The 576,716-nt window shown below is 40.9% G+C and overlaps 2 protein-coding genes across 7 annotated transcripts; one reads left to right on the top strand and one right to left on the bottom strand.

Annotated features, from left to right (window-relative positions):
- Window positions 1–98,836: 98,836 nt before the first annotated feature.
- On the bottom strand, window positions 98,837–334,043 carry LOC126185136 (F-box/LRR-repeat protein 6). Of its 3 annotated transcripts, XM_049927971.1 has the most exons (11): window positions 333,867–334,042; window positions 328,807–328,985; window positions 314,587–315,257; window positions 267,357–267,520; window positions 252,115–252,284; window positions 243,348–243,476; window positions 216,838–216,999; window positions 203,261–203,483; window positions 173,252–173,411; window positions 125,684–125,857; window positions 98,837–100,260 (listed from the first exon to the last, which is right to left on the bottom strand). In XM_049927971.1, the coding sequence occupies exons 3-11, from the start codon at window positions 314,823–314,825 to the stop codon at window positions 100,257–100,259; spliced, it is 1,425 nt and encodes a 474-aa protein (XP_049783928.1). In that variant the 5' UTR covers window positions 314,826–315,257; window positions 328,807–328,985; window positions 333,867–334,042; the 3' UTR covers window positions 98,837–100,256. The 3 variants fall into 3 exon arrangements, with proteins under 3 accessions (XP_049783928.1, XP_049783927.1, XP_049783929.1); XM_049927970.1 differs by lacking the exon at window positions 328,807–328,985; XM_049927972.1 differs by lacking the exons at window positions 216,838–216,999; window positions 328,807–328,985 and having other exon boundaries at window positions 333,867–334,043.
- Window positions 334,044–400,094: 66,051 nt separating this feature from the next.
- LOC126185137 (leucine-rich repeat protein 1-like) lies at window positions 400,095–515,549 on the top strand. 4 transcript variants are annotated; one of them, XM_049927974.1, is made up of 7 exons: window positions 400,095–400,152; window positions 400,338–400,490; window positions 444,454–444,726; window positions 445,027–445,260; window positions 454,328–454,440; window positions 499,191–499,376; window positions 515,240–515,549. In XM_049927974.1, the coding sequence occupies exons 2-7, from the start codon at window positions 400,341–400,343 to the stop codon at window positions 515,529–515,531; spliced, it is 1,248 nt and encodes a 415-aa protein (XP_049783931.1). In that variant the 5' UTR covers window positions 400,095–400,152; window positions 400,338–400,340; the 3' UTR covers window positions 515,532–515,549. The 4 variants fall into 4 exon arrangements, with proteins under 4 accessions (XP_049783931.1, XP_049783930.1, XP_049783933.1 ...); XM_049927973.1 differs by having other exon boundaries at window positions 400,099–400,167; XM_049927976.1 differs by lacking the exon at window positions 515,240–515,549 and adding an exon at window positions 496,157–496,224 and having other exon boundaries at window positions 400,099–400,167; window positions 499,191–499,327.
- Window positions 515,550–576,716: the final 61,167 nt, after the last annotated feature.

The following is a 576,716-nucleotide window of genomic DNA, read 5'->3' on the forward strand; positions in this document are numbered from 1 at the left end:
ATGATGCTGTGGACACAGCACTCTCCATCCAACAGGCCACCTGGAAGGCCTAATTCAGCAGGTGCAGCCTTCCACACTGGAGAGCTCTGGCTTCTGCTTGGAGATGTGCAGCCGATCATCCCTCATCACCTGTGAGCGAAAACTCCTTACTGCCCGCTTCTGCTCTGGGCAGACTCTGTTGTGAGCTGTCTCTTCTGCGTGGGGTCACCAGCATGGTCATGCACACCTTGGCCATCCTTGCCCAGGACTGTAGCGGTCTCTTGTTCGAGAGGTTGATGCATTGTTCCCATCCCACTGGTTCAACAGCTTCGCGGTATTGCTGGAGGTGACGCAACTGCTCCCTTACCTGCTGCCTGCTGTGGCCACGTGCTGCGTTTTGACTACAGTGCCTTCTCCAACAACAGACTTACTTTGAAAACTAAATGTATATTTCTCAATGCTGCTTCTCTGATGGCTCACTGGACATCTAACAGTCACCTGCTCGTCAATCCACTGCAACGCACAACTTGGGTCATGGTATTCCAGCATACTCATCGTGATTTACTGAGTTCCACCACCCATCATAGCACATGATCAACGCTATCGTTATAGTAGGAAGTATGGTCTTACGATATCAAAATCAGAGGTCCATGTAATAGCATGACTAATGTTGCAGAGCGTGCTAATATCTGATGTTGCAAATTGGAAAGGAAGTAAATTACAAATAGTGTTATATAGACATATTGTAATAGAATCACATCCATGGTTTTAGTAATTAAATATGGCTCAGGATGTTGTGGAACATTGTACCTGCCACATGAATAAAGTATGGTAATGATATGGGTCTGTCTATCGAGAAATATAAAGGGCCCATTTAAAGTATCACAACTATTAAATAAAAGTATCTGATAAATAAGTAACATACTACTATCAGCCCAGAGAAGAGTAACGTGAACTGTAGGTATTTCTACGTATATGTTCGTCCCATCTGGGCTTCAAAATATGGACGTTAATGACATAACTTGTGTGATCTACTAGCCCACAGTATATTCTGAAAGTAATTGAAAATAGCTTGTGTTTGGATTTGGTTTGTTGATTCAGAGGTTAATCAATTCCTTTCGTGAATTAATTTAAATCAATTTTTTTTAAATGTCCATAGCCCTGTACGATCTTTGTCTACACTAATGCATAATATTTTAAGATTATTTTTAACAGTGGTGACCGAATGTTTTTCAGCTCAGTAACATTCAGCTGAATGGGTTAGAACCTTAGCATTATTACAGAAACTAATAATGATTTTCGCATTATGAAATGTTCGTGCCACTTTCATTGATATAGCGCCAATGTATAAGGGGAAGACAAATGAAAGCGAGGCAGATCGAGCAAACATAAGTCAACTGTTTATGACTGCAAAAGTAAACGCCATAACTGCTAATACAATTATCTCCCTGTGAGACAAGAAAGCCAATGCCTTCATGGTAAAATGTTTGCGGTTGCCTATAAAACCATGATTGTACGAAGACATGCACATCATGGTCCGAAGCAAACCGAAGGCATGGATGTCTTTCTTGAGGGCTCGAAAATGTGGAAATCGCATAGGGAGAGACTGAGATTGTGTGCACGACGTGCAAGGGCATTGGTAACATGCGGATGGGCGTTATCCTGCAACAGAATGATGCCGTCTATGAGCATTTCTGGACGTTTAGACTTGATGGCGCACTTCAATTTTTGTAAAGTGTCCACATACCTCAGTACGTTTATTGTGGGGCCATGTTCCAGAAAGTTAATGAGCAGCGGGCCTTTGCAGTCAAAGAAAAAGGTTATCATGACTTCCACGGAGCTAGTGTGCCTGTTTCACTAGGAAGCCCTTACACATCCTCCATACAGTCCCGATCTTTCCCCATGCCACCCTCTTATTATTTCTGGTGCTCTGTAAAAGACATTCGTGGCCGCCGGTTTGCTTCAGACGAAGAGGTGGTCTCTGAGGTACTGTCATGGTTCCATAGGCAGCTGCAGAAATTTTTCCACGAAGGCATTGACCGTCTTGTCTCATAGTGGGATAACAATTATGGCGACTACTTTCGAAATATTAAACAGTTTACTTACTTTTTCCATCTGTCTCGTTTACATTTGCTTGCCCCGTATACGTGCGCGTGCTGAAAAGTAATGTCTTCTGATTTTTTTACGTGAAAACTCTTAGAGCTTTCTAAATGAAACAAACGTTATTAACACTCTGTATCTTTATTCTTTGTGTCTACATATTTATTCCTTACCATAGTCATCCTGGCGATGAAACATTTCTCCCAACGAGAAACCTGTCGACTGTTTGACTTTGTTGATGGAGTCGCAAATTCGCCTCTGCTTGCACTACCTCATCACCATCAAAACGAAGTCCTCGAAGGTAATCTTTAAAGTTTTGGAAACAGATGAAAATTTTATTGATTGGCGACTCCATGTTATCTTGTGCACTACGACCAGGTAACAGGTATACTTGAAAAAAGAGACAGCATTGGTCGTATATTTTTCTATTTCAAAATCGATTTTCTGTCACTGAGTGACCATCTTCAGTGCTATATTGTATAACAAATTGGGAGTCTATGTGATTGCCCTAAGCCTAGTAACAACAGTGCATCCCAATTTGTTATACAATATAGCACTGAAGATGGTCACTCAGTGACAGAAAATCGATTTTGCAATAGAAAAATATACGACCAATGCTGTCTCTTTTTTCAAGTATAGATGAAAATTTGATGGGGCCATGTTGGGCCTGTATGGAGGACGTTCGATGACTGAGAATCCAAGGCGTCTGATCGTTGCAGCGCTCGTGTGTGGTCTGGCATGATCATGCTCAAGGAGTGGGTGCTCCACGCATAGACAAACTTTTCGAATTCGAAACTCGATTACAGCACGCTGTTTCTCATGCCCCGACATAACTGCGTTACACACTACAGTTTGGAGTCCACTAGCAGCAGAGAGCTGCAAATATGTAGACATGAAGAATAAAGATGTAGAATGTTAATAACGTTTGTTTTATTTGGAAGCCTTTATGAAACATAAAAATTCGGGCGCATTACTTTTCAGCACACTCTCGAAATTCATGCTGGTGTAGCTCTCACGTAGTAAGTTTGACTCGTTCTTTATAATTTTATAGGTTGAAATCCATCACTGAAGGCAATGTCTTTTAATATGTGGTTCTTGTGTTCTTTCTCTTCGGTCTATAGTGGGATTTTAATTAATCTGCTACTCATACTGTAGAAGAATAACATTTTATATTTATCACAGTCTGCTGATTCAAAAGGTATAATTGCATGAGTAGTAGTTGGTTTTTCCTTCTCTATCGGCGCTGATGACCTCGATGTTGAGCGCCCATAAACCCCAACACACACATTTTCCTTCTCTATCAGTCAGTGTCACGTCTAGAACGTTTATTCTACTGTTGTCCCATTTTTCTTGTGTGAATTTATTTTGTGATGTGAATTGTTAAACGTATTGAAAATGTCTTTCAAACTGTCATTAGTTTCATCACATAATAACAATATGTGATCTACATAACCATATATTACAGAATATGTTTAGCAGCCTCCTGATGTCGTGTAAAGAATAGTTCCTAGTAGCAGTAGTAGTGAAGCGGGGACGTGTTGTATCTCCGCTTACAGTCTCTCATGTGCAGTGAACCGGCTTTATCGCCGCGCCCACGCACTATGCTCAAGGGAGAGAGAGGCTTTCTAGCAATAAACGAGTAAAGCGGTTTCTGGACAGGACACATTTATTTTTCCTACCGTTACAAAATGACAAATAATATACCTCGCTAATGTCCGTCTGTACAGACGCGTTGCACTGGCGGCACGGCTCGGTCACCGATCCCGGAGGGTGTACACTCCAGTGACGAACCGTGGCGCGACCGCGTGGACCGAGCGAGACGAAAGGCCGCGTCACAGAATGTTCTGCTCTTGGCGCGACCGGAGGCGCCGTAACGTCCGCGAAGAAGCGAAAGACAATTTAACGGCGACTGCGTTTAAACCGCGCATACGCGTTTACGGCGGAGTCGCGTTGACTCGACGCACGTGGTCTGCGGCGGAAAAACTGGGGAAACGTGTGTCGCGTCGCGTCGACTAGCTCGCACTGCCCCCTGCTTTGTTCCCGTGCGGTCCGGTGTGCGACGCACCGTTGCCGAAATTCTGCGTAACGGTACAGCTGCCCCTACTTGTGTCGGCAGTGCCGTAGTTCAGCCCTTCGTGCGTTGGACGGTGCTGCCGCCACACAGATCCCCCCTTGGAGAGCGGAGCTGCGTAGCTGCGAAAGCGCGGCGATCGTTCGGTGGCGCGCGTGTGTTTAAAGTTCGCGCGCTGCGTGATGGCCGTGCGGCAGCTTTGGTGGGGGTCGGTCGGCGTCGGAAGGGCGGCGGCCCGTGACGTCAGCGCGCCGGACCGGCGAGCGGGCGGTGGGCGTGTCCTCGCGCTGGCGGCTCGTGACAGCGGCAGCAGGCACTGGCAGCGACTGTGCGTAGCGATGCGCGTGAAGGCGCGCGTTGCAGGACATTGATGGAGACGTCTCGAAGGCGCTTGCGCGAGTGCGGTACCGTCGGAACTCGAACGCGGGTCCGGGAGCTGCTACGGACAAGCCGGGCGGTGTGGAGCGCGATGTCCGGAGCTCGACGGAGAAGTGAATGCAGTAAGCTGGCGCGGATGCCGATACGGCCTCAACGCCCGACGCGGCGGAGGCAACGACGCGAACGCGGGTCCAGGAGCTGTGACGAACGCGGAGACGGTGTCCAAGGCTCGACTGGAGTTACCGGCCGAAGGCACTTGCAGCTGGAGGTCGGGTCTCTACAGCGGACGGCGGCTCGTGGGCGCCGAATTCTGACGGCGTTCGGCGGCCCGGGCGCGTGATTGCCGGTTTGGGTGTTGTGGCGCGCTGGCGACGCAGCACGGCCGCTTGAATCGGACGCGCCGGCCGGCGCGCGTGACGTAGTCCGCTGGCAGCTTTGGTGGGGGCGACCGGTGCGCCTGTGGTGGGCGCGATCCGGGCGGCCGTACCAGCTGCCTGGGCGTGGTGGTGGGAGGCGCACGTGGCGGCGCGATGACAGCAGGCGGCCGTACCAGCTGCCTGGGCGTGGTGGTGGGAGGCGCACGTGGCGGCGCGATGACAGCAGGCTGCAGCTGTGCATCACCGGCGGCTCCGGGTGCGGGTTCCGTCTGACCGCTGGCAGAGGGAGTGTCGTCCGTGAGCAGATCTTCTGCCAGGTCGAAAAAATGCGTGGCTGATGGAGCGGGCAAGACGTAGGCTGGTTTGACGCGGTCGACTGACACTGTCGACGGCTTTCCGTTGCACTCGAGGACCAGCGTTTTGTCTCCTTGGGAGATCACGCGGTGCGGTCCACTGTAGGGCGGTCGGAGAGGTGGCCGTACTGCGTCGGTACGCAACATGACGTGCGTGCAGCGCTGCAGGTCGGCGTGGACGAATATCTTCCCGGTGCCGTGCCGTGTCGGTGCGTGCGCTCGGAGGCCGGCCATGTGACTGCGCAGACGTTCTGCCAGAGTGGGTGCCACGGCGTCGCGTGGGAGTCTTATATCTTCGACAAAATCGCCCGGGATTGTCAAAGATTGCCCGTAAACGAGGTCAGCAGGTGACGCGCCGATCTCCTCCTTCGGCGTGACTCGCAGGCCGAGCAGCACCAGTGGAAGCGCCTCTGGCCATGAGGTGTCGTGGCAGGTTAGAGCGGCTTTGAGAGTCCTGTGGAACCGTTCGACCATGCCATTCGACGCCGGATGGTAGCTGGTTGTCCTGTGTAACTGGGTGCCACACAGTCTGGCGACGTGCGTGAACAACGCGCAGTCAAACTGGCGGCCGCGATCAGTTGTCACGTGACTGGGACATCCGAAGCGTGCCACCCAGGTGTCGACGAATGCGGTGGCGACGGTCTCGGCTGTGACGTCCGCGACGGGCGTTGCTTCCGGCCAGCGAGTGCAGCGGTCCACCATAGTTAGGAGGTACCGCTTGCCTTGTGAGAGAGGAAGCGGGCCGACGAGGTCCACGTGAACGTGCGCAAATCGGCGTGTCGCGTCCGGGAAAGTGCCCACGGGTGTTGGGTGTGCCTCCCGACTTTGGCGCACTGACATGCGGTGCAAGTGCGCACCCATTCGCGACAGTCCTTCCGAAGCCCGGGCCAGACGAAACGCGCAGCCACGAGCGTCGCAGTGGTGTTGGTGCCGGGGTGTGACAGTCCGTGGACACGGTCGAAGGCACTGCGCCGGAATTTCTCCGGGAGGAACGGTCGGTGCGTGCCGGTTGAGGTGTCACACCAAATCTTCCGTGCGGAGCCGGGGACAGGCACCAGCTCCAGTTGCAGGCCGCTGGAAGTGTTGTGACGGAAGCGTTCCAGTTCTTCGTCACACTCCTGTACTTGGGCCACGTCCTCAAAGTTCACAGGGGGAGAAATAACGGCACACGCTCGGGACAAACAATCGGCGACGATATTGTCTATCCCCGAAATGTGTCGAATGTCAGTCGTGAATTGCGACACGTATTCTAACTGCTGGAGTTGGCGCGGTGAACACTTAGTGTGGTTGTTCTCGAACGCGTGTGTAATGGGTTTGTGGTCGGTGAAAATGACGAATTGTCGGGCTTCTATGGACGGTCGGAAGTATTTCACCGCCGCGTACACCGCAAGCAACTCTCGGTCATAAGCGCTCCAAGCACGTTGCGAATCGGAGAGCTTTTTAGAGAAAAAACCGAGAGGCTGCCAACTCCCGCCGACGCGCTGTTGTAACGCCGCACCGATGGCGGCCTGGCTGGCGTCCACGACTACTGCTAAGTCTGCATCATGAACCGGGTGCGCAAGCAGCGTCGCTTCCACGAGATTCCTTTTTGAGTCCGTGAAGCTCTGTTCCATTGCGTCTGTCCAATTCACGAGGGTCTTTCCTTTTGCGGTAGGACCTTGTAACGCCTTAGTCAGTGGCTCTTGCATGGCTGCGGCGTTGGGCAGGTGTAGTCGATAAAAGTTCAACATGCCAAGGTAATGTCTTAATTCTTTGTGCGTCTGCGGACGCGGCATGTTCTGTATTGCCTTCACTTTCTCCGGTAGCGGTGTCGATCCGGTGGGCGTAATTAAATGGCCGAGGAACTCAATTTCCGTCACGCCGAACTCGCATTTAGCGGGGTTAATGACGATGTCGGCTTCACTCAGGCGCTGAAAGATGGTCGTTAAGTGGCGGCGGTGGAGTTCGGGCGACTTGGAATACACCAAGATGTCGTCGAGGTACGCGAAGCAAAATGGCAAGCCTCGCAAGACGCCATCCAGGAACCGCTGCCGACTCTGGGCAGCATTCCGAAGACCAAAAGTCATAAACAGGCTTTCGAAAAGCCCAAAGGGCGTTACGATGGCCGTTTTTTCGATGTCTTCGGGCGCCACCAGAATTTGGGTGTACGCCTTTGCGCAGTCAATCTTGCTGAACACCGCGCAGCCCGCCAAGGCGTAGCTGAAGTCTTGAAGGTGTGGGACTGGGTATCGGTCCGGCACCGTTCGCGAATTAAGGGCGCGATAGTCCCCACACGGGCGCCACGAATTGTCTTTTTTGGGCACTAAATGCAACGCCGATGACAATGGGCTGCTCGATGGTCGCACGATGCCTTGCCGCAGCATGGCCTCGAACTCTGCCTTTGCTGCTGCGAGTCTGTCTGGCGCGAGTCGACGTGGGTGACACGATGTGGGGGGTCCGGGTGTGGTTATTATGTGGTGCACCGTCGAATGTTTGATGTCTCTCGGTGCACCGGCTGGGCGGGTGAGGTCGGGGAATTGCTCAAGAATGTCGGCGTACGGTCCGGGGCACTTCACGGGTTTAACGCTGTAGTATGCGGCCTGCCGGCGCTGTCCCGCTATCTTTAAATTAGTTGTGGCGTCGATGAGCTGGCCGTTTGCGATGTCGGCTAGTAGCCCGTAGTTGCCGAGAAAGTCTGCGCCCAGGATCAACTCATTGACGTCGGCCACGGTAAAAGTCCACGAGAACGTGCGCCGTAGGCCTAGGTCTATATTGCGGCTGTGTGTGCCGTAAGTTTTAATAGCGGAATTGTTCGCCGCTGTAAGGCAGAGTGCCTCGGCCCGCCTGCGGTCTCGTAACATAGAACGGGGGAATATCGAGAGGTCCGAACCCATGTCGACGAGGCCTGCCCCCCGTTCCGCAACAAACAGACGCTTCGAAATCATATTGCAGCCGGGTGCGCCTAGGTCCGGTCGCAGCTGGTGTTTGGGTGCGAGCAAGGAGCGCGGCACCTGGTTGCTTCGTTGCCGAAGCGGGCGTGGTACCAGCAGTAGCCGCTTTGTGCGTGCTGCGACGTCGGCGGGGTACCGTTGGAGCGGCTGTTGCTGCGTTGCCGGCTGCGCGAGCCGCGCTGCCTGTCGCCCGGTCTGCTGCCGCTGCGGCGCGTGCTGCCCTCTTGCTGCGAGCGCGCCAACCGGTTGACTTGCGTCGAGAGCGCTGCCACCTGTGCGGTCAAGTGTTGCACTAGCTGGTGCAGGTCGGCATCCTGTGAGGGTGCGGGAGGCGCTGGCCGCCACGGAGGTGTGGGGACGGAGTCGTAAACTGCCGCAGCCGCGGTGCTAGGCGCCGTTGTCAGCGCGTCGTGCACCCTGTCGGCCAAGTTAGCGACGGCGTCCAGCTGCATCTCCGTCTGTGCGGCTATCACTGCCTGCACCTGAGCTGGGAGGCTGCGCACCCAGATAGTGCGTAACAGCGAATCTGGCACCATGTCGGACTGCGCGAGGCTCCGCAAGTGGCGCAGGAACTGCGAGGGCCTCCGATCGCCGCATTCCTCTTGCCGCAGCAGTTGGTGCACTCGCTGTTCCTCTGACGACGAAATCCGCCGGATCAGCTCTTCCTTGAGCCGTTTGTAGCTTGACTGCGTCGGTGGGGCGGTGATTATATCGCGCACTTCGGCCGCATAGTTCTGGTCCAGCTGGCTCACTATGTGCCCAAATTTCGCCAGGTCGCAGGTCACGTGGTTGCTCATAAATACCGCCTCAACCTGGCTGAACCACATTACAGGGTCGCGCGGCCAAAAGGGAGGCAGCCTGATGAATGCCCGTCCATCGCTTGACAGCATTCCGGCGGTCGTAGGAGGCGTCGGTGTGGCGAGGATTTGCGCGCCAACATTGTCCTGAGCTGTCTGTGGATGCGCGGCGTCCGCGCGTGTAGTCCGTGCCTGTAGCTCACTCTCTAGCCTCGTGTTGCGTGCGAGCAGTTCTTCGACGGTCTTTCGCAACTCCTCTAGTGTCGCCATCTTAGTTCAGAGTCGAATCCTCGTACAAGGGGAAAGTACACAGTGAAAATAACACAAGGGAAACACACGGAAAAAAATAACACTAAGCAGTCTGCGATCACAACATACGCGCACAAAAACAATACAAAAGAAAGTTAGTTCAAAAAAAAATTTTACTACGGAGCACTGTTCAGCGCGGGCGAATACGAGCAAGCCTACTCTCGGTTCCACGTCTCTCGTACCGGCGAACGTTCGTCACCACGTGTTTTTTTTTTTTTTTAGCCTCAGATCACGCCGGGGTCACCAGTGAAGCGGGGACGTGTTGTATCTCCGCTTACAGTCTCTCATGTGCAGTGAACCGGCTTTATCGCCGCGCCCACGCACTATGCTCAAGGGAGAGAGAGGCTTTCTAGCAATAAACGAGTAAAGCGGTTTCTGGACAGGACACATTTATTTTTCCTACCGTTACAAAATGACAAATAATATACCTCGCTAATGTCCGTCTGTACAGACGCGTTGCACTGGCGGCACGGCTCGGTCACCGATCCCGGAGGGTGTACACTCCAGTGACGAACCGTGGCGCGACCGCGTGGACCGAGCGAGACGAAAGGCCGCGTCACAGAATGTTCTGCTCTTGGCGCGACCGGAGGCGCCGTAACGTCCGCGAAGAAGCGAAAGACAATTTAACGGCGACTGCGTTTAAACCGCGCATACGCGTTTACGGCGGAGTCGCGTTGACTCGATGCACGTGGTCCGCGGCGGAAAAACTGGGGAAACGTGTGTCGCGTCGCGTCGACTAGCTCGCACTGCCCCCTGCTTTGTTCCCGTGCGGTCCGGTGTGCGACGCACCGTTGCCGAAATTCTGCGTAACGATACAGCTGCCCCTACTTGTGTCAGCAGTGCCGTAGTTCAGCCCTTCGTGCGTTGGACGGTGCTGCTGCCACAGTAGTAGCACTAGTAGTAGCTTTATTCATCTGTAGATCGTTTTCTACAAGGCTATAGAACATGTCAAAGTAATTAAAAGTTTAGACCAATTTAAAATAAGCTAATTCGTATACACATACATTTACAGACTTCTAGTTAGAGGCAATCATTAGATTTACTCCTGGTACATAATACGTTTTTTACAAATAACTTATTAAATAATGTAACGCCACACTGTTCCCTCATATCTCACTATCAGTCACTGCACACACTATACACACATTGTTCCATAACACTACACATACAAACACACACACACACACTGGTGATCTCTGGGCCATTTTCTGTGCCACAACTTCCCATTTGCTATCCTGAAAAACTGAGTCAGCATATCTCTATAATGAGTGGGATGTTGAGATCAGAAAGAGGAAGAGGTGTAAGTATTGTGCAATTCATAGCTTGGGGGTAAGTTTTTCTAGAAAAGGAAAAAAGAAGGAAAAAACATATGGTGAAGGTGTTATGGGGAGTGTTGGATGTTTTATAATCATTATTATTATTTATTTGTATAACTTTTTTTTACCGAACCCATATTCTGTTTTATCTAAGTAATCCTGCCATGTATAAAATGTATTGCACAACACATACTTTTAAGTCGCCTTTTTAAATAAGTGTATTTTTGCAATTTCTTTTACCTCTTTTGGTAATTTATTGTGCAGTTTTATTTCTTGGTACAAAAAGCTGTTTTGAGTTTTATGTTTATTATTTCTTGGCAAATGTAAGTTGAGTCTATCTCTTGTTCCATGGTCATGGACAGAACTGTTTGTGCAGTAATTACCAATGTTATTTTTGATGTGTACAACTGACTGGTAAATGAATTCACATGGAGCAGTTAAAATCCCCAGTGTTTTGAACAGATCTTCACAATGAGCTCTTCACTATTCTGGATTCAATCTCACTTTCGCACAGAAAGGGGTGAATTATGCTGCCAAAAAAGTCTTTCGTCATTTGCCAAATAGTATTAAAAGTCTGACAGATAGCCAAAAACATTTAAAAGCAAATTAAAAGAATTTCTGAATGACAACTCCTTCTACTCAATAGATGACTTCTTAGATATGAATAAGTAACTGTAAAAAAATTATTTTGTGTAAAGAAAACGTATGTCAAAGTGACACATTCTACATAGTTATCAAATGTCATATTCATAATCTATGGAACAAGGATTAATGTATGTATGTAGGTACTACCGTTTTTGGTTATGATTCTTATGGCTCTTTACTGGAATTTGAAAACTGTGTTCATATTTTGTGCATTTGTTCCCCCAAAAAGAATGCCATTGCTAAGAATTGAGTGTACATATGAATAGTAAATAACTAAAAGCCATTGCATGTTACACACTGATGATAGGATTCTAAGGACATAACATGCTGATGACATTCTGTTCACAAGTACCTTTGTGTGTTCACACCACTTCAACTGAGAACCAATATTCATTCCTAGAAATTTAGGATTTGTTACACAGTCTATAGAGGTGCCATCTACATTTAATTTAACATTGTCATTGTTCCTCATCAAACTGAAATTCATGGCATTACTTTTCTTTATGTTCAATGTCACTTTATTGCTTATTGACCAATCATAAACTTCCCTGACAGTTTCATTTGCTTTCTCAGCAGGAAGTTCTCTTGTTTTCTCAGTGACTATAATATTGCTGCTATCAGTGAAGAGAATTTTTTCACCATGAGTAATACTACTGGGAAAGTCATTGCTGTAAATCAGGAACAATATTGGTCCTAATATGCTACCTTGCAGAACCCCTATATTAATGTATTTTGATTCTGATAAGTGTTTTACTAAAGGTTTAGATCTATTTGAAATATGTGTTATGTCTATTCTTTGTACCCTATCTGTTAGGTATGATCTAAACCAGTCATTAGCTACCCCTCATATTCCTTATGCTTATAATTTATTTAATAGAATCTTGTGGTCAACTGTATCAAAGACCTTAGAAAGATCCAAAAATATGCCTGTGACACACTCATCTTTGTCAAGAGCAGTTGGCCGCAGTGGGCGAGCGGTTCTAGGTGCTTAAGTCTGGAACGCAGGTTCGAATCGTGCCTCGGGCATGGATGTGTGTGATGTCCTTAGGGTACTTAGGTTTAAGTAGTTCTAAGTTCTAGGGGACTGATGACCTCAGCTGTTAAGTCCCATAGTGCTCAAAGCCATTTGAACCATTTTATCAAGAGCATCAAGTACAATTTGTGAATTCTACTATGGGTGACTCCAAAGTTTTGTCCCTTTGGAAACGAAGCTGTGATTCGCTTAAAATATTGCATTTATTCAGGTAATTCATTAATCTGTCTTTCATAATTGCTTCTATTATTTTTGAGAATGATGACAGCAGGGAAATGGGCCAGTAATTTTCTATGTCTTCTTCATTACCTTTCTTCAGCAAAGGTACAACTCTTGCCTGTTTTAACTGCTCTGGAAACGTCCCTGATGTGAAGGATTCATTTAAGGGATCTTGTTTAATCTCTATGCATTGTTTCAGTACACACATTGGTACTTAAACTAATCTTACTGACTTTTTCTTTTTTAGTTTTTGAACAGTTTTATTGACTTCTTTCTCTGTGGATGAAAGTAACATCATTGAATTCAGTGCAACATTATTTACAGGTGTATTATTTGTTTTGGAGAATTTCTGCTGTAACGTCTCTGCAATACTTGAAAAATGCTCATTTACGTAGTTTGCTAAGTGTTGTGGATCATTTATTACCTTTTCCTTCTCCCTTAGCATTATGTTATTCTGCCTTTCTTTGCCTCACCATGTTTCCTTTTTTGTAACATCGCAGACTGCTTTGCTTTTATTCTCTACATTATATATTATTTTGTCATTAAATGACTTTTTTGCAGCAATCAGCACCTTCCTATAGATCTTCTTGCATCTATGATAGAAATGTAAGAATTCTGGATCATTGCAAATCTTTTTCATGGAACTGAGGTATTTAAGTGTTTGGGAGAACTTCTTAATACCTGCTGTTATCCATCTGTTTTTGTGGGATGTTGATACAGACATGTATACTTTTGTAAATGCCTTTTCAAAGTTCAATTTAAGAAATGTGGAGAAATTAGAGAATATCATATTCACATTGGTTTCCTTATACACATCATCCTAGCTTTGTTTTTATAGTTCTTTTGAAAAATCTTTTATTTTGATTTCTGATAGATGTCGTTTGAAGGCTTGTAGTTTAGGGAATGATTCGATGCTTTATTTTACTGTTGTTATTTGACGGAGATGGTCTGATAGTCCAAGATATTTTACAGCTACATCACATTTTTCCCTGTCCATATTTGTGGCCAAATGATCAATTATTGACACTATCATTGCAGTAACCCTTGTTGCACTATTGACCAGTAGGGACAATGTCAAAACTTTGAGGGATATTTATGCGGTTGCTGCAGGATTAATTTATGATATTAGTGTTGATGTTAATGTCTGAACACAGAATTATGTTGACCTATGTACTGAGTGGGCAGTAGTTAATCACCGTGTAAAACTATAGCATATGCTGCAGTGCATTATAGGAAACTTGCTGAAGATTCAAATTCAGTTCATACATGTATTAGTACTAATTTAATTATCTCATTCTGTTTTGAGGAATCTTTTCTGATGACTGGTGCCAGCTCCTTGAATTTACATGGACTGAGTAGACATCCTTCCTCTCCAGCACCTTCATACTATGAAGGGTGGAACATTGCATACTTGTCAAACGCTGGACTGTATACATTCTCTTCCCACTATAGCAGTAAAATGTCTTATGGGTAGAATTCTGAATTCAAGTAGACTCTGGCATTAGTTAACATCCAACTGCAAAAGGTGGTAAAATCTATCTGTCTGAAACGCAAGTGTGTTGAATCTAGGTGTCTCCAATTGAACAAAAGCTTTAATAGCCCACATTTGTCTGGTCGCTGTCGGTAGCAGTTCGTATGCTAAAAGCTCCCATGAACAGAGAGTGAATGGGAGATATACAGCAGCATTCAGAACTTTTAAAAGCTTCAAACAGTCTTCATCTGCTACAGTGATGTGGGGCATTTTTCATATTATTTTGTTGATGGTCGTCTTGTTCTCTTCTGGGGTTCCTTGAATGGATGAGTTATTATCCATTACATTCCATACTAGTGTAAGTTCCTGTTTACCATTCATAATAGTTTTTTGCTTGTCCTCAAAGTACCACACAAGCATTTTTAGAGGCATACAGGCAGTAAATCGCTCGTACTCTTCCACTGGTCTACCCACTGGTTTGTGTATGAACCATCCTGCATCTTCTGACCTTTCAAATCAGAGGTCGATGCAGAGACATATGTGTTACAGGTTGATGCTATGTCTACATCATGTGTACAGTCAGTCTCAGTCCTGTTAAGTTCATATTGTATCTCCTGAAACAGGAATGCTAAAGCATTACATTTAAGGTTTGATCCCACTGTAGCAGAACCACCCTTTTTTTTAATGTTCCATCCAAATAAACTCCTGGAAATTGAAATAAGAACACCGTGAATTCATTGTCTCAGGAAGGGGAAACTTTATTGACACATTCCTGGGGTCAGATACATCACATGATCACACTGACAGAACCACAGGCACATAGACACAGGCAACAGAGCATGCACAATGTCGGCACTAGTACAGTGTATATCCACCTTTCGCAGCAATGCAGGCTGCTATTCTCCCATGGAGACGATCGTAGAGATGCTGGATGTAGTCCTGTGGAACGGCTTGCCATGCCATTTCCACCTGGCGCCTCAGTTGGACCAGCGTTCGTGCTGGACGTGCAGACCGCGTGAGACGACGCTTCATCCAGTCCCAAACATGCTCAATGGGGGACAGATCTGGAGATCTTGCTGGCCAGGGTAGTTGACTTACACCTTCTAGAGCACGTTGGGTGGCACGGGATACATGCGGACATGCATTGTCCTGTTGGAACAGCAAGTTCCCTTGCCGGTCTAGGAATGGTAGAACGATGGGTTCGATGACGGTTTGGATGTACCGTGCACTATTCAGTGTCCCCTCGACGATCACCAGTGGTGTATGGCCAGTGTAGGAGATAGCTCCCCACACCATGATGCCGGGTGTTGGCCCTGTGTGCCTCGGTTGTATGCAGTCCTGATTGCGTGTTTGGCGCCATGCAGGTGAGCGCCACATACGACCATCATTGGCACCAAGGCAGAAGCGACTCTCATCGCTGAAGACGACACGTCTCCATTCGTCCCTCCATTCACGCCTGTCGCGACACCACTGGAGGCGGGCTGCACGATGTTGGGGCGTGAGCGGAAGACGGATTAACGGTGTGCGGGACCGTAGCCCAGCTTCATGGAGACGGTTGCGAATGGTCCTCGCCGATACCCCAGGTGCAACAGTGTCCCTAATTTGTTGGAAGTGGCGGTGTGGTCCCCTACGGCACTGCGTAGGATCCTACGGTCTTGGCGTGCATCCGAGCGTCACTGCGGTCCGGTCCCAGGTCGACGGGCACGTGCACCTTCCGCCGACCACTGGCGACAACATCGATGTACTGTGGAGACCTCACGCCCCACGTGTTGAGCAATTCGGCGGTACGTCCACCCGGCCTACCGCATGCCCACTTCGCTCAAAGTCCGTCAACTGCACATACGGTTCACGTCCACGCTGTCACGGCATGCTACCAGTGTTAAAGACTGCGATGGAGCTCCGTATGTCACGGCAAACTGGCTGACACTGACGGCAGCGGTGCACAAATGCTGCGCAGCTAGCGCCATTCGACGGCCAACACCGCGGCTCGTGGTGTGTCCGCTGTGCCGTGCGTGTGATCATTGCTTGTACAGCCCGCTCGCAGTGTCCGGAGCAAGTATGGTGGGTCTGACACACCGGTGTCAATGTGTTCTTTTTCCATTTCCAGGAGTGTATATGAAGCTCTTGCATGGAAGGGTTAAAGCATCTGGGCGCAGAATGACAATCCTTTTTCATTATTCTTATTAAAAGCAGATGAAGCAAATGTTTACGTAAGAAGTTTTCCTGGCATATAATTTTCCCATGATATTCTACCCGAACCGTTATACTGAGCGACATCATTGCAGGGCTTCAGACCTGCTGATTTAGGAAACCAGTAGTTGCATGCGTTATCACCTTGTTGTTCTGCTGTGAAGTGTCGTGCTCTGGCGAGTGAGTGTGTGCTGGTTTTATACCTTACTCCAGTTCTATCTTAGATGTCTCTGTGGTGTCACCGCCAGACACCACACTTGCTAGGTGGTAGCTTTTAAATTGGCCGCGGTCCGCTAGTATACGACGGACCCGCGTGTCGCCACTGTCAGTAATTGCAGACCGAGCGCCACCACACGGTAGGTCTAGAGAGACGTACTAGCACTCGCCCCAGTTGTACAGCCGATGTTGCTAGCCATGGTTCACTGAGAATTACGCTCTCATTTGCCGAGACGATAGTTAGCATAGCCTTCAGCTACATTTGCTATGACCTAGCAAGGCGCCATTACCAGTATAGATATTGAGATTCTATTAATGTATCATCAAGAGCGATGTTCTACAAATGTGGATTAAAGTTAAGTATTCCAGAAGCTACGTACTTTTCTTTATAGCATTCATTACGTATCCTGTTTTAGACCTCACGCCAGCCTGCGTGAGTTTAAGCGCGTGCCTTTCGGCTTCCTCCCATTGTGTCTAGGCTGTCTTGTCTAGACACAACATATTTGGCGACGAGTCTCCAAAAGGGTCTTCTTCTTCTTCTTTCTACTTGCTTACTTTACTTGTGTCATGGCTTCGCCACATTCTCCAGATGTACTGTCCGAATTTTATCGCTTGCAGAATCAGCAGACGCAGGCCTTATTGGATGCCCTTGGACAGCTCATCCAGGGTCAACGTGCACTGCAAAACGATGCGGCCGCCGACGCCGCTTCATCGCTACCGCAGCCACAACACGCAGTTGCACCACCGTTTCGTCCGTTCAAGGCGGAATTGGAAAGCTGGACGGAGTGGTCACGCCAATTTGGATTCCATCTCGCCGCCTACAGAATTCAGGGTAACGAGTGGCAGCCTCACTTATTATCGTGTGTCGGCGTCCAGACGTACAGAGTGATAGTGAAATTGTTTCCCCGGCATGACGTAGCAACTCTGTCCTATGAAGAAATTTTGTCTGCATTGGATGCCTATTTCAAGGAATCAGTTAATGTGGTTGCAAAAAGGTATACGTTCTTTCGTACAAAATGTATGGCCAGTCAGACTAATCGGGAGTGGGTTTCAACATTGTAAGGCCTTACTAAGGATTGTGGTTTTGAGTGTGAATGTGGACTCCCTTATTCAGATACTATGGTGCGTGATGCAATTGCACAGAACGTTTCTGATGTTCGTATCAGGGAACAGATTTTGAAACTGAAACGTCCCCTTAGAACAATTTATACACGACTGTGCTTAAACTGACATACAATATTTTTAGCGCAATGCAATCTGACTTTCAAAAATCCCTACAAAAGAATGGACCTGACTAACATTAACCTATACCCTTCACAAATCACTTACCTCACAAAAATCTTCGTTACTCAAGCTACAGCAAAACAGCGAGCGCCACTACTGCCAGCTAAATAACAGATTCAAACTACGGAAGGCACTAACTACTAGTAGGCATAGTTAGCAAATGAAAGATATTAATAGAGAACAAACAATGTATTTACCTTAATAGTCATAATATACTGTATATATAGCAGTTCATGACAAATTACAAAACTCCGCCATCTCTCTCCCCACATCCACCACTGCTGGCGGCTCACCTCCAACTGTGCAACGCTATGCGCTGTTCACATCCAGCTGCCGCTGTCCAACACTACAATGGCAGACAACAATGCAAACTAGCCACAGGCTGCACACAGCACAGCCAGTGATTTTCATACAGAGCGCTGCATAACGTTGCCAATAAGAAAATATAAACAGCCTACTTACATAGCCCCCATGCTCCCCACAAAAAATTTTACAAATTGTTTTGGCCAGTGGCCAATAATGATTTGATAAAATTTTTCATAATTACACTAGCAAAGATATCAAATGCACACACTTATTTATACAATGTTGGTCAAAAGTTAAAATTTTCTCACAGTCCATACAGACAGTCCAGATTGTTCATCACAGTAATATTTCAGTGTTTTTTTTTCAAAGTCTGAGCAGTAAAAGACAATGCACATGGAAGTAGTGGATTTCCATGCAGTCTTGTACAAGTAGTGTTGTCCTTCCAACGGAGAGACAGTGCTGACTCTTGACATGCTGACAGGTAATGGGCCACAATGGAGCAAACCCACAGCAGAGTCATTCGAAGTTCTGAAGAATATTGGTAGGTAGGTCATCACAGAGCAGACCCACTGTAGTCCTGGTAGAGAGTATGGTATTGGTGGGCCATCAAAGATGCAGACCCACTGTAGTCCTTGTAGAGATAATGGTATTGGTGAGTCAGGAAAGGTGTAGACCCACTGTAGTCCTTGTAGAGATGGGCAGCAGCCATCTGCTGCGACTGTGCAGGTGCACAATCACCATTGAAGAGTCTTGCGGATAATATAGCAAGTTCATAACCACCACTTGTGCACTCACAAAGTTTTTGGAATTGTCCTTAGAACCAGCAATGCTGTTATCCAATCCCTTGCTGAATTATTAACACACGTGCAAACACTAACAGTCCCTACTTCTCACATATTGTCCATATACTATGACCAACAGAAATGTGTGCAGTGAAATGAATGCTTACAAGTTACTTAATTTGATGAACTGGTGTCAATTACAATTTTATAACATAAGAATACAATAACAAAGGTACAAAATACATCATTAAAGAACATAACAATACAGATAACATTTGTAGTACAGGCTTTACAACAGAATAGAATTAAACATATACATCAGTGTTACAGGAATTATGACATGAGTACATACATAAAAGATCAGAATAATTATTGAAACATCAACTTCACACATGAGCATTAAAACAAAACAGAATAAATAATGTCTAAGCATATTTACAAGGTAAATAACATACTATTAATGCCAATTATATTTGAGGATAACAGTATTCCTCATCATAGTGAATATAGCTTAGTATTAGAAGAAGAAAAAATTCTATGAAACTACACAGAGACAGGAAGAAAACAACTACACAAGGGTACACAAACACATAGTGGGATAACACAAAAGGAAAGGACAGGGTTTGTTTTCAGTGTAACATTTGGTACTGCAGGCCAACCCAAAACTTCATTCCATAGATCGTTTGTCTTATTTCAACCTTTGCTTCCACCAAAAAAAATCCTATCCAAGCATGCTTTCTGTATTTTTCTCGTATAACCTCTCAGTGCATTTATTCAAATTCATCGCAGCTCATTCTCTTATAGGCTAACCCCTCTGCAGCTAACTTAAATCTACTGAGCTCAGATGCTAAACTAAGGGACGAGGCAATGCAGCAGCACAAAACAATTAACACAAACATCAATGACAAAAAATTTAAATAGGCAAAGCAATTGCAATATTACAACTAATATAAGGCAATGTGCAGCAAACAATAAAAATAAATCAGTAGTAAAGTTGGCTTAACAGAGTAATACAAAGTGAAATTCAGTAGCACTATGCCTGGCAAACAGCAGCAGCAGAAGTATTAACTTATATCTAAACATGACATAGCTCAAGCAGAAAAAATATTACACTAAATTGCCATGTCTAATACCTATGTCACATCTTAACACTAGAGTGATGCATCAAGAGAACTTACACTAGCAGATAAGTTACCAAATCGTAAAGAAATTATTTATGCAATTCCTGTGAAGGGAAATGTCTATTTATGTGCCCTCGTTTTCTTGGAAGTAGATCATAAATTTCTTATTGACTGGATCTGTAGGCATAAAATAACTATATTAGTACATATATTAAATTTTATTTTAACCAATGCTGCAGTGCAGCTAGAAACTAGATATTAAAGAAAATGAGCAAATATGTACAAAGTAAAGCATAAGAACATCATTCAGTAGTCATGAGGCATTTCATAAGTTAGTAGAAAAATCTCTCAACTAGAGAGACAGTAGTATTAATCAGGTGTATAGACATAAAAATATTTCTCGTCATTTCATTAGGCATTTCTGTAAATATCATAAATTAAGTTCTCCACAGTGTAATCATATGTTTTCAAGTTCGACCATGTCGTTTTTGCGATGCTTTCTACAAAGGAACGTCAATAGCGAGGATAATGGCCTCCCTTTTTTTTCTCCACCTAATGGCTTTCTTTTGTCAGACGAGTACCTCTCAGCTGGGTGCCCACGACGCATTACGTGCAGGTGGTTACTTAACTTTCTTATGGAAATATTTACTATAGCTGTTTCCGCTACAGTGACAGTCTCATATAAAAATATTTCACAGGTCAAGAATTTGCATTACAAATCTGTAGAATCAAAATCCTATGAATATAGCAGTGTCCAAAAAAATTTTCGCCTGTATTGTGATACATTCACGTATTTACACACATTTCATAACTCTTAAAGTGCGATTCTTGGTTTCCAACAACCTTTTTCACAAATCAAGAGTCCCTACCCACTATTCATTACTCCTTACCTTATTACACATATACGTATTCATCGACACACTTCAATATTTCAGCATTATAAATATGAAGCATAATCAAATAACTCATATAGCCTCAGCCTATTAATCATAAACATATCTCAGCAGCATAATACACATCATCGTCGTAATAATAACATCATAACACCTCAGTCAAATCTCAAAAACGTCGTAGCTTTCTGCAATAACTTCAAAACCTAAAGAAAATTCTCTGCTCATTTCAGTAGTGTCATCTACCTCAAACGTATTTTAAAAATCATGATCTCATACCAAATACATCATTCAAAGCTCTCATAGTATCACAATGGGTCCGAAAAAATATGAAGAGTTCACAAAGTACAGACAAAATACAATTTCGTAAGTGTGAAGTAATCCAACTCTGTAATTGCGTAAACATGTGTCACTGACATAGTAAAAAGATGTTTGTTTGTCTGTTAAATGATCAGATAGCTGTGTAATTTATGTGTTAGAGAAATATGGTACCATTGTGTTAAGTTGTATAAGCAAATACCATATTAGCTAGGGCTCCTTGTGCTTGCCAAACACATGGTACACAAAGTAAACGTGTACCCCCCTGAGGATTATTGTAATTATACCCTCAGGTGTTACAAATTACAGCAATGGAATGAAATGTATCATGGAAAACTTTTGTATCATTGTACTTCAAATATCTTTAAAAATAAATGTTTTAAGTACAAAATTAATCACTGAAATGCGTGTCCTGTAGCGCTAAATGTGCGTCTTGCTGTAAGATAATCTCTGTGGAAGTGTCGTAGTTATCTTCCTCTGAAAGCTAAGTTCTGCAGAAGCCAATGTACTTACCTCATGATAAACAAAAGTGAAATGCTTAGCGTAGAGATATCTTAGTTATTATGCTTATTGTTGTGATGATGAAAGTACTGTGCTGTAACGTATTGTTGTGCTACAGAAAAGGCTGTCTCCTTGTAGCTATACCACAAAAGTTACTATTAAACATGTTTTATTTTCCAGAAGAATTCAGAAAAACTGTGCAGATGTGAAACAGAAACACTGAAAAAGCAACATTGTAAATTGTCACTCATTAGTAGCATCGTGATAAAATCGTGTAGCTGTCACATTAACCAACCACTGTGTCATCTGTTCGCAATAACAATGCATTCGTAATTTCTGTTTGAATAAGTTCTCTTGGTTCTTGACTGGATATTTAACTTTAAACATTGTTGCATGGTAACAGTTTCTAAAGCATACTAGTAACGTGAAGTGAAACGTTTTATGGCAAAGACAAAGTTAAAAAGCAGATTATCTTTCAATAAACGGTTTTACATGTGAAATATGGTGTAAACCTTTGCTCTTCTCAGTACACAGAGTTTCAACTTGAATGCAATTATCATGCGGTATTCGTCCGTAAAGAATACTGGAAGTTTGCTCACGGTTAGCGTCAATGTTATTTTTCCCTGAGCCAGCGGGCGCAAGTGGCTGCCTGCGGTGCGAGTCATTGTCTGTTTCTTTGTTGCGCACGTCGTTATTGGGATTAGGAGACCTAACTTCTACAAATTCACTGTGACGAGAGGGCTCTGCTCTGTTTGAATCCCACCAGTTCTGATGGAATTCAGGCCTGTCGTTTTGATTATATCGTCTGTCGTCATGTCGGTAGATTCCATAGTTTCTTTCTTGTCGGTCACGTGGTGGAGAATTTCTCCCTGAGTCGTAACTGCGCGCTGGACCATTGCGTCTAAAGTTATTCTGTCTCCCTTGATAATAATTGTTTTGGTTCCCATATTGTCTGTTTCTCTGATTGTCTCTGTGATAGTCATTACCGCGGAGAGGTGATCTTTCCCTGTAATTATTACTACTCTGCCAACGGTTGTCATACGGGTGGTGTCTGTTTTGGTCACGATTTATGTTGTGAGAATAGCCTTGTCATGTCCAGTTATTATTTCTTTCATTGCGGAATTGCGACGGATTTGACCTGTAATGATTGTTTTCCTGTTTTCGCATCCCGCAACTGTCTGTGTTAATTTCTAATTCTTGTAAGAGTCCCTGAAAAGATTCAATGTCGTCTTTGCAACGCCCTGCCAAAATAATATGTCGTGAATGTTCAGGCAGTTTGATTAAGCAAATGCGGATGAGTTCTGAGGGGCTGTATGGGTTTGACAGGTACTGATTCTTGTGCAACATGTCTTCAAAATATTTCTCAAGACTGGAAAATTCAGATTGTTCGAAATGTTTCATCATTATGATGCCATGTTTTACTCGGTCTTGTGTGGCTTGAGACCAATATGCTGAGAGGAAGGCATGATAAAAATCTCCTTCACTGTGACAATCGTGAATGACCGATCGCATTCTTACAGCTGGTTCATTCTCCAAGTAGCCACACATAAATTCTAACCTGTGCTCCAATGACCAGTTAGGAGGGAAACAATGAGAGAATTGATCGAGCCATGCTTGTGGATGAATGTCGTTGGCAGAATTCTTAAACGTTTTGAATTTACGTGTAGTAATGAACAGCTTATAGTCAAAATCATTGTGTCGGCGAGTAGCACATCGCTCATTGTTACTTCGTTTCGGCGGTTCCATCTCAAAATCCAATGCGCCTTGCCAAGTTCTTTCATAATTTCAGAAGTGCCCTGAGTTATTATTTTGTGGCTGTTCCGTATTTCTATGTCCCTCTTCCCGTATTGGAGCACGAGTGGCCTCTGAAATACGTAATTCTTGTATTACCTGTGTCAGCTGATCTTGTACTTCCCGGATTTCTCTTTTGTACTGTGTATTGATTTGATTTTGATTTTGTTTGAATTTTCTTATTTGTTCATACTCTTCTGTGTCAGTGAAGGCTACGGGTCTTGTGTCATTCAGATCATCATCTACCTTTGTAGATAAGTTAGTGACCTGATCCGAAAGTTCGGCTACTTTCTCCGATAGTGTACTTATTTCCCCTATGTGTCTTTCTGAACCAATTTTCAGGGTATCTACTGTGTCCTTTAAATTTTCCTGAGTTTTTGCAAGTTGCGTAACCGAATCGGTAGATGCAACTGAGTCAATTTTAGCTTGCAAGGTCTCATGATTTTCATGAACAATAGTTTGCAGTTCTTTTATGGCTGCTTCGTGATTCTGTAATGCATTTTCATGACGCGAAAAAATAGGTTGGAAATGCTCACAAATTTGTGTTTTTACATCATTACAGACCTTTTGACATTTCGATTCGATATTATGTAACTCAGTAGTTAAATCTTCATTTGTTTGTTCAAGTGTGGTGTCTAACTTTTTAAGATTTTGTTCCACTGTGTCTAACTTTTTAAGATTTTGTTCCACTGTGTCTAACTTTTTTAATATTTTGTTCCATTGTGTCTAACTGTTGCTGTGTTTGTCTCTGGTATTGTTCCATTGTGTTTAACTTTTGAAGCTTTTGTCCCATTTGTTGCATTAATTGTAATAACAATGCATTAGTGTCTGGAATCTGTTCCTCTACGCTTTTCGGCAGTGCATTTGCACCAGCAACATTCACATTTTGACAAGCAGAAAATGTGTCTTGACTCATTTGAGAAAACGGTGAGGACCCAAAACCTAAGTCTACAGTATTTGCAATATTGTATTCTGTCATTTCGGATTCCTGAGGGGAGCTGTTGCCGACCGATCGATCGATAATGCTTCCCTGTTCACTAATTGTTTCACTGTCTACACCATTGTTTGCAGCCTGCTCCATTCCCCTATGTACAATTACCAAATTACTACTTTCAACATTAGTTAATTCATTACTCGGTGGCGCTAACACACTGCTTTCGTTTTCACTGTCATTTCTCAGTTTACTTTGGAGCCTAGTATTACGTTTTTCACACGCCATTATTGTCACAATATTTCACACGACAACACAAAAAAAACACAATTTGAAGAGCAAAAATAAGAGAACACATTAACATAGAACAGAAAATAATATCTAGTTAATTGCAAGTGCAGCTGCGAAATACTTGGTGCAAATCTACATGCATGCCACAACTGTTTTACTGTGCAACAATGAAAAACCACAACTACCAAGGAAATTCTCTCTATAATTATGCGCTAGCAATAAACAAAAGCTACACTAAATACACAAACTACAAGAAAAAAATCAGAAGATTCCAGGTTCGAATCCTGGCAGGGTCGCCATATGAAACGTCCCCTTAGAACAATTTATACACGACTGTGCTTAAACTGACATACAATATTTTTAGCGCAACGCAATCTGACTTTCAAAAATCCCTACAAAAGAATGGCCCTGACTAACATTAACCTATACCCTTCACAAATCACTTACCTCACAAAAATCTTCGTTACTCAAGCTACAGCAAAACAGCGAGCGCCACTACTGCCGGCTAAATAACAGATTCAAACTACGGAAGGCACTAACTACTAGTAGGCATAGTTAGCAAATGAAAGATATTAATAGAGAACAAACAATGTATTTATCTTAATAGTCATAATATATATATAGCAGTTCATGACAAATTACAAAACTCCGCCATCTCTCTCCCCACATCCACCACTGCTGGCGGCTCACCTCCAACTGCGCAACGCTACGCGCTGTTCACATCCAGCTGCCGCTGTCCAACACTACAATGGCAGACAACAATGCAAACTAGCCACAGGCTGCACACAGCACAGCCAGTGATTTTCATACAGAGCGCTACATAACGTTGCCAATAAGAAAATATAAACAGCCTACTTACAAAACTAGTCAATCCCTCCCTTCACCAAGTGATAGACATATTGGATCGGCAAGACACACTTGACTTTGCTCAGGCATCATTAACCGACCCGCCGGGCGAGCTGCACGGAACGGTAAACAGCCCTCGCGCACGTCCGCGCAGCCACGTGTGCCGCGCAAGCACGTAAATCCAGTGAAATCATGCCCGCGGTGTGCAACTAGACATTCACGTGAGAATTGCCCGTCACGCCAGGCTGTTTGTTTTTTCTGTAATAAGAAAGGTCATGTTCAAAGTGTTTGCCAGAAAAAGCTACGATCGGACACTAACAACCATTCCAGGCCTTTTGCTTCGCGCCGGAATTGAACCAAGGATACTCAGGCTCGTGAACCTTCGCCCATGGAAATTCATGTAGTTAATGACACTCCGCCCAGTGCTACTCTCTCTAACAGTGACTGTGTTCATCCCACAAAAAGTGTGCGTTGACGTCGACGGAAATCACGTCAAGTCGCAAGTGCTTCTGTACCAGTGTCAGTTCACGTTGCACGAGACAGTCGCTCTTGTCGTCAGCACGACAATAAACTTTTTGTAGACTTGGAAATTAATGGCAACGTGATACCATTCCAGCTCGATACCGGAGCTGCAGTTTCTTTGCTCAATAAAGGCACGTACAAACAACTGGGCACACCTCCGTTGCATGTCACAAATGTTAAGTTACATAGTTATTCCGGACAGCATATCCCTGTGTTAGGACAGTGCAGCCTTCTTGCAACATACGGTGGGACAAACAAAACTTGTGTCATTTTACGTCCTGCGTTCTTCTTCTGCAGTGAACTTGTTTGGTTTAGATTTATTTCAATAGTTTAACTTGTCTATAGTCAATCAGGTCCTATCAGTGAACCAGACTGTGCCTTCAGCCAGTGTTTCTCGTCTGTGTGAAGAATTTGCAGACATTTTTGCACCGGGCCTTGGTTGCGCTAAGAACTATAACACACACTTGGAACTGAAAGTCAACGCGCAACCGAAATTTTTCAGGACGCGCAATGTTCCCCACGCATTGCGTGATGAGGTCGCAAGAACATTTAGCCAACCTCCGAACATTATTTCAGGTCTTGCGACAAAATGGTCTTCGCTTGTGGAAGGACAAATGTGTGTTTTTTGCTCGTGATTTGCCATATCTGGGACATGTACTCAATGCCCAAGGCATACATCCCAGTCCCGAGCACCTCCGAGCCGTACAAGACTTGCCTTCGCCGCAGAATTTGAAGCAGCTACAGAGTGTGCTGGGTAAAATAAATTATTACCATCGCTATATCCCCCATGCCTCTTCCATTTCAGCTCCGCTTCATCGCTTACGCCGTAAAGGTGTTCCGTTCGTCTGGTCGACGGAATGCGACCGCGCCGTTCGCCAGTTGAAATCGGCGTTGCTTTCTAATACTTGCCTTACGCCTTTCGATCCCCAGAAACCCCTTTTGTTGATGGTAGATGCATCGGATTTCGGGATCGGTGCTGTGCTTGCGCACAAAGATGGTTCGCACGATCGCCCTATTGCCTTTGCGTCCAAATTGCTGTTGTCTGCGCAAAGAAATTATTCACAGATCGAGAAAGAAGCTTTGGCTCTCGTATTTGGTGTTACAAAGTTTCATGATTTCTTGTATGGTCGTCACTTTACCATCATCACAGACCACAAACCTTTGACATCGCTTTTTCATCCGAACAAGCCTGTACCTCCACGTACAGCACAGAAATTCATTCGCTGGTCTATTTTCCTCTCGCAGTACCGCTACGATATCTTGTATCGGTCCACTGCTAAGCACGGAAACGCCGATGCGTTGTCCTGTTTGCCTGTTGCTGAGGATAGAGCATTCGATTCTTCCGAACTTGCTTGCATGTTCATTGATCCGGAAACAGATGACGTGGTCGAATCGTTTCCGATTGATTTTCGTCGTGTAGCTGCAGCCACAGCTGCTGACCCTGTCCTTGCTACCGTTCTGCGTTTTGTTGCTACGCAATGGCCCTTGTCCAAGTCACGGATCGAGGATCCGTTGGTTCGCCGATTTTTTGCTCACAAGGAGAGACTTTTTGTACGACGTGGTGTTTTGCTGTTGCGTTCTGATAATGATCAGTCCAGGGTCGTGGTCCCACGTTCGTTACAGTCCTCTGTCTTAAACCTTCTCCACCAAGGACATTGGGGTATAGTGCGAACGAAACAACTTGCTCGTCAGCACTGTACTTGGTTCGGAATCGATGCTGCGATTACGAATATGTGCTCTTCTTGCATGGCGTGTGCCGAACAACAATCCGCACCACCGCGGAAATTCTTTGCATGGCTGAAAGCCACTTCCCCTTGGCAACGCTTACACATCGATTTTGCTGGTCCATTCTGGAATGCTCGATGGTTGGTTGTGGTCGATTCCTTCAGTAATTTTCCTTTTGTTGTCAAGATGTCTTCCACGACGTCTTCTGCCACAATCCAAGCGTTGTCCACTATCTTTTGCATTGAAGGTCTACCACAGACCATTGTTTCCGACAATGGCCCACAATTCATGTCCGCAGAATTTCAGTCATTCTGCAAGGCCAATGGTATTCAACATCTGACGTCCGCGCCGTTTTCGCCACAGTCAAACGGTGCCGCTGAACGTTTGGTCCGGACTTTCAAGTCACAGATGTTGAAATTGAAAGAGTCGCACTCTCGGGAGGACGCGTTATTGCTCTTTTTGTCCTCGTCTCAATCTCAGCCCCGCGATGGTCGCTCGCCGGCTGAGTTGCTACATGGTCGTCCTGATCGAACCTTGATGTCTTTGCTGCATCCGCCGCATCAGGTTCCTGTGCAGCGGCAGCCACCTGCTTTTGCTCCTGGCGACGTTGTATACTATCGCAACTATCGAGGTTCACGGCGTTGGCTTGCAGGGCGCCTTCTTCGCTGCCTCGGCCGCGCTATGTATTTGGTTTTGGGGGCCTCTGGTGAGGTGCGTCGGCATCTCAATCAGCTGCGCCTCTGTCGTCGCCCGGGTTCTGCCGCTCCCCGTCTGGTTTCAGCGAAGGTGCCGTCCGGTCAGCGCCCTGGGGACCCATCTACTGGCTCGCCTCATCCCCAGGTGTTACCGACGCTGCCTTCAATTTTGCCCCATGGCGACGCGCCGCCGCCGCCGCCTGTTCTCTCGCCGGCGCCGCCCGCAGTGGACGCGTCGCTGCAACCGCCGGGCGCCTCCCTGGGTCACAGGCCGCCGATCGCTTCCCGTGACCAGATGTCCGCCGCCATGGAACTCTTGCCCGCTCCGGACCAGATGATGTCTTCGCCAGTCGGGTGCTCCGACTCGATGTAGGTCGACCCTTCGGCCCCTCCTGACTATCTACCTGCGCATACACCTCATGTTGGCGTGCACCCTGGACTAGGTTTTCAGGCGTTTCCTAGCTCCCCTCGGACCGAATGGCCGGGTGCGGGTGGCACAGCCTCGCCTGTTGTTAGGCTCCTCACCTCATCAAATACGCCAACATGGGGTCCTCCCCACGGTGGGCGGAAGCCTTATAATACCACCGTTCGCCGATTTGCGGGGGAGGAATGTGGTGTCACCGCCAGACACCACACTTGCTAGGTGGTAGCTTTTAAATCGGCCGCGGTCCGCTAGTATACGACGGGCCCGCGTGTCGCCACTGTCAGTAATTGCAGACCGAGCGCCACCACACGGCAGGTCTAGAGAGACGTACTAGCACTCGCCCCAGTTGTACAGCCGACGTTGCTAGCCATGGTTCACTGAGAATTACGCTCTCATTTGCCGAGACGATAGTTAGCATAGCCTTCAGCTACATTTGCTACGACCTAGCAAGGCGCTATTACCAGTATAGATATTGAGATTCTATTAATGTATCATCAAGAGCGATATTCTACAAATGTGGATTAAAGTTAAGTATTCCAGAAGCTACGTACTTTTCTTTATAGCATTCATTACGTATCCTGTTTCAGACCTCACGCCAACCTGCGTGAGTTTAAGCGCGTGCCTTTCGGCTTCCTCCCATTGTGTCTAGGCTGTCTTGTCTAGACACAAAAGTCGCCACCACAAAAGTCAACGTATTTATTTTTCAGGCCCACGATATGCAGCTTCAGATAGTTCAATGTCTAAACTGTCATTGGAAGATATACAGCGTTGGTGGGAGTCTCAACAATCTTATATCGTGATCCAAATGTGGGGAAGAATCCATGAATTGTATGAATCAATGTATCGTTGAGACTGGAATGCACTGAACTGTTATGCTCGACATGGATTGTGCTGACAGAGAGTACATCTCTGATCAGACTTGTAAAATTTACCAGGATCCTTCTTCAAACCATGTCGCTTTGCGATACCCAGTAGTCTTCTTACTGAACCTTTCTGGTTAAAGTCAATCGTTGCAATCACTGTCCTTATTCCTGATTTAAGTGTATTGGTGTTTGCAAATAGCTCAATCCCTTTTCGAGACCGGTTTAAAACTTCGTTAAAATCATCAGTATCATATGCACCAAGATCATTTCCCACAATTTCTTTTTAATCATTAATTTCCAGAAGAAGTTTATTGTTAGCCTCTGTGATATCTGGGACGCTGTTGTATGCCTCCAGCCCAACCAGCGCAATACTCCAATCTCCAATGCTTAAATCAATTGATGCGAAGTAACAATTAACCATATAGCAGAGATGCTGAGTTGCAGATAGATACAACAAAAAGACTCTCAGAAAAAGCTTTTGGCTAACCGGGCCTTCATCGGAGATAGGACATACCCGTACGCATTCGTGCAAACGCAATTCACACTTGGCCAGTCACAATTTCGAGTGCCCTATGGGGGCAGAATTGTGGACGAGACCAGCCAGCCCCCGCATGTCAACGTAAACCCACACAGAGTATTTGCAACCAATTTTTCATCCTTGATATCATGATCGCGTAATTGGATGCAGTGTTGCCAGTTCGTGTTTTCTGGTGGCCGTATTGTCCTCTAGGTCAGTCGGTCTCCACAAGTCAAGATGAGCACACATGCAAGAAAAAGATTTAGGAAGCATTTTCCAACAGGGTAACACCGCAAAAATATGAAATAAAGAAAAAAACGACCCTGTATCCTTCCACACCAACAGCTTAGCACCGTTTCCCGCCGTTTCTCCAGGTGAAGGGGGGCAGGTGAAGGAATGGGAGTGGAAATAAGGTGAGAGGGAACGGGATGGGTTGGGGGAGAGGATGGGAGGGGAGGTACGGTTACTGCTGAGGTAGGCAAATTGCACGACACTATGCTGGTATCCCCTTCGTCTCAAAACTGACAACTCTAGTGACATCCAGAAACAGTATTAACGGTCCCTTTATTGACTGACCAAGTGCAACAAGCATTGAACTCCATTCTACAAACTGACATCTGGTACCTGTACTACACAATGCATGCACGTTTGCATTCTTGCATTCAATATCCTGGCGGCTACACAGCTTATTAATGTACCAGCATTTCACATTTGCAATGGCTTATCTTGATCTTACATTAACCTGGTGATTTTGCAATGTTAATCACTGAAATATGTTACCTAGACAAATGTATTCCCGAAATTTCACTACTCTACATTAGTTCTAAGATAAGTCGAACAGTCAGTATGACCTCATATGTTCCTACATTTCTCCAGAACCCAACCATATCTTCTCCAAGGTCGGTCCCTGCTAGTTTTTCCATTCGTCCATAAATAATTTGTGCAAGAATATTGCAATTATGACTTACTAAACTGACTCTCCAATAATATTCACAGCTATCATCACCAGCTTGTTTGGGCAATGAATTCTTTCTTTCTTCTTATGTCGGAGGGTATTTGCATATGAGCCGAAATAATTTTCTCACGACTTGCTCTTCAAAGAATCCTAGTAATTCTGAGGAATTGTAGTCTACTCCAGGGAACTTGTTTCGACTAATATTTCTCAGAACTGTGTCACATTCTTCTCGCAGTATGATATCCCATACTTTATTTTCATTTTCTTCATCTTCTCTTTCCATAATATTGTCCTCAAGTTTGATTCCCTTATGTAGAACCTCTCTATATTCCATCCACCTTTCAGCCGTCCCTTCTTTGCTCGGTATACCATCTAAGCACTTAATATGCATGCAGGTGCTTCTCTTTCCTCCAAATGTCTTTTTAATTTTCCTAAACGCTGCATGTATCTGTGCCCTAGACATGTATGCTTTTACATCCTTCCATTTCTAGTATAGCTACTGCTGCTTTGTCATTTTACGTCCTCTGTAAGTTGTGTAAAGGAGAAATCGTGCATACGGTAAAAAGGCCATCCTGGGAGCAGTTAGGAGAACATGTTACAGTCGGATACAGGCCGTCACTCACGGAGCATCGTGGTGTCTGTCTGTGTGTGTGTGTGTGTGTGTGTGTGTGTGTGACAGAGAGAGAGAGAGAGAGAGAGAGAGTCAGAGAAAATTTAGTGGATGATTGTACACCACAGAGGTAGCAGTGCCTCAGATGCCGTGAGGAATATGCAGACACTGTGTGTCCCAGTTCCATTAGCACTGCTTGTGTTAAATTCCAAACTGAAGTGCTATCTCGTTGCGAGTTGCGGCATTACGATCCTTGAAGTTTCAACAAGAGCCTTGTAGAGTCCTGGCCATGAATGCAACAGTACATGTTTGACACTTGTCGGGAAATGGTAGTGGAGCAGGGACTCAACATCAAGTTTTGTATTAACTTAGGCAAATCAGCCAGTGAGAAGTTTTACATGACGAAAAGTGTTTATGGTAGTGATTTATTTAAGTCCTTCAAATGTTTTTCGGTGCTATGCTTTATTTCGTGATGGCAGAGAGGACATTAAGGACGCACCACGAGCATCAAAGCCGTGAAGATGTCACACGGGCGAAAACGTGCAAAAAATCGGCGAAATCATTGCATTAGGTAGGTGCGTTTCTGTATGACTCTTCGAAGAACTGTCAGGAATACCGAGAAATACTGTGCACAAAATTTTAACCGAGGATATGGGAAAAAGGGAGGTCTGTGAGCGGTTTGTCCCACACACACTTTCACGGGATGAAACACATGCCAGAGTCCAACACTGCGAAGATCTATTACAGGTAGCCCAGAGTGGTAATGATTTCATGAAATTGATTTTAACTGGCGACGAGACGTGGTGTTTCCAATACGAGCCTCTTACAAAGTGACAGATTGCAGCGTCATTGAGCCCACAGAAACCACAATCAAAGAAAGTGTGCTGGCAGAAGAATCGTGTGAAGACAATGCTAATGGTTTCCTTCGATTTCAAAGTAGTAATACGCAAGGATTTTCTACCAGAAGGGCAAATTGTTAATTCTGAATATTGTCGCGGCGTCCTCCATTGTCTGTGTGCGAGGAATCGTCGAATTCGATTCGAATAGCGAGAGGCAAGTTCCTGGACTCCCCTCCATGACAACGCCCTAGTTCTCAACGAGAAGACTGTGCGCGAGTTTTTGGCCAGCAAAGGGTTCATAGTCTTGCATCACTCACCGCATTCGCCGGATTTGGCTGTCGGCGACTTCTGGTTGATCCCCAAATTGAAGTTGGCAATGAAGGGACACCATTGCGCGGCAACTGAGGACGTCGAAGAAAATTGTTCTGCAGTACTAAATGCAATTAAAGAAAGGACTATAGTGACTGTAGTGGTAGGAGCACCTATGTGTCACCCCACTCTGCATTGTTGCCAAGTTTATTCAAAAGGTGGATCCAAGATGGCGGTGATAGATATGGCAATGTCACAATGACGTCATGGCGGGAAGTTCAAATTTTGGCAGGAAAATAGGTCAATTGCACTACCTCCACTAACCTAACCTCCTTCCCCTCTCCCCTAACCCCTCCCGTCACCCCTCCCATTCCCTCTGCCCTTACCTCCCACAGAAAATGACGAGGAGTTCAAATTTTGGCAGAAAGAAGGTCAATTGGGATTCCACCGCTAACCTGAGAAAATGGTGGGAAAAATATGTCACTTGGGCTACCTCCACTAACCTAAGTCAGCTGTCACCTTTTCCTAGGAATTTGTGGGGAAAGGACTCAGTCTGTGCTGAACTGCTGGATAGGATGGACATAGGTCTTTATTTTGCATGCAGTGTTTATTTAAACAATTCCAGGCAGCAGTTCCATCCACTGTGTTCACCATGAAGTCTGGAGTCCAACTGACCTAGTACACAGTACTGCCACCAGAGGTCACTGTCATCCCTTCTGTGACATAATCCAAGATGACGGTCTGGGGGGAAAATCACGGGAAAAGGACTCAGCCTGTGCTGAGCTGCTGGAGAGAGAATGGAGTGTTATTTATTTTGGAACAATTTATTTAGGGACGAATTTCGCATAGTACATTTATTACACTGATACAAAACACTCGCTCTGACGTGCTTGGGGTCACAATACACAACCTACAGACCTTTATACTTCTCGTAAATTATCTAAATTATTCTGTACCCTGATGTTCAGACACGCAAACATCTTGTAAATTGTCAAAATAGTGCATGTAAAAAACTTTGCAAACACGCTCACAGAGCTGAAACAGCCGAAAATAATGCACTGCACTAACGCTCAGTACTAAAAAAACGCTATCGAACTCTTGGCAACTGCAATGTATGAGAGGCTCCAACACGCGCACGCGCCGATGCCGCCGACACCGCACAGGTGCTTTGCAGGGACAGAAGGACGCAAGCCAGCACGAGAGCGCGAGCCATCGCTCCCACGCCACTGTGGGCCTACAGCAAGCAGGTGAAAGTCACCCCTGTTATCGGGTATAGAGTTAGAATTCTTTGAGTGTTATACTGACGTCACTTTTTCTCTTGATGTGCACGTGGTCACCTAACCACCGTGGCAGCCGCAAAGACGTATAGCTGCGAGTCCAGCGCCGAGAGAGAGGTCTGCATAGCGGCTCTCCCTCTCAGATGCAGCTAAAAGCTTCTCAATGTTATACTGACGTCACAGATCCCGCTATAGAAATCTGTTCCAATGCTTCCCAGAATAGCTCAGGGTGCATTGTTCCTAGCGATCATAACAGGTCATGCGAGCTCCATCTAGAATTGCATGTGCTTACCTGCATCGCCGCAAAATGACTCACCATCGCAGGTGCATCTAAGAGGTTCTCAATGTTATACTGATGCCACATGGTTATGTAATTAAGAGCCAAGTCTACCTCTCAGAAATTGTAAAGTGTCGCAAGAATAGTTAATGGTCGCTTTTGTAGGAGCTTTTGTGATGTCTCAGCTTGTCTGCAGGCAAATTCTTATCGTTAACAGGAACTGTCTACGAAAATAGCCCAAAATAACGCCGAATGCATTCCTCCTGATGGGCCTAATGTGGTGCCCCATCGATCATGTGTTACCATTCCTGGAAATCGTTAAGTCCTGCTTTCAACAAACATCTCCGAAACACAAACATACTGACAGCTATGTAGATGCTCCTGTGTGCCAGCACAAAGGATGTCTTGCAAATGAATAGAGCATGCTGATCGGCTCTTACTGAATTTAGCCGCCAAATTACTGACACCGCTGATGTGGAAGCACTCTCCTGCCTTTTTTTCTGCAGACAAGACTTTCAGTGACAAAACTATTTTGTATGCACCACCATATCGCACTGGCAGTTAAACCCTGCAAAATTGACCTACATACCGCCAAATATAGAAAGACTCTTGCTCAGTTACACTGCTCTTCAAATGGTTCAAATGGCTCTAAGCACTATGGGACTTAACATCTGAGGTCATCAGTCCCCTAGAACTTAGAACTACCTAAACCTAACTAACCTATGGACATCACACACATCCATGCCCTTGGCAGGATTCGAACCTGCGACCATAGCAGTCGCGCGGTTCCGGACTGAAGCGCCTAGACCCGCTTGGCCAACGCGGCCGGCCACTGCTCTTCCACTGAGGACGGAAGCTTGGATATTTCATCGTGAAACCGATCACAACGTACCATGTCAATGTAGTAAACACACAATTCGTATCCTGCACCTTTCACATCATACATCTGTCGAAAGCCAGACACTCGTACATATACCGCGAAGACAGACAGCATAAGCACATGCACCATTGGTGTAATGCTCACAGCACTAGATATTTCCCGCGAGGTCGTCCTGTCATCCATCGTAGCCAAGTCATCCGCCACTGATGCATGATCAGAGCACCTTCAGTGGACTGAAGTCACTCTCAGAACTGTTCTACATAGTCGGGGTTGGTCCCCCTAGGCACTATTTACGCGATACTTCTCGATATCAAGCATGTAGCAATATCGCTTGCATTCCAGTATGGCTCACACAGTATAATTACGAAGATACAGACTCAAAATTATTCCTCTAGAAACTCGAAACATTAGCGAGGTGGAGCGTGCTGTAAACTACTGAGTAACTAGAATCTTACCGTCTGCGAAGACCTTTACATGAAACCTCGAAAAAATAGAGGAAACCCATATTTCCACTCGCGATACCGATGTCGGTCATTCCAGATCACCCCCACAGTTTACAAAGTCAACTAAGGTCTTTCTCATGTCTAGAGGACCAGCAAACATATTTTCCGCCCGTCTTTCACCTACTAGATGCAGACAGCACAATCCATGTTCCCTCAACTATATGAAGGTGCGAAATGTGTAGACGCAGTCAACCGAACAATTTCCATGGGAGGGATTAATGGTCCAGCGCGAACACATGTCCTTATTGAACTTTCTAAAATTTTCACGCGATCACGAAACCCGTCCAACACATACTAAGTATTAGTTCGCTATTCGGCCATCTAGAGGACGACATCGTTCAGTCAGCTACATTCCTGCATGCCAACAGGCCTCTACATTCAGACAGCTCTTACCGTTAGCCGGATACGAGAATCTTTCCCGCCATAGGTCACTGGCGCTGCACACCAAGCACGCATAAACAGAATAATCCTAGGAAACTGGCCACATATATATTTTATCACTGTACTTACAATTAAATATTATGGTTGTGGTCTCAATTGGATGACCATCACCAATGAGCAAAGTATTGAAAATACACCCTGCTGACGGCTGTGGCTCTGAAATAGAAATATCTGTACCATTCTTATGACTGGACATACTCTTCCCTTTGCTATCACAGTATTCCACGTCAAATCCATCCGTTCCTTACGATAGGACATAGTCATTTCCTCTGCACATGTCGGAAAACACACACATACTTTATAAGCTTGATGCTCAAGGCGAACCTATCACACATACCCTACTACTAAGTATAATACTTGGTCAAAAACTAATTGCTGGCGATACCAAACAATATTAACCGAAAATCAGCGATGGGTGAATATGTCTCATTTTTCTTGTGAGTGGTACTACTGTGTCTTAGAAAGAGAGGCATAATCCTCTTACAAATTGCCATATGTTAAAAAAAATACGATCGCGACGACCATATTACTATCACAATAGGTCTTGGTTCTACAAGTGCACACAAGTACCCACGTTAAAAGCTATATTGGCTTTATAAATCGAGGTATGGCATTACCTCCAATTGAAGTGGTTTTTCCAGAAAAATACCGCGATACTGAATATAGACGGTGATTGCTGGATTGTATATTATCAGACCAACAGTGCGGTTACAGGCAGCCGTCGGTGCAACCTCATAATAAGATTACCGAATTTATAAAGTGATTCGGATAAGGAACGTGGTATGAAAATGGTATTCGCAACTCCCCATGCTGCCGCTACATATTTCTCCAGTATTTGTAACGCATTCTGTCTCGATGCCACGTCAGAGGAATGTTGATATATCCATTGAGTTATGGGCGATGATCGATTGAGAAGGATCACAAACAGTAGATGGTGTGCTTATTGAAGTCATAAAAATGTACACTAGCTTTTCAGATCTCCACTGTTACGCTCTCTGGTAGAAATGCTGTCTGGGATTTGGAATCAAGTCTTTCCTTTGAACCATATACCTGCCTCAGATCCCATGGGGATGTCCTTTAATGATTACACACACTAGTGAATCATATTTCTGGCACTGTCATATCTCGAAACGAGTCACGTTTTTCGAACCTATCAGCTACAGTAAAATGCCTCTTGCAACTGCTGCTATTTCTGTAGACATACAGAAAACAGAGGAAACGCACTGCAACTGTGGAATATGTGGGGTCGAGGCGACTGGATGTAATCGAATTCAGTGCTATACTATGCCACCTGATTAGAAAAAAATAGTGCATTTGCGGTAGTGTTGGCGGCTGTACAACATTTACAAGCTATTTTAGAACACGAGACGAGACGTATGTCACGATCACACAGGTAGAAGTGACATAAAATCGATAAATTTTCGAAAAATGATGGAAAATACGTATAAATTGAGAGAAAATACGCCGAATTGCAGGGAAATTGAGGATGTACTTGCGTGTCTTCTCGTTTGTGCAGAAGTATTCTTGTATTTGGGAACGAGTATGTGACAGTAAGAGGAATACGAGAAAACGTTGACATGGGAGCATCGGGAACCAGGGAAGCCATAATTTGTTTTCGTCGAGGGAGCATTCTACTGTATTCCAATTGACGTAATAGTGTTACACATGCGTTGACTGCTGTCTTTGATGCTTTCCAGGAAAAACAGAGAACTATCTGCCTCTAAACTTACTTGCGTCTGCGTTAAAGGATGACAGAGAGTCGATGGTGTACTCGGTTGAGATGGAGTTGTAACGAGGTACGATTTAGTGGTAGACTGATGATGGATTCTAGAGAGGGGTAGATGTTGCTGTAGGTCATTTGTCAGGATACATCAGTTGTGTGACATAGCATATACAACTGCGTGTTCTGTGTGGGTCTTAGAGTAGTGTCTACTTGCGATCGTTATCAGTAAACTACTCGGTCATCAGAGGACTTCAATCTCATGTGTGATGAGACGTGACACCTTTCTCTAAACGAACGAAGATTTATGCGATGTACACCATTCCACTGTCGCGTCTTGGGTATAAAATCAAGACTTCAATTTCATAACTAGGATGATTCTAAGTTAGCGATAGATGTTTGTGAGGCACTGCAATCCCCGTGTATACATTTGCTTGACAGATGTCCTGTTTGCAGAGTTAGTGGCGGCACAACGTGCAATTTCACATGTCAAATGCCTTTGCTATGCGTTTATCCGTTTCCTTGTAAGAGGTATTCTCCGTTACTAGCTATCATTTTATATAGGACTGATGTGGGCATAATATAATTTCTGAACCGTGATCGGATGTGAACAGTGGACGGTATACATTTCTGGAAAGCTATATTGTGCACGTATCACGCAGAATCAATATTTTATGTAATCAGTTTTTTTCATTTTACTATTTGTTATCATAGTTTGTAGTAGAGAAACCTGCAAGAAGGATGTATGTCCTGCGCCGGAAATATATTTCGTACATTGGAATGTTAACAGTGTTACATTCCATATGACTAATAGGTTGGAAACTGGAGCAATCTAACATTATAGCCTGTTTTAAGTGCGGAACCTTGTAGTCTTAGGAGTGCGTGTGTTTATTTTCTCTCTTAACAGTATCTTCTCGGTACTGACCCCACACACTAGAACAATACTTTAGAGTTGATAGCGTGGTTTATTTGTGTAAAAATGCTTCGAACTCCATCCATCTGGAGCCCCAAAATGCACAAAAACCAGTCGTTTTTTGTTCTTCTTAACCGTCTGCTATTACATCACAACACTTTCAAATCTGTTACTGTACACCAATAAGGGGCGCTAACCTCCTCGACATGGACGCATCTCGAGAAATCTTGTGTACTTAGATGGGCGAGGACTCAGCTAACTCCATTCGCTCACGAGACGTTACGCGTAGCGGTCTACTTCTGGTCGGTTGCAGATTAAATCGGTAACGGTGGTACAGGGCGGGCTGGTCAATGACAGTGTGAGGGGGTCTTTCAGTCTCTAATTTTACCCTAAGACTGCGAGAATGCTCTGTGACCCCCATCAGCATAGAGATAGATCGTAAATTAAGCAATATGTTCGAGGTGTTAGAAATATGTAGAGCGATCTGGTATACTTTGATGACGTATGTGTTCGACAATTAACAATGAATGGACGCACTGCACAGTCATCTATCTACATTTGCAATGATACTCGCAAAGTAGAGAGGGGGCAGTTTAGCTATGATACTGAAATTTGGAAACATGCCGTCGCAGCACTGCTCAGTGTTGAAATTACTGCAAAATTGCTAAAATTGTTTGCACTATCAGCTGTGATGCTTATTATTAGAGTACATTGATGGTGTCTTTCCCACCCCATCCTTCCACTGGTACGCTTTTGGTTACCACATAATCATCGACTGACATCGCTTGTTTGAGTTGGAGAAAGAGTTTTGCTGGAGGGACAACACTTTCTTGGGATGGATAACACCGAAACAGTGATCGAGTACACGATTGCAATATGAGGAATCAGTCGAAACGGAACACGGAGCCATCAGCTATTCCGTCACTGTGACAGATGAGTTTACTTTGATACTTCTCGATATCAAGCATGTAGCAATATCGCTTGCATTCCAGTATGGCTCACACAGTATAATTACGAAGATACAGACTCAAAATTATTCCTCTAGAAACTCGAAACATTAGCGAGGTGGAGCGTGCTGTAAACTACTGAGTAACTAGAATCTTACCGTCTGCGAAGACCTTTACATGAAACCTCGAAAAAATAGAGGAAACCCATATTTCCACTCGCGATACCGATGTCGGTCATTCCAGATCACCCCCACAGTTTACAAAGTCAACTAAGGTCTTTCTCATGTCTAGAGGACCAGCAAACATATTTTCCGCCCGTCTTTCACCTACTAGATGCAGACAGCACAATCCATGTTCCCTCAACTATATGAAGGTGCGAAATGTGTAGACGCAGTCAACCGAACAATTTCCATGGGAGGGATTAATGGTCCAGCGCGAACACATGTCCTTATTGAACTTTCTAAAATTTTCACGCGATCACGAAACCCGTCCAACACATACTAAGTATTAGTTCGCTATTCGGCCATCTAGAGGACGACATCGTTCAGTCAGCTACATTCCTGCATGCCAACAGGCCTCTACATTCAGACAGCTCTTACCGTTAGCCGGATACGAGAATCTTTCCCGCCATAGGTCACTGGCGCTGCACACCAAGCACGCATAAACAGAATAATCCTAGGAAACTGGCCACATATATATTTTATCACTGTACTTACAATTAAATATTATGGTTGTGGTCTCAATTGGATGACCATCACCAATGAGCAAAGTATTGAAAATACACCCTGCTGACGGCTGTGGCTCTGAAATAGAAATATCTGTACCATTCTTATGACTGGACATACTCTTCCCTTTGCTATCACAGTATTCCACGTCAAATCCATCCGTTCCTTACGATAGGACATAGTCATTTCCTCTGCACATGTCGGAAAACACACACATACTTTATAAGCTTGATGCTCAAGGCGAACCTATCACACATACCCTACTACTAAGTATAATACTTGGTCAAAAACTAATTGCTGGCGATACCAAACAATATTAACCGAAAATCAGCGATGGGTGAATATGTCTCATTTTTCTTGTGAGTGGTACTACTGTGTCTTAGAAAGAGAGGCATAATCCTCTTACAAATTGCCATATGTTAAAAAAAATACGATCGCGACGACCATATTACTATCACAATAGGTCTTGGTTCTACAAGTGCACACAAGTACCCACGTTAAAAGCTATATTGGCTTTATAAATCGAGGTATGGCATTACCTCCAATTGAAGTGGTTTTTCCAGAAAAATACCGCGATACTGAATATAGACGGTGATTGCTGGATTGTATATTATCAGACCAACAGTGCGGTTACAGGCAGCCGTCGGTGCAACCTCATAATAAGATTACCGAATTTATAAAGTGATTCGGATAAGGAACGTGGTATGAAAATGGTATTCGCAACTCCCCATGCTGCCGCTACATATTTCTCCAGTATTTGTAACGCATTCTGTCTCGATGCCACGTCAGAGGAATGTTGATATATCCATTGAGTTATGGGCGATGATCGATTGAGAAGGATCACAAACAGTAGATGGTGTGCTTATTGAAGTCATAAAAATGTACACTAGCTTTTCAGATCTCCACTGTTACGCTCTCTGGTAGAAATGCTGTCTGGGATTTGGAATCAAGTCTTTCCTTTGAACCATATACCTGCCTCAGATCCCATGGGGATGTCCTTTAATGATTACACACACTAGTGAATCATATTTCTGGCACTGTCATATCTCGAAACGAGTCACGTTTTTCGAACCTATCAGCTACAGTAAAATGCCTCTTGCAACTGCTGCTATTTCTGTAGACATACAGAAAACAGAGGAAACGCACTGCAACTGTGGAATATGTGGGGTCGAGGCGACTGGATGTAATCGAATTCAGTGCTATACTATGCCACCTGATTAGAAAAAAATAGTGCATTTGCGGTAGTGTTGGCGGCTGTACAACATTTACAAGCTATTTTAGAACACGAGACGAGACGTATGTCACGATCACACAGGTAGAAGTGACATAAAATCGATAAATTTTCGAAAAATGATGGAAAATACGTATAAATTGAGAGAAAATACGCCGAATTGCAGGGAAATTGAGGATGTACTTGCGTGTCTTCTCGTTTGTGCAGAAGTATTCTTGTATTTGGGAACGAGTATGTGACAGTAAGAGGAATACGAGAAAACGTTGACATGGGAGCATCGGGAACCAGGGAAGCCATAATTTGTTTTCGTCGAGGGAGCATTCTACTGTATTCCAATTGACGTAATAGTGTTACACATGCGTTGACTGCTGTCTTTGATGCTTTCCAGGAAAAACAGAGAACTATCTGCCTCTAAACTTACTTGCGTCTGCGTTAAAGGATGACAGAGAGTCGATGGTGTACTCGGTTGAGATGGAGTTGTAACGAGGTACGATTTAGTGGTAGACTGATGATGGATTCTAGAGAGGGGTAGATGTTGCTGTAGGTCATTTGTCAGGATACATCAGTTGTGTGACATAGCATATACAACTGCGTGTTCTGTGTGGGTCTTAGAGTAGTGTCTACTTGCGATCGTTATCAGTAAACTACTCGGTCATCAGAGGACTTCAATCTCATGTGTGATGAGACGTGACACCTTTCTCTAAACGAACGAAGATTTATGCGATGTACACCATTCCACTGTCGCGTCTTGGGTATAAAATCAAGACTTCAATTTCATAACTAGGATGATTCTAAGTTAGCGATAGATGTTTGTGAGGCACTGCAATCCCCGTGTATACATTTGCTTGACAGATGTCCTGTTTGCAGAGTTAGTGGCGGCACAACGTGCAATTTCACATGTCAAATGCCTTTGCTATGCGTTTATCCGTTTCCTTGTAAGAGGTATTCTCCGTTACTAGCTATCATTTTATATAGGACTGATGTGGGCATAATATAATTTCTGAACCGTGATCGGATGTGAACAGTGGACGGTATACATTTCTGGAAAGCTATATTGTGCACGTATCACGCAGAATCAATATTTTATGTAATCAGTTTTTTTCATTTTACTATTTGTTATCATAGTTTGTAGTAGAGAAACCTGCAAGAAGGATGTATGTCCTGCGCCGGAAATATATTTCGTACATTGGAATGTTAACAGTGTTACATTCCATATGACTAATAGGTTGGAAACTGGAGCAATCTAACATTATAGCCTGTTTTAAGTGCGGAACCTTGTAGTCTTAGGAGTGCGTGTGTTTATTTTCTCTCTTAACAGTATCTTCTCGGTACTGACCCCACACACTAGAACAATACTTTAGAGTTGATAGCGTGGTTTATTTGTGTAAAAATGCTTCGAACTCCATCCATCTGGAGCCCCAAAATGCACAAAAACCAGTCGTTTTTTGTTCTTCTTAACCGTCTGCTATTACATCACAACACTTTCAAATCTGTTACTGTACACCAATAAGGGGCGCTAACCTCCTCGACATGGACGCATCTCGAGAAATCTTGTGTACTTAGATGGGCGAGGACTCAGCTAACTCCATTCGCTCACGAGACGTTACGCGTAGCGGTCTACTTCTGGTCGGTTGCAGATTAAATCGGTAACGGTGGTACAGGGCGGGCTGGTCAATGACAGTGTGAGGGGGTCTTTCAGTCTCTAATTTTACCCTAAGACTGCGAGAATGCTCTGTGACCCCCATCAGCATAGAGATAGATCGTAAATTAAGCAATATGTTCGAGGTGTTAGAAATATGTAGAGCGATCTGGTATACTTTGATGACGTATGTGTTCGACAATTAACAATGAATGGACGCACTGCACAGTCATCTATCTACATTTGCAATGATACTCGCAAAGTAGAGAGGGGGCAGTTTAGCTATGATACTGAAATTTGGAAACATGCCGTCGCAGCACTGCTCAGTGTTGAAATTACTGCAAAATTGCTAAAATTGTTTGCACTATCAGCTGTGATGCTTATTATTAGAGTACATTGATGGTGTCTTTCCCACCCCATCCTTCCACTGGTACGCTTTTGGTTACCACATAATCATCGACTGACATCGCTTGTTTGAGTTGGAGAAAGAGTTTTGCTGGAGGGACAACACTTTCTTGGGATGGATAACACCGAAACAGTGATCGAGTACACGATTGCAATATGAGGAATCAGTCGAAACGGAACACGGAGCCATCAGCTATTCCGTCACTGTGACAGATGAGTTTAAATGTAGAGGTCGTTAATCACTTTCGGAGAGCAATTTAGAAACTCTCCACAACGCCACAAAACTCTTCCAGTTTCTTTATGTTGTAACTGTCTTTTATTTAAAATCATCCAGTGCGTGTGGCGTGTTATGGTAGCAGCAGTAACATGACTTATACCGTGCGACATCTAGTTTCCTGTGAGAAGCAATGGATCAGAACGTGTCAATGTCAGTTTAAAACCTCACACAGAGCTCCAAATCGTGGTGGAAAAAATAAAATGTATGGCAGTGTACAAAGAGTGCTACAGCAGGAAAAGCAAAGTTTCAAACAATGACATAGTGTAAAAGGGAGGGTCCCTTGCGACTTACAGTACAATTTGTGGGATACAGTCATCCCCCCACAGTACAGGCGATGCAACTGTACACTTGTCCGGTCAATAGATCAATACCTATATACATCTACATCTACATCCATACACCGCAAGCCACCTGACGGTGTGTGGCGGAGGGTACCTTGAGTACCTCTATCGGTTCTCCCTTCTATTCCAGTCTCGTATTGTTCGTGGAAAGAAGGATTGTCGGTATGCCTCTGTGTGGGCTCTAATCTCTCTGATTTTATCCTCATGGTCTCTTCGCGAGATATACGTAGGAGGGAGCAATATACTGCTTGACTCTTCGGTGAAGGTATGTTCTCGAAACTTTGACAAAAGCCCGTACCGAGCTACTGAGCGTCTCTCCTGCAGAGTCTTCCACTGGAGTTTATCTATCATCTCCGTAACGCTTTCGCGATTACTGAATGATCCTGTAACGAAGCGCGCTGCTCTCCGTTGGATCTTCTCTATATCTTCTATCAACCCTATCTGGTACGGATCCCACACTGCTGAGCAGTATTCAAGCAATGGGCGAACAAGCGTACTGTAACCTACTTCCCTTGTTTTCGGATTGCATTTCCTTAGGATTCTTCCAATGAATCTCAGTCTGGCATCTGCTTTACCGACGCTCAACATTATATGATCATTCCATTTTAAATCACTCCTAATGCGTACTCCCAGATAATTTATGGTATTAACTGCTTCCAGTTGCTGACCTGCTATTTTGTAGCTAAATGATAAAGGATCTATCTTTCTGTGTATTCGCAGCACATTACACTTGTCTACATTGAGATTCAATTGCCATTCCCTGCACCATACGTCAATTCGTTGCAGATCCTCCTGCATTTCAGTACAATTTTCCATTGTTACAACCTCTCGATACACCACAGCATCATCTGCAAAAAGCCTCAGTGAACTTCCGATGTCATCCACCAGGTCATTTATGTATATTGTGAATAGCAACGGTCCTATGACACTCTCCTGCGGCACACCTGAAATCACTCTTACTTCGGAGGACTTCTCTCCATTGAGAATGACATGCTGCGTCCTGTTATCTAGGAGCTCCTCAATCCAATCACACAATTGGTCTGATAGTCCATATGCTCTTACTTTGTTCATTAAACGACTGTGGGGAACTGTATCGAACGCCTTGCGGAAGTCAAGAAACACGGCATCTACCTGTGAACCCGTGTCTATGGCCCTCTGAGTCTCGTGGACGAATAGCGCGAGCTGGGTTTCACATGACCGTCTTTTTCGAAACCCATGCTGATTCCTACAGAGTAGATTTCTAGTCTCCAGAAAAGTCATTATAATCGAACACAATACGTGTTCCAAAATTCTACAACTGATCGACGTTAGAGATATAGGTCTATAGTTCTGTACATCTGTTCGACGTCCGTTCTTGAAAACGGCGATGACCTGTGCCCTTTTCCAATCCTTTATATTGAATAGGATCGTCACATGTGCTTGATGCCGGCATGCAGACGGTATTTGTCTTTGATACAAGGGAGGAGAGAGGTGAGGTAAAAATCTTATCGAGTTCTCTATCGGATGAAGTTAGTGGAGCTTTCATAGTCTGTCATTTTTCTCTGCTGGATGGTAGAGAGTAATGGTGGTAGACGTGAATGGGCCTTGAGGGCCGTGGATCTGCTTCGGACTTTAGTACTTGTATGTAGTCTGGGAACACTCCACAATGCAGTAGCAAAATCCTTGTCCTTTCCCCAGTTCCTGTACTGTCTTTTACACTACCTCATGCTGCAGGAGCAGGCTTCGTTTGCCACTGTATTGTGGCATGAGTGGGACAGTGCACAAATGGTTTAATTCGTACCTAACTGGAAGAGTGCAGAAAGTTGAAATAAGTAGTTCTCGTAACATGCAAAGATCAGCACATTCCTCAAACTGGGGAACTATCAAGAATGGGGTTCCACAAGGGTCAGTCTTGGGTCCTTTATTGTTCTTATTATATATTAATGACTTGCCATTCTATATTCATGAAGAGGCAAAGTTAGTTCTCTTTGCTGATGATACAAGTATAGTAATCACACCTGAGAAACAAGAATTATCTGATGAAATTGTCAATACTGTCTTTCAGAAAATTACTAAGTGGTTCCTTGTAAACGGACTCTCACTAAATTTTGATAAGACACAGTACATACAGTTCCGTACAGTGAATGGTACGACGCCATTAATAAATATAGACCTTAATCAGAAGCATATAGCTAAGGTAGAATATTCCAAATTTTTAGGTATGTCCATTGATGAGAGATTAAACTGGAAGAAACACATTGATGATCTGCTGAAACGTTTGAGTTCAGCTACTTATGCAATAAGGGTCATTGCAAATTTTGGTGATAAACATCTTAGTAAATTAGCTTACTACGCCTATTTTCACTCATTGCTTTCATATGGCATCATATTTTGGGGTAATTCATCACTGAGGAATAAAGTATTTATTGCACAAAAGCGTGTAATCAGAATAATAGCTGGAGTCCACCCAAGATCATCCTGCAGACATTTATTTAAGGATCTAGGGATATTCACAGTAGCTTCTCAGTATATATACTCTCTTATGAAATTTGTGATTAACAACCAAACACAATTCAAAAGTAATAGCAGTGTGCATAACTACAATACTAGGAGAAAGGACGATCTTCACTATTCAAGATTAAATCTAACTTTGGCACAGAAAGGGGTGAATTATACTGGCACTAAAGTCTTCGGTCACTTACCAAATAGTATCAAAAGTCTGACAGATAACCAACAAGTATTTAAGAAGAAATTAAAAGAATTTCTGAATGACAACTCCTTCTACTCCATAGAGGAATTTTTAGATATAAATTAAGAAAAAAAAATATTAAAAAAAATTAAAAAAAAATAAAATAAAAATAAAAAATAAAGAAAAATAAAAAAACACACAAAAGAATAAAGTTGTTATATTAACTTAAGTATGTTGTTAAATTAACCTAATTATGTCATGTATTGGAAAATTCGACTCGTTCCACATCATTACGAAATATCGTATTCATGATCCATGGAACTAGGATTATCTAATCTAATCTAATCTAATCTACTGACGTTACACATCGTACACTGTTGGCGGACCTATGAAAACATGTTCCCGTTTGCATCAAGTGGTCAAAACACAGTCCTGTCATTGTAACTCAGCTTAGCCTGTTTATACGTGGGTTGCAGAAGGTGCTAGACACAGCTCTCTATCACTTCTACTCAGGTCCGACTTAAATTGCAATGATCACATGCGCAAAGCTGCAGAAATAGCAGCAGTTGCAAGAGGCACAGGGATTATCTAAAATTTTACTGTAGCTGATAAGTTCGAAAAAGGTGACTCGTTTCGAGATATGAGAGTTCCAGAAATATGATTCAATAGTCTCTGTAATCATTACAGTACTTCTCCATAGGATCCGACGGAGGTATGTGGTTGAATGGAAAGACTTGATTCCCAATCCCAGACAGCATTTCTACCAGAGAGCGTAACGCTGGAGATCTGAAAAGCTAGTGTACATTTTTATGACTTCAATAAGCACGCCATCTACTGTTTGTGATCCTTCTCAATCGATCATCGCCCATAACTCAATGGATCTATCTGACGTGGCATCGAGACAGAATGCGTTACAAATACTGGAGAAATATGTAGCGGCAGCGTGAGGGAGTTGCGAATACCGGTTTCATACCACTTCCTTATCCGAATCACTTTATAAATTCGGTAATCTTATTATGAGGTTGCACCGACGGCTGCCTGTAACCGCACTGTTGGTCTGATAATATACAATCCAGCAATTACCGTCTATATTCAGTATCGCAGTATTTTTCTGGAAAAACCACTTCAATTGGAGGTAATGCCATACCTCGATTTATAAAGCCAATATAGCTTTTAACGTGGGTACTTGTGTGCACTTGTAGAACCAAGACCTATTGTGATAGTAATACGGTCGTCGCTATCGTATTTTTTAAATATATGGCAGTTTGTAAGAGGATTATGCCTCTCCTTCTAAGACACAGTGGTACCACTCACAAGAAAAATGAGACATATTCACCCATCGCTGATTTTCGGTCGATATTATTTCGTATCGCCAGCAATCAGTTTTTGACCAAGTATTATACATAGTAGTAGGGGATGTGTGATAGGTTCGCCTTGAGCATCAGGCTTATAAAGTATGTGTGTGTGTTCCGACATGTGCAGAGGAAATGACTATGTCCTATCGTAAGGAACGGATGGATTTGACGTGGAATACTGTGATAGCAAAGGGAAGAGTATGTCCAGTCATAAGAATGGTACAGATATTTCTATTTCAGAGCCACAACCGTCAACAGGGTGTATTTTCAATACTTCGATCATTGTTCATGGTCCCAATTGAGACTGCAACCGTAATATTTAATTGTAAGTACAGTGATAAAATTTATGTGTGCCGGTTTCCTAGGATGATTCTGCTTATGCATGCTTGGCGTGCAGCGCCAGTGGCCTGTTGTGGGAATGATTCACGTTTCCAGCTAACAGTAAGAGCTGTCTGGATGGAGAGGCCAGTTGGGATGCAGGAGTCCAGCTGACTTAACCGTGTCGTCCTCTAGACGGCCGAATAGCGAACTAATACTTAGTATGTGTTGGACAGCTATCATGATCGCGTGGAAATTTGAGAAGATTCAATATGGACCATTATTCCCTCCCATGTAAATTGTTCGGCTGTTTGTGTCTGTACATTTCGCACTTTCATTTAGTTGAGGGAACACGGATTGTGGTGTCTGCATCTAGCAGGTGAAAGATGGGTGGAAGATATGTTTACTGGTTCTCTAGACATGAGAACCACCTTAGTTGACTTTGGAAATTATGGGGGTCATCTGGAATCACCGACATCAATATTCGCGAGTGGAAATATGAGGTTTCACGCAAAGGTCTTCACAGTCGGGATAGGTTTATAGTTACTCAACGGTTTACATCAAGCTCCAGTTCGCTAAAGTTTCGAGTTTCTAGAGAAATAATTTCGAGTCTATATCTTTGGAATTATACTGTGCGAGCAATACTGCTATGCAAGCAATACTACTACGTGCTTGATATCGATAAGTATCACGTAAATGGTATAATATTCTGACAAAACATGTGAAAATACATGTGTTCTTTTAATCGCAGTGTCTGGAGATGGGTGTAGAAAGCAAGCAAGCAAGCAAGCAGGTCAGGGCCAGAAACAGTAACGCCTTTGTGCCGAGGGGACCGACCCCAACTTTGTACAACTGTTCTGAGAGTGACTTCGGTCCGCTGAGGGTGCTCTGGTCACGCGTCACTGATGAATGATTCGTGAATGTCGGCTGCAGTGGATGACAGCATGACCTCGTGGGAAATATCTAGTGCTGTGAGCAGTATACCTATGGTGATGTGCTTATGCTGTCTGCCTTCGTGGTATATGTACAATTGTCTGGTGGTCGATAGCTATGTGCGTGATGTGAAAGAGGCGATTTTGTATGGTGTGTGTGCTTAGTACATCGAAACGATAAGCAGTGATCGGTTTCACGTTGAAATATCCGAGCTTCTGTCCTCAGTGGAACAGCAGTGTAATTGAGCAAGAGCCTTTCCATATTTGACGATATGTAGGATACCTTTTGCAGGGTTTAACTGTCAGCACAATATGGCATACTGTACAAAATACTTTCACCACTGAATGTCTCGTCTGCAGGAAAAAAAAAAAAAAAGCAGACAGTGATTCCACACTGGCAGAACCAGTAATTTGGTGTGTAAATTCAGTAAGAGCCCATCATAACGCTCCACTCATTCGCAAGACATCCTTTGTGTTGGGACATAGGAGCATCTACATAGCTGTCAGTATGTTTGTGTTTCGGAGATGTTTGTCGAAAGCAGGACTTAACGATTTCCAGAAGGGTTACACATGATGGACGGGGTGCCACATTAGGGCCATCAGGAGGAATGCATTTGGCGTTATTCTGGGCTACTTTCGTAAACAGTTTCTGTTAAGGATAAGAATTTCCCTGCAGGCAAGCTGAGACATCACAAAAGCTCCTACAAAAGCGACCATTAACTATTCCTGCGACACTTTACAATTTCTGAGAGGTAGACTTGGCTCTTAATTACATAACCACGTGGCATCAGCATAACATTGAGAACCTCTCAGATGCACCTGCGACGGTGAGGCATTTCACGGCGACGTAGGTAAGCACGTGCGAGTCTAGATGCAGCTTGCATCTCCTGTTAGGATCGCTAGGAACAGTGCATCCTGAGCTATTCTGGGAAGCATTGGAACAGATTTCTAGAGCTCGATCTGTGACATCAGTATGACATTGAGAACCTTTTAGCTGCATCTGCGAGGCGTCGGACTCGCAACTGTACGTCATCTCGCCAGCCACGGTGGTCAGCTGACCTCGTGCGTATCGAGAGACATTGACAAGTGACGTCAGTATAACACTCAAAGAATTTAAACTGTATACCTGAAAACAGACGTGACCCTCACCTGCTTTCTGTAGGCGATGGCTCGCACTCTGGCGCTGGCGTGCGTCTGGCTGCCCTTGCAAAGCGGCGGCGTCAGTGCGTACACACGTCGGAGTCTCTGATACGTTGTAGTTGACGATGGGTCGAAAGCGTTTTTTTCGTGCACTGAGTGTTTGTGCAGTCCATTATTTTTAGCTGTTTAAGTGCTGTGAGCGTGTTTGCAGAGACTTTTACATGCATTATTTTGACGATTTACAAGTTGTTTACGTGTCTGTACATGAGTGTACTGCATTATTTACATAGTTTACAAGTAGTTTGCAGGTCTGTTGGCTGTGTATAGTGACCCCAAGCATTTCAGAGCAGGTGTTTAGTATCAGTGTAGTAAATGAACTACGTAAAATCCGTCCCTAAATAAAAAAACGTACACTCCTTCCTCTCTCCAGTCCTTTTCCTGCCTATTCCTCCCCCCCTCCCCCTCCCCCAGGACCGCCATCTCGGTTTATGTCACGGAAGAGACGGCAGTGCCCTCTGGTGGCAGTACTGTGTACTAGGTCAGTTTATACCTCATGGTGAACACACTGAATGGATCTACTGCCTCAAATTGTTTCAATAAGCACATGCAAAATAAAGACTTACATTCATTCTATCCAGCAGTCCAACACAGACTGAGTCCTTTCCCCATCAATTCCTAGAAAGAGGTGACGGTTGGCTGACTTAGGTTAGTGGAAGTAGCCCAAGTGACCCATTTTCCCGCCAAAATATGAACTTCCCACCGTGACATCGTTGTGGTGTTGCCACATCTATCGCCGCCATTTTGAATAAATTTGGCAGCAATAGCGAGTGGGGTGACACATAGGTTGTTGCACTAACGTCTGCAAAACACTTTTTAATGATTTCAGCTATGTATGGATCAGGTGGAGAATTCTGAATGAAAATAGATATTTTTGTGAACATAATCCACGACTTTTATTTTTCGTAGCAACAGTCCTAACGGAACTGTGACACACTGCATATATCAAAGAGGCACAGAGCTTGGTATGACCTGCTCCATTGTTCCGAAGGGATTAGCACATTATAAGTGGAAATATTATTCTTTCACAAGAAATTCGGAGACAGTTAAATCTACTTCTGCACGATATATGTGGCGGAGGTAATGGACTACAATGCCAGTGCCAGCTCAAAATATCCTGTATGCATGCCTATACATTGAATATATGTAAACAGGCAGAATATGGCGCTGTGGTCAGCAACACCTATATGAGACAACAAGTGTCTGGCGCAGTTGTTAGATCGGCTAGTGCTGCTACAATGGCAGGTTATTAAGAATTAGGTGAATGAGAACGTGGGGGTGTTATAGTCGGGTCACGAGCGATGGGACACAGCATCTGCCAGGTAGCGATGAAAAAGGGATTTTCCCGTACGACCAATTCACGAGTGTATGGTGAATATCACGAATCTGGTAAAACATCAAATCTGCCATATCGTTGCAGCCAGAAAAAAATCCTACAAGAATGGGACCAATCGTTCAACGTGACAGAAGTGCAACCCTTCCACAAATTGCTGCAGATTTCAGTGATGGGCCATCAACAAGTGTCAGCATGCGAACCATTCAGCGAAACATCATCGATATGGGCTTTCAGAGCTGAAGGCCCACTCGTGTACACTTGATGAATGCATGACACAAAGCATAATGCCTCGCCTGGGCCCATCAACACTGACATTGGAATGTTGATGGCTGGAAATACGTTGCCCGGTCGGACGGGTCTCGTTTCAAATTGTGTTGAGCAGATGGACATGTACAGGTATGGAGACAACTTCTTGAATCCGTGGACTCTGCATGTCAGCAGGGGACTGTTCAAGCTGGTGGAGGCTCTGTAATAGTGTGGGGCGAGTGCAGTTGGAGTGATATGGGACCCTTGATATGTCTAGACACGACTTTGACAGGTGTCACGTACATAAGCATCCTGTCTGATCACCTGCAACTATTCATATCCATTGTGCATTCCGACTGACTGGGGCAAATCCAACAGACATTGCGATATCCCACAAGTCCAGAATTACTACAGAGTGGCTCCAGGAATACTCTTGTGAGATTAAACACTTCCGTGGGCTACCAAACTCTCCAGACGTGAACATTATTGAGCATATCTGGGATGCCTTGCAACGTGCTGTCCAGAAGAGATCTTCACCCCCTCGTGCTCTTTCGGATTTATGGACAGCCCTACAGGATCCATTGTGTCAATTCCCTCCAGCACTACTTCAGAGATTAGTCGAGTCCATGCCACGTCGTGCTCAGGCACTTCTGCATGCTTGCGGGGCTCTACACAATATTAGGTAGGTGTACCAGTTTCTTTGGCTTTTCAGCATATAAAGGTAACGCTGTCATCAGCCTGAAGTTCGGTTTGAACACCGCAGTGCTTTCCTAGAAGCGATCCTAGTGTTCAATGAATTTAACCAGGAAGGAGCGACTTAAGGGATGTGGGACGAGTTGAGTTAATGCAACAGGGCTGTGAAAAGTTTTCAGATTTGCCGGCGGGTGACCTTGGCCACGATGTTTCCATAAGTGTGATACTCATTAGATTCGATCGAAGTATCAAGATATTGCGGAATTTACTGTATGCAAGTTGATTTAGATGAGTTGGGAAAACAATCCTGTAGAGTAATAGTGCTGCTGTGCTTGACGCAGTCACATTGATTAAATACCTAGGCGTAACATTGCAAAGCAACATAAAATGGAATGAGCACTCGAGGTCAGTCGTAGGGAAGTCGAAAGCCCGAATAACGGAGAATTCTAGGAAAGTGCAGCTCTTCTATACAAGAGACCGTGTACAGAACACTTGCACAAACCATTCTCGAGTACTGCTTGATTAATTGGGATTCCCACCAGCTCAGATTAAAGGAAGATATCAGAGCAATTCATAGGCGAGCCGCTAGGTTTGTTATCGGTAAGTTCGATCAACACATGAGCATTAAGGAAATAGTCCGTGAACTCCATCCATAGTATTTGCAGGATAAGTCTATATTCACGCATACGAAGTCTGTTCAAAAAATTCCGGAACTTCTTCTACAAATTTTTTCTACGCTTACCTTTTACTTATTGTGCATGGTCTCCTTCGAAATACTCTCCTCCTCAATTGATGCAGCGCTCCCAACGCCGTCTCCATTTCCGGCATCAGTCTCGGTACGCCTCTTGCTGGATCGCGCGAAGCGCCGTCTACCAGTTTTCTTTTATCTCGTCTATCGTTGCAAATACTTGTCCTTTCAATGGGGTTTTCAATTTTGGAAATAAAAAAAAGTCCGCAGGGGCCAAGTCTGGAGAGTACAGAGTATGAGGCAGCATAGTGAGTTCCTTTTCTGTGCAACAGAACCGCGGGACGAACTTTGTGGCAATACGATGCATTCCAAGATGGTGTGTCAAAATTTCGTGACGTTGTCCAGATGAAATGTTACGTTATTCTGCAATTTCTCGGAAAGTCAGTCTTCGATTGGCACGCACAATTTCGTTGACGTTCCTGGCATAAGCGTCCTCGGTAGACATCGAAGGGCGTCCTGAACGAGGGTCATCTTTAATTCACGTCCGGCCATTTTTCAAACATGGGAGCTGTTCGTAACACCGAGAACGGCTTAAAACACTCATCACCGTGAGCTTCGTGTGTCATTTGGCATGTCTCTGTAAAGATTTTCTCGAGTTGCTCCTCTGTCATCTCGAAATTCGCAAACTGTAGGACACAACGCTCTACTCAATATAGCACTGAACAATAACTAGTAGACACACAACAATGACACTTCTTGCGGTTCGCATTAAAGACAGGCGTGTGGAGGGGTGCTAACCTCATTTCGCTCCAACACACCATTGACGCAAATTTACGAATAATACGAAATTTTGTGAACAGACCTCGTACAGGGTGATTCAGCAAAGCTGTTCAGTTCAAATATTTCTGGAGTCATTTAAGATATCGCATTTCTTGATGTACCCAGATGACTTGTCAGAAAGTTATCACTAAAAGAGTTATAGACTCTTTTCATAGCTATATTAATTACTGAGATATCGATGTAAACTTCGCTATTTCATTTAAAAATGTAGTAATTTCTGCTGCTAGTATCGTAGTTTTAAAAGAGGCGAACTGAATGGCGTTTCAATCTTCAAAATCCGATTAGTAATTTCGGAGTTATTACAATATTCAAAACTTAGATTGGATGTATTTTTAATATGAAACCGATTGCTGTCTTAAACAGAAGTTTGTCATTTCATACTCAAATAAGGAAATACGTCACATCAGGTGACGACGTAACACAGCGCTACACCGCAGTGATATGAAAGGGCCACAGAGGAAATGTAGTTTTCATTTTGACTGTATCGTTCACGTGTTGGCAGTTTGAAAACAATAAATGTCTTTCATAAACCAAGAGACACTAGATATGCTACGTCTCAATGGAGAATGCAGAAGGAATGCGGGAGAACAGTTGAGCTGCACACGTGAAGGCCTCCTGACAGATGGTGTCCAACAATAATGACAATTCAACGAATGTGCGAAAAATTGGTATTAGGAGAGCACTGATATACTATATAGAGGATAAGGAGCGAACCAGAAAAAGAGGAACGAACGAAACAAATGTTCTGGCAGTTGTTTCTCCTGATCCACATGTTAGCTCCGGAGAAATTACAACTGCCTCTAGAGTAAGTCAGCCCAACACGGTTCGCATTTTGCTTGCGAACGGCTTCCATCCATATCATGTGTCGCTTCACCAGTCGATTAACCAGCAGGATTGCAGGAAATGCATGAAATTCTCACTCGGGTCTGATGCAACATCAGGACAATAGGTTCTTTCTTCAAAGAATTCTCTTTGACGATTTTGCTGCCTGTATAAATCGTGACAAGCTAAATGTAAGAAGCATGCATTATTGGGCCACTCCAAATCGACAGAACATCAGTGCAAGTGGAGTTTGAACGTTTGGTGTGAGATTATTGTAGACTACATGACTGGTCCTTACTTCACTGAAGAAACCTTTTCTTACCAAAGTACTATCGGCTCGCCTATAGGAAATACCGCTCGAAGTACGTAGATGTATGTATTACCGACACGATGGGTGCCTGGCTCGCTACTCGCCTGAGGCTTCGAAGGTGTTCACCCAGCTCTTTCCTGGTCGCTGGATAGGCTGTGAAGGTGTTATCAGCTGGCCAGCCAGCACTTATGTTGATCGAAATATTTTATCGCGAATGAAATTTTCATTCTGCAATGGATTGTGCGCTGATAAGAAACTTCCTGGCAAATTAAAATTGTGTGCCAGACAGAGAGTCGAACTCACGACCTTTGCCCTTTGCGGCCAAGTGCTCTACCGACTGAGCTACCCGAGCACGACTCGCGACCCCTCCTCGCAGCTTCAGTTCTGCCAGTACCTCGTCTCCTGCCTTCCAAACTTTACAGAAGCTGTTCTGCAACCCTTCGCAGAAGAGCTTCTGTGAAGTTTGGAAGGTAAGAGACGAGGTACTGGCAGAACTGAAGCTGCGAGGAGGCAGAATTGAAACTGTGAGGGCAGGTCACGGGGGGTAGCTCGGCGTGTTCGGTCGGAGATCTGGATGCCTATTCTGTATCTTTCCGCCATTGTGCCGATCGTTTCGGTACTCGAGAGCACCAAACGGTCTAGTACTCGAATTAGAGTCCCTGCATTGTTCAGTATGCATTTCGGTAGCGTCACCGTTCGGGTCTAGAGAACAGAAGTGCTGTTGTCGGTTTGTGTCGCGCAAGCCAATCAAAAGCAAGCGGCCGCAGATCCGCGCATGTGCACTGCAGCGCGCACAGCGCCACCAACACAAAGCGGCTAGCAGACGACACAGGCGCGCTGTTCTTCCAAGTACCGAATATTGCGTTTACGTTGCCATAACGCATGACGCTGCATTCCATCGAGCTGATGTGCCCGCCTTCATCGCCCTTGCCTCCTCCTTAATAGTAGCAGGCGCAGTATATCCATTTCTATGATTCTCAGCTGAAATGCATAAAAATTTTTAGTTTCTCTGATCGTATGTTTCCATGCATGCATAATAACGATAGCTTATCTGACTGGATTCTGCAGTTATGTCGTCTTATTCTTATTCATACTGACACCGTGTTTTGGATTTTACGTTTCGGAAAAGGAGTCAGGAATAGTGTGTAGTACCACATTGTACTCATACGTCCATAAAAACACCCGAAAAATTGATTCTGAGCGTTGCAAAGAATAAGAAGATAAACAGAATGTGGTTATAACTCGCTCCTAGAGATCTAAATGATTAAGTAGCCCACTTCCCTATATGATACGTCAACGATTTGGGTCTTAAAAACAAAATTGAAAAAAAAAACGCATTTTCGAGAGCTCCTGCAGTTCGATGAAGATTATAACAAGCATCTCATGAATGAAAATGTTTCGTATAGGGTGCTGCAGTCTAAAAATATTACAGCAGAGATCTTTCCTCTTTGTCTACTGTGGTTGAGGATTTGAGCGCAGATAAATACTTGTGACAAGCAAGATAATGAAGATGACTGCTCAGTAATTTAAGTTGTGCTCTTAGATTCCTGTCTAACCGCATACTCGGAAATCGCTACACATTCGGAAAAAATGGTGAATTATTTCTGACAAGAAAAAATATAAAGGTCACTGTCGGTTATTTCACTCACAGCAATTTCATCTCCAATGATTTCATATTTCATATTTTAAACACACAGAAATCACGAGATCATTACTGAGGAAGTGCGCTCTTACATGTAAGTAATAACGAATATTGCAGAAACATCTTAACTTAGACAAATAACAATGTCTCAGAACGTGTTGCATATATGAAGAGGAAAAAAAAAATTTTTTTATCCACCTATGCGCGAACCCGTATCCTTTCATATCTCATTCCCGGGCGCTAACCGCTTTTATATATATATATATATATATATATATATATTTTTTTTTTTTTTTTTTTTTTTGCCACACCAAACAACAGACTAGCTCTGCTCAATTCTTGCAGTATTGTGTAGACGAACGTAGGCTGACTTTGTTGCAAAACAGTGCTGCGTAGGTCATAAATGAGTGATAGTTTGGAAGGTTTCCAATATCAGGCTTCACATAATTGCTTTCCATTGTTACTTGAAAACGGTAAAAACGCTTTGATAATTACTAATTAACCCATTTGTGGGAAAAAGTACACAAAGCCACTAGTAACGTCAGTAGAAACTCATGTAATATATGTAAGCAGAGCCGATGTCTTGATATTTAATGATCTTTAAACTCTTATTTGCATAAAAATAACAAGTATTTTGAGAGAATATTGACCGAAAACGATTTTTTTGGATGTAATCATTCACAGTAACAACCTAACCTAAACATATTTCTAACAAAGGAAAATAGTCTATTATGAACTCACTTTCCAACCGTATGCATCCTCTGGTGATTCTTTAGTAACAAAACCACTAAATCCAAAGCTAAAACCGCTAAATATGTTTAAAATAACAAATTATAGGTGTACATAAACCACAGGTCACCAATCGGCAGACACAGACCGAAATCCAAAACCACTCAGTACAATTGTCGTAAAATCGGTGGGAGGACCGTTCGGTAACAAGTCTCAGAAGCTTACTGAATAGGATATTTCGATAAGGAACCGAAAATGACGTCACTACCGAAACTAACCTACTACACCGATCGGTATGAATGATACAGAATAGGGTCCCTAGCTGGCCCTGTAATAAAAAAAAAACTGAGTGAACAACTAACTTGATCGATCAATCAGTCAAATCTGCACATGCAACTGAAATGGCAAACAGTCTCGATAACAGATGTAAGATTGGCAGTGTCCTCAAAACATTTAGAAAATTGTTCTCATAATTCTTTCATGGCCATACTGAATTTTTCATATGTCGAGTTTTCTGTAATGAAAGTGAGCTTATGGAAGTGGGCGGTGTTTTTTTGTCAGAATTTGTCCCTTCCACAACGAAGATTTCTTTTTAAACGCATTCCGATCAAATCGAAATAAGTTGTCTTACTGTGGGCAGTCTACCGTCAAGGGGCACTTAAAATGCATGGTCGGCAATCCATTCTGGATATTCTTAATTTCGTTCCTGCTCTCTTTTGTCCTTCATAAATTCAACAGTAGCGAGTTTTAAGTCGAAAAACCCTACTGGGCATGCCCCTTGACTTAACCAACGCATTTTTCTGTAGTATATAAAGGCTCCATACTCTTCATTCAGTTCCCTCAAAAATTGTTGCAACTGACAGTGTTAAAACGCACATGACTTCAGAAAATTTAATATTCGTACCACCAGTTACCTCATGAGCTCCATGCATACAAATTTAGCACGAAGTTCTTCTTGATGTGCGGATCAATTAAGGCGATCCTTCCCTCCTATCCTTCTCATTCATTTTAAAGGCTTGTGATGATCAATCGCTACACTGCCTCTTTTTGAGAAAAGAGCCACTGGACCTGTGAACTTCTTTTATACCACGAACAAAAAGTGAAGGGTAAACGGCACTGACACGACGATTCTTCGGAACTGAAGAGAGCCGTACTGACCGAAAAATGTCGCACTGCAATGCTAAATGAAATATCAGGCTATACCGAGTACTTCCTGTGAAGCCTAGACAGGCAGAGCCTCGTCCTGCCTACCGTTCTCGCACGTAGTTTGGCACGCCATGGCCGACACTGAGTAAAAAATAGCATTGTTGCAGTTTGTGCTGTGGTATCGTAGGAATCAATTCAGTCTGTCCAGAACAGGGGCGGATTAATGAATTTTTGTGGGTAGGGGCAGTTGCCTAGAAGAGAAAGACGACCCAGGCGTCCACTCCTTGAAATTCAAGGAAAAAAGCTCCAAAAACTATTGTTTGAAGCTACTTTGATACTTAAAAAATCAAACAATTTCAAAAATGTATTTAATTTCAGACGAAAAAGTTTTAGATTTCTTGAAATGTGTAGCAGTCACAACCTCTTTCTGACCGACTTCTCTTATATCTAATTGTTAACACACAGCAACAAGCTCATAGGCCTTTTGTTAACACAGAGTTGATAAACAAATTAACAGCAAATAAACTGAAATTAGAATAAAATGCTTTTAAAACTGTAGTTCCTAGTAAGTTGACAGTTATATTTTCGCCAGTTTAGTTCATACACACACACAGACACACACACACACACACACACACACACACACACACACACACACACACACACATATATATATATATATATATATATATATATATATATATATACAGGGTGTTACAAAAAGGTACGGCCAAACTTCCAGGAAACATTCCTCACACACAAAGAAAGAACATATGTTATGTGGACATATGTCCGGAAAAGCTTACTTTCCATGTTGGAGCTCATTTTATTACTTCTCTTCAAATGACATTAATCATGGAATGGAAACATACAGCAACATAATGTACCAGCGTGACTTCAAACACTTCGTTACAGGAAATGTTCAAAATGTCCTCCGTTAGCGAGGATACATGCATCCACCCTCCGTCGCATGGAATCCCTGATGCGCTGATGCAGCCCTGAAGAATGGCGTATTGTATCACAGCCGTCCACAATACGAGCACGAAGAGTCTCTATATTTGGTACCGGGGTTGCGTAGACAAGAGCTTTCAAATGCCCCCATAAATGAAAGTCAAGAGGGTTGAGGTCAGGAGAGCGTGGAGGCCATGGAATTGGTCCTCCTCTACCAATCCATCGGTCACTGAATCTGTTGTTGAGAAGTGTACGAACACTTTGACTGAAATGTGCAGGAGCTCCATCGTGCATGAACCACATGTTGTGTCGTACTTGTAAAGGCACATGTTCTAGCAGTACAGGTAGAGTATCCCGTATGAAATCATGGCGGTGAATCGAGGAAGTACAGTACATGCTGACGAAACTAAAATGAGCTCTAACATGGAAATTAAGCGTTTCCGGACACATGTCCACATAACATCTTTTCTTTATTTGTGTTTGAGGAATGTTTCCTGAAAGTTTGGCCCTGCTAATATTTGGCGCCCACAGTTCGAACAGGAGGGGAAGCACAAGTCACTGGTACGGGTAGTACTTTCTCTCAGGCACACCAAGTGAGATGGCTTGGGGGAAACTTAATTAAATGACTAAATCCCCAAAAAAAGACTCTAGGTTCGCGTTCTTAACTTTAGCACAGATTACAAAAATTACTGTTTGATTCTAATTTAGTTTCAACTCTCGGAGGAGGCGATCGCCCCCTCACCCCCCCCCCCCCGCCCCCCTTTAATCCAACCTTAATCTAGAAGTCCTTGCAAAAGCACCTGTAAATATATAAACTTGCAACAGGTGATGGACGTTCCGAACACTTGATTGCATAAATGGAACTTTAAGAAAGTGTTTATGACTACATTCTTCCGTTAATCCCTTTTTATTGCTGTGTCTGGTGTAATTCTGAAATGTAAGTGTGTATCTTGACATTAAACTCATAATATTGTCTCACAATTGTACCTCAAATTCCTGTTTTACAAATCAATTCAATTTTTGATGTGCCCAGTTCTGTCAGGCTCTGGTAGAAACAACAGCAAAACTACTGCCGTAGTTGACTGGTGAATCATTGTTAGATATCACGTCCCGTGCCTTCCAGCTGGTGTATCAGCACAACTACACGTAGCCAAATGCGATTAGCCCTTTAACTGCTGTGGACGAGTTAACTCGTCATAGACTGCCGCTCCCCACGTGCTGAGGATGTGTTTAAATACGGCCCCTGTGATTTCCTGAAGCGCTATTGACGCGTTTACGATTCCCGATCAGTCAAACTCTCACTGCTACCGGACGAGGTACTTCTACATATCAGTAAATAAAAATGCTTGAAGTATTTATCATACAACATATGTGCCTTTTTACCTTCTTTCGTTTGCAAAAAAACTTGTTTCGATATTTTGAACCGTTTATGAAATATGGCGATTGTTATGATCACATGTTTTGCCATGCACATGATGCGGATAGTGGAGGTTTGCTGAGAGAGATTAATAAAGCTGTGTATTAACTTATTTTGTTACTTAAAATAACGCTTTCTTTACAACGGCTGACTTGCAACGAAAACAATACAAAGAATACTACTACTGCAAAGAAGAGAAAGCTCACATAAATAAACACTATGCACTAGTGGACAGAATGTGAGCATAAACAAGAACAAGAACTACAAACACATGCAAATGTAATTATGCAAAACCTTTCCAACACTCCCGCTGTTTAAGTGATTGCATTTACCAATTAACAACATTGAGCTTTCACAGCAATTACACAGAATTTCTTTGGTTAATGTTTTGGTCAACAAATCAGCGAGTTGTACTTTGGTACACACATTAACAACTTCTATCTCTTTACACAGCACTTTTTCACGAAAGAAATGATAGCGTACATCTATATGTTTGGTGCGTTTGTGATATCCATGATCGTTTTGACAACTTGATTGCACTCTAGTTCTCGGTTTATAATGTAGTTGGTTCTTTACACTTGATTCCCAGACCACCTCGTAATTTTCTCAGCCAAACTGTGTCCTTAGCAGCAGCTACATATTCGGATTCCGTTGTACTTAGAGCAACAACCTTTTGCCTCTGAAAAGTCCAGGTTGCAGGACCACCAGCCAAAAGAAAAACAAATCCTGTTGTTGACTTTCGCGACGTAAGATCACCTGCGTAGTCAGCATCAGAAAAACCAACCAGTTGCACTTTGCTCCCGCTGTTTGAGTTCTCTATAGCGTAATCTGGTGTTTCAATTAAGCACCTGTAAATTGTTTTCACTGTTTGCCAATGTGCATTAGTATGGCTGTTCAAAAATCTGCTCACACTGTTGACTGCAAATGAAATATCTGGTCGAGAGATAACTGACAAAAACATAAGAGACCCAACCGCTTCACGATATGATACTTTTTCATAACTGAACTCTTCATGATCAGGTAACAGACTCACATGAGTATCAGCAGGAACACTTAAACCTTTTGCTTCAGACATCCAAATTTCTCAATTATTCTTCTCGTGTTCACATATTAACATTTCCTTTCCCACACGATCTCCCTCAATTTCCACTCCAACAAATCAATGACCTTCACTGACAGAGATTTGAAAGACATCTTTTAGTGGTGTAACAACTTTATGAATTGCCTCCATTGACTTTGATGCAATAAGACCATCATCTACAAATAATGCTAACAAGATAAAATCACCACTTATTACACCGCTGAATAAACATGGATCAGCGTCAGTTGCTTGAAAACTACAGGGTGAGTCACTAACTATTGCCACCTAGAATAACTCCAAAAGTATGATGGTAGCTGAAAAGTTCGTGGGACAAATGTTGCATGGGACAATGGGGGGCCATAATATGATGTAGATTTCTTGTTGCTAGGTGGGGTCGCGTCAGAGATATGAAGGTTAACTTTGTTTATTTAAATGGGATGCTATAGTTTGGTACTTATTTTCTGATAGCGGCTATCAAGACGAATCTAATGACGTGTAACAGTAAGGTCTTTGAAGGTCAACGAAGGTAAAAAATGTGACATGAACGTCCATTTGCAGAAGGTGTTTGAAGTGATGACCATTGGTATGAATGCAGTGCTGCAATCTTCTTATCATGGATTAAGTGGTAACCTATTCCTTATCACTTCAGCACTTATCGAAGCACACGCTCTGACAATTCTGTCTTGCATATCGTGAAAATAGTAAATATTCACTGAATACGGCGTATCTATCTAACGTGCCATTGACATTTAAACACCATTCGACAATTTCGCAATACGGAACTAATAGGAACGATAAGACTAGTATCGACGAATCAAGCGAATGTGAATGATGTATTCCTTCGAAGAACAAGTTGATATGCTTCTCATTTATGAAGAATGCCAACGAAATTCAGTGAGAGCTAGAAACTTTTACACTGAAAGTTATCCTCAACGTACTCACCCTACACATCTACATTTAAATATGTGTATGATAAATTGAGAACAACTGGATATTTAATGCATCGGAAACATATCCAGCAAAGCAAGGATACTAACGAGAAAACTAAAATTGGTATTCTTGCCACTGTTGTTCGAGTTCCTTGTGTTAGTTTGTGTCAAATTGCAAGGGAATCTGGAATGAGACAGAGTAGTGTTGTTCATGTCTGCATCGCCAAAAATATCAGTTTCCATCAAGAATTAACTGGTATGGATTGTATGTGTAGCACTGAATTCTTCTGATGGGCTCAACTTCAGGTTCAGAGGGATGACACATTTATTAATTTCATTTTATTTACTGAAGAGGCTACATTCACGAACCATGAAAATGTTAATTTGCACAACATGCATTACTGGGCAACTGAAAATCCATGTTGGCTGCGGCAAGGTGCACACCAAAAACTGTGAAAGTATGGTGTAGGATTCCCGAGGACAGAATTATAGATCCCTATTTTATCGAAGGAAATATTACGGTCGGAAGTACACTACATTCCTGCAAGAAACATTATTAGGTCTGTTATTGGAAGAAATATCTTTAGGAACAAGGAACAGAATGTGTTATCAACACGATTGGTGTTCGGCACATTTTTCGCTGATGGCTAGAAATTAGTTGCGGAGACAATTCCCAAATCGTTGAACTGGCCGCGGAGGAGATGTGTCGTAGCCGTCTCGTTCGCCAGACTTGACGCCTCTGGATTTTTTCTTGTGGGGATTCATAAAACACATTGTTTATAAAGAAGTTCCAATTACACCCGAAGATATGCAAGAGAGAATTGTCAGAGCATGTTCTTCGATAAATCCCGATGTGATAAGGAATACCATTCAGTCCATGATAAGAAGATTGCAGCACTGCATTGATACCAATACTTCGAACACCTTCTATAAATGGACATTCGTGCCACCTTTTCGACCTTCAAAGACCTTAATGTTACACATAATTTGATTCGTCTCAATAGACGCTATCAGAAAATAAGTACCAATCTATAGCATCCCATTTAAAAAATCAAAATCAAAAATACATCTGAAGCGACCCTACCTAGCAACAAAAAACCAACGTCATATTATGGCCCCCGTGGTCCCATGCAACTTTTGCCCCACGAACTTTTCAGCTACTATCATACTTTTGGAGTTATTCTTGGTGGCAATAGTTAGTGACTCACCTTGTATAATGTGAAAGTAAGTCTAATTTTCTTGTTCCAAGACCGAGGAGCTTGCTACAGTCCATACAGTGATTTCTCAAGTTTGCAAACTACAGGTTTATCTGTTTTAACAACCACCCCCTCAGGTATATCCATGTAAACTACTATTTCAAGGCTTCTATACAGAAATGCTGTGCAAACTTCGAACTGTACCATTTCTAGATCATTAGTTGTGACAACTGCCAAGGAAACTCTGAGTGAATCATATTGTATCACTGGTGAAAAAGTGTCATTGCAGTTAACACCATGGTTATGTTCGAAGCCTCTTGCGCACAGCCCTGTTTTGTACCAAGTAATCTTACCATCTGTGGCAAATAAAATCTTGAACATCTATTTTGAATCAATAACTCTCTGACTATTAGTTCTAGGAACTATCTTCCAGGTTTTGTTGTCTTCATGAGCTTCCAGATTTTCTTCAATCCCTTTTTTCCTGTGTTCTGAGTCAGGACCAGAAATTGCTTCTTTGAAGCTGTAAGTATTGTAATACTGAGCAAAATCAACTTCGTATCTTGCTGACTTGCGGATGATAGAACAATCTCATAGCCGCATCGACGGCACTTTGGTAGGTTGCTCTTAAGTTTCCAGTTTAGCCTTATTTACATCATTCTGTAAAATTTCCATCTCTTCCTGTGCTTGCGCTGGTTCACCAGTAACTTGCTTGTGCCAGTCCACGATATCTTGTTATTCGTCAGTCTTGAAGTTTAAGTATGTGTCATCAACTTCTTGTTGTGCAGACACTGAGCTGTTGCTAACCTCATTGAATGCGACATCCCTTGATACAAACACGTTGTGACTCGCAGGATCATAAAGTCGATAATTTGTTGATTTTTCTTGATAACCAACGAGTACAACTTTTCTGGAATTGGCGTCAAACTTGCTGCGAAACTGTTTTGGTACATGAGCAAAGGCATCTGACCCAATCACTCGAAGACGTCCAACATATGGTTTTCGTGCGTTCCACAACTCATACAGAGTTTGCTCCAAATTGCGTTTTGTTGTATCTCTATTTAGTATGTATACAGCAGTGTTAACAGTCTCTGCCCATGAAAACTTCGGAAGATTTTTAGCCTCCAACATCGTGTGTGCACTTTCACCAATTGTTGAATGACCGTTCTGTTCCGGCGTATATGGAACAGTTGTTTCTAACTGAATTCCATGGGTCCTCAGAAACTTTATCATACCCCAATTAATGTATTCAGTGCCATTGTCCACACATAATGTTTTGACATTCTGAGCGAACTTGTTCAAAACAAGATTACTGAATTCACGAAACCGATCTATGACATCGGATTTGTGTCTTACAAAATAAACAACTCTGTGTCCAGTTGCATTATCTTTGAATATGACAAAAAATATTACACCCTCAATTGATTCAACTGGCATTGATTGGCCCACAATGAATAAATTCCCATGGTTTTTATGGGCGATTTGTGTCTTTGTTGCTGAACTTCAGCTGATGTGCCTTGCCTAGCTGGCATGATTCACAGAAAAAGTCTTACTGTTTTTTACGTTTAGTCTTTCGACCACCCCTTTTGCTGATATCTGTTGAATTGTTCGTGTACTGACATGTCCTAACCATTCATGCCACTGTTTCAGATCAGTCACTGCAACATTTAACTTCACTCCCTAGTGTGGATAATGTCACGAAACACATCCTATAAATATTGTTCTCTTTCTTCACGCCTTCAGCTACAGCCTCTCCGTCACGTATTAGTACAACTTGATCTTCTTTGGAAACTGCAGTGATTTTCTTCGACCTGCATACTCCGACACTAAACAAGTTCTTTTTGATACCTGGTACATACAAAACATTTGCGAGACGTGCCTCACTCCATTTGCCGCTAACTTCTCTGTTGACAATAATAGTACCAAGCCGGCGACTTGGCATTCTTTATCATTACCCAATAACACATCCTCCTCAGTCACTGGACAGAACTTCGAAAACCATTCCCGTCGAAAAGTCATATGACGCTATGCACCACTGTCCAACAGCCACACATCTTATTGATCACGTTCAAGCCCACTTAGCGTATGTCTCTCTTGACTTTCTGACAACTCGACACATGTTATCTGCTGACACAATAAATGCACACTCGGATTTATTTTCGTTACTTTTACGTTTCTCTGTCTCTCGCTTTTTCTTCCGGCACTCGCGAGTTTTATGACCACGCTTCTTGCAGTAAACTCACTCGGCATCTGATCTTGTTTTTCGTTTTTGTGAACTTTTGGTTTTATCAGGATAACTTGCTTTTTACTTTTGCCTGTTGATGGACATCACTGCAAGTGCACCAATTTCTTCATCACTCTATTCAACTGGGACTGTTCTTTGGTGAGACAACCATCAAAGTTTCCACGTTTTGTTGACTAGCTGGCACACTGTCCTAAGCTGTTTTAAATGCGTTACATTTTTAAGGTAATGACGCATTGACTTTCACCATTACAGCTACATCTGAAACCTTTTCTCCAACATTTCTGAGTTGTAATGTTAGATTTTCAACTTTAGCTACATGTCGAACTACAGAATCATTTGCATTCCTCCGATATTCATAAAAACGTTGAGTTATTGTTAGTTTGCTAGCTTCTGAGCGTTGCACATGTATTGATCTCAACTTGTTCCACATTTCGTGGGCTGTCTCACAAACCAACACATTTTGCATTTGTGTATCGTCTACGATGTGGAAATCAGAAACTTACCTTTTGCATTTTCTTATGTCCATGCTTTCAAGGCGACATCGTCGTCTTCGTTAGGCTGACACTGAGATTTCCGTTAGGCTTTAATATTGCAGTTATCTGGAATTTCCATATCGGATAATTTTTAGCGTCCAGCTTTGAGATGTTTCTCGAAGACACTTCTACAGCCATTGCTGATTTCTTCTCTCTTCTTTTCGTGCGAACACGTCTCAGTCGGGATACTGAAAGTTTATATGAAATAACAAATTTCCTCACGCAAACCGAGCGATGCCTGGGCCCATAACCTGATGCGGACAGTGGAGGTTCGCTTAGAGAGATTACTGAAGCTGGGTATGAACTTATTTTATTAACTGAAATAACTGGCTTTCTTTACAACAACTGACTTTTCACATGCAACAAAAACAATACAAAGAGTACTAATATGGCAAAGAAGACAATGATAAACAGCCAGTGGTCAGAATGTGAACATAAACAAAAACACACGCAAATGCAATTATGCAAAACCTTTGCAACAGCGCAGCGATGGGAATGGGCCGGCCGTTGTGACCGAGCGGCTCTAGGCGCTTCAGTCTGGAACCGAGCTGCTGTTACGGTCGCAGGTTCGATTCCTGCCTCGGGCATGGATGTGTGTGATGTCCTTAGGTTAGTTAGGTTTACGTAGTAACAAGTCTAGGCGACTGGTGATTTCAGATGTTAAGTGCCATAGTGCTTACAGCCATTTGAACCATTTGATGGGAATGGACAGGGGGAGAGGTCGCGCAACTGTCCGTCGGACATAAAAATCGGTATCTCAAGAACGAAATGAGATATCTGCCGTTAATATGAAACAAAATTTCGATATCTTATCTACATTTGACACTCTGCAATGTATAAGCTAAAATTAACCACACACAAAGTTTACACAATGCATTTTTACGTCCGCAAACTCTCTAAAATTTTTCGCAATTTTTTACTTAACTTGATGCAGCGCAGTAACTATGACGAATATCGAAAAGAAATCAGCCTTTTATCGAGCGAAGAGGCCAGCCTGCAATATGAACAAACATCTATTTTTTTCACCCAATAGTTTTTGTAAAATCGGATGATAAGTATTTCATAGTGGCTGGAATGCCGGCTCTCAGCACGGTAGCAGCATTTGGCGTGCAGTACAGCCATAACAAAGCCGTGCTCAACAGGGAATACAGAGAGCATGTCTGTAGCAGTGAAAGGGTTAGTATCAACTTTAAATTAAAGTATCTTTGACTATTCCACTTTTTGTAAGTAGACTAGCTTAATTGCATCAAGCTGCAGGGACCCAGCAGTTTTGTACAACAATATGAATTTCTGCAGGAGACAGAAATCGGTTTCACATGAAAAATACGATATTTATGATTTATAAATATTGTAATTAATCCGGAACTACTAATCAGATTTTGAAGATTGAAACAACGTTGGATTCATCTCTTTTAAAACTACGATACTAGCAGCAGAAATTACCGTAGTTCCAAATAAAATATTGGAATTTATACAGTTATGAAAAGCAATGTCCTTTATTGAGGACTTTCTAGCAGTTACAATATCTTAAACAGTTCAGGAAATAGCTGAGATGAACAGCTTAGCCGAAACATCCTGTACACAGGTTGCTCAAAATGGATTCCATATTTTGAGAGGTCATAGCATGGGACAAAACAAGAAAAAATAATGTAAAAAGGGGCTCTCAAATAAAAGAGCTATGAGCATTTTTTCATATTTACTACTGTGAAACACATTTCTTCCACTTGAAGCTGTTTGCTGTTGCGACTGACCTACAGAATTCAGTAAAAAATGGTTCAAATGGCTCTGAGCACTATGGGAGAACTATGGGAGAACTTATAACTACTTAAACCTAACTAACCTAAGGACATCACACACGCCCATGGTTCAAATGGCTCTGAGCACTATGGGAGAACTATGGGAGAACTTATAACTACTTAAACCTAACTAACCTAAGGACATCACACACGCCCATGCCCGAGGCAGGATTCGAACCTGCGACCTTAGCAGTCCCGCGGTTCTGGACTGCAGCGCCAGAACCGCACGGCCACCGCGGCCGGCAGAATTCAGTAAACAAATGAGCAAACATATGAGGACACATTAACCTGTTACTGTGAACAGAGCCTCTGACGTCTTCTAGCTATTCCATATGATCTGCACTTGTGAGCCGTCACTAACGGGGTGCTCAATATTGTGAATTGACGATAAGACACGCTTCTGTCCGACGTCTTGAAGAATCATGCACTCTGATAAGCTGCAGGTTGGTTACAGATATGGTGGAAGGTATTGATAATGTGTTCCTGTAGTGTTCATTCATCATTAATGTGTCTTGTATGCACTAAATATTTCAACTGTTACTACAACCAAGAATCCAACAGATTAAGATCGGGGAAATGGGCTGGTCAACATATTGGACCTCCCCGACCAAGCCATTGTGCATTAAACATCCATGTGAGGTGTTCTCGGACTTTTCAGAGAAAATGGGAGTATTGGCTCACTCTACATTGTTGCCAGATGTATCCAAGATGGCGGCGATGACGTCATCCAAGATTACGTCGTGTAGACTTGGCAACAATGCATGATATCATCGAAAATGGCGGCCGTGACGTCATTCAAAATGGTTGATTTTGGCGGCAAGTTTGAATTTTGGCGGGAAGGTCAATTGGGCTACCTCCACTAACCTAACCCTCTCCTCCAGAAAAATGCTGGGAAGTTCAAATTCCAACAGGATAATGCACCACACCACGCTTATCTCTACTAAGCAAAGAAAATCGCTGGAAGATAGCTCACTTATTTATAGCTCACTTGGGCTACCTCCACTAACCTAAGGCACCTGACTGCCAGTTCCTCTTATGAAATGGCGCCATGTTTGAATTTTGGCAGTAAACAAAGGTCACTTGGGGTTTCACTGCTAATCTAAGAAAATTGCGCGAAAGAAAGGACACTTATACTAACCTCAGTCACCCAACTGCCACCTCCTCCTAAGGATTCGTGGGAAAGGGACTTGGAGATAAGTCTTCATTTCAACGATTAGAGACGGCACCACCATCCAGTGCATTTGCCAGGAGGTCTGCACTCCAACTGACCTAGTACACACAACCACCAGCAGAGGTGGAAAGCCATGACATCAGCTGATGATGCAAGTACAGTTATCGAAGATAACTTCAAACATTATGTTCACCACAAGGTCTGGACCTAGTACTGAGTACCACCACCAGACAGCTTGGTCATCTGCTTCGTGACATAACCCAAGGTGGTGGGTGTAAATGGCGGGAAAACGACTCTGCCTATGCTGGACATGAGGCTTTATTTTGCAGGCACTGTCTCCACCATGAGATCTAGACTCCAACTGACCTAGTACACATTACTGCCACCAGAGAGTGCTGTCATTCCTTCTGTTACATCATCCGAGATGGTGGTCTGTAGGGGGAAAATGGCACGAAAATGACTCAGCCTGTACTGGGCTGCTGGGGAGAGTAAGGAAGGAGTGCACTCTATTTATTTTGGAACATTTTATTTAGGGATGGAGTATATTTATCACACTAATACAAAACACACGTTCTGCCATCCTTAGGGGTCATCTCACACAGCCCACAGACCCGTAAACTACTTCTAAATAGCGCTCTACAGACATGCAAACAACTCCTAAATTAACTAAATAATTTCAGTACACACCTGCAGACTACTCCAAAATAATGCAGCACAGTGATGTGTACGCTCAGTACTCGTAAACTGTCCAAATAACGCATAGCAGAGCCTATAGACCTGCTTGCAAGATAATGCAATCAACACACGCAAGCACCCTCTGCCATCCCATGTCCATTAGAGCACACAGGAGGTAGTGATGCGAAGTGATGCAGCTGTCAGCTGTCAAACCACGCACAGGCCCCCGCTCGGGTCCCACAAGCATCTACATCTACATCTATACTCCGCAAGCCACCCAACGGTGTGTGGTGGAGGGCACTTTACGTGCCACTGTCATTACCTCCCTTTCCTGTTCCAGTCGCGTATGGTTCGCGGGAAGAACGACTGTCTGAAAGCCTCCGTGCGCGCTCGAATCTCTCTAATTTTACATTCGTGATCTCCTCGGGAGGTATAAGTAGGGGGAAGCAACATATTCGATACCTCATCCAGAAACGCACCCTCTCGAAACCTGGCGAGCAAGCTACACCGCAATGCAGAGCGCCTCTCTTGCAGAGTCTGCCACTTGAGTTTGTTAAACATCTCCGTAACGCTATCACGATTACCAATTAACCCTGTGACGAAACGCGCTGCTCTTCTTTGGATCTTCTCTATCTCCTCTGTCAACCCGATCTGGTACGGATCCCACACTGATGAGCAATACTCAAGTATAGGTCGAACGAGTGTTTTGTAAGCCACCTCCTTTGTTGATGGACTACATTTTCTAAGGACTCTCCCAATGAATCTCAACCTGGTACCCGCCTTACCAACAATTAATTTTATATGATCATTCCACTTCAAATTGTTCCGCACGCATACTCCCAGATATTTTACAGAAGTAACTGCTACCAGTGTTTGTTCCGCTATCAGATAATCCTACAATAAAGCATGAGGCAGCAACATCCCATTCATACTTGGTACCTGAGAAATTCCTGTCTAAATACGTGTTCACCTAGACACCACGGCCAATGTGAACGGGCGGGAGTGCAGACATTACAGAGATGCGCACAGCCGTGAGCCACTGCCGGATGCATGTGAAAGTTGACTCTACTTCCGAGTATACAGTCACGGTTGTACTGACATCACAGAATTCCAAGGAGTGATCACGCCTGTCTCATACGCAGACACCTCGGAGCAGCACTTGTCTTTACCGTTGATGACAGAATAGCACAGGCTGCTTTCACCCTAACAGAACATTCGAGCTGCATCACTGACACCTCGCTGCAAAACATCTGCGTGGCGACTCGCCATCTAACAGGTTCTCAATGTTATTCTTACGCCACCTGACTTTGTAAAAAGTAACAGCCAATTTGACTTCTCAGGAACTTAACAGTGTTCAAGAAATAGTTAAGGCTCACTTTCTTGATGTCTCAGCTTGTCTGCACGAAAATTCTTACCGTAATAGAACCTTGTTACGAAAATAGCGCAGAATTACCCAGTCCATGACATACTACTCTTCCTGCTCTCGACATACGCAAACGTCCCTTCTGCTATGTAGAGGCTCCTATATCCCAGCACAAAGCATGTCAATGAATCAAGCATTATGATTGGCTCTTATCAAATTTACCCATCGAATTACTGATACCGCCGATATCGAAGCAAAATCATACAAACTTCCATACATATCGTCAAATGCAGAAAAACTCTTATGATAGGACACACAGTCATCCTCTCTAGTCAGGCCATAACATAAACCGTAGTAACTTTAAATTGCACTATATGCACGTTTTACACAACGTAAGCCACAGTAACTTTACAATACAGCATATACACATTTTACACAAACAGTGTAGTTATCTTTTGTATCTGTACAGCTCACAAACTAGTATGGTATGCCCACACTCACACCGGCTATATGTCACGATGCTCCCCAGTCCTAGGGAAGCACCGTTTGCACCAACAACTAAACTTCCCAAAGCGCCATACATATTGTCAAATATGGAAAGACTCTTACTCATTTACACTGCTCTCCCACTGAGGGCAGGAGCTTGAATATTAGTCCGTGAAACCTATCTCCAACACAGCAATACATCACCGTGTACCGTATCGATGCAGTAAACATACAATTCATATCCTCCGCCATACAAAATCATCCCTTTCACATCAGAGCACCCTCAGCCCACCCAAGTCGTTCTCAGAACTGCTCTACAAATTCGATCGCTTTTCTACAGACATCTCCAGACTCGAGGATTACAAGAACACACATATTTTCTCCACAATATTATACCATTTTCATGGTACTTCTCGATATCAAGAACTAGGCAGCATCCTACCGATCGCTAACATAACATAATTCCCAAGATATGGACTGGAAATTATTTCTCTACAAGGCCCAAACTTTAGCGAGGTGTAGTGTGCAGTGTGAATATTTCCACTCTCGAATACCTATGTCGATGATGTAACAGATTCAAAATGATACCTATGATTTACAAGCCAACTAAGGTCTTTCCCATGTCTATAGAACAGGCAAATGTGTCTTCCACATGCTAGATGCACACACCACAATCGACCTTCTCTCAAATAAATAAAGGCAGGAAATATGTAGAAGCAGTAAACCGTACAATTTACATGGGAGGGAATAGCAGTCCAGCGCAAACGCACCTCCATACACAATCTTCTCAAATTTCCACTTTATCACGAAAGTCATCCAACACATACTAAGTATTAGTTCGCTATTTGGTCGTCTAGAAGTTAACTCAGATACATTCCTACACTCCAACAGGCCTATGCGTTCGGACGGCTGCTGCCGTTAATGGGAAACGTGAATCATTCCCGCTACAGGTCATGCATACATGGAATTATTCCAGAAAACCAGTCACATATATCTTTTATCATTATATTTACAATTAAATGTTACGATCGTGGTCTCAACTGAAATGGCATTCGACAATGAGCGAAGTATAGGAAATACACCCTCTTGACGGCTGTGACTCTGGAAATGGAAATATCTGTACCATCCTTATGACTGGACATAGTCATTTCCTTTACACAAACATTATAAACCTGATGCTCAAATGCGAACATCACACACTCCCACCACTACTACTAAGTATAATACTTCGTCAATAACTGATTGCCTAAGATACAGAATAATACTGACCGAAAATCAACCATGGATGGGCATGTCTCTTACGTTTTCCTTGTAAGTGTTACCATTGTGTGTTAGAAAGAGAGACGTAATCGGCCAGATGTTAAAGAAAAAACTCGATCCGAACAACAACTGCATGTTACTATCGCAAGCGATCTTGGTTCTAAAGGTGCACACAACTATCCAGGTTAAAAGCTATACCCACATTACAAATCTAGGTACGACAGTACCTCTGAATGAGGTGTTTTTTTTTTTACAGACAAATACCATGACAGTGATCGGAGGAATGTGTATTATCAGCCCACGATGCAACCTCGGGATAAAATTATCACATTTTGAAAGTGATTCAGCTAAGGAACGTAGTATGTAAGCGGTATTTACGACTCCCTCACACCCCGCGCTCAACTAGATAATTCTATAGTATTTGTAGTGCATTCTGTCTCGATGCCATATCAGAGGTTCTCAAATATATCCACTGCGTTATAAGGGATGACTGCTTGTGAAGGAACACAAACACTAGTAGTAGATGATGTGCTGATTGAGGTCATAAGAAGAAAAATGTACACTAACTTCTCAGATCTCTAGTGTTACGCTATCTGCTAGAAATGATGTCCATGATTTGGAATCAGGTCTTTCCATTCAAGCACATACCTGCGTTGGATCACACCCATAAGTGAATCATATTTCTGGCCCTCCCATATCTCGAAACGAGTCACCTTCCTCGAACCTGTCTGCTACAGTAAAATTACAACCTGGTTTCAGCCACTCCCTATGCATTTTGCAGCCGCACCCATTTCTGCAGCTTCGCACATGTGATCGTTCCATTTTAAGTTGGGACTGAGCAGAAATTGGAGGAAGACACATCCACCACCTTCTGCAACCCGTGTAGAAACAGAACGATCTGAGTAACTGCAACAGGAGCATGTTTTGACCATTCGATTGTGGTACATCTCCAACCTAGATACAGATACGCGTCCATTCAAATCTATCACCCCAACATGCTATCATCGTTATTCTCTGCCCACAAACAGAGAAAAATTACGAAATATAAAAGCTCATCCGATATAGAACTCACCTAGGCACCATTGCTCGCATGATGACGCAAAGCTGCGGTGTGGTCCAGCACGGAGTAAGAGATTTCGCAATGCTTCCCCAGAACAGCCCAGCATGCAGCCCTCCAAGTATTCCTAATGGTATTCACCGTCCCTCACTGAATTAACCCTCAAACTGCTGCTGCTACTGCTGCCTGTGTGGGCACGATTGTATTAGATATACAGGTACCGCAGAGGCCACTTTAAAGGTTGATCACCCTCAATGGGAAAAAATTGATGCCTCCCTGATTCCCTTCGTTTCGATGTCGACGTTTTCCCGGATTCCTCTTGTTGCCGCATACTTGTTCCCATACCGCGCGACCGCTACGGTCGCAGGTTCGAATCCTGCCTCGGGCATGGATGTGTGTGATGTCCTTAGGTTAGTTAGGTTTAATTAGTTCTAAGGTCTAGGCGACTGATAACCTTAGAAGTTAAGTCGCATAGTGCTCAGAGCCATTTGAACCATTTGAACTTGTTCCCATGTACAAATTGTTTGGCGCGAACCAGAAGATACGCAAATACTTCCTCAATTTCCCCGCATTTCGGTGTATATTCAGTCAATTTGTACCTATTCCCTCGTCATTTTTCGCAATTCTATCGATTTTATATCAGATCTCTCCATGCAATCGTGACATAACATCTCGTTCTGTGTTGTAAAATTGCTTGTAAATATATCAGTGCTGCCAACACCTAGCCTAAATGCACTGATCAGGATGCGTAATATAGCACTGTACTCGACTGTATCCAGTCACCTCCACATTCGAAGAGCGTTTGCTCTGTTTTCTGTATGTCAGTGCATATGCACACCTCGCAGAAGGCTCCCAGGACCCACAGTAGACCCGAGTTAGTGTTCGAATGTGGATCTGCCACACGTTATATCCGGAGCAGTGTCGAGATGTGGATCCACAATATGCCGCACATAGGATAGGGTTTGAACGTGGATACGCTGTGCGTTATATCTGGAGCAGTGGTGAGCTGCGGATCCACAATATGTCGTGCATGAGATAGCGTCTGAAGGCAGATCCACCACGTGCAATGTACGAAACGGTGTTGGGATGCAGATCCACAATATACCACGTCCGAGTTGGCATTCAATTGTGGATCTGCCACGAACTATATATCCGGACCTATGTTTGGAGGCAGATCCACCACACGTCACATCCGTGATAGGCTTCGAGGGAGGACCAACCACGCGTTACGTACAGACACGTATTCTATGTGCGAAGTTTGGTCCACCAGCGGAGGGGACTGGGTCCTGAGAGCCGTCCGCGAGGCATGCATATACACAGAAATACAGAAAACAGAGCAAATGCTCTCCGAATGTGGAGGTGATTGGATACAGTTGAGTACAGTGCTATATTATGTCTATATTATGCTAGGTGTTGGCAGCTGTGCTACATTTGCAAGCAGTTTTAGAACACAGAACAAGATGTTATGTCATGATCACATGGATAGATCTGACATAAAATCGATAGAATTGCGAAAAATGACGAGGGAATAGGTATAAATTGACCAAATATACACAAAAATGTGGGGAAATTGAGGAAGTACTTGTGTATCTTCTGATTCGCACGGAACAATTTGTACATGGGAACAAGTATGCGGCAACAAGAGGAATCGGGTAAAATGTCGACATCAAAACGAAGGGAATCAGGGAGGCAGTCCATTTTTTCCCGTTGAGGCAGCATTATAGTGTATGTCTATTGAGCTACCAGTGATACACGCGAGATGACTACTGTACTTGTGGTTTTTCGAGAGGACAGAGAACAATTCATCTCTAAACTTACATGCATCTGTGATAAAGGATAACAGAGAGTGGACAGGATGACCGATTGAGATGGAGCTGTAACGAGGTACGATTTAATGGTTGACTGATGCATTCTAGAGAAGGAGAAGTTGCTGCAGGTCAATTGTTTTCCACTGTTCTGTCTGGATGCATAAGTCGCGTGACATAGGCCGCGTTCTACTCGTATACAGCCACGTGTTCTGTATGTGGTTTAAAGCACTGTCTACTTGCGATCGTTAATGGTAAACCTGTCGGTCATCAGAGGACTTCCATCTCATGTGATGAAACTTGACACATTCCTCTAAACGAACTTTTATTTATGCGAAGCCCCTATCGCATCTTGGGTTTAAAATAGAGCCTTCAGAGCCATAACTAAGTTAGCGACAGCAGCTAGTGGGGCACTGCAATCCCCGTGTACACATTTGTCCGACAGATGTGCTGTTTACAGAGTTAGTGACGGAATGACTAGTAATTTTCACACGTCGGACACTGCTGTTATGCGTTTATCTGTTTCCTTGTAGGATGTATGCCCCGCTACTAACGATCGTTTTATATAAGCCTGATTCAGGTATCGTATAATTTCTGAACCGTGATCGGATGTGAACAGTGGACACTATACGTCTCCGGAAAGCTACACTCCTGGAAATGGAAAAAAGAACACATTGACACCGGTGTGTCAGACCCACCATACTTGCTCCGGACACTGCGAGAGGGCTGTACAAGCAATGATCACACGCACGGCACAGCGGACACACCAGGAACCGCGGTATTGGCCGTCGAATGGCGCTAGCTGCGCAGCATTTGTGCACCGCCGCCGTCAGTGTCAGCCAGTTTGCCGTGGCATACGGAGCTCCATCGCAGTCTTTAACACTGGTAGCATGCCGCGACAGCGTGGACGTGAACCGTATGTGCAGTTGTCGGACTTTGAGCGAGGGCGTATAGTGGGCATGCGGGAGGCCGGGTGGACGTACCGCCGAATTGCTCAACACGTGGGGCGTGAGGTCTCCACAGTACATCGATGTTGTCGCCAGTGGTCGGCGGAAGGTGCACGTGCCCGTCGACCTGGGACCGGACCGCAGCGACGCACGGATGCACGCCAAGACCGTAGGATCCTACGCAGTGCCGTAGGGGACCGCACCGCCACTTCCCAGCAAATTAGGGACACTGTTGCTCCTGGGGTATCGGCGAGGACCATTCGCAACCGTCTCCATGAAGCTGGGCTACGGTCCCGCACACCGTTAGGCCGTCTTCCGCTCACGCTCCAACATCGTGCAGCCCGCCTCCAGTGGTGTCGCGACAGGCGTGAATGGAGGGACGAATGGAGACGTGTCGTCTTCAGCGATGAGAGTCGCTTCTGCCTTGGTGCCAATGATGGTCGTATGCGTGTTTGGCGCCGTGCAGGTGAGCGCCACAATCAGGACTGCATACGACCGAGGCACACAGGGCCAACACCCGGCATCATGGTGTGGGGAGCGATCTCCTACACTGGCCGTACACCACTGGTGATCGTCGAGGGGACACTGAATAGTGCACGGTACATCCAAACCGTCATCGAACCCATCGTTCTACCATTCCTAGACCGGCAAGGGAACTTGCTGTTCCAACAGGACAATGCACGTCCGCATGTATCCCGTGCCACCCAACGTGCTCTAGAAGGTGTAAGTCAACTACCCTGGCCAGCAAGATCTCCGGATCTGTCCCCCATTGAGCATGTTTGGGACTGGATGAAGCGTCGTCTCACGCGGTCTGCACGTCCAGCACGAACGCTGGTCCAACTGAGGCGCCAGGTGGAAATGGCATGGCAAGCCGCTCCACAGGACTACATCCAGCATCTCTACGATCGTCTCCATGGGAGAATAGCAGCCTGCATTGCTGCGAAAGGTGGATATACACTGTACTAGTGCCGACATTGTGCATGCTCTGTTGCCTGTGTCTATGTGCCTGTGGTTCTGTCAGTGTGATCATGTGATGTATCTGACCCCAGGAATGTGTCAATAAAGTTTCCCCTCCCTGGGACAATGAATTCACGGTGTTCTTATTTCAATTTCCAGGAGTGTATATTGTGCTCGTATCACGCAGAGCAAGTGTTTTACAGAAGTAGTTTGTTTTTCGTTTTACGGTTCGATAACACAGTTTATCGTAGAGAAACCAGGAAGAAGGATGTCTGTCATGCGCTTGAAATATATTTCTCACAATGGAATATTAAAAACGCTACATACTATATGTCTGATAGGTCGGAAACGCATGCGATCTAACATTATAACCCGGTTAAAGTTCAGAACGTTGTAGCCTTAGGAGCGCATGTGTTTATGTCCTCTCTTATCAATACCTTCCAGATACCTATCCTAGAGTCTAGAACAATACCTTACAGTTTATAGCTTTGTTCATTTATGTAAAAATGCGTCGAACTCCATCCGTCTGGAGCTCCATCGCATATAAAAATAAATCTTTTCTGTTCTTCTTAACTGTCTGCTATTACATCTGTTACTATACATCGACAAGGAGTGTTATGCTCCTCGACATGGTCGCAGCTCGAGAAATCTTGTGCACTTGGACGGGGAGTGTAACGGTCTTCTTCTGATCGGTTGCAGATTAATTTGGTAACGATGCTGCAGGGTGGGTTGGTCAATGACAGTGTGAGGAGGGTCTTTCACTCTCCAATTTTACCTTAAGACAGCGAGAATGCTCTGTCACTCTCATACGCAGAGAGGTAGATCGTAATTTAAGCAGTATGCTTGAGGTGTTAAAAATATGTAGAGTGCTGTCTGGTATACTTTGACGATTTATGTTTTCGAGAATTAACACTGAATGGACGTACTGAGCAGTCATCCATCTACATTCGCAATGATACTCGCAAAGTAGAGAAGGGGTGGTTTAGCCACGATGCTGAAACTGGGGGAGACATGCGGTCACATCATTGGCCGGTGTTGGAGTTACTGCAAAATTGCTAAAATTCTTCGCACTATCAACCGTGTTATTTATTATTACAGTACATCGGCAGTGTCTTTTCCACCCTATCCGTGCACTGGTGCACTGTCGGTTACCACATAATGATTGACTGACAATGCTCGTTTGAGTTGGGGAATGAGTTTTGTTTATGGGTGAAAACTTCTGGGGGTTGCTAGCAGCGAAACAGTGATCGCGTACAAGAGTGCAATATAAGGAATCAGTCGAAAGGGAACGCAGAGCAATCAGCTATTCCATCAGTGTGAGAGAGGAGTCTAAACGTAGAGCTCACGAATCACCTTCGGGCTGTAGTTTGGAGACCTATGCCAATGACGTAAAACTCTTCCAGTTTGCTTATGTCGTAAGTGTCTTTTATTTAAAATCAGCTGATGTGTTGCGTGTTATGCTATCTGCCATAAGAAAATGATTTACACTTTGCAAAGTCTAGTTTCCTGCAAAAGGTTGTGGATCGGAACTTCTTAATGTCGGTTTACAAGCTGAGACTGCTCTCGAAGTCATGGCACAAGAAAGGAATTGCTTGGCATTGTACAAAAGCGTGCTTGAAAACAACTAAACAGGACCAGAGGGAACGTCTTTTGCGACTTAGTATAGTCTGTGGGATACGATCATTCGCTTAGAGTATAGGTGATCGAACTTTAAAGTGGCCTCTGCTGTGCCTGTATATTTCATAGGATCATGCCCACACAGGCAGCAGTAGCAGCAGCCAAAATCCCTTTCTCCACACTGGACCGCACTGCAGCTTTGCGTCATCGCGCCAGCAATGGTGCCTAGGTGAGTTCTATATCGGATGAGCTTTTATATTTCATAATTTTTCTCTGTTTGTGGGCAGAGAATAACGATGATAACATGTTGGGGTGATAGATTTGAATGGACGCGTATCTGTAGTATCTGTATCTAGGCTCGAGATGAACCACAATGGGTGCCTTTCCATCGAATGGTCAAAACATGCTCCTGTTGCAGTTACTCAGATCGTTCTGTTTCTACACGGGTTGCAGAAGGTGGTGGATACGTCTTTCTCCGACTTCTGCTCAGTTACAACTTAAAATGGAATGATCACATGCACGAAGATGCAGAAATAGGCGCGGCTGCAAGATGCGTAGGGAGTGGCTAAAACCGGGTTGTAATTTTACTGTAGCAGACTTCTTCGAGGAAGGTGACTCGTTTCGAGATAAGAGAGTGCCAGAAATATGATTCACTTGTGGATGTGATCCAATGCAGGTATGTGCTCGAATGGAAAGACCTGATTCCAAATCGTGGACATCATTTCTAGCAGGTAGCGTAACACTAGAGATCTCAGAAGCTAGTGTACATTTTTCTTCTTATGACCTCAATCAGCACATCATCTACTACTACTGTCTGTGTTCCTTCTCAATCAGTCATCGCTTATAACTCAGTGGATATATCGCAGAACATCTGATATGGTATCGAGACAGAATGCACTACAAATATAGAATTATCTAGTTGGGCGCGGTGTTTATTGGATTCTGTTGGGTGTAATAAAAGAGCGCTTGCACTGGAAGAGATGTTTTGCAGTAGCAAAGATGAAGAAGTGCTCGTAGCTCTTGAAGTATGTATTTTAGAGTCCATGTTTACTGGACATTTTATTTTTGTTTTAATCCATACAGCCACCTATCAAATATGGAACATATTTTAACACCATGTATAACGGAGGTTTCCTTTACGAATTGTCAGGTGCACTTCACTTCGGGTTGCAGCAGATTCTGTAATTTCGTTTTTGCATTACGAAAATGGAGTCAGCCCAAACAAACACTTATTGTGTTCTCTATGTTACAGGTAGTGTCAACACAAAATGTAGGTTGTATGTTGTTACAAAATAAAATAATGGTTAAAGAGGAATTTTTGGTGTCCACTAGGTAGAACGGTCCGGAGTTAGCCTAGTGTAATATTTGGTTTAATAGGGACGCAAAAAAAACCAAGGAAAACCAACACCGCTGTAGTGACTGGGTGGCACTACATCATGACCACAGCAGAGAGTCAACGCAGCAAAAAAGACCTGGCAAGTCACGAAAGGAAGATTTGTTTATTGAGTAATTTACAGATATGATGATTGCTAGAGCTGACTTTTTATTTATACCAGCTGAGTACCTGGCGATCCCCAGTATGTATTTATTCCAATCATCTATTAATCCATCTCCTTCTTCCCTCCTCCATCTGTCCGTCTCCTCTTTCCCTATCAATGTTACCTAACCCCTCTCTCTGTCGATCTGCTCCTTCCCTCTCTGTTTATCTCCTCCTCCCCCCATCTAATTTCATCTTCTCTTCCCCCCCCCCCTCTCTCAATCTCCTACTTCTCCTCTCTCTCTCAATATCCTCCTCCCTCTTCTCTCTGTCCACCCCTCCTCTTTTCTTTTTGTGTCCATCTCCTCCTATTCCCCTTCTCTGTCCATTTCGTTCTCCCCTCCCCCAGCCCATCTCCTCCTTCCCCCTCTCGCTGCCCATATCTTGCTTCCCGCTGTCTGTCCATCTCCTCCTCCTCTCTTTCTCTGTCCATTTCGTCCCGCCCCATCCCCCCCATCCATCTCCTCCTTCGCCCTCTCGCTGCCCAGCTCAGTTTTCCCCTTTCTCTGTCCATCTCCTCCTCTTTTCGTTGTCTGTCCATCTCCTTCACCTCCTCCTCTCTCCACGTTATCACCCACACCCCAATAGGGGACTGGTGGTTCTCACCACCACAGTATTTATTTCCATATCGTAACTGATATGTATACCAAATTTGGTGGAAATCGTTCCAGTGGTTTACGATGAGCTTTTTACCCGTGGTTTTGCTTGCTTAGGCCTTGTATGCACTAGTATAAAAATCGAGCGATTTTCATATCTAGACAGTGATTATAGACAATCGAGTGATTTTGTATCTTGACAACAGAGAGATGTTTCTGGTCGATAGACATGTTTTTTCAACAAAATCGCAGAATTTCTAACTCCCTTTGGAAATGGGAGACATGAGGCAAATCTTAGGCAATATAGCACAATATTTCGTAGTGTGGATGTGTTGGAAGACATGGCCTCCACTTATTCTCTTTGTGAGGTGGAAAAAGTTCGTTGATTTTTTTATTATTCTGTTTTTCTTACCGTTAAACATCACCTATCAAGATGTGGCCAACAGAGAAAGTATTGCAGCTGACTGAAGATTTTCACCCAGCATCATGTTCGTGGGAATTAATTCTGAATATAAGATTTGCATAAGAAAAAGTTGCATATCGAAGAACTGGCCAAAAAATGTTATCACTGACTGATGTTGAAAAACAACATGCTGTCTTCGACTTTCAAGGACGAAAGTAAAATACAGCCAAAACGAGGCCCCTCCACAAACAGTTCACGTCCCCATCAATGTTTCCTCTTCCGATTTCTTTCACTGTCCACGATTATCATTGCACAAGCCACAAGCCCAACATAGTCGGCCATAATTGGCAAATGTCGCGGACAAGGCATTGAAGTGTGTGTACAACACTACATTTCACATATATTTAACATAATTTCACAAGTATTTGTACACATATCTGGCAGATTTCGCCCTGTAGTTTCATAGACATGATGCTCAATATCTATGATGTTGTAGGTCCTGAATTATGCGACGTGCAGTAATACAATTTTGCAGGTACATCCAGTGGTTACGTGGCTACTGTCTATGAAATGTGTTTGAATAGAGCTAGTAAAGAAGTAATAAATTAAAACGTCATGCATGATGCGGCAGTATTTGACGTCATACTGTGTCGTACAATGATAAATGTTTGCACGTACATTCAGGTAGCGACGAAATAGTGCTGCCCATGTCAGGACGCAACGACGTTGGGCACTGTGGACTATGCAGCTGGGCGGCAGCAAACAGAATGGGTCACAGTATGGTACGGACCCAGCGATACTACTGGCAGGGCTAGGAGGCAAGCCTGTCGAGACGGAGTACCAGACAACTGTAGTTTCACGACGGCGCGGACAACAGGAAAAGGCTGCCGGCACTGGCTGACGAGCTGGGGCAGTAAAATGGACCCTGAGCTGTCCCAGTTCGTGTACAGCGCGAACAGTCTATTCGTGAGATAATTCGCTCTGGAATAAATGATGACTAACTGACAACCTCAGCTGCCGACAGATGTTGTTGATATATCTCGATGTGGACAGCTGAAAATGTGTGCCCCGACCGGGACTCGAACCCGGGATCTCCTGCTTACCGGGTTCGAGTCCCGGTCGGGGCACACATTTTCAGCTGTCCACATCGAGGTATATCAACAACATCTGTCGGCAGCTGAGGTTGTCAGTTAGTCATCATTTATTCCAGGGAAAAGCTGCACGGTCATCAACAGTAACTGTTCTTTAGAGAACAAGTTACTGTCTTCGTATATAATTCGCTCAGGTTGGGGCGGCTGGCAGGCAGGCTGCGAGCTCAGGGCACAGTGGACTTACAGCACATTTTTGGTAGCAGCAATGCTGTCTAACTGCACACACAGCACTGAACATGAACCAATATTTTGCGCTCTTCCTTCAGATCAAATGGTGGGGGATCCAATTTACAGCAGGCAGAGCACGATAGGCGGGTGTCAGGAGGGAGGCAGTGAAATAAAACAGAGGAATAAACGAACCTTGCACTATATTTTGACATTTAAGGTATACGTAAGGGCGCACCTTGGGATGGCAGTAAAGGACAACTGCTAGTCTTGGTGATTGATTAAAAAAAGAGGAGCAGCAAGTGTGAGAAGAAGCGATTCATGTTTAGTTTGGCGGTAGGAGGCCATCCACTCTGTTGGAAGGCTGGATCATAATAAAGAGATGAAACTCTGCCCCACTCAGCACGATGCAGCCAGCAATTACCACACGACTCCATTCTCACACCTCCTAATGTCTACACACAGTGGCACGGGTATGCTATCGTTCATCGAAGGGCTGAAAAGTGTATCTTGTCAGAAAAGGTAGCACGATGCTTGTTCTGTGCTTCCCAGGCATGTAGGTCACAGAGTAAACTCGTGCTGGGAACCTCAGAAGTGAAGTCAACTTTTAGGTTCTAAATAAGATGCAAATGAATAGCTCTCAGTAACCCAGACTAGCTGGTCACCCTATGCATTTAATAAGCGATGTAATACATAATACATCGACACTTGTTCATTCTGTGGGAGTAGGTTAGATAATAATGGTGTGTAGTGTATTGGTGCAAATACAATCTGAGACTACAGAAAACGTTTAAGAGAAGCGTCATTGATCGAGGGAGCTAGCACTGACGAAGCTCGCAATACACTGAGACTGCTAATTATGTTAGCTAGCTAAACGTGGGGTCTAAATCCCGTCACCATCATCTACACAAACCGTGCAGTCCTAACGCATCAACTGCACACCGATTAGTGCAGCACCGCGAAATGTCATCAAGAAGATGCTGACCCGTGCACCGATGGAATGAGCCCGCAGTGCGACACCTCCAGGAAGACAGAGTACAGCGCCCCCTGTCAACGCTAATTTAATGAGCCGTCCATTGCTGGTTGGCACAATTTCGTCACAGACTTCGAGAGCTTCGGTGCCGAGTAATAAGAAGACGACACTTAGCCTGCATGTTGCAAACAGTAATAGTGAACAGTACTTGCCTGTAGGAGGCACAAGCAGAACATCAGGTTAAGTTATAATTATTTTCTTTTTAGAAATAAAGAGTTATATTAATCTTCAAGTGTTTTGTACAAATGTTCTGGATTTCTGCCACTGGCCATTGCAACTTCTGTCCTTCCTCGTTTGTGTTGGTGCCGACTCCCACAGCAAACGACACGACATCTGGCAACAAGCATTCCAGAACCAATGCTGCCTTCATTCTACACCGCTCCGTTACAGCGCTTCACTAATATTTCTCTCTTTTCTTTCAGAGGCACGTTGCTACTATATGTGTTACTCATAATTCTTGCAACACTCCTCTTATTAAAATAGCCTCTAACCCACCTCCCACACCACATACGCCTATGCCTCCAGTTGCTGCTGCCTTTAATATAATGCAGTTTATTCAGTTTCAGAACCACCAAATGTTGCAGTTGATGATGATCATCCGACAGCACATGAATTCGTGTGCCGCTGCTGCATCAACTCTGTCACGACGGCCAGCCACATCTACGGCAGCGCCTCCGTGCATTCCACCGTTTCGAGCTTTCGATGAACAGCAGGAGGAATGGAAGGAGTACTGTGCTCAGTTCGACGCTGATTGTGCTGCACATCGAGTGCAAGGTACTGTGACACTTTCTCATTTCTTGTCAACGGCCGGCACAGGAGTTTACTGCCTCACTCAGAAGTTATTCCCAACTACACACATAAAAAAAAGTTTTGTATCACCTCGGTTCCGGAACCTATACAGAAAATTGGAATAGAGATCAACATAAAAATCATTTCCGCTCTTTTAATTGCTCATGAAAACCACACATTGCATGTTGTACCACCATACAGCGAGACCTTCAGAGGCAGTGGTGCAGATTGCTGTACACACCTGTACCTCTAATACCCAGTAGCACATCCTCTTGCATTGATGCATGCCTATATTCGCCGTGTCATACTATCCACAAGTTCATCAAGGCACTATTGGTCCAGATTTTCCCACTCCTCAACAGAAATTCGGCATAGATCCCTCAAAGTGGTTGGTGGGTCACATAGTCCATAAACAGCCCTTTTCAACCTACCCCAGGCATGTTTGATAGGGTTCATGTCTGGAGAACATGCTGGCCACTCTAGTTGAGTGATGTCGTTATCGGCCGGCCGTGGTGGCCGAGCGGTTCTGGGCGCTCAGTCCGGAACCGCGCGACTGCTACGGTCGCAGGTTCGAATCCTGCCTCGGGCATGGATGTGTGTGATGTCCTTAGGTGGTGGTGGTGGTGGTGGTGGTGGTGGTTAGTGTTTAACGTCCCGTCGACAACGAGGTCATTAGAGACGGAGCGCAAGCTCGGGGTAGGGAAGGATTGGGAAGGAAATCGGCCGTGCCCTTTCAAAGGAACCATCCTGGCATTTGCCTGAAACGATTTAGGGAAATCACGGAAAACCTAAATCTGGATGGCCGGAGACGGGATTGAACCGTCGTCCTCCCGAATGCGAGTCCAGTGTGCTAACCACTGCGCCACCTCGCTCGGTGATGTCCTTAGGTTCGTAAGGTTTAAGTAGTTCTAAGTTCTAGGGGACTGTTGTGCGGTAGCGTTCTCGCTTCCCACGCCCGGGTTCGATTCCCGGTGGGGTCAGGGATTTTCTCTGCCTCGTGATGACTGGGTGTTGTGTGCTGTCCTTAGGTTCGTTAGGTTTAAGTAGTTCTAAGTTCTAGGGGACTGATGATCATAGATGTTAAGTCCCATAGTGCTCAGAGCCATTTTTCTTTCTAGGGGACTGATGACCACAGATGTTAAGTCCCATAGTGCTCAGAGCCATTTGAACCATTTTTGATGTCGTTATCCTGAAGGAAGTTATTCACAAGATGTGTAAGATGGGGGCGCGAATTGTCGTCCATGAAGACGAATGTCTCGCCAATATGTTGCCGATATGGGTGCCCTATCGGTCAGAGTATGGGGTTCATGTATCGTACAGCCGTTACGACGGCTTCCATGGCCACCAGTGGCGTACGTCAGCCCTACATAATGCCACCCCAAAACAGCAGGGAACCTCCACCTTGATGCACTCGTTAGACAGTGTGTCTAAGGCGTTCAGCCTGACCGGGTTGCCTCCAAACACGTCTCCGACGACTGTCTGGTTGAAGGCACATGCGACACTCATCGGTGAAGAGAACATGATGCCAATCCTGAGTGGTCCATTCGGCATGTTGTTGGGCCCATCTGTACTGCGCTGTATGGTGTTGTGGTTACAATGCAGCCTATTGTACACAGTTTGAGTCGTAACACGACGTCCTGTGGCTGCACGAAAAGCATTATTCAACATGATGGGGTTGCTGTCAGGGTTCCTCCAAGCCATAATCCGTAGGTAGTGGTCATCCACAGAAGTAGTAGCCCTTGGACGGCCTGAGCAAGGCATGTCATCGACAGTTCCTGTCTCTCTGTATCTCCTCCATGTCCAAACAACACAGCTTTGGTTCACTCCGAGATGCGTGGATGCTTCCCTTGTTGAGAGTCCTTCCTAGCACAAAGTAACAATGCGGACACGATCAAACTGCGGTATTGACCATCTAAGCATGGTTGGACTACAGACGACACGAGCCATGTACCTCCTTCCTGGTGGAATGACTGGAACTGATTGGCTGTCAGACCCTCTCTGTCTAATAGGCGCTGCTCATGCATGGTTGTTTACATCTTTGGGCGGGTTTAGTGGCATCTCTGAACAGACAAAGGGACTGTATCTGTGATGCAATATCCACAGTCAACGTCTATCTTCAGAAGTTCTGAGAACCGGGGTGATGCAAAACGTTTTTTGAAGTGTGTAGTAGGCCAGAGTTGCTAGTTTTTGAACATTTAGTTTCCAGCCTCACTAGGTATTACAAGGATCAAGTACAGGTTGCTGCAGCTCATTACAAGTTCCTTTGAATGTGGAAAAAGCCAGAACAGACATACCATCAGTGGATCACAGAACTCCAGTGTCGTTCTCAATGTATTTGTGGACAGTACTATAAAGACACATTACGTACAATGTGCCAGACAGTAGGATTCATGAACAAATTCTCAAACATTCGGATCCTACTTTGAAACAGGTGCTACAAATTATTGAACAACATGACTCGTGTGATACTGCCATGGAAAACTTTGACTTAGCTCCCATTTGCAGTGTAACGCTAGGTGACAAACAGCTAAGGCCTTGTGACTGACCACCATGCACCAATAGGCCACCACACCACGTCCAGAGTAAACAAGTGTCAAGATGTGTGTCTGGTGTGAGATCATGTCTCCACTGCTTTTCCATGCATAAAGGACAGCATTGCCCTTCGTGGGGCTTAGCTTGTGGAATGCCAGGTCATGTACAGTCTGTGTGTTTGCAACAGAAAAAGAACTCTACCCATAAGTGCTCTCATAAGTGTTCTTCTAAACCCACTACCAGTACTACTAATGACAAATTCCAGATGTGCCTTCACCCCAGAAAAGCGCTGTTCAATGACAGTCAAACAAACTGTTTGTGAACTTAGTTATTGCTGTACGCTGTGTGCAACTTCAGTTAGACATTGGCACTTCCATTACATTGCTTAATCGTGCCACTTATAAACAGTTGGGCTCGCCACAGTTGACAAAATTTTGCACGCAACTTACTGCATATAACGGTTAGGACATTCACTGCTTGGTACATGCAGTTTGCCTGCCACATTCCAGCCTCACACCACAACAGTGACATTTACAATTTTGCGGTCGCGAGATTGTCAAAATACCTTTGCGTTATATTCGTTTGGTCTTCGTATTCAGGACAATGTACTTTTGGTTTCTGCTTTCAACCCAAAAGACAGTGTTACTCGATTGATTGTTGAGTATCCTGATTTATTTTCTGAAGGACTTGGCAAAGAAAATAAATTTGTGATGCACATTACAACGAAGGGCAATGAGTAATCTAAGTTTTTGCGGGTGCATCCTATCCCTCATGCACTTAAGAGACACAGTTGCAAGTGAACTTGAAGAATGGCAAGAAAATGGTGTTATTGCTCCTTTCCAGGCTAGTCAATGGGCTTCTCCCTTAGTAATCTTAACAATGCCTTCTGGAAGACTTCATCTTTGTGTTGAAGTTAAATTCACTGTGAATCCACAATCAATAATTGATAATTATCTGTTGCCTCGCCCTGAGGAATTAATGGACAGGCTTAGTGCAGGGTGCTATTTTTCAAAAATTGACTTATGCAAAGGGCATTTGCAAACTCCGCTAGATGAGGAGTCTCACAAAATATTTGAGGTCAAAACACGTTTAGGATTGTTCAAATTTTGTGCTTATCCTTTGGCAGCGCTTTCACGCCTGCCATTTTCCTTCGCTATTTAGAACATCTTACTGCAAAAGTTCCATTCTGTTCAAATTACTTGCACGATATTGTAGTATCAAGATGTACACCGGAACAATACATCACCAACCTTCATACGCTTCTACAAATGCTTTCAGCTGCAGGTTCAAACCTTTCTTCAAACTGAAATTTAGTACTTAGGCCGTGTTAATCCCCATCAATCACATTTGCTGGCCGTCCGGGACTTCTCTGTCCCACGGAACATGACAGAATTGCAGTCAGTTCTTGGAAAGTTGACATATTATATCCGGTTTACACCCAACGCAGCCCAGATCATTGCTCCGTTGTATCGTTTGCGCTGTAAGAATGTGTCTTTTGTTTGGAACAAAGAGTGTCAGGATGCATTTCAGAAAACTTCAAAATGCCTTGTTGAGTGACAGATGCCTTGTTCCTTTCGATCCCTCTTACCCTGTGGTTTTGGCAGTGGATGCTTCTTTGTACCGAATCGGAGCTGTGCTCTTGCACAGATTTGGTTTGCAGGACAGGCCGATTGCTTTCACTTTCAAGTTATTGAGCTAGACTCGATGATAAATATTCCCAAATCGAGAAGGAAGCGCTCGCTATTATCTACAGAATGACAAAGTTTCACCAATATCAGTTTGGTCGGAAATTTTATCTAGTGACGGGCCATAAGCCATTTCAGTCTTTGTTTCATCCTTCTAAACCTGTTCCGCCATGTTCTACTCAAAAGCTGCAACACTGGGCTTTGTTATTGTTACAGTACCAGTATGAAATATTGCACTGGTCCACGTTGAAGCATGCAAATGCTGAAGCCTTTTCTCGCCTTCCTGTTGGTCCCAATTCTGAATTCAATGCTACTGCTGCATCTCGTTGTCAAATAGATGCGCAGGACACTGAACTTTTATAGACTTTTCCACTGGACTATAGGCAAATTGCACATGCCACAGAAGCAGACCCCGATCTGAAAATTTTGTTGCACTAATTCCATACTGCTTGGCCTCGTTCAGTATAAAGCATTCAGAATTCTTTTGTGCACTGATTTTTTGCTTGTCAGCGTAGCCTATCTGTACAGTAGTGTGATTTTATTGCAAAATGACTGTTAAATCACGTGTGCTTAATCCGAAAGTGTCATATAAAAGATGTGTTACGATTGCTTCGACAAGGACATAGGGGAATTGTATGCACAAAACAGTCAGTGCGTCAGCACTGTACTTGACCGGGCACGAACGCCCACATTGAACAGATGATCTACATCTACATCTACATCCATACTCCGCAAGCCACCTGACGGTGTGTGGCGGAGGGTACCTTCAGTACCTCTATCGGTTCTCCCTTCTATTCCAGTCTCGTATTGTTCGTGGAAAGAAGGATTGTCGGTATGCCTCTGTGTGGGCTCTAATCTCTCTGATTTTATCCTCATGGTCTCTTCGCGAGATATACGTAGGAGGGAGCAATATACTGCTTGACTCTTCGGTGAAGGTATGTTCTCGAAACTTTGACAAAAGCCCGTACCGAGCTACTGAGCGTCTCTCCTGCAGAGTCTTCCACTGGAGTTTATCTATCATCTCCGTAACGCTTTCGCGATTACTAAATGATCCTGTAACGAAGCGCGCTGCTCTCCGTTGGATCTTCTCTATGTCTTGTATCAACCCTATCTGGTACGGATCCCACACTGCTGAGCAGTATTCAAGCAGTGGGCGAACAAGCGTACTGTAACCTACTTCCTTTGTTTTCGGATTGCATTTCCTTAGGATTCTTCCAATGAATCTCAGTCTGGCATCTGCTTTACCGACGATCAACATTATATGATCATTCCATTTTAAATCACTCCTAATGCGTACTCCAAGATAATTTATGGTATTAACTGCTTCCAGTTGCTGACCTATTTTGTAGCTAAATGATAAAGGATCTATCTTTCTGTGTATTCGCAGCTCATTACACTTGTCTACATTGAGATTCAATTGCCATTCCCTGCATCATGCGTCAATTCGCTGCAGATCCTCCTGCATTTCAGTACAACTTTCCATTGTTACAACCTCTCGATACACCACAGCACCATCTGCAAAAAGCCTCAGTGAACTTCCGATGTCATCCACCAGGTCATTTATGTATATTGTGAATAGCAACGGTCCTATGACACTCCCCTGCGGCACACCTGAAATCACTCTTACTTCGGAAGACTTCTCTCCATTGAGAATAACATGCTGCGTCCTGTTATCTAGGAACTCCTCAATCCAATCACACAATTGGTCTGATAGTCCATATGCTCTTACTTTGTTCATTAAACGACTGTGGGGAACTGTATCGAACGCCTTGCGGAAGTCAAGAAACACGGCATCTACCTGTGAACCCGTGTCTATGGCCCTCTGAGTCTCGTGGACGAATAGCGCGAGCTGGGTTTCACATGACCGTCTTTTTCGAAACCCATGCTGATTCCTACAGAGTAGATTTCTAGTCTCCAGAAAAGTCATTATACTCGAACACAATACGTGTTCCAAAATTCTACAACTGATCGACGTTAGAGATATAGGGCTATAGTTCTGCACATCTGTTCGACGTCCCTTCTTGAAAACGGGGGTGACCTGTGCCATTTTCCAATCCTTTGGAACGCTACGCTCTTCTAGAGACCTACGGTACACCGCTGCAAGAAGGGGGGCAAGTTCCATCGCGTACTCTGTGTAAAATTGAACTGGTATCCCATCAGGTCCAGAGGCCTTTCCTCTTTTGAGCGATTTTAATTGTTTCTCTATCCCTCTGTCGTCTATTTCTATATTTACCATTTTGTCATCTGTGCGACAATCTAGAGAAGGAACTACAGTGCAATCTTCCTCTGTGAAACAACTTTGGAAAAAGACATTTAGTATTTCGGCCTTTAGTCTGTCATCCTCTGTTTCAGTACCATTTTGGTCACAGAGTGTCTGGACATTTTGTTTTGATCCACCCACCGCTTTGACATAAGACCAAAATTTCTTAGGATTTTCTGCCAAGTCAGTACATAGAACTTTACTTTCGAATTCATTGAAAGCCTCTCGCATAGCCCTCCTCACACTACATTTCGCTTCGCGTAATTTTTGTTTGTCTGCAAGGCTTTGGCTATGTTTATGTTTGCTGTGAAGTTCCCTTTGCTTCCGCAGCAGTTTTCTAACTTGGTTGTTGTACCACGGTGGCTCTTTTCCATCTCTTACGATCTTGCTTGGCACATACTCATCTAACGCATAATGTACGACGGTTTTGAACTTTGTCCACTGATCCTCAACACTTTCTGTACTTGAGACAAAACGTTTGTGTTGAGCCAACAGGTACTCTGAAATCTGCTTTTTGCCACTTTTTCTAAACAGAAAAATCTTCCTACCCTTTTTAATATTCCTATTTACGGCTGAAATCATCGATGCCGTAACCGCTTTATGATCGCTGATTCCCTGTTCTGCGTTAACTTTTTCAAATAGTTCGGGTCTGTTTGTAACCAGAAGGTCTAATATGTTATCGCCACGAGTCAGTTCTCTGTTTAACTGCTCAAGGTAGTTTTCAGATAAAGCACTTAAAAAAATTTCACTGGATTCTTTGTCCCTGCCACCCGTTATGAACGTTTGAGTCTCCCAGTCTATATCCGGCAAATTAAAATCTCCACCCAGAACTATAATATGGTGGGGAAATCTACTCGAAATATTTTCCAAATTATCCTTCAGGTGCTCAGCCACAACAGCTGCTGAGCCAGGGGGCCTATAGAGACATCCAATTACCATGTCTGAGCCTGCTTTAACCGTGACCTTCACCCAAATCATTTCACATTTCGGATCTCCGTCAATTTCCTTCGATACCATTGCACTTCTTATCGCTATAAACACGCCTCCCTCTTCACTGTTCAGCCTGTCTCTGCGGTATACATTCCAATCTGAGTCACAGTGTCGGGAACACTCGTTCGCTTATTGTGGTGGACTCTTATAGGAAATATCCATTTGCAGTGCCCACGAACTCGACTACATCGCGTGGTTCCATTTAGGCTCTGTCATCTATTTTTTGCTTGGGAGGTTTGCCTGAAGTGTCGGTTACAGACAACAGACCACAATTTACGGCTCAGGACTTTGAACAGTTTTTGTAAATGAGAGCAAGCACTGCTGCTCTTACACGCAATGTACTGCTCCCCGGCCCACAACAGTCCGTCACTGTCGGAGCTTCTACACGGCCAGTGCCATCGCACGCTGCTCCAGTTGCTGCACCCACTGCAGCGCACGGCGCCTCCCGTGCTCCACAAGTATTGCTTCACACCTATCGATTCTATTCTTTTCAGAGTTTCGGTAGCACTAGGAGCCGAGAGAGAGGAGTGATTCTTCGAAATTTAGGCACTCGCACATATTTAATTAAATGCCCTGCCGGGTACCCACGCCACCCCCGGAACCAGATTCGTGGATGTCGATTGTGAGATTCTTCTGCAGATTTTCCGTTCCTAGATTCGCATTCTACTGGAATCTTGCAGCCGGTGTGGCCACTGCCAGCTACCTCTTCGGCACTGCCCGCGGAACGAGTGGAGCCGACGCACTGCCTCCGCCGCCACGGCGGCTCGACTTGCTAGAGATCGTCCTGGCACCCACTGTGGACCCGTCGCTGTTGCCACTGTCGTCACTGCCCTCTCCATTTTTCGGCCGAACGGGGTCCCTACACGACACCGGTACGGCATTTCGGGGAGGGAGGAAAGTGCGGTCCTAAAGCGACGACTACACACCGACCGTCTCAGTGCCACGAAATGGCCTCGAGGAGGCGTCGACAGGTGCACCGGTGGAAAGAGCGTTAGCACCACACCTCCGGGAAGACAGAGTTCGGCACTACCTGTAGGTTCTAATTTAATCGGCCACCCCGTGCTGGTCAGCCCAGTTCGGTCGCAGTCTCCGAGAGCACCGGCACTGAGTAATAGCGAGACAACACTTGGCACGTGTTCTGCAAACAGTTATACTGAACAGTAATTGCTTGTAGGAGGCACAAGCAGCACAAGTTAAGTTGCCATTTTCTTTTTAGAAATAAAGAGTAATATTAATCTTCAAGTATTTTCTACAGACGATTCGGATCCATGACACCGGCCATCACAACTTCGCTCCATCCTCGTTCGTGTCGATGCCGACTCCCACGGTAGCCGAAACGACACACACTAGATACTAGTCTGCACTGTCTTCGACTGTGCAAATAGAGCTCTTTACTCCTCCTGAAATTTACCTCTCCCTCTAAATGATTGAATGGTTTCAATTCCCTCTCACTGCCTGTACCCAACAATTTGAAAGACATTGCTTATTATGTATCCTGACTTCACTGATCTGCTCCTGCTCTGTTTGTGAGATCATGCTTTTACAGACATAAAATACCCAACAATCGTGATTAAATATTTCAGTTTTATAAGTCAGTGCTCTGCAACTGTAGCTGTCGATGTTAGTCACGATATTACTAATGGCTGAAGAAGGCTACAATAAGGTTAGGTCCGATTCGGGGATTATTGCATAAAGTAGGTGTCTTCATTGCGAGATCACGTGATATGCTAATGTACAAATGAGTAGTACATAATGTAGGTCACTTTTACAGAGTAAGCTGACAGGCAGGAACTGTAGTTCACAGCAGTCTGCTACCTGGTGAGGAACAGTCGCAGTTTCTCTTAAAAAATGGAGAGAGCACGAATCCTTTTTCATTCGGAAATGCTATGCTGCTGCAGTTGCTGTTAGCAAACAGCTGCAATGGTAGGGACCAGTTGTGTTCAAAAAATCAATAGAAATTTGAAGAGGTAAGGTATCAAGTCTAGTGATGATGTCATTGTTTAGTAAATTCAATAACTTTCAAACTCTGAAATAAACTATCCCTATATTTGTAATTTTTGCATGGGTGCAAGAATCAGAAGGAGGAGCTGTATAACTGCTTTCTTGTGTAAACAGTTATGGATTGTAAAATTCAAGATATTGGCCTTGGTGTAATAATCTTACATTTGAGTACTTGTATGGAAAATGACTGTCTGGACAGAATATTTAGAGACACTTGCTGATATTACATTGTGCAAAAAGTTCCAGGGAGTTGTTCAAATTTGGTAAACAAAATTTTTCTTCCAAATGCACTGATAGCTTCTTTCATAGCATTCTTTATGCAGAACCTTTTATGATACAAGCTTATCTAGTTCAGACAATTTCCTGATCAGACTTACATGAGCTACTAACTGGGAGATTCACATAATCTGCTAGAGGCAAGTAAATATTTGAGTGCCATTATATTGTAAATAACATGTTTAAATGAGTGTTGGATTGCCATCACTGCATGTAACACAGACTTTTACTTCATCACCTGGGTAGCCTTACCTTCCTTTAAGGCAGTGATATATTCAGTGAAAATTTGCAAGTACATTTATACATCCATTTAACAGTTAGCAAAGAAGAGGTCACAGTGTTATGGAAAGAGTAATTTTTCTACAGATGCAGATATTTAATTTTTTACAAGCAGCTTAAATCATGAAACTTCCTGGAAGATTAAAACTATGTGCTGGACCGAGACTCAAACTAATGACCCTCGCTTTTCACAAGCAATTGCTCTATTGAATGTGCCATCCGAGAATGACTCATGACCCCATTGGCAGAAGTAAAGCTGTGAGGACGGCTCGTGAGTCATGCTTGGGTGGCTCAGTTGGTACAGCACTTGGCCACCAAAGGCAATGATCCCGAGTTTGAGCGTAGGCGACTGCTGTTCCGGATTACAATGACGGTGGCACTGTTTTCCACATCCCTCGACCTCCATTAATACGACTGCACTGTGTATATTGCAATACTGTGTAATTTCAAATTACGTGTGTAAAAGACAGACGTACTGCAACAATAATTTGCACATCGGTACCACAAGTGGATGTCCACAGAGTGGTGACAGGTGACATTTTCAGACGAATCATCGGACAGCTGGCCACTGGCGTGTGCAGCATGAAACGTCGTAAAGAATACGAGAAGTCTGGGGAATGTTTTTATGTTACTGTGGCATTCCCCGGGTGATCTCGTCATCCTGGAAGGCACAGTGGATCGATACAATTACGAATCTACCCTCGGGGACCGTGTCCGCACGTACTTGCAGTTTGTTTTTCCTCGGCACAGAGGCATCTACCGGCAGAACAGAGCAATGTGTGTCACACAGCTTGCAGTGTACGTGCACGGTTCGAAAAGCCACACGATAAGTTTATCGTACTACACTCGCCACCAAATGTACCGGATTTAAGCCTGATCGAGAATTTTTGGGACTGCCGAGTGCAGCTGGCCACGGTACGGGAGTCGGCACGGCTTCACATCCCTGTCAGTACCTTCCGGAACCTCATTTACTCTCTTCGTGGCAGTCCGCACTGCAAAAGATGATTATTCGTACGAATACATTTTGGGACCCTGAGAGACAGTTTTCAGTTTAAAAGTGTTATAAACTAGATATTTCATTAAAAGACTGTGCTACAACACAGCCAATTTAATACACGTGAGATAATTTTGTCACGTCCTCCAGTTGGCTTAAGTACTTCCCCCAGTAATTCCACAGACACAACTAGTAGGGACACGGCCTACGCCATCTACGAGATGTACATTTTATTCCACAGTATATCAATGTGTCGAGTGGTTTTAATTCGGTCACCGATTCGCTTTACAGATAGCTGCACAGTTAAAACAGGTTAAAAGGTAACTGTGTAAAACAGTTTTCTTTGTAGAAGAGTGCTTTCTGTAGCAATGACTGGGTGAACTGCACTGAAGAAAATTGGTAGAGAGGAGTATAAATTGATATTAATACACACAGTTGCCAACAGAATGCTGCAGTTAAATAATTCACTTGTGATAGGATATTGTATTAAAAAAATAGATTAAATGGCAAATGAATCGTCTAGACACATTACTAAATTAAAGGCCACGACTTTTTTTCTGTCTTTACTTGAGGTTAATCTCAGGAACTACTTTAGGGATTTTGATACGGTTTTCACTAACAGACAGAGTGATTCACAAAGAAGGTTTATGTAATAATTTATTAGTGCTATGCCAAACAAACTGTCTGGCCACAGATATCAAAGCCGGGAAAGGCAGCTAATGGAGTATTAATTTTACAGTTATTGAAACCACGATAAAGTAACAAAAAGCTGGAACTTGGGAAGATATTTGTGCTACCTGTGTGAAGCTGGTGCAGGCAGCTAGTGAAGTACTAATTTTAAGTTATTAAGATCAAAATAAAATAACAAAAAGATGGAACTGAAAAAGATATTTAAGTAAATATGCAACACTTGAATTAAGGCAATTACCAAACACTGCAGAGCTTTGTTTCCTTTAGGTTACATGGGTCACCCAGTAATGATACTACATGAGGCACCTATTATATATTCAGTAAGGTCATAAGCTGACACTGATTTTTTTACACGGCTTTTTACCCTAAAAGTCTTTTTTACAGTGAGAGAATAAAACTGCACATCAGCAAATGTCTTGCATCAAGATGGAAATACAAAAATTGTTACTATGACAGGACATATCATTGGTTAATGTAAGAATAAGAATAACAAAAATACAGGTTATCACAAATGTAATTACAAATATTGTAATCATCAAGAAAACTGTTTTAATCACTTATCAGTTGCGATTGATTTTTTTTAAATTTTTTTCTTTTTATTTGTTTTTGTGGTACGGACACACAATGTACAACAATTTACGATGTATCCTCACAATTAATAACCAGAATAATAAAGTAATAACATGTTAACTGAATCTTCTGTCAGTTCTTGGTAGGACAATTGTATAATAAATGAAAAGCACTATGTTGCTTGTGTTCTATATGATTAATTTATTGCGTTAACCGGTTTTTGGCTTGCAAAGCCATTATTAGACTTTAACTGACTACTTCCACCAAAGAAATTACAATGTCTGTAAACAGCACACAAACACACAGTAAATGGCATCTTTGACAGTGTACTGGTAATGCAACTTAAAAGAAAAATAGCTGAACAATAGGTAGATATAAAGCGAGCAAACAGAAAAAACCTTACCGCTACACTCGAAAATCATGTCTGTATAACATTAAATAAACAAACCGAATAAAATAATGGTCAGTTAAAGTCTGATGATGATCTTATAAGCCAAAAATCAGTTGACACAATAAATTAATCCTTTAGAACATAAGCAATATAGTGCTACTCATTAATTATAAAGAACCATTTTATAGGACTTGCCACACAGTGTTTGGATGAGTGACACAACCAGAAAAATAACAGTAATGTCTCTTCCTGTTCATTAAAAATTATGGCTGTTTTGTTACAGAAATGCTCATGAAACTGGATCATTACAATGGTGCTTGTGATTGTGATCCTATATATAGTATATAGCTTGCACAACACGTGAAGGAAACTTCATTCATATGGTATCACTGCTTCACAGTGTTAATTTTCCACTTTCAGCAAGTGTATTAACATGCTAGAGCAGGCTATCTGAGGTGAATTCTAGTCATTTAAAGATTATTGTATTTACATATCTTTAAAACATAATGAACAATCCAATTATTGCTTCTCAGATAATAAATTGGAAACTCAACAGCCAATGGCCCTACTGAAATAATAACATTTAAACAAAATCTAGCACACAACAGGCCTTATACAAATACAGGATAGAAACATAAATATGAAGCAGCTGGAAAAATACAAGCACACTGTGATGTTACAGAAATAAAAACAGTCTTTCAAAAAAATATCTTACAATACACCTCACATAAATGTAGTGTTAAAATATAATAATGAAGCTGTTCTACAGATAACAGCTTCATAGTCTTGTGGAATTAGATTTTCTAAATTTACTTAATGCAAATAGTACAATTGTCAGTGCACAAACAATATTTCTCTTGTTTCAGTACACCATGCCATGTATGATACCCAAACACTAATCACCTTGTATACCTGTGATCATTTTACTGGTGTGTCAGCACTTTAATGAGATTCAGTCTCTTTTTAACACAAACTACCTTTTCCAGATATGGCTAGAAAGATCAGCTTTGTCTTTTCAAGTCCACAAACCTAGCTGAAATAGAAGTGAACAACATTTATATAAAATGCAAACACAGCTAAATCAAAATCTACACACAGGTACTTCACAGTAACATATAATTGTCATTAGCTTCATCATTGTCATTATAGATTTATCACATTGCTTTCTTACTTTCAGAAGACTGAGCTCAAAATACGATAATTTAGAGAATCTTTGAGACAGACAAGTAAGCATTTTTCCACTTTTCTAACAGACCAATATTTAAATACATAGTTTTGTCTTTTGTTCTGAGCAATAACCTACTATGGCCTTGCACATCATTACGGAACATTTTTTTCCAGCTGGAGCACCTTGTGTCAATTTCCAAAAAATTAAAGTGATGTAATTTTTCAGACTGTGTAATTAGTAAATCACATAATGGATTTGAGGTTTTAGTGTGATGAGAGATGAATGACTTATACATAACTTCCATGAAACATTTGTTACAGACTGTAACTAGAGGACAGTGTAGCAACTTCACGAAGGAAAATTATCTGTAGCTTGTTTATTTTTCTTATCTCCATTCCATTATGTCCTGTGATGAGTATTTTCATTTATAAGGAATATTCTGAACCCAGAAACAGGTAATCCGAATTATCTGCATTCACAGTTCATGGACATCATGTGGGCTGTTGTTCATGCATCTCAGAACTCTAACACTGCCATCCCTCTACATATACTCTCTAATGGCATTTGTGGTTTATAATGTGGATTCATCCAATGAACAGCAGTACTCATTTAGTTAAAAGGAAACAGAAAAACAATTTGCATTTGGATAACAGCTCTTTAACCATGGTTCCTACAGTCTATTTATTTATTTTTCTGTATTTGGCTTCTATTTTCATTGTGATTTTTTGAAAGTTTTACTTGATCCAAGCATAACAATGTGCTTTAGGCAAGTATGTGCTGTGCAAAGTTGGGATGGAAAAGGCCTGCCACAGTTCGACAACCATGTTAGAAAGCTGCTATAAAATCAGAGAGAGCTTCACTGCAGATTTAAACATAGCCAAAGCCTCAAAGACAAACAAAAACTAAATGAAGCAAAACTTAGCACAAGGAGGACTGTGCATAAAGCATTCAACAAATTCAAAAGTAAAATTCTATCTACAGATTTGACAGAAAATTCTAACAAATTTTGGCCATATATTAAATCAGTAAACAGATTGAAGCCATCTGTCCAAACACTCTGTGATCATAATGGCATTGAAACAGAAGATGACACATAAGAGCCCAAAACACTAAATATCATGCATCTTCCTGGAGGATTAAAACTCTGTGCCAAACCGAGACTTGAACTCGGGACCTTTGCCTTTCGTGGGCAAGTGCTCTACCATCTGAGCTACCCAAGCACAACTCACACCCCGTCCTCACAGCTTTACTTCTGCCAGTACCTCATCTACTACCTTCCAATCTCTACAGAAGCTCTCCTGCAAATCTTGTAGAACTAGCACTCCTGAAAGAAAGGATATTGCAGAGACATGGCTTAGCCACTGCCTGGGGGATGGTTCCAGAATGAGATTTTCACTCTGCACTCTGCTGCAGAGTGAAAATCTCATTCTGGACTAAACGTCATTTTTTTCAAAATTGTTTTACTGAGGTAGATTGCACTATAGTTCCTTCTTTAAAGCATTACATGAATGAAAAAATGACAGATATTGAAATATGTGACCATGGGATAGGAAAGCAACTGAAATTCCTCAATAGAAGAAAGGCCACTGAACCTGATGTGATACCAATTTGATTCTACATAGAGTATGCAATATAATTCGCCTCTCTTCTAGCAGCAGAGTACCGTAGGTCTCTGGAGGAGCGAAGTGTTCCTAATATTTGGAAAAAAAGCACAAGTCATTCCTATTTTCAAGAAGGACCATTGAACAGATGCACAAAACTATAGGCCTATATCTCTGTTGTTGGTCTGTTGTGGAATTTTGGAACATGTTTTATGCTCACATATTATGGCATTTCTGGAGATCAAAAATCTCCTGTACGTGTCAACATCGGTTTCAAAAACAATGATCATGTGAAACCCAGCACACCCTAGAATGAAATTTTTTACTCTGCAGCGGAGTGAAAAATTTCATTCTGGAAACATCCCCCAGGCTGTGGCTAAGCCATGCCTCTGCAATATCTTTTCTTCCAGGAGTGCTAGTTCTGCAAGGTTCGCAGAAGAGCTTCTGTGAAGTTTGGAAGGTAGGAGACGAGATACTGGCAGAACTGAAGCTGTGGGGACAGGTCATGTGACATGCTTGGGTAGCTAAGTCGGTAGAGCACTCGCCCGTGAAAGGCAAAGGTCCCGAGTTCAAGTCTTGGTCCGGCACACGGTTTTAATCTGCCAGGAAGTTCCAGCACACTCTGTTCATCCATGAGACCTAGGAAACAGTGTATACAAATGCCCATGTAGTGTTCCTCGAATACCCGAAAGCATCTGATACAGTTTCAAGCTGCCACCTAATGAACAAAATAAAGCATATGGAATATCAGACCAACTATGTGACCAGATTGAACAGGTTCTAGCAAACAGAAGATAGCATGTCATTCTCAATGGAGAGAAGTGTTTGACATAAAAGTAACTTCTGGCATGCCAAAGGAGTGTTATAGGACCATTACTTTTCACAATATGTATAAATGACCAAGTGGATAATGTTGAAAGCACCATGAGGCTTTTTGCAGATGGTGCTGTTGTATACAGAGAAGTTTCAACACTAGAAAATTGTAGCAAAATGCAGGAAGACCTGCAGAGGACAGACACAGGCAGCAAGATCCTTTATTGTACGATTACACAATAGGCTATTTTCCTGTGTTAAAAATATGGATCAGATTGTTGTTATTCTGATTGATTATAACATTTAAATAGCATTTGCAGTCAATATTCTCAAAAGATATCTGTTATTTTTAAATATCACAACCTGGTCACATGATTGAAAATGCTCTGTTATTGGCTGATGCTCTGGTGATGTCACAGGTTAGGAGTAATATGAAGCTATACGTGTGTAACAGGAGTGCTAGCCACAAGATACACAGTTTTTACATAGTTTTCCTGCAAACAGTTTAGCCATTTAATGATGGAAAATGCAATTACAACTTTTAAGTAACAATAGAAAGGAATTTTGTGAATGCTGATAGTGGAAGCCCTGCGAAAGATGATGTGTTTATGCTCCACCCATTTAGAGCAGCAGTATGTGCAATGATGGCCATTCTTTTCCCTGCTCCCTGCAACATCATTAAACTCACTCAAAACTAAGGAATTGTAGAACTTTTGCAAATGGGTCCATTTATTATAACTAGATTGTCAAGTCATGAGCTATGACCCAAAGCACAATGAAATTATTCTTGGCAAAACTTAGTGCTGATTTCTTCTGCAGAAGATGCTCAGCGGAGATACTGCTACCAGCAGGCGTACCATTGTGCAATGGATAGCTCATCCGAGTACCATTGAGGTGGTTGCCTGTTCGGATCCTGGAAGGGTCATATATTTTTAAAAGTTTTACACAAAATATGAAAATAGCACTAGTAAGAACTGACTGTAGCAGTTGTTTCGATTGTGGGATGTATCATACGAGGGCTATCCACAAAGTACATTATGTTTTGGAATTAAAAATAAATAAAGTATTGGAAATGTTTTTTATTATATACAGATGAAAGCCACACTTAAATAATACTTTTCTACATAGTTGCCATTTAAATTAAGGCACTTATCGTAGCGATGGACGAGCTTGGAAATTCCTTCATCGTAAAATTCGGCCGCCTGCGCCTTCAACCACGTGGTTACCTCTTCTCGAAGCTGTGCGTCATCATCAAAACGCTGCATAGCCAACCACTTCTTCATTGCTGGGAATAAGTGGAAGTCGCTCGGTGCCAGGTCGGGACTGTACGGCGGATGAGGAAACAACTCCCACTTAAAAGATTCGAGAACTTCAAGAGTGGCATTTGCCGTGTGGGCCCGGGTGTTGTCGTGAATCAGCAAGATCTTTGAGCCCAACTTTCCCCTGCGCTTGTTTTGTATTGCTCTTCTGAGGTTGTGCAGAGTTTGGCAATACCTTTGAGAGTTTATTGTAGTGCCTCTTTCCAGGAAATCCACAAAAATCACACCTTTTCTGTCCCAAAAGACAGTCGCCATCACCTTCCTTGCCGACATTGTCTGCATGCATTTCTTGGGTTTTTGGGGGGAATTTGTGTGCCCCCACTGCATTGACTGCAATTTTGACTAGCAGTTCACATGCTTAACCCATGTTTCGTCACCAGTAACGATGCAATCGAGTAATGAGTCGCCATCTTTCTCGTAAGCGTCTAAAAACGTTAACGCTGCAGCCATTCGCTGATTTTTGTGAATCTCTGTCAAGATTTTTGGTATCCATCTTGCACAAAACATGTGGTAACCAAGCTTTTCGGTAATGATTTCGTGCAACAAACTTCGTGAAATTTGTGGAAAACTCATAGAGAGTTCTGTTATTGTGAAATTACGGTTTTCACAGACGGCGGCATCGACTTTTTCGACAAGTTCGGTGGTCACTACGCTGGGTCTTCCACTTCGCTCTTCATCGTGAACACTAGTTCGGCCATTTTTAAATTTTATGACCCATTGATGCACTCCACCTTCAGTGATTATGTTGTCCCGATACACTTCACAAAACTCCCGATAGATTTCTATCGGTGTACAGTTTTTTGCAGTCAGAAACCTTATTACAGAAGGCACTTCACACTTCGCGGCATTTTCAATTAATGCTGACATTTTAAACTGTCACAGTAACTCAACGGAGTACAGCACGAACCTCTCACTAGCATGGCAGGATGCCGACTGAGCGGCGGAATGCCATGACACCAAGATGGCTGCGCTAGCCCTGCCCCTAACGGGCACAGATGAAAACGTAATGTACTTTGTGGATAGCCCTCGTATATAGTATCACATTAGTCTTAGTCTGAAAAATAGACAACATAGGATAAATGCATTTACTCTGCGAACAAGCAATTCCTTTTTGAAAAGCATGGCTAGTAGTGAAGATATCACCATACATCCACATTAAAATAAGGCGCAGGACGATGAGGTTACACAGAGAGGTATAAAGCGTGTACAACATGCTGGAGACACAAACATAAGGGTTATGATGTTTGTGAGTGTAAACTAACATTAGCGTTTGAAGCAGACTTACTTCATCTTTATGTTGGATGATGAAACTGCAAAAGCGTAAACAATACAAACCCTACCTGGACAGAACAACAATAAAATCATTGTTTCTAATAAAGTAAAAAGTGTGTGGTCACGTTAACTAGAAAATATCTTTTTGAACGTGACGTGCGAACAGCAATTGCGAATGTAAGCATGTGTAAGCAGCAAGGAAAATAGAATAATATTCTGTTTCTGATCAGTGTGGTGAAGTTTTTTAATTGTGATTTGGTTTTCATATGAGAGGGCTGTAGAATCATTTTACAAATAAGTTAAAATGTTCTTTCGGATTAGATTCGAAACGGTGATCTACGGATGTCATCTTTTATAATTTGACTGTCTACTGCTCTAACAACTGAGCTACTGAATAATTGAGGCAAAGTTCGGTAAAATGACAATTTTCACAAGGAGTTTAATTTCGTAGAAAGGTGCTGTCCTTTGTTGTAACAGTGGGAGAGCATATCTCAGAGGTAAGTTATTGTTAACTTCACAGTGCAACACATTTTTAATTAAGTTAGTGAACTTGTGCATCTCGGTAGCAATTTGTGGCACAGTGCAACCACATTTTACACATCATTTTATTCTTTGGAACATTCAAAAACAACTTTTCAGTGTTTTTAAAGATGCAATTGTGCAGTATGGTACTGCACACCACCTGTAACCCATTTTCTGAAATGTAAATTCTAAAACAAGGCACCACTGTTAATTAGCACTATGAGAATACGAGCAACAAGATAGCCAATGATGCCACAGGCATCACGACTCGAATGGAGCGTTACAGTTGGCCTTCAAATTACTTGCATTTAATTTCCGTATTTATACAAGAATACTGAAATTCAAGAGGAAATAAGCATGTAGGGGGCATAAAATGACATAATTAATCATTTACAGAACTTTCCAAAAAACAGTGAAATACCCTATTGCAGAACAATCATTGGAAGCAATCACTTCCATAAAATATGTAAGAGTACTTATACAGAGTGATTTGAAGTGGAAGGACCACATAACATTAATCGTGACCAAGACAGATGCCAGATTGCGATTCACAGGAAGAATTCTCAGGAGACACAGACTGTCGACAAACGCAGTAGCTTACGAGGCACTCATTTGACCGATTCTTAAATATTGCTTGTCAGTCTGTGATCTGTACCACATTGGATTGATAGATGAAATAGAGAAGCACCAAGGAAAAGCAGCACATTTCATTACAGGTTCATTTAGTAAGTGCAAAAGTATCATGGAGATGCTCAGCTAACTCCAGTGGGAGATGCTGCAAGAGAGGCATTCTGCATCACTGTATGGTCTACAGTTAAAAGTTCCACGAGCAGGCATTCCTAGAGATTCAACCAATATATTTCTTCCTCCTACATATATTTTGTGAAAAGCTTATGAAGACAAAATTAAATAGCTGACATACAAGTTTTCTGAGTAGACGCAGAAGAAGGCCACTACAACCGTGGCTAAAACATTGAATTCCCCAATACAGTTTTCTACATTATGATGCGGTCCTATACTCAGAAAAATTTTACGTCAACTAATTCTGGCTGTGGCAGCTGACACATTTATACAATTATAGAGCAGATTCCAGCCCACAGCAATCGTTCTTCCCACAAACCGTTCACGATCGGAACACGAAAACGGAGAAGTGGCAATGGTACACAAAGTACCCTCTGTCACATGCAGTAGTGTGGCTTGTGGAGTATAGACGTGTATATACAGGTAAAATGTGATATATCTGTAAGCTTGTTGTACCTGTCATTAAAGTTAATTTTTAAAAACAGACGACAACAAAAGTGCATGCAGTCAGAGGTGCAGGACACTACTAGTACTGTATCCAAACATTACAGGTTTTTTCCTTATTTTATTTTATTTTTTTACAGTTACTACATCATATCTAAGAATTCATCTATCGAGCAGAAGGAGTTGTCATTCATAAATTCTTTTCATTTGCTTTTAAATGTTGGTTGGCTATCTGTCAGACTTTTAATACTATTTGACAAATGACCAAAGATTTTTGTGGCAGCATTATTCACCCCTTTCTGTGTCAAAGTGAGATTTAATCCAGAATAGTGAAGATCATCCTTTCTTCTAGTGTTGTAGCTCTGCACTTCGCTGTTATTTTTGAATTTTGATGGGTTATTAATGACAAATTTCGTAAGTGAATATACATATTGTGAAGGTATTTGAATATCCCGAGTTCCTTAGATTAGATTAGATTAGATTTACTTTCATTCCAATTGATCTGGAGTGAGGAGATCCTCCAGGATGTAGAAAATGCCAGAAAAACAATACATGACAAATATTTACAACTCAAACAAATAAGCTAATGTACCATTCCACAGGTCCCAAGTGGCATGGTCATCATTTTTTAATGAATGCTATACGAAAGAATCATTTTACACATACTAAAGCATTGAATTTAAAATAAAAATGTTTTTTATTTATTTATAAGGTAATAAATGTGTAATACAACTACTCAATACTTATTTACAATGAACACATTACTGCACTGAAACTATGCAGAAGTTATATACAGGGCTATTACAAATGATTGAAGCGATTTCATAAATTCACTGTAGCTCCATTCATTGACATATGGTCACGACACACTACAGATACATAGAAAAACTCATAAAGTTTTGTTCGGCTGAAGCCGCACTTCAGGTTTCTGCCGTCAGAGCGCTCAAGAGCGCAGTGAGACAAAATGGCGACAGGAGCCGAGAAAGCGTATGTCGTGCTTGAAATGCACTCACATCAGTCAGTCATAACAGTGCAACGACACTTCAGGACGAAGTTCAACAAAGATCCACCAACTGCCAACTCCATTTGGCGATGGTATGCGCAGTTTAAAGCTTCTGGATGCCTCTGTAAGGGGAAATCAACGGGTCGGCCTGCAGTGAGCGAAGAAACGGTTGAACGCGTGCGGGCAAGTTTCGCGCGTAGCCCGCGGAAAATTGGCTCATGCCACAACTGGAGACCGACAGCGCCGACTTCATCTTTCAACAGGATGGTGCTCCACCGCACTTCCATCATGATGTTCGGCATTTCTTAAACAGGAGATTGGAAAACCGATGGATCGGTTGTGGTGGAGATCATGATCAGCAATTCATGTCATGGCCTCCATGCTCTCCCGACTTAACCCCATGCAATTTCTTTCTGTGGGATTATGTGGAAGATTCAGTGTTTAAACCTCCTCTACCAAGAAACGTGCCAGAACTGCGATCTCGCATCAACGATGCTTTCGAACTCATTGACATTATCGGCTTGATGTCTGCTGAATCACTAAAGGGGCACATATCGAACATTTGTGAATGCCTAAAAAAACTTTTTGAGTTTCTGTATGTGTGTGCAAAGCATTTTGAAAATATCTCAAATAATAAAGTTATTGTAGAGCTGTGAAATCGCTTCAATCATTTGTAATAACCCTGTATATATATACACACACACAAATCAGTCGGTTCTACAGAGAAATTCATCAATGGAGTAGAAGGAGTTGGCTACCAATAAATCCTTTAGGCTTCTCTTAAAATGAATTTCATTGGTTGTTAAGCTTTTTATGGCTGCTGGCAAGTTATTGAAAATGTGTGTTCCTGAATAATGCACACCTTTCTGTACAAGACAAAAGTGACTTTAAATCCTTGTGAAGATTATTCTTATTTATAGTATTGATTCCATGAATTGAGCTGTTGGTTTGAAGAAGTGATATATTTTTAGTAACAAATTTCATTAAGGAATAAATATATTGGGAAGCAGTAGTTGATGATGTTTGGTTTGTGGGGCGCTCAACTGCGTGGTTATCAGCGCCCGTACAATTACCCAATCTTTGCTCAGTCCAATTTCGCCACTTTCCTGGATGATGATGAAATGATGAGGACAACACAAACACCCAGTCATCTCGAGGCAGGTGAAAATCCCTGACCCCGCCAGGAATCGAACCCGGGACCCCGTGCTCGGGAAGCGAGAACGCTACTGCGATACCACGAGCGGCGGACATATTGGGAAGCAGTAGTTAGTATCCCTAATTCCCTAAACAGGGTTCTGCAAGATGTTCTTGAGTTCACACCACATATAACTCTTACGGCACGTTTTTGTGCCTGGTAAACTTTAGCTTGGCTTCATGAATTGCCCCAAAAAATAATCCCATATGACATTATGGAATGAAAGTAAGCACAGTATGCCAGCTTTTTCATTTTTATATCCCCTATATCTGACACAATTTGCATTGCAAATAGAGATTTGTTAAGATGCTTCAGTGGTTCTGTGGTGTGTTCCTCCCAGTTGAATTTATTATCAAGCTGTAATCCCAAGAATTTAACACTGTCCACTTCTTCTATCTGCTTGTCATCGTATGATAGGCATATACTCGTGGGACACCCCTTACAAGTTCTGAACTGCATGTAATGTGTTTTTTCAAAGTTTAGTGATAAAGAATTGGCTAGGAACCAGTGATTAATGTCCACAAATATTTTATTAGCTGGCATTTCTAAGACTACACTTCATTTGCTATTTATTGCAATGTTTGTATCATTAGAAAACAAAACGAACTTGGTTTCTGGTAATGTTACTGATGAAAGGTCATTGATATACACAAGAAAAAGTAAGGGCCCTAAAATGGAAACTTGTGAGACCCCACATGTAATTAGTTTGTAACGCCGGAAATGCATATCCTCCTATTTCCATCTATTGTACTATAAATTTGTTTTCCTTATTTTTGTTACCTGAACATATGACATTTCTGTGTCTTTACATATTGTAATTGTTTTACTATTTGTATATATATATTTATGCATTTATGTCGATGTATAATTGGTTTGTTTCGTAAATATTATTTGTATTTTTATGCTGGGTCTTGCCTAGGGAAAACTGCTATCGAACGATTACATCGATAGGTCGTGTGAAGAATCAAAGAGTGTAGGATCTTTGGTAGTGTTAATTCTGCCTCGTGGAGCGCGGGCAGAGCGGAGAGAGTCTGGCTGGAGTAGCGAGTGGAGCAGGTGTGTTGTGTGATGCTCCCGCGAGTTGCCGCGCTTTCGGGGTTTGGCTTGCTATGATAGTTTCTGACACGGTGACGCCGACAGGAGGCATTAGCTGGCGCGCATCAAGAGCCTGTTTCATCTGGTGACCGTGTCGAGATGAAGGCGCACCAACATCCAGCTTCTGCAACAGCGACGGCCGACAATGAGTGACTGTCGCCACCTCCTCGATCGACGGCTTCAAACCTTCAATCAACCAACTAGGAAGACTGGAAGCACGTAAAGTTTTAGAACTGTATGGCAGACCTCAGCTTTTCAAACTTTTAAAATTGTTGCATCACAAAATTACAGCAACTTAGCATGAACGTTTGTTGCTCATTGTCCCAATTGCATTACCACACAGGGTCCCTTCCTTTTCCGAAATGAACCCGAGTGTCGTTGAAATTCAGACGCCAGCATTAAAGTACAATCATTCGATGTCACTGCTTTAATTTCAAAGTTCAGTTAAGGTATCCATAGCTGGCCACAATATTTAGATTACACAAGCACAAATTAAGAGTGCGAGTTTTGTTACCGTATTTTAGCTTACCTGTGACTGCAGCTCAGCTTGGTACGTACTAAATTTTACTATTGTTAATCGTTCAGAATCATTTAATTCAAGTTCAAAGTTAAATCCCTTATTTCTAAATTGCGTAGATTCAAGTAGCTTTTGAAATGATTGTTGAGGTAGTCCAAGACTAACCGTATTTTACTGAATTTCGATGTGCTTCAGAAAGAAAGCTCACTATTAATTTCAGTCACTAAATTAACTTTCAATTTTCCTGTTTTATTAATTCTTTTGCTAAATTAAGTCACAGTGTAGCGAAATTTATTACTTCTGACAAACTTTCAGTTTTCACACTGCACGTGTCAACCTTCAGTTGCCACGCTTCTAGTGCTAATTATATGTGTAATAACCTTTCTTTTTCAGTTACTATAGTAATTGTCCTTAGGACTGGCGACCGTAATTTTCCCCAAATCTCAAATATCTAATTACCGCTAGTTAATTGTTAACGTAACGGCCGCACATTTACTTTCTTTATTAACTTAACACCTTTTCAAAATTAATTTGCACCAGTTTCATTTGCATTTTTCCTTTCATTTAGATGTAACCCTTTCCTCCCTCTTTACCGACAGATTAACTTCGGTGACGATTGCTTTTCCCAAATTTCCATTAGGTACACGCGGTTTAATTTTTCACTGTCATTAAGGTCGATAAGTGAGGGGGAGGTTACAAGTTCCCAGTTGGATGATGCCTGATAGCTTGATACAAGTCTCTTTCCTAATAACACTCTTTGTTTCCTGCCAGAGATATAAGATTTGAACCATTTTGCAGCATTTCCTCTTACACTATATTGTGATTTACGCAGTCAAATGCCTTTGGCAGATCACAAAATATACCAGTTGCCTGCAATTTTTTGTCTAATGAATTATTGAAAGGAAAGTGCAAGTATTAGTTGAGGACAAACTGGATGAAAATCAGTGTGAGTGTAGGCCTCTTAGAGGTTGTCAGGACCAGATCTTTAGCTTACGGCAAATAATGGAGAAGTGTTACGAGTGGAATAGGGAATTGTATCTATGTTTTATAGATCTAGAAAAAGCATATGACCGGGTTCCTAGGAGGAAGTTATTGTCTGTTCTACGTGATTATGGAATAGGAGGCAAACTTTTGCAAGCAATTAAAGGTCTTTACATAGATAGTCAGGCAGCAGTTAGAGTTGACGGTAAATTGAGCCCATGGTTCAGAGTAGTTTCAGGGGTAAGACAAGGCTGCAACTTGTCTCCACTGTTGTTCATATTATTTATGGATCATATGTTGAAAACAATAGACTGGCTGGGTGGGATTAAGATAGGTGAACACCCAATAAGCAGTCTCGCATATGCGGATGACTTAGTTGTGATGGCAGATTCTATTGAAAGTTTGTAAAGTAATATTTCAGAGCTAGATCAGAAATGTAAGGACTATGGTATGAAGATTAGCATCTCCAAAACAAAAGTAATGTCAGTGGGAAAGAGATATAAATGGATTGAGTGCCAAATAGGAGGAACAAAGTTAGAACAGGTGGACGGTTTCAAGTACTTAGGATGCATATTCTCACAGGATGGCAACATAGTGAAAAAACTGGAAGCGAGCTGTAGCAAAGCTAATGCAGTGAGCACTCAGCTACGATCTACTCTCTTCTGCAAGAAGGAAGTCAGTACCAAGACTAAGTTATCTGTGCACCGTTCAATCTTTCGACCAACTTTGTTGTACGGCAGTGAAAGCTGTGTGGATTCAGGTTACCTTATCAATAAGGTTGAGGTTACGGATATGAAAGTAGCTAGGATGATTGCAGGTACTAGGACATGGGAACAATGGCAGGAGGGTGTGCACAATGAGGAAATCAAAGAAAAACTGGGAATGAACTATAGATGTAGCAGTCAGGGCGAACAGGCTTAGATGGTGGGGTCATGTTACACGCATGGGAGAAGCAAGGTTACCCAAGAGACTCATGGGTTCAGCAGTAGAGGGTAGGAGGAGTCGGGGTAGACCAAGGAGAAGGTACCTGGACTTGGTTAAGAATGATTTTGAAGTAATAGGCTGAACATCAGAAGAGGCACCAATGTTAGCACTGAATAGGGGATCATGGAGGAATTTTATAAGGGGGACTATGCTCCAGACTGAACGCTGAAATGCATAATCAGTCTAAAGTGGTGATGATGACGATGAATTAAGCACATTTTCACTGTACGTGTAGATGGCCTTCTCAATATCAGAACCCATTAGAAATCAGAACTTTGACAGTATGTTATTTGAGATAAGATGGTTATAAAGCCGATTGATTGTACATTACTTTTTCCAAAATTTTTGAGAATGCTGGCAAAAGTGAAATTAGACGGAAATTTGATGCTATTTCTTTATCTCCCTTCTTAAACAGTGGCTTAACTTCAGCATATTTCAACCATTCAGGAAATATTCCACTGATAAATGACTGGTTACACAGATAGCTTAATATGTTACTTAACTCAGAATCACATTCTTTAATTAACTTTGTTGATATTTCATCACACCCACTAGATGTTTTTGATTTTAATAATTTTATGAAGGATATTATTTCTCCTGGGGTAGTGAGGGTCAGATTCATATTACGGAAGTTACTTGAAATGTTTGGTCTGAGGTATTCCATAGCAGCATCTACAGAACCTGACAACCCCATCTTGTCAGTAAAAGTTATAAAATGTTTGTTAAATAGTTCTGCAACACTATACACATCTGTCACCAATGTATCATTTACTCTTAATGCTATTTGTCCCTCTTCATGTCTGGTTCTAGCAGTCTCCTCCTTCACTATATCCCATATAGTCTTTTATTTTGTTGTCTGATATGACTATCTTTTCCTTGTAATATATTTGCTTTGATGTCCGTATTACAGTCTTTAATATTTTGCAGTATTTCTTGTAATGTGCTATAGCATCAACATCGGAACTGTTTCAGATTGACAGATACAGTTTTCTTTTTGTTTTACAAGATACCCCTATTCCTTGAGTAATACATGGCTTCTTTGTAGACTTTGCTCTAACCTTGGTAAGTTTTGGGGGAAAACAGTGTTCGAATAAGGTAAGCACTTCGAATAAGGTAAGTCCAGTGAATGTCTCTGAGGAGTGTCCTAAAATGATCAATTTTTGGCTTATTGATTACCCTCTGGAGCTCAGATTTAACAGATTTTATATCCTGATCAGTATTAAAATTTAACAGAAGGAACTGCATGTCATGGTCTGAGAGGCCATTGACTATTGGTTTTGTAATATAATTTTGTTCACTGGACTTTTTTTTATAAAGATATTATCAATGGCTGTTTGTGAGCAATTGGCTACCCTAGTGGGGAACTTTACAGTGGGAATTAAGTTGAATGATAGTGTTACTAACTCAAATAAGATCTTATTGGGAGAGTCTTTAAGGAAATCTACACTGAAATCACCAGCAACCACTATTTCTTTGTTTTTGGTTGTTAAATGGGCCATTACAGCTTCAAGGTGGTTTACGAACAGATTAAAGTTACCTGCAGGTGCTCGATATACACTTAATATTATGAAGGATTTTTTGTGAAATTGTACTTCTGTTGCACATGCTTCCATATGCTGTTCTATGCAAAATTTATGAACGTCTATGTTCTTAGATTTATGACAGTTCCTGATGAATGTGGAAACTCCTTCTTTCTCCATTCCTGATCTACAAAAGTGAGATGCTAACCTAAACCCTGTAACACTTAAAAGTTCTATACCAGTGGTCACATGGTGTTCAGATAGGCACATTATGTCAGCTGGGTTTGAAGACTCTAATTCATCTACGCAGATAGTTAATTCATTAATTTTATTTCTCAGTCCTTGAATATTTTGATGCAATAAAGATAGCTGACATTTCACAGTGACTGAGTTAAAATTGGGTAGAGTTAAAATATCTGCTGACTGTTGTAAATTCTTAACCAATAGCTGTTTATGCTGATGTAATAAGCTAGAATTATGTTTTTTGGTTTCTTTCTCAAACTGAAGGTTTGTCTCAGTCTTAACCTGTCTTAAAATTTGGTTTCTTTCTGTCCTCACTACCCTAAAAAAAGGGTCTTTTCTGAACCCTATAACCACTGGTATTTTATCACTCATGACAGTGCCTCTCCCCTTTAACTTTCCTGCTATTTTCCCAGCCAGTGTACCCTTCCCGTTCCTGTTGAGGTGAAGCCCATGCCTAGTATAATCCCACCTATTGAGAGTATCAACAGGAACCACACCAATGTGTGACCCTGTACCTGACATAAACAGCCATTCCAACTCCAAATTAACTCTCCTGACAGAAGAGTTCAAATGAGGTCGGTTATGGCGCCCAAGAACAGATTAAACTCAACACTAGTATGCTTCGATGCTGACGCAATCTTTGCCAGGTCACACACCTTACTGTACCCAGGATCTCTGTCAATACTATTACCTGCCCCACCCACTATAATCACGGTATCTTACTTAGTGAAATCTTTGCAAAGTGATCCTAAATCCTCCGTCACCTGCTTCAGACCAGCACTAGGTTTAAAAAAAATGGTGACCTGGTATTCTGACCCTAGTTCATCCTGCAAAAGTTGGCCAACACCTCTTCCATGGAAACTACCTAACAACAACACTTTATTTCTCTTTACTGATTTCCCTACATTCTTACTTTTCAATTTGCTGCTGAAAGTTTGTTGTGCCCTGTCTACACCTGCAACTGCTTGAGGCTCACCAGCTTCTAACTGAAGCAACAGGTCAAGTCTATTTTCCACATTCACCACGAAGCTGTCACACAAAGTTCTAGGCCTTTTCCTCCTGTTGCCTGTTGCCACTCCCCACCTCTCTTTACCCTTCTCCCTCCTTAACCTGTCAAGATCTCCCTTGGCCTTGTCTAACTCAGCCTGAAGGGCGGCAATTTTCCCTTCCTGTTCTAGTATCTTCCTATCTCTACTACAAATCCTACAAAACCACTGATGAGTCTCATTTACTTCCCCTATTCCCGTGCCACTACAGTTGCCCACATGGAAAAAAACTACAGCACCCATCACACCAAAGCCCCGACCTAACAATTCTACGGCAAGTCAAGCACTTTTCACTCATGATAAATGTAATAGAGTATTAAGAATAAGTCAGTTAAATTACAGATAAACACGAAAATATGGTTCCACACATTTGGCCTATATGCAACTGTGTGTAAACAAAAACAACAGTGCAAAGTTTCTGAAATAACAACTTAAACTTTACACTACTTTCCGGAAATGCTAGTTAAATAATGAAGAGGTATGCTAAAGTTAAATTGCTGGAGAGAGCAAAGAACAGCTAAACAAAATTCTATATATTTGCTGCGGCAAAACGTAAACAGAAAATACGACTGTATGATCTTTTCGCGTTTTCTGCTATATTACGTAAAGAAAAATGAAACCTTTAATGGTACACTTAAAAGGCACACTAATACACCTATTCACCAAGTAATCAATAGTAAACTATATGTTTTATAATCTAAAATGACTTAACTTTACGAGAATACCAAAACTTGCGCTAGTCGCCTGGCTGCAGGGCTGCCAAGCCAACATCCTCAATGTCTGCCAGGTGATCTTGGGTGGGCTCCAGCTAGTATTCTGATTACACGCTTTTGTGCAAAGAATATTTTCTCTCTTAATGAGCAATTGCCCCAAAATATGATGCCATATGAAAGCAGTGAATGAAAATAGGTATGGTAGGCTAATTTACTGAAATGTTTATCACCAAAATTTGCAATAACCCTAATAGCATAAGTAGCTGAACCTAATCGTTTCAGCAGATCATCGATATATTTCTTCCAATTCACTTTCTCATCAATGCACACACCCAGAAATTTTGAGTATTCCGCCTTAGCAACAGACTTCTGTTCATAGTTCATATTTATCAATGGTGTTATGCCATTTACTGTACAGAATTGTATAAACTGTGTTTTCTCAAAATTTAGTGAGAGTCCATATGCTGGGAACCACTTAATAATTTTCTGAAAGACATTATTTGCAATTTCCTCAGCTGATTCTTGCTTGTTGGGTGTGATTACTATACTTGTATCATCAGCAAAAAGAACTAGCTTTGCATCTTCATGAATACAGAGTGGCAAATCGTTAATATATGTTAAGAACAATAAGGGACCCAAGACTGAACCCTGTGTGACACCATTCTTGATACCTTCCCAGTTAGAGGACTCTTGATGTTTGCAGACTATCTGTATTGTTAATTTCAACCTTCTGCATTCTTCCAGTTAAGTATGAATTAAACCTTTGTGCACTGTCCCACTCATACCACAATACTTAAGCTTATCTAATAGAATTTCATGACTGACACAATCAAAAGCCTCTGAGAGATCACAAAATATCCCAATGGGTGATTTTCGGTTATTCAATGCATTTAATATTTGATTAGTGAAAGCATATATAGCATTTTCTGTTGAAAAGCCTCTCTGAAAAACAAACAGAGATTTTGTTAGTGTTTCATTTTTACAAATATGTGATGGTGCTTTTGAATACATTACTTTTTCAAGAATTTTGGATAAAGCTGTCAGAAGTGAGATTGGGCAGTAGTTGTTAGTATCAGATCTATCCCCTTTTTTGTGCAATGGTTTAACAATAGCCTATTTCAGTTCATCTGGAAAAATGCCCTGTTTCAGTGAGCTACTAAATATGTGGCTGAGATTCCTACGTATTTTGTGGGAACGAGCTTTTAGTACTCTGTTGGAAATGCCCTCAATTCCATGTGAGCTTACTTTTGAGTGAATTTATTATTTTCCTAATTTCAGTAGGAGAGGTGGGTTGAATTTCAATTTTAACAAATTGCATAGCTACTGCCTCTGCCTTGTATTTTCTAATGAATAGCTGGAGCCTATTTTCTCAACACTTATAAATGATTAGTAAAAATGTTTTTTACTTCTGACTTCTTGTTAACAAACTTTTCATTGTGTCTGATGGAAATACATCATCCTGTGCTCTCAGTTGCCCTGTTTCCCTTTTAACAATATTCTAAATTGTTTTAATTTTATTATCATGTGCTAATCTCAGACGTAATGCATATACTTCTGGACTTTTTAATAACTTTTCTTAATACAGTGCAGTAGTTTTTATAATGTTTCACTGTTTTGAGATCATTACTCCTCCAAGCCTTAGATACATTTCCTTTTTCTGTTTACAAGATATTTTTATCCCTTTAGTACGCCAAGGCTTTTTACATGGTTTCTTACAATATATTTCACTGTTTTCTTGGGGAAACTGTTTTCAAATATACTCACAAAGGTATCATGAAATAGGTTAAATTTTAAATTAGCATCATGTTACCTGTACACCTCATCCCAGTCTAATTGTTGCAAGTTTTACCTAAAATTTTGAATTGTTAAATCGTTAGTTGAACGCACTAGTTTGGAGGACTGTTTTTCATTACTGTGTGGAGCTATATCAAATACTGTAACTAGCTGTGCATCATGATCAGACAGACCATTCTTAACAGGAAATGTTTTTATTTGAATAAATATATTAGTGTGCTGATTTGCTGTACCAACAGAGTAGGAAAATCAATAACTGTTGTCAAATTGAAAGAATCAGGTCAAGCTTTCTATCGGACTCTTTCAGAAAATCTATATTGAAATCCCAACAAACAATAATTTGCTTTCCTCTGTCTGACAGATAGCACAACAAAGAATCCAAGTTTTTAAAAAATAGTTGAACATTTCCCAATGGGGACCTATACATGGCTACAATTATAAGTGCCATTATTTAGTTTAAGCTCACCTGCACATGCTTCTATATGTTGCTCTATGCAAAAATTTTTAGTTTGCAAATTCTTCACACTATTTTAACATACATGGCAACTCCTCCTTTCCCCATAGTGTCTCTACTTACACGTGCTGAAAGCTTATATCCACCTACATTTACCATTTCCATACCTGTGACTATATGATGTTGAGACAGGCATAGAACGTCTATTCCACCATCAGTTTCTAAATCTTCTAAGTGAACAAGAAGCTCATCTACTTTGTTTCTTAATCCACTGATATTCTGATGCAATATATTAACATTATTTTTCAATGTCCTTTTTGTGAATCTTGTGACATACTAACATTATTTTCCACTGTACATCTCTAGTATCTGCCTCTCTGAACTTCTCATTAAGCCTAATTTCAATCAATGTAGGATGATTGGACACTGATCTTAGCCTAAGAAAGTACTCCCATGAGTTTCAGTGCCCACTATTAAAGATTTTGCTATAATCCCAGCCAGTTTACCCTTTCCTTTCCTATTGAGATACAGGCCATGTCTTGTGAAGTCCCACCTACCAATACCATCAACTGGAACCAAACCTATGCCTGACAAAGTAGCTGCCCGAAGCAGCAGATCTAGCTCCATATTGACCCTCCTGAAAGAGCTTTCAATTGGGGCTGATCGTACCACATGAAAGCAGGAACCCAGCCAACATTTGCTATTTTTACCAGGTCACACTCAATATTGTAGCCCTGATCCCTATCAATACTGTTTCCCGCTCCACCCACTACCACAGCAGGACCCTGCTTTGTACAACCCTTGCACAATGATCCTACATCCTCTATCACTTGGCTAAGACATGCATTAGGTTTGAAAATACTTGTGACCTGGTACCTGTCACCTAATTTTTCCTGCAAGATCTGGCCCACACCTCTTCCATGGCTACTACCTAACAACAGAACATTCCTCCTACTTTCTAATTTTTTTGCAACAGTTAGTTTCCCAGTGAAAGTCTGTTGAGCGCTGACTACACTTACATCAATGCTGACTACACACTCCTACTCATCTGCATTAACTTACATTTTTCCACGTTTATAGCAAGATGCCATTCATCACACCAACTAGAAATTTTTTCCGAGTCGTCTTGTATCTTCCTACAGTCACTAAACTTTCACACCTTTCTGTACACCTCAGCATCATCAGCAAACAGCTGCAGATTGCTGCCCACCCTGCCCGCTAAATCATTCATGTATGCAGAGAACAATAGTGGTCCTACCATACTTCCCTGGGGCAGACCTGATGATACCGTTGTCTCTGATGAACACTTGCAGTGGAAGACAACATACTGGATTCTATCACTTAACAAGTCTTCAAGCCACTCATGTATCTGCAAACGTATTCCATATGTTTATACCTTCGTTAACAGCCTGCAATTGGGCACCCATATCAAATGCTTTCCAGAAATCTAGGTATATGGAATCTGCTTGTTGCCATACATCCATAGTTCACAGAATATCAAGTGAAACCGGACAAGCTGCTCATTCTGGCAACAGACACTTCCCAACATGCTCAGAAAAATGCTAACAGGTCTGAACAGTCAATCATGTATACCTCCAAAATCCTGACAGCCATCTAGTACAATAATTCTCAATTAGAAAAGATGGCTTTAGCAACAGTGAATGCCATCTACATGTTCCATGTTTTCCTCTGTGGCACCAAATTCCATTGCATCACCAACCATAAGTCACTTGTGGCACTATTTGACACCCATTTGTGACTCTCTGACAGGAATGCGCAACATCTTCAGTGCTGGGCTTTGTTTTTGAGTGCATATCAATATAAGAGTCATTAGAGATCCACAGTACACGATAATGCGGATGCATTGTCACACCTGCCTACGGGACGTGACCTGGCCTTCAACAGAATCAAAGTTGTCTGTTTTCAGAGTGATGCTCACTTACAGATGTGGCCGACAGACTTCTGGTGATGACCCATTGCATAGCTCAGGCCATCTGGCAAGATCCTGTGGTCGATTCTGTGTGCAATGGTTGGACCAAGTGCCAGCCTGCCAAGGAGTCTGGTCCACTCCGCACCTAGTTCCTTCTCCATCATCAGCTGGCAGTAGTCGCTGGTGTTCTCCTTCTAAGTGCCAACTTGGAGGAACCGACCGTCCTCATCCCTATTGCCCTGCGGGCTCGTGTCCTTGCTCTCTTACACTGTGATCATTGGGATGTGACTTGCACGAAGGTCCTTGCATAGTGTTTTGCCTGTTGTCCTCAGGTCGATTCAGCCCACAAGAGGCTTATCCACGAGTGCTGCGACTATGCCGAACAGCAGGTGGCATCGCCATGAAATTTTGGTCCTTATCCCGTGCCGAGTCCGCCTCGAGACTGCATTCATGTCAGTTTTGCAGGCTCCTTCTGTCAGTCTATGGGCAAGGTAGTAACTGATGTACTGTCCAGTAACCCGTATGTCCTACACACGCACTCCACCACCTCACAAGCAACTGCGTGGGGTCTCACCCAGGTTTTCGTAACTGAAGGGTTGCCCAGAATAATCATCTCCGACAATGGCGTGCACTTCACATCAGTACCGGTTAACGATTTCTGTACTTGCAATGGTACTGCACACCTCACGTTTGCACCATTTCACCCACTATCGAATGTGAAGGCAGAGCATATGGCACGCACCTTTAAGATGCAGCTACAAAAGTGCTTGATAGACTTGTCAGAAGACTCAGCATTGCCTCTGTTTCTCAACACCTATATGACCACACCACTCTATCACTGAAGCCCAGCAGAGATCTTCCATGGCTGATCTTTGTAATATGCCCTAGACAGTCCTGTCTGGGCACATACCTTCAGTTGGCAGCCCGGATGGGTGCCAGTGACAGTGTAAATGATGTGCGGTCAGCAAAGGTTCACCACGGACATCGGGTGTATCTCTCCGGCCATCAAAACTGTCTGCACACTCGGTTGGGCTACTACGTGCCACATCTGCAATCGAGCAGATGCTGGTGGGGAGTCTGCCTGCAAGCACCACTCCAATCCAGGGGCCAGGTGCCACAAGGCTGACACCACCTCTGCTAATGTGAAGTGTCATGACAGCAACACATCACAGGATGCTGACAATCCAATGAAGGTGAACAGCATCGACACACAGCTGCTGTTGCATCTCAGTTGCCACAGAGTCTTCTGGGGGGATGCCGTGGCCTCCTCAGCCACCACCATCCGTCTCCAGTGGCAGTTCTGCCATTGTGGCCCGTGTCTTCTTCCGCCAGTGCCTGTTGTACTGGCTCCCTGAAGGGGGGAGAAGTATGGCACACATCTGTATACGCTGCCACCGACACAACTACAGCATTCATATTTGGCACTGTTGGTGAGACACCAAAACAAGAGTGCCTGCTTCACTTGCTGCTAGCACCACTGCCAGCTGAGTGAGGATGGCTGTGCATCTGCAGCACGCCCCTTTCTCTCGTGCATCATTCGCACTTCCTGAAGTTTCAATTTGCTGTTTAGGACTGTTTAACGATTTTATGATGAACTGTGCTTGTTACTGGGTTGGCCTGGAGTGTTCACCTACTGTTTTCTGTCCACACTTGTGCAGAGCTCTGGTGTTCTGTGACAATTGTTGCAATTAATGTGCACTGAGTTATTTGTAAGAAAACTGTAGATACTACAACTTGGATCTGAAATGAGCCTGTACATGGAATACAAATATCGATATGTAGCTTATAAACAGTAATGAGTGCAACATCAATAACAAAACAGTGACAGTAATGAACTTTACAAAAAGTGGAGTGTTGAAAATTATTTTTCCTTTATCAGCCTAAATTAAAATACAAATTGTCAGAGAAGATTATAAGTACCGATGGTGCAGTGATGGATTAGAGATTATATAAAATAAGGAAGCAATTAACAGGAATTTCCAACTGTGTGCGCAACATAGGAGCCTCACACAAAAGGTATTATTTATTACTATAAAACAATTATTCCTTGGAGTACAACAAAGTGTCAAACATGTACTTCTTTAACTCATTTTTAAACAAAGATGAATTACTTCTTCTGGCTTTGGTATTATTTGGCAGCGAAATGTGTAGTTTAGCATCAGCATACTTTGTTCCCTTTTGTGCAAATACCAAATACTTCAGCTCACAAAGGAGATAGTCCTCTCTTCTGGTGTTATGGGCATATCTGCACTCTGTTCCCTATTAAGCAGTGTTATTTATGACAAAACACATCAGGGAGATGTTATAATAATTGTATCAAGATGTACGAACAGATTATGACATGAGGTCTGCATGTATTTGGGTGGAGGGGGTGGGTGAAGATGGGGTGGAGTTGGCGGGGGTGGGGAGGGGAGGCTACCCCACGCATGACTCAAACTGCTGTGCTGCAAAGATTTGATTTTTTTTTTTTTTAAATGCTGGAATGTTGCATCAGAATATTATGCCAGTACATATTATCAAACGAATAGCTAAAATATGTTTAATTTGAGATACTGGAGTCACTGAAATGGAAGATCACTCTCAGAACAAATGTTGATGATAATAATTATTTTAGTATCATGAAAAAATTATGTTTCCATTTAAGACTGCTATCAACGAATTGTGAGTACACAGCTTTGGTAATTGGTTATTACGCACAACTGCACAATAGCTACTTCTTTTGCATTCTATAGGTTTGTGTGGAAGTGAACAATAGTAGTCAATTGATCAAAAGGGAGTTGTCCATGAGCCAGGCCACATTTTCCTCAAGTATATCACTGATATCAGCCTCTAATTTAATAACTGATGTTTTATCCAGTAAAATGTGTTTGTTATATGGTAACATAGTGAAATAACAGTTTTTACTGATGTATGAAAGCTCATCATGCCCATAACCTGCTCAAAAAAAGTTTTATCCAATCCTCATGACTTAAAAAAAAAAAAAAAAAGAAAGAAAAAGAAAAACAGAAACCACTTTTGCAAATCCCTGTTGAGCACAAGAAATCACATGCAGACACCTGTGTAATGGAAATAAAAGTAAACCTTCATTCTCACTGTAGCTGAGTAGAGTGGGTTGTCCCCCAAATTGCAAATGGGACAATGTGGCTTGTATATGCAGTCCAGTCTCTCAAAATACCTCACAAGGTCATTTCAAGCTTAGACTGTGTGTGCATTGTTACTTCCAGGCAGGATGGGTTGTCAGCATGGGAAGTTTCCCACCAAACTGGCACACACAGGAACATCATTTGAACATATAACCACTATTGTAGGACACAAAACATTGAAGATCTGCCTCCTAGTGGTCACCTATGGTCAGCAACAGCTCTCAACCACTACCTACAATTTATGGATTGTATGTAAATAACTGCACACTGCCTTTTTGGAGGCAACTAAGAAGCATGTGTCAATCCAGACATTATGCAATAGTCTCCAATTGATCAATATGGCCTCTAGGTATTCATTATGAACAACAGTACAAACTCTCCAAGATGCACAAAGAAGGTGCAGTACTGGGACAGGATTCTCCAATCTATTGGCCAGCCCTGTAGTCAACATTTCAGCAATGGGGCTATCCTTAAATTAAATAATTCAATAGGTCAACCCCCATCCCATGAACAACTTCCTACATGGGGCAGAATTCAGCAAAATGCATTGGCCTTTGGAATCTGCTGATGTGAACCTGTCTGAGCATGCAGTTTCACGGTGGTAACATTCAACAAAATTTTCTCGGCCTTCTAGCCACTTGAAGAGGTTAAATCGGCACAAGCTTCTGACCGAGCACTCCTTGGGCATTGTCAAGTGGACTGGCTGCTGGTATACCCTTATATGTGCTAGCTGCCAGCTGTAATGTCACTGATGCTCACAGCATCACCATGTGTGGACATAAGTTGACTCAACATTCAATGCACCCACTTCAACCTTGTGATTGCTGGGTCTAATGCCACACTGAGCTCAAGACTGCCGTCTCTGTTAAGGGTGTTGTCAATCATTTTTATTTCCACGGCTCCTTTAATTACATAGCCACAGAAGCTGTTAGTGCAAACAGTTACAGAGGTTTTGTCAAATTTGATACGGTGACCATTTTCTTGAGCACGCTCAGCATATTTTTCACGGTAGCATAGGTGATAAAACCTCTCGTGCTCCTTCCTGTGTCGTTCTGTACTGTGCAATGTTTGTCCAGCACAAGTTTCGCCATGCTCGCAAGGTATCTTTCGGATCTCAGATGTTCAGGAACCTGCCATATCTTTAACTGGTCTCAGTAACTGCCACATTTTTAACAGAGGCCTGAAAATCGATTTGATTTTGTGTCTTTTCAGCAGGTGACTTACACTGTCCAACACAGAGCCACAGAATGGCAAAAAAAGTTTCTTTTCCTGCTCCTTGACATTGGTCTTACTGCAGTCTTGCTTGGGATAACTCCCTTTATCTGGTAATCATTGTAGCCTATGTTCCTGAAGACCTCGTGTAGGTGGCTCAGCTCGTGGGGTAGCTTATCAACATCCGGTATCATTCTCGCACGATGTACCGACGTTTGTAACACAGTGCATTTCTGTGCCGGGTGACAACAGCTGACGATGTGCAACTACGTATCAATGTGTGTAGATTTTCTGTGAATGCTATGGCGAAGGCAACCATTTCGTTTGTGGTGCACAAGGACATTGAGCATCCGTTTCGTTTGTGGTTCGTGAGGACATTGAGCAAGGGCAATGCATTTTCTTTTTCAACTTCCGTAGTGAACGGGATGTTACTGTTAATACTGCTGAGACATTCCAACAACTCATCGAATTTTTTTACACCCGTGGGGCCAACTGATGAATATGTCGCCAACTTATTGGAAGAAACGTCTATGCTTTAATGGGGCAGTGGCATATAAAATCTTTTAGAACTGATGTACAAAAGGGGCATTAGGACTCGATTGGTCACACTTAACAGTTTACGGCCTTAGAATGTGCTTAAGGTAGGAGTTCAAATATTGAGGCTCTCAGTCATCATTTCAACTCACCTGTTTTTTAACTTGCTGCACAGTTCAGAAATCTCACCGCCCGTATAGCGTCTCTTCATACCACGAGACAAGGCACGGCAAGATGATAGGTTCAGAGAATTTAGTAAAGGACATTTCAAGACGACAGCTTTCACAGCATGAAGACTTGCTGATGATCCACACAGGTTGAGAATCCTTAAGAAATGAAAAAAAAGTATGAGTACATAAAATACTTCAGCACAAATAAAGATTAAAAAATATCAATATCTATGAAAACCATACTTTTTGGTGTAGTCTTACATACAAATTTATGCAACTCACAATAACAGTGCAGTTATTACATACATATGGTTACTACTAATTACTGTCACATTACTTTTGACTAGATTTTTACTGGAATTTCAGTAGCTTCCTTTCCCAACATGGGCGCTTGTGAGAACTAAAACATCATGGTATAAATATAAAATTAAACTTTACTGAGCACATGACTGGAATGAATCAATAACGACTTTAAGAACTGAAATTCATTTCACGATGAAGAACGAAGAGCTAATAAAATATCTTAAGAACCGACAAAAATGGTGGAAAGGTCTCAATAACAGCCCAAGTTAGAAATGCTTTGAGAAAAAAAACCATAGAAAACCTATATTAATTTTTGAAAACATCAGAGATATGGAATCTATTCTTCAAGAAAAGAATGTGGTAAAATCTACTCTCTCGGCAATGTGGAGGTTGTAAAGAACTTACGACATGTACAACTTTAGAGAGTTCTTCATACTTTCAGCAGTATTACTGAACAGGTTAGAAGTCTAGTGTACTATGCCCACTGGGGGATGAGTGAGTGGTGGTGACAAGCCAGTGGGCCCTCGTGAAACATTGCTGACAATTACAAATGACTTTTATTGACTTCAGAATATGACATAGTGAACCAGGCACACCTCTTCCTGTTGCCCCTCACGCTGATGAACAGGCGACAGTTGCCACTGGTAGCTGCTGAGCCAGCACACTGTACGGGTGAGGCCAGTGGCCTTTCTAGGCCACAGCTGTTGATGTCAGCAGCAGCACACGTTGCACTGTGATCGTGTTCCACTCGGGGAACAGCTCCTCGGCTCTACGTGCGGCCACGGAGGCAGTGTGTGGAATCTGCTGTGTGTAGGATTCGACTCACTGCCCTCGAGCACGATTTGATGGTGGCTGGCGCTGTGGCACGAGTCCCACTAAGAACTCAGCGCTGGTGGCGGCAGGCACAAATGGAAGGGCGGCAGGGTTGTGACACCGAGTCCTGTGAAGGAGTTAGTGCTGATGGCAGGCAGAGTGTGGTCTAGAACCCATGGCTGCTGCTCGAGGAGCCCATCAACTCATTTTCCAGTGCATCTCTGGTACTGTGGTTGGGCTACCGGTTTCTGGCAATGAGAAGTTATCTCTGCCTTAAAATCCAGTCTTATTTATAGGCCTCTAGTCACCATTTCTTTCACTTAAACCCAGTACCTAGACACAATTTACACAACGAGAGACTCGTCCTGGTACGGTGACATCGCACCGCTTGCTACACATTCCCTGTCATGTGGTGCTGTTTACAGTTGTGTTTGGCTATCCTCGTTTCGCATACCCCTGGCACGTCTGTTATATGTCACCACACGGGTGGCTATTGACCTGTGGCTGTTAACACAGTACCCTTAGATGGCTTCCGTACTACTTCTCTTTACTTTTGCTAAAGAATTATAATTTTCTGTCCAAAGACTGGGTAGGCAGCAATGCACTGACCTCCCCTACAGAGAAGACCCGGCCCCTTGGGTCTTACTTTGACCAATCTTCCACTAACGTAACACTACCCCTTACTCTACACAGATGGATACACTTACTACTAGAGTAGTTATTGTCATAGTTTCCTCTAGTATTGTACGTATGGACATAATTGTTCTTCTCAAAATGTAATGGACTATTTTTGATGAATTTAATAAGCGTATGAGCAAATGTATGTATTGTTACAGTGCAATTAAAATGCCTAACTCCTTGAAGAGGTACATACATGACGGTCATGGGCGAGCACCAAATATTAATCTTCCTGCTCAATTTTGTGCAATCAATACTTTCTTTCTAAGTGATGATGTGTTACATTTGTCATTAGTGTATTATCTCTAGACGTGCAGAACTTAATGTGCTAAATCTTTTTGAAAACTGAGAGTAAGGTCATTGCAGAGAAACTCTCAACAATACTTTAAAGAATATAATTTACCATTTCTTCTGTTTCTGTATGTATATTTGGTTTGATTACAATACTAGTATCATCTGGAGAAACAAGGTCATTTTTATACACTGAAAGAAAAAAAGTCACAACACCAAGAAGGAGTTGTGTGACATAAATGAAAGTTGGTAGGTATATTACTACAGCTGAGATTATGTCTATTCAAATTTCGTGCAAGTCACATAAAAGTTCCACTAGAGTGCCACTATGAGGATGCAAATCAAGTTTGCTTTAAATACACACTGTAATGCTCATGAGTGTTATTTACTTTTGAGATTGGACATAGTGAGTTGGTGTTAGTGAAGAATGCCTTCCAGGTGAGAAAGATGCCATTATCAACACCTCACCGAGTTTGAAAGAGATTGTGTACTAGGGCTTCCCTCTGTGATACTGCAGAAAGACTCGGCAGGAATGTACCCACTGTACATATCTGCTGACAGCAGCAGTCCCGAGAATGTACGGTCACAAGAAGAATGGACTCCTGACGGCCACGTGCCACTTCCGAGAAGGGAGAACACCACGTTTGGTGTGTGACTCTGATGCATTGTAATTGCATCTGCAGCATAAATATGAGCAGCAGGTGGCACTACTGTGACGCAATGAACTGTTACCAATCAATCAGTTACTTCAATGACAGCTCCGAGCCAGACGTCTCGTACAGTTCATTCCACTGACCCCAAACCATCGCCATTTGCGACTTCAGTGGTGTCAAGGAAGAGCTCACTGGAGGACAGGGTGGAAGCTTGTTGTGTTTTCTGATGAAAGGTAGTTCTGCCTCAGTGCCAGTGTTGATTAGAAGGTGGCCAGTTGAGGGCCTGCAACCAACCTGTCTGTGTGCTAGACACACTTGATCTACACCTGGAGTATGGTGCAGGGTGGCATTTTGTATGACAGTAGGAGCACTCTTCAGTTATCACATGCACCTCGACTGCAAAACTGGATGGCAATCAGGTGATCCGACCTGTTGTGCTGCCGTTTGTGGATAGCATTCCGGGGGATGTTTTCCGACAGGATAATACACACCCACATCCGAACATGCTCTAAAGAGTATTGACATGTTGTCTTGGCCTACTCAATCACCAGATCTGGCTCCAATCAAGCACATATGGGACATCATCAGATGACAACGCCAGCATCAGTCATAAACAGCATTAATCCTGCTTGTAATGACTGACCAAGTGTAACAGGTTGGCACTCCATCCCACAAACTGACATCCAGCACCTGTAAAACACAACTCACGATTGTTTGCATGCTTGCATTCAACATTCTGGTTGTTAATGTAAGAGCATTTCACAATTTGCAATGGTTTATTGTGCGCTTATATTAACCTGTGATCTTGAAATGTTAATCACTTAAATATGTTACCTAGACAATTGTGTTGCCAAAATTTCTTTACTCTATATTAATTATTTTTTGATGCTGCAATTTTTTTTCTGTCGGTGTGTATGAGTAACAATAGTGGACCTAATATTGAGTCTTTTGGAGCCTCATATTTGATTTCTGTACAATCAGAGAATTTTCCCTGCTTATATTGGTTGAACTATTAACTGCAGCTTTATGTATTCTTCTGGTTAGATATGACATTATCCTTTGGTTGGCTACACCAACAATTCTGTAAATACCAAAGTTTGTCTAGGATACTGGGATTGAAACAATCAAATAGCTTCAATGGGTCACAGGAAACACCAAACTGGTGCCATTTTGATATTTAATGCTTGTAACATCCAAGTGGTATTCTCAGTTGGGCAGTTCAGTCATCAGATGCACAACCAGGAAATTTATTTCATTTTACCTAATTCAACAGAGCAATCTGTTGTCTTCAGAAGCTTACTGGTTAAGCAGATGTCAATATCTTCATCACACAAGCATAATGTTATGACACATTGAAAAACATACATATTGTTTGCAATAGTTTTACTCACAGATTGATAATTTACAGTGAATGAGTCGCTGTGTACATAAATATGATTCATTCACTGCAAATTATCAATCTGTGTTTATAACTATCACATACAATATGTACATTTTTCAACATATCATGGCATTATACTTCCGTGATGAAGATATTAACATCTGCTAAACCAATATTAAGCTTCTGAAAATAATAGATTAATCTGCAGAAACCAGTAAAATGGCATAAATTTCTGAGGTGTGCAACTGACAACTGTGCTTTATTCTGAAATATAAACTATAGTTGCTGAGAAAATAACAGCTATGAATACAATCAGAAATTTAGTGGTCAAAATTACATATACACATTGCTATTGCAATTGACTGCTTCATTGTTAATTAACTTGTCCTATTGTGTGCATAAAGTTCAAATTGCAGAGCACAGCAGAATGTATTGGCAACATGGCTAACTGCACTTATTGCCCTATAGACAGACTCAGTGTGTTGAAGAAAGGAAACAGGCAAGATATAAATACTAGAATCATCAGTTTGCCCAAAAGCCACAATATCAGCAACTTTATCACTAAGCGATGACTTTAACCTGGAAGATTAAAATATGAAGTTGTTAAATTCCTTTATAACTAAGGTGAGAGTATTGACATCAACAGTTACTGACCTGAATGAAATTTTCACTCTGCAGCGGAGTGTGCGCTGATATGAAACTTCCTGGTAGATTAAAACTGTGTGCCCGACCGAGACTCGAACTCGGGACCTTTGCCTTTCGCGGGCAAGTGCTCTACCATCTGAGCTACCGAAGCACGACTCACGCCCGGTCCTCACAGCTCTGAGAGCTCGCGAAAGGCAAAGGTCCCGAGTTCGAGTCTCGGTCGGGCACACAGTTTTAATCTGCCAGGAAGTTTCAGTTACTGACCTGTTTCACTGCTTACCTAATTTTCTAAAATTTTTACAATGAGACATAACTCTGGAATAGTGACGCATCTTGGTAACAATAATACACTTATCAAATCACAATTTACATAATGCTATATATACATTTATTCACCAGATTCTACAAGAATTAAGTACCACTACAGTACCTATCCAAAAAAGTTAATGAACTTCTTATCAGTTTACATGATCTAGAATGTCAAAAGAAAGCTGATGTATTACGTCTATCTAAGCACTATGTAAATACAAGAAACCATATGCTAAACACAGACGACTACAAATCAGTGGCCCATTTATGCAGGGAAAATATGGAGAAAGAAGACATTGCCATGTATGTAGAAAATAAAATCAAGTTCAGATATATTGATACTAGTAGTTACTGCCTAGATTAGCAATTCGAAGCCTTTGCTTGTGAACTGCTGCTACTAGAAAGGTCATTTATCACAATTACCATGCATGGATCCACTAGGAATCTTTCACATACAGTATCTGATCAAACGTATCTGAACAGCCCTATATAATGCAGAATGGACCACTAGATGTCATGACAGATGGGCCCCACCCGTGTAAAAGCAGGTGGGGAGTACTGTACGTACAGAAGCAGTAATAGAAGAATGGGTTGCTCATGAGAGCTCAGTGACTTTAAATGTGGACTAGTCATCGGATGTAACGTGTGTAACAAATCCAACTGGGATGTTTCAATCATTTTAAAGCTGCCCAAAGTGACTGTTGGTGATATGACTGTGAATTAGAAATGTGAAAAACAACCTCAGCAAAACCGAGACCAGGCCAACCTCACGTTCTGACAGAATTGGAGCATTGAGCATTGTGGGCAGGGGGTTAGTTTTAAAAAATCATATGAGAGCAGCAGAAGTAATCATTTGTGAGTTACAAAATGCTACCAGCACTCACACTAGCTCAGTGACTGCATGTAGGGAGTACAATGGTCAAGCAGCTCCTCATAAGCCACACAGTTCTGCTGTCAATGCCTTAGCTGGTTATTATTGCTTACAACTCATGAGGCAGTGTAAGAAACTGGACAAAGGGTGACTTTAAATGAGTGATTTGGAGTGATGATTCGTACTGTACCCTGTGGCAGTCTGATGGAGGGGTTTGGGTTTGGCAAATGTCAGAGAGTGTTACTTGTTACCATGTGTAGTGCCAACAGTGATGTAGGGAGGAGGTGAGTAAGGACGTAGCCCCCTTACTGCACTTAAGAAAATGCTAAATGTGGAAAGATGTGCACACATTTCACAGCACTGTGTACTGCATCAGTTGAGGAACTGTTTGAAGGCAATGACTGTTTGTATCAGCAAAATAATGCACCCTATCATAAAGCAGTATCTTTGAGGAAATGGTTTGTGGACAATAACATTCATGACATGGACTGGCTTGCCCAGAGTATTGACCTGAACCCAATGGAATGTCTTTGGGATGAGACAGAAAATTGACTTTGCTCCAGACCCCTGCATCCAACATCACTACTTTCTCTGGTTTCAGCTCTTGAGGAAGGATGAGCTGCCATTCCTCCACCGACAGTCAAACACCCCTCTGAAGGTGTTCAGGCTGTCACAAAGACAAAGGGTGGACACGCCCCATATTAATGTCCACCAATAAGTGCCAAGATACTTTCGATTAGATAACGTATTCTTACAAAACTCTGGGTCATCATTATGCAACCTAACAGACAACAGAAAGCAACTGACGGCCTACAGAGATTTTAGAATCAGTTTTTCTGAAAGTTTCAGATAAAAGGAATGATTTGGGAATGTTACTTGTTCTGTTATCAATTTTCCTATGAAGGTTATACAGGTTCTTCTTCTTCTTCTTCTTCTTCTTCTTCTTCTTCTTTTTTTTTTTTTTGTTTTTTTTTTTTTTTTTTTTTTTTGGGGGGGGGGGGGGGGGGGAAGGGTTCTTAGAGCTCGGTTCCTATTTGAGATATGGACATGGTTTAGAAACTTTTTTGTTTAGGCCAGACCAATGGTGATTCGTATAGCCATTCAAACATCTGTTTTACTGTACCTATTTACAGCATATTAAGAAAGGTTAGAACAATGAACTGTAGCTGGCACCCAGGCAAATTGTACAAAATGATTAATTCCTTCTGCAAAAGATGTTAAGTGGGCTGTAATTAATGCTCAGCTAATGTCACTATTTGTATGTGCACCATTCAGATTTTACATGCAAATACACACAAAAAAATGTTTTACTGGGAGGTTTTTGAAGTGCCCCACTTCTATACTTTAAACTTGTACAAATTGTGGTCCATACTTTTCACTAAGGTAGATAAATCGCTAAAGTCAAAATGATTTTTTTTTATCCAATAGTCTTTATACAATGACTTAAAAGTTGAGCTAAATGTAGCAACTGAAAATCATTCTTACTTGAACTGAATGCTTGGATTCAAATAAATAAAAAATGCATATTATGATAAAATGAACCATGGGTTGGTGGGGAGGCTTCTGTGCCTCAGCGATACACATAGCCGTACCGTAGGTGCAACCACAATGGAGGGGCATCTGCTGAGAGGCCACACAGAAGTGTGGTTCCTGAAGAGCCTTTTCAGTAGTTGCAGGGGCAACAGTCTGAATGATTGACTGATCTGGCCTTGTATCATCAACGAAAATGGCCTTGCTGTGCTGGTACTGCAAATGGCTGAAAGCAAGGGGAAACTACAGCCATAATTTTCCCAAGGACATGCAGCTCTACTGTATGGTTAAATGATGATAGCTCTTGGGTAAAGTATTCCAGAGGTAAAATAGTCCCCAATTCAGATGTATGAGACAGGTTAAATATCCCCAGACTTCAAGAAGAATATAATAATTCCAATTCCAAAGAAAGTAGGTGTTGACAGGTGTGAAAATTACCGAAGAATCAGTTTAATAAGTCACAGCTGGAGAATACTAACACAAATCCTCTACAGCAGAATGGCAAAACTGGTAGAAGTGGACATCGGGGAAGATCAGTCTGGATTCCAGAGACATGTGGTAACACACAAGGCAATACTGACCCTATGACTTTTCATGGAAGATAGCTTAAGGAAAGGCAAACCTATACTTATAGCATTCATAGCCCTAGAGAAAGCTATTGACAATGCTGGCTAGAATACTCTCTCTCAAACTCTAAAGGTGGCAGGGGTAAAATATACAGAGCAAAATGCTGTTTACAATCTGTACAGAAGCCAGATGGCAGTTGTACGAGTCAAGGGGCACGAAAGGGATGGAGTGTTGAGAATTGAGTGAGACGGGATTGTAGCTAATCCCTGATGTTATTCAGTCTGTACACTGAGCAAGCAGTAAAAGAAACAAAAGAAAAATTTGGAGTACGAATTAAAGTCCAGGGAGAAGAAATAAAAATTTTGAGGTTTGCCGATTACATTATAAGTCTGTCACAGATAGCAAAGGACTTGGAAGAGCAGTTGAACGGAATGGACAGCATCTTGAAAGGAGGATATAAGATGAACATCAAAAAAAGCAAAACGAATATAATGGAATGTATAGATTAGATTAGATTAATTATTCATTCCACAGACCCATAAAAGAGGGAATCCTCCTGGGTGTGGAACATGTCAGATAAACACATTACAAAAATGTAATTAGAAAAACTTGAGTTTCATTCATTTTAATGATCCTCAGTCAATAAACAGTAAAATTATGTACATGAATTAAATTTAAACTTCTAATATTTACAGGTTTAATACTTACATCTGCTTTCATTAAATCCATCATTCAGACATTTGCTAGTTTCTTGGCTTTTTACAACCAAGTATTGTCAAAAATTAAAGTAAATTATTCATTTCAGTGATCCTCGGTTAAGAACGGTCAGATTATGTACAAGATTTAAAATTAAACTTCCACTATTTACAGACTTAAGACTTACATCTGCTTTCCATACATCCATCATTCACTTGGCTGTTACAACGAAGTATTGTCAAAAATTAAAGTATAATAAATTTTCATTAAAATGGTCTACTGCACTTGTTGAGAAACTCATGGATGGAATAGAAGGAGCTGCCCACCAAAAATTCTTTTAAATTATGTTTAAATTGTGCCTTGTCTGAAACTAAACTCTTAATGGTTGCTGGTAACTTATTGAAAATATGTGATGCTGAATACTGGACTCCTTTCTGGGCAAGAGTAAGTGATTTTAAATCTTTATGTATATTGTTCTTATTCCTAGTATTGATACTGTGTACTAAGCAGTTAGTTGGAAAAAGAGATGTATTATTTACAACAAACTTCAGTAAGGAATACATATACTGAGAAGCTGTGGTTAATATGCCCAATTTTTTGAATAGGTTTCGACATGATGTTCTTGGATTTACACTACTCATTACTCTTATTATACACTTCTGTACTCTAAAAGTTTTTTCTCTGTTTGTGGAGTTACCCCAAAATATGATACCATATGACATAATGGAGTGAAAATAAGCAAAATATGCCATTTTTTAAAAATATTTATATCTCCTATGTCTGACATCATTCACATTGCAAAAACAGACTTGTTTAGGCACTTTAGCAGTTCGTTAGTATGTTGCTCCCAACTGAATTTATTATCAAGTTGTAATCCCACAAATTTTACACTCTCAACTTCTCCTATTTCCATGTCATCATATTTTATACACACACCTGAAGGAAATCTCTTGGAAGTTCTGAACTGCATATAGTGGGTTGTTTCAAAGTTTAATGACAGTGAATTGGCTATGAACCACTTATTAATGTCAGTAAAAATTTGATTAGCTGCCCTTTCTAAATTAATATTTGATTTACTATTTATTGCAATGTTTGTATCATCTGCAAATAAGACAAACTTGGCATCTGGTAATGTAACAGATGACAGGTCATTAATATACACAAGAAACAGTAGTGGACCTAGTACAGAACCTCGGAGAACACCACACACCGAGCGAGGTGGCGCAGTGGTTAGCCCACTGGACTCGCATTCGGGAGGACGACGGTTCAATCCCATCTCCAGCCATCCTGATTTATGTTTTCCGTGATTTCCCTAAATCGTTTCAGGCAAATGCCGGGATGGTTCCTTTGAAAGGGCACGGCCGATTTCCTTCCCAATCCTTCCCTAACCCGAGCTTGCGCTCCGTCTCTAATGACCTCGTTGTCGACGGGACGTTAAACACTAACCACCACCACCTTGGAGAACACCACATGTAATTTCTTCCCAGTCAGATGATGTCTGATTGCCTACTGCTGAAGTGTTACGTAATGACACCCTTTGTTTTCTATTTGTAAGATATGACTGAAACCACTTTGCAGCACTACCAGTGCCGCCATAATATTTTAATTTACTTGAAAGAATGCTGTGATTCACACAGTCAAATGCCTTTGACAGGTCACAGAATATGCCAGTTGCCTCTAATTTGTTGTCCAATGAATTAAGGACTTTTCGCTGTAAGTGTAAATAGCTTTCTCAATATAAGAACCCTGAAGAAACCCAAACTGTGACTTTGACAGTATGTTAATAATAATAATAGCTTTATTCAACATCAAATGGTACACTGCACATGTACAAAGAAACAGTAATGATTAAAGTTATTTGTACAATACACAAGACACATTCTTCTGAATACGTCGTTAATTTACAACAAAATTACAATAAGATGTTTACTGATTTCTATTCACATAATTTCACAAAGCATTTGTTGTTCTTCATATAAGTATGGTACTCTTCTAATGTGTAGAAAGGGTGTTTTACTAAAAATTTCTTAAGCTGATGTTTCAGTTTAATTTTAGGAAGAGCCATGACTGCACTAAGCAGTGCATTAGCTAATTTTATACCTGTGTACCGAGGCCCCTTTTCGTGAAGTGCTGTTCTGTGGCTGCCAATGTAAAATCTTTCTTTATTTCTAGTATTGTACTGGTTTAAATCTGAATAAGTGTTTGGGTGTAGTCTTTTCACAAGCAATATGGCTTTTAGAATGTGTGTGTTTATAACAGTTAACACCTCTGTTTTTGGAAACAAATTGCGACAAGATTCCCTATATTTTGCTCCACAGATTATTCTCACACCCCTTTTTTGAAGAATGAGTAGCTTATCTAGATTAGCTTTGGTTGTTGCCCCCCAAATTTCAATACCGTAGTTCAAGTGAGAGGAGAAAAGAGCATGGTATGCAGTCTATAGGACTACAGTGTCTCTACAGAACTTGCTAATAGTACTGATTGCAAATATATTTTTTGACAATTTAGTTGCTAGGGAGTCAATATGTGTGCCCCATTTCAGGTTGCTTTGGATTGTTACGCCAAGGAATTTTACACTAGACTCTTTCCTTACCAATTAGTTGCCCATGTATAATTTAATTTCATTATTCAAACTGCTTCTGTTAAACTCCATCAAACATATTTTACTGGTGCTTACATTTAAGTGGCTTTAATTAAAAAACTGAACAATTTCTTTTGTCACATTATTACACTCGGCCTCTAGTTCATTACATGATTCCTTTTTACACACAATGGACATGTCATCGGCATACAGAACAATTTTGGAATTTATAGTACAGTATTTAATATCATTTACATAGATCAAGAACAGAAGGGGGCCCAACACCGAGGCCTGGGGCACGCCATTTTTTATGCACGTGATCTCTGATTTGTAGACACCACTTTCCATTTTAAGTAGAACAAAGTGTTTTCTATTGCTCATATAACACTTTATTAGGTCATAAGCAGCGCCTCTAATGCCCATGTACCATAGCTTGTCTAATAGGATGTCAACATTCACACAATCAAAGGCTTTTCCCAGGTCTAGGTATACACCTGACATATGTTCCTTGCTTTCAACACCCCCTAACACCTCTTCAATTAGTTGAGCAGCTGCAGTGCTAGTTGATTTACCTTTTAGGAATCCATTTTGATTTTCGAATATCAGGTTGTGTTTGTTAAGAAAGTTTATAATCCTGTTGTATATAACTTTCTCAACTATTTTGGAAAAGACAGGAAGGATTGGGACTGGTCTGTAGTTTTCTATTTTGTTGTTGTCGCCTTTCTTAAGAATGGGTATTACCTGTGCTATTTCTAGTCTGTCTGGAAAGGTGCCTGATTCTATTATATTGTTGACTGCTACAGACAAAGGTACAGGGACATTTTGGCTACAGGCTTTTAAAACATTAATATTTAGGGCATCATGCCCAGCTGAATTAGAGGGTTTTAGAGAGCTAATGAAGCCCATTATTTCTGCACAGTTTGTGGGGGCTAGATATATACTATGGTCACATGTATTACCTTTAAAACTGTAGTGCATGTTTTTATGTTTGTCATTTATGGCTTCCCCCAAGGAAGAAAAATATTCATTAAAATATTTACAATTTCCAGTTGGTCTTTTATGAGCATGCCATTGTGGTTGATAGTATAGTCCATACATGATTTGTCATTGCAGGTTCTAAAACTGTTTATGACTGCCCAGATGCCAGCAGTTACGCTGTGTGAGTTTTGAAGCTGATTTGCAACATAGTTGCTCCTGGTCTGTGTGAGTAAGTCCTTATAGTGTGCTTGATATATTTTGAAGGCTTCCTTTAGCTCAGGAATCTCTCTATTATTCAGCATTGCACTGTGGAGTAGTTTTAATTTTTTCCTCACTTCAGTGACATTACTATTTACCCAAATATTTTCGTTTATATTTTTTGTTTGTTTTATTTTTGTGATTTCAACTGGGCATGTGGTATCAAAGCAGTAATAGAAGTCAGCAGCAAAGCTATCATATGAAAAGCTATTATTTTCAAACCATTTTATTTGTGCTAGCATGCAGTTTAGTCTATTTATGTTGTCATTATACATTATTCTTTTAGTTACAAACTGTTGTTTTGTGGTGACAGTGGGGGCCTCATGGAGCTCCAATTTAAGCTGTACTGCATGGTGATCTGAGATGGCTAGTTTTAAAACCAATGCACTGTGGGATAGGTGGGTCATGTTTGTTATTATGTTGTCAAGACATGTTTTACTACCGCCAATTTCTCTAGTGGGTTCCCGAATGAGTGGGTTCAGGTTAAATTCATCACACAGATGATGTTAACTTTTTGGTGCTGACATCATTTGTTAATAAATCTATATTTATATCCCCTGTTACTATAATATTTACATGACCATTTGGCCCAGAAAATGTTGTGTCTATATATACAAGCAAGTCAGAAAGATTTACAAAAAAGGTATCTGTATTTGCTGCAGGTGGCCTGTAAACACTGATAACTGTTATGTTATCTCTACCCCATTTTAGGTTTATTGCAGCAAATTCTGAGACTCCTTCCAAGCAGAAGGCACTCACATCAATAACATTAAAATTACTTTCATTTACAGTGAAAATTGCTACACCTCCCCCAGTCTTGTCTTTTCTACTGAAGGCTGTGCAGAATTTCATACACAGTGGTTGACTAATTCTAATCAGAGCTTCATTGTACCAATGTTCAGTTACAACTAATATATCGGGTTTGTCAATCCGTGAAATTACATGTAGATCATTATGCTTATTTCGAAGACTACCAAGATTCTGGTGTATGATTTTAAGGCTGAGTTTTACATGCTGGACCTTAGAGGATAATTTTGGACTAGCAATGAGACCAGCAGGCTTTACAAGTTTCCCTGGCTTGCCAGCGGTGGCTGGTGTTGTAGCAGGTTTTGTTGAGGTGGGTTGTACCACCCCATGGCAATGGACTTCTTTTCATCACTTTGTGAACAATGTCGCCTGACTTCCTCAATAATTTTGCTACTAACAATCTTTTTGGCTCTTTTGTTCATGTGCAGACCATGAGATGTGTGCAGCTCCCTTTCTAGATAGCTGACATCTACTAGAGACACATTCTGAAATTTGCTACATAGAGCTTTAATCCTACCATTTGCTTTATGAACTTCCCGGTTCACACTAGACTGTTTCATAAGATCATGCCTCTGTGGAATGTTGACAACAATTGTTTTAGTGTCATTTAACTTACCCAGTAACATTTTCATATGTCTAATTGCATCATTTGCTCGATTTCTTGCTAGGTCATATGAATCTCCCATAATAACGACACAGTCATTGGATGAGGAGGAGTCACAATCCTGCATGCACGGCTTCACCACGGCAGAAAGAGGGGCTCCAGGCTGGATGTGGCCTACAGCTGCAAAATTGTCTTGCATATTTGCGATGTTTTGAGCTATTTCACACCCTTGGCTGTGTCCATATAATAGAATCTGGCCCTGCTTGTGTTTCTGATTGTCGTCGTTTCTTCCGTTTTTCTCTAGGGACGATTTCTTGCATGTACTTTCACAGATTCCATTTCCTTGGACGGTATGTTTACATTCAGTTTCATGTTTTGCACACGAATTTGGGACTTGGTGTTTTCTGAACTTATCACTGACAGTTTTTTTGCTGCTTGAAGGATTACTTCTAGTTTGCAAGGACTGAACTTGTTCTTGTTCCACTATTTCGTTGAGAATTTGAAACCTGTTTTGAGTAATGACGGCAGGAAAGCTTTCCTCGGTTTTTAGTTTAGGCCTACAGTCGTTCATCATGCGCTGTTGTTCAAATTCACACACCTTCTTATTTAAGAGAGTAACTTTGGCCTTTAGGCTCTGGATTTCACTTACCATATTGCCGACTAGTACAGAGAATTCACACCTACAGTCACAAATTTTTGCTTTATGATAGTTATCTGAGTTCTTAACGCAGCACTGACTACAGTTCCAGCATGTTATAAATTCATTATTTTCTTTCACAGATGAGTCCACTTTTGCACATCGAAAATGATACGAGTTATTACATTCCTTGCACGTGATTCCGGTTTTCAGTACTTTTCCGCATTTTTTACACTTTTCCCCATCAAAACAGGAGTTTTTACGTAAGCTAAGAACTTTACCATTACTATTTGCCGCCATCTTATTTTCACTAAGGTGCTTAAGTAGATGCTTGAACATAACCTTTTCAAAGATTTTTGAAAAAGCTGGCAAAAGTGAGATCTGTCGGTAATTTGACGGCATTTCTCTGTCCCCTTTCTTGTGGAGAGGTATAACTTCAGCATATTTAAGCCAGTCCGGGAATGTTCCTGTGACAAGTGATTGATTACACAAATAACTTAAGATATGACTAAGCTCACATGAACACTCTTTTATTAACTTTGTTGATATGTTAGATTAACCAATAGAATGCTTTGATTTCAATGACTTTATGATGGATTCTATTTATTTGGGTGAAGTAAGTGTCAATTCCATTTTACTTAGATTGCTTGTGGGCACTGGTCCCAGATATTCCATTGCATTATTTACTGAACCTGACAACCCCATGCTATCAGTAACAGAGACAAAATACTTGTTTAAATTAACTATATCCCATATTGTTTCTATTTTATTGCTGGATGTATTTATCTTCTTCTCATAATGCAGGTGTTTAGATTTTTGGATAACCTTCTTCAATATTTTGCAGTAATTTTTGTAATGAGCTATAATGCTAGTATCAAAGGTGTCCCTATGCATCAGATAGAGTTTCCTTTTTGTCTCACATGATACCTTTAGGGGAAAGCAATTTTCAAATAAGGTGCTAACTTTATTAATGAATGTTTTGTATTTTCCATTTGTGTCTTGGATGCTGTAAACATCCATCCAATTAATTTCTTTGAGCAATCTCCTAAATTTCTCAGTTTTTGACTGTTTTATTGGCCTTCTGTACTCAGTTCTGATAGATGTTTTACCCTGACAATATTCAAACTTGGTCAGATAGTCAATTTATCACTGGTTTTGTAATGTGACTTAGTTGCCTAGAACTGTCTATAAATATATTATCAAAGGCAGTATTAGAACATTTGTACACCCCAGTTGGGAAATTTACAGTAGAAATTAAATTGAATGACTGATTTCAGTAACTGTTCACTGACAGTGTCTTTCGGGACATCTATATTAAAATCACCAGCAACCACTAGTTCTTTGTTTTTTAATTTTAGATGAGATAATAAATCTTCAAGACCGTTTACAAACAGGTTGAAATTTCCTGAAGGTGCTCTGTATATGGCTACTATTATAGGCTACTATTATAAAGAACCTATTATGAAATTCTATCTCTGTTGCCCCATGCTTCTAAGAGCTGCTCTAAGCAAAATTTATTAATGTCAATATTCTTAAATTTAAAATTGTTTTTAACAAATGGGGCAACTCCTCCTTTCTCCATCTTTTGTCTACAGAAGTAGGAGGCTAACTTAAATTTTGTAAGGTTTAACATATGTATACCAGTGGTCACACGATGTTCAGAGAGGCAGGTTATATCAACTAGGTTCGACGACTTTAATTCATCAATGCACATAAGTAGTTCATTAATTTTACTTCTAAGCCCTCAAATATTTTGATGCACTAAAGATAGCTGGCATTTCACATTTACCGAGATGAAATCGGGTGAAAATAAAATTTCTGCTGATTGCTGTAAATTTTTAACCAACAGCTGAGTTTGCTGATACAATATGCCAGGATTATGCTGTTTGATTTCTTTATTAAACTGAAGGTTTGTTTCAATCTTTACTTCTCTCAGGACTTGACTTTGTTCTGTCCTACCTATACTAAAAAAGGTGCTGCTCCAACACCTATGACCACTGGTGTATTACCACTCATGGCAGTGCCTCCCTCCCTTCCATTTCCTGTATTAGCCCAGCCAGTTTACCCTTCCCTTTCCTGTTGAGGTGTAGGCCGTGTCTAGTATAATCCCACCTACTGAGAGAATTAACAGGAACCAAACCAATATGTGACCTCGCATCCGACCCAAGCAGCCATTCCAACTCCAAATTAACTCTCCCGACAGAAGAGTTTAAATGAGGTCAATCATGGCATCTCAGAACAGACACAAACTCAACACAGGTATGTCTCGTTGCTGATGCAATCTTTTCCAGGTCACACTCTATATTATAACCAAGATCTCTGTCAATACTATTGCCCGGCCCACCCAGAATAACCACGGTGTCTTCCTTGGTAAAATCTTTACAGAGTCAACCTAAATCCTCTGTCACCTGACCCAGACCAGCACTTGGTCTGAATTAAATCATGTGATGCTGAGGGAATTAGATCAGAAAATAAGACATTTAAAGTAGTAAATGAGTTTTGTTATTTGGGAACTGATGATGGTCAAAGTAGGGAGGACATAAAATGTAGACTGGCAATGGCAAGAAAAGTGTTTCTGAACAATGACATTTGTTAACATTGAGTACAGATTTAAACGTCAGAAAATCCTTTCTGAAAGTATTTGTATGGAGTATAGCCCTGTATGGAAGTGAAACATGGATGATAAACAGTTCAGACAAGAAGAGAATAGAAGCTTTTGAAATGTGGTGCTACAGAAGAATGCTGAAGATTAAATTAGTAGATCATGTAGCTAATGAGGAGGTACTGGACAGAATTTGGGGAGAAGAGAACTTTGTGGTACAATCTGACCAAAATAAGAGATCGGTTGGTAGGACCACTCTGAGGCATCAAGGGATCACCAATTTAATACCGGAGGCAAGTTTGGGGGGTAAAAATCATAGAGGGAGACCAAGAGATGGATACAGTAAGCACATCCAGAGGGATACTTTGCTGTTTCTTATCTATATAAATGATTTGGAGACAATCTGACCAGCCATCTTAGGTTGTTTGCAGATGATGCTGTCATTTATTGATAAATAAAGTCATCAGAAGATCAAAACAAATTGCAAAACGATTCAGAAAAGATATCTGGATAGTGTGAAAACTGGCAGTTGACCCTAAATAATGAAAAGTGTGAGGTCATCCACAGGAGCGCTAAAAGGAATTTGTTAAACTTTGGTTACGCGATAAATTAGTCTAATCTAAAAGCCGTAAATTCAAGCAATTACAAGCAACTTAAATTGGAAGGAACACATAGAAAATGTTGTGGGGAAGGCTAACCAAAGACTGTGTTTTATTGGCAGGACACTTAGAAAATGTAACAGATCTACTAAGGAGACTGCCTACACTATGCTTGCCCGTCCTCTTTTAGAATACTGCTGTGCGGTGTGGGATCGTTACCAGATAGGACTGACGGAGTACATCAAAAAAGTTCAAAGAAGGGCAGTATGTTTTGTAATATCACGAAATATGGGCGAGAGTGCCACAGAAACGATACAGGATTTGGGCTGGACATCATTAAAAGAAAGGCGTTTTGCGTTACGAGGGAATCTTCTCATGAAATTTCAATCACCAACGTTCTCCTCCGAATGCAAAAATATTTTTTTGACACCGACCTACATAGGGAGAAACGATCACAACAATCGCGCGCTATACGAGATTGGAATAATAAATAAGTGTGAAGGTGGTTCAATGAACCCTGTGCCAGGCACTTAAATGTGATTTGCAGAGTATCCATGTAGATGTAGATGTAGATGTAGGTTGCAGTAGTTACTCGGAGATGAAGAGGCTTGCACAGGATAGAGCAGTATGGTGAGCTGCATCAAACCAATCTTTCGACTGAGGACCACAGCAGTATGATAACATTGAAAACATGCTTTAAAAATGTGATTTCATTTAGATTTCATGTGCAGAAAACATGTTTTTTGTCACTTTTTTACATGTGCCACTTATACGTTTCAAACATTTCTAATTTTGTAAGAAGGTAGACAGATACATATAATTAATGGTCAACCTGTTGTTTTGTGAAAGCTTTATCCATTGCCATGATATAAGTGACATGGTTAAAAATAAAATTAAAAAAAAAAATCTATATTGGATCAGCCATCACCCAAGGCAACAATACTCTACTTCAGTTGCCATGCTATGGAGATCTAATGTCAAAATTATGGTAGAGTAAAAGTTGGGAACCAGAATAAAAAATGCTCTTGTCATAGCACAAAAATGCAAATATGTCCTGGGCAGAGTTAGGGATGTACAAGACGGGAACTAGCTTTTTGTCTTACCTGGCAGCTTCCAAGACATTTAAATCAAAAAATCTTTGCCAGCCACAGTAAACAATATATAATATCATATGGATGAAGAGCATACGTGTAATAGCTAAAAAAAGTTTTTCTGGGAGGATAAAATTTCTGGGGGTGGATTTGTTCTTAGGGGGATGACATAATGTATCATAGGTTTATAATTTATAAAAAACAGCTACCAGCCACATGTATGGTTTAAAAAGGTTTATTATCTTCAGACCATGACCGGTTTCGGATTTTTCTTTACAAATCCATCTTCAGATGGCAGTTACAAGCATTCTAAGATGGACCTAGTTTTGTTTTTGTTATTCGTTTGATGCAGAGCTATGTAGTTCTGCCTGACGAAATATTCGTGTGTTTATGTTTTCAAGCGCAAGCTTGATACACTTTTCAATATGCACTATGTGAGTGCTATTCCAGTCAATGGACATCACTTTCAACCTCGTCATCTTAATTAATCTTAATTACACGCGCACAGCACACACGAATAACGTTTACAAAATGTGGCCCAGCTTCATATAACAAACGAGAACAACGAGTACAACAGCCACGTTTCTCAACATGTCGACTTTCGACAAAATAGCGATAATGTATCTTGTTACTTTACCTGACACAATGTATTATATTACATGAGATAGGTACAAATACTAACAAGTAAAAAAGTGAGAACATGTCAAGATATTTTAATTTAAATGTCTTTGAAGTCGCCAGATAGGGAGAAAAGCTAGTTCCCTTCTTTTACATCCCTTACTCTGCCCAGAACATATACCCTTTTTGTGCTATAATAGGAGCATTTTTCATTCTGGTTCAGTGATACAAATGTTTATGCACTGGTAGATGGCCCCTCTGGCCATGATGCACAACTAGCCATACTAAACAACTAATCTCTTTACAATGAAGTGTTATCATGAATAACAGTTACAGTAATCTATGAACACACAAGATAATGTTTCAAGGCAGCACTTTAGGGAGCTGACTGAAAGGATGTGTACAATATGACAGATGTCTTTTCTAAAATTAATGTATTTACTGCTGGGCTTATACCAATCTTCAACAGCTGCTTTCCCAAGGAAAAAATAAAGTCTGGTACTACTATACCAAAAGAAGCCCTGGACCACAAAAGGGAATTAAATAACATCTGCACAGAAAAGGAAATTGTTTGAAATGCTTGGGACAAGTAGAGGAATAAGACTGATTTTATATTACCAGAAATACTGTACTGTACTAAGTGAAGTGATTAAAGAATCAAAGTCTGAATGCAACAATTCAGATAATGAAATTAAATCTATATTGGCAATAGTTAAATGAGGGACCAGGAAATCAGTTAGAAATGGGAGTACTTTGTTATTAAAGAAAACAGCCAAATAATAAATGATAGCAGCCGAGAAGACTATGAATTTAACAACCACTTCCTTGAAGTACCTCAGAAGATTGGTAGGGACAGTTCAAGGGATAAAGCAAACGAATATAAAAGCAAACCAATATAAACAAAAACCATTACCTCATAGATACAGGCAAATTACAATTACTCCATGCTCTTCCAAAGAAACTGAGACCATAATTAACTCCCTCACACAAAAAATTTGCATGGAGTTAATAACATCTTGAGGAAAGTACTAAAATTATGCTCTTCACAGATATGCCATGTTTCCAGTCACATATGGAACACATCACTATCACAGGGGATATTTCCAGACAGATTGAAAATATGCTATTTTCAAACAATTTTACAAGAATGGTAGTAAGACAGATATTAATAATCACCAATTAATCTCATACTTAACTCCTAAATGAAAATACAGGAAAAAATTATGTGTGCACGAACAATAACACACCACTCTGAAAATAAGTTACTTAGTCAGTCTCAGTTTGTATTTCAAAAGGATTTCTCTACAGTATATGCTATTTTTAAATTTACAAATGAGATAATACAAAATTTGAATGACAAAATATTGCCAACTGGTATCTTATGTTACTTGTCAAATGCATTTGATTGTGCAGTTCATATCATTCCCTGAGAGAAGCTCAGATATGGTAGTACAGAGCTTGCTGGCAACTGTTTTTCATCCTATCTAACTAAAAGGACGCAATGTGTTGCATTAACAAATACAGGAAGTGTACACATTGAAACAGCATCTTCAGAATGGAGAATAATCACTACAGGTGTAAAACAGAGATCGATACTGGGTCCATTCTTGTTCTTGTTACATTCACTGATGTGCAAAACTTAAGGATGTGCATGATGTGCACCAGCCAAGAAATGTAGCCTGATGAAACTTGGACCATACATAGAAAGAACTGTTACATTATAGTACAGAAAGTACACTACCGGCCATTAAAATTGCTACACCACAAAGATGACATGCTACAGACGCGAAATATAACTGACAGGAAGATGATGCTGTGATATGCAAATGATTAGCTTTTCAGAGCATTTATACAAGGTTGGCGCCAGTGGCGACACCTACAACGTGCTGACATGAGGAAAGTTTCCAACCGATTTCTCATACACGAACAGCAGTTGACCGGTGTTGCCTGGTGAAATGTTGTTGTGATGCCTTGTGTAAGGAGAAGAAATGCGTACCGTCATGTTTCTGACTTTGATAAAGGTCGGATTGTAGCCTATCGTATCGCGACATTGCTGCTCGCGTTGGTCGAGATCCAATGACTTTAGCAGATTATGGAATCAGTGGGTTCAGGAGGGTAATATGGAACGCCGTGCTGGATCGTAACGGCCTCGTATCACTAGCAGTCAAGATGACAGGTATCTTATCCGCATGGCTGTAATGGATCGTGCAGCCACATCTCGATCCCTGAGTCAACAGATGGGTATGTTTGCAAGACAACAACCATCTGCACGAACAGTTCGACGATGTTTGCAGTAGCGTGGACTATCACCTCGGAGATCATGGCTGCGGTTACCTTGACGCTCCATCACAGACAGGAGCGCCTGCGATGGTGTACTCAATGACGAACCTGGGTGCACGAATGGCAAAAAATCATTTTTTCGGATGAATCCAGGTTCTGTTTACAGCATCATGATGGTCGCATCCATGTTTGGCGACATCGCAGTGAACGCACTTTGGAAGCATGTATTCGTCATCGTCATACTGGCATATCATCCGGTGTGATGGTATGGGGCGCCATTGGTTACACATCTGGGTCACTTCCTGTTCGCATTGACGGCACTTTGAACAGTGGACGTTACATTTCAGATGTGTTACGACCCATGGTTCTGCCCTTCATTCGATCCCTGTGAAACCCTACATTTCAGCAGGATAATGCACTACCACATGTTGCAGGTCCTGTACGGACCTTTCTGGATACAGAAAATGTTCGACTACTGCCCTGGCCAGCACATTCTCCAGATCTCTCACCAACTGAAAAAGTCTGGTCAATGGTGGCCGAGCAAGTGGCTCATCACAATAAGCCCGTCACGACTCTTGATGAACTGTGGTATCGTGTTGAAGCTGCATGGGCAGCTGTACCTGTACACACCATCCAAGCTCTGTTTCATTCAATGCCCAGGCGCATCAAGGCTGTTATTATGGCCAGAGGTGGTTGTTCTGGGTACTGATTTCTCAGGTTCTATGAACCCAAATTGCGTGAAAATGTAATCACGTGTCAGTTCTAGTATAATATATTTGTCCAATGAATACCCGTTTATCACCTGCATTTCTTCTTGGTGTAGCAATTTCAATGACCAGTAGTGTAATTGAAAGAAATTCACTCCTGGAAATGGAAAAAAGAACACATTGACACCGGTGTGTCAGACCCACCATACTTGCTCCGGACACTGCGAGAGGGCTGTACAAGCAATGATCACACACACGGCACAGCGGACACACCAGGAACTGCAGTGTTGGCCGTCGAATGGCGCTAGCTGCGCAGCATTTGTGCCCCGCCGCCGTCAGTGTCAGCCAGTTTGCCGTGGCATACGGAGCTCCATCGCAGTCCTTAACACTGGTAGCATGCCGCGACAGCGTGGACGTGAACCGTATGTGCAGTTGACGGACTTTGAGCGAGGGCGTATAGTGGGCATGCGGGAGGCCGGGTGGACGTACCGCCGAATTGCTCAACACGTGGGGCGTGAGTTCTCCACAGTACATCGATGTTGTCGCCAGTGGACAGCGGAAGGTGCACGTGCCCGTCGACCTGGGACCGGACCGCAGCGACGCACGGATGCACGCCAAGACCGTAGGATCCTACGCAGTGCCGTAGGGGACCGCACCGCCACTTCCCAGCAAATTAGGGACACTGTTGCTCCTGGGGTATCGGCGAGGACCATTCGCAACCGTCTCCATGAAGCTGGGCTACAGTCCCGCACACCGTTAGGCCGTCTTCTGCTCATGCCCCAACATCGTGCAGCCCGCCTCCAGTGGTGTCGCGACAGGCGTGAATGGAGGGACGAATGGAGACGTGTCGTCTTCAGCGATGAGAGTCGCTTCTGCCTTGGTGCCAATGATGGTCGTATGCGTGTTTGGTACCGTGCAGGTGAGCGCCACAATCAGGACTGTATACAACCGAGGCACACAGGGCCAACACCCGGCATCATGGTGTGGGGAGCGATCTCCTACACTGGCCGTACACCACTGGTGATCGTCGAGGGGACACTGAATAGTGCACGGTACATCCAAACCGTCATCGAACCCATCGTTCTACCATTCCTAGACCGGCAAGGGAACTTGCTGTTCCAACAGGACAATGCACGTCCGCATGTATCCCGTGCCACCCAACGTGCTCTAGAAGGTGTAAGTCAACTACCCTGGCCAGCAAGATCTCCGGATCTGTCCCCCATTGAGCATGTTTGGGACTGGATGAAGCGTCGTCTCACGCGGTCTGCACGTCCAGCACGAACGCTGGTCCAAGTGAGGCGCCAGGTGGAAATGGCATGGCAAGCCGTTCCACAGGACTACATCCAGCATCTCTACGATCGTCTCCATGGGAGAATAGCAGCCTGCATTGCTGCGAAAGGTGGATATACACTGTACTAGTGCCGACATTGTGCATGCTCTGTTGCCTGTGTCTATGTGCCTGTGGTTCTGTCAGTGTGATCATGTGATGTATCTGACCCCAGGAATGTGTCAATAAAGTTTCCCCTTCCTGGGACAATGAATTCACGGTGTTCTTATTTCAATTTCCAGGAGTGTACATAAAGAGATAAACAGAAATTACACGTTTATTTACGGACAATAGTTACATTGACATCATTGCGATTCATAATGATCCCCTGGACCATTACAAAAGATGGGATATAATTTTTAAAAGGGTGCCTGGTCACCATGGATGGCAATGCTTGCACTCCAACTTGCTCCCATGCTAGGCATAAGGTTGTTAAGGAGTTCCTGTGGTAGGACATTCCATTCATCCACCAGCACGGTTGACAACTGGTAGAAGAGTGTTGGCACATGTGGACGTATTGGAATATGTCTCCCCCATGCAACCCCCATGTGCTGATGGAAATTGTGGAAGGTTGTTGCTGCACGTGGATGTACTGCAGTATGTCTGCCCAACACAACCCCCATGTGTTCCATGGGATTTAAGTCAGAACAGGCAGGCCAGTGCATTTGCTTAACACCCTCTCATTTCATCTGCTTAGTTTGATGCAGCTGCACATTGTCATCCATAAAAACAAAATCAGGGCTGAATGTACCCGTGAAAATATGCACACTGGGAAGAAGTACAGCATCACAAAAATGTTGACCAGCGAGTGTATAGTGTGACGTTATGTCCCCTCACACCGTAACACTTGAGAGACCAAAATGGTCAAGTTCAACAACCTGTAATGTCCAGGGAACCATTGCAAATTATGGTCACTTCAGCATAATTACTGTCTTTGGAAAAAATTTCTGGTCATCTCTTTCAGTTATCTTCCTCTAGCAGTTCTTTCTATGTGTGGTCCAAATTTTGTAATGATATGTTACTTGTCAATGACACATCAAATGACAGTAATTTTCATTCTCAAATTCTAATCATTCAGTAATGTCATATGGAATTGTGTTTTGCAGCAATTCATCTTTAGAAAAGAATGTTATCACCGAACAAAAATGTAGGTACCATTAGAATAATACGTTGTGCTCACACTCAATCATCTGATTGACAAATGTTTAATAAGATAGGTATTTTAACTGTATCATTGTAGTACATATTTTCTCTCATGAAATTTGTTGTAAATAGTACAGTTGAGTTCTGAAGAAAAAATGACATCCTTAATTACAAAATATATAAACAGATTACCTTACTTACTCTTCATTAAAACTGATTTTAACTCAGAAAAGGGGGAATAATGCTGTCACTAAAATCTTTGATCACTTATGTAATGATACCAAATGCCTGACAGTGAACTGTAAAAGTTGCGGCTGGGTGACAACCTTTAGTCTACGTGTAGACATGTTCAGAGTGCCAGGTAGGAGGAATGGTGGTGTGCATAAACACGTTCAGGGAACACAGGAACAGGCACAAATGCATGCGCGTTACCACGTCCAGAGCAGTTAGAGGGTTAATAAAGAAAATAATGAAATTCTGGAAGTAATGTCAGATGGGATGTAGGAAGCTATTCGAAGTATGAAGAAAGGAAGGCACTAGGGAATGGCTAAAGCTGGAGGGAAACTAGTACATAAGGAACTTGCAAAATTGTTTGCAAAGGCGGGTAATTCTCAGAGCAGGAACAATGTCGTAAATGTTCTACTACAAAAGAAAGTGGATAGATGTAAGACATAAAGAATTTATAGTCTCATTGGCCTCCTTTTTGTAATGTACAAGAGATGCGGTAAAATTGTCACCACCTGCTTCTGGTAAAGCTACAAGCTGACTTTAGAAATGGATATAGAACAATGAACCATTTACAAGTGTTGTACAATATTACAGAATGTAACAGTGAGTATGAATCACCATTTGTCTGTGATTTATAGATTACACGAAAGTTTTTGACTTGGATTCAATTGAATATGAGCCCTTAAAAAGCAGGTCACTACTTCAGCATGTGTTAGTACACGGAAGGCCGTAAACCAATGCGAGAGCTTTCATTGGATTTATCAGGACAGCAAAAATTTTTAAATTAAAAGAGAAGTCAAATATGGATATTGGAAAGGCAAAGAATATGTCTTCGTGGAACATATCTGAAAAACCTTTGTTTTGCAAATAATACTGTACTGTGTGTGTCAAGTGCAGATAAATATGCCCTGCTTAAACTGAATGCCCTTTTGAGCTCTTTTAATTTTGTTTCCAAACTTGACATAGGTTGCACCATATTTGAGTAACGTCTTTATTATCTCTCAAAATGAATGATTGCTTAATTAATGATTAAATACAACTTAAATATAAACATATGACACATTGTGATGTGAATAACTACTTACATATAAACATATGACACATTGTGATGTGGATAACTGATGGATGTAGTTCAAATCAACTGTAAAATCAAAAGTATTTAACATCCAGATACAAGGTGATCATTGGTAATAAATTATCCATTCAACTATCATTTGAAACTTCATTCGCAACCATGGCTATAAAGATCAGTGAGCTGTTAATTTTTATGATTAGTGTAACTACTGCTTTAGGCAAACTGCTGCAACTTCTTTAATTTTTATTGTACAATCATTTCAGCATACTTGCAATTTTTCTAGAAGTGTTTAAAGGTGTGGAACTTTATTTCAGATCTATCAAGAAACAGTTCTTGTTTTAGGTGAACAAGAGGCTCACCGCTACAGCTTTGCATTTGTACCAGAAACTGGGTCAGTCCCAAGTAATTTTGTGGTGGCCAGTAAAATACACACTCATTTGACTCACTGTCATTCAGCTTCCTATTCTGGCTACCTCACTAGTTGAGACAGATAATCAAGCATTGACATGGGTGGTAGCAAGGCTGTGAAAAACAAGATGTATACCTAGATAGGCTGTCCAGATCTTGGCATTTTGTTTTAGTGTGCACCATATTAGGGGCACAGATAATTGGGTCACTGATGCTTTGAGGCACATATCTCAATGTGAGAATGAGGAGAACAGTGGTAAGGAGCAGCACCAAGAACAGGGTTATATAGCTATTGTGTTAGGGGAGATGCTGGAACAGTTTAGGGGCCTGTGAGAAAGGCAAGATGATAATGGTAATTTGGGCACTATAAAGGAATGCATTAACAAGGATGAGGCAGTGCCTGGATACTCTATCCATAAGGGATTATTATGTTTTAGAACCCACAATGATGAAAGATATAAAATTTGCTTAATCCAGGAATTAGTCCCTCACATGTTCAAATATTCCCATCACTCGCTATGTGGAGGAAACCTGGGGATGTACAAAACAATAACATGGCCCTCCTTGAATAGTGATGTCTGGAAACTGGTCAGGCACTGCGAGGAGTGTATTTGCACTAAACCAAACCCTGACACCCAAGTGGGTGAGCTCAGTTCTGATCAGGCTGAACACCCAATGGATAACATTTTTATTGATTACCTGGTGCTCTTTCCTCACACCAAACACTGCCATACGTATGTGTTAGATTAGATTAGATTTACTTTCATTCCAATTGATCCGTAGTGAGGACGTCCTCCAGGATGTGGAACATGTCAGAAAAACAACAATACATGACAAATACTTACAACTAAAACAAATAAGCTAATGTACCATTCCACAGGTCCCAAGTGGAATCATCATCATTTTTTAATGAACACTAAGAGTCATTTTACAAATACTACTGAACTGAATTTAAAATAAAAAAGTTTTTTATTTATTTATAAAATAAACATGTAATACAACTACTGTAATACTTATTTACAATGAACACATTACTGCACTGAAATGGTGCAGAAGTTACCGTATTTACTCGAATCTAAGCCGCACCTGAAAAATGAGACTCGAAATAAAGGAAAAAAAAATTCCCAAATCTAAGCCGCACCTGAAATTTGAGACTCGAAATTCAAGGGGAGAGAAAAGTTTTAGGCCGCACCTCCAAATCGAAACAAAGTTGGTCCATTGTAATATGAGACACAATTTAGGTCGAATGAATGACGAGACAGCTACAGTAATTTGGTTCGAGTCGAAAGCTTAGCAGTTAAGCTTTACCAGGTAGCCATTGCTATGCGTCAGGCGCTCCGTCCGTCCGTATTTATACGGATACCCTTCCTTTTTCACGTGCTTCGTCTGGTTTGAATCGATTGCTTATTTTGCTTTGATCTCATAAGTGCCGTTTTCTATGTTATAGGTGTTTACGTCAGTCACTCGAAGCTGAAAATGCATTACTATACTGTGTCATGCCTCGTTTGTCGCATTCTGATAGTGCGTGTTTACGGCTTGTCGCTGCTCGCGGCATGGCTTGCTTTTGTGCGCGCTACCGCCGCCTACAATTTAAAAAGGAGAGGAATCGTCTCATTAGCGAAACAATGGCAAGAGACTGCTATTTGTTGTTACTTAGACTGCTGCTTTCTTTGATAATGATCAACAAGAACCAAATAATAGACTGCGTATGATAGAACATGTTCTGAACGAGAGTTTGGCGAAAAATTTTCTCCGTTTGAAAATCATTGCGGCCGCTTCTTTAGTACATCAAATTCTGCACAGAAATTAGTCATCTTAGATTTAAAAATCTAGTCAGTTGCCGTGCTTCATTTCTGACTGTATCCCTATTAGGCCTAAGAGTAATACGAATATAAACATGACACGATACGTATATTCTTCCGCGTTTGCTGTTGTCTCACTCTAGTTTCGTAGTTTATTTGGCAGACAGGATATAAATGAGATAGAAGCAAACACGAAAGAATACATGACAAAATGTTTATATTCGTATTATTCTTATGGTGAAGAGAATACTGCACGTGATTCACATTTCATCAGGTTCCTATTAGCAACCATCTCTTCTCACAGGTAGGAAAAAATTCAGAACGTAGAGTTGGCCATATTGACAAAAATCCCAGTATTACCAGTCGGATTTTCGTAGTACATTGAAATTCGAAGATGAACAATACGGAATTTGTATTTACTTCGTTGGATTATGTATGAAAAAGCAGTCGTCGAAACTCGGGCGGAGAAAAAAAGCTCGTCTTCCAATTTTTTTTTTTTAATTTTATTTACTGACGCAGAGGTTTTGGCGCCAGTATTTATCTTTGTGCCTACAAACACAAAGGATGCCTGTGTAGCGCTACACATATTCGACGGCAGAAGTTAGTTGTGGCGGCACCTATCAACATTTTTCAGAACTTCCGCTTGCTTTGCACTCGATTCTAAGCCGCAGGCGGTTTTTTGGATTACAAAAAACGGAAAAGAAGTGCGGCTTAGATTCGAGTAAATACGGTAGATTATACTTACACACACACACACACACACACACACACACACACGCACACACAGACAGACAGACAGACAGACACACAAATTTTCAATGAACACATTACTGCACTGAAATTGTGCAGAAGTTATGTTGTACTTATATACAAATCAGTTGGTTTTACTAAGAAATTCATCAATGGAGTAGAAGGAGTTGGCCACCAATAAATCCTTTAGGCTTCTCTTAAACTGAATTTCATTGGTTGTTAAGCTTTTTATGGATGCTGGCAAGTTATTAAAAATGTGTGTTCCTGAATAATGCACACCTTTTTGTACAAGACTAAGTGACTTTAAATCCTTGTGAAGATTATTCTTATTTATAGTATTGATTCCATGAATTGAGCTGTTGGTTTGAAAAAGTGATATATTTTTAATGACAAATTTCATTAAGGCATAAATATATTGGGAAGCAGTAGTTAGTATCCCTAGTTCCCTAAACAGGCTTCTGCAGGATGTTCTTGAGTTCACACCACATATAACTATTACTGCACGTTTTTGTGCCCGGAAAACTTTAGCTTGGCTTGATGAATTACCCCAAAAAATAATCCCATATGACATTATGGAATGAAAATAAGCATAGTATGCCAGCTTTTTCATTTTTACATCCCCTATGTCTGACAAAACTCACATTGCAAACAGAGATTTGTTAAGACGCTTCAGCAGTTCTGTGGTGTGCTCCTCCCAGTTGAATTTATTATCAAGCTGTAATCCCAAGAATTTAACACTGTCCACTTCTTCTATCTTCTTGTCATTGTATGTTAGACATATACTCTTGGGACACCCCTTACAAGTTCTGAACTGCATGTAGTGTGTTTTTTCAAAGTTTAGTGACAAAGAATTGGCTAGGAACCAGTGATTAATGTCCACAAATATTTTATTGGGTGATCTTTCTAAGACTACACTTGATTTGCTATTTATTGCAATGCTTGTATCATTGGCAAACAAAACAAACTTGGCATCTGGTAATGTTACTGATGAAAGATCATTGATATACACAAGAAAAAGTAAGGGCCCCAAAATGGAACCTTGTGGGACCCCACATGTAATTAGTTCCCAGTTGGATGATGCCTGATAGCTTGAAACATGTCTCTTTCCTAATAACACCCTTTGTTTCCTGCCAGAGATATAAGATTTGAACCATTTTGCAGCATTTCCTGCTACACTATAATATTCTAGTTTACTTAAAAGGATATTGTGATTTACACAGTCAAATGCCTTTGACAGATCACAAAATATGCCAGTTGCCTGCAATTTTTTGTCTAATGAATTAAGCACATTTTCATTGTAAGTGTAGATAGCCTTCTCAATATCAGAACCTTTTAGAAATCCAAACTGTGACTTTGACAGTAAGTTATTTGAGATAAGACGGTTATAAAGACGACTGTACATTACTTTTTCGAAAATTTTTGAGAATGCTGGCAACAGTGAAATTGGACGGAAATTTGATGCTATTTCTTTATTTCCCTTCTTAAACAGTGGCTTAACTTCAGCATATTTCAGCCATTCAGGAAATATTCCACTGATAAACGACTGGTTACACAGATAGCTTAATATGTTACTTAGCTCAGAATCACATTCTTTAATTAACTTTGTTGATATTTCATCATACCCACTAGATGTTTTTGATTTTAAAGATTTTATGATGGACATTATTTCTGTTGGGGTAGTGAGGGTCAAATTCATATTATGGAAATTACTTGAAATGTCTGGTCGAAGGTAATCCATAGCAGCATTTACCGAACCTGACAACCCCATCTTTTCAGTAACAGTTATAAAATGTTTGTTAAAAAGTTCTGCAACACTATACACATCTGTCACCAATGTATCATTTACTCTTAATGCTATTTGTTCCTCTTCACGTCTGGTTCTACTGGTCTCCTCCTTCACTATATCCCATATTGTCTTTATTTTGTTATCTGATATGACTATCTTTTCCTTGTAATATATTTGCTTTGACATCCGTATTACAGTCTTTAATATTTTGCAGTATTTCTTATAATGTGCTATAGCATCAACATTGGAAATGTTTCGGATTGACAGATACAGTTTTCTTTTTGTTTTACAAGATGTTTTTTAGTTGTTATGGATGTGTTTACCCATTTCGTATCGCACCCGCAAACCCAAGCTAGTATTAGTAGTGCTATTGTGAGACACCTGAGCCAAATCCTCTCAATATCTGGTGCACCAAAGGTCGTGGTTAGTGATGATGTGCCAGCATTTATGTCCTAAGAATTTCAAAAATTCTGCTTTGCAAGTGCCATAGCATAGGTGACCACCACTCCTAATCATCTGCAGCCCTTGTTCATCAAATGAGTTAATCATAATCTTAAGGTGACCTTGACAAGTTATCATCATAAATCTCAGACCAGGTGGCATGAATTCCTTGGATGGTTAAGCTCCACTGAATCACATTCTCCAAGCTAATGTTTTCCTTCTTAGGTAACTTTCCACTGTCAAATTTACTGTCCATTAATGATCTTCTCCCAGCAGACAATGATCCTAAAACTATCTGGAGGAACCGGAAAGCTGTCCAGAACAACATCCAGCTGGAGCATCATAGGGTTGTTGTTGTTGTTGATTTGGTCTTCAGTCCTGAGACTGGTTTGATGCAGCTCTTCATGCTACTCTATCCTGTGCAAGCTTCTTCATCTCCCAGTACGTACTGCAGCCTACAGCCTTCTGAATCTGCTTAGTGTATTCATCTCTCGGTCTCCCTCTACGATTTTTACACTCCACGCTGCCCTCCAGTACCAAATTGGTGATCCCTTGATGCCTCAGAACATGTCCTACCAACCGATCCATTCTTCTAGTCAAGTTGTGCCACAAACTCCTCTTCTTTCCAATTCTATTCAATACCTCCTCATTAGTTATGTGATCTACCCATCTAATCTTCATCATTCTTCTGTAGCACCACATTTCGAAAGCTTCTATTTTCTTCTCGTCTTAACTACTTATCGTCCATGTTTCACTTCCATACGACACTTAAATCAATACTCGATGTTAACAAATTTCTCTTCTTCAGAAACTCTTTCCTTGCCATTGCCAGTCTACATTTTATACCCTCTCTACTTTGACCATCATCAGTTATTTTGCTCCTCAAATAGCAAAACTACTCTAAGTGTCTCATATCCTAATGTAATTCCCTCAGCATCACCCGATTTCATTTGACTACATTCCATTATCCTCGTTTTGCTTTTGTTGATGTTCATCTTATATCCTCCTTTCAACACACTGTCCATTCCGTTCAACTGCTCTTCCAAGTCCTTTGCTGTCTCTGACAGAATTACAATGTCATCGGCGAACCTCAAAGTTTTTATTTCTTCTCCATGGATTTTAATACCTACTCCGAATTTTTCTTTTGTTTCCTTTACTGCTTGCTCAATATACAGATTTAATAGCATCGGGGAGAGGCTACAACCCTGTCTCACTCCCTTCCCAACCACTGCTTCCCTTTCATGTCTCTCGATTCTTATAACTGACATCTGGTTTCTGTACAAATTGTAAATAGCCTTTCGCTCCCTGTATTTTACCCCTGCCACCTTCAGAATTTGAAAGAGAGTACTACAGTCAACATTGTCGAAAGCTTTCTCTAAGTCTACAAATGCTAGAAACGTAGGTTTGCCTTTCCTTAATCTTTCTTCTAAGATAAATGGTAGGGTCAGTATTGCCTCACATGTTCCAACATTTCTACAGAATCCAAACTGATCTTCCCCAAGGTCAGCTTCTACCAGTTTTCCCATTCGTCTGTGAAGAATTCGCATTAGTATTTTGCAGCTGTGACTTGTTAAACTGATAGTTCGATAATTTTCACATCTGTCAACACCTGCTTTCTTTGGGATTGGAATTATTATATTCTTCTTGAAGTCTGAGGGTATTTCGCTTGTCTCATACATCTTGCTCACCAGATGGTAGAGTTTTGTCAGGACTGGCTCTCCCAAGGCTGTCAGTAGTTCTAATGGAATGTTGTCTACTCCCAGGGCCTTGTTTCAACTCAGGTCTTTCAGTGCTCTGTCAAACTCTTCACGCAGTATCATATCTCCCATTTCATCTTCATCTGCATCCTCTTCCATTTTCATAATATTGTCCTCAAGAACATCGCCCCTGTATAGACCCTCTATATACTCCTTTCACCTTTCTGCTTTCCCTTCTTTGCTTAGAACTGGGTTTCCATCTGAGCTCTTGATATTCATACAAGTGGCTCTCTTTTCTCCAAAGGTCTCTTTAATTTTCCTGTAGGCACTATCTATCTTACCCCTCGTGAGATAAGCCTCTACATCCTTACATTTCTCCTCTAGCCATCCCTGCTTAGCCATTTTGCACTTCCTGTCGATCTCATTTTTGAGATGTTCGAATACCTTTTTGCCTGCTTCACTTACTGCATTTTTGTATTTTCTCCTTTCATCAATTAAATTCAGTATCTCTTCTGTTACCCAAGGATTTCCATTAGGCCTAGTCTTTTTACCTACTTGATCCTCTGCTGCCTTCACTATTTGATTCCTCAAAGCTACCCATTCTTCTTCTACTGTATTTCTTTCCCCCATTCCTGTCAATTGTTCCCTTATGCTCTCCCTGAAACTCTGTACAACCTCTGGTTCTTTCAGTTTATCCAGGTCCCATCTCCTTAAATTCCCACCTTTTTGCAGTTTCTTCAGTTTTAATCTACAGTTCATAACCAATAGATTGCCGTCAAGAGTCCACATCTGCCCCTGGAAATGTCTTACAATTTAAAATCTGGTTCCCAAATCTCTGTCTTACCATTATATAATCTATCTGAAACCTTTTAGTATCTCCAGGGTTCTTTCATGTATACAACCTTCTTTCATGATTCTTGAACCAAGTGTTAGCTATGATTAAGTTATGCTCTGTGCAAAATTATACCAGGCGGCTCCCTCTTTCATTTCTTAGCCCCAATCCATATTCACCTACTACGTTTCCTTCTCTTCCTTTTCCTACTGTCGAATTCCAGTCACCCATGACTATTAAATTTTCATCTCCCTTCATTACCTGAATAATTTCTTTTATCTCATCACACGTTTCATCAATTTCTTCATCATCTGCAGAGCTAGTTGGCATATAAACTTGTACTACTGTAGTAGGCATGGGCTTTGTGTCTATCTTGGCCACAATAATGCGTTCATTATGCTGTTTGTAGTAGCTTACCCGCACTCCTATTTTTTTATTCATTATTAAACCTACTCCTGCATTACCCCTATTTGATTTTGTATTTATAACCCTGTATTCACCTGACCAAAAGTCTTGTTCCTCCTGCCACCGAACTTCACTAATTCCCACTATATCTAACTTTATCCTATCCATTTCCCTTTTTAAATTCTCTAACCTACCTGCCCGATTAAGGGATCTGACATTCCACGCTCCGATCCGTAGAACACCAGTGTTCTTTCTCTCGATAACGACGTCCTCTTGAGTAGTCCCCGCCCGGAGATCCGAATGGGGGACTCTTTTACCTCCGGAATATTTTACCCACAAGTATGCCATCATCATTTAACCGTACAGTAAAGCTGTATGCCCTCGAGAAAAATTACGGCTGTAGTTTCGCCTTGCTTTCAGCCGTTCGCAGTACCACAACAGCAAGGCCGTTTTGATTAGTGTTACAGGGCCAGATCAGACAATCATCCAGACTGTTGCCCCTGCAACTACTGAAAAGGCTGCTGCCCCTCTTCAGGAACCACACGTTTGTCTGGCCTCTCAACAAATACCCCTTCGTTGTGGTTGCACCTATGGTACAGCTATCTGTATCGTTGAGGCACGCAAGCCTCCCCACCAATGGCAAGGTCCAGGTTCATGGGGGGGAGGGGGGTGGCAAAGGTGGCACATTATTATAAGGGCAAGCATCCTATCTCCCTGCAGCCTTGGAGCTTGGTGTATCTAAGAAATGGTTTGGCACAGAGTAAAGGGGTGTCCAGGGCAAGGTGACAGCAGAAGGCAGGCTAGATCATGAGGAATGGCTATACAGAGGTGCAAGCAGCTTGCCAGAGGGAGGTGTTTACTCTGCTAGTGTGAGTGACTGAAGGTATGTTGTGTGGGGCCTGGTGCCAGGCTCCCTCGAGAAGCCGAACAGAGTCTCAAGACGGCAGCTGCTTGAAGAAGACGTCGTTGGACACCATACCCACAATGCGGAAGAGCTGTGTGAAGTCACTGTAACTGTGGAAAGATTCAGCCATCTGTTGGAAGGCAATAAACTTCCTTTTTATTTGATGAGAGCATCTCCAATTCATAGCCACAAACTTATGATAATAAGCTACGACATTTCCAGTTCACCTTGTGATTTATATTTTCCTGCTCTCTCAGGCATAAGCATGACATTTTTGTCTGCTCATGAGGTTTGATCAGCTGATACAGTGAGCTCATGTCTGTTTGTAATCATTTTGCTCTCTTGAGCATTGAGATCTTATGGTGTAAAAGTTTTGTATCTCATTAACTTGTTCTGTTCTGTGTATGTTGCAGCAGTAACTTGTATACATACATAATGAGAGAATTATTGTTCTATACTTTACGGTTTTTCTATTACCGCTGAATTGGTGTGACAGTTGTGCACCATCGGTATTTTGAAAATGAAAGGCTTGTGCACAGGCAAGAATGCTTGCACTGTAATAAGATACTTGTGTCTGATTAGGTAAAAATTGATAACTTTCTGTGGATGAGTGAGCACAAGTTTGCTTCTCCACTTTTGTAGTGTAAAGATTAGAGTTTTTGCATTTTGATTTTCTTTATAATTAATTGGTGGAGTAATTTCTCATTATGTATGTTACAGTAGTAATCAGTGTATTACATGACTGACAAGAGTCTTGAGGTTCCTTCTGGCCTCGATGCAAACTGGCAATGATAGCGGCACACTGGGTGCATATGTAAATATTGAATGGACGAGAATGCACACGGAGCAATAAGGTACACATCTTTACTGAATTAAGAATGATCAGCCATCTGATATAGATGCCATAAGTATTACAGTTAATCTTTTGTTTTGTCGATTCAGTTGTAATTTTTAGTGCTGTTTAATCTCTTATGTAAGTGTGCATTGCTGTGAGAGGCATGCACAGATGTGTCTTATTTAATGTTTCTCTTGAAAGGTCACACTAAATGGTAGCTATTACTTTTGTTGGTCCAGTTACATTTAAAGAATTGGTTACAACCATGAAAATTTATACTGGCTCAGCTGTAAGTTTTCTAGTAAGGCCTCCTCACTGCAGAATTCTGATTTTGGTATGCACAAGTAACTGCCCTACTGATTTTGGTTGGCCTCCTTTTGACTTGAGGTACCTGTTGGGATTGGCCTCTTGGTTGCATAAATTAATAATTTCTGCAAAGGTATGAGATTGGTTAACTGGGGAAGCTGTGAGTGATTGCTTCAAGTTGGGCTAGTGTGTCAATGAGTGTTTAAATTCTTGTCGCTCCAATGCTTAACTGTGTTACTGCGTAGGCAAAAAACAAGGTGTGGTATTATTTAAAGAATACTATCAGTAACTGATTGCCTGCAGCAGTGCCACAAGATTAAACTCACTCTGTACTGTGTGTTGGCAGCACCGCGACTCCCATGTTCTGTATAATAATTCAGCTAATTTGATATAACTGAACAGTACTTGCACTTTAGATTGTATGTACTTGTACATTTTTTTTAATGGTCCCAAGACTATTTGTGCACCAAGAGTACTTATTCCACATACCTGTGGGTATTAAGGGTTGCAAGTGCATAATATCGATTTCAAGATGTTAACTCAGTAATACTATGCAGCCTTGTCACTGTCTGTTGTTTTATAAAGGAGAGTAAATTTTAGATTTGTGTCTCCACTAGGACTGTTCATATTGTTAAATATATTGGGAACCTGATATATTCATATTTTAAAAAAATATCATTATTGGTCCTCAACATATCATCAAAAGTATCAGTATATCGAAGGAAAAAATATCGACATATTGGTCTATAAAAATATTGGCTACACATTGTAAATATACTGGTGATTTTAGAGTTGTATATTTAAGTATTGATTTAATATATCTAAAAAGAAAGATGATGAGACTTACCAAACAAAAGCGCTGGCAGGTCGATAGACACACAAACAAACACAAAAAATTCTAGCTTTCGCAACCAACGGTTGCCTCGTCAGGAAAGAGGGAAGGAGAGGGAAAGACAAAAGGATTTGGGTTTTAAGGGAGAGGGTAAGGAGTCATTCCAATCCCGGGAGCGGAAAGACTTACCTTAGGGGGGAAAAAAGAACAGGTATACACTCGCACACACACACATATCCATCCGCATAAACACAGACACAAGCAGACATTTTCAAATGTGTGTGTGTGCGCGAGTGTATACCTGTTCTTTTTTCCCCCCTAAGGTAAGTCTTTCCGCTCCCGGGATTGGAATGACTCCTTACCCTCTCCCCTAAAACCCAAATCCTTTCGTCTTTCCCTCTCCTTCCCTCTTTCCTGACGAGGCAACCGTTGGTTGCGAAAGCTAGAATTTTTTGTGTTTGTTTGTGTGTCTATCGACCTGCCAGCGCTTTTGTTTGGTAAGTCTCATCATCTTTCTTTTTAGATATATTTTTTCCACGTGGAATGTTTCCCTCTATTATATTTATAAGTATTGATTTATTATTAGATATTCTATACCTCAACAAACTAGCATCCTGCCTTACCCCCTCAGAGCAAGAATTGAAAGAAAAACAATTTGAAAATTTGTATGTTAGTAATGGGCCTCTGTGCAGATGAAAAGCTTGTATTACAATACTTTTTTGGTTGACTGTTGTGTTGGTAATTAACAACTGTGTACATGGTGCAGTGTCATGAAATATTTCATTCCAGTTAAACTCTCATACCTTATTTTCTTAATTAGTGATTGGCTGCATGACCAAATAAACCCTTTTTCATGCTGATGTAGGAAAATTGCCTGTAGAAGATAATGCTGCAGTTTCTGTTGGTAGCACCGAATGCCAGTTACGTCAGCATTTCCCCTCACACATCTCCACCCACCGCGAAGACCAATCTTGTCATTTAGATTTTTGTTCATCATTTTTAGCAACTGTTTTTGAAAAATGCCGATGTGAAGAAATAGCACACTAAAAAACAATTCCCTTCACACCGCCATAACCCTCCCCCCTTCTCAGTACAATTGGACTTCTTCTTTTGTGACATCTATACTTGCTTCCCACATTCACATAGTCAAGGAGAAAGACTGGATGTGATGAAAGCTCATACAGTAGTAAGACTCCTTCACACTATAAAACTAAAATTATGTTCTATTACAATTTCAAGAGAATTATTTCAAATATTTACCAAATATCACAAAAAATATAATATAAAATAAAAATAGCGGAACTCAATATTGCCATTTTAATAATGACATATCGATTTTCATATCAAGATATTGATATATCAGGGAAGAAAATATCACCAATATACACTCCTGGAAATGGAAAAAAGAACACATTGACACCGGTGTGTCAGACCCACCATACTTGCTCCGGACACTGCGAGAGGGCCGTACAAGCAATGATCACACGCACGGCACAGCGGACACACCACGAACCGCGGTGTTGGCCGTCGAATGGCGCTAGCTGCGCAGCACTTGTGCACTGCCGCCGTCAGTGTCAGCCAGTTTGCCGTGGCATACGGAGCTCCATCGCAGTCCTTAACACTGGTAGCATGCCGCGACAGCGTGGACGTGAACCGTATGTGCAGTTGACGGACTTTGAGCGAGGGCATATAGTGGGCATGCGGGAGGCCGGGTGGACGTACCGCTGAATTGCTCAACACGTGGGGCGTGAGGTCTCCACAGTACATCGATGTTGTCGCCAGTGGTCGGCGGAAGGTGCATGTGCCCGTCGACCTGGGACCGGACCGCAGCGATGCACGGATGCACGCCAAGACCGTAGGATCCTACGCAGTGCCGTAGGGGACCGCACCGCCACTTCCCAGCAAATTAGGGACACTGTTGCTCCTGGGGTATCGGCGAGGACCATTCGCAACCGTCTCCATGAAGCTGGGCTACGGTCCCGCACACCGTTAGGCCGTCTTCCGCTCACGCCCCAACATCGTGCAGCCCGCCTCCAGTGGTGTCGCGACAGGCGTGAATGGAGGGACGAATGGAGACGTGTCATCTTCAGCGATGAGAGTCGCTTCTGCCTTGGTGCCAATGATGGTCGTATGCGTGTTTGGCGCCGTGCAGGTGAGCGCCACAATCAGGACTGCATACGACCGAGGCACACAGGGCCAACACCCGGCATCATGGTGTGGGGAGCGATCTCCTACACTGGCCGTACACCACTGGTGATCGTCGAGGGGACACTCAATAGTGCACGGTACATCCAAACCGTCATCGAACCCATCGTTCTACCATTCCTAGACCGGCAAGGGAACTTGCTGTTCCAACAGGACAATGCACGTCCGCATGTATCCCGTGCCACCCAACGTGCTCTAGAAGGTGTAAGTCAACTACCCTGGCCAGCAAGATCTCCGGATCTGTCCACCATTGAGCATGTTTGGGACTGGCTGAAGCGTCGTCTCACGTGGTCTGCACGTCCAGCACGAACGCTGGTCCAACTGAGGCGCCAGGTGGAAATGGCATGGCAAGCCGTTCCACAGGACTACATCCAGCATCTCTACGATCGTCTCCATGGGAGAATAGTAGCCTGCATTGCTGCGAAAGGTGGATATACACTGTATTAGTGCCGACATTGTGCATGCTCTGTTGCCTGTGTCTATGTGCCTGTGGTTCTGTCAGTGTGATCATGTGATGTATCTGACCCCAGGAATGTGTCAATAAAGTTTCCCCTTCCTGGGACAATGAATTCACGGTGTTCTTATTTCAATTTCCAGGAGTGTATATCGATATTTTCTCAGGGAAATATCAAGATATCGATATTTTATCAACAGCAACAGCCCTCATCTCCACATTACTAACTGTATTACTGTAAATTTAAGTAAGGAAATTATTTGGTGGAATTATCACATTATTATAAAGATGCCCAAGGTCGAAACATTTTTTGGAACTATCAACATTAACTCTCTCTTGACACCAGGAAAACTCTATAAATTAGGAGACACACTAAAAGAACAAAATATCAAAATTTTAGCCCTGCAAGAAACAAGGTTGCCTGATGAGAATACCATGGATTTTGGAAACTACCGATTGTTTAAAAGTAAAACAGACAAAAGAATTCTTAAAAACACTCCGCATCTGGGTGTTGCATTCGCAATTTCGCAAGACATTCTTGGCTCCGTAATCGAAGTAAATCCAGTAAACAACAGACTAATGACAATTTCCATGAAATGTGCAAATAAAATGTACTGTTTAATTAATGCACACATGCCTATCAACCAGGAGAATAAAACAAATCCAGAAAAAGTAAATAAGTCATGGGAAGTGTTAGAGAATACAGTCTCCAAAATTCCTCAAAATTATGTAAAGATTTTAATGGGTGATTTTAATGCACAGTTAGGGAAAGAGAGAAAATTTAGAAAAACGGTCGGTGAATTCCCTGCACATAAATGGACCAATCAAAATGGAAAGAGGCTGGTAGAATTTTGCAGAAATTTCAATCTCAAAATTATGTCAAGTCATTTTAAGAAAAAACCTTCAAAACAAAAGACATGGCGATCACCTAACAAGGACATAGGTGAATTCCAAATTGACCATATTGCAATCTCGTACCCATGTCACAAAGAAATTTTAAATGTTCAAGTTCGTAAAGGCGCCAATATTGACTCAGACCATTACTTAACCCGTGTGAAACTAAAGCTAAAACCCCAAAATTTCAACAAAAGGACACCATTAATCCCCAAATTTGACACCAGTAAAATCCAACCATCATTATTAGCAGACGAATTTGACAAAACAAGTGCACAAAATTGGGAACAACTCAAACACAAGATTATCAAAACAGCTCAAGATCAAATTCCTTTACGAAAACACAAGAAACATGCTTGGTGGAATGAAAACTGTGATCATGCAATCAAAGCCAGACAAGAGACATTTAAAGCATGGAATAGCAACAAGACAGAAGACACATATGATACATTCCTGACAACTAGAAAAGACACTTCAAAACTAATTAGACAAACAAAAAGACAATATGAGAATAGTCAACTCTTAGAAATTGAAGAAGATTTTCAGAAATACAATACCAGAAATTTTTATAAAACTTTTAAAACCAAAATAAAGGGGTACCAACCCCAGAATCTTTGCTTCAAGAAGGAAAATGGACAGTTGGCTCTTAACAACCAAGAAAATTGCAAAGAACTTTCTAAATATTTTAAGAATCTTCTAAATTGTCCCGAGCCCACAGAAAGATTTCCACCAAAAATTCCCCAACAATGCAATCCAGTTTCACTTGCACCAAATGAAGAGGAAATCATTAAAGAAATTCATAGGTTGAAAAACAACAAAGCATCTGGTGAAGATGGAATTGTTGCAGAACTTTTAAAGGCAGCTGGTCCAAAAACCGTTAAAGAAATTACTTCAATCATGCAAAACATTTGGCAAACTGAAAAAATTCCTGATGAATGGAAAACCGCCTTGATTCACCCACTTCATAAGAAGGGAGACAAAACTGATGTTAATAATTACAGAGGAATTTCTCTTCTTCCAGTCACATACAAAATCCTCTCTCAATGTCTTCTGAAATGGCTCTGAGCACTATGGGACTCAACTGCTGAGGTCATTAGTCCCCTAGAACTTAGAACTAGTTAAACCTAACTAACCTAAGGACATCACAAACATCCATGCCCGAGGCAGGATTCGAACCTGCGACCGTAGCGGTCTTGCAGTTCCAGACTGCAGCGCCTTTAACCGCACGGCCACTGCGGCCGGCAATGTCTTCTGAACCGAGCACAACAACAACTTGAATGGAAAACTGGCGAATATCAAGCAGGTTTCAGGCCAAATAGATCTTGCCCAGAACAGATTTCAGTCCTCAAACTAATTCTCAGACATCAAAAAATTTACAATAAAAAAAAAAAAAAAAAAAAAAAAAAAAAAAACTAGTTTGTACCTTTGTAGATTTTAGAAAGGCTTATGACTCAGTGGATCGTGAATCTCTTTTCCAAATTGTGAAAGAACAAGGCCTGGATCCTAAAACCACGGCAATTATCAGAGACACGCTAACTGGTACAAAATCAAAAGTAAAGTTCAGAGGAGAAATTTCAGAACCCTTTGAAATAAAAACAGGCGTGAGGCAAGGTGATGGACTCTCTCCGTTGCTATTTAACTGCGTTCTAGAAAAAGTAATACAAGAGTGGCGCAAACGAAAATTGGAGTTCAAAATTGACCAACCAGTGAAATTAGGACGAACAAATATTCGAATAGACTGTTTGGCCTTTGCAGACGACTTGGTTATTCTAACGCAGGACATCCAAATTGCTCAGAAACAAATAGAAATTCTTAAAGAAACAGCAGAAAGAGTAGGTCTCCAAATCTCATTTGAAAAAACACAGTATATGACTAGCAGCAAACTGGCACCCAAACTTTTGGAAACTAAGTATGGAAAAATCAAAAGAGTTTCGCAATTCAAATATTTAGGTGAAACAATCTCAGAGACTGGTCTAGAAAAAATTGGAAATGAAATTCGTTGTCAAAAGATGGAGACAGCTTTTAGACTTACAAAAGACATCTACAACAAAAAATGTCTCTCGAGGTACTCTAAATTGAGACATTACAACACGGTCATAAAACCAGAGTGCCTTTATGGGGCTGAAACGCTAATTTTAAACAGAAAAAAGGACATTCAAGAAATCCAAAAAAGAGAAAGAAAAGTAATCAGAAAAATTCTAGGTCCAAAATATACTGAAGAAGGAACATACAGGCTAAGAGCAAATAGTGAAATTCAACAATACACCAGCATATATTCGGATATGAAAAAACGCAGATTAAAATTTTATGGGCATATTAAAAGAATGGATGCTACCAGACTAACTAAACAAGTGGTGGAATTCTACGAAAATCGAAGTAAAGCTAAATCTGAGACAATAAAATGGATTGCTGCTATAAAAGAGGACATGAAAGAGGCAGATATAAAACAAGATGAAATTCAAGACAGAAAATTATTTAGGCAAAAAATTCATGACTGGGTAGTTGGTCAAGCTGAAAAACCAAAGAAAACTGGAACCACATGGTCTGATGAAAGGAAAAGAGCTCATTCCGAGAGAATGAAAACAATTTGGGCAGAGAGAAAGTCTAAAAGAAAATAACTGAATGCCCCGTGATTGTACTTCGCGTGGTCCAGTAGGGCCCAAACGTGAATAATAATAAAGATTAGTTCGTGCCTGTTAACAGATTTCCACACAATTTTGCTGTCTGTAATTTTTTTAATTGTGTAAATAAACTCACTTTTAACTTTGGACTTCATTTAGTTGGGAACCAGTACCTTATGCGTTCCAAACCTAGTTCCCTACCGAATCAATGGTAACAGAGCATGGTTGAGTGGAGGGGCAGGGTTCTAATCCTGCTGCAGAGGCATTTAGGAAATGCTCGAATTATCAGCCATCATTTTCCTACAGCTTAGCAATCCTGATCACCTGACCTTAACCCATGTGACTTCTGGCTTTGTGGTTATCTGAAAGATGTTGTTTAAGTGCTCCAATTACAAACGTAGCTGAACTGAAGGCATTCATTGCACAACACATTCTGAACATGACCCCTGAGACACTCCAATTTGTTGTGGAACATGCTGTTTCTTGATTTCAGCTCATGGCAGAAAATGTTGGCAGAAAATGGTGGCCAGCATAGTGAACTGTCTTGTGAAACTGATGTAATTTTGCTTTTTATGCAGTTTTCAACCCCAGGACAATAAAAAACCAATGTCAGTTTGATTTTCTGCAGTTTTTGGCCCCAGCATAATTAAAAACTGATGCCATTTTGTTTTATATGCAGTTTTTGGCCACAGGACAATTAAAAACAGATTTTTTTCCATGCAATGTGGTACGATCTTGTCATGGTGGATGGGCTTATCTAACTACCAGTGCTAGAACTGTTGACTGTTGAAGTTGTGCATTCACACACATTGAACAGTATGGATGGTGTAACGTGTAACTCAAACCACAGCCATTGTACTGTGATTTGTCAGTCATTTGTAGCCCAGCCCAGATTCTTTGGTCGGTTTGCGGTAGGGGACCAAAAACAGTGAAGTCATCAGACCCATCGCGTTAGGAAAGGATGGGGAAGGAAGTCGGCTGTGCCATCTGAAAGGAACCATCCTGGCATTTGCCTGAAGTGGTTTAGGGAAATCACAGAAAACCTAAATTAGAATGGTCAGACACGGGTTTGAACTGTTGTCCTCCCACATGTGAGTCCTGTGTGCTGACCACTGCGCCACCTCACTTGGTGGGCCAACCTCATTTATGTTAAGATGTTCACTGCGTCATCTATTGGTAAAATTTTTATTATTATTATTATTATTATTATTATTCTTTTGACATTTCCCCCTGCCTCTATAATATGTTGTTGAAATGTGATGTCATTCTGAGTAGTGGTTTTCTTTCTACGGCATTTTAAAACTGGAAATTTAATTATGGACATCCTGTATCATTGGGTGTGGCCCTCACTTGTGAGGAATGCTTTTCTTTTTCCCAGTTCTGTCACCTCAACTCAGTTCATCCAACATACAGTTTACCGTGCAAATGGAACACGATGGTGCCCTCCCATTTCTTGACTTCCTAGTGAAACAGAACCTAGATGACAAACTGGCACACAGTGAGTACAGAAAGTTTGCACATGCCTCCGGTGGTCACCATATCTCCCAATATGAAGGCATCTTACTCACACTTGTTCAGAGGGCATGACCCATCTGCGATCAAGACAGTCTTCTCACTGAGGTGATGCACCTGGAGACAACAATCCATGGAAATGGGCACAGCAGCAAACATATATGGGGTGCATTTGGACAGGTTGTACATAGACAACAGCAGGAAGAAAAAGAAGAGCACAAATCATTAGCACACATCTTGTTTTTCTGCAATACTTCCAGAAAAGTAAGCAGAGTCTTGGAAGTGACACAATGTCAAATGAGTATTTCATCATCCGCTAAGACCTTGACACTACTAGTGTCAGTTAAGGATGGTCTAAGCCTTCACTAATGAGGGATCTACCAAATCCCCTGCCAATGTGGCAAAGTATACACTGGAGAAATTGAATGCATTATAGAAGAGAGATGCCATGAACACAGATCAAATGGTTCAAATGGCTCTGAGCACTATGGGACGTAACATCTGAGGTCATCAGTCCCCTAGAACTTAGAACTACTTCAACCTAGCTAACCTAAGGACATCACACACATCCGTGCCCGAGGCAGGATTCTAACCTGTGACCGTAGCGATCGCGCGGTTCCAGACTGAAGTGCCTAGAACCGCTCGTCTGGCCATGAACACAGATGCCATACTGAATAATACCAAATAACTGAATCAGTGATTGTCAACTATAGCACAAAAACTGGCTATACTATAGATTACAACAGAACCGAGATACTTAGGCAATCTTCCTCCTTCTGTGGTTGTGTGATTAAAGAGTTCATTGAAAGTAAGGTCCAAGACAGTCTAACTAACAAGACAGTGGCCTACAACTGAGCCGAGAAAAAGAAAACTTTTCCCATACAGTGAGGTCTGCATTGGATGACAACAGCATGGACACTGGTGACCACAGCTCACAGCCACCCTCACCACCACCACCACCACCACCGCCTATCACAGTGAGTGCTCTGATAGTGATAGGAGCAGAGTGACAGAGGGGTAATGGCCAATATATACAGGAAAGCAACATGAGCACAACAGCAGTCATCAGAAACCACCTGTAAACGGCAACGAGTCTCTTTGCCAAATTATAACAGACAGGTGACGTGACCGAACAGATTCATTCTTTCATTCCCTCTGTTCATGCATGTGCTATTACTATTACTTTACTCCTCCTCAATTTTCTTTTTCTTCTCAGCACGCAGAGTCTTTCACTACAGGCTCAAAATTTTTGTTATGCTTGTTTATTATAATTTCTTGTTATAAATGCAGTACCAGATTGGACAGTTCCACACATTTTCTTCATCATACAGTAAAAAAAATACAAATGCATATTTATCAGCCCCTCTCCTTGGTGTCTCATTTATAACAATGGTACAGCAACATCATTTTCTGCCCCCTCCCTCCCCCCCCTTTCTTTGCCACCCATTCCACTTCTTGCCAGAGCCTTTATAATATCACATTCACACATCATGGTCATGCACCTTCACACATCATGGTCATGACCTACGGATTACCTTAGTCATTAGTAGTAGCTCATGATGTGAAACATTTACAAAGTTTGGCTCCAACTGAAAAATTTCTTTTTGACAGACCAGAATTATTTCTTGAAGGTGTATTCTCATATGATGGATCTAATATTCTGGCAGAGCCCTCCCTGCACAATAGTAGAATGTGCACGTTATTTGGTCTCCAAGGAACCTTTTGCTGCCATTTACTGAATGATTAAGTTTCTTATACCAAAATCTATTGCCTTTGTCAAGTGCATGTATTTCTGACACTGCATTGCCTCTATAGAAAGCTTTTCATCACTTGGTATAACTTTTGCCAGTACTCAGTCACTCAGCTGACTATGATTATTTTCTTAGTATCTGTACAAAGAATTCTTCCTCTCTATTCCTGAGACTAAATAAAAGGCTGTATGTGCACATTTCACTTTATTTTTCGGTAAAGTATGTAGCAATTTTGTGTAGTTTTCTTTTTCTCCATAGGAAGTATCACAGATAATCACCACTGATAAAACTTTTAAAAATAAAAGGAGCAAAATATGTATGTTAGAAAGGGTCATTTATTTAGTTATATAGACTGGCTTCAACATGCCTGGATTGCTGTGTGTGTTAAGTGCTGCTTCTGGGACAAGGAGGTGTGCAGACCAGCAATGAGGTTCCATGTGCCGATCAGCCTGGATGTGGTTTTTAGGCAGTTTTCAACATCCTATGTGAATACCAGGCTGGTACCCAAGTCCCACCTCAGTTACATGATTTGCAAACATTTAGAAAACAGCTGTTCACTTTCACATGAACAGCATTACACACAGAGAGTTGGGATACAAATATGCTGACCCGGAGGGTAATGGGGTGGTGACAGGAAGGGTGTCTGGTTACCCCTTAAATTAACCATACCAAATCTGTTCAAACTTGCATTGATGCAGGACAACAGCACATGAAAAAGAAGGTGATTTAGACTGGCTTCAAATACTAAGACCATAGTCACAAAAAAGAAAGTTTTGTTGATGAGCATAGATCACTTAATTTAACCTCTTTACAAATTATATAGAAAAATTGGTTCCTGCTTACTGTAGTTGTGATTTTTCTCCACATTCAGCAAGAGCAATCAGGCCAGAGTCAAGAGATTCATTAATATGCACCCAACTTAAGTCCACCTCCACTAAACTATGATTCCATTTCTGCATAATCAGCTCCAAACCAGAAACATTTTTCCGTGAGATACAGCAACCTGAAAAATATGTTAGAAAGAATACAAGACCTGGAGAACAACTACTGCCATTCAGAAATAGAGTTATTGGAATAGAGGTAACAAATTTAACAATAATTTTTTAAATTCTCCATTCAGGATGTTTGTAACAAATAAAAAGAACCTTGTATTTCCCATATGGCTCTTTCAGTTACATCAGAGGACATTTCCTTACCTGTATGATTCTCTTCTCATTTACAAACTTCCTTGTCTTTAAAACTTACATCTTGTCACTCCCTTTTGGAAAATAAAAGCCAATAATTTTAATTTTTCTTCATTCCACATATGAAAACTCTTTAGGAGTTTCTTTCACATCTCCACACCATCTCTCCAATATTTCAGCTACAGTAATTAAAACAAACCCTTGTGTGACAGTATTATTATCTGCCACACAGTGTACAGTGACTTGCAGAATTTGTATGTACATAGATGTCTATTTCCTAACAATGATATCCACTGAAAATGTACCCCTGAGGAAGAAGAAAATTCAGTTTGGACTGCATTACCATTATCTAACATTAATTCATTTAGTGTCCCCAGACTTATGATTTCAGTTCCCCATTGGGGTATGCTACTGTGGTGATCTTCAGTCCAAAGATTGATGCTACTACATTCCAACATTTATGGTGTCTGTTTTGATATACAGTGGAACCTCGCGTTGTGAGCATAATTAATTCCAGAATCTTACTTGTAGTCAGAAACACTCGTTAACCAAAACAATTTATCCCATGTAAATTAATGTAAAATACAATAATGTGTTCCATGCAGAAAAAGTACTAAATGTTTTTCTTATTCACGCCATTTATTCAAAGAAAATTTTACATACAGTACTATGTAATTTATTATTCACAATGCATGACTACTTATTTTTTACTAGGAAGCTATCTATAGCCATTTGTTTCTGCCGACACTTCAACACTTGGCAAAAATGCGACACTGCATTATTGTCACAAAATTTGTAGCATCCATAACAACTGCTTTATTGGGGTGAAGATTTTCAATGTACGATGCAACTGATTACCGTGCTTTCAGCATTTCTCTTACTGCGCCAGACGATTGCTGCTTTGCTGTTACTGCCTCCGCCTCCTCCTCCTCCCCCCCTCCCGCCCACTGCACAACTTTCTGTTGTAAAACACACTGCACCTGCATAAGGTCTTTAGTGATCATTTCTTGGCTGTGATCTTCCACAAGCTCATCGATATCATTGTTATTCACTTCTAGTCCCATGCTCTTCACCAAAGACACAATCTCACTGACTACAGGCTCCACAGGTACTGACTCAAATGCCTTAGCATCACATTCAACAAGGCACTCCAGCCAAAGCTTCTTTCAGGCAGATGTGAGAGTTCCCTTGGTAACCCCTTCCCATGCCCTTTCAATTATCTTGATGCAGGCAACGATGTTGAAGTGATATTTGCAGAACTCTCTGAGAGTGAGATTGGTAGCTTCAGTCAACTCAAAGCAATGCTTGAAGAGTGCTTTAGTGCAGAGCTTCTTAAAGTTAGAAATAATCCACTGGTCCACAGGCTGGAGTAACAGAGTAGTGTTGGGAGGTACAAATTGGATCTTGACGAAATGAAATTCTTCAAGGTGGTGGTCTTGTAGACCTGGAAGATGGGCAGGAGTGTTGTCCATAACAAGCAAGACATGGAGTGGCAGATTCATCTCAAGCAAATATTTTTTCACCAAAGGACCAAACACTTCACTGATCCAATCACAAAAAAGATCACATGTCACCGAAGCCTTGTTATCGAAGCTCCACGTCACATTTAACCTGCTCTTGACTTTACACTTTTTGAAGGCTCGTGGAATTTCTGAATGGTAAACAAGCAGTGGTTTAATTTTCAAATCGCCACTTACATTGCCACAAAATAGCAGTGTGAGATGGTCTTTCATTGGCTTGTCACCAGGCAATGCATTCTCCTCTGCTGTTATAAAGATACGCTTTGGCATCTTTTTCTAGAATAGATCCGCCTCCGTCTCATTGCAATTAAAAACCTGTTACAGCAGATAACACTCAGAATCTACGAGCATCTTGAAGTTGCTGATGAAGTTCTATGCTGCCTTCGTGCTGGAGCTGGCTGCTTTACTGTGACTCACAGCGCTGTGGATGTTGGTTCTTCTCTTAAACTTCTCAAACCATCCACAGCTTCCCTTAAACACTTCTTTGGCTGCTATGATCCTCGTGTCTTCTTAATGAGGTTGGTGAAAATCATTCTTGCCTTCTCACAAATGATGTTCCTGTTAATAGTGTTGCCTGTCAACTGCTTTTTATTTATCCATATAAGGAGCAACATTTTGATATCGTCCCTTTGAAGCATCTATCTTTTTAATCTTGTCCTTGTTCTTGAGGATAGTGCAAATAGTTGATGTAGACTGATTGTATGTGTGTGCTAAATCAGCAATGGTTACACCATGTTTGCATTTTTCTATGATTTTACATTTCATTTCTAAGATCATTTTCTTTCTCCTATGTTCATCTTCTTGTGGCTTTATCTTCAGGGACATTTCTATGAAGGTTATTAAAATTTGCACACAAAAAAACTGTGTGCACACAAGTTTAAAAAAATGTGTGATCACAAGCTGCACTGAGATGGTAGCAGAAAGAGCACTAAATCCAGACTGCAGTACACACTAAAGACATTGTTCATATGCCTTTGCTGACAATGAAACATTTCCCCTGTCACACCAAGCCCAAATGGCTGGTAATGTCACACAAAATCATTGTCACTCATTATGTGAAACATTGCTTGTCAAGCGAGTCTTTTTTTTACAATTTGTTTTGCTCTTTATGCAAATTGTGTGTTATAGGAGGTGCTCGTTACGTGAGGTTCCACTGTATAATAGTAACAGAAATATCATAAAATACTACAAGCTTTTTTCATTTACTAGAGAACAGGCAGAAAGAAAACAACCTATGAATGCATAGACTTTACATCCAGCATGCAATGTTTTGTTAGTATGATTCAGCACATCACCAAAGCTCACTGTACTATCAGCAAATAATAAATCACTCACTTAGTGTAGAAATCTAAATTTCTCAAACAATTTAAAAATAACTTCATATCGAATTAGATAATCTACTACTTTACACCTGTGGCAGACAACTCTATGGAGACTACGAACTTTATATCCGTCTTTGTTCTGTTGCTGAATCGTACATGAGCATTGATTTAATGACTGCCTGCATGGTCCAGTAGTTAGTGTTACTAAGAACTGACAGGGAGCCCTGACTTATTTTCAGTGACCACCTTAGACTGTCGAATGGGAGGCCAAATTGGAAGTTATTTGAATTAATAAGGTCTGTTATTGATACACAGACTATCAATGCAGCATCAGATTCAAAGGTTTACAAAAATCTGTGAGCCATGTGACATTCATTCATTCACTGAATTTAAATAGTTTGGATGAATTAGACTTAACTACTGTGGAAGTCCGAGTTTCGCAAATTGCTTGCACAGTAAGAACTTGCAAAACAAACATAATATCTAAGGAAAAAATATTAATAAAATTATTTGTTATCATGCAGTTCTGTAAAATTTTATGCAAGGACTAACAAATACAAGATCTCATGTTTAGCTTGCACAAAAACTACAGTCACACAAAAAAAATGAAGCACCCATACAACAAGGTCTGATTTCAATGTAACTTCATACACATACATATCATTGGCAGGTATGTAAATGAATAGGGTTGCAATTCTCTGTGACATATATAACACCAACATGAGTGCATTAATGTTGTTTGTATTTGGTGTTGTTACCAGGCCTGGTAGAGTATATAAGGGTTGTGAAAACCATCAGATGTTGAGTGGTCACCATGAAGGACACTGAGATGCAGTGCACTCATGAGAGACAGCATTATCAGCACTTGATAGAATTTGAAGGGGTCCCACTGTGAGTTTCCACTTGGCCAGCTGGTTGAATTGTGCAATATCCAGATTTGTGGGGCATTCAGATGTGATCGTGGCCCAGCTTTGAACTGTATGGAATCATAAGTGCAGGCTTACTCGTCAATATTCTGGTCGACCACATCTGACCACCACAAGCGAGGATTGTCGTACTGTGCACCGTGCACATTGTAATCCCTTCACATCCACACCTGGCATATGATGATGCATAATGGACTTTCTGGATCATTCTGTGTCATCCTGTACCATTGGTCAGAGACTAACAGGAGCCACACTAGGGAGTTACCATCCCACGTATAAGCTGCCATTAAATCCACAGTGCAAACAGCTGCATTTGGAGTGATGCTGTCACCAAGACGCACGGACTGCTAATGAATGGCATCTCATTGTGTTCAGTATGGAATTGCAGTTCTGCACTACCCTGGATGACCATCATTGGCACGTATGGTGCCAATCTGGGAAGAGGTCTCTTTCTTCCAGTGTTTTGGAAAGGCAGAACAGAGTAACTTCTGGTGTCACAGTGTGGGGGAACCATCGGGTATGACTTCACGTCATGGCCAGCAGTTATTGAGGTAACTCTGATGGCTCAATGGTATGTCACATCTTGCATCCCCATGTGCTAGTATTCCTGAAATACTACTGTGGTGCCAATTCTCAACAAGAAAATGCTTGTTGCACATGACACATCTCTATGAACTGTTTGTGTGAGGTTGAGATAATCCTGTGGTCAACAAGATTCCCAGTCTGTCCCTGCAGACCATGTGTGGGACCAGTTTGGACATCATCTCCTTCCCAGTGTCCGTATATCAAGTACCAGTGACAACATTTGTGGGCCAGCTTCCCTCAGGAGAGGATACAACTGCTTTATGACCCTCCTCACAACCGTATCAATGTAGGCATCCATGCCAGATGGAGTGCAATGTCAGACTCATAAGTGGGCTCATACTTTGTAAATCTGACACGATATAATCAGTGAAATAACTTCACATACTCTCTCAACCCATGAAGTTTCAATTCATCTCGTCCTCCCCTTCTGGGTGCTTCACTTTTTTTGTCAAGCAGTGTATTTAGAAGGGTGCTGAAGACAAACCTAAAATAAAATTAACTCTTTCCCATTTTTGACAAATATACTAAATTAATGTAGTTTCCATAAAATTAAGTGTATGTTTTGCCTGAGGAACTACAAAGTCACAAACACGAATTGCAATATAGAGGAGGCATTGAGTAGCAGACAGGCACATTTAAAAGTGGACTAACCTACTGGACAAAATCCTCCTTCAGATTTAGAAAAACACAATACTCATTCATACATGTAGAGCAGGGCTTAACAACTGGCCGTTTTTGAGCGTGAGTACTCGTGTCTGCTCAGGCACGTGCTCGTGAGCAGGTGCAAGGTTGCGGAGTAGGGAGGGAGGGGAGGGAGGGGAAATGCGCACGCACGTTTGAATGTGATCTCACGTTCTTAGCAGATTTAACTAGCCATCTGAATGCTTTGAACATTTCACTACAAGGTAAAGATCTGCTAATTACTCATTTCATAGATCGAATACGAGCTTTTAAAACGAAATTGACACTTTGGGTGAGTCATCTGGAAACAGGAAACCTAGCTCATTTTCCTAAATTATCATCCGTGCAAGATGTTCACAAAGACTGTGAACGTTATTCACATAGTTTAGTTGATCAGCACTTTCAAGATCTGACAGGACTAGACAGTGATTTTGATCTGTTCTCTCCATATTCAGCAAATATTTAAGAGATTTGTCCTGAGCTGCAGCAAGAAATTATTGACCTGCAGTGTGACAGAGAATAGAGAGACAAATTTCAGAACAAGAAAAACATTTTGGAATTCTACAGACACTTCCCTTAGGATAGATTTCCTCGTTTGCACAAACTGGCGGCTACAATAATATCAATGTTCGGTTCCACGTATGTTTGTGAACAACTGTTCTCTGCAATGAAATGTAACAAGACGCGCCTGAGAAACGCATTGTCTGATCGAAATTTAAACTGCACGCTGCGCCTAAAATGCACAAGAACAATTACTCCGAACATAGACACAATTGTAAAGGGCAAAAAGTACAAGATAACACTTCAGTGACACCTTTTATTGTGTAACAGTTCACAAATTAATGCGAATGTAGAGGCATACACTAAGCTAATAAAATTATGTGGCACGTGTACATTCTCCTTTATTTGTTTCATTTGTCGCAGTAATAATTCGTGAGTGATATCCCTGCAGGTGGCCGCGGATTTACATTGACTGGCGGCAGCTGTTGTGTGCCCCACGTGACTTTCCCCACTCTCCGCTCTGGCCCGGTAGTGGGGGTAGCGTGCTCGCGCTGCTCCGTGCTCGCGCCTTGCTGCTCACAGCTTGCTCCGCGAGCACGTATGTTGTGAAGCCCTGACGTAGAGGGATGTGGCACGGGTCTGCTAGGTACAACATTGACAGGCTATGCTGGGAGAGGGGAGAAGGACAGGATGGGGGAGAGGAGAGAAGCAGAGAAGGGGAACAGACCATGCAGGCATGCTGGGGGTTAGAAGGCAAGAGTGCTGGGAGGGGGGGAGGGGGGGGGGGACCCAGGGCATGTGTGAGCTTGCAGCAGGAGCAGGGAAAGGAGCAGGGGCAGGTGGAAGATATGGACTAGCGAATGTTGAGATCAGGGTGGTTATAGGAGTAAACAATATGCCACAGGAGATTTCATACCTGCGCTATTCTGAAAAGCTGTTGTTGGTGGGAAGAATACAGATGGCACAGGCTATGAAGCAGTCGCTGAAGTCAAGTGCGCCATGTTGCACAGTATGTTGGGCAACCGTGTGATACAGCTGTCTCTTGGTCACAGTTTGGTGGTGGCCACTCATGTGGACAGGCAGCTTGTTTGTGGTTATGCCTGCATAGAATGCAGCACAGTGGTTGCAGCTAAGTTGGTACGCAACATGGCTGCTTTCACAGTGTAGCCCTGCTTTCGATGGGGAAGGAAACGCTTGTGACACGACTAGAAAATCTGGTAATTGTCTTTTACAGAAAAATGAGGAATTGGGTAAGCCTCTGGGAGCAGGGGTGAACATACAAGTATACTGCACTGGTTGGGTAGGTGGCAGAATACCACTGTGTGGTATTGTAGCCTATTGATGCCACACAGGGAGCAATTGTTCTGGGTGCAGAGATTGGCACTAGAGGGTCCATTGCTGTCTGACAGTAGCAGCGACAGCAATCGGCAATACCCAACTGCCAGCCACACGAGTGCCATGACACCTTAGCTGAGGTGCCACCAGCAGCATGGACCACGTGTTTAAGACACTGCCCAACCACATCTCTGCCTAGTTGAGTAGCTCCAGTCTAGCAGAGCTTGAGTATTGTTACAGTTGCAGTCACAACTTTCCCAACGAGTGTAGTGCAACAGAACTGGCCTCGAGACATGACTTATGTTTAATTCTGAGGCTTGCTAGCCAGAGTTGAATTGTGAACTGTTAAGATGTTTAACTTGTCCCAGCATTGTCCCAGGACTTGTATAATGATTTTGATGAGGATTAATTGTGCTAAGTTGCATATATTACAATATTTCTCACACTGCTTGTGTTTTCTCATTCTTTTTATTTTTGCCTCAGAAGCCCATGCAAGGTCCAAAAGGGCACGTCACAATTTTGGTGACGGGTCTTTACTCGGTCACTTCATTGACGATGTGGATTGTGGAAGGTCACGTTCATTGACAAGCGAGGATTGTGGCAATTTCATTTTTGACAATGACTACCAGGCTGTTTTTGTGAGAGGACTTTTGTAGATTTACCACAAGCACAGCATAATTCTGCTTTATTTCAGAGCCAGTGCCATGCCCATCAGATGTTTTAGTGTACCAAAGTGTGTACTTTACTCAGTGTTCCTATAGACCTAATTGCATTGTGGTTTGTTTCAGCACTGCACTTCTCGTTTTCTGCTTTTTGTTTGTTGCTTTCCTCTACTGCATTTGCTAGTGTATTTGCAACTGAAATCACTTTGTTATGTTTTGCTTTGTGAACCGTGGGCACATAACACATGTATCTGACAAATGTTGTTCACTTTCAGGCATAGCAGATACTGTAATTAAAGGAAGGAATGACCAAGTTACTGGATGTTCAAACTAAGACATCAGCATTGCTTGCTGCTGCCCCAGCACCACCACAGCAAACAATACCTGCACATGCCCTGCAGTTCAGACAATTTAACACACAGCAGGAAAAATGGGCAGAGCATATAGTGTAGTCATACACACACACTGTGGCGCACCACATTCAAGGTATAGATTGACATACACATCTTTTGGCAATGGTAGGAGTGGAAGTGTATATCTCTGTTGCAAACTGTTTCCAATGACCCATCCTGAAAGTGTTTCATATGAAGAAATAGTTGCTGCCCCAATAGATACTTTGACAAACAGATTCATGTGGTATCTTTTAGACTCAAGTTTCTCAGACTTTACAGACAGCCCACTCAAACAGGGAATGGGTAGCAGAGATCTGACTATACAGTGTAAATTTAAGTGTGAATGTGAAAAATTCTATAGTGATGAGATGTTACGTGATGCCATAACACAGAATGTCTCAGACAGTTGTAGCTTCCCGTCGAGTAGACCGTTCGCCTGGTGCAAGTCTTTTGATTGGACGCCACTTCGGCAAGTTGCGCGTCGATGGGGATGAAATGATCATGATTAGGAGAACACAACATCCAGTCCCTGAGCGGAGAAAATCTCCGGCCCAGCCGGGAATCAAACCCGGGCCCTTAGGATTGACATTCTGTCGCGCTGACCACTCAGCTACTGGGAGCGGACTGTATAGTAGTGACAGTAAACAAGTGGTGCACATAGACCACACACCATGACCCAGCGTGGCACATGGTCATGTAGTGCAATGGAAGTAAACAACCATCCCAGACCAAACAGTCAGTTCCTAGGACAAAAATCTTGTCTGCATTGTTTTAAGTGTAACAAGTGGCAGGGCATGCCCTTGCATGCATACACGCGTGCACAATGTTACACTTGGGAAAAGTGTGGTCACATTCAAACTGTTTGTTTGGAAAATATCATTTACAAAAAGTAAGGAGTTCATTCCTCTAAAACTCAAGCAATGAGTATTAATGTACTCACATCCAAACTAGCTAAGTAGAAGAACAGTGTAACATCAAAATCAAAGTCAGTGTCAAATTCCCAGAACTTGTCTTCTGTTCAAAGGTAGGTAACAAGTTGTTTGTGTCATTGAACATTTCCAAGCAGGACATTTGTTTGCAACTTGACCCTGAAGTATCTGTCACACTTTTGAAACATGTTATGAGAGGCTAGGTCAGCCTAAATTTTGTCAGTCGCAGTTTTACCGGGTGGTAATAATTAAAGTGCAGCTACTCACAAAGGGCTGTAATTGTCATGTGACAGTGAAACTGGGTAGTTATGCTAATGCGGAACTGATTTATGCTGCAAAAAAATTAGTTCTAATTTTGGCCACTAGGTGCAAATCTGGCACTGTGAACGCATGAACAACATATAGAAATACTTCCATATGTGATGGATTAGAAATGGGATGAGGCAGAAAAGTTCAAACAAGTGAGAAAGATACAATGGTGATTTTATTATTAACAGTCATTTACACAATTTGTCCAGTGTGAACACCAGAGACATCAACAAGATGCTGCGTCCATAAAATGATGTGATCAACAGTTGTTCGCAGCAGTTCTGATGAAATCTGAGCAATGTGTTCCTGCATACTGGCCTTCAGATGAAGTAGAGACCAAATGTGTACCTAGTAATCATGTTCTTTTAAATATCCCCAGAGCCAAAAGTCACATGGATTCAGATCAGCTGATCTTCCAGGCCATGCATCTGGAAAACCTCTGGAGATAATATGTTTGTGGAAGGTTGCATTAACCCTCCTAATACCGTGGGGTCTATAATGACCCCAGGCCGTAATTTTCTTTAAAATATAGCTTATTTCCTATTCCTAAAAATTATGAAAAATAAGAACTTTTCCTGAATTAAGTAATGGGTTCATAATATATTAATATAACTTTTTGAAAATATTTAGTTTTGCAGAAAATCAAGAGAGAACCACTGAATACCATTGGGGTTAAATGCGACCCCATTTATCTCTTGCGGTATTATTGGGTAATAATGCTGCATTGAATTCGTATTTCCTTTGTTTTATTCTTGTAAATATTGTTGTAACGTGTGATTGTTGCCAATACTTTATAAGCCGACACTTATTTGTTCCACACAAGTGGAGACTACCATTGTGTGTGTTGCATTTAGTGGAAAATGTCTCATCACCTTTCCGAAGACGAAGTGCTGGAAATATTACTGCAGGATAATTCTCTATCTGGAGAATCAAATAGTGATATCAGCGATATAATTCCTGATGTCTCATGCAGCGATGGAGAAACTGACGTCTTAGAAGAGAATATTCCTCAATCTGACGGAAGTTCAGAAGAAGATTTGGACAGCGCAGATGTCCAGCCTGAACAGGAAGTAACACATATTTCTGACTGTTATATGTAAGCACCCATTGTATTTTCGTAAATGTGCGTTAGGGTCTAGTGCCAAGGTATACCCTTCGTATTCTTTTATTTTATTTATTTTTTTTTTTTTTTTTTTTTTGTGTAGGTCTAAAAACAAAGAAGAATTGTGGCACAAACACGAGTTGAGAAGGGCTTGTGGAAGAGAAGAGAGATGGAAATAATGCAAGTAAAGCCAGGTCCAGAAAATTTGCAGTGAAAAATGTAGACTCCGTAGAATCAGCTTTTCAGTTGTTTCTTAGGAGAAACATTGTTCATGTAATTCTAAAGTGGACTAACAAAGAGGGTAGTCTTGTTTACGGCAGTAAATAAAAACAAGTAGATGCCATTGAACTGAAGTGCTTTATCGGTGTCTTGATCTAGCAGGTGCTTACAAGGCCCATAATGAAGCAGTTACATATCTGTAGAACAAAGAGAATGGTAGACCTATTTTTATTGAAGCAATGGCTAGAAATCGCTTTATGCAAATTTCAAGGTGCATCCAATTTGATAACACAGATGTGAGACGTCACAACCGTGCTCCTGACATGGTGGCTCCCATTAGACAAATATTTGAAATGTGGGTACACACATTTCAAGAAGCATATGTTCCTCACAGCAACGTAACAATTGATGAACAACTTGTGGCATTTCGTGGTAAATGTCCATTTCGGCAACATATTCCTTCAAAACCAGGAAAATATGGGTTGAAATTAATGGCTGTATGTGATAGTGCAACTTCTTACGTTCACAATCTCCAAGTTTACACTGGTCGACAAGAAAATGAATCTCGTTATGTTGGTCAAGGCAAGAGAGTTCCTTTAGATATGGTGAAAGCCTTAGAAAACAGTGGCAGAAATGTAACAACTGACAATTTTTTCACTAGCCTTAGTTTGGCTAGAGAACTTCTGAAAATCAATGTCACACTCTTAGGAACAATTAGTAAAAATAAAGGAGTACCACAAGCTTTCACTCACACCAAAGGTCAAGTCAAATATTCATCTATTTTTGGATCCCAAGAGCACGGTTCAGTTGTTTCATATTGCCCGAAAAAGGGAAAAGTTGTAACTTTGCTCAGTATAGTGCATTCAAGGAAGGAAGTGGAAGATCTTGAAGAATACAAGCCAGTAATGATTCTGGATTATAATAAAACAAAATCAGGAGTAGATACCATGGACAAGCTGGTTAGAACATACACTACAAAGAGGATGAGCAGAAGGTGGCCAGAGGTATTATTTTACAACATGATTGATATCAGTGCATTGAACGCATTTATCATCTGGCTACATCTTACACCAGATTGGGCAGAAAGGACCAACTACAAGAGACGGGCATTTCTCATAGAATAAGGAAAGCAGCTTGTCGGAAGAAAGCCAGACAAAATTATTTCCCCAGAACTTCCATCAACAGTACAGGGGGAGAGGGGGGGGGGGGGGGGGGGGAGGAAGGCGTCCGTTTTGTTAAAGGTCTGAGGATAGAAAATTCACAGATAAATGTTCAAAATGTGGATGTTCTGTGTGTAAAAACCACTCTGCAGTTTGTTGCTGTAAGTGTAATGCGTCATAAATGTCAATTTGGAATTTAATCAAAAATGTTTGTAGTTTAATGAGAATCATTTGTAAATTTTACAGAAATAAATAATTTAAAAAAATATCCAATTTAATTTAATCTAATGTCATTGACATGTTTTAGATTGTGGAAAAAATAAGGAATGTGATTTTATTCTAACATTATTAAAACTAGACTTCATAAAAAATAAATTCCGTTGGGGTCACTAAAGACCCCAATGGTACTCAGTGTAACAAAAAATACTTGGTATTAGAAGGGTTAAGCAAGCAACATGAAGGTTTGTACCATCTAGCACGAAAACAGTAATTTCCACACAGTTATGCCCTTCCGAAGCAGGAATCTCATGCTGTACAATGAGGTTTTGAAATATGCAGCCACTGTTATACACCTGACAGGACCTCTGGTTGTATTCTCTTCAAAGAAGAACAGAATAAGAATAAAGGTGTTTGTGAATTCACACCATACAGTCACGTATAACAAGTGCAATGGCTCTTTGTGCACAACATGTGGTTTACAGTGCACCAAATTCAGCAGTTCTGTGTATTCACTGCACACTGTAGTGTAAAATGTGCCTCGTCACTCCATAGAATATTGTCTTGCCACATGTCATCAACTTTGGTTTTTGCCCGAAAATGAAGAGCAAATCCAGAATGTTGCTGCAGATCATGAGGCTTCAGTTGCCACTCCATCTGGATCTTGTACAAGTACCAGTGTAAAATAGACCACAAAACTTTCCATACTGTTGACCATGGAATAGACAAAACTCGTGACACTGCATGAGCACCAGCACTACTTAGGGCATGGTCAGTTACAGCAACACAAACACCATCAGTAATTTCCAGTGGGGTAGGACGCTTTCCTCTTCCAGCTACCCCACACAGCTCACTTGTGTTTTCCAATTTCATTATCATCTTTTTCATACCATTTACTGACATTGGGCCTCTACCTCGACCTTTCAGTCAGCAATATTATCTCAATGCAGTACTGTAATTGCTGCTGTTCACATAAAATAGTTTCACTAACGGCACATGATCTCTCTTCTTGACAGCCATACTGTCCACTCACATTATGGCTTGTCACATGAGAGCTCGGATGTCATGCTATCGTACAAACAATGTACAGTGCCAGATTTACACCTGGTGGCCAAAATTGGAACTAATTTTGTTCCAACATAAACTGATTCCACATTAACACATTAGCATATCTAGCAAACATCCCTGCCATACAATAACTGCAGGCCACATTGGAGCTCTGTGAGTAGCTGCACTTTAATTACAGCCACCTGGTTCAATGGTGATGCTATCCTTATCTTAGGTGTTGGTAGTCTCTCTGCCACATTCAAAGAAGTTACAAAACCAGTTTTGTTTGTGGTTCTCGGTGCAAAAAAAGACAGTCTGGACATTTTTGGCATGGATGCCTTTGACCTGTTTGGGTTGCAGATACAAGACAATGTGTTGTCAGTGAATGCTTTCGTGGCTAATGACAGTCTCTCACAGTTACGTAATGAGCTTCACAACCTCTTTCAAGACATATCAGGCAAAGCTTACACTTCTGAGGCACACATAACATGAAAATAAATAACTGGCAATAGAAATACATGAGCTGTCCTATGGTAAAACCTGTGTGATTTTGGTATAGGCAAAGTAAAAGCTGCAGCTGATTCCATTGTCCCAGCCAAAGAACTGAACTGGTACTTCACATTACCTTCAGTGACAACTGAACCACAACTTCATGAGGCTAGATGACTGCTGCCACAAAAATTTCTACCTAAGGCATGTTACTTGCAACACCATCAAAAAAGGCATCATGTGTCTCAGATCAGCATCTACTGGATATGACGGCGTCACAGTCCATATGATGAAGCTTATTATTGACCCACAACTGCCCAATAAACACATATCTTCAATCACTCCTTAACCACAAGTGTTTACCTGAGGCCTGGAAACACGGGCTAGTTAAGCCATTATCTTAAAAGGACACTGCCACAGTACCCTCTGATTACCAACCTATTTGCATTCTTCTTGCATTGTCCAAGGCCTCAGAACATATAGTCCATGATCAGCTAACAAATTACCTAACTACAAACAACCTACTAGATGAATACCAATCAGGTTTCTGTAAACATTACAGCACAACATCTGACTTAATAAAGACAACAGATGACCTGAAGCTTGCCATGGATGCACAAGAGGCAACTATCATGTGCTTCTTAGACTTCAGTAAAGCATTTGACATTTTACTTCTCATACTTAGCAGCCTAAATCTCTTGTTAAGTGCAATACAATGGTTTTGCTCATATTTGACATCTCACCAGCAATGCGTCATGTCAGGCATCATAAAGTCACAATGGTGGCAGATAGTAACAGGCAACCCTCAGCGTTTGGTATCAGATCCTATACTCTTTTCATTGCATGTAAATGATGTGTCCTCAGCCCTGTCTTATTGAAAATACCTTGTACCAAGTGCAAAACCTATAAACCTGAAGACAGCTACCGAGAATCTCAATACCAACATGTGTGCACTATCAAAATAGGCACAGGATATACTAAAACCCAAGCAATACTGGTTGATCATTCTAGGCTCATTAGCCCAAAATATTAGGAATCCCTATCATCTTTAACCATAAATGGGATCCCTATCATCTTTAACCATAAATGGGACAAACACCATCTTCTCTCCTTCAGAAAAGAATCTAAGAGCAATAACTCTGGGGAACAATTTGTAACTTAATTTCTGTTGGCTTCGATTCTTAGGCTGTTTTAGAGGTAAATGGACATGCTGATTCCAAAACTGTAATTAGTTTTTTTCCTATCGCGTCAAGTTTTGTTCATACAGTTGTTGCGATTACGCTTCTGACAGGTAATTTGTTTGTTGCAGAAAGCAGTGCTGCACTCTGTCGGCGAACCTTAAACCGGTGACAACTGGAGGGGATAGTGACACCGCACAACAGGTTTGAATTCATATTGTCTAGACTAATGTGGTGAGTTATGCATGAGACGCTGTAGTAAACAGGTGTACTTGTCGCTATGATATAGTGAAGCCAGTTTCCAACACATAGTGCAAGAATTTGTATTTACACAAGATTAACAGTATTTACTTCTTATTTATATATAAACGAGAAAGTTTCTTTATGTCTGCCACTGGTAGTTCGCATCTTAAGTGCTTAAACAGTCCCGATTCATTTTGTTACATATGTGGCTGTTTTACGATTCCCAGTCAATGGACAAAAATCAGTAATTTTGTCAGGGAAGCCTATTTTGCTTATTATAAAGTAAAAATTGGCAACTAAGATAAATCATGGGCCCCTCACAAAGTCTGCAAGCAGTGTGTGGAGGGTTTGAGAATGCGGACAAAAGGAACACGTGATAAACTTCCGTTTGGTATACCAATGATTTGGCGAGAACCCAAAGACCACTCCAGTGATTGTTACTTTTGAATAGTAAAAATGTCAGGAAAAAATTACCCTGCTTTAAAGTCAGCTATACACCCTGTGCCACATTCAGCTGAAATTCCAGAGCCAGTGTTTCAAGAATTACCCTCTTTGGAAAATACAAGAAGATGTGTCGGGCAAAGATCGAAGTGACCCCAGTGACAAAGATTTTAAAGGTGACGATGATTCTGTTTGCAAAGGATTTAATCAGCATGAGCTAAATGACTTGGTATGGGATTTGGGACTATCCAAAAAGCATCAGAACTTCTAGCATCAAGACTACACAAAAAAACTTGTTAGAAAAAGAAGCTAAATCACCTACTTCTGATCGAGAGAAAGTGCATTTCTGTAGTTCTTCCGGAGCGCTGATGGATTTGTATACTGCCACAACATACCTGGTTTAATGATGGAATTGAGAATTTCAGACTATAATGCAACCGAATGGCGACTGTTTATAGACAGCGCAAAATGTAGCTTGAAGTGTGTTCTCCTCCACAATGAAAATTTATACGGTTCAGTCCCAATAGGCCATTCAGTTTTCTTGCATGAAAAATACGAAGACATAAAGTAGGTCATTGATGTGTTGCAATATAACTTGCACCAATGGATCATCTGTGTTGACCTTAAAATGGTTTCTTTCCTTCTTGGCCAGCAACGTGGATATACCAAGTATCCATGTTTTCTGTGTATGTGGGACAGCAGAGCTCGTGAGAAGCATTGGGTGCAGTCAAAGTGGCCGCCAAGATCTGACCTCAAACCTGGTGATCCAAACATTGTAAATCATCCACTTGTTGACAGAAAAAAACATTATATTTCCAAGTTTGCATATAAAACTAAGTCTCAAGAAGCAATCTGTTAGAGCTCTGTCAATTGAAGGGGACTGTTTTAAGTATATCATTTCAACATTTCCTAGCTTGTCTTTGATGGGCCACAGATTCAGCAACTTATTAAAGATGAACATTTCATAGAAACAATGAGTGAACTTGAAAAGAATGCTTTGTTGGCATTCAACAGTATTGTCAAGGACTTTCTAGGAAATACACGAGCCCAGAATTACACCAAAATTGTTCAACTCTTAGGGAGCTTTAAAAAGCTTGGCTGTAACATGAGTATCAAATTGCATTTATTACATAGCCATCTTGCTAACTTTCCAGAAAATCTTGGTGCTGTTAGAGATGAACAGGGTGAGAGATTCCACCAAGATTTGAAGGTCATGGAAGCAAGGTATCAACATAGATAGGACGTCGGTATGATGGCTGACTACTGTTGGAGCATCAAGCTAGAATGTCCCCAGATGGAACATTGTAGGAAAAGTTATAAGCAAAAATTTGTACCCTAATATCTTTGTTTTTATTATCTGTATAAACACAATGTAACTTTGAATATTATAATAACCTTTCAATGAATAAAATATTCTAATATTCTACTACATTTGGTTAGTACCCACTTTATTTTCTTTTGTATGTCCAGTTTTAATGACTGTTAGGGTAAAGAGAGAGTATCCTGTAGTTTAAAAACTTGACGTGATAGAGAAAAACTGCTAACAGTTTTGAATTCAGGGACCAAAAATTAGTTAAGAACAAGTCACAGATCTAGGACAACAAAATGGCTGTTCCTCAGTGTAATAGATGAAAATCTAAACTGGACTGAGCACTTAACTATAATATGCAAGAAGGCATCAGTATCTCTCCGAGCCCTACAAAATTATAAGAAGCTCTTCGCTCTTGACCTGAAGAAGGAACTCGTACAAACACCTATACTGCCAATTATTGATTATAGTGGCCTTTCTCAGGAAGTCTCATGGCACTGGGAACTGGTTAAGAATGCCTGCATTCATTATGTCTGTGATGTTCAACTCTTTGATCACATTTCACCACCATATGTACAGCTATTCTGGCTGTGTGCAGACAAGCACAGAGATTTCCATACCCTCCCCATCTTCTCTACTGTCTTATCAATGAACACTGTCTCTCATATGTCTCCTCAACTCATTGTTCTTGTCTGAACAGCAAGACAGAGATGCCTGTTCCCACTGGAGCAAGATCCTTTCTGTCTCACTGCATCACACAGCTACCTTCTCCCAGTCCTTGTCAGTATTGGGAACCCAATTCTGCAACAACCGCATTATATTAGAGAACTAAATAACACCCCCAGCTTCAGAAGACAGTTAATGATGTATCTACTAAAGCAACAATAAGATTACCATTGGCCCTGTTTGCATTCGTTACCCTTGTATGTCTCTCTTTCCAACCTGATTTTCCGCATTCCCCAGTATTCTTAGCTGATGTAGTCTCCTTAAATTTCCTTCTCAGAATTTGGTATATCAGAAAACATCTACTTTGTAGACCTACAAATTGTTCTTTTATCTGCCATTATCATTATTATTATTAATGTCACAATTATTGTCATTACTGCTATTATTATTATTATTATTATTACTATTAAAATATTAATGGCTGCAACTGCAGTAGTTCAAGTAATGCCAGTATTAACTTTGTTAGTTCATAGTTGGTGTAATTTACTCACGCCACCACTGCAGACACTCAAATCATGTTAATACTAGTTGTCATATTAAAATTGTTACTTTCCTCGGCAACTATGATGTAACTTACATTGTATGGGTGAAACTCTGGTCTGACGTGAGAGGGAGCTTGATGGCCCTAATTAGATCAGGTTAAATAAATGAATAAATAAAATAAAATAAATAAACGCGAACACACACCAAAATTCTTTTGGGCATTGTTGGGCCTGCAAGCTACTTGGAACAAAGTAGCTAAAGAATTAGAACAACGGCAGGAACAAGGTGTTCTTGAACCAGTTGCTGCAAGCCAATGGGCTTCTCCTCTAGTGATCTCACCAAAACTAAATGGCAAGTTAGTCTTATGTGATGACTTCTGGTCCACTGTCAACACTCAAACAGCTGTACATTTGTATCCCGTGCCACAGCTGGAAGAACTAATGGACAGATTAGGTGATGGTCAATACTTCTCCAAAATTGACTTGCAACACGTTTATCTTCAGATACCCTTGGACGAACAATCACAGCAGTTTTTTGTGATCAATATGCACATGATCTTGTTCTAGTTTCTATGGTTACCTTTCAGCAGTGCATCAGCGCCTGCCATACTCCAATGATAAATGGAACAGTTAACAGCAAATGTACCCTCCTGCTCCAATTATCTGTACGAAATTGCGGCTTCTGATCATACACCAGAAAAACATTTCCCAAATCTGCAAAATCTTTTTTGACATGCTTTCCTCTTTGAAACAAGGACCAGTGTTTGTTTTCCAGATAGAGATCATCCCTCTAGGATATGTGAGAAATGCACAAGGTATTCATCCATCAGAGGTGCATCCCTCAGTCATTTTTTATGTATCAGAGCCCCACAAGATCATTGAAGTACAGGCACTTTTAGGCAAACTTACATGCTATATTCAGTTTGTCCCGAATTCTGCTCAAATTGCAGCTCCATTGCATTGACTTCGTAGGAAGAATACTCACTTTGTGTGGTCCCAGAAGAGCATTTCAGCTTTCAAGAAATTAAAAGACACTTTGTCGAGTGACAGTTACCCGACACATTTTGACCCATCCAAACCAGTAATTTCGGTGGTTGACACTTCATCGTATGGGATCAGGGCAGAATCTAGGGGGTGAATGCATCAACTGCATTTGCATCTAAGTTGCTGAATAAAGCAGAGTGCTCTTACTCCCAATTACAGAAAGAAGCTCTTGCAATAATTTATGATATCAACAAGTTTCATCGTCAGTACCTGTATGGGCAATAATTCTGTCTTGTGATGGACCACACCCTGCTGACTTCACTGCTCAGCCCATTCCACCCTGTCCCACTGTGCACAGCTCAGAAACTGCAGCACTGGTCTCTTGTTCTGTCTAATTAGCAGTGTGAGATTGTCTACCCACCTATGGCAAAGCACTAAAATGCTGACAGCCTGTCACAGTTACCTATTGGGACTGACTCTGTCTTTGACACAACACTTCAATATTTCCCAATCACACATAGGGTGGTTGGTCAGGAAGTGGTGGCAGATCCTGGTTTCCAAGTGTTGTCGGTTCAGTACATCTGCACCGGTTGGCCACGGACAGTCAAAGCAATTCAGACCTCGTTGGTTTGTCAGTATTTTGCACACCGACATGTTCTATCAATTCGGCAGAGTGTGATTCTCCTCCATGTAGAATCAGATCATTCACAAGCACTTATACAATGGTCTTTACAACAAAAAGTGCTTCATTTGCTGCACAGAGGTCATGGGGGCATGGTCAGTACAAAACAATTTGCCTAACACAATTCAACACAATTGCATTTGCACCAGGATGGGACTCCAGATCAAAAAGTTGACTGCCAGCTGCCAGGCCTGTGTGGAGCACCAAGCCGCTCCAACCCAGAAATTCTCTGAGTGGCCTAAACCCACTGCCCCACAGCAAAGACTGCATATTGATTATGCTGGCCCATTTTGGAACATTTGATGATTACTTGTGGTTGATGCATTTAGCAGATTTACATTTGTTGCACCATGCAGTCCATGACGGCTTCACAAACCATCAAAACACTGACGTCAGTTTTTTTCATAGAGAGACTTCCACAAGTAACTGTTTTGGAGAGTGGACCACAGTACGTGTCAAGAGAATTTCACAAGTCTGTGACACCAACAGCTTACAACACATGACTAGTGAACCACCCCATCACCTGTCAAATGGAGAGGCACAACATTTTGCATGCACTTTAAGCCCAAATGAACATACTTCATACTTCATACTTCCCACATATAGGAAAAGGCACTGCAAACATTCTCGGCATCCTACTGTTCACAGTCAAGAGAAGGCAAATCACCTGCAGAAATGTGGCATGGCTGCCAAAGTAGAACTTAACTTCACCTACTGCAATCACTTCACCAGTCAGCTAAGTACCCTTTCAATACTCAGTTCAAAATTAATGATGATGTCTTTTTCAGATTGTTTGGAGCCCGCCGAAGATAGGAATGTGCACAATTATTAACAACTGGCTAATACTATTTTTGTCATTCAAGGCCCTTCCAGTGTGCACAGACTGCACTACACCCTAATTCGTGCATGTCAGATGCATGATACTGCCTCAGATCTCTCAGTTTCAGGTTTGCTGCCAAACGGATTCTCTCTACCACTGCCATGTGTGCCTCCCCCGGGGTTGGCTTCATCAGTGCTAGACGTGGAGCTGAGGGAGATCAACGCAGCACTGCTGATGCAATCACGGTGCCTACTGCTTCTGACACTGGGGTCGGGTCAGGATTGCCCAACTGCCCTTCTTCACAACAGCAAGGACCCACAAGATGCTGAGATGTCATCCACTTCAATAGAGCCTCAGCCACCAGACACAAGTGTGTAACCTATGCCCGGTTTTTCAGCTGGTGTTCCCAGGCATTTGCAAGGCAGATGCTGGATTGTTGGTGGTGATGCTGCCTTAGCCATCTACATATACATCTACATCTACATCTACACATACATACCTACTTCACAAATCACTGTAAGCCGTGTGGCGGAGGGTACTCTGCACCACAAGTAATAATTTTCTTTTCTGTTTCACTCACAGATAGAGCAAGGGAAAAAAACAAGATCAATGTGCCTTCTTATGAGCCCTAATTTATCATATCTTATCTCATCCCAGCTCATGTCTCCTCAGCAACACCTGTGGACAAGCCTACCTGCCCGCACTACTCCCCAGCCCCCAACCCCCCTCGTGCCGCCATTGCTTTGCTCACTACATGACAATGGTGAGGAAGTTTCAGATGGAGGGATGTGGTATTTTAGCCTGTTGATACAACACAGGAAAATTTTTGTGGGTGCAGAGGTTGGCATTAGATGCTCTGCTGCTGTCTGACAGTGAAACAACAGCAACTGGTTCCGCCCAACCACTGGCCACATGAATGCTACAGCCACTGAGCTGAGACACAACTGGCACCACGGATCGCACATTTAAGAGGCCATCCGACTGCAGCTCTGTAGAGCTGATTAGCTCCGGTCTAGCAGAAGTTGAGTACCATCGTGTTTGCAATCACTACTTTTCCTCCAAGTGTAGTGCAACATCATTGGCATCATGACTTGACTAATGTTTAATTCTGTGGATTGCAAGCTACATATGAACTGTGAACTATTAAAGGGGCTTAACTTCTCCTGGCAATGCCCAAGGACTTATATATGGATTTTGATGAGGATTCATTGTCCTAAGTTGAGTTTATTACAATATTTCCCACAGTGATTGTGCTCACTCATTCTTTCGATTTATGACTCAGAAATCCACACACCATCCCCACAGAAGGAAGGGCGATTAGGATTTAATGTCTCACTGACTTCGAAGTTGTTAGAGACAGAGTACGAGCTCGGACTATTTCCAGGATGGGGAAGGAAGTTGGCAGTGCCCTTTAGAGGAATCGCCCCTGTATTTGCCGCAAGTGATTTAGGGAAATCAAGGAAAACCTAAATTTGGATGACTGTAGGCAGATTTGTCTCATCATACTCCCAAATGTAAGTTCCTGTACCTGGTCTCTTCACAAAACATGATTCAGTTGCTCCAGTCCATGGAAAGGGGGGGGGGGGGGGGAGGAAGGGGGAAGAGGAGGGGTGTGCTCTTTTGTGGCTGGTCAGTGGGTATGTGAGGTACAGAACGTGACTGCAGAAACAAGCATGAGATATCTGTTTCTAGACAAAATGAGGGCAATTTCAGACTGAGAGACCCTCAGCATATTTGGAGAGGGATTGCTCCCTACTGAAAATGCAACAACCACAGGTAGTTAGGCTTTACTGAAGGGACTTCTTGGTAAGGAATGGATGGGACCTGTAGAAATGGAGGAATTGTTTGTGGTTGGTATGTTTGATGTGGATGGAGTTACTGATGGAGCCATCTGTGAGGTGAAGGTAGACATCAAGAAAGGTGGCTTATTGGGCTGAGGAGGACTAGGTGAAGGATGATGATGATGATGATGATGATGATGATGATGTTTGGTTTTGTGGGGAACTCAACTGCGTGGTTATCAGCACCCGTACGATTTCCCAACCTTTGCTCAGTCCAATTTCGCCACTTTCCTGGATGATGATGAAATGATAAGGACAACACAAACACCCAGTCATCTCGAGGCAGGTGAAAATCCCTGACCCCGCCGGGACTAGATGAAGGAAACGAGGTGTTGAGGTTCTGGAGAAATGGGGATAGGGTGTTTTCACACTTGATCCAAATTGTCTTCTGTAACCTCACTACAACCCTGCTGAGATTGTTTCTCACTGCAATCGAGTCTCAGTGGCTGCAGACAACAGAGTGTATGAGAGGGTGAGTTGTATGTATCCATGTGTGTTTTCTAAATCTGAATAAGGATTTGATCTGATAACTTTGTCCGCTTTTAAATGTGCCTGTGTGCCGCTCAACTATGTGCTGAGTAGCCATCTATCCTTATTCATAGTGTTGTTCCTTCCTGGATTTCTCATTATTTTATTTTATCTAGAGCCTTCCATCCTACAGCCCAGTGTTGTTTCCATTTGTTAGTGTTCTCTGTCACATTCCGTTACATAAGCACCCTGTAACTCACTGACTCATAAGCCACCTCAAATCAAAAAAAGTCTTGCATCACCCCAGTTCCCCAAACTCCTGAGGATAGATGTTGACTGTGGACATTGTATCACAGATACAGTCTCTTTGACTTTTCAGAGATGTCACTAAACCCATCCAAAGATGTAAACAATCATGCATGAGCAGCACCTATAAGATGGAGGGGTTCTAACAGCTGATCAGTTCCAGTCATTCCACCAGGAAGGACGTACAGGGCTCATGCTGTCTGTAGTTCAACCATGCCTAGACAGTCAATACTGCGGATCGATTGCGTCCGCATTGTTATTTCGTGCCAGGAAGGACTCTCAACAAGAGAAGTGTCCAGGCATCTTGGAGTGAACCAAAGTGATGTTTTTCGGACAGGGAGGAGATACAGAGAGACAGGAACTGTCAATGACATGCCTCGCTCAGGCTGTCCAAGGGCTATTACTGCAGTGGATGACCACTACCTATGGATTATGGCTCAGAGGAACCTTGACAGCAATGCCAACATGTTGAATAATGCTTTTTGTGCAGCCACAGGACGTCGTGTGATGACTCAAACTGTGCTGCATGATGCACAACTTCACTCCCAACATCCATGGCGAGGTCAATCTTTGCAATCATGACACCATGCAGTGTGGTACAGATGGGCCCAACAACATGCCAAATGGTCTGCTCAGGATTGGTATCTCGTTCTCTTCACCGATGAGCGTCACATATGCCTTCAACCAGACAATTGTCAGAGACGTGTTTGGAGGCAACCCGGTCAGGCTGAACGCCTTAGACACACTGTCCAGCAAGTGTGTGTGACTAGGGCCTGCCATAAGGTAGAACGTTCGCCAGGTGCAAGTATTTCAATTTGATGCCACTTCAGCGACTTGCGTGTCAGTGGGGATGAAATGATGATGATTAGGACAACACAACACCCAGTCTCTGAGTGGAGAAAATCTCCGACCCAGCCTGGAATCGAACCCGGGCCCTTAGGATTGACAGTCTGTTGCGCTGACCACTCAGCTACTGAGGGCAGACGTCCAGCAAGTGCAGCAAGGTGGAGGTTCCCTGTTGTTTTGAGATGGCATTAAGTGGGGACGATGTACACCACTGGTTGTCATGGAAGGCGCTGTATTGGCTGTATGATACGTGAATGCTGTCCTCCAAAAGATAGTGCAACCATATTGGCAGCATATTGGCGAGGAATTCGTCTTCATGGATGACAATTTGCACCCCCATCATGCACATCTTGTGAATGACTTCCTTCAGGATAACAACTTCACTCAACTAGCGTAGCCAGCATGTTCTTCAGACATGAACCCTACTGAACATGCCTGGGATGGATTGAAAAAGGCTGTTTATGGATTATGTGACCCACCAACCACTCTGAGGGATCTACGCCGAATCGCCACAGAGGAGTGGGAGAATCTGGACCAACAGTGCATTGATGAACTTGTAGATAGTATGCCACAATGAATACAGGCATGCATCAATGCAAGAGGATGTGCTACTGGGTATTAGAGGTATTGGTGTGTACAGCAATCTGGACCACCACCTCTGAAGGTCTCACTGTATGGTGGTACAACATGCAATGTGTGGTCTTTCATGAGCAATAAAAAGAGCTGAAATGATGTTTATGTTGCTCTCTACTCCAATTTTCTGTACAGGTTCTGGAATTCTCAGAACTGAGGTGATGCTAAACTTTTTTTTGATGTGTGTATTACTTAAGAAGTCTTCAAGCCCCTTACATGTCTGGGAAACTACTCCATATGCTCATACCTTCATTAAGTGTCTGCAATGGGGCACCATGTTAAATGCTTTTCAGAAAGCTGCCTGTTTCCCTTCATCCCTGGTTCACAGGATATCATGTGAGAAAAGAGCAAGCTGAGTTTCACGTGAGTGATGCTTTCTAAATCTGTGTTGATTTGTGGACAGAAGCCTTTCTGTCTCAAGGAAATTTAGTATGTTCAAGAAATCTGCTGCAAACTGATGTTAAAGATATTGGTCTGTAACTTTGCCGGTCCATTCTTTTACCCTTCTTATATATAACAGTGACCCACGGTTTTTTCCTGTCACTTGGGACTTTGCACTGGATGAAAGATTCATGATAAATGCCAGCTAAGTAAGGAGCCAATGCCACAGAGTACCCTTTGTAAAAGCAAATAGGTATTCCATCCATCCTCCTGTGAGCACACAAGTCCTAACCATCCTAGCATGACTAACTTAATAATTATACTATAAAAGCAGAGAGAGAAACCTAAATATGCAACCTGCTACCCTCCTGACATGTCACCAATAGAGGCTGACTTTTACTGAGCAGAGTAGCTGGCCGTTCAAATAAATTAAAACTGTGTTACAGACTGCACAAATCTAATAATACTGGGCAAGTCCCACAAATTTCATTGAAACAACTGTTCAACATTTTCAGGTGGTGGTGGTTGCTGTCACCGCTGTAAAATGTGACGGGTGGTAATCACTCAGCAGTGGCGAAATTATTCTGGCCAGGAGCATGAAATATGTATGCATGGGGTGTGCTCAGAGTTGGGTGAAAGTGGCACTGATACTGTCCCATATGGAACCAAAGAGAGGCCTTCCGTGCATGTGCAGTGGGCAATGACTGTGTCCCCGGACGCTCGCGTAGTTAAAAGATGAATTAAACATCTACAGCATACTGTGTCCAGTCATGAGTTGGAGATTCTTGTTTCTCCTCTATAAATTTAATGGCAGCCAATACTGCATTGCAGGCAGTGCTTAACTGAAAAACTGCATCACTGTTGATAAGTTTGTTCACCATATAGATAAGTATGGCCTCCTTAAAAACACAGTCCTAGAATGATGATGCTGAGGGTAAAACTTCAATATTTTCACAAAACATGTGATGCCTCACATTCTGGCAATTATCTGCTACCACTAATTTATCAAGTTGGCTCAGGCATGTATGAAAATAGCATTCAACATAACGTTCTTGCACGTTTCGACATGTTCATCAAATATAAGATTTCCCACAATGACATGGGATCTTATATCCTCTACTTTTCTAAGGCCCAAGATTGTCTTTGACTGAACACAAAAAAATCCTCCGTTTTGCTGATGGATGAAAAACACGGTTGATGTCATGTCTCTTCAGGATTTTTTTCATTCTTGAAGACATGCCACCAAAATATCTCAAGAAGGCAATTGCAATGTGTGCCTCTGCATCTCCATCTACATCCCTACACTGAACTTGCTTTGTTCACAACACATTGCATATCTGCCTATCAGAATAACAGTGCCGTTCTTAGTGTTGTAGCTCATTGTCGGTACCTGAGACCATATGGGCTCTATGCACCAGAGCATAAGACACTACTTCATTAAGCAGGGTGGTGACTGCTTTTGGCCTGCAAATATGACTCTATGTGAGTGAGTTTGCAGTAGACACTTTGTGCCATTTTTTCTTCTATGACATTCAGGAGTGGTAAGATGCCACCTTTTTCCACTTCCACAGGGAACTGAATATTTAGATGGAGCAAATTCAAATGCTGGAGAGGCATAGTTAATGTCTCTGGACTATTGGGCCACAACACAAATCTTCAAGGTTAGCTACTAAGAGTCTTTCCATTCTTTTGTAAATAATTTGTATAAATTTTTTCAGTCATGGCTTCCGGTATTATTCAGACCTGACATCACCTGCTTTCTTTTGAATACAAAGTATTTCTTTCTTCTTGAAGTCTGAGGGTATTTTGCCCATCTCTATATCTTACACAGCAGGTGGAATTCTTTTGCCGTGGCTGGATCTCTCAAAGTGTAGATGCAGACATGAATAGTACACTGATTCATCCACAGGAGCGAGCTGGCAGTAGTGACTTCTTAATAGTAATAGCCTATCTAAAGGTATGGTTCTCTGCAAAATAGGAGAAGTACCATACAAGTACCAAACTGTCACTGGCTGTATATATGACACCACAATGGATGGATGGCTCTGCCAAGGATCTCTGTAACTCTAAGGAAGTGTCATCTACTCCAGAGGCCTTATTTTGACTTCTGTCCTTCAATGCTCTGTCAAATTCTTCTCACAATAGCATATTTCCCAAGTCATATTCATCTACTTCCTCACCCCCTTCTATAACATCACCTTCAAGCTCATTTCCCTTGTACAGTCCTCATATATATTCCTTCCACCTTTTAGCTTTTTCTTCCTCACTTAGTACTAGCTTGCCATCTGAGCTCGATATTCAACTGCTACTACTCCTTTATTGAAAGGTCTCTCTAATTTTCCTATAGGATTTACCTTCTTTCACCTTATCATGCTTGTTTTTACAGCCTTGTATTTCTGTCTAGATGTTCCTGCTTTGTTATTTGGCACTTCCTGCCAATCTTATGTTTTAGATGTCCATATTTCCTTTTGCCTGCTTCAGTTGCTGCATTTTCATATTTTCTCCTTTCACCAATCACATTCAGTATCTCCTATATTATCCAAGGATTTCTACTGGGCTCTGTTATTTTGCCTATTTGATCTACTAACTATATTTTAGCCCACAACTACTTTCCCTTTGAAGGTAAGGTTTATGAACAAATCCACGGCACAACCATGGGCACTCACATGGCACCCTCCTATGCAAACCTGTTTTTGGGTCATTTAGAAGCAACCTTCCTAGCCTCCCAATGCTCCCAACCTCTGGTCTGTTTCTGGTTCACTGATGATATTTTCAGGACTCAGGGCCAAGACACCCTACCCACATTTCTTCAACCTCAACACCTCTTCTCCCATCTGCTTCACCTGGTCATCCTCTAACCAATGTGTCATCTTCCTGGATGTTGACTTCCACATCTCTGATGGCTTCATCCACACCTCTGTCCACATTAAACGCACTAACCCCCAACAGTACCTGTATTCCAATAGCTGCCATCCCTTCCAAACCAAAAAATCCCCCCATACGGCCCAGACATCCATGAACGACCTATCCACTGTGACGAGAAAGCCCTTGCACAGTATGCTGAAGGCCTTAAAAAGGCTTTCACAGACAGACAGGAAATTCCACCCCCCCCCCCACCCCCCACCCAAAAAAATAAATAATAAAAAAAAAATCTACTACCACACCCAAGAATCAGCTACAAAGGAGTAGCCTCTCATTATTCAATATCACCCCAGACTCGAACAACTGAACTATATCCTTCACCAGGGATCTGATTATCTCCCACCCTGCCCTGAAATGAGAGATATCCAACCCTCCTAAAGAAGTGTTCTATCGTGCACCCAACATATGCAATATCCCTATGCCATTCCCAGTCCAACTCCCTAGCCAAAGGGATCATATCCCAAAGTACATTGCCTGCTCAATCCACCAACCAGCACCTCCTACTCCAGTCCTGTCAAAGGCTTATTCTACCCCACCAGAGGCTGGGCCACCTGTGAAAGCAGCCATATCATAAACCAACACTGCTACAAACACTGTTCAGATTTTTATGTTGGTATGACTACAAACTAGCTGTTCACCAGGATGAACAGCAACCTCAAGAACAAAGTTGACCACCTGGTGGTACAACATGCAGCTGAGCACAATATGCTCAATTTCAAAAGCTGCTTCACAACCCAAGCCATCTGGATCCTTTCCTCCACCAGCAGTTTCTCTAAACTACGCAGATGCGAGTCATCCTTACAACACATCCTCTGCTCCTGTAATCATCCTAGCCTCAAATTCTGGTAACCCAGTGTCCCTGCACCCTCCACCCAACAGTCTCTCCCTGCCTCCCATTTCTATTTCCCTCCACCCATCCCACATTAACACTACTCCCACCACAACCAGTCTGCCTGCTGAAAAAATAGCATTGGCACTTTTAGCCCAGTCAGCTCCATGTACAGGCACAGGCATATGTGCATATGTGTGTGTTTGTGTGTGAATTGTACTCTAGCTCATCAGAGGATAACTCTGAAAGATAGTAAGTTTTCTTTCTTTGGTGTGTGGCTATCACATTATTGGTGTTGCATTTCACTCCAGTAGAGTGGTGTCTTACCCTACATGTACTTAGCCAGAGAATGGTGATTGGGATCATTAAACCATATATTAGTTTAGTGGTTACAAAACAGGAATCTGTTTGGAGGTTTTTGTTATCTGTGTTGAATGTGACATGTGTACACATGGATCCCACACGGTATCAAGGTACAATGATGATCACGGTATTACCACGAGTTGCGGTACCTGTATGGGCTTTGTGTATTCCCCTTGAGTCAGCATCACATGTTGGAGGAGCATGGTGCACCAATGAGTAGAAGGATACATTGTAATGATGTGCTGTCATGTCAGGGAAGACAGAAGAACTTGAGTGAAACATTAATTAATGTCATTCTTATGTATGAACTCATTATGAGTGGACAAGCTAGGTTGCCTATTCCGTAATGTTCAAAACGTTGTACACTGGGAAATAATATATGAGACTGGTTCCAGAAGAAATGCTTCATATTCATTTATATGAAGTTGAATACTTGTTGAAACTTTTCGATGCCAGCATAAGCAGGACCGCATTGGTGATGAAGTCCATCATATTTGGACCAGCATAGTCCAAACAGAATTTGATTTTAGGTGCAGACATTCAGAGCTACAAAAAGTAACAAGCTACAATGTGAACATGCTTATATTCATATAAGGGGAATACTGGAAGAGCTAAAAGTTATCATAAGGATCGAGTTCCAGAGGTGTTTCGGGGATTGGGGAAAGCACTAGCATAAGTGTATAGTATCTAATGGGGACAATTTTGAAGGGAATGACATTGATGTAGATGAACAAATTAAATTCTTTCCAAAAAACAATAATTCCCACTACTTTTTATCACACATACTAACTAAGATTGTAAATTTCAATTGATACTTACCTGCAAGAAATAATCGTTCAACATTCCATGCAGGTATTCTTACTAAACCTGCATCTGACACACTATTCTGGCCACGAACATCTAATAGCTTAAGTTTAGTTGAGGTTTTTAAAATCCTTTCTATGGAGTTGTCATCAACTATGGGTTTTGAGCATGATTCATCAAAAAGCGTAAATGCTGCAATATTTAATTCCTCAAGGTCAGGGAAGCCAGGAGATAAAACCTGAAACAATTTCAGTTGTGTTTTGTACTTTCTATCACAGAAATAAAGACTTAACATGTATCCTGAAGTAGTTGAATAAAATTTACTTTACAATGACATGGAAAGTGCTGGATGGACATAATCATACACACATGAACAGTTTTTTTACCCTACTCAGCATAGGTAGAACACAGTCTATACACTCATTCTCACAAGCAGTGATGCAAAGACTGGTGGAACAGATATGCAGTTCCTTTGGTTGATGATGGCAGAGTTCGCAAAGTGGACAGCTATCCAGAAGCAATGTCCAGAACATAGTGAAAGCCATTGTAAACATACATAAACAGCTCAGCGAGTGCTCCAAATTGAAAAACATAAAAGTGCTGTGTGGTGGACTGATGATGAGTCTTGAAGTTATAGATGCTACGAAACAATGTCCACTATTGCAGCCCATGTGCCGTTTTATCAGGAAGTTTCGAGTGTGGGACAAACAGAGGAATGAGAAGTTTGTGACTGGACATCAGGTGAACTTTAGTACCATAGAGATATATGTGAAACTTTTTCATGCTATATATGACTGTCGAAACTTCTTTCTCCATTTGTGAGTAGTTTCCCTGTGCTGCATTTAATGTTTTAGACATAAATTCAAGGGGCTGTTCTATGCCATTGGCATATTTGTGTGACAGCACTCCACCAATACCACACACTGATTCACCAGTGGCAAGTGTTAAGCATTTCCCCAAGTTGAAAGTTTATAAACAAGGGACTGGTCTAAAGTAAGAAAGCTTTCTGGCATGCCTCTGACCATGCAAATTTAACTCTTTGTTAAGCAATTTATTAAGCACATAGGAAAGGTGGGCCGCTTTAGGAATGAATTTTGCATAATAATTAACTTTGTCCAGGAACGACTGTAGTTCTATGGCGTTCTTAGGAGCTGGTAAGTTATTGATTGCAATCCTGTCCAGGTGTGAGCCCTTTTTTACTTAATATACGTCCTAGGCACTTTATACTTGGCTCACAGAAACTATATTTGCTAAGGCGTCACTGCAGCTGAGGGACTTGAAGCCGCTCAAAGAACATATGTATATTTTGCAGGTGATTCTCTCATGTGTACCCAGCAATTAGCAAGTCATCTAAATAATTGACAAATTGTCAGTGAAGTCTATCTTAGAAAAATAATGGCTCCCCCCCACCAACACACATTGCTCAACAAACCAAGCAAATGTCTGAGGGGGAGGCAATGATGCTGCAGCTGCAGACTGTTGTTGGTTTTGCAGTATCTGTAACAACAACATGTGCTGTTTGCTGTTGCAATTCTCACTACTTTCGTGCTGTTGTTATAACTGCTGCTACAACTTTATAAACTCATGATCCATGCTTCACACTGAACAATTACACAGTGAGAAAGTCTTCATCGTCACTTTCCTATACAACTCAGCACAGGTACAATACAGTTTACGATCACTCCTACCTGTGGTGAAACAAACACCAATGAATCTTCCAGGCGGTTCCTGTGGTTGACAATGGCAGAGTTCCGAGTACACAAAATGAATGGCTAGACAGAAGAAAAGTCCAGAGTGTAGTGAAAGTTGTCATAAGCACGCACAAACAGCCAAGGGAGCAAGCCAAATAAAAAAATGTAAAAACAGGCAAGGTCAGTCATTCTACTATCAATGGGACATACCGAAGGCTTCACAAAATAGCGAGAAATGCCAGACGAGTGTGGAGCCATGGTGTTTACAGGCACTCTTGCATCAATGGATGGGCTCACATGACATGCGCACAGCTGTGGTGGCACAATGAAAGAGAAAGCTGCGGCTATGATTTGAAACTCTAGTATCTCTGACCTTCCCTTCATACTGGTACTTGGGCTGAGCAGAGAATCCAAATCACTGTCAGATACTAAACACATGAAAATGTAGCTGTGTGTGTGTGTGTGTGTGTGTGTGTGTGTGTGTGTGTGTGTTTTCTGAGGGTTTTTTTTGTTAGCTTTGGAAAAGGAAATTGTCCAAAAGCTGAGCAACATTTTCAGTCTTATGTTACTGTTGACTACTCAATGTCTCAGCTATATGGTGAGTGGATTACCTTTTTTGCTTCCATTATTCCTCTTACAATTTACAGTTAATAATAAAATGCTGAAAGAAGTGTATCAATACAGTTTGCGACATGCCAGAAATCATATTGTAAGTCACAATAGAAGAAACAGTACTTACATACCAGGAAAATAAAATAAAATATCTCAAAAATCATATTGTAAGTCACAATAGAAGAAACAGTACTTACATACCAGGAAAAGAAAATACAATATCTCAAAAATAAAATCTCTACTTATTGTCAAATTCATAGATGAACACTTATCAAATGTGTTAATAATAATTGAACATGCACGAAAATCTGGTGGAATAATATATTACAGATTAGAAGACTACTTCTAATAAATAGTAATTGCAGGCAACGTGGTAGTATGGCAATATATGTTAATAAACGTATAGCAGTTTAAAAAAATTCACTTCTGGAACACCACAACAAAGATTAAGCACTAAGTGATTGGGGTATGTTGCACACTAAATGAAGATTTCATGTGCTTAATAGCCAGACTTACTAGTAAATAGGCAAATTCAAATAATATAACACACACGAAATTTACTCATTTATTAATTTCATGTAATATTTTAAATACAGTAAGTTCAGACACTAGAGTACTCGACACATGCTCCATCAGAATAGAGTATGCTGTAATCAACAAAAATGTTATAGATAACACAAATTACAGTAGCTTAGATTTTTCATTATTTTGACCACTCTCCTGCAGAAACAAATTCTAATAGATGAAACATTAACACCTTTAAATACAAAGTAACAGAATAATAATGGGGTTCTATGTAACAAATGAAAGGGTCTAGTGACAAATGGAATGAGTTCTACTCAACCCTCTTGACATACAGCATTGCTGCCTTGTTAAAAAAATCCAGAAGGTAATGAAAAATTACCAAAATGGAAGTAATTCTAGATTGAAACTTCCACTAAGTGTGGTTATAGACTCACAAAGAGTATACATAACAAAAGCCTGCTTTTCAAAACTACTACACCACTGATTTTTAACAAAAATACAGTGAGTCTCAAAAGAAAGTTTATACTTGACGACCTCTCTGCACAGGTGCAATAAAATTCAAGGAGGTGGGGGGGGGGGGGGGGGGGGGTGTTGAATGCTTGCTAGGCCTTTTGGAATTCAGTCAACATGGAGCACTTCTTGGGAGTGGACCGCGCGTTCTGGGTGCAAAAATTTTACAAAAATGGTGATTCAGTGACCCTAGGATGGAGAAAATTTTACAGTGTGGACAGCATAATGTAAATGATGCTCGAAGTGTTCCCCTTATCCGGAAATGGACCAAAAGGTTTGTGGAGGCTGGTTCAACAATGGTCAAATAGAAGTCCATGTGACCAAGGTTATCAAGAATGAGTGAATCCATGGAGAGTGTAAATTGGTGTGTTCGTGATTATCCTAACCTCTCTATTCATAAGTGTGCAAGTTCTTTGAATGTGCACAGATCATCACTGCACCATTACAAAGTCCAGTTGGTGCAAGAATTAAAGCCTCAGGATGCCAGACATAGTCTGCAATTCATTAATGATGTGTGCCCTCCATTAACAGCATCTTGTTTTCTGACAAGGCTCATTTTCACTTGAACAATCACATCAATAACCAAAATTTCTGCTACTGGAATGCAACAAATGCTAAATAGAAGCATGAGAACCCCTTCATTTGCCAAAAGTTACAGTATGGGCTGTGATTTCGGATCGAGAAATAACTGATCCGTACTTGTCAAGGTCAAGAGCAGTCATGCACTTACAGTGAATTCGGAATGTAATGTGACAATGTTAAATGATGTTTTGGTACCTGAATCGCAAAACTTTCCTGGTAATAATCAAAGAACATGGTTTCAGCAAGACTGAGCCACAGTATACATGTCCAATGCATCTTTACTGCGAGTTCATAAAATTTTTGCTGGCACAATGATCTCCAGGAGGGGTGACATAAATGGGCCATCGTGTAGTCCAGATTTGAGCACCATGAATACAGTGTATGTCAATAATCCAACTTCTCTGGAGCAACTGAAAGAAAATATCTGTAGCAAAGTGGCAGCCATCCCTGTGTTTACATGCAGAGAGGTCATGGAAAATTTTGTTCATAGTTTAAATGAGTGCCATAGGAATGATGGATTGCATTCAAATGACTTTATTTTTAAGAAGTACATTTCTAAACTGTATTTTTTTCTACTAAATACATATTCTGTCAATAGACTTCAAATTCTATTTTATTCTGACATATCAAACATAAACTTTCTTTTGAGACACGATTTACAATCCATAATCTCTAACCTCAGGAAGCAGACTAACAAAAAAGCAATAGGGCAGTCTGGTAACACAACTTAGGCATCCTGAGAGCTAATTGACAAATATTGTAAAGGTCCCAAGAAGATGAATGTGGAACCATTCAGTGTTAGACATGAAGGTAACATTGTGAAAATCCTAAACACTACATGTAGTATTTTTAATAACTGTTTGACTTCTACTATTAACCAACGAATCCATATGCAGATGCACAGGTAGAGAGACCCCATGTCCTCTTACTCAGTGTACCAAGTTTGAATTTGAGGAGGTGAATGAGCAGAAGTATGCAAAGTAATACACATACTAAAGAAAAAATATGCATCAGGATGGAATGGCACATTAAGTGCAATTACTAGAGGAATTTCTAAACCTCTTGCCTATCGGATTAATTGCAGAATTACAGGAAACATGTAAACAATTGTTCTAAACAAGAGTGTTGTGAAACCATAGTATAAAAGGAGAAGTAAGGAGGAGGTCTCCAGTCGCAGATACAATAACAAGAAGAAGAAGAAGAAGAAGAAGAAGAAGAAGAAGATTAAAATCTATTGTCTCTACTATGGCAAACACAGGAACAATTGGCATTCACGCAGAACACTGAGAATGCAGGTTCCACAGTTGTACATTCTGATCCCAGTGGTTGGGTTTTCTGATCATGTAACTGAAGATTTTAGGTCTTATGCCACAGGCCTCCATCCTCACTTCTCACCACGGAAGGCAATGGCTGAATGAATTCAGAAATATCTTTCACTATTCTGGTTTCAGACAGAGCTCTCTGCCACCATTGGATAAGCAGCAGCCAGCAGCAAGTCGTACTCTTAGCTCACTTATTTGCTTCATAGTTTAATTCTTAATTTCTTTGAGTGTTTTTGGGTACTTGCATAGTTTAATTCACAAATTTCGGGCATATTATAGTATTTGAGAGTTGTAGCATCGCATTTTAGTACCCGAATAGTATAAATTTGTGTAGTTGTCAGTCATCTGTTTTTGTTTTGAACGACCAGTGTCGGTTGGTCACACCCAGTGAGCTCCCTGCCGCCATTGGATAAGCAGCAGCCAGCAGCAAGTTGTACTCTTAGCTCACTTATTTGTTTCATAGTTTAATTCTTAATTTCTTTGAGTGTTTTTGGGTACTTGCATAGTTTAATTCACAAATTTCGGGCGTATTATAGTATTTGAGAGTTGTAGCATCGCATTTTAGTACCCGAATAGTATAAATTTGTGTAGTTGTCAGTCATCTGTTTTTGTTTTGAACGACCAGTGTCGGTTGGTCACAGCCAGTGAGCTCCCTGCCGCCATTGGATAAGCAGCAGCCAGCAGCAAGTTGTACTCTTAGCTCACTTATTTGTTTCATAGTTTAATTCTTAATTTCTTTGCATGTTTTTGGGAACTTGTATAGTTTAATTCACAAATTTTGGGTGTATTATAGTATTTGAGAGTTGTAGTATCGCATTTTAGTACCTGTATACTGTAAAGTGGCATAGTCATCAGTCATCTGTTTGTTTTGAACGGCTTGTGAGATAAAAGAGAGGGAAAAAAAATTGTTAGGGATGGATAGGGACTGCGCCTGTTGTGTATGGATTCAGGGGGAATTGGCCACTGTCTGTAAACAGCTGGAAGCTGTGTTGGCCGTGATCGACAGGCTCCAGGCTGTTGCCCTGGGCCGCGGTGACATTGGGACACCTGAAGCGAGCATTTTGGCGCCTCTGGAACCTGTAGCATCGCCTGGGATCACTGATGCCACTGTGCCCTCGGATTCGGACATCCCTGTCGGTCGACACTTGCCTGACAATGATTGGCGAACTGTGGTGGGGTCACGAATCCCTGGGCGGAAGGCGAAAGTTGGTGCTGGTCACAAGGCTGTACCCTTATGTCTCTGTAACAGGTTTGAGGTGCTGCCCACTGTTGAAAGTACTTCTGAGCCAGCAAGGGAGACCTCGCCCGTTGCGGCAGTGGCCGGTCTCCATGAGCGGTCTGGACAAGCACAGAGGGTGGGATTGCTTGTCATTGGGAGCTCCGATGTTAGGCGGGTGATGAAGCCCCTTAGGGATATGACAGCTCAGGACAGGAAGAAAGCCAATGTGCACTCCGTGTGGATACCGGGAGGAGTCATCCAAGATCTGGAAAGGGTCATGGATAGGAAGAGATTCTCTCTGGCTTCTGGCGGCTATCTGAGTTGGTGAAGACTGCCAGTCTTGCTAGCGAGATGAAGGCAGAGCTCACCATCTGCAGCATCATCGACAGGACTGATAGCGGACCTTTGGTACAGAGCCAAGTGGAGGGTCTGAATCAGAGGCTCAGATGGTTCTGAAACTGTGTAGGCTGCAGATTCCTCGACTTGTGCCATAGGGTGGTGGGGTTTCGGGTCCTGCTAAATAGGTCAGATGTCCACTACACACAGGAGGCGGCTACACGGGTATCGGGGGCTGTCTGGCGTGGACTGGGTGGTTTTTTAGGTTAGACAGTCTTGGGAAAGATCAAAAAGGGCTCCAGTCTCAAAGGGTGCAGGGCAAAGATACGTCAAGAATCAACCAAGACACGGTCAGTATTGTAGCTGTAAATTTGTTGTACCTGTGTTGGAAAAGTACCAGAGCTTCAAGTGCTGATAGAAAGCACTGAAGCTGAAATCGTTATAGGGACAGAAAGCTGGCTAAATCCGGAGATAAATTCTGCTGAAATTTTTACAGAGGCGCAAACTGTGTTCAGAAAGGATAGATTCAATAAAGTAGGTGGTGGTGTGTTTGTGTCTGTTGGTAGTAGTTTATCTTGTAGTGAAGTTAAAATAGATAGTTCCTGCAAATTGCTATGGGTAGAGGTTATACTCAACAGCCATACCAAAATAATAATTGGCTCCTTCTACCATATCAGATGATATAATACAAGGTGCATTCAAGTTCTAAGGCCTCCGATTTTTTTTCTCCAGACTAGAAAGAGATAGAAACATGTGCATTGTTTTAAAATGAGGTCGCGTTCATTGTCAATACGTCCCAGAGATGGCAGCACCGTACGGCAGATGGAATTTTACCGCCAGCGGCGAGAAAGAGAACTGTTTAAATACTTAAAATGGTGACGTTTTCCTTACTTGAACAGCGTACAATCATTCGTTTTCTGAATTTGCGTGATGTGAAACCAATTTAAATTCATCGACAGTTGAAGGAGACATGTGGTGATGGAGTTATGGATGTGTCGAAAGTGCGTTCGTGGGTGCGACAGTTTAATGAAGGCAGAACATCGTGTGACAACAAACCGAAACAACCTCGGGCTCGCACAAGCCGGTCTGACGACATGATCGAGAAAGTGGAGAGAATTGTTTTGGGGGATCGCCGAATGACTGTTGAACAGATCACCTCCAGAGTTGGCATTTCTGTGGGTTCTGTGCACACAATCCTACATGACGACCTGAAAATACGAGAAGTGTCATCCAGGTGGGTGCCACGAATGTTGATTGCTGATGACCTCGATGTTGAGCGCCCATAGGCCCCCCACCCCCCACCCCCCCACGAATGCTGCCGGACGACCACATGGCTGCCCGTGTGGCATGTTGCCATGCAATGTTGACGCGCAACGACAGCATGAATGGGACTTTCTTTTCATCGGTTGTGACAATGGATGAGACGTGGATGCCATTTTTCAATCCAGAAACAAAGCGCCAGTCAGCTCAATGGAAGTACACAGATTCACCGCCACCAAAAAAATTTCGGGTAACCGCCAGTGCTGAAAAAATGATGGTGTCCATGTTCTGGGACAGCGAGGGCGTAATCCTTACCCATTGCGTTCCAAAGGGCACTGCGGTAACAGGTGCATCCTACGAAAATGTTTTGAGGAACAAATTCCTTCCTGCACTGCAACAAAAACGTCCGGGAAGGGCTGCGCATGTGCTGTTTCACCAAGACAACGCACCCGCACATCGAGCTAACGTTACGCAACAGTTTCTTTGTAATAACAACTTTGAAGTGATTCTTCATGCTCCCTACTCACCTGACCTGGCTCCTAGTGACTTTTGGCTTTTTCCAACAATGAAAGACACTCTCCGTGGCCACACATTCACCAGCCGTGCTGCTATTGCTTCAGCGATTTTCCAGTGGTCAAAACAGACTCCTAAAGAAGCCTTGACTGCTGCCATGGAATCATGGCGTCAGTGTTGTGAAAAATGTGTACATCTGTGGGGCGATTACGTCGAGAAGTAACGCCAGTTTCATCGATTCCAGGTGAGTAGTTAATTAGAAAAAAAATCGGAGGCCTTAGAACTTGAATGCACCTCGTAGCTGAATGTTTCAAAGAAAACTTGAATCTCATTACAAATAAGTACACCACTCATACAGTTATAATTGGTGGAGACTTCAATCTACCCTCGATTTGTTGACAAAAATACATGTTCAAAGCTGGCGGTAGACAGAAAACATCTTCCGAAATTGTACTAAATGCTTTCTCTGAGAATTACTTTGAACAATTAGTTCATGAGTCCACATGAATTGTAAATGGTTGCAAAAGCACACTTGACCTCTTAGCCACAAATAATCCTGATATAATAGAGAGCGTCATGACGGATACAGGGATTAGTGAACACAAGGTCATTGTAGCGAGGCTCAAAACCATATCAACCAAAACCACTAAAAATAAATGCAAAATATATCTATTTAAAACAGCTGATAAAAATTCGCTTGATGCCTTCCTAAGAGAGAGTTTCCATTCCTTCCAAGCTAATTATGTAAGTGTAGACCCGATATGGCTCAAATTCAAAGATACTGTATCGACAGCAATAGATAGATTCATACCGCGTAAGTTAATAAGAGACGGGACTGATCCACCATGGTACACAAAACATGTGAGAACACTGTTGCAGAAGGAACGAAAAAAGCATGCCAAGTTCTGAAGAACGCAAAATTCCCAAGACTGGCTAGTTTTACGGAAGCTCGAAATTTAGTGCAGACGTCAATGCGAGATGCTTTTAATAGTTTCCACAATGAAATATTGTCTCAAAACATGGTAGAAAACCCAAAGAGAGTCTGGTCATACGTAAAGTACACCAGTGGCAAAAAACAGTCAATACCATCACTGCGCGATAGCGATGGAAATGTTACCAATGATGGTGCCACTAAAGCGGAGTCACTAAATACACTTTTCCGTAATTCTTTCATGAAAGAAGAGAAGTAAATATTCCATAATTCAAAACCAGAACAGCTGTTAGCATGAGTGACATAAAAGTAGATATCTTAGGTATTGTGACCCCACTCAAATCACTTAAGAAAGGCATGTCTTCTGGTCCAGATGGTATACCAGTCAGGTTCCTTTCAGAGTATGCAGACACAATAGCAGCTTTCTTAGCAATCCTACACAACCGCTCACCTGACGTAGGGTCTGTTCCTAAAGATTGGGAAGTAGCACAGGTCACACCAATATTCAAGAAAGGAAATAGGAGTAACCCATTGAATTACAGACCCATATCACTAACCTCAATTAGCAGTAGGATTTTGGAGCATATACTGTACTCAAACGTTATGAATCACCTTGAAGAAAATAACTTACTGATTCATAACCAACATGGATTCTGAAAATACCACTCATGTGCAACACAGATAGCTCTTTATTCCCATGAAGAAATGAGTGCTGTTGACAAGGGATCTCAGATCGATTCCCTATTCCTAGATTTCCAGAAGGCTTTTGATACCGTTCCTCACAAGCGACTATTAATCAAATTGTGTGCATATGGAGTATCATCTCAGTTGTGTGACTGGATTCATGATTTCCTCTCAGAGAGGTCACTGTTCATAGTGATAAACAGCAAACCATCAAGTAGAACAGAAGTGATATCTGTTGTTCTGCAAGGTAGTGTCATAGGCCCTCTGCTGTTCCCGATTTACATAAATGATCTAGCCCCCTTAGATTGTTTGCAGATGACGCTGTAATTTACCGTCTAGTAAAATCGTCAGACAATGAATTCCAATTACAAAATGATCTAGAGAGAATTTCTGTATGGTGCGAAAAGTAGCAATTAGCACTAAACAAAGAAAAGTGTGAGGTCATCCACACGGGTACTAAAAGAAATCTGATAAATTTTGGGTAAATGATAAATCACACAAATTTAAGGGCTGTCAATTCGACTAAATACCTAGGAATTACAATTATGAGCAACTTAAATTGGAAAGACCACATAGATAATATTGTGGGGAAGGCGAAACAAAGACTGTGCTTTGTTGGCAGAACACTTAGAAGATGCGACAAACCCACTAAGAGACAGCCTACATTACACTTGTCCGTCCTCTTCTGGAATATTGCTGCGCGGTGTGGGATCCTTACCAGGTAGGATTGACGGAGGACATCGAAAAAGTGCAAAGAAGGGCAGCTCGTTTCGTGTTAATGCACTGTATGCATAGTGCCAGAACTGATTCACTTGGCTCACTGTCCTGTACAGCCTTATATTTTTCAGCAATAAGTCATTTGTTAGATTGTGGGTTTATAGAGGACAGTATTGACAAAGTATTCTGTGATACTGGCATTAACTGATAACATTTATTGTATCCGCCGGGGATCTACCTACACACAATACACGTGTGTACTGCAGGCTGCTGCTTTTCCGGCACTAGTGACACCATTATGGGAGATGCAAGAAAACAGTAAGATGACAACACAAGCATACCGCACTGTCGTCACAACCACCATGGTAACATGTGGCACCAGCTTCGCTGCCATCGCGGGCACATTCTTTTTCCACAGGTCATACGCCCATCGATCACCGTGTCAATATTCTTCTGCCGTGTGGCTACAAAGGATGCTGCCTAACCAGTCAGCGCCAGTTTTGCACTTAGAGTTGCTCCAGACCAAGTTTCAACCACATCTTGCTAGTCCCTCAACTGGAGTTCCCTTCGACCCATTGCAGTCATTCGCTCCAAACCGTGTTTGAATCTTCACTCTGTAACTTATCTGAGTTCTCCATACCAATCACGTGTGCCTTCGCTCCGAGCTACATCAGAATCCGCACTCCACATCTTGTCTGAATTTTTCCACACTGAACCTGACACCTATCACACCCACAACCCCAGCCATGCTACCTCCAACCGAGTATGCACTTCCATCTCCACAGGACCTCTCTCCTCACGCCCTACTGCTCTCCATCAATATGGCCACACTGATGTCACCCTATTAAGAACTTTCCCAGTGCAATGTCAGTGACTATTGGGGGATTAGAACCAAATATTGCAGCTTCAAGTCTGAATGACTGTTTTGTTCTATTCAGTTTATGAGTGTAAATAAAGTTCATTTATTCTATCTACTTAATTGGTGCTGGTGGGACCTTCTTGCCCACAACACAAAAACATTTATGGCCAGAGAGAGAGAGAGAGAGAGAGAGAGAGAGAGAGAGAGAGAGAGAGAGAGAGAGAGAGAGAGAGGGAGGGAGGGAGGGAGGGAGGGGGGGAGGGAGGGGGAGAACGGCATATTAACAATCATTGAATCTCTAAGAAAATTTGGATTGTTTTAAATTTTGCATGTACATCTGAACCCAAATAATACTGCAGATTGTCATTCAAAAGACAAGAAACAAACATCACTGTAATTTTCAAGAACGGTGTTCATATATGGTGGTGGGTGGGAAAAAGACATACAGAAGCTACAAGTATTGTACCATGTGACATTTACACCATTCACAGAGCACGTACCAAATTTCTGTAATGGTAAAGTATCACCAGTTGAGGTATTTTGTAGCTTGCTGAAGGAACTTCACTAGACCAATCAAACCATTTTCTTACAGAAGTTATATTTTTATGGATTTCATGGTTCAGCATACACTTAGTTTGGTTCCTGTTTAAGATACAGAATGCATAAAGTTTCATTAGGCTGTTTAAGTAATGTGGAGGGACTGCTCACCATTTGTACCGGGAGAAATTATGACAGATGTACTGTTGCTTTAGTTCCATATTAATGTCCTACCAGTTTATTTTAATCGCAAGGTAGAATTAATCAATTTGCAGCTATGAAAAGTCTATCTTTCAGACCAGAATTCACTTTGCAGTGATGTACAAATTTGATAGAAACAAGATGTGGTTCAGATTCCACATTGAACTGTATGTCCCCTTTCGCCAGTTGGACAACTAGCGTAGGCTAGAAACACACACATCACCAAAATGGTGTCCAATAGAAGACTTGCACCAGGTCATTGAGCCATAGGAAATTATTATTATTATTATTATCATTTACTATTATTACTGAAAACAATTGAGAAGTATGGCATAAAGGGAAAGTATGTAATGTATTGTAGAAATCTGTGCAATATAATGAAGAATAGCTGATGAGTAAAACATGAAGAGACATTAATGCACAAATGAATATGTGAAATAAGAAGAAACTGTTGTAATGGAAAAAAAAAACCTCAGTAAGTAATAATTATACCATACATAACTAAATTGACAAAAACAGGATTGGAAAATATGAATAGTTCTCCTATAACGGAACAATTATTTACATCTACAGCAACACTTCAGGAATGATCTTACAATGTGTGACAGAGACTACTTGAGGACCACTACTGTTTTCTCCGTTTCCTGCTGTACTTGGGAGTAGTGTGCAGGGAGAATGATTTTCAGTAATAGTGAACATGAACTATGAAATAAGAAAAAACAGAGAGATACTGATACAAAAGGAAATATCACAACAGTAATTGTAAAAAAAATTAAATAAATAAATAAAATAAGTAAATAAAAATGAGTAGATGAAAATGGCAGCAAATGACAACAGCAATAAGGAAAACTTGGAAAGTAAATAAAAACAAAACCTGCAGAATGAAGCAAAAACATTGGGACAATAGACTTCAGAGCAATGGTGACATACAGGAATAGTGTTTTTATAGAAAGTTATATGAGTCGCAAATATGTTACCAAATGGAACTGAGTAGTTCAGCAGTGTTAACAGTATTACTACAAAGGTAACTGCTAATGGGGATGAAACCAATTTTAATATACTTTAAGAGGTATTGTAGTGATATAAACCTTACTTGTATGTTAAGTGGCACTGGGCTTAAAGCTATATTGCTGTTTGTAACTCTCAAAACTTTCAGTTTCTGGCATCCGCTCTGAAATTTTTCCAGGTTTATCAGTGCAGTAGAATGCATCTGAAGAAAGGAAATATCCAGCAGTTCTAGATTAGGGCATGATGTCTGAAATAAAAGATTAAAGAAAAATATTAGTTAAATCACGATCACATGGAAATATTATCTCTGAGCCTATATTCCCAGATGCTATTTGTATCTGCATTGTCTAAGATGAGTGAAAATCATTTCAGTATCTGACACTGACCCATTATTAATTTTTTGCTAAAACTGTCTATGGAAATTAGACATAAACTGAATGACAATAGTTTATAATAGTTAATTAGTTTTCGTTTTGATTACAAAATAAACAATTTCAAATATATTCTTTTATGTTGTTCTGTTATTTTATTCCCTCACAGTAAGACTGTCACATGTTATCATGGAAAATTATTCATAATAAAAAGCTTAAGTTGGAAAACTACCAGTACAACCCATTCGAAATAATTTGGGAAACTCATGTAACACTCAAATCACAATCGGGGCACCAAGTAGCAATGCCAAGTACTCATCACAAATACAAGAGATCGTCAGTTCCATTCATTTCTGTACCAATTACAGTTACATAAACTTTAAGCATATTCCTGGCAGATTAAAACTGTGTGCTGTACCAGGACTCGAGCCCATAACTTCGCCTTTTATGGACACAACTCACCCAGGTGTGACTCACAGTCTACCCTCATAGTTATAATTCTGGCAGTACCTCTCTCCTATGGTCCAAACTTTGTAGAAGTCTCCTGCATACCCTACAGCACAGCAGTCATGGAAGAAAGGATACTACAGTGAAATGGCTTAGCTATAACCTAAAGGTTGTTTCCAGATGGAATCTTTCATTCAGCAACAGAGTGTGCACTGTTGTGAAAGTCTGCAGCTCGTGGTCTAGTGGCTAGCATTGCTGCCTCTGGATCACAGGTCCCAGGTTCGATTCCCGGCCGGTTGGGGATCTTCTCTGCCTGGCAACTGGGTGTTTGTCTTGTCCTCATCGTTTCATCATCATCGTCATTCGTAATAGTGGCTACATTGGACTGTGTAAAAAAAGTGGGACCTTGTATGGGCGCTGATGACTGCGCAATTGAGGACCCTACAAACCAAACATCATCATCACTGTTGTGAAACTTGTGACAGATTAAAACTACGAGCTGAACAGTAGCTCGAAACTGGAACTTTCATTTTTCAAAGGCAGTGTTACATCTAATTTAGATATCTACGCACAGCTCCTGGCCTGCCTTCACAGATTCAACTTTGTAGTTACCTCTATCCTACTTATAACTGCTCACTGTTGTTCTATAATATACTTCTACAATATACACAGCTAAAGGCACTTCCATCCTGTTTCAACGCTTTTCATTGTGCAAGCAAAACCACCTATTGGTGAACATCAACACCTAACCACAGCTGGTATCTTTCCTTTGCTTGAGTTCAGATGTGTGGATGGTTTACTCTGTGAAGTATTACGAATTTGCTGTTTCTCTTTGAAATACAATCATATTTGTTGTCAGCAGGAAGTTACATTCAGAAATCTTCCATCTTTCTTTTAACATCACTGCAAACAATTGTTTTGACAGTACTTTGAAGACTATAGTCTCATTGATAAAGAATTATCTCCTCCTGCGCCCTCTACCTGCTGATACTACACATCTTTACTTAGGTTATTTCTTGAAATTTTAATTTCAATAACTTCTTTTATTATGATATCCCAGTAACAGTTCTCATCATAATGAGAGACGCGTCACTGAATGTAAGTCAGTATCTATTTTCTAAACCCTGTTCTTCACTGGCTGATTTCCTGGGATAACATATGTATAAAAAGTCTGATGTTCTGTCCAATGTTTCTTTACAATGCATATTAAATTTGCTCAGTGTAATAGTAGTCATACTCACAAGGTACCACACATACATCACGTGCTGTGAGACTTTTATCATCGTTCGCAGGTGTCATTAACTGCCATTTCTTTCCTCGAAGCTTGAAGACTGGAATCATATTCTCTCTCTTCAGGGGCTGGCTAATTTTCCCTGTCGCTGAGCCAGAATATGGCAAAAATGCAATTTCTATGGAGGCATTTTGCTTGTTTGTCTCACCTGATATAGGTTGCAAAACCTGGCAGTGATTGTACCCATTTTCACACAATATATTTTACAGGTAAATCAATTCTTGATGAAGATTTATGGTGTCTGAGCCAGCTTTTGCACAATACACTAGGGTCTTCAGAACATTGTGCTTCTGTGCCAGGTGATGGTGGCTGAGAGTAGCACTTGTAACTTACTGGGATGTCCTTGATTACTTTGTCTCTTAGACACACTACAGGCAACTTGAGAAGTTACAGCATACAGGGAGTTTTACAGTCAGAGTACATCTCATTGATCTGGTGTCCTGAAGATTATTTGTAATTCTGCACCAAATAAGTACTATAAATTCATTTGGCATATGGATATTGAAGAAACAACCAGGAAAACCACAGGGCAGCTAAGAGAATCCTCATACTTAGATGCTTCTGTGAAGGCTCCTACACAGTTGTTCTCTTATGCCTTAATAAATCTAAAATTATTCCCAGGCTCCTCAGTAACAAGGGCAGGTGCCAGTTTCAGTTGGTATTTGATCCCCACCTATTGCCACAAGGCTATACTTTATGAAGAACCCAAGAGGCCTTGTTTTTGCAGACAATATGTGAAAATTAGTTCCAGACAAGGGCAACAGTTTGATATGCCAATAACCAAAATATTCTTCCTTCATGAGCAAGAAAATTGTCCAGTACATCACACTGCATTAAAAAATTCTAAGAGGGTTTTCTTTGATTTGGTTTTCAGGTGTCACAGTGTCCTATTTTGAATTTCGTAGTGACTCAGTACAGTGCCATCAGCCTTATATAAGTACCAAACCCTGCTCTTACACAGAGAAGGGGCAATTTCAGGACTAAGAATTATTGGGTCAGAAGTCTAATGTAACCCTCTCCATTGTTGCAGGGCAGTGGTGGAATGCTCGATCCTGGCTGGCAGTGGCAATAGCCATGACAAAATGGTCTACCGTTGTGTGGGTGATGTCTCCAGGTGTTGTTTGAAGACACTGGTACCTCTGCACAGCTGTTACAGGTGACTGATTTGGTGAACCAAAAATCATCCTGGTAGATTTTCATATTTCCGTGGAACAAATAGAATATTTGACAGAGCACATGAACACTTCCCGCAGTGTTTCTTTACCTCCTCTGATTGCTTATTTAGCTTTGGCACTCACAGCCTGAAGGGCTGTGGCATTTTCTTTGGCTGGTTGATATTTGTACTATAGCAGAGCTGCACATCTGACAGATTCCAGAGTGACACTTTTCATTTGACCTAGGAACAGGGTGAAAGGAAGATTATGGTATCATCCTGTCACTGGTGAGACCAGTATAGGTGGAGCAAAAGCTTGGTTTTGGAAATGGTCACATCCTTTTCCAAGCAACCAGCATTTGCCTTACGCAATTTAAGGTAACCACGGTACAAACAGGATGCCCAGGCTCTCTGCCACTGACATGTGAAAGCTTCTTTACTTCACATACTTTCACTCCATTATATCCTATGGTATCACATTTTTGGGACAACTCTGTGCATTCACAAACAACATTCTTATCCCAGAAAGGAACAGTAGATGGAATGATTGTAGTATCCGTTTGCAAACCTGGTGCTCGTCAATACTCAAGCATCTGAAAATTCTACCTCTGCTACCTCTTTTTGAAGACTACAGCATGGGAGTTTTTGTTAATAATACAGATTAATTCAAAAGAAATTGCAACATTCATTCAGGGAAAACTAAACAGAAAAATGTTTTGAAACTGTATGACCAGTACCAGTGCGGATATATGTGAGGTTGCTAATGTGAGGGTATATGGTTCCTGGGACTTCATAGGGCTCTCTACTTGACCCATGGGGTAGGTAGAGGATGAGCTCCTTACCAGGTGAATGAGAGTCTCATAGTCTAATACTACTTGCAGTGGTAAGTATAGTGAGCATTTTGTTATCCTCACATATATTTCAACAACAATTTCTTAGAGATCGACAGCCAGGAAGAAATAAAGAAACTGTGTATGTTGTTTACAAATACAACCAAATTTTCTTTGGCCCTACAACAAGGTTATCCTTGACGTGGGAGGGTATAGCCCCTTAGCACATGTGCATCAGTGAGTTCAAAGCGGCTCTCTAGCAAAGATAAGTTCAAAGGTCTTCCCTATGCCAGTTTCTCCACATGTATCCTGTAAGACTGTATGAGAAGTTTGGTGGTACCCTCAGACTTCCCAGTCCATGGTGTTTCTATAAATATCATCAGATCTTTCAGTTTAAAGTAATGGTGATTGGTCTGATGGTTCTAGATTCAATTGTGCAAATTACTTGACTTTCATCATTTGTCTCAGTCTGTGTCAAGATGCTAACTTTCTGTACTAGTGTTTTCAATGTTGCAGCAGTTGTTCTTGTGAAGTTGGGCAACTGTTGTGTTATGTGTAATTTTTGCTTCACTAACTTAGTCCCTTGAGTTTTCTGTATCTTTGCTCCAAGTAAATGGAACAATCATTACTCCACAGAGTATGGCTCTCACCACAATTAGCATACAATGGTGGCAATTTACATAGGGTATTAGGTTCATTGGCAACTTTGTCTTCATTTCTGCATGCTCCTATGCTCTTACACACACCAGTGCATTGTGTTTGAAACGTTTGCATTTAGAACACCTCAGAGGGTTCGATATGTGGCGCCAGACTTCCAAGGGGCTTAGCACTCTCTGATATATTTGGAAAGAACAGGCATGTTAAAAGTCAACACAAATGCTGCTGTACTTTGGGGTTCACTATTGAACTTTTTGACAATATTTTGTACATTATCGGTCTCCCATTCTTCCTTGTGGTTTACAGTTTAAATTCTGAAAAATTATGTTACTAGAAGAGACAATGAATATATTCCTTCCTTCTACACAGGAGGTGTGATCAAAAAGTAATGGGAATTTTTTAATTTCGCAGGCTTTGTACATCTGATTTTCGAAATTTTTTATCTTGTTGATACACATGTTCCTGACATCTGCCCACATTTTCAGCTGTTTTGAATATTTAGTTTACTGTTGACGGTTGAAAAGCTTATATACATTTTCGAGTGCTTGGTAAATTTCTACTTTTGAAAAAAAGGCATCAAAGAATTTGCATTAAATTTTGGCTGAAGATGGAATAAAGTGCAGCAACACATTTGAAATGTTGACTGCGGCTTTTGGAAAATCTACTATGAGTATGACAAAAGTTTACAAGTGGTTTAAACATTTCAATGAGCGCCAAGAATGTTGAAGACGATGACTGCCCTGGATGCCCTAGCATATCAATTACTGATGACAATATGGAAGAGGTAAGGAAAATAGTTCTGGAATCACAATCAAAGAGGTTGCACATGATGCCGGCATATCCACTGACCCACGCCAAGCAACTTTTTTGGTTGTTTCGGGCATGAATGTGTAGCAGCAACGTTTGTTCCAAAACTGTTGAGTTTTGACTAAAAACAATGTCGTGTAGACATTGTTCATTAATTGTTGAATGAAGTCGACAATGGTCGAGAATTTTTAAAGAAGGTTACAGCAGGTGATGAAACGTGGGTACGTGGGTATGACACTGAAATCAAGGCCCAATTGTCCCAATGGAAACTGCCAAAAAAAAAAAAAAAAAAAAAAAAAAAAAAAAAAAAAAAAAAAAAAAAAATCAACAAGTTTGATCACATGTGAAGATCCTTCTCACTGGTTTGTTTGGTTACAATAGGATAGTACATCATGAGTTCCTGCATTATGGTCATATGGTTAATAAGGAACACTACCTGGAAGTTATGCACTATTTGCACGAAGCAATCTGTCAAAAACGACCAGAATTGTGGCAAAACGACTTGTGGAAATTGCACCATGATAATGCTCCCACTCACATTTCAATGCTTGTTCATGATTTGTTGGCGAAAAACACAAAACCATTGCATTTCCTCAGACACTGTATTCACCAGAAATGGACATCTGTGACCTCTTTCTACTCCCAAGGTTGAAGAGAACCATGAAAGGGTGTTGTTGTTCTGACACCATTCATGGGATACAAATAGAATCACTGAAGGATCTGAACATCATACTGGAAAGTGAGTTGCAGAAGTGAGTCCAAGATCGGAAAAAGTGCTGGCACAAGTGTATTATATCTGAGAGTGATCACTTAAAAAGGGACAAAGTTGATGTTGATTAATAAATAAATAAAGATTCTTTAACAAAAACAAAAATTCCCATTACCTTTTGATCACACCTCATATATCTCACAAGAAATACCATGAAGATTAAATCAGAGAGAAATTTGCGCATAACAGGAGAGGGTGGAGGTGACAGTGATACCGCAAGTATCTTCAGCTACACGTCAGGAGGCGATTTGCAAAATATACATGTAAATTCTCTAGTGTCTAAGTCTTTATGATCCTGCAAATCATGACCACTTTGTTAAAATCGAGAGTTTAGTGCAGCTCTGTCACTGCTACTCACCAAGTTGTTTTGCATTCTGTAGTACTGTAGTTCTATATGAAGCAGCAGTTTCTGCTTGCAATGTTACATTTCAAAAATGTTTCACTGTCTCCATGGTTCCTCCTAACCCCTAGCAAGTTTACAAATTTGGACAAGTGACACTTCTCTCTTTATTATTAAAAACATATTCTGGAAGTTGATATGTGTACTGTTAATATTATCTTGTTTTATTTTAGTTGGTTCATGTTCACAACTTCTCTTGTTGCTTCAAGTGTTAATATCACTCAGTGGCCCAACCAAAAAATTTATATGCTATTGTAGGATCCATGAAAATCCCATAAAGAGCTAGAAAATAAAGATATCACCCCAGGCCCAGAGCCCAGGAATGCTAACAAAGCATTTTACAGTTAAGATTAGCAGGTACCTCAGACATTGCCTGCGAAGGAATGATTTGCTCAACAGCCATCCACTTCATCAATACATAGTATACCTTGAGATTGAGGATATTTGCATAGAGATTCCTATCATTTTTGCAATCGGAGAAGTTAAGCTCATATGCTCATTTACTGCGTCAAATGATGTCCCCATGCTACACTGGACAGTGTTTGCTGAAGTACTTCCACAGAGGACTACTGGCAATCACCAGCCCCAGCCCAAGAACTCTGAGTTCATCAAACCTGTACCCAACCCTGGCATTGAGGCGCTTGGCATTTAGCTTGATCTAGGAGGAATTTATGGTTTACCCAATGGCACAGATAGTGTATAAGAAGACTTTTTCTTCCAGCTCAATTATTTTTGTCACGCCTCAAAATACTGAACTTTTTTCAAAAACACCCCATACATGTATTCCTTGTTGTCAGTAACCAAGGAACAAAATTATGTTCATGTTTATTCATTTATTTTCTCAAGTTCTATGGCATAAGCCACTATAAATATACTTTACAGAATTGAGATTAGGAATCAAAAACATAAAACAAAACAAAATATTTATGATTTTTATGTACACTTATCACTAAATTACATCAAAAATCTGTCAGGTCATTTGCCACACCAGTATGGGAATGGAACACTTGGAATTATCAGAATGGGACATCATTCTGTATAAGTTAGATGGCTGACTTGATGTGCACATGCTTAGACTGGCTGGGTAATCAGCACTGTCAAACAATGGATGTATAATTAGATACATGCAATTTGATGCCACACTAGGTTTATCAAATGGTGCAGAAGAATTATTATAGTGATCAGCAGTAGTAGACAAGGCTGTCATATTCAGAGATGTACCACATTCTACTGGATATTCAATAAATTAACAGATCTTAACAAGATGTATTCATTGTAATTTGAACGAATCTGGAATACCAGTACAGTGATTTTTGAACTATTCACTTCCTGGTGTTATTTGACATACACCAAATTTCACAACTGGATTAAAGGATGGTGATGCACTGTTTTCTTTGATGATTCATATTTCACCCACAAAGCAGGTGATAATCGTATCAAGATTCATTAATGCAGTGAACTAAAAAAAATCACTTAAATATTCATAACAACCACACATTTATCATTTAATGTATCAGTGTTACACTACTTCTGCTTCTCATCATATTTTTGTTTCTGCTTCAGGGGGTGGGATGGGTTGAAGAAAGCATAAGAACATGTTAATGATTTCTTCCAGTTCTATTTGCTGACATTTACCTTGAAGTGTACCTTGTTTCCTGACCCTAAAAAATAATGCTCATATGACTCAGTTTTTACTGGCTCTTACCTGCGGGGTCATTTATTTTGTCACATGCTGAGAATATCTTAGAGGAAATGTGATATATTTTACACCATCAGTCCCCTGCATGGACATTTGATTTACATGTGCAGTTTCAGAATCAGTTGTAGAATCTACTACAAAACATTATATGTACCATTTACAATAGACTGCTTCATTGTAGATTCCATCTTTCTAGATTTCTGGAAAGCGTTTAACATAGTGCCCCACCAGTAGGCTCAATCAACTCGCGAGTTTTACAGAGATGCTTCATGAACTCATGTGGGAATCCCTGTAGGGAACACAATGTTCTTTTTGCAGAACACTATAGAGGAAATTCAGGAAACGGCACTTGAATCTGACTGCAGAATGATTCTATTGTCACCATTTCACATAAGGATCATGAAGATAAATTGGGGCTCATACAGAGGCATGTAGACAGTCATTTTTCCATCACTTTATTTGCAAGTGTAACAGGTAAGGAAATAACTAGTAATGGTGCAAGGAACCCTCCACCATGCACCATATAGTGGCTTGTGTAGTAGGTATGTAAATGTAGATCTCGAACAGCTCGTGCTCCACCATTGCTTCCCATACTGAGTTGGTGCTCGGTTATTGTGAAACATAATTTACGTTATACTAGCTGTGATAGTTTAATTGTGCTTCACATATTGGAGGATAACAGAAATTACCATAGGGCACATTACACGGTGAAATGTCTCCTCGTTTGGATACAGGCTCGAATCTATTGTGGCATACCAGCAACGAGTCAACAAAGCAGTCCCGGTCCAAATTGTCCCCACTGTTCAATAACGATTCTGCGGAAGTCGTGCAGAGTACGTGGTCATTGCAAATGTCCAAAAACAGCTTATTTAACTGAATTCACATCCAGGGAACCGGCAGGTCACGCCATTCTGTCGGTCCTCGCATGCCGAAGGAATGTGTTCGTGAGAACAGCACAATGAACATGTGAGTTATCACCCGTGAAGATGAAATTATAACCAAAATGTTGGTGATATAATCTCACCAATGGTTAGAGAAATTTGCCCATCTCATAGAGCAGTGAGATTGCCTTCAACAACCATGCGAGTTGTGTGGATGCTCCAGGTTATGGCACCCCAGAACATCACTCCACCACCGCCTTGTTACACATGTGGGGCACAGTGTAGGTAGTGTTCGATTTTACCAGGTTGTCTCCATACCCATTGGCTATGATTATCAGTGTGCAAACAGATCCCAGTTTCATCTGTAAACAACACCTGATGCCAATCCTGGGGTGTCCATTTTGCACAATTTCTTGCTTCTCTGTGGTAGGATCCGTGGTGTTCTGGTGTAAGATGTGGTATTTGCCACAGTTGTCGGGAATGGAGATTCACATTGTGCAACCATCTCCTAGCAGTTTGGTACAATATGTAACCTCCTCCAGCCCCTTCGAATGCTGAATTCAGTTCTGGAGCACTCAGCCCACAGTTCCTTTGACTCGACAGTTGTCACATGACATTACTTTGAATCTGTTGCACACAGTGAGAAACTTCTCTGGCTGACGAGCCTTTCGCACATAGTGTGATTGTCCTTCGTGGCACAATTGATGTTCACTCTGCTGTTCCACAGGTGTCTTTAATGGGTCCCTACCAGTGCTTTACTTTCAACTGAAGTGCTGCAGTTCATTTGAGTGCAGCATTCTAACTGTAAGTAGTGCTCATGGTGACTGTATGAATGTTTACAAACAATATCAGGGGTGACCCTCCAATCAGTACAGGAACATATCGTGGTGATCCAATATTTTTGTTGATGTGCATATTAAGTCATGGTTACAGAAAATCTAACTTAAAGTCAAGGTGGACATTAATATTGGGTGTGTCCACCCTTCACTTTTATGGCAGCTTGAACTCTTCTGGGGACACTTTCAATGAAGTGACTGAATGTCTACGGAGGAATAGTAGCCCAGTCTTCCTCAAGAGCCAAAACCAGGGACAGCCAATATTCTAACTCACACAAAAGATGTTGGATACATTGCCTAGCACACTGATTAAACTTGAGCCTAGCTGCTACAATGTGAATTTGGTGACTGTGGTAATCAGCAAACCATAAACATCGAAATAAGTCCAACTACTAGGAATGATCAACTGATGACTTCCCGTCAATGTCATCATCCAATTTGCTGAGTATGTGTTTGTCTGATAGTTTGGTGGCACAGGATTCAGTAGTTAAAGCAGTAGTTAGTGACCACCTGCCCTCACTGTCAGTAGATGCCCACAAACAGAAGCATTTCAATCGGCATCAGCATGTTGCAAAGTGAGCAATGTTTTATTTCCCATCATTGTCAACAACCCCAAAAAAGTTTGTGCCATCAAATTGTTTCCAGACTGTTGCTGACAGCATCCATGGTGTCACTTCCCTTCCCATGATATCATCTGTTTTGCATGCTGCAAAATGGGGCACATTGTGAGTGTCTGCCTTCGCTAGTGTGTGTCAACAACATCGGCTGTCAGCACACAATGTGCTGTCTTGCTGGTGCCCATAGCAGCTGCAGGGTGGCTGCAGTGCCTCATGTTGCACCTGGAAATTAATGGGGCAATGGCAGGTTTCCAGATTGTGCAGCCTTGTCTATGATTAATGAGGACAAACAATACTGGTGCACTGGCTTCCCACAGCTGGAGTCTCCTCAGCATAAATGGCCAGTCAATCCCATGGTGGTGTCCAAGCTAAGTATAAAAATGCAGCTCAGCAACTAACCTTTGCTGTAGTCAACTCTTGGATGGCAAGTAACATTTTTGGTTTGGACGCTTTTACATTTTTTATTTTCAAATTCAGCACCAAGTTAATCTAGTTTCAACTGCATCACATTCATAGAACTTTTATGATGTGTGTGCAAACCAAGCAGCTGTCCATACTTACATTAGGTTGTCCATCGGAGTTACAGACCCACATATCCATAAAGAAATCGGTAATGCATAAGTTTTGTAGAACTTGTTCAGTGCCTTTCACCATGAACGTACAAGTTAAAGCAGAACTAGATAGGTTACAAAGTGAGGGTTTTATATCCCCAGTAGCATCTATCCAGTGGGCTATGTCCACGGTCATAGTTAAGAAACATAAAGGCACCATTTGTATTTGTGGTGCTTTTAAGTCTACTGTTAATGCTCAAGCAAATGTCAATTTATATTCCCTTCTCTGGCAGGAGGAATTTTTGATTAAATTACCTGGGGCTATTATTTTTCAAAGCTAGATCTCACTGATGCCTACTTTCAATTGCCTGTAAATGATCAGATGAAACTGTTTCTAGTGCTTAATATGCCATTCAAAAAGTATAATTATAACAAGTTGCCATTTTGAGTTGTAAGAGCACCAGCGATGTTTCAGAGATATCTTGGGCAACTCATCCAAGGATCCCCAACTGTGCTAATTATTTAGAAGCCTTATTAGTTATAGGGCCACATGGGAGAAGCATCTGCCCAGTCTACAGATGTCCATGTCCACGGCCTGTGTTGTCACCTCAACTATGTAGTTTCTTTGAGCCACGTATCAAGTACTTGAGACACAAATTAAGTAGAGATTGGCTCACACCCACACAGGATCATGTGGATGCTATCACTAACTTACTGGCTCCTAAAACCTCAAAGAACAACAGTTGTTCCTTCGCAAAGTACTGATGCACTGTAATGTGGCGTCGGTGCCATGCTATCCCACAAATATGCTGATGGCATAGAATGGCCCATTGCATTAGCATCTAGAACACTGAATGTAGTGCAGAGAAATTATTCACAAATTGAGAAGGAGGCATTGGCTATTATATATGGCATGCAGGAGTTTCATGTGTACCTCTACAATGCTAAGTTTCACCTGATCACTGATCACAAGTCCCTTACTTCACTTTTCGGCCCCCATCTGAAACTTCTTGATAAAATGGCACAGAGGCTGAAAGCATGGGTGTTGTACGAGGCGTGTTTTTTAAGTAATGTCCATTTGAACATAAGTACACAATGAAAGGTTATTTCAAAAAAGTAAATTTATTTTCAGAAAGTACATACTTCACTCTATTTTTTGACATAGTTGCCAAGTTTGTTGAAACATGTATCATACCTCTCAATCAATTTTAAAATACCCTCTTCATAAAAACTTGCCACCTGCTCCCATAACCAAGAGTTCACTGCTGTTTTCACGACGTCGTCATCATTGTAACGTTTGCCACTCAAGTGTTGTCTGAGGTGAAGGAACAGATAGTAATCGCTCGGCGCAAGATCAGGACTGTAAGGTGGGTGGTCTAAAGCTTCCCAGCCAAAACTGTCCAATAAATCGCGGGTCTAACCTGCAGTGTGAGGTCTTGCATTGTCACGGAGAAGTACGATTCCCTTTGTCAGCATGCCGCATCTTCTGTTTTGAATCGCTCTGCGTAGCTTTCTCAGGGTTTGGCAGTATGCTTCTGCATTGATAGAGATTCCTTGTTGCATGAAGTCGACCTACAAAATACCGTGCCTATCCCAAAACACCGACGCCACGATTTCGCACTGGGACAGAGTCTGTTTGGCCTTCACCTTTACAGGCACATGTGTGTATCTCCATTCAACACTTGGTTTTTGTGGTCCTCTGTTAGGAGTTTCGGGACTCGACGGGAACACAGTTTCCTAAACTTTAGGTGTTCAGACACAATGCTGTAAAGCACTGATCTCAACACATCAGGAAATATCGTTTGAGAGACCTGTTATTGTGAAGCGCATGTTACCGTGAAACCTCGCTTCAACTGAAGCCACCAAATCGTCTGTAATCAAAGAAGGGCGACCGGAGCGGTCCTCGTCACGGATGTTGTCACGGCCATCTTTGAATTCTTGTACCCACTTATGCACTTTGCTTTCACTCATAACAGTACCACTGTACACTTCGGCAGGCAAGTTGATAGTCTTAAACATTTCGAAAACACAGAACGGAACTGTACAGGTTAGCAACAGAGTTGAAATGGAGCACAGTTGTTCCCGAGGCATGCCGGTACACGATGCACACGTTCACTGCGGTAGATGTGCGGACTACTAGTGTCTACAACAAAACAGACCTTACTTAAAAAAAAACACATCTCGTACATAACTAACTATACCTATGAGATCCATTATCACCATCATGCAGCACTCCAGCACTAATACTCTTTCCCAGCTGCTGTGCGGCCTAGATGCTGAATTTGATAGGCATGAGGCACTGTGTTTTGCCACGGATGCAAATCAGTGACACACTTTTGACAAATTTCTGATTATGGCGTGCAAAGTATCAGCTGAAACAGCCCGTGATCTGCTCCTCAGCAGGGTGTTGTCTGCTGTACAGAGGGGTTGGCCAGAGCACTTGCCTAACAACACTGATCCAGAATGGTGTACCTATTTTTCCTTATGGCACAGGCTTAATGTTGCTGAGTGGGTCATCTTGTTGCCTATGGATGACGTTGAATGCCAGGTGATAGTTCCTTTCATGCTTTACCCCTGCATACTCTAGCTCCTCCACACTGCACATTGAGGAATGTGCAGAATGAAAGCAACAGCACGCATCTTGAGTACTGGCATGTGGTTGACACTGCCACTGAATGCACCATTCAGAATTGCCACATCTGCACCCACAACCAGTCAGCCCCAGCACAGCATTTGAACCATCTGCACCCTGTCCATCATATTTGCTACAGGGAGGGGAGGAACGTCCTTCCATCCTTGTTTCTGACAACAGCCCTCAGTTAATGGAATCTGCATTTCAGATTTCTGCTATGGACTCAGTTACACAAGATGTCCAGAGGGCCTGAGGCAGCATCAGCAGGTGCTCGGTATCCACACAGCTGCTGACAACGAAGGTGCTGCGAAGACAACTGTGGCAGCATCGAGATCCCAGAGATCGACACCCAATGCCAGGAAGACTAAATGATTGTAAATAATAAACAACAAGGAGCATTTCTAACCATGGGTTGCCTTCTTCTGCTGCATCCACATCTGTTACTGGCAGAGAATCATTCATCCACTCCAATACATCCTGACACCCCATCACAGTACATAAAATGTTTTCAAGCCAAACATTTCTGTAGATGTAAGAACAGGCAGAAGTCACAGGGTGCGAAATCTAGAGAACAGGGTTTATCTTCCAACAATGTGCACTTCAAATACTTCCATTTTCTCATTGCCAAAGCAACTTTTTGAGCAAATGAAACGGCTTAATGAAAGATGATTCTTTTTGTTCTTTTGAAGAAGAAGAAAAAAAAAAGGGGGGGAAAGGAAGATCAGGGTTTACCCTCCTACCAGCAATGAGACCATTACAGATGAAGCACAAGCTTGTATTGATTCGAAGATGGGGAAGAAAATCAGCCGGGCGTTTTCAAATGAACCATCACAGCATATTTTACGGACATCACAGAAAACCTAAATCAGGATGGTCAGATGTAGATTTGAACTGCCATCCTTTCAAACACGAGTCTAGTGTGCTAACCACTATGCCCACTCCCTTGGGTTTCTTTTATGGTTCAGACCTCTCCTAACACAATATTTCACGGAGATGGATCAAAAGACTTGCATAGTACTTTCCACTATTGTTTTACTTTATGCAGGGAAGGAATAAGAATAATTTCCTTTGCATCCCAGAAAACACAGACTAGCAGGTGCACCCAGCCTCACCAAATTTAGTGCAGGGTTTCAATTTTCTGGTTTGATTGCAGTTTCATTTATGGGATCATACAGTGGCCCTGTGTCTCATCCAGTTTTAACAAATCAGCACGCAAAATCAATAGGATTCTTTTCAAACCAATTTGAACATTACTGAGAAAATTTTTCACATTCGCATTTGATCACTATTCAACAAATGTGGCACCCATCTTGAACAGAATTTCCTGATAGCCAATCATTCATGTAAAATATACCAGATATCTACATCTACATCTACTTAGATAATTCGTAAGCGACTGTACGATGCATAGTGGAGGGTACCCTGTAGTACTACTTGTCATTTCCTTTCCTATCAAACCAATTTTCTCACATTACAGATTAAAGGTATATGAGTGCGTGCAACCCAATTCAAGGATGTGCTGAAAAGTAATGTCTCCAAATTTTTAATGTGAAAATATGTGCAGCTTTTTAAATAAAACAAACTTTATTAACATTCTACAACTTTATTCTTCATGTTTACATATTTATTTCTTAACATAGTCACCCTAGCGATGAACACATTTCTCTCAACGAGAGACCAGTTTGTTGATACATTCACTGTAGAATATTTGACTGTGTTGATGGATCACAGCCTCACCTCTGCTTGCACTGATCTATCACTATCAAAGTGGAGTCCTTGAAGGTGTTATTTAAGTTTTGGAAACAGCTGAAAATTGGATGGGACCAAGTCGTAGCTGTATGGAGGACGATCAATGATAGTGGACCTGAGGTATCGGATTGTTACAGGTGTAGCACTCGTGTGTGGTCTGGTGGTGTCATGCTGAAGGAGAGGTTGCTCCAGGTGTGGAAAAACTTCAAATTTGAAGCCTGGTTACAGCACACTGTTTCTCACACTTCGACATAGTTACGTGACACACTGTCATGTTACACGTTACAATTTGGAGCCTTTTAGCAGCAGAGAGCTGTAAATACAAATACACAAAGTATAAAGATGTAGAATGTTAATAATCTTCAAATAATTTATGGGAATGCAGCTGGGTGATGTCATCGACACCAACCAATATTCCGACAGGAGCACAGCCTGGCATTTTCAAGGTGTGTGTACGCTCTCTCTCTCTCTCTCTCTCTCTCTCTCTCACACACACACACACACACACACACACACACACACACACTAGAATGAAGTGTGAAGCATGACTCATGACACGGTGAGACAAGGTACTGGCAGAATTAAAGCTGTTTGGGTGGGTCATGAGCCGTACTTGTGCAGTTGTCGGTGGAGCACTTGCCCGAGGAAGACAAAGGTCCCAAGTTTGAGTCTCGGTCCAGCACACAGTTTTAATCTGCAAGGTAGTTTCATATCAGTGCACGCTCCATTGCAGACTGAAAATCTCATTCTGGAAATATCCTCCAGGCTCTGGCTAAGCCATGTCTCCGCATTATCCTTTCTTCCGTGAGTGCAAGTTCTGCAAGGTCTGCAGGAAAGCCACTGTGAAGTTTGGTAAGTAGGAGACAAGGTACTGGCAGAATAAAAGTTTTACAACCAATCCTGTTCAAAATGCTCCCTGTGTATGGCAGAAAGGCCCTAGAATTTGGTGTCACCTTGGTATTATCATCAATCACCCAGTGCACAGTTGGTCAATAACGCAATGCACATCTAATCTGTCTTTCACTATAACTATTCTGACGAAAGGTGACTCTAAGATGGGCTAACTCATTTGACAAACTCTCAGGGTCCAAGATGGGATTCCTCTTCATCTGACTGTGAGTAACATTAGTGCTCTTATGTACTCTGTAGCAAAACAACTTGCTACTCTGTTGTCCCTATAGTAGGCTGGTGTGAGAACCACATTAAGAACTTAGCAGATTTCTTATGTTGATATTCTAGTAAGTTTTGATGTTATCTCCCTCTCTACACACACGTTCCTCTGTGCGGTTTGTTACAGTTGATTATGGTCAGGATTGGTGCTGAATTAACAAACCTATTTCAACATGTTGATTTCCACTTACTTTTTATTCAATGATCACTTCTATGAGCAAACAGATGGAGTTGTGATGGGCAACCTGTTGTCACCTACTGTTGCCAATTTGTTTATGGAAGATTTCAGGGAATGTGCCTTGGAGATCATGGCTTTGAAACCAGCATGTTTTTAGAGATATGAAGATGAAACTTTTGTTGTTTGACCTCATGGCAATGAGAATTTGAATGACTTTTTAGGACACCTGAATTCAATCCACCTGAATATTTGTTTCATGGTGGAAATGGAAAAGGATGGCTGTCTGCCATTCTCTGATGTTTTGGTCAGAAGGAATGTGGATGGTACATTGGGACATGCCATTTGGAAGAAGTCTACTCAAATTCACCTGTATCTGTAGGTTGATAGTTGTAACCATCTGGCTCAACATGAAGGGGTACTTCCTACCTTAGCTCACAGAACCCATGCCATCTTGGACCCTGATAGTTTGTCAGCTGATTAAGCTCATTCTGAAGTCAGCTTTCATCAGAATGGTTATAGTGAAAGGCACCTCAGATGTGCAGTGTGCTATCGATCAACTGTGCACTGGACGAGGTATGATAATACCGAGTCTACAGTCTTTCTGCCTAATGCATAATTATGATGTGAAGTGTGTTTTTCAACCACCATCTAAGATCAGGGTACTATTAGGTTCTGTAAAGGTCGCTCTTGGTTTGTGTAAGGCAGGTTGTGACAAAGCAAGCTGGGATATTTTTATTCCCCCTCTTGTTTTGCCATCTGCCTCCTTAAAATTCATTTTTTCATTTTTGAATTAATTACCATTAACTTACGTGAATATAATCTGAATTTTTATAACAGAGAAAGATTGGCCCTCAGTTTCAAAGAATATAACACCAGATCTAATTTTGTGCTTAGTTTTATGTATGTAATTGACTTTCTTATTTTTTCCAACTATTCCTAGTTAGTATCTTTTGTTATAGGGTGAAATCGGTAATTGTTTCGTAACTTTAATTCTATTGTTGACATATAAACAAATATAAATTTTGTATTAATTATAAACATTTCAGAGATGAAACACTAGTATTCTTAAAGGGTCTATTTGGCTCTATCCGAAAAAATGTTAGCAAAACCAGCCCTTCATTAATTCCAAAGTAATTGACATGTTTGTCAAAAGTACTGTTTACATAACTATACATGTTAACTTCATCATTTAAACAAATAATTGGGCCTAAATCTTGTAGTATAAGAAACTGTTAAAAAGATGGAATTTTTCGATGTATTCAGTTAATTTAATCTATCGTATTCCTTGCAGTTGTGGCATGTCATATACTGTTCAGACTATCAAAGATTGTTGAGGACCGGTGTACTGAACACAAGTGGCACACACACTTACAACAGCCGAGCAAATCCGCCACTTCAGAATATTGGCATTTCCTTGGCACCGGTCATGCTATGGAATATAACAACACAGAGATTCTGGCATGCACCTCCAGCTATTGGGATAGTGTTATTAAGGAAGCTGTTGGAATTAAATTAGCAAGTATCATTATAAATAGAGACAATGGCTTTTGTTTAAAATGCTGCATGGAATCCTGCTCTCTCCCTTGTAAAAAAAAAAATAAAAAATAAAAAATTATATATATATGGTTATAATAGAAGGAAACATTCCATGAAGGAAAAATATACCTAAAAACAAAGATGATGTGACTTACCAAATGAAAGTGCTGGCAGGTCGACAGACACACAAACGAACACAAACATATACACAAAATTCAAGCTTTCGCAACAAACTGTTGCCTCATCAGGAAAGAGGGAAGGAGAGGGAAAGACGAAAGGATGTGGGTTTTAAGGGAGAGGGTAAGGAGTCATTCCAGTCCCGGGAGCGGAAAGACTTACCTTATGGGGAAAAAAGGACGGGTATACACTCGCACACACACACATATCCATCCACACATATACAGACACAGAGGTCTTTAAATATGTCTGCTTGTGTCTGTATATGTGTGGATGGATATGTGTGTGTGTGCGCGAGTGTATACCCGTCCTTTTTTCCCCCTAAGGTAAGTCTTTCCGCTCCCGGGACTGGAATGACTCCTTACCCTCTCCCTTAAAATCCACATCCTTTCGTCTTTCCCTCTCCTTCCCTCTTTCCTGATGATAAACAAATAAAAAAAACAGAAGGACAGAGTTTATGCCACTCACATATCGATGATTAATTTCACTATCAATAACTTCTGATGTCGGTTATCTTTGGTGTGTGATGGTGCTAAGTTTATTCTGTGTGTGTGTGTTTTATCTTTTTGGAGATTTTCTGAAAATTAAGGTTTTAAATTCTCTTGCACAGCACTTACTTGGTGCAGTTTTGACTTGAAAATGGCAGGGTGTGCTCGTGTCAAAATATCAGCGATTGTCGGTGATATTACCTGGCTGCATTTCTGCAAGATATTTGAACATTGTACATGTGGGGAGAAACTCAAGTCTCACAATGTTAATAACATTTGTTTTATTTAAAAAGCGTTGAGAGTTTTCGCATAAAAAGTTACAATTCATTATTTTTCCACACACCCTCATAGTTTACAAGACAGGGAAGTTCATCAGGCACAGATCAAATCCACTTAGCAGATTAATAACCATACATCTGGCATACTGGTCAGTCTGAGAGTAGCAGTCTCCTTCTCTTCTTAGTTAATGCTTGGCTGGTCTGCAATCTTCACCTCAATAGACATGACAGACACAGAACAAAGTTTACTTGATTCACAAACACATGCCACGCACAACCAACTACAGGAGGACCTTCAGTTTAATGTGGGTTCCAAAGCATGATGCAGCTAATCATTTTACACATACACACAAACCATTGCCAGTGCCCTAGGTGAAAGATGACAGAACAAATTCTGGCACTGAATGAGAACTAACTATGGACCTGGGATTTGTACTGTACCACCTACCTATTTAATCATCAAGTCACACCCGACACGGTGCTTCGTGAGTTTTCACATAAAAAGCTCCGATGCACTATTTATCCACCGCCCTCATTCCAAACATCTTTAAGTACCATTTCTTCAAGACCAAAGCAAACATTTCCTAAATTTCTTAATGAGTGATTGTAGTTTCGTGCCATCCACTTAACGGATCATCTTACAAATAAATATGGCATGGCATGCTTGAAATCAGACACCGAAGGAAAGGCATAGTGATTGGGAAATGCTGGGATCATTTCTTGGGAAAGGAAATGGCCAATTTTCATCCCCATATTTCTCCAATCCAAGTTCACACTCCATCTCTAACATCTTCATCATCAACAGGATGATAAAACTTTAATCTTACTTATTTATTTGAAATAAAGATGCAGATGGGTCAATCTATATGAAGTGGTCCAGTGATGGTTGCTTGACCATTTTTACATATTTTAATTTTTTTATATGTGATTGCCCTATATTTGAGAGTTAAAATAGGTTTTTAAAATAATTTATCTTGCACCTTTACTGGATGGCAGCCACTTTTATTTGTAGGCGCACGATTTTTCAGTCTGGAGATATTAGCGAAAATTTGAATATCTCTGCACTGGGTTAAGTTACAACATTGAAATTGACATGATTATTTTTAGAAAAGTGTCCTCTACAACATTGTCTATTACACAAAATATCCTAAATTCAAAAATAACGAGTCAAAATGATTTCCAAAGTTTGGTATCCAAATATTCAAAAATCCAATTTTAGGCCCAAAAATAACAAACAAGGAGTGATTTATGAGAGTCTATTTCTTCCTATAGTTAGATATCATACACTACTAGCCTTATATAGAGCAAGAACACATACAAATGTTTCTGTAATATTTTATGAATTTTTGAAATTTGAAAATTTTCATTTTTTGTAATGTTTGGGGTTAGTTATCTCAAATGGGACTGAATATAAAAATATGATTCTTGCACTGTTTGTACACCTATATGATTTTTACTGTAAATTTCAACATTGATATCTGACTGTGAACAAAGATAAGAATTTTTGAAAATGAGGAAATAATTCACATTACTCAACAAACTGATCTTATGGCTGTTGCCAACTTAAATTGTTTATTGTTTCATTGTAATAAAATTTAATTGTGGCATACATTTAGTTAACACTATCACCCCATATTCATTTAGTTTATTTATTTTTAATAATGCAATATTAAACAACAGGAGCTTTCGCTTTCGTTCTCTGGTAATAAAAATGCCCATTTATGTTTAGGTTTATCGTCAACAAAGAAGTACATTATTGCTGGGTGTGGCATTGTTGTAGTCAGTCTGTTGTAAAACCTCTGTTAGAGTGGATGTACATACTTCATCGAGAGTGTAGAATGTGCTATGTGCTTTGTCCGGTGTGTAATTTGTAATTAATTTAGCAAGATTAACTGGAATTCAATAACATGGATGAATAGTGCTCTGTTGCACAGATAGCAAGTGAAGTGTGTCACAAAACAGTTTATAGTTCAGTTTCAAAAACTTAAAAATTGTGAATGACTTTGATGAAGTTGGACAAAATTTGTTTACATTTAAAGTAAGTTCCTCTGTAACATCAGTGTGTGAGTATCATGAGAAGAAATATATTCTGAAGTACAACCATATTTTTGGAAGAAAGAGCTGTGATCCACTTAAAGCTCATAAAAAGCCTATTACTAAAGGTTTGAGGGAAATAAAACTTGAACATTTGTCCTTGTTATGTGAGAATGAAACAGCTTCCCAAGTGAAACGTAATGTGATTCCTGGAAATTCCCTCTGCCCAAACTGTTACTCAAAATTATTTGTTGTGAATCCAGAAGCAGAATCACGTAAACTTCTTAATGACATTTATATTCCTAATGAGGAAGCTGTTAGCATATTGGATTTTGCTTGTTCTAAGTCAGACATATCTCCGCTTCAAAAATAATAAAATTAAGTAGCACAAAAAGAAAAGGTACAACAAATTTCAGACAAAATTAGAAAAGACTTGGAATAATGCTTTAATAATACAGATACCAAGATTATTTATAAAGAAGAAGAAAACCTACCAATAGCATCATTTGACACTGAATATTTTGGCTTAATAGAGAAATTAAAAATTAAATGTTCAGTGACATCTACAGAGGGAAAAGTTAAAATTTTAAGTATGCTCCCTGACTCATGGCCAAGAGAAAAAATAGTTCATGAATTCAACGTTTCTCATCGTTTGGTTAAACTAACCCAAAAATTAGTGAAAGAGCAAGGCATTCTTCCAGTTTTAAGAAAGAAGAAAGGAGTAGGTATAAGTGAAGAAACAATTAAAAAGATCCAGCAGTTTTTTGAAGATGATGAAAACAGCAGAATGTGCCCAGGTTGCAAAGATAGCAAAAAGAGTTGTTATAAATGGAGTTAAAGTAACAAAGCAGAAATGACTAGTGCTGTCAAATTTAAATGAACTTAATGTAGCTGTCAAAAATTCTTATCCTGAATGCAAAATTGGAAGGTCAAAATTTTGTGACTTCTTCCATAAGTGATGTATTTTGGCTGGATCCTCAGGGACACACTCCGAATCTGTTTGTTTATATCATCAAAATGTCAAAATGATGATGGCGGGTGCAAAACTCAGTGACCTTAACTACAAAGAGTTACTAGATTTAACAGTTATGACTGCATGATGAGTTTGTGTAATAAATGCCCTGGTAAGGAAAGCGTTATTAAATTGTTTCACAAATATGATGAGGAAATGCCAGACAGAATTACCTTCAAACAGAGGGTCACAACTGACAGGACAGAAATGATAACAGTGGTTAAATCTCAGGAAGAGTATTTGGAATCTTTAATTGATAACTTACAAAAACTCAAAAGTCACCACTATGTTTCTAAAACACAAAGTAAGTTTTTAAAGGACAAAAAAGCACAACTTCATCAAACTGAATGCATAGTGCTAGCTGATTTTGCAGAAAATTTTACATTTGTGATTCAGGATGAAATACAAGGGTACCACTGGGTCAATGACCAGGCAACAGTGCATCCATTTATTCGCTACTTTAAAAATGAGAAAGATGAAGTTTGCAGTTCTTCAATTTGCATTCTAAGTGACTACTTGGAGCACAACACTTTGGCTGTACATGTGTTTCAAAAGTACATAATAAATTACATAAAAGAAAATTTTCCCAAGGTTGAGAAGCTAATATACTTTTCAGATGAAGGAGTAGTCAGTATAAGAACAAAAAGAATTTTTCAAATCTGTGCAACCACAAAGTAGACTTTTGGTTGGAGGCTGAATGGCACTTTTTTGCATCTTGCCACGGTAAAAATGCATGTGATGGAGTAGGAGGTACAACAAAACATGAAGAAGAAGTGGTTCTGCATATGAAAACCACACTTCAAAGCAGATTTGAAAAGTGTATTGCAATAAAAGCAACAAAGCATTTCCACATTCCTTGGCACTGCAAAAAACCTAGTTCGATGCTATGTAACATCAGAAACCGAAATTTATGAGGATCATTGTGTCAGTAAAATTACATTTCTGTCTCTAACATTGAATGACATAGTGGCATGTGTGTATGATGGACAGTGGTAGCCTGCAGAGGTTGAAAGAATAAATTTGGAAAACAATGATGTTTTTGTGCATTTTTACCATCCTGCTGGCCCAATAAATCTACTAGTGACAAAGTTTGAATACCAATGAAAAATGTTTTAAGGAAACTTTCAGTGCTTGAACTTACCACAGAAACTGGGAGGTCTTATTCTATATTACAGAAGCTGTTTGAAGAAACAAGTGTTCTTAACATTCACCACCAGGTTTAGGAACAGTCGCATCATGAAGGATGTTCATTGAAAATAGTTATTTTATGTCAAAATAATATAAATGTTAATTTCAGTGATGTTTCCACTTTTTGTATATAATTCAGTACCTTACTTCAATAATAATTGATTATATTCCGCCAATATCACACATGAATAGGCAAAAGCCATAAGATTAGTTGTAGAGTAATGTGAATTATCTCCTCATTTTCAAAAATTCATATCTTTGTTCACAGTCAGATATCAATGTTGAAGTTTTTACAGTACATTGCTATCATATAGGTGTACAAACTGTGCAAAAATCATATTTTTATATTCAGTCCCACCTGAGATAACTAACCCCAAACTTTACAAAACATGAAAAATTTCAAATTTCAAAAATTTATAAAAAATTAAGGAAACATTTGTAAGTGTTTTTGCTCTAGATGAGGCTAGTAGTGTATGATCTCTAACTATAGGAAAAAAATAGACTCTCATAAATCACTCCTTGTCTGTTATTTTTGGGCCTAAAAAGTGGATATTTGAAAATTTGGATACCAAACTTTGGAGATCATTTTGACTGGTTATTTTTGAATTTAGGGTATTTTGTGTAATAGACAATGTTGTAGAGGACACTTTTCTAAAAACAATCATGTCAACTGTAATGTTGTAACTTAACCCAGTGCAGGGATATTCATATTTTGGCTAATGTTTCTAAACTGAAACATCGTCACATGCTTACAAATGAAAATAGCCGCCATTCAGTAAAGGTGATAGGTCACATTTTTTAAAAAACTGTTTTGAACTTCTCAATTATAGGGTAATCACATATAAAAAAATTAAAATATTTAAAAATGGCCAAGCAACCAACTTAATTTTTATTGGACCACTTCATTTGGATTGACCCCTACTCATAAAAGTTCACCAAGTCTGTAAGAATTTCCATTACCAATAAACTGCCAAAAATGAAAAGAACTTGATGACTGCTTAGTATCCATTTAAATGAAAAGTACATAACACCACTGGCCACTGGATTACTCTATAAAACGTGTATCAACATACCAGAAACTCAATTTCATTTATATTAGTGTCTTGTCAGTGCCAGACTTTTTCCTTTGTGCTCATATAATATCTTGAAAATAGTGAGCGTCAGTTAACAAATTCAAATTGATTAACAAAAATTCAGAATCACTTTAATATTTTTCTATAGACCTAGCCCACATAAGTAAGTAAAACAGATATTCTATCCGAACATTATGTAACTATTATATTTTTCTAGGGAGCTTAAGAGTGCTTTACAGCTAAAGGACTGACACTCAACTGCAGTAAAATGTGATGGGTTTGTCCTTCTGATGCCCACTATGGAAACATGGTTAGTGAAGCAGAACACACCATATTTCTGGTACTGAGAGTATATGGAAAGTTTTTGAAGGTACATAGCCACAACTTCCTGTATATGCTGACTGCTGCTACCTTTATGATTTGGATGTTATACATAGTCAACATGGGCAACACAGTCAACATTGGCAATAGTCAATCCTTGGGTTAATGTTTGCAGAAAATCAGTTTCTATCCCAAAAGCCAGCACAGCCATTGGTGGGGTTATTTCACCAACTTCCCATAGGCCTCTGCTAAACATACCGAAGACTCTTACAGTGTTACTGTGTGCACTGCTGTGCAGCATACATTTTCAAAAGGTAAAGTGCAGGTGTTCAAACACAAATTGCTGGACTTTCTCCAGGCAAACTTCTCCATTTCTTGCAGGAGCAGTTTCCGCAAATTAATTGTGTTATGGCAATGGCAAGTCACTGAAATTACTTGGAAGTAGAGAAAAAAGCGATATAATTGCCTAGGCTTCTGTGGCCTGAGTTTTCTGGGTACGGTGCCACGCCATATTGTAAAATAACAATCACTGGATAAAACTGATGTTTTGGTCATTGTTACAGTGACCTTCTTATGTGTCTATTGGTCAAGAAAAAGACCCAGAAGAAGGCCACTGTAACCTTGGTCAGAATTTCATTTTTATTCACCAATAATCATTTTATGGCATGATGCAGTACTATATGGAGAAAATTTTTATGTAGACAAGGAAAAAAATGTTCACGTAAACACGAATTCAGTCATATTTAACTGGTCTAGCTACAGTGGTTTGAGATTTCTCAGATTTTTTTCCAAATCAGTCAAGGAAAATGCTGGGTTAATACTTAAAATAAGAGAAAGGCAACCACTCACACAGCAGACTGATGACTGGAACACAGAGACACAGGCAATCACTCACATACAGCAGACTGATGACTGTAACACAGAGACACGTAACAGGAAACAGCATTCACACTAGCTTTCAAGCTCTCACTCTTTTTGTCACAAAATTACACATGTTCACAAACATAACTACACAGACACCTTCTACGGCCCTCGTTAGAGTTACCTGTTACGTGTCTAATTGCTCCACGCTTCAGTCTCTAAAGGTGAGTGGTTGCCTTTTCCTTATTTTACGTATTGCTCCATCCAGGAATTTGTATTAGTGTTGTAAAATGCTGAGTCGTTTGCTACTGACTGAATACTACCAACGCATTTCCCATTCCTCGAGCATTATTCAGCTTTTTCAGAACATAGTACAATCTTATGCTGACTAATCACTACCATTATTGTCACTTTTATTTTCATTGTCGCATTTTATACTTCACTGTGTACACAGTTGAAATTCTGTGTATGTGATGATATATTCCATGATCATGTACCAGACAGAGAGATTCTATGGAATAATAATTAAGTACTTTATATTACCAGTTTCTATTATGCAACAGATAAAAGAATTCATTTCCTTACTTACAGACAAAGCAATAATGATCTGTGAAAGGCCACACATTGTGTTGTTTGATAACACCAAATGTGTCAGTCGATGAGTCATAATTTGAAGAACAGATGTATATGACTGTGCTGGGACAACTTTACCATCACTCTGAAAATAAAATAATAATCATAGTAATAGTAATAATAATAATAATAATAATAATACACAGTTACACCAATGACATTTGTTATGTAATTAACAACACATATAATTAATAGGGAATTCATAGAAAAACAAAAAAATCAAATGATGAATGAGAGAAAGAGTAACTACTCAGTACATGCAAATTAAAGAAGTATTCACTGAAATATTAAAATTGTGTTTGGAATTATTCTAACTAGATCTATGAACTCTGGAAAAATAAATTCAAAATGCATGACTCTTTATGTTCATAACTGATAGTATTTGTCTCAATAGCATAACAATGTTGTTCCACAGGAGGCAACAGTACTGAATAAATCCTAAAACATAGTACTGTTGGTAATGTGTGCTTATGTCATGTGGTGTAGACAACTGTGCAGGGCAGACCAAATGGAAGACCAACTGACTCCCAAATGCCACCGTATTTAAACATAAAAACATTTGTTACTGATGGATGAATATCAAGAGCTCAGATGGAAACCCAGTTTTAAGCAAAGAAGGGAAAGCAGAAAGGTGGAAGGAGTATATAGAGGGTCTATACAAGGGTGATGTATTTGAGGACAATATTATGGAAATGGAAGAGGATGTAGATGAAGATGAAATGGGAGATATGATACTGCATGAAGAGTTTGACAGAGCACTGAAAGACCTGAGTCAAAACAAGGCCCCGGGAGTAGATAACATTCCATTAGAACTACTGACAGCCTTGGGAGAGCCAGTCCTGACAAAACTCTACCATCTGGTGAGCAAGATGTATGAGACAGGCGAAATACCCTCAGACTTCAAGAAGAATATAATAATTACAATCCCAAACAAAGTAGGTGTTGACAGTTTAATAAGTCACGGCTGAAAAATACTAATGCGAATTCTTTACAGACGAATGGAAAAACTAGTAGAATCCAACCTCGGGGAAGATCAGTTTGGATTCCGTAGAAATATTGGAACACGTGAGGCAATACTGACCCTACGACTTATCTCGGAAGAAAGATTAAGGAAAGGCTAACCTACATTTCTAGCATTTGTAGACTTAGAGAAAGCTTTTGACAATGTTGGCTGGAATACTCTCTTTCAAATTCTAAAGGTGGCAGGGGTGAAATACAGAGAGTAAAAGGCTATTTACAATTTGTACAGAAACCAGATGGCACTTATAAGAGTCGAGGGGCATGAAAGGGAAGCAGTGGTTGCGAAGGGAGTGAGACAGAGATGTAGCCTCTCCCCGATGTTATTCAATCTGTATATTGAGCAAGCAGTGAAGGAAACAAAAGAAAAATTCGGAGTAGGTATTAAAATCCATGGAGAAGAAATAAAAACTTTGAGGTTCGCCGATAACATTGTAATTCTGTCAGAGACAGCAAAGGACTTGGAAGAGCAGTTGAACGGAATGGACAGTGTCTTGAAAGGAGGATATAAGATGAACACCAACAAAAGCAAAATGAGGATAATGGAATGTAGTCGAATAGAGTCGGGTGATGCTGAGGGAATTAGATTAGGAAATGAGATGCTTAAAGTAGTAAATGAGTTTTGCTATTTGGGGAGCAAAATAACTGATGATGGTCGAAGTAGAGAGGATATAAAATGTAGACTGGCAATGGCAAGAAAAGCATTTCTGAAGAAGAGAAATTTGTTAACAACGAGTATAGATTTAAGTGTCAGGAAGTCGTTTCTGAAAGTATTTGTATGGAGTGTAGCCATGTATGGAAGTGAAACATGGACGATAAATAGTTTAGGCAAAAAGAGAATAGAAGCTTTCAAAATGTGGTGCTACAGAAGAATGCTGAAGATTAGATGGGTAGATCACATAACTAATGAGGAGGTATTGAATGGAATTGGGGAGAAGAGGAGTTTGTGGCACAACTTGACAAGAAGAAGGGACCGGTTGGTAGGGCATGTTCTGAGGCATCAAGGGATCACAAATTTAGCATTGGAGGGCAGTGTGGAGGGTAAAAATCGTAGAGGGAGACCAAGAGATGAATAAACTAAGCAGATTCAGAAGGATCTAGGTTGCAGTATGTACTGGGAGACGAAGAAGCTTGCACAGGATAGAGTAGCATGGAGAGCTGCATAAAACCAGTCTCAGGACTGAAGACCACAACAACAACATAATGATGGAAATGAAAAGTAGCTCCAAAATGTTCTCATGGAGCTGACTGACACACATACAATTCATAGTTAACTTAAGAATATTCTGAGAATTGCAAAAACACTATTCATCTCTGTCCATATATCATATGATACGCTTCTCTGACAAACCAGCCTCACAAGCTGAAATGAAGATCCATAATGATTACTGGAACAATATGAAATGGACCAATACCTTGCCTCATGTCAGTGGTGACAAATCTCTGAAACTTGTAGTGAATGTAGTTGAGCTTCATGACAAGATTCCTTAATTCCTGTTATTAGCTGAATAATATGATTATTGTCTACCCTTTTCTAGAAGCAAGAGAGAACATAGTGCTCATCAATGTCTCTCTTTCATGTTCATGGAATAAAAATAGTGTAAATTGTGCAACACCACAGACGGTAACATTACAAATGGTAGCACCGTTGGATTGGGGTTGGGTTGTTTGGGGGAAGAGACCAAACATCGAGGTCATCGGTCTCGGTAGCACCGTATACCAACTGTTAAATATCAGTGCAAACTGACCAGAAATCAGCTAAAAACACCTGCTATACTCAGTTGCAAATAGTAGGAAATCATCATGTGCCACTAATATATTATTTAATATTGTACCTAAATTCTGACACAAATCTGAGCAGAAACATTTTTTGCTCAGTTGTCAGTACAGATCTTGGGGATTTGCACTCCAGTTTCCTTAGATGGACACAAGTACACCTGAAACTTACATTAGACAGCTTTTATGGTATATCAGATAAAGAAGCCTGTGCAAAGAATAATTCTGTAATGTGAGAAACTCTCCAGGAAAATAAAATCCATTTCATTTTGGCAGGTACAGCTGAAGAAATGTTCAAGTGGCTGTTGTAGAAGAATCTGGCAGTAACTGGTTGTTAATTCTTCATTATGTATATGTTTTGGAGTGTATCACATGAGATGGATAAAAATAAATAGCAACAGTTCTCTACAACATTCTGTGTTCTGAAAGATTAGAAAGGAACGAAGTGAAAACTGCAGTCAAGAAAAAAAGTAAAAATCTAAATGTAGACCATGTCCCATGTATGCAGGTGGTAGCACGCATGTTGAAATGGAAAGACTAAAGTGCTACTTGGTGGAAAGGTAGGAAGGAAGATTAGGGTTTAATGTCCCATTGATGATGAAATCATTAGAGATGGGCATAAGCTTGGATCGGGGAAAGATGAGGAAGAAAATCAGTCTTATCCTTCTGAAATGAACTCTCCTGGCATTTCCCACTACTGATTTGGGAAACACAGAAAACCTAAACTAGTATGGAAAGGGGATTTGAATCCTGCTCCTCCTGAAAATGAGCCCAATGAGCTAAACACTCTTCTACCATGCTCAGTTTACTTGGCTGAATCTCGATTGCCAAAAGTAAATGTGAGAAAGTACGGAATACATTCAGTAGACAACTGGTCTGACAAAGACACAATAGCAAAAAGAAAGAAGGCACAAAGATTCTGCAAGGTGTGTACCCACATACAAATTAGAGTTCTCATTCATAAACGTAGTCAACTACAACAGCAAGCCAATAGAAAAAATAGGTAGAAAGTTAAACAGTTTGTATAAATCAGGAAAAGTAACATAATTTTGCAGGTAAACAGTGACATTTGTGGTGCCTCACAAAACACAAATCATTGAAAGTGAGAAAGTTAGGTTATGGAAAAACAGAAGTTTGAATTTATCAGGTACCATTTAAAATATGTGTTATTCCTAATAAGCTATCAAATAATGACTTCCTTTGGTTTGTAGTAATTCAGTGGCTGTTCATATTTTGAGAATAATCTTAAAGCAGTTGAGATGCATTAGAGGTCTTACTATTAACAATATAAACAATTATGACTTAATTCAGTCCTTATGTGTAGCATTCATTAATGTATCGATGCATTACACTGTACATCACTCAGCCTTAGTGTGGCACAGAAAGGAAGGAGCCAATCAGCCATGAAAATCTGTGACCACTTAACCCACTAATGTGAAGGACCTACAAGGTAATTTTATTATCTACAAACACAAACTGAAATCATATATTCTTGGCAGCTATCCTACTCCATACAAGAATTTATGCATTATGTAATATTATAAAGAGAGAGAGAGAGAGAGAGAGAGAGAGAGAGAGAGAGAGAGAGAGAGAGAGAGAGAGTGTGTGTGTGTGTGTGTGTGTGTAAAATGGTGAAGGAGGCAGAAGAGGGTGGGAAGGGCGAGGATGGGAGGGCGGGAGGGAGGGAAGGGGAGAGAGGGGGGAGAGAGGGAAGGGGAGAGGGGGGGAGGGAGGGAGGGAGGGAAGGGGAGAAAGGGGGGAGAGAGGGAAGGGGAGAGAGGGGGGAGGGAGGGAAGGGGAGAGAGGGGGAGGGAGGGAGGGAAGGGGAGAGAGGGGGGAGAGAGGGAAGGGGAGAGAGGGGGGAGGGAGAGAGACTGATCACAGAGTTAAATAGAGATTTATTTACTTATTTATTTAACCTGAACTGATTACAGCTATCAGGTTCTCTCTTACAATGGACTAGGATTTCACATAAACAGTACCTTCTTTTCTACATCATAGTTACCTAAGACATAATAATTTTAATATAACAAATAGTATTATAATGATTTGAGTGTATATAGTGACAATGTGAACAAGTAATACTGACCATAAACTAATAAAGTTAATGCTGGCAGTACTTGTACTACTGCTGCTGCCGTTTATAGACAGTGGTTAGCACATTGGACTCGTATTTGGCAGGACAATGGTTCAAACCCGCATCTAGCCATTCTGATTTAAATTTTCTGTCATTTCCCTAAAATGCATCAGGCAAATGCTGGGTAGTTCCTTTGAAAGGGCATGACCGACTTCCTTCACCATCCTTCCCTAATTCGACGGGACTGATGACCTCACTATTTGGTCCTCTCCCCCAGATCAACCAATCAACCATTAATAGTGATGATGATGGTAATAATAATAATAATAATAATAATAATAATAATAATAAAATAATAATAATAATAATAATAATGATGATGAAAATACAGGGGTAATCCCAAAAGTAAGGTCTATCATTTTATAAGTACAGAACTCTGTGTGGCAGTTGGTCACACTGTTATGAAGAGTGCTTCATGTACTGTGTGTAAACATGCGCATGCCGTGCTGAGGTGCTCAGTCTTGGCTTGGCAGCTGTTGAGAATGGAGCTCCCATTGGATGTTACCGCAAAGTGCTAATTGCACTCAGTTATTCGGTTTTTGAATGCAAAGGGCACTGTGCCGATTTAAATCCATCACCAATTGATGGAAGTGTATGGTTAGTCGTGTATGGATGTCAAAAATGTTCGTAAGTGGTGTAGAGAGTTTGCAGCTGGTAGCTGGTCGGACCGAAATTCACAACGAACAAAGGAGCGGGAGACTGTCAATTTCTGAGGAGACAGTGTTGAAGGTTGAGCAAAGCATGCGTGAAGATCGAGACCAAGCAACAAGCGTGCCAGTGGCAGCATCCTTCTTCGCCAAAGCTGCAAAAATTCAAACAAACACAGTCTGCCAGTAAAGTCATAACAACCATTTTTTGGGATTGGAAAGGGTTATTGTTGGTTGACTTTATGGCCACTGGGACCACCATTAATGCTGACAGGTACTGTGAGACTCTGAAAAAATTCAAACAGGTGATTCAGAACCGGAGAAGAGGAATGCTGAGCAAGGGCTTACACATTCTCCACGACAACGCTCACCCACACATCGCTCGGCAAACCGCTGCTCTCCTGCAACAGTTTCAGTGGAACATAATCACTCACCCACCCTATAGTCCTGACTAGGCACCCAGTGACTGTCATGTGTTCCCTAAGTTAAAAGAACATTTGGCTGGAAAGCAATTCTGCTCTGATGACGAGGTGAAAGAAGAGGTTCATAACTTTCTGAACAGCATGGCGGCAAGCTGGTATGACATGGGCATACAAAAACTGCCACAGTGTCTACAAAAATGCATCAACAGAAATGGTGATTATGTCAAAAAATGGCTAAATGTTCAAGCTGTAAACTGATGTAAACCATTGTAGAAATAAACAGGTCTAGGTACTTATAAAAAAATAAGAGACCTTATTTTTGGGATTACCCTCGTATTAACAATAATGACAGTGGCAGATATAAAAAGAATTTATAAGTGTACAAAATAGATGTTTTCTAATATACTGTGTTCTGGGAAATTTAAGGAAACTGCGCAAGCTAAGAATACTGGAAAACGAAGAAGATCTGATTGGAAAGAAGGATTTATACAAGGGTTACAAGTGTGTACAGGGGCATCCTTATTGTTGCTTTAGCAGACATGTCATTAACTGTCTTCTGAAGTTGGAGGCAGTTCCCTAATATACTGCAGATGGTTATTCCCAACTCAGGTTTCTGCTACACGAGATATACAATGGTGGTAGCAGAATTATCACACTGCCTTCTTCAAATATCATTTCTCTAAACCCAACAGAGTTTTGCAATAACAGCATCACTTTTCTTCCAAAGATTTCCATTAAATTTCTCCAAAAACCTTTATTAAACTTTTTTATGGCCTATAGCATCACAACTGAATGCATTCGGTGCCACGTCTACTTGATAAGAACTCCAAAAGCTGGAGCAATACTGTTTTAATAGGTCGCACTAATATTTTCTAAGCAATTTTTTTTGCAGATGCATTTTTGTTTCCTAGAATCCTTTCAACATCTAATTTCTGCATCTGCCTTGGCAACTAATAATCTTACATGCTCATTCCATCTCATACCACTTCTTAGCATTAGCCTTAAATATTTTTTAAATGATGTGACATGCTCCAGATATTCAACATTAATCTTATTATCAGATACAATCAGGTTCTGTCTTTTTGTTACAGGCATTATCTAGAATGCATTCCCATTTAAAGAAAGCTACCATTCAATACATATGTGGAAATTTTGTTCAAGTCTTTCAGTTCAATGATTACCTAACAACAATATAAATCTCTACACAACAGCACCATCAGTGAATAATTTTAGAATACTACTGACCTTATATGATACACCATGTATGTATTTTGAGAACATTAGAGGTCTTATCATGCTTCCTTTGGGCACAAATGATGCCACTTACATTCCTATTGATCATTTTCCATTCACTATAACTCACTGGGTTTTATTTGTGACAAATTCATCAAGCATGTATTTGAGAACACTCTGTATGATCATATCTTGGTTATCAATACATTCATTAAAGAATCGAACTCTCATGGATAAAACAGCTTCTAGCAACTGGTTACTTTACAAATGAATTACTGTGTTAAACATCTGACTTTTAGCATGTAAGTGAAAAAGTTTAGAAAATATTTGTAATTATGCTTAAAGTTTGTTGAAAATCATTAACTGCTCTCACTATAGAACACTGTATAAATACAGTCTGGGTAATTTGCACTCCTGAATTGTGTGTTGCACAATATAATTTTTCTGGTACATTCAGTGATATATGTAGATCCTGTCTGTGAAGAGTGTTGCAAATATAGAGTTAGTAGTAAAGACGTAATAAATGAAAACATCATGGCTGAGGTTGAAGTTTTATTGCATGCCATTTTAAGCAAAAGCTAGTTCTTTAAGGAAATAAATGTTTATGTTGTCATATCTCCTGAACTATGTGTTGTTCAATGATATTATCTTTCAGATAAATTCAGTGGTACATGCAGATACTGCCTGCAAACTTTGTTGCAAGTAGAACTGGTAGTAAAGAAGTAATAAAATGACATGCGCGATGCTGAAGTCTGCATGAAAAGTTAACATGTAGTAAGTGATAAACTATTTTCTTGTAGTAATTTTGTGGCGCATGTCAGCAAGTAAAAATTTAGTAAATGTTTGAAATTTTGTTGTGAAGTTTGTTGGAAGTCACTAAATGCTCTCATTTTCAATTACTGGATGAATATAGTCCAGACAGTTATGTGCCATCAGTTATGCTGCCTCAAGAAAAACATGCAGTTTCTAACTGTAAAACTTGTTTTACTGTGTTAAACTTTTAACATTATACCTCTTAATGAGTACATCATGACAACATTTAAAATTTTTAAATTTGGTCAATAATTACATGAAATATTGAAAATAAAATTTTTGTGTCCCTGGAAGCCATTAGACAATTAACTTGCAACTGGCACTGCATTTCAGGATAGTGGCTTAGTAATACAGATGAGATACATTGTCGAACACCTTTCAGAAATCTAGGAAACTGGAATCTCCTCATTGATCTGCATTTATCATTTGCAAGGTATTATGTATGGATAAAGCATGCCATGTTTCTCATAAGTGCTTTTTCTTGAATTCACTAATGAAAACATAGAATATTGTAAAATCTGTATAACGTCGAATATTGTAAAAATCTGCATACAATGATAATGTAAAAATAAAATAAAATAAAATAAAAAAAACACAAGCCATAACAGTTTTTTAATGACAGCACAACAGAATATTTACAAAGTAAATTTTAAAATAAGATTGTAAAGGATTACGTACGACTGTCCTTGAAAGATCAACTCTTGACAAATTAGGTAAATTAGTTGCAACATATGCTAGATTTGCAGGACTCAGTCTTGTCCAGCCTGACAATGACAGACTTTCCAGTCTTTGACAACTTTCACATATAGCCGCCAGCACATCAGTTACATTTACAAGTTTCCAATCACCTGGAAAACAATGTTATGAGATATTTGCAAATGAACACTGTTCTTTAGCATGTATTTATTTATTCATTCTGTAAAATCTGTTATACATACAATGTATGACAGATGTTGTACAATGTTTTAGAGTGCATCAATATTACACAGTTATTCTTGATTGCTACCCATATAACCAGACATACTGTTAAAATTTTTTCTTAATACAAAAGATTGACAGTGCATTTACTTCATTGGTGCTCTTTATAATTTCTGGCAACTTACTGTAGAATGTAATAACTGAATGGCAAGCACCCTTTTGACACAGAGTTATGCTGCAACACTTTATATAATTATTTTTCTTTAACCTAGTATGGTACTCATGCACTGCAGTATTTGGGATCAAGACATTCTCCTTCTTCACCACACTTTTCCTTACAAACAGTACAATTTCTAAAATTTAAATGGAGGGAAGAGGAAGAATATTTAAATATCTAAAAATAGACTTACATGAACTTCCATTGTCAGATTTTTTTATTATTCTGATTATTTTCTTTTGCTTCCTGAATGTTGTTAAGTCATGAGGAGGATTCCACCAAAATATAATGCCATACCTTAACAGTGAGTGTCTCTGAGAAAAATACACAGTTTTTACAGTTTCATGAGTTGCATGCTGGATAGCACTCTGATTACATACAACTTAGACAGCTGTAAGTTGAAGGAATATATGTGAGAGTTTCGTTTTAGATTTTCTTGCAGGCAAAGCCCTAGAAACTTTGTCTCAGTGATATTTTGAATTTACAGGTTGTTAATATGAATTAGTTGCTTTTCTGCATTTTTATTTTGCTGGGGCTGACAGTGTAACTAACAGTTTTTGTGGGTTTATGATGGGCCTTTTTCTATAGAGCCACTGGGAAATTTCATCTGTGATGACACCTGCTGAAGTGGTAAGATCTTCTCTATTTTTTGCTTCAATAAGTAGAGTGGTATCATCTGCAAATAGTATTGCTTCTGCATTCTTTACACATAAAGGCAGGTCATTAACGTACACTAGAAAAAGAAATGGTCCTAAGATAAAGCCTTGGGGTACCCTGTGTGACAGTAAGGATGGCTCTGAAAGATAGTTCTGTGTCATGTTACTGTGCTTGTGTTTGTTCTGTGTAATCTAATATCAATTACTAAAGTAAGAGTTCAGCCACTCCAGTGGCACACCGTAACAGTCAAGTTTGTTTAGGAGAAGTGAATGATCTATAACATCAAGAGCATTTGTCAAGTCTAAGAAAATACCTGAGATTTTGAAGTGTTTGTCAATTGCATTTAAGGTATGGTTGACAAAATTAAAAGTAGTGCTCTCAGTGGAATACTGTGCTCTGAAACTGTATTGGCATACAGATAATATAGTATTCTGACTGAAACATATTACTAGCAGAGCTGGAAAGAGTTTGATTTGTATAATGCTGCCAACCGGTTGCAACAAAATTCAACATGACCTGATTTTGACACCAACTGTGGGTGTCTTCTTTGGAAAAAAACAAAAACTACTGGCTACAAAAGATTAAAACACTATTAAGATAGAGGAAAAACCAAGACTACATGGTTATTATGCTGAACAAATTTATGATGTGACTATACTCACATGCAGTGACAGTTAAAACAAATTTACAAGCAGAATACCCTTACCCTTATCTTATAAAATAACTTCTTAAAACCATATTTAAAACCAATACCTGTAGTTCCTATATAGTTTTAAATATGATTTTAAGACATCAGTTTACATGATGAGAGCATTTTGCTCATAAATCTGTTTGCAACTGTCACTACATGTGAGTATACTAAACTCATAAGTTTGTTCAGCATAATAATAACTAACTATTCTTGGCTTTTTCCTCTATTTATATAGAGTGCAGCAATCAGTCGTCCTTTTTTTGTAGGTTCTATTTGGCAAATCCAGATTTCAGTTACTGCCTAGCCATTATCAATGCACTATTTTCTAGTTTTTCTCTCTCTCTCTCTCTCTCTCTCTTTATTTTTTTTTTTTTTTTTAGGGCGCGCAATTACAGGGGTCATTCATGCCCAGACTAAATTATGAATACACTGCGAGGCATAATGTTAAAACAGCAACTAAAAAGGACAACACTATAAAAGGCACATTAACAGGCAAGGGATTAAAAGAAAACAGCAGAATCAAATGTCCTTAGACAGGTTTCTCAAGTGGATAAAATGAAGAATGCGAGCAGCTGCTCCTGGGTCATCTGCTAAAATTTCATCCTGAGTACATGGCAGTCCAAGATCAATGCACAGTGTATTAAAATTCGGACAGGACGTTAAAATATGGCGTACCGTCAGCAATTGCCCACATGGACAGAATGGCGCCGGTGCAGTCGTCAGCAGATGGCGGTGGCTGAACCGGCAGTGTCCAATCCGTAACCAGGCCAAAAAGACCTCCTCCCGCCGAGAAGGGCGTGAAGAGGTCGTCCAAGCCGTGGGTAGAAGTTTCGAGGCCCGAAGCTTGTTTTCAGTAAGTGTAGACCAATCGGCATGCCACAGTGATAAAATGCGCTGACAAATGACCCTGCTAAAATCAGATGAAGGCACACAACAAGAAGCTGTCTGAGGCTGGAGGACCACAGCCTTGGTCGCAGCATCTGCAGCTTCGTTCCAAGGGTTACCGACATGGCCAGGAACCCACATAAAGGTAATCGGAGAACCGGCATCTGCCAGCTGCTGAAGAGAGCGTTGGATCCGGTGCATGAAAGGGTGAACCGGATACGGATCACTGAGGCTCTGGATGGCGCTCAGGGGATCAGAGCAGATGACATAAGCAGAATTTCGGTGGCGGTGGATGTAAAGAACAGCCTGATAGAGGGCAAATAGCTCAGCTGTGAAGACCGAACAATGGCCATGGAGCCGGTACTTGAAACTGTGTGCCCCAAAAATAAAAGAACACCCGACACTGTCATTGGTCTTAGAGCCAGCTGTATAAATGAAGATCGAACTAATGAACTTCGAATGAAGTTTGACAAACCGTGAGCGGTATACCGAAGCTGGGGTAACCTCCTTTGGGAGTGAGCTCAGGTCAAAGTGAACGCGAACCTGAGCCTGAAGCCAAGGTGGTGTTTGGCTCTCGCCATTTTCTAGTCTCGATACATGTCAGTTCCCTGTTGTTCGGGTGTCAGTCACAGTTCTTTGAATACGATATTCAAGAATAATATATTCAAAGAATACTATACGAACTGTGCCTGACACCCCAACAGGGAACTGACATGTATCAAGACTAGAAAATAGCGCAGTGATAATGGCTAGGCGCTAGCCGAAATCTGGATTTGCCAAATAAAACCTACAAAAAAAAAAAGGATGACTCTATAATTTATAAATAATATCACAGTCACTGAGTGTACCAACTTTCCTATGGAAGGTAACCTGATGAAGATTTTAATGGTTTTGTGCTCTAGGTACCTATTTTTTGGTTTTTTCTGATGAAGACACCCATAGTAGGTGTCAAAAACAGGTCAAGTTAAATCTTGTTTAAATCAGTTGGCTGTATTACACAAATCGTATTCTTGTATGGTTGCTGCCACACAGCCATGTTTAAAATTTCTGGCAAGATTTCTTCAATAATTTTTTAAAAGCCAGATAATACTGCTACAGGTCTATAATTTGACATTTCCTGTGAGTCTCCTTTTTATATAGAGGTCTTACTTTAGCAGTTTTTAGAACATCTGAGAAAATGCCCTCTGATGCTAAAGAACTGTGTATGTCTAATATGGGTGTGAGAATACAGTTTGCTGACAATTTTATCATGTGATCAGGGATCTCATCAACACCAGGTGAATGACTATTTTCAATGAGCTCTGTGCACATCAGCTACATCTACAACTTGTTAGTCACCTTTAAAACAATAGTACAAGGTTTATACAAATGAATACTGTTCTTTAATGTGGCATTGTGGTTTTTCCTAGAACATTTTTAGTACTGTATGTTCAACTTCAGCAAAATATTTAACTGAGGTACAAGAGCAAATAAGGCAAAATTCTCTTCAGGAAATATCAAGGGAAAAAAAAAATCTTGAAAATTTTGAAACCACTTGTCTGATTTATCCTCTTTATTGACTTTCAGTAATTGATAGATCATTTTTTCAGAACGCTCTCTCTCTCTCTCTCTCTCTCTCTCTCTCTCTCTCTCTCTCTCTGTGTGTGTGTGTGTGTGTGTGTGTGTGTGTGTGTGTGTGTTTTCTCACTGAATGACTGGTATACAGTAGAATCTTCACAGAGATAAGTGTATTACATAGCTGTACTAAAGCTGCAACGGACATGGACACTATCTGATCTACGAATCATTATGAAATACAGTGCTCACTTTGTAGTGTGACACAAGTAGGATGGGACGTCAATACGGTTGCATACTGAAGCAACTAAAGGACAGTCAGCTAGATGAACACATGAGACTTCATTCTTCACTGACATGTCTATGACTTATATGCTTTGGGCATTACAGACAAACAAGATTTTCTCTGATTCTTTGTATTTAAGACAGACAACCTGAGTGTCTTACATATTTATGAAGTAAGTTAAATTTGTTAGAATTTACAGTGTACATAATTTTGTTTGCCAACATAGCACATACGTAAAGATGAATGACAGTCCAATTCTAGAAAACAATGTAGTCTGCAGTTTGGCTAAACAACTGTTATTTGTCAGGGCTTAAAGATAATAACATCATTGTCATTGATACAAACCTCTGGAACTTAATATAATGCAGAGATGAATAAATAGAAAAGCTGTTAATTTCATGGAATTTTGTTTCTAGTTTATATTGTTGACAGGTGTTGACAGATGTGAAAATTACCGAACTATCAGTTTAATAAGTCACAGCTACAAAATACTAACACGAATTCTTTACAGACGAATGGAAAAACTGGTAGAAGCCAACCTCGGGGAAGATCAGTTTGGATTCCGTAGAAATATTGGAACACGTGAGGCAATACTGACCCTACGACTTATCTCGGAAGAAAGATTAAGGAAAGGCTAACCTACATTTCTAGCATTTGTAGACTTAGAGAAAGCTTTTGACAATGTTGGCTGGAATACTCTCTTTCAAATTCTAAAGGTGGCAGGGGTCAAATACAGAGAGTAAAAGGCTATTTACAATTTGTACAGAAACCAGATGGCACTTATAAGAGTCGAGGGGCATGAAAGGGAAGCAGTGGTTGCGAAGGGAGTGAGACAGAGATGTAGCCTCTCCCCGATGTTATTCAATCTGTATATTGAGCAAGCAGTGAAGGAAACAAAAGAAAAATTCGGAGTAGGTATTAAAATCCATGGAGAAGAAATAAAAACTTTGAGGTTCGCCGATAACATTGTAATTCTGTCAGAGACAGCAAAGGACTTGGAAGAGCAGTTGAACGGAATGGACAGTGTCTTGAAAGGAGGATATAAGATGAACACCAACAAAAGCAAAATGAGGATAATGGAATGTAGTCGAATAGAGTCGGGTGATGCTGAGGGAATTAGATTAGGAAATGAGATGCTTAAAGTAGTAAATGAGTTTTGATATTTGGGGAGCAAAATAACTGATGATGGTCGAAGTAGAGAGGATATAAAATGTAGACTGGCAATGGCAAGAAAAGCATTTCTGAAGAAGAGAAATTTGTTAACAACGAGTATAGATTTAAGTGTCAGGAAGTCGTTTCTGAAAGTATTTGTATGGTGTGTAGCCATGTATGGAAGTGAAACATGGACGATAAATAGTTTAGGCAAAAAGAGAATAGAAGCTTTCAAAATGTGGTGCTACAGAAGAATGCTGAAGATTAGATGGGTAGATCACATAACTAATGAGGAGGTATTGAATGGAATTGGGGAGAAGAGGAGTTTGTGGCACAACTTGACAAGAAGAAGGGACCGGTTGGTAGGGCATGTTCTGAGGCATCAAGGGATCACAAATTTAGCATTGGAGGGCAGTGTGGAGGGTAAAAATCGTAGAGGGAGACCAAGAGATGAATAAACTAAGCAGATTCAGAAGGATGTAGGTTGCAGTAAGTACTGGGAGATGAAAAAGCTTGCACAGGATTGGGTAGCATGGAGAGCTGCATCAAACCAGTCTCAGGACTGAAGACCACAACAACAACAACAACAACAACAACATTATATTATTGAACTATTTCTTATAACCTAGCACATACCACACATACTTGCAAATACAGTCGCAAAAATAACTGGTCAATTAATCAAGAAATCGTTGTGTGCTCTGGAGAGAATGCACTGTCTGGAACAGCTTGGAAGACAACTGTTTAGGGAGATGAACAAGGCATCAACTGGAAACATTATGGCAGAATACAAGATATCTCAAATACTGGGATCCTAAGAATCATCAGTGTTTGCTGTTAGTGTTCACTTAGATATGAGTCATGCTAGTAAAATGTCTCAGCAGCATATTTGTTGAGGACGAACCTTCACTGACTTGTTGAGGATGAACCTTCACTGACTTTTAAAATGAAGTGTTGAGTGGTTGCTAGGTCTGTACAAAATAGAGGTCGCCACATGAGCACTGCACCCACATGATGAACAGAGTGAGTGGCAGTCATTCTTCATCACTCGCTATTCACACAGATCGGTCTCACTCGCTTCCAAGTGGGTGAGCATTTGGTGAGTGCAACCTAACAGGCACATGGACCCTTCCGGCCAAGGAAACATGACAGTTCTCTATTTCATAACTCAGCACCAGGCCCACAGAAGAGAATCGAACCTGTGCATTATTACAACTTTTCAGGCTTTGTGCACTCATATGTTTTCTGTCTGGCTACACTGGACGCACAAGTGACTGTGTGGTGGGTTTGTGGGATTGAAGGGACCAGACTGCTATGGTCATCGGTCCCTTTTTCCAAAACTTCGAATACCCACACAGAATAAAAACGAACAATGGAGAAGACAACAGACGACACAGGACAAGAAAGACTCAGACAGAGACCAGACAAAACGAATTAAAATCACAAAGAGTGTGACAGTGGTTGGCCGACCATAGAGACAAAAAGGAAAAGTCAACCACCTAGAAACACACTAAAAAATAACCCAGTCTAAAATCATAGGCCAAAGGCCAGACTGAAAACAAAAAAAATGACAAACACTCAGATTACGTGATAAAAGCCCCCTGCCCGACTAAAACGCTGAACTAAGCCGGCCACGGCAGTGTCATCTCTTAAAAGGGTAGGGAATGTATCAGGCAGCGCAAACGTCTGCCTGAGCACAGCTAAAAGGGGACAGGTCAACAAAATGTGGACCACAGTCAGAGCGGATCTGCAGCAACATAGAGGTGGGTCCTCACGGCACAATACGTGGCTGTGCGTCACCCAGGTGTGCCCAATGCGTCCGCCAGGGACAACAGACTCCTTGCGAGCGACCTGCAAGGAGGAGCGCCACGCACTGGTAGCCTCCTTGATGGCCCGAAGTTTGTTTGGTGAAGGCAGAGTGCACCATTCTTCACCCCAGGTGCGAAGTACATGCTGCCGCAAAACTGCCCTGAGGTCACTCTCCGAAAGCCCAGTCGATAAGGTTGGTGCACCAACAGCCTATTTGGCCAGCATGTCAACACGTTCTTTGACCGGGATGCTGACATGGCCAGGGGACCACACAAAGACCACAGAGCGGCCGCAACAGGCTAGGACACAAGAGATGGGGACCAGCTCAGCAGTGAAAACACTGCAGCCAGCCGGCAATGAGTGTTGTTCGTAATGGTCCCCTAGAGTGAGAGCATAACCGACACGACCAGCAACCATCAAACCGTCAGAGTAGACAATGCCAGAACCCTGATATGTGGCAAGGATGGAAAGAAAGCGGCGGCAGAATGCCTCAGGAGGGACCGAGTCCTTCGGGCCCTGTCCCAATTTGAGCCGAAGGCATGGGTGGGGCACACACCATGGAGGTGTACGCAGAGGGGCCTGGAAAAGAGCTGGAAGAGGGAAAACCCCAAGCCCGGAGAGAAGATCTCTGAAGCGAACTGCAATCGTATAACCCGACCGGGGCCGACGTTCTGGGAGATTGACGACAGACTGAGGGAACAGGAGATGATAACTGGGATGCCCAGGCAAGCTACAAACGTGTGTAGCATAAGCAGCCAGTAAATATTGGCACCGTAACCGCAGTGGAGGGACACCTGCCTCCACAAGTATGTTGTTCACAGGGCTGGTCCAGAAAGCTCCAATGGCAGGTCGGATCCCGCTGTGAAGGATGGGGTCCAGCACCCGCAACGCAGAAGGGGATGCTGAACCATAAGCCAGGCTCCCATAATCCAGCCGGGACTGAATTAACGCCTGGTAGAGTCGTAACAGGGTACACCGGTCGGCACCCCAGCTGGTGTGCCTCAAGCAACACAGAGCATTAAGATGCCGCCAACACATCTGTTTAAGCTGCAGAATATGAGGGAGCCAAGTCAACCAGGCATCAAAAACCACACCCAAAAACCGATGTGTCTCCACCACAGCAAGAGGTTCGCCGTCAAGATAAAGCCGTGGCTCAGGGTGAACAGTGCATTGCCAGCAGAAATGCATAACGCAGGTCTTGGCAGCCAAAAACTGGAAGCAATGCGCTACAGCCCAAGACTGCGCCTTGCGGATAACACCCTGCAGCTGAGGTTCAGTAGCTGCAATGCCAATGGAGCTATAGTAGAGGCAGAAGTCGTCAGCATACAAGGAAGCCGAGACAGACGTTCTCACCGCTGCAGCAAGCCCATTAATTGCAAGTAAAAACTGGCAGACACTTAGGGCAGATCCCTGCGGTACCCCGTTCTCCTGAACTCGGGGGGAACTATGTGAGGCCGCAACTTGCACGCAGAAGGTATGATGCGACAGAAAATTTCATATGAAAATTGGCAGAGAACCCCAAAGACCCCAATCATGAAGTGTAGAGAGGATGTGATGTCACCATGTCGTATCGTATGCCTTCCACATGTCGCAACGAGGTGCTGACGGCGGGCAAAGGCCGTATGGATGGCAGACTCCAGGCTCACCAGATTATCGGCGGCAGAGTGGCCCTTACGGTACCCACCCTGAGACGGAGCAAGAAGGCCCCAAGACTCGAGTACCCAACTCAACCGCCGGCTCACCATGAGTTCGAGCAACTTGCAAAGAACGTTGGTGAGGCTGATGGGGCAGTAGTTGTTCACCTCCAGTGGATTCTTGCCAGGTTTCAAAAGGGGGATTACGATGCTTTCCCGCCATTGCGACAGAAACTCACCCTCGACCCAGACATGTTTGTAAAGGTCCAGGAGGCGTCGCTGGCAGTCCACTGAGAGGTGTTTGAGCATCTGACAGTTAATGCAATCTGGCCTGGGAGCTGTATCAGCACAAGCGGCTAGGGCACTTTGGAATTCCCACTCACTGAACGGAACATTGTAGGATTCAGGGTGGCGCGTGTGGAACGAAAGGCTCCAACGTTCCAACTGTTCTTTCAGGGAGCAGATGGCCAGGGGGTAATTTGCAGAAGCGGAACTCAGAGCAAACTGCTCTGCTAAGCGGTTTGCAATTATGTTGGAGTCAGTACAAACAGTTCCATTCAGTGAGAGTGCAGGGATGCTGACAAGGGTCCGATAGCCATAGAGGCGCCTAATCTTGTCCCAAACCCGCGATAGAGAGATACGGAGGCCAATGGTGGAGACATACTGTTCCCAGCACTCCTGCTTGTGTTGGCGAATGATGTGGCGGGCCCGTACACGGAGCCATTTAAAGGCGATGAGGTGTTCTAATGAGAGATGTCGCTTGTGATGCTGGAGTGCCCACCGACGATCTTTAATCGCCTCAGTGATCTCAGGTGACCACCAAGGCACAGTCCTCCGCCAAGGGGACCCAGAAGAACGAGGAATGGGAGATTCTGCGGCAGTAACGATGCCGGTGGTGACCGAGTGAACCACCGCATCAAGGCCATCATCGGAAAGAGGCTCAATAGTGGCAATGGAGGAGAACAAGTCCCAGTCAGCCCTATTCTTAGCCCATCTGCAAGGGCACCCAGAAGAGTGACGCTGTGGCAGTGACAGAAATATCGGACAGTGGTCACTACCACACAAGTCGTCATGCACACTCCATTGGACAGAGGGTAAGAGGCTAGGGCTGCAGATAGAAAGGTCAATGGCCGAGTACGTGCCATGCACCACACTGAAATGTGTGAAGGCATCATCATTTAAAAGGGAAAGGTCAAGCTGTGCCAATACATGCTCAACCGTGCTGCCTTGGCCTGTTGCCACTGTTCCACCCCACAGAGGGTTATGGGTGTTGAAGTCACCCAGTAACAGAAAAGGTAGCGGCAATTGGGCTATCAGCACAGCCAGGACATGCTGCAGGACATCACCATCCGGTGGAAGATACAGACTGCAGACAGTAACAGCCTGTGGCATCCACACCCGAACAGCGAGAGCCTCTAAAGGTGTTTGTAGAGGGACAGACTCGCTGTGAAGGGAGTGATGGACATAGATGAAGACGCCACCAGAGACCCTTTCGTAAACCGCCCGGTTCCTATAATAACCCCGATAGCCACGGCGGGCGGGGGTGCGCATGCTGGAAACCCAGTTTCTTGAACAGCAATGCAGAGGAAAGGGTGAAGGCTGAGAAGTTGTCTGAGCTCAGCAAAATGGTGGAAAAAACCGCTGCAGTTTCACTGGAGGATGACAATGTCCATGGCCGAGAAAGGCGTGAAGGGACTGGGGAGGTAGATTACGCTGCTGTGTCACCTGCCGCCACTGATTGAGCACCTGTGCAAGGGCTATCCAATGCGTCTGAGGGACCAGCGAGATCTAGGTCCTCAGTGGACGCCAGGCTCTCCACCTCATCCTCAGACGCAGAGCTTGAAGGTTGCGGTGGGGGGGGGGGGGGGGGTGCCACAACAAGTTCCTTGGTCTTAGAGGTCTTTTTCTTGGACTTCTCTCGCTGCTCCTTGGGTTTAACTGGCTGGGAGGGCTTCACCGATTCAGTCTCTGGGACGGAGGAGGATCGCGAAGCCCTACAACCAGCTGCCTGTGGACACTTATGCCACTGTCGGGCGTCATCCTTGCCACTTGTGGAAACCTGGGAAGGGAGGGACCCAAGGGACCCCTTGCAAGCAAGAGGAGCCGAAGAAGTTGGACACTTCTCCAGTTTAGAAGCGGGAACGGACGTCCCCGATGGGTGAGGGGGGGGTGTTGCTCTCGAGGTAGGCGGCGCAGGAGCAACAGGGCGAGTTGTGCCCCACATGGGCAAGGGGGCATGTGGAGTTGTACGGCTCAGTGATTTGGCTGGAATTCGCTGAATTGATGGGGTGAACACAGTTGTTGTAGCAGTGACATATGAAGATGTCATTCGAGCAGGATGTAGTCGGTCACATTTCCTCTTAGCCTCAGTCTAGGTCAATCGGTCCAGGGTCTTATATTCCATGATTTTTCGCTCTTTCTGTAAGATCCTGCAGTCTGGCGAGCAAGGTGAATGATGCTCTCCGCAGTTGACACAGATGGGAGGCGGGGCACACGGAGTATCGAGATGTGATGGGCATCTGCAATCTCGACATGTGAGGCTGGAAGTACAGCGGGAAGACATATGGCCAAACTTCCAGCACTTAAAGCACCACATCGGGAGAGGGATATAGGGCTTGACATCACAACGGTAGACCATCACCTTGACCTTCTCCAGTAACGTATCACCTTCGAAGGCCAAGATGAAGGCACCGGTAGCAATCTGATTATCCTTCAGACCCCGATGAAGGCGCCGGACGAAATGAACACCTCGACACTCTAAATTGGCACGCAGCTCGTCATCAGACTGCAGAAGAAGGTTCCTATGGTAAATAATACCCTGGACCATATTTAAACTCTTATGGGGTGTGATCGTAACGGCAACATCCCCCAACTTGTCACAAGCAAGTAACCTTTGTGACTGGGCAGAGGATGCCGTTTTTATCAGTACTGACACAGAGAGCATTTTGGACAAGTCCTCCGCCTCCCCAAACTTGTCCTCTAAATGCTCGGTGAAGAACTGAGGCTTTGTGGACATGAAAGACTCCCCACCAGCTCTCGTACAAACTAGGAACTGGGGCGAATAACTGTCACTGCCATCCTGAGACTTACGCTCCTCCCACGGTGTGGCCAGGGAGGGGAACGTTTTCGGATCGTATTTCTGAGCATTAAATTGAGCCCGAGAATGCTTAGAGACTGCTGGCGGCTGACCACCAGTGAGAGATGATGTATCACGCTTCATTGAGGGTCATCCGCCCTGATGCCACCCACTCTGACCAAGGGCCCTCCCCACGGGCGCCACCCAGCCTCAGCAAGGGTCACCTGGCAGGATGGCCATTGCCGGGAGTTCCGATGCCCCAGAGAGATAGGCATCTACTCCTCGGCATACGTGGGGAGTTAATGGCGCAGGCATCAGCAGAGCGATCCCTGTGTAGTCAGGGGGCTACAACCGACAGGGTACGTGGCGGCCCCACCACAACAGACTGGCTACCGTGTTGGATATTAGGTGCAAAGATGTCCACGGTCGTTGTCTCTGCAAAAAGCAACACTGCACAGTGCATAGTGGTAATCGCACCCAGGAACGTATCCTCGCCCGAGAGATGGAAAACGAGCGGGACAGCATTGCGACGACAAGAAAGCTGGCTAAAGTTCTCAATACACGACGCATACAATGCACCACGTAAGGCACCCTTCCCCAGTTGGCTCGCTCTTCACAAGAATTTGGAAAGATGGAGGTCAAAGACTTTTGCGACTCCTTTTAGTCGCCTCTTACGACAGGCAGGACTACCGCGGGCCTATTCTTACCCCCGAACCCGCAGGGGGGAGTGACTGTGTCATTAGCTGAGGTAGTGTTGATCATCTTGAGGACCGAGTGAGGGTTGCAGTGGTTAGCGAACTGGACTCACATTCGGGAGGATGGCAGTTCAAACCTGTGTCCTGCCATCCTGATTTAGGTTTTACATGATTTCCCCAAATTGCTTCAGGCAAATGCTGGGATGGTTCCTTTGAAAGGGCACAGCCGACTTCCTTCCCCTTCCTTCCCTAATCCAAGCTTGTGCTCCATCTCTAATGACCTCATTGTCTACAGGTCGTTAAACACGAATCTCCTACTCCTGATCATTTTCAGCAACTTCCACGAAGCTATGCAAAGTTTATTTGCTCTCTCTATCTCTCTCTTTCACACATTGTAGCTGCGTGAATGCCACATGGATCATCCACATGGTTGCAGTGCTCTAATGACTACTACTAAGATAACAAACACTCACTTTTCTTCACAGTAAAAGAAATCTGAGCAGCCCAAGCATATCAGTTCCACATAGCTGATCTTAACAGGTACTTCCAAATCATGCCATCTGAAGTCTCATACCTACAGCAGTTTCTCTACACTATGATGAAGGTCTTTTCTGTCCTGAACACTCTATGATCTCAAAATCCACTGGCCTAATGATATCCTGTCTCCCTCTCTCTACATTTCTGTTCTCCTAACCTCGTGCTTATATTTCTTCTACTTCTTCTCAGCTTCAGGTGTCTCTAATGTTTTCTTTAATTTCATTTGTTATTTATTTTATCCTCCTTGGGGATCATTTCTTAAAACACTCACATTTTTATGATGTTGCCTTTTTCCTGCATGCCACTATAATGCACCACCATCTTCCCATAGGTACTGTGTCCGCATTGATCCATCTGTGTACACTCTCCCTGTGTTCAATTCACCTGTCCCCTCCTGCACTCACTCTAAGCAATCATCTGTCATGTTCTCTTCTACTTTTCCTGCCTCTCCATCCTCCTCAGCTTAGGCCAACAATCTTGAGCCACATTACAGCTACAGAAGCATGTGTGTATGTATACTTTCTTACTATGACAAAAACTGTAGTGTGAAGGCTTTTCCACACTAATGGTTACTTTTTCTGTGTCTGCTTTCCCTGTAAATCTTCATCTTCCAAGTAATTGATGATCTATACTCTCAATCATTGTTGGATTTTTGTTGTTAAGCACTAGGAAGTGAATGTACTGCATATGAATGTGAGCTTACCAACTGTCTTAAACATGCCTTGTCATGAAGATTTATCATCAATGCTATGTAACGTTTTAATACTTGTTCTGCAACATAAGTATACTACTGTTGTTGCTGCATTTTTGCAGACTAGAAAGGAGAGAAAATGAAAAATTGCTACATTTTTATTTTCAGTTCAACAGAATGACTTCTCAGCATAACTCATAGTACACTAGAGTTGAACAGAAAAACACCCAGTAGTTGGACTGAACCGAATTTGGGGCAAAGTCTGGACACTTTAAAAAGAATTACCATAAACAGCAAATTAGGTGTTAGTCAACTTACAATACGGGTAGTTCTCTAAGTAACACACACACACACACACACACACACACACACACACACACACAAATACTGAAAAAAGAAGACAGTATGAAACAGTGAAGTTACTCACTTACAGAGCCAATACAGAAGCCAAAACTGTTATCTTCTATATTTATTGTAATTGGAAATACCTCATTATTGAGTCTAGAGCAAACATAACAATTTCTTAAATGAAAGAAGGGAAAAAAACAATAAAAACAGAATATTTTTGATGTAGTAGTCATTTTGGAATTGGAAATAGTGGATGTAAGTACGGCTTATTTCACCATCCAATGGAATTAAACTTTAAAATGGCACAAGATATAACACTTCACTAAAGAAAGTTATTTAGCCACCAAATAATGGTGCTGTTTACTATATAGCAATAACTGCTCTTGTAAAAGCATCCTAATAATTCAGAGCTGTCCTATTGTATTAAGTTGAATTCTGAGTAAAGCAATCTAACTTAAACATATCAGGTGATACTTCTTGTAGTGTTCCCTGTTGCTGCACTTGATGTGTCATTTATACAAGTAAGGCAACAGTTCTGTGTCCCTGTAAGTTTGCACCTCCAATCAAAAAAATATTTTCTGCAGTTATTACAGGGTATTGTCTAAAAACCCCTCTTACTTTTTCTTTCTGCCCTGATAGTAAGTACACTGAATAATATTAAAAGTAAAATAAATAAATAAATACAACATAACAAATATTTGGAACCTACAGATTTACATGCAACTGAAACACATCAGAAAATAAATCAGAAAAGACCTGCATTTGCATACCAATGTCAAGATGACGTACATGTGTCAATTTATTTGAAAATAACCGTCTGATACGAGTATCATTTTTGTATGCTTTTTTAAGACGGTTCCCTGATAGATCTACATTGTGCCACAAGGAATTAATGGAAGCTACACGGTTCCAGAGATGACACACTTTTGATGCCCTGTAAAACAAAAATGTATTAGAAGTAAAATGATACAACAAGTTTACTGTCATAGTATAGCTTAACCTAAAATGTTCACATTAAAGATATATTTGATGTTTTATGTTTCATTGCTCCTAGAATAATGAATCAATGTGTGGTACTATTTATATGGTATTCTTCAGCGTGATTATTGGTTTTAATATTGAAAAAGTATACTACAGGAGGTAAACAAATGAAAAAGTGTAAAGTAATAAATCCTCCTGCAGAAGTCTCACTCTCCCCTGCTTTTGCTAACACTTATATTCAAATGACCCTGCCATTCAAATGGAAATTGAAATAATTAGTTACACTGTTACATAAAATACATAAAAAAGTAGAAATACAAAATTCTGCAAAAATACATACCAGGTGAATGTGGCTAAGATATCAGTTTAGAATAAAATTACATGTCAATATCCTGAAAATGGATTAAAATCTTGTTAGCCAAAATAAGGAAGAAGCCAAACATTGTATAAAGTGTTTGTATACACATTACTTAAAAAAAAAAAAGGTTCAAATGGATCTAAGCACTATGGAACTCATACTACTTTCATATTGTCATTAATTTAAATAGAGGGTGGGTACAATAATAGTAAGTTCCTTGCAACTTATTATCAAATACAGCTCAGTCAGTAAAATGTACAATTTAATTTTCCTCTTATCCCATACAGTAATCAGCACACCCAAGCCATCATCCACATGATTGAGAGCATGTGGAGTACATACAGTTTTGACACCTGATGTAATTACACCATGGTAACCACAAGAAAAAACTTATTGACATATGCAGGTTGACATCTTGCCTCCTGCATTTGTGAAATTGTTTTGATAAATGTTGCTAGCCTTATTTTGATCCAAAGAACAAGGTTAATTAGTAACAACTCATATGTCCCTAATTTGAGCCTTGTTGCTATCTGATTACACTTAAACAAATTCCAGACCTGGTAATTAGAACAGACTGCTAACCATCTTCACTTAACATCCTGACAGATCCTTGGACCTCATAAAAGAAAAGTTCTGAAACAGCAGTTAAAAAGCAAAAGTTAAACTGCCACATGTGAACCAATACTTTTGTTTCCATGGAAACACTAAAATTTATTTACACTTAAATAACTGACCACGTGTGTTTCTCCAACCAAAACCTCTAGCTTGATATAAGGACTAAAACCTAATACTGGATTACCCCCTCCACTAAACCACAACACTTCCCTTCAAATATTAAAGCTTGCCACTTGCAGTTATTTAAACTCCATACGCATAGTATCATACATGTGACGGACTTGAACACTTTTTGAGCAATAGAACCCAATACATTGTTGTAGATGGCAGAGACAAATGTAGTGTTACAGCACCACTCCTTTTCTCCAGCCACATAAATATCATGTCAGGTTCGCAGTTATCTAACACTGATAATGACACTTTTAGTATCGGCACAGGCGTGATAATGCCTTGGAATTGTCATCAGCATGAATGTAACTAGGCTAGCTGATAGTGGCTCAACTACAAACTGGGGAGCTGAATGTTGGAAGAGGGAACGGATCTTAACAAGTGAGTTAATCAGTGGGGAACATAGAGTCTGAATACCACGTAGAGAATGAGCATGGAGGAAAACACGACACATGACTAGCGCGAGCAATTGACAACAGAGCACATGGAACAGAGCACTGTGTGGTGCTGAGGCTTGGTCCACAGGCATTGAAATCAGTGTTAGAACTGCTACACCAGGCATACAGCTACTGATACCAGACATCTGGGTCAGTGGCTCTGCTCATGCCATGCTTCACACATGCCCCCAAGGCAGTGCTCTGCACTATTTTGCTGTAGTACCCATGCATGTAGTACCTTCATTGCATACATCTCGATGTCTGCTGATGGGGATACTAAATCCCTTCCCCCTGAAAAGGCCAGGTAAGGCCAAAATACAGCTTGCTCTGCCAGTGGAGCAGCAGAGTCTGGTGTAATGGTTGGTTATCCGACACAGTCAGGGTGTAGACTCCGCCACTGGTGAGCAGGGAAAGGAGGCAATGGTTCAAATTCCATGGGTTCCACAGTAGGGGGCACAAGAGCTAGCCCTGCGGGTGCCCCACTCCGTGGTCAAAGGTAGAATGGTGGAGGGCACATGCACATGGGGACAGTAGCAGGGGAGTACGCAGCTGCAATTGGGAGGCTCCCACTGAAACAATGCCGCAACCGACCCCATTGTCGCAACTGATTACAAGGATGGATCAGCTGTTCCTGACCAGTATCCACAATGCCAATCTATGTGGTCCAACACTACACCCAGCAGCAACCTTGCTGCTGGCTGAAAGACCGGGTTCAAACGAACAACAGTCCTGTGAGAAAAGCACATCGGGATGTGACAATCTGAGGCATATGACATTGTGGCTGGCACCCACGTAAATGTTCCATCGGACTACATCTGTTACCTGGCATCGCCCGGTATTTAGCCAGGCAACTCAACGGGGTCACAGTATGAGGGAAACACACACGTCTGCATTTGGATCTTGTACATACACACATAGTACACCACCTGTGAGTTAGACATCGGGTGAAATAAGGTCGTGGTCAAATGCTGGATACCACTGCAAATGCAGTCTTTAAAATCCTGTGACACAAATTGCTGATTGTTATCAGATACGAGAATTTGGGAAACCCCTCGATAGCAAAAATTACAGCTAATGCACAACCATTTGCTGTCGACATTGTGGAGGACAGTTTGGTGACATAAGGGAAATTCAACAAAGCGTCAACCACCAACAACCACATAGGAGTCTGCAAAGCTGGCACGCACCCTGCCCCCAATAGTGATCTGCAACTCACCAAGGGGAAAACTGATGCCGCAGCACAGCACGGTTTTGTGCACAGGCCATGCAAGCCAGTAGATGTGAAGACGTGCCAAAGCCTTCATAAGAGTCATACGCCAGTGTGATGCGTGCTGCAGCTGGAGTATGCGAGGGCACAAAACTGGAGGGATGACAACTGGACAGCTTTGCTCCTCCATGATGAGTATGAGGATGCCCTGGAGAATGCTCAGTCAATCATAGCAGAAAAACAATGTACATCACACCAAATCTGCTCCAAAAAGAGTGCCTCAGGCCACGCCACATGGACAGCTGAAACAATTTTCTGGAAAAGTAGGGCAGTGGTTGTGGCAGCTACCACTTCCTGTGCTACCATAGGAAAATCTGGCAACGTCTGTCGCAAGACATTAGCCGAGGCAAAAATTAGGGCCTCCTGTGGGTTGAGTTCTGGATCTGGTCCCACTGGCAATCAAAATAGCCCATCTGCATTTGTATGCTGGGCAGTGGGCCGTTATTGAATGTCATAAGAATAATTATTGAGAAAAAGCACCTCCCTACAAAATCAGTGAGCAGTCCTATTCAGCAGTTTGGAATGAAGGCCGAATAAGGAAAGCAATGGCTTGTGATTGGTGGTCAGTACCAACTTCACCCCATACACGTCTGGATTCTGATGTGATAGTACCACACCACAATTCCATACTGGAATGTGTCACAGGCCAGGGTTAAAAACTTACCCAGCATAAAAGAAGCCAAATGGGGAGCACAGAACAAACACTATTGGTAGGATTGAAAGACCCTGTGACAATCTGCAGACCAGAGAAATTTGATGCCCCTTTGGCAAAGCCAGTTAAGGGAATGGCAGATGTAAGTGACTTGGGAAATGAATCTTGGCCAAAGAGATCTCAAGGTTCTCTGATGCTGGCAGGTTCACAATGTCTTGACGTGCTCCATAAGGCTGAGCACATGACGCAAAAAATGCTCCTTTGGGGAAAAAAGACTACATTTTTTCTAATTTGCAATGAAGACCAGTCTACAAACGGCGTTGGAAATCTGTCTGCAGGTTCCACAAATGCTCCTCTCATGTGGAGCCCGTGGCCCAGATGACATTGAGGTAGTTTACGCAACAAGGAATTTCCTGAATTGACTTCTCCAAATATCATTGATAAAGTCCAGACATGAGAAGGTCCAAAAGGTGAGCACTTACACTGCTAAGAGCCCACAGGAGGTGTTAAGCACTAACAAACTCCAAGAAGTGGTGTCCCGTTGAAACTGCACATGTACGTCATGCAAGCTGATGCACAAAAAATACTGGCCCCCTGACAACTTTGCCAACAACTCCTCTGGGTGCAGGTCGGAATACGAGTTCATAACACTCTGTACATTTATCATCTGTTTAAGATCGCCGCAAAGGTGCTGGTGACTTATGGCTTCTCAATCGTAACCAAAGGGATGGCCCACTGACTCAATGAAATGGGAGAAATGACACTGAGGTCCTGCAACAATGCAAACTGATCCTGATCTTACGATGCACTGGGAAGGGAATGGGGTGGGGGTGACAGAATTAAGGTATTGGCTTAATGGTGTGTGGACCACTATCAGTGCAGCATGAGAATGGAGCAATTCCTGATTCTGTTTGAGCAGTTCCAACATTTGCTCCTGCTGCAGATTTTATTGCTTCTCCTGGAGGCACAACTGCTCCTTCCGGCACTGTACAAATGGGTCCACGGTAGGCACAGTTTCACACTCTAAGGAAGAAAAGAAGATTGTAACATGCACAGGACTGTCTGATGTTGCCACTCGGTACAGGCTTGACAACGCCATGGAATTAGCCTCTGTAACTAGGCTAGTTGACAGTGACTTGACTACAAGCCAGCAAGCTGAACACCGGATCAGTGAACAAATCTCAACATGTGAGTCAATTAGATTAGATTAGATTAGATTAATACAAGTTCCATGGATCATGAATACGATATTTCGTAATGATGTGGAACGTGTCAAATTTTCCAATACATGATATAATTAAATTAATTTAACAACATACTTAAGTTAATATAACAACTTTTTCATTTGTTGTGTTTTCTTTTATTTTTTTTTATTTTTTTATTTTTTTTTTTTTTTAATTTATATCTAAAAATTCCTCTATGGAGTAAAAGGAGTTGTCATTCAGAAATTCTTTTAATTTCTTCTTAAATACTTGTTGGTTATCTGTCAGACTTTTGATACTATTTGGTAAGTGACCAAAGACTTTAGTGCCAGTATAATTCACCCCTTTCTGTGCCAAAGTTAGATTTAATCTTGACTAGTGAAGATCATCCTTTCTCCTAATATTGTAGTTATGCACACTGCTATTACTTTTGAATTGGGTTTGGTTGTTAATAACAAATTTCATAAGAGAGTATATATACTGAGAAGCTACTGTGAATATCCCTAGATCCTTAAATAAATGTCTGCAGGATGATCTTGGGTGGACTCCAGCTATTATTCTGATTACACGCTTTTGTGCAATAAATACTTTATTCCTCAGTGATGAATTACCCCAAAATATGATGCCATATGAAAGCAACGAGTGAAAATAGGCGTAGTAAGCTAATTTACTAAGATGTTTATCACCAAAATTTGCAATGACCCTTATTGCATAAGTAGCTGAACTCAAACGTTTCAGCAGATCATCAATGTGTTTCTTCCAATTTAATCTCTCATCAATGGCCACACCTAAAAATTTGGAATATTCTACCTTAGCTATATGCTTCTGATTAAGGTCTATATTTATTAATGGCATCATACCATTCACTGTACGGAACTGTATATACTGTGTCTTATCAAAATTCAGTGAGAGTCCGTTTACAAGGAACCACTTAGTAATTTTCTGAAAGACAGTATTGACAATTTCCTCAGTTAATTCTTGTTTGTCAGGTGTGATTACTATACTTGTGTCATCAGCAAAGAGAACTAACTTTGCCTCTTCATGAATATAGAATGGCAAGTCATTAATATATATTAAGAACAACAAAGGACCCAAGACTGACCCTTGTGGAACCCCATTCTTGATAGTTCCCCAGTTTGAGGAATGTGCTGATCTTTGCATATTATGAGAACTACTTATTTCAACTTTCTGCACTCTTCCAGTTAGGTACGAATTAAACCATTTGTGCACTGTCCCACTCATGCCACAATACTTGAGCTTGTCTAGCAGAATTTCATGATTTACACAATCAAAAGCCTTTGAGAGATCACAAAAAATCCCAATGGGTGGTGTTCGGTTATTCAGATCATTCAAAACTTGATTGGTGAAAGCATATATGGCATTTTCTGTTGAAAAACCTTTCTGGAAACCAAACTGACATTTTGTTAGTACTTCATTGTTACAGATATGTGAAGCTACTCTTGAATACTTTCTCAAAAATTTTGGATAAAGCTGTTAGAAGGGAGATTGGACGGTAATTGTTGACAACCGATCTATCCCCCTTTTTATGCAAAGGTATAACAATAGCATATTTCAGTCTATCAGGGAAAATGCCCTGTTCCAGAGAGCTATTACATAGGTGGCTTAGAATCTTACTTATCTGTTGAGAACAAGCTTTTAGTATTTTGCTGGAAATGCCATCAATTCCATGTGAGTTTTTGCTTTTAAGCAAGTTTATTATTTTCCTAATTTCAGAGGGAGAAGTGGGTGAGATTTCAATTGTATCAAATTGCATAGGATGGCCTCTTCCATTAACAGCCTAGCATCTTCTAAAGAACACCTGGATCCTACTATACCCACAACATTTAGAAAATGATTATTAAAAATATTTTCAACTTCTGACTTTTTGTTCGTAAAGTTTTCATTCAATTTGATGGTAATACTGTCTTCCTGTGCTCTTGGTTGACCTGTTTCTCTTTTTAATAATATTCCAAATTGTTTTAATTTTATTATCAGAGTTGCTAATTTCAGACATGATACACAAACTTCTGGATTTTTTAATAACTTTTCTTAATATAAAACAATAGTTTTTATAATGTTTGATAGTTTCTGAGTCACTACTCTTTCTTGCTGTCAGATACATTTCCCTTTTCCGGTTACAAGATATTTTTATACCCTTAGTAAGCCATGGTTTGTTACCAGGTTTCTTACGAGTATATTTAACTATTTTCTTGGGGAAGCAGTTTTCAAATGCATTTACAAAAATGTCATGAAATAAATTATATTTTAAATTGGCATCAGGTTCACGGTACACCTCATCCCAGTCTAACTGCTGTAAGCTTTCCCTGAAATTTGCAATTGTTAAATCGTTGACTGAACGTACTACTTTGGAGGACTGTTTAGTATTGCCGAATGGAGCTATGTCATATATTGTAACTAGCTGTGCACCATGATCAGAAAGACCATTCTCAACAGGCTGAGCATTTATCTGATTAAACTTATCTTGGTCTATAAAGAAGTTATCTATCAGTGAGCTGCTATCCTTTACCACCCGAGTAGGAAAATCAATAACGGGTGTCAAATTGAAAGAACCGAGTAATACTTCAAGGTCATTTTTCCTATTACCCTCTTTCAGAGAATCTACATTGAAGTCCCCACAAATAATAATTTGCTTCCCCCTGTCTGACAGATAGCACAACAAGGAGTCCAAATTTTTCAGAAATAGATGAAAATTTCCTGATGGGGACCTATATACAGTTACAATTATAAATGTGCCTTTATTTAATTTAAGCTCACAGGCACATGCTTCTATATGTTTCTCTACACAAAACTTTTTTGTTTCTATACTTTTTGCACAATGATAACTTTTGACATATATGGCAACTCCTCCTTTCTCCATATTTTCTCTCATTACATGTGCAGAGAGCTTATATCCACTTACATTTACCTTATCCATATCAGTAACAATGTGATGCTCAGACAGGCATAGTATATCTATTTCATCCTCAGCTTCTAAATCTTCTAAACAAACCAGAAGCTCATCTATTTTATTCTTTAAACTCCCAATATTTTGATGAAATATACTTACATTATTTTTAATTATACTTTTATGAGAACCTTTCCTTATTCTAACATTTGCAGTACTCTCCTGTCTGAGTTTCTCATTGTGCTTAGGCCTAGTTGCTATACCAGTTGCTATACCAGTGGTCACATGGTGTTCAGAGAGGCAGATTATGTCAACTGGGTTGGGTGACTTTAATTCATCAATGCAATTACCTAGGACTGAGATACAACTTGGTGGAGATAACATTTCTGATGATTGGTGAAAATTCATAATTGACAGCTGTGATTGGTGATCCAATGTGCTAGAATTGTGCTGTTTAATTTCTTTCCGAAACTGAAGATTTGTTTCAATCCTGACTTCTCGTAGAACTTGACATCTTTCTGTCTTACCTATCCTAAAAAAGGTGCTGCTCCAACACCTGTAACCACTGGTATTTTACCATTCATGGCAGTGCCTCCCCCCCTTAAATTTCCTGCTATTACCCCAGCCAGTTTCCCCTTCCCTTTCCTGTTGAGATGTAGGCCGTGCCTGGTATAGTCCCACCTACTGATAGAATCAACAGGAACCACACCAATACGAGCCCCCCGCACCCGACCCAAGCAGCCGTTCCAACTCCAAATTAACTCTCCCAACAGAAGAGTTCAAATGAGGCCGGTCATGGCGTCTCAGGACAGATACAAATTCAACATCGGTGTGTCTCGATGCCGACGCAATCTTTACCAGGTCACACTCTATACTGTACCCAGGATCTCTGTCGATGCTGTTCCCTGGCCCTCCCACAATAACCACGGTGTCTTCCCTGGTAAATCCTTTACAGAGTGAACCTAAATCCTCTGTCACCTGATCCAGACTAGCACTCGGTTTGAAAAAATTTGTGACCTGGTATTCTGGTCCTAATTCCTCCTGCAGAAGTTGGCCTACACCTCTGGCACGAGAACTGCCTAACAACAAAACTTTCTTCCTTTTCGATGGCTTTCCTACATTCTTTTTCAATTTCCTATTGAAAGTTTGTTGTGTCCTGTCTACACCTACCTCTGCTTGAGGCTCATCAGTTTCTAACTGAAGCAACAGGTCAAACTTATTTTTGACATTCACCACAAAACTGTCAGACTTAGATCTAGGCCTGTTCCTTCTGCTACCTGTTGCCACTTCCCACCTCTCTTTGCCCTTCTCCCTCCTTAACCTGTCTGGGGAACAGAGGGTCCAAACACTGCAGAAAGAATAAGCACGAAGGAAAACACGACAATGACCGGCACCAGTGACTGACAACAGAGCACACAGAATAGAGCACAGCACAAGGCCGAGGCTCGGTCCGTGGGCATCGAAATCGGCATCAGAATTGGTGGACTAGAACTACTGCCGACAGTAGGTAAATATCTGAGTCGGAGGCTCTTCCCACGTCACACTTCGCACGTGTCTTACACGGCAGCATTCTGTACTATTTTGCTGCGATACCCGTGCCAGCTCCTCTGAAAATTACTGTTACGTACAGAAAAGTGACACTGTCGAGTGACTGTAGAGGGATGACTTGACCAGAATTTATACCTTATGTAATAAACAGCAGTATGCTTTATATGTTGACGGATAGGAGAAACATTAATGTAATGTTCAAATACAGTATTACGACATGAAATAGATCGAGCACATACGGATAGTTGTAGATAAGGCAAATAGCCCAGCTGTCATTTATTCAGAGAGAGTAGGAAACAGTGCACAGAAGACTTGTGTGACCCACTCTTCTGTACTCCACAAGTGCTGGGGATTCTCACTTGGTTAGATTAAAGAAAGACATTGAAGCAAATTGGTATGCTGCTAGATTTGTTACTGGTCAGTTTGATTAGTACGAAACTGTTACGTAAATGCTTCACGAGCTCAGACGGGAATCCTTCGAGTAAAAAAGATATTTTTGAGAAATGGTATTAAGGAAGCAAACTCGGCATTTGTGACAGACTGCATCGTGATTCTGCAGTCTCCTACATTCGTCTCGTGTAAGGATCCTAAGCACAAATAAGGGAGATCGGGGCTCGTAAGGAGGTGTACGAGAAATCGTTTTCTCCTCGCTCGATTTGTAAATGGAACAGAAAAGTGAATAACTAGCTACAGTACAAAGTCCCGTCTGCTACTACCACACACTAAACAGTGCCTTGTGGAAAATGCATACCTTATGTAATAAGCAGCACCGTGCTGCAGAGGCTCTTTTTTTGCACTGAACTGTTTTTTCGAGCTCATAGGGTGTCGAGGCTCACAGGTCTACAAAACTGTTTTGAAGTGGTACAGCATTTTTACTGCAACTGAAAACGGTGACGAAAGTGTCAATATCTTCTAACTGTATTACCTCGGTGAAAAAATGAAGCACCTAAAGCATTGAAAATAATCTAGTTCTTTCCCCGAGCACAGTGAAAGCAATACGACACGAGTTTTATTCGTCTCATAATGTAGAGAATTTCATGCCACGCTGTACAGTCGAGTGCCAGCAGGCCACTCGGGAACGACAGGAAAGAAATCGGCCTATCGCACGCTCACCGTACCTCCCTCCACGACGACAACACGACAGGAGCGGACCGTGCACGAAGAGGACATATGCACTGTGACAGACTGGTGACAGCCCAGTTCAAAATCAGCTTCGAGATTAGTGACTTTGGTAGCAACATCAACTCCGGTAACTTTGCTCGTACTTTCTATGTTGCACGGACTTGGGATTGTTTATACTAAAGAAGATAGATTATTTCGTATGTCGCCTTCTGCTTGCCACACATCAGTGTAACTGCCAAAGTTAAGTATTGTAATTTTGTTTTTGTAATAAACCCCACTAATATCACTTGTTCGATTGTTCGTCTAGTGAACCGAGTATGCAGGCTTCCTAGACACTAAACATTTGGCAACGAGGTGAACAAACACCGTAGCGACAACCTGTTACCAGAGCCGACAGCCTCCACAGACTCTCCGTTTCGTTTTGTCGTGGGTCGCCGAATGAGGTGAAAAACTGCACTTCCTACTACTGACAAAAAGTAATATAGTTTCACAGTACCCGATACCCTGTGAGCAATGATGTGGGCTTCACGCTGTTGCAACCTCTCGAGCCCTTTTTCATTAAACTGGTGGAACGACACAAGAGTGGGTCACACAAGTGTTCTGTGCACTGTTTCCTACCCTCTCCCAGTAAACAATAGCTGGGCTACAAATGCAATAGCTCACTGTCCTCACCACAAGCTGCAGATTTACGCTCCAATACTGGTAACAGCATGTCCCAGAATCTGGCACCATCCTCGTAGGTGTCACCTCCATTACTGCTACCGTCGACGTACGCAAACTTATTGCCGACAGTGGGATTAATACTCGCGACGGCTAATATTCTGGTGACCTCGACAATAACATCCCGTATAGAAACTGCGGAACCTCTTATATCTGAACTCGAGACAGTTCCAGTGGCTGTGCTATTATCCGTATAAAGATCTTTTTCGAGACAGAGTGACGACAGCTCCAGTAAGGCACTTATTGCTCCTCCCTCCACATATAGCTACGTCCTCGCAGTATCACTTCGAGCCACCGGGTTTCCACGAGCACATCCCGAGCAAACCACTGTGTCTTGTCTACCGGGGTATTTTTTCATTGGTTTTACAAATAATCCAAAGCGACCGTCATAAGCAATAACTGTGTCACAGCACTCCTCACGGTGCCTTAATTCTACCTTCTCTTTTTGTTGCAGAGTGTGTTTACATGTTTTAATAGTGTCTCTTTTAGTGTTTTTACTTGTCACTGTTTTCAGGTGGGCATTGCAGAAATTTTCTTTGCACGTGTGCCTATTTTTATTGGTTGCCTCATCTGTTTATCGCATTTGCTATTCCACGATGAGCAACCTACCTCTCCCACCCCCGGCTCAGGCGCCACAGCTGCAAGCGATAGATGCGACACAGCTAACACGGATGTTTCAGTTTCAGACACAGAAGACTGCCACCCTTCAAACACGGTACAGCAGATACTTGCCAACCGAGCCACACGTGCAGCACCAAACAGTGTGCAACATGCCACAACTGTAGCTCCAAGTGCTATACTGTCTTTTCACCAGTTTAAGAAAAAAGGGCTCAATAGGTTGCAACAGTATGAAGCCCACATTATTGCTCACTAAGTATCAGGTACTGTGAAACTACATTACTTTTTGTCAGCAGTAGGAAGTACAGTTTTTCGCCTCATTCAGAGATTGTTCCCTAACGCCATTCTGAGTGAACTTTCCTACGATCAGGTTGTAGATTCTCTAACCGTTATCGTCAACAAGCGAATGTGGTGGCAGCTAGGTATCAATTCTTTCATTGCAAGAAAAGGTCAGAACAAACTTATCACGACTGGGTAATAGATTTGCAGGGTATGAAGAGGAAACGCAAATTCAGATGTGCTTGCGGTGCTTCATATTCAGATTTTATGTTGCGTGATGCGATCGTCTACAGTGTAACTGATATCAAACTTAGAGAACAGATTTTGAAACAGTCAGATCCATTATCTCAGCATGTAGAGCAAATTCTAGATCAGTACGATTCAGGTGCCGTGTCAGCTGATACGTTTGAGCAGCCGCCAATTTGTCGGGTTGAGTCATCCCTCGTTTACGACTGGCCAGTAGGCAGCAACAGCACACATGCGCCAAGCCGTGTAAACAGTTCTCTACACAGGCAGACAGAAGTAAGTCGTACCTTCAGTGCTATTCGTGGCACAAACGCCAAGATTGCCCATCCGAGACAAGCACAGTGCTTGTGGCAAGAAAGGTTATGCACAATCCATATGTTTGCAATGGAACAAATGAAAGAATTCTGCCCACTCACAAAAATTTAGTCACATGGCCCATTAATCAATGCAGTATATTCAAAGCCTGATGCAGGCATTATCAATTTTAGCAAGCAAACAGTTTCTACAGTGCTACGCTAGTCCAACAAACTTTTTGTTCATTTGCAAATGTGAAATTTCAGTTGGACATGGGTGCCTCTGTCACATTGCTGAATCCTATCACATATGAACTGTTAGGCTCCCCATACATATCTATAACTAGCACACATCTGATGGCTTATAATGGACAAGACATTCCCGTTCTTGGAAAATTTACTTTGCCTGACATGTATCACTTGCATATGCGAATTGTGACTTTCACTGTGCTACAATCACGCATTTGTGAGAACATATTTGGCCTCGATTCGTTTGCCTTGTTTGGCTGTCAAATTCAGGACAATGTGTTGTCAGTGACTGCATTCAGTGCCGACAAACAGTGTAGATAGCTTGCTGAAAGAATTCCCTGAGCTCTTTTCTGAAGGTTTAGGCAAGGCTAACAATTTTGTTGTATGTATTACTATGAAAGACAATGCACAGCAAAAATTTTGTCGGAAATGAACTGTTCCCATTGTATTACAGGACAAAGTTGCTGCTGAACTTAAAGAATTGTAAGACAGTGGCACTATTGCGTGCATACAAGTTAGTCAAGGGCAAGTCCACTAGTTTTGCTTCCCAAACCTTCAGGTCACATTCGCCTCTGTGTTGACTTTAAATCTACAGTCAACCCACAAACTGTGATTGATACTTATCCATTGCCACAACAGTTGGATCTCATGGACAGGGTTAGACACTGGTCACTACTTTTCAAAAGTTGATTTGCGCGATGCACATCTTCGAATATCACTAGATGTAGGATCTCAAACTGCATATGTTGTGGACACTCATTTGGGCTTGTTTAAATATTTGTGTTTTGTCTTTTGGCAGTGCTTCTGCAGCAGCCGCTTCTCAAAGGTATTTGGAACAGCTGACTGCTCAAGTACCAAACTGTTCAAACTATTTGGACGATATTGTTGCAGCAGGTCATACACCTGAAGAACATATTGCAAATTTGCGTGCTTTGTTTCGTGTGTTATCTGATGCAGGACTAAAGTGTAGACTGGAGAAGTGTGATTTTGTAAAACCTGAGTTGCAGTATCTTGGTCGTGTCATAAACAGTCAAGATGTACACCACTTTCAGTCACATTTGTTAGCCATATGTGAGCTGCCAGTTCGTCGCAATGTCACAGAATTGCAGTCAGTCCTAGGGAAAATGAACTATTATATTCGGTTGATACCAAATGCTGCACAAATAGCAGCTCCATTGCAAAGGTAGAATGTCCCCTTTGTTTGGACAGATGAGTGCCAAGAAGCTTTTCAAAAACTTAAACATGCATTGCTCAGTGATCGATGCTCGGTTCACTTTGATCCCGACAAACCGTTTGTGTTGCAAGTTGACGCTTCCTCTTGCGGGATCGGTGCAGTGCTTTCGCACAGATTTGGTGATAAAGACAGGCCTATTGCTTTCACATCAAAAGTGTTGTCTAAAGCTTAGTGTAACTAATCACCAATAGAGAAAGAGGCACTGGCTATTGTGTATGGTGTCACCAAATTCTGCCACTATTTGTATGGCAGAAAGTTTTACTTAGTAACGGACCACAAGCCACTGCAGTCCTCGTTTCATCCAATGAAGCCAGTTCCTGTACAAACTGGCCAAAAATTGCAAAGGTGGGCTTTGTTGTTGTCTCAATACCAGTACGAGATTGTGGATCGTCCGACAGCTAAAACAGGATAATGTGGTCACACTTTCACTTCTTCCGATTGTCCGTGATACAGACTTTGACACTTCTGCTGCATCTTGTTGTCACATCAATGCTCAGGATTCTGAATTGCTTCAATCGTTTCCTCTGAACTGCAGGAAAATTGTGTCAGGCCACAAAGCTGATTCAGATTTGAACATTGTGCTAAAATACATTAGCACATCTTGGCCTCGCTCATTGCACTGCATAAAGAACTCTGTAGTGTGCCAATACTTTGCACGTCGGCACAGCCTCTCTATACGGCAAGGTGTGAGTCTCGTTCAAACTGGCAGTCGACAGTCACGTGTGTTGATCCCCAAAACGATGCAAAACAAAGTGTTGCAGTAACTTCACCGAGGACACTAGAGGATTGTTCGTACGAAACAGTTAGCGTGTCAACATTGTACTTGGCAGGTTACGGATGCCCACACAGAACAAATGATGTCACGGCGTCACATATGTACGGAAAATCAGTCTGCTCCACCACAGACATTCTCTGCTCGGCCTAAGTCGCAATCACTACGGCAACACGTGCACATAGGCTCTGTGGGAACTTTTCGGAACACTTGTCGGTCGATTGTGGTACACTCTTCTAGCAAGTTTCCTTTCGCCGTGCCAATGACCTCGACAACATCACGTAGCACAGTTCCGGTGTCGTCCTCAAATTTTTGCCTCGGGGGTTTGCCTGAAGTCACAGTGTCTGAGAATAGCCCTCAGTTCACGTCAAATGAATCTGAAACATCCTGTGAATGAACACAGCATCTAAATAGTGCACTGTTCCATCCACAGTCCAATGGTGAAGCAGAACATTTTGTCAAAGCCTCCACGCAGCACACAGCGAAACTGTGCACTGCACACACCGAGGATCGAGCACTGTTTCTCGCCTCCTATCGTTTGCATCCACGAGACGGACCATCGCCGGTGGAGTTGCTTCACAGCTGCCACCAACGGACACTGCTCCACCTGCTCCACCCTCCTCAGCATCCGGCGTCGAAGGAAGGCTGTGAGTATCACTTCACGCCACACGATATTGTGTTTTTCAGGGTATTTAGCAGCAGCAGATGGTCGGTGTGGCCTAGACGGATTGCAGCACCAATATCACAATCAAATTCGTCACTGTCACGTGCACGGTGGTCCTTCTGTATTCCTTCCCCCACATTTACAGATCCCGAGGACAGCACGAACACAGCAGCTGCCAGAGAGTGTCATAATGACACTGTGGGATGACCCCACAGAGACAAGAGCCTTCATCTCCTGCACCTCCTCTCGTCCTACCGATTGGGCCGGACCCACCCACACCGCAGCAGCTGACACCTTTTACATCTGGGTATGGGCCTCAGAAGGTGGACGCGTACACTTCTGGGAACTTTTCAGGGGACATTTCCATCAGAGTGAAGGTCGGACGGTGGGGTACGACTGGAAGTCTGACATCCCCTGCAGCCACAGCTTCCGGTCCATCTGAGTGTCCGTGCTCCCGCCTCCCTCCTCCCATTGTCATTACCCTTACACGACGAGGGTCCGTCACTTTGAGGGGAGGAGGGGGGGGGGGATGTTACAGTGTAAAGTCAAGTACCAGCACACCAGTCAGGAATGACAGGGAAGAGAAGGCTGTGAGACGATGCCAGCCAATTGCGTGCTGACCGGACCTCCCTCCAGGACAACAAGGTGGCAGCAGCAACTCCTACGAGAAGAGGACATAAGCATCGCAATGCACTGGTGACAACCCAGTTCGATAGTAGCTTCGAGATTAGCGACTTCGATAGCAGCGTCAACTCTAGACACTTTGGTTGTACTTTCTATGTAGCACAGACTTGGGGATTGTTTATACTGAAGATGACAGATTATTTTCTACGTCACCTTCTGCTTGCGACATATCTGTGTAACTGCCTAAGTTAAGAATTATAATTTTCTTTTTGTAATAAAACTCATTAATACAACTTGTTTGATTGTTTGTCTAGTGAAGTAAGTATACATGCTTCCTAGACACTACATTTCAGAACATAAGTCTGAGGTACGTGAGACATGTCAGGGTTAGAAGTTACTAATTAAAATTTTTTTTATCAAATTTACAATATTACTTGTTGAAGAATTTACTTATCTAAAAGCCATCAAACTTACAATATTACTTATTGAAAAATTTATACAAAGTTCTATCTAACGCTATTTCAAAATTTGCATTCACCATAACTAGCACAAATTTTGATTCCATTTTAAGGATACAGCTCAAAGTATCACTCCATCCTTCATGAAATCTTCCTCTGAGTAGTAGAAAATTCCATGACTTGCTATTTAAAATAATTAGCTTCATATTAATTATGTCACACCTTTTTCTTTTGTTGTGAATTTTCACGGTTTAAATGTTGAGGAGACAGAGCATACAATTTTAAGTGAGGTGTGGTAAGCACCGAGTTTTCTCGACGCCTCGCGTTGTACGATTGTTCAAAATGACTTTTTTAATTGATCATCTCTGCAGTGTAGGAAAAGAATCACCTCAAAGCTGTATAAAGCGGGGATAATTAATATTTTTAGGTCTTTAAATAATGGCCGACATGATGCCCTTGGCTGTATGGTGCACATGTTACGAATGATTCTCTTTTGCAGCTTTAAGATTTGTGTAATATTTCCATGTTTCCCCAAAAATTATGCTGTATTTAATAATGGATTCAAAATAGCTACATTAGTTTTATTTTCTGGTGTCCATATGAATAGCACTGCTAAAATTTCCATTGCAAATGCAAGACTGTTTAATTTATTTGCTACATAGTCTATACGTGTATTCCAGTTTGAAATGCTGTCTAAATTTATTCCTAGGAATTTAACTGAGTTGAGGTCTTCCATTTTTTGATTATTGTGAAGAATACACATTTCTCAAGTTTTTGACTGTTTGATTTTAAAACTAATCATACGGGTTTTTCAAATGTTTAGCATTAACCAATTTAGACTGAACCATGTTTTCAAGTTACTTAACTTATTCATGACACTCTGTGGCATACTGTTGGCATTTTCATTTTCAATTAGGGCATATGTATCATCTGCAAACTAGGTGCAAATCATTTATACAGAACAGGAATAAAATTGGCTCAAGGGCTGGACCTTGAGGAACACTGTGATTATTACCCTTTGTCTCCTCTCCATGAGATATGATTCAGACCATTTCAAAGCAATATACCTTATTCCATTCCTGTCAAATTTGAAAAGCAGCAGTGCAGGATTTACAGAGTCGAGTGGTTTTGTAATATCACAGAATATTCCTGCAAATTTGGTTTTCGTACCTAAAAATTAAGTAATTTTTTCAATAAACTCATTTATGGCATCTATTGTGCTTTTACATTGTTGGAAGCCATATCGGTCATTCGAAATGACATCATACTGAGTGATGAAGCTTTTGACTCTATAAAGCAGCAATTTTTTCACATATTTTTCATATGATTTGGAGTAGAAACTGGACAATGGCGATATTTAAAATATACTAACAGAAAATTAAACTGCCACTACCTCTTTTAGTAATTCAAACAAACTATATATTTTAAAAAGCATAAAAATAACTTACATTATATTCAGTAAATGTAACAGTATGAGTAAGTCATGTACATAATAAAAGGTGTGTGCTGCAAGGAAGTCTTTCAACTTAGACCTGATAGGTGGGGATTTGTCACTCTAGTTTCTTTGTTCTGTTGGAAGTTTCCTGGAAATGAAACCTGCAGAATGGTGTGTGTGTTTACGTTAATGGCTAAAGAAGTGTTACCCAAGTGTACATCAATTTTCACCTTTTGTCCACTGACTCAATGTGGCAGCCCCTTTTGAATTAATTAGTCCATCTTATTAACCACAGACCCTGTGTGAGATGGGATGTAAAGGGCTGGCAGAAGCAGAATTCTGATACAAAAACCCTTGTATGAAATTACAATTGACACCACAGATCACTATGGCCGCCCTTTTCTGGACTAAGAGTATTCATTGTGAATGCATGGAGTTTCTCCAGAATCATATCATAAACTATCTTCATGAATGACTCTTGAAATTTTGTGAATTGCATTTTTAGAAGGGAATACCATATTCTTTCAATGTTTCCCATGGAAGCTCACTAAGATCCTTGGTAACACTCAGTTACCAGTTGAACTCAATGGTTATGAATCTAGACGTACCTCTATGAAAACACCCAATCTTCTCCTTCACACCCACTAAATAAGGATCCCAAACATGAGAACAGTATTCAAGAAAAGCTTAAATGAAATTTTATAAAAAGATTTCTCTGTTGCTTTATATACAGTGGATTTTGTGTATTCATTCCACCCCATATGCATTTGAACTGTTCTATTTTCTAATTCACAAATATATTAAACAATGTAAAAATCCAAGATAGAACAATCACAGTATTGTGAAAAGGATAGACTGATATTCCCCAAATAACAGAGATGCTGAGTCACACACAGGCACAACAAAATGACTACTAAACAAGTAAGCTATTGGCCAGAAATCCTTCTTCTGAAATAGACAACATACACCATAAACACACACACATGCATGTGAACACAGCTCTGCACACACATGACCACTGTCTCTGGCTGCCGAGGCCAGATTGTGCACGATGGGAGAAGTAATCTGGGTGGTGGGGGTAATGACGAGGCTGGGATGGAGAGGGGGAGGAAAAGTAGGGTACCGGTGGGAGACGGTAAAGTGCTGTTTGTGGGAGCATATACGGATGAGGTAAAGAGAAGGTAGGGTAGCTGGGAGCAGTTGGGAGGTTAGATGGAGGGGGGAGTGGTTGGGAGGGGGGGTGAGGGTAGAAATGTAGATAAGTAAAAAGACTGTGGGTGCATTGGTGGAATAGAAGGCCGTGTAGCGCTGGAGTGGGAACAGGAAAGGTGACAGATAGGTGAAGAGCAATGACTAAGGAAGGTTGAGGCCAGGAGGGTTACGGGAACATAGGATATGTTGCAGGGAAAGTTCCCACCTGTACAATTCAGAAAAGCTGGTATTGGTAGGAAGGATCCAGATGGCACAAACGGTGAAGCAGTCATTAAAGTGAAGAATGTTGTGTTGGGCAGTGTGCTTACAAGGGAACCTCCCCATCACACACCCCTCAGATTCAGTTATAAGTTGGCACAGTGGATAGGTCTTGAAAAACTGAACACAGATCAATCAAGAAAACAGGAAGAAGTTGTGTGGAACTATGAAAAAAATAAGCAAAATATACATGAGTAGTCCATGTGCAATACAGGCAACATCAAGGATAGTGTGTGCTCAGGAGCGGCGTGGTCCCGTGGTTAGCTTGAGCAGCTGCGGAACGAGAGGTACTTGGTACAAGTCTTCCCTCGAGTGAAAAGTTTAATTTTTTATTTTCAGACAATTATTATCTGTCTGGCCGTCAGTCCGATGCGAGGTAACTGCGCCGTAGTATGGGGATGCTACACCTAAACAAACATCAAAACACACGACGTCAGTCGACTACAGCGCACGGAAGAGAGAGTATTCCTGCTGACGAGGCTCCCTGGCTGGCAGTTGACTGTTCGCTATTTTGGACAAGAGTACATTAACTACGTGAGATGTATTCTGTGGGCAATATGACTCTAGCAAATATAGCTCGTGACTTCAATAACAAGGTCAATGAATATTTTCCGAACTGTAAGGAATCAGAAAGTTCCTTAAGGGATCGAACGATTGTCGAACATTTGTATGATTATTTCCTACATTTGTTGATAAACAGTACGTGTAGTGATGACGATACCTTGCTGATTGCTGCAAGGCTGTATGTACCAGATGATGAGATTGTTGACGATCCGTACGAAGAACACGAAGAGGAAATACTGCGACTTCAATCTGATGGTATTTCTTTGGGTTACATGAAGGAAATGCTCCAATACAGGTTACTGTCCAAACCAATTAAAAGACGCAAATATAGATTATGGAGTGAAGTAACAAATAAATTTAAGAAATTTAAAGGGATGGAGGAAAAAGGCACAATTAAAATTGCAAAGAAGTCGTGGAACGAGGTGGAACCCAGAGACAGAAGTTCAGTGAACTAGAAAACCATGTATACCAACAATTTACTAAAGCCAAAAATGAATTAAGTGCAGTGCATGATACAGACCTACAGATTTGGGGATTGCATTACGCTAAACAAATCGGCCTGGAATTCAAGGCTTCATCTCATTGGCTTGTCACGTTCAAAAGAAAATACAAAATTACGAGCAGGAAGATTATGAAATGTGTAAGCAAGAACTATGTGAATAAACTGGAAGAACTTTTAGAGTGTTCCAAGACTTTTGTTACAGAAACTAACGTCAGATTCCAACAGTATGATGACGCATATATTATCAACACAGATCAGTCCGGTTTTAACTATGAAATGAAATCAACCCGCACGTTATCGTTAGTTGGAAAAGGCGACACGGAATTTACCGTAGACCAGCTGCATGCCACTTCACATAGTTATACCATACAATATGCTCTGAACAAAGCATGATTTCTTTTACCTACATTTTATTTATGTTTGCAGGAAAAAAAATGGCGTATTTGGACTGCAAGTTCAGCAACAGGCAAATAGGGTACTTGCGCAAATGCCGAATGTCATTGTGAATTGCAGTGCGTCAGGCAAAATGGAGAAAAGAATAGTGAAAGACTTTAATGAACATGTGATTGCTCCTTACGCAGACAAAGATTTTGCCTCACTCCTTGACAGCTGTACAGGACAGAAGAATCAGGCATTGTACAATTTTAGTGTGGGAGTAGACGTGATCACCATTCCTCCAGGTTGTACACCTCTTGTGCAACCGTTAGATGTGTTTGGTTTTCAGCAAGTGAAATACTTTGGGAAAAGATTCTATGATTTTGCGAAGCTGAACAGGTACACAGAGCAGTATTGTTTATGTGATCGTGTGTCAATTATCAAAGTTCAGGTACTCACACATAATCAACTTCGCTCTCCAAAATTCCAGGACATGTTCAGGTTTGCTTGGACATATGCAGGATTTGACGGTCTACACACAGAAAAATTGGAAAAGGTTAAAAACATATGTTTTGACAGAGCACAGCGAAAACTATGTGAATGTGAAACTGTTGCATTCATTTGTTGCAGGATTTGACGGTCTACACACAGAAAAATTGGAAAACGTTAAAAACATGTGTTTTGACAGAGCACAGCGAAAACTATGTGAATGTGAAACTGTTGCATTCATTTGTTGCAGTTTATGTGACAAACTCTTATGTTTTCATCACTTTTTTGGGAGTGATTATCACATCCACAAGAAAGCCTAAATCGGGCAAGGTAGAAGAATCTTTTTACCCATTCGCCAAGTGTACAAGTTAGGTGGGTCGACAACATATTCCTGTCATGTGATGCACATGCCGTCACCAGTGTTGTATAGAATACATCAGACGTGTTTTTCTGTGGAGGAATCGGTTGACCTATGACCTTGCGATCAAATGTTTTCAGTTCCCATTGGAGAGGCACATTCTTTCGTCTACTAATCGCACGGTTTTGCGGTGCGGTCGCAAAACACAGACACTAAACTTATTACAGAGAACAGAGACGTCTATGAATGAACGGACAGATCATAACTTTGCAAAAATAAAGAAAGTAAACTTTTCACTCGAGGGAAGACTTGAACCAGGGACCTCTTGTTCCGGAGCTGCTCATGCTAACCACGGCGCTCCTCAGCTCACACTATCCTTGATGTTGCCTATCTTGCTCAGGAACTACTCAGTTTCTATATTTTGGTTATTTTTTTCATAGTTGCACACAACTTCTTCCTGTTTTCTCGACTGATCTGTGTTCAGTTTTTCAAGGCCTATCCACTGTGCCAACTTATAACTAAATCTGAGGGGGGTACAATGGGGAGGTTCCCTTGTTAGCAACAGATTGGTCCAGCTGTTTCTTTGACCCAGTTTGTCAGTGTCCATTCATGTGGAAAGACAGCTTTTGTCGGTTGTCACGCCCACATAGAACGAAGCGCAGTGGTTGCAGCTTAGTTTGTAGATAAAATGACTGGCTTTGATGGGATATGTGGTGCTTGTGACTGTAATGGAGTAGATGGTGGTGCGAGGATGTATAGAACAGGTCTTGCATCTAGGTCTATTAGACGGAAAAGAGCCATGAGGAAAGGGGTTAGGAGCAAGGGTTGTCTAGTAGGGATGGGTGAGAATATTGTGTAGGTTTGGTGGGCAAGCAGAATAGCACTGTGCAAGAGGGGTGGGGGGTGGGGGGGTTGGAGGGTAGTGCGTAGAATATTCCTCATTTCAGGGCACAATGAGAAGTAGTCGAAACTCTGGGGATAATAATATCATTCAGTTGCTCCAGCCCTGAGTGGTACTGAGTCATGAGGGGAATGCTCCTCTGTGGAAAGACAGAGGGACTTTGGGAGGCAGGGTACCTTCTGCCACGTACCATAAGATGGCTTGTGAAGTTTGTATGTCAACATAGATGTTGACAGCAATCATGAAACATGTAATGATTCAACCGGCAGCACTAGATGCGGTCTTAACCAGGTATTAGCAGCACTGTGCAAGTAGCTCACATTCAAAGTGCCTGGCTGTCATTTGTTGAATCAGTGTTCGTTTTACCATCTGGCCAATATTTTTTATGCCCCGTCTCAGTAGGTGCGATGGCCTTTCTGTGGTAGCTCTTCCCGTCTTGATAAGTACAACACTGGTGCATATTATTTGTAGTCTTTATACGAGAACTATTGTAATATAAGCTAACAAAACTTACAAAATTTTAAACAAAATTCATCCAAGCTGTTTTCAGGGCAACTATTTAACCTTTTGCCCCTTTACTTAGGGACACTAAAATTCATTATCAGTCTCATTTTCAAAAACAATCAGGTATAAACTAACTTGTGAAGAGTAAGTTTTGTCTCTATACACAAAACTTATCACAAAGGTATGAGACAGAACTGGGAAAAGATGCAGCAGAAAAAAAAAATCATTAGGATGTAAGTGAGTAAGAAAAAATAAATGTTTAATGATGATCTCATAAAGTTTGGTTTCAAAGTAAAGGTTCAAATATGATGGGAAAAATAAGGTCAACTATTCAGCTTAATGGGCCTGAATAATAAGTTTAAATTCTGTCCAATAATATTTATTAAAATCCTGTTGGATGTGTATAATGATCAGAGAGAGATAAGCAGGTAGGACATTGCATGACCTTCCAACTGATAGGACAAGCACAGAATAGGGTCTTGCAATGGAAAATTGTGGTTCATTTCACCCAAAAATAGAACTTAATAATTCTAGTGGCCTGCAGGTATGAAACTGCACATGCCAGATGACGGAATGCGCAATGCTTTGCCTCACTGCAATAGAATTTCATTTGACAAAATGACTATTTATTTCTCATTTGACACTGTTTTTAATTTACCCCCAAGATACTATCATAACTGAAAATGATTTTGAGTAAAGACGAAAGGTGCCTATTATGGGAGAAGTCACTAATGTGAAACAGCTAGATTATGACTAAAGTAAGTGCTCAGCTCTGTTGGGAAGTATCGGAACTGTTCTGACAATAGTGAGCTGTAGAGAATTATGGAGCCGGACACTGTTAAGAATCCTCAATTTTGAATGCGTTGAATTCAAATTTTTTGAGTGTATGTGCTTGCACGGTTTTAATATCTGAAGTTGAGTAACTGTTGCCACAATATTCATGTGATTATGTTCTTCACAAAGTATTCTTCCATTCACTATAATGAATTACCCTTCAAACTGAGCAGCATAACTATGAGGCAGAGACTGCAAGATTAAGCTTACTCCTAACATGTGATACCATGGATATCCTAACACATGGCAGTATCACATATCAGGACACACTATGTCATATTAAGATATCTTCAACTTGCCACCATCGTAACTGGATTCAGACTCATATTTTTATTGAGTGGTTTGACAATTTTGTGAACTTTGTGAAGCCAGATTGAGTCTCATATTTTTACTAACTATGTTGACAATTTTGTAAACTTTTTGAAGCTATCTGGTAATGATCTTATGCTAATACTTGATGGGCATCACATCACATTTGTGTTGTAGACAAACCAGAGAAAACTGTATCCACATAATCTGTGTATCACCTCATTTCACTCATAAAATGCAACTTCTTCTGTTGAATTCATAGAACCATTAAAAACACTTTATTACCAAACAATAGGAGACTGTTGGGCAATTACTGCAGGCCATGTAGTAACCTCATTTGTAATATGAGGTTATTTGGAGTGGCCTACTTGAGAGCAGTAACAATGGAAAATGCTATAAAGGGCCACTGGAAAATGAGACTCTGTCCATGTAACAGGTATATACTGACTGACAATGACTTTGCAATACACCAGGAGTTTGACATACAAGATAAAAACAACTGCGTGAATGTGAGTCCAAATGGTGTCTGGCCACTCCCAAAATCAGCCAGCCACACCAAGAGCCACCAACTCCAGTAATATCAGCACATTATGAATCTGTCAACTAGCTAACACCGTCTCAATACAGAAAACACATCTGAAACTATTCAAAGAGGTGAAAGATATAACAGAATCAAAGGACACAGAAGCAAAAACTTTATTCTTGAAAAAGAAAAAGAGAAAAACACAGGAAACATAAACTTACACTCATTTGGAGTCTGATACAAATTTAATTGAGGACAATGTTTCAGGCTGAATGCATATTCTGCAGTGGCCGTTTCTCTGAAGACTAACACAGAGGAAGGGCACAGTGCATGGAATGCTATCCTTGGGCTCCTGCTGACTGCATTTCTCTTGTACAATAAATGCAAAAAAGAAAGAAAATGTCAGAGAGGCAGCAAGGAAGTGAATATTATTATTTTACTGTTTGCCTGTCCTTATACTGGTCGATATTAACTGCTTTCTATCGCTATCCTGTATAATGACACCATTTCTATTGCAATTAAAATTGACTTGTTTGTGCTCGTTTTCAAATTTACATGTATTATATGTTAAGTAGCACAAATTCAATAAATAATGTTAAATTTAACATACAATGATTCTATGTAGATTTCCAGTTAACATACAGGCAGTTATATTAAATGTTGTAATATAAAGGGGAGTAATGTGAGATGAGGGAAATTTGACATCTGGAATGAGGCTAGTATGAAGTTCACCTACCATTGGCATCAATTACCTGTCTCATATGGTGAGGCATGGAGGCAGTCAGCTTCTGGAAATATGTCTCATTCTTTGTGAGACTCTCCCACACATTCAACACTAGGTCCGACAGTTGGTCAGGTGTGTATGGGACCAGTGTAAGTTTATGTGACACTTCATCTTAGCGCATCCTCACACTTGGCACCATTGTATGTTTCATGATGGGCACATAGTGATCTGTGGCAAGATGACAATAAATACAATGAAGCATCCCTGCCCTATCTGATGATATCAATTCTCAGCACGAGATTGTGATGCGGCTACCATGGGAATGGTACACCACGTACTGTAGGTCAGAACGTGCTCCCTGTGGCCTGTGGACCATCATCAGATGCTCATTCGCTGAGCTAAATATTGACTCATCTGAAAAGATGATGTGGTGCCAGTGACAGTCTACATTCACTTCAGTGAGGCAAGCCTATAAAGTTTGTGATCATAAGAGAGGGTCTCTTTATTACTAGCCCCATGGGCTCTAAGGTCAGCATCCTGTAAAGGTGGTTGTGAAAAGTTTGCATGTATCCACAAAAATTGGTCTCATTCTTGAGTTGGGCAGCAATTAAAAAGTGGTTGTTCTGTACAGATATACAAAATATGGTATTGAGGGGACACAAGCTCTATTTACTTCAGAGGAAATCCAGAGCCGCAAATGCTGCCATGCTACTACCATGTAACTACACAGAACTGTTCTTATTTGTTTACTGAGGGCAGAAACAACTTTGTGTTTCAAACAGATAAAAGCAAGTGTTTTAATGTACACTCCTGGAAATGGAAAAAAGAACACATTGACACCGGTGTGTCAGACCCACCATACTTGCTCCGGACACTGCGAGAGGGCTGTACAAGCAATGATCACACGCACGGCACAGCGGACACACCAGGAACCGCGGTGTTGGCCGTCGAATGGCGCTAGCTGCGCAGCATTTGTGCACCGCCGCCGTCAGTGTCAGCCAGTTTGCCGTGGCATACGGAGCTCCATCGCAGTCTTTAACACTGGTAGCATGCCGCGACAGCGTGGACGTGAACCGTATGTGCAGTTGACGGACTTTGAGCGAGGGCGTATAGTGGGCATGCGGGAGGCCGGGTGGACGTACCGCCGAATTGCTCAACACGTGGGGCGTGAGGTCTCCACAGTACATCGATGTTGTCGCCAGTGGTCGGCGGAAGGTGCACGTGCCCGTCGACCTGGGACCGGACCGCAGCGACGCACGGATGCACGCCAAGACCGTAGGATCCTACGCAGTGCCGTAGGGGACTGCACCGCCACTTCCCAGCAAATTAGGGACACTGTTGCTCCTGGGGTATTGGCGAGGACCATTCGCAACCGTCTCCATGAAGCTGGGCTACGGTCCCGCACACCGTTAGGCCGTCTTCCGCTCACGCCCCAACATCGTGCAGCCCGCCTCCAGTGGTGTCGCGACAGGCGTGAATGGAGGGACGAATGGAGGCGTGTCGTCTTCAGCGATGAGAGTCGCTTCTGCCTTGGTGCCAGTGATGGTCGTATGCGTGTTTGGCACCGTGCAGGTGAGCGCCACAATCAGGACTGCATACGACCGAGGCACACAGGGCCAACACCCGGCATCAAGGTGTGGGGAGCGATCTCCTACACTGGCCGTACACCACTGGTGATCGTCGAGGGGACACTGAATAGTGCACGGTACATCCAAACCGTCATCGAACCCATCGTTCTACCATTCCTAGACCGGCAAGGGAACTTGCTGTTCCGACAGGACAATGCACGTCCGCATGTATCCCGTGCCACCCAACGTGCTCTAGAAGGTGTAAGTCAACTACCCTGGCCAGCAAGATCTCCGGATCTGTCCCCCATTGAGCATGTTTGGGACTGGATGAAGCGTCGTCTCACGCGGTCTGCACGTCCAGCACGAACGCTGGTCCAACTGAGGCGCCAGGTGGAAATGGCATGGCAAGCCGTTCCTTAGGACTACATCCAGCATCTCTACGATCGTCTCCATGGGAGAATAGCAGCCTGCATTGCTGCGAAAGGTGGATATACACTGTACTAGTGCCGACATTGTGCATGCTCTGTTGCCTGTGTCTATGTGCCTGTGGTTCTGTCAGTGTGATCATGTGATGTATCTGACCCCAGGAATGTGTCAATAAAGTTTCCCCTTCCTGGGACAATGAATTCATGGTGTTCTTATTTCAATTTCCAGGAGTGTATATATAAAGCAATATGTGGTAATAATATGCAATCACAGAAAATCAAAAAGGTCTATGAGTAAAATCATTACAACAAGAAGGCAAAACGCTGCCAAAAGTGTGTTACATGTGGTGCTGCTGCCATTGCCAGTGTGTGTTGCCTTACCACTGGGGAGAGCTGTACACAACCGAACGTACCTGAACTTATCAAGAGATGTGAACAGTTTTGTTTTGTCATCTGTACATACACATTATGTGATTTTATAAATGAGATGCAAATAAATTTTAGTTTGTAGTATTAAATCAATAGTAATTCCTTTTACTATTATTTCTCAGGCAGTGATTACTATTTCCAGTAAAATATTGAATCACAGTGGAAAAAATCTTGCTTCTTGTCAAACAAATGTTTTAATACCAAAATGTTCAAAAATTTTGCTTCAGCATTTAATTTTTGGTCTTGGTTAATGTTCATTTGAACAATTATCATTTCTTTCCAATTACTTTGAATTATCTTTATATAAAAAAGCGTGTGTTAATCTAATGAATCATGCACTAGTGTGCACTACTCTGGCTGCTCTTCCAAGTACCTCCAATAATATTTACAACAACAAAAATTTTAACTACTAGCAGCAGTACTGAGGAGATCCTCATGGATGCGGAACATGTCCATTTTTTTTTTTTAGCTGAAATAACAATACTAATAGCATTAGTATGTACAATACATCATTTTTTTAAGCTGAAATAACAATACTAATAGTATGAGTATATACAATACATCATTTGTTTCTATTAAAAAATTTGTCAATGGAGTAGGAGTTAGCCACTAGTAAGTCTTTCAGGCTCCTTTTAAACTAATCTTTATTTGTAACTAAATTTTTTATGTTTGCTGGCAAATTATTGAAGATGAGTGTTCCTGAGTAGTGGACCACTTTTTGAACTAAAGTAAGTGCTTTTAAGTCATTGTGCAGATTATTTTTGTTCCTGGTATTGTATGTATGGACTGGGCTGTTTGTTGAAAAAAGAGATATATTATTTAGGACAAATTTCATTAAGGAGTAAATATACTGAGAGACAGTAGTTAGTATACCAAGTTCTTTGAAGAGGTTTCTACAGGATGTCCGTGAATGTACTCCACAAATAATACGTATTACATGCTTTTGGACTCTGAAAACTTTTTTTTGACTTGAAGAGTTACCCCAAAATATTATACCATATGAAATTATGGAATGAAAGTAGGCAAAGTATGCAAGCTTTTTTATTTTTATGTCGCCTATGTCTGCTAACACTCGAATTGCAAATGCAGATTTGTTAAGGCGTTTCTGCAGTTCTGTGGTGTGCTCATCCCAACTGAATTTATTATCAAGTTGTAATCCCAGGAATTTAAGACTGTCAACCTCTTCTATCTGCTCTTCTTCATACTTTATGCATATGCTGGGTGGAAACCTCTTACAGGTTCTGAATGGCAGATAGTGAGTCTTTTCGAAGTTTAATGTCAGTGAGTTGGCTTTAAAACATTTATTAATAGCCATGAAAATATCATTAGCAGATCGTTCTAGAACTACACCAGACATACTATTTATTGCAATACTTGTGTCATCTGCAAACAAAACGAACTCTGCTTCTGGCAGTGTAACTGATGAGACATCATTAATGTACACAAGAAAAAGCAATGGCCTAAGATGGATCCTTGTGGGACACCACATGTAATTTCTTCCGATTCTGATGATGAGTGATGACTTAATTCACTAGTCCCTTGCACTGACACCCTTTCTTTCCTGTTAGCGAGGTGTGACTTGAACCATTTTGCAGCACTGCCCGTGACACCATAGAATTCTAATTTATTTAAAAGGATGTTGTGGTTCACACAATCAAATGCATTTGACAAATCACAGAAAATATCTGTTGCTTGTAATTTGTTATTTAATGAATTAAGTACATTTTCACTGTAGGTGTAAATAAGCCTTCTCGATATCAGAACCCTCCAGAAATCCAAACTGTGTTCTTGATAATATGTTATTTGTGGTCAGATGGTTGAGAAGCTGCCTGTATATTACTTTTTCTAAAATTTTTGAGAATGCTGGCAAATGTGAAATCAGTCTGTAGACTAGATTAGATTTATTTTCATTCCAATTGATCCGTAGTGAGGAGGTCCTCCATGATGTAGAACATGTCAGAAAAACAACAATACATGACAAATATTTACAACTCAAACAAATAAGCTAATGTACCATTCCACAGGTCCCAAGTGGCATGGTCATCATTTTTTAATGAACACTATATGAAAGAATCACATTACAAATACTAATGCACTGCATTTAAAATAAAAAAGTTTTTTATTTATTTATAAGGTAATAAACGTGTAATACAACTACTAAATACTTATTTACAATGAACACAATACTGCACTGAACTGGTGCAGAAGTTAGATTGTTCTTACACACACACACACACACACACACACACACACACACACACACACACACACACACTTATTTACAATGAACATATTACTGCACTGAAATTGTGTAGAAGTTATATTGTACTTATATATATATACACAAACAAATCAGTTGGTTCTACTGAGAAATTCATCAATGAAGTAAAAGGAGTTGGCCACCAATAAATCCTTTAGGCTCCTCTTAAAATGAATTTCATTGGTTGTTACGCTTTTTATGGCTGCTGGCAAGTTATTGAAAATGTGTGTTCCTGAATAATGCACACCTTTTTGTACAAGACTAAGTGACTTTAAATCCTTGTGAATATTATTCTTATTTCTAGTATTGATTCCATGAATTGAGCTGTTGGTTTGAATAAGTGGTATATTTTTAATGACAAATTTCATTAAGGAATAAATATATTGGGAAGCAGTAGTTAGTAACCCTAATTCCCTAAACAGGGTTCTGCAAGATGTTCTTGAGTTCACACCACATATAACTCTTACGGCACGTTTTTGTGCCTGGTAAACTTTAGCTTAGCTTCATGAATTGCCCCAAAAAATAATCCCATATGACATTATGGAATGAAAGTAAGCATAGTATGCCAGCTTTTTCATTTTTATATCCCCTATGTCTGACACAATTCGCATTGCAAATAGAGATTTGTTAAGATGCTTCAGCGGTTCTGTGGTGTGCTCCTCCCAGTTGAATTTATTATCAAGCTGTAATCCCAAGAATTTAACACTGTCCACTTCTTCTATCTGCTTGTCATCGTATGTTAGGCATATACTCGTGGGACACCCCTTACAAGTTCTGAACTGCATGTAGTGTGTTTTTTCAAAGTTTAGTGACAAATAATTGGCTAGGAACCAGTGATTAATGTCCACAAATATTTTATTAGCTGACCTTTCTAAGACTACAGTCGATTTGCTATTTATTGCAATGTTTGTATCATCAACAAACAAAACAAACTTGGCTTCTGGTAATGATACTGATGAAAGGTCATTGATATACACAAGAAAAAGTAAGGGCCCTAAAATGGAACCTTGTGGGACCCTACATGTAATTAGTTCCCAGTTGGATGATGCCTGATAGCTTGATACGTGTCTCTTTCCTAGTAACACCCTTTGTTTCCTGCCAGAGATATAAGATTTGAACCATTTCCTGTTACACTATAATAATCTAATTTACTTAAAAGGATATTGTGATTTACACAGTCAAATGCCTTTGACAGATCACAAACTATACCAGTTGCCTGCAATTTTTTGTCTAATGAATTAAGCACATTTTCACTGTAAGTGTAGATAGCCTTCTCAATATCAGAACCCTTTAGAAATCCGAACTGTGACTTTGACAGTATGTTATTTGAGATAAGATGGTTATAAAGCCAATAGTATGATGGTATCTCTTTATCCCCTTTCTCAAATAGAGGCTTAACATCTGCATATTTTAGCCAGTCAGGAAATGTCCCAGTTATAATTGACTGGTTACACAAGTAACTTAGAATTGTACTAAACTCACAAGAACATGCCTTAATTAACTCTGTTGATATTTCATCGTAACCACTAGAATGCTTTGTTTTTAAAGGTTTTATTACGGAAGTTATTTCTTTTGGTGAAGTGAGTGACATATTCATGTACCTGAAGCTATTTGTAAAGGCTAGTTTCAGATATTCAAGGGCATTATTTACTGATCCTGACAATGCCATTCTATCAGTAAAGGATATAAAGTACTTGTTAAATAAATTTGCCACACTATGTCCATCGGTTACTAATGTGTCATCTACCCTTAATGCTATATGCTCCTGTTCCTTTCTGGTTCTATCAGTCTCCTCTTTCACTATATCCCATTTTGTTTTTATTTTGTTCCCTGACATTGCTATCTTCTTCTCGTAGTGCATTTGTTTAGATGTCTGAATTACTTTTTTTAATATTTTAAAGTATTCCTTGTATTTAGCTAAATCATCAGCATTGGAGCTATTCTTGGTCAACAGATACATTTTTCCTTACAGGAAATCTTTATTCCTTGTGTAATCCATGGTTTTATTATAGACTTCTGTTTAATTTGAGTAACTTTTAGAGGAAAACAGTTTTCAAACATGGTACTCACATTGTTTATGAATGTGTTATATTTTTCATTCATGTCATGAGGAACTATAAACATTTTTCCAGTTCATATCTTTGAGCAGTTTTCTAAAACACTCAATTTTTGGTTGATTGACTACTCTCCTGTACTCAGATTTAGCAGTCTTGATAATCTGCTTAGAATTTACATCTAAAAACAAGGAGCTGCACGTCATGATCTGATAGTCCATTTATTACAGGTTTTATGATATGATTTTGGTCCTTTGGTTTGTCTATAAAAATGTTATCAATGGCTGTCCTTGAGGATTTAGTGACCCTAGTCGGAAAGTTTACAGCGTGAGTTAGATTGAAAGACAAAATTACTAACTGCAGTAAATGTTTACTGGAGGATTGCATTAGAAAATCTGTATCAAAGTCACCAGCAATCAAAATTTCTTTGTTTCTTCCTGTTAAATATCGCAAAAGAGTTTTTAGATGATTTATGAATAGATTATAATTTCCTGCAGGTGCTCGGTAAATAGTTACTATTATATAGGATCTGTTATGGAACTCTACTTCTGTTGCACATGCTTCTAGATGCTGCTCTAAACAGAATTCATTTTAAAAAATTCATATTAAATCTGCTGTTATACTCGCTTTTTTATGACTATCTATAGCCTTTTGATTTACAAGGTAGTAATCATAACTAAACTGAATATATTAATTTTATGTAGATCAACCGAACAATTTAAATATATTTAATTTTTACAATTAATTGCTCAACACTGCAAAGAGTAAAAAAATGAGGAAAAAAACTGTTGATAGCAGCAGGAATCAAACCCCAGCCACCGAATTGCAAATCGACAGTCTTAACCACTTGACTACTGTGCTGTTCCAAAATTTGTCAGTGGAGATAACCATGAACCATCCACTGCAACTTCTCCACAAAAATCCCTCATACTCTACACTTGCACAATGCGTTACATGCAGTTTGACAGAAAAATATTGGCCTGGCACTGTGAGCAATGTAGTATTGTAGTGCCAGAAGGGATGCCATCACATAAGAGCATGTGCAGTTATAAAACAGACGGCTGTGTCCCTTCTATGGGTTCATCGTAAAACAGCTGATCATCATTTCAGCACTTGACACTGGTTTCTAGTTATTTCAGAGAGAGCACTACAAAACATGTTTCCATGCATTTTATTTGCACACCAGCATACATTAAAGAGAAATGGTGTAATTTTAGGGTGATTTTGGCTCACATTCAAAGAGATATGGTGTAATTTTAGTGCAATTTCCAGCTCACATTTGACGAGAACTAGCACCTAAAAAAAAGTGCACACTGCGTCTTTAGGAACTTTTTCTCTAATCCTGATATCTGTAGAAATTGAATGAATTTTCTAGGAAAGTTCAACATTTCAGCAAGTCTGGCATCTTCACTTGAAATTTTATCATATTTTATTCTTGGTGTTCGTTGCTCACCTTCTTCTATTCAGCAGACTTTTGAGTCTGAATTTCATTTCTTCCTTTCACATATGACTTTGTTTAATGGTTGTTCACTGTTTAGGACATTCTATGACTTTACTGCCACTGCCATTTTAGTACCCATTGTTTTCATTTCCTCAGTGGCATGCCATTCCTTTTTGAGATTTTCAAGAGGGCATATTCAAATTTTAGCCACTTCAAAGAATTATGGTTGGAGGAAAAGTTAAGCTCAAGGCCATTAGAGTTAATTAACAAATTTTTACTTAATCTGAGTTGGGGCTTGCTGGAACAAAACTTTACCTTAATTGACAACATGAGATTTTGAGAAATAATGAACTCTTCTTGGGTGTCTCCAATGTCTTTTATTATAGGGATAAGCTGAGAAATGATTTGGCAGTAATTTTAGCTTCAGGATTTCATAGAATCTGATTCACGATTTCATTGATTGTTTAGAGGGCAGGGTATAATTCAACAGCATTTCTGGATCTCTTTTCCCTTGCAGTCTGCATGTGAATTTTTTAACAATGTGGAATTTTCACTGTAGGTTGAACTAGTAGATCTGAAACGACTTTTTTTCCATTGTACTTCATCGTCAATGCATGGCCACTGGTTTGATGGATAATACCGAAATTCTTTCAGAAGGTAGCATGGAGTTCAGTAAAAAGCTGGTAATATTTATTCTTTTTGCAAACAGAGAGTCAAACTAAGGTGGTTTGTTACAGACTGAGACTGCAAATTTGCAGTTTAAGAGTCTGTAGTTTAACAATTCAAAGTATTTTTATAACTGTGCCGTGTTTCTTGAAATATTAACATCTGAATGTTACAGCTGTATCATACATTTGTTAAATACAGTAAATAAAGTTGTGGTATAATGTAAATTGCGTTTCCAGTCAGCACAGTGCAAAAAGAGCCAATAACAAATTTGTTTAAGGTTGTCCATCACAATATTAAATAGTAGGGTGCTCAAAGTGGGCCTCAGAATGACCATCTGAGGGCTGATAAGAGTGAATGTGTTGAAACTGAAAATAATTTGCTTATAACATGTTGTAGTAGTAGAAATTGTACTAATTCTATTGGATTCATTTAAGATCTGTGCAAAATATCTACCAGCTTATGCACTCATCAATATGTACATTTATGAATGAGCTAGTCATGTTTATAAAGTGATATGTGTACAGAGTGGAACTACAGGCGTTTTTGTTGTGATACATTTACGCTAACGTAATAAAGTTTCCTGGTTACTAAGTAATCAGGCACATAAAAGTATCATATTAAATGGCATACTGCAACACCTGAGGCAAGACACACAAGTCTTGAGGCCTTAGGGGTTCATGCTCACGAGTACCAATGTCAGAAATAATGCTCACGCATGATTTTACATGCTCTTTAATATAATATTTATGGGTTTCTAATTTTTCAAAAAACAAATTGCAAATACAAAATTGTTAATGCTTTCACAGCCACTTGCTGACAAATTGACTGCTGGGTTCTGTCTCACATTGTGAGTGTGGTAGCTCTTCTCCCCAGTGAGAACTTTTGTGTCAGCAAATTTTATTATGTGGTCAGTCTCACAGAGCATGTGCCAATGTCTCCACATGTCGCAACTGGCAATACAGTTTATGATCTTTGATCCTGGTGTTGACTGATCATCCAGTCATTCCAACACAATCCTATTCACATGTACTAGTATGTGGTGTACTATACACATTGCAAGTGAGAGCCTTTTGTCCTTTTCTGATTTGATACTCTATTTCACTTTTTTGTCAGTCTGTAAACAGCCTTTACGCTGTTTGCGCAATGTATGGCTGATTCTATATTTCACCCTGGGGATGTATCGCACAAAGGCTGTATCCAACATTTATTCTTCCGATGCATCAGTTCGTTGAGTGTTAAATTTAGTGACACTTCTTATGTACTGGTGGAGCACCCATTGCTCTCAGAACACTTTCCAAAGGGTCTGAGGTGCTGCGGCTACAGATTTGTCTTGTGCATCTTATGAACATTTTAATCATGCATCTTTTCTGGCTCTGGTGGAGATTTGACAGTTTGTGCAGGTATCAGGCCATGTGTGTTAGTTTTTTATATACACTTTGTCCCAGTTTGTCATCATCAGTTGTAACCAGCACATCTAGAAAGGGTAGCTGTTGGTCCTTTTCTACCTCCACAGCAAATTTTATGTTTGCTTGGACACTGTTCAGATGTCTTAGTAAGTCACTAAGCTGTACTCCACAAACCTTGAAAACATTTTCTACTGCCACTGTGTGCAGCAGTCAAGTTGTTTCTATATTCTCCTGTAAGTGATGCTGCTGTTCTTATCCCAGTCACTGTGACGTGTGCTGCTACTTAGTTAATTTAAAATGTTCAAAAGTTGCTAATCCATACTTGCAAAGTCTCTCTGTGATGCATAAATTTGCTCACAAAGAAAAGCTTGTACCATTCTGTTGTAGATACGAGGTGCTTGGGCAGTGGTGATTACGACATATTTCAGCAAATTTGGTGTGGCTCCTTCATCCCAGCACTGCAACAAAAAGGTGAGAGAGGGCAGCAAACAGGTTTTCTTCTTCTTTCACTGGTCAAGATATTGGTATAATCTACAAATATCCTCCCCATAGAGGTGCAGTACAAAACTCTTAACACTTTCAGGCCCACTTGTTGACAAATTGCCTGTTGGTGCTCTCTCAGGTTCTTTGGTCGATATTTGATGATATTTCTGACATCTTGCCAGCACGAATGGCTGGCATTGTCAAAACTTCACCCTGCATTGATTGTGGCGGACTGGAGTCGAGCCTGCGGCTGCAGATTATATGTACCTGTCACATAAACATTCGAGGTCTTTTCCATTGTCATTACTGTTGTGGTTCTCACCTTGCCATACATTGTGCAAACATGGTGTTAACACTGTTTACAAACTGACACAGAAATCAAAGCATGTGTGAACTCGGCAAAGGACAAAACGAACCTATTTGCAATGTTGGAATATACCGCATACCCTGTACGTGTGGAAAAGCTTTTATTGCAATGACCGGAAGATGAACCAAGACCAGGATCACAAACATAAGTGGTACTGCGTGTTGGGACAGGTGGAGAAATCAGCCACAGTGAAGCCATGCTGTGTGAGGCTGACTATATAATAAAATTTGCAGACACATTAGTTCTTGCATTGGAGAAGAGTTACCACACTCTCTTGTTCTGGAAAGCCATAAAAATCTACAAACATGGCGATAGTTTCAACAAGGAAGACGAAATCCTCAAGGTGAACAGATCCGGGATTCCCGTACTGCAGCAAATGATCGTTGCACACTGTAATGGGAAAGCCACAGCTATAATGACAACAGAAAAGCCCTCAGACATTGGTCCGACAGGAACACATAATTTGCAGCTGCGATCTTGACTCCAGCCTGCCACCAGCAATGTGGTGTGACTCTTCAACAATGACAGTCACTCATGCTAATGAGATTTCAGAAATATCATGAAACATCGGCCAAAGAACCCAAGAGAACCAACAGGCACTTTGTCAATAAGTGGCCATGAAAGCGTTTACAGTTTTGTACTAGACCTCTACAAGGAGGAGATCTGTAAACTGTACCAACGTCTTGACCAACAAACGAAGAAGAAAACCTGTTTGCTGTCCTCTCTCGCCTTCTGTCGTGATGCCAGAATGAAGAGGTCACACCAAATTTGCTGAAATGTAAGTGCCTAATCAGCACTGTCCAAGCATGTAGTACCTACAACAGAATGCAACGAGTTTTTCTTGTGAGCAAATTCATGCAACACAAAGAGACTTGGCAAGAGTGGATGAGCAACTTTTTGACATTTTAAGTCAACTAAGTGGAAGCATGCACCAAGATGAATGGGATAAGATCAACTGCATCACTCACAGGATCATGCAGAACAAACTCAAGTGCTGCACAGACTGATAGAAGAAAATGTTTGCAAGACACAGAAAGTGACTGATAAGTTGATTCCCAACAACTTACATAAAGTGGTCACCCTCAGTGAATGACCACTGTCCTCAGAGGAAAAGGGAATTTTGCTAACATCCCTAGAACTATACTTATGGAGTATATCATGTCTAACACTGAAGTGACCATGTGGATCACCAGGATACTGTATCGAGCGAAACCAGCAGCTTGAAACCTGAAGAAGGAAGAGTTACAAGCTATCAAGAGCCATAATGCTGACAAGAATATATTAGGACTGCCTGTTGACAAGGGAATGGGATCACTGTAATGAAGACCAAAGATTATGAGCAGAAGATTCGGGACTAATTAGATATGAAGACATACTGAAAGCTAAGTACAGATCTGGTTCAGCAGATCACTTGTAATACGAATCAGTTAATCAAGGCATCTTCTCTCTCTGCCAATTTACAGAGGAACCTGTGCAACACAGAAGCCCTACAACCTCAGCTGTATGGATTACAAAAAATCCATAATGATGACGTTCCACTAAAACAAACTGTAACCACTCCTGACTCACCAACATATAAAATGGTCAAACACATGGCCCCTCTGCTTCAGCCCCACGTGGCAAAGACCGACACAAACATAAAGGATTTGGGGCATTTGACTGAGAAGTGGACAAGACTAAAATGTGGACCAAACAACATCCTGGTTAGGTTGGATGTTGGTTCTCTGTTTGCAATAGTGCCACACAATGATGCTCTGGAATATATAAGTTCAAGTTTCTCACATGACGTTACCAGGCTCTATCATGTATGTCTTACTACGTACTGTTTCACGTGGAATAGCAACTTCTATGAATAGCTGGAAGGCATCACCACGGGTATTCCACCTTCAATGGCACATTCATTGTGTGGACTAATGGTGAGGAACCGCTCAGTGATTTCTTATGACATCTGAACAGCCTCCATCCAAACACAAAATTTACTAGGACGTAGAAAAGAACAGCTAGATATACTGTTGGATGTTGACAACCTGGGATATAGCATGATTCAAAAACTGACATGCATGGACTAACACTTGCACAAACTATCAAATCACCACCCGAGCTAGAAAAGAGGAACGATTAATACATCGTAACCTGCACAGCACCTGGGATGTGAGATGCAACATATAGGTTCTGTGGAGCAATGGGTACTCCACCAGTTACATAGGAAGTGTCAAGAGAAACAAAACTCAATGAAGTAACACATCAGAGGAAGAAATGCTGGGTACAGCCTTTCTGTGATATACCCCGGGGTGATGTACATCGAGGCTATTAACAAACTGAAAAAGAAGGTCGAAGAGTGACATAAGTACATGCGGAGGACAAAAGGCACACACTTGCAAAGTCACGAATATACCTCATACCCTGTGCATGTGGAAAAGACTGTGTCGGAATGACTGGCGATCAGTCAACACCAGGATCACTGAATATAAATGGTATTGCAGGTTGGCACAGGTGGAGAAATTGGCTGTAAGAGAGCACATGCAATGTGAGACTGAGCAGAAAACCACAAACATGACAAGAGCTTCGACAAAGAGGAAAGCTTCAAGGTGACTGGATTCATGTGCTGCAGCGAATGACCACTGCAGGTAGCATGGGGAGAATCACACTGGTAATGAGTATGGAAAAGTTCTAAGATGATACAACTGGTACAAACAATCTGTGTCCATGAGCTCAGCTCCAGTCCTCCACCAGCAATGGAGGGTGACGCTCTGACAATGCCAGCCTCTCATGCTGACAAAACACCAGAAAAATTGTCAAACAAATGTCGCCTGAAGAACCTATGACAGAAGCCAACAGGCAATTTGTCGAATTTTAGATAGTTCTGAGACAAATTACTGATAATTTACCATGTAAAGGAGTGCACCTGTCGTGATTACAAGATTTAATTATTTTCTAGGGAAGAATAACTAGAGGTCCACTGTGATTTCCAATACAAAATAGTGAACTGATACAATACTCCTGACTGAATCTCTCATCCTCCAAAATGTGTCCACTGTTGTGAAATTTCCTGATGGATTAAAATTGTTTGTTGGACCAAGACCTCAACTTTGCCTATCTAAGAGCAATGCTTTTAAGTGACTGAACTATCTAGGCATGAACCATGTAGCCACCTTCATAGCTTCATCATTTTCAAAATCACCACAAATTCTTTTAGCTGATTCATTTTTTTCTGTAAACAAATTTCCTGTGATATAGTCATACTTGAGATATATGACTTTATGTGACTACACTGAGCTTTGATAATGTCAGATCAAATTAAATTGAAGAATTATGCAATTGCAAAGTTAGCTACTGTAGAAAACAAACTAATTTTGCCTCCAACCTTTTATAATCTGTTCTTCCTTTTTCACTGAAATTGCAATTGTGGTGTCACTGCCAGACACCACACTTGCTAGGTGGTAGCCTTTAAATCGGCCACAGTCCGTTAGTATACGTCGGACCCGCGTGTCGCCACTATCAGTGATTGCAGACCGAGCGCCGCCACACGGCAGGTCTAGAGAGACTTCCTAGCACTCGCCCCAGTTGTACAACCGACATTGCTAGCGATGGTTCACTGACAAAATACGCTCTCATTTGCCGAGACGATAGTTAGCATAGCCTTCAGCTACGCCATTTGCTGCGACCTAGCAAGGCGCCATTACCAGTTACTATTGATACTGAATCATGTACCGTCAAGAGCGACGTTCACCATTAATGGATTAAAGTTACCGTAAGTATTCCACCAGCTACGTCCGTTTTTCCTAAATTCTAATTTCCTTGTCCTGTTCCAGACCTCACACCAGCCTGCGTGAGCTAAAACGCGTGCCTTTAGGCTTCCTCTAGTAACACGGTGTTGGCTCTCCTGCCAACTACAACAGCAATAACACTACCTTGCACAAGTAAATTGCAGTATTTCTTCTGTACAGCTATAAAAGCATACGTTTACAACATTCTTCTTTCCCCTCTTAAATAAAACTATACTTTAAAAACATACAGTATGCTTTTTCATTAAAGTATTATACATAGTTAGTTTTAAGATAGTTTCTAACAATCTTAGTTGCAAAACAAAAACTTATTGAATTTCAGCTTATTTTCTATTCAACACTTTTAAATTGTTATGTCGGAAATGTGTGCCGCACAAAATATTTAGGTTCTGAATGTGTAATTGGTAGGCACTAAAAGGCCTCTCTTTGAGTTATATAACTGGCACTTTACGGTTCTACTGACACTAACATCAATAAAATGCATTAGATGTTCATAAATGAGAATGTAGCAGAGGCCTCTCACATATGACATGTGGCAGCCTTCTTCAAAGTGTTAACTTTGTTTATAATTTACTTGGTTAAATTTAGCTAGTACGAATAGCATTAAACAGTATAGTGATAATTTATCGTTAATACATTGTACAGATTAAGTTTGTACCATTTGTTTGTATTTTGTTTAGGTATACCTTGACTAGATTGACATGCCTGAAGGTTCTCCTTCATTGTGGAATCCATGAAATATGATGAATGCATGAATGAAAGTACAGGGATGGAATTAATGTATAATGTCATTTCATCAACCAAACAAAATGAGTGAAGCAAGTTCAAATCAGTATTACCAGACAAAGAGTTAAAGAGTGTTTCTCTAAACTACAAGTCCAGATCTACTGCTGTGCTGTGTCATTTCATGGCTTACTGCACAAGTACACGAGGGTTGATGGTGGCATGTCCAAGTAAATATGTCAGCCCATTAGGATCCATTAATGAAACACCACAATCAACTATGCAAATTCTATACGTGGCTTGTCAGAAGGTTCAGTCTTATAAAGTCAGTTTCTTTTTTGCATTATCACCTGGCTCTCTAATTGCCTAGGCACATGACAAACATATTTGCTGATGACATTAAAAGTGAACTGAAGAGCTAGACAAGTATGGGCCAAATTTCTGAGAACCTGTATGATCGGTGCAGTACTGTGTAGTAAATGTCACTTTAAAATGATGAGTTCCTGGTCACTCTGTATGCTTTATCTGCAAAGAAATGTAACAAATTTCAGTATATTTTCATTAACATATCAAGATTTATTTAGTTCAGTCTTAAATTACAGTATTTTTTGGAAAAAGGGGAAAGGATGAGAAATAAAGCTAGAAATGTTTCTCAAAATATTGAAATAATAATGTTCCAGTGTGTGTGTTGTCTCATCATTGCCAGTATATTCCTCCATTACATTTGTAAATTGTGCAAAAGTATGTAAGTATCTATTTTGTCAAAAATTACAGTCAGAGACTATAAAGGAAAACATCCATTAATTCTCATAGATCATAAAATCAGCAATCAGACAACGCTAACCATCTCATTTATTAAAAGAGAGCTATCGCTGGTTTTGATATAGAATTTTTGATGATACAAGCCATCCAAGAAACTTTTACAATGGTTGGAATCTGAAGATGAACCAGTTGGTTCAAAACTGGTAATGACTTTATTTTTAATAAGTAAAATAAGTAATAGTGGTTGGTTTTCATTTTTAGTAAGAATCAAACTCCATGAGATAAGCATTCCAAGATTAGACAGAAAAGCATGGTAAAACACAATAATATTAAATAACAAAGTAGCAATGTCAGCTGAATTGTAATCAAGCAAGAGAAACTGTCTACCAACAGTGTTAAAAGTATTTACAGTGACTAACCCTTAAAAGCTACCCCAAGATCACTCCAAATTAGGCATTTTAACTACGTACTGATACATAATTTTCTAGATTCAGATCTTTTCAAATTATATTACACGCACTAAAAATAATGATAAATTTAATCTTCTTGTAAGCAATAATATGTTTAATAGAGGACATGTAATTACAAAAAGAATGCTGCTAAAAATTCTGTGTTTGTCTTTTTATATGGTGGTACCACATACTACTACTTTTTTCTTATTTTCCTTACTCTTCTTTCTCCTCCTCCTTCTCATAGCACAGTCATATTACGCAAGGCAGCTTTTCTTATCTTAAGATGCTATGGGTATGGGCCTTGCTCAATGAGCTTCATTTTCGTCATGTCCTTTGGACAGTTGGCAGTCAAGGAGTCACAGCCCTGCCACGTTCTTTCCTCATTTAGCTGTACTAATGGAAAGACTTTTCATCATGACTGAGTCATTTGATCAGCTTAAGAAGTGGCAGTAACATACTAATCCGGACTCCATAACGAGGGTTGACTGAAAAGATTCCTCCACCTTTGTAGCTCTTCAACAGTTGGCAGCATTGGTATGTGGCAGGTACTGGCTTGTTCCATAGCCTCTTCTCTACAGCTCCAGTTGGCGGGAAGCCTTAGCACTGAACAGATGTGTTGTTACACTGGAACCCTGTGCAGACAGTCAGTCAATGTGATTTAAGCAACGTGCAGCTGTTGAATTCTTGACAGCAGAAGGTGTCACCCCAAAGGAGATTCATCAGAAAATGAAAGCAATTTATGGTTATAGTGTTGATGTGAGTACTGTGCATCTTTGGGTGAGTAAGTTTGAAGATGTTGAGGCAGGAACATCTGACCTGCATGACAAACAATGAGTTGGACGGCCTGTGACAGCAACCACCGACTTTCACAAGCAAAATGTTGACAGATTGATTCAGGGTGATCGTTGTATGACTCAGAGAGAAACTGCAAGCACAATCAGCATTTCACAAGAATGTGTGGGTCACATTATTGCTTTGCTTGGCTATTGGAAGATCTGCGCACAATGGGTACTCCAGATGCTGACTCCTGAAATGAAAGCGGACAGACTTGAAATTTGCCAAGAACTTCTCTCGCATTACGAGAATGAAGGTGAAGTCTTTCTCCATTCAATTGTGACAGGAGACAAAATGTGGGTGCACCATTATGACCCGGATATTGAAAAGTCAGTCTGTGGAATATCGACACAAAGACTTGCCCCAAAAAAGAAATTAAAGATACAGCCCTCAGCTGGAAAATTCATGGCCACAGTGTTCTGGGATGCTGATGGTGTTATCCATGTCAATTTTCTTGATCGTGGAACAACAATTCAGAGCGTTACATCACAATGCTGCGATGATGATGATGTTTGGTTTGTGGGGCGCTCAACTGCGTGGTTATCAGTGCCTGTACAATTTCCCAACCTTTGCTCAGTCCAATTTCGCCACTTTCCTGGATGATGATGAAATGATGAGGACAACAACAAACACCCAGTCATCTCGAGGCAGGTGAAAATCCCTGACCACGCCGGGAATCGAACCCGGGACCCTGTGCTCGGGAAGCGAGAACGCTACCGCGAGACCACGAGCGGCGGACTCACAATGCTGCAAACTCTGAAACAACGGCTAACAAGGGTCCGTCTGAAAGGCAAAAGTTTTCCAGCAGCATGACAATGCCAAACCACAAACTTCACGTGCCACCACAGCAGAACTTCAGAGACTGAATCTCAACACCATACGGCATCCTTAGTACAGTCCAGATTTAGCACCTCTCACTTCCATCTGCTCCTGATAATGATTTATTAAAATATTCCCATCCAAACCCAATTAACGAAGGTAGAGGTATTACTTTTCATTCAGCCCTCGTACATAATGGGTGCTAATTTAAACTAGTCCCCATACACTGATCACCCAGAACAATGTGACCACCTACCTAATAGCCGGTATGTCCACCTTTGACACAGATAACAGTGGTGACGCATCGTGGCATGGAAGCAATGAGACCTTAGTAGGTTGCTGGAGGGAGCTGGCACCACATTTGCACACACAAGTCACCTAACTCCTGTAAATTCCAGGGAGGAGAACAATGAGCTCTGACACCACATTCAATCACACTCCAGATGTGCTTGATTGGGTTCAGATCTGGCAAGTTGGGGGACCAGCACATTAATTTGAGCTCATCACTGTGTTCCTGAAACCACTCCACCACACTCCTGGCCTTGTAACATGATGCATTATTTTGCTAAAAAATGCCACTGCCATAGGGAAACATGATCACCATGAAGAGGTGTAAGTAGTCTGCAACCAGTGTACGAAACTTCTCGGCTATGATGGAGCCTCACAGGGGCTCCACTGGACCCACAGATGCTCACAAGAATGTTCTCCAGAGCATAATGGAGTGGCCATCAGCTTCTCTCTGGTCCACAGTACAGGTGTCAAGAAGATGTTCCCCCAGAAGACGACCAATATCTGTTCTGGTAAATGAGGAAATGGTTCCAGTTCAGGTAAATGTAATGATAGTTCCTTAAAGAGGTCACCTCTGATTTCCTCTATTAACCTTCTGTTACTAAACAAAATCTGTACATCTAACAATCTCAACACCAGTTAATTGTGAAACTCTTCCACACACACATACATACATACATACTATGCATGCCACCATATAGTGCATGGTACTTTGTATAACTGCTTGTTATTCTCTTTCTTGTTCCGCTCGAAAACGGACCGAGGGAAAAGCAACTATCTATATGCTTCTGTAAAAGCCCTGATTTCTGTTATCTGGTCTTTGTGGTCCCTACACAAGATGTACGTCGCCAGCAGTAGGATCATTCAGCAGTCTGTCACAAATGCCAGTTTTTTAAAATTTCTCAACATTGACTCATGAAAAGAATATCTTCTTCCCTACAGGGATTCCCATTTCCATTCATGTAGAATTTTATAATACTTGCTTGTTGATCAGATCTACCCGTAACAAATCCATCTTCTCACAGACCTTGAAGGTGTATAATAATAGTTTTTTTTTAATTTCGCATATCCTAAACATTTGCTTGAGGCTCACCTTCTATTTCATAACTGTCTTGTTTCAATTGAGACTTTTTTCTATTACTCTCTTCATACTTACAATATCTTTTGCTGTCAGCACAAGTTCTTTTGTTAAATAAGTGACCATTTCATCTGTCTGTATAACATTCATTTTCTTAAACACTGAGTTCTTGCGTAATTTAATCTCAACTACTTCCCTATTCTTAAACAAATTTCCACAATCTACATTTCTGACTTGTGTTCAGGACAAAAATGTTCTTCTTTTTAGCTAAATATTATAATGGACGACATTTAAATATGGCATAGAAAGTCCTGAGTGGAATACAAATAATGGAAGGAGTATAAATAACAGCTCACAGTATAATTGAGGTGTTAAGCAGGCAATAGGTACAAAACATGAAGGTGCTACAATATTGGGGTCACAATAGCACTTCACACAAAAAGTTATATAAATTGAATAATTGCCTGTGCCAGATGTCTGATGCATCTGGTCAAAATAACCTAGGCCTATACCAGTGAAGTTTTGCAGGACTGGAATTCAAACCTCTTTTGTTGGTGCACCTGGTTTCTAAAATACAAGTTCAATGCATGTACATATCTTTGTTTACCTGTTCCGCTCAAATACAAAATGATTGTTAGCTAAAAAACAGACATTGTATGAGGTAACGGGTTAGTAAATATGTTCCATGGTCCTCCACCTTTTCCCTCACACTGATCTCTTGTTAGCGATGATTCTCAAACTGTTTATACATGTCACATGGTGGGTATTCAGTAACTGGACATATGTTCACTGGTAAGAGAGCACTGCTACTTTCCTTCCAAGTGGCTGTATATGCTCCCCACCCCAACAACAAATGTCCAAACTGATACTGCCTGACCAGTGTGTGTGTGTGTGTGTGTGTGTGTGTGTGTGTGTGTACAATCTAACTTCTGCACCATTTCAGTGCAGTAATGTGTTCATTGTAAATAAGTATTACAGTAGTTGTATTACACGTTTATTACCTTATAAATAAATAAATAAACTGTTTTATTTTAAATTCAGTGCATTAGTATTTGTAGAATGATTCTTTCATATAGTGTTCATTAAAAAACGATGATCATTCCACTTGGGACCTGTGGAATGGTACATTAGCTTATTTGTTTGAGTTGTAAATATGTGTCATGTATTGTTGTTTTTGTGACATGTTCTACATCCTGAAGGACCTCCTCAATCCAGATCAATTGGAACGAAAGTAAATCTAATCTAATCTAAAAGTAATGGATGTGCCAACTCTGGTCAATGCTATATCACACAAGAAGACCAAAGCTGAAAGATGGCACAATCCACAGTGCACAAGGCAAGGACTACAGTATGTAGGACCTTGGTTCATGTCCATCTACTTTCCTACTTCATAATGACTTTCCCCCAAATATAATGTTCACTTTGCATAACAAATAATTCAAAGGACTGACATAGGTATTATCCCTTACCAAAAAAATTATATAATTACAAATATTTATTGATACAAAAGTACAAAATGACCAACTCACATATAGATTTGAAACATGCATTATGTTTTTGAAACTGATGATGCAGTTAATGTCATAATGATGCACACCATGAGACTTGTGGTCTACACAACTTACTACCAGCATTACCTACTGCAATCAATAAGTTACAATGGTGTATTGCAAGGTATAAAATTACCTGAAGCACTTAAAATAATAATAATATTTTGTGATCGCTCTGAGAACAAACTGACCTAAGATGACAAATACCTGACAAGGAACGGTATGCATCCAGTTTCACTGCACACTAAGGAAAATATATGCATTAGTACATTCTCTGGAAGTCTTCTTCCCCAGTCACTTTGTGCATCTGTAGTTTCATCCTTGGCATTGATTGACTCATCATTACTATGCATAGGTAGTCTCTCACTTGAATGTCCTTCATCTTCAGAATGGTGAGTTTCACTTTTATCAGTATTTTGTTCTCTCAAACAGGGATTTTTCAACATGGCTAGTTGAGTTGTTGCAGCCTCAAATCTATAATGCTAGTGTTGATTAAAAAAGTTTTCTGGTCAAAGGACACACTGATTTAAAGACTGTCCAGTTGTATGCAGATACTTAACAGTTTGTTATCGGTACAATTTTCTGTGTGGTAACCATATCATTCAGCACATTTATCTCTTAGAACTTGCACATCTGCTGTTTATCAATGGTGTTTCCACGTTCACTGGACATTCAAAATTATTTCCATTTTCTTTGTTCGTGGTAAACAGTTAATGGCACCATTTGCTAAAAACTAATGCGTTTTGAGTCCAAGAACTCCACTTTTGAGAAATCTGTTAACTTCCACACTTCCAAAAGTAGCTCAAGATAGATTTTCACATTCTGATACAGCAATAGTCTATATTTTATTTTCAGTCCACAGGGTAACTGTTGTGTTCCTAAGGGAGAAAAAATACAAAGGATAAGAAACATCAAAACCTGTAAAAGTTTAATTTTTTTGCACATGTTAATTATGAGTCAAATAATAGCAAGATTAGATCTCTAAGGCAACTACGAATCTATATACTGCAATTTACATTCACATCTCTTTCTTTTGCAAGCATTGCTCAATAGCAGAGCATCATTCACCCAAGGCAGAGATAGGTGTTGGAGAATCCCAGTTTAGCACAGAGATTTAATCCATCATAAATAGTCTCACATTTTATTAAGCAGTACACTACCTCATTTTAGGAAAAAATACTGAACTGTTATTTAATAATTGCATAAATAGGAAAATTCACTTGAGAAAACTATAAAATTACAAAGGGACAGAATATACTTACAACAGGAAGTGAAAATCCAGCACTACCAACAGATAGTTAAAAGTCTCATTTTTCTGGCCTTATCCAGTGTATTCACGGGTCAGCATGTTAATCTGTATTTGGCAATGTTAGAGGTAGAAGCTACTTGGGGGCCCCTCCTGTCAACACCCCCCCCCCCTCCCCTCTCACAGGGAAGGGTGAGAGCATTTTCAAAATGATTGTGAATCATGTAACTAAGGCGGGACGGGGGTCCCAATCTGGTATTCACATAGCTGGATGTGGGAAACTACCTAAAAACCACACCCATGCTGGCCTGCACACCAGCCCTCAACATTAATCTGCCAGATGGATTTGATCCAGGTTGGGAGCACCTACCCAAATCAAGCACGCAATAAGCTAACATCTGTGCTACCTGGGCAGGCCAGATACATTTAAAAGTGAAAAAAATCTATTCCTTGCTTTTGAAACCATTAGCTCCGTCCTCTGGGAGCAAATCGGGACGGACTAGGAAAATGTAAAAAGGAGGGTCTGGTCATTCAGGCCCCAGAATGAGAGGCACCCACTTGTTTGGATGATTATTCCCTATTCTCTCTTTCTTTGCTTCCTGGGAAAGATATTAATAGTTCCGAAAGTTAAGAACAGTTTTTTTCTGTTAAAAGTGTCCTTCAATAGCACTGTAATTTTCCTCCTGAAGGTAACTACTGGACAGCCATTGTGTCTGTGAGTTGTTGTTGTTGTTGTTGTTGTTGTTGTTGTTGTGTTCAGTCCTGAGACTGGTTTGATGCAGATCTTCATGCTACTCGATCCTGTGCAAGCTTCTTCATCTCCCAGTACTTACTGCAACCTACAGCCTTCTGAATCTGCCCAGTGTATTCATCTCTTGGTCTCCCTCTACGATTTTTACCCTCCACGCTGCCCTCCAATGCTAAATTTGTGATCCCTTGATGCCACAGAACATGTCCTACCAACCCGTCCCTTCTTGTCAAGTTGTGCCACAAACTCCTCTTCTCCCCAATTCTATTCAATACCTCCTCATTAGTTATGTGATCTACCCATCTAATCTTCAGCATTCTTCTGTAGCACCACATTTCGAAAGCTTCTATTCTCTTCTTGTCTAAACTATTTATCGTCCATGTTTCACTTCCATACATGGCTACACTCCATACAAATACTTTCAGAAACGACTTCCTGACACTTAAATCTACACTCGATGTTAACAAATTTCTCTTCTTCAGAAACACTTTCCTTGCCATTGCCAGTCTACATTTTATATCCTCTCTACTTCGACCATCATCAGTTATTTTGCTCCCCAAATAGCAAAACTCCTTTACTACTTTAAGTGTCTCATTTCCTAATCTAATTCCCTCAGCATCACCCGACTTAATTTGACTACATTCCATTATCCTCGTTTTGCTTTTGTTGATGTTCATCTTATATCCTCCTTTCAAGACACTGTCCATTCCGTTCAACAACTCTTCCAAGTCCTTTGCTGTCTCTGACAGAATTACAATGTCATCGGCGAACCTCAACATTTTTGTTTCTTCTCCATGGACTTTAATACCTACTCCGAATTTTTCTTTTGTTCCCTTTACTGCTTGCTCAATATACAGATTGAATAACATTGGGGACAGGCTACAACCCTGTCTCACTCCTTTACCAACCGCTGCTTCCCTTTCATGCCCCGCGACTCTTATAACTGCCATCTGGTTTCTGTACAAATTGTAAATAGCCTTTCACTCCCTGTATTTTACCCCTGCCACCTTTAGAATTTGAAAGAGAGTATTCCAGTCAACATTGTCACAAGCTTTCTCTAAGTCTACAAATGCTAGAAATGTAGGTTTGCCTTTCCTTAATCTATTTTCTAAGATAAGTCGTAGGGTCAGTATTGCCTCACGTGTTCCAACATTTCTGCAGAATCCAAACTGATCTTCGCCAAGGTCGGCTTCTACCAGTTTTTCCATTCGTCCGTAAAGAATTCACGTTAGTATTTTGCAGCTGTCACTTATTAAACTGATAGTTCGGTAATTTTCACATCTGTCAACACCTACTTTCTTTGGGATTGGAATTATTATATTCTTCTTGAAGTATGAGCGTATTTCGCCTGTCTCATACATCTTGCTCACCAGATGGTAGAGTTTTGTCAGGACTGGCTCTCCCAAGGCCGTCAGTAGTTCTAATGGAATGTTGTCTACTCCCGGGGCCTTGTTTCGACTTAGATCTTTCAGTGCTCTGTCAAACTCTTCACCCAGTATCGTATCTCCCATTTCATCACCATCTACATCCTCTTCCATTTCCATAATATCGTCCTCAAGTACATTGCCCTTGTATAGACCCTCTATATACTCCTTCCACCTTTCTGCTTTCCCTTCTTTGCTTAGAATTGGGTTTCCATCTGAGCTCTTGATATTCATACAAGTGGCTCTCTTTTCTCCAAAGGTCTCTTTAATTTTCCTGTAGGCAGTATCTGTCTTACCCCTAGTGAGATAAGCCTCTACATCCTTACATTTGTCCTCCAGCCATCCCTGCTTAGCCATTTTGCACTTCCAGGCGATCTGATTTTTGAGACATTTATATTCCTTTTTGCCTGCTTCATTTCCTGCGTTTTTATATTTTCTCCTTTCATCAATTAAATTCAATATTTCTTCTGTTACCCAATTTTTCTTCTTTTACCTACTTGATCCTCTGCTGCCTTCACTACTTCATGCCTCAGAGCTACTCATTCTTCTTCTACTGTATTTCTTTCCCCCATTCCTGTCAATTGTTCCCTTATGCTCTCCCTGAAACTCTGTACAACCTCTGGTTCTTTCAGTTTATCCAGGTCCCATCTTCTTAAATTCCCTCCTTTTTGCAGTTTCTTCAGTTTTTATCTACAGTTCATAACCAATAGATTGTGGTCAGAGTCCACATCTGCCCCTGGAAATGTCTTACAATTTAAAATCTTGTTCCCAAATCTCTGTCTTACCATTATATAATCTATCTGAAACCTTTTAGTATCTCCAGGGTTCTTTCATGTATACAACCTTCTTTCATGATTCTTGAACCAAGTGTTAGCTATGATTAAGTTATGCTCTGTGCAAAATTCTACCAGACGGCTCCCTCTTTCATTTCTCTCCCCCAATCCATATTCACCCACTATGTTTCCTTCTCTCCCTTTTCCTACTCTTGAATTCCAGTCACCCATGACTATTAAATTTTCCTCTCCCTTCACTACCTGAATAATTTCTTTTATCTCATCATACATTTCATCAATTTCTTTATCATCTGCAGAGCTAGTTGGCATATACACTTGTACTACTTTAGTAGGCATGGGCTTCGTGTCTATCTTGGCCACAATAATGCATTCACTATGCTGTTGGCAGTAGCTTACCCGCACTCATATTTTTTTATTCATTATTAAACCTACTCCTGCATTACCCCTATTTCACTGTGTATTTATAGCCCTGTATTCACCTGACCAAAAGTCTTGTTCCTCCTGCCACCGAATTTCACTAATTCCCACTATATCTAACTTCAACCTATCCATTTCAATTTTTAAATTTTCTAACCTACCTGTCCGATTAAGGGATCTGACATTCCATGCTCTGATCCGTAGTACGCCAGTTTTCTTTCTCCTGATAATGACGTCTTCTTGAGTAGTCCCCACCCGGAGATCCGAATGGTGGACTATTTTACCTCCGGAATATTTTACCCAAGAGGACGCCATCATCATTTAACCATACAGCAAAGCTGCATGCCCTCGTGAAAAATTATGGCTGTAGTTTCCCCTTGCTTTCAGCCGTTCGCAGTACCAACACAGCAAGGCCGTTTTGGTTAGTGTTGCAAGGCTAGATCAGTCAATCATCCAGACTGTTGCCCCTGCAACTACTGAAAAGGCTGCTGCTCCTCTTCAGGAACCACACGTTTGTCTGGCCTCTCAGCAGATACCCCTCCATTGTGGTTGCACCTACGGTATGGCCATCTGTATCGCTAAGGCACGCAAGCCTCCCCACCAACGGCAAGGTCCATGGTTCATGGGGGTAAAAGTTTATTATTTAGTAATTCTGTCATTGGTCATTTATTAAATATACACAATGCACATTTGCATGTAAGTATGAATTATATTCTTTGAACTAGATTAATTACTCTACGGTCATTCCTGCCTACCTGGATAACCACGTGCATTAGCACACTTTGCCTGGGATTCGGGTAGGTGTACTAGCCTCGGATCAAATCATCCCAGCAGATTAGTGGCTAAGAGTGAATTACATGCAAATAAAAAGAAAAATCACAAAAAAGACTCCCATTTTACGTAGTACCTCAAAAATGAAGGTATTATTTATGAAACAACTATGGAAATGGCAGCCTATATTTCAATAGTCTGCCATAACTGATGAATTGATATGTGTCAACATGGTATAAATAATACAATGGATACCATTTGTCATAGACTTCCAAAATTTCTCTCAAATTTTGTTTAGTATAAAAATGAATTACGATAAAAAATGCTGATATGAAATATACTAACTTGTGCAAAACTGGGCAAGAGTAGCAGACTTTGCCAGAAACCAGTAATCGTGGTCACAATGCTAATATATTAACAGCAACTGCTAACATAGAAGAGATACTGGGAACTGTTTGTGTATATCTTGAACAAATTATACAAATATCCAAGAAACACACAACAAGGAAATAATATCAGTGTCACCAACAACAGTAAAGACTAGCACCTGAAGTGCACCACAGTTAGAGTTCAACTACATTTTGAGCAGTTAGGGTATTTGAAAATGGCCAAAGTGTCAGATTCAGTGAGAAAGGAGAATAGTTCCACATAATTTGTTAGCATTTGGGAAGATCTAACAACACTGTGAAACAGCAACAAGAATATGTGGGTGGGACAGAAAGCACAAACACCAGGAAAGTGCTCTAAGATCCCTGCAGATAAATAAGATTGTCTTCATTTGTGAAGCATGTACAACCATTTGCTGTTACACTCTCTATCCAGAACATACTGTATTATTAGTAACTATTTCTTTGCCACTCAGTATTTCACTGTCGCTCAGTCGAACAGAATTTGTCTATTTGGTGATCGATACGATATTTCTGTTTCGCACTACGGGTGGGACCGGACAGCATTCCGCAATGGCTCCAGACGTTATTTGGACACGGAATAAAAGCAGAATCTGACTCTTGTGCAAGTAGGAAGCAGTAAATCAGCTTGCAGTGTCAACTGACAACAAATTAGACTCTAACTGAGGGGCAATAAAGTAGGATATTAGGGTTGCCACAGGGTGTTCATATACATTCACCACTCTACTTGTTATACACGAATGACCTGGCATTGAATATGATGCATATTTCAAAACTCTTCTACTTGGACTGAACACAAGTGTCATTGTAAAAGCTGTGGTACATGATGTAAATGGTTCAAGAAATATGGTGGTAAATAATATCAGATTGTGGCTGTTCAAATACAGCATTAGTAGTGTCCTGCTCGATATAGTCACACCATTTAAATATTTGAGCATAACGCTGAAAAGCTAAATGAACTGGAACGAGCATGTGAGGATTGTAGTAGGGAAGGTGAATGGTCAACTCTGGTTAATTGGGAAAATTTTAGGAAAGTGTGGTTCACCTGCAAAGGACATTAGTGCGACCTACTTTTGAGTATCGTTCAAGTGTTTGAGATCTGCACCAGGTCTGATTAAAGGGAGACATTGAAGCAATTCAGAGGCAGGCTACTAGATCTGAAACCACTAGGTCTGAACAAGATGCAAGTATTACAGAGATGCTTCAGGAACTCGTGTGGGAATCCCTAGAGGGAAGGCGACAATCTTTTCGAGGAACACTATTGAAAAAATTTTTAGAAGTGGCATTTATGACTGCAGAATGATTCTACTGCTGCCAATGTAAATATCGTATAAGGACCGTGGAGATAAGATGTGAGAAATTACGGTTCATATGAAGGCATATAGGCACCCATTTTTCCCTTGCTCTGTCTGCAAGTGGAATAGGAAAGGAAATAATTTGTAGTGGTACAGTGGTACTCTCCACCGTGGTTTGTGGAGTATGTATGTAGGTGTAGTTATCTGCTTTGTCCCACATAAGAAGATCTGCAAACAATCCTTAAGACAGCTTCCTGGCTGAAGTGTTGCAAACTGAGACAGCATACGAGATATTGCCAGCTGCGCAACATACTTTTTTCAGCAGACTTGTGACTCAGAATCGTAAGGATACCTGGCAGCAGATTTCTGTAACACATGTGAAAATGGTAAACAAGTTCCATACACCAGCAGCCGACCAGCCTCATTTTCGGCAAACTTTGGCCGGGCCCAGGCATCGTTCGCAGTGATCCTCTTTGTTTCTGAGTTGACTGGACTATTTTTCTTTGCATGTCAGACAGGAATGTCCACATTATGAGGTCGAATGTTATAAATGTTTATATAGACGTCTCACTGCAGAAGTATGTCATAGAACAGCAGACACCAGTCACTGGCCCCAATCAATTTAAACAAACAACATTTCAGGCAGTGACCAGGTGCTGGCACTGCGTAAAGTTTTGTTACGTGCAACAGTGCAACATATTCCTGTGACTTTGCTTTTCAATATTGGCGTATTTGCCTCAGTCGTTAACGTCTGTGTACTTTTCTGTGTCCAGTCCCTTGCTCAGCAAAATGCATCAAAATTGTGGGCATACAACTAACATGATATGCCACTCTCAGTTCATGTGCAACTGACGGTCACTTATAATCAGGTGTCTCGAATGTTGTCTTATCGGTTGTATCAAATCCGTTGAGTGAGAACATTATTGGTCTCAATGCATATTCCACCTTTGCATTTTCATTACATCATGAAGCACACAACTTCAGTTCGTTGGTACCCTGTAAAGCCACTGATAGACTTGATACACAATTTGTGTCTCTATTTGAACCAAATTTAGGGAAGGTGGTTGACTTTCAGGCCTATGTCATCTTAAAGGTGAAAGTCCAAGATTTTGCCATGCTCATCTTATTTTGTTGGCCATTAAGGATGAGGTCAACATTGGACAAGACAGAATAAAACAATATCAAATTTTGTCCCCTGTTTCTTATACTCAACAGGTTTTATCCAATAGCGACCGTTAGGAAGTCTGGGAACTCTCTTCAGTTGTGAGAAGACTTCACACAAACAACTAATGCTCAAGTGCACATTGATTTTTATACCTTGCTTCACCCAGATGAAATTTTTTTCAAAGCTTTCAGGATGAAAACTCTTTTCTAAAATCACTCTAGTGGAGGCACAGGTTCAGTTGCCTGCTGACAAAGACTAAAGAAAGATTTTAGTCTTCAACACACTGTTCACACTGTACCAATGTAACACATTGCCTTTTAGTGTGGCTAGTGTTCCCGCCATCCTTCAGAGGTTTATTGATTAGATTATTGCAGGAATTCCACACTGTGTGAATTACGTCGACAATATTCTGGTCACTAGTCGCAAGACAGAAAAACATCTGCACAATCTACATTTGGTTTTACAGCCCTTGCAAAGAAATATCTTACTTAAAACTTTTCCAAATGTGCATTCTTCAACCAAAAGCCCACCACAGAATATGGAGATGCTATTACATACATCTCTGTGCGTAAATCCGTTAAGGATTTTGAAGTATTTTTACGAGATGTGAATTACTGTGCAAGATTTATTCCCCAGGCAGCCTCCATAGCCCACCCACTGAGTTGTCTTGATACAGAGGGAGTCCCCTTTCAATGGTCAAAGAGTGCTAACAGGCTCTTCAGAAATTAATGTCAGCCTTCCAATCAGCACCCTGCCTTGTGACTTATCTGTCTAACTTGCCATTGGTGTTGGCAGCAGACACCGCCTCACACAACATATGGGCTTTTCTCTCTCATCAGCTAGAGCACAGGTGGGCAACAGGTGGCCGATGGACTGGAGCTGGTCCATGCAAGAAATTTATGGGAGATAGAATGAAGCACTTGCATTGTAGTATGGCTGGGACATATTTTCTGCTCTGCTATCATGGGTTAAAGGAGCTTTGGCCATTTTGTGCAGTGCTAATGACATACAATTTATGCCTATCATCTGCAGTGGTAGTAATGTTACATGAACAGTATTAATGGCGAGCAAAATATTCTCAGTATTACCAACATATGCTGAGAGTGCGGGGCGCATTATCAGTTTGACAATTTGCTATGCTGTAGTTTGCATTTTTCCAATTTGGCTTCTAAATTTCAAACACTCAAGTGACTCGCATGCCGCCAAAAATCGCAAAGACAACTGTTGTGAAACATTATAAGTAAGTAAACAATTATCTGACAAGTAAATAAACATCTCAAGATGGGTTGAACATAAAATGAAGGTACTCTCAAAAAAGGTTGTTTCGAAGCATAATTTGTCAGCACGGCACGTCGAGAAAGGGGTGCTATTCAGATCGATGCATTACCCCATAGAAGTTAGTGACACAGATGCTACAGTTTGGAGTTTACACACACGGAGCGCTGCTGTCACATCACACGACGAGGTGACCCAAGGTCGCCCGGGCCTGAGTTAGTGGACGGTTCGGAGAGACTAGCTGCGTATACGTAAAAGACACTTACTTCAGCTCGAGAATGTTATTCACAGATCAAAAAGGAAGTGTTGGCCATTGCCTTTATAGTGTGCAAACAATTTTTTTGTACGGTCAAAAATTTCATCTAACCACTGACTTATAAACCCCTCGTCACTTTTTTGACCTGAGGCAAAACTGTGTATAGCACATCAAGCCTAGAACTAAGTGTGACAGTTTTGTGGTGAATGTCAAAAATAAGTTTGACCTGTTGCTTCAGTTAGAAACTGATGAGCCTCAAGCAGAGGTAGGTGTAGACAGGACACAACAAACTTTCAATAGGAAATTGAAAAATAATGTAGGAAAGCCATCAAAAAGGAAGAAAGTTTTGGTCTTAGGCAGTTCTCATGCCAGAGGTGTAGGCCAACTTCTGCAGGAGGAATTAGGACCAGAATACCAGGTCACAAATTTTTTCAAACCAAGTGCTAGTCTGGATCAGGTGACAGAGGATTTAGGTTCACTCTGTACAGGATTTACCGTGGTTATTGTGGGAGGGCCAGGGAACAGCATCGACAGAGATCCTGGGTACAGTATAGAGTGTGACCTGGTAAAGATTGCGTCGGCATCGAGACACACCAATGTTGAATTTGTATCTGTCCTGAGACGCCATGACCGGCCTCATTTGAACTCTTCTGTTGGGAGAGTTAATTTGGAGTTGGAACGGCTGCTTGGGTCGGGTGTGGGGGGCTCATACTGGTATGGTTCCTGTTGATTCTCTCAGTAGGTGGGACTATACCAGGCACGGCCTACATCTCAACAGGAAAGGGAAGGGGAAACTGGCTGGGGTAATAGCAGGAAATTTAAGGGGGGGAGGCACTGCCATGAATGGTAAAATACCAGTGGTTACAGGTGTTGGAGCAGCACCCTTTTTTGGGATAGGTAAGACAGAAAGATGTCAAGTTCTACGAGAGGTCAGGATTGAAACAAATCTTCAGTTTAGGAAAGAAATTAAACAGCACAATTCTAGCACATTGGATCACCAATCACAGCTGTCAATTATAAATTTTCACCAATCACCAGAAATGTTATCTCCACCAAGTTGTATCTCAGTCCTAGGTAATTGCATTGATGAATTAAAGTCACCCAACCGAGTTGACATAATCTGCCTCTCTGAACACCATGTGACCACTGGTATAGCAACTAGGCCTAAGCACAATGAGAAACTCAGACAGGAGAGTACTGCAAATGTTAGAATAAGGAAAGGTTCTCATAAAAGTATAATTAAAAATAATGTAAGTATATTTCATCAAAATATTGGGAGTTTAAAGAATAAAATAGATGAGCTTCTGGTTTGTTTAGAAGATTTAGAAGCTGAGGATGAAATAGATATACTATGCCTGTCTGAGCATCACATTGTTACTGATATGGATAAGGTAAATGTAAGTGGATATAAGCTCTCTGCACATGTAATGAGAGAAAATATGGAGAAAGGAGGAGTTGCCATATATGTCAAAAGTTATCATTGTGCAAAAAGTATAGAAACAAGAAAGTTTTGTGTAGAAAAACATATAGAAGCATGTACCTGTGAGCTTAAATTAAATAAAGGCACATTTATAATTGTAACTGTATATAGGTCCCCATCAGGAAATTTTCATCTATTTCTGAAAAATTTGGACTCCTTGTTGTGCTATCTGTCAGACAGGGGGAAGCAAATTATTATTTGTGGGGACTTCAATGTAGATTCTCTGAAAGAGGGTAATAGGAAAAATGACCTTGAAGTATTACTCGGTTCTTTCAATTTGACACCCGTTATTGATTTTCCTACTCGGGTGATAAAGGATAGCAGCTCACTGATAGATAACTTCTTTATAGACCAAGATAAGTTTAACCAGATAAATACTCAGCCTGTTGAGAATGGTCTTTCTGATCATGGTGCACAGCTAGTTACAGTATATGACATAGCTCCATTCAGCAATACTAGACAGTCCTCCAAAGTAGTACGTTCAGTCAACGATTTAACAACTGCAAATTTCAGGGAAAGCCTACAGCAGTTAGACTGGGATGAGGTGTACCGTGAACCTGATGCCAATTTAAAATACAATTTATTTCATGACATTTTTGTAAGTGCATTTGAAAACTGCTTCCCCAAGAAAATAGTTAAATATACTCGTAAGAAACCTGGTAACAAACCATGGCTTACTAAGGGTATAAAAATATCTTGTAACCGGAAAAGAGAAATGTATCTGACAGCAAGAAAGAGTAGTGACCCAGAAACTATCAAACATTATAAAAACTACTGTCTTATATTAAGAAAAGTTATTAAAAAATCCAGAAGTTTGTGTATCATGTCTGAAATCAGCAACTATGATAATAAAATTAAAACAATTTGGAATATTATTAAAAGAGAAACAGGTCAACCAAGAGCACAGGAAGACAGTATTACCATCAAATTGAATGAAAACTTTACGAACAAAAAGTCAGAAGTTGAAAATATTTTTAATAATCATTTTCTAAATGTTGTGGATATAGTAGGATCCAGGTGTTCATTAGAAGATGCTAGGCTGTTAATGGAAGAGGCCATACCTATGCAATTTGATACAATTGAAATCTCACCCACTTCTCCCTCTGAAACTAGGAAAATAATAAACTTGCTTAAAAGCAAAAACTCACATGGAATTGATGGCATTTCCAGCAAAATACTAAAAGCTTGTTCTCAACAGATAAGTAAGATTCTAAGCCACCTGTGTAATAGCTCTCTGGAACAGGGCATTTTCCCTGATGGACTGAAATATGCTATTGTTATACCTTTGCATAAAAAGGGGGATAGATCTGATGTCAACAATTACCGTCCAATCTCCCTTCTAACAGCTTTATCCAGAATTTTTGAGAAAGTATTCAAGAGTAGCTTCACATATCTGTAACAATGAAGTACTAACAAAATGTCAGTTTGGTTTCCAGAGAGGTTTTTCAACAGAAAATGCCATATATGCTTTCACCAATCAAATTTTGAATGATCTGAATAACCGAACACCATCCATTGGGATTTTTTTGTGATCTCTCAAAGGCTTTTGATTGTGTAAATCATGAAATTCTGCTAGACAAGCTCAAGTATTGTGGCATGAGTGGGACAGCGCACAAATGGTTTAACTCGTACCTAACTGGAAGAGTGCAGAAAGTTGAAATAAGTAGTTCTCATAATATGCAAAGATCAGCACATTCCTCAAACTGGGGAACTATCAAGAATGGGGTTCCACAAGGGTCAGTCTTGGGTCCTTTGTTGTTCTTAATATATATTAATGACTTGCCATTCTATATTCATGAAGAGGCAAAGTTAGTTATCTTTGCTGATGATACAAGTATAGTAATAACACCTGACAAACAAGAATTAACTGATGAAATTGTCAGTACTGTCTTTCAGAAAATTACTAAGTGGTTCCTTGTAAACGGACTCTCACTGAATTTTGATAAGACACAGTACATACAGTTCCGTACAGTGAATGGTGTGACGCCATTAATAAATATAGACCTTAATCAGAAGCATATAGCTAAGGTAGAATATTCCAAATTTTTAGGTGTGGCCAATGATGAGAGATTAAATTGGAAGAAACACATTGATGATCTGCTGAAACGTTTGAGTTCAGCTACTTATGCAATAAGGGTCATTGCAAATTTTGGTGATAAACATCTTAGTAAATTAGCTTACTACGCCTATTTTCACTCGTTGCTTTCATATGGCACCTATTTTGGGGTAATTCATCACTGAGGAATAAAGTATTTATTGCACAAAAGCGTGTAATCAGAATAATAGCTGGAGTCCACCCAAGATCATCCTGCAGACATTTATTTAAGGATCTAGGGATATTCACAGTAGCTTCTCAGTATAAATACTCTCTGATGAAATTTGTTATTAACAACCAAACCCAATTCAAAAGTAATAGCAGTGTGCATAACTACAATATTAGGAGAAAGGATGATCTTCACTAGTCAAGATTAAATCTAACTTTGGCACAGAAAGGGGTGAATTATACTGGCACTAAAGTCTTTGGTCACTTACCAAATAGTATCAAAAGTCTGACAGATAACCAACAAGTATTTAAGAAGAAATTAAAAGAATTTCTGAATGACAACTCCTTCTACTCCATAGAGGAATTTTTAGATATAAATTAAAAAGAAATATTAAAAAAAATAAAAAAACACAAAAAATGAAAAAGTTGTTATATTAACTTAAGTATGTTGTTAAATTAACTTAATTATGTCATGTATTGGAAAATGTGACTCGTTCCACATCATTACGAAATATCGTATTCATGATCCATGGAACTAGTATTAATCTAATCTTCCAACGATGGGGTCTTTATATGACAAATTTTCAATCCCCAATAATTATTGCACCTCTGCTCGTCATTCTAATGCAGATGCACTTTCTCGTATTCCACAAGGTCGGAATCCCGAATTTGACCACCAGGAGCCTGTTTTCATTTAGAGGCAATTGGAGCAGTCACTTTTCCACTGGCAGAACTGACTTCAGATTCGGAAAGGTGTGGTGTTCCTTACAGAAGGCAACGAATTATGGCTCGTTGTGGTAGCAATGCTGGCACTGACTCTGGCATCCAGTCAATCGTACAGATGGCAAATACTGTCATGGGGTGCATTTTGCAATGCCCACTTCACCTGTTCACGTAGTTCCGTAAGAGGTGTCGTCGAAGAGTCGCACGTGTCACTTCACGTCCCACTGTATCCCACACGTACTCGATTGGAGACGAGTCCAGAGATCGTGCTGGCCAGGAAAGTTGCTGCACGTGTTGCAGAGCGCATTGAGTTTCACGGGCAGTGTGTGGGTGAGCATTATCCTGTTGGAACGACATATTATCTTCCTGTTGCAAGGATGCCAAAAGAATACGTCTGGCAACACTCTGCATGTACTGAGCACAGGTTAGCATTCCCTCCAGAAACACAATTGTAGCTTATCATGCACCAGACCATAAGGTCTGGGGTGGGACCAGTGTGTCTTAGACAAATGATCTCTACAAGACGGCACTTACCAGATCTACGTTGTATGCATAAATGGTCACCACTTTCGTGGAGGCTGTCCCACATACTAATATGGGTGTTTCAGTACGGATTGATAACCGGTACCTCAGAACCGCTTGTGCTACTGTAAATGTAATCATTTCATGTGCTCCATATGCACTGTTACAACAATAAAGCTTGAATGAATAGGAAACCTCTAAAAGGGTGAACTTTTTTTCCAGCAGTGTTAATGCACATCTTGGCAACAATGTATAACATCATAAGTCATTTCAGAAATCACACAAGAGGACATTCACATGCTATGCAAATGTAGCTCATCCTGCATATCCATACATGGACGCAGAAATGACAATGAGTGGAATGAGAACTAGCCACTTAGATGCTGCCACAATCAATCAACAGTGAATGTGCATATAAGGAAAGATTACATAACAGAAGTTCAGTTAAGATTCGTTGTGCTCAGTGGAAATACGAGAGAATCACATAAATAAAAACAGTGTTATACCACTACTAATTATCATGATTTGGAACAAGTACAAGGACTAAAATTGTCAGAACAGGACATGAACATTACATTAGAAGAAACATGTCACACAGCTGGAATTCTGTATACGTGTATGCACGATCATGGTACGGATCGAAGTTCTTAATATCTTGAAATGGTACGGCAACTGCCAAAAAAATTTAATTAAGTACTAAGCGTATTCCGGTGAAAGTTAGTGGCAACCGTAGACTGTGAGCCTAGTACTTTAAACTGGAATCTTTGTATTGCACTCCCCCCCCCCCCCCCCCTTCTCTCAATATTATATGTCCAAATGCTCAAAGTCATTCAATAAATTGCCAGAAACAATGAAAAAAATTGGTTTCAGATAAAGTACAGTTTAAACAGAGTTTGAAAGACTTTTTGGTAGGCAACTGCTGCTACTCTGTACACGCATATCTTAACAGACCACCTTATGTAAAAATGTCTGTTACATTTTAGTTTTAACAGCACTTGGTCACAACAGTCAAGATTAGGTATTTTGTGTGTGATAAATTTATTAAAAGGGCATAACTATGTTTCATTCTGACAGTGTATTAATTCTATAAATATTTGTAGTTACAGTTTACTCTAATGTATTCACATTTCTTGACAATCTCCTGACAAATGATCAGGGAAGTGAGTCTTATACTCACATGTTCTATGTCTTTTATGTTACACTTTCTAACATGTTCCACATCCGTGAGAATCGTCTCATTTTTGTGCCTACAGAATGAAAACTGAATCTAATCTAATTAAACATGTTTAAAATATCTCTTGAGGACCTGAAATCCCATTTAGCTTTTATCTGAGCACACAGTATGTTTGTGTTGGCTACAGAATTAGGGTTTCAAGTCCTGCTGACAATGAAGTCATTAGAGATAAAGCACAAGTATGGATGGGGATAATGATGTGGAGAGAAATCAGCTGTGTCCATTTCAGCATTTGCCTTGAGCAGTATAAGGTAATCATGGAAAAGCTAAACAAGGATGATTGGATGGGGATTTGAACCCTGCTCTTCCTGAATGCAAGTTGGATGTGCTAATCACTGCACCATGTAACTTGGTCTAGGGTACAAGATAAATGTCATTAATGAGTCTGAGTTACGTTCATTGGCCAACATACTAGAATACTGGACAGGCTAGAAAAGAAACAGTACCTGCACAAGCCACAAGTGGCTGAGCACTAGCCTGTCCTCTGTGGCCTGGTGCACAGTCTGTTAGGCATCATGGAAATCTTGCATTACAAATACATGAATTACATCCACACACAACAGATTACAGTAAGTATATAGACTGAAAAAGCACACCAATAATGGTCTTCTAACACTGTAACAACAAAGCAGCTCTGCAGTGAGTCATTGCCATTTTCTTGTACAAGTGTAACATTTCACGATCCCATACCATGTTCAAGATTCTGTGCTTAGGTCTAGAGATCCTCTTTCAAACACACACCAATAGAGTAGTATTATGCCTAAAGAAGACTGCAGTTCCATGAGATGGGAAAAAATGACTTTCATAAACACCTTCTTAACTGGAAATATGTACAGAGCTCGAGGTGTAGCGATTAGCATTGCTGTCTCTAGATCGTGGGGTACTGGCTTTGATTCCTGGTCGGGCCAGATTTTATCCCCTCTGGGAGTAGGTGTTGTCCTGTTCTCATTATCAACGCAGAAGTTGCTGAAGTGGAGTCAAATAAAAACACTTGCACTAGGTGGTCAAACAATTCCAGGTGGAAGTCTCCAGGGCAATAATGCTGTACAGGCTTAATCATTTCATTTCAACTGGAAATATGATGTCTTTCGAATTCAGTGTGGCATATATCCAATGAACTATTCACAACCAGCAATTACAAATACATAACATCCAGTGCTCCTCAACAGACTTGTCAGTCAGTCCATAGTTCACATAATTTGTAAACAAAAGAAGCTATAGAATTAACAAAACATAAAAAGAAGTAATAGTGAGTGAGCTGAAAAAAAATAATGATTAAAAAGAATCTGCCTCGATTGCAAATAGAAACCCGATGTTGACCTAGGATTCGGTACGGACAACCACGCCTTCTTCGGAACACACTAAAACTACAAACTGCCTAAAGAGGTGTTCTGTATTAATGTTGGACCGTGCCTATTTAGGCAGTTTGTAGTTTTAGTGTGTTCCGAAGAAGGCGTGGTTATCCGTGCCGAAACCTAGGTCAACATCCGATTTCTATTTGCAATCGAGGGGGATTATTTATAATCATTAAATTATCCACGATTGCTGATGCGCTGCAAAGCTAATATATATATATATATATATATATATATATATATATCAACTACCTGAGGAACTCTTGTACACAGTACAAGGAGGGTGCCACAAAGAAACCTTTCACCTTAGGTGTTTGAATACTTGGAGTTTCCCTCCGAATTTTTCTTTTTTCAGTTTTGCTGGAGGCCTCTTGATTATGAAACCTGAATAGATAAGGAAATGTCCAACTGAAAATCGTTTTACCATCTGGTATCCACTGAATTAATGTTGCAGTTTCCTCCAAATAAGTCAATGCTGTCAACAGCATATTCCACGATGGAGTATACGTACGGTGAAGGCAGAGTTGGAATTCAGATAGACCTGAACAATGGCCTTTACAAATTTCACGAATTGACATACAGACCTGCCTGACCACCATTTTATGGACTAAAGAATATTCTTGGTGAGAGAACAGTTGCCCTAACATATGATGCCATATGAGGATAACAGAGTGAAAGCAAGCAAAGTACATGAGCCTTTGCATGGCAGTATCTGAGGTAGTGAACATTACTGTTTTATTGAAGATATCTGCACTCAGTTTCTGTTCAAGATCTTGAACCTGACACTTCCAAGAAAACCTTTTGCCAATAATCAGTGCTAATAACCTGAAATGGTCGACTTCAGTGACTGTTTGACAATTTTTGGAGGATAATATTTCACTTTCGCAACTGTATTTTATTTTTTGCCATAAATTTATTGGAATGCCTTGTTAATTTGGTGTAATTTTCATGATCCATTCATGAAAGCAGTAAAACTGAAATCAAACATACAGTTTGTATTGCTACTTACATCTTACAACTCAGACAAAAATGATACAAATTCACAAAGGAAAGGATTGCTCTATCTTGGGTGCAATATTCATCAACTGCCACATACATAAAGTGACTGCCGGTCCATTCCCTCCGTTTGGTATCTTACAGTGAAAAGTTAAAAAAGTTACAGGAAAAGTTCTCCGCTACCACGAAAATTTACAAACTTATACTGTAAAGCCGGGGGCTGTTCATGTTCTATCGTCATGATGCAAATGGTGTCCCCTTATTTGTCACATGTTTAACTGATTTACAGTTTCTAAGCCTTTACAATTTCTTACACTCATAAAGGAAGAAAAGATAAAGATGTTACACCCACACGGGATCGGTAGAGATGCAGTACAAGTTTCGGTCAAGTTTCGGTAAGGCAAGGATTGTATGGGAAATCGGCTATGCCCTATTCACGAGAAACACAGTTTCACATACTTCAGTTCATGTAGGAAGTATATGGAACGCCTAAATCTGAACGGCCGGGCGAGGATTTGAGCCATACTTCTCTCGAATGCGAGCTTAGGGAACATCATACGGTAACGGGATTAGCTATTATCTACAAGCGAAAAAAATAATAAAGGGAGTAAGAAACTTCTTATTAACCCTAGATGATTTAATCCTCGTAAAATTTACGATTACGTCAGGGTACAAAATGGCTCTGAGCACTATGGGACTTAACATCTGTGGTCATCAGTCTCCTAGAACTTAGAACTACTTAAACCTAACTAACCTAAGGATATCACACACATCCATGTCCGAGGCAGGATTCGAACCTGCGACCGTAGCGGTCACGTGTTTCCAGACTGAAGCGCCTAGAACAGCATGGCCACTCCGGCCGGCCGTCAGGGTACAAAACTGGGCATTTTGTACTTGATTTGGTATATAACATACCATTTGAGATCAAATAATTGTAATTAACATATGCTTATACTATTACTTATGGCTTCCTTTGAATAAAATCTGATGTAGGTAGTACCCTCCCCCCCCCTCCCCCTCCCACCGAGGTATTCCAGGATTAAGGCAAAAATATTTCAGTAACATTAGAGTCTAATGTGGCATATCGTTCTTCTCCAACATCACTAAACTACTAACCTTGCCGTACATGGAGATGTTCCAAGGTATGCGAAAATACTACCTCCCAACACAATTTCTTAATAATGTGTAATCCAAACTTTACATTCAGAACGAAAACAGTTTACATCAGTCACACTGTGAACATAAACACATACATACACAAAACACCTCATGCCAAAGATCGATAGACACAAAGAGAGTTCAAGCAGAGTCAGTAAAAAACAAAGTAAGGTGACAAAAGTGTTACTTCGTGTTACAGTTAAAAAAGAGAACATTATCCGCAGAAGATTCCCAGAGCAAAAGAACATTCTCTGAGAAAGTTCTCAATTTTGAATGAATAAAAAATTCGCAGCACATTATCTGACCATGGAGAACCTTCTCACCGCTTCCCCTCCTTATACTTATGTATGTATTTATTTATTTTGACGCACTGTTGAGAATTTTAATGCAAACGATGTCGTAATAGGGAGTATATTTCACAAAAACATTTTGTTGACATTATTATAGTACACATACTAATAAAAATACAAGGCGCATAAACTATATGTTAGAGGAAAATTTCTTAATTTTACAGTGCACAGAAAACTATATACGGAAGTATCAAGTAAACTAGTGACAGGGTAAGGTAAATACAAAATAGTTTACAGTTAGAAATAATTTAGCATCTCATGTTATCCTTGGAATAGTTTTGAAATTCTGAAGTATTGTTGATTGATTTATTTATTGATCCATTTTCATCTACACCTGAAAACTTTTAAAAGATATTTGGATTTTTATGTTAATATTTACAATTTTACATATAATATACCTTTGTACATAATAACACACATTAATAAATCAATTAATGATGAATACTTAAATACATGTTGTTACGCTATCTACACAGAGATAACATACAAATGTTCTTCTGTATCAGACTGCATTGGTTAACATAGAAAAATTTATTTTTGAAGATATTCATTTACTGTGTAAAAGCAGTGATCAACCAAGTAGGACTTCAATTTAGATTTGAAGTGACCAGTGTTTTGTTTGTGTTTAATTGTATCTAGTAAGGCATTGTACAGTTTGATACTAGGATGGATAAGACTGTTTTGAAATAATTTTGTGTTGGCACTTTGAACATGTACATCCAATTTTTGTCTTGTATCTTAGCTGTGTATTGTGTGATTTTGAGTGATCCGTGGCCTTTTTGAGCGTACGTTTTGCTTTAAATACATTATATTTTCAAGTATATATATATATATATATACACATACATATATATACATATATATATACATATATATATGTATATATATATATATACAAGGAAGAGGCAGGATCATCCTTTTTTGAAACAATGGTCTACATGATTTGCGATTATATACACCTTCCATTTTCTAATTTTTTTAAAATTTTTGAAAGTTTTGATGGCATTTCCAGAATTTCCCCAGAACATAATCTCATATCAGAGGTGATATTGTACAACTGCATAATATACACACTGCAGAGTGTTGTAGCTGCTGCAGTTTTTTAATGTATGCAACACAAAACAAGAAGCCCTTAATTTTTTCTTCATTTGCTCAATATGTGTTTTCCATTTCAAGTTGTCTTGTCCAAGAAATTTGTTACAGGCTGTTTTGGTAATTGTCTGTCCATATAGCTCTAGATTGTGTGATACCATATTTTTTTGTTTGTGCTGCATGTGCTGCAATAGCTACAGTTTCTCCAGTGTTTATTATTTAGTCATTGTTATCAAAGTAACATGTTAGCTTGTCATTGGCTTGTCTTATGTTTTTTACAAGAGTTTAAAACACCCATATCATCAGCAAATTGAGATATTTTCTGTTGTTATTGCTATGTTTAGGTCATTTACGTAGAGTAAGAACAGAATGGGACACATTACTGATCCTTGTGGCTCATCTTTAACAATCAGTATCTTGGAATGATATTTTCTAATAACATTACCCCTTTCCTGATCTATTTCTACATATTGTTCCCTGTTCTTAAGATAAGAGCTGAGCCAGTTGTTATCTGTTCCCCTAATGCCAAGATTTTCTAGCTTGTGTAGCATATTGTCATGACTTATGGTATATGGTAAGTTTTTATTGTCTAGTGCTGTCAGCACCTCTAATAGAAAAGAGTTAACTGTTGATTTGATTGAATGGTTTGCTTTAAATCCATGTTGAGATTCTGACAGGATGCCATTATCCTCTCAGAAATCTGTTAGTCTTATATCGAAGAGTCCTTCTAATATTTTTGAGAAAACAGACAAAAGTGTCAATGGTCTGTGGTTGGAAATATCATCTTTGTTTCCTTTTTTGTACAATGGCTTTACGTTTGCAATTTTCAAACATGAAGGAAAAGTTCCTGTAGCAAAGTTAGGTTCAAAAGGTGAGTTAAGGGCTCAGTAATCAAGTCCCCACATTTCTTTACAATGAAATTAGGTATATCATCTACGTCTGCAGAGAGTTTCATTTTGAGACTTTTTATTGTAACCTGTAGTTCTACATTTGTTGGGTACAGAAACATTGATTTGCTTAGGACTTTTTTCGCTGTTTCTGTATGCTGTGCTCTATTGGAGGTATTAATTCAATATTGTTAATTCTATTTTTGTCAGATTGGGTTTCTTTCTTTACAACTTGCCAGATTGCTTTGACTCTATTCGAAGTATTTTCTATGTATTTGTCGTTGTCTCGTTTCTTTGGTTCCTTTATTATTTTATTTAAGATATATTTATATTTTTTGAAGTAACTATCAAACTCCTGAGTTATTTTATAACTTACTGCAATATTGTGTAGGTACTGTTTTCTAGCACATGATTTCCTTATATCAATAGTAATCCACTTGTTACAATTAGTGGTTTGGGTTGTTTTGGCTTTCAATGGAAAAGCAAGTCAAAATAATATTCAAATATATTCATCAATGTCTCAAACGTATCAGAAATATTTTCTGTTCTATACACTAGCTCCCACAATTCATGTAGGAGATAATTATGGAATGTTTGTACTGCAGCAGTACTGAACGTTCTGAGTCTCTGACTCCATAACATCAAAGTTTCTCCAGTAGTATTGTATGGTTCACTGATACCTTGCTCAGGTCGACTAGAATGGCTTCAGCAGATAATTTAGAATCAAATGAAGTTTGTCCAAAAGAAATTATGTCATCATCTGCTTTCACTGTTGATAATTTGGAGCTAAAACCATACTGAGATTGAGTCAGATCATTGTTTTTAGATGAATGTCTGCAAATATCCTGTTGTATGCAGGATTTATAACTATCAGTGAAGTTAGACGACAATTATTTTACACACCTTGTTACTGTTTTTATGAACAGGGATGACAACTGTTCTTTTTAGACATTCTATAAAATGGCCACTAGCATGCAACCGGTCTTTTAGTGTACAAAGAGGGTTTGATATGAGATCTACTATTTTTCAATCACAAAATTTTGTAAGCCATAAATGTCCTCAGCTTTTGAATTTCCTAGTTTTGTTATTAATTTAACCATGTCACATACTTGTATCTGTGTTCACTGGAAAGTTGGTACAGATTTTTCACAGTTTTGAAGACACTGATTTTTCAGAAATGGGGTGTCGGTTATGAGCATATGTTGAATTGAGAACATGCTCGCCAGAAGTTGCGGTGATAGTGAGGTTTGCTGCTGTCACAAAACATTTATTACATTTACCTGCTGTGATATTGACAGCACTCGTGGTTTCTTTACAATTTATGTCTGCACCCAACTCTACTTTTATAATCCTCCATGCTGCCTTACTTCTGTTATTTGAGTTTTCACTGTAATGTTCATTTACCTTACATTTGGCTATTCTGATTTGTTGTCTGTAATGTCCTTTGAGATTAATCTAAGTGGCTTTGTCCAGAATACCGATTTTTACTTTTCTACAGCAAATAAGTACCAAGAGCCTCAGTTTCTGTTAGGTGTAAACTATTTGTTTTGTGTAGGTTATCCGGGTCTTCTGACTTTATTACTATATTTCTTCTTGTATTTGGGTAACAAATATTATAACTTTTAGAGACAATGTTCATGAATCTGTTGAAGGCTTCCTCAACAGTGTTTGAAGAAAGTAAGACAATATTTCAGTCTACTAGTTTTAGTTCCTCCCTATGGATGTTAACACCATTGCCAGTTAATAATCTAAGCTCCTGATACTGAATTTGTTCTTGGTCTACACTTAATTTCTCAGTAATTACAACTGCACTCCTTATACCTTTATGGTCTGAAGGTGATCAACATTAAACTGTCATAGCTCAAGTTCACTGTTATGCACATTTGTTATGAAGTTATCAAGACAAGACTGAAGCCTTGTAGACCTTTCATTTGTAAAGAAAATATCATGTTATTTTAATATAATTGCTAAGATAATATTTTTTATAACACCAATGTTTAAGTCTCTAAAATTTGGTATATATATATATATATATATATATATATATATATATATATATATATTTTTATTGTTATATATATTCTTATTATATATTATATTTATATATGTTATTATATTATACATTATATATATTATATTATTTATTATATAATATTGTGTATATATATATATATATATATATATATATATATATATATATATATATATATATATATATATATATTTATATATATATTATATTTTTTTATACATATATAAAAATTGTTTATTTTCCTAATATTACTAAATACGACAGATTTTTCTATTCTAGTTATTTTATTCTACTACCTGCTAATAACAACGATAATTAAAAACAATTATGTTGTTTATGATGCATGATAGTGCCTATCAAAGTTGCCTGACAAAAGTCCTTCATAAAGAAAGGGCTGACAAAAGCCCATTCATAGAGACAAAATTAAAAAATTTGTAATGATTGACTGAGACTTTATGAAGGCTATTTATCTTACATTAAGCATTGTATACACAACTGAGATTGGCTATAACAGATACATGAGAATGGGTTTTTAACAAACACAAATTAATGTTAAAGTCTCATATAATTAAATTTCACAGTTTTTTTCAACTGTAGGCCACTGAATCACCTTGTCATAGAAGAAACCATGTTCCTCAGGGGCGAACTCAATAAACTTCTTTATATCATCCATTTTCCTTTTAGGAATAGGTATTCTTTCAGTGTATAGGTAGAGAAATGCAAGATTGTGTCAGAAAAGCTAGTCTGTATGTATTGTAGAGGATTCTACTAATAAAATCTGATACTGTTCCTTTTCCTTTACTTGATTGCTGGAGCGAGAATTCATGGCAGTTGGAAATAGTAAAATCTTCTCTTTTTCCCTTCTTTAAATATTTGGTTTCTTCTGAAACAGTACATTTTTTTATAGAACTGAGGTGACCATTTTAAAATTCAAAATATTTTCTGTTTCTACCAAATCAACACTAAACATTCACTGTGCTATACACGTTAATATCATTTCACATACTTCTTTTTTATGTAACATCGGTCACATTTCCTTAATTTTCTTCTGACAAGGCCAAAGACTCTGTCACAGGGCAGATAAGAGTGGCCCCTTATGGGTAGTCTGTACACAATCGTTTTGAATCTTCCACTGTCTGGAAGAGAAAGTAGAAACCTAATAATTGTGTGATTTTTGTTTTGACCTGTACAGTTATCACTGTACAGGTTCAATTCATCAACATTTCCTAGTATATTATCATTGACATACTTCATTATAAAAGACAAAACCTCATTGCTGCCCTTTCCTGCAACCCCCTGGTGGTACAAGCAAATCAATGCTGTGTCAGTACTGCTGTTGTGGATACAAAATGGATAAACTGATAGCAAAGAAATGTTGGCCACGTAGTCAAAACACAAAAGCACAGCATTATCATGTTCTGCACAGTACTGTTTTGTTTCACGTAATGAAGTATAAAATTTGTTACCTCGCCTTTTGTGCTTGAGTAACTGTGCAACAGCTACTCGTTTTGCTGTATCATTAAGATGAGGGTTTTTGATTCGCTTATTAAGCATCTCACACTCACAGCAAGTGTCAATTTGGGGCCTTCCAAACTGGTAGTTAAAGTGTTCGTTGAATACCTTATAAAACAGCTATATTTTACATCACGACTATGATGTTTTTCTAAGAACATGTTGTATATTTTCTTTATGTTAAGCCTTGTGTCCAAATATTCTGTTTCTTTCGACTAGTTTTTGGGGGGAATGACTTAATGTGGTCTTTGATTTGGTAAGTATAATCGCGTGGAAAAGTCTTAGGGTTATTCTGTTGTCCTCTGAAATCTCTAGGTGACTCATCTTTTAAAATTAGCTCTTTCAGTCTTCTAACTTTTTTATCTTCTATGGCATACAAGCTCAGAAATGCTGTTTTGCAAACCGTAACTCGTTGTTCACCAGCCATAACATGAAACATAAATGAGCTCACATGTTCAACAGAATGCATAGGCTTAGTAAACTCCTCTTCTTTGTTATCTGTGCGATTAGGTTTCAAAAAGACCTTCTGCATTTCACCGGATGGGCTTCTATTAATGACTGATAAAATAGGTCTAGTTCATCCTTGCTTGGAAAGCTTCCGCCTCTGACAAGAATGTCAATTTGGTCTTGCTCAGAAAACTTGTTGAAACATTTCATTCTGCACCTACAAAATTCAGAATAAGTTATTCCCATTTCTTTTAAAATCAGTTTAAAAATGTAAGACTTGAAGATATAGTCTAAGTTAGGGCTCACATAGAACAACAAAACGCAATAAATTGGAGCATGGCCTACAACGCAAACCTACGGAACTGTCTAGATCTAAGGTATTTTGTAATAAATAAATCAGCATGGTGCCCTGTTTTTCTTGCTTGAAAAATGTTACCCTTGTAATTAATTCACTCATCACCATGGATTCTTACTTTTTTATATGATCTACTTTCACGATTATCACCTTCCACGACGTCATTATCACTTTATGACATTTTTTTAGGAGCATGAAAAATCTTCTTAACAACTCTTAAATTAATTTTAGGTTTAAGATATCACTTGAAATTAACCTCCAACAATAACAATCACAATGAGGAGAGAGGAATACAGCTATGAACTACACAGACGAGTGATCAGAAACATATGGTTACCAGACCACTGCTGCCAACCATGCTTTATTTAAGAAAGGGCTCTTGTCATTGGCACTGTGGGGTGGCGGCTAAAATTTATAACTTTTAGAGATTAGATTAGATTAGATTAGTACTTGTTCCATAGACCATGAATACGACACTTTGTAATGATGTGGAACGTGTCAAGTTAATAAAAGGTGACTATACAAGATATTACATTACACAAAATATTGCATAACACTTAATAATTTTTTATGTGAGGGTTGGGAAATTACCCACTTATTATATCCAAAAATTCATCTAATGAGTAGAAGAAGTTGCCATTGAGAAATTCTGTTAATTTCCTTTTAAATTTAATAAAATTGCAGCCAAATAGCCATATACAGTTACTTTGCTTAACATTTTACATTTACATTTTACATTTTTGCATATTCATTTATCGATTTCACTCTTTTACTGCACAGTTCTATGTGATATCGTTCACAGGCTTCATTACACAGTTCACATACACATGTTGCGGTTGGGTCGTGGTAAGTTTTGTTTTTGCAGATTAGATGATGAAAGTCGTGAGTAGAAAGTCTAGTTACAACGTGTCGCTGTTCGAAGTTTGGTGCTGTCCATGAGCGGTTCGTCATTGCTTCGGTGCCATAAAACTCCGGCCATATTTTTTCTGGTTTATCCTCCATGATCTTCAGTTGCGTTCTGGAAGGCCTGGTGTGTGGCATCATATATCGAAGTCTGATGTCTTCAATTAGGAATGTCTCTCTCGCTAGCAGGTACACTAGTCTAGATCTTGTTGTCTTTGAGAGACCTAGTGCTCTTTTTAGATAGGTCGATTTTACCTTTTCCAGTGTTTCTAGATTTTTTTCTGTCAGGTGGTCCCATATAACCTCCATCCCATAGGCCAGGATTGGCAAGATTTTTGCGTTGAATAATTTCATGGCCGTTTCTAGACTGAGTAGGCGGATGTTTTTGATGTCCTGTATTGCTATTATTGCTTGGGCTGCACGTTCTGTTGTATGTTTTGTGAAGCATTTGGCTGTTCGTTGCAATGTCACTCCTAGATATTTAAAGTCTGATGAGATTTTTAATTTTTGTCCTCTGATACTGATTTTCGCATTCTTGGGTGTTTTGCCTCCTTTTCTGAAAATTACCATTTCTGTTTTTGCTATGTTTATGTGTAGTTTGTGTTCACTGCACCATCTGTCTGTTTTCTCAATGATTCTCTGCAGCTTTTGTATATCTGTTGAACCTACGGCTATGTCGTCAGCGTATGCATATACATACACATCTTCTTCATTTTCTCCAATTCGGAGTACTTCTTCAGTGGCAAGAATGTATAGCAAAGGGCTCATTGGGTCACCCTGTAAGACTCCGTTCGATTGCAGAATGGGGTTCGAAAAAGAGAGGTTGTCTGATATTGTAATTAAATTGTATTCGAGGATTGATTTGATTATTCTTGCCCATATGCTATCTTCTCCCATTGTGTTTCCCAGTTTTCGGACTATGAGCTCTCTTTCCAATAGGTCAAAGGCTTTGGTAAAGTCTATGAACACTGTGTAGAACATTTGTTTCTTTTGTAGCGCATCATCGATGTTGTTTAGAAGAAGTCTGACTGCCGTAAGTGTTGATATTCCAGATCTGAAACCCGTTTGTCGTTCTGGGAGATGGCTGTCCACAGAGGCTTGGATTTTTTGTGTTATTATCTTCGAAAACATCTTGAATTGAGTATTTTCCAGGGCTATGCCTCTGTACTTGTTTGGGTCCATTGGGTTTCCTCTACCTTTGTAGATAACTTTTATTGTCAAGTGTCTCCATTGTGTCGGAATTCTTCCAAGTTCCAGGCATTTGTTAAACAGTTTGGTCCATATGTGTTGGAGGGCCTCTTTTGCATCTTTTATATGTTCATTGTATATATTATCAGGTCCTGCTGCTTTCTTGTTCTTCAGTGCTTTTATTACTTCTTTCACATCATCTTCATTTAGGGGTTCCCATGTATTGTCTTTTTCCTTAGTTTGATGTTGTTTCTCTTTCTTTGGGGGTGTTTTGAGTCCTTGTTTGTTTAGTATGTTACTGAAGTGGTCTTCCCATTCCTTCAGGTCTATATTTGGTGTATGAGCCATTTTTCTTGGTCTTGCTGCTATGTATGGGTCTCTCTCTGCTTCATCCCCTTCTCTTTTTGCCTCACTTTCTATGTATTCTTTTTTCTTCTCTTCTATTAGTTTTTTGTAGATTCTCCTCTCTTCTGGGTACAGTTTGTATGTGTCCTCGTCATGCTGGTTTCTTAGTCTGTGGAGAATTCTTAGAACAGTGTTCCTTTTGCTGTAGCATTCAGCATCGAACCATCTTTTGGCCGTCCTTGTTTTGGGGATTGTTTGTATCACTGAATTTTTTAGGACGTCTTCTATTTGGTCTGTTGCTTTTTCAAGGTCTCCTTCCTCTATGAAAGTTTCTATTTCTGTTAATTGTTCTTGCTCGTTTGTTAATTTTTCTATATCAATTTTTCTTTTTGTGATTTTGTGGGTCTTTGTTGCTGGCGGTGACATGACGATATTTATTTTCATCTTCATTGGAATGTGCTTTCGTATAGGAGTAATGGAGTCATGCCATATTGGTTGAATACTTCCTTCTATGTCTTCGCTTGTTAATGCGATATCAATGCTCTTCCCATTGTGGCATATGTATGTAGGTATCTGCCTATCGTTAAGTAGGGTGAAACCATCTTCTTCTAGGGTTTCTACGACTAGTTTTGTTTTATAGTTTTCTGTGTCTATTCTGCAGTTGAGATCGCCTGCAGTAATGGTGGGTTTGCTGTCGCATTGTTTGATGAGGGTGACTATTTCGTCAATTATTTCTACAGCATTTGTGTGCGGTTTAAAATAGGCTGCAATTATATTTATGTTTGCCGCTTCTATTAGGATACCATTTTCTTGTTTTATGATTTTTTTGGTGGGCGTCATCCAGGGTTTCAGTAGGATAGATATTCCTCCCATGGGTCGTCCTCTTTCTCCCTTCTTTGCCATTAGGTGATAATTAAAGAAATCTTTATGTTGCCAGCTGTCTACCAGGATGGTTTCTGTTAGAATTGCAAGATCCGAATTTTGCAGAATGTCTGTTGGTGTTAGGTTAAGAGCACTTTTTACTCCCTCCGTATTCCACGAGACTGCTTTTATTTCTTGCTCTTCTGGTTTTCTTCTTAGTTTAGTTGAGCTCTGCTCCCTCTTCCATTGATCGTCTTGGGAAACGAAATCGACGTACTTTTATGTTTTCTGGCCAGAATTCTGGTTCCTGTGTGATTTGTAGCTTTTCAAACGGAATGCCTACTTTGAAAGCTTTTTTGTCGCCCAGTGTGCGCAGTTCTTCACATTCTAGTTGTCCCAGTATTCCGTTCTTGTTAAGGTATTTCACTACTGTAGCAGTTGTGGTGGTTCTCTTTAAGTTACCAATGTATAGCCACGCTGTTGTTTCTGCTGCTTGCATTTCTTCGTCTTTTTTGATACCCATTATGGTTTTATAATTATTCTGGTTTCTCCTGTATCAGCTCCTCCCTGCCACAGTACTCCAAGTCGGTTCCTCTAGTTCATTAACGTGATTTCGGGTTTTATTATGTTGCTCATGTGCATTGATTTGGACTTGTAACTGATTTTGTTGCTGGAGCAGAGGATTTCTGTATATTGTCGTTCCCTCTGGTTTAACTTTGTTGTTGTATTTAATTTGTATGTTGTTTCCATCTGTTTTGGTTTTCTCTGCGTCTAGGTGGCTTTCCTTTTCTAGGGTTTTCTTTATTTGCTGTTGTATTAATATCCCTAGTTGGTTTTTAGGAAATCAGTTATCTCCTCCACTTTATGCCTCAGTTCTCCCATTTCCGTCTTATTTCCGTCTTTTTTTGCTTTTTCCAGAAAGCTACCCACACCGATGTCTCCGTTGAAGTTCTTCTCATATCCCGTAGGTGTCTCTTCCGTCTGTCTCTGTCTGCTATGTGCTGTTTCTTGCGTTTCGCCAATAGATGTCACTACGTGACTATCAGTCCACTGTCCGCTATGTGCTGTTTCCTGTGTTTCGCCAATAGATGTCGTTACGTGCCCAGCAGGCCACTGTACGCTATGTGCTGTTTCCTGAGTTTCTCCAATAGATGTCGCTAGTTGTCCACCAGTGCAGCTGTCTTCTCCCGCGCTCGTCTCTTGTTGGATGTTCCTAACCTCTCTTGCAGGATTCCTATTCTCCACCTTATTTGCTTTTCTTTCGTTTTTCAAAGATTCTAAACATTTCCTTATTTCACTCACCGCTTCTAGTAAGTTGTTCTTCATTTCCTTCTTCATATATCCTCCTTCTTCTGCCACTTTTCCGATCATCACAAGAGCGTTCTCAATACTGTCCGCCATCTTTTCATTACATTTCCTTTTAAATGCTATATGGCTATCTGTCAGACTTTTAATGCTATTAGGTAAGTGACCAAAGACTTTCGTGGCAGTATAATTTACCACCTTCTGAGCCAAAGTTAGATTTAACCTTGAGTAGTGAAGATCATCCTTTCTCCTAGTGTTGTAGCCATGTACACTGCTATTACTTTTTAATTCACTACTTGCCACGCCGACTTTAAGAATTCACAGACGGCACACTAAAAGATATTTTGGCAAAATCTAGTCGATCCAGGACGGTGTACACTCCTCGTGAGTTCACTATCAGTTATTACAGAAAATCTGCGTTTTGTCACAGTCCGTCTCTGATGTCATCCGAGGCAGAGCGCAATCTGGCGTTTGACATACGCAGATCTTACAGTGGCTGAGTGCAAAGTGAGCTTTACTCCTGCCTCTCGTGCTGTATTTACATATATGCCGCAGCAGATGGCCAAGGGAACACCAAGTGTCATCTGCTGTATGCACACGGCAGCAGGCCCTGAGTGACCACTTACTCGGACACATAATCTTTAATAACAAACATATGAATTACTTTAGAAGCCTCTTAATTTTTACCTGCAATCACGTAAGTCGGTTGAAATACAGAAAACGTTTCAGCTGGCTTGCATAAAAACTTCGCCATCTAGAATTTTTAGAGTGGAACTAATGGTAGATCGTTACCTCTGAACTATAACTTTAATACACCTTGAATTGGTTGTTATTAATACTATGATCCTAAAATTTGTTATAGATCTATTATTTAGTAGGTTTTATCATGTGCTGTAACCATAATATCCTAGCATTAAAATTATAGGTACTTAATCTACTACAAATGGGTATGTTTTAGTTACAAATTTAGTTTTCATTGAATTACTCTAAAACCATTAGAGGTAGCGTAACGTGGTCTCTTAGTTATTATTTTTAGGTTTAACTGAAGCGTCATACAAATTGTTACATTTCTAAGTCCAATATTTATGCGCCTTCAGTTTTTCTTAAAATGTGGATTCTAACTATAATTTTTATTATATAGTGTTGAAACTTGCACCACTCATTTTTCACATACACTGGGACATTATGAGCAAATTCTGGCTCTCTAGCTTTATTATTTAGCGCCACTTATTTTTTCCTTAGAACGATTTTTATGAAAATTATTGTTTTAATTACCTTAACACTTGACATTTAAAACATTATTACATTAAAGTACATGTTGACAAAGTTTGAATAAGAAATTTTGACCTTTAATTTTATACCTAATTGTTGTGCAATACTTGTGCACTACATGCAGATGCGTTAAGTTGACATGGCTCTACTGGCACTGAACTGGGGTAAGTCCTGGGACACTCGCTCACCTCTGTATCTCACAAACGATGCAGCACTTGTTTCACTTTATCACCCCCTATTTGTTTTTGTGACAGAATTTATTCTCAAACAAAATTAAATATCTTGAAACAAGGGATGTAATTCTTTCTAACCTCTTATAAATAAAATTGATTTTTAGAAAATATGTAAATAGTACACATACAAAATAATCATTCTTATATACGCATAGGAAACATGAGACAATAGACTTTTACAAAATCATTTACGAAAATTAAATAAAAGCATTAATTAAAATTTTCAACAATTACAAAATTATTCTATTTTTCATAAATCTTTCAATCTTTACCTGGAAAAGACACATATAAATTTTTCACTTTAGGGTACTCACACTTTTTATCACAATAGTAGGCCCTAATGTGAGTATCCATACAACACTTTCACTAAATAATTAAAAAGGTGGGTGGAGAATTTACAATTTCATTCTAGTTTATTATGAAAAGGAAAGGGTATGATTCACTGAAGATCAGGTCGCCCTTACATTCATTTCCACTTCAGCTCGTAGTTAGTCTTTGATTCAGCCTCCATGTGCCTGAGAAACAGATAACACAACCTAAGCTTCTGTTCTCAACTTATACCTAAGGGAAGACAAAGCACATTTTTGTAATCTATTTCCTGGCAGTCATTCTAATAACTGAGATGTTGTCAGAAGGAAATTAGCAACAAGTTACATTTATTTATTAACTTATTAACACATCAAGTTCCATAGGATCAAATTGAGGAGCAAATCTCCAAGGTCATGGAACATGTCAGCACATGAAAGTACAACACAAAAGTAATAACAGATAAAAATAAATGTTTATGAATCCGAGAAAAATCAGTCCATAAGTTTAAGTAAACGCAATCAACAATACAGTAAGAATCAGCTTAATTTTTGAAGGAACTCCTCGACAGAACAGAAGAAGTGGCCCATGAGGAAACTCTTCAGTTTCGATTGGAAAGCGAGTGGATTACTGCTAAGATTTTTGAATTCGAGTGGTAGCTTATTCAAAGTGGATGCAGCAGTATACTGCACACCTTTATGCACAAGAGTTAAGGAAGATGCAGGTTTGATTTCTGCCGAGTATTAACTGAGTGAAAGCTGCTTATTCTTGGGAATAATCTAATATTGTTAGCAAGAAATGACAGTAAGGATTGTATATATTGAGAGGCCAATGTCAGATTACCCAAGTTCGTGAACAGGGGTCGACATGACGTTCGTGAGCTTACACCACTTATGGCCCAAACCGCCCGTTTCTGAGCCAAAAATATCCTTCTACAATGGGATGAGTTACCCCAAATATAATACCATACATCATAAGCGAATTAAAATAAGCAAAGTAGGCAAATTTTCGTGTCGAACGATCTCTCACTTCTGATACCGTTCGAATAGTAAAAATGGCAGTATTAAGCCTTTGAACAAGATCCTGAATGCGGGCTTTCCACGACAGCTTGCTACCTATCTGAACACCTAGAAATTTGAACTGTTCAGTTTCACTAATCATATGCCTGTTCTGTGAGATTAAACATCGGGTTTTGTTGAATTGTGTGTTAGAAACTGTAAAAACTGAGTCTTATTATGATTTAGCGTTAGCTTATTTTCTACAAGCCATGAACTGAGGTCATGTGCTGCACTATTTGAAACTGAGCCAATGTTGCACACAACATCCTTTACTACCAAGCTAGTGCCATCAGCAAACAGAAATTTTTTAGAGTTACCCGTAATACTATAGGGCATATCATTTATATACATAGGTAACAGGAGTGGCCCCAACACTGATCCCTGGGGCAGCCCCCACTTGACAGTACCCCACTCAGGCCCCATTTCACAGCTGTTATCAACATTGTGAATAATGACCTTTTGCTGCCCGTTGCTAAACTAAGAATTGAACAAATTATGAGCTACTCCCCGTATTCCATAATGCTCCAACTTCTGGAGCAAAATTTTGTGATAAACACAATCAAATGCCTTAGTTAAATCAAAAAATACGCCAAGCGTTCGAAACCTTTTGTTTAGCCCATCCAGTACCTCACAGAGAAAAGAGACTATAGCATTTTCAGTTATTAAACGACTTCTAAAGCCGAACTGTACACTGGATAGCAAATCGTGTGATGTAAAGTGATCAATTATCCTTACACACACAGCCTTTTCAATAACGTTTGCAAACACTGATGGCATAGAAATAGGTCTAAAATTATCTGCATTATCCCTTTCTCCCTTTTTGTAAAGCGGCTTTACTACAGAGTACTTTAATCATTCAGGAAACTGACCATCCCTAAAGGAAAAATTACAAATATGGCTATATATTTGTAAACATGTGCAGCACAGCGCTTTAATATTCCGCTAGACACTCCATCATAACCATGAGAGTCCTTAGTCTTCAGTGATTCAATTATTGACTCAATCAACCTCTTGTCTGTATCACAGGGGAGTATTTCAGACATCAGTCTTGGAAAGGCACTTGCGAAGAGAGTTATATGATTCCTTGTAGAAACTAAATTTTTATTTAATTCACCACCAATGCTCAGAAAATGATTGTTAAATACTGTACATATATGCGATTTAGCAGTAACAGAATTATTTTTACTGTGAACTGACTTTATATCATCGACCTTGCACTGCTGATCAGACACTTCCTTCACAACTGACCATATGATTTTAATTTTATCCTGTGGACTGGCTATTCTATTTGCATACCACATACTCTTTGCCTTCCCAATAACATTTTTAAGCACGTTAGAATACTGTTTGTAATGGGCTACTGTAGCTTGATTGTGACTTCTTCTAACATTTTGATATAATTCTCGCTTTGTTCTACAAGATATCCTTATCCCACTAGTCAGCCACATGGGCTGCCATTTACTGCTAGTACCCTGTTTAGAACGTTCTAATGGAAAGCAACTTTCGAAGAGCATAAGAAATGTTTTAAGGAAAGCATTGTATTTATCATCTATGTTATCAGCACTATAAATATCCTGCCGCTCTTGTTCCTTGACAAGATTTAAAAAACTCTCTATTGCTGTTGGATTAACATTCCTACATAGTTTGTAATTAAATATGACATTGGTTTGAGTATAAAAGCCTTTTAGTGTTAAAATTTGTGGATCATGGTCTGAAAGGTCATTCACCCTTTTACTAACACAGTGAAGTAATGAAGAATGAATAAAAATATTGTCTATGGCTGTGCTACTGTTCCCCTGCACCCTAGTTGGAAAAAACACAATCTGCATCAGATCATATGAATTTACAAGATCTACCAACATCCTTTTTTTTGCAGCATCAAATACAAAATTAATATTGAAGTCACCACATATAACTAATTTCTGGTACTTCCCACAAAGTGAATCAAGAATTTACTTATTTATTTATTTATTTAACCTGGCAAGATTAGGGCCATCAGGCCCTCTCTTACATCTAACCAGACATTCTACTTATTTTACATTCATATGTTTTAGTAGGCATGTTTAAGTACATCTAGTACAATAAGTGAAATAAACAATTACAAAGGCACACTTGGGAAAATACATACATATACAGTTTATATTCGTAGATGATAAGTACTGTTATAATTAGACATTGTGAAAGAGACAGATTTTAGATAGGAGTGCTAGCAGGAAGGAGTATGAGGGAGACCGATGGTGAAAGCAGGAGAAGAATAGAGACATGATGAAACATTACTAAGGAAATATAAAGGAAAAGAAGTTTGTGTGGCTAATAGAGATAGATGAAGAGGAAGAAGAGAAAGGAGCAAGATAGGAGACACTAGCTTTTCTATTTGACAGAGGGGAGGATTGGCCTTGTACATCAATTTTGTGGAAAACTTTAAGAGGATGATAGTAGGAAATGGTTAAACTTCTTCTTAAAAGAGGTAAGGGACTGAATTTTGCGCAAGGTAAGGGACAGTTTGTTCCAGAGGTAGACAGCGGCAACTGAGATGGAGTTTGCAAAAGTTTTTGTTTTGTGAGTGGGCGCAGTTAGGATTCCAAATAACAGTGACCGTGTGTTTCGATTATGATGGCATGAAAGGTTTTTGATCTCTGAAGGAAGGTACTGGGGTGCTTGTGCTACGAGGAGTAGGTGAAGTAGACATGGTATGTGGTAGTCACGCAATTTGTCCGGCCACAGCCACCCTAGCTGGGACTATGAAGCACTAACATGATAATATCGGCGAATGATGCAGGTGTAACGCACATAGGCATTCATGGTTAATTCTAGCTGTCTTTTGTTTTCACTACTCTTGCCTTGTTGAATTACATCACAATAGTGGAGATTCGGTAGAACGAGTGCTTGCATGAGGTGGCATTCCACGTCCTGTGGAAATACATTCCGAAACTTTTTGAGAGCATAGAGACAAGCGGACGTCTTACGACACACTAAGATTGTACTCTCCGCCCAGTTGAGATGCTCATTCAACGTTACACCCAAGTTCTTAACTATTTTCTGATATGGTATTGGAATACCGTCGAGCAGGATAGGAGGTAGCCGTTCGCGGAAATCTGAACTTATTAATTTCTGATGGGCTATTAAGATTACTTGTGTCTTTTTTGCATTTAGTTTAAGCCCCAGGTTTTTCGCCCATATCACTACTGAAGACAGATTATCACTCATCTGAGCGATTGCAGTGTTTATATCTTCAGGTCTGATGCTTAGGTAGAGCTGGAGCTCGTCAGCATAGAAATGATTTTTACAGGAGGATAGAACCGGCGAAATATCATTGACATATAAAGAAAACAAAAGTGATCCTAAGACTGATCCTTGTGGCACTCCCAAGAAGACATGTTTCCAGGAAGATTTTTCATTTACGCAGACAACACATTGTTGTCTGTCTTCTAAGTAGCTTTCAAACCATCTCATTGCACTATCTGAGAAATTAAGCTGGTGCATTTTCTGAGCAATATGTCAAAGTTAACAGTGTCAAAAGCTTTGCTGAAGTCTAGTAGAGTCAATATTGTTGCCTTTCAGCTGTCGATGGCATATTTCAGTTCATCAGTTACTTTAATTAGAGCAGTGTTTGTGCTGTGGTGTTTACAGAAACCAGATTGAATTTTGTCATATAGGCTGAATTCATGCAGGTGTTCAGTGATTTGATTATGAACAATATATTCAAGTGCTCTGGATACAGCAGGCAATATGCTAATTGGTCGGTAATCAATAGGCAGTTTCAGGGTTTTCGATCTTATTATTACTATGACTGTAAAATTTGTTATAGCTCCATTATTCAGTAGGTTTTATCATGTGCTGTAACCAGAACTTCCTTAAAATTACATGTATTTAAGCTACTACAAATGGGTATGTTTTAGTTACAAATCTGGTTTTCATTGAATTACTCGAAAACTATTAGAGGTAGCGTGACGTGGTCTCTAGGTTATTATTTGTAGGTATAACTGAAGCATCATACAAATTGTTACATTTCTAAGTCCAATATTTAGCTCCTTCAATTTTTCTTAAAAACGTGCATTCTGACTATAATTTTTATTCTATCCTGTTGAAACTTGCACCACTTATTTTTGACATATATTGTCACGTTAAGACCAATTTCTGCCTTTCTAGCTTTATTGTTTAGCCCCACTTATTTTTATTTTTATGAAAATTACTGATTTAATAACTTTAAACTTGACATTTAAAACGTTATTACATTAAAGTATATGTTGACAAAGTTTGAATAAGAAATTTTGACTTTTAATTTTATATCTAATTGCCTTGCAATATTTGTGCGCTACATGCAGACACTTTACGATGACATGGCTCTACTAGCGCTGAACTGGGGTAAGTGCTGGCACACTCGCTCGCCTCTGTATCTGTTTCACTTCATCACCCCCTATTTATTTTTGTGAAAGCATTTATTCTTTAACAACATTAAATATCTAGAATCAAGATATGTATTTGTAACTGATCTCGTTCAAATAAAATTAATTTTTATAAATTATCTAAATACTACACATACAATATAATCATTCTTATATACACATAGGAAACATGATATAATTGACTTTTACAAAGTCGTTTACGAAAATTACATGAAAAGATAAAATAAAAATTTCAACAATTACAAAATTATTATATTTCTTACATAACCCTTTCAGTCTTTACCTGAAAAAGAAAGACATATAAATTTTTCACTTTATGGCACTCACACTTTTTATCACAATCGTAGGCCCTAATGTGGGTATCTGTACAACAATTTCACTAAATAATTACAAATTCTCGTGGAGAAATTACAACTTCATACCACTTTATTATGAAAAGGAAAGGGTATGATTCATTGAAGATTCGGTCGCCCTTGCATTCACTTCCACTTCAACTCGTAGTTAGTCTTTCATGTAGCCTCCATGTGCCTGAGAAACAGATAACACAACCTAAGCTTCTGTTCTCAACTTATATCTAAGGGAAGACAAAGCACATTTTTATAATCTATTTCCTGGCAGTCATTCTAATAACTGAGATGTTGTCAGAAGGAAATTAGCAACAAGTTACATCTGAGAAAAACTAGGCATTTTACTATATAATTTAGTCTGAAACATAAATTTTGCATTTACGCTTTTCTTTTTTTCATAAATCATAGTTTTTTATGTATTCAAGTTACATTTATGTTCTTAAATAGTGACTATTTAGCTAATCTGCGATTTGTTTTATTACATGAGATGCTGATTTAACTTAGAAGATTGAGTAACCTTTGCAAGTTTAACTTTCGTTTGGATCAATTATCGTATGGATTAATATACTAAAGAAGTCATTTGTTTAACAGCACTTACTTTACTTTGTTGTACACATCATTAAAAGCTGTTTTTATTTTCAATATATCGATATTTTATGATCTGCATTACCCACCATATTTGTAGGCTTCTGTTGTCTATTTTTATCAATCAAATTTACCATCTGCCTTAAGCAAGATTAAGTATTTCTCCACCATTTTAGGAGATGCGAGGGAAATTATTCATCAATCATCCATTTAATCATATATATATCAGCCTACTGACTTTATTTCTCCAGTTTCTCCATTTTCATAATGCATATATTTCGCCGCTTCTTTCTCCCTTTTTCTCTTTTTCAGCCTACAGCCCTTATTACTTATTTATACATTTGCTGTGATCCTCACACCATTTCCATATATCTCTTTTTAATTAATGTTATAACGCTTCGACTTGCCTCTAGGGGCACTACATTCTTACTCTTTCTTCTCTTCAGACAACCTTACTCCCGCTAAAATTATTACTCTGCAGATTCTAATGGATTAGATTTAGGCCTTTCCATCTTCAATAACTTCTCTTCATACAAAGTGTCTCTCTATTTTTGTAGTTACTAACACTTTTCAAGGATCGTATTTCTATTTATTTATCTTTAGCCATGTTTTCCTCTTATTTCTGCACAAAAGTTACTTCTGCAAACTAACTGTGACAATCCTTAGAAAGTCATCATTTGGATTGAGTCATTTCAGGAATCAATTATTTACTAGGAAGACTATTCACTAGGAAGATTACTTACTAAGAGGACCTTATAACCTAATACACTCCTGGAAATGGAAAAAAGAACACATTGACACCGGTGTGTCAGACCCACCATACTTGCTCCGGACACTGTGAGAGGGCTGTACAAGCAATGATCACACGCACGGCACAGCGGACACACCAGGAACCGCGGTGTTGGCCGTCGAATGGCGCTAGCTGCGCAGCATTTGTGCACCGCCGCCGTCAGTGTTAGCCAGTTTGCCGTGGCATACGGAGCTCCATCGCAGTCTTTAACACTGGTAGCATGCCGCGACAGCGTGTACGTGAACCGTATGTGCAGTTGACGGACTTTGAGCGAGGGCATATAGTGGGCATGCGGGAGGCCGGGTGGACGTACCGCCGAATTGCTCAACACGTGGGGCGTGAGGTCTCCACAGTACATCGATGTTGTCGCCAGTGGTCGGCGGAAGGTGCACGTGCCCGTCGACCTGGGACCGGACCGCAGCGACGCACGGATGCACGCCAAGACCGTAGGATCCTACGCAGTGCCGTAGGGGACCGCACCGCCACTTCCCAGCAAATTAGGGACACTGTTGCTCCTGGGGTATCGGCGAGGACCATTCGCAACCGTCTCCATGAAGCTGGGCTACGGTCCCGCACACCGTTAGGCCGTCTTCCGCTCACGCCCCAACATCGTGCAGCCCGCCTCCAGTGGTGTCGCGACAGGCGTGAATGGAGGGACGAATGGAGACGTGTCGTCTTCAGCGATGAGAGTCGCTTCTGCCTTGGTGCCAGTGATGGTCGTATGGGTGTTTGGCGCCGTGCAGGTGAGCGCCACAATCAGGACTGCATACGACCGAGGCACACAGGGCCAACACCCGGCATCAGGGTGTGGGGAGCGATCTCCTACACTGGCCGTACACCACTGGTGATCGTCGAGGGGACACTGAATAGTGCACGGTACATCCAAACCGTCATCGAACCCATCGTTCTACCATTCCTAGACCGGCAAGGGAACTTGCTGTTCCAACAGGACAATGCACGTCCGCATGTATCCCGTGCCACCCAACGTGCTCTAGAAGGTGTAAGTCAACTACCCTGGCCAGCAAGATCTCCAGATCTGTCCCCCATTGAGCATGTTTGGGACTGGATGAAGCGTCGTCTCACGCGGTCTGCACGTCCAGCACGAACGCTGGTCCAACTGAGGCGCCAGGTGGAAATGGCATGGCAAGCCGTTCCACAGGACTACATCCAGCATCTCTACGATCGTCTCCATGGGAGAATAGCAGCCTGCATTGCTGCGAAAGGTGGATATACACTGTACTAGTGCCGACATTGTGCATGCTCTGTTGCCTGTGTCTATGTGCCTGTGGTTCTGTCAGTGTGATCATGTGATGTATCTGACCCCAGGAATGTGTCAATAAAGTTTCCCCTTCCTGGGACAATGAATTCACGATGTTCTTATTTCAATTTCCAGGAGTGTATTTTAAAATTTTATCATTGCAGTATATGAATGTCAAAAAACTGCAAAACTGATTTTACCTACTGTTAATCCCACTGAAAATTATTCTCATTACCTTGTTTTATGTTTTGTAGATGCTTGAAAATGGCTTAATGCTGAAATTACAATAACAAAATAAAATTCTAACAGCTGAAAGCAAGATGATCCTTCAGAAAATTTACTTTCAGTTACCATACAAAGAGTTTAGATGACAAAATGAAATTGCACCTGTTATGTTATTTTCACACCCTACCTATGTTAATATCGCCCCTAGTAACGAGGTCAAAAGTAACTCATACATTCGTGCTTAAAAACAGATTTCACAAATACAAATTATATGTTATTTTAGGGAAACTAAGTTTGTGTTAGGAAAGTCTAAGAGAACACGCACATTAGTCCATTTTGTTTCATACATTTACAGGGGCCTAGTAAAAAAATGCAATATTCAAAATGTTACTTTTGTCCCCCGTCTCCCCTACCTCAAGAGTGTTATAGGTTCGCCACTGCTTACAATGTATAGAAATGATTTAGTAGACGACACTGGAAGCTCAATATGGTGTTCGCGGGCGATACTGTTGTCTATAGGGATATCGCTTTGCCAGAAGACTAGAGGGAAACGCATGAAGGTCTGTGGAGGATCGATGATTGTTATAGGGATTGGCCGTTGACCATTGTGTGAATAAATTTGCTTAGATATCCTGTACTCTTCGATTACATTATTCGCGATAAATCATTGTAAAGAGCAGCAACCGTAAAATACCTTGGAGTAACTGCCCGCTGCGACCTAAAGTGGAATGATCAGATACATCAAACCAAATTTAGCAAAAGCAAATGTCAGGCTGAGATGCACTGGAAGAATCTCAAAGAACTATAATTCATCCACGAAATAAGTGCCTCACAAAACACTTATGTGACTGATTCTTGAGTATTGTTCATAAATCTGGGTCCCTTACGAGGTGAATATATATAGAGAAAATCCAACGAAGAGCGGCATATTTCGTCTCTAAATCATTTAGTAACAGAGAGAGCGTTATGGAAGTGCTCAGTAAACTCTTGTTTCTGAAGCTACGAAAGAGGCATTGTGCATCACGGAGATGTGTTTAAGGATGTTCTCATCTACTTTTTCAAGTTTCTATTGCGTGTGTTTTTCTATTGTATCCCACAATATTTACAAATATATACGACAGGGGAAAGATGTATGTAGTCATTCATGGGCAATTCGTCAAACAGAAAAGGCAACATCTCAAAGCGAAAATTCTACAGCACTGATATAATAGCCCGAAAATTTAAACTATAGAGACACACAGTTCCTCATAAATAAAAGAGGAATGTACAAGATCAGTGCACAACAGCATGGTTCATATTTGAGTGGGTGAAACAGAAAGATACAGAGACTGGACAAAAATATGGAAACACCACAAACATAACACATTACCAAACCCAACCGCTGCCTTTCAAAACAGCTTCCAGTCGTCTCAGAATGGATAGATACAGGTTCTGGTTGGTTTTTGAGGGAACCTTATACCATTATTCCTGCAAAATACTGGTGAGTTCAGGTAACCCTGATGGAGATGGACAGCGATCATGCAACTTTCTCTCCAAAATAGGTCACAAAGCCTAAATAACATTGAGATCTGCTAACTGTAGTGGCCAGGCGAGATGCTAAAAATCATTCTCATGCTCATGATACTAGTCCTGGAGGATGCGAGCTTTGTGAATGGGGATCCTGTCGTTTTCGAACACAGCATCATCGTTGGGGAAAAACATTGTACCAAGGAATGAACATGATCAGCCAGAATCCCTGACAGTAATGCGACCTTACAGAGAGACCATGGGGAGCATGGAATACCACGCTATGACTGCCCAAACAATCACGGAAGTCACGTCATGTTTCACTCTTGGAATGTAAACTCGGCCAGAAATTGGAAAGCGTGTGAAACAATAATCATCCGAGCAAATGACATTCTTCCATTGCTTCTTAGCACAAGATTTATAGCTCGAGCACCACGGTTTCCTATACGGACGTTTGTTGCTTCACTGACGAGTGATTTTAGAATCCCAGCTCGCCCTGCTTATGGAGCTCCCTTCGTGTTGTATGGTGCTGACAGGGTTCGCGAGTGCTACATTCAGTTCTTTGGTAATTTTTTCGTCACCATCCTCTTGAATGACAGTCTGTCACAATCACACATTACAAACTTTCGTCCACGGATTTAGCGGATGATGTTTTCCTGCTTCCCCTGTATGTGGTACAAATCTTCGATACAGTCTTCAGTTGAAACTTCCGGGCAGTGTCTCTTGAAACACCAATCGTTTCTGCTCGCTTGGTTATAGGGGCACCCACCATATGAACACAAACAGTTTACCACTTTCGAAATCACTTACTCTTAGTTACGATGTAATGCACTCACAGCTACACAGAACTGTTTTCTGACCATGATGGACATTCCACGGGTGCCGCTAGTGATTAAAAACAACAGTGCAACCTCCAGACTTGACTAGCATCTGCATTTATGTTAAAGCACGAATTTCTCGTGGCGTTCGATATTTTTGTCCAACCCTGTATCTTCTCCTACCATCCCTGGAGCTACATGCGCACGCCCACTGTATAGCGTGAAGAAAAAACTCCGCATTTGGCGGTCGGCGATTGCTCATCCCAGTTCAAGACAAAAGTGTATATATTAAAACCTAGTCCCGCTAATAGGTTTAACAGTAATGCAACTTAAAAAACAGGACTTTGGCAACGCTGTAGCTGTGGACAGCGTGGCTGAGAACAGGTAACATGAACTCTGTGCTGTGTGTGAGCTGTCCCATTAAATCAGTGAGACGAGGTAACACCATTGGGAACGAGATGCAGACCCCCCAGTGTTTGAGTTGTTTTCACGCCAAACAAACTGTATCCAATTTACACCTCCACATTGCAGTGTATTTCTTTCTGTTACCATTACCTTTATTTAAACACTGAGTCATAACATGAACTTTATACAGACACAGATGAACACTTTGTAAATAAAGCCAATAGAAAATAATAGTGGATACAGTAACACCATCTTATCTTCACAAAGCTGGTACTTACAAGAGCGAGTAACGTTCACTATAGAGGAGATGTTCAAAACGATCACCTTGCATTTGCAAAAACTAAGCCACACGCTATATCATACTTTGCTGGACCCTATGCAACACACCTGCATCCAACATTGCCGAAGTGGCGTGCACGTGAGCTATTAGGTCGTGTACATTCATAAGCGGAGTACTATAAACGTGTTCCTTTAAGTGTTTCCACAAATAAAAGTACAGGTGATTGAGCTACAATGTACGTGAAGGTTAGAACATTGGAAATCCACTACCAATCCATTTCCCTGAGAACGCTTCATTTAAATAGTTACACACATTCATTCTCAAGTGTGGCAATGCACATGCTGAAACCATAGCTGTCACTGAACAACAAGCAAAATATTTTCTTATGTATCAGGCAAAGTATTACAATGAAATGTAAGATACTGGCGCACATTCAGTTTGTCCAGCAGTAGGTAAGGACCCAAATGCACTCCTCTCGCAATTCCAGCCCACAGATTTATGGCAAAGTGTGCTTAATAGCCACATTCATGGGTGACATGTGGGTTGTGTTCACAGCAATAATAGCTCTTGTGGACATTGAGAATACCTCCACAATTGAATCTACATTGGTAAATCTGTATCATGTTATTTATAAAATCTTCGTTATCTTCCACTTGTGCAGAAGCGATTAAAAAAACTGTAGGCTACTCATCGAATGTGGTCTTCTGGCCACTGATGGTGAGTTATCATATAGTGATACTGATGCAGTTCTTCATCGTGCAGCATTTCAACAACCAATCTTTGAGATATCTGGAATTGGCTTACAGTGTCATGGATAATTTGCTAAGGTGAATGGTTTCAACAATCGCATCCTCTGTTTATGAAGAACATCTAGTCCCTGGACAACCTCTATCCATTACTTGAAGATGAAGATTACGACTCTCCAGAGGCGTTGTTCCAGGTGATGAAAAACATTCTTATAGAGATGACACCTGTGAGAGTACTGTGCAGCATTCACATGAGCAGCAGCAGCAGCAACTTGGTTATCACATACACCCAGTGCCAAAAGCACATCGATGTATTCAATGTGTCAGTAGGCGGACCTACATGAACTTGACAGAACCCATAAAGTAGTAGGGCTGGGGGGACATGGCTCCACTCTGCACTGTTGCCAAATTTATTCAAAATGGCGGATCCAAGACGGCAGTAGTAGGTCTGGCAACGTTGCAAGGATGTCAAGGTGGGAACTTCAGACTTTGATTAGTTAGGTATCTCCACTAACCTAAGTCATCTGACCACCACCCAGCCTATGCTGGGATGCTGGATAGGATGGACGGGTAGCTCTGTCCAGTGTATTCAGCATGAGGTCCAGAGTCCAACTGATCTAGTACACAGTACTGCCACCAGAGAGACCTGTTGTTCTATGGAGATCTGGGGGAAAATGGCGGGAAAAGGACTGAGTCTGCGTCCAGCTGCTGGAGAGAGGAAGGAGAGTACTTTTATTTATTTTTGTCAGCAGAAGTTGGCACAACTTATTTAGGGATGGATTTCACGTAGTTTATTTATTACAGATACAAAACACTCGCCCTCACGTGCTTGGGGTCACGGTAATAGCCTACAGACCTGCAAACTACTGGTAAATCACAGAAATAATGCAGTACACTGATGTAGACATGCAAACAACTCGTAAAGTCTCAAAATAATACATGTATAACGCTATGCAAACACACTCAGTAATTATAAATTTTCGAAATAATGCATTGTACAGCATACAGACCTGCAAACTACTCGTAGATCAGTGAAATAATGCAGTACACTAATGTACTGACACTTAAACAAATCATAAATTGTCAAAATAATGCATGTATAACGCTCTACAAACATGGACACTAATTGAAAACGGTCGAAATAATCCACTGCATGAACACTCATTGCAACTAAAAATCCTTTTGAGCTATTGTTAAGCAGTTTGACAGCGACATCTGACTTAACCATAACCTACAGAGTTCCAAGGCAGAGTGATAACCGGATCCATTCTTCCTAGCGATCCTAACAGCACATCCCATAACACATGAGAGACACGTAGGCCACATGCATGTGTTTACCTGCCTAGTATGGCTCATGCACAGATGCGATAGGATTGTGTAGCATGGTTGGAATTTTCGGTGTCCTACTACTACTGGTCTGAAGATGTCCTAATGCCACAATGGCGGATGAGGGACAGCATCATGCCAGGGATGGATGGCCTCTTTCAACTTGTCTTTGAACACTTGGACAAAGAATACATCTTCTTACTCTCAGAACTTGGTGTAGGTACCTTGCCCCCATATTGTTCGAATAAGACTGTAGAGGTTCTTATGTCCCAGCACAAAGGGTGTCTTGTGAATGAATGGAGCATTCTGATTGGCTGTAACTGAATTTACCCGCCAAACTGCCGCTGCTGCCAGTGTGGGAGCACTGTCCGACATTTTTTTTCTGCATACAAGACTTGTAAGTAGGCTGTTTATGTTTTCTTATTGGCAACGTTACGTAGCGCTCTGTATGAAAATCACTGGCTGTGCTGTGTGCAGTATGTGGCTAGTTTGCATTGTTGTCTGCCATTGTAGTGTTGGGCAGCGGCAGCTGGATGTGAACAGCGCGTAGCGTTGCGCAGTTGGGGGTGAGGCGCCAGCAGTGATGGATGTGGGGAGAGAAATTGCGGAGTTTTGTAATTTGTCATGAACTGCTATATATATTATGACTATTAAGGTAAATACATTGTTTGTTCTCTATTAATAACTTTCATTTGCTAACTATCCCTATCAGTAGTTAGTGTCTTCCGTAGTTTGAATCTTTTATTTAGCTGGCAGTAGTGGCACTCGCTGTATTGCAGTAGTTCGAGTAATGAAGATTTTTGTGAGGTAAGTGATTTCTGAAAGGTATAGTTTAATGTTACTCAGGGCCATTCTTTTGCAGGGATCTTTGACAGTCAGACTGCGTTGAGCTAAAAATATTGTGTGGCAGTTTAAGCACAGTCTTGTATAATTGATCAAAGAGGACGTTTCATATGTCGACCCTTAGCCTAGGATACCTCACTGGAATCTTCTGATTTTTTCTTGTAGTTTGTGTATTTAGTGTAGCTTTCGTTTATTGCTAGCGCATAATTATAGAGAGAATTTCCTTTGTAGTTGTGGTTTTTCATTGTTGTACAGTAAAACAGTTGTGGCATGCATGTAGATTTGCACCAAGTATTTCGCAGCTGCAATTAACTACTTATTATTTTCAGTTCTATGTTAATGTGTTCTCTTTTTTTTGCTCTTCAAATTGTGCTTGTCTGTGTTATCGTGTGAAATATTGTGACAATAATGGCGTGTGAAAAACGTAATACTAGGCTCCAAAGTAAACTGAGAAATGACAGTGAAGACGAAAGCAGTGTGTTAGCGCCACCGAGTAATGAATTAACTAATGTTCAAAGTAGTAATTTGGTAATTGTACATAGGGAAATGGAGCGGGCTGCAAACAATGGTGTAGACAGTGAAACAATTAGTGAACAGGGAAGCATTATCGATCGATCGGTCGGCAACAGCTTGCCTCAGGAATCCGAAATGACAGGACACAATCTTGCAAATATTGTAGATTCAGGTTTTGCGTCCTCACCCTTTTCTCAAATAAGTCAAGACACATTTTCTGCTTTTCAAACTACGAATATTGCCGGTTCAAATGCATTGCCGAATAGCACTGAGGAACATGTTTCAGACACCAGTGCATTGTTATTACAATTAATGCAACAAATGGGACAAAAGCTTCAAAAGTTAGACACAATGGAACAAAATCTTCAAAAGTTAGACACAATGGAACAAAATCAGAGACAAACACAGCAAAAGTTAGACACAATGGAACAAAATCTTCAAAAGTTAGACACAATGGAACAAAATCTTCGGAAGTTAGACACCACACTTGAACAAACACGTGAAGATTTAACTACTGAGTTACATAACATTGAATCGAAATGTCAAAAAGTCTGTAATGATGTAAAAACACAAATTTGTGAGCATATTCAACCTATTTTTTCGCGGCGTGAAAATGCATTACAGAATCACGAAGCAGCTATAAAAGAACTGCAAATTATTGTTCATGAAAATCATGAGACCTTGCAAGCTAAAATTGACTCAGTTGCATCTACCGATTTGGTTACGCAACTTGCAAAAACTCAGGAAAACTTAAAGGACACAGTAGATACTCTGAAAATTGGTTCAGAAAGACACATGGAGGAAATTAGTTCATTATCAGAGAAAGTAGTTGAACTTTCGGATCAGCTAAATAATTTATCTACGAAGGTAGATGATAATCTGAATGACACAAAACCGGTAGTCTTTAATGACACAGAAGAGTGCGAACAAATTAGGAAACTGAAACAAAATCAGAATCAAATTAATACGCAACACCAAAGAGAAATCCGGGAAGTACAAGATCAGCTGACACAGGTAATACAAGAATTACGTATTTCAGTGGACACTCGCGCTCCAATACGGGAAGAGGGACATAGAAATACGGAACAGCCACAAAATAATAACACAGGGCACTTCGGAAATTATGAAAGGAATTGGCAAGGTACACCGAATTTTGAGATGGATCCGCCGAAACGACGTAACAATGACCGACATGCGACTCGCCGACATGATGATTTTGACTATAAGTTGTTCATTACTATACGTAAATTCAAAACGTTTAAGAATTCTGCCAACGACATTCATCCACAAGCGTGGCTCCATCAATTCTCTCATTGTTTTCCTCCCAACTGGTCATTGGAGCACAGGTTAGGATTTATGTGTGGCTACTTAGAGAATGAACCAGCTGTAAGAATGCGATCGGTCATTCACGATTGTCACAGTGAAGGAGAATTTTACCATGCCTTCCTCTCAGCATATTGGTCTCAAGCCACACAAGACCGAGTAAAACATGGCATCATAATGATGAAACATTTCGAACAATCTGAATTTTCCAGTCTTGTGAAATATTTTGAAGACATGTTGCACAAGAATCAGTACCTGTCAAACCCATACAGCCCCTCAGAACTCATCCGCATTTGCATAATCAAATTACCTGAACGTTTACGGCATATTATTTTGGCAGGACGTTGCAAAGACGACATTGAAGCTTTTCAGGGGCTCTTCCAGGAACTGGAAATTGACACTGACAACCGCGGAACGCGAAAACAGGAGCACAACAATTACAGGTCATATCCGTCACATTTCCACGATGACAGAAATAATAACTGGACGCGACAAGGCTATTCTCACAACACAAATCGTGACCAAAACAGACACCACCCGTATGACAACCGTTGGCAGAGTAGTAATAATTACAGGGAAAGATCACCTCTCCGCGGTAATGACTATCACAGAGACAATCAGAGAAACAGACAATATGGGAACCAAAACAATTATTATTACGGGAGACAGAATAACTTAAGACGCAACAGTTCAGCGCGCAGTTACGATTCAGGGAGAAATTCTCCACCACTTAACCGACAAGAAAGAAACTACAGGAACTACCGACATGACGACAGACGATGTGATCGTAACGACAGACCTGAATTGCATCAGAACTGGCGTGATTTAAACATGGCAGGGCCCTCTCGGCAAAGTGAATTGGTAGAAGTTAGGTCTCCAAACCCAATAACGACGCGCGCCAACAAAGAGACAATACGCAATGACTCATACCGCTGGAAGCCACAAAACGTACGTATGACACTAACGACGCAGCTGTCGTAGCTAGTAATTACGTAAAAATGGAAGACATTAGGGACATCTTACTCCAAGAACACGACGTAAAACATAACAACATTGCATATCCTGTGATTCACATTACAGTAAATGACGTAAAATTTACGGCAGTACTTGACTCTGGCAGTCCCATTTCAGTAATTAGTGAAACAGCCTTTAGCAAATGCAACAAATCGAACGATTGCCCAACACTTACGTTACGTAAGATTAAATTACAAGGTGCAATCTTTGGAAAAAGTGTAGATGTACGCCAACAAACCCACTTAGAATTCTTTTGTCAAAGCCACAGCTTCTCTATGAACTTTCTTATTGTTCCATTATTGTCGACGGAAATTATATTGGGAGTAGACTTTTTGAATGAATACAAAGCAATCTTAAACTTTCACGATGCTGAAGTAAGTTTAGAGAAAGAAGGTAAGGCAATAGCTTTGAAATTTGAAGATTGGCTCTCAAACCATGACGAGGAAATTAATCGGCTTTACCTTCTGTTAGACAACAGTTCGGAATTTTCTACGGAACTAGACACTAACAATCAATCTGCAAGTACTGACAGGGATGATATCGACGGCATATTTGAAATTAATGAGTTAATTCAGAATAAAATTCAAACAATTGAGAATTGTAATGACACTGGTAGGCAGGACCTTTTTGAGATTTTACAAGCACATTCCACAGTTTTTACTCACAAAACAGGAACAATCAAGGGATTTCAATACCAATTTCGTGTTCGTGAGCATACTAAATTTTGCGTTAGACCATAGTAATTCCAGCACATTATAGGGACCGTGTAAGAACAGAAATACAATCTATGCTTGACGAGGGCATTATTGAGCCTGCAGTAAGCTCATACAACAATCCGTTACATGTTGTTGAGAAGAAAAATGGATCGATCAGGCTTGTCTTAGATTCGAGACAAATCAATACTATCATTATTCCTGAAACAGACAGGCCGCAGACGATGGAAGAACTTCTTCAAAATTTTAGTGCTGTAAAAGAGTTGTCTTCCATTGATCTCAGATCCAGCTTTTATCAGATCGAACTTCATCCAGAATGTAGAAAATACACAGCTTTTCTTTGTTTCGGCGTTTGTTATCAGTTTCGGAAACTTCCTTTTGGTTTGAACATTTCTTTGGCAGCATTCATTCGCGGGCTAAATTCCATATTACCTGAGTTCTTAAAACGTCACATCACCTTATATGTAGACGATATTCTAATAGCAGAAGCTTCATGGGAACAACACAATCGCATCCTCAACAGTTTGTTACGTATTTTTGCAGAATCTGGAATTACAGTTAACTTGGAAAAGTCTGAATTCGGTAGGTCAAAGGTGAGGTTTTTGGGACATATTATTTCTTCTGAAGGCATTCAGCCGGATCCTGAAAAGTTAGAAGCAATCAGAGCCATTCCAGTTCCATCCACAAAAAGACAAGTCCGCAGTTTTCTAGGTCTCATAAATTTTTACCGTCGTTTTCTGAATATGCAAATTCTAGTTACACCAAAACTTTGTTCTCTCACTGGAAAAAATACTATTTGGAACTGGGACGAACAAGCACAGTTGGAATTCAATTCTTTGAAAGAAGCGTTACTTCACGCGCCAATACTAGCTCATCCAGATCTGTCACAAGCTTTCTGCCTTAGCACGGATTCTTCTGAAGTCGGTCTTGGTGCCCATTTATTTCAAGAAGCCATAGAAAATGACATTACTGTTCAGAAAACCATTGCTTTTGCTAGCCGAGTGCTAACAAAATCTGAAAAAAATAATTCCGTTACTGAATTAGAAGCTTTAGCTATCGTTTGGGCATTTAACAAATTCCGTTTCTTTCTTTCTGGTAAGCACGTAAAAGTATACAGTGATCATCGTGCATTACAATTTCTTATGTCTTCAAAATTAAATCATGACAGGTTAAAACGTTGGGCATTGTTTCTGCAAGAATTCCGCTTCACAATAGTCTACATTCCCGGCAAGGAGAACATTGTTGCGGACGCACTGTCACGCGCACTGGCTGGGTTTGAGAAAAGTAACACAGAAGGCAATCTCGAGAAAAATTTCAGTATTCTTTACATTCAGAAAGTCGCCTTTGAAAACTTCATCACCACATCTTTAAAGGACATTGCTCATGAACAAGATAAAGATCCGATTTGGAAAGACATCAAGAGCAAATGGCATGAAAAGACACACACACAGATTCGGCATTATTATCTGGTTAGAAACAACATACTGTTCAAACGCTGCACTGTTGATGACAAGCTATGGGTACCTTGCATTCCTGACGATTTTGTTAATAAGCTCATTTGGTACATTCATTTCAGCTATGCACATTTTGGCCCACGAAAATGTTATCATATTCTTCGAACGACTTGTTATTTTAACAATATGGAAAAGAGAATTCGAAGAGACTTGTCTATTTGTAAACTTTGTCAAAAGGCGAAACCATCTACTATCTCACATCATGCTCCGTTGTTTCCTATTATTCCTTCTAAATTAAAAGAATTTGCTGCTGTTGATCTCTTGGGACCCCTTGTCAGAACATCGAATGGAGTTTCGTACGTTCTAGTTGCTGTTGAACTTTCATCAAAATTTGTTTCTTTCACTCCGTTACGTAAAGCCACTGGACGGTCTGTATCCAACGCCTTTGTTAAAAATTTCTTACGTGACGTTGGACACGTTAGTAAAGTCATTTCAGATAACGGACCGCAATTCAGATCTGCTGTTTGGTCATGCATGCTTCGGAATCATAAAATCAAACCTGTTTTTATTTCATTGTACTCACCACATTGTAGCCCGTCTGAACAGATTATGAAAGAAATCAATAAGCTTTGCAGACTTTATTGTCACAGAAATCATCAGCATTGGGACAGATATTTACACTTATTTCAAAATGTGCTGAATGAAATGCCTCATGTTTCCACTGCTTTACCACCTACTCTTGTACTAAAGAATGAAGAACCACCGAACAGAATCAGAGAGCTTGTACCTTTCCTGAATACATGTAAACTTCGACGCAAAGACGTAATTGATTTGGCTCTTAAAAATATAAAATCTGCAGCAAACAAAAGGAGAAAACTACACGGTAAAGCAAATGCAAAGAAATTATATATTGGTCAGAAAGTTCTCATTAAAGCTCATTCATTGTCACATAAGAAGAAACACTTGAGTCACAAATTCTTTCTAGTTTACAATGGACCTTACAGAATCCGACGTATACCACATGATAATTGCGTTGAAGTTGAAACTCTGCGTACTAGGAAGAGTAAAGGATTGCACCACATTTCACATGTAAAACCGTTTATTGAAAGATAATCTGCTTTTTAACTTAGTCTTTGAAATAAAATTTTTCACTTCACATTGCTAGTACGCTTCGTCAGACTTACAAACTGTTAATATGCAACAATGTTTGAAGTTAAATATCTAGTCAAGAACCAAGAGAACTTATTTCAACAGAAATTACGAATGCATTGTTATAGTGAACAGACGACACAGTGTTGTATTTGTACATTCTTGCTTGTTAGTTGGACGATTATGTAACGACTATCAGGCTTACATACTTAGGACATATACTGGTACTGCTAATGAGATTTTCATGCAACATTTTGGTTTACTTGAAAATACATTCTGAATTAAAGTACTTTCTGTGAGATACCAGATGACACAGTGGTTAGTTTATGTGACAGCTACATGATTTTATCACGACGCTACTAATGAGTGACAATTTACAATGTTGCTTTTGCGGTGTTTCTGTTTTATGTCTGCACAGTTTTATGTATTATTCTGGAAAGTAAAACATGTTTTAGTAGTAACTTTTGTGGTATAGCTACAATGAGACAGCCTTTTCCGTAGCACAACAATACGTTACATTATAGTACTTTCTTGATTACGGTCAGGTACGTAATAACTACGATATCTATACGCAAAGATTTTCACTTTCGTTTATGATGAGGTAAGTACATTGACTTCTGCAGAACTTAGCTTTCGGAGGACGATAACTACGACACTTCCACAGAGATTATCTTACAACAAGACGCACAGTTTAGCGCAACAGGACATGTATTTGAGTGATTAATTTTGTACTTAAATCATTTATTTTTAAAGATATTTGAAGTACAATGATACAAAGGTTTTCCGTAATACATTTCATTCCATTGTTGTAATCTGTAATACCTGAGGGTATAATTACATTAATCCTCAGGGGGGTACACGCTTACTTTGTGTACCATGTGTTTGGCAAGCACAAGGAGCCCTAGCTAATATGGTATTTGCTTATACAACTTTACACATCGGTACCATATTTCTCTAACACACAAATTACACAGCTATCTGATCATTTAACTGAGAGATAAACATTTTTTTTACTACATCAGTGACAGATGTTTACGTAATTACACAGTTGGATAATTTCACACTTATGAAATTGTATTTTGTTTGTACTTTGTGAAATGCTCATATTTTTCGGAACCATTGTGATACTATGAGAGCTTTGAATGATGTATTTGGTATGGGATTATGATTTTTAAAGCACGTTTGAGGCAGCTGACACTTTTGACATGAGCAGAGAATTTTTTTAGGTTTTGAAATTATTGGAGGAAGCTACGACGATTTTGAGAGTTGACTGAGGTGTTATGATGTTATTATTATGACGATGATGTGTATTATGCTGTTGAGGTATGTTTATGATCAATAAGCAGATGCTACATGAAGAATTTGATTATGCTATGTATTTATTATGATGAAATGAAAGTGTCGTCGCAAGATTGACGTGACGACGAATATATATATGTGTAATAAGGTAAGGAGTAAGGAATAGTGGCTAGGGCCTCTGATTTGTGAAAAAGGTTGTTGGAAACCAAGAATCGTACTTTAAGAGTTATGAAATGTGAGTAAATGCGTGAATGTATCACAATGCCGGCGAAAATTTTTTTGGACACTGTTATATTTATAGGATTTTGTTTCTACACATTTGTAACGTAAATTTTCGACCTGTGCAATTTTCATATGAGACTGTCACTGTAGCGGAAACTGGTGTCGTAAATATTTCCGTAAGAAAGTTAAGTGACCACCTGCACGTAATGCGTCATGGGCACCCAGCTGGGCGACAGTCGCCTGGAAAAAAGCCATTAGCGTGTGCCCCTTTCAGAGGTACAGGTGGAGAAAAAAAAAAGGGAGGCCATTATCTTCGCTATTGACGTTCCTTTGTAGAAAGCATCGCAAAAACGACATGGTCGAACTTGAAAACATATGATTACTCGTACTTTGTGCTACTTACTGAAATGCTTATGAATTGATGGGAAATATTTGTACGTCTGCACACCTGATAATGACAAGTGTTTTTCTATGAGAATTGAGAGAATTTCTACTAACTTATGAAATGCCTCATGACTACTGAATGATGTTCTTATGCTTTACTTTGTACATAGTTGCTTATTTCATTTGATATCTGGTTTCCAGATGTCTTGCAGCATTGGTTTCATAAAATAAAATTAAATGCATTTGCTAATGTGAACACTTTCTATCAACAGATCTATTAAATAATTATTTTATGACCCACATTCTTCGAAAAAGGAGCTCTTGGAATGGAAAGAACAATAAGAAGGGACTAATAACAGTAACTGCATATATCATTTTCTTTTCAAGTACTTGACAATTTCTTTTGTAGAATAAGTTGTGGTGCACCACTTTAATTACATAGACATTAAGATGTGAATATACATTTCCCTTGTCTGCATTGTTGTCTTTAGTGTACCATTTTTTTGCTTGAGCTATGTCATGTTTAGATATAAGTTGCTGCTGCTGTTTGCCAGGCATAGTGCTACTAAATTTCACTTTGTGTTACTCTGTTAAGCTAGTTTTACTACTGATTTATTTTTCTTGTTTGCTGCACAGTGCTTTATATTAGTTGTAATATTGCAATTGCTTTGCCTATTTAAATTTTTTTCTCATTGCTGTTTGTGTTAATTATTTTGTGCTGCTGCATTGCCTCGTCCCTTAGTTTAGCATCTGAGCTCAGTAGTTTTAAGTTAGCTTAAGAGGGGGTAGACTATATAAGAAACTAATTATGATGAATTGGAAGAAATGCACTGAGAAGATAAAAGAAAATGGTTTGGCCAAAAAAAAAAAATAGTGTACAGTGGAGAAAAACTATTTTGAAAGAGGATGTGAACAGAATACAGAAAGCAGGCTTAGATAGTAGTTTTGGGAATAATGATGAACAAAGGGAGATCTCCATGCAAAATACTGCAGTAAAACAAACCCTGTCCTTTCCTTTTGTGTCATCCCTCTATATGTCTGTTGTGCAGGGAAGAGACCCCCCCAAGAGGGATCATTGCCGACAAAATTTTATTAAGTAAATTTTCAATGCACAATGTTCGGCCGTAGCCGGCTTAGGCATACTGTGGTGGAAGGTGCTGGCCAGAAGACCACGGTCGGCACATTCCTGCCACGTGCTCCTCGGTCAGACTCGAGTCCCACGGGTCGGTTGCGCTGACGGGGGTACGCTACTAGCAAGGCGCGTTGGCGGAATCGACCCTCCAATCAGAGACTAATCGTGTGATCACGTGGGGACGCGGCCGGGAGCGGCGAGGGCGGCTCGGAAACAGCTCCGCGCTCTCTTAGCTTCTGACCTCGGCCCCGAGTAGTCGCTCCTCAAGCCTCTGCCTCACTGATGAGCAGACGGCAACCCCTCTCGGGGCTGCTCAGCCCTACGTAGGCACCCCTGTACCATCATTACCAGAATAAATTGGGTCCATTCCACTCAATTAACTGTCATTTTACAACGCCCTCCGCTCCTGACTTCTATCCTGACGAACAAATGGTGTCAGAAGTGGGATGCGACCCACCTTACGGTTGTAAAATCGACTCATCAGTTGAGTATTAGTGCTACAAAGGGGCCGAGTCTGAGCAAGTAAAGGAAACTAGACCGAACGTGGCGAGGCTGCAGCGCGCCATGCGCGTGCCAGCCGGTCGCCTGCGTTGCAGAATGTGCGTGGCCGCGCACTAGCGCGCCACAAGCGTGACGCAGTTCAACGCCGGACGCGAGCCGAGGAGGGTCCGCGATGCAGTCCCGCTCGCCGCCGCCGCCGCAGCTGTCCGTAGCTGCCACGGGTCACCGCCTGCGCCAGGGTCCGGGGTGCGGCCCTCGCGCCGCCCCGCCGTCGCAGCTGTCCGTGCTGTCGCCCGCCGCCTGCTGCGCCCGCGCGTGATCGACGCGCCTGCCGCCGCTCGTCGACACCGCCGCCGTCCGTCGTCTGCACGCCACCAAATAATGTAAGTCGCTCGCGACGCTACGGTGGTGTAGATGCCCACACTATTGTAACATGCCGATCACCAGGCAGCAATCGGAGGCAGGAGCAGCCGGAGCGGATGAAGATCCCCTCTTGGCGCTGCAGTCCCAGTTAAATCAATTAATTCTAACTAACGCGGAGCTTAAGCAACAGATAGATGATCTTAAAATGGCTTCTCCGCAATCTAATGTTGCTAAGCCAGTGCTTGTGGAAGAACAGCCGAAGCAGGTGATTCCACCACTCACTAGTGCAGAATCACCTGTGGCAGTAGCCACCTCTACTTTGGTGCAGAGCTTCCCAGCAGTAGCGTTTATTCCGGCGTTCGCTGGAAAGCCGCACGAGGATATTCAAACGCTTGTGCAGAATATCCAGGACATCGGAAAGCTTTGCGGTTGGCCAGATGAATTTCTCTTAAACGTGATGAAAATGAAACTCACCGGCGAAGCGCGGAACTACGTGCAGTCGGTCGAGAGCTTGAAAAATGCCGCTACCTTCCAGTCCCTTGCAACAGGGTTGATTGAAAGGTATACAGACAAACGTGGTACTAGTTACTATCGCGACTTGCTTTCCACCCTTAAGCAAAAAACGGGTGAAGATTTAGAAGCATTCGCGGACAGGATTAGAAACGTCGCATGTAGCACGTACGCACTTAGTGCCAGTTCTGCTCGTAACGAAGTTCTGTTGGAGGAATCAGAATGTCGTGCGATAGACGTGTTTATTCGTGGCATAAACCCTCAAATAGGGGGTGAAATCAAGGTAGCTTCCCCCCGCACGTTACACGAAGCCGTGCGATTAGCACTCTTGAGAGAGGAGGCGAGCCGATTTGTGGCCGTCTCCGCGCGGCAAAGCGAGCCCCGACGTGTCTTTTCGAACGATACTAAGTGTGGGCGCTGTAATAGACAAGGACATGTGGCAGAGCAATGTCGCACGCCATATTGTCATCAGTGCAGGAACATGGGTCACCAAAGCGTGCATTGTCCAAATAGTAGGCCACAACCGCCTGCAAATTCCAGGCGAAATGCAAACCAACCACAGAATTCGGGAAACGGCCGCGGGGCAGGAAGTGCCACCCCTCCCGGCCCCCGTTAAAAATAGTGACCCCCCTAGCTTATAAGGGAATCACGCAGGTGGCAAGCGTGGTTGTCGATGGTGTTAGAGGCCGCAAACCAATACGCGTGCTAATTGACACAGGCGCACAGATCAGCTTGGCATTTTTATCGAAGAGGGATAAAAGAACATTGCAACCGCCGCGGTACCATATCAGTGGTATTGGTCCCGGCATAGTGAAACCTGATGGCAGCTGTTGCGTTGAGTTCATGTTGGACTCCACAGAATATGCTTTTACGATGGAGGTTGTACGGAACAGGCGCACGGATTACGACATCATCCTGGGAAGTGACTTTCTGCGTCATTTCCAGGGGGTTATTGACTATAGGTTAAATACCGTCCAATTCGGCGACAACGTGCACCGTTTTGGACGTGACTGCACGTTGCGGGCGAGCGGGGCTGGGAAAAAAGGATCCGTTTCCCAAGTTTCGGAGTCTCCCGTAACGATGCTAAAAGCCGATAATCCCGTGGAGATACCAGAAGGCACAGGAAAGATCCTTTGGGTGCCTGTCGGGATACGTGAATCCGAAGAGGTTCATTTCTTAGTAGATCCACTCTGCCAGAATGAGACTCTTGACCAGATGCAGGTCCACGTAAAACGTAGCCTGTGCAAAGCGCAGCAAGTACAGAAAGAAAATTGCGTATCCGTGTGTCTAGACAATTTTAGTCACAAGCAAGCTTTAATACCGCGTGGTACAGTATTAGCCAGCTTACAGGTTATCACAGGAGATGAGTTGTCAAAGAGAACCCCTTCTCTGAAAAAGAAAAAGACTGCTGCCGCCTCTCAACACCTTTTGACAATCACGTCACATCTGACAGATAAGTTTAAAGCTAAGCTTAGTCACATCCCATTGCATGAACAAAAGCTAATAAATGAAGTATTGAATGAGTATTCATGGTTGTTTGAAGACAGGAAATATTTACCAGCAACAGATCTAATCCAACATGAGATTCCAACCGGAAATGCTAGGCCAATAGCTCAAAAAGGGTACCGAATTCCCTACCATCTTCAGTCAGTGGTAGAGGAAACTATACAACAGCAACTAGAAGCAGGAATAACACAACCCTCTTCTAGTGCGTGGTCTAGCCCAATTGTAGTCGTTCCAAAGAAATCTATAGACGGAGAAAAATCCTATCGCCTCTGTGTAGACATGCGAGCAGTAAATAAAGTTACTACTCCAGATCATTATCCATTACCCCGGATCGATGAAACACTCGATCGTCTGTGCAATTGCCGGTACTTCACAACATTAGACATGCGCAGTGGGTATCATCAAATTCCAATTGCTCCTCAAGATCGAGCTAAGACAGCTTTTGTAGTTCCTGGTGTCTTATATGAATTCTTAAGGATGCCTTTCGGGCTTCGCAACGCGCCAGCAACCTTTCAGCGATTTGCAGATCTGCTATTACGTGGGTTGAAACCTACTATGTGCCTTGTGTATCTTGATGATATAATTATATTTTCAAAATCCATTGCTGAACATGCTGAACATCTACGCAGTGTGCTGTTGCGCTTGCAAAATGCTAATTTAAGCTTAAAATTAGAAAAATGTTCCTTTGCTCAATCACAAGTGCAGTATTTAGGTCATGTCATCAGCTCCAGCGGAGTCAAGCCAGATCCACGATTAACTGAAGCAGTAGACACTTTTCCTATTCCAACAAATTTAAAGGAATTACAATCCTTCCTTGGTCTTGCAAATTATTACCGCCGTTTTGTTAAAGATTATGCTACTATTACCAAACCACTTACTAAATTGTTGAAAAAGGATACTCCTTTTGTTTGGACGGATGAATGTTCGACCGCCTTTCAAACAGTGAAAACTATTTTAACTAGTTCACCTCTACTTGTTTACCCAGACTTCGCTGAACCTTTTATTTTATCTTGTGACGCATCTGATTTTGCTGTAGGATGTTTCCTAAGCCAAGTGCAAGATGGTGAGGAAAAACCCGTTGGGTATGCCTCTTGTCAACTGAATAAAGCAGAAACTAATTACAGTACTACAGAAAAGGAATTGCTTGCCCTTCTTTTTGGAATTAATTATTTTAGATGTTACCTTTATGGTCGCAAGTTTACAGTTCTTACCGATCACTCTGCTCTGCAGTGGTTATTGAATCTTAAAGACCCTAGCAGCAAACTTATGCGCTGGGCCATGAAACTGTCAGAATATGATTTTGAAGTTCGGCACAAGCCTGGTCAGTTGCATCAAAATGCTGATGCATTAAGTAGAAAAGTGCGTGTCATTCAATCAGATGAGGTATCAATTGAATAGTTAAAAGAAGCACAGCAGGTGGACGTTCAATGTCAAAGATACGCCACCTTGCCAGAATTTGAAGTAATAGACGACCTTTTGTATCGAAGAATTCCCCATGGAAATCGTTTGGTAATACCGGAATGCTTGCAGCAACGTATAATACGGCAATGCCATGATACAATCCAAGCATGTCACAGCGGAAAACGCGCTACGAACGCTCGAATTGCGACACGTTATTGGTGGCAATACCGACAACGTGACGTGGACAGGTATGTAAGATCTTGCCTGCCGTGTGCACAACGAGCACAAAATAGGCATCCGCGAGCGCCGCTGCAAACACTTCCTCAGGCATCTTCACCCTTCGAAATTCTTGCTTTAGATTTCCAAGGTCCTTTCCCACAGTCGCAACAAGGTAACAAATACATGTTGTCTGTTATTGATCACTTTTCACGTTATCTAATTTTGATTCCCCTCCCCGACATGACAGCTGAAACTGTGGCGAGAGAGTTTGTAAATCGTGTGATACTACCTTTTGGAAGTCCTGATGCCATTTTAACGGATCAAGGAACCAATTTCATGTCTGCTTTATTTGTACAAGTTTGTAAATTGTTAAGAATCAAAAAATGGCGTACAACTCCCTTCCATCCTAAAGCCAACGGTCGCGTTGAACGCGTACACCGTACAATTTGTAAAATGTTATCCTATTATGTTGCAAAAACGCACGCTGATTGGGACAGATATGTACCGTATATTTCTTCTGCATACAACACCCGAATACATGAATCCACGGGGTATACCCCTTACGAAGCTGTGTTTGGACGGCCGATGAATTCGCCGTTCGAAATAGACAAACTACCTCAAGGTGTAGAAATAAAGGAAGTAAAAGGTTTAGCCCGCCGGCTAAAAGCGATCTGGTATAAGGTAAAGAGGAATAATATCAAAGCTACCAATAAACAGTTGCACAGGCAGAACAAAAATGCTGTTTTACCGACTTATCAAACAGGTGATTTAGTGTTACTACGAAACCCGGCAACCAAAAAGGGACGAACTAAAAAGTTCTCTCCCCGCTTTGAAGGCCCGTATCGGATTGTACGGTTGACCTCACCAGTCAATGCAGAACTGCAGTTAACCGATCGTACGGTGATAGTGCACTTTGACCGCCTGCAACCTTACCACGGTAGGGCTGTGTCACCACAACAGGTCGCAGCCCCCGATCCGCCTGTGTCACCTCCACCTCAAGTGGAACAAAGACGAAAGAAAAAACGGAGGAGATTACCTCCACAGGGTTGTAGATACCCTTTGCGGAATCGACACCCTTATGGGTTGAGGTCGCGTGATTAATCACGCCTAATTAGAGTTTTATGTTATGTCTTATTGCAGATTAGTTTAAGTCATTTTCTCCAGGGACTTGGAAGCAAGACGTGCCTGGCCACCACGGAGTTTCCAGCCATTCTCAATTGTCAATTTCCAGTCATGTCATGTATTTTTACTCATTTTCATATGTATGATTATGTTTTATGTTTTGCCAGCAATGCCACGCATTAGACGTCACGCCACTGACTTGCTTCAAATGCAACCATTACACTTGGTGTTGGCAGAACCGCGGCTGCTAACTCCGAATAATATTCTTCAATGTCCTCTAGTGCCATCTATTTGGCAAACCAGTACATGTGGAGTATTTTTACTCCGAGCTTTTCTTAATACTTGTTACGTTGACATCTAGTGTATTGTACTATATGTCGTAGTTCTGTATTTGCTGCAGCTAACCGTAAGTAATCGGAACAGAAAAAACCAGGACTTGAACTGCATACGCCTCGTACGCTTTGTTTACGGGACCAGCTGTTGGCGGGGCAACACATCAGCTGTCGCCTCCCCTCCTCTCTTCAGCGCTGTCCCTTCTCCTCGCCAAGAACTGGCCAGCGGCCATCATTTTTTCTCAGCCAGTAACAGCGCTCCGCGCGATGACGTATCTTATCACCACGTGCGCAGCCGCCTCCAGCGTCTCAACACGCAGCGCGTCCGAGTAGTTACAAAAACAAACCGCAGATTACTGCCCTATCCTCCGTGTATGACAGACTACAATGCATTTACCATCATTTTATATAACTAACAGCCTTTTTAAAAAAACTCTTATTCTAGATAATTAGCAATTTCTAATTCATCGTTATTTCCTGTACACGCTGAGCGCGTGATATTTGTCACTGCAGTAGCGGCCGGTCTCTCGCGGCTACACGCCGTCTCACATAACCGCTGACGTGCCAGTGCCTACTCCGCACCTACACGTGCGCTGCGCGCTCGCTAACAGCTCCAAGCTGGTTTCTTTCATGCAGCCGGAAGACACGGCAAACAAAATTCATTCAAACATCCCAATAAATCTTAACATAAATATTAAGTAGATGTGATTCATTGTTTAAATTCTTTTCCTCGTTTTGTTTCACATTAGCTGGATAAATCAAACGAAGTTCTTAACGATTTACATTATTCTGCATACCTTAGTCTGCCAATCCTATAAGTGAAGTTTCACTACTGCTTTGATTCATTGTATAAGGTACAAACTACAGCCCTAACCCTCTTACACATCGAACTATGAGGACATTTAACGTTATCTGCCCTGGACAAGGCCAGATATGGGCAAACCAATGCAATGCCACGGGTTTTTCACGCTACTGACGAGGCACAAACGACCAATCGTCCGGGCTGCCGTATATCGGTGGGCGATTGTTCCTTGGTTGCTACGCAGTTATTTTTGCCCTCCCCATTTATTTTACTCTACCGCCGTGGTCATTGTTCTATCCTGTTTTCCTTCTTCTGTCGATGAGGAGGCCCCTACAACATGTTAGGTACCCTCTTCCGACAGTACCGGTCTTTTAATCTTACCACCTATTTACACCGAGATATTGCTCTCCCTTGTTGCAGTCTTGCCCCAAAATATCGGCCGATGATCCATTGTGAGATACGTACTTTGCTTCTAATTAGCCGGTGATGTAAGCGCTACGGGAACTGTGCCTAGTTGTCCTTCCAGTTCAATTTGTTGTCGTCAGTTTTAAAACTAACACACACACAGCCTAGCAGCCAGCCCCAGATGGTCAGTGTTACATGTTAACGTTGAGCGTTCCGACTACTTACAGCGTTATTATTATACATCATTGTGTTTTTATTTTCCTGTCAATTTATGTCATTGTGTTTAATTATGTCATTATGCTAGCACTAGTGATTTATAGTTTATGATTTTCATTTTATGTAGTGTTATATACTGCGCGCACAAAAAGTGACGCTATTTATGCATGTATGTTATTCTAGCTTCAGAGCTATTTTTATTGCTTGAACAGTCGACACTTTTCCTAGTACAGCAGGTCGCTAATAACGCCGCTGATACTTTTATTACATGTATCGCAGGAAACCCATGTGCCTACACTAATTCTTATTAAGTCAGACGGACGCCCTTAGGTCCGCTGAACCACGGTATCGCAGATAGCTCCAATGCACTGCCTACCCCTCAATTATTAGACAGGTTGCCTTAGCACTGTTCGCAGGTTGCTCCATTGCCCTGCAAATTATATAATCATCAATCCAAGACTGCAGATTGCACTAATGCACTGCTGAACTTAGTCGAGTCACTCGCAGGTAGCTCATACGCACCGCGAACTTGTACTTACACGTCCCGAATCCTAGGCTCCTCGGTTGACCACAAAACAATTTATACATTAATTACCGTGAGATAATTTGCGCTCACACTACGCCTTTAGCACTCAACCACAAATGAACTGAGCCCCAGACGCTCTTTTATTACATTTTATACAACGCCACTTTCTTCTAGATGGCAATTCCATTGCAAAATCATCGGATTCTGCCAAAGATTCAGATACCGTTCCCCAGATGGCAGCCTTTTCCGTTGCTGAACGGATTAGTTGCTTTTCACCATCTGACAGTGCAAACTGCACTTTCAAGAACAATGTTGTTATATACACACACTGTCGGATTCTACTGACGTAGTACCTTATGCACTTCGTCAACCGACTAAAAAAACGACATCCCCTGACGGATTTCGTATCCGATTCGGAAGTTATGTTCGGGAAATATTCCCTTTATTTTATTTCTTGTCAATTATTATTACTTCAATGTCATGTTTTATTGTTATCAATTTATAGTCATGATTAATGTTAGTACACTTTATGGTTATACGTTATTTTTGTGTCATATTCGGTATTCCCTTTTAACTTTCATTGTTTCTGGACTGGAAGTATCTCTGATAGCACCTATTGGCCTTCAATTCGTATCCGCCATCAGCTACCATTAGTCACACATTTACACAACACTTCATACGCCCAATAACAACTCACAACACACTCACACTGTTCATATCCACACTACCTTGGTGTAACTTGTTGATGTTACCAGACCTCTATTGTCATATACTAAGTACATGAACAAGGCTTTTATCGTTTATGCCCTCCGCTCTTCGGAAGGGGAAAGGGAAGTACGTACGTATGTACGTTATGTTCAGTAGCAGTTTCTTTTAATCAACAACGTAATCAATTTACCTGTTGAACACTTAAGTTGTTCTGTTAAAATGGAATCAAACGTCTTTGTGACATCAGCTATTCGTTTATTATTGCTTTGAAATAGACTGTTACTTTTAAGTTGCACTTACAATGTCTTAGTCTCGGACGCAGAGCCACTAGCGCTCTCCGACGCTGTTATCTGAGCTCATCACTCTGCCGGCTCAGCGTTGATAAAGCTGCACTGCGCCGCCTCCACTGCTTCACGCCCAGCCTCTGTATTCACGAGCAACAGACTCGCTCTTGCTAACATTCATTTCCGACTTCAGTACAGTTAATCTCTCTATTGACCACTTCTCTAAGTAAAGATCCTACGATTATTGAGTTAACTTGAGTTGTCCTACCCTCATTCGGGTTTTCTACAGCTGAAAAACCACTCAATATTATTTCTGAAATTTATGAAGTACTTCATCTGTCTCGCCGTGTCGAGCCTTAGCGGGGTGGGTGCCCCTGCGTAGTGGCCAATGCGTGGGAGGTACCTAGGCTGTGCAGGTTTACACCGCGATCACAGGATTCCTTCTCATTTTATTCATTTAAAAAAAAAATAGAACTTTCTTCGTACAAAATCTCAAATTAATTAACGACACTTGGCCTTCGTCCCGTAGCAGGTTGAAAAATTTTTCCAGCGAGTTATGCTTAGTCTGCGCTGCGTAGTACTGCCTCCGCGTACAGCGTCTTTTTTGCTGACGCGTGATTGATCAGCGGATACTCAGTGTTGAATTACACCATTTTCGTGCCGCCTTGCTACCCCCACGGCTGCCAAACTGTTGGTTGCCTGCCGTGATTCTACTTCGTGGTCTTCTTCAGCAGTAAGCGTGACTGAACGGGTCCATCGTCGCTACTTGCCAGGTAATCATTGCTACAACGTTGTACCCCCTCTGTCATCTCTGAATTACTCATCAAGTAAGCCAGGAAATTTTTACTTCTAGGGTCACTAATACTTTCTCTCGCAGTCGACCGTTATCAACATTGGAAGCTGAAAGCAACCTCCCCTTTTACTATGCCGCGTTGGAGGTCAGACTTACCCGTAATTCGGACGGTATTCGGATGCGAATGAGGTTGCCAATCACGTGCGCAAATTGCGAATACGAGTGCTATCAGATATACACTTTTCCAGTCTCTTGGGCTACCCTTCACCACCATGTTGTTTGGCAGACTCAAGAATTTTTAATAGTTAGTCGGGATCGACAAACTCACGCCACTCTCTCTTGCGCTGAACTATCCAGTTGCTTCCACACAACACATTACTTATGCTCCACGCTAATTTTACACACTAACACTATTGAGTGCGAGATGTCACTGTTTTTAGCTGAAACTAATACACCTCCATGTCCTCGTGTTCTAGTCTCACTTCGTCAACCAATAATTCAGCCTGTTGGCAACAGTTTTCTGTTCGCTGTTCCACAGACTGTCACCGCCACCCTGGTGTGCCACCGTTCAATGTCAAAGACTGAATCGTACCGGGTAACACTGAATAATAGTGGCCTAGTGTATAATAGTTCAAGATGTGACGTATACGCTGCTTCTATGAGGATATCAGCTGAATTGCACTCCACCTTTCATGTCACCATTCCCACATTTACCTTATACCTTCCTGAACTCTCTTTTAAACTCCATCACCATGAGAAGCTAAAGAATTTACCGAATACCAATGATTCAGATCTACTCCAATCGATCAATCATCTCCTTACCCAGGAACACAACCAAGTTGCTCTTGACCGAGTGGCCTCACATATTGCTGATTGGCACCAAACCAAGCGATTAACCACCGTTGTATTACCCAGCGCTGGTTCGGTAATCATCATTGTAATGATTCTGATTATAGTATCCTGGATACTCTGTAAAAGAGGGTTTTGCAAATGTTTCACTTCCTTCCGAGAAGTAGTACCACCCCCACAACCTGAAGGTGAATATCACACCTGAAACTATCTGCCAACCTTGGTGCATGCGATCAGGCATGATCCCCCCCTTAGAATTAAGTTGTAGTCTAGGTGTCAGGTCAATGAACTAATTTTGTAATGGATTTGTATTTCTGTGTAAAGTCTATGGAATCACAGTTTAACTGTCGAGTTTTAATCCACATGTAAGTCATTTTGTTTTTTCTTTAAATTTTTGTCATTTTGTAATGTTCTCATTCACCCACTTGGGCAATTACCATTGTAATCCCAGATTTAAGAACTCAAAGTAATATTACGGGGAAAAACCCCCTTGTGACTGTTAGGCCACGAGGGTGGAGTGTTTCAGTGTGCTGTGCTCCGGTGCCCCTCATCATCGCCTGGGTACCCACCACCACTGATACCGCCGACACACACTCACAGCATGGCGCCGCCTCACTGCTGTCGCACCAACTTCACAAGTTTGTTATTCAAGAGCCTTCCTTCAGGCCCTTCAGGCCACTTTGTAACTTTTGCACATATTGATCATATATTTTTTTAAATGGAATAATCAACTAGAATAGGCTCATTCATTTTCATTCAGGGAGCCTTCTTTGGAAGGGGAAAGGATGTGCAGGGAAGAGACCCCCCAAGAGGGATCATTGCCGACAAAATTTTATTAAGTAAATTTTCAATGCACAATGTTCGGCCGTAGCCGGCTTAGGCATGCTGTGGTGGAAGGTGCTGGCCGGAAGACCACGGTCGGCACATTCCTGCCACGTGCTCCTCGGTCAGACTCAAGTCCCACGGGTTGGTTGCGCTGACGGGGGTACGCTACTAGCAAGGCGCGTTGGCAGAATCAACCCTCCAATCAGAAACTAATCGTGTGATCACGTGGGGACGCGGCCGGGAGCGGCGAGGGCGGCTTGGAAACAGCTCCGCGCTCTCTTAGCTTCTGACCTCGGCCCCGAGTAGTCGCTGCTCTAGCCTCTGCCTCACTGATGAGCAGACGGCAACCCCTCTTGGGGCTGCTCAGCCCTACGTAGGCACCCCTGTACCATCATTACCAGAATAAATTGGGTCCATTCCACTCAATTAACTGTCATTTTACAACGCCCTCCGCTCCTGACTTCTATCCTGACGAACACTGTGTACCCTTGTGTATTTGTGTTTTCCCTTTCTTTATGTGTTTAGCTGATGAGAGCTATGTTGTAGAATTTTTCTAATACTGTGTTATTTACTTTGTAAAGATGTTGAGACATTATTTATTCTGTTTTATTTTAATGCTCATGTGTGAAGTTGATGTTTCAATTATTATTCTGATCTTTTATGTATTTACTTTATCATAATTCCTGTAACACTGATGTATATGTTAGTTCGATTCTTTTGTAAAGCCTGTACCACAAATGTTATCTGTATTATTATGTTTTTAATGATGTATTTTGTACCTTTGTTATTGTATTCTTATGTTATAAAATTGTAATTGACACCAGTTCATCAAATTAAGTAACTTGTAAGTTCCGTTTCCCTGCACACGTTTCTGTTGGTCATAGTATATGGACAATATTTGAGAATTAGGGACTGTTAGTGTTTGCACGTGTGTTAATAATTCAGCAAGGGACTGGTTAACAGCATTGCTGGTTCTAAGGACAATTCCAAAAACTTCGTGAGTGTACAAGTGGTCGTCTATGGACTTGCTATATTCTCCGCAAGACTCTTCGATGGTGAATGTGCATCTGCACAGTCGCAACAGATGGCTGCTGGCCGTCTCTACAAGGACTATAGTGGGTCTGCATCTTTGATGGCCCACCAATACCATTATTTCTACAACGACTACAGTGGGTCTGCACCTCTGGTGGCCCACCAATACCATACTCTCTAGCAGGACTACAGTCGGTCTGCTCTGTGATGACCTACCTACCAATCTTCTTCAAAACGTCGAATGACTCTGCTGTGGGTTTGCTCTGTTGTGGCCCATTACCTGTCAGCATGTCAAGAGTCAGCACTGTCTTTCCGTTGGAAGGACAATACTATTTCTTCAAGACTGCATGGAAATCCACTACTTCCGTGTGCATTGTCTTTTACTGCTCAGACTTTGAGAAAAGAAACGGCAGTCTTACTATGACGAATGATCAGGACTGTCTTTATGGACTATGAGAAAATTTTAGCTTTTGACCAACATTGTATCAATACATGTGTGCATTTGATTTCTTTGTTATTGTAATTGTGAAAAAATTTTAACAAATATGTATTGGCCAGTGCCCAAAACAATTTGAAAAATTTTTTGTGGGGAGCATGGGGGCTATATAAGTAGGCTGTTTATGTTTTCTTATTGGCAACGTTACGTAGTGCTCTGTATGAAAATCACTGGCTGTGTTGTGTGCAGTATGTGGCTAGTTTGCATTGTTGTCTGCCATTGTAGTGTTGGGCAGCGGCAGCTGGATGTGAACAGCGCGTAGCGTTGCGCAGTTGGAGGTGAGCCGCCAGCAGTGGTGGATGTGGGGAGAGAGATGGCGGAGTTTTGTAATTTGTCATGAACTGCTATATATATTATGACTATTAAGGTAAATACGTTGTTTGTTCTCTATTAATAACTTTCATTTGCTAACTATCCCTATCAGTAGTTAGTGTCTTCCGTAGTTTGAATCTTTTATTTAGCTGGCAGTAGTGGCACTCGCTGTATTGCAGTAGTTCGAGTAATGAAGATTTTTATGAGGTAAGTGATTTCTGAAAGGTATAGTTTAATGTTACTCAGGGCCATTCTTTTGCAGGGATCTTTGATAGTCAGATTGCGTTGCGCTAAAAATATTGTGTGGCAGTTTAAGCACAGTCTTGTATAATTGTTCAAAGGGGACGTTTCAGACTTTCAACAGCAAAACTATTTTGTACATCAACTTTAGTGAGGTGGAGGGTGCAGAAAACCACTGAGTACCTAGAAATTTATCTCTTCTGCCAAGACCTTTTGATGAAAGCTCGAAAAAAATAGTTTGTTGTTGTTGTGGTCTTCAGTCCTGAGACTGGTTTGATGCAGCTCTCCATGCTACTCTATCCTGTGCAAGCTTCTTCATCTCCCAGTATCTACTGCAACCTACATCCTTCTGAATCTGTTTAGTGTATTCATCTCTTGGTCTCCCTCTACCATTTTTACCCTCCACACTGCCCTCCAAAGGTAAATTTGTGATCCCTTGATGCCTCAAAACATGTCCTACCAACCGATCCCTTCTTCTAGTCAAGTTATGCCACAAACTTCTCTTCTCCCCAATCCTATTCAATACCTCCTCATTAGTTACGTGATCTACCCACCTTATTTTCAGCATTCTTCTGTAGCACCACATTTCGAAAGCTTCTATTCTCTTCTTGTCCAAACTAGTTATCGTCCATGTTACACTTCCATACTTCAGTCCTGAGACTGGTTTGATGCAGCTCTCCATGCTACTCTATCCTGTGCAAGCTTCTTCATCTCCCAGTATCTACTGCAACCTACATCCTTCTGAATCTGTTTAGTGTATTCATCTCTTGGTCTCCCTCTACCATTTTTACCCTCCACACTGCCCTCCAAAGGTAAATTTGTGATCCCTTGATGCCTCAAAACATGTCCTACCAACCGATCCCTTCTTCTAGTCAAGTTATGCCACAAACTTCTCTTCTCCCCAATCCTATTCAATACCTCCTCATTAGTTACGTGATCTACCCACCTTATTTTCAGCATTCTTCTGTAGCACCACATTTCGAAAGCTTCTATTCTCTTCTTGTCCAAACTAGTTATCGTCCATGTTACACTTCCATACATGGCTACACTCCATACAAATACTTTCAGAAACGACTTCCTGACACTTAAATCTACACTCGATGTTAACAAAGTCCTCTTCTTGAGAAACGCTTTCCTTGCCATTGCCAGTCTACATTTTATATCCTCTCTACTTCGACCATCATCGGTTATTTTACTCCCTAAATAGCAAAACTCCTTTACTACTTTAAGTGTCTCATTTCCTAATCTAATTCCCTCAGCATCACCCGACTTGATCTGACTACATTCCATTATCCTCGTTTTGCTTTTGTTGATGTTCATCTTATATCCTCCTTTCAAGACACTGTCCATTCCGTTCAACTGCTCTTCCAAATCCTTTGCTGTCTCTGACAGAATTACAATGTCATCGGCGAACCTCAAAGTTTTTACTTCTTCTCCATGAATTTTAATACCTATTCCGAATTTTTCTTTTGTTTCCTTTACTGCTTGCTCAATATACAGATTGAATAACATCGGGGAGAGGCTACAACCCTGTCTTACTCCTTTCCCAACCACTGCTTCCCTTTCATGCCCCTCGACTCTTATAACTGCCATCTGGTTTCTGTACAAATTGTAAATAGCCTTTCGCTCCCTGTATTTTACCCCTGCCACCTTCAGAATTTGAAAGAGAGTATTCCAGTTAACATTGTCAAAAGCTTTCTCTAAGTCTACAAATGCTAGAAATGTAGGTTTGCCTTTTCTTAATCTTTCTTCTAAGATAAGCCGTAAGGTCAGTATTGCCTCACGTGTTCCAACATTTCTACGGAATCCAAACTGATCTTCCCCGAGGTCGGCTTCTACCAGTTTTTCCATTCGTCTGTAAAGAATTCCCGTTAGTATTTTGCAGCTGTGACTTATTAAACTGATAGTTCGGTAATTTTCACATCTGTCAACACCTGCTTTCTTTGGGATTGGAATTATTATATTCTTCTTGAAGTCTGAGGGTATTTCGCCTGTCTCATACATCGTGCTCACCAGATGGTAGAGTTTTGTCATGACTGGCTCTCCCGAGGCCATCAGTAGTTCAAATGGAATGTTGTCTACTCCCGGGGCCTTGTATCGACTCAGGTCTTTCAGTGCTCTGTCAAACTCTTCACGCAGTATCTTATCTCCCATTTCGTCTTCATCTACATCCTCTTCCATTTCCATAATATTGTCCTCAAGTACATCGCCCTTGTATAAACCCTCTATATACTCCTTCCATCTTTCTGCCTTCCCTTCTTTGCTTAGAATTGGGTTGCCATCTGAGCTCTTGATATTCATACATGTGGTTCTCTTCTCTCCAAAGGTCTCTTTAATTTTCCTGTAGGCAGTATCTATCTTACCCCTAGTGAGACAAGCCTCTACATCCTTACATTTGTCCTCTAGCCATCCCTGCTTAGCCATTTTGCACTTCCTGTCGATATCATTTTTGAGACGTTTGTATTCCTTTTTGCCTGCTTCATTTACTGCATTTTTATATTTTCTCCTTTCATCAATTAAATTCAATATTTCTTCTGTTACCCAAGGATTTCTATTAGCCCTCGTCTTTTTACCTACTTGATCCTCTGCTGCCTTCACTACTTCATCCCTCAGAGCTACCCATTCTTCTTCTACTGTATTTCTTTCCCCCATTCCTGTCAATTGTTCCCTTATGCTCTCCCTGAAACTCTCTACAACCTCTGGTTCTTTCAGTTTATCCAGGTCCCATCTCCTTAAATTCCCACCTTTTTGCAGTTTCTTCAGTTTCAATCTGCAGTTCATAACCAATAGATTGTGGTCAGAATCCACATCTGCCCCAGGAAATGTCTTACAATTTAAAACCTGGTTCCTAAATCTCTGTCTTACCATTATATAGTCTATCTGATACCTTTTAGTATCTCCAGGATTCTTCCAGGTATACAACCTTCTTTTATGATTCTTGAACCAAGTGTTGGCTATGATTAAGTTATGCTCTGCGCAAAATTCTACAAGGCGGCTTCCTCTTTCATTCCTTCCCCCCAATCCATATTCACCTACTATGTTTCCTTCTCTCCCTTTTCCTACTGACGAATTCCAGTCACCCATGACTATTAAATTTTCGTCTTCCTTCACTACCTGAATAATTTCTTTTATCTCGTCATACATTTCATCTATTTCTTCGTCATCTGCAGAGGTAGTTGGCATATAAACTTGTACTACTGTAGTAGGCATGGGCTTTGTGTCTATCTTGGCCACAATAATGCGTTCGCTATGCTGTTTGTAGTAGCTAACCCGCACTCCTATTTTTTTATTCATTATTAAATCTACTCCTGCATTACCCCTACTTGATTTTGTATTTATAACCCTGTAATCACCTGACCAAAAGTCTTGTTCCTCCTGCCACCGAACTTCACTAATTCCCACTATATCTAACTTTAACCTATCCATTTCCCTTTTTAAATTTTCTAACCTACCTGCCCGATTAAGGGATCTGACATTCCACGCTCCGATCCGTAGAACGCCAGTTTTCTTTCTCCTGATAATGACGTCCTCCTGAGTAGTCCCCGCCCGGAGATCCGAATGGGGGACTATTTTACCTCCGGAATATTTTACCTAAGAGGACGCCATCATCATTTAATCATACAGTAGAGCTGCATGTCCTCGGGAAAAATTACGGCTGTAGTTTCCCCTTGCTTTCAGCCGTTCGCAGTACCAGCACAGCAAGGCCGTTTTGGTTAATGTTACAAGGCCAGATCAGTCAATCATCCAGACTGTTGCCCCTGCAACTACTGAAAAGGCTGCTGCCCCTCTTCAGGAACCACATGTTTGTCTGGCCTCTCAACAGATACCCCTCCGTTGTGGTTGCACCTACGGTACGGCCATCTGTATCGCTGAGGCACGCAAGCCCCCCCACCAACGGCAAGGTCCATGGTTCATGGGGGGGGGGGAAAAAAATAGAGGAAACTGATATTTCCACTTGTGAATACCAATGTCGGTGATATACCAGATTCCAAATCATACTTATAATTTATGAAGCCAACTAAGGTGTTGCTCGTGTCTAGAGAACCAGAAAATGTGTCTTCCACTTCTCCTTCTGTGTTCTAAAATTGCTTGTAAATGTAGTGCGGCTGCCAATACCTAGCGCAAATATACTGTTTATCTGATCTGGTGGCACAGTATAGCACTGTAGTCGATTGCATCCAGTCATCTCCACCCACATATTCTACATTTGCTGTGCATTTGCTCTGTTTACTGTATGTGTCCCAGGATGGCTCCCAGGACCCACAGTAGACCTGAGTTAGCGTTCAAGTGTGGATCCATACACGTTATATCCGTAGTGATGTTGTGTTGGAAATCCACAATATGGCATGTCCGGGATAGGGTTTGAATGTGGATTCGCCATGCACAATGTCGGGAGCGATGATGGGATGCAGATCCACAAGATACCACATCTGAGTTAGTGTTTGAGTGTGGATCTGCTACGCATTGTATGTCGAGAGCGATGTTCAAAGACGGATCCACAACATGAGACATCTGGTATAGGGCTCACAGGTGAACCAACCACGTGTTACCTCCGAAGATGTTTTCTATGTTCGAAGTTGGGTCCATCAGTGGGAGGACCGGGTCTTAGGAGCCGTTCATGACACATGCACATATACAAACATTCATAAAATAGAGCAAACGCACTGCAAATGTAGAATATGTGGGTGGAGGCGACTGGATGCAATCGAATACATTCTAGAGAGAGAGGTTTATGTTGCTGCAGGTCATATGACCATTTCTTTCTGAGGTTCTGTCAGGATGCATCAGTCGTGTAACATAGCCTGTGTTCGACTCGCATACAGCCACGTGTTCTTTGTGTGTGACTTGCGAATGTTAACAGCAAACCTCTTGGTCATCACAGGACTTCCATCTCATGTGCGATGAAATGTGACCATCCTGTTTCGATACTTTCATCTACACGAACAACGATTTATGTGACATACTCAATTCCCATGTCGCATTTTGGGTATAAAATCGAGACTTCAGTTTCATAACTAAGGTGATTCTAAGTTAGTGATAGGTGTTTGTAAGGCACTGCAATCCCCATGTATACATCTGCTTGAGAGATGTACTGTTTACAGAGTTAGTGGCAGGATGATGTGTAATTTCACTTGTCAAACGCCTCTGCTATGAGATAATCTGTTTCCTAGCAGGATTCATTCTCTGTTACTAACGATCATTTTATAAAGAACTGAGGTGACCATAGTATAATTTTTGAACCGTGATCAGATATGAACAGTGGACGTTGTACATCTCTGGAAAGTTACATTGTGCATGTATCACACAGAATCGATATTTTAAGGAAGTAGTATTTTCATTTTACAGTTCGTTACCATAGTTTATCATAGAGAAAACTACAAGAAGGATGCATGTCATGCGCTAGAAATATATTTCTTACATTGGAATATTAATAGCGTTACATTCCATACGACTAATAGTTCAGAAACTGAACCGATGAAACATGATAGCCTTTTTTAAGTGCAGAACCGTGTAACCCTAGGAGTGCGTGTGTTTGTATTCTCTCTTACCAATACCTTCCCGGTACTGATCCCAGACACTATAACAATACTTTCGAATTGATTGCGTAGTTGATTTACATAAAAATGCTTCAAACTCCATCCGTTTGGATCTCCATCATGCATAAAAACCACCCATTTCTTGTTCTTCATAACTGTCTGCTATTACATCACAACACTTTCAAATCTACCACTATACACCGATAAGGGGTGATAACCTCCTCAAAATGCGCACATCTGTAGAAATCTTGTGCACTTACAGGGGTGTGGAACACCAGTTATGGACTCGGCAAGCTCCATTCATTCACAAGACGCAGAATGTAGCAGTTTACTCCCGGTCAGCTGCCGATCAGATCGGTAACAGTGCTGCAGAATGGGTCGGTCAAAGACAGTGCGAGGGGGTCTTTCATTCTCTAACGTTATCGTAAGAACGCGAGAATGTCCTGTGACTCCCATCTGCCTAGAGACAGATCGTAAATTATGCACTATGCTCAAGGTGTTAAAAATATGTGGGTCACTGTCTGGTATACTTTGATGATGTAGATGTTCGAGAATTAACAATGAATGAACGTACTGCACACTTATCTATCTACATCCGCAACGGTACATGCAAAGTAGAGGTGGGGGCCGTTTAGCGATGATACTGAAACTGGGAAGCATGCTGTTGCATCATTGGTCGGTGTTGAAATTACTGTAAAATTGCTCAAATTGTTTGCACTATCCACTGTGATGCTTATTATTACAGTATACCCACGACATCTTTTCAATCCCATCCATCCAATGGTATGCTGTTGGTTACCACATGATGATTGACTGACATCACTTGTTTGAGATGGAGAAAGAGTTTTGGTGGAGGGGCAACACCTCTGGGGGTATATAGCACCAAAACAGTGATCACGCACATGACTTCAGATAAGGAATCCATCGAAACAGAACACAGAGTCATCAGCTTTCTTGTCACTGTGACAGATGAGTTTATATGTAGAGGTCATCAGTCACCTTCGGAGAGCAGATTGGAAACGCTCCACAATGCCGCAAAAATCTTCCGGTTTCCTTATGTTGTAACTGTCTTTTACTTAAACTTTTATTTAAAATCGTCCAGTGCGTGTGTGTTTGTCATGGTAGCAGCAGCAACAACATGATTTACACTGTGCTGCATCTAGTTTTCTGTGAGAGGCAATGGTTTGGAACATGTTATTGTCAGTTTAGAATCTGACGCAAACATCGAAGTCGTGGCGGGAAAAAACAAAATGTATGGCAGTGTACAAAGGGTGTTACAGCAGAAAAAAGCAGTGTTTGAAACAAGGAGACAGGGAGCCTCCCTTGCGACTGACAGTATAGTCTGTGGGATACAGTCATCCTCCTACAGCACAGGCGTAAACACTTTACTCTGGTCTGGGCAAGCGACTTCGATCACTGGCCGCCTGCTCCAATGGATCAATGCCTGTGTATTTAATAGGATCGCCACATGTGCCCGATGCCAGCATGCAGACGGTATTTGTTTTCGATATATCGGAAGAGAGAGATGTGGTAAAAATCATGTCAAGTTCTCTATTGTATGCAGTTAGCAGAGCTTTTATAGTTCGTAATGTTGGCGTGATAGACGTGAATGACCCTGAGGGACGTGGATCTGTTTCAGACTGTAATACCTGGATTATGTTGAGTCTTCCTCATTTTCCCAATAAGAAACACCAACATAACTGTTCGTATAGTCTTTATACTACCCCATGTTGCAGGAGCGGGTTTCCTTTGGCACTGACCTTGCACGTCGTACACTGTTGGTGGAGCTATGCCAACATGTTCCCATTTCCATTGAATTGTCAAAACACGGTTTTGTCGCTCTAACTCAGCTTAGCCTGTTTCTACACAGGTTGCAGAATGTGGTAGATATAGCTCTCTCTTACTTCTGCTCAGTTCCGACTTAAAATGGAACGATCGCATGTGCAAAGCTGTAGGGTGGCAGCACAGAGTCTTAGGGGCAGTTGCAAGATGCATAGGGACTATCTAAAATTTTACTGTAGCAGATAGGTTCGAAAAAGGTGACTCATTTCGAGATATGAGAGTGCCAGAAATATGATTCACTCATGGCTGTAATCATTAAGACTTCTCCATAGGATCCAACGCAGGTATGTAGTGGAATGGAAAGACTTGTTTCCAAATGACAGACATATTTTCTACCAGAAAGCGTAGCGCTAGAGATCTGAAAAGCTAGTGTACATTACTTACAACTTCAATAAGCACACCATCTACTGTTTGTGATCCTTCTCAATCGATCATCGCCCATCACTCTTTGGATATATCACTGAACCTCTGACGCGGCGTCGAGACAGAATTCGTTACAGATACTGGAGAAATATATAGCGACAGCATGAGAGAGTCGCAAATACAGACTTCAGCCACGTTCATTAGCTGTATCACTTTTTAAATTCGATGATTTTACTATGAGCTTAAATCCATCGGCGACATGTAACCGCACTGTTGGTCTGATAATATAAACTCCGACGATCACCGTCTATATTCGGTGTCGCGGTATTTGTCTGGAAAAACTACTTCATTCGGAGATAATGCCATACCTAGATTTATAAGACTTGTATAGATTTTGACATGGATATTGTTAGCGATCCTTGTGAGCGCCTGTAGAACCAAGACCACTTGTGACAGTAACATAGTCTTGTTTTTAACATCTGGCTTCTTGTAAGACGGTTACGTTTCTCTTTCTAAGACAATGCGGTACCACTCGCAAGAAAAACTTATGAGGCATGTCCACCCATCGTGATTTTCGCTCAGTATCGTTTTGTATCACCAGCAATCAGTTATTGACGAAGTATTATACTTGGTAGTAGGTTTTTTTTTTTTTTTTAATACAGTCAGAGAGAGTCCCTTTAGTCAGCTGTAGTGCCAGCTCTGCCAGTGTCGTGGTAATTGCCGTCTGCTTCACATCTCCTATGCTGCGTAAATTTAGGTGTTAACTGTGTTTTTCTTACTTGTCACTACTTTTTCCGTGTGTTTTTGCTTTTAGGAAACTTTAATTATCGAGTACTAGTTATAGTGTTCCATAGATTTCGTGTTTGTTTTGAATACAGTCCAGAAACAGTCAGTGCTTATTTTCATTGTTTCCAACAAGGAGTGTCTAGTAACCACAGCTTAGTCAGCTATCAACCGCCTTTAGTGAATTAGAAGTCTAGTTAAAAGTTGACTACTTAACTCTCTACAGTAAATTGATTTCTTAGGACAGATAGGATGTGTGACTGCTGTGTACGGACGCAGAAGGAGCTAGCCACTGTTCGCGGATGGCTGAACGTGCTGATGGCCGTGGTCAGCCGTCTTCAGGCTGCTGCCTCGGAGTGTGGCGGCAGTAGGGAGTCTGGTGCGTCGCATGGTACACCCCAGGTGTTACATGCTCCACTCAGTCCCTGCTGTCGAGACATGTTCGCGTGTTCCGGGCGCGGTTGGGCCACCCTCTCCCCAAGGGGAGTGGCGGGTTCAACGGTGTTCGCGTCACACGAGGCGGAGGGTCAATGTAGAGGCTGGCCATGTGGCATCGCCTGCTCTGCCTGTGAGTGGACATGTGGCTGCTCCTTCAGGAAGGTCCGAGCAGGCACACGGGGGGGTGCGGGTGGGGGTTTATTAGTGATTGGGAGCTCCAATGTTAGGCGGATGATGGAGCCCCTTGGAGAAATAGCGGAAAGGTCGGGGAATAAGACCAGTGTTCACTCTGTCTCCTTGCCGGGGATCTCATCCGAAATGTGGAGGAGGCTCTGCCGGCAGCGATAGAGAGCACTGGGTGCACCCGACCGCAAATTGTTGCTCATGTCGGCACCAATGACTCCTGCCATCTGGTTTCAGAGGTCATCCTCAGTTCATATAGGCGGTTGGCGGAGTTGGTGAAGGCGGAAAGCCTCGCTAGCGTGGTGGAATCTGAGCTAACTATTTGTAGTGTCGTTCCCAGAACCGATCGCGGTCCTCTGATTTGCAAGCGAGTGGAAAGCTTAAACCAGAAGCTCAGACGATTCTGCAGAGATCTGGGGTGCAAATTTCTCGACCTCCGCTATCGGGTGGAGAAATGTAGGGTCCCACTGAATAGGTCAGGCGTGCACTACACGAGGGAAACGGCTACAGAGGTAGTGGAGTACGTGTGGAGTGCACATGTGGGTTTTTTAGGTTAGAGAATGTCCTCCCTAGGCCCGACAAGACGCCTCCTGAGACACGACAAGGTAGCAGTAAGCAAAACGCAACAGGGAATGACAACATTAATGTGTTAATAGTAAACTGCAAGAGCGTCTATAGAAAGGTCCCAGAACTGCTCTCATTACTAAACGGTCACAATGCCCACATAGTACTAGGGACGGAAAATTGTCTGAAACCAGATGTAAACAGTAATGAAATTCTAAACTCAGGTTGGAATGTATACCGCAGAAACAGGCTGGACAATGAAGGGGGAGGCGTGTTTATAGCAATAAAAAGTGCAATAGTATCGAAGGAAATTGACGGGGATCCGAAATGTGAAATAATTTGGGTGAAGGTCACGGTTAAAGCAACTCAAACATAGTAATTGTATGTCTCTATGGCCCCCTGGCTCAGCAGCTGTTTTGACAGACCACCTGAAGGAAAATTTGGAAAATATTTTGAGTAGATTTCCCGACCATCTTTTAGTTTTGGGTGGAGATTTTAATTTACCAAATATAGACTGGGAGACTCAAATGTTTATAACGCGTGGCAGGGACAAAGAATGCAGTGAAATTTTTTAAAGTGCATTATCTGAAAACTACCTTGAGCAGTTAAACAGAGAACTGACTCGTGGCGATAAAATATTAGACCTTCTGGTGACAAACAGACCCGAACTATTTGAAACAGTTACCGCAGAACAGGGAATCAGCGATCATAAAGCAGTTACAGCATAGGTGATTTCAGCCGTAAACAGAAATATTAAAAAAGGTAGGAACATTTTTCGGATTAGCAAAAGTGACAAAAAGCAGATTTCAGAGTACTTGACGGCTCAACACAAAAATTTCATCTCAAGTACAGATAGTGTTGAGGATCAGTGGACAAAGTTCGAAACCGTCGTACAATATGCATTAAATGAGTATGTGCCAAGTAAGATCGTAAGAGATGGAAAAGAGCCACCGTGGTAGAACAACCGAGTTAGAAAACTGCTACGGAAGCAAAGGGAACTTCACAGCAAACATAAACATAGCCAAATCCTTGCAGATAAACAAAAATTACACGAAGCGAAATGTAATGTGAGGAGGGCTATGCGAGAGGCGTTTAACGAATTCGAAAGTAAAGTTCTATGTACTGACTTGGCAGAAAATCCTAAGAAATTTTTGGTCTTATGTCAAAGCGGTAGGTGGATCAAAACAAAATGTCCAGACACTCTGTGACCAAAATGGTACTGAAACAGAGGATGACAGACTAAAGGCCGAAATACTAAATGTCTTTTTCCAAAGCTGTTTCACAGAAGAAGACTGCACTGTAGTTCCTTCTCTAGATTGCCGCACAGGTGACAAAATGGTTAGATATCGAAATAGATGACAGGGGGATAGAAAAACAATTAATTGCTCAAAAGAGGAAAGGCTGCTGGACCTGATGGGATACCAGTTCGATTTTACACAGAGTACGCGAAGGAACTTGCCCCCTTCTTGCAGCTGTGTACTGTAGGTCTCTAGAAGAGCATAGAGTGCCAAAAGATTGGAAAACGGCACAGGTCATCCCCGTTTTCAAGAAGGGACGTCGAACAGGTGTACAGAACTATAGACCTATATCTCTAACGTCGATCAGTTGTAGAACTTTGGAATACGTATTATGTTCGAGTATAATTACTTTTCTGGAGACTAGAAATCTACTCTGTAGGAATCAGCATGGGTTTCGAAAAAGACGTTCATGTGAAACCCAGCTCACGCTATTCGTCCACGAGACTCAGAGGGCCATAGACACTTGTTCCCTGGTAGATGCCGTGTTTCTTGACTTCTGCAAGGCGTTTGATACAGTTGCCCACAGTCGTTTAATGAACAAAGTAAGAACGTATGGACTACCAGACCACTGTGTGATTGGATTGCAGATTTCCTAGATAACAGAACGCAACACGTCATTCTCAATGGAGAGAAGTCTTCCGAAGTAAGAGTGATTTCAGGTGTGCCACAGGGGAGTGTCGTAGAACCATTGCTATTCACAATATATATATAAATGACCTTGTGGATAACATCGGAAGTACTCTGAGGCTTTTTGCGGATGATGCTATAGTATATCGAGAGGTTGTAAGAATGGAAAACTGTACTGAAATGCACGAGGATTTGCAACGAATTGACGCATGGTGCAGGGAATGGCAATTGAATCTCAATGTAGACAAGTGTGATGTGCTGCGAATACATAGAAAGAAAGATTCTTTATCACTTAGCTACAAAATAGCAGGTCAGCCACTGGAAGCAGTTAATTCCATAACTTATCTGGGAGTAGGCATTAGGAGTGATTTAAAATGGATTGACAATATAAAATTAATAGTCGGTAAAGTAGATGCCAGACTGAGATTCATTGGAAGAATCCTAAGGAAATGCAGTCCGAAAACAAAGGAAGTAGGTTACATTACACTTGTTCGCCCACTGCTTGAATACTGCTCACCGGTGTGGGATCCATACCAGATAAGATTGATAGACGAGATAGAGAAGATCCAACGGAGAGCAGCGCGATTCGTTACAGGATCATTTAGTTATCGCGAAAGCGTTATGGAGATGATAGGTAAACTCCAGTGGAAGAATCTGCAAGAGAGACGTCCAGTAGCTTGATACGGGTTTTTGTTGAAGTTTTGAGAACATACCTTCACCGAGGAGTCAAGCAGTATATTGCTCCCTCCTGTGTATATCTCGCTAAGAGAGCATGAGGATAAAATCAGAGAGATTAGAGCCCACACAGAGGCATACCGACAATCTTTCTTTCCATGAACAATACGATACTGGAATAGAAGGGAGAACAGATAGAGATACTCAAGGTACCCTCCGCCAGACACCGTCAGGTGGCTTGCGGAGTATGGACGTAGATGTAGATGATGCGTGATAGGTTCACCTTGAGCATCAGGCTTATAAAGTATATGAGTGTGTGTGTGCGTGCGTGTGTGTGTGTGTGTGTGTGTCTGTGTGTGTGTGTGTGTGTGTGTGTGTGTGTGTTACGATATGTGCAAAGAAAATGACTATGTCCACTCGAAAGGAACATATGGATCTGATGTGAAATACTGCGTAAGCAATGGGAATGGAAGATTTTTTTTTTACTTGGAAATGTACATCAAGTCATAAGAATGGCACAGATATTTCTGTTTCCAGAGCCACAACCATCAGCAGGGTGTATTAATGATACTCCGCTCTTCGAATGTCGTCCAATTGAGACTGAGATCGTAATATTTAACTGTAAGTAGAGTGATAAAATATATATGTAGCCGCTTTCCTGGGATGATTCTGTCTGGGGGTGGGTGGTGCACGGCGGCGGTGCCCTGTAGCAGGAATGATTCACATTTCCGGCTAAAGGCAGGAGCTGTCTGCATGGAAAGGCCTGTTTCAATACATTGATGTACCTGACCCAACCCTGTCGCCCTCTAGACGGCTCAATATCGAGCTAAAAGTCTGTATGTGTTGGGCAGCCTCCGTCATCGCGTGTGTTCTCCATGGAAATTTGTGAAGATTCAATACAGACGTGTGTTTGCACTAGAACATTATTTCCTCCCACGTAAATTGTCCGGTTGACCGCGTCTTCGTATTTCCCGTGGTGCGTGGTGTGTGTTGTGTGCATCTAGCAGGTGAAAGACAGGTGGATGACATGTTTGCTGGTTCTCTAAACATGAAAAACACTTTATTTGTTTTGTAAATTATAAGGATGATTTGGAATCTGGTATATCACCCACATCGGTATTCGAGAGTTGAAATATTAGTTTCCTCTATTTTTTCGAGCTTTCATGTAAAGATCTTGGCAGACGAGATAAATTTCTAGTTACTCAGTGGTTTGCAGCACCCTTCACCTCGCTAAGGTTGCGGGTTTCTAGAGAAATAATTACCAGTCTATATCTTCGACATTATAGTGTGCAAGTGATCGGTAGCATACTGCTTAGTGCTTGATATCGAGCAGTATCGCGAAAATGGTATGATATTCTGGCAAACCATGTGAAAATACATATGTTCATGTAATCCCAGAGTCTTGAGATGGGTGCAGAAAGCAAGCAAGTGAGCAAGCAGGTAGGGGCCAGAAACAGTAACGCCTTTGTGCCAAGAGGAACCGACCCAGCCTTTGTACAATAGTTTGGAGAGTCACCTCGGACCACTGAGGGTGCTTAGGCCAGTGTGTGTGCGGGGGCAGGTGACTTTTGAACGTCGGCTGCGGTGGATGACCGCCCGACCTTGCGGGAAATATCTAGTGCTGAGAGGAGTTTATACGGTGCAGGTGCTTATGCTGTCTGTCTTCACAGAATATGTACGAGTGTCTGATGGTCGATAGACACATGCACTATACAGAAGTGGCGATTTTGTATGGCGCAGGATACGAATTGTGTGTTTACTACAACGATATGGTATGTGGAGATTGGTTTCATGCTAAAATACTCAAGCTGCCGTCGTCAGTCGCAGAGCAGTGTAATTGAGGAAGTGTCTTTCCATATTTGACGATCTGTAGACCCCTTTTGCAGGGTCTAACTGTCAGTACAATATGGCAACATGTACAAAATAGTTTTGCTGTTGAAAGTCTTGTATGCAGAAAAAAATTGTTTGACAGTGCTCCCACACTGGCAGCAGCGGCAGTTTGGCGGGTAATTTCAGTGACAACCAATCAGAATGCTCCATTCATTCACAAGACATCCTTTGCACTGGGACATAGAAGCCTCTACAGTCTTATTCGAACAAGATGGCGGCAAGGTATCTACAGAAAGTTCTGAGAGTAAGGAGATGTATTCTTTGTCCAGGTGTTCAAAGACAAGTTGAAGCAGACCATCCATCCCTGGCATGATGCTGTCCCTCATCCGCCATTGTGGCATTAGGACATCTCCAGACCAGTAGTTGTAGGACACCGAAAATTCCAGCCACGCTACGCAAACATATTGCATCTGTACGTGAGCCATACTGGGCAGGAAAACACATGCACGTGGCCAACACGTCTCGCATGTGTTATGGGATGTCCCGTTAGGATCGCTAGGATGATTGCACCCTGTGTTATTCTGGGAAGGGTTACAGCAGATTTCTATAGCGCATCCAGAGGGAGACTTGGCTGTTATTTATATAGACATGTGACGTCAGTATACTATTGACAACCTTTTAGCTGCGCCTCTGAGGGTGGGCTGCTATACGAACATCTCTCGCTCGGTGCTGGACCCTAATGCTCGAAATTCTGTAATATAAGTTAGCACAACTAGTAAAGTTTTGTGGAAACCTGTGAAGCAGTTATAACTGCCTGAAAAGGACGTGTTTATGCTATTAACATAAAACCCTTTTTTATGCTTTGTGATTTTTGATGATATTGACATGTATTTCACAGACTTATTACTAGTCGTTACGGATATATGACGTATTTTTCAAACTTCGAGCCTTTTCCCAAATTGCTATATAATATACCAGTGTGTTATCTATTTTCAAATTAATGATGTGAGCAGTGTCGTAGGGGATCCTCCGTTAACCATCCTAAAGTGGTTATACAATGATTATCCTTGCATAGATCTATTAACATTCTTTTGTATTAAGACTGCTTAAAAATTGAATCTGAGATATGATATACACAACAGCCTATTGAAAAATAAATAGTCCACACTAACGCCCCATGGTTGGATTCCTGAAGCCCTGTCATCATCTGAATAGAGAATATTGTCAGACCGTCAATACTTGACCTCACTCGCTCACTACCATATGCATTGCCAATACTGCTTGTCAATATTACTAATATTGACAATACATCAATACGCGCTCTCAGACGGTCAATAGATTGACCGTTTGACAATATTATTGAACTTGTGATGGCCTCTTCGTATTGAGTAGGGAATGACAACAGTTAGATATCTGCTTGAATGTATGTATCCAGGCGACAGTTTCTTGTGATGAAAACCTTTCTATACGTTATATACCTTCGTATGAATACATTATGGCTTAAAATATTTCATACACTGAGGGAGATGTCTCGGCACCTGCAGCTCAAATATTAAAAGGTAAACCACCTGCACTATGAGTCTTATAAGTTAATATATTACGTGGATACAACACCAACGTAAACATTCAACTGGTATTCTGTCTGCTCTGTGAACTGCGAGTGGGAACTTCCCATACATATAGTAGGCGTATACGTGGGCGTATGTACAAATAATATCTATGGAAGGTGTTGAAGTAGCTGTTAACTGCGCAGTGTGTGGTCACTAGTAGATGTATCTGTAAGTGCGCGGATTGTACGTAATTATTGTTATTCTTGCTATCAATATTTTAAAAGTTTTATCGATTTTATTACCTGACTATCTTTGTATTAAGCTTGTTAACTCTTCACGTTTGAAATGTGTCAATTGTTTTTGTTGTGATCATTTTGTGATTCGAATAATTATTTGATGTTTCATTATCGAAGACGATGAGGCTTGTGGGTCCCGTGGAAGTTTTCGACTATTCAAAACATCTCTCTCTTCAAAAACGTGAGTCAGTCGTTTCTCTGACTCATGCTCACGGCCATGATTTTCTTTTCCTACAAAATCCGCACAACAAAGCCGGCATCAAATACAAGGTAGGCCCTACTTTACAACTCTCTTCAGTTGTGTGTTGCAGTAGGCTTTCACTGTTGTTGCTGCCTTACTTGCAAATGTGCACCGCGTTTCTTCATGTGTTTTAGTTGCCCGTCCGTGGACAGCTATGCAAGTTGTGTCTGCATCATACCAAGAATATAAATCGCTTTATTTTTTACGATATATACAGAGGTACCGAACTTTTAGGTTTTCCGTAAGTGCAGTCTAATTCTAATATGCTCACTGATATCAACGCTGTGAATCCAGAATATAATTAACACAGTTGTTCAAGTTCAATTGCTGCACTATTCATTCTGCCATATTGTTTAAAGCATTTTGCTGTTATATTACAACGGTAATGTTAATGCACTACACTAACATACCTTTTTTAAAAATTTAAATGAACTAGATTATTCTCTTTTCTTTAAGGAGTAGCAGAAAAATTATGCAGCTTTTGCGTGATAGAAATCCAGAAAAATTCCCTATCAATGAAAAGTTGCTGCTACTTTCCACTATAGTGCATACAGTAATTTGTGTCATTAATGCAGTTGCATTGTTTAATATGCATGTTGTATTCAATGTATTTTGGAGACTGCATCACTGTATGTGATGTTTGCATTGTTAACTGTCTAAAGCTTTGTTTTATTTAGTTCAGTGTAAAACTATATGTTGCTACTAAGTTCTGTTTTGCCCAATCAAGTGAAGAGAGAGAGAAAGAGAGCTAGCTACTACACATGGAGCCAGTACAATATTTTTTAGATCACAACCTAAAAATATAGAAGTGCTAGCTGGACATGTAGTAACCACACTGCTGGGGCCATTGACAGACACAGTTTCAAGCACACAACCTATTAAGGCCATTCATTGGGGAGTAACTGAAAAGCAATACTGTATTTATTTTGGGTAAAAATGAATCTCTATTGAATGTATGAGTTTTGTGTGGATGTCATAACCTCCATCGTCCTTTTAACTATTTTTTTCCTGTCAGTCATTGAATCAAAGTGTGTTTCCTGAAAGACTAAAATATGTATCGTAAGAAATTTAATTATTTTTATTTTTTGTTGTTTGTCTTTCATAGACACCAGAAACCAGATCTGTGACACAGCTTAAAGTACTGTTGTTATCATGATTCTAGGGATATAACATGTTTGACTTCCTGCAACCCTGAATATGGTTACCAGTACCATGAAAATGATACAAATAAGGTTTTTGGAAAAGTTATTAATTGGTTTTCGGCGAATGGGCTTGCTCTGAACTTTGAAAAAACACAGTACATCCAATTTTCTGCTGCAAAAAGTATAATTCCTTCAATAAACATAACACATCAAAAGAGTCAGTAGCCAGGGTAGATCATACTAAGTTTTTGGGTGTACATATAGATTAGAATCTTAATTGGGAAATTCATATTTTGGATCTCGTAAAGCGACTAGGTTCAGCAACTTTTGCAATCAGAATGATTGCCAATTTTGAGGATGTAGAAATCAGTAAGCTAACATACTTCCACTCTCTGATGTCATACGGAATAATATTCTGGGGTAACTCAACACTTAGGCAAAGGTATTCATTGCTCAAAAGAAAGTAGTTAGAATAATGTGTGGAGTTCATAGTTGCACATCTTATTTATTTATTTATATATTCGCATTCCGTAGATCCAGTATACAAAAGAATTGCATGGATATGGAACGAGTCACAGTATAAATTAACACAGTAGCCTACTTGTATATGCTAACAAATGTAAATTGCAATTGGTGTATAAGAAACAAAGTATGTTAATAGTTACAGGCGTAAGCATTTTTTATTGTGAAACAGGAGTATAAAATGATAAAATAATAAAATAATAAATTACAATTTTCCATATTACAAACTATACATTAGCAGGAATTTGATAGTGCCAATTGCCTGAACACGAATCCCCATACTGGTGTAAGATGTATTAAGTTACAAAGTGGAAATAGCAAATATTAAAAGTAAAGTATTACATCTAAGTTACAATGTTACATTAAAGAATTGATTAAGAGAGTAAAACGCTTTTTCCAGAAGATATTCCTTCAATTTACGCTTAAATTTTGGCAGTTCACTGGTAAGATTTTTTATGTCAGATGGGAGTGCATTAAACACCTTTATTCTTGAGTAGTATACTCCCTTTTGTATCAGACTCAAGTTTTTTCTGTCAACATGAAAGTCATGTTTTGTTCTTGTGTCATAGTCATGATAAGAAATATTGGTTTTGTACATGTGTAGGTTCTTAGCTGAAAAGCACATAAGGGACAGGATATATTGTGAGGTCAGTGTTAATATTTTGTATGTTTTAAAAAAGAATTCTGCATGAATGATTCCTCTTAACTCCACTTATAATTCGAATTTCTCTTTTCTGAGTTACAAATACTTAATTTGCCGTTGGTTGGTTACCCCAGAATATCTGTTTAAAAGGTTATCTGTTTAAAAGGTTAGGAATTCTTACAACTGCTTCACAGTACATTTACTCAGAAATGAAATTTTTTCTCAACGGCATGGACCAGTTTAAAATCGACAGCGACATTCATGATTACAATACCAGAAAAAGGAAAGACCTACACTATTCTCTACTTAACCTATCTTTGGCACAGAAAGGGGTAAAATATGCTGCTATTAAACTTTTTGATAAATTACCAGATGAAATAAAATGTCTGACAGACAGCAGTAATAGTTTCAAAAACAAATTGAAATCATACCTCCTTGACAACTGCTTCTATATCATAGATGAATTCTTGAATATGAGTAAATAAATCTGGAGATATAATATATGCATTTTGTGCCATTTAAGGGAATGGGAAAGATAATAGGAATATTTAGGTACAACACTATAATGTAAACAAAAAAAACTTGTTTCCTGTGCGCATTTCTTGTGCATTTGACACGTTCTGCATCATAACGATTTTTCCGTGATATTGGTCAATGGAACACGTAACTAACTAACGAAATGATCTGTTCAACTCTTGCCACATATACACTTGTATATAAGACATTATGAATGGGCAAACCTTTGCAGGAGCAGTGTTTCTTGCTGTCTAAATTAACTGCAGATAAAAAGTGAGCCAGCAAATAAAGAGCATTTCTCATAGGTACAATACACACACTTTATCTCAGTATGTGAACTCCCCAAATCTGAATTAGTCGAAGCTGGAAGATTTTCTATCAGGTTCCCGCTAATCTTTGCTTTCAACAATACTGCATGTAGTAGCATTACAGTAGCCCTTACTGAATGTGATTTCATTTGACTTATGCATATTTTTGTTGCAATATGTGTCATTGGAATATGTGATTCTGTAAGGTGAGTTCAGTTTCACTTACACATAACATTTACACACTCATAAACTCTGATACATCTGCTTTCACGAATACTTGCTTGAAACACACATTGTAGGTACGGTTCCTGCATCAGAAGTTGATACCTGGTAGCATTGCACTTCTCCTCTTCCAGCATTGGTCTGCATGCAGAATGGGTTGTCGTTTTTCCTCTCCTCTACGTATAAGCTTACTCGAGCTAAAATGCAGGCACAAATGGTCCCTTTCATCATTTTAGGAAAATGAACTTCCTCGGAATGAAACTGTTAGATTCAATTCACACTTTCCATATTTCTCCCTACTTACAGCTGATGTCGCCATTTGTTAAGCTGTGTGAGACAACATTTCAGCACATGACATAGTTTTAAAGAGACATCATTGTAGGTCTTAATTTTGCTGGCTGGTTGAATTGTAAAATATCCGTATTTATGGGGTGTTTGGATGTGGCAGTGGGCAGATGTTGGAATTCACGGGAATGTAAGGACAGGCATACTTGTCTGGAATTCATGAAAACATGAGGGCAGGCATACTTGTCTCCAAGATACTGGTTCACCATGTCTGGCCATCACAAAAGAGGGTAGCCTCGTTACGCACGAAGAACATCGTAGTCCTTTCAAGTATTTGCCACGCGTCTGAGAACAAGTAATAGACTCCCTGCAACAGTCTGTCCTCCCACACCTTTGGTGAGAGTCTAGCAGCACCGTGACTAGGAAATGACCATCCCACGCATAGGCTGCCATTAATACCGCAACACAAACAACTGCATTTGGAGTGCTGCCACGACTAGCAAGTGTGAACTGCTGACGAATGCCATCACATTGCATTCAGTGATGTATTGCGGTTCTACACTACCCCTCACTACCATCATTTTCAAGCACGGATTGTTCCAGCATTTTGGAGAGAGTCAGCATTCTTGCTACTAGTGTCACAGTGTGGGGAACCATTGCACGTGAATTCGTGTCTCGGTCGGTAGTGATTGAGGACACTCTGACAGCACACCAATATGTCACGTACGTGCTGCATCCTCCTGTGTTCCTTCTCATCGGACAGTATTGTAGTGCCATTTTTCAACACAGTAATGCTCATCCACACTTGTCACATGTCTCTATGAAATACCTATGTGGTACTGAGGTACTCCCATGGCCAGCAAGATCCCCAAATCTGTCCCTTAGAGAACATGGCTGGAACGTCAGCTCCGTCCCAGTGCCAGTATCTAGGATATCGAGGACCATTTACAACAATTGGGGGCCATCTTGCATCAGGAGAGACTACATTGGTTTTATAACCCCCCCCCCCCCCCCCCCCCCCGCCCTCCTAAATGACTCAGTGAATACATCCAGGCCAGAGGGTGCGCAACATCATGTTAATATCAGAATGAAATTTTCGGTCTACGGTGGACTGTGCTGTGGAGTGTGTGCCGATATTATGAAACTTCCTGGCAGGTTAAAATTCTGTGCTGGACCAAAACTTGAACTCGGGACCTTTGCCTTTTACGGGAAAGTGGTCTAGCGACCGAGTCACCCGAGCGTGGCTCACGACCCACCCTCACAGCCTTACTTCTACCAGTACCTCGTGTCCTACCTTACAAACTGAGGTACTGACAGAAGTAAATCTGTCAGGATGGATCGTGAGTCATGCTCGGGTAGCTCAGTTGGTGCAACACTTGCTCGAAAAAGGCAAAGGTGCTGAGTTCAAGCTTTGGTCTGGCACACAGTTTTAATCTACCGGGGAAGTTTCAGTGTCATACTGATACGTAGGCTGATACTGCTAAGTTCTTTGTAAAATTGACTAGATTTTGTAATCACTGAAATAACATTACATACCCTCTCAGACTGTGAAATCTCATTTCCACATCCATCTCTGGGTGCTTCACTTTTTTCTTTTTTTAAAATAAGTCCACATGTATACTTTTTCAGTAATACTCAACTTGTGTCGAATATCTAAAGTTTATAGTGTTGAAATGTGAATTGAAGTAAAATTGCATTTGGTTTTACATACATCTCATTTGTATGAAATCAACTTTGTTGACGGGAAAGTAGTGTGGAATGCAACTACGTGATTTGGGTGTTAGAATACAGGGAGATACTATCGTCATCAGTTGCGAACAAAAGATATATTTCCTTTATAGATTCATTTGTAAAAGGCTGCAATATAAGATTTCTGAGTGTTTGTTTTTAAATTTGTGCTCATCTTTTCCTTCCTTTATTTGTGGCATTTGTCCACTAAAGAACCGAGTGAGGTGGCGCAGTGATTAGCACACTGGACTCTCATTCGGGAGGATTAAGGTTCGATCCCGCAACCGGCCTTTCTGATTTAGGTCTTCCGTTATTTCCCTAAATCGTTCCAGGCAAATGCCAGGATGGTGCCTTTGAAAGGGCACAGCAAACTTCCTTCCCTAATCCAATAAGACCGATGACCTGTATGGCTGCATTGTTCCAGCTGAGATTCAGTCCTGCAGAAGTATGTGTACTTCTGCAGCTCTGAAGAAGAATTTGTCCAAAAGCTAGCCAAATTCTCTTGTCTTGCTTATGTACTTATCAGTGCTTCAGCACCTCAACTACTTAGTGAGTTGTTACCATTACTCTTTAAGTTATTTGAGTGCATTAGATTTGGAGAAGCACTGAAATTATTTAAAGGCAGTCAGGATAATTCTGTGTAAACTCACAGATATTTAGGTGACTCTTGATCTAACCATTTCACAATTTAGTCATATTTGGTACATGGATACCTACATGACTTAATAGTATAACTGCCAAATAGCACTATCCTAACTCAAACTGTTTTTGATAAATTCAAGTTTGAAGGCTCAAGCGTGTGTAATTAGTCGTTAGTCAGGTACCAATTCAGAGATCTACTACTTAGTAATGAACTGACCTACAGACCTCAATTTTTTATGCATTTAGTATGTAGGTTACTTATATAAATATATAATGTATGAAAAGTAGGCTACATAATTTAGATTTTTTATGGCAAATGTTGAAAAACAGATGTTTCTGTGCTGTGCTTCAAATTCATGATTTTTGAAAAAACGTAACTTTTTAAAGGAAAATGGCATGGACTTCAGCTTGTGCACTGTAACTTTTTAGTCTTGCTATTAAATATAAATAATGAAGATTGTTTGGCATTCAGTTAAGAGTTCTGACTTCCACTCAAAGCTAATTCTGTCAGAAAAAGAATTTAATTTGATAAACTCCGAAGTCCTGTGCGGGTACATAGACAACTGAATCTCAGCTTAGTTTTCTTTTGCTGAAACGTTAACATATCTGGGAGCAATGAAAAGAAAAATATTGTGACTAACTTTATTCATATGGAAAGAACATGATGATCAGGATTTAGGTACCCTTTTTTGAAATAAAAAGGAGAATCCCTCATAATACTTAAGAATGCATAGAAAAATAAGGTTAGCTTCTTTCGTCAAGATATTAGAGGATTGAGTAGTAAAACAGAAGAGCTTCTTGTTTGTTTGGGGAGAGCTCTGAAAAGATAGACATGAGATATTCCATGTCCAATCAACACAGGTGTGGCAAGTAATGATACCACGGCGAAATAATGACATTTGACACTACTTTATTGTAATGATATACTTTATTCACTTCATGATCACAAAACATAACAACACAGAACAAAGCTAGACATAAAGTCAGTTCAAAGATCGTCATAGAGAGAGATCATACGGATTGATGCATTGAACCACCACAGAGCCCCCCCCCCCCCCCCTCCCACTCCCTGGGAGTGTGGAGAATGGCGTAGGAGCAAAAGGAGTAAGGAATTGTATCATGGAGGTGATAAGTAAAGACAAAACATAATCTTTCATCCATGTTGGTTGGTGTAGGGGACGACCGGCGCAGGGGAGCGGGATCTGAATAGGAGGGAAAGGGAGGGACTGTGGACGGCTGCATAGAATGACAACTGACAGTATCCCATCCTCATTGATAGAAGCTTGAAGGGAGCTGTTGACAAAATCTTCAGGCAAGCTAGTAACTCGGATGAGCGTGAGGTTAACGTCCTTAGATTTACATACATGAGAAGGTGCACAAAAAAACAGAGTCATTATGATGTTGCACTGAAATGCTGTTCACTGGGAATGCTGAGATGTCAATGGTAAATGTGGTCATAGTTGGACGAATGGTTCCATATTGCAACATAATAGTCACAGCCCGCAAGTTCCTTGTGTAAAAAGACTGGTGTGCATTTATGTGCTTGTGGTTGTGGGATGTGCATGTGCAAGATATGAGAGCAAACATGCTCGACTAATGAGGGTAACCTGTCTTCATGGAGAGTAATAGTGTCCTTGACAAATTCTGCTTGGAGTACCAGGGTTCGCTGTAAAGGATCTCTGCTAGAGAGTAGATTAAGACTTGTTCCATAGATCATGAATACGACACTTCGTAATGATGTGGAACGTGTCAGGTTAATAAAAGATGTCTGTACAAGATATTACATTACACAAAATATTGCATGACACTAATGTTTAATTTTTTTTCTCTTCTTCCCCCTCCCTTAATTTATATCTAAAAATTCAGCCAATGAGTAGGAGGAGTTGTCATCTAGAAATTCTTTTAAGTTATTTTTAAATGTTGGTTGACCATCTGTCAGGCTTTTGATGCTCTTTGGTAGGTGACCAAAGACTTTTGTGGCAGCATAATTTACCCCTTTCTGTGCCAAAGTCAGATTTAACCCTGCATAGTGAAGATCATCCTTTCTCCTGGTGTTATAGCTATGCACACTGCTATTACTTTTGAACTGGGTTGGATTATTAACAACAAATTTCGTAAGTGAATGTATATACTGTGAGAATCCCTAGATCCTTAAATAGATGTCTGCAGGATGACCGTGGGTGGGCTCCAGCAATTATTCTGATTACATGTTTTTGAGCAATGAATACTTTTCTACTCAACGATGAATTGCCCCAGAATATGGTGCCATACGAAAGCAGTGAATGAAAGTAGGCATAGTAAGCTAATTTACTGAGATTCTTATCATCAAAATTTGCAATAACCCTAATAGCATACGTAGCTGAACTCAGAAGTTTCAGCAGACCATCAATGTGTTGCTTCCAGTTTCACCTTTCATCAATGGACACACCTAAAAATTTTGAAAATTCTACCTTAGCTACAGACTTCTGTTCAAAGTCTATATTTATTATTGGAGTTGTGTCATTTACTGTACGGAACTGTATATACTGTGTTTTATCAAAATTTAAAGAGAGTCCGTTTGCTGAGAACCACTTAATAATTTTGTGAAAAACATCATTTACAATTACATCACTTAGTTCTTGGTTTTTGGATGTTATTACTATACTTGTATCATCAGCAAAAAGAACTAACTTTGCATCTTCATCAATGTGGAATGGTAAGTCATTAATGTATATCAAGAACAGTAAAGGACCTAAGACTGAACCCTGTGGGACCCCGTACTTGATAGCCCCCCAGTTTGAGGAATCAGCTGTTGTTTTAACATTACATGAGGCCTTTAAATCATCTTTATAGGACGTTCAAATCCCTAGCAGTACCCACAAACCGCGCGAGATTAGCTGAGCGGTCTAAGGTGCTGCAGTCATGGACTGTGCGGCTGGTCCCGGCGGAGGTTCGAGTCCTCCCTCGGGCATGGATGTGTGTGTTTGTCCTTAGGATAATTTAGTTGAAGTAGTGTGTAACCTTAGGGACTGATGACCTTAGCAGTTAAGTCCCGTAAGATTTCACACACATTTGAACAGTACCCACAAAAGTGCATCCTACCAAGAGTAGGAGTAGCATATTAAGCTGCCTTTAGTGTGCGGTGCCAGTGCTCCACCAACCTGTTTCTTTGGGAGTGGTAGACTGTTGTAGGGAAACGCTTGGCACCACATAAGAGACACAATCATTAGAAGAGTAGAGATTCGAATTGCCTGCCCTGATCTGTGGTGATGGATGCAGGGCATCCAAAATGGGACAGCCAGCAGGTAATGAATGCTCAAGCCATGGTATCCTCTGAGATATCGTTCAAAGGAACTGCCTCTGCGCACTGGTCAGTGGTCAGTGACTGACAAAATCTAATGGTGGCCATTAGAAGGGGGTAGGGTGCTGACAAGGTCCATATGAACGTGTTTGAAGCATCCCTTCGGTATTTCAAACTGTCCCAGAGGGGGGGATATGCATGTCGACCAACTTTGGCATGTAGGCAAGATACCCAGGCTTGTGTCCACTCACGAAAGTCTTTCTTGATGTGTGGCCGAATGAAATGTTCAATTACTAGGTGCACTTTCGCTCTGGTGCTCGGGTGGGCTAGACCGGGCAGCGAAGAAAAAATGGCCTGTCGAAGAAGAAGGGGTACGAGTGGTCGTGGTATGTTAGTTGAAATATCACAAAGAATCGGTTGTGTGATGCTAGGAAAAGGGCATGGTTGAATGTGGAGAGAGATGTAGTTGTTAGTAGCTAGCGACTGTACCTCCAGATCAGTAGTTTGTAGTAACGCGAGCTGTATGGGATCAAACAGGCTCGTAATAGTATTAATGCATGACATGTAGTCTGCTATGATGTTTTCCAGCCTCTAATAAAATGTATGTCTGTTTTATATTGGCTGATGAAATCCATATGCCTAAAGTGACATGGAGGGAGATCACTAGCTGGGTTACACAGTGCGTCAACCAGGGGACAGTGATATTTGTAAACAGTGATGTCATGTGCCTCAATGTCTTCTCGGAAATAGTGTATGACTTCATAAATGCCCAGTAGCTCCCTGTCAAATGCTGACAATTAACGTTGAGAGGCAGGTAGTTTTTTTGAAAAGAAACATAGTGGTTGAGAGTCTTTGCGAATGTGCTGCTGCAGCACGGTGCTGATCAGTGTCACCAACATCTGTAGTGATTGAGATAGGTGCATCAGTGCTGGGATGGGCTAGTGTGACTGCATTACCTAGGGCTGTTCTTAGGTCACTGAAGGCACAGGTCATGTCCTGAGTCCACTTAACCTTGCGATCGCCTGAGGTATGTTTGCCTGAGAAGTTATAGAGGTCAGTTAGGGAGGTGGCATCAGGGATGTGGTGCCCGAAAAAATTGATTGTGCCCAAGAAGCGATGTAGGTCACGAAAAGTGACTGGTGGTGGTAAGCTCGTAATGTGAGCAACACGTTCAGACATTAGGCATGCCTTCAGAGTTCACTGTGTGGTCCAGGAACGTAACTTCTTCCTGGTATAGCTGGGATTTGTCTTTGTTTATCTCAATGCCTTTATCTGAGAGCACGTAGGGTACTCGAGAAAGATGTTCACGTTCATTAGCAGAGGCAGAGAAAATTAAAATGTCATCAAGTCAAGCATAACATCTGCATGTTTAAGTCTGTAAAGCATATAGTAATATTCGAACAAGCCAAGGTGGGTTATAACGGCTGTCTTAGGAATGTTGTCTTTGTACATTGGAATCTGATGATATGCCTTATGACAGTCAGTGATGGTAAAATGCCAAGCACCATGTAACTGCAATGTAAAATCTGGAATGTAAGGGATGGGGCAGTTGTCTAAAATGCTGCGGGCATTGAGTCTATAGTAGTCTCCAATAAAGTCTGAAGGTGGAGTCCTTTTTGGGGACGAGATGAATAGGTGATGACCAATTACTGCCAGAAGGACATACGATTCCTCGTTTTAAAAGATCCTGAATGCATCCTTTTGTGGCACAAAGTTTCTTAGCCAATAGACAGTGTGCTTTTGCACAGACAGGGAGTTGTCCCATAGTACGTAGCCTATGACGTGAACCGTTTGTAATAACTTTAATGGAGATCCTCACTGGGCCTACATGAGCAGAAGGCACTCCAGAGGAGGGAACAACGTACTATGCAGCACTGTGAAACTGAGAACTGACCTGTAGAATAGGTGGTGAAGGTGGTGTTGTATCTGCCATCGGGTACTGTGCTGGCAGCTGTAGGTGTGGAGTCCAGTCCAGCTGTTGTATGCAGTGTCAGCACAGTGAGAGAGGTGTGGCCTGTGTCGGCAGTAGGCGAGGTAGTGTGAGGGCGTGCGGGCTCGACGTGAGCTTGCAGGATGGCATCGATCATAGTGGCTGCATAGCTCATTGGTTTGACAGCTGTAGAGCGAGCTTAGTCTGTCGATGTGGAGGAGGCGGATTTCTTGCTGTGGGAGCAAGAAGACAGTTCGCATTGAATGTTGTCTGTGGAGAGCAAGACTGGAGCAGTGGCCGACGTTTTAGTGGTGGTAGCAACTGAAAGGGCTGCGATGGTCGTTTGCACTCGTGCCAGGTCTGCGGAAATGTTGTCGATCGGAGCCTGCAGTGGTGTGTTGGCTGCACGTAGGGCTGAAGTGTCGTGTTGTCGGTTGAATAGCTTGCAGAGTGAATCGACTAGGTCTGAAGTGAGGGATGTGAGTTCAGCCAACTGGCATAAAGGGGCAGCCGCTGTTGCTCGGGCACGTGTGGGTGTTGCGATGAAGGAGCCCTCGATGTGTGTGTCAGAAGAGTGACGGAGCAGTGTTCCTGACGATAAATGTGGAGAGAGGCCATAGTTTCGTAGAAAATCAATGTCCGAAACTGGCTCGTCAATGTCGGCCACATTGAAAGTCCATTTGAAACAAAATTTCTGTTTCACTTAGAGGCAAAGGTGTGTGGAGCCATAGACAGTGACCGATGAATTGTTTGCTGCTCGCAGTGTCACGGCGGAAAGTGTCAGTGGCAAAATTGACAATGCTTGGGGTACAACTGTGGTAACTTAGCAGGTGTCGACCAGGAAGAACGTGTTGCTGATGAGGTCATATACATACAGTCTGCCCAGAGGTAGTTGTTTATTGTGTGAAATTGGTGTTGCTGCAGGCGCCCTGTAGAATACCCGTGAGATGATGCACCTAACTCATCCCACGACGGAAGTTTGGGTGCAGGGTGGACAGCAGGTGACACCTTTGAGCTGCATCTCCGTGATGAGTGTTGTACCAACACAGCGGACATACAGGGTGTGGCTGCAGACTGTGTGTGACATCTGTAGTTACAGCGCCAGAATCAGGTGAGGCAGAGAGGTTGCCTGGATGCGGACGCATGGAGGGGGTGGCCTGTTTATTACCACAGCCACCAGGTAGCACCTCGAGCGAGGTTGTCGACTGGAGTGACATCGCGTGCCTCGCACAAAAGTGCATGCTGGGATGAGTGCAGTATTGCCAACTGTCTGTGAAGAACTCTGTGTTGCGGTGAGTTGTCAACATCTGATGATTTTATAGGCATCGTCTGCTAGCTGTAGGCACATCTCTAATGGTTGGTGGCATTTGATATAAGGTGCAGCTGGAGAGCTTCCAGTATTTTCACTATCCATAGCAACCAAAAAGGGGCATCGGACAGGAAGGAGGGATCAATCAATGCTCTGATCTTTCGCCACAGCTGCGACGATGTGAGCTCACCGAGCGATATGTCGTGCACTGTGTGATTAATTGCTTCTTGTGGAGTTCTTGACAAGTGCTCGAGGATAATAAATTTTATATGTTCATAGTGGTCCATCATTGGTACTGTAAGGATGAGATTAGACATCAAATCTGTGTGCTCGTGCAGAGCTGCAATCAAACATATGAACCGTGCTTTATCGGATAATACTCTGTTGACATTGAGGATGCTGTCCAGAAGAACAAACCATATCTTTGGGCTATCCTTGTTAAGAGGAGGCAGTTGTGGTAGACATTCTGAAAGAAGAGGCAGAAGTGGAATGGTGAATACAGACAATGTTGTGGTGGCCTGTGGAATATCTGGATGCTCGACTTTACACTGTTCTTGATGCTCGTACATATAACTCGACATGGCAGACGTGGTTGCAGGGATGATTGGCACAGTAGAAACAGCTGTGGCTGCCAAGAGATTCGGTACGCACGACACAGTACACTGCGGAGGTTTATTTACCAGTTCTGGTGCACTGGGAGAGAGCGATATATGAACACCAGACAGGATGACGGTGAAAGTCACATTGTTCTTTAATAAAAGGTCACAGTTAAAGCACCATTACTGTTGCACTGAACCATACACTTGTGGTTTATTGTGAAATTCGATGAGGTTATGTGAATCTGCTGGCAGTATGATGCCGTGGTGCAGAGCCAACGGCGTCATTTGTAGGTTAGATTTAGAAGGGTAACAAATGGATTTTGTGACACAGCAACATTATTGCGTACACAGAAACCCATCGATGGAGTGAGTAAATTGTCCTGGGAAATGTTCAGAGGGTGTAAGAGAATTTGCAGCGATGTCCAATGTCTGTGCACTTTGTTGAGCAAGTTGTGATGATGCCACTGAAAATTGGTCACAGTTTTCTATTTTCACATGATTTGAAGCACAATGGTGACAAATTGAAGCAGAAGACGTACACGTAGTTGTAGAACCGGTGGACAGAGTCAGTTGCAGTGTAATAACAGTCTTTGATATTCGAGGCCACATTGTCCTGTGATATTTTGATCACAGAAATTGTCCAAATCGATGGATTCACAGAAAACATGTAACACGGCATCACCAGTGTGACGAGTAATGTTGTTGTTGTTGTTGTTGTTGTTGTTGTGGTCTTCAGTACTGAGACTGATTTGATGCAGCTCTCCATGCTACTCTATCCTGTGCAAGCTTCTTCATCTCCCAGTACTACTGCAACCTACATCTTTCTGAATCTGCTAGGTGTATTCATCTCTTGGTCTCCCTCTACGATTTTTACCCTCCACGCTGCCCTCCAGTACTAAATTGGTGATTCCTTGATGTCTCAGAACATGTCCTACCAACCGATCCCTTCTTCTAGTCAAGTTGTGCCACAAACTTCTCTTCTCCCCAATCCTATTCAACACCTCCTCATTAGTTATGTGATCTACCCATCTAATCTTCAGCATTCTTCTGTAGCACCACATTTTGAAAGCTTCTATTCTCTTCTTGTCCAAACTATTTACCGTCCATGTTTCACTTCCATACATGGCTACACTCCATACAAATACTTTCAGAAACGACTTCCTGACACTTAAATCTATACTCGATGTTAACAAATTTCTCTTCTTCAGAAACGCTTTCCTTCCCATTGCCAGTCTACATTTTATATCCTCTCTACTTCGACCATCATCAATTATTTTGCTCCCCAAATAGCAAAACTCCTTTACTACTTTAAGTGTCTCATTTTCTAATCTAATTCCCTCAGCATCAGAAACTTAATTTGACTACATTCCATTATCCTCGTTTTGCTTTTGTTGATTTTCATTTTATATCGTCGTTTCAAGACACTGTCCATTCCGTTCAGCTGCTCTTCCAAGTCCTTTGCTGTCTCTGACAGAATTACAATGTCATCGGCGAACCTCAACATTTTTATTTCTTCTCCATGGATTTTAATACCTACTCCGAATTTTTCTTTTGTTTCCTTCACTGCTTGCTCAATATACAGATTGAATAACATCGGGGATAGGCTACAACCCTGTCTCACTCCCTTCCCAACCACTGCTTACCTTTCATGCCCCTCAACTCTTATAACTGCCATTTGGTTTCTATACAAATTGTAAATAGCCTTTCGCTCCCTGTATTTTACCCCTGCCACCTTCAAAATTTGAAGGAGAGTATTCCAGTCAATGTTGTCAAAAGCTTTGTCTAAGTCTACAAATGCTAGAAACGTAGATTTGCCTTTCCTTAATCTAGCTTCTAAGATAAGCCATAGGGTCAGTATTGCCTCACGTGTTCCAATATTTCTACGGAATCCAAACTGATCTTCCCCAAGGTCAGCTTCTACTAGTTTTCCCATTCGTCTGTAAAGAATTCGCATTAGTATTTTGCAGCCGTGACTTATTAAACTGATAGTTTGGTAATTTTCACATCTGACAACACCTGCTTTCTTTGGGATTGGAATTATTATATTCTTCTGAAGTCTGAGGGTATTTCGCCTGTCTTATACATCTTGCTCACCAGATGGTAGAGTTTTGTCAGGACTGGCTCTCCCAAGGCCGTCAGTAGTTCTAATGGAATGTTGTCTACTCCAGGGGCCTTGTTTTGACTCAGGTCTTTCAGTGCTCTGTCAAACTCTTCATGCAGTATAATATCTCCCATTTCATCTTCATCTACATCCTCTTCCATTTCCATAATATCGTCCTCAAGTACATTGCCCTTGTATAGACCCTCTATATACTCCTTCCACCTTTCTGCTTTCCCTTCTTTGCTTAGAACTGGGTTTCCATCTGAGCTCTAGATATTCATACAAGTGGTTCTCTTTTCTCCAAAGGTCTCTTTAATTTTCCTGTAGGCAGTATCTATCTTACCCCTAGTGAGATAAGCCTCTACATCCTTACATTTATCCTCTAGCCATCCCTGCTTAGCCATTTTGCACTTCCTGTCAATCTCATTTTTGAGATGTTTGTATTCCTTTTTGCCTGCCTCATTTACTGCATTTTTATATTTTCTCCTTTCATCAATTAAATTCAATATTTCTTCTGTTACCCAAGGATTTTTAGTAGCCCTCGTCTTTTTACCTACTTGATCCTCTGCTACCTTCACTACTTCATCCCTCAAAGCTACCCATTTTTTTTTCCTATTGTATTTCTTTCTCTCATTCCTGCCATTTGTTCCCTTACGCTCTCCCTGAAACTCTGTACAACCTCTGTTTTTGTCAGTTTATCCAGGTCCCATCTCCTTAAATTCCCACCTTTTTGCAGTTTCTTACAGGCAGCCTGTAAAAGGAAAAAGAAGGCGTATCAAAAATGGCTGCATACCAGAACCCAGGTAGACAGAGAAAGTTATGTTGAAGAAAGAAACAAAGCCAAACAGATAATTGCAGCATCCAAGAAGAAATCGTGGGAAGACTTTGGAAACAGGTTGGAGACTATGGGTCAAGCTGCTAGAAAACCATTCTGGAGTGTAATTAGCAGTCTTCGAAAGGGAAGTAAGAAGGAAATGACAAGTATTTTGGACAGGTCAGGAAAACTGCTGGTGAATTCTGTGGATGCCTTGGGCAGATGGAGGGAATATTTTGAAGAGTTGCTCAATGTAGGTGAAAATGCGATCAGTAATGTTTCAGATTTCGAGGTAGAATGGGATAGGAATGACGATGGAAATAGGACCACATTTGAGGAAGTGGAAAAAATGGTCAATAGATTGCAGTGCAATAAAGCGGCTGGGGTGGATGAAATTAAGTCGGAACTCATCAAATACAGTGGAATGTCAGGTCTTAAATGGCTACACAGGATAATTGAAATGACCTGGGAGTCGGGACAGGTTCCATCAGACTGGACAAAAGCAGTAATCACACCAATCTTTAAACATGGAAACAGAAAAGATTGTAACAACTACAGAGGTATCTCTTTAATCAGCGTTGTGGGTAAAATCTTCTCAGGTATTGTTGAAAGGAAAGTGCGAGTATTAGTTGAGGACCAATTGGATGAAAATCAGTGTGGGTTTAGGCCTCTTAGAGGTTGTCAGGACCAGATCTTTAGCTTACGGCAAATAATGGAGAAGTGTTATGAGTGGAACAGGGAATTGTATCTATGCTTTATAGATCTAGAAAAGGCATATGACCGGGTTCCTAGGAGGAAGTTATTGTCTGTTCTACAAGATTATGGAATAGGAGGCAAACTTTTGCAAGCAATTAAAGGTCTTTACATGGATAGTCAGGCAGCAGTTAGAGTTGACGGTAAATTGAGTTCATGGTTCAGAGTAGTTTCAGGGGTAAGACAAGGCTGCAACCTGTCTCCACTGTTGTTCATATTATTTATGGATCATATGTTGAAAACAATAGACTGGCTGGGTGAGATTAAGATATGTGAACACAAAATAAGCAGTCTCGCATATGCGGATGACTTAGTTGTGATGGCAGATTCGATTGAAAGTTTGCAAAGTAATATTTCAGAGCTAGATCAGAAATGTAAGGACTATGGTATGAAGATTAGCATCTCCAAAACGAAAGTAATGTCAGTGGGAAAGAAATATAAACGGATTGAGTGCTGAATAGGAGGAACAAAGTTAGAACAGGTGGACGGTTTCAAGTACTTAGGATGCATATTCTCACAGGATGGCAACATAGTGAAAGAACTGGAAGCGAGGTGTAGCAAAGCTAATGCAGTGAGCGCTCAGCTACGATCTACTCTCTTCCGCAAGAAGGAAGTCAGTACCAAGACTAAGTTATCTGTGCACCGTTCAATCTTTCGACCAACTCTGTTGTATGGGAGCGAAAGCTGGGTGGATTCAGGTTACCTTATCAACAAGGTTGAGGTTACGGATATGAAAGTAGCTAGGATGATTGCAGGTACTAGTAGATGGGAACAATGGCAGGAGGGTGTCCACAATGAGGAAATCAAAGAAAAACTGGGAATGAACTCTATAGATGTAGCAGTCAGGGCGAACAGGCTTAGATGTTGGGGTCATGTTACACGCATGGGAGAAGCAAGGTTACCCAAGAGACTCATGGATTCAGCAGTAGAGGGTAGGAGGAGTCGGGGCAGACCGAGGAGAAGGTACCTGGATTCGGTTAAGAATGATTTTGAAGTAATAGGTTTAACATCAGAAGAGGCACCAATGTTAGCACTGAATAGGGGATCATGGAGGAACTGTATAAGGGGGGCTATGCTCCAGACTGAACGCTGAAAGGCATAATCAGTCTTAGATGATGATGATGATGATGATGATTCAGTTTTAACCTACAGTTCATAACCAATAGATTGTGATCAGAGTCCACATCTGACCCTGGAAATGTCTTACAATTTAAAACCTGGTTCCCAAATCTCTGTCTTACCATTATATAATCTATCTGGTACCTTTTAGTATCTCCGGGCTTCTTCCATGTATACAACCTTCTTTTATGATTCTTGAACCAACTGTTAGCTATGATTAAGTTGTGCTCTGTGCAAAATTCTACCAGGCGGCTTCCTCTTTCATTTCTTACCCCCAATCCATATTCACCTACTACGTTTCCTTCTCTTCCTTTTCCTACTGTCGAATTCCAGTCACCCATGACTATTAAATTTTCGTCTCCTTTCACTATCTGAATAATTTCTTTTATTTCATCATACATTTCTTCAATTTCTTCGTCATCTGCAGAGCTAGTTGGCATATAAACTTATACTACTGTAGTAGGTGTGGGCTTCGTGTCTATCTTGGCCACAATAATGCGTTCACTATACTGTTTGTAGTAGCTTATCCGCATTCCTATTTTTTTATTCATTATTAAACCTACTCCTGCATTACCCCTATTTGACTTTGTATTTATAACCCTGTATTCGCCTGACCAAAAGTCTTGTTCCTCCGGCCACCGAACTTCACTAATTCCCACTATATCTAACTTTAACCTATCAATTTCCCTTTTTAAATTTTCTAACCTACCTGCCCGATTAAGGGATCTGACATTCCACGCTCCGATCCATAGAACGCCAGTTTTCTTTCTCCTGATAATGACGTCCTCTTGAGTAGTCCCCGCCCAGAGATCCGAATGGGGGCTATTTTACCTCCGGAATATTTTGCCCAAGAGGACGCCATCATCATTAACCATACAGTAAAGCTGCATGCCCTCGGGAAAAATTACGGCTGTAGTTTCCCCTTGCTTTCAACCGTTCGCAGTACCAGCACAGCAAGGCCGTTTTGGTTAGTGTTACAAGGCCAGATCAGTCAATCATCCAGACTGTTGCCCCTGCAACTACTGAAAAGGCTGCTGCCCCTCTTCAGGAACAATGTGTTTGTCTGACCTCTCAACAGATACCGCTCCGTTGTGGTTGCACCTACGGTACGGCTATCTGTATCACTGAGGCACGCAAGCCTCCCCACCAACGGCAAGGTCCATGGTTCATGAGGGTGGGGGGGGGGGGGGGGGAGGGACGAGTAATGATATTATGGCAAAATAATTACATTTAACACCACTTTATTGTAATGACATACTTTATTCCTTTCATGATCACAAATCATAACAACACAGAACAAAGCTAGATATCAAGTCAGTTTAAAGATCATTATAAAGAGAGGTCACACGGATTGATGTATCAAACTGCCACACACGGTTTAAACCTCATCATCTCAGATTTTCCTGAAATTTGGCACAGGTGTACTGTTGGTATAGACTTAGAAAAATATGAAATTTTATTGAGACATGTCAACTCATTTCTAAATTACAGAGCTGTAAAGTTATCATAAATGGGACCAAAAACAGGGAACATCAGTTTTTAGAATTGCTGTAGAAACTTTCCTAATTGAGCTACAGACCTGAAATGAATACCACTGTACATCATTTTTCATGCCCTTTCTAATTGTTTACAATAAAATATAGGGTACTATAAGAAAATTATTTTCAAAAGAAAATTTAAAATTTTAATTTAATTTGTTTCAAAAAGTACATACTTTGAAATTTCCAAATTGTACCATGAGTAGTAGTAGTTGGCTTGTTAATCACAAGCCAAGGTATAAGTTTGGGATGATAATTTTTTCATTAGTAAAAAAAAGGCTGAAGCTGTTTTTATTTATTTAACATATGGCTAATACAGACACATATATTTCCCATGTGGAATGTTTCCCTCTATTATATATATAGTCACAGGCTGGATTAGGCAGCTTCTTTCACTTAAAGAGAGCATCCCTGCATTGGCCATGACCGGTACGGAGTCTGTTGAGGGTAGTCCAGGTCTTGCATGGTAGGTCAAATCCACTTGGAGGTTTAGTACCTGAGAAGATGTTATGCAGGCACACATCTGTCACTGCTTCCCATAGACTGTTCCATACTTCAAGGGGGTTTGAAGTACTTAGCAACCATGTCAGCAGCATCTCACAGTTGGATGAAGTGAGTTCAGTCTCTTAAGATTTAAAAGTGGCAGGTAGCTATGCACATGTAGGTTAGAATTCCTGGAGATCTTGTGGAATTCCCTAATAAGGGCAGTACATCTGCGTGGATCAGGAGGCATTATACCGGTTAACAGTGGAAGCAAATAAACTGGAGTAGATCTGATTGCGCCAGATATTATGCTCATTGTTGTATTCAGCTGGGTGTCAACAAACCTTGTATGATGACTGTTCATCCAAACAGGTGCACAGTACTCCACACTTGAGTACAACAAACCCAGAGCTGAAGATCGCAAGGTGGTTGCTGAAGATCCCCAGGTAGTTCCGTATGGCATATGGAGGATATGGCTTAGAGTCCTCAACTTTTGAGCTAAGTTAAGGTGGTGTTTGAAGCATAGTGTACGGTCCAGGGTGCCACCAAGATGTTTTGGGTTCCAATTATGACAAAGAATTCTGCCACTGAAACTTACTTCCAGTTTTATGTTCACGAACCGATTATTTAAATGGAAGCAACACACTTGTGTTGTACTCACACTGGGTAGGAGTCTCCAGATTTTGAAGTTATTGTCTAATACAGACAGGTCATTGGTTAAAATGTCTTCTGTTGTCTTCATTTCCTGGTGTTGTACAGCTAGAGCCAGGTCATCGGCATAGCAGAATTTTCTGGTTGAAGTGTCAGGTAGATCAGATAGATATATGTTGAAAAGTAATGGTGAGAGAACTGAACCTTCGGGCAATCCGTTGTTTAGCTTCCTCTACTTACTTATGTTGGGTCCAGTGATTACCTGGAGCTTCCAATCCCTTAGCGTGCTATTAACCATTCGAACCATTGTTCTGCAGGGTATGATGTGGAGAAATTTGTAGATAAGGCCTTCCCTCCACACAGTGTCGAAGGCAGCAGTTACATCAACGAACATCACAGATGTTTTCTGCTTCATTTGATACCGTGACTCTGTGAAGGATGTGAGAGACAATATTTGGTTGCAGCAGCTATGCCCTGGTCTGAAGCCTGCCTGATCAACTGAAACATTCTCTAGGATAGCACTGCTTATTCTGTTATATACTAGCCTTTCAAAAGGCTTGTAGCAGCAGCTAAGTAGGGCAGCGGGGCGATAGCTTTCTACCGTATTGCTGGGTTTGCCAGGTTTCAGAACAGATATTATCTTCTCCTTTTTAAACTCCAGTGGAAGTTGACCAGTCAGCAGGATGTCAGTAAAGAATTCTGTCACCCATTTCTTAGCTTGCTTCTCCTCCTATATTTATCAGGAACTCTTAATGGATAACATTGAATCCAGGTGCCTTAACAGGTTTGATGTCCTTCAGTAGAGATTAGATTAGATTAGATTAGAGACAGTGTCTGAAACTGTGGTGGGTTGGGCATACTCAGATGAGGAAGATGCCCTATTTTTCAGGTCACGAAGCTATCATCTGATATGTCTTGTATGTTTCTTGTCGGGAGGCACTCTTGAGGTAGTAATGATGTAGGAAGCAATTTGGTCTGGTGTTACTTCAGAATCTTTTCTGCATGCCGGTGCAATTCCTCACAGTTTTATCAGAAGACTCCTTGCTTCCCTGCTCGAGTGGGTAAAGTCCATATTTTTGACTGTTTCTGCCCATTTCTACCTCGGAGACGTAACCAAGCTGGACAATAGTTCCGTAGCTATTTCTGGGTCACCACTTTGCTGGAAGTGTTTGTACAGTGTTTCACTTTCATCATTCCATCCTGGAACATATTCGTTTTGCTATCCTCTTGGCATACACTTTTTAGCTGTTACTGTTACCGCACTAGTGAAGTGTTGATAGTTCTTATGTGATGGAGAGATCCAGCAAATGGTCTTATCCAGTTCCATTGGAAAATTCACCCAGTCAGCTTTCTGGAAATTCCATCAGGCATGTGGGATTTGATCGTATGACAGGAACTGTGCAACCAATTTGTATTATTACAGGTCTGTGTTGGCTGTGAGGAAAGACATCTATCAGTTTTCTTGTGGCATTGATGGGAAAGCCACTTTCATTGCAGCTAACAAAGCATAAGTCAGGATCTGAATCCTTGCCCCAAGCAGCTGACCTGAAAGTGCCTTGATCTTTGGCATCAAACATGAGATGAAGATTATTCTCTTCAACCTATTCTGCAATCATGCTCTCATTTTCATCATTCTGAGAGTACTTCCAAAGTTCATGGTGACTACTGAAGTCTCCTGTGTAAAATTCAGGACATTCTGCTGTGTGTATGACAAAATCGGGCCATGTTGTTTTGGGTGGTTTGTAAACATTTGTAATAGTAATACCATGCAATTTAATGACATCTGTATATGTATCTGCCTCCACACTTACAGAAATCGGTGAAGCTTCATTTATGTTGTTGCAGACATACGTAGCAATTCCATACACCTCGTGGTAAGTTACACCAAGTGCAGAATATTCGAGGAATTCGACCTTGGCTTCGGAATATTTCTTCGCTGGAAACGTGAGAGTCCTGAATGGCAACGACATTGATATTGTTGCCCAGCAAAAATTTTGACAGGTAGTCACACTTTGCCCTGCTAATGCTTTTGATATTCAATTCAAGTAGTCTGATAGTTGGTCCAATGTTTCTTGTTAATGGGCTCTGCAAAGGTTTCTGCTATTTAGTTGATATGTCATTGCCAGGAGATCCTATGGATAGTCAGGCTACCTGTAATCACTGTTGCTCAATTAGCACCACCCAGGAGACATATATAGGGTATTTTAAGGTTAAATCTACGGATGTGAGCAATGCTCTTTCTGTGTTATAACAATATTCACTGTTGTGGAGCGAGTACAGCCCTTCCTGAGTGGATGTATTCCTAGTTAGTTTTGAACTGATGCTAAAGATAACTTACTGTTTAGGTTAAATATTTAGTGCTTCAGTTGAACAAGGTGTTATTGGAAGCTATAAAGTGACTTAAAATCAATAATGAAAATGTAAAAGTTACTTGTTAATTTTTAACAAGTGATTTTATACTTGAACATTAAGTGTGTTTGAGTGTCCCCCACCCACCCCCATCGAGATGGACACTGACACATTGTCCCTCAAGATGGAAACACACACACTGAGAATAGAGTGTTGCAATGTGTTACTTTGTTAAAGACAGAAGAAAACTCAGAAATGTCACATTATGGATGTCTGGATTGTATCCGCAGATAGTCACTGGTTCAAAAATCTGTGATAAATGTAGGAAGGAAATGACTGTGTCATCAAATGCACTGTCCCTAAGCAATGAAAATAGTGAACATAGATAATTCTCACCCAGAAACATTACTGCACAGTGATACAGAATTTATAAGTACTTCAGAGATTCCCATTGCTAAGAGAAAAATGAAATACATCAAACTAAGAAAAATTTCCATAACTATGAAACATAAACTCCTTTCTTCTTCTGACGAAAGATTGTCATCAGAAAGTGATAGTGATGTTGATAAATATAAAGTTGTAAAAAATGAAAAATAAGTTTTCCAGTTGTATGAGTAGAATGAAAAGGCCAATGCTTCTAACATGTTTACCCGATAACTAGAGGATTAGAGAGATAGTGCATGAATTTAATGTTCCAAAATACCTGGCCAGGCAGTGAAAAACAAGGGGAAAGCTTTCCAATAAAGACAGTGGGTATTGTACATTCGTTTTATGAAGATGATATTGGTAGTAAGGCTATGGCAGGTATTAAAGACTGTGTGACAGTTACTGAATCAGATGGCAGTAAATCAAAGTTTTCGAAAAGCCTCACTGTGTAACCATAAAGAAGCATACAACAATTTTTAAGATAAGTTTTCCAACATAAAAATAGGTTTATCTAAATTTGCTGGATTCAGATGTGACATTGTATGATAAATGATCAAAGTGGCACACACTGTTTGTGTGCGCACAGATCACCAAACTCCGAAACTAATGATAGAAAATACCAAATTGAAAACTGTAACAAGAGGTAAAATTCAAAATTACAAGCAGTGCCTTGCAAAAGCACTTTGTATCTCATTATCTATTGATTGCAGCATGGGGAAATGTGCTTACTGTTCAGGTGGAACTGAGATGCATAAAATTTTGAAAGAATCCTTTGCTGAAAATTCAGTTGAAAAACTACAATTTGACCTGTGGGCTTCAGTTGACAATTGACTCCTAGAGACTTTGGAAAAGATTCAGAAGAGTTTATTGATTTATTGTGCATCAAATTCTCCTCTGTGGTTCACTATGACTTTATTGCCAAGCAGCAGGGATATTTTCTTAACTGCACAAAAGAAAATCTGAAAGAATCGAAATTCATTGTCACATGGGATTTTTCTGAAAATTGCAGAATAGTTCTACAAGATGAAGCTCAGTATTACCACAGGACAAACCTAGAGTTAACAATCCATCCCATTGTTATAAATTTCAAAGACGAAAACAAAGTTGAACAACTTAGTTATGTAATTGTTTCTGATTCACTAGTGTACAACATAGTTGCTGTATATACTTTCTGAAAAAGACTCATAGCTTTCCTGACAGCCAAGTTTCAAAACCTTCCAAAAAAGTTATCCTATTTTCAGATGGGTTTGCTACCCAATTAAAAGACAAAAAGAACTTCTTAAACCTCTGTTTCCATGAGGAAGATTTTAAAGAGGAAGCAGAGTGCCACTTTTTTGCCACGGAACATGGAAAATGGGCTTGTGATAGTGTTGAAGGATCTGTAAAGAGACTGGCAACTCGCACAAGTTTGCAAAGACCCTATGAAAACAAAATACAAACCCCACTGCAACTTTCTGAGTAGGCAGTAGAAAACCATACCAATGTAGACTTTGCATATTCAGCTCAAGAAGACTATGTTGAATCAGAATGTTCGTTGAAAAATTACTTTGAACAAGCATTGACTATCAAAGGGACACATCAATATCATGCATTCATACCAAAAACTAGGACAAAAATATTGATGAAAAACTTTTCTTGGATTCAAAATTTCACAAAAAGGAAGTGTCAATCTCCTGATAAACTAAAATTAGCAGATATATCAGGCAACATCACTGTTGTCTATCAAGCAAACTGGTGGCTTGGGTATGTCTTACAGAAAAATGAACAACTTGATGAAGAAAAAATAATTTTTCTTGTGCCAGCTGGGCCCCCTACATCCTTCTCATATAAAAGAAATGCAGATATTCTGTGGATATCAGTAATGGATGTTCTGGTGAAAGTAAATCCTGCAACTCCCAATGGAAGAACTTATACTTTACTTGAAAGTGATGTGTACCAAATGAATGAAGTATTTTTAAACTTAAAATAATAAACAGATCCTGTTACTTAATAGCTAGTTGTATTGTGGACTATTTCCTTTGAGGAGGATTACCGGGTTGGTTGTGCCAATAATCACCCCCATTTAGCAATAGTTCATTTATTAACCTTAACACATCCAAGGATTACAAAGAACTGAAGTGAACACGGCAGAATAGCCAAAGATAATGCTTAGAGTCCAAAGATGAATGCATATTGATGTTGGTGTCAATTTCATCGGCGCCGCACCCTCCCCCCTCCCCCTCAATCAGTACGGAGTAATCTTGAGAGGCCGGGGGGGGGGGGGGGTGACTATGGTGTCGACGGTGTCGTCGGGGAGCTGTGTGGGTAGATGTGAAGGTAGGTTCGGCCACCGAACCTGGCAGTCATTGAAGCGAGCTGGACGTCATACTGGGCATGCTGGTCGTGCGGCGACAGGTGGGCCGGCGGTTTGCGGGTGGAACGGAGTGATGACCACGATGTCTCCGGTGGGCGTGGTGAACACACAAAGCATATCCAGGTCGAGGTCGGGCGGGGGGGGGACACATTTCACCAGGTGGCAGGGAATGGCGGAGGTTGTGTCATGAGCACTGGATGAAGACAAACACACGACGAACAGTGTATAATCGCACAGTATTATTGAGACGTCGTGGATTATGTCCGGGGGGCAGGCAGAAACAAGATGGTGGGTGTGAGAAACCTCGACAGGGCAAGGCAGGCGACAGTGGAGAGGTCGAAGGGACTGGAGAAGGGCCCGGCAGCCCGGCAGTGAGGGCGTGATCGTAGGTAAGCTCGACGTGGGGAGCATGTGGTCACTCGACGGAGTGCATGAGACTGGAGTAGAGGGCAAGGTCGAGGAGAGCTTGACAATTGGAGCTGGAAGTAACTCGATAGAGTGTGTAAGTCCAACGTGGAGGGAGTGGTCAGAGCATCGTGAGCCATGACTGCGAGTGGTGTGCTCATGGCCTGAAGGTGGGGGTAGAAGAAGGCTCGACATGAGCAGGCTTAAGTCTGTTGAGAGAGACTGTAACAGCTGAATCTTTCATCTGAATGTCATAGGTGTTGGCTGAGTGCCGGAGAATTCGGTACAGGCCAGTATGTGAAGGTTGGAGGGGAGCACGGACAGTGTCATCTCGGAGCATGGCGTACTTGCAATTGTCCAGAGATTTTGGGACGTGAACCTTAGGGCGGGAATGACTGGCGGGCAGAGGGATATGGAGGTTGATGAAGTGACGTCTGATGCGGTCCACGAAGGGAGGTAAGTCAGACTGCAGGAGAGAAGCAGAAGGGCTCACGGGTTCGCCAGGGAGAACAATGTTCTGGCCGTATACGAACTCGGCTATTGTGCCTTTAAGGTCTTCCTTATAGATTGCACGAATGCCGAGTAGCACAAGGGGAAGGGCCTCCGTCCATAGAGAGTCTTGGCATTGAAGAGCCACCTTGAAAGTGCGCTGCCAGCACTTAACTAGCCCGTTACTTTGCGGGTGATATGCTGTGGTATGGATGTGCCGGATGCCGCAAATTTTACAAATCCCGTTGAACAGGGCCGACTCAAATTGTCTTCCTTGGTCAGTCGTGATGATAGCTGGACATCAGAAACGCGATACCCATGAGTCGACAAAAGCTCGAGCAGCAGTTTCTGCCGTAATATCGGGGAGGGGGACAGCCTCGACCCAGCGAGTTGTTCGGTCGATAGATGAGAGAACATAATGAAAGCCATTAGAGGGGGAGAGAGGGCCAACAATGTCAATATGAATATGCTGGAAATGCCCAGGAGGGATTGAAAAGGTGCACAAAGTCGATGTGGTTTACTGGAGATCGGGGGACCTGGAGTGAGGGGAAGCTTGTGAACCGTGCCGTTGGTGACGACAGAAATGTTGCCAGTGGCACGGGAGGCATTTGTTTACAATTTGTGGTGGGCGGGGCAGGTGAGGCATGGTCCTGGTGTTCGGAGCCATGCAGCGGATCCGACGGGACCCGAGGCGGTGAAGTGTCCCAGGAGTCAACGTGACAAGATGGCCGCCGGCCCGAAGCAGTGGCACCGTGGTTGGTTGAGCTCGGTAGAGCTTGTGAGCTGTTAGTGAGTCCATTGTCTGAAGGCGCAGCCTGTGGCAGCATGGTCGCGGGCGAAACGGTTGGCGCGAGTGCACAGTTTGTGTTGTCAGTGACGGTCGGACGGCGGCGCACAGGAGCCGAAGTTGCGAGGTGCTGTCCGTGAGGGGCGGGGTAGGAGCCATTAGTTCAGGAACACGTGACACTCATCACGCATGCGCACTTGTGTCCGGCCGAGTGTCAAATGCTGCTGTGTTAGGAGGGTGTGGCCCTGCAGAACTTTCAGTACACGTTATGGCAGTCTTGATAGCACAGTTGCAAGGGGTAGTTGGAGGTGAACACACGGAGACTCGATTGCTGGGATTGCAAGCAGAATCGGCGCACTCACTGACCTTTGCTTTGTCCTTGCTGTAGTGTCTGTAATTCCTTTGTTGCATCGGAGAGCTGTATCTGTGTTTGGAGGAGCCAGTGGGAGAGCTCAAAGTTTTCCTTAAGTAGGCGAGAGACGTGTTCAAGCCCGACAAGGCACTTGTGCGTGGTTTTTTGTAACGTCATCGACAGAGACGAGCATGTACGGATGAGATGAGCCTGGACCTATGTGTCATAGGGGCGGGGGGGGGGGGGGGGGTTGCTCGACGAAGCACAGGGGAAATAAGTCTTGGACGGATGATGAAACATGGTGTTTCACACTAGGTCCAGTGAAAGCTTGTGGTGTCGCAAGAAGTCAATGCCTAGTATAGGTACGTCAATTTCACACACTAAAAAAGTCCACTTGAGTTTGCAGTTTGCAGAGAATGAGACGATGTGTGAAGTTCAACCCGAGCATTGTAGTTTAGTTGAATTCACGACTTGTAGTGAAGTATGATGAGGGCGGATGTTCGATGACACTAAGGACGTAGGCAGCAGCGAAACATCGGTGCCTGTGTCCACTAGGGAAAGGTATCCCTACGAAATGTCTTTAATGTAAAGTCATCCACAATCATCCAGTCGTTCCCAGACAGAATGGAGCACTGGGGGGTGCCTATCATGTTGTGCGCAGGAGGCGGCACCTGGACCTACCTGCAATTGGCGTTCAGGAAGTGGCAGGGTGGTCTGCAGTTCCGTGCAGCCTCAGCAATCCGTGTGTGGAAGTAACAGTATGGGTAGTGCGGTTGCATTTCCTTCGTAAAGTTCATTGTCTGTGGTGGTGGCCAAGGTTCGGTGGCCGCAACAGGTTCGGTTGCAGGAGGGGGCGTGACCGTGGGCGGAGCCGGTGACGTCTCAGTAGCTTGTATACTGCTTCCAGGAGCGTGCGGAACGGTCGGCACAGTACGGCCCTGGCTCCGTCTGGCCGCAGGGCGACGAGCCTGAACCTGAGACTTGCCAGGTAGGCAGTGGCTGGCGAAATAGAGCAGTGATGCATCGTGTCGCTTGTCAGCAATTGTCATTCTTTGCTCGACAGGTTCAGGAGACCTTTGAGCCAGAGCAAAGCGGATGTGAGGAGATAGTTTATCTGACCAGATGGCGAGGAGAGCTGTGTCGGAGAATAGATTGGCGCTGACCAGGGCACGTAGCCATCTCCAGAGCCCGGAAGGTTTGTCATTGCCTAGTTGCTCGACGTGGATCACTTGCCATATTGCTGCCTCAGTTGCGCGTGCAAGCTGACGTAGAACAGTCTTTTTGGCTAGAGTGTACCGGGTAGATGAGTCCGGGGTGTCGACCATGTTAGCAATCGAGTCCTCCTGGGCGTGAAGGTGGGTGATGAGGCACAGAAACCTAGTTGACTCGTCAAGTTTGTAATGGTCGAACACTTCGTCCACAATTTTGAACCAGGTCGTTGCCCTGTCGGGATTCAACGGCGGCAGCGTCGGTAAGCGTTGTAGAATGTTCGGAAGAACAGGTCGAGTTGAGTTCGTCGGGGCACTGCCTGAATCGAGCTGTTGTTGCTGCAGTATTCCAGGAGAGTGTGTCTCCAGGGTATATGGTGACGACGGCTTGTCAGGTGGCAGCGTGAAGGCGACGCGTTGTGGTTGAGCGCGATCTGTCGTGACACGGAAGGCCGACGCGGTTGAGACACCGTAATTCTCCAAATTTTTCCTTAAATAATTAATTAATGCCACTAAAGAATCAATCTTGTTCTCATTTAATGAAATATTCCACTTTAAAACCGATCTTCTTGACCACAATCGACATAGTTTTAAAACAGAATTTTAATACACGTCACAGTATCAGTTATTTTCAAAAAATCAGTACGTGTCGACTTCTCATTAATAAAACTTTAAACTAGTTAATTATTGAAGATCGTCCACACTCCTGATAAAATTCTGCCCGAATCTCTTCAAGAACTCTGAATTTTAATAAATTTGCAACCACGATGCAATAGTAGTTAGCTCTCGTCATCCACCGCGTCTGGAGTCCCCACTGGACCGTCTTGCTGCCACGCTTGACATGAAAGAAAAGAAACAAAATCTTTTTAGATAACAAGTCTCCACTTAACATACTACAAATAAATTAATAAATATATATATTAACATTTCTTACGTGGCGTCGCTCAAGTGGTAAAGAAAAGTGATGTTTCCCTATTAGACTTTTGAAACACCACAATGTGAACCAGAAATGAATGTGCCGTCTTGTGTATCCTGTGTCTCCTCCCCCATATTATGTTGCCAGGTGCTGGGGCATTATGGCATTGATGAATGTAACTGTTAATTCTCTCAGAACCACCACACGTTCATTGTGATGCTGTACGCAGAATCAGAACTTGTCTGTTAAGACAGTGTTGTAGTGCAGTTCCGTTGTCCAGTGTTTTAGTTGGCTTCAGCACTGTCGGCATGCCTCTGTGCAGCTGTGTCGAGGGAAGCTGCAGCAGTGGTAGGTGTGCTGACATTTTGTGATGCTCCAGGTGTCATAGCACTGTATGTGTGGATACCTGTCTTGCTGCAAACAAGCCGATTTCCTGATTCAAAGTACACAATGGACTGTATGATCCTGCACAGCTGAGTGAATGATATGTTTGTCATCTCGGGTGCTAGTTGTGTGGGGCCTCTGACATCCCACACAACAATAGAATGTGGTACTCCTGAACCTGTTGATTCCATGTTCACATGAAAATTGCAGGGTCATGGCTGCCATGATCTACAGTATTGTGGAACAACAATCTGAAGTCTCAATAGACTGCAGTCCTCCCACTGTTGAGTTTCTCCTTCTTTGACGATTCGTAACCTGATGTTCTCAGACAAACAGCATTCAAATTCAGTTTCTGAATTAGAAATATCATGGATAAGCTTTCCTTATATATATTAATTTTCATGGTGTTGTACTGAAATGCTAATAATTTTTGTATCCCAACTTTTAGTACATTTCATCCCAGTTTGATGTTTGTTTCATCCTACCTTCATGGTATTGCCATTGTAATGGCAAGAAGTGAAGTTAAAATACGTGGCTGAAGCTAAAATTTATTTCTGAAGTTTGTGTCTATAACTTATCAGCAAAATGCAATAAGTAAAATTTTATTATTAAATAGTGCAGAATTGAGACTTCTTTTACTAGAGCTACATAAAGGATTTTTATGAAATGCTTATGGGCGTCAGTCAGTATTGATATCTGTGAGAGCTTGTGGTAACAGTTGTTATATCCTCATCTACTAGTAGTACAGGCACAAAGATGTTTGATCTGTTGCTGGTTGTAGATATTGGTATGACCAGCATATGGGGGGTTAGAGCCTGACAGCAGCCACACACAACACTGGAGGCCACTGGAGATGCCAACTACATAGGTAAACCTTCTAGCATCAAGTTGTTTATAAATTCTGTCACATTGTACACCAGACAGATCACTCTGCTGTATGAAGCTATTCAGGACACAATACAAGCCTGTGTACTTGGATTTTGTATTGGATTTCTGTCTGGATGTCTAGTATGCTAGTGTTCTATTTAGTCAATGGTTGGCTTGCAACTTCCCCTGTGAAGTTGCTTGCCTCTGTCTTTGGGCAGATACAAACTCTGAACATAACCTATATATTCTCCGGCTCATCCATCTATGTTGTGGATTTGAACCTGGGTACGGCTTTGTGAAACTCGTATTGATTGCAGACTTGAACCTGAGCCCATTTGAGGGGCTCTCATTCAAAGCATGAACTGAACATTGTTTGTGTCTTGTGGAATAAAAAAGTGCCACTGAGGATGATAGGTGTGCAATGTACATTGGAATATGCCAGACTGTTTAGAGGCACGATATGCGTGGGGATGGTGTATGCACTCTGTAATTTTCCCTATGTGGCCCATGTGTTAACAGCTAGTACTGTTGCAACTATTGAAGCCCGTGCAAACAGTTTTGTAGAGGAAGTACCTGACAGTTGTATCACACAAGGCCCGCAGTTTGTGTCACCTGAGTTCAGAAATTTCTCTCAGAATAACACAGTATCCCATCTGACCACCATTCTTTTCCACCCAGCATCAAATTCATAAATGTAGTTGCTGGTCAGAACATTTAACCTCAGACAGAAAAGAAAACGCTGACATAATTTCTCACAGAAACCTTAATTGGCTTCCTCACAAGCTGTCAGTCCATCTCCATTAATGGTCGCAGTCCAGCAGAACTGCTAGACGGGTACTGACACTGTTCACTAGTGGGCCTACTGTGGCTGACCCAGAGAGCTCAGATCCCAAGGTCAACATGTATTACTACGTGTGATCCAATGTATGGGATGAGAAGGTTGGCAGTACTCTGGGCTTGATTGAAGGCATTGTCATAGGTTGAGTCAATTATTCAAAGTTGCAACCAGTCAGAACCAGCTGATAACCACCTGTATGAGTCCCCTGATTTTCCCACAGAGATATCATCCCCACCTCAACATGTACAGCAGAATGACCTCTGTCCTCTCAGTCACTTGGTGTCACAACTACAACTCGCATGAGGCAAACCCATAAATGTTAAGTCTCTTCCCACACGATGCTGTTACCTCCGCCCCCCCCCCCACCCCCTCCTCCACAACCACCCCGACCCCCACCCACACCCCCATCCCCTACCTGCACTGGAAAGCCCAATGCTGACCATCCAGGAAACGTGTCACCCCTGTTTTTACCCTTAGAGGAGGAAGATGTCACCATCCCTATCTCCTCCCTCAGCCCCTACCGATTTCACCACCCATGATGTTTGAGCCACTGACTGGATTACCAGCATCCCTAGCACACTCATGATGGTAGAGCCACTGGCTGGGTTACCAGCATCCCAAGCAAACCCGTGACGGTAGAGGCACTGGCTGGGTTACCAGCATCCCAAGCAAACCCGTGACGGTAGAGGCACTGGCTGGGTTACCAATGCACCTAGCAACTAATTACTACCTTGCTGTGTACCAGGAATTTTCTCTGTGTCAGACGAATCACTGCCCAGGGCCATTTACATGCTGGTTAAGAGGGAGAGTTGTGATGTCCTCATGTCCTCATTTGGGACTGATGAAGATGAAGAGATGTTTGCACTCATATCAGTATGACCAACATAAGGCATATCTCGAGGAGGCTGAACCCAACAGATCCTGCTGCAGCTGCTGATGCCAGTTGTATCTGGCAAACCCTTTGGCATCGAGCAGCCTATAAAGTCTGTCACAATGTATGCCGGAGCAGATCACTCCACTGTAGGAATCAGTTTCAAACCCATCGTACTAGCCCAGTGTTTATGATCTCTTTCTGTACTTAGATTTCTCTTTGAATGGCTCATAGTCTGCTGCTAACAGACTTTGATATGCGTATGAAATGGTTGACTTGGAGATTGTGCTGCGTAGTGGTTCTCCCACATCTCCAGGCAGATACAAACTCTGAAGGTATCCTTTATGTTCTTGAGCTAATCCTTTGGTGTTGAGTGGCTGTAGACTTGAACCCAGGCCTTCTTATGGGGCTCTAGTTTGACCCATGTAACACATAGTTCTTGTTTTTATTTTGTGGTATACAAAACCCATGTGAATAAATTAGAGTGCAAGAACAGGACTAGACTGACTAGATGATGTGACAAGTATTTCTCACACTAGTTTTACCACTTCATTTACACTGATATTTTCAGTTACTACTTTCTTTTGTCACAATGAAAGAATCTAGGGTATTTGACATTTTTGTCTTCATCAATCAGCTTTTGTCTCTGCCTACATGTGTGCACATTGGAGATAGACATGACAGATGAAATGGGAGAACCAGATTCCATGGTTCAAGTTATCAGTGCTAATGTTACCTTCATTTTGCTGCACAGAAGTTCTTTATGACATGTATACTACCTGGTGGTTAGTTTCATGTTCCACGGATCATTTGTACAGTTAATTTACACTCACATTACTCATTTGTATGCAAATATGGCTACTTGCTGACCAGTTACAAGTTCAATTTTTTTAAAATATAAATGTGAATTAGTAATTGTTACCCATCAACCTTTACAAATTTCAAACCTAGAAATTATTCTATGGAATGGGTGTGTCAAGGAGAAACTTTTTCTTTTTGTTTTCAAATTTAATGTAACTGTCTGTCAGGCATTTTACTTCATTGGGTAAGGTATCAAACATTTTGGTGGCAACATTGTGCACCCCTGTTTTGTGCTAAGGCAACCTTAATGTGGAGTAATGAATGTAATTTTTTCTTATGATATTGTAATTAGGTATACTATTGTTCCATTTGAACTGTAGTACATTATTTACCACAAACATCATGAGGGCATAAGCATACTGTGAAGGAATAGTATAAATGCCTAACTCCTTCAACATATACCTATAAAAAGATCATGGGTGATAATCCTATAGCATCCTTACAGCATATTTTTGAGCAATAAAAACCTTTTCATAAAAATAAGGCCCCAGAACATTATTTAATACAGCATTATTGAGTGAAAAGTATGCAGAGTATACCAACTTACTGATTTCTCTCCCCACAAGATTTGCAATCATTCGCAGTGTAAATGTGGCTGAACTAAATTGTGTTAGCAGTTCTAAAATGTGGTTTTTCCAGTTTAAATTCTTATCAGTATTAACACCTAAATATTTTGAAGTTTCCACACTAGTTATTATTTCCGCGCCATCTGTTACACTTATCATTGTTTAGTACTTCTAGATGTGCTGAACTGAATATGTTGTGTCTTTTTGAAATTGAGTGTGACACTGCTTCTCTCTGTGTGAGGAATCACTTAAAACTGCCACATGAGGTACTGTGGACTAGAAGATAATACACATTTCTGCAAACTACATTTTCTATTCAGTGCCACTTACGAAGTGCTATCCAAAATTTTCGGGACTGGTGCTGCCATCTGTTGAAAACTTTACCTTTGGACTAATGGTCACCATCACCCTCGCAGTAGTTCCCATCCACATGTACACACTGGTCCCAGCGCTTCTGCCACTGGTCAAATGTTTTCTGGCAGTCCTGTTCTTTGAGGGTGTTTATCACTGCCAGTGATGTTTCTTGAATCCTCTCTAGAGTGTCAAACCTATGGCCTTTCAACTTGAGTTTCAGTTCTGGGAATAGTGCGAAGTTGCAAGGTGCCAAATCTGGTGAGTACGGTGGGTGGGGTACAACGCCATGTTGTTTTTTGCCAAAAAGGCCCTGGTGAGCAAGGTCATGTTACAGGGTGCATTGTCGTGATGCAGCAGCCAGTTCCCTTATTGCCAAAGTTCGAGCCGTCGTCGCTGCGTGTGTTCAGAGCCACTGCAAAATGTCACAGTGGTACACGGAATTCACTGTTTGGTTGGGTGGCGAATTCTTTGTGCACAATTCCCTTGGTATCAAAGAAAACAATGACCATGCTCTTTACTTTGCTCTTCACCTGTTTTGCTTTTTTGAGTGTTGGAGAGACCGGGCTCTTCCACTGGGACGATTGTTGCTTTATCTCTGGGTAATAACCGTAAATCCAGCTCTCGTCACCTGTGATAACCCATGACAAGAAGGTTGAATCATCAGATGTGGTGTGTTGAAGGTCCATGCTCACTTCAACACACTGCACCTTCTGATCGGCAGTCAAGATCCTCGGCACAAATTTTGCGGCGACACGATGCGTGCCAAATTCATCAGTCTACATTCGTTGACATGTCCCATAACCAATACCCACATCGTCCGCAAGGTCTTGAAGGTTTGACGTCGATCTGCATGAACCAATTGTTGAAGTTTGGCAACAATGTCTGGCCTTCCAGTGTGAGCATCATCTTCGACGTCTGTATGGCCGGCCGTGAACCGAGCGTGCCACTTGACATACACACGTACGGCTCGTGCTCTGTCCGCCAAACACTTGCAAGGGTCTCAGTAGCACTTTTCCCAAGATTCGCACAGAATTTGATACACATGTGCTGTTCTGTTTGCGGATCCATTGTAAAATCACCACACACCAAACACAGAGTATTACAGAAATCACTGTGGACACACAACACATCCTCCCAGATGAATGCCACTCTGCACACTGACTCATCAGATATGCAGCTCTCGCCAGCTAGTGGTGCAAAGATCTACTACTCCTACTTTCTAGATGGCAGCACCAGTCCCGAAAAGTTTGGATTCCACCTCGTATACTTACCTGTTAATTTTGAACATATGACTAATGTATGAAGGCTTCTAATGTGTAGATATATCTTATTATGCTGGACACATGTCCTGACTCCATGGGGCCTGAGCCCCCTCAAAAATTCGTTTGAGGGGGGGGGGAGAGGGAGGGAGGGAGGTGGAGGCCCCCCACCCAATATTTTAAGAAAATTATTAGCTGTATTATGCTGTGTAAAATCACAAAATTATGTTGGAATTTTTTATTTTCCTTGGTTGACGATAGTTACCTTTTAAAATACATTCAGTAATGAGTTAAAACAAATAATTATTACGGTAGTAAGCAGGTTAACTGAAAGCAAGTGGTGTGAATCGTGATAGTGTTACAGTGCTGTGGCCACACTTAAAATTTGTCCCGGTGGACGAACCTTCAGGTAAAGTCTAGCGCTGGCATGCCAGCACTGCAGCTGCGGTGACATCAAAAGGACTGGAGCAGAAGGCCCTGGAACCCTCCGCCTCGCGTCGCCTTGACGCTTCGAGACATTATGATGCCACGGCTATATAAAGCCCACCCTGCTGTCGCAGTCATTCAGTGTGGATAGTGTTGTTCAATGCATGCTACAGATCTGTTTAGTATTCCGACTTTAGTGTCTAGTGGGCTATTTTACAAGACTATATTTTATTCATTTACTTCAGACTCTTATTGTATTGTGAATGAAGTTTACAATGGATAAATTTGTTACCAAAAAGGCATGCTTGGAAGTTGATGATACTGCAAGTCAACCTCCAACAATTATTGTGTCGTCAGTTGCTTCATTGTCTTGAGGCAAGAGCCGTTCACAGCCGAAACCTGGACAGTTCAGTAAGGGAAGATAGTTTCAGAAGTCTTGGTGTCTTGGTTGATCAAATATACATGGATAGCATATGAAGCATCTACCGAAAAAGTTTTTTCGAAACCTGCAAAGAGGCAGATGATAAAAATTTATTACAATGTTATTCAAAAAAAGAAGATGCATTTACTTCCGTAGGGTTCTCTAATTGGAAAAAGGTTTTGGAAAAATTCTGTCTTCATGAAAATACATTTACGCATAAAGAAGGTGTTCTGAAGCTAAATTGTATCACTAACTGAAGTGTGGCCTCCCAATTGAATGAACAGTTAGATAGTGATATGAAGAAAGGCTGTTTAGCTATTGAGAGAATTTTTACTACCGTGAAATTTCTATGCCGACAAGGACTAGCAATTAGAGGGCATGAAGATGTAAACTCAAATATTTTTCAATAGTTGGAACTCCAAAAGAATGGCGTACCTGAGTTTAAAGATTGGTTAGGGTGTTCGGTGTATAAGTGGACGTCCCACAATATTCAAAATGAGATCATTGATCTACTAGGAAAGTCTGTGTTGAGAAAGGTATTGGCTGCAATCAAGAAGACTGAACATTTTTCTATTATGGTTGATGAAATAAGTGATTCTTCAATTCGCAAACAAGTGTCATTTTGTATTCGTACTGTCGATGATTCCTTAATCAACAAAGACTTTATTGGCTTATACGAGACCCCCAACAGTGAATCACAAACTCTGTTTAGTATTTTAAAAGACATTTTTGCTCCTCTTGATTTGTCAGTGGATAACTTAAGAGGACAGTGCTACGGTGGTGTCTAGAATATGAGAGGTAAATTCAAAGGACTAAAAAAAGTTAGTTTTGAATATACAATCAAAAACACGTTATGTGTACTGCACTGCACACAGTTTAGACTTGGCAGTTGTAGACAGTCTCCACCATCTTACGTCTATGATGGATATTATGGCTTTAGTCAAGGACTTAATAAACAACAAAGGGATGGGACTTTTCAGAAGCATATGCTGTGAGAGTGCAAATGACCAAGCTGGTCTATGACCCCTTTGCCCAACTCGATGGACTATGCGAGCTTCCAGTATCTTGAGAATATTGGAAAAACTGTGAAGGACTTCTAGAGTCTTTTGAAACATTTTCTGCAGAGGACAAAACAGAGGCAGGTTACAAATGTGCAATGTTATAATTCAAGACTTATTTCTTGTTACGTCTTTATTGCCAAGCAGTGAACACAGTAGAGGATGTCAATGAAAAAATTCAATGCCCCCATCTAAATGTTGCTGATCTGGAAAAAATATGAAGGCTTGATTTGTATATTGAATGGAAGGCGTGATAGTTTTGAACTCTTTTGGGAATTGTGTTAAGAAGAAAAACCTTCACGAGTTGATGATCCTTCGCTTCCATGGAATCGAAGTATACCAAAGTAGTATGAAAACAATGAAGCCAGCTCACCGCACACTTTCATAGCCCCAAAGGAATACTACAAAGCTACTTACATTGAAGTTTCTGAAACGGTGCAATCTTGCATTACTGAGCAGTTTGCTTCAACTGGACTCACACAGGTCATTGCAGTTGAACAAGAGTGCTTGCTTTTAGTAAACAGTGGTGAAACAAATTTGGAAAAATCAACGAGTTTTTCAGAAATGACCTAGACATTGAGAGACTGCACCAACACTTGAATATGTTAGCTGATATCACTAATAAAAAAACAACTGGTCTTAAAAAACATGCGTGATGTAAGAAAGTACATTACACAAGAGCCTGCAGTTGGAGAAATGTTATGTGAAGTAGTGAAGTGCATTAAGCTTCTCCAAATAGTTCCAATCACTACAGCAACACCAGAACAGTCATTTAGTGCCCTTGTATGTCTGAAGTTATATCTCCTAACAACAATGGGACAGAAGCAATTCAACAACTTGGCTGTTCTTCATGCCTACTGAGATGTTTTGGATGAATTGGATATCCGACCAATCATCAATGACTTCATATTCAGTAATCCAGTCAGGCGGTTGACATTTGCACCTTTCTAAAGACACTCTAGCGCTAATAATGGCATTTAGAGCAATATTAAAAATCTTTATTTTATAAAGAATTAAATACATATATAATGAAATTTTCAGTTTCAAAATATTAGTACTAGTTTAGTACTGTGTTACTATATTACTATAGTACTGTATTAATTATTTTCAAATACTTAAATATTTTTAGGGTGTAAGACCCAATTAAAACCCACTATTTACATACTTTTGACTGAAAGTATTAGGCATACTGTATTAACTTTATTAACTGTATTAACTTTATTAACTGTATTAAGCATTAACTTTGAGATATTGTTTTTATTTAATGAACCCTTAACCTTATTCAAAGTAAGATTAAATTTGCTTTTTCACTTATTAATCAAAGTGCTATTACTGTGCGACAGCAATATTTTTTATGTTTTATTCTTTTAATGATAGTTTAGGATTTATTTAAATATAATTTCAGTCTTTTCAGAGCTATATATTAACTGCTCTGTAATAGTCTATGAGCATGATTATTACTGTAAATTAAATTAGCTTTTTAAGAAAAGTCAAAAAATGTGTCATGCTTGTCGAGTTTCCCGGAGTGTAGAGATATCGAGAGTCCAGTTTTCAGGGTTGTAATGTTGATCATATGACTCTAAAATGCTTAAAAAAACTTTAAAACTCACTATTTTTCATCTAAAATTTAGAAAATTTCCCAGAGCAAGAGCCCCAGTATGGGCCTCCCGAATATTTTTTATAAGTCGGCACCCCTGATGCTGGATACACTGAAGGAGGTTTGGTGAAGCTACACTAGGAGTATACGCAATAAGCAGAAGTTGGTATGATCCAATTTTTTATGGTTCAGTTTTTTTTTTTGATTACAGATGTACACACAGAATGAGGTTTCATTTGCTGTACTGATGTTAATGACATAGTGGTGCAGTGATACTACACTTTTAATGGTCCAAAATTGCTAATAGCAACTTGTAATTGATTCAAGTTTGAGTAAAACATTTCAAAAAAAAAGTTTCATTCAAAATTCACTTCCTACTTCATTGAGTGTTATGTTGCACTGAACTGTTATTCTAAGAATTGACTAATTTTATGCGAAAATGCTCTAATTGCAAGTATCTTGATAGAAAGGACTGGGTTTAGTGCCCAGACTGCAAGTACACAGTCATTTACAGTGAGTAACAGGAGTAATAATCAGTCGATATAATGCCATCGTGTAGGTGAAACTTTTTCACTAGTATACTTTCATGAACATTTGTGGACTACCTTATATATAGACCTGACTTCATTTCAGATTGTGAACATCTTCAGGTGGATCTGCACTGCTTGAATGTGCTTTTTGGAAGAAAACACAATTTACATTTGATTCAGCTATTCTACTGAGAGTATTTTTTGCAGTTTAAACAGGTAATTGTTGCTGAAATACAGCACAAAAAGCATTATTTAAGAAAAGAAATCTTCCAAAGGTAGATAGGTAGGTAGGTAGATAGATAGATAGATAGATAAAGAACAGTTGGGGAAAGTTTTTGCATATGTTTATTGCAGTAATACCTAGTTTGTGGGGTGGTACCTGTTTTGGAACGTATGTTTGTAATCAGTCATTGGTAGACCATGGGTAACATATTTGTTTTATTCTGAGAGGACACCATCATTTTTATTTAGATGATATCAATACATGTTAATAGCTTCTGTTATGGGTACATGGTAAGTGCAGACTTCCACCAGCGAAATAAAAGGCTAGAAGTAATACTAAATCTAGTTTTGTGTGGACATCCACTGCAAGAGTAAGTAGTGGCTGAGTAACAAGTCCTTAACATGATTGACACTGAAGTAGTTCAGTGAGTTTGATTGCATTATGTTATTTCAAGACTGACTCATGGTTTAATTAAAATGTAATTAAAACAATCAGTAATTGAACTTTTCATTTCCTATTGCATATTACTGATTAAAGTATGACAGTAAAATAAATCTGAAATTATTGCAGGATGTGATTTACGAAACCGAAGAAAATGAAACAGGCAGGTATATTATGTATCCATAGTTGTATGTTGGTAAGAAATATTACCAGAGGAGATGCATTTCAGGCTAATGTCTTCAATCAGTTAGGACTCCACAAACTTAATCCTGGATCCATTTTCATCATAACTTCTACATAATTTTTCTAGAGTTCATCATCACTGGCTTTTGCACAGCTTTAATTGATTTAAATAAAGGCTTATGTGGGATAGAACTGGCATCATTAGCAGTCAGGCAAAGGTTACAGCATTTGTGGTGTCCTCAAAATTATAAATATTGTTTTCAGAATTTTCTCACAGCTCTCAACATGTATTGAGAAGAGGTGTGCATATTAACATGCTAAGAGGGAGATGAAAGTTCAATTTTCAGACTATTTTGTGTGTGTGTGTGTGTGTGTGTGTGTGTGTGTGTGTGTGTGTGTGTGAGAGAGAGTGAGTATTTCTACTGCAGAAAGAGGACTTTTTGTCCAAAAGATTTAATATTTTAGCAGGATTTTTTCATTGTGCCTGTCTGCAACCCAACACCTCTTCTCTGTGTTGAGTAGCAATCTATCCTTTCCATATTGTTGTTATTGCATTCTCTACTTTCTGTTGTTTGAAAATAAAAATAATATTTTCAAAAGATATACCGAAATGGGAAGTCCAAAAATTTTAAATTTCGCATAGTATACAGGCAACATAAATACTCCCATCTGTTCATGTGGAAAGTGTGGATGGAACTGTTATTTTGGTCTAGATTAGCTGTGAGCAGAATACCAGTAAAATTGTCAAGATACTATCTGTTTTGTGGTTCAGTTTGTCGGTAAGTGCATGTGGTTGATTTTTAAAATTATTAAAGTTATTAATTCTTCCAGAATATTCATTTTCTTTCCTTTCTTTGCATGATGAAGGATTTGGAGTTTATGATAAATATTTTGGAATGTGTCTGTGTGTGTTGTATATCAAATGCATCGTGAATGCATTTTGATTATTTTTGTTACATTTTTCATGTTCTTTCAATCAAATACAAAAACTGTGATGTGGTATGCATGGAGCAGACTGCAAGGGAATCAAAAGTTTGTCATTTTCAAAATCAAAACCCAAATAGCAGTTCAGTTCATAGTTTCCACTCTAACAGATAAGAGTATTTACATTGTTTGTCTAATAAGTGGAGTTTAAAATTTTTGAGCTTTTCCTAGTAGTTAAATTTTTGTAAACCAAAATTAATGGAAAAACAAAATAAAAAAATTTGCTTCCATTTTTATAGATATGGTAGCTTTTTTAAGTAACTATCCTTCAGTTTACTCTCTTGCACACCATTGTGTTTCCATTTCATAGTAGTAATATAGTGTGCCTTTCTGTTCAGATAATCACTAAATACTGGCTGAAAAATCTGAAACCCATTGTGGAATGACTGAAGAGTTTAAATAAATAACAGCCTGAGTGGGGGGAAAAATGTTGCATTCATTCAAGCTATGTTAATTTTGAATTCACAGTTTTCATGGTTGCTGGGGGACTGGGGACAGGCCCCATGAATATGTGACATGAAAAGCATAACTGTGAAATTCATGGAGCAATTTCAACCAGTCTTGGTACACATTTGAAATGTGAAAAAAATCACATCCAAAACAACTGCTTTTAGAATCAAAAAGAGACATGTGGTTTATGAAAAGCTAGTGCATCTCATGGGTTCAAGGAACTTGCCTTGGAGAAGCTATAGAAATTTTTTTATTGAGTCTAATAAAATGTCATTAATATAGTTTTGCAGCACAGTTTCATCAATTTCAGAGTTTTCTTGTAGTCAACAATTTTTCAAAGAATTTGAAGTTTTCGTTAGTTTAGATGATTCATGTTCCTAATCATTACTTGAGGATTTACTGTGAAGTACTGCATAATGGTGGTAATATAGAGTATTCACTTTATTTTGTTTTCATTGGGCATGCTGTTAACACAGAGGGAACCTAACATATACTTAGCATTTGCAGGAGTATTTTTTGCGCATTTCCATGCATGTTATGATGTGGCACTGAGAGATTCTTGCTGTAATTACGTTATAAGCTTTTAAATTTATACAATGTTCTTCTCTTTTAGTTGTGTGTAGATATTCAGTGAGTGTTTTCATGTAGCATGCATGTGAAGTGATTATTCTGTTGAAAATGTTCCAAAGTACAATTCTCTTTTAAGACAAGATGATTTTATGTTTGTCTAGGAAACTGTTGAAATGTTAAGTTGCTCACTTTGAAAAGAACTTTCCACATCATTGCACCTTAAAAATTGGATTACTACTCTCAAATCCAACAAAAATGCCATAAAACAGGCAAACTGCTAAAAGTAAAGGAAGTAAAAGCAGGGAAAGAGGAACCTAGAATTTCATACACGAGGGGGCCCTACTGAACTCAATATAAACTTTCCTCCTCTGATGAAATGAGGCAGAGTAAGCAAAGCCAGTTGCAGCAGTGAAATTTTCATATCTGAAGGAATGTTTGTGTAACCATGTTTCATCCAGCCAAAAACAGATAGAAAACAAAAATATGAACTAGTGTTGGTTTTTCTATGCTAACTTTCTCACAATTTTTCATCCATTATCATCATATATATTCTCTCTCTCTCTCTCTCTCTCTCTCTCTCTCTCTCTCTCTCTCTCTCTCTCTCACACACACACACACACACAAACACACACACACACACAACACCATACCTATAATTACTTCTCATGTGGTTATCTTTTTTCTGTCTACTATCTCTCTTTTTTTTCTGTGTGTATCATGTATCTAACACACCTCTTGTTGTGTCATCAGTTCCTTGTGCTGTCAATTACTAATCCTGTTTTAATGTTCATTCCATAAGATTTCCTTTTGTCATCTTCTCTGTATTGTTTAACATTCCACTTACTACATGTTTGTGATAAATTACCATCAGTTATATTAATGGGACTTCCCCCTTTCCTCTTCTCTGCTAACCTTTTCTCCATTATTTCCACAGAAGGAATCTGCATTCAAAAGACCAGAGGTAAGACTGTGTTTTTGTTAGATTTACCACATTTTTTTCATTGTTTGAGTGTGCAACCATTGTAGTTCTCACTATTTATACTGTAATGTTACAAAATGGCTGTAAAACTTCAAACCTTATATTTCATTTATATTCATAAAACCATATCTTGTCCAATCATTGACTTTTCTAGACATAGATAATGTAACATTAGGTGGGGAAGTTAACTTGTTATATTTTTTTTATAATTTCTAATGACAACTGTTGCACTAGAGTAATTCTATTTTTCTCTTCCATAGCTTTCAGCAGAAAATGTGGAGCAAGTATTTTTTGGAGTCTTACGCAAAAGACAACTTACCATTAGGTTGAGGGAACCACCTCATGAAGTGAGAATAAATAATAATGTGAATTTTATTCAGAGCTTTGGAAGTCTTGTGAAGTTTCTAAGCAAACCAGTAGGTCCATCAGAAACTGTAAAAGAGTCAGGCAGTCAGAAACAGTGGGAAGATTTCAAAAATAATAAACAGTTGGAAGATTTCAAAAATATGCCTCAGAACCTGAAAGTGCTTAAGGTATGTGTTGTATTATTGGAGTAAAATGTTTGTTTCAAATGTTTTTGTAGTGTGTTAGAGGAGGACCACTGTGTCATTAATTGAATACATAGGTGTCAAACCTGGGATTCAAGGGACCTTTATCATATACATATGAAATAATGGTAATTATTACTTTCTGGTATTACGGTATTCAATATTCTCAAAAAAAATTATGTGCAATTTAATGAAGTGTGATTGTTCAGATGATGTAGTAAGTACTACACCTTAAATATAGATTAACTCAGCTAAGGAATTTAGTTCTTCGTGTTTCCTTTTCAGCTCCACCACATTGAAATGGATTATCTTCCAGATGAAATTGCAGGACTTCAGCAACTTACTCACCTTGAAGTTGTAAACAGCAACCTGGTTGAAATTCCAGCATTTGTTGGCACTCTTCCCTTGACAGTGTTAAACCTCTCACGCAACAGATTAGGTATTAAAAGTAATTGGGACTTCCTTGCAAGTCCTCTTCTGAAAGAGAACTTAAGACTACTTGATTTACAGAACAATAAGGTATGTTCTCAAAATGATTATTAATCCTCTTGTTATACCTGTTATGCTGATTTTATGATTTTGCATTATTTACATACTTTAGTTTTGTAATCAGTCTTCAGCACATCATTTGGTACTAATATAAGGAATATGCATTACTGTTAACTGGAACTAGTAGCCACTAATTTTTTAAGCCAACAGTGTTAATATTAGTTCTACATCATTGGGGTATTTTCCTTAGAACATGATTTAGATGTTGGATTTCTGTGCTGCAGTGAAGTCACTGAGGAAAGCAAGATTGTCACACTCTGCTGCATAGCAGGTATTAGGAACTGAGAAACAAAGCATGATAGCATTAATTCCTATTAATTCACCATGAAGTATTAGCTTGACAATCCTCCATCAAAATATGCAATCAATAAAAAATAAAATACAACTATTAGAAGTTGAGCTCTAATATTTGAACTGCACAGTAGTTCGTGTTACTGAGCACTGGTGTAGAGAGACAGAAATCCAACAGGTAGTGTTATCATCATATGGAAGGGCAAACTCTTATTGCAGAAATGCTTCAAGGAGTGGAGGATCATGCATTGTATCAGAAAAGGAACACAGTTCAAATCCAGATATGACCTTAGTACAGCAAGTGAAAACAAACACTTTAAAATATCAGCTGTTGAATTAACAGGGCTTGATATCACCAAGAAATTAATCATTTTATGTGTGTATAGATCTCGCAGTGGTAGCGCGGACACTTTTTTCAATAAATTAACAGACGTTTTAGATAAATTCTCAAGTACAAATGTCAACATAATTGTGTGTGGTACATTAACATCAACACTAATATCATAAATGAATCCACCCTTATAAATATCCTTCAAAGTTTTGGCATGTCCCCATTGGTCAGTAGTGCAACAAGGGTTACTACAATGACTGCATCAGTAATTGACCATGTGGCCACAAATATGGACAGGGAAAAATGTGATGTCGCTGTAAAAGATCCTGGACTATCAGACCATCTCTGTCAAATAACAAAAAACTCACTTTACTCTTTTTGCTGATGACACCTCTATCCTCATCAACAAAACTCCCAACCTCAATCTTGAGGAATCGGCCAATATTTTCTTTAGTGAAGTATGTAATTGGTTTCTAAATAATGGGTTATCACTAAATGTTAATAAGACCCAGTTTGTGCACTTCGAAGTAAGGAAAAAAGTTGATGATCAATTAAGTATTACATTGAATGGTAGTGAGTTACTAAAAGTTGAGTCAACCAAGTTTCTGGGTGTATACATTGACAACAGTCTAAAATGGTCTAAACATATTTTGCACCTCCACAAAAAACTCAGCTCAGCAACATTCGCTGTTTGTATTATTTCCACTGTATGTGACCGAGACACCACAAAAGCTGCTTATTTTAGTTATGTCCATGCATTATTGCTGTATGGCATAGTTTCATGGAGTAATCAGCCACTATCCAATCTATCATTAGATAGGGCCTTGGAAAGAGAAAATAACCTAAGTTTTGGCTCTGGCAACAACCAGTATGGGGGGTGGAACAGGAATGTAAATAGAGATTATTATGGGAGGAGAGACTTTGAAAATTCTGGAAATAATGCTCCAAATAGGGGAGATAGGAGATATGAAAATGATTTCAGAAACAATACACAGGAGGGAGGATGGAGGAGAGATAACAGGAATGATAGAAATAGGTATTGGGGAAGAGAACAAGATAGAAGGAGGTTTGTTGAAACTAGTGAACAAAACGACAACTACAAACGGACAGACCGAGGGAACCAGCCGGGAAACGGTGGACAGTCCCACTAGATGTCCGTAGTTTTGGGGCTAGACAATATTATGATAGGACAACACATAACCGAAACTGGAAAAGGAGAGGATACAATGTAAAGAGTAAGTACCATGAAAACTCTGATGTTGTTAGAATGAATAAATAAGAATTTAATAAAAGGTTTTGGGATACTATGAGTAAAAGTGATACAGTTAATAAAAACAGTGTTCAAGCACAGGTAGTTAGTGAAAGTGCAGAAGTTGAAGGTATTGCAGAGTTCCATAGTTGGGCTGAAAAAGATACTGGTGTTAATATCAAGTCAGACACACCACAAATAGAATCTATTTTGGGGGGTTTATTTGATAAGAAGGGGGATGACGAAGTGTTTAATGGAGCCAAAGACTCTATTGCTGAGATTCAGATACATAGGGGGGAAACTGAAGATGGGGTTGTTGCGGAGGAGGAGGAAGAAGTAATAGAGGGACATTTAAATAATGATCCTAAATCAAGTGATGTTGTTGATGAGAGTGTGGAGGAAGAAATAAAAGTATTTGTAGAATTGAAAAGTGATGATGAGGTAAAGGTGAGTGGTGTGACAAACACGGGTCATAATGAGGTTAATGTAAGTGAAATGCAGACTAGGGAATGTGTATCTGAGGACAAGCTATTGCCTATTGGGAACTATGAAACACTAATCTATGAGAATGGTAATAATAATAATATTAAAGAAAATATAAAGGGATGGAATGTAAATGTGTGTTTTCAAGAGAAAGGGGAAAAGTTTTTAGAAGTTTTGTGGAACAACTATGGAAACTGTATAAACAAAGATGCCTTTTGGAAAGAATTAGCAAAGGTAAGTGCAACCTTGTATCCTACATGGTGGACAAGAATCCGTAGTGGACTTTATAAAAAAGGGGGTGAAAACAGCAGTTGGTTAAGTGACAACACAGTGTTACAAGGAACAGATGAAAACAAAGGTTTATGTTTAAATGTCAATGCTTTGCAAACAGAGAGGGGTGTGTCTAAATGTAGGAAAGAGACATTAGACTTAGGAACTAAAGAAATTGAAAATGATCTATTGTTTGAAAATACTGAAATAGACAAAGATGTTGAGCTAGGTTGTCCATATGTTAAAGTAAACATTGACATTTGTCCATTTGAAATAAAAGAAAGCCCACATCCTAATGCGTATAGACTTATCTTTCCCAGATCAAGAAGGTTATTTGGATTAAGAAACATCACTGAATTGAAACCATATGAACATGATTAAGCACATTTCCCTGTTTGAATACAGTTACTTACCCATTTTCCATAAAGCATGTTATCAGCAAAGTTTTTACTGGGTGTGTCTAATAGCAACTACCACTCATCCTACAGACCCTGGAGAAGTTCCAGATCTCTGAGAGAATGTTTTTATATTTATATTGTCACTATTGAATATTAAATTTTGAGACATCTTCTTTACTTGCAACGGGCAAGAAGGTGACAAACATTTATTACTTTCCTTTTGTATTGTTGAATATGGGACATACTTGCACCAAATAAAAGACAATGAAAAAATTGTTGTGCAAGACCCATCATTTTGTTACTATTGTGTTCTTAGGCATAAGATTTGTGTACAATTTTCTACAGCTAATCAGATGTTCACCAAGTTTGATGTTTGTGTTATGTTGTGACCAATTTAAGTGTCCAATTTTAGTATTAATATGTTCTTGTACTGTCTTGACTATGCGTCTCAATGGGAGACAAGTTTTTTAAATATTTCCTTTTTTTGCAAGTGCATATTATATTCATACATGTGACTTCTCTAGTGTTTGTGTTTATATATCATGTCCATACTTATATTTATGTTCTTTGTTTTCATTTCTTTTATGTGGCTCAAAATGAGCAGACAGTTGCAATATTTTCCTATGGACATATGACCTGTCCATCTATGTAATATATTTATGTTCTTTCTATTATCTTGATTAACCTGTGACTCAATGAGAACTGACTTTGAAATAATTTACATATATTTTTGATATATCTTAAAATCGCATGTGATATAATTGTGTCTGTTTTTAATCATTTTCCATGTAGCTCACTGGGAGCAAAGATTAACATTTTTTTTACTTTCATATATTACTAATTATTTTTATTATGCTGTCATACTGCATGACATAACACAAAGTGCATTTGAAACAACACAACTAAAATATTTGCAGGAAAAAGTCATTTTGAAACGGTGTAACGGTCATTGCATACATTCACATTATGCATAGTAAAACAAAAAAAAAAAAAAAAAAATTATTAAAGTAGTACTTTTCCAAATTTTAACCATTTGACACATTTGTCTTGGTCGGCTAATATCATTAACATTCTGTAAATGATATTACCCGAAGGGGGTATTGTAACGGAACATATTAAAGGCTTTACTGTACCGAAGTATGTGATACCCTCCAAATTCAACCAGTTTAACAAGTATTTATGATTATAGAAAAGTTATTGTGTATGTTAACAATGATTGCGTAACATGTCTCCATAAACAGTCAACCCATTAAATTATACTGAATAACTGACCCACACAAAAGTTAATATCACTTGATCACTGATACAGCAAATGTCATCATGTAAAAACACTGAGTTCATCTTAAATAATTAATATGAAGTACGAAAATTAGTGTACAACTTGGGTATTTTGGATCTCCTTAAATAAAAATCACCCAGTGAAACCTATTTGTTCACTAGGAGCGGTTTCACTTAGTATTCACGAAATCAATCCTGTTTTAGACGAAAACCGATGTATTTCTTAATAATTCATGTTAATTACTTATTTATGCAAATTAGAGAAGTCAATTGACAAACTTCTAAAAAACGGACTTTTTGTAACAAAGAATTATTCTGTCAAGTCAACAAATCTGTCTGTCATTTTAATAACATGTTAAATTATGTCACTCGATGCAAATTAATAACTTTTCTGCACAAATTATGATAACAGATGTACATGTGACTTGTAAACTATATCTCTTTTTAGTAGTTCTTTGACAATGTTATAAATACGAGCAGCAAGAAGGGTCGAGAGGCAGTCGGAATGTCACTTTGGTACAGTGTGTTTGTGTGTTATTGTTTGAGGTGGATAAACAATGCAAAGAACATGTAAAGGAAGTTGTGTTGTGTCATAGTCTTTGGTGGACGGTGGAATTAAGATGGCCACCAGAGTAATAAATATTTGAAGTTTACATATTTGTTGGTTTCGTTCATTCTTTATCATCAAAAGCACGTAAAAAACACGGGACCTCATGTTTTTAACCCTAGACAACCAGATTTAGAGCCAGCATCAACATCGAGACACAGCAGCGATCCAGCAAGCAGCAGTGATTACTACAATGCATTTTAATGGCGCCAACCTAACATCAAGTGCTAACAAGCTCCGTAAATGGGAGTGAAATAGTGCGATTATAGCAATTAGCAATATCTACGACCAGGCGACCATTACAATATACAACTACAGAAATCCGTAATTATTGATACGTGTTCAATAACCCGAAAGTTCCTAAATACAATGTAACATATACCGTACAGTTAAAAGGAAGTCACGCTTAATGAAGGTCCGCGTCACTTTCCATTTTTAACCAGACCTAAGGTCTGAGAAAAATAGAAATAATAATAATAATAATAATAATAATAATAATAATAATACTGCAGATTTTGGAAATATACAAAGTAGATCCTAAATTGATACAGTTTCTAAACACAGTAATGAAAAACTGGAAAACCACATTTAATATCCAAACAAATTCAGATAACATCACATCACAGCCAATACAGATTAAGCGTGGAATATACCAAGGAGACTCATTAAGTCCTTTCTGGTTCTGTCTTGCTCTGAACCCACTATCCAACATGCTAAATAATACAAATTATGGATACAATATTACTGGAACATACCCACACAAAATCACACATTTGCTATACATGGATGATCTAAAACTACTGGCAGCAACAAATCAACAACTCAACCAATTACTAAAGATAACAGAAGTATTCAGCAATGATATAAATATGGCTTTTGGAACAGACAAATGTAAGAAAAATAGCATAGTCAAGGGAAAACACACTAAACAAGAAGATTACATATTGGATAACCACAGCGACTGCATAGAAGCGATGGAAAAAACAGATGCCTATAAATACCTAGGATACAGACAAAAAATAGGAATAGATAATACAAATATTAAAGAAGAACTAAAAGAAAAATATAGACAAAGACTAACAAAAATACTGAAAACAGAATTGACAGCAAGAAACAAGACAAAAGCTATAAATACTTATGCTATACCAGTATTAACCTACTCATTTGGAGTAGTGAAATGGAGTGACACAGACCTAGAAGCACTCAATACACTTACATGATCACAATGCCACAAATATAGAATACATCACATACATTCAGCAACAGAAAGATTCACATTAAGCAGAAAGTAAGGTGGAAGGGGATTTATAGATATAAAAAATCTACATTATGGACAGGTAGACAATTTAAGAAAATTCTTTCTAGAACGAGCAGAAACTAGCAAAATACACAAAGCAATCACTCATATAAATACATCAGCTACACCATTGCAATTTCATAAGCACTTCTACAATGCTTTAGATCACATAACATCAACAGATACAAAGAAAGTAAATTGGAAAAAGAAAACACTACACGGCAAGCACCCGTATCATCTAACACAGCCACACATAGATCAAGACGCATCCAACACATGGCTAAGAAACGGCAATATATACAGTGAGACGGAAGGATTCATGATCGCAATACAGGATCAAACAATAAACACCAGATATTACAGCAAGCATATTATTAAAGATCCCAATACCACAACAGATAAATGCAGACTTTGCAAACAACAAATAGAAACAGTAAATCACATCACAAGCGGATGTACAATACTAGCAAATACAGAATACCCCAGAAGACATGACAATGTAGCAAAAATAATACATCAACAATTTGCCATAAAACATAAACTAATAAAACAACACGTTCCCACATACAAGTACACACCACAAAATGTACTGGAGAATGATGAATACAAATTATACTGGAACAGAACCATTATAACAGATAAAACAACACCACATAACAAACCTGACATCATACTCACCAATAAAAAGAAGAAATTAACACAACTAATTGAAATATCCATACCCAACACAACAAATATACAGAAGAAAACAGGAGAAAAAATTGAAAAATACATCCAACTGGCTGAGGAAGTCAAGGACATGTGGCATCAGGATAAAGTCGACATTATCCCAATTATACTATCAACTACAGGAGTCATACCTCACAATATTCACCAGTACATCAATGCAATACAGCTACATCCAAACATATATATACAATTACAAAAATCTGTAATTATTGATACATGTTCAATTACCCGAAAGTTCCTAAATGTAATATAACATATACCATACAGTTACAAGGAAGTCACGCATGACCAAGGTCCGCGTCACGTTCCATTTTTAACCAGACTTAAGTCTGAGAAAAAAAAGTCAATAATAATAATGATTATAAAACATCCAACATTCCACATAACACCTTCAAACTATGTTTTTTTTTCCTTTTCTAGAAAACCTTACCCCCAAGCTATTTATTGCACAACACTAACACCTCTTCCTCTTTCTGAGCTCAACATCTCACTCATTATAGAGGGATGCTGCCTCAGTTTTTCAGGATAGCAAATGGGAAGTTGTGGCACAGAAAATGGCCCAGAGGTGGCGCGCGTGTGTGTGTGTGTGTGTGTGTGTGTGTGTGTGTGTGTGTGTGGTGAGTGAAGTGTTTTGAAACAATGTATGTATGGTGTGTCCAGTGACTGGTAGTGAGATACGAGTGAACAGTGTGGCATTACATCATTAATAAGTTATTTGTAAAAAACAAAAAAAAAAAAAAAAAACTCATTGTATACCAGGAGTAAATCTAATGATTGTCTCTAACTAGAAGCTTATTTTAAATTGGTCTAAGCTTGTAAATACTTTGACACATGGCCTATATCCTTGTAAAAAGAGGTCTACAGATGAATAAAGCTGCTGCTGCTGCTGTTGCTGCTGCTACTACTACTACTACTACTACTACTACTACTACTACTACTATATTAAAAAAGGAAACAATGAGAGCATACCACAAAATGTTTCACTTACCACTGCAGAAGAATTTTTAAATAGTATAAAATGGGGTGTCAAGCAGATAACCACTTGAAAATGACCCTGCCGGCTGAAAGCCATTGTTAAAAAATAAAACTGTAACTGCTACCCTAATTTGTTTCCAATTGATGAGTAGTTCATTCTTATGAATGACCACCACAAAACTATTAATCAAAAGCAATTTTGACCATCACATTAGCGAATCATTCTACTAAACACTGCAAGATTAACTTTAGTGATTGCTCCACAACCCTTGCACTCTGTATTTTTACCTGTTGTTGTTGTTGTTGTTGTTGTTGTGGTCTTCAGTCCTGAGACTGGTTTGATGCAGCTCTCCATGCTACTCTATCCTGTGCAAGCTTCTTCATCTCCCAGTATCTACTGCAACCTACATCCTTCTGAATCTGTATTTTTACCTAAACTGTACAATTCATGAAGTTTATTTTTACCTAAACTTCATGAATTGTACAGATTAAAACTGTCCTCCCCCCATCCCTCCTTGGGCCATAAATACAAGGCCCTATTTTATACCTAAGTCTGGCCCCACTTGTTATCTAATTCCTTGTATCTCCCCCTCAACCCCTGCCCCACTATCAGAGTCTTACTTTTCACTACTGCTTAACTCTGGACGTGTGACTGGTTTGATTTATAGGTTTCTGAACTCTTATCCACATTGTTTTCTGTAGTCTTTCTGTACCTCCATTCTATTCTGCCCCCTCAAATCGTTGGCAGGTTGAGCTTTTTCTTCACTTGTCCTCCTTTTCTCGTCATCTTCTTCCTAGCCATATCTTTCTCGCTCGCATCACGAACTCTGCACAAGATGACCACTTACCCAGTCCAGCAAGCACTCTTTTAATAAAAATAATATGTTTAAACTTTAGTGTATATGCCTGTAAATTATTCTACACCTCCACTACGTAGTCAGTTATTGACAGTAATCATCCCATTGTTTGTATTCTGCTTAGACTTTTTGAGTGTAGCTTTGCAGGTGACAGCATTAAATAATTACTGCAGAAGCCTTGAAATGTTGCATTGATAGTGTTCCTCCTGAGAGCTTCTACAAGTGAACACATTTTATAAGAATTTATTCATGAGTTTATTTTGTTATTACAGATTCAGACTGTGCCCAATGAAGTAGTGAAACTTAATGGACTTTGGGGCTTACATTTGGATTATAATCTTTTACTTTCCATTCCAAATGGTGTTTTGGAAATGAGGAATTTACGGTATGTTGTTTATATTCAGATGGCTGCAACTGCAATTGAATAGTGCTGCATAGTAGTCTTATGCAATAAAAAAGTGTTTCCCTGCACAAGAAAACATATTTTTCTGTGTTACAAAAATTGTTTCTTTCAAATGATCTAAGTTCAGGGTTAAAAGCCCATTTCTTTAGTTTTACTGTTTCAAAGATGTTATTCACATCATCTTCTGTGCCATGAATCAAAGAATCTACGACAACCAAAGAATCTACGACAACCAAAGAAATTATGTGATAATTCAAAACTATAATAATAATTATTACTCCATCAAGATCTTACAATGTATACCAAAGAACATGAGGATATTAGACATTATTCTAAAAACTCCGAAAATAAGTGCGCACATCTACACTACCACAGACTTCAATGCAACAAAGGAAACTAAGTTAAAAAATGTATCTCCAGCGAAACTGCAAACTGAAGAACATTTAGAATATGTGCAGCAAAAAAACAACACTAGTCAGGTGCAAAGAAAAACCTTAAATCCTCTGGTTACAAAAAGTGTGAAACACAAAACAATCTGTGTTAGGTGATAGTCACGGCCGTGAAATTTCTGCAATGTTGATGAGAATATGTAGTTTCGAGGCATCTGGTTTCGTAAAGCCAGGGGCTCCATTGAGTGAAATAACGGACCTAACAACATCAACTGACATAGATAGTGTGAATAAAGACAATTTCACCGTGTTAATAGGAGGATCAAACGACATCTATAGAAACGAGACATACAAGGTCATTACAGAAATGAGGAAATGTTTAAATAATTTAACCCACACAAATGTACTTATTGTGAACATCCCACATCATCATGATTTACCACCCTGGTCGTGTGTGAACCACGAAATTAATGTTGCAAACGAGTGTATCACTGAAATATGTGCTAACTTTAAGAATTTTATTTATTTATTTATGTATTTATTTAGCATCCAATAGATCACACATGTGATATTGTAGATATAAACAGATTGGAGCGAATATTCCATAGAGTCCATGGACCTCATTTAAATACGCCAGGAAAGAAATTACTAGCCGAAAAAATATGTACTCGCATTTTGAAGAAGAGTGAAGTAAAAAGTCTAAATGACAAACAAACGGAGATTAAGAAGTGCTTTAAACGAGTTACAAGCTTTGCCATGTGCCAAACGCAAATTACCAAGAGGCTTAAACCGATTAGGCCAGAAACAGACAATCACGTCATCAGCTAAACGAAATTACGAAATGGTTTAAACCAAAGAGGACAGATGTGGATGAAGCAAAACTTATACAAGCTCCAGAAGTTAACTCACCTGCTGATTGCCACCAGCAAACAGAAGCCACACACAAGAAAGATACCGAAAATTTTTTAGGGTAAGTGCTGTAGTAGAAATGCCATTAGATGAAGAATCAGAAACCATTTCAGCCAAACTTACTAAATACCCAGATTTTGCTATACTACACCATAACGTTCAGTCACTCACAAATAAAATTTCCATGTTGGAAGCACTACTCCAGTATGCACTAAACGCAGACATAATTTGCATTACTGAACATTGGCTACAAAATGATGAAGTAAAATTAACCTCAATCTCAGGATATAGATTAACAAGTCATTTTAGTCGAGAGTTTTCCGAACATGGTGTCTCTGCTATCTTTGTGAAAGAACAAATAAAGTTCTGTGATGTCAGTAAAAGTTGTATTGACTCAATTGAAAAAGACTTTTAACTTTCCATTACCAAACTGCCAAAGCTTAATTTCATGGTTATTAACATATATAGAGCACCAAGTGGAAGCCTGTCAGTCTTCATGAATAAACTAGAGGTTCTGCTGAATAGGATCAGTACACTAAATATGAAGATAGTGCTTTGTGGGGATTTCAATATTGATTTTTCAAAGGACAGCAGCACCAGAAATGCTTTGATAAATATGACCAACACATTCAATATGATCCCCACAATACACTGCCCAACAAGATTAACAGAATGCACAAATTCCATTATTGACCTTATATTCATCTCAGAAACAACTTACAGATTCACAAGCAGAGTACTGAGCATGGGTTATAGTGATCATGAGGCACAGATGCTGTGTATAGAAATGCCAACAAGTAGTAGCAGTTGCGGAAAAGTAGTTGAAAAAAGAACCTTTTCCAAAGATAACATTAGAATTTTTAATCTCTTACTGGCGAAGAAAAACTGGGAAAGCATCGCCACTCAGAACAATGTTGACAGCATGTACATGAGTTTTCAGAGCATCTTTCTTCACTATTTTAATGTAGCATTTCTAAAAGTAGTAAAAACATTAAAACCTAATAATAATAAGCAATGGGTAACTAAAGGCATAAAAATTTCCAGTGAGAGAAACAGATTTCTACAGTACTGCCATAAGAAATATAGAGTAACCCAAGAATTCGCAGATTATTCAAAAGCCTACAAAAGAATCTATGATAGAGTAGTCAAAGAGGCAAAAATTATGTGGAATGACAAGTTGATAAGAAACTCATCTAACAAAATGAGATCCACTTGGAGAGTTATAAAGAAAGAAACTTGTAGTTCAGTGCCAAAGAAAAAGAATGTATCATTAACACTAGAAGGCTCAAATCCACAGGCCCAAATTCAGTTGTGGAAAAATTCAATGAATATTTCACCTCGCTAGCTGAAGACCTCATTAAAGTACACTGTCAAGGACCAGTCCCACGTTTCTCCAGCAAGTCAGGGATCTCGACTGCTTCTATGTATGTGTATGAAACATACCCCAATGAAATTATAAGTAAAATTAAATCATTAAGCAATAAAATGTCAGGTGGTCTTGATGAAGTACCTGATTTCATATTAAAAGCATGTGCTCATTACATAGCAAAGCACTTGGCAAAAATTTTCAACCTCTCTTTAAAAACTGGTGTATTTCCAGATATTTTTAAAACAGCAAAAGTTTCACCACTGCTAAAAAAAAAAAGGTTCTTCTGAAAAAATATCAAACTACCGACCCATGTCACAGTTAAGTTCCTTCTCAAAAATTCTAGAAAAACTCTTCTATGACAGGCTTTTAAGTTGCATAAATAAATATGCACCTCTTACAGTACAACAACATGGTTTTAGAAAGTCTAAATCTATACAGACAGCAATTTTCATATTCTTAGACTGTATTTTCAAATCCCTTGATCAACATAAATTAGCTGCAGGTATTTTTCTAGATCTATCAAAAGCCTTTGACATCCTGGACCGTAACATTCTGCTCGAAAAATTAGAAAGACAAAGGGTAGGAAGTGTAGCACATAGCTGGTTGTGTTCATATCTAAAAAACCGCAGGCAGAAAGTATCACTTCAGTATGAGTTAAACAAAATGAATAAAACAAGAAACAACTCCTTTCTTTCTAGGGAATTACCAATAAAGTATGGTGTATCGCAGGGCTCAATCTTAGGTCCGCTACTCTTGTTGATTTATGTGGACGACTTGGTTGAATATATGAGTCCCACAAAAACTATCCTGTTTGCCGATGACACGAGCATATTGCTCACTGGATCCAGTTCAGAAACTTTGCGGTCGACAGCAGAAAGTTCTATGAAAAGACTTTCTGACTGTTTCACAAAAAACAAGCTCATTATAAATACTGAAAAAACTGTGTGTGTCGATTTTCATTTAATTCCTCCAAGTAATCAAATGTCTGTTCAAGTCTAATTAAAAAATGGTCCCCTAGAAAATGTAAGTGTCACAAAATTCTTGGGTCTATGGGTTCTGCAAGACTTAAAGTGGGACATACATATAAATAACTTGTGTAGAAAACTATCATCTGTGTGCTATGCCCTAAGAATTTTAAAGGCTACAACAAGCAAAACAACAGTATTGCAGGCATACTATGCACAGTCCCACTCACTAAACCGATATGGGATCATTTTCTGGGGATACTCAACTCACAGTGTAAAGGTTTTTAGAATGCAAAAAAGAGCTTTAAGAATAACTTGTGGTCTTAAAAAGATGGAGTCCTGTAAATCTCATTTTACTGAGCTTGGTGTTCTAAATGTGCAAAGTTTGTTCATTTATGAAACTATCTTGTTCACTAGGGACTACCTCCTGAAAACAGGCAAACTGCTACGGAACAAAAACGTACACAACTATAGTACCAGAGGGGAATCAAATATACATCAAAAATATCACAGAACAACCACCTATCAGGGGAGCATAATTAACATTGGTGTAATACTACACAATAAGATAACAGAGGAAATAAAAAATACTACTCATCCGATATTTAAAGCTAAACTAAAGGCATTTCTAATAAAGCACTGCTTCTATTCTGTCAGAGAATTTCTGAATAAGTAACAAAATTAATTGTAATAGGTATCTAATTTTAATTTCCCTACTATTTTGCTAATACTATGTATTATTGTAACTTATCTTTGACCTGTCCAATACCAATTGTACAATTTGTGCTATATGATAAAACTAGCCCAATTAAAAAATCAATCAATCAATCCATCTATCTATCCAGTCAATTATAACTTCATAAGTTAAGCATAGAATTTTTCACAACACAATAGGGTACTAGTTACTGTTCAACAGGAGGTTACAACTGTTTCAGGAACTTGAACTGTGGTTAATGATGGAGGTTTTAATACAAATTACACAGGTTTATTAATAAGTACCTATGGGGTTTTGGGACATGATTGAAAAAACTACAAGATATACAGAAAATACACACACATCAGTGGCTGGAGAAGATCTCTGTTTCTAACTCACATTACAGGCACTCAATATGGGAACTGTTTGCGACATGGTAAATGTCAATACCTGCATGCAGTTAAATGGAATCGCTGAGACAAATTGTCAGGGATGGCATGACAGCAGCCCACTTTGGAAATCTTTTCCTAGGGATGTCTATCTGCAGGTGTGAACTAATCAGAGATGACAGTATCTAGTGTATGATTTTTGTATATGTTGTACCCACTAGTGTAACTATGCCACAGTACATATTATGAATAAAAAATTGTGGGGATGCTCTATTCACTGATGTATATGGCTTTTCTACATATCGTGTAGTTTTTTCACAGTCATATTCATAAACCCCAAAGGTACGTAGGAATAACTCTGTGTAACTGAATAATACAGTGTGTTTGGGAGAAGAGGAGGGATCAGTCCAGTTCCAATGCTTTATTTTTTACTTGAAAAAATAAAAAAACTTCTACATAAAAAAAAAAAACATAGGGACAGCTATATAGAACTGTTTCTGTCCAACCAGAGACTTTTGCTATATTGTCTCTTCTGCATACTACCAGAATAGCTACATGTAAACTAGGTTGATCTTTTCCCTCCCCAACACACTACATGTTTTCCAGTTATATAATTTTACTGAAAACTTCATCCTTAAAAAACTATAAAAATTACTGAAAAACTGTGACCCTGTCATCCCTGTTATCTCATTTGTTGTATAGTGACAAACTTTACATTGAACCTGTAAATTAGCACTCTCTTAGATTATATTGGTGATTGTAGATTCTTTGTTTCATAGTCTACCAGAGGAAGTAAATAACATGTTTGTAACAAAGACTAGAAACATGGGCTGGATAAAATAAAATGAATTTTTGTGAAATATAGGCAAAAATGTGTTTCCTTGTGTAATAAACACTCACACTATTTTGTAAAGTGATAATTATGTTTAAGTCAAACACTCTTTCCACACCCTCACTCTCTTCTCCGCCACCTATAGCACTAAAAGTTTTGTTTAGTATTTTGTAAATAAAAGCCAAATAAAATCTTTTGTTATGAGAGATTTTCTCGTTATAAAAAATTGGAGAATGTGCTGCGTGGCTTATGGTTTCTCATTTACTTGTGGTGCCTTCTAATTATGAAGACATTTATTTCTGATTCATCATGACAGTGCAGTGAAGACAAAGAACTTAACTGATGTATTTTCTGATAAGAGCCAGTAGGTATGTGACTGAAGGTGCATGCAATACTGTCTTTTAATATGAATTGCCTTTCCCCCATCCATATAATTCAAAGGTCTTTTGAACAAGGACAGCGGGGTGAATTAATAGGTGTTTTTATTATTATTATTATTATTATTATTATCAGTGTGCTCCCTGCCGCCGTTGGATAAGCAGCTGCAGCAGCAAGTCGTATACTCCTAGCTCACTCATTTGTTACATAGTTTAATTCTTAATTTCTTTGCGTGTTTTTGGTACTTGCATTGTTTAATTCATAAATTTCGGGCGTATTATAGTATTTGAGAGTTGTAGCATCGCGTTTTAGTACCTGAATAGTGTAAATTCGCGTAGTCGTCTGTCAACTGTTTTTGTTTTGAACGGCCAGTGTCGGTTGGTCACAGTCAGTGTGCTCCCTGCCGCCGTTGGATAAGCAGCTGCAGCAGCAAGTCGTATACTCCTAGCTCACTCATTTGTTACATAGTTTAATTCTTAATTTCTTTGCGTGTTTTTGGTACTTGCATTGTTTAATTCATAAATTTCGGGCGTATTATAGTATTTGAGAGTTGTAGCATCACGTTTTAGTACTCGAATAGTGTTAAATCGCGTAGTCTCCTTCCGCTGCCGAGCAGTGTGTCAGCAGTGCACAAGTGGCAGCATTACTGCATTTACTAGGCAGTCTTGTATTTTAATAACCGCTTCAATTTTGTGTCGTTTTGTTTGCACTCTCTGTAGATTAGTTCAGACGTTCTTTGCACAGTTTTTAGCATGGATAGGGACTGCAACTGCTGTGTTCGGATGCAGGCTGAGTTGGCATCCCTTCGCTCCCAGCTTCAGGCAGTGTTGGCTTCGGTCACACAGCTTGAGGCTGTTGCCAATGGGCATCACTGTGGGGGTCCGGATGGGGGTTTGTCGGGGACGGCCAGCTCGTCCCACGCATCCCCCGATCGGACTACGACTGTGGTTGCCCGGGATACTGCCCGCATTGAGGCTGATCCCTCACCTGTGGTAGAGTGGGAGGTCGTCTCAAGGTGTGGCAGGGGGCGAAAGACATTCCGGAGGGCTGAACGGAAGGCCTCTCCAGTTTGTCTGACGAACCGGTTTCAGGCTCTGTCTCAGGCTGATACTGATCTTCAGCCTGACATGGCTGCTTGTCCTGTTCCAGAGGTTGCCCCTCAGTCTGCAAGATCCGGGCAGTCGCAGAGGGTGGGCTTACTGGTAGTTGGGAGCTCCAACGTCAGGCGTGTAATGGGGCCCCTTAGGGATATGGCAGCAAGGGAGGGGAAGAAAACCAATGTGCACTCCGTGTGCATACCGGGGGGAGTCATTCCAGATGTGGAAAGGGTCCTTCCGGATGGCATGAAGGGTACAGGGTGCACCCATCTGCAGGTGGTCGCTCATGTCGGCACCAATGATGTGTGTCGCTATGGATCGGAGGAAATCCTCTCTGGCTTCCGGCGGCTATCTGATTTGGTGAAGACTGCCAGTCTCGCTAGCGGGATGAAAGCAGAGCTCACCATCTGCAGCATCGTCGACAGGACTGACTGCGGACCTTTGGTACAGAGCCGAGTGGAGGGTCTGAATCAGAGGTTGAGACGGTTCTGCGACCATGTGGGCTGCAGATTCCTCGACTTGCGCCATAGGGTGGTGGGGTTTCGGGTTCCGCTGGATAGGTCAGGAGTCCACTACACGCAACAAGCGGCTACACGGGTAGCAGGGGTTGTGTGGCGTGGGCTGGGCGGTTTTTTAGGTTAGATGGCCTCGGGCAAGTGCAGAAAGGGCAACAGCCTCAACGGGTGCGGGGCAAAGTCAGGACATGCGGGGACCAAGCAGCAATCGGTATTGTAATTGTAAACTGTCGAAGCTGCGTTGGTAAAGTACCGGAACTTCAAGCGCTGATAGAAAGCACCGAAGCTGAAATCGTTATAGGTACAGAAAGCTGGCTGAAGCCAGAGATAAATTCTGCCGAAATTTTTACAAAGGCACAGACGGTGTTTAGAAAGGATAGATTGCATGCAACCGGTGGCGGAGTGTTCGTCGCTGTTAGTAGTAGTTTATCCTGTAGTGAAGTAGAAGTGGATAGTTCCTGTGAATTATTATGGGTGGAGGTTACACTCAACAACCGAGCAAGGTTAATAATTGGCTCCTTTTACCGACCCCCCGACTCAGCAGCATTAGTGGCAGAACAACTGAGAGAAAATTTGGAATACATTTCACATAAATTTTCTCAGCATGTTATGGTCTTAGGTGGAGATTTCAATTTACCAGATATAGACTGGGACACTCAGATGTTTAGGACGGGTGGTAGGGACAGAGCATCGAGTGACATTATACTGAGTGCACTATCCGAAAATTACCTCGAGCAATTAAACAGAGAACCGACTCGTGGAGATAACATCTTGGACCTACTGATAACAAACAGACCCGAACTTTTCGACTCTGTAAGTGCAGAACAGGGAATCAGTGATCATAAGGCCGTTGCAGCATCCCTGAATATGGAATTTAATAGGAATATAAAAAAAGGGAGGAAGGTTTATCTGTTTAGCAAGAGTAATAGAAGGCAGATTTCAGACTACCTAACAGATCAAAACGAAAATTTCTGTTCCGACACTGACAATGTTGAGTGTTTATGGAAAAAGTTCAAGGCAATCGTTAAATGCGTTTTAGACAGGTACGTGCCGAGCAAAACTGTGAGGGACGGGAAAAACCCACCGTGGTACAACAACAAAGTTAGGAAACTACTGCGAAAGCAAAGAGAGCTTCACTCCAAGTTTAAACGCAGCCAAAACCTCTCAGACAAACAGAAGCTAAACGATGTCAAAGTTAGCATAAGGAGGGCTATGCGTGAAGCGTTCAGTGAATTCGAAAGTAAAATACTAGGTACCGACTTGACAGAAAATCCTAGGAAGTTCTGGTCTTACGTTAAATCAGTAAGTGGCTCGAAACATCATGTCCAGACACTCTGGGATGATGATGGCATTGAAACAGAGGATGACAAGCGTAAAGCTGAAATACTAAACACCTTTTTCCAAAGCTGTTTCACAGAGGAAGACCGCACTGCAGTTCCTTCTCTAAATCCTCGCACCAACGAAAAAATGGCTGACATTGGAATAAGTGTCCAAGGAATAGAAAAGCAACTGGAATCACTCAACAGAGGAAAGTCCACTGGACCTGACGGGATACCAATTCGATTCTACACAGAGTACGCGAAAGAACTTGCCCCCCTTCTAACAGCCGTGTACCGCAAGTCTCTAGAGGAACAGAAGGTTCCAAATGATTGGAAAAGAGCACAGGTAGTCCCAGTCTTCAAGAAGGGTCGTCGAGCAGATGCGCAAAACTATAGACCTATCTCTCTGACGTCGATCTGTTGTAGAATTTTAGAACATGTCTTTTGCTCGAGTATCATGTCGTTTTTGGAAACTCAGAATCTACTATGTAGGAATCAACATGGATTCCGGAAACAGCGATCGTGTGAAACCCAACTCGCATTATTTGTTCATGAAACCCAGAAAATATTAGATACAGGCTCCCAGGTAGATGCCATTTTCCTTGACTTCCGGAAGGCGTTCGATACAGTTCCGCACTGTCGTCTGATAAACAAAGTAAGAGCCTACGGAATATCAGACCAGCTGTGTGGCTGGATTGAAGAGTTTTTAGCAAACAGAACACAGCATGTTGTTCTCAATGGAGAGACATCTACAGACGTTAAAGTAACCTCTGGCGTGCCACAGGGGAGTGTTATGGGACCATTGCTTTTCACAATATATATAAATGACTTAGTAGATAGTGTCGGAAGTTCCATGCGGCTTTTCGCGGATAATGCTGTAGTATACAGAGAAGTTGCAGCATTAGAAAATTGTAGCGAAATGCAGGAAGATCTGCAGCGGATAGGCACTTGGTGCAGGGAGTGGCAACTGACCCTTAACATAGACAAATGTAATGTATTGCGAATACATAGAAAGAAGGATCCTTTATTGTATGATTATATGATAGCGGAACAAACACTGGTAGCAGTTACTTCTGTAAAATATCTGGGAGTATGCGTGCGGAACGATTTGAAGTGGAATGATCATATAAAATTAATTGTTGGTAAGGCGGGTACCAGGTTGAGATTCATTGGGAGAGTCCTTAGAAAATGTAGTCCATCAACAAAGGAGGTGGCTTACAAAACACTCGTTCAACCTATACTTGAGTATTGCTCATCAGTGTGGGATCCGTACCAGATCGGGTTGACGGAGGAGATAGAGAAGATCCAAAGAAGAGCGGCGCGTTTCGTCACAGGGTTATTTGGTAACCGTGATAGCGTTACGGAGATGTTTAACAAACTCAAGTGGCAGACTCTGCAAGAGAGGCGCTCTGCATCACGGTGTAGCTTGCTCGCCAGGTTTCGAGAGGGTGCGTTTCTGGATGAGGTATCGAATATATTGCTTCCCCCTACTTATACCTCCCGAGGAGATCACGAATGTAAAATTAGAGAGATTAGAGCGCGCACAGAGGCTTTCAGACAGTCGTTCTTCCCGCGAACCATACGCGACTGGAACAGGAAAGGGAGATAATGACAGTGGCACGTAAAGTGCCCTCCGCCACACACCGTTGGGTGGCTTGCGGAGTATAAATGTAGATGTAGATGTAGATGTTATAGAAAATAGGTTGGAAATGAAAAATAATTATTGTAGAAAATTACAGAAAATAGGTCTATGAAGTCACAATAAGTGCAGTGTCTTTAGTGTTAAAGTTGCTGCCCTTCAGCATTTACACATTCCTGTAGTCTGGGCTGGACACTCAAGCACACTTTGGCACAGAGTTCTTTATTGTTATGTATATGTTGGCATGCTTCTCTTATGAACTGACACATCATCAGGACCTTGTGGTTTTCTTGCAAAGGCATTATCTTTGATAACACCTGAAAGGAAAAAGTCCATTGGAATAAGGTCTGGTGATCATGCTGGCCATTCAGGTGACCCTCGATGGCATGTCAACATTTATATTAAATGATAGCTGCCCTATTTTGCCACTAAGTCCACTAATGTTTTGATGAAAGATAGATGGGTTAGCCTTATTTGTTGAGGTATCACATATTTTGGGTGCTTCTTGTTCTTTGCATCTGTAGTTAAAAATTTTCAGAGGGTTCATCAGATCACTTTTAAGCTACTTCTCTACCGTTGCTATTCACAATATACATAAATGACCTTGTGGATGACATCGAAAGTTCACTGAGGCTTTTTGCAGATGATGCTGTGTTGTATCGAGAGGTTGTAACAATGAAAAATTGTACTGAAATTCAGGAGAATCTGCAGCAAATTGACGCATGGTGCAGGGAATGGCAATTCAATCTCAATGTAGACAAGTGTAATGTGCTGCGAATATATAGAAAGATAGATCCCTTATCATTTAGCTACAAAATAGCAGGTCAGCAACTGGAAGCAGTTAATTCCATAAATTATCTGGGAGTACGCATTAGGAGTGATTTAAAATGGAATGATCATATAAAGTTGATCGTTGGTAAAGCAGATGCCAGACTGAGATTCATTGGAAGAATCTGGGCGGGGTAAAGGAAAAGTTGCAATCACTAGTTGTGGATTCACTGTTGCCTTGAAGTCTACACAAAGTCTCAATTTTCCCGAAGGTTTTGGCAAAATTACTAAGGGTGATGCCCAGAGAGAAGCCTGCACACGTTCAATTACACCTTGTGATTCCAAATCGTGTAATGTTTTTGCGACCTCATCACGCAATGCATGGGGAATATTGCACGCTCTGAAAAATTTCGGTTGCGCGTTTTCTTTCAGTTCCAAATGTGCTTTATAGTTCTTAGCGCAACCGAGGCCCAGTGCAAAAATGTGTGCAAATTCTTCACATAGACGAGAAACACTGTCGGAAGGCACAGTCTGGTTTTTCTGATAGGACCTGATTTACTATAGACAAGTTAAACAACTGAAATAAATCGAAACCAAACAAGTTCACTGCAGCAGAAGAACGAAGGACGTAAAATGACACAAGTTTTGTTAGTCCCTTGTATGTTGCAAGAAGGCTGCACTGTCCTAACACAGGGATCGCTTGACCTGAATAGCTAGTTAACTTAACAGTTGCGGCACGCAACGGAGGTGTGCCCAGCAGTTTGTAAGTGTCTTGATTGATCAGTGAAACTGCAGCCCCGGTATCGAGCTGGAATGGTATCACTTTGCCGTTAATGTCCAAGTCTACAAAAAGTTTATTGCCCTGCTGACGACAAGAGCGACTGTCTCGTGCAACGTGAACTGACACTGGTACAAAATCACTTGCGACTTGACGGGATTTCCGGCGATGTCGACGCACACTATTTGTGGGACGAACACAGTCACTGTTAGAGAGAGTGGCACTGGGCGGAGTGGAATGAACTATATGAATTTCCATGGGCGAAGTTTCACGAGCCTGAGTATCCTTGGTTCGATTCCGATTCCGACGCGAAGCAAAGGGCCTGGAATGATTTTGAGTTTCCGATCTGAGCTTTTTCTGGCAAACACTTTGAACATGTCCTTTTTTATTACAGTAAAAGCAAATAGCTTGGCGTGACGGGCAATTCTCACGCGAATGTCTAGTAGCACACCGCGGGCATGATTTTAGCACTGCATTTGCTTGCCGGCGAGGTACACATGGCTGAGAGCCTGGCGGCAGTGGCGCGGCTAGGCGCGAGGACTGTTTACTGTTCCGTGCAGCTCACCCGGCAGGCCGGTTAACCTGACACACGGCTGGTGAAGTTGCAAATGATTCCTGAGCAAAGTCAAGTGTGTCCTGCCGATCCAATATGTCCAACACTTGTTGAAGGGAAGGATTGACTAGTTTCAAAATCTGTTCCCTTATACGAACATCAGAAACGTTCTGTGCAATTGCATCATGTACCATAGTATCTGAATAAGGGAGTCCACATTGACACTCAAAAGCACAATCCCTAGTAAGGCCTTGCAAGGTTGCAACCCACTCCTGATTAGTCTGACCTACCGTACGTTTTGTACGAAAGAAGGTATACCGTTTGGCAACTAGATTGACTGATTCTTTGAAATATGCATCTAATGCAGACAAAATTTCGTCGTAGGACAGAGTTGCTATGTCGCGTCAGGGAAATAATTTGACTATCACATGGTACGTTTGTACGCCAACCGATGACAATAAAAATGACTGCCGCTCGTTACCTTGAATTCTGTAGGCGACGAGATGGAATCCAAAGTGGCGTGACCACTCCGTCCAGCTTTCCAGTGCAGCATCAAAAGGTCGAAAAGTTGGTTCAACAGCGTGTTGTGGCTGTGTTAGCGGTGGAGCGGTGGCTGCCGCATCGTTTTGCATTCCACATTGACCCTGGACGAGCTGTCCAAGGGCATCCAGTAAGGCCTGCGTCTGCTGATTCTGTAAGCGATAAAATTCGGACAGTACATCTGGAGATGGTGGCGAAGCCATTACACAAGTAAATGAGGGCAGTATAGTTAAGAACGCGGTATTGCCTCGTCGCCAATGTTGTGGTTGGCAGGAGAGCCAACACCGTGTCACTAGAGGAAGCCGAAAGGCACGCGTTTTAGCTCACGCAGGCTGGCGTGAGGTCTGGAACAGGACAAGGAAATTAGAATTTAGAAAAAACGGACGTAGCTGGTAGAATAATTAACTGTAATCCATTAATGGTGAACGTCGCTCTTGACAGTACATTATTCACAGTATCGATAGTAACTGGTAATGGCGCCTTGCTAGGTCGTAGCAAATGACATAGCTGAAGGCTATGCTAACTATCGTCTCGGCAAATGAGAGCGTATTTTGTCAGTGAACCATCGCTAGCAAAGTCGGTTGTACAACTGGGGCGAGTGCTAGGAAGTGTCTCTAGACCTGCCGTGTGGCGGCGCTCGGTCTGCAATCACTGATAGTGGCGACACGCGGGTCCGACGTATACTAACGGACCACGGCCGATTTAAAGGCTACCACCTAGCAAGTGTGGTGTCTGGCGGTGACACCGCATTTTTAGCCCAGCCTTTTCAACAATCTTGTGTAACAGACAAAGCATAACTGTTGCATCTGTTTGGTTTTCAGTTATCAATGCCATATTATACACAAAGGCTAAACATTTCACTTCAAATTTGTTCTTTCCTTGGCCCATGCTTATACCATTTGTGCCTCTGTTTTTTAATGTGCTTTCCCATGTTTTTACTATTTTATCTAAAACCAGGTTAAAGAGAATTGGGGACAGTCCGTTTCCTTGTCAAACTCCTGTTTTGATTTTGAATGGTTCAGAAATTTCGCCTTGAAACTTTATTCTTGATGATGTATATGTGAGCGTTTGTTCAACAAGTCTTCTGGTGTTTTCATCTATCCCTGATTCATAAAGTATCTGGAATAGTGTTTGTCTGTCAACTGAGTCATAGGCCTTCTTGAAGTCTATGAAAGTAACTACTGTATTTTTATTTTTTGTAGCTCTCACTCTCAAAATTGTTTTTAAATTAAGAATCTGTTCTGCACATGATCTCCCTTTTCTAAATCCTGCTTGATAATCTCCTATATTAGGTCCTGCTTGCTCCTCTATTCTATTTCAAAGTGCTTTAGAAAGTACTTTGTATGTCACTGGTAAAGAGGATATGCCCCTGTAGTTGTTGGTGTCTGTTTTATCTCCTTTTTCATGGAGAGGATGGATCAATGCTTGTTTCGAGTCACTGGGTATGATTCCTTTTGTCCAAATGTCTTTAATTACTTTGTGAATTTTCTGCCATGCGGATAAGCCCCCCAGTTTCCACATTTCTACTACTATCCCATCCTCACCTGGTGCTTTGTTATTCTTCAATGCTTTGATAATCTTTTCTATTTCTTCAACTGTAGGTGGTTTCAATGGTGGATTTTCATGTTGTGGTTTTTGAATTTGTAATCTGTCATTAGGCTCTTCACAATTTAATAGATTTTCAAAGTATTCAGCTAAAATTTGGCAGTTCTCTTTATTGCTTAAAACCGTTTTTCCATTTTTATCTTTAAAATGTAAACTTGGTGACTGGAATCCTGTTAAAACTTCTCTGAAAGTCTTATAGAAGTATCTAGTGTTGCTCCTTTTAAAGTCTGAATCCATTTCTTCTAATCTGTCTTTGTCATACTGATCTGATGATTTTTGCTGTCTTTTTCCTTTCTTCTTTAAACTCTTCCCCGTATTCATGTTTCTTATTACTGTCCCATTTTTTCCATGCCTTTAGTCGATTGTAAATTGCTTCATAACACAGCTCGTTCCACCAACTGTGTTTTGGTATTCTTCATGGTTGTCCCATTTCTTTAACTGACTCTAGCATTGTTTCTTTAATTTCGTCCCAATCATCCATTTTTCTTGTGTTTAGTATACCACAGAATTTTTCCTGATTTTGCATTTGAAATTTAGTGTTTACTCTTGGAAATCTTCTTGGTTTTGGTTCAGGTTTGTTCGGTTGGAACATGGTCTTTATTTCAGTCAGATAATGGTCTAGGTCTATGTTTAGGGCCTTCCTCACCGTGACATCTAAGATTTCCTTGTAGTTGCGAGTCATTATTGCCACATGGTCCAACTGATATTCACCTTGATTTGGATTCCTGAAACATGTCGACATTAGTTTTAGATTAAATTGTTTACAAAAATCTATGAGTCTTTCCCCATTTCTGTAGGTTCTTGTATGTGCTGGATAATCTCCAACTACTGATTTAAATTTTATTTCTTTGCCAACTTGTGCATTAAAGTCACCCACTAAAATTTGTATATGTTCTTTTGACAATATGGATGTTTCGTGTTCTAGCATTTCGCAAAAATCTTCCACTTTGTCAACATTTGTTTTGTTCTGTCGGTTGATAGGTGCATGTGCATTTATAATAGTGTAACGCTTATTGCCCGACTTGAACGTCAGAAATGAAATTCATTCTGATGGGGAGCTAAAATTAGTTATTGATTCTGTAAGTTGCTGTTTGACCATAAGTGTGGTCCCTAATATAGTCGTATTATTGGAATTATTAATGGCTGGTTTTCTTTTGTAGATCCTGTATCCACCTGACGCAAATGCATTTTCATCCAGATACCTTGTTTCTTGAAGTGCTAATATAAGTATGCTGGGTTGATTGAGAGTATCTGTTTGCTGTTTTAGTTTTCCAACTTTCATAAGTGTGTTTATGTTCAGAGTCACCAGTAGATGTTTTTTCTCGGGTCTTATCTTTGAAGAAGCATTAGGAAGCTCCGACTCTTCCTTACATGATGTTCTAGGCTCTCCAGAATCCAAAGGCCTAGTTGCACCGCCACGAATGGCACTCTTCACAGTAGTGGATGTAGATGACTGTCATATGTGTCAGCCGTGTGATGTTGGCTAGTGCCTGACATCTAGGTGGCAGCCTAGTGGGTTATCCCACCCCTTCTTCCATGGGAAAGAAGCAAGCTGCGTCACAGCGCGTTGACTCGAACCTAGCCACGTGCCCGTGCGGCACTACAAACCGGGCAGATCTTGTCAGAAGAGTTGGATGACTGCTTCAATTTTTCCAGCTCTTGATTCGTGCAGACAGGGGCATTTCACAGAGGAAGACTTCACTGTAGTTCCTTCTCTAGATTGTCGCACAGATGACAAAATGGTAGATATCGAAACAGACGACAGAGGGATAGAGAAACAATTAAAATCGCTCAAAACAGGAAAGGCCGCTGGACATGATGGGATACCAGTTCGATTTTACACAGAGTACGTGAAGGAACTTGCCCCCCTTCTTGCAACGGTGTACCGTAGGTCTCTAGAAGAGCGTAGCGTTCCAAAGGATTGGAAAAGGGAACAGGTCATCCCCGTCTTCAAGAAGGGACGTCGAATAGATGTGCAGAACTATAGACCTATATCTCTAACGTCGATCTGTTGTAGAATTTTGGAACACGTATTATGTTCGAGTATACTGACTTTTCTGGAGACTAGAAATCTACTCTGTAGGAATCAGCATGGGTTTCGAAAAAGACAGTCATGTGAAACCTAGCTCGCGCAATTTGTCCATGAGACTGAGAGAGCCGTAGACACGGGTTCCCAGGTAGATGCCGTGTTTCTTGACTTCCGCAAGGCATTCAATACAGTTCCCCACAGTTGTTTAATGAACAGAGTAAGAGCATATGGACTATCAGACCAATTGTGTGATTGGATTGAAGAGTTCCTAGATAACAGAACGCAGCATGTCATTCTCAATGGAGAGAAGTCTTCTGAAGTAAGAGTGATTTCAGGTGTGCCGCAGGGGAGTGTCATAGGACCTTTGCTATTCACAATATACATAAATGACCTTGTGGATGACATCGGAAGTTCACTGAGGCTTTTTGCAGATGATGCTGTGGTGTGTCGAGAGGTTGTAACAATGGAAAATTGTACTGAAATGTAGGAGCATCTGCAGCGAATTGACGCATGGTGCAGGGAATGGCAATTGAATCTCAATGTAGACAAGTGTAATGTGATGCGAATACATAGAAAGATAGATCCCTTATCATTTAGCTACAAAATAGCAGGTCAGCAACTGGAAGCAGTTAATTCCATAACTTATCTGGGAGTAGGCATTAGGAGTGATTTAAAATGGAATGACCATATAAAGTTGATATTTGGTAAAGCAGATGCCAGACTGAGATTCATTGGAAGAATCCTAAGGAAATGCAATCCGAAAACAAAGGAAGTAGGTTACACTACGCTTGTTCGCCCACTGCTTGAATACTGCTCAGCAGTGTGGGATCAGTACCAGATAGGGTTGATAGAAGAGAGAGAGAAGATCCAACGGAGAGCAGCGCGCTTCGTTACAGGATCATTTAGTAATCGTGAAAGCGTTACGGAGATGATAGATAAACTCCAGTGGAAGACTCTGCAGGAGAGACACTCAGTAGCCCGGTACGGGCTTTTGTTAAAGTTTCGAGAACATACCTTCACCGCAGAGTCAAGCGGTATATTGCTCCCTCCTACATATATCTCGCAAAGAGACCATGAGGATAAAATCGGAGACATTAGAGCCCACACAGGAGCATACCGACAATCCTTCTTTCCACAAACAATACGAGACTGGAATAGAAGGGAGAACCGGTAGAGGTACTCAGGGTACCCTCCGCCACACACCGTCGGGTGGCTTGCGGAGTATGGATGTAGATGTAGATGTAGGGCGGGAAGATCCTCATTCGACAATGGTACACAGTGGGGGCCGTTACTGCATGAATGTAATATTATAAAAATTTAATTTTTTATATTTCAATTGATGTTCGCCAGTGACTTCTGCCTGGCAGCTAGTTTCAGCTTTTAAGTCACATTGCATTATGCTGGAACCACTTTGAAACCCCCATGTTGAACCATCAGCAGCTAAACTCACGTGTTGCTGATGAGGTAACACTATTGAACTACGTGTGTACAATTTGGCTGTCCGATAGGGAGGTTTGGAGGTGGTCACGTGGGGGTGGAGTTTCGGCCAGCTGCTGGGAGCGGAATGCCGTCTGCTATCTTCTGCTGGCAGCTTCTGACCCGGTTAGATGCTCTCCTCTCCTGCTCTCTTAGGCAGCAGCCCATTCAGTTTCGGCTGCTTCTCTAGACCTGCCTTCAACCACTTTTTACTGAACTAAACAATCATGTCTATCATAAAATGTTTAACTTCATCACTTGAACGAGTGCCTACTGCTCTCCCTTCCTCGCCAATCTGGACACATTAACATCTGGTGTCAGAAATGGGATCGCTCTCCATTATCGACCTAATTGAAGTTCAACATGCCGTACCCAATAAGGCTGCCAGGAGTACTTCGCACTTGACGCACCAGATGCAATGCGCAGTAACAAGAGCACGCATTTGTGGTCCGCCAGGCAGCCTTCTGCCGTTTTGGCATTCTCTCCTCCTTGCTGTGCGACACAGCCATCCGCCACCGCTGCTGTTCCCAGGCAATCCAATGGTACCCCACATTGTTGGTAGCAGTCTTCCACGCCGCTCCGATGCACCACGGTGGCATGTCCCGGCTAGACGCCGCCATCCAGGAAACGCCTATCTTCCGGCCTACTAGCTGAGGCACATGACACAGCTGTCAACACTGCAGACATCATCTTCGCCGCTGTTTCCTCCCGCCGTCATCCAACGGGATGCAGCTGTCGACGACCCACCACCGCTGCAACTACAGCTTGTGTGCGTTCATTGATCAATTTTTCTTCATCACTGCCTCCTTACTGCCAGCTTACACCATCATCTTGTCGAGTGTAGGTCCTTTTTTTTGTGCTCTAATTGTAAAGTTTTCGGCGAGCACTAGGTGTCCTAATATTGTATCCATGCCTCAAACCCATAGTACCGCCACTGGCAAAGGGAACTCCCCACCTATGGAAAAACCAGACTCAGTAGCTGCCCTTCAACTACAAGTCATTAAGTTAATGTTGAGAAAGGTAGAATTGATGGAAGAATGCCAAAAAATTGGCTTAAACCCAGTCTGTTGATCTAAGGGCATCAGGAACACACCCTGCTGCACCGCAAATGACGGCTGCAAGCACCTTAAGTAGCACAGTACCCCAGCCTTCCATTGTAACTTTGGCTAACAGTTTCTCTGCAGTCGATTTCATTCCAATGTTTTCTGGGAAACCTAATGAACAAATAAATTCCTTTCTACAAACTGTCCAAGGATTAGGCCACGCTCGCGCTTGGCCAAACAATTTCCCATTAAATGTACTCCACCTTTAATTGTCAGGTGATGCCCGTACATATATTGAATCAGTTCACACCCTTTGGGACAGCGTCTCTTTTGCCATGTTAGAGGCTGGGTCGAAAGAGAGTTATTCGGACAGGTGTGACGCCAGCTAATTCAGGGACAAGTTGTCCACCCTCCACCTGAAGCAAGGGGAGGATGTAGAGACAGTTGCTGACCGAATCTGCACTGTGGCTTGCCGCACTTACACGCAGGGTTCAGATTATGACCGTAACGAGATGTTAATTGAGCAGGTGACCTGTGTGTTGGAGGAGAGGTAAAAATAGCATCACCTGCCTCGGTTCACAATGCCACAAGACTCATAGCGATGCAAGACGAGGTAGGGCATTTTATTGCCAGTTCAGTGCATCCGAATGAACAACCGCGTCCAATTTTTAAATACGAGCAGGCATGCCAATGCTGCCGAAAGGCAGGCCGTGCTGCCGTACAGTGCCGTGCACCTTATTGTTCTTTGTGTGGAACTATACGGCATATGAGTAGAAACTGCCTGCAGAACCCGGGAAACGGGGGCCCCTCGCACAATCAGCTGAGGCAACAAGTCGACAACAATCCACCACAACCCCAAAATCAGCCGGGAAATTGTCAGGGGGGAAGTCACGCTGCCCGACCGTGCCCTCTGTAAAATTCGTGCACCCAGTCTGCAACGGTGTCGTAAATGAGGCGGCAAGTATCCTCCTCAACATCAAAGTTTGAGGAAAATATGTAAGAGTGCTTATCGACACTGGAGCCCAAACCAGTATACTATTCATAGGACACGGGATAGATGAGTGTTAAAACCACCCCGTCACCATGGTAGTGGTCTGAGCGAAAAAGTAATCGTACCTGCTGGGTATTGCCTACTTAAATTGAAAATTGGAGCCAGCCACTACTCTTTAGAAATGGATGTAATCCGAAAACAAAGGCAAGATTTGGATGTCATCCTGGGGAATGATTTCCTCCATCCCTATCAGAGTGTAGTAGATTACAGGACGCAAGCTGTCCATCTCGGCGAGGAAACCCACCGATTTGGTGGCCTCTACGCCATTCCACTGCAAGGTGCTTGTGAAACGTGGCCACTTCCACAAGTTCATTCCGCGCAATCGTGGGCGTTACATAAAACTACCTCTGTTAGAATCAGTGGTCGCACGGGATGCATTCTCTGGATTGGGGTCAAATCCTGCAAACTGGCAAGAACAACCATATTGGTGGACCCTCTCCGTCAAAATGACGTCCTCGCTGATTACAGGTACGTGTTAAACGTGACTTAACAACAGCTGAAGTGCAGGGAAAGAAATTTGATGTTCTCATCTTAAACCTGGTAGTCAAGGAAGACAGGATTTGGTTACATCTACACGAGTACTCTGCAATTCACATTTAAGTGCCTGGCAGAGGGTTCATCGAACCACAATCGTACTATCTCTCTACCACTCCACTCCCGAGCAGCGCGCGGGAAAAATGAACGCCTTAACCTTTCTGTTCGAGCTCTGATTTCTCTTATTTTATTTTGATGATCATTCCTACCTATGTAGGTAGGGCTCAACAAAATATTTTCGCATTCGGAAGAGAAAAATGGTGACTGAAAATTCGTAAATAGATCTCGCCGCGATGAAAGACGTCTTTGCTTTAATGACTTCCATCCCAACTCGCGTATCATATCTGCCACACTCTCGCCCCTATTATGTGATAATACAAAATGAGCTTCCCTTTTTTTGCACCCTTTTGATGTCCTCCGTCAATCCCACCTGGTAAGGATCCCACACCGCGCAGCAATATTCTAACAGAGGACGAATGAGTGTAGTGTATGCTGTCTCTTTAGTGGACTTGTTGCATCTTCTAAGTGTCCTACCAATGAAACGCAACCTTTGAACCGCCTTCCCCACAATATTATCTATGTGGTCTTTCCAACTGAAGTTTTTCGTAATTTTAACACCCAGGTACTTAGTTGAATTGACAGCCTTGAGAATTGTACTGTTTATTGAGTAATCGAATTCCAATGGATTTCTTTTGGGACTCGTGTGGATCACCTCACACTTTTCGTTATTTAGTGTCAACTGCCACCTGCCACACCATACAGCAATCTTTTCTAAATCCCTTTGCAACTGATATTGGTCTTCGGATGACCTTACTAGACGGTAAATTACAGCAACATCTGCGAACAACCTAAGAGAACTGCTCAGATTGTCACTCAGGTCATTTATATAGATCAGGAACAGCAGAGGTCCCAGGACACTTCCCTGGGGAACACCTGATATCACTTCAGTTTTACTCGATGATTTGCCGTCTATTACTACGAACTGCGACCTTCCTGACAGGAAATCACGAATCCAGTCGCACAACTGAGACGATACCCCATAGGCCTGCAGCTTGATTAGAAGTCACTTGTGAGGAACGGTGTCAAAAGCTTTCCGGAAATCTAGAAATACGGAATCAACTTGAGATCCCCTGTTGATAGCGGCCATTACTTCGTGTGAATAAAGAGCTAGCTGCGTTGCACAAGAACGATGTTTTCTGAAACCATGCTGATTACGTATCAATAGATCGTTCCCTTTGAGGTGATTCATAATGTTTGAATACAGTATATGCTCCAAAACCCTACTGCAAACCGACGTCAATGATATAGGTCTGCAGTTCGATGGGTTACTACTACTACCCTTCTTAAACACTGGTGCAACCTGCGCAATTTTCCAATCTTTAGGTACAGATCTATCGGTGAGCGAGCGGTTGTATATGATTGCTAAGTAGGAAGCTATTGTATCAGCGTAATCTGAAAGGAAGCTAATCGGTATACAATCTGGACCTGAAGACTTGCCAGTATCACGCGATTTGAGTTGCTTCGCAACCCCTAAGGTATCTACTTTTAAGAAACTCATGCTAGCAGCTGTTAGTGTTTCAAATCCTGGAATATTCCATTCGTCTTCCCTGCTGAAGGAATTTCGGAAAACTGCGTTCAATAACTCCGCTTTAGCGGCACAGTCGTCGGTAACAGTACCATCGGCACTGCGCAGCGAAGGTATTGACTGCGTCTTGCCACTTGTGTACTTTACATACGACCAGAATTTCTTCGGATTTTCTACCAAATTTTGAGACAATGTTTCATTGTGGAACCTATTAAAGGCATCTCACAATGAAGTCCGTGCCAAATTTTGCGTGTCTGTAAATTTTAGCCAGTCTTCGGGATTTCGCGTTCTTCTGAACTTCGCATGCTTTTTCCGTTGCCTCTGCAACAGCATTCGGACCTGTTTTGTGTACCGTGGGGGATCAGTTCCATCTCTTACCAATTTATGATGTATGAATCTCTCAATTGCTGTTGCTACTATATCTTTGAATTTGAGCCACATCTCGTCTACATTTGCATCAGTTCGGAAGGAATGGAGATTGTCTCTTAGGAAGGCTTCTAGTGACACTTTATCCGCTTTTTTAACTAAAATTATTTTGTGTTTGTTTCTGGTGGATTTGGAAGAAATGGTATTGAGCCTAGCTACAATGACCTTGTGATCACTAATCCCTGTATCAGTCATATGCTCTCTATTAGCTCTGGATTGTTTGTGGCTAAGAGGTCAAGTGTGTTTTCACAACCATTTACAATTCATGTGGGTTCGTGGACTAACTGCTCGAAATAATTTTTGGAGAAAGCATTTAGGACAATCTTGGAAGATGTTTTCTGCCTACCACCGGTTTTGAACAAGTATTTTTGCCAACATATTGAGGGAAGGTTGAAGTCCCCACCAACTATAACCGTATGAGTGGGGTATTTATTTGTTATGCAACTCAAATTTTCTCTGAACTGTTCAGCAACTATATCATCGGAGTCTGGGGGTTGGTAGAAGGAGCCAATTATTAACTTAGTTCGGCTGTTAAGTATAACCTCCACCCATACCAATTCGCACGGAGTATCCACTTCGACTTCAATACAAGATAAACCACTACTGATAGACACAAACACTCGACCACTAATTTTGCCTAATCTATCTTTCCTGAACACTGTCTGAGACTTCGTAAAAATTTCTACAGAATTTATTTCAGGCTTCAGCTTTCTGTACCTATAACGATTTCAGCTTCTGTGCTTTCTATTAGCGCTTGAAGCTCAGGGACTTTCCCAGCACAACTACAACAATTTACAACTACAGTTCCGACTGTTCCTTGATCCAAGCACGTCCTGTATTTGCCATGCACCCTTTGAGATTGCAGCCCACCCCGTACTTTCCCGAGGCCTTCTAACCTTTTTAAACCGCCCAGTCCACGCCACACAGCCTCCGCTACCCGTGTAGCCACCAGCTGAGTGTAGTGAACTCCTGACCTATTCAGCGGAACCCGAAACCCCACCACCCTATGGCGGAAGTCAAGGAATCTGCAGCCAACACGGTCGCAAAACCATCTCAGCCTCTGATTCAGACCCTCAGACGATTGTGGACGGGACCGTAATCAGTTACTATTGGTTCCCTTTGCAATTACACACATTTATTTTAACACGGTAATTCCAGACTCGGCAATAAATCAAGATATCACACATTATTAATGAAGGAATAAAAAACTGCGTAATTAATAGAGCTTTCAGTGCATTACAATTTACCAAATGAGCATAAAATACAGACACAGCAAATAATGTTTTTAAAACAAACCAATGTGATCCCAATTAGACTTTTTAAGGCAAGCAACCTCAGTCACGGCTGAAGGCCTTTAATGCCAAGAACAGCAATTATAAAAAAATTAACCAACATACAGTAAAACAGCGAATACAGCAGCAAAGGTTAATTTAAAAGGACAAGCAACTGATCACCAGACAGGTGAGACAAAATGATGGTAAACTTGGTAACATAATCATTTAAAACTGCTGTAATGCCAAGAATGGCAATTATATAAAAACATTTAGAAACATACAATAAAACAGCAAATACAATAAGAAAACACAAGCGCCAGTGACCGACGTTGCACCAGGAATCGACTTCTGAGTAGATCCGGCAAAAAAAACACTTTTGTGAGCGATGAGATAGGCAGCCAAGAGTTGCAGTCACTTCACAAGATGGTAACTCAGACTAGTGGCAGTCTAACAAATGACTAATGATAATCTTACTGAGGCTACCTGATGTCCAATAAACCAAACGCAAAGATGTAAAAATATGCCAAAGCCGGAACCAGCGGTCCGGACTCCTCCCACAGAATACTGTGCTTGGAGCACCTGGAATGAGAAAAGAATCACTACCACCAGAGTAGAAGAATCGCCAGCCAACCTACAATCAAGAAAGCTGTCAAAACTACATGCCTCACCGGTCAGCAGCGGTAAGGCAAGGAAACGTAAACTGCCGTTACACACTCTAACCCCCAAGGCAGGTAACTGGGGCATTAGCAGCCATGAAACAGAAAAATATTGCTGGTTGAACTTAACAAATAGTAACAAACGGAATGCAATAAATAGTAATTAGAAGTCCAGGAAAGCTAAATCAGATCAGTCTTCCCCAAGCACTCCGCTTGCTGCTCTTCGCCTCAGCAACACTACGAGCAGCAACACAAATCCAAGTCACTGGATAATCGCAACATCTCACAATGGTGGAGGTTTCTCTACTTGAATCCAAATGCAATCAACTTAAAGCTTGCAGGATCTGGTTTACGACGAGGTCGTGCAGCCTCGTGACCACAGGCCTTAGATCCGGCATTCCACGCGCACCACCAGCAGTCCCGGTGTGCTCTCGCACTGCACGGATGTGGCTCCTCCTGAGTCCCCAACTGAACCACACACTGACACAACCCAGAAGAACCACGATGTCACCCTAGAGATAGGGCCACAGTTACTATATATCGATACCCACCGCTGCTGCCACTAGCGGACAGGCATTATTTGCGAAACCAAGTGGTGCCAGCCAACACGAGAAGAAGACAAACAACTGCAACCATGTCAGCTAAACGATACGGTCTGGCCTCCGACAGAGGACAGAAACCTACAAACAGCACCAACGCGAGCCGCAGCACGGCTCACCGTCTGTTTGGACAATTTCAGAATGAAAGAGGTAGAAATTTCTAGTGTCGCCATTATAGCTAGCAGCCACAAGATTGAAGAAAACCACCCTGTACAAGAGAAGTTAAAACCTAACTGAAAACAACGGTTTCCAGGACTAGTCATATTGCTCCTGTGCTCAGAGACAAATTTAAGATAAGTTAGCTCATCTGCCTGCAGCTGACCAAAACAAATTTTACTCCGACTTGGAAGAACACTCGTGGTTATTCAAGGAAAGGTGTTAGTCGCCGGCTACTGACCTAGTTTATCATGAAATTCCCACCAGAGATGCAAGGTCCATTGCACAGAAACCATATAGACTACCATATCACCTCCAGCCTGTTGTGGAGGAAACTATCCGACAGCAGCTAGAGGCAGGGATAATACAACCCTCCTCCAGCCCCTGGTCGTCTGCAGTCATCATCGTCCCAAAGAAATCAATCAATGGAGAGAAGACCTACCACCTTTGTGTCGATGTGAGAGCAATAAATAAGGTAACCACTCCTGATACTTACTCTCTCCCATGTATCGACAAAACACTGGACAGACTAGGAAACTGCAAACACTTTGCTATCATTGATATGAAGAGTGGGTACCACCAAATACCGATTACACCACAGGACAGGCCAAAAACAGTGATTGTAGTTCCCTCTGGTCTTATATGAATTTTTGAGAATCCCATTCGAGCTGCGCAAATGCACCAGCCACCTTCAAACACTTTGCTGGCTTACTTTCAAGAGGACTGAAACCTACAATATGCCTAGTTTATCTAGATGATATCATTGTCTTTTCCAGAACCATAGATGAACATGTTAGCAGATTAAGAAATGCTTTGTCTAGACTAAGAAGTGCCAATTTAGGCTTGAAAATAGAAAAATGTTCATTTTCTGAGAGACAAGTATAGTATCTAGGGCATATTATTAGTGCTGATGGAGTAAAGCCAGATCCCCGCCTAATTGAAGCAGTTAGAACATTCTCTTCCCCTAAAAATGTAAAAGAATTGCAAAGCTTTATGGGACTCAGCAATTATTATAGGCGTTTTGTAAAGGAGTATGCCACAGTAGCCAAACCCCTTACCCACCTTTTGAAAAAAGATGTACCCTATCAAGGGACCTCAGAGTGTGAAGATGCTGTGCAGCATATCAGAGATGTTCTGACTAGTTCCCCTTGTTGATCTATCCTGATTTCAAAAAACCATTCTCTCCTATGACGTGTCCAGTTTTGCAGTGGGGACTATTCTGAGTCAAATTATTGATGGTGAGGAAAGACCAATTGGTTACACATCCCATCAGCTGAATCAGGCGGAAATTAATTACACTACTAAGAAGAAAGAATTGCTGGCATTGATGTTTTTAGAGTCAACTATTTTAAATGCTATCTTTATGGGAGAAAGTTTACAGTAGTAACAGATTATGCAGCACTTCAGTGGATATTAATTTTAAAATACCCTAGCAGCCTTCTCATCCGCTGGACCCTGAAGTTGAGTGAGTATGACTACAAAGTGCAAACCAAAGCAGGAAAATTGCACCAGAATGCTGGCGCCTTTAGTAGAAAAGTGAGAGTAGTTCAAACAGACGATGTGTTACTTGATGAATTAAAAGACTCACAGGAGAATGACGCAAAATGTTGCCAGTATCCCTCCCATCCGGATTTTGTTACACAAGATGGAATTCTATACCTCAAGAACCCCCTGGGTAAACATATAGTAATACCTAAAGTCCTACAATTATTTCCCAGTGCCACGACAGCATTAAAGCTTGCCGTAGTGGACGAAGGGCCACAAATGCTTGCATTGCCATGAAGTATTGGTGAGACAAAAGATGGCGAGATGTTGCTAAGTATATAAGAAACTGCCTACCATGTGTCCAAAGAGCACCACCCCCATGAATCAAAATTCCCTCACAATCTCTTCCTGAGGCATCAAAAACCTTTCAGTTTATGGCTTTGGACATAGTCAGGCCACTTCCTGTAAGTACACAAGGAAGTAAATACACTTCTGGAAATTGAAATAAGAACACCGTGAATTCATTGTCCCAGGAAGGGGAAACTTTATTGACACATTCCTGGGGTCAGATACATCACATGATCACACTGACAGAACCACAGGCACATAGACACAGCCAACAGAGCATGCACAATGTCGGCACTAGTACAGTGTATATCCACCTTTCGCAGCAATGCAGGCTGCTATTCTCCCATGGAGACGATCGTAGAGATGCTGGATGTAGTCCTGTGGAACGGCTTGCCATTCCATTTCCAGCTGGCGCCTCAGTTGGACCAGCATTCGTGCTGGACGTGCAGACCGCGTGAGACGACGCTTCATCCAGTCCCAAACATGCTCAATGGGGGACAGATCCGGAGATCTTGCTGGCCAGGGTAGTTGACTTACACCTTCTAGAGCACGTTGGGTGGCACGGGATACATGCGGACGTGCATTGTCCTGTTGGAACATCAAGTTCCCTTGCCGGTCTAGGAATGGTAGAACGATGGGTTCGATGACGGTTTGGATGTACCGTGCACTATTCAGTGTCCCCTCGACGATCACCAGTGGTGTACGGCCAGTGTAGGAGATCGCTCCCCACACCATGATGCCAGGTGTTGGCCCTGTGTGCCTCGGTCGTATGCAGTCCTGATTGTGGCGCTCACCTGCACGGCGCCAAACACGCATACAACCATCATTGGCACCAAGGCAGAAGCGACTCTCATCGCTGAAGACGACACGTCTCCATTCGTCCCTCCATTCACGCCTGTCGCGACACCACTGGAGGCGGGCTGCACGATGTTGGGGCGTGAGCGGAAGACGGCCTAACGGTGTGCGGGACCGTAGCCCAGCTTCATGGAGACGGTTGCGAATGGTCCTCGCCGATACCCCAGGAGCAACAGTGTCCCTAATTTGCTGGGAAGTGGCGGTGCGGTCCCCTACGGCACTGCGTAGGATCCTACGGTCTTGGCGTGCATCCGTGCGTCGCTGCGGTCCGGTCCCAGGTCGACGGGCACGTGCACCTTCCGCCGACCACTGGCGACAACATCGATGTACTGTGGAGACCTCACGCCCCACGTGTTGAGCAATTCGGCGGTACGTCCACCCGGCCTCCCGCATGCCCACTATATGCCCTCGCTCAAAGTCCGTCAACTGCACATACGGTTCACGTCCACGCTGTCGCGGCATGCTACCAGTGTTAAAGACTGCGATGGAGCTCTGTATGCCACGGCAAACTGGCTGACACTGACGGCGGCGGTGCACAAATGCTGCACAGCTAGCGCCATTCGACGGCCAACACCCCGGTTCCTGGTGTGTCCGCTGTGCCGTGCGTGTGATCATTGCTTGTACAGCTCTCTCGCAGTGTCCGGAGCAAGTATGGTGGGTCTGACACACCGGTGTCAATGTGTTCTTTTTTCCATTTCCAGGAGTGTATATTCTATCCATTATTGATCACTTTCCCAATACCTTATTTTGGTACCCATCGCTCACATGTCAGCTGAAACAGTAGCACAAGTTTTTATGGATCATCTTGTCCTTCCTTTCGGAAGCCCTGAAGCCATTATAACAGTTTAAGGAACCAACTAAAGTCTGCCTTATTTGTCCAAGTTTGCAAATTGCTGAGAATTAGAAAATGGAGACCCACCCCTTTTCACCCCCAGGCAAATGGCTGCATTGAGTGTGTCCATTGCACTATGAAACGAATGTTTTCCTATTACATCAACTCAGCCCACAGTGACTGGCAAAGATACATTCCGTATGTGACAAGTGAATACAATAGCCATTCCCACGAAGCCACTGAACAAACCCCTTATGAGATAGTGTTTGGCTGTCCTATGGAAATCTCCCTTTGAGATCAATAAATTACTTCCGGGAATTGATCACACAGCTGTTAAGGGGTTAGCCTGCCACCTGAAGGCCATTTGGAAGAAGTTCCAAGGGAACAACCGCAAAGCAACCAGGAAATGGGTGGAAAGAAGTAACAAAAATGCCACCCTCCCCCCCCCCTCCCCCCCTATAAACCTGGTGATTTGGTTTTGCTAAAAAACCCTAGTATAAAGAAAGGAAGAGTGAAGAAACTTACCCTTCTGTATGATGGACCATATTCAATCATTCGGCTCTCTTCCCTGTCAATGCAGTATTACAACTGCCTGACCGTAACGTGGTAGTCCAGTTTCATAGACTAAAACCCTATTCAGGAACTATGCCTCTCTCACCGCCTTCTTAGATAAGCGCTGGACCTTCAGCAGCTTCTGCCCCCCTGTGAAGTGGAAGAAAAGGGAAGTTCCACCACCCCCAGCTAGTTTTAGATACGCTCTGAGATCTAAACACCCATATGCCCTTAGATCCAGGGACTAAACACCAAGGTACTGCTTCTTACTTAGGAGACTCACAGTTTTGTCAATAAAAATAAAATAAAATAAAATAAACACTTAAGCAACCACCTTGTTACTTTCCTACTTTCCTTTGCAAATGAACATTCTACCTATACAGTATATATTTTATGCTCCCATGCTATGATAACTAAAATGTCACCCTAGCCACTCTCTCTGAAAGAGGTTATCAGTTCTTTACCCGCCCAGCCTGTTCTGCAGTGCTGGCCTAGCCTAGTTAATCCCTAGTTTTAACCAGTATTTTTATTATGTTCCCATGATACACCCAGTGGTCAGACAACAGCTCCATTTTCAATACCAATATATTTAATTCTAAATAAAAGTATCATATGGAGAAGTTACGGATCAGTATCAGGATACTGTATGAAGTAATGAATGCATTAAGTCGCTATCTTTTTCATTCCAAATACTGTCTCTCTGAAATGGCACCATGTTTCAATAAGTAATTTTCCCATTTGAACACCCAGAGTGATAATTAATAACACGCAGTACTAATTGAGAAATTTGTTCTTAACGAAGAAACATAACTTGTTGCTTTAACACCAAAAGAAATGTTAGATAACTTGATAATTATTCTTGTACTGCGGCCACGTAGCCTACACACAACAGTGACACTGTAAATTGCCCCTACCGTCCCTCACGGATGCCCATTCTTTTTCAGATTAACTCAGAAGGTAAGCACAGCTGCTTGGAGGCACTGTGAAGTTGTAAACACATACGCTTTGCCTGTCAGAATCAGGTGAACTCGTCAACAAGGAGTTGCACATGCGGCGGCCATAATGTGAAGGGCAGAGTCACTTCAAACACCTGGCACTGCTGTTACCTCCTTCCCCTCCCCAACCCGTGCCATCCCTCTAGCCCGCCCCAGCTGTCGCCGCCTGATTCCCACCCCCTCCCCTCTCCCCTCTCTCCACTGTGTGCCTGACTGTGCCTGACTGCTGCTGTTAGAGAGACCTTACACATATTAGAACGTACTATCTTCGCTATCAATCAATGTATAGCAATTTAATACAGAAAGGTACCATCATCTTATGTAATACCTATTTCAAACGTGATTTCTTCCATCCTTCCGTCTCATACCTGGGTAAATTCAACAACTTGAAAACCCACCCATAAATTTACTTGCACACCTAAACCCTTAACATGCCCACTGAACCAGACTATAGCTCTGAGGAGAATTTGGAAGCAAGCGGCCTCCAACTCATAGAACGCAAAGCAGAAAAGCATCGCAATAATGAAGCGCGTCGCTATGGGGTGTCTTCCCGTAAACCGCCATTTAGCTTGGTGGCACTCTGCATTTCCGAGCCTCCTCCAAAGCATAGTACCACCATATCACCTTCCGTCTAGTCTGACACACCTTCAGAACCGACTACCTGCTCCCTTTCCAAATCCTTAAATAGTTTCATCATTATGTGCCCATCACAGCCTATTCACTTTTGACACCACAAAAGTAAAAGAGAGACTCTTTACAAATGAGCTGTAGTAATTTTACCCAATAAACCCATATAAATTGATTTGTTCAAGAAAGGAGTTAGAGTACTATTCACAACAGTCACTAATCCCACTCTGATATTATTAGTGAGAGTACTATTCACAACAGTCACTAATCCCACTCTAATATTATTAATGTATGTGAACTGAATTTTATAAATGGTTAATTCCAATGTTCCAAGGTGTTGTGAAAATTTTTCACTTAGAACACGCTGGAGCTGTTGCCGTGGCACGCTACATGCGCCGCGCAGCCACTCTGCTATCTCAGCGTTTACCTGAAACCTGCCTCCGTCACAGCACATCTGCTTGTGCCTCTTGCCAGTTTTATAACGCTACCTGCTCCACCATATACCAAGTTGAATAAATTGTTTTACCACTCAGTTTTGGCAGCATCCTAAGAATTCTTACCATACACGCATCTCCACCAATAAGAGAGCCCCCAAACAGACAAATTTAAGAATTAATACTGCAAATTAAATATTTCATAAGACTTATGGAAATCGACTATTGAATTGTCCCCTAGCTTTACAGGTATTAAGAGAGCACACAACCCAAGAGAACCAGGCTTTGAGCCTCAGCCACAGCTGACAAGAAAAAAATAATTACAGGTAAGTCCATCGTGTCACTACAACATGATACACCACCAGAACTCTAAAACAAGTGCACCCCACCAGTTAACGGTGCCTAACCTCTTCTTCCCCACCCAGATATATACCAGAAGGCTCAGTATTATGTGCATTTTGTATGATTAGAGGTGTTGAGCAATGTCCGACCCACTGTGCGTTGCCAGTTGCTAGCTGGTTAATAATTGATACCCAATAACTTGTATTTATTCTCCCCTTATGATTTTGTGTTATGTTTAATCATTCAACAGTCATTTTGCTGTGCAGCAAAGCCCTTGCTGTACCCTGTATGTTATACCATGCATGTATTTTTATGATTTATGCCATTTGTTTTATAAAATATGCACTTGTATTTTATATTTATGACCCCAGTATGTAAAGGCTAACCACAGCCCTGGATTCTAGATATGTTGCACTATAGCAATACTCCCATTACATAGGATCCCTCTTCAGTCGTGATACGCGATTTTGTGAGTTAGCGATTCCGGAATCCTATTATGCACAATGTTCGTGCCTAGAGCTGGACTGGAATGTTTAGAAGAAAGGAAGCAACCGAGTTATCTAAGATACTCAATAGAGAAGAGTCGAATGCGCTCCTGAAGTCAAGAAGAAGTGCGCTACCCTCTCGCTGTAGAGTGGTAAGCGAAATAGATTTTGTGGTAGGATGAAACTAAAGAAGTTTCACCCAAGTAAGTGAAGAATTGTAGTTTGCACACCATGTGCGTTGTTTTTCACATTGAAGAGTTCACCCAGATGAACACAAGTTTTGTTTTAGTTCACCCTACTTTTTATGAAGTAATTTAGTGATGAAGTTTAGATGTTACAAGTGAGTACGGAAATCTGCACTTCTACCATTTGGGTACAGTGCTCCGCCGTGTGTTTAGGAAGTGAGAGATGCCCGTTTGTTTATTCAAACAAATAAACCCATGACGTAATAAGATTGAAGCACCCGCTGAAATAAGCACTAGATTATTCCAGTATTGTGTTATCTTGTGGAAATATAGCTAGCAAGAGACTTCCACCCTAATGAATAAAAGTTTTTATTATACAATGTCGCAGTAGTTGTGCCCCTCTTTTTTCGTAGATCACACTGTTACTTCATGGATTTTGGGAATTTTGTAGTAGTTAACCCCCACGAGACGATATCGCCCCTATGGAGACAGAGCACAGTTCCTCCCTTGCCCATGCATTGCACTGGATTACTACCATTGCTCTGAGTCACTCGTCTATTTGTTCCAACCTCAACCATTACTTTTACCTCCCTCCTCCAGGACCGTGTGCCTTACATGGTGCGGTTAGCACCCACAGAGTGCCCAGCTGATTGGGTTATTCTTTCAGTTTTCACTTTTATAAATTGATCGCCTACCTCTATCCTTCATCTATGCATCATTGACACATCACGACGAGGCTCACCATCGTCTGCACCCTGGTCGGTAGCCAATGCTACTCCCCCCAGAGGGAGGGGCAAGGAAAAACCTCGCATACGGATACCTTTTATATTTTTTCTTTATTCATACCCTCTTGTGATCGATTTATTTAGTGGTGATTGCAGCCAGTCTTGCCTCCTCAGGTGTGGCATTCTGTCTAGCAGAGAACCTGCCTGCTTCCCTCTTCTTTTTTCCTGATGTGAGGGTTAAGCAGAGCTGTTTTTGTTCCCAACAGCACAAACAAACATTCACACACTATTTGCCCTGAATGTTTGACACTGTCCTCCCACACTAACACTTCCTACATATGAGGCTATGCGACTTTCATAGTCCCAGGCAACGAGATGCCCCATCTCCAAACTAGCTAGCTCACATGATTCGTAGCTTATTTTACTGTATGGCCCACAAGCCGTCCAGAAGTTTTCTCGAAATTTCACCACCCATCTTTGTATAGTATTAGTAATTACCTGCACTCGTGAGCAAATTTGCTACATGATGGTTAAGTCACAACTGGCTCACGCTTGTGCCCCAGAGACTTTCCATTTATATTGTTCTTTAAGGACATCACACTCCCTGAATGTGCTACGTAGTCAATTCACTGCCAGTTAACTAAGACCAGATCTGTTTTGACCTACGGTAAACTCAGTTTAGTAGAGGCTAATTTTAATTAACTCAGTTCCTTCCTCTCCTGCTAGGCCGGCAGTACGTGGCCAATTCTGCTGTGGAAGTCCCTGTGGACTGTGCGCCCTACTGCCATATCAGTCACTGCAGTTATTTTTGCCCTCCCCTTTTTTCTCTTACCCTTCTGCCAAGTCAACATCTCTATTCTGTTTTTCCTTTCTTCTGCCAGGGAAGGGTAGCTTAGCTATGCCATTCCGACAGGACCACAAGAGCTAATATAACACTGTATATTAGACACACTTTTCCAGCCCGTGATTACAGTGGCCCATTAGCTACTTTCTGAGGTATTACCATTGGGGAAAATCTGTGTCTCGGCTAGTTACTCGAGCAAGTTATCGATCACCCAGTAGACGAGTGTGACTGACCTCATATCCCTGTACCCTGCGACTAGTGGATATAACCCTGCTGAATCAATCTTATTCTGAAACTCGTTACCTGAACTTGTTCCCGATGATACCCAATTCCTTATTCTTTAATGTGAGCACCCTTCCGGTTCGCCGCGAGTGGGCCTCTCGGCATAAATGGCCGATATGTTGGGCTACCCTAGCATTGTCATCGCTTACAGCTGTCCACGAATATGCCCAGAAAAAAAACTGTGTTAACCACAACATAATTTTCTCATTGACCAAATCCCTTTTCCTCCTAAGCCACAACATCCATTACTAAAGCTTCCGATTCAGCAAAGCACTTATGAAACCACTAAATACTGCAAATTCCGCCTACACATTGATTGCAGACATTGACTAATGCAACACCACATTTTTGCACTCGTGCTGATCAGAATGATGAGTAAGCCTCTTTTCAGCATGACCATACCCCCCCCCCCCCCCTTCCCTCACTACCCCGTTGCTACTAATTTATACCACTGCAGTTCTTAGATTGCCCAGTAACATAGTGCACACGAATCTGTTAACCATCAACTTTTCACCCGCCACTACCACCTCAGGTAATTACTTACTACTTTTGCATCCACTGTAATACTTCCCTTTCATAACATAACTACCAGCTGGAGCTAACAAGGTTAATTCGTGCTTATAGGGACTCACGCCTGACCACCTGCACTCTGCACTACTACCTGTCACCACAACACCCACTACTAGTGTTTTAATGTCTTCCTCTGTGTGTTAACACAATGAAATATTATTTGGTGCCCGCTCTTGTTGCTATTGTTGTCAGATTTCCACTAGTTTGGAATCACCCGTCCAACTCAGGAGCTATGTTCGAACGGTTGAATAACCTGTTGTATACCCCACATGAGGTAGTAATTTCTACCAACTTTGATTTATCTGTGCTTAAGGAAGAAGAAACTGCGTTGCAAGAGGTGGTGAACAGATTGTTAACCTGTGAGGGCTTATTAACACGTGCCGACCAGAGAGGAACTCTTCGCACGTTGCGCAATTTAAGACAAGTAATTATGCACAGTCAGGGACAACTGCATAGCATATCTGACACTGTACCCTTGTGCCACACTAAGCGAGCGTGGTGTAATGCTGGCGATACAACTTAAAAAACAATTTTCAGTACTCCTGATCAATCAGATGCGAAACATTGGAATGATGCCATACGTCAGGCAGAGGACAATCATGAGACCATAATACGTCAGGAAGTTCGCCTCACTCACATAGAAGGTAACATATTGGCAACCACCCGCCAAGTACATGAAACTGCTACAGAGTTAGTCTGCCAATATGAAAAGTTGTGTAATTCAATTCAGCATGATCTCACTTTTGTTTATCAGGAACCACCTTGCTCACAGTGATGAAGACCTTGCAGATACTTTTATATAATGCACAGGCCACCCAAGTACATGCTAGCTCTCTATGTAACATCATTCAGAGCGATTTGGGACATCAACTAAGTCCACATCTACTACCAGCTGAACTTTTTCTTCAGATCTTAACCAATTTTTCATCCCATCTAACGGCCCCTCTACAGATGATATATCCCATACAGGAGGCAACTCTCGCATTGTACTATGGTTCAGCTTGTGTCCAGATGGTTTGAGACCATGATTATTTGGATACAAAGATTCACCTACCAGTGACTTGTGCTAACTGTGAATTTGTAAGCTACCGCATCCACGTTTTTCCAGTATACTGGCTTGCCGTACAAGTTCACATTATGTGGAAAACCCACAATATCTTTGTTATCAGTAAGAACCGCCGCACTCATTCTGTCCTATCAGAGTGTGCCTTGCAAAGCTGTCAACATCGGAAGTACTACATGTATTCAACACTTACTCTTCACACCCATAAAAAAGCGTGCGAAGTTGCATTGTTTCTCACTGAGAAAGTGACGCCTCTCTGCAGTCATCTGGTTGTACCAATAATTGAACCCCAGTTCGTTGCTATAGGCAGCAGTATTTTATACACTGTACCCCAGCCAGTAACAGCCACTATTGTGTGTTACAAGTACCTCTGAGCAATACAGCCCTACCGTGTGCTACTCAACGGTAGTGGTTTATTATTTAGTAGCTCTCACTGTGATATCACAACCCCACTGAGGCAGTGTTTGCACACTTATCTTACGCCCATAACGTGCGACTCCCCCCTCTCGTGTGGTATTTACCAGAGCAACCAATGGTACTACCGTCATCTGGCATTTGGCCATCTCTCCCCAATCACTCACATTCCCAGCTGATCCAGTCTTTAACCGACCTGGTAAACAAAGAGTCAGGGCAGGTCACACTAGACCGTGCCACCGCACATATCACAGATTGGCAGAACCACCAGTATCTCAGTCATATAGTCATTCCCAGTTCTGTATGTGCACCTCTAATAATTATCATTATTGGTTTATTGCTATGGGTAGTTTTTAGAAACAGACTTTTTGTGTTACTTTGGTCGCCCCTCCCTGCTGTCTCTGAACAGCAGCCTCCTGGGGAATATCACGCTTAAGTTTTTGTAATGGAAACAGAAATGTTTCTTGTTGCCCCATACTGTAGTAGTCTAGCAGAAAATTGTCATGGTCTGAGTACCATGCGAGCAGAAACAGAATAATAAATAAATAAAATACCTCCAAAAACAAAAGGCATTGCCCTTCTTTAGGTATAAGCAACAAAGCGAGTCACTGTATGCGTGAGAAGTAATGCACAAGTGTTAATCCTCTCCCCCCCCCTCCCCCACCCCTTGTGATCTGTACTGCGCCCCTTCCAGAACCCCCCACTTACACGCTCCAGCGGAAGTTGCAGTGCACCACAGCCTGGGGCGCAGACAGCGGAGGGAGCACGCCGTGGGCGGAGGGTATTTAAATCGGCCACCGCTGTGTCCGAACCCAGTTCCCTCTGAGCAGCCATAGCGTACAGATCTCTGTGCACGTTCAGAGGAGCTCAGTCCGTCAGTTCACCTGATGATGGCGACATGTATGATCGCCGAAATATTGTGCCCGTTGGACACTGTAGACCGGCAGTACACCCGTGGATATTTTGAATAGATTAGATTAGATTCAGTTGTCATTCTATAGACCCAATAAATGAGATTATTCTCGTGGGTGTGGAATGTGTCAGAAAGTATAACATAAAAACATAAAACATTTGAATATAATACTTACTACTCTGATCATTTGTCAGGAGGTTGTCAAAACAGGTGAATACAATGTGGTAAACTGGAACAGCTAATATTTACAGAATTAACACGCTGTCTTGAAACATTGTTATGCACCATTAATAAATTTATCATACACAGAATACCTAATAATGACTGTTGTGACCAAGTGCTGCCAAAACTGTAATCTAACAGACAGTTTTACTTAAGCTGGCTTAACAGTCTCTCTTAAGATATCCATCTATAGAGTAGAAGGAGTTGCCTATCAAAATGTCTTTCAAACTCTGTTTAAACCGTGCTTTATCTGAAACCGAAATTTTAATGGTTGCTGTCAATGATTGAAAATGTGTGTTCCTGAATATTGGACACCTTTTTGGACCAAGGTAAGTGATTTTAGGTCTTTATGCAGAGTGTTCTTATTCCTAGTGTTGCTATTATGTATTGAGCTATTGGTTGGAAATAGAGATATTACTTGCAATGAATTTCATTAAGGAATAAATATACTGAGAAGCAGTGTTTGGAATACAAAGTTTCCTGAACAGGTTTCTACATGACGGTCTTGAATTTACACCACAAATGATTCTTATCACACATTTTTGCACCCTAAAAACTTTTTCTCTGTTTGATGAGTTACCCCAGAATATGGTCCCGTATGACATAATAGAGTGAAATAAGCAAAACATGTAGGTTTTTTTTTATAGTTATATGTCCTACATCTGACATCATTCTCACTGCAAATACAGACTTGTTCAGCCGCTTAAGCAATTCTGTGGTATGCCCTTCCCAACTGAACTTATTATGGAGTTGCAATCCCAGAAATTTAACACTGTCAACCTCTTCGATCTGCATGTCTTCATATGTTGGAAGGGAATCTCTTACAGGTTCTGAACTGCATATAGTAGGTCTTCTCAAAGCTTAATGGCAGTGAACTAGCATTAAACTATTTATTAATGTCAGTGAAAATTTGATTAGCAGCTGTTTCTAAATTTGTACTTTACTTGCTACTTATTGCAATTTTTATATCATTTACAAACAAAACAACTTAAGCATCTGGCAATATAAGTATTGCAACTTTATCAGTTGCGATATATATATTGTTAAAAGCACAATGTCCGAAGATATAGCTATATCGAGTGGCAAAAGAACAGTAGTACACCACAAAAACAAGGAGAAACACAGTGAACAGTATGAAAAATGTCGGAACTCAAAATTGTGTTTACATGTTGGTAATAAAGTGGTAGTGCAATCTCCAGACAAGATGAGAGGAAACACAGATCACAGCAAATCATCCCACTGATAATGCCTCAGAACAAGAAAAAGGCGAAATGCGTCTGGGAAAATTAAATTGAGTGGCAGCAGGAAAAGGCGGTTTTATTTTCAAAACAAGTTGAGTGTGTAGCTGAACTTGTTTATTGTGCAAAGTGAGCATGGTGAACAGTTTTTTTATGTAAAGGATAAAAATATAGGAGAACTTGTAAGCAACAGAAGTTGGAGCCCAGAACTGAAACGAGGCCAAAGCCAGATAGCAGGTGCCGGTTATCGAACTGCACGATCAGCTCCCGTGCCATCGGACCACGAGTGCCAGAACCGGGCCACAGCCCAGTGTCACGTAATTGATGCAACTTGGCTGAACTGCTGCCATTTATGCCACATCTTCCAGTCATAAACACACTCCAGATGCTTCTGCAAACCCCAGAAATACCACTGTTACTATGGAATCAGCAGGCAGAAGCAGCATTTAACTGCAGCTATACCAGCTTATAATCACTCGGCCAGCTGGACAGTAAGTGACACCCAGTCTGCGTCACTCTGCTGCCAGTGGGCAGTGGACCAGTGACCCTTACCTGTCTGCCAAACCAGGGCAGGCAACTCTGCACCAGCCACCTGCCCCTGCTCTGCAGTCGGTCGGTCCACAGGTTGACCCTGGCCAATACAGTCACCGTGCCTCCGGGACATTGTGGCCTGCCGTACCGACAGATGACTCTGCGGGCCGGCCTCGCTCTGCACCGCAGCTGTACGAAGCCTCGTGCGGCGTCTGCACCGTCGTCGCGGAGTCGACGTGCCGTGTCTGTCACCACTACACTGTGGAGCAACTCACCTGTCTGCACCACTGGCCATTACTTTGCCTGATGCTCAGTGCGGAATATTACGTGGAGGACGATATGTTGTGCAGTGACTGTACTAATGGGATGGAATAATTGAAGACTTGTTTTTGTTCACGGAAGAGTGGAATTCGGTGATTAAGTAAAGGATTGTGAGTACATCCATTGTTGTCTTCCACTAAAGTCGCACGCCCATCCTGACAAGCGAGGATTGCCCGTGTTTAACTCTGCTTTTCCCACAGCTACATTAGACCCGCTACACTTAGATGACACCACTGTGGTATGAGACTTCAACGAATTCGTATAAATGTTTGTTAGGTCCTGCCAAAGTGAGTTTTTTGTCAAGAGCACAGTAGACACACAAGATGTCCTTCCTTGTAGCATGCCTCACACTGTGCTCACGTGTCGATACAGTCTCGGCTGGCATGTTCGAAAACGTGATGGAAATGAACACTGTTTGGAAGGCCGAGGTCCTTTTCCTCGTTTGAGATGGAGCCGGAGTGGGGCTCGGGTCTAACGTGATGGCTGCCACCTTGCCCCAGAATTCTCTTCGACACCCCGTGGCCTTGCAAACTTCAAAGGATTAGTCCCATTTTAAAAAGGCCTACAAAGTCAGGTTCTGAAATTTCAGAGCTTTCTGACACACCTCCATATCCAGAGCTGTCCGAATGATTGCATCCCTATCGTCACCTTTGCCTACAATTCCTTATTTACAGGAGTCACAAAATGACATTCCCTACTGAATCCTCGCACTTCCGCTGCCCGTGCACAGTATGATTGATTTGGCTGTTTATTCCACACGAGATAAAATGACATGGCAGTGTGGGTGAAATTAAGTAATTGGTAGAGCAAACATTTTGTCAAAGGTCAGGTGTGCCAGTTCCGTGAGAGGGGCCCGTTTGCAGAAGAGCTGTTATGTATTTGCTGAGATCCATAATAGGTAAAGTGATTTTACTACAACTGGATCCATCACCTGGAATGCAGCAAAGTGCTGCTGGACGCACTTCCCGTATGCTTCCCACTCTTTTGCTGGCTCACCGTATGGCGGGAACTTCGGTGGCAGATTTGTAGCCGATGGGCAGGAGAACGACACATACAATAAAGCTTCCTGGCATTTCTGTCCCCCAACTACTGTTGTTGAAACTGCCATAGCACAACTTCCATTGACACACGTAGTAAGGTAGCCTGTTACACAGGGCTCACGGGTACATAATAAACATGAAAAGATGCCTATGATCGTCACCAATTATGTTGTAACTCCCAATGCAGAAAACAAAAGACAGCTTCTCCAAAACCAGTCAGATGCAATGTATGACATAGCCATGTGGCAAGACAGATACAGTACAGCTCTAGCTACTGCAGTAAATAGGATGATGAGTGAGAACAGACTGAGAGCAATCGCTGGGTGGTGATAACGTACGTAGATGGCATGTCACAGATGGCACTGAGAGGGGCTGTGCAGCCATCGTGCATGGCCACTCCAGCTGTGATTTCTCAACAGGTGGCCATGCTTTGTAATAGTGGATGCGAAGTGATTGTCACATCATATGTGCCAGTTGTGTGATGACAACAGACATAGGAGACATTGGGTGGTGCCTAATGTCCAGGTGGCAGCCCAGTGAATTACCTCAAGGTGCTGAGTATGCTGATAAAAAATTTTCAACTGATTTTCCATAGACTTCAAAACCTTCAGGGACAGTGAATCCCTTTTCAACATTGCAATACATCAGATATCTGCCATATCACTCTTACTACTCTGTTCAGGAATTTGTGAATGAGAGCTTATAAAATAAGTGACTGCTTAAAATAGTTTCATGATTGTTTAATGTTAATAAAAATATTATACAATTTGGGTTATTTGCATTTAGTCATTACTTAGTTTATGTAATTCTGTTAATATGTATTGCAGACTGACTGTCCAACAGTATGACAACAAGGGGGCCTGCCAAACATGGTTCTCAACATGACACCTTTGAAGTGAGAAGATAGTCTTACTTTATCACTTGTATTATTTTTGTGATATTATTTTCATTGTAAATATGTTGAGTTTTCAATTATGTATATACACATACTCATAATCTTGACACATTTCACACCCAGGGCAAGCTCATCACTATTTGAATCCATGGAACATGCATACATTTGATAAATAACTAAAGTAAACAAACACATCAGTTGTCAACTTCAACAAAAAATCATTAGCTCAAGGGAAAAAAATGAATGAAAATGCCAGGTAACAGTAGTTAGACACTTACCTAGTACAGAAATGTGTGTATTACCAATTTCTCTCTTATTTTTTCCAATCTGCAAAATTTGTTACAGAAATATTAAATGGTTCTTGGAATGGCTCTAAGACTATATACACAGCTTGCTATAGTGACTGTCTCTGTTGTTACACACACTCTTTTTAGAAGTGCCTTGAAATCATAAAACATAGAAATTGCAGATCTTATATTTTATTCCACAATTTACTTTACATAATCTTCTCGTTTCCCATGCCATGTTAAGAGGGTGATCATATTATTTGACCAGTCCTTGTCTGCTTCACTGATTAAATATCATAAATATGTTAGTGAAACTTCCAATGAAATTTGAAAAAAAGTTTTGCATTGTGTAATAATATTTTCATTGAATAATAATCTTATAGGAGAAGTAAATTTAATAACAAACTTAAATATGAAGTTCTATACAAAAGTTACCAAAATACATTAAAATTATTATGTCTTACCAAGACGGCCGGTGTGGTCAAGCGGTTCTAGGTGCTTCAGTCTGGAACCGTGCAACCTCTACAGTCGCAGGTTCGAATCCTGCCTTGGGCATGGATGTGTGTGATGTCCTTAGGTTAGTTAAGTTTAAGTAGTTCTAAGTTCTAGGGAACTGATGACCTCAGATGTTAAGACCCATAGTGCTCAGAGCCATTTTTTTGAAGACCTTGTTTTGCACTATTGCCCTGTGGAGCAAATACACCGATCTCCAACAACTTATTGTTTTGCATATTTCTTATCATATTCACTTAAGATTAAAAGTGGGAGAAAGTGCTGTCGATGTTACATAATGATTCACTTCGATGTACATAATAAACTTGCTTAAAAGCAAAAACTCACATGGAATTGATGGCATTTCCAGCAAAATACTAAAAGCTTGTTCTCAACAGATAAGTAAGATTCTCAGCCACCTGTGTAATAGCTCTCTGGAACAGGGCATTTTCCCTGATAGACTGAAATATGCTATTGTTATACCTTTGCACAAAAAGGGGGATAGATCTGATGTCAACAATTACCGTCCAATCTCCCTTCTAACAGGTTTATCCAAAATTTTTGAGAAAGTAATGTATTCAAGAGTAGCTTCACATATCTGTAACAATGAAGTACTAACAAAATGTCAGTTTGGTTTCCAGAAAGGTTTTTCAACAGAAAATGCCATATATGCTTTCACCAATCAAATTTTGAATGATCTGAATAACCGAACACCACCCATTGGGATTTTTTGTGATCTCTCAAAGGCTTTTGATTGTGTAAATCATGAAATTCTGCTAGACAAGCTCAAGTATTGTGGCATGAGTGGGACAGTGCACAAATGGTTTAATTCGTACCTAACTGGTAGAGTGCAGAAAGTTGAAATAAGTAGTTCTCATACTATGCAAAGATCAGCACATTCCTCAAACTGGGGAACTATCAAGAATGGGGTTCCACAAGGGTCAGTTTTGGGTCCTTTGTTGTTCTTAATATATATTAATGACTTGCCATTCTATATTCATGAAGAGGCAAAGTTAGTTCTCTTTGCTGATGATACAAGTATAGTAATCACACCTGACAAACAAGAATTAACTGATGAAATTGTCAATAGTGTCTTTCAGAAAATTACTAAGTGGTTCCTTGTAAACGGACTCTCACTGAATTTTGATAAGACACAGTACATACAGTTCCGTACAGTGAATGGTATGACGCCATTAATAAATATAGACCTTAATCAGAAGCATATAGCTAAGGTAGAATACTCCAAATTTTTAGGTGTGTCCATTGATGAGAGATTAAATTGGAAGAAACACATTGATGATCTGCTGAAACGTTTGAGTTCAGCTACTTATGCAATAAGGGTCATTGCAAATTTTGGTGATAAACATCTTAGTAAATTAGCTTACTACGCCTATTTTCACTCGTTGATTTCATATGGCATCATATTTTGGGGTAATTCATCACTGTGGAAGAAATTATTTATTGCACAAAAGCGTGTAATCAGAATAATAGCTGGAGTCCACCCAAGATCATCCTGCAGACATTTATTTAAGGATCTAGGGATATTCACAGTAGCTTCTCAGTATATATACTCTCTTATGAAATTTGTTATTAACAACCAAACCCAATTCAAAAGTAATAGCAGTGTGCATAACTACAATACTAGGAGAAAGGATGATCTTCACTATTCAAGATTAAATCTAACTTTGGCACAGAAAGGGGTGAATTATACTGGCACTAAAGTCTTTGGTCACTTACCAAATAGTATCAAAAGTCTGACAGACGACCAACAAGTATTTAAGAAGAAATTAAAAGAATTTCTGAATGACAACTCCTTCTACTCCATAGAGGAATTTTTAGATATAAATTAAAAAAAAAATAAAAATAAAAAAAAATTTAAAAAAATAAAAAAAAAATAAAATAAAAAAAACACAAAAAAATTAAAAAGTTGTTATATTAACCTAAGTATGTTGTTAAATTAACTTAATTATGTCATGTATTGGAAAATTTGACTCGTTCCACATCATTACGAAATATCGTTTTCATGATCCATGGAACTTGTATTAATCTAATCTAATCCCTTAGAAATTTGTTTGTTTATGAGTGGAAAGCAAAGTTGGATTAACATTAGCTTCAGAAGCTGTCATTTTAAATGATAATGGTTGCTCTTTCATTAATTGATACTATATTTTAATTTTTTTTTTCCAGAGTTCTCTCAGTATCCAACAACAGGATGCGAATATTTCCGTACAATCTTTTTCCTCATGCCACTTTCTCCCTGAGTTTGTCAAACAATCCATTCATTGCACAGTATTTTGTGGTATCGGAAACACCTCAGAATCAAGAAGCACTAACTCTGAAAGAATTAGCCAGCCGGGTTGTAATTGACTACAGGTAATTATTTTATATTTCTTCTGGAGCTATAGTGTTCCTGTAGTAATTTTGATGCACAATTCCCTTATAGTTTTCTCCCTAGATCACTTATTTGCCTCCTGAAATGTGATCCTTTGTACCTTTGCTTACTTATCACATTTTTAGTGTGATTGACCAGAAAACTATGATCCGATGACAAAAAAATAATATTGCAATGATGAAAAGTTTGGAATGGACTTAAACAAAAGTTTACAAGACATACCACCATTCACCTTTAAATAGAAACCACCAATTCGCACACAGGCACTTAAAAAGAACGAATTATTGCAATACTTTACAGTTTTCTTGCGAACAGGAAGCTAAAATACGTAGGTACTAGTGAGTACCCACATGTGTTGAGTGCCACTCAAAGAAAGAAATTATTTGTGTTTAAATTCTGTTCATTGAAGTTTTGCTGGATACATAATTTTTCTCTTTCTTTTTCCTTCTGGTGCATACATGAATAAGTCAAAATGTTTTCCAGTGCATGAGAAGGCCACATACATCTGTCTACGTGAGAAGCATGGATCTACCAAATTTAGCCCACACACTTTGTCATTGTCCCTGCACTTTGTTGATAGTTGTTGTAAATGCAAGTTGCTCCAGACACTGCAAATGGCATACGTGTTAGAATCAGTGGGATACATGGCAACAGTAAATCTCGTATGGTAATTTTGATGATATTGTTTATCATCTTTTTTCGGAAAGTCTGGTGCTGTTGCAAAGTCATGGTGGATTTATGTTTCGAAGAATGGTAAGCTTATGTCCTCAGTCAAAACCAGTGCCTCATTTAACAAGTTTGGTGTGAATTAAATGCCATAGCATGCAAATGATGTGGGGTGTATTCACTTGTGTAGTCTTTGTGTTTTCGTCAAGGATCTAACGGATGCATTAGTGAATGAAATGTCCCAATATGCATCATTTTCAAGAAGATTTAATTCTTGGCAAGCTTCATGACAAGTGGCACATACTTCACCATTCACTGTTCTCAGTTCCTGGAAGGAAGTTGGTTGACATACAGTGACAGTAATCACAAGCAGAAGCATTCTGCATTGTGTGGGTGAATAGTATACAGACGGCCTAATGTGTTGATTAAATATAATTTGGAGTGTCCCGCAACTGCTTTACCTTATTTGCGAGGTTGAAATTTGTTGCTGATGCATTCCATATGTGGTATGTTGGCAGTTGAGAGTAAAGTAGAGTCTTATCAAACACATCATCCCTGCCCAATGAGAAAAATGCAGTTAATGTTGTTCATGGTGGTGATAACAATGCCCTTGCATGTGCATTTTATGTTATAAAGTACACCCACTGTCCATTTTCAGGTGCACTGCCCAATGAGTGAGTGTTACATGTCGTTCATGGATTGAAAGTGATAAAATGTGCCATACTGCTTTGTTGCTACTAATTTAACATTCCAGTTGATGTTGGACAATTTCATTGAGAGATGAGGTGTTTCCCACTCAAACTAACTGCCACATTGCTTCCTTTTTTGCTACATTTGCTAATTTACTTCATAGATTTCACTGAATTGCAATACTTGACATTGATATGTGCTTTGTTTTCAAGGGTAACAATGAATACAGTACAAACAAATGCTCATTAAATTCAGCATAACTGTTTTATTCTTTAAAGTGATAGTTGATGTTTGAGTAGATATCTGTCTTTGCCAGAGATAGTCTTGAGTAGTAAGTCTCTTGGGTTTTGTTTCGTGCATTTTCTGTCAGACGTGCATGATGAATTGTTTTTGGTGACACTCTTCAAATAATTTTATGTCAGTGTCAACATATGGTATTTTTGCCGAGATAACTTGAGTAATTTGATGTGTGATTTTTTCCTTCCAACCAAACCAAAATGTATGCTTGTGGCAATTTCCTATTTTGTAATTCAGTATAATACATCAAACAGTATGTCTCTCCAAAAACATGTTGCTTGACAATGAAATGCATTGATGATTTCAATTTCTGTTTGAACACACGTGGAAATAGCGTGAGAATCCAATGATGATCGTCCAGTTAACAAAAGTTCTTTTATTTCATCTCGTGTAGGACTGCATGTGAATGTAATACAAAAATAGGGGCAACTGTGTTGCAAACTTATGTGATTGACTTCTTTTCAGATGGGCCCACAGCAGGCATTAGGTCAGTGAATGACATATTACTTATTTTCCTGTTTTCTGTGGCACACTGATTTTATAAGCTTGTTATTTGCATACAAAGAGGCTCATTTTGGAAGTTTTCCATTTTCAAGTAATTGTTTTTATGTGTTGCAGTATAGTGTCTTGGAGTGTCTGTCAATATTGTTTCTCAGTTTTTGTGCTGTTAAATTTTGTCAGAACCCTATGTATTGTGTGCACTTTTTATGAGCGCTTGTGATTGTTTGACAGCACAGTCCACTCCACTGATACATATGTTTACCATTCGGCGGTTCTGTACAATCATATTAACAACATTATGTGGACTGAATAAAATTTGTAATCCGGTGACCATTTCTCACTTAGTACCTATGTTGAAATGGAAACATTGATTGATTTGTCAATCAGTGTTTGCCATGAAATAAATTTAAAGAAATTTCTGATCTGTGTTTGGCAGTGGTGGTAGTGATCCTGCATGATGATAATTTGCACTTGCACTTTGACTGTTGTCATGTAATTCTTACACAACATATATTTTGCACCGAATGACGTCATTCAGAAACATGGATTGTATTTGTGTTTGTTTTCAAGAAATTTTTCAATTGGCTTGTGTCACTTGATACCTACATTATAGTTTGGATGGTGAATTTAATTATAGCAATTTAATTTCTCCATCCATGCAGTACATTCCATGTATTTCATTCTTAAATTTGAGGACACTATGATACACATATAATTGAACCATTTTCCCCATAATTACCCTTTAATGAAGACTGTAATCATAATTAGCATCATAATGGAATGCACCATGCTGTAAATTAGCATGCAGTGTTCTGGATCGAGTGGTGCCTACTCAAATGGTATCCAGGTTTCCTTTCCATTACTTGACTGTGTCAGATGAGCAGGCTTGAACATTGCATACTCCAGCAGTTGTGTCTTGCGTCTCTTTTGTCATCTGTTTCTGAAGCTCGTGATGCCTTTTTCTTTTATGCTTGATGTGTAGATCAACATATCACTTTGTCATTTGGGTGGCATAATTGATTTGGGAGTGAAAGTAATGCCTTGTGATGACTATTACAAACTCACTGGGAAAAAAAGAAAATGTGTGTGGTATCTATTATCTAATGTCAACTGGCAATTGGAATTGCACAATCAGCACCAGGTGTTATATAACACACAAATGAAATGTCACTGTTGGTATTTGACTCAATTCAATTACATCATGTATGCTCACTTGTACACCAGAAACACGTGTACCAGTGCTAAACTACATGAAAAACATTTGTTAAAATGACTCTTGTGCCACCTGTCGCAAAATGGATGTACTAATTCAGAAAACTATGCAGATTGCACACAACTACTCACCAAAGTTTCATTGCAGTTGGGTATATGGTGTAGGACAGGCTTGGCAAAGTGTGGCTCATGAGACAGACTCCTCCAGTGAGTGCTTCCCCCTCCAACTCTAACCACACATTGTTATCATGACCTGGCCACAGACTTAGGTTTCCTCATTTATCAGGAGTCGAGTGGGGCAGCATCTCTTTGACTTCGAAGAGGCACCGTGGTTTTGTTCGTCTGCATGTTCTCGACATTCTGTTCAGCTTTACTCTTCTTTGTATTGCACTATCATTCAGTTCGTCATTTGGTTATTACTGTGGCCACCATTCTGGTTGTGGTTCCTGTTATTGATCTGGCTATTTTTCTATTATGGTTCTTAAGAATGTCAAAAATAAAGAATACTGAAAACTTTCTTTTTAATGAAGAGTAGGAGAGTAAGTACTTTGTTGTACACAAACCCTGTAAAAATGATTAAGTGAAAGTAAGTACGTTTTTGTGCACAAACCTTGTAAAAATACTTAAATCAAAACAAAGGTAGTAATCTTGCTCAATATTTCTCTTCACTCCATGACTTCACACAAAACAAAAGTAGTTTAACTACATCATCTGTGATATGCTTTAAATTATCAGAAGCTCAGAAACGCTTCTCTGATGGATTACTCGTGAAAGAATGTGCACCAGGAATGTCAAAAGCAGTGGGCCATGTTGATGCAACTGTGCACTTTAAAACATATGCTTGTAATGTAACACTGTTAATTCTTGATATGTGAAATAGCATAAAGAAGAAACAAAACAATTTAATTGCAAAGCATCCATATTATTCTTTGTGTCTCACCAAGAGTATTGATTGAATAGGTCTCAGTCAACTGATAATAATGGATGACTTTTCTGTACATGAATAGTTACGTACTTTAGTCTCAGTGTTCAGAACAGGTTTAGATATTTTTAACACTGTCGAAAAGCCTGTCCACAAAATAGGTGGTTTTTAAAAATGCTCTGCAGTTAGTACCTACGATACACTGGCCACGGTTGACAGGAAAAATAGGTTTGTTTGTCAATTAAGAAAAACTAAAATAAATTATTTAACTTTTCATGGCATCATTCGGGAAGAACTGTTCGGGAAAAGTGACAGCCTTCTGTCCTCAGTGAAAGCTGCAATGAAAATTGCAAATATCAATCTGTATTCCATTGAAAATTTAAACAATTTTTGGAAGTAGACACGGAATATGGAGATATACTTCTTCATTCTGAAATTTGTTGGTTAATTGCAGGAAAATGTTTAACTTTTTTCCCCCACGTAGAAAAGAACTTCCCTAGATTTTGATTAGAGAACTAAAATTGGATGCTTCAAAATTTGAAAATTATTATTTTCATTTTTTTTATTATCAGAATTGGAGTTTCAAACAGATTTTACAGAGAATTTAAATAATTTGCATTTATCTTTTCAAGGAAATGAATGCACAGTTTCTCATATGTTTAAGTATATTAATAAATTCTGGTGTAAACTTAAGTTGTTTAAATTGCAACCAAACGTGGAAAATTTGTCATTTCTCGAGCTGTTGCGAACTGAAAGAAAAACACAGGAAAGTAAAAGTTTAAAGATTTACTTCTATAATTTGTGAAGTCTTCAATGAGTTACATATCTGTTATAAGGATTTTGAATGTATAGAGCTGGATATAATTTTATTCAAGAATCCAATGAAGAACAGAAAAAAAGATGTTGCAGTTTTTAAATTTTGCCACCATATCAGTTCCCAGAACTCGCAGACATTGCTCTTAGTCTTTTTTTTTTTAAGTCAACATACATCTGTGAAAGTACACTTTCTTCAAAGAAGTACATTAGATCTCTCAGTGTAATGCATTGTCAAAAGAGTTGTTGGGACATCAACTTCATTTCACTACAGCACAAACTAAAACTGATATTGCGGAACTTGTTGAGATTGAGTTATATAAATTTAACCTAAATATTTAGATAACTCATTAATGTAAGTATAAGAGTTTGAGTCAAATAACAAAATGAAAATCAGTGTCGTAGTAATATACGTCTTTCGCTATTTACGTACGGGGAATTGATATTGTAGAGCTCGTGACCCACGACAACTGACGGACAGTTGTCCATGCAATTGGCTGGCACGGCTGTGGCGGGCTTGTAATGACACCACACAATGGGGGAGCACTCACTGAAGGGGAATGACTTGCAAGCCACACTTTGGCAGGCCTGGTGTAGGAACACATTTATTTATAGGCATACTTCTATTGACTCAAATCATTCATTTATAGGTATACTTCTATTCACGTTGCATGAGTAGTGTGTGTGTGTCGTTTCTGCCTCTCAACATGTAGTCTTAAAGGGGAGTGATGATCCTGTCATAGTCCAAAATATAGGTTGCTTCAAAAAGGTTAATTGGGTTTCACAAGACTATATTTTTTACATGAATGAATATAGAAACTTGGGATGAATATTAACTTATGCATAGGACTGAAAGTTTTTATTTTCAATTGGACCATCCAATTTTATTAGGAAATATGTTTTTAAATGTATGGACATACAGCCTTGAAGTACTTTTTACAATTACATTTAGAATCAAAGTTTTCATTTATGTTTCATAAATGTTCCACAAGTCCTCCACTAGGCACACAACAAACATCAAGGCAATTGTCAAACTTGCCCTATATTTTTTTGAGCGTATCTGGAGTTAATGAATTCACTGCTGTTGTTACGCAGTGTCACATCTCACGCAAAGTTGTTGGAAGGGGAGACACACAGATAGTCTTTCGAAAACCCCTACAAAAAGCAGAAAAAAGAAGAGAATGAATCCCCCCCCTCCCACACACACACACACACACACACACACACACACACACACACACACACCTTGGAGGCTAGTAGTGGAATGAGAGATCTGTGTTCACATTAAGGCGTGTCAAGTGTTTTGAGGTGTTACAAAAGTTCTCGAGTGCAAATGCTAATGTGGTGGTGCACTGTTCTGTTTCAAAAATGAAATTTTCAGCATCTTATTACAGTTTTGGAAAAAAGGTAGATCTTCAACATATCTAGATATATGATTCCTTTAATATTTTTTTTATTTTTATTTTATTTATTTATTTATTTATTTTTTTTTTGTTGGAAAGAAATGAGTCTAAATATTTTCTTGAGAAATGATGTAAAAGATGTGAAACTTCAGAGCCTCTCTCATACTCAACCACGGTATGTGCCTGCTGTGTTCCTCATATGCTATGGCTGTTCACCTTTCCAAGTGAATGGAACATTGGCCTCATCACTGAAAACTAACCATGAAAGGTAATTTTTATCTTCCATTTTCACAACAAGAGCGATTTCACAAAATTCTAAATGGTGTTATTAACCATCATGGAAGGCATGTAATGGTTGAATGTCGTATGGAATGAATGATTGAAATACATTCCATGCTGGCAGAATGAGTAGATGAGTAGATTTCTGTGAACTATGAGCAAAAAACTGTTGAATGCTCTTAACAAAACTAAGGAAGCACACAGGGGTCATCTATTAATTTCCACTTAAATTAACAATCTTTTGCCTTGAAAGTGCCGGTGGCTTCGTCAAATGCTTTGAGCCTTATGAGGGGCAGTGCTGTATTCTCAAGAAAAATCGTGCACACAGTCATAACTGAAACACGACAAGATGGCGTCGAAGGTAAAAGTTCGAAATCTGTCTCTCCACAAAAACGTAAATTTTACTACAAAAAAAAAAAAAAAATTGTGTGAAAACTGCAAGGGCGAAATTACGAAGCTAAATGAACGAATTAGTAGCCTACAGTTCGTAATAAATGCCCTGAAAATGGATATTACTAAAATTCAAGAAAGAAAAACTGAAGTGAACACACCACATTTTCTACAAGATAGTTCGACAGTTCCCGAAAAGTGGACAAAGGTGAAGTGCAGCGACCGCAAACAAAAAGTACAAGATCAAGAGAATTGTGAAATAAATGTAAGCTTCGTGCACGGCAATTAATTTCAAGTACTTTCCACAACAGATTGTGGAAGTGCAGTGTCTAGTGCTAGTGCTCATGAACTATGTGAAAAGCAAAAGGATCTTGTAAATAAGCCAGAACAAAAAAAATCGTTGATGCAGAAAAACAAGAAATCCGACGTAAATTTAGTAAACAAACATCTGCCGACCTTATGTAGTTCCGATGGATTATCGGCTTGTGTGAAAAAGAAAGAGGAAATAAACAGCGCAGTTAGGCCTACATTTTGTAGCTCCAAAACAATTACAAAAATCGAAATACGTATATTCAGACAGTCAAGGGCGAAACATAGCTACTGACTTTCGTAACAAAAGCGATGTGAACTTAACTTTCATGGTGAAACCAGGTGCAAAATTCTGCACAGCAACTTCAATAAGCCACGAAAAAATTCCCACATTAAGTAAGAAAGACTTTGCCGTTTTCCTGGCGGGAACAAATGACGTCGCAAGAAACGAAAAACAAGATCTGTAGCTTTCGCTAAAGAGGCGACTGTATGAACTAAGATGTACAAACGTCATTGTATTTTCAGTACCACATCGTCATGACCTAGCGGAATGGTCCTGCGTTAACAAAGAGGTGGAAAGTGCAAATCGTGAGATGAAACAGATATGCAGACAATTTGAAAATGTGACATTCATTGATATAAGCAAACTAGGAAGGAGATTCCATACTAGACATGGTTTCCACCTAAATAGATTAGGAAAAAAATTCGTAATTGCAAAAATAATAGAAATAGTAAATGCCAAAACGAAAGTAAGTTGTGACACTTCAAACGTAATTCCCCTCAAGGACAATAACCACAAACTACTTGGTAAATCTGAAACTGAAGCATCACCACTACAAGACAAGTGTGATGTTCTGACATTGCAAGAAAACACCCCAAGTGCTAGCAGTTCAAAAGGAAGCATATCAATAACAACAGACCCAACACCTGAAGTATCAGAAACAGCTATACCACAATCATCATCATCAACAACAACAACAGAAATGACAGCATCAATAACACTGGGAGCTACACCAGCAGCAGCAGCAGCAGCAGCAGCAGCAAGCAACTCGCCATATCCCAGTGAATGACCTACAAGGTGCAGAACACCTGTCCTTCTGGAGGATTTTTGGTACCTCGCCAGGGCAAGGAACAGAGTATGACACCACAAAATGTAAATACAAATGTAACCAGTTCTCATCCTCATCACCTGCAGATTCTAAGCTTAAACATTCAGTGCCTTAGAAATAAATCATTAGAACTTGAGGTACCTATGAACAGTGCAAATATTGACTGCATGTGCATTGTGGAGCATTGGTTGGTGCAGAAGTTTTGAACTAAGTAGCATTAATATTCGTCCGTTTAAGTTGGCAAGCCAATATTGTAGAAAAAATACCAAAAATGGAGGTTTATGTATATTTACCAAACCAAGTATCAGCTATAAAAGAAGGTGTGAAGCTGAATCATTGAGTGTGGAAAATCATTTTGAAGCAGCAGCTGTGCAGTTGAATGAAATACAGGGAAAAGTCATAGTCATAGCAATATACAGACCACCTACTGGTGATGCAGACATATTCTTTAACCAATTAGAAATGTTGCTTAACACTCTGTTCACCGATAGAGCCACTGTAGTTGTGTGTGGTGACTTCAATATTAATCTTATGAGTGAAAGTAGGCTAAAAGACCAGTTCCTAAATCTGTTATGTAGTTTCAACCTGCTTCAAGGCTACTGAAAGAGAAAAAAAAACACACTTCATGCATAAAAGAAATTTTTCTACAGAAAACTGTGTAGAATTCATAAATATGCTAACTAATGAGGCTTGGGCAGAAGTACTATCCAATACAAATGATGCATATAGATCATTTTCTTCCATTTTCATGGGATGTTTTGAAATGTGTTTTCCAAAAAAGCTGTCAACAATCAGGTCACATGGCAATACAAAGCCAAGTTCTTGGATCACAGCTGGCATCAAAACTTCCTGTGGAACACTAAAGAGACTAATTTCTAAAATAAAAACATCCACAGACCCACAATTCATAGAATATGTCAGGAATTACAAGAGGGTATAGAGAAAAGTAATTGTTAAAGCAAAATTCATGAGTAATGAACGTTTTATAAGACAGTCTGAAAACAAATCAAAAGCCATATGGGGTATTGTGAAGACTGAAACAGGGAAGAGTTGTGAAAACCAGGACATTAGCCTCAAAAATTTAAAAAATGTCAATATTAATAAACAAGATTTGCCAAATTATTTTAACAATTATTTCATAAATGCAACAAATTAATTAAGCTTAAAATTTACAAACGAAGAAAAACCTGAATATCCAAAAACAGCTTGTAGGATGAGGGTAGAGCCAACAAATGAGGGTGAAATGTTGAAAGTCATACAAAACTTGAAACCCAAAATGTCGGCTGGCATAGATGAGGTACCTGTGTCAATCATAACAAGGACAGCACCACAAATCGCAAAGCCCTTTGCACACATAGCCAATTTATCATTCAGTGAAGGAGCTTTTCCAGAAAGGCTGAGAATTTCAAAAGTGAAGCCATTATTTAAAAACGGCAACAAGTATAAGGTAAAAAACTATCGCCCAATATCTCTCCTCTCAGCATTTTCAAAAATATTAGAAAAACTGATGAAGCACCGAATCAACAAATATCTAAATGACCATAATTTACTAAACAGAAATCAGCATGGCTTCCAAGCACGTAAAAATACTGAAACAGCAGTAATGTGGTACACTGAACAAATAATCAAACATCTAGAAAAAGATTATAGTGTAGTAGGAGTAAATTTAGACCTCTCCAAAGCTTTTGACACTGTGAACCAGGACATGCTTTTAGAAAAATCAGAAGTGTTGGGTATACATGGGATAGGAAAAAAAATGGTTTGAATCATACCTAAAAAAAAAAAAACAGAACACAGGTTGTAGGACTGACATCAACTTACTCCAACCACAAAATAAATTCAGTATCAGAGGCAAAAAATGTAGAAATTGGAGTACCACAAGGCAGCATCCTAGGGCCCCATACTGTTTCTTGCATATATAAATGATTTTCACACCTCATATGATGCAGCCAAAGCAATAATATTTGCAGATGATACTAGTGTGATAATAAGTGCACCAAAGCAATTGCTACCAACAACTGCTGATAAAGTACTAAATTACATCCACTCTTGGTTCAATGCAAACTGGTTGACATTGAATGTAAATAAAACAAATTATATGCAGTTTAGGAAAAGATGTCAAAATGTAAATCTCAATCTGGTGTGGGGTGACAAAGTCTTAGACAGAGTGACAGCCACAAAATTGTTGGGGATTTATGTGGATGAAAACTTAAATTTTAATGACCACGTAATAAAACTTGCACAGAAACTTAATTCCACCTGTTTTGCCCTCAGAATTATCGCAAATGTTTGTACTGCAGAGGGTTCCAGAATGGCATATTTTGGCTATTTTCTATCTCTTGCCACATACGGAATAATATTTTGGGGTTCCACAACAGGGAGCCTAAAACAAAATTTTTTGTTGCAGATGAGGGCCATCCGAATAATAACTCAGTCATCCACAGACACACTGCAAACCCATATTCAAAAAGCTTAGAATACTTACTATACCATCATTATACATGTACAAATGTGTATTGTATGTCAGGACCCACATTGCAGATTTTCAGACAAATGCCGACTTTCATAACTACAATCCCCGTAATAGCGCGCACTCCATACTCAGCGAACAAAAAGAACGAATACACAAAGGCATGTGAGCCATATCAGTGCAAAACTGTACAACACACTGCCAGTCAACATCAGGCAGTTAGAAGATGATGATAAATTTAAAACAGAATTTAAAAAAATTTCTAGTAGAACAATGTTTTTATTCTGTAAATGACTGTGTAGGTCAATAAATTTTTTCTGATGATATTTATAAAGGCAAAATGGAAAATACTCTATCTGTACCTAATCATTCATTACATTTACATACTTAAAGGACAGCTGTTGTGTGATGTAAATATATACTTAAGCAGTGTTGTGTATATAAGGACTTGGCGTTTAGAGAGGACAAAACTAAAGCCTTATGAAAAACAGACTATGCATTTAAAATAACAAGCAGGGATGTATATAAGCTATATTAATTTCATTGTATTATTTTGTTTTGTACTTTTTTACGAATATGTTTGTGTCCCATTGCTTTGAAATGGCTTACATGTACCCTTGACACCGTCCATACAATAAATATTGTCAACGGATGGATAAATAAAATAAATAAATAATAAATAAATAAAATAAATGGAGATTGCCACACACTTGTTGTTGCCTTTTTATCACCATTCCGACTTTGACATATTGTGTATAGACATAGCTGCACTGGGTAGTCATCTACGGGCAACTACATAAACTACCAGAAAACAGCTTTGTGCCTTCCACTTGAGAAATTGGGAAGCAAGCAGAACAAAGCATATACAGTACAGTGATATCACCATGGAATACCATGATACTGCCAGAGTATCTTAGGATAGTATTGGATAAGACACTATCATTTAAGGGCTGCTCTATCAATATCAGATAACAAGTACCTGTGAGGAACAGCATTATGAGCTGATTAGCAAGCTCACAGTGGCGTCGCTCACCATTACAAACATTAGTGTTTGCTGCACAGAAAAACTGATTGAAGATTCAGTTGCATGAATTTCATCCACAAAATGGGCATTAGATTACTGAATGACAGTGTAGTGTAATGTAATAAAATTTTCTTGAGTACTTGGGTTCCACCTAATTACGGCCTGCCACAGTCCATGGTAGAGCTGTGGAAGACAAGTGGGGAGACATTGTAAATATAGATGCTGCCACAAGAATGTTTTCTGCCTCAATGTTAAACAGTCATGGCTTGTACGGAAGTCGCTGAACACAATGTGTGCAGGTATTGGCAGATCCAAGGGCTGTCTGAGAAATTAGGGTTTCAGTAATAGACTCCTCACTCTATAACTGTGAATATCAGATCACTTTGCACATGCTTCAGTACAAACAATGCAGCTTGACTTACACTTCAAGCAAAGTAATGATAGAAAGCAAAAACTCTAGCTGTGTCATGTTACTGGATGAATTTTATATGACTGAGTAACTGAATCTACATACTATTTTGCATTTAATTTGTTTTATCTTTGTGTCATTTGTGATCATTGTTTGTTATCTGTTGTGTCATTATCCTCCTTGTGGTCATTTGGAAAGAAATATAGGGATCAATTTGAAATTTTAATTTCTTTCACAACTTTCCAAAGCAAGGATGTACTGAAAAACCTGCCAAGAAGGTATGTTCCTCTCTTTGCTTCTCTTGCAACAATGCATCAAATGCTATAAAATTTATACTGTGTTGGTAAGTACTGAAAGGAGGGAGAGGGGCAGGGGATGGGGAACATGACTTGGCAGCAGGGATGGGAGAGAAGAATTTGTGGCATTCTTGTGGCAGGGGAAATTCACATCTGGGGCGTAAAAAACGTAGCAGTCCTAGTGAGTGTCACAGAAAGTGTATGGTTAGTTGAAAATTCCTCAATCATGCGGTGAAATGCAATGTCGTTTATGTCAAAAACACATTAACTTCTCAACACAGAGCATGAACTGAAAAGACTAAAAAGAGACTTTGTACAACATTCTCCGGTGAGTAGATCATATCCTTCAAGTGTAATTGTTGTAATGTCTACAAAATTCCTGTCTTCAACTGACATAAAGCTCTCATCACGCTCAGAAGATCTATAGCCAAAAAAAGTTTGATCTGTGGAAATAAGTGATTATTAGAGGGGTGCCTAATCTGGTGAATTTGGTGAGTAATCCAAGAAATTGTACTTGAAATTGCACAATTTTCTGTGTACCAAAGCACCATTGTGTGCAGGTACGCTGATGTAACTTTTCCCAGGCTTCTCTTTACATGTTTTATTTCATTTAGTTTGTCTGGAAGACTTTTTAAGTCTTGCCAGTTATTGTTTGTCCCTTCTGCAAGATTCTCAATAACAAGAATCCCTTCTGTATCCCGAAAACATGGGTACAACTCCTGTGGGAGGCTTTGCCTTGTGTAGTTCTGGCCCACAGTTTCCACACATACTTCGGTTGATTTTTTGTTTCTGGTATGAAGGGATGAATTGATTTTTCATTCACAGTAACAAATTGATGCACAAAATTATTGTAACACACCCATATTACCACCCTTCACTGGTGGGTACCTCCTCTGCTGCCAGTGAATCAGCAATTTTTCCCCTCCCATACTGAGTGAGGACCAATCAGGCCATTGCTGGTCCAGAAGCTGTCAGACCAGCACTGGACATTGCCTCCACCGCTGCAGGGCACCCACATGAGCCAATGCTGCCAGCTTGCATGCACCTTTGCTAGGTTCAGTACAGGCCAGCCCGCGCCACCAACGACCCCGGGGCAGGGCCTCACTGATGCCTGTGCCTACCAGTACTACCACGGCACATTGAGGCACCAACTGCTGACATATAAGCTGGGGAAGAGGCCACAAAATTCATAATTCATAATTCACTCTCACTTGCACTGTTACGATCATTACTAATACGCTGCTCTCATGAACTGAACTTTGCTATGCTATTGTCATGGACTCTGTTTTTGGCTGTTTTGGACATGTATATGCAAATGCTTGTCCTGTATCATAAAGTTTTGTGTTGTCATCAAACTGTTTTACTGTTGCACATACTTTTCTCATGTGCTTTGTTACCACCAAAATCAGTAATGTTCGCTTCAAAACTGGTCCAAATATTGCTGAAAAATGTATTTTCTCATCTAATTTTTGTCGCTGTTCCACAAATGTGGTATTGTTCAGAGTTGCCCCTAACAGTTCTCAATGTAAAATATGCGGTATTCTTCCTTCTGATAGGCTTATGGTGTCACCTATTTTGGACACCTTTTAACTCCATTATGGTATTGTGCATTTTCTCATTTCCTCATCTGTTGTTCTAATTTCAGATTGAGTGAGGTGACAGAGAGATTTGCACACACAATCTTTGTGCAAGAAAAACTATTGATCCGCCAACTCAATAAAAGTGAATAGTAAGATTGTTCCCTTTGAAAGGCCACAGTCAATTGCATTCCCTACCCATGTTCAATTTGAGACTAAGCTCAGTCTCTAAGAACACTGTCATCAAAAGGACATTAAGTTATAATATTCCTTCCATCTTCTGCAATGTTCAGATGTCCACATGAATCACCTCAAGTACAAGTACTACAGACTTGAGTTCTGCTAACAATTGTGAAATGCTTGAATATGGAGGAGCAGGCTCTTTATAAACCTAATTGATTTTTGATAAATTCTTACGGTTCATAAATCACAACAAAAGAATACACTTGTACAGTATATCAGGTAACCTAGTTAATTGAAATACACGCATCATTTCTTTAAAATGTCATGCAAAGAAGAATGTTCTGCAGATTAACTTTACTCTTTACTTAAATGCTTACACAGTACAAAGTGGAGTCAAGCAGTTTTAGTTATGACCTCAAAAAAAAAGTTATGTAATTAATTTCTTGTTTGTTTGCACACACATCTGCAGCCCTGGTAGACATATTTCACTGTGCCCCAGTACTATATCATGCCACTAGAGGAACCAAAGTGAAGTGGTGTGGCCTATTGATAAAGTGGGTTAGGTTGGTAATTCATTTTCTGAATTTGTAGGGGAACAACCCTGCAACAATCTATGATAAGCTGGTGGAAGTGTACAGCAACTATGTTTGATCATACAATAGTGGTTAGTGGCACAGACACTTCCAGTGTTGTGAAACAAGTCTGAATGATGAAGAACAAAGTGTCAGACCATCTCTCTGTGAAGAACCGAGAATCACGAAAGAGGCCCTCGTGCTCCAAGACTTGTGTATCACAATCAAAGCAATGATGAGAAAAGAGAGAATCAGTAAAGAATCCGTTTTTAACATCTTGCACAATATTATCTGAATGTGACAAAGATCACCATCTTCTGGGTGTCACAACTGCTCACAAAAAAAATCTACTGAACCAAATGTAGCTGCAGAAATATTGAAGCTGTCAGGACAAAGCAGCTGGCTTCTTTAGCTACCAAATTAAAACACACACACACACACACACACACACACACAAAAACTGCCTTACTATTTTTCTAATTTATTACAGTTTTTCCCATGCTTATTAATCCCCTCTTGTGAAAATAATTTTGTAATTCTAAACAGTGTGGTTTTGAGAGGCATGTAGCCATTTTTTTTTAACAGACAGTTGTGATGATGTGGCAGATTTTGTAGCAATGTGAATCTGCTTGTATATTGCAATGTGAATCTGCTTGTATATTGAGTGGTACCATTATTTTTTTCCTTGATATTCACTTTGAAATGACGTTTTCTTGTTTCAGAGTGCCTGTATCATGGCGCACTCTACCAAATTCTGTTGTGGAGTACTTGCAGAGGGCACGGAAGTGTGATGTTTGCACTGGTGCATATTTTGAAAATTTTATTCCTTGCTGCTTCATATCATATTCCAGGATTTATGCTGAGATTGTTCCAGAAAGAGAATACTTAAATAGTGTAACTGATGTAAGAAATGTGTGTTCAAGGAGGTGTATGCACCCAGAGTTGAAGTTTTGTGAGGTACTCAATCATTTAACACCCGATGAGTATGAGAATGTGGTGCGACATATCTGTTGAGCTATATTTACGGTTTCAGGGGTGTGTATGAAGGGGGTGGGGGGGGGGGGGGGAGTGGGGACTGCTTGTGTACCACCAGAGTTTTAAAGTAACAGTAAAAGCTATAGCTTGTAACATGGTTTCTGCGCTTACATTTATGTCTACCATAACAAAAAAAAAAGCAGCAAAAATTTGTAATATACAAAGCTCTGTGTATTATATGCTACCCTAATGTAATTTAACTGTATTGCATCTGTGTATCAGAATTAATAGTCACATTCTCAACAGACGACACAGATATCCTGTTTGAAATTGAGAACCAGTACTCTGGTGGGAATCCCAGTATGGTGGAAACAAAGGAGGGGTGCTGTTTTTTGTTTAAATGTGATCTGCTGTTATTAATGGCTTTTTATACATGATGTATCACAGTATGTGTAGGTTACCTTTGTAATTTTGTATTGTCAGTAGCTGCTTAAACAAAATACGAAACCATTTCCTTGGTTAAGGTCTTTGGATTTGATATTACAATGTACAACTTCTTATTGCATTCCATACATTTATGTATTGCATTCTGTGGTTTCATTATAACGAGAAAAAGCACAGCTGTTTATATTTTGACAGTCTAGCTCCTGGCACAATAATCATTATATAACTTTACTATATGTGTCATACTTTGTGATGACAAGGAGTTACAATTTCAGCTGTTGGAGCTGACTAGGATCAGATCTGTTCAGTAATTGCACTAAGAAGTTATGACAGGTGCTCAGAATGCTTCACTTCAGATATAAAGGAAATCATACAAAATGCAATACACACAAGTTAATTTGAATTTTTTTCCATCTGGTTCAAAATGGAGCTGTATTTTCAGAACCAAGAAAATAAGTATGACGAACATTGCTCCTTGAAATGTGTTGTTGGTTTTGCTGGAATTGTAAAATCTTTCAGATTTACTTATGAGAAAAGGCATTACATAGTTCCTCTGTTTGGTAGTTGCAGGAATGTAAGAACTGCATTAGTTGGTGGGAAAAGAATACACACTGAAAAATTAAAAACTGTTTCATGTTTCCTGTTTAAAATAGCAAACTCATGTGATGTTTAAGCTGAGTTGAGGTGAAATACAGATTCCTAAAGTGCCCCACAGTTCTTAGAATACAGAAGTATACAGTAATTTCTGTTTCTTTCAAGGATGGCATTACAATAGAAATCACATATTGGTATTTCAATTTTTTTTAAAATCTGGAACATTAAATATTAGAATGTCAAGATGTTTCTTGATGTCAGATATAGCAGTTAGACCTATCTTGTCTGGGCACACAGACTGTAGATTAGATCTCCAATTACAGGCTCAGCTAGTCAGCTGATAATCAGAATGTAGGGCACCGGTTATTAAGGTAATGTAGTATTTACATCAGCTAGTCAGCTTATATGTAGAATGTAGGACACCGGTTAGTAAAGCAACATAGTATTTATATCAGTTAGTCAACTTATAAGTAGAAAGTAGGGCACCAGTTAGAAAAGCAGTGTAGTATTTACATCAGCTAGTCGGCTTATAAGTAGAATGCAGTGCAATGGTTAGTGAAGCGGTGTAGTAGTTACATCAACTAGTCAGCTTATAAGCAGAATGTAGGGCCCTGGTTAGTAAAGCAATTTAGAATTTACATTATCACTGTGTCAGTGACAATTATGCTTTTTTAATGTACACTGGTGACTACTTTTTTTATTGCTGTTTAATAATTCCTCAGCTTGTATGTTCTTTGGCAACATAGTCGACCAGCAAGTCCTTAGCCAGATGACTCGAGAATTCTCGTCTTGTTACTTTCTTGCGTGAGATCAGCTGGTAAACGGCATACAAATTCAGAACAGACACATTAACAAATGGAAAAAAACCTACAGATGCTGACCTTGTTCTTCTGGCCAATACTGTAATTGCCGTGTAATGCAATGTAAGTGCCAGACTGTTCAACAAATGGCATAATGTGTGTATTAGTGTACATAACAGTGCCATCCATTCATTTCTTATCAAAATAAAGAATTGCATTGGTGTCTTCATTTTTTGGTCAGCTCTAAAATGTCCAACTTCCAAGAAATGATGTAGCAGATTTTTGGTCTCCTCCAATTTTTAAACTGGTTTTATATGTAATTTGATTTGCTCACTGTTACTTCTTCATTGGTATATCTATCTTATAACAGGTACCAGCCAGATACTCTACACTTTCCGTTGCCCCATGCTTCATCCTTCATCTGCCTTTTAATGTTATCCAGCATTCAAAGTCTTCTTCTTCTTCCTCTCACTCCCTTTATTGCAATCTTTCATTCTGTGAGACTTGGTTGTTGGCAATTTCTTCACAGTATATGTCCCAGGCAAGATTTTTTCCTCAGTCTTATCATTTACACTGGTTTTCTTACCTCTCCTATTCTTAGAAGTACTTTCTCATTTGCCAAATTGTCAGTCCATGCATCACCATGTGCATGTCATGTACAATATTGATTCAGAGGACAATAAATAAATAAATTTGTTTAACAGTCTTCTCCACAGCTGCATTTCAGAACTATCCAGGTAAATTTCCGTTTTCATTTTGACTGCTCATGATTCACTGCCATATGATACGACCCTCCAGACAAAACACTTGGCAAGTCTCTTTTTTAATTTTATCAGAATGTTTATTGGAGTCAGTGAAACTTTCATCTTTACAAAATCTATTTTACTCATAGATATTCTGCTTCTTATTTCCTGCACAGAGCTTTCATTTTAAGCCAAAAAACATTTTAGGTATCAAAAAGATTTTAATTGGTCCAAAGTCTTTTGTTCCAATCATATTTTGACAGAACCTACGTTAGCAGATTCTCATCACTGTGGTCTTTCTTGTATTAATCCTCATTCCATACTCTTTTCTCACATTTACAATCCTTTAAATCATAAATTATAGTTCTTCCTCTGTTTCAGCTGACACTGCTTGATCATCTGCATATTTAAATTGCCTTTGTTCTCCTCTTGCTCCTCTTATTATGCCTCTTGCTTTTTTTTCTAATAGTCTGTTTATTTCTCTGTATAAATATTGTAAAGAGTTGCTGACAAAAACCACCTTGTCTAAAACATCTTCAGATATCAGCCCAGCCTTGTTTGTTTCCTCATAGCCATCCTTTGTACCAGTTTCTGTATTGTATATAGTCCTGTATGAGTCTCCTGTTCTTTTAGTCTACACAACATCTTCTAAGGTCTTCACGAGGATACTCCAGTCAGCTCAATCAAATACCTTTTGCCAGCCAACAGAAATAATGTACTTATCTGTGTTAACTTCTAGCATTCTTTGCCGTAACATCCCCAAACATCTAATAGCATCTCGTGTTCCTCTTTCTTTCCTAAATCCAAGCTAATCCTTCCCCCATGTTTTCTTCAACTTTTCTTTCCAATCTTTTGAGTAAAAAGCTACACAAGGCCTTCGAAATGTGCAGCATGAAATTAACTACCCTGTAATATTTGCATTCATTGGTATTGTTTCTTTGGTAAAAGTATAAGAAAATTTTTAAGAATATATTATTCAGGCCAAATGTCCTCTATATCCTATTGATGAGTTTGCTAAGATTCATATTACTCTATATCTCAAGGCCTTTAGAGCTTCAGCTAGTATTTTATCACAACCTATTGCTTTAATCTTTCTGAGAGTCTTAATAGCCTTCTCCATTTCACATCTTAATGTCTTTGGTGTATGGTCCGTTTTGTCACATTCCTATTCACACTCCAATCTTCATTTTGTATGATCTCACACAGAGACTATTTGTCTTCAGTTTGCAGCAGCAGCTCTGCCATAATTCCTTTATTGGTGAGGAACTTTGACATTTTCTGAAAAGACATGAGAAACAACATTGGAACCTTTGTCGCATACAGTGAATACTTAACAAGACATGTAATAGTCAGGACAGTGATAGTGGTGAATTTATTTGTATGTTGAAAAAAATGAAATATATAGTATAATAACACTATATGCTCACTTTTTATCAAAACACCGAAGTACTGAGCAACATGAGTGATTGCGTCAGGTCATTTTGCTGAAATAAGGAGCAAGACAGCTGGTCATGTCAGTTCAAAATGCACCATAGAAGGAAATAATGAGCCTGACAATGGTTTTAAATACAGAGCATACAGGCTGAAACCAGAGAATCTTACATGGGATCAGCTGCATTTGTGCCTCACTTCATGAGAAAGATCAGCAGCAGAAGAAACACACTTGTCATGTTGATACAATGTGAGCTGTTAAGGGTCAGTTAAACAGGGTGAACTAGAACTCCATCGACAAACTTTGAGGCAGTAGTATGGATCAAAACAAGAAAAAAACTTCTAGTAAACATGGAACTCTAAAGCACATAACTTAAGAGGTATGACCACTTACTCAGTAGAAGAGGTGTGTTTCAAAGTAGCAAAAATGCATAAGTGCCCATAGCTCATGAGGTATGTACTTCAGAGTCCATATTTACAGGATTTTTTTGTCCATACTACCACCTACACAAGTTTGTTGTTGGAATTGCTGGTTCTCTTTGTATAAATTTGCTGACAATGATGGTGAAGAGCTTGGTTCCAATTAGGTCAGCCATTCAGGAGAAAAAACTTGTTTTAGTACAGAATACTGTGTTGTTTGTATTGGCATCAGTGTTTTGCGGAGCACATAATGATCTGCAGTTTTGCGGGTAAAGAGAAGAAATTTTCTGCAAGCTAGTTGGACATCATGAAAGTTGGAGTTTTTCTTGCTGTTTCCTTGATAATGTACTTGGGTACCTTTGATTTTGTGAAAGAGATCTATTGTTTGGACCTTTCTTTCTGTAGCTATAATAATTAAAAACTGAAAAGATCTGTTTAAAAATGCACATCTTTTTCTTGTGCAGCTGGCAACATGACTCTTATTATTGAAGATAATTCAATGTATTGTTAAACACACATAATTTTACTTTTGTATATGTCCCTTTTCTGTGTGGCATTTCATAGGGTCACCAAATACAAATTTAGGGAGACTAATGAATTTTGTGTAATGAAATAATGTGGCAAATATGCTCTTTTGTGTATTTGATTTACACTTATTCGTAATATTTTTCCAAAAGTATTTTGAGACTGAAACATAAAATGTACTATGAGTACCTATAAACTCAATTAATAAATTTTATTTTTCATTACTTAAATTATAATTTCTTGGTGCTTTGTTGTGTAATAATGTATTCTTGTATGTCACGGAGGCTTTGTGTTTGTGTAATGCTTTGTATAGTGTATAACAGTTTCCTTGTATAGCTGAAATAAAGATCACCATTCAAATGAAAGTTTCCAAGTCTTATTCACCACTATCAAATATCTGGTTAATTCTAGGTTAGAGATGCACAGACAGTGGACGACATCTCTGTGACCTGCCATTTATCGTATGGTGAACCACACCTCACTGTTCATTCTTTTTTGTTAAAAAAAAAATCATCTTTCATTTCCTCCCGAAAAAGAGGGTGAGCCCTTATGGAAACTATGAAATGGCATGTTTCAGCAGGATAATATTTATGAAACAATTTTTTTTTTTTTCCAGCCCTTATGTCGTTACCAGTGAGGGGTTTGTGGCCCACAGTACTAGCAAGTCTGTACACTTCTGCTCTAGGTTAACATGCTCCTCTGCCATCAGATACCCAAGTACAGTATTCTTTTCTGTTTGCCTTCCTCCTCTTCCGCTATGTCGATTAGATTAGATTAGTACTTGTTCCATAGCTATAAGGTCTGTGTCTGCATCTGGGACCACCATGCATTGCAGTGGTGGAGCATTGTGTCTTACAAGGAATGGGAATCTTTACTTCCTCAAAGTGTGCTATTATTCTGATGTGGTAGAGAACTGTTGAACTGAACAGTCATTTCTGGGGAACCATTTGCAGAACCTGCCACAGCTCAGTTGTATGAAGCCCACTGAGACAATGAGTCTCTGTCTGGTTGAACCATTCATTCCCTAGTGTATCTGGGACTCAAATTACTTTTAGCAACGGAAACAAATGATGTATTCCCAATGGAAGAGTTGGTCACTAGAGAGCTTTACTACCCACTCTACGAAAGATATTACAAACAGCCACCACCCTAACAACATATATTTCAAGAATGAGTAATAGTACAGAAAAACAATATTACATTATTATAATATACTTTGTGATGAAGAGAAAAGAGGACACATTCAATAGATTGTCCTAAAGGATGTACAGGAACTTGCTTTGGCCTCTAAATCAATTAAAAGGATGCAAAATGGCACTTTGCTAATAAAGACAATGGCATCCAGTCATTACTATAGAAGAAAAAGTTGGTGAATATTCTATTGTTGCTGAAATACACAGCACCCTCAATTATAGTGAAGGTGTCATATCGATAAACTTATGAATGAGAACCCCAAAAAAATTCCATGGGAATGGCAAAACAAAGCTGTAATCAACATGCAGAGTGTATTAAAACTAGTGGATGATGAATTAGAAAAAACTGTAAATGGTCAGTAGATGGGATTGTGCCATGCAGGTTGTGGTGGTGAGGACGCTCAAAAGCATTGAGAAAACATTACTGCCAGTTATATATGTATTAATCATGAGTACACAGCTCTGTTCCCCAGAATTCCAGCAGCTTAGGCATGCTGGTGGAAAACTCGCCAGGCCAGCAGGTGCTGCTATATGCACGCCTAGCAGTTTTGGAGTGGCAGAGATGGCTCACGTAGCAGGCTGCTTTGTCATGAGCAGATCATGACCCACATAGTCACCTACAAAGCATGAGACAGTGGTCTGCAGTTCTGCTAATTGATATCTGGAGTATTCTCGTTGACATCGAACATCAGCTCGCAGCAGAGATTCCCTCCAGCCCTGCTTGCAGCTCATGTAGCTGTGCAGAGGAAGGCCACAGCCTCCCATTATGAGAGATGGCATCAGTGTCTGCTTCAGCAACCAGGGCAAACAGCACCAATGGCTCACCCTTACAATGATGGATGACGATATGCTCATACGTCATGCTGGTCAAATCCCAGAAGGCCAGCTGGATTGTGGCAGTCACAACACACCATTAGTTTTAGTGCAGTAGTAGGCAGTGTAGCTCACAGCAGCTAAATACCTCAACAGGTCTTGTTGCTCGACAGAAGTTTGAAGGCAACTATTCGAATAGAGGGTTGACCATAATAAGCCTCCACTCTTGACAAGATCACTTGAAACTGAACAGAAAGTCACCAGGACAGGATTAATATTTATGCTGGGCACATTTGTGTATTCTGGTAAGGCAGCAGTGACATCATGCGTTCTCATTTTCCTATTTGGTCAGATCTCAGGATTTCTTAACTTCACCTTTCAGATGCTCTTTTCTGCAGCATCGGTAACTGAATACTTACTCTTATGATAGATCTGGGCCTTCTTGTGACACTCCACAGTCACCATTATGATGATACCCTTCTGTTGCCACGATTCATTGTGTTAAGTTTGCTTGCTTGAGCGCTCGGCCAGTTTGTAATGTTGCAGTAACTTCTGTGTTAACTGCTACTCAATCAGTGTTTCTTTCTTACTGGCATTCTGCTAATCATTGGCTCATTCTGCACAGCCTCCGATATTGTCAGGGAAGAACTTTGACAATTTTTGATGTCCATCTCAAATACTATTCTGGGGTGTAACATTTACCCCTTACTTTATAAAATTTGCCTCATATTTTTCTGCTTGGAGTATATCTGTAACAGTCTCATCATACACATGCAACATCAATGATTATACACTCTATGATTTAATTGTTGTTCCACTGCCATGGAATCATTTGAATCTTATAACCTTACATTTTGTATTCAGTCCACTGGATTAACCAGATTGACCTTTATCAAAGTCTTTACTTACATTTTAACACACTCCTCCATAAATTTACAAGTTTATCTACTGGGATAACACATAATCAAGTAGTAATTGTTAGCTCTATTAACAAACCAATCAATGGGTATTTGGCATACAAGAAACTCTGATCAGTGTACAGAATAAAGCAAGAATTGGTTACACAAATGATAATCAGTACCTCTACAACACTGGAAGATGTGACTCTCATATTCATTATGTTGTGATATTCTCTCTTGCACTATTCCTGCATGTACTGGAGCATTTGCTCCAATCTGATTCATCCTTTTTGTATCACTACAAGTCATTTAGTGAAGTAAGACACCTGGATTCAAGCTCTTATTCTGGAAGGTTAGGTTTTGGGTTTACAGCACCTGTAGCTGTTTGTCCAATCAATACAACATAGACTGTGGGTCCACGTAAGTGTAATCACACCAGCACCCATAGCTGAAAGATGGAACATCATGCTTGTCGTGTCACAGGTTGTACCATATTTCATTCGTAGCAGTTTATGATAACTACTTCTGGTGAAAAAACAGAGTAGACTCATGGTGTGCCTACTCTCTGTATATGAGTATGTGGAGTTAATAATTCCTTTTTACATTCAGTTGCTTCAGTTTTTCACAACAATAATTGTACCTTGCATGCCTGTGGGCAAATCTGTGTCATTCTACTCAAGTAAATTGTATACTTGCCTCTGATATCCCCATAAGTTGGTTTGTATCATCACCCACTTCCCTATAATTTTTCACTTCACTGGATAGGGGCATAGTGTGAAACATTGATATTGGGCGTACATGCCTGCTACTGGGAACTGAATTACCAAAAGTAACCTTGCTCCATCAGTACTCATTTCAATGGTTGACACAGTAAAATAATGCCAAGCTTCCCATGGTTGGTTCCACTCTCTGTTGTAATTCCTTCTGTTCTCTGCATAGTCTGGCTAAGAATTGCTGTGGAGGCAACAACATAGAACTCAGTTGCCTGTGGACAGCAAGATGTACTGCTTCTTGTAATGTAGGCACTCTTGTCCTTGCATTGTTCAAACTGGCTGTCAATGCTTGCAGTAATCTAGCTACATCCACAATTCCATCTCGTGCTTTCAGTCAGTTTTGTACTTTCTGGCTCATAGTGTATCCAGCATACAATGTGTTACTTCTACAGTTAATTCAGCACATGTTGCTTTAAGCTTCACAACTGTGTGATAACAATGCTGACGATATTCATGACAGTGCATTACAGCAGAGTTACTAAACACAGTTTTCTGAAATTCCTTCATAAAAAAAGATTAAGTAAATATTCCAGAATCTGAATCAAGAACAAATGTCAACGTGAGTAATTTAGAAGTAGATATCCTTGGTGTAGCAAAGCAGCTTTACATACTTAATAAAGACAAGGCCTCTGGTCCAGATTGTATACCAGTCAGGTTCCTTTCAGTGTGCACTGATAAAACAGCTTCACATTTGGCAATTGTATACAGCTGCTCGCTGATAGAAAGATCCATACCCAGGGACTGGAAAGTTGCACAGATCACACCAATACTCAAGAAAGGAACAGAAGTAACCCAGCAAACTACAGACCCATGTCACTAATGTCAATTTGCTGTAGGATGTTGGAACATGTACTGTGCTCGAACATTATGAATCACCTCAAAGAAATGATTTATTCACAAATAGCCAATAGAGATTCAGAAAGCATTGTTCTTGTGAAACACGATTAGGTCTTTATTCTCATAAAGTAATGAGTGTTATCGATAGAGGGTGTCAGATTAATTTAGTATTTTTATAATTCCAGAACGCTTTTGACACCATTCTGCACAAGGGACTTACCAAGTTGCTTGCCTATGGAGTAGCATCTCAGTTGTGCAACTGGATTCATGATTTCCTGTCAGAAAAGTTACAGTTCGCAGTAACTGATGGAAAGTCATCGAGTAAGACAGAAGTAATGTCTGGCATTTCCCAAGGGAGTGTTATAGGCCATCTGTTGTTCCCGATCTACGTAAATTATTTAGGAGACTATCTGGGCAGCCCTCTTAGATGGTTTGCAGATGATGCTGTCATTCACCATCTTGTGAAATCATCATATGATCAAAACAAATGGCAAAATGATTTAGATAAGACATCTGTATGGTGCAAAATGTGGCAGTTGACTCTAAATAATGAAATGTGTGAAATCATCCACATGAGTATTAAAAGGAATCCACTAAATTTCAGTTACACCATAAATCACAGAAATCTAAAGGCTTTGAATTCAGCTAAATACTTAGGGGTTATAGTAATGAATAACTTAAATTGGAACAGTCGCATAGGTAATGTTGTGGGAAAACCAAACCAAAGACCCTGATTTATCGGCAGAACACTTAGAAAATGCAATAGGTCTACTAAAGAGACTGGTTACATTACTCTTGTCTGCCCTCTCCTGGAGTTGTGCTGTGTGGTGTGGGATCTGATACAGATATGATCCATGGAGGACATCAAAAACGTCAAAATAATGGGAGCTCGTTTTGTATTATCGCAAAATAAAGGAGAGGGTGTCATGGGTATGGTACAGGAATTGGGGTGGTACTCATTAAAACAAAGGTGTTTTTCATTGTGGCAAGATGTTATCACGAAATATCAGTCACCAACTTCTTCCTCAGTGTGTGAAAATATTTTGTTGGCACCCACCTACTTAGGGAGAAATGAGCATGATAAAACAAATCACAGCTTGTGTGGAAAGATTTAAGAGTTTGTTTCTCCCGCCAATTGTTCAGGAGTGGAACAGTAGAGAAGTAGCTTAAAAGTAATCTGATGAACCCTCTGAAAATTTTTAACTACAGATGCAAAGAACAAGAAGCACCCAAAATGTGTGATACCTCAACAAATAGGGCTAACCCATCTATCTTTCATCAAAACATTAGTCGACTTAGTGCCAAAATAGGGCAGCTATCATTTAATATAATGACAGGAATTGTATAAACAGTGCGCAAATATTATGCTTTACCAAACATTATATCACAAGTTGCATTAACTTATTTCATTTAGATTTTGACTACAACATTGCAGGCCACTACTCAAGGAACAAGGAGAGAGATGATGTAGCTATTTTTTGTTAAAAATAATGTCATGTTTAGATCGCTAGATGTAAGGAAATGCTGTTTAGAACAACTGCTTGAAGCATATGTAATAGAAATTAAAGTAGCTAGTTCCCCAGTAATAGTGGTGGCAATTTACAGGGTACCTGGAGCCTTTTGGTTCAAATAGAATTATTGTGATCTGATTTATTTTCTAAAAATAATGAAATTATCTTTCTGGGGTTTTTTAATGTAGGCTCTTTAACTGAAAACAAGAAAAAAGTAGAACTCCAACAATGAATTCATATAACCTTATTCCAGTAGCTGACTTTCCCATTAGGATCACACCTGAGAGTCAGACTTTGATAAGAATATATTTATAGATTTAAGTAGGTATCATCACTTACCGTCAAGACAACTCATCACTCTGCATGACAGTACACCCCTCAGGAAATTAATCCCCACCCGGAAATCCATTAGGTCAATGACTAGTGACACACTGGAAGTCTTTAAACAAAAACTGCAACAGATGGACTGGTGTCCAATATACAAGGTGGCTGAGGTTAATGCTAAATTTAATATATTCATAAATGAGTTCTCAGCCATCTTTGAAGAGGTATTCCCAAAACCATTTATTAGAAGCAATACTGGTATATCACTGAACAAACCCTGAATCACAAACGGAATTAAACAATCATGAAAACAAGGGAAGAACGTTACATTGCAGTTAGAATGTCTAAGGAGACATTGTAAACTGGCCATTATAAAATGTACTGTGTAAGCTACTAGTGAAGGTAATACAAAAATCAAAAGCATTGTATTATGAGCAAGAAATTGATAACTCTGTGGCGACAGTCGACTGCCAGTAACTTCACCGGCGAAGTGCAGAGTAAACGGTCTTTGGAGACTCGAGCTTCTTTGGCAGCCCCGTCTGCATCTTGACTAGTGAGACACGTGTCGTGAAATTGTGCATTGTTTTTCTTGTGTTTCTGTAAATATACGAACCGTAATAAAAGTGCCTTATCGTAATAAGTTGGAATTTTTGGTGCGTGGACCGTCACTATAGCCATAAAAACCCACATTGGTGACCCCGAGTTGCGAAAATACGTTGCAGTCACTCGCTGTGTATCACCGGTTTCGCGCCAATAGACAATGTCGCAGCCTCCAGTTTTCACGGCAGTGCACGATGCCGCGACCGCAGAATGGACATTCGACTGTGAAGCGCAGTGCTTCACCCCGTGTGCCAGTAATAAACTGGGAATGTTTGTATCTCCCGTATTTACCTCACCTGGCCGGATAACTCTAACCTCTGCCGGCATACCACACCGGGCGCTGTACACATCGTCGCAGACACCTTCTACGGCATTCTACGCTCAACAGAATGCCCCTTCAGCACAGGACCCCGGAAACTCCGAGTTTCTACCGCACAGCATGGACCATGCGGCTGGCCAGTTTCTGGATCCACATGCACGGCCGCCATTTAACGTGCGCCAATTCGCGCCAACCCCGCCGGACCATTTATACGCCTACCCATCCTGCCGCCCGGTGCACACCTCGGACGACGCACCTGCCGTGGCTCCGCCCCGTCACTCAGTGCTCAATCGCGATCTCGCGCCTCTGCTCGAGATTCCGGCTGCACCGGCAGTTGACCCGCCCGCGCCTGCCGCGCCGTGCTTGTCATGTGGCCGCACAGATTCTGTGCCTACATGGACTGGATACCACGTCTTGCCTACACAGCTAACGGACATTCAACGCAACACATTGCTTGCCACTGAGGCACATTTCACACCAGTGAACACCGTGCAGAATCCCCGTGCGTTTCGTGCCTCTCCTACAGCCCCGCAAACACTGGCCCCTGGCCGTATTCCGAAGCTGCCGCCGTTACAACCGGACAACCCAGTGACGTGGTTTACCTTGGTGGACAACATGTTGGACATACACGGTATTGCGGACGACAGCACCCGTTTCGTGTGTTTAGTGAACCACCTGCATGACCATCCTGATCTCATCAGTGACTTATTGCTGAACCCTCCTAAGAGCAACAAATATGCCTCTGCCCGTGCATTACTTATCGAACGCCTCTCTCGTCCGCCGGCCGATACTATTCACAACATAATTTACGACGAGACTTTAGGCGACAGAACACACTCACAGCTATGGCGATGCTTGCGTGCACAGGTCGGTACCGAGATCCTGCCGAACTTAGCGCTCTGGGCATTGTGGTTGGTGAAGCTGCCGCAAGAACTATAGTTACATTTGCTTCCACATACCGCAGCGTCACTCGAGGATAAACTACGGCTGGCGGATCAGGCATACGCCATTATTCGACACAGCACAGTGTCTAACACTGCCGAGGTTGGTAACCCTGTGTGTATACTTCCACCGTCGGGCGGTAGAGGCCGGTCGCGTGCGTATCGCGGACAGCACATGGAACAGCAGCCACCTAGCGGCCAAGACCAGGAACCGCCAGCGGGTCGGCAACAGCCGCTCCCCACCCCAACCGGGCTAGCGCCTGCCCGCCCCGCCTTCCCCCCGCCTGACGCTTCGGCTGGTGGGACGAGTATAGCCGATTCACGCATATGCTGGTTTCACACCACTTTCAGGGACGGCGCTTGCAACTGCCGTCCGCCCTGCGCGTTCCCAAATGCCGCATGCGGGCCGAAGTAGGCGCCACGGCCCGCGGATACAGGCAGGAGCGCGCACAGACATTGCATTCTGTCAGATCCCCCACCCCACGAGGACGTCTGTATGCCTTGGATTTAGGTTCGCGCCGGTATTTTCTCGTCGATAACAGAGCAGACGTTAGTGTCATACCTCCCACATTTTCTGTAAAGGACACGACACCAACCAAACTGTCCCTTCGAGCAGCAAATAAGTCGACACTTCATGTCGAGGGTTTGGCCAAGTTACCTATTGAACTCATACCTGGTAAACAGTTCACTTGGCCCTTATACATGGCTGATGTCGAAGATCCAGTGTTAGGTATCTACTTCCTTTTCCACTTCGGACTGTCTCCAGATCTTCAGTCAGCCGCATTATTGCACCACGCCTCATCCACACACAATGCATGTTCAGTCGCCTCTTCGGCCCCCCCTTCCCCTCGGCTGCCCGACGACCTGGGCACAGCTCCCATCAAATGCTCTTCATTGGCGGACAGCCTCACAATTTCCACTGCCCATCTCCAGCCCGAACGCCCTGCAGTCGATGATCTCCATGCTCACAATGCCGAACGGAACCATGCCAGATCATCGGCTATGCAAGTCCTCACCGAGGCATGACGCCTCGTACGCCTGCCAACGCCACCACCATCTGACACCGGAGATGCACCTCGTGGAAATTTGGCGCCGCCGAAGCAGACAGCTTCCCTGGCACATCAGGTTAGTGAATCTTGTGTGCTACCAATCCCCGTTCACGACAGCCCCCGAATGAGTTTGCCAGCCAAGCTGAATGCTATTACGAATGGCACGACACACAAAATTGTCACGACAGATGGGCCTCCAGTGCGCCATAAAGCGAGCCGACTGCCACCACATAAACTACGCCTTGCTAAAGCCGCAGTGGAGGAACTTCTAAGGACAGGCATTGTTCACCCAGCGGACAGTAACTGGTCCTCCCCCATACATTTCGTTCCCAAAAAGGACAGCACTGTGCGCCTGTGCGGCGACTATCATCGCCTCAACGCACGGACGGTATTAGACAATTACCCGATACCTCACATACAAGACTTTGCGCAAGTATTTAGCGGTGCACGCATCTTCAGTGTCTTGGACTGCCGCAAGGCATATTTACAGATACCAATGGAACAGAGTGACATCCCAAAGACAGCAGTAATCACACCTTTTGGCCTGTACGAATTTTGTTACATGCCTTATGGTCTCAAAAACGCGGCCCAAACTTGGCAGCGTTTTATAGACTCACTTCTTTTTAACTGCACATATTGCTACGCATACCTCGATGACATACTAATTTTCTCCCCCTCTGACAGGGAACATCAACTCCACCTGACCACGATACAGGACTTATTGACACGTAACGGAGTCGAGATCAATAATGACAAGTCACAACTCCGCTGCACCTCTGTCACTTTTCTGGGGTACACAGTCTCCTCGGATAGTATATGCCCCCCCCGCAGGAGTGGGTTGGCTGCATTCGTGAGCTACCCCTCCCAGTGTCGTTTTGCGAATTACGCCGGTTTTTAGGAACTGTCAATTTCTACCGTCGTAACCTGCCGATGGCGGCAGCAATTCAAGCCCCTTTGACTGATGCATTGGCCGGAAAACAAACCTCATGCAGTCGCCGAGTACCGTGGTCTGACAGCATGGTGAGAGCTTTTGAAGACCTTAAATCAGCGTTAGCAAGTGGTGTCACTCTCGCCCATTCTTTGCCAGATGCCTGCATCTCGATTACAGAGGATGCAAGTGATTTCGCAATCGGTGCAGTCCTACAACAGCATGTCAATGACACGACTCAACCACTCCGTTTTTTTTTTTTTTTCCAAAAAATTATCTACAGCTCAACGTAAATGGTCAGCATTCGACAGAGAATTGCTTGCAGTTTATGAAGCTGTAAAATATTTCTGCACAGACATTGAAGGAAGGAATATAACAATCTTCACGGACCACCGCCCCCTCGCAGAGGCTATCCGTAACCCCGATACTGACCTTCCCCCACGTAGGTTCCGACAAATGGACTTAATTTGCCAATACACAACAGACATCCGTAACATCTGAGGGTCAGAAAATGTGGTGGCTGACTACCTATCACGTATCACTGCAATTTCATCCCCCATTAATATCGATGAATTGGCCCACTTACAGGACAGTGATACCGAATTGCACAACCTCCGACAGGACTCAGATACTTCCCTTCAGATCGTTTCGTGCAACCTACCGGGCTCGGCCAAGCCACTGTGGTGTGATACATCCCCGGGCACTGCTCGGCCTATTGTTCCCCCTGTGCTGCGTCGCCAAGTGTTCAGTACTTTACTTAACCTAGCACATCCTGGTGCTAAGGCTACTATGCGCCAGGTTACAGAACGCTTTGTGTGGCCAGGTGTGAAGAGGGATTGTCGTACTTGGGCTCGTGCTTGTTTACAGTGCCAGTGCAGCAAAGTTGGCAGGCACACACAACCCAGTCTAGGTAAATTCGACATCCCGAAAGGCCACTTAAGTCATGTACATGTGGATCTCGTAGGACCATTACCCATGTCGGATGGTTTCAGGTATATCCTGTCTGGCATTGATCGCGTTACGCGTTGGGTGGAGGCAGTCCCCCCGCAGGACATCACAGCAGATTCCGTAGCACGCGCATTTGTATCCTCCTGGATAGCTCGATTTGGCTGTCCTACATCCATCACCACCGACCAGGGAAGACAGTTTGAATCCCTGCTGTTTAACAAACTCTGCGTCCTCTGTGGGGTGGATAGATTCCACACTACGGCTTACCACCCCCAGACCAATGGACTGGTTGAGCGGTGGCACAGAATGCTGAAAGCGGCACTCATGTGCCATGGTGGTGAGTGGTGCGATGCCCTTCCCTGGGTTATGCTAGGAATACACACGGCTTACAAGACAGACCTCCAGGCTTCACTCGCTGAGCTCCTGTATGGCGAGACCCTAGTCCTCCCCGCAAAGTTAGTCAACGACGTAGCAATCGGCGACCTGTCCGACCTCTCCATGCTAGTTGAACGGGTCCGGACACACATAGCCGCGATCCGCACGCCTCCTCCATGGCCACATACCCGCCCTCGCGTTTTTAGGCATGCGGCACTGGACTCTTGTGAGTTCGTTATGTTACGGGATGACACGGTCAAACCGGCATTACAACCACCCTACTCTGGCCCACATCGAGTAGTGGCTCGCACGGACAATACTATGAACATTCTCGTCAGTGGTCGCCAGCAGACAGTTTCCCTCCAACGTGTGAAACCAGCCTGGACGATCGAAGAATCTGTAACACACCCCCCCGAGTCGAGTGTTCTTCCATCAGATGGTGCCGATCCCGATCCCACACAGACCACCCACCCTCCTGCATCCCACCATGATCGTATGTGCACCGAGCCTACACCAGAGGGCAACTCAGCGGTTGCGTACGATGATATGCTACCCTCGTTCCAAACAGGCACTGTGTGTGACAATCCACAACCTCAGGCTCAACCTCATGTTGCGTGTGACATTACACCGTCCCAAGTGTTGGTACCCAATACCTCCACAGAGTGTTCCAATGTTTCTCCTGAACTACGTTACTTTTCGCCCCCACCCCCCCTAGTGCACCCTACATCCACTGTCGATGAAATTTGCATCGCAATCACAGTCGACTGCCAGTAACATCACCGGCGAAGCGCAGAGTAAAAGGTTTTCGGGGAGTCGAGCTTCTTTGGCAGCCCCGACTGCGTCTTGACTAGTGATACGCGTGTCGTGAAATTGTGCATTGTTTTTCTTGTGTTTGTGTAAATTTACGAACCATAATAATAGTGCCTTATCGTAATAAGTTGGAATTTTTGGTGCGTGGACCGTCACTATAGCCATAAAAACCCACAAGACATTGTAAACTGGCCATTATAAAATGTAATGTATAAACTACTAGTGAAGGTAATACAAAAATCAAAAGCATTGTATTATGAGCAAGAAATTGGTAACTCTCATAACAAAATGAAGACCATCTGGAATATTGTTAGAAGGGAGACCAAAAACCATAATAACTTTAGAAGAACTCAAACAAACATGAAGGAAATCTAGTAGACTATCCTGAAAATGTAGCCAATATTTTCAACAACCACTTCTTGTCAGTTTCAAAGAAATAGACTCTGTTAATTAAGTTCTGAGTCATATGCAAAAGACTTTACCCAAACATAAAAGTAAAATTCATATTAGACCTGTCACAGCATCTGAAAGTAAAAGAACAATCATCCCTCTCAAGAATACATATTCCACTGGGGTAGATAATACCTCTAATAATTTACTAAAACAGAGTTGTGCTTCTATTAGTGATGTACTTCTCCACATTTTCAATACATCCTTACAATAAGAAACAGTGCCTGACTGACTCAAATATGATGTTGTAGAACCCCTTTTGAAGAAAGGTGACAAAACTGAAGACACAAATTACAGGCTAATTTCTCTTCTAACTGCTTTTTCAAAGATTCTGGAAAAGCTTTGTATATGATAATTTTGGAACATGTAGATGAATATAACATTTTCAGCAAAAGTCAGTTTGGTTTCCGAAAGGGTCTGTCAACTGAACAAGCAAGCTATGCTTTCACAAATAAAGTTCTGGATTCAGTTAATGACAAAATGGCAACAATAGGATTATTTTTTGACTTGTCAAAAGCCTTTGAAACTGAGAACCTCCAAATCCTATTACAGAAAGCAAACCTATAAGGAATAAGTGACGTACCAAATAAGTGGTTAGATTCATACCTCAAAGATAGAAAGCAAAAAGTAGTAGTAGATAGTTCTGATGAGATCCATAGTGGTCTAGTTTCATCTAATTGGAGAACCATTAAATGTGGAGTTCCCCAAGGATCCATTCTTGGGCCTTTACTGTTCCTGATATTTATAAATGACTTACCTCAATGTACAAAGCTGCAGTGCTGTTTTACCATTTTTGCAGATGACACCAACATTTTGATTGATGGTCATACATGTGAAGAACTTCAAGGATCTGTTCTTATTGATTTAATGAAATAGTTTAACATCAATTGACTGTTGTTGAACTTTAATAAGAATAAGAATCTTTATTAGCTATTCAGTATTTTCTTATACAATGGGCTTCATCAATAAGTTCAATTACAGTATAAAGATGATTATATTCTCATAACAATGTATATATAAATCATATGAATGTTAGTGTAGTACAATAGGAAACATTTGGAATCTTATGTTAATTTCACAATAAAAAAGAAAACATTATACAAATTTATATAAACCAGTAAACAGTATTCATGTTGATGACACTATGTAATTATCAAATACATGTTGATAACACTATGTCATTATCCTAAGATATTGATACAAATATAGAGCACTCGAAATAGGTCTATGCCTATATGTTAGATATTGTTTTTCCAGATTTAGGTCCTACTACAGGCAGAGGTACCTTTCTGCCTGTTAAAACAGAAAATCTGCCATATTACAATCTTTATATTCATCAACTGAGTCAAATACTTTACCTTTGAGCCAGTGAACCAATGTTGTCTTAAATTTATTTTTAGATACTGTTTGTACAATTTTAGGGAGCATATTAATCAGTTCAAGGCATACATATTTATAGCTATTATGTATCTTGGACGATCTAGAGTATGGCAGATCAATTGTGTGGTTTCGTCTTATATTATGGGTGTGGAAAGATGACCTAAGGGGATATTCAGCTATGTTTTCTTTTATGTGCAATGAGCAATAGGCCCTAATAGATGTGCAAACAAGGAACTGTCATGATTTTAAGTTTTCTGAAATGTTTCCAGCATGTATCCCTAGGAGATAAACCCACTATACATCGAAGAGCTTTTTTTTGCCATCTAAAAATTGATACTGAATTGGGAGAACTTTCCCAGAACAGAATACCATATGAAAGATGTGGGTGGGTATAAGCAAAATATGAATGCAGCAGTAAGTTTTGTCTGTCATTATTCCCAAGCTTATAAAGTAGGAACATAGCATGTGCAAGTTTAGAACAGACATATGCGACATGTTTACCCCAGCCGTTTCTGGTCAATCATCATTCCTAACAGTTTAACAGACTTATTTTCTTTGTTTGATACCTTCAAATTAAAGACTATATCCTCAGTTTTTGTTTCATTTATTTATAGGGAGTTTGCACTAAACCAATGAACTGATTTTTCAAGTATTATATTATTTTTTTCTCGTACAGATTCAAGAGTCTGCCCTGAATTGATAAAAGTTAAAAGTTGTATCGTATGCATAGAGGAATGTTTTACAGGGTAAATACTGTGGCATATCATTAACATACACTACAAACAGGAAGGGCCCAAGTATGGAGCCCTGTGGCACACCTCTTGTTATTGTTTGTGGGTTTGACAGCTGCCCATTTACACTAACAAATTGTACTCTGTTGCTTAAGTAGGATTCTAATAATTTCAGGGTGTCCTGTTCCATGCCGTAGTGTATTAATTTTATGATCAAAGTACTATGAGATACAGTGTCAAATGCTTCACTCAGGTCTAGGAGAGTAGCACAAGAGATTAATTTGTTTTCAAAGCCTTCATATATATCACTAACAATATTTTCAACCACTTTAACTGTGGATAGTTTAGACCTGAATCCATACTGTGAGTTACTTGACAGGTTATTCCTCTCAAAATAGTGATTCATTTGTTGGTGAACACAGTCTCCAATTATTTTAGATATTATTGGGATTAATGAGATAGGGTGATAGTTACTTGGATTTGATTTATCTCCTTTCTTAAATATGGGAATAGTTACTGCTATTTTCAGAAAGTCGAGGAAAATCGCTTGCTGTAATATATGGTTAATGAGAGTGGTTAGAGGGGACAGAAGATCACTTGATATCTTCTTTATGACAAAGTTTGACAGACCATAGAAGTCGTCTGCTCTGGAACTACTTAGTTTGTCTATTGCTTTGCTAACATCATTTTCAGTTACTGTTGCCCAGCAGAATTTATGAACTACATTCTTATTTAAAACTAAAATAGTCTTTCATCAAGCATGGCTTTAGGGGGAGACAAATCTTGTTGTAAACTGAATTTAACAAAGTGTGAGTTTAAGATATCTTGGGCTATGGGTATAGCTAGTTGAGTTGTTGGTCTATTTATTTCACTTTTAATTACTTCCCAGGCAGCTTTACAGCTGTTTATAGATTTAAGAATATAGTTATCATTTGCTCTACATTTTGCCAAACTTATTTCAGAGCTACAAATTTTTCTTAATCTAATGTACATCTCTTTGTACTCGCTGCTATTATGAGATCTGCCCTTAAACATAAGAAGCATAATCCTGATGCTGTTGAGGTATGGTGTGAACCAATTATTTAGTCTCAGTGGTTTATGAGCTTGGTTATTATTATTATTTTTTTTTTTTTACTATTCTGGGATAACACTCATCAAATATTCTTACAGTTTACTCTATAAATAATTTGCTTGTGTTATTCACACAAATATATTTGTAAAAGATGTCATTTCTTGCAATTTCCTCTATAAATAATTTGCTTGTGTTATTCACACATATATATTTGTATAAGATGTCATTCCAGTTAACTGACCTTAATCTAGTTCTAAACTCTCTTATGTTGCATTCATTCATAGGTCTAAGAGTTTTGTGTTGTTCATCTGAAATGCTGACTGGGACTGTAATCCATAGGCCGTCATGGTCAGCTAGGCCTAACTTGACTACTCCAATTTCAACATTATTTTCATGGATATTACTTATTATAGCATCTAAACATGCATTATATCTAGTAGGCTTATCATTTAGACAATAGCAATCAAAAGGTCTTAAGGTATCCAAGAATTCCAATATGATATGACACCGTACCCTGATATCCATATTAATATCACCAAAAATTAAGATTCTTTGGTATTTATATTTAGACTTAGTTAGTAAGACTAACAGTTTTTTTAAAATTTACTATAAATTGATATTCACTAGAATATGGTGTGCGATATACAGATGTAACAATAATATTATGTTTAGGTATATGTACAACTGCAGCCTCAAAGGTGGTGTCAATACACAGGCCTGTAACATCAATAGTAAAGTATTGTAGATTTAGTCAATTCTTAATATATATTGCAACACCCTCATGTCCAGTTGTTAGCTGCAGTAACTAATAGCTAAGGAGTAACCAATTGGGATATTGAGGTCAATTTCTGATGAATATAGCCAGTGCTCATTTACACTACGTAAGTATACCACAGTTGGAAGTTTCCAACCAGTACTGCAATTCTCTAAACTTCTTTCTTAAAGATCGTATATTACTATGTAAGAACAGAAGACTATTTTTGCTAGCCCTGGGCAGTGAAGAAGAGGGTTCAGATTGTCTTTTTAAGGGCACTTTCTATACAGCTGATATCTTGAGTTGTTTGTAAGTCTACTGCTCGTAGTAAGGTCCCATTTTGACAACGTTCAGACATATCTAGTTTTCTGGGCTCAGAGTGAATGGTTTGAAGACTATTTTGATCCTGCTGGAACATATCTTTTAATATTTTGCCAGACACACCAGCAGACTTTACAGGTTTCTCTGGTCCAGCGGTATTACTGTAAAGGTCGCCATTTCTTTACTCACAGTTTTGGTAGTCAGTTCCAAGATTAATCTTCTTCCTTGGTCGTTGAGGTGGAATCCTTGTCATGTATAGCACTCCCTGTCAAACTCGCTAGCTTTAATGAGTGCGGTATTTTTGAATTTCAAACACAGGTGATATAGCCGTTTGTTTACTTCCAATACATTGCGATTTACGCAGGACCGATTTGCAAGATCATATCTAAATGTAACATCGACATCAAACACTGTTTTCGATGTGATACTTGGTAATGTGCTTCTTAAACCTTTTATTAAGTTCGCGCTGCTGTTTTTCTCTATGTCATTTGTTCCAGTCATATTTACGACTGCATCAGCTTCAGAAGCCTTTTTGTTAGTGTTTTGCAAGACATCCTTGGCTTCTGCTGAAGGATACACATACCCCAGACAGTCGACATTTACGTTTTCATTAAGGTAACTTGAAACATTACGATCTTGGCTATCTCCTAATAAGGTAACTTTACAGGTTTTACATACTAAATTTTGACCATCACACTATTTCACTCTTGTTTGACTTTCTTTTTGATATTTATTAGCATTATTATGTTTCACTGCATACCTTTCCTGTTTGCTACTTTGTTCATGAAACTTGCTAACATTCATACTGCAGCTGCTTATGCTATTTTTGGCATTATGCTGTTTTGCTGTGAATGTTTCTTGTTCATCACTTCATTCATAAAACTTACTTACGTTCACTTCTGCCAGGCAGAGCTGAGAATATTTGTTTCCGTCTGCAAACCTTATTCTTCTTGGCGGTTTGTTTACTACTGCTCAGCTATTATTATGGCGAAGCATTTCCCAGAGCGGAGGTTCCTTTACACAGGGTGTATATGTGGACGAGGAAAAAAAATTCCCGGATTTTTCCCGGGTCAAAATACACTTTCTCCCGGATGAAAATAAACTTTTTCCGTGTTAAGTACCAGCATACTTTTCTTCGGAACTGTAAAACTTATCAATCCTTTCGATGGTTGTGGTTTTATACACCGGCATAGAATTTCGCAACACTTTAGAAAACTATACTCAGGGGGAAAAAACACGTTTTGGAAAGATATCTGATGTGCAGCAACATGTACACTGCGTATTTCCGTATTACGAAAGTATACATTGGAATTCCGCCAAATATGTTACTTTCCAAAGGATTGAGATCGAGATTGCGATGCGCTTTTGTAAGCCGGTCGTAGCTCATGTCAAGCGATCTCGCCAGCCGATGACAGCAGATATTCAGACCACAGGACACGTGATGTAGTCATCCAATAGCAACATCACTGTTAAGTAGCACGAACACACAAGCAGGAAAAGTTAATGGTTTAAATTAATATACATTGTGTTGCTACAAAGAAAAGCTTTCATGTACCCTATAATATTGGCCTCTAAGATTAATAAGCTGCAAGAGAAGCTAGGCATTCACACATAATGTTGATCTTTTTGCACGTGTTACATTTCAAGATACATCACAGAAATGTGCCAGCAAATTTTTTAACAACGGTATAAATGTCTGTTCTTCTGGGCTCAAAAGTATTCTAATGATTTGAATTTTGAATCAGAGTCAAACGCTCTGTGATTTAAGAAATTCGTCAGACATTCGCACGCAGATTTCATCTTGTGTAAAAGGAAATTTGCTTTACTTGAAAGTAACGCTTTTCAAACAACTATTCGGAATATTACCTGTGACCTGTTAGATTCGTTTCAGCAGTTGCGCCAGATGACAGGCGTCACCGCACTTGCGCAGCTACGATGACGCAGGAAGCCCGTACGTTCGTACGTGTAAAACATTAAAAGATCTTACATTATGTCATAAAAGAAACAAGACGTTAGAGGATACTCCAAGAGCATGGGAATTTTGTGAACCCTACTAAAGTGCTTAATTCGGCTTAAAGTGCACATTCATATGTCTAGATTCAGATGTACCAGTACCGCATTATATCATGTTTGGTTCTTTATTATGGCATAATCCCATACGAGTTGAAAACGTGCACTTGAAATGTAGCGAGCAGTTGAAACTAGGCAACAGTGTGGAATGAAACATTTCGTTTCAAATAAATTGACTGCTTCAGCAGAAAACATTAATAAAAGTAAAATTTCTTTAACAAACTGACAAAGATAACTTCATTGTTCTGCAAGGCGATTAACACTTGACTGTCAGAAAGGTAGAAACAAAATAAAATCTGAAACTAATAATTTATTTTAGCCTTCCGTAATTATGAGCGTGTATTTTAATTCACTTTATAGCTCCCGACCACAGAAATCCGTTTAGTTTTGATTTGAAATGAGAGCAATAAACAAAGAGGAAACAGCAAAATTACTTAACGTAAACACGGGTCACGTGGAGGCTACCACCTCCCCACTACAGCTTAGACTCCTCTGTGCACCAGGTCCGGATCTACGATATTTCCGAACCGGGCCAATATTAGATAGTGGCACTCCCCATCCTTCGAGCGTTTGAGGTACGACGCCAAAAATTAAAAAAATCGACTTTTCAAAAATATCAACATACGTAGCGCATGTCTTTCTGAAGTGTCTGATACATAAAACATAATGATCGAGGCAACGTAAGACATGTTATTTGGTCGTAAGTGTGCCGAAGTGCAGTGCCACACCTCTTCACACAGCGTTCTTCCATCGCACGCCACTCTATTTCGCTCTGTGGAATTCAAACGTGTAATATTTTGTAATGGGTGCCATCAAACTGTATTCAGGACAGTGGAAATTAAAATGTTCTGTGGTGCCTCTCCTGCAGTTGGCCGGTTTGACATCGTGCCCCGCTTAAAAAAAATCTCGCAATTAATAGTGGATGGGATTATTTGTAACCGGGATCACAAGAACTCTTCAGAAAATTTGCAGTCTTTACTGCCTAGTAGCTAATAACTTGCCATTCTGTGTGACATAAAATTAAATATAGGATACATAAAACGAGTAAAGACAAGAGACAAGCAAGGCAGTACACATTTCTTCAATCCTTAAGTCCCAGCTTTTTTTTCTCTTTAATCTTACCACAACTTGATATGGCGTACTTCCCTTTCTGGGAAAGAATCTATTACGCCATCACAGTTCGTCAACGTTTTGCTACATGAAAAAACTAAATGTCGTTGTCTAATACCAGAACAGCTGTTAATACAAATAGTACCCAAGACTGGTGTGGTTTCTCGATCTGATTATGTGTATTTTGTCACTGTCTGCTAGATAAAATGAAATAGGTCTGCCTAATACTGCAGCAGTTGTTACACACAACAAATAAACGAGACTGTTTTGGCACAAATGGTCATTTTTATAACACGACATAATATAATTCAGGAAGTACCAATATCAAAAGCCCATTAGGCCTACTACAAGCAAAAAGTTTTATGTTAGGAAATAATTTCACATTCCATTCATACTCTCTAGCTTCTGAAGCATGAGATCGAAAAGTAGTAGTATGTAATTTTTATATAAATTTGGAATCGTCATATATTTCCGTAATTTGTGACAGTCTCCGTTTCTTCTCCTTCCTCGTTCTAACAAACAATCTTGTCATCACTAATTCTGTAACGATTCCTGCCAGTGTCAAAATTTATTCTCTGGTTAACTTCACTAACTCTACCACAATCACCGGTTTAGTTATCCCGCATTTGTTCTGCGGTTAGTTGATATTAAGTGCTCGTACAACGTGTTTTCCACACTACTCCCAGAATAGAACTTTAGCGGCTGCTAGCCGGGTACTGTAGTGTACCAGTCTGGCCAAAAATTTTCTGTCAAAATTTCATTTTCTTGGATACACAGAGAAGACAACACGTAATCTTAGTTGCCTGTTATTCCTGTTAGTCGTTTATTTCCACTCTGGTAGCCTGAATCGATGGAATTCGCTAGTAATTATAACAACGCTGATGATTTGCAAGCCCAGTCAACCACATAAAACAGCGATTGTCATTCACCTTTTCGGCTTTATTCGCTCAGCTCGTATAGACCCGTCCCCTTTTATCTGTAGTATTTTTCCAGATGCGACGGGGATTCCCCTGGCAGAGACATCACGTACACTATGCACGCATTCAAAAATCAATTTACGAATCATTCAGAAATCAACTTAGAATTTGATCAAAAAAAGTTCAAAAACCAACAGGGATGCGTTGAAAATCATATGAGTAATCGATAGACCAACGTGCGCTGGATGCTAGGCGCTTTGTGGAACAAGGTGTTTTTCCTCAATAATATGAATTTGGTGCCCCCACCCCCCCCCCCCCCCTGAAACTGCCGCCCGGGACAGATAGTTACCCCGGTTTGCCCCCACTCCCTAGTTTCGGGCCTGTTGCTCATACGTGAATCTGCCAGCTTAGGTGCACCAGTAAAATTTTTCTGGATATCATCTGGCCGCTTGCTCCTATTGCTTATACAGCTAACTGCCACACTTCTGTAGCCAGAAGCAGGATAATTTACTACTCATACGCAACTCCCCTGCACATGCGCATAAACTCGCCCGCAACCGCTCAAATGAATCTAATGTAAACACGTGTGATGTCATACTCATCGGAGGCAATTTGTTGTTATAAAACTTTGCATAGCCTTCCTAAAGCCTTGACATATTTTGCTGTTGGCAGACGCTTGTATGAGCACTGTGTTTTGTTCCTGTATATGGCACATTTCCTTTGCAACTCAGGTTTTATTTTCGTTTTTTCTCTCCTTCGTATTTTATTGCTGCAGTATTATTCTGCAGTAGCGAGATACAGTAATATTCTTTGTCAGAGTATTGGTTCTTACTAGTCAAAGTTACAAAAATGTAGCCAAAAACTAAAACAATGAAAAATTCCCGGAATTCTAAAAAATTCCCGGGTTTTTCCCAGTTTTCTCCCGGATGAAAAAATTCCCGGGTTTTTCCTGGATCTCCCGGTTGTCCCGGGTCGTATACACCGTGTCTACAGTACAGGTTACCTTCAATATCTGCGATTCGTTATTCACTGCTTCTGAAATCCCACATGCTCTCTGAGTAATTTTCTTTCTTCAGGTATACGATTTCTTTATGTAGGACTTCCACAATTTTCTGCAGACCGATTAATCATTCGTTTAGCTTCACAGTAATGTCACTACAAGGCACATATTTGTTGTTTTTTACTCTTGAAGTCTGAACTATAACTTTCATACACATGCGAATTACAAACACTACCAGTTGCCGCCATCTTGTTTGGACACTATGTTCAGTCCACTGCATCTGCTAAAACTGAGCATGAACTAACTGTGTAGTGTGGCACAGAGTCAATAGAAAGAGCTGAAACAATCAAGTTTTTAGGTGTTATAATTGACCTCAGAGTAGACTGGTCTCATCATCAATAAATCTTCAGAAGAGACTCAGTTCATTGATTTTTGCCCTACACATTCTCTGCAAGAGGGAAAAATAGATACAATGAAAGTAGCATTCTACGGATATTTCCATTGTCTTATAACATATGGTATTATATTTTGGGGAAACCAAACACTGGCAAAGAAAATCCTCTTGGCCCAAAAACATGTTGTAAGAATAATGAGTGGCATAGACTCTAGATGTAGTTGTCTAGATGTCTAGATGTCTTGATGTCACTTCCCAGCAGATATTTTTTCTTATGTGTTTCACTGGAAAAGATACTAAGTTTTATGAAAGGAATAATGAATACCATGGATATGAAACTAGGAGAAATAGGATTTCCACACTGATGGTAAAAACCTGACTATGATGCAAAAGGGTGTGCAGTTCTCAGGTGCAAATGTTTTTAATGCTCTGTGCATGTCAGGATGGTAGTAGGTGGGAATCCGGGGTGTTTTTCCTACACATAAAATGATAAATGCCAGGATTCAGGGAAAAGATGAGATTTATTCCCAAGAACTACCACTAAGGGATACAATGTTCACGAAAACTGACTACGGCTGCGGCATCTCTCACTCAGCAATACCGTGTTGGTGTCCCTAGCTCAGTGTAATAGTGTGGGAGCCAGCCACAAGTGCTGCGGAGTAGTTTACGTAACTGCTTATGCCACTGTCTGAGGCTAACTTAAAATGATGGAAGTAGAATACAATAAAATTTTTTTACAATTATTACCCATTACCATGTATTTCCTTCCCCCTTCCATGAGAGCCGGTTATGGGTCTGTGATTGTTGACACAAATCACTCTTAATGGCCAGTTCAAAACACAAAAAGTTTTTCTTTTGATGTACATAGAAGGCGACCGACATTTAGTGTTTTTTTTTTTTAATTTAAAAAGGGGTCTTAAAACTAATAGAGGGTTGAATTATCATTTAAAAACTGATCATGAAATGTGCAAAAGGGGTAGGGGGTACAATGTTTGTTTTTTTAGTTTACAGTATTATTATCCATTGGTGTCATCTGAATGCTTCATAATTGGAAGTATCTGGTAATATAACGTCTTTTTCTACACACTTTGCAAAGCCGTCAGTGTCGGTGCAGCGGCTGGTAGTTGATCGTGCGCGTGGAGGCAATGTGGCAGTGGGCACAGTGGCAGCGGCCAGCTGGGCTGCAGCTGAGCTGAGGTGCATTGTCACCCCGGTGCCGTAATACAGACCTGGAGTCAAGTTAGTTAGAGGGCCAGCGGGCCGAATCAGAGTGTGTCGAGTACCAGCGACTGCAACATTTTCAGGTGGGAATCGCTTCAATAGAGGCTCAAGTGACTCGCAATAAACAGGGGGTAAACTAACAATAAGTGATAGATACGAATACAGAATAAGCCTGTTAGAGGTGTAATTGGCAGCTGAAGAAACCAGGCATCAAACATTCCCATTAAAAATAGTTGGTTTGTTTTCACTCCTGGCATCTGAAAACTACTGCACCATTAATTGTTTTTAACAAATTTGCTTAAAACTTGAGTACATAGTTATACAAAACTCTACAGCTTAATCTATGTGGAGGGCCATACCTGTGAAGTGGTGTTGCTCATCAGACATTACCCGCGGTATTCACTGTCTGGCTTGGGATATGATACAATCTGTGGTGGTGGCTTGAGCAATTTACAGTAGCCATATGTATATCAAATCCATGCAATAAAGGCAATGACAGGCACAGATGTGATGCTCAAAATGACCACTGGATTGGAATAATTCTGAGTGTGCCATTCAGCAATGTGTTCAGTAGCAAGTGGAGTGATGAAGGAATACAGTTTCGTGACAACCAACAAGCAACAAAGTTGTATTTCTATCCCTTAAAGTTAGACATGTATTCCCAAAGTGAAAAAGCATTTGACATCTTTGTAACGCTTTGTATTCATTAGGTCGCTGTTGACGCCTTACAGCAAGACTTGAATACGCGATTTCCATCGTTGCAACAAGAGAAGAACAATACCTTGGCCTTATGGCTGGAAAACAATGTGATAATTTTAGTACTGTTGGAGGGCTTAATCCTGATTAATCCAGCTAGCTCCTCATTGACAGAAGAAAGAAATACAGACCAGAGCTGACAACATGGCAGTAGGGTAAGTGATAAAAGCAGGAAGGTCAAAAACTTAACTGCAGCAGCATGCAGTCATGGAAGACCCCTGTGCTTGGATTCAACTCAAAAACCTTACATTGCCTAAAATACACTGCATGCATGACTTTCAGTGAGAGCAAATAATTATTTGCAATATTTAAATAAGAAGGTGAGGGATGATGTTTGGGTTAGTTACACCAAACAACCCCCATTTAACAGTAGTTCGTTTATTCACCTAAACACATCAAAGGCTCACATCTACATCTACATCCATACTCCGCAAGCCACCAGACGGTGTGTGGCGGAGGGTACCCTGAGTACCTCTACCGGTTCTCCCTTCTATTCCAGTCTCGTATTATTCGTGGAAAGAAGAATTGTTGGTATGCTTCTGTGTGGGCTCTAATCTCTCTGATTTTATCCTCATAGTCTCTTCGCGCGATATACGTAGGAGGGAGCAATATACTGCTTGACTCTTCGGTGAAGGTATGTTCTCGAAACTTTAACAAAAGCTCGTACCGAGCTACTGAGCGTCTCTCCTGCAGAGTCTTCCACTGGAGTTTATCTGTCATCTCCGTAACGCTTTCGCGATTACTAAATGATCCTGTAACGAAGCGCGCTGCTCTCCGTTGGATCCTCTCTATCTCTTCTATCAACCCTGTCTGGTACGGATGCCACACTGCTGAGCAGTATTCAAGCAGTGGGCGAACAAGCGTAGTGTAACCTACTTCCTTTGTTTTCGGATTGCATTTCCTTAGGATTCTTCCAATGAATCTCAGTCTGGCATCTGCTTTACCGACGATCGACTTTATATGATCATTCCATTTTAAATCACTCCTAATGCGTTCTCCCAGATAATTTATGGAATTAACTGCTTCCAGTTGCTGACCTGCTATTTTGTAGCTAAATGATAAGGGATCTATTTTTCTATGTATTCGCAGCACATTACATTTGTCTACATTGAGATTCAATTGCCATTCCCTGCACCATGCGTCAATTCGCTGCAGATCCTCCTGCATTTCAGTACAATTTTCCATTGTTACAACCTCTCGATACACCACAGCATCATCTGCAAAAAGCCTCAGTGAACTTCCGATGTCATCCACAAGGTCATTTATGTATATTGTGAATAGCAACGGTCCTATGGCACTCCCCTGCTGCACACCAGAAATCACTCTTACTTCGGAAGACTTCTCTCCATTGAGAATGACATGCTGCGTTCTGTTATCTAGGAACTCTTCAATCCAATCACACAATTGGTCTGATAGTCCATATGCTCTTACTTTGTTCATTAAACGACTGTGGGGAACTGTATCGAACGCCTTGCGGAAGTCAAGTAACACGGCATCTACCTGTGAACCCGTGTCTATGGCCCTCTGAGTCTCGTGGACGAATTGCGCGAGCTGGGTTTCACACGACCGTCTTTTTCGAAACCCATGCTGATTCCTACAGAGTAGATTTCTAGTCTCCAGAAAAGTCATTATACTCGAACATAATACGTGTTCCAAAATTCTACAACTGATCGACGCTAGAGATATAGGTCTAAAGTTCTGCACATCTGTTCGACGTCCCTTCTTGAAAACGGGGATGACCTGTGCCCTTTTCCAATCCTTTGGAACGCTACGCTCTTCTAGAGACCTACAGTACACCGCTGCAAGAAGGGGGGCAAATTCCTTTGCGTACTCTGTGTAAAATCGAACTGGTACCCCATCAGGTCCAACGGCCTTTCCTCTTTTGAGAGATTTTAATTGTTTCTCTATCCCTCTGTCGTCTATTTCGATATCTACCATTCTGTCATCTGTGTGACAATCTAGAGAAGGAACTACAGTGCAGTCTTCCTCTGTGAAACAGCTTTGGAAAAAGACATTTAGTATTTCGGCCTTTAGTCTGTCATCCTCTCTTTCAGTACCATTTTGGTCACATAGTGTCTGGACATTTCGTTTTGATCCACCTACCGCTTTGACATAAGACCAAAATTTCTTAGGATTTTCTGCCAAGAACTGACATGGCAGAATAGCCCAAACACAAAGCTCAGTGTCCAAAGACGATGCTCGGAGACTAGAGACAAACGTATATCGATGCTGGTGTCGACCTCATCAGCGCCACATAGCCCCTTCCCCCCCGCATTATGGAGTTCTCTTGAGCGGCCGGGGGGGGGGGGGGGGGCTAACTAAGGTGTCGGCAGGGGTGGTCCGCGGGAGCCGGACCACGGTCAGCTTGACAGCGTCATCGGGGAGCAGCGTGGGTAGATGTCGTGAAGGAAGGTTCAGACAGTGAACCTGGAAGTCATTGAAGCGCGCCGGGCGTCGTACTGGGCGTGCTGGTCGAGCGGCATCAGGTACGCCGGCGGTGGAATGGAGCGATGACGACGATGTCTCCGGTGGGCGTGGTGAACACACGAAGCACGTCCAGGTCGACGTCGGGCGAGAGGAGAATACATTTCACCAGGTGGCAGGGAATGGTGGAGGTTGTGTGGTGTCATGAGCACTGGATGATGGGGAACACATGACGAACAGTGTGTAATCGTGTAGTATTATTGAGATGTTGTGGATTCTGTCTGGGGGGACAGGCACAAACACCTAGATTGAGGGCACGTTGAAGATGGGGGAGGGGGCGTGAGAAACCTCGACAGGGCGAGGCAGGCGACAGTGGAGAGGTCGAAGGGACTGTTGAAGGGCCCGGCAGCGAGGGCGTGATCATAGGTAAGCTCAACATGGGGAGCATGTGGTCATTCGACGGAGTGCGTGAGACCAGAGTAGGGGACGAGGTCAGAGGTGAACTCGACGATTGGAGCTGGAAGTCACTCGATCGAGTGAGTAAGTCCAATGTGGAGGGAGTGGTCGGAGCATCGTGAGCCACGACAGCGAGTGGCGTGGTCGTGGCCTGAAGGGGGGTAGAAGAAGGCTCAGCATGAGCAGGCTTAAATCTGTTGGAGAGACTGTGACAGCTGAATGTTTCATCTGAATGTTATTGGTGTTGGCTGAGTGCCGGAGAACTCGGTACAGGCTGGTATATGGAGGTTGGAGGGGAGCACGGGCAGTGTCATCTCGGAGCATGAAATACTCGCAATTGTCCAGAGATTTCGGGACGTAAAACTTAGGGCGGTAATGGCTGGTGGGAGGAGGGATATGGAGGCTGATGAAGTGGCGTCTGACGCGGTCAACGAAGGAAGGTAAGTCAGACTGAGGGAGAGAAGCGGAAGGGCTCACAAGTTCGCCAGGGAGAACAATGTTCTGGCCGTACACGAACTCGCCAAGGCATCCGTCAGTGGAGCCTGATTCTCCACAGCCCGAGGTAGATGTCAGCGATAATAATTAACCGTCCCCAGAAACTGCCGGAGCTCTTTGAGTGACAAAGGTCTGGGTAGGTTTAGTATTGTTTGTACTTTCTCAGGGGGCAGTGAAATGCTGTCGGCAGAGACCCGAAAACCAAGAAAAGTGACAGCGGGTTGATGTAGCTGCAATTTGTCCTCATTGGTCTCGATGCCTGCTGCTGCAAGAGTTCAAAATGGTTAAAATGGCTCTGAGCACTATGGGACTTAACATCTGTGGTCATCAGTCCCCTAGAACTTAGAACTACTTAAACCTAACTAACCTAAGGACATCACACACATCCATCCCGAGGCTGGATTCGAACCTGCAACCCTAGCAGTCGTCCGGTTCCGGACTGAGCGCCTAGAACCGCTAGACCACCGTGGCTGGCGCTGCAAGAGTGTTCATACAGTTTGCACATGTCGAATGTTGTCCTCAACAGAGGAGCTGAACACAAGAATGTCATCAAGATATGCAAAGCAGAATTTTAGGTCGAATAGCACTTCGTCGACGAAGCGCTGCCAGGTCTGGGTTGCGTTTTTCGGACTGAAGGGCACGAATCGAAAGTGAAATAACCCGACTGGGGTGGTGATTGCTGTCTTCTGGATGTCTTCAGATGCCATGGGGATCTGGTGGTAGGCCCGTTTGCAATCAATGACAGAGAACGTGGTCGCACCTGCGAGGGAACTTGTAAAGTCGGCAATGTTGGGTATGGAGTATATGTCCATAATTGTTCATGCGTTTAGTCGACGGTAGTCTCCGCACATGTGCCAGGACCCGTCTTTCTTGGGTGTCATATGTATGGGCATAGACCAGCTACTGGCAGAGGGTTGAATGACGCCGGAGCTTTAGTAGTTCAGAAATCTGCTTTTTAAGGTTGGAGAGGCACTCGGGACAAAGTTGATGTGGTTTACTGGAGATCAGGGGACCTGGCATGAGGCGAAGCTTGTGAACTGTGTCGTTGGTGACGAAGGAAATGTTGCCGGCGGCGCGGGATGCGGCAAGACCACCTACAATACATCAGACCACAACACAGAAACCAAGATGGCGCCCGTCTTAGGCCAAGTATTTCAGCGCTACCGTAATACGAATAATTTACAGACTTCATAAATGGAAAGTAGATTCTAAATTGCGTAAGAAATGTATTGTTATGTATTTTTCTATCTTTAAACTTAAATATAAAGTTGTCACTAAAGCCACAAATCACGTAATAAGAACTATGACGAAGTAAAATTATGAGATGCAACTGAAAATCAAATCCAAAAAACTACTACAAAACACATGTAAATGGCATATTTGGACCCTAATAATAATTTGCACAATAGAAGCTACATAGCAATAATAAATGAAGCGTGTAACTAAAGCACAAAATTGTATTAAACAATATGCAGTTAATTCTAGTCACTGTCATTACGTAATACGTTAGAAGTGTTTGATTTTGAGTACCTGTTGGATTTATTTGCTGCTCAGCTTGGCCACTTTGCGTTTTGTTATTTTTGCTGCAATGTCTTCATGAGTTCCTCTTTTTTGTTTGACTAGTGTTCGAGCAATTTCCTTTGAAACACACTTTTCATTCAACAGTTTTGTGTAATTATTAATAAAAATATTTGAAAGCACTTTAATACTTTTCTTGATTATTGTCTTTAAAGGAATGCCACATTTGCACACATCACTGAGGTTACTAACGGCATTTTCACACAATTCAGTTCCTAAGGCAAGTACTGCATCTCTCTGATTTTCAAGTTTTAGGAATTCTGGTTCATATGTGCTGCTAATCAGAACTTGAAAAAGTTTATATATGTTACAACACAAGGAAATCATTATAGAAGAAGGACACTTCAATCCCCCACGATTCAATTGGTTGAAATAGGAAAGGAGTTCTTTGGTTTCACACTGCAACAAAATTTCATCCTGTGTCTGCAACATTTCTTCACAGCCTGAACATTTTCCACTTTTTTGCAGCTTCTCAAGCACTGTTTTGCTGGTGTAGCTAGCAATACAGACCAAGACTTTCAAGTCTTCATCCATCATGGGAATGTTTGCTAGTTCCTCTAGAGCAGGTTCTAATTTATCCAAATTTTCATACTTTTGGTTTTTTATGCTGTAATTTACTTTTGCTGCAAAATCATTTAATGTAAATTCACCATGTTTAGTAGATCTGAGCTTTAGTAGACTTATTACTTTCAGTTTCCTCTCAGATTCCAAGATTTGCTCGACTGAAACATTATATGTGCAGCCACTTAGCCTTCTGTAAGCTCCAAATCTTGCTTCCAAAGCATCAGTTTGTAATTTTGCTGTAAGAATATAGGACCAGTTATAAGTGTTAAAAATGTATCTGCATAACTGAACTGTTGCTGCAAGTGTGTGAGAGAAAGCAGTATATGTTTCATTGGTTAATTTTCCATGAGTAGGCAATGCATGCCAGATATCAAGAAATGTTTTCAAATTTTCAAGAAACACAAGTTTGGAGTCAGTAGGTCCAGTGATTGGGCTAGAATTATCATCTGATGTGTATTTGCCTTTCATGGGATGCTGTACATTAGAAACTGTCCACCATTTAATGATTAATTTCAAAAACTGAATAGTGCCATCAGAAATCTCAATCCCCTGACTTTTCAAAATTTCTAGTGCTGCCACATTTTTGGAATCAAAAACACTGAGAGCAAGGGTAACATTCTGTCTCTCAATAGAAGTTGGATATACTGCTTTTCTCACTAGCTTTGGGGCAAGTTTCAACAGTTTATTTTTCTCAGAATGAAACAGGTTCCTCAAATCTGAAAACTTTGCTTCACTGACATTATATTCACATGCAGCATTCCCTTCATCACTGTGTAGAAAGGTATTGATGAAAGCAAATGTATCCTCAATATTTGGCATTATGAAGGATTCATTTTTTGCATTCAACCAGTTATTTCTGATACACTTAAGCAAGTGCACATTGTCAAACAGAAGAAAGAGAAATTTGGATGGAGCGACTGGATTTGTAATACACGGCTGTAAAGTGCCACCACACATAAGCTGATACATTTTTCTATTAGTGCTATGGTTATCTGTTACCAGGCATATAACATCATACTGCAGCTCATGCATTAACTTCAATACATCAATTGTCATTTTCAGTAGAGTATCAGAATTAACATTTTTTACAGGAAAGAGAGCTATCACTTCTTTATAATGAGAATGTAAAGATGATGCCATGAAAACCTGCATTGTACCTGCTCTTGTAGTATCTGAAGTATTCTCAGCAACACCAAGTATCTTTCCTGCCTTATAAGAGAATTTTGAATTAACATAAACTTCATCTAGCATCACTGAAATTACCTTGTCACTTCCCTGAAGAAATTTATTTTTTTCCCTCAAAAAAGCAACCTGTGATGGACCAATACAAGGTTTATTTGGACCCATTTTGCATAGAAAATGCCTTAAATAGACAGGATGAGGTAATGTTAATACATTTGTTTTTCTCAAGTGATGGTAGGCACCAGGAAATGAAAAGCAAATGGTTGCTGCCCATATCAAAAGCTCAGGAGAATATCTGCTTTGCTTTGTTATTGCGAGTTGTAATTGCTCCAAAACAAATTCTATTTTAGGTGCTATTTCAGCGTCAAAATCACTACCAGCTTTTAGTGCTTGTTTGAGAACGTTGACTAAAATTACAATCTTGTCAGTGGTGCCAGTAGAGTTATCTGTGAAACCATTTAGGTGACTCACCAGATTATCAAATTTCGTCCACTTGTCACATTTCAAGTTCTCTTCCTCCCCAGACTGTAGTATCCATTTCAGGGTTTCCGTAGGCAAACACACATTTTTGTGAAACACTTTTACTTCCAAGGAACTTGATATTTTGAAGCACACTGAAACTAATGGCACATCACTGACTGAATCATCCTTTAATTTAATGAAAGATATGTAGTCATCCTTTACTAAAATTGTAAATGGACAAACATTCCTTTTCTGCACTTCACTTTTAAAATGCTGAAAGTCAGGTATATTGTCATTTTGGCACCACTTACTGAAACTACATTCATCACGTTCCAGTAGCTGTTGAACACGATCTTCAGGATTATTCCTTTGCTTAGGAACTGGTACTGTGTGATATGAAGGTTGATTAGGAAAGATAGTTGGGATTGCATCATTTGTTAGTTTTGGTATTTTTCGTGGCACACGTATTGGTTCACTATTTTCCACAGGAAAAATGTCTTCCCTAACCACAAACTTAGGTTCAAAATGCTTAATGCACACCACAGCTTTATCGTTCACTTCAAAATTATCTCTATGAATTAGTTTCATCCATTTGTTCCTCAATGCTGTTTCCTTGGGAAACTTAAATGTTGAGGTATCGTATGTTTTGCCGTAATTGGATTTACATCCTGGTACACAACAACTACGACCCATCGCAAGAACAGGTTACACTTGAAATTATGCCGAACTTACTACTGAATATAGAAAATAAATACCAGCGTAGCACTTTTGACGACATTCACAGCATATAGCATAAATAACAGCTAGTAATAAATGCTTTCGCTTCTCCTGAACGTCACGTATACAATGTTACACACACGCGTTATGTAAACACAAGCACGCTGGTTTGTTTCCCCCACGATTGCCGCCATATTGTCAACTATCGATATCTGCCTTAAGGTCTGATTTATTGTAGGTGGTCTTGGATGCGGTTTGTTTAGAATGTGTGGTGGGGGTGCAGGCGAGGCGTCGTCGTGGTCTTCGGAGCCACTCAGCGGATCCAATGGCAGCCAAGTCGGCAAAGTGTCCCAGGAGTCAACGTGACACGATGCCTGCCGGCCCGAAGCAGTGGCACCGTGCTCGGGTGAAATTGGTAGAGCTCGTGAGCCGTTAGTGTGTCCTGAGTCTGAGGGCGCGGCCTGTGGCAGCACAGTCATTGACGAAACGCTTGGCGCGAATGCACTGTTTGTGTCAGTGGTGATCGCACGGCTGTTTGAGGTGCTGTCCACGAGGGGCGGAGAGGGAGCCGTCAGTTCGGGAACATGTGACGCTCGTCGCACATGTGCACCTGTGTCCGGCCGAGTGTCAAACGCTGCCGTGTTAGGAGGGTGTGGTCCTGTGGAGCTGTTAGTACGTGTTATGGCAGTCTTGATAGCACAGTTGTGAGGGGCAGCAGGAGGTAAACACGCGGAGGCTCGATCAGAGAGCAGATTGGCGCTGACCATGGCACGTAGCCGTCTCCAGAGCTGGGAAGGTTTGTCATTGCCTAGTTGCTCGACTTGGAGCACTTGCCATATTGCTGCCTCAGTTGAGCGTGCAAGCTGACGGCTTTTTGGCTAGAGTGTACCTGGTAGATGAGTTCGGGGCGTCGACCAGGTCAGCAATCAAGTCCTGGTCGTGCAGGTGGGTGATGAGGCACAGAAACCTAGCTGACTCGTCGAATTCGTAATGGTCGAACACTTCAGCCACAATTTTGAACCAGGTTGTTGCTCTGTCGGGATTAAGCTGCGGCAGGGTCAGTAAGTGTTGTAGAATGTTCGGAAGAACAGGTTGAGTTGAGTTCGTCGGGGCACTGCCTGAAACGAGCTGTTGTTGCTGTAGTATTCCAGGAGAGTGTGACTCCAGGGGATGTGGCGACAACGGCTGTTCGGGTGGCAGTGTGAAGGTGACGCGTTGTGGTTGAGCGCGATCCGTCGCAACGCGGAAGGCCAACGTGGGTTAGACACCGTAATGTGTCGATTGCTGTTGCAGAAGCGCAACACGTTGCGGGTGTGTTCGAATTGACGCATCGCGGAAGACTGATGAGGGTAAGGCACTGAGATGTGCCGAGAAGGGAAGTGGAAGCTTGACTGGAGCCGGCGCTGCGGCGACAGGTGAGTTAAAGTTCAGAGTTTGAGAATGCGTGTTAGCCTGTGTAAAGCTCGACGTATGATCAGAGCCAGGGCCACCTGTGTTGCAGGTAGGCTGAGGAGGTGCGGGCTGTCCAGAAGCACAGTGTGGGAGATGATGTCGAACGTGGTACGGAATGTGTGAATGTTTACTGTTCATAGTCACTCCGCTCAAAACGGTGTGCGTATAAGTTGAATGTCGTGGCACGAAACACTGAGGCGTAGCAGTAGGACAGAGGTGGAAGTCGGGCACAGGTAACAAGTTACTGTTCCTGTTGCAGACCGAGGTATCGAAGTAGGAAGGCAAGTGCTGATGCTGAACGTGGCAGGCACGGACATGGTCATATGCTGAGTGGGTTGACCTGTGAAAAAAGCAGTTCTGGCGATGTGGCAGGTATCCGCGTGGTACTTTGTCCAACGAAGCATTTGCAGAAATCGGCATTGGTCCCGCACTGCACGGAGATCTGTAAGAGGGAACTGCACAGTCGATGAGGGAGGGCACATGTGGTGGGAACATAGGCGTTTGATAGCCGGAGTCATGCGCAGTCCTAATCTCAGTTATTGTTGCAGGCTCGAAAACGTCCGGCGAAATCGGCGTAATCGTCTAATGAGAGGCATTGTGTTGCAGTCCTGGCTGGTGTACATCGCCCGCAACTCGATGCATGTCGCCCACAAAATCCGGCGTTAGGCGTTGGACCAAAGTCATTGTTCGAATGCTGTATCTATGTAATACACTCCAAAATAACCGACGCGGAGTTCGTGGACACAGTAATACGGCGAAAACGGAAGACGTTACAACTCGGGGTCACGAGTGAGGGAGGCACCGATAACATTGTGGGATATACATGCAGAATTTGAGGGATATAAGAAGCAGCTATTTTCCAAATACTGCACCGCTGCTGCACCGATTAAAAAAGAAGCAAGTGATTTTTTTGATGGTGATAATGCTATGTATAATTGTCAACGGTGAATAAACCAATATATTTATTATATCAAATTTGTGTTTGTGTTATTTCTCTAGAGAAAGTGACCTTGCATATAATGTCACATGTGGTTATGCACGTCTATGTGCACATTTTCTTTTTTATATAAAAGCCTATTGCACGCCAGGAGCTAACATAGTAGGTATCGTGGCAGGTGTGGTGAAGCACTCTCGCCACAAAGACTTTGGTGTAGGTGGCTGGTACTGCGACGATGAAGATCCTGAGAAGAAGTCTAAGAACAATGGAGTGCTCCTTCCTGACAGCATACAAGCTGGCTCTTCTAACAGACATTGATGGAATTCGCTTCGAGCATATCTACATATTCTACAAAACACTATTTCAACCCAAGTATGAGTCACTGCAAAGAATATTATATGGCATAGGTGGTGTAATGTACGGGGCATTCAATGAAAGCGAAGACGTCCCTCACCCTGAAGAAGTAAAGCCAAACACAGTCTTCATATTTGACGATGTAGCTGTTGAAAGGCAGGACCATATCTGTAGATATTTCTGCTTTGGTCGTCATATGGGTGTTGACGTGTTTTATCTGAGTCAAAGATATTCCAGGATCCCAAAACAGTTGGTGATGGATGACACCAACCTCATTATAGCATTCGAACAAGACAATCTGAATTTAATACACATTTACCAGGCTCATGTAGGGACTGACATGTTGTACAATGAATTTTTAAAGATATGTGGAGATTGTTGGAATCACACACAGTTTGGGTTTCTCGTTATTGATAAAACTCGAAAACTGAATGATGGTAGGTACAGTCGGAACTTCCAGGAGGTTCTCCATATACAATCGTAAAAAATAAGTGAATGCACAGTATACGCTACGTCATGAACAAATTCGCACGCATGTACAGCGCTCAGTCTGGGATGTTAGGTTTACATTGACAAAATTTTCGCATGTATACTGACATGAAATTTAAAACCCTTGGGGGAAGACTCAGCATACTCGGTAAGACTGTAAGGGATTTAAAGGACGATCAAAAGTTGTTGGGCTTGACCAATACCAGCTAGAGAAAAGAATTAGCGCAATTGAGGGGAAAATAGAAGCTGAGGTTCTTATTATTGAGGAGGAGGAGGAAGAGGAGGAGGAGGAAGAGGAGGAGGAGGAGGATCCAGGAAAGAAGAAGAAGAACAAAGCATATATAAAGCCTCGCGATATATAGAGCTCAGATCAGTATGCGTCAAGATGTCGACTAAGCATAAAGTCATTAAGGCGCGTGAAGCTGTTCGAGAGAAATTATGTTTGTTGAGGATGGGGCATATGGAGTGGGGGCAAACATTAACAGAAACATTTTAACCCGTTACCGAATCTATCAGAGAGCTAGCATCACGAGATGATGACGATGTTGAGAATGATCCAGTAGCTGAGTTCACTAATCAATACACAACTAGGATAGATAGAACAATTGGTGTCAGCAAGGAGAGACCGTACATACTCGGCTCTCAATCTATAAGTTCAACCGATAGCACAATACAAATCAGGGATAAAGAGTCTGAAAGAACACCTGGCTTAATGAAACTCGTCTTCCTAAGAGCCTCAAAAACTTAAAATACTCTGGGAGTGATAGCAAGGTGTATGGAGACATACTACAGTTGAATGAAGTATATAAAGGATAGCAAGGGTGAAGAAATTGCAGGATGCTTTTAAACTGAGGAATTGCAGAAGAACTCTGTACCAGATGGATTCATCATCCAACATGTAATAAGACGTCTTGGGAATAGAGCGCTAGTCAAATCGTTGGGATTTCCTTCATCAGAAAATATCTAAATTGATGCTAACGAATTAGTATACATATAATAGGATGCGTAGACGTCAATGACCTCAGTAGCGTACAATGCATGATAGGAGACACAGATGGAGGTGGTATTCTCGACAAATTACCAGTTGATTTGCACATTCAGGGATATAGCTTCTGTGGACCAGGAACAAAGGAAATAAGACGAAGAAAAGATATTCGTATAGCTCAACGTGTGGCTGCATTCGTTGTTGATGAAACCATCCGTGGTAAAATTAATTTAGGCTTAGGAGTGATGCATTTCAAACGAATTATGAAAGCAGTGCCGTCGGCTTTGGGGAAGAAGGAGAAATCAGGCTGCCTGAAAAGCTGCATTCTCACCTCGACGTGTGCAGCTAACCATGCAATGATTAGTAAGAAGAAGAAGAAGAAGAAGAAGAAGGGTACAATTAAACCACCTCGCATTCTACCTTTACCCAAGACATCAGGTGGAATTATTCCATTCCTCTTTCCAGCCCTTGCGGCTCTATCAGCTACTAGGCTCACTATCAGGAGGGGCTGCAGCTGCAGCCAAAACAGTAATGAATACTCAAAACTCTTAAGCACAGCTAGAGGAGGCAAGAAGGCATAATCGTGTCACGGAAGCTGCAGCCATTGGAAAGGGTCCATACTTGAAACCGTACAAGAACGGACTGGGCTTCTTCATAAATAATAATAAAAAAAAGTCTGTCTGCTATTATGCCTGATTGAGCGCTCACGAATAAACATCTACTTACGGTTGTTAAACAAAAACTCCACATTCCAGGATTACGTGGTATCTTTAAGCGAGATACATTACCGAAGACCATGTGACGAACTAATGAATGCAGAATTGTGAATTTAGATGTTGGAGGAGGTCCAGAAACCCATTGGGTCTCATATATCAAGAAAAGTTCAAATACAGTTTATTATTTTGATTCATTTAGAGATTTACAGCAACCTGAAGAAATGCAACGATACTTAATCAGCAAAAGATGAGTCTTCCACAATTTTCAGCGATGTCAGGGATTTAACATACTTGTGTGGACATCTCTGCATCATGTTCCTCCTCACATCCTTGATGAAACAGCGTGTAAAACTACACCAAAGATAAGTGTATGCTCAACATCCAGGACGGTTGATGTATGTAAGAGCCATCATTGAATGTGCTCCCAACAGTTGAGGTATAGATGTGATGTCGTACACTCTAACGTTAAAAGAACGAGCATCTGTATTATGTGCAAATTACTTTCCGCCGTTTGATTTAAGTTCTGGTAATTGGAGTATTGCGCTGATTACTCTGGAGACGTATAACAGCATCCCAAATATCACAAAGGCCAACAATAAACTTCATCTGGAAATTGACGGTCAGAAGGAGATTCTAGAAATACAACCTGATGGCTATGGCATTGATGATTTAAATGAAGTCTGAAAACACTCTGGAAAAGGCGCAAACATCAATATGCTTAAATCTGAAATACGAACCGAGAATGCCATGATCGACTTTAGACAGAAAGATGCAATAGGATCACTGTTAGGTTTTTCGAAAGACCATGCTTTGGTGAAGGATTCCAGTAAATTTCACGCCTCAGATCAGGTTGTGGACATACTACCAGTCAGCACAATTCACGTTGAGTGTAATATAGCTACAAACTCATATCTCAATGATAAGTTGATTCACTCTATTTACGGAGTCTTCCCTACAGTTGGAACCGGAGCTACGTATCTGGATCAGAATAATCGACTTCTCGACTTTCGGGGTGAAGAAATCATTGTATGCCTGCATCTGAGACAAGATGGGGGTAAGCTATAAAGCTAGAACGCAGAGCTCACAGTCAGTGTGCCACAGAAGCACAAGGTGATAACACGCCTCAATTACGAGTTATTTATTTCGTCTCATGCCGTGCGATGACGTCACTCAACGTAACGAAGTCAGTCGAGTGTCGGGATCGAATTATATGTCATGAATTCCACTCACATAAGCCCTAAGCTTCAACCACATTTAACAAAAATGATGAAATTATGATTGTTATTCAGCACCAGGACGTTTTAACACTACCTTGCAAGAGCTTCTTATATCTGTACTGCACATTTAAGAAAACTGATGGCGCTGCGGTAACACCACAGTCTAACATAACAGTCGCGACACTCACTGCTGTAAAAGTTGTTGCCGTTTGACAGATGGAGCGACACTAGCGCTCCAAGTGGCAGGTAAGGTGAACATCAGACGCGTTGTAAGCATAATGTTTGTTTACATCCATTTCCTACGTAATTTCCGAATTATTCGAGTTATTTTCTTGCCTCCAAGAGTTTGTTTAGTATCGGAAGTCATATATGTTTCTATTAATGATTCTAAAATTAGCGCAAGTAGGGACAAAAACCATGAATAGAGTGGCAAGCTACAACACATTCGTGAAGAAACACTTGTGACATTGGACAGAATTGCAGCTTACCACGTTGATATCAGAAGAATATAAACACACAGATTCACATGTAAGAAGCACAGACATGTACCTTTACATGCAAAAGCGATCGACAGCTCGTTTATCGTTCTGCAGGCCCACTGTGTGTGTCATTGTTGCGTGTTGCCACAAGTATAACCTTAATCTTTACATTATTCAAAGTAGGTAAAGCAACTGCCAAATAGTGGCAGAAATATGCTTTAAACATTATAATGAGCTGATTACATTACATTTCACGATAAACCAAATATCTGAATAATTTTCAAACAAGGGCTGTAGGCACTTTCCTTGTCCCGTAATAGTTTCGCTCGATCTGCACATTCTGACACTTCACACGCTTTTGTAAGACATAAACAGCTGCACTTAATCTAACCACTTTATCGTCAAAGGACGTCTGTGGTGACGATTCGCACGAATCTGGCACTGATACATGAAGAGCTGAACTGGCTGCTTCTGTGTCATACGACTGTTTTACAGCTTTACATTGACTGTCGAATCTTTGTGGCAGTTTCCTCTTCATTGTCAGTTGAGATGGCTTATTTAGGATGTCAAACAGTGTGGGTACTGCATTCCACACGAGTTTGTTATTGTCTGCGTTCATGAACCGGTTTTCTTCGAAATGTAGCGGACAAAACCTAATATTACTATACAGGTAAACTGGGTCTTACTTCATAAGGTCTTCTCGTCTGCTATTAACAAGCCATTTTCTGCTCCTAAAACGATACATTCATCATTTATACACGTATAGTTTGCAAGTGAATCCTGACGATACAGTTTAGTAACATGATCGTATATACCTCTCAGGATCCTTAGGAAACCTAAAAAGAGACAGCTGTGGTGTCTTCTTCTTGTTGTTGCTGCAATTTATTGCGCTACAAACGCTCCAGATGGTAAAAACCATTGTATAAATCAAAATAATCAATCACTATTCGCTTGCACGATCGCGCCGAACTCACAGTTCAACCTACCAGCCGCTTGGGGAGCTGCTGGCGCTGTAGGCAACAAAAGCGAGGCGAAGTGTCGCGACTGTTATGTTAGACTGTGGTAACACTCTCGAAACTGACACGTAATGCTCCAGCATTCCTGTTTCAAGAGATCCGTTATGAACTTAGTGGAATAGAAATCGACGGCACACGTAATGTAGGGCTAGCATCAACCCTTAAGACGTACGTTTCAGCCTCAACTTCCGATTCGAACAGCTTGGAAAATGCGAGGTGATTCATAGACGCTCCAGATGTCGGATACACTCGATTTACTGTTTGCGTGCGTCTAAAAATGCTTATGGGTTACTCTGAGGACATGCAACGAATTATTATGAACGCCAAACTGGAACTTATTTTTGTGCGGAGTGCAAGTGATGCCAATTCATACACTCAAGCAGCGGCAGAGGAAGTCGAATTCAAGATTAATAGTGTAGTATGGAAAATGCCCCACATCGGTGTTGCTGAAGAGGAACGCTTGAAATTTTTAAAAGTTCTGAATGCTGGCACTTATCTGCCGCTAACTTTCTGACCATGGCAGCTGTCTGAATACTCTGTCTTACCTACAGCATCAACACATACGCGGCCTATTAAAACATCAGTTCAATTGGAGGCACCTCGATTCATCACACTTGCATTACAAACTGAAAGGCGAGGGAATGTATCAAAAGACTCAAGTGAATTTGACCACTGCAAGTTAAGTAACGCCAGAGTCTACTTGAAATCGGAATACTATCCATACGAGAATTTACATCTTCAGTGGGACAGCTATGTATACAATCTAGCATTTGACATGTATGTGAGATTCCGTGCATCTTACTATGAAGGAGTCGAAAACGAGGGATGTCTACTTACTCCACAGAATTTCAAGAACCTGGGACCAATAATCGTGATTGACAGCTCAAAACAGAATGAGATAATTAATCCAGGACCGGTAGATCTATGGAATGAATTTGAATCTACAACAAACTTCCCAGAGCACACTGCAGCGTATGCTGTAGTTCTGCATGATCGTGTTGTTAACTACTGTCCACTCACAGGTGTTGTGCAGCGAGTTGTATAAATTAATAGGGGCTCTGCTAGCTCCAGCACAGTTCAGGGTGTCAGGATCGTAGCTGACGTTCAAGGGTTCCATTACAACGAACGCAAGTGATTCATAATTAAAGGCTGTGCAATAATAGCCTTCATACAAAGTGATGGAATAATAGTAACATTCGCAACAAGCGTTGCATCGCCAAAACCTTTCAAAGATGTGAAGTGCGTTAAAACAAGGAGAAGTGCAAAGTGGCTAACACGTTTCTTTCATGGACTCCACTGGGACGATTCTGGTATACCTTATAAAGAAACGATGACGTCACTTCCAGTATTCGATCATCCTGAGACCATCATCTACGTGAAAGGCGAGGAGTAGATCGCATGGATGCAGCGAATCTTCAAGTTTGCATCTATTCAAGATCTATCCATAAGCTTAAGAAGAAGAATATGAGTGAAAGTAGTGTGGTGTCTGCTAATGAAAATTTAAAGTTACTTTTAAGCTGTATTAATGCAAATAAATGAATTTTTTACCTCACATTCTATTTTTCTTTCTTTCTACCTAGCTCCTACTTAGGTAGCACTTAGCTTTGCCTAGAACCCATGTCTTTGGCTTTGTTCAAGCATAGGAGATATGATTTCAGCCATGTGTGCTACATGTCTTTGGAAGCGGACACGATCACGCGCTGCCTGTTCCCAAAAACCTATACGGGCAGCATGATAGGTGATATCCCATGCAATTATTATATACAATTTCTTTTCCTCCATCTTTAACGTCACCTCCCTCATGCTTTAAACTAATATCTTGTGCATCTTGCATGGCCTTTATATTCATTTGTAAGGGTAGGGATTTGTGAAATAACAACAAAGACGTATGGTAACGAATAACAATTTTTTATTCACACATAAATACTCACAGTGGTAATACAGTTTTACATCCACAAATCTTGTTGTTTTCCAGTACATGAAGTAATACTGCTTTTAAATACACAGTTCTTGTAACTGAAATTATTTTTATTTTAAGTTCATAATTTTTTTTAAATAATAGTAATGATTGAAAAAATTTTTACATTGCAGTACTGGTTACAGCTATTGCAGAGGTATAGTTCCTCCTACACTAATGCTATTACTAGTGAAATTCCATTATGCTTTGATCTGGGTGGCTCTAAACATTTTCCACCTCTAGCAGCTGAAATAATTTAATAATACAATGAAGTGGAACGCCCTAAAATGTTCAACCCAAACAGCTGCACTAAAATGAACTGGGTGGAACTCACACTTAAAACTAGTATGACTTGGATAGCTGGCGCTAGGTGAAACTTAAAACCTACTCTATTTACACATGCACTCATCCACTCCCACATGCACATGAATTTCAAAAGCAAGAAATAATATAGTAAACTATTTTTTTTGTTCATTTACATTTTTTTGATGATGTTGCTTCAATTTGTTAAATCTTTTATATACATTAAAAATTTTTAATTTTTTTATAATTTTCTCCCAGCACATACGGCTTATATAGTCCTGACTAGATATTATGGTACTTATTTAGACTATATATATATATATATACAGGCTGTTTATAAATGAATATTGGGGTTTTAAAGCTTTATGACATTTATTATATTAAACTTACAGTTATAAATGATATGTCAAATGAAAGAACAACCCAAACAGTTTTTCCAAGAACCTTATAAATGTTCAGTGTGAGCACCATTTCTCACAAGGCACACATCAGGTCTATAGCCGAAGCGTTGGATAGGCTGCAAGGGGCCCAATGACAGGGCTTGCTTTGCATGGCCTCCACGTTCACCCAAACTAACGCCATGCGATTTTTTCCTTTGGGGCTTCATCAAGGATCGTGTGTATGTGCCTCCGCTACCAGCAGACCTCCCTGAATTAAGAAACTGGATTGAAGCAGATGTTGCTACAATCACTGAAAACACACTTATCAACATTTGGGAAGAACTCAGCTATAACTTGATGTGTGCCATGTGACAAATGGTGCTCACATTGAACATTTATAAGGTTCTTGGTAAAACTGTTTGAGTTGCTCTTTCACTTGACATGTCATTTATGACTGTAAGTTTAATATAATAAATATTATAAAGGGTTAAAACCCCGATATTCATTTATAAACACCTTGTATATTCACACACAGGTATACATATTTACACAGACATCCACACAGAAATGCAATCACAAGCAACAAACAGACGCACATAAGCACTCACACGTTCAGCATGCCATACATCACAGATACAATATTTAAACTGTGAGAAAAGAGCCATACTATTAGGTGCAAGCTCTCACTCAGTGAGTCACTCTCTCTCACTCATGCTGTCGGAGTTCCACAGCCCTTCTCGAACTTCAAGTAAATAGTGTGAGTACAGGAGGGTTTCGATCTTGGCATCACAAATGGCTCTTTTATCGTTATGAGGTGACAATCCAAATTTAGATTGCAGCACAATGTACACCCCGTGACCTCGCAATCGAATACTAGTTTGCTGTACCAAATGCGGAGGTTGTGGCGGAGCACCGTGAACGCCACCATACAGGCACTGCAAGTAGTCTTTGACTGTGAGCACATGTGATGCCACATGTTGCACACCCTTAGCCCACCTCTGGGTGGCTCTATCTATTGTACCATATGCATACATTTTGGATATTAGACACACAAACTCCACAATCAGCAATCCACCCGCCTCATCTTTCATTAAGCCGATAACCTTCTTGTTCTGAGGAACAATACCATAAGGATTATCGGCTGCGTATCCCGATGAGCCGAATTCATTACCGTGACACCTAATTGCTTCATATGGATTGCAGTTCTTCAGCCAGTGGATGAAGCTATCTGTATACATATAAAGTAACTTTGGCTCCATTAAATGAGTTTTAGCAAACTCATGGTAGAATCGGTACATGTGGAGTTTGGAGGTGTCCAGTATACGCATACCCAAATAACTGGTTTCGTAAACTCTATTGAAACCTTCAGAATCTCCACAGCAACAAAGTTTTCATTGAAAATTGTGACCTGATTAAAATTTGGTCTGGCGATGCACTTTTTTACATCCCACATCCCATCCCATTCGGTCTTAATCAAAATATCACGTTCATTTCCACATTCTGCATGGTTTTAGCGACTGGAATTATTCATTAATTTGTATAAGTCTTTTTCGAAGTCACTAGTCACAACTGCCCTCTTTTCAGTATTTAATTCAATATACTCCTTCAACCAGCAGGACTGATTGAAGGAGATAGCCCGGGTGATTCTACCTAGCTCCATCCCTTAGCTGAGACACTGCTGCAAATTACGATAATGAATTACATACCTCTGCTTTTGTCCAACAGTGGTCATCAGTTTAGGGATAGTGCTTCCTCGCAGTACTTGTTGCTCTGGACATAGTGGCAAGTCGCTTGTCACTTCATGCAAACTAATGGGATATATGAAAGCACTTAACAGAACAATAGGTTTGCCCCTGAGTGCATATCTGCCACTGATGTAGGCAACCTGCATTAACAAAATGCAACCATATGAAGGTAGCTCTACTACTAATGTTGGACCTGCAATGATCATATATAAATGATGTAAACAGTACGTATGTACATAAAACTAGAAAAATGTTATCGACCAAGCAACAATCCCAGAATACTACAGCTGATGACCGTAAGATACCAGGTAAATCTGCTGCAGCTAAGACTATTAAATGCCTAGAATTATTTTACATTTTGAATATTAACAGACGTAGATAAGCGACTACAACAAGATAGTCGTTGAAGCAACAAGTATCAGGCATTACTGACAACAGCAATACTTAGTCGCCAGACCTGCTGCGACCCAGCATATACATACATTAAAAATAAGGAAGATTCAACAGCAACATATATATATAACTAGAACTATGTTATCTTGCTGACAACAGTAATAATCAGGCACCAGACCTGCGCAACTCAACATACACATATTGCTTTTTAAGCTCCTTTTATGTATGTGTATGTTGAGTCACAGCAGGTCTATATAAAACTATGTAACCAACCAAGTCACAAGCCCAGCGTACAACTGCTAGTGGCTGTAAAATATTTGGTAATAAGAGTATTTTCAACTGTACGCTGATTGAGCACTCAACGGCGCTCTGTCGAAAGGCTCCTCTTGTTACTTACCGTTAAACAAATTGCCATTCAACGGTGCACGTTAACAACAACAGGAACATCAATGGCACCCTGTCGAAAAGTAGTAATCAAGCCAACAGTATTTAATAATCACAGAGCAACGACGTATTTGGTTATAACAGTAATTTCAACTGGACGCTCATTGAACACTCCATGTCACTCTGTCGAAAGGTAGTAATCTTGCCAACAGTATTTAATAATCACAGAGCGACGACTTATTTAGTTATAACAGTAATTTCAACTGTACACTCATTGAACACTCGACATCCCTCTGCCGACAGACTCCTCTTGTTGCTTGCTGCTAAGCAAATTGTCATTTAATGGTGCACGTTATCAACAACAGGAAAATTCGGGGACCACTACAAGAAAGCCACTACATGAATCCGCAAGATGCAAACTTGCAGATCAAGTTGACAATCCACCATTTAACAGAGAACACACAACGCGACCACAGGCAGATTCAAACTGTCAAACAGTGAACGTTGTTCTACCAGGAGGCAATCTCGCCGGTGCAACCTTGCGGGTAGCAAAATAAATAGCAAACAAGGGGCAAATACTAGCAACCAAGAGTCTATTGTGAGTGAGGCAGCTTCGAATACCAACGGCCACAGTTTCACAGACCAATGGCCACAGTTTAAACCACCACGTCCTCTTTAAGGGGGGGGGGGGGGGGGAGGGGTATGCATAAGGAAAGAGCAATCTTACCACAAGAAGGTGGGAACTCGATAATACAAACGGCTGAACATGACGCCTCTAGACACATCGCCTCACCGCCCTTCTGCATGAGTCGCAACACAAACTGCGATTAGGCGTCGCTTCCCACCTCTAAACAGCTCACCATACCATACAATCCCGCTCGCGAAACGTGACCGTCCACGCGGGCTACCTACCACAAACTGCCTGTGTGCTAGGACGTCCTCTCTCTCTGAAATCCACCAGCGATCGCACGCTAAGCAACATGACCCCCGCTGGCGATGCGCCAGAGGAAGGAGAGGACGGCTCGGAGATATAATTCCTGCCTCAATTAGTGGATTTACGTTACGAATCACTCACAGCTTAATACTCTGTTGGATGTGGAAAGTATTACACTTTGAAATCCCAGCTTGATATTTGTTAAAATTTTTAGAGATGTTATTCCCATAAATGGTATTAAATTATTAAACCTTCATTGCATTCGAAACTAATGACAGTTATCAAAATAAATATGGAAAGTGGTCCCAATGGGCAAAAATAGTCTTGTATTCATTGTGACATTGAAGCAAACAGCCTCCGAACGTAATGCTGTGGAATATATTTCCATGCCTGAAACGTTTGCTGTGTTAGTTCATGAAATTGCTGGCTAGAGACTTGAGGAAAAAATAAGTCTTCGCATCACATTCCAGGTATGCTCTATGGGCGATAAACAAAACGATCAGGCGCCCAGTATGATATCCAAATGTTGCTCAAGGAGTCTGTTGTGTGAACAGCAGAGCAGTGGTCACGAATGATATGACAACAGAGTTCACCATTCGTCACCATCTACGTAGTCAGCAAGCTACCATACGCTGTGTAGTGGAAGGTACCTGTCCTACGCTTTCCTTTCTCATTCGACCATGGATCAAGGGAAAAACGACTATCTGTACATATCTGTGTAATCCCTAATTTCTGTTATCTCCTCTTCACAGTCATTGTGCGAAATGTATGTTGGCAACAGTAGAATCATATTGCAAATACCAGTGCCGGTTATCTAAAGTTTCTCAATGATGTTTTGGAAAAAGACTGTCGCCTTCCCTTCAGGGATTCCCATTTGAATTCATGAATCATCTATGTAATACTTGCATGTTGACTGAATCTACTGGTAACAAATCTAACAGTATGTCCCTTAATTGCTTCGATGTTCCCCTTTAATCCGAACTTGGATGGGGGGAGGGGGTGGATCCGAAATGCTAAGGCAGTACCCAAGGATGGCTTACGCTAATGTTTTACACGTGATGTTATTTATAATTGAGTTACATTTTTCTAGAATCCTCCCAACAGACGGAAGTCAACCAATAGCCTTCAGTGCTCTTTCTGTGTTATATGAATTTGCAACAATACATCTAGATGCTTACTTGATGTGATTGTGTCAAGCAGCTCACCACTAATACTGTATTTGAATATCATAGGATTGTTTTTCTTGTTTATCTGCATTAACTTACATTTTTATACACTTAGAGCAAGTTTCAATTCATCACACAAAATAGAAATTCGCTCTTGCCACATACTGGTGAGCATCCAGTCACAACTCAAAAAGTACTAATTCACTCCTGTTGTCATATCCAATGGCTGATGACACTATGATTCCAATAGTTAGAGGGGTATAGATCTGAACAATCGCTGCTCCTTGTGATCTCCCACCAGGCTGTCTATGGAAATGTTGACGTCCATATGAACACTACAAACATAAATGAAACTCAATGCTGAACGCCATATGAGTCAATTAAGAACGTGAAGAATATCTGGTATACTGTCATTCATTTATTAAAACCGGTCACTGCACACACTACACCCTCTTCCTTTATGACCCACCCGATGGACCTTGCTAAGTTGGGGAGACTTACATGCCACAGTGATACAGATAGTCGTACTGTGAGTGCAACCAAAATGGAGGGGTATTTGTGGAGAGAACAGGCTTACCTGTGGATCCTGAAGAGAGGCAGCAGCGTTTTCAGTAGATGCAGGGGTAACAGTCTGGATGACTGACTGATCTGCCCATGTAACACTTTCCAACATGGTCTTGTTGTGCTGGTACAGCAAACACCTGAAAGTAAGGGGAAATTACAGCCAACGTTTTTTTTATTGAGGGCATGCAACTCTATTTTATGGCTTATTGACGATGGCATCATCTCAGGTAAAATGTTCTGGAGGTAAAATAGTTGCCCTTTCAGGTATTTCATTGCAGGTACTACTCAGGACGATGTTATCGTCAGGAAAAACAAAACTAGCCTTCTAGGGCTCAGAGCATGGAATGTTAGACGCTTTAATCGGGTAGTTGGGTTAAAGAATCTAAAAAGGGAAATGGAAAGACTGAAGTTAGATATAGTATGAGTTAGTGTTGTGCAGTGGCAGGAAGAACAGTGTGTTTGGTAAGGTTAGTATTGAGATATCAATACGAAATCACGCAGGTGTAGTGCAAGAGTAGGGCGAATAATGAATAAGAAAACAGAAATCTGGGTTAGCTATTATGAATTACATAGTGAATGCATTAATGTAGCCAAGGTAGATACAAAACCAACACATCCCAATATAGTGGAAGTTGATATACCAACTATCTCTGCTGATGATAAAGAAATTGAAAGAATGTATGATTAGATAAAGGAAATTATTCAGACAGTTAAAGGAAATGGAAATTTGATTGTGATGGGTGCCTCAAATCTGGTAGTAGAAAAAGAAGTTGTCAAGACTGTTTCAACTACACTGATGCAGTTCCACTGGGAAGCTCTTACAGATCCTCCACACAGTTCCAATCCTTTCCCATGCAATTTTCGTATTTTTAGATCCCTGAAGAAGGACACTCATGGCCGTCAGTGTCCTTTGTGTAATGAGATGCATGCCTGGCTACAGTCATGGTTACATAGGCATCCCCAATCATTTTCCATGAAGTCAATGACCATTTCATCTCACAGTGGGATATATGTATTAGCAGTTATGGTGCTTACTTTTGAAATAATAAACAGTTTGCGTATTTTTTTTCCAACCGTTTTGTTTCCACTTGACTGTCCTTTATACTTTGTAGACTATTTGAAATCAGGCCCTACATCACTGGAAAATGATGATGTTAAAATGTTTCCCTTTTTGTGCAAAATGTTTTATACTTTCCTGGATAAAACCATTTGGTTATCACCAGCGCATACTGAAAGTTTATTAGGTAGTTTATTTATAATTCTAGTCAGTTCTCCAGGTGTTAATGGAAGCACGAATAAAATCCTTGCATGAATTATTAAATTTTACTTTTCCCTCTTACAGTTTGACTGTCTGTCTGAATGCATGTCTATCAATTACTGTGGTGCCTTTCCGAAATAACTGTTAGAAGAACTTGCCAATAATGTGGACTGAGTTAGTTGACTGTTATTTTCAACTGGTTCTTTTTTACTGTGGTTAACTGACCTTGCACGCAGTTTCCTCTTTTGGAAACTTGCTATTTCTGAAATTCTATATTAGCTTGTCATTTCCTAGTGTGTTTGCGTATGAAATAACTAGTATTAGTAGTCATTTATATTATGAAATCAGTGATAACAGTTTTCTTGGAGTATTCATGCAAGAAAAATATTAAAAATACTTAAATGTCACCTTTCAGTCATACTTGTCATTTGAATCATTATAACTTAAGAAATCATTCAATTTTCCTCTCTTCAGAAGAAACCTAAAGTATTCCATACTGTCCTTACTGAAATTTTTTGCAGGGCTTCTTTTTCCATGTAATTTTGAGTCTCTTGCAATAGTCATTCTGTCAACTTGTTCCTATGTTCCAAGTTGGTTCAGTCACAGTCATACTTTTGCTGACCACCGTTCATTTAGTTTAGATTTGTTCTGTCCCTAGACCTTGTTTTACAATGATATTAGGCACATCATATTCCAGTTTCGTACACAACAAGTTTAACAAAATTTATAACCTTTAGTACTATTGGTACCAAAAATCTCAAAAAGTTGTGGACCAACTTACTTCAGATTTTTACATGTTACTCTAATAAGTATTCGGATGGACATAGGATACATATTTTTAAATATATATCATGTATAAATACGTACATATTATATAAATGGGAAACGCTTTTAGCAAAAAACTCGGAAAGGTCATTATCGATTTAGTCAAATTTTAGCACAATATTCCAATAAACATGCAGACAGACGTAGGCTACATATTTTATATATGCTCTTAAATGAAGACAAGTCATAGTTTAGTCTTGTTAGCAAATATCTCTATAAGTTCATGACTTATTTACTTCAAAGTTTTACATGATACTCTAACAAACATTTGGACCCACATAAGCAATATATATATATATATATATATATATATATATATATATATATATATATATATGTGTGTGTGTGTGTGTGTGTGTGTGTGTGTGTGTGTGTGTGTGTGTGTGTGTGTGTGTGTGTGTGTGTGTGTGTGTTTGTTACAGGCCTTTATCAGATCATAAAAAGCATTCATGACTACTTGTTCTTCCTGTTCTTCCAGTAAACTTTCATTCATTCGCTAAAGGCACTCATCCTTTCTTTGGTCCACTTTAGTTTTGGGCTTTAGGTGCTGTCTTCTCTGACATTACTTCTGATGTGTGTATTACGTGTCTATAGACGCTTTTGTCTGTATGTTCGCTGTATCTACCTGTGCTTCTTCCAGATCAATTTTGACTTGTGCCATGCAAGGTGTAGTGGTTTTGAGCCTCTGTATGTATCTGAGGATTCTGTTGGTGAGTCTGATCTGTGAGAGTCTGCTGATATGGCAATAAAATTTTAGTTACTTTTTTCTGATGTCCGCTACGAGGTTGGACAACTCTGTGGTATCTCTGGAGTGAAGCCTGTATCCTTCGTCTGTGAGTTTTGGTTCAATAATTTTCCAGATAATTTTTCTTTCTTCTCTAGGTCGTCCTTGGTGTGTAGCGTCAGTGCCTCACAGGTGTAAAGCACCTCAGGTTTGATTACACTACTGTAGCGACGAGTTTTGATGGAGGTGGATAGACATTTTTTGTTGTACATACCCTGTGTCTTGTATAAGTAACCTGGTGCTCTGTGTGGTTTTCTCTTTTTCCTGTCGGTTCGGGAACTTCCCCTAGGTATTTAAAATGTGTTTCTGTTGATCTTGCCATATTTTGTGTTTAAATTCAGTATGTTGAATTTCGTGCAGAAGAACTCTATTTTTTGGGAGGCGATCTGTAGCCCTACTTTTTCTGCTCACTCTTTGAGTACTTCTACTTGCCTGATTGATGTGGTTTCGTTGTCTGCAAGTAGTACCAGGTCGTCTGTGAAGGCTCAACAGCCAACTTCCGCTTCGTCCTTGGGTCGTCCTAGTCCCACTCGCTTCCAGTATCCTTGTAATTTCAGCTTCTCCTCTCATTCCTTAATGACTTTGTCCAACACTAGGTTGAAGAGGAGTGGTGAGATACCATCACCTTGAAACACGTCTGTCCTGATCTCAAAGTGTTCAGAGATTGTCCCCTAAATTTCACTTTCGATAACGTGTTTGTCAGTGTCTGTTTGATCAGTCGCAGTGTCTAGTTGTCCACCGGCCAGAGTGGCCGAGCGGTTCTAGGCGCTACAGTCTGGAACCGCGTGACCGCTACGGTCGCAGGTTCGAATCCTGCCTCGGACATGGATGTGTGTGATGTCCTTAGGTTAGTTAGGTTTAAGTAGTTCTAAGATCTAGGGGACTGATGACCACAGCAGTTAAGTCCCATAGTGCTCAGAGCCATTTTTAGTCTAGTTGTCCAGAACTTGTTCGTATAGGATGTTGAACAATGACTGGCGGTCAACGGAGTGATACGCTTTCTTAAAGTCAACGAAAGTGCCTTGCAGCCTGAGGGCTTCGATTTTTAGCGTAGTTCTGAAATGAAGATTTGTTTTGCGCAGGAGCGACCAGGTCGTAAACCCGCCATGTACTCGCCGATCTCGTGGTCCAGCTGATCTGGTGTCCTTTTGAGTAAGCATGCTGAAAGGATCTTGTATGTGACTTCTAGTAGGGTAATGACGCTGTAATTGTTTACGTCTGTGTGGTTGCCTTTTCTATGTAATGGATGAATCAGTGCGCATTTACAGTAATCTGCAGCTTTTATGATGTCCAGATGTCTGTGATAATCTGTGTGAGTTCTCTAAGTCAGTTTGGTCCGACGTTTTTCAGTTATTCGGCTACTATCCCATCTTCACAAGATGTTCCGATGTTTCTGAGTTTGAGGATATGTCTGTGGACCCCCTCTTGCGTCAGGGCTAGTGAGTCTGTGTGCTTCTCTGTCGGTTCTTACTCTATGAATCTCTCAGTAGATTCTGAACAATTCAGAAGTTCTGAGAAATTCTGTGCCACCACCTTGCAGTTATCCTTATTTGTCACTGCCAGTTTTTCATCACTTTTCCTGAAGCAGAGATTCTGCGGTGTGTATCCTCGGATTTGCCCTGCAAACGTCCTGCAGAAATCACTTGTGTTGTAGTTAAGGAAGTTGTCCTCTATGGAGTCCAACTGTTCTTTCATGAATTTTCTCTTGGCTTGTCTGATAATTTTTTTGGATTTTTTCGTGTTTCGTTGAAAGTTTGTAAATTTTCTTGGGATTTTTTGCTATTGTATTTCTGGTACGCAACTTTCCTGTTTGGTGCTCTTTTTCAGAGGAATGAGGGCTTGTGCTTTTTCTGTGGTTTTTCGGTGGAAATTTTGCCAGTCATTTACATGTTCTGTTTCCCATGCTGCTTTCTCTCGAGATTCTGCGATCTTCTTTGTGTCAAATTTTGGTAAGGGAGTTTTCTTACTGAAAGTTCTCTTTGAGGTGAATTTGACTTTGATACATGTGAGGTTTTGATCTGAGTCGATGTTGGCTTCCCTGCCTACCTGCACGTTGACATGAGCTTTTATAAGAAAAACGGTCTTTGCAGATGTTTAGAAGTGATTTTGAACGAATTACTTCAAATTTTTACACTATGCTCTAATAAACGTTTGGATGAACACTGGCTTTTATAAAGGTGAAAAGTTGTGAACAAAAATCTCGAATAGTTCTTCAGCGATTTGCTTCAAATTTTATTGCATCACTCTAATAAACAGTTGGTTGGACATAGGCTATATATTTTTAATGTACATACACATATCTGTACAACTATATAAAGACAAGGCATTGCTTAACTTTATTACCAAAAATCCTGAAAAGATTCTGAAACAAAGTTTTCTCATTTGACAGTAAACAAAAACACCCGGAAGAAGGTCACTTACAACAGTGACCGAAACGTTGGTAGTTTTACATATTGACAATGTCGTCACAAACCCAAAAAAGTTTTACTTACTGTATCCTCTTCAGTGTTTCCTGGCATCTATTTTTCATGTATTTTGTGTCTATATGGTGCCTCAAACTCCAAACTGCCTCTAATTTACTGAACATATTTTGGCTTTGTTTGGTATCTGATTAAAAATCTTCTGCTCCTGGGGGCTTCTAAATCTCGAGGTCCTCGAGTTTTGAGGCCCATGAGGACTAGAGGCCTAGGGGAGACCACTCCCCTGCCCCCTCTTAGTCCGCCACTGCACATTTATACAAACTGGGAACCATTTTTATGTCATATGTGTAAGCCATACTGCAGGAAATATAGATATTTATAGACACTGAATACTTGTAAAAATCATATCTGCACTAATATGCAGAATCAGGAACACGAATTTTCACTTATTCTATAATCATGTTCTCTTGTGTACTTTCAGCACTACTCTTGGCCGTGCCCTCAGACAATGGACTCACTAATGGCTCCCGAGCTCACCCGACCACGGTGCCACTGCTTCGGGCTGGCGGCCATCTTGTCGCCTTGACTCCTGGGACACTTTGCCGCCTCAGCGCCCGTCGTATCCGCCGAGTGGCCCCAAACACCACGACCACGCCTCGCCTACCCCGCCCGCCACACATTGCAAACAAACCGCCTCCCGCGCCGCTGGCAACAATTCCTTCGTTACCAATGGCATGGTTCACAAGCTTCGTCTCATGTCAGGTCCCCCGATCTCCAGTAAACCAAGTTGACCTTGTCCCGAGCCCCTCTCTGACCTTAAAAATCAGATTTATGAACTACTAAGCTTCGGCGTCATTGAACCCTCTGCCAGTAGCTGGTCTACGCCCATATATAAACACAAATCTAAACACACGAACAGTTATGGACACCTACCCCACACCCAACATTGCCAACTTTACAAGTTCCCTCACAGGTGCGACCACGTTCTCTGTCATTGATTGCAAACGGGCCTACCACCAGATCCCCATGGCACCTGAAGACATCGAGAAGACAGCAATCACCACCCCGATCGGGTTATTTCAATTTCGATTCATGCCCTTCAGTCTGAAAAATGCACCCCAGACCTGGCAACACTTCATCGATGAAGTGCTATTGGACCTAAAATTCTGCTTTGCATATCTTGATGACATTCTTGTGGTTAGCTCCTCTGTTGAGGACAACATTCGACATGTGCAAACCGTTATCAACACTCTCACAGCAGCAGGCATCCAGACCAACCAGCACAAATTGCAATTACATCATCCCACTGTCACTTTTCTTGGTTTTTCGGGTCTCTGCCAACGGCATTTCGCCGCCCCCTGAGAAAGTACAAACAATACTGAACCTATCCACACCTTCGTCATTCAAAGAGCTCCGGTGCTTTCTGGGGACGGTTAATTACTATCATCGACATCTACCTCAGGCTGCACAGATTCAGGCTCCACTGACAGATGCCTTGGCAGGCACCAACACAACTGGATCTCGGCCCGTTCCATGGACCCCTGCTATGACTGAGTCTTTCACTGCCCTCAGAAACCTTCTTCCCGAGGCATGCACCAGCGCCCATCCTCATCCCAATGCGAAGCTTTTCATCACCACAGTCACGAGTGATACTGCCATCGGCGATGTTCTTAGCCAGAGAATCGACGGTCAAACCTCACCTCTGCAGTTCTTCTCACACAAGCTCACCAATGCACAACGGAAATATTCCGCGTTTGACAGGGAGTTGCTTGCGGTCCATAAAGCGATTAAGCATTTTAAGACAGACGTTGCGGGACGTCGTTTCTATGTTTTAACTGACCACAAACACTTGGCTGCGGCCATTACAACACCCACCAGCTGACCCTCCTCCTTGCCGCTTCAGATACATGGACTGCATATCAGAACCGATGTCAGACACATAAAGTGTGCTGACAATATAGCTGCTGATTTCCTTTCACGAGTCGACGCCGTCCATTCGCTCTTAGACCTCTGTAAACTGTATAACCTCCAAACCGCCAATGAGGAAACACAAAATCTGATTTCAGTCTCTACCTCTTCACTACACTTCGTCTGCACCACCTTCCCTGGCATTTCTGGTGAGATCTGGTGTGACGACAGTACAGGTACTTTAGGCCCCCTCATCCCAACCACGCTCCGTCGAGCTGTCTTCAATGCATTGCATAATTTAGCCCAACCTGGTGTTCATGCGTCTGCCCACCTCGTAGCGCAGTGCTTTGTGTGGAGAAATGTCAACAAGGACTGCCAGCAATGGGGACGCTCCTGCATCACGAGCCAACGCTGCAAAGTACACAAGCACACTTCATCCCCCCTCGGCCCCTTTTCGATACCTCCTGGGCGTTTCTAGCATATTCATGTTGACAATGTCGGCCCTCTCCCCTCCTCTAATGGCTTTCGTTATGTTCTCTCGTCTATTGACTGAACAACTCGCTGGGTTGAGGCTGTCCCCCTCCCCAATATTATGGCAGAAACTGTTGCTTGAGCTTTTGTCGAGTCATAGGTATTGGGTTTCGGATGTCCAGCTATCATCACGACTGATCAGGACAGATAATCTGAGTCGGCCCTGTTTAACGGGATTTGTAACATTTGCGGCATCCGGTGCATCCAGACCACAGCATATCACCCTCAAAGTAATGGTCTAGTAGAGCGCTGGCACCACTCTTCCAAGGCGGCTCTTCGTTGCCATGACTCTCTATGGATGGAGACCCTTCCTCTTGTGCTACTCGGCATTCGTGTGATCTATAAGGAACACCTCAAAGGCACAATAGGCGAGTTTGTATACGGCCAGAACATTGTTCTCCCTGGCGAACTCGTGAGTCCTTCTGCTACTCTCCTTCAGTCTGACTTACCTTCCTTTGTAGACCGTGTCAGACGCCACTTGATCAACCTCCATATCCCTCCACCTGCCAGCCACTCCCGCCTTAAGGTTCACCTCCCAAAATCTCTGGACAATTGCGAGTACATCATGCTCCGAGACAACACTGTCCGTTCTCCCCTCCAACCCCCCATATACCAGCCCATACCGAGTTCTCCGGTGCTCAGCCAACACCTATGACATCCAGATGAAACATTCAGCTGTCACAGTCTGTCTCAACA

Source organism: Schistocerca cancellata, chromosome 4 (genome assembly GCF_023864275.1).
Source record: "Schistocerca cancellata isolate TAMUIC-IGC-003103 chromosome 4, iqSchCanc2.1, whole genome shotgun sequence".
Taxonomy (NCBI): domain Eukaryota; kingdom Metazoa; phylum Arthropoda; class Insecta; order Orthoptera; family Acrididae; genus Schistocerca; species Schistocerca cancellata.

What these genes read in the sequence shown, in the direction of transcription:
- LOC126185136 (XM_049927970.1), bottom strand. Translation starts at nt 314,825, where the DNA reads ATGTTGAAAAATCCCTGTTTGAGAGAACAAAATACTGATAAAAGTGAA. An exon ending in AGATCATTATTGCTTTGTCT is followed by an intron (nt 217,000 to 243,347) that starts GTAAGTAAGGAA and finishes CTTTTATTTCAG; the next exon opens with ACATCATGCCCTAATCTAGA. An exon ending in TGAACGATTATTTCTTGCAG is followed by an intron (nt 173,412 to 203,260) that starts GTAAGTATCAAT and finishes CATATTTTTCAG; the next exon opens with GTTGCTGTATCTCACGGAAA.
- LOC126185137 (XM_049927974.1), top strand. Translation starts at nt 400,341, where the DNA reads ATGAGGCTTGTGGGTCCCGTGGAAGTTTTCGACTATTCAAAACATCTC. An exon ending in TTGATTTACAGAACAATAAG is followed by an intron (nt 445,261 to 454,327) that starts GTATGTTCTCAA and finishes TTGTTATTACAG; the next exon opens with ATTCAGACTGTGCCCAATGA. An exon ending in TTGGAAATGAGGAATTTACG is followed by an intron (nt 454,441 to 499,190) that starts GTATGTTGTTTA and finishes TTTTTTTTCCAG; the next exon opens with AGTTCTCTCAGTATCCAACA.